Genomic DNA, 573,076 nt, shown 5'->3' with positions numbered 1-573,076 from the left:
CACTTCATTGTTGCTCTTCTCAGTCTTACAGGCAGACGGAGCCAGAAGCAATATGAAAATAGCTGGCATCCCTTTTCTCTGCCCTTGCATCTGTTTGGGACCAAAGGGAGGGGGCAGATAGCTGGAGCACAGTGCCACCTCTCCAGCCCAGAGTGGGAGGACGCCTGGGGGCAGGTGCTGGTGGGCACATAGACGCTTCACTCACATATACTCCTGTCTCACTGCCCCCTTTTCCAGTTTGTCAGGAGACCTGGACATTCCCCATACCAAGAGTTGGGCGCCAAGACAGAAAGCTGCCCAACTTCTTTCCCCCTTGGCCTAGTTGTGTTTTGGCTGATAGGAGGGCCCTTTCTCTGGGTACATCAATCAGGGTAGGATGGCCTCCAGCCCCCTTAACCCCCCACCTCCCAGCCCACCCCAGACAATGACACTCAGGCACACAGCTGGAAGCGAGGCAGCCAGCTTGGGCAGCCAGGGAAGCAGGAAAACGCTAACCACGTCCAGCTGTCCCCAGCTACCCAGCTGTCCCTGGCTTTGTAGGAGCAGCTGTTGCCCACCTCCCAAAAGAGTCAGGAACAGAGGCAGCCCAGAAAAAACTGGAGCTGCCCCAAGACACAGGCCCACTTAGGAAGGCAGCCAAAGGGCCTTCCCTTCGCTGACCTAGAGGGCTCCTATCCCCACAGGTAGGAGCCCTGCGCTGCACACCAGCTAGCCTGGCCCTCGCGCCTGTGCATCCTCCGCTTCCTCTGAGAGGTCATTGAAACCCCCCCACCACCTTTTCCGGGAAGAGCTGGAAGCCGACGCCTCTCCCCACCCCTCCGACCGGGGCGATGGCTCCTGTGGCCCAGATGTGCAGAATCCTTGAGGAGGCCACCGCCGGGGGTTTCCTCCTCCTGCCACCCCCGCCGGCCCGCTCTTTCATGTCGTGGCCCTCCCCAGGCCCAGCCTGGAGCCAGCAGCTGGGCCCGCTCCCGCCCCCTCCCTCAGCCTCTCTCCCAGCTGTCTTTGGGGTGGGGCCGGGCAGCTGGGGAACAGCTGCAAGGGCGGGGGCGGGGCCCCTTGCAACTGCCGGAAACAGTCCCCGCGCCCAGGAGGGAGTGCGGGAGGCCGGATGAAGGGCGAGGCCTGGGGGACAGTGGGCTCTTCTGCCTCCTCTCCCAGCGCTTCTGACCTGGAAGGCCCCAGATGAAAGCCCCCTCCCCAGCTTCAAAGGGCGCCGTAGGGGCCAGAACACAGGGCAGCCCTCAAGGCCCCTCTCTCCAAGTTGAGCGTCCACATTCTAACCTCTCTTGGGTTCTTCCCGGGTCTCGTTGGCACCCACCCACTCACCCCGTCATTGTCATCAAGCCCTACCTCGGACACCTTCATCTGCCACCTGAGGGTGGGGGAAGCAGCGATTAGCAATTTCAGGACCGCACCCAGGCCCCTGGGGATTCCCTACCCCACCTCTGCATGCTGTAAAAGCTGGGGGAGGAGGCCCAGGAAGTATCATCTAGGACCTGGCCTTCCCCATGGAACTCCCTGAATACAAATAGAGGTCAGCAGGCTGACAGCAGTGAAGGCAGGCGGAACATGATTCCCAGGTATCCTTGGGCAGACCTTACAGCCTTCTATCCCCTCTTGTCAAGTGAGTCTCTGGTTTTGAAGAGCACTCCCTTGAAATTGCTTCAGAAGCAGTGATCATCAGAACCTGGAATCCTGGTACTGGTTCTAGAATCCTCTGAGCCCTATTTCTTTGAGTAAAGGAGGCAAAGAATGAAATTTGGGGCATTCTTTTATCACCTCTGCCCTATACTCTGTACAGAGATGCTGGGGTGAAGGTTAAGATTTCAAAATTTTCTTTGGAGACTTGGAGTTGGGGAGGGAAACAGATGAGGGTGTAGGGCAGAGGCAGCTAGGGTTGAGGGGTGAGAAGGGATAGGCCTAGACTAGGAAGGGGGCTTGCTCCAAGAACATTCATTTCTTCCTTCAGCTTCTTTCTCCAACACTATCTTCCACCTGCACCCAAAAGCCTTTCTTTCCTTCCAGGGCAAGTTGTATTGTTTCTACTAGAATTCCTTCAGTGACAGACAGCTTACAGTCCCAAGACAGCTTTTCCACAGTGCAAGTTCCATATAACACAAGTAGAAATCGGATGGATAAACTGGGCACAGTGGAGCACGCCGGTAAGCCAGCAGTTTAGGAGGCTGAGGCAGGAAGATCACAAGTTCAAAGCCAACCTCAGCAAAAGCGATGCACTGAGCAATTCACTGAGACCCTGTCTCTAAATAAATTACAAAATAGGCCTAGAGGGCTGGGGAGATAGCTCAGCTGGAAGAGTGCTTGCCTTGCAAGCACAAGGCCCTGAGTTTGATCCCCAGTACCGCCAAAAAAAAAAAAAAGAAAGAAAAGAAAATAGGCCTGGGGATGTGACTCAGTGGTCGCGAGTGCTCCTGAGTTCAATCCCCAGTACCCTCCCCCCCCCCCAAAAAAAGAAATTGGATGGATAGTGCTCTGGTCTCTATTCTCCATGATTCGTGGGAATCACATCCCATGAGTGAGGGAAGTCTTCAAGAGGCCAGGGCTGCTTCCTTGAACATCCTCTGACCCTGGGGCACTTATAATGCAAGGACCTGGCAATGGACTTTTTCCAGAGCTCTGCACTGAGGGTCTTTGAATGTTTTCTCCACGGGAGACCAGCTTTCTTTAATTGCTGTGTGGTTAATTTTTCTCAGCTGCAGCAAATTGGGATATTTATGACATCTCCTTGCACTAGATCTTCAGTAATTGGGTCTTCCTTGAGAGAGGACCCATCTGCTCAGTGCTGTAGATTCTTTTTCCTTTTTTTTTTTTCCCCCTTTGGTGGTTCTGGGGATTAAACCCATGGCCTAACACACACCAGGCAAGTTTTACATCCCCAGTCCTATTTTTCATTATTTACATTGAGGCAAGAAGGGGGAGATATGTTGGACAATGTGCAGCTTATAGAAGAGGGGGTAAGGTTGGCATAGGAAACATCTCAAAATTGCAGGTCAGAAGTGGAATGTGAGCTAGGGATGTGGCTCAGTGGCAGAGTAAACTTGTGTAGCATTTAATGAGGTTCTGGGTTCAATCCCAGCATCACCATCCACCAAAATACACAAATAAATAAGTAAATAAATAATAAAAATAATGGAATGCGGAAGAGGTTCTAAGAATTGTTAAGGGTGGTGTAGACTTCTGGTCTACCTGGGAAAAAAAGGGCAATGAATCATTTAACATATGGATGGCCTGGTTGCCTAATTGTGAATCAAATGTTTCTACAAGACACTGTCCATGTATATGTGTGCCTGCTGCAGGGTATTGAACAGGAGGGACCAGGGATGCAAATGAACAACAGCTCAAGGCCTGACAGTAACTTACCAGCCACACCAAATGCTATCCTGACTGCTCTGCACTCTCCACCCTTCAAGCCATATCCTTAAAGTCAGTTCTCCAACAACGCCCTCATTTCTATGCCCCAGTGGCTGTGGAGTTGCTGGCCCCTCTGCCTAGCCTCAAAGTCTTGCCTCCTCCTTGCAGCCTCCAAAGAGTGGTTGAAGAGAAATCAGATGATCCCTTGAATGCCAGTTCTGGCGCTGGACAGCCAGCTGCAGGCATCAGGAGCTATTGAAGGCCAACCATATTCCTATGCACTTCACTGTCTCACTTAGTGTTTTAACCAACTGTGATTTCTATGTGAGGTTATAAGCTGCACAGCTTTCAAGTCCACCTGGACTGTGAGTCCCTCGGGACATGAAATATAAATCATCTTTCATTTTTCAGTCTAGCACAGTGCCTGTTCCATTCATTCATGCAACAAGTGCTTATTGAGATCCTTCTAGTGCCAGCCATCACTCCAATGTTGGCACAATGTCACCAAACTGCCTGCCCCGTGAAAGCTCATAATCAAGTAGGGAAGAAACAGAGGACAAACAATAAATTTGAATGAGTAAAAAGTGTCACAAAGGAAAATAAAGCAGGGAAAGGGGGATAGGGAATGTCAGAAGGGATGAGGGGCATAGAAGTTTTTGGGGTGTTTGTGTATATGCGTGCTGGAGATTGAACCTAGGGTTTCACAGGTGAGGGCTCTACCATTGAGTTACGCTGTTATCCCTTTATCCACTTCTTTATTTTTTATTGTGAGACAGGGTCTCCCTGAACTACCCAGGGTGGCTTCAACTTGTGATCCCTGTCGGTGGCCTGTAATCCTAGCAACTCTGGAAGCTGAAGCAGAAGGATTGCAAGTTGGAGCCCAGCCTCAGCAACTTAGTGAGGTCCTAAGCAAGACCCAGTCTCAAAATAAGACATTAAGGGGTGGAGGGATGTGGCTCAGTGACAAAGGAAGAAAGAAAAGGGAAGGAAGGAAGGGAGGGAGGGAGGGACGGAGGGAGGGAGGAAGGAAGGAAAGAAGGAAGGAAGGAAGGAAGAAGGAAGCAAGTAGCTGGATTACAGGTGTACCCACTGCACCCAGTCATTGAAATTTTTACATGGGGAGGTGGTTAGGGAAGACTTGCCTGAAGTGGTGACTTCAAGCAGAAACCTGGAGAATGTGAGTGGGTAGCATAATGAATTCTACTGTTACGTATAATTATAAGGCATCAATGAAAAAAAGAACGAGAGGGGCAAGATCTGGGGATATTTGGAGCAAGAGTATTCCAGGCAGAGGGAACAAGCACAAAGACCTCAGGCAGAGGATGATCATTTCAGGAAAAGTCATAGGGCACTTGTGGCTGGAAAGCCTGCATAGGGAACAGAGTACTGGGCGATGAGATCAGTGATAGAGTGAGCAGACAGCACCAGGATGCAGCCCACTTTGAGCACTTTGCCTCTGCTCAAGAGTGATTTGCTTATACTGGGCACAGCGGCCCATGCCTGTGATACCAGTAACTTGGGAGGCTGAGGCAGAAGGATCACAAGTTTGAGACCAGTCTGGGCAACTTAGTGAGAACCTGTCTCAAAATAAAAAATTAAAAGGGTTGGGGATGTAGCTCAGTGATAAAGCATCCCTGGGTTCAGTCCCCAGAAGGGAAAAAAAAACAAACAAAAACAAAAGAGGAGGAGGAGAGGAAGAAGAGATATTTGCTGAGTGAATGCACACCAAATGCCTAGGCCAGTCAGGGCTCTAAACCTTTCACCAGGGTACCTTGTACTAGAGGGCACCAGGCAATCTTCCTCGGGCCTCAAATATGCCCTAAAGGAGAGGTAAGAGAGGCACAAAGGCAGTGGCAGACATTTCAGGGAGTTTTGCAGAGCAGTGAGAATTGCTCATCTAAAGTACAGGGTCTGTGTGAAGTCCATGGTCCAGGCTGTGATCAGATCAGCCAGGTCTTGAAGTTCAGAACAAATATTTTGTGCTTGAGTTTTCCATAGCAGCAGGGCCTCAGAAGGGGTTCAAGCAGGGGGACTGCATTTTAGCACAATAGCTCCAGCCTTCAAAGGGAGGAGTGGCCTGGCAGACAGAGACAAGGTGTTGGGGGCCAGGGGGCGAGGTCCAAGTGAACTACGTGAGATGTAGGGGTGCAGAAAGGACTGAGACCAAGGTCTGGAAGCCTGGATTAGGCCATCTCCTTCCCTGTCCACCAGCCCTGGGCCCAGAGTCAGCAGAAAATCTTGGCTCCAAGAAGGAGGAGGTGCAGAGCCAGAAGCTGCTGAGGGAGCTCGGGCAGCAAGATGCCATTGTGTGTCGGCAATCAAGAGGCTTCAGAGGAAATCAAAAGCACCAACTGGGGAAATGATGTGTGCACACTCTTCCTCTCTCTCTCAGACACACACACAAACTTCTGCCTCCAAAATGGGTCAAGTGAAGGCTGTGGGCGTGGGTTGGGAAGGAAGAATGGGGGGGGGTGGGATGCCAGGAGGCCCCAGAGCAGCCTGGGTCCTTGTGCCCACTCACCCTCCTGGCATAGGGGATGGCAGCAGCTGCAGGGTGGGGTGGGATGTGAGGATAAATATACACCTCCCCATGCATATGGATAATGCACGCAGCTGCCCCGCTTGCCTAGTGTTCATTAGGACCAACTGTTTCAGGAGCGGTGCAGGCGAGCGGGAGGGGGTGATATGCCCATTCACAAACTCAGGGTAGGGGGGCAGCCTGCAGCTGTGCAGACCCCTCCCCCTGCCTGGATCAGCATCCCAGCTCCTCAAGGCCCCTTCCTCCCTCCCTCTTTTCTTCCAACTCACAGCTCTGCCAGATCTGGGGGCTTCAGGCTAGGAAAGGGCACTGGGGAGTGAGTCAGGGTGAAATTGGGGCTGAACCCCCACATGATAGGAACTGGGTGAAGTGAGGGGAAGTTGGGCTGGTTTGGGTCCCTTGGCCCCAGAATGGGCTGTTGCTGACAAACCAAAGCTCCTTATCCACTTCTTTCCAAAAGCCATCTGTGGCATCCCATCAGGATCGCTGCTTTGGCCCTGTTATCAGAAGCTCTAGGAAAGCTCCATTCATATTCCAAAGACTGTTCTGTGCCCGATAGAATTCAAGGGGCTTGTATGCAGCCGGATGCTGGCTTTGACCCCCCAGAGCAGGTATCCAGGTGGGACTGGGGTCTGGGTTGAGGGGAGGGTGCTAAATGCCAGGCCCAGGGAAGGGTCTGGCTGGTATAACAGGTGAGGCCACCACTGAGAATGACTGTGCAGCCTGTGCCCTATACAAGTGCACTGGCCTGAGGTTCCCGTGGACAGCACCATGCTTGGAACTCCGGTGTGGAACATGCTCTCCCATGTGGGTCAGAGAGGGCCCAGGAGACGGGCCTTTCTGCCTCAGGGAGCATGCCTCCTGCTCAGAGAAACTGTGTGGACAAAGGCAGTGCGTCTGTCCTCTCCCCTTTCCTCCAGTGGTCTCGGAAGGTTATGGGGCTGCTGCTCCAGGGACCTGGGTCAGGGACGGCTAAACTCCAAGCAGGAAGGAAGGCAGGGGAGCCAGGCCGTAACCCGAATTGCAGCAGCCTCCCAGGCTTGCAGCCTTGCTTTTCTCACCTCTTCCCCGCCGGTTTTGAGTCCAGGGCACTTTACTACCGAGGCCTTTCTATTTTTTATTTTCAGACAGGGTCTCACTAAGTCACCTAGGGCTTAAATTGCTGAGGCTGGCCTTAAACTTGCGATCCTCCAGACTCAGTCTCACACCACTGGGATTATAGGCACGTGCCACCATGCTGGCTCCCCAGCCTTTCCTTTGTTGGGAGGGTGGGGCTGAGTTCATCCTGCCCCTCTGTTGGTGACCTCCAGACAGCAGCCAATCCTGGGACCCAGAGGAAGGATCCCTTGGAACCTGAAAAATGTGGGTGGCAAAGAGTGTCCCTGTGTTCTGGAGCCTCCAGCAACTCCCAGCAGTTGAAGCCCTACCTGTTAGGACTGCCAGAGCTAGTGGTGAGAAATAGAAGTCAGCAGGAATCCCAGGCAAGCCACTTCCTAGCTCCTCCCCAAGTGGGCAAATGTCTCAATAGCAAGGACCTGTAATGGCCATCCAGCAGGACCAAAGGAGTCACTCAGCTAATCATTAGAAGGGGTAGGGGGCTGGGGAGATAGCTCAATCGGTAGAGTGCTTGCCTTGTAAGCACAAGGCCCTGGGTTCAATCCCCAGCACCCCCCCCCCCCCCAAAAAAAAGAAGAAGAGGTAGCAGTTTGCTTATCTAAATGTTAGTTTCACCCCCCCATCCCCTGAAGCCTTGGCTTCAGGTGTCCCAATAGTCTCCCTGGACTCCCTGACTCTCTGCAATTCTGTCATTAATATTTCATTTTTTTAGCAAAGGCTTTTGTCCCTATTCACTTGGAGAGAAGAAACCTCTCCATAGTTCTTTGTACAAGAGGATTTCTCCAGTTGAGATGCTGGGGATTGAACCCAGAGCCTTGTGCTTGCGAGGCAAGCACTCTGCCAACTGAACTATATCCCCAGCCCTCCTGTCTTTTTTGAGAGCAGAGACTTAGAAGTCAAGAGGGAAAAAGGTAATTTGGGACCCAGCAGTCAAAAAGGCCTGAGTTCGACTTCTGCCTCTCTCTTGTTCTTCCTGATCTTGGGCAAGTGACCCAAATTCTGTGAGCCCCAATCCCCACAGTGTGAGTGATAAGACCTACAGTTAATGATGTTCTTGCAAGGATTAAATAATAACTGGGAAGTTCCCGGGCCTCCTTAACAATTTTTTTCTCACCTGACACTATGGGGATCTGGTTGTTGGCTGTACTTCCATTTGTCCATGTGTACGGCTTGATCTGGACACACTTGTGCACACACACACACACACACACACACACCCCTACACCAGCAGATGCACTGCAGGGAGCCCGAGCTCTGTTTCCCCCCTCCCTGCCCTGCTCCTGGTGGCTGCAGCTTCTCTGTGTTCTGCAGTGCTGGAAAAGGAAATTACAGAACAGATTGCAATTAAGGGGGATGCAGAGGGGGGAGAGACAGAGGCCCTAAAATGCAGCTTGACTGAGCGCTAAACTGTGTTTTTGCCCCAAGCCAATCAGGAGCCTCTGACAGGAGCCTGTTCCCACTTACAATCTAATTGCCGGAGGTGTGGCTGAGGTGGCCCTGGGAGCATCAAGAGAAGGGGGCTGCCAGCCCCCCAGCTAGCAGGCTGCCTGTTTGTTGCTTTGAAAGTCACAGAGCCACATAGGAAGGGAGGTGGGGAGCAGAGATCTTGGGGACCTGGGAAAGCCCAGACTTCAGAATTTCAGCCAGTTATCTTAATAGGTACCAATGATTTAGCAGGTGCTATGCACTGTACATACACAATATTCTCCAAGCCTCTTGACAACTACACAAGATGACTATTAGTTCATTTTACAGATAAGAAACTGAGGCACATTGACTTAATATATGTTAGATATTTCCGTAAGTCTAGGAACTTTATTTATATTACTTCTTTTCTTAAATCTGCCTGTCGCCAGTGTGGTGGCACATACCTGTAATCCCAGTGACTCAGGAGGCTGAGGCAGGGGGACTGTAAATTCAAGGCCAATCTCAGCAATTTAGCAAGATGCTTATTAATTTAGTGAGTCCCTGTCTCAAAACAAAAAAAATTAAAAAGGACTGGGACTATAGCTTAGTACTGGGTTTAATCCCCAGTACCAACCAACCAACAAACAAAAAAATCCAACTCCCTCCTACTGTAATCCCATTTCACAGATGGCGAGGCACAACTCCAAGAGAAGAAGTAACTTGCCCAAGACTTATGGATGAGCTAGGGTTGAACTTGGGTCTCTCTAACTCCAGAGAATATACATTTTAATTGTTTTGTACTGTCCCTTTATTAAGTCCTGGGCAGGAATGCCAGATCTATTGAAAAACAAAACAAACCCACCACCACATAACCAAAAAAACAGGATGGCTAGTTAAATTTGAATTTCAGATATGCAATGAGTTTTCTTGAGTATTATAACAATATCCCAAATATTGCATGGGGTGTATTTGAATTAAAATCTATTCATTGTTTATCTATCTGAAATTTGAACTGAACTGAGTGTCCTGTGATTATCCAGCAACCTTAGGCCTTTCCCCTCCTGCCCCTGGCTCCCTTCTCCTATGCCAACGACTTGCCCTTTAATGTGGGGCCCTCTGAGACCAGGAGTGCTGCTGGATCTCTAGGTTGCTGAAGGGGAAAACAAACTTTTCAGCTGCAGAGGGCACAGTCCTGGGTCCCTGCCAACTTTGCTGCCTACTGTGTGACTTTGGGTGAGACTTTTCCCTCTTCGAACCCTCTCATAATATGACCCAGTATCTGGTATTGAGGAGCTAGCTGCTCATCTCCCTGCCCTCCCTGACTTTCCTACTGTCTTCTCCCTTTTTCCTGTTCATGGGGCCAGACCTTTGTGAAATCCATGGATGTGCTACTGTGAGGACAAAAGATACCCAGCACCTGGGACAGGGAGCTCCAGGCAGGCAGTGCTGGTCAGAGGAGACATCTGGTGTGGAGGGAGGAGGCTGAGCAGGAGAACTTGGGAGGCCGGGGGTGGAGACTGCCAGGAAGTGGGCCATCGATTTTTTTTTTTTTTTTTTTGGTCAGTGGTGATGACAGCTGACCCAGGTTTTGGGCCCCCAACATCCCCCTGCACTTAAAGGCTCTGTGATCTTGGCAGATTCCTCGACTGAGGGAAATGGCTCCGCTTGCTCAACTGCAAAGGGGGACGGATGCTATGTACAGTGCCTGGTATGCAGGAGGCGCATAAAAGGTAGCTATTATTGCTGCTGCTGCTGTATTAACATTATATACATCCTTCTGAAATCAGCCCCTTGAGGAAAGCTAACCTCTGAGAGGGCGAAGCCATCCGGGCCCTCTGGGCCCTCTCGGAGCTTCTGTAAAGAACACACCTCATTCTGGGCTGCCTTCATTTCAGCTGCATTTTATTTGTCGCATTTTTGACAGACGTCTAAATTATACATTGAGTTTTCCACATGACCAAACACCACGTCCCTTCCTTTGATTATCATTTTCAAAAGGGACTATAAAAAAAGAACCTTTCGATGGATCAGACTGAACCCTGAAACCACATGGAGTGCGGAGCTAAAAATAAAAGGAAGTAAGAAGCGGTCCCTGAGAAGGAAAGCAAAGAGAAATCAAAGCACACTGTGATGGGAATCGAGAGACGAGTCCTGGTGAGGGTGACATGCTGTCACCCTCCAGGCCAGGCCGGATAAGGAGCGGACAGTGAGGGTGGGGCACAGTGGCACAAAAATAGCCACCACTTTAGTCCAGAGGGGAATAAAGAAATTTGTCAAAAGCCAGGAGAGAGAGAGGTGGAGATGGAGGAGGAGGGAGGGCGGGGGCAGGACTTGTCATCCTGTAGCTACCCTGGCTGCGGACTTCTCTAACCCTGGCACGGTGCTAACTGCTGGCATAATCGCTGACTTTCAGCTGTGCACCGACATGTTCCCCAGCTCAGCCCACATCAATGACACCCTTGTTTCCATAGTAACCAAGGGAGAACGAAGGGGAAAGGGTGCATTGCACTGGGCGCAGGGAATCCAGCCAAAAGCAGCCTCAAGGGGTAGGTGGGGAGGAGGGGAGGACTCAGTTTTTCCCACAACTGATTCGAGCACTCACTCTGGCCAGCCTGGGCCTTGCCTGCCCTCTGGCCCCAGCCTCCAACCCAGCGATCCTGCAGAGTGCAAAAGTCTTACTAAGGCTCACTGGGGTGGGGTGGGGGTGGGGAGAAGGCTATCCCCTTTCTAGCTTCAGATTCTGTCTTCTGGTGGTGGCCAGAGGGGGCGGGGAGGTGGCATTGGGGAGAGAAAAGGGGACTTTAAAAGCATATTGTTTTTACAAATGGGAGCTTTCAAACTCTGCATTTTTCAGGCTCATCTCATCTACCCTCTGAACCTCTGGAGGGTTCAACAGGGCTCATAGGGAAGATGAAAGCACGTGACATCACAATGTCTGTCTCTAGCTGAAAGCAAGTGTTAACATTCACAGAGGCTGTTATCAGAGCAGGGCAAGCGGCTTCTGCCTGCTCTCTGGGTCTGGGGAGGGCTTTTCAGAACAGTTCCGGAAGTTGGTGGTAAGAGACCAGAAACATTCTGCAGTCCATCCCCCGCCAGAGTCAAAGTTCCCGATTGTGGTGCTCCAAAACGGCAGACCTCAAAGCAGGCATTTTGCCCTTCAGATTACATCCCTGGTTCACTATTTAGAAGAAAAAACAAATTTCAAGGGCCAGAGCCACATTTCTAGCCTGGCAGAAGTGGCATTTCCAATTCCTTCTAGTTCTGTTTTGTCGCTCTTCAAAGTGACAAAGTGACCTTGGGTGAGCCAGAGAGGTCAGGGGACGAGGATGCAGGCAGCCATGGGCCGAGTGGTTAGAAAACCTCACCTTTTGTTTTGCAAGCCCTTCCAGGTCTGTCCGCAGCCACCTCGAGGCACCTTTTCCCAGATGACTTTGTTAATGGCTTTCACCCAGACAGCCTTCGAAACTGGTCTGGCTTGTGTTCTCCTGCCTGACTCTTATCCAGAAAAAGCTGGGTACAGAGGGTCCAGGGCTGCTGCAGCCCCTTCTGTGGCTCACGTGTCATGGTAGGTTTGGAAAGGGCCACTTCCCAGGATGAGAAGGCAGCTGGCCTCCCAGGACCCACCAGGCACTGGACAGTCTCTTATTCATTCTCTGAAAACCCCTGAGTGGAGGCACAGAACAGAGTTGAATTCAGGAGCGGGGCTACGCTCTGGCCTGCTTTCCCATGCTGGAAGCTGGGGGTTTCCAAAGGCTCATGGAAACAAGCCCCTTTTGCAACACAGGGCAGGAGAGGCTTCTACCACTCCTCTCCAATCAATCAACAGAGGACACATTTCACTGGAGAGAGGCAGGGGAGACCAGCAGCTGGGTGACTGGCTTCCTTGGGCATGCCCCCCGCCATCACACACCCAGGTTCTTCCCCGCAGCAGACCTCCCCACCCACATGCATCCCACACCACATCGTTGCCAGCACTGTAAAAATTGATCTCTTTGCAAAATTGATCTGCCTGGCTTTTCTCAGTGGAGCAGGTTCATGGTAAAGCTGCATTTATTTTTAAAATCTGATAGCAGCAGCCTATTGTGATCATTTAAACACAGACTTCTTTGAGCTTTAGAAATCCCTTCTATAGGAGGGCCATGGAGAAGTCAGCTAATCTCAGAGCCGGCTGCTCACTGCTCCACTGAACTGGAGAAAGCCTGTTTACGCTAGCCTGAGCCCTCGATGTGAGGGCTTTTTAAGGACCTTGTAATTTTTCTGGAATTAAACCTCCCACCTCTCCTTACATTCCAGATGTCATTACAGTCAAAAGTCAAAAGAATTTGCTTCCCTGTGTGGCTGACTTGGGGTGGGGGTTGGGGTATGTTTCTGTAGAGACTTGTTTGCAAGAATTTTTTTCCTGTCCAAAGGGTGAAGATTACATACAGTTTCCCACCTGCATGACAAGATGGTTTAATCATCTGGTATCCTTCCCCTGCCCCCCTTCAGTCTGCTGGACAGACTGAAGCTCTGGCTCAGTTGGCGATGGCAGAAATCACCGACCCAGCACCAGCAAACACTGTGCTTCCCAGTCACAGGGGTGGGGACGCTGGGGTGGGGTGGGGGGAAGGACAGGTCAGTAAATAAATGAACTCAGCATAAGCAGCTTCTTCCTCTTTTTCTTATCCTTTTTTTTTTTTTTTTTTTTTTTAAGAAAAAATGCCCACTGGAATTGTCTAAACTGCAATGCAATCTCTTGCTCATTTAAAAGATCTCATTTTCTAATCATGTGCTTTGAGACATTTAATACTATTTCAATTATGCAGAGGAAATAATATAATTCCTTTATTTGAAAAATGATACTGAACCTCAGAGATCAGTTAAATCTACTGCTGGAATGGGGATTCTTTTTAAACTGTGTTGTTCCCTCTCTTCAAACAGCTGTAGCTGTACACAGATGGAAAAACATTTGGTCAGAAAGCAGCAAATCAGTGTTTTTCAGGACCCAATTCGGTTCCCGCAGCTCCTGCGTCTCCATTCGTCTAGATTTTATTTCTTCTTTGCATTGACATTTTTGCAGACCCAATTCATGCCATCCTTTGAGGGAAATAGTCAGAGAAAAATAGTGTTAGTTGCAAGAAAGGCCCCACACACTCCAGCCAGAGGGGGAAGGGAGAGAAGGGAAGGGATAGGGGGCATCTGTCCTCCCTCCAGGGGACTATCAACTCCAGGGAGTGTGCTTGCCCCAGGGGCCCACCTGGATGACCAGGGACAGTGACCTCCTGGGGGAAAGGAGGGAGGTCTCTGAGGGCTCAGGAGGGAGTTGGGAGGAGGAGGACTGAGCATCTGAATTTGAGATGGGTCCTCAGGAACTCCCTCTGAAAAAATAAACACATCTGCCTGGATCCAAGGCCTGATTAAGGAGCTATCAGGAAAGATTCCAGCCATTTTTTGGCTTTTTCTAAAAGCTGACCTTTGCTAGGGCATTAAATTCAATAAGCCACCCTTCTGGTGCCCTGGTGTGTTTACAGTGTGACAGTGTACACTTGGGTTAAATTAAATTTCTTTTTGGAAAAACAAACCCTCTGCAGTATGTGTTCCTAGACACACACGGGGGCAATGTGCATTTATTTCTCTTCTTGCTGTACTACAGACAGGCTTAAAAGGGTCTGGCTTGTTTCTTGTACCTTTAAGCTCTACCAAGCAGAGGGACTGGAGAGAAGGTTCCCTTAAAGGCACACTGACCTTGAAAGTGTCCTCTCTTAGAGAATGGAGAGGTACCGAGGTAAACCACACAATGCCTATAGCCACCTGGCAGGCAGCACAATTCCTCATGGATGCCAGGCCTGTCAGACATGACCTCCTTTTCCACCCCCTCTGGAGCCATACCTGGACGCACCCTGCCTTCCCCAGAGGCTCTCTGACCTTCAGGGGTGTGGGGAGGGAGTTCCCTCTAAGGCATGAACAAAATCCAAGGCGACCCCTGCAATGAATCCCTTTCCCTGCATCTGGGTCCCACACATTTGTGCTTATCAGGCAGACATGACACCCCGAGCCCACATTTCCTGTGGCCATGGATCTAGCTGCTGAACCCGAATGGCTGAGACAGCTTACAGTAATAAATATCAGCTGACACCCTTGGCCATTTGGAACATTAATCCCATAAACAATACATCACTGCAAAACAACCAGCAGGCATCCTCTCTCCTGGCTAATCTGACTGTCACCTGCGTTTACAGTGATTAAAACTCCGCCAGTTGCCATCAGAGCTCTTGGGCAGGAGAACCAGATAACATGAGCAAATCTCGGGGCCCTTGCCAAGACAAGGCTGGCCAGGGCTGAAAGCCCCAAGGTGGAGCACCTGGCCGTGGAGGGGCAGGTGGAGGAATGCAGAGGTGGGCACGAGGCAGATGCCCACCGCATCTCCAATCACAACTGGGTCAGCTGCGCACTCTGAAACATAGAGGCCAATTTAAGACCATTTTATGAAAAGGATTAATTTAAAGAGAAGCATGTTTAATTTTAGTAGCTAATTGGTTTCCAGGAAAAAAAAAAAAAAAAGATCACCTGCCAGGAGACAAAAAAGATTTTACAAATTCAAGAGGGATGGGCAAGATAACCATCTTCCCTGCCTCCCAGGCTGAACAGCTCAGCACTTGCACAGCATTTCCATCCAGGAGCCCGTATGGATGCCCCAAGGTGCCACCTCAATATCCTCCCTCTACAGACTCGCCACCTTGGATCAGACCAGCTGCTCTGAGTCAAGAACTGTGTTCCCACAGGAAGTGAATGCTGCTTCATCTTTTTTCTTGTTTTATGACAGATGAAGGAGGGGGTTTCTTTTATTATATGTAACTGAACATGAGTGCAGGCAAAGAGATAGGAAAATATTTACTCAGCTGCAGGGACTCAAAGGAGAAGGTAGAGGGTGAGGGAGCCTTGCCCTGGGCATCCGCTGTGGAGGCGGAGCGGGGGTTTAAAGAGCGAGCCCTGCTGAGGGGCAGTGTCCTCCAGATGTCTGAGGACCTGCAATGGTGAGGCCTGTCCAGCCTCAGTGCTGCCAACAGAGGGTGCTCTCGGGCTAGCACCCACTGACCTCAGGCTCCAGAGTCCCCACTACTGTGCCTCATTCCTAGAGGAACGTGGGAAGCACCCTAGCCTTAATGGGGGCAAAGCCCTGTGGCTGCCCTGGGCTTGGGGAAGCCCCTCTGATCTGTTTGGGGTTGGGCACAGCACCTTTCTTGTTACTGAGAGAATCTGAGTTGGAGGTGGGAGGTGTGGGGGAGGTGACAATCAACAATTCAGGTGACAATACCTCATAAATCAAACTGGGGCAAGCTTTGTCAAGGAGCCCACTGGAAAGGAAAGATAATAATGTCCAAGATCCCCAAGGGGAGCGTCCGCATGGGACTTGCTTGATATTGTGTTCCTGGAAACTGGCATGGTGTCTATAGCCTATAGTCAACACTTAATTTGTATCTTTTAAATTAATCTTTGTAACAACTCTGTAAAGTAGGTGCTATTATAACTTCCATACTACAGATGAGGAAGTGAAGGCACAGAAGAGTCTGGAGCAGAGGTGAGCTGTGAAGCCAGGCAGCGTGGCTCCGATGGCTGCATCCCTGCTCTTGAACCATTTACTAATTCTCTGTGACTGTGGGTCAAAGCCACAGCAAGGGCTCTGCCTCAGGCTTGGAAAGGAGCTGGGTGTCACCCTGAAGGTAAACCGACAGCTAGTGTTTTCTTCCTCATGGCTTAGGCAGAATACAGAGGCCAAGATACCTGAGGGCAGCCTGCCCAACTCAGCTGCTGCTCTGAAGGGACCACAGAACTCTCAAGACTCCTGGGGAGCTGGCACCTGGGCCTGCAGAAGCGTGATCCTGGCATATTGATTACCCACCTAGACCACCTCCTCCAGTGGAAACTACATTTAGAGACAACATAACTGCAAGCAGAGGAAACTGCTCCTTACATTTTATTTGCTCTTCTTTAAATGTAGAAGTATATTTTGACATATTATACATATATGGAATATAACTTATTCTAATTAGGATCCCATTCTTGTGGTTATACATGATGTGGAGTCTTACTGGGCTCCTTACATTTTTTTTTTTTTTTTTTTTTTTAATATAGGGGATTGAACCCAGGGGTGCTTAACCACTGAACCACATCCTTAACCCTTTTTAAATTTTTAAAATTTTCAGACCAGAGTCTGAGTTGCTTAGGGCCTCAATAAGTAGCTGAGGCTGGTTTGAACTTGGAATCTTCCTGCCTCAGCCTCCCCAGCCACTGGGATTACAGGTGTGAGCCACCATGACTGGCTGCTTCTTATATATATATTTTTTTGGGGGGGGGGATACCAGGGATTGAATTTAGGGACACTTGACCACTGAGCCACATCTCCAGATCTGTTTTGTATTATTTAGAGACAGGGTCTCACTGAGTTGCTTAGTGCCTCGCTATTGCTGAGGCTAGCTTTGAACTCATGATCTTCCTGTCTCAGCCTCCTGAGCCACTGGAATTGCAGGTGTGCACCACCAAGCCTGGCTTGCTTCTTTCATTTTTTTTTTTTTTTTTGGTGGTGCTGGGGATTAAACCCAGGGCCTTATGCTTGCAAGGCAAGCACTCTACCCACTGTGCTATATCCCCAGCCCTGCTTCTTTCATTTTTAAGTGAATGTCCCATACCACTCTTGCTTTCCCCTGGCAATACTTTGTTTCCGTAAAACAGACAACTGAGAAGAGATGATTGCTGACTTGGAGCAGGTTTCTTTCTGCCTCCAAAGAAGGAAATGAACTCAGGTTTGTTTAACGGTTAAGCCTTTATTGTTAAAAACTGGTTTGACCAATTTCCTGCACATTTGATCTTCATCATGAGGAGATAATCTTTTTTTTTGCGGGGAGGGGGGTTACCGGGGATTAAACACAGAGGCACTCTACAACAGAGTTATATCCCCAACCCTTTTGACAGCATCTTGCTAAGTTGCAGAGGTTGGCCTCGAATTTGTAATCCTCCTATCTCAGCCTCTTGAGTAGCTGGGATTACAAGTGAGTGCCAGTATACCCGATCAGGAAGGCAATCTTTGGCATGAATAGTCCACCCTTTCTTTCTCCATTGCATCCTCCCCTGACTAGCTGAATTCAGTAATAGGAACTAAAGAGAGAGATCGAATCTTAAATTCTGAGCTCTGGTCTCATGGAAAGGAAATACATTTCTCCATGTCACAATATTGTTCTCCACTATAACCACTGGGAGAAACAGAAGGCTGTCCCTAACTATATGGGTGGAAATCTACTAATCACAGATCCCTGTGTCCCAGGATTTGAGGTGCACGGCTTCTTTCTATGGGAAGAGGGGTCTCTGAGTGCAGTGCTCTTTTTAATTTGATCTCAGCCCAGTGCATTCATCACTGCTGGATGGTTGGAAGGAATCAGCGGCAGCCATGGTTGGATGGACCTGGTTTTTAAAGCCATGCTGGTTATGTGGTCACTTTAGTAATTGCTTTAAGACGATGAGGCGCTCAGACCCTTGCTGAGCAATGTAGCCTGTCCCATTGTGCCATCAGGCCCCCAGGGTCAAGGAGCAGCTGGATGCAGCATACATAAAATATTGCTTGCTATTAATATTTTTCTAGTGACAAAGGACACCACACCAGGCAGGATGCAAAATCAGATGTCCTGAGCTTGCTTTCTTACTCTACAGAAAGGTTTGAAAATTTAAAAATAAACCTGAGGTCTGACTCACAGTTAAGCAGCTCATGTACACCTGGAGATGGCAACTGATGCTGGGCCTCCAAAGAAGTAGTATGTCATTTTTTTAAATAACAAAATTCAGGGTAGGGGTGTAGCGCAGTGGTAGAGTATGTGCTTATTAGCATATATGAGGCCCTGAGTTTGATCCTCAGCACAAAAACAAACAAAAACCCTAAAATGTGTTGGCTATTAGGGAAAAGGCTCCTAGATCAAGGAAATAGAAGCAAAGCCAAGAAACTGGGCTAGTGAAGGTTCAGTGCTCATCGGTGGGGCTGAATGAAATAGCCACACCTCCCCATTCAGATGGCGAGTGACACTTGCTGTGGAAGGGAGGCAGCTGGAAGACTACTGTGACCTGGATCATCATTCCTGCTCAGAGAAAGATGAGGGGGACTGGGGACAGATATAAAATGAAGAGGTGGGCATGAGGTGGTGGCCTGGAGAGCAGCACCCAAGGGATGCTACATTCTGCTAGCTCAAAGCCATTGGTACAGGCAGGTCTCTGTGGTGACTAAAGCTAGAGGCCAGGTTAAGACTGCTGATCTCTGCTTTGAAAGGAAATCCAAGGTCAGGATAATTTTAATTTTACATACACACACACACACACACACAGTGTTTTAGAAAGAAAATGTCTTCAAACACCTGAAACGACAATAGCAAGGGCAGCTGGTTAGGGGTTCAAACGCAGGTCTGCAGGTGGAAGAGGGATGGATTTCTCTGGCCCTAAGCCAGATCTTTTGTTCACTATTTTCTAAATATCCATGGGAAGAGAAAAAACAGAGTCCTGGTGTTAAATGCTATATCCTGGGACAGGCCCTAGAGGCCAGGCGCAGCCTCCAGGGCAGTGAGGTGGCATCTTCCATGTTTTAAGGGAGTCTGGGGAGGGAGTTTTAGGTTATCCTTTCAGACATTTTTCAGTTCCTCCTCCTCCTGCCTTCATCTACTTGACATAACTGGGTCTTTCCTGATCACGCCTCTGGACTATGGGCCTCTCAGCAGGACAGAACTTCCAAGATTGATGTTCTCTTCCAGCACCTTGTGCCGTTTACCTGTTCTCTGCTCTTGACAGCTTCTCATGAAAACCTGCTTTAATTACATGATGGGCTGGCCTCCTCGTCACCATCAATCAGGCAAAGACAGACCTGTTTCAAATGTTCTCAATGCCCTCAAAAGTCAATTTTCCCACCCAGTGTGGGGATGTTGAACAACATGTGGTATTGCACACCTTGTGAAGACCACATATCTGCCTTGGGAATGTCGGGTGGAACAAGACCCTAAAATCCGCCCCAGAATCACCGACTTCCATAATCTCAAATCGTGTGTTTAAGTCACTCAACTAATGAGAAGTGTTACACCTGCCCTACTTAGTCCACAGTGGGGTGAGCACACCTTGTAGCAGATATGTGCCTATTCCCCCGACTTGCCCACATGGGGGTCCTGTCAATTTTTCAGTATAAGACAGGTCTCCCAGATGCATATTAACACACACACACACACACACACACACACACACACACACACACACACAGTAAACAGAGATGCCTTTTTTTTTGGTACTGGGGATTGAACCCTGGGGTACTTAACCACTAAGCTATATCTCCAGCCATTGTTATTTTTTATTTTGAAACAGGGTCTCTGTAAGTTGCCCAGGTTGGCCTTGAACTTACAATCCTCCTGCCTCAGCCTCCCTAGTTGCTGGGATTACAGGCATGCACCACCATACCCAATGAGATGTTGTCTTTTAACACCTACAACTTGAACATAAATTCCAGATTTAAAAAAAAAAAAATTCCTACATTTTCCTTCAGGTTCATTAGAGCTGTGGTGCCAGATATTACCTGACCAACCTACTGAGTATGATTATTTCAGTGACTTTGCCTATTACTAGGGAGGTAGGATAGGATAGGGAGGACAAAATTGGAATTTAGAATATTTTAATAATTATTATAGAGTATCCATGTCTAAAAGTGAACCCCAAACAATTGGATCTTATGGACATTTTTCTAGTGAAGCCTTTAATTTTTAGGAATATTTTAATCCTTAATTAATAAGAATCATAAAGGCCTGCATTTCAATGATGCAATGCTGAAAAGGATTCCATTTAAGTGATTCTTTTAAAAGTGAAAACCAAGAAACTGGCTGAGTGGACAAGAGCTTAGGTCAGAGGCATTACCTGAGGGAGGAACATGGTCAATCAGTGACTCATATTGAAGAGTGTTTCCAAAGAAAAACTCCACGACCTTTCTCTGGTCCCCAAAGGTTACCATTAAAGGACAATAGACAGCAGATTCCCTTCTTAATTAACATTTTTATTAAATAACCCATTTCAAATAATGGTTAAATTCTCTAAATTTATATCATTCTATTAACCATAATCTAATCTCATTAACCTTGAAATCCCAGTCTTAACTACCCAATTCTATACACCATGGTACTATCTACTAAACTAATTAAGTGACCTTCAAACTATTTCTCCTCCATACAAAATCATTATTTTTTTTGCTCATAGTTCTTTGCTGGATCTCTCTTGATATCGCTTCCTGTGAACCTGGTAGCTGAAGGCCTCTGATTGGAGCACTTTCTAATCAAAATTAAACTATACATCATAAGCTCACTTTATTCAAATTGGTCCATTTATGTCCCTCCCATGCAACCCCTGCCCCCACCATCTTACTGTCTAGTAGCTTGCTGCTTCTTTTTTGATCTAAAGATCCCATAAAGGGAGCTGGGGATATAGCTCAGTTGTGGAGTGCTTGCCTAACACATGAGAGGTTCTGGGCTTGATTTCCCAGCACTGTGAGAAGGAAAAGAAGGAAAAAGAAAAAGAAAAAGAGAGGAAGGAAAGAAGGGTGGAAGGAAGGAAGGAGGAAGGGCAGGAAGGACAACTGGACCCTTTAAAGGTCACGACATGTCTATGGTGTTCCACAGCCAGGAACGTGGCGCTCCCTCTCCACCTCCAGGCTCCTCTGGACAGTGCCCCTGACTTTACTGCCACTGCTGTCAGTACAGACTCGAGATCACTCTAGTTCTCCTTTTTTTACATCCCTAAGGCTGGCTGAAGAAATAGGAGCCTCACTGTTAATTCTGGCTTTGCTTTTTCATCCTTTCACCACCCTGGCCAAGAGAAAAGATTACAGAGTTGTAATCCATTTTCTAATGAGAAGGCACCGAAAATGTATTTCTTTAGCCCCACCTTTAGAGCCCCCCAATCTCAGGATGTTCTCAACTTTCTAATTTTGAGTTCTGGACCATTTGGAGAGGCAGAGTCCTCTGCCTGGTTTCTGGAAACACAAGAAAGTTGCTACAGGACTGGGCCTCCAGGTTCCATGACACCTAGGGCTGTTTCGATGAAGGGTCGTCCTGGATGATGGCTGCTGTTTGGTGTGTGTGTGGTGCTGGGGAGTGGAACCCAGGGTCTTGCACTTGCTATCACTGAGCTACACCCCTGGCTCGCCCTTTATTTATTTGTTTTTAAAAATATTTTTAGTTGTAGATGGACGCAATACTTTATTTTATTTATTTTTATGTGGTACTGAGGATTGAACCCAGTGCCTCACGCATGCTAGGCAAGCCCTCTACCACCGAGTTACAACTCCAGCTCCCAGTCCTCCCTTTTTAACTTTATATGCTTTTATATAATCAACAGTGAGAATATATTACTTTTATGATCAGAATCTGGGCAGAAAGAAAGAAAATAAATAAGACTAAACAAAATGAAATAAAACAAAAAAATGCAATACACCAAAACCAAAAAGCCAATTTCCCCAAACCCCAGACTCATAGAACTCTCAAATCCATTTTGGGGTTGCAGCTAAGGTAATCTCAGACCACTAACAAGCCCCGCAAAAGACCCATGTGTATGGAGAGCTTCTGGGGTGGAAGATGAGTGGTCTGTGAAGGGGTACTTCCTTTGTGCTGACTGGTTTAGCCTCAGGTCTAGGGGCTAAAACACCTTGGCTCTTTTTTGTAAAGAAAGGAAAGCAGGGCACCATGGCACACGCCTATAATCCCAGCGGCTCAGGAGGCTGAGGCAGGAGAATCACAAATTCAAAGCCAGTCCCAGCAACTTAGAAAGGTCCTAAGCAACTTAATGAGACCCTGTCTCTAAATAAAATATATAAAAAAAGAAGGGCTTGGTTACATGGCTCTGGGTTCACTCCCTGGTACAAACAAAACCAAAAACAATCAACAACACAATAACCAAAAAACAGGCAGCAAACATGACAGGACTGGTAATTCTAGGAAGAGATTATCTGCTTAGGCTAAAAGCAGTCAGGCCATTTTAAGACAAATTAGTATCACATGTCTTAGAAGAGAGGGACAAAGAATATTAGAAGGGAAATGGAAAGAGTCTGCAGATCATCAGTCAAAAGTCAAATCTCAAGTTTGTACCCCAACACCGAGTTCAGAAACAAACCAAGTGCCCATGCCACTAGAGACATGTGCCCTATGACAATGAGGGAAGATGAAATCTCTTCAGATGGGGTGAGTTCCCTCAGCATCCTACAGCAGTATGGACCAATCCCATAGCACTCTGGCATCCTGGCAAGTATACCACATATTTAAAATGAGACCTGTCGGGGACACTGGGGTTTCAGAATACAGAGTAGTCCTGGAGGGTGGGCTCTAGTGCGTCAACTGGTTTGAGACTGCTTAGTATAAAGCATGAGAGTCGAAACTGCTTATCACTCTTGCAGGTTATAGCCTCCTGAGTGTCTGAGATATAACTGTTCTGCCCTAAATTAATAATAAATGAGGAGAAGCCTGCTTCCCTGCTACATAGTTCCTTAGTACAAAGCATGGGGTTTTCATTTTGCAGAAGCAAGAAATGACATTAACCCTGAGGGCAGGAGACAGGACCAAGAGGAGAAGCAAAAACTATTCAAGGACAACTAGCCTGATGGCCATCACTTAGGAGGACAGGTTTCAGCATGTATAACATCAGACACAACATAGAAGCCCAACCCAATCATCAAAGAATTCTAGAGTGAGAAACAATCTTCGCAGTCCTCTGCTCTCACCTCCTACCCAATGGGGAGAGCTTGTTTCATGTGTGGGGTGGTTTATCTCTGGCTTTCTTGGAACACTTCATGGTATCTGACTGGTTGCTGACTAGGAAAGAATCAACCTCCTCCAAACCCTTCACATCCTAAAATGGTTGATCTGCTGATCAAAGGCTATTTGTTTCATGTGTTTTTCTATCTAGGTCAACCCAACCAATGAGACAGACCACCTTGGTTGGCCGCCATGTTGCCAAAGGGCCAAGCCTTCCAGTAGTCTCACCTGAACGCCCTCTCCTGTGAGAGCTGAGCAAGACTGAATCTGCCAGACTCGGTCCCGGATGGTGTGCAGGTTCAGTCCTTCTGCAATTTCAGAGGCAGGGGCCGCTGTGAGCAAATCCTGCTTATTAGCAAAGATGAGCACTGGCACACAACTCAGCTTTTCTTCCTCCAGCAATTCAGCTAGTTCCTGGATCATTTTGGGAAGGGAGGAAGAAGGAAGGATGAAATCTATGGTAATTAAGCATCCGCTTCTAATTGCTAAAAATGAACCAAAGCTGATCAACTAGCAACTTTCAAGGGCAGTGATTCTTGGGCTTGAGCTAGAACGATGTCCCAGCAGATCCCTGGACCTTAACCCAGGGATTCTGACTTTGGAAAGTCAGCCAGCACTTGGGAATCTGCACTTTTAACAAATTTCCCAGGTGATTCTGCTATAGGTGAATGACAGAGTATATCTTGAGAAACATTATTCAAGGGAGAATATAAGTAGTGGCTAGAGATTTAAAATTTATCCAACTTCTTTTCTTTTTTCTGAGGATCTATCCCAGGGCCTTTCATGTGCTAAGCAAGTACTCTACCACTGAACTATACTCCCAGCCTGCAAACAACTTTAATGTGGTATACATATATGAATGTGTGTGTGTGTGTGTGTGAGTGTGTGTATGAATTGAAAACTGAAGATGACAAATAGAGATTATAATTGTTTCATCAATCTCTACCTCCAAAACATGCATGCACATGTATTACATTTCATCAAACTCACATCTTAAGGTAACTTTACTGGTCCATCTGGCAAGGTCTTCAGTTTTTAGGTTATAAGCTATTGTCTAAATTGTATATTAATTCTGTCTGCAGTAAGTACAAGAGAGGGTGTATACCTAGTTAAATGAGAGGCCCCACCTCTTTCCCAATAAACCCACATTTTAGCTACTTTAAATGCTTGGCCTTTCAAAAAAAAAAATGAATGGCTCAAAAGGCAGGTGGATCCCCTCCAGCTCCAAGCTCATGTGTAGTATTGGTTCTCCTGAGTGATGACCCAGAAATCATCAGGGTATACAAGGGAGATGGGCTGTCTCCAGGAGTCTGGAGAGTTCTCAAACTACTTTCTAAGAAAAAGGAAGATAAATATGAGGATCACTGCCTTTGGAAGTCCATCTGTCATAGTTTAGAAAACACACCAAAGACTGTATAATGGTTAATCTGAATTGTTAACTTGATTGGATCAAGAGATGCCGATGATTAAGAGGCTTCTGGGTGTGACCATGAGGACCTGTCTAGGAATGACTGGAATGTGGAATAGTGAACTGAAGTGGAGCCCCTCCCTAAGCGTGGGCAGCACTACCCAATAGGATAGAATAAAAGCTGGAAGAACAAGGAAGCAGATGCAGATGCAAGTTCAGCTCTTCCTGAAGGGGTTCTTGATAGCTGCTTCGATCGTCTGAGAATATTGGACTCTTCTTCTTTACTCTTCCAAAGTGGACTCTGCCAATGATTCTTCAGGTAGTTTCCAGAAGCCTTGGTCTCAGACTAGGTTAGCACTGTTGATCTTTCTTTTTCTGGGGTTTCTGTGTCTTAGACTGCACAGCTGCTGGTTCTTCTAGTTCTCCAGCTGCAGATGGCCATTGTGGACTATCCAGCTTCTGGTCGTGTAAGCCAATCTAATAAATCCCCATTCCCTTGTTATTATCATACTTCCTGTTGATTCTGTTCTTCTAGAGAACCCTGACTAATACAGATTGCAATATCTAAGCACACTTCTCCAAAGAGGTCCACACCACCCCTTGCTTCTTTGGTCAGTGAATTTACTTTGGATAAAATGGTCTATGCTGGGGCTGGGGCTGAGTTGGCAGATCACTTGCCTAGCATGTGTGAAGCACTGGGTTCAATCCTTAGCACTGCATACAAAAATAAGCAAATAAAATAAAGGCATGCTGTCCATCTACAACTACAAAAAAAAAAAAAAAATATATATATATATATATATAGTCTATGCCCATTTCTTTCTATGTAAAACCACGTTCATAAATCACATCATGTAATCATGTGACATGTAAGCTGCATGTCAAGTCATATTTGGGTTCAAATCTTATCTCCTGGCTTGAAAACAAAAGCAGCTTAATTTTGGCTTGTATATTTATTTCCATCCTTTTGAATTTGTCAGTTATCCTGGTAGGTATTAAAAAATGTAAACAGAAATGATGAGTGCATTGTTCCTCTGGGTTCATTTCCACAAGGCCTGAGAAGAAACTAGAAGAGCTTTTGGGCATGGTGCTAAGTTCCATTTGTTTATATCTTGTATATTCAATTTGATTAAAGCTAAAAGTGTTAAATACAAAAAATTGTTTAAAGGACTCAATGAATTTGTTTGTAGACAGCTGATATTTCTGCCTACTTGCCAGAATGACTTTCTTGTTTGAACTGTAAAGGTTAAAGAAAAAATAACTCCCTCACTCTCCCACATTTACAAGGTAGATTAATGAATACCCACTTATTTGGGAAATATCTCAACAGAAGAATTATTTACCTGACCCGTTTCTTCAAATCTTTTTCTGTCTGCACTGTCAATTACATATATCTGTAAAAGGAAAGAAGAAGGTCACTTCAGTAAGCAAGATGGAAAAAGATGGGGTGACTTCTACAAAAGAAGCACATGCTTCCCAATCAGCACTTTACAGAAATCAACTAGCAATTGTCCCCTCATCTATGGAAGCAAAATAATGGAAGCAGATAAGCTAATATATTAATTGGGGATGACTAGAAAAGACTTCCAGAAAAGTTCCAAGGCCTAGGAAGTCAGGAAAGTCAAGGGGGACAAAAATAAATACATTTAGCAATCCTTCGATATGTCACTAGCCATTCTTCCTAGATCTGCTCTATTAATCTATTGAACAACTGTATGAAACAGATTTCATACATAAAGAAACATAAGCCTAGTCAGGTGTGGTAATGTATGACTATAATCCCAATGACTCGGGAGGCTGAGACAGGAGGATTGCAAGTTTGAGGCCAGCTTCAGCAATTTAGCAAGATCCTTATCAACTTAGCGAGATCCTGTCTCAAAATAAAAAGGGCTATGGGGATGTAGCAAAGTGTCCCCGAGTTCAATCTTCAATATCAAAAAAAAAAAAAAAAAAAAAAAAAAGGAGATAAGCCCAAAGAAGAAGTTCAGTAATTTTTCCAGGTTATATCTGGTACTTGACAACATTGGGATTCAAACTCAAGCATACACCTGACAGGTCCACAGTTGCCCTTACATCATGCTGTGATGCTGTGTTCTAAATTATCAGAATGGAAGTGATGGTATTTTTAGGCATTTACAATCCTATATTCCTAAATATCATCACTTGGAAAGTACCATTTAGTGTTAACTATATGCTGATTTTGGGGGCAGGGATAGAAGATACAGTGATCTCCTCTTATTCCTACTTTCCCAGGCTGCTTGGAGGTCAAAATTGAAATAGTGGGGGCTGGGGAGTTAGCTCAGTCAGTAGAGTGCTTGCCTTGTAAGCACAAGGCCCTGGGTTCGATCCCCAGCACCAAAAAAAAAAAAAAAAAAAAAAAAAATTGAAATAGTAAGGCAAAGGCTTTGCTAGAAGAAATAAATATTGAGATTCATCATAAATTATAAATCTCAGCTTTCCCCCCCAATCCCTAATCTTTAGTTACTGCATAAATGACAATAAGGGAAATAGGAAAAAAAAAAAGAAAAAGAAAAATTACCTATAACTGTAGCTCCTACTTTAATTTCCTATAGAAAGTTCCCTTCTAATCCTACTTCATATGAAAATTAAAAAAGAAAATTAGAGATATAATTTTGTAGTCTTTTTTATAACTAAATGATTAAATGTTTTCCCAGTTGCTAATCTAAGAATTATCAATTTTTCAAACTTTCTTTAAAAAGAATTTAAAATTGTTATTAAACTAATCATATAATGGAAATGCTCGTTTGAAAAGAGCATATTCAATTAAAAACAAAAACCAATCTTCCACTCTCATTATTATATGCCTTAAATTACAAAAATTGATATACGGCAATGCACGCAGGCATTTCTGTATGCAAATCAAATTCTGTGCTATGCTGAATTTGGAAAAAAATTCACTCTCTTTTGAAAAAAAATTAAAATTCCTTTGATTAATGCTTTCTCATTTAGTCTCTAATGGTAAATAATATATCAGGAACCAAGTTCAGTCTTTTTTTTTTTTTTTTTCTTTCAAGAATAAGATGGGGTTGTAGCTCAGTGGTAGAGCACTTGCCTAGCACTTGTGAGGCACTGGGTTCAATCCTCAGCACCACATAAAAATAAATTAAAATAAAGGTATTGTGTCCATCTACAACTGAAAAAAATTAAAAAAAAAAAAAAAAAAAGAATAGCCCATGTTTATACTTGGAGAATCATAGGAGGAGAAAGGATGAATATATCTGATATTTCAATATATTTTTCTGGGGGCCTGCATTATTGTTGCTGTTAATACTGCTAACTCAATGTCAATATATGCATCAGTGGATTGTGTACACCAGATCCCAATATTTGATGTTCTTTCTCATAAATCGTTATGCAGAACATGGTGATAGTTCCATTTATACTAGTGTGGATCATAATTAGTTAAGCATCTTTTGTTTTTATGGTTCTGGGAACTGAACCTAGGGTCTTGTCATACTGTAGACTTACATTTTTTCTTACAGTACTGGGCACTGAACCCAGAGATACTCTATCACTGAGCTATATCCCCAAACCTTTTTAAATTTTATTTTGAGACAGAGTCTCACTGAATTGTACGGGCTGGTCTCAAACTTGTGCAAACTTGCAATCCTCTCGTCTCTACCTCCTGAGCTGCTGGGATTACAGGTGTGTTCCACTGTGCTTGATAGTAAATCACATTTTACAAGAAACAGGCTTAGTATAAGTAAGATGGAGAAAGAAGGAATGCAATGGGAGAGGGGACCTCAATACAGAAGACCTAACTACAATCATTTGCAAGTGTGCAATGAATTAGGAAGACCTTCACTGAAGCAGCAGTTCAAGAAGATGAGAGGGAGCAAGAAAGACCAGGTGATTGGTGGGAGAGTGTTTTGGGATCAGAGGACTGTCTGGAGGTGGTATTCGGGTCACTGAGCAAGAAAGGGACGGGGTGGGGTTGGGGGGGGTGGAGCTCATCTGATATGATGAAAAACAGTAGGGCCAGCGAGGTGAGGAGTAGAGAGTTTCAGCAGTAGGGAGAATGATCAAATACTGGTGGGCCCAGAGGCTGAAAGCTAATGAGAAGGCTTTCATTTCTACTCAATGATCATTTGTTATTTATTGCTCTAATATGAAACTTCTCAGGTAATGTTTTTATTATCAGATTCAGAAGAATTTTCCCAAACTGCACACAAATTCTTCCTCTTATTTAGCATTTTTCTCAAGTAACCTTTTTTTTTTTTGTTTTTTTTGTTTTTTTTTGTGGTGCTAGGGATTGAACCCAGGGCCTTGTGCTTGAGAGGCAAGCACTCTACCAACTGAGCTATCTCCCCAGCTCTCAAGTAATTTTTATGAAATCTGAAAATCACTAAATAATAATACTAGGTTTAAGTCTAGAAAACAAGTGCTCCCTTTATTTCTTAAGTAAAGGGCCAGGTGAAGCTAGCATGGTGGCAGCACCATGATCCCAGGGATTCAGGAGGCTGAGGCAGGAGGATTAGAATCAGGGTGAGACCCTGTCTCAAAATTAAAAAAAAAAAAAAAAAAAGACCGCAAAAGGGCTGAGATGTAGCTTGGGGGCAGAGCACCCTGGGTTCAACCCTCACAAATGTGCTCCTTGGTGGCATCCTCTTTTCAGGGTCCCTTCTCAGCACCATTCCCCTACCTCCACCTTTTCCCACCTAGGTATCTGTTTCCTTCCTTATAAACTAAAGTTAAGGAGAATTGTTGCTGTTGTTAAATGGAATAACTGTCAGCTAACTTACTCGTGCAAAAAAAAAAAAAATTTAAAAAATCTATAAACAAACTAAAAAAATTTCCTGGAACCCAGGGCCTTGTGCTTGCAAGGCAAACACTCTACTAACTGAGCCATATCCCGAGCCCCTGACTGGTTTTAAAACAATAGAGACCTTCAAAAATCAAGTCATAAAACTATTGTAAAGTAAGGTTCCAGTGCATGGCCTTTGAATAATGCTTTAGGCAAAGTCAATTCACATGTCTTTTGGCAGGTGCTTTGAAATTCTCTTTTGGTTGTGGGAGGAAGAACTAAAGAAAGGTTTTTCCTTGATGGAAGTCCAGGAAACTGGCTGCTGCAGAGACTGAAGGGAGGGTCCTTTGTTTCTCCTCGGGCTTCTGCTCCTCCTCCCCCCTGCTGCCACCTTTTGGTCATTTCATCTCCTCAGTATTTCTCCACCGAGGGTAGACAATGACAAGAGTTGATTGGAGCATGCGGTTTTCTATGAAAACTTGAGCTGAAGTCTAAGAGGGGAATGAAACTGATAAACAAGGTGTCTGCATAGCTTGTAGTTTTCGATCACGGTGCTCCTTCTATTCCCTGGCAGTGTCAATGCCTCTGAGCAGCATTATGGAAATGCTTATTTTGAAAGGTGTTTGAGGTCCATCTCACTTGATGTCTTCTACTTTCCATAAGGAAATGATGACAAAGTTACTTTGTTTAAATTATATTAAGTTCAAATACAAAACTGATAATAATATAAGTGGAGTATAGAAATAACATGAATGTAACTTGAAAAAATGTTACCCCCCTTTTTTTGTACTTGAGATTGAAACCAGGGGTGTTTAACTGCTGAGCCACATCCCCAGCCCTTTTTAGTTTTTTGTTTGTTTGTTTGTTTGTTTGAGACAAGGTCTTGCTAAGTTGCTGAGGCTGGTCTTAAACTTTCAATCCTCCTGCCTTGGCTCCTGAGTTGCTGGGATTGCAGGTATGTGTTGACACGCCCAGCCACCATCTTTTTATTCTGATATTGGGGATCAAACTCAGGGTCTCATCACATGCCAGGCAAGTACTCAACCACAAAGCCACACACCCAGCCCTATAATTTATTTTTATCCATCAAAAGACTGTTATCGTTCTGACCTAAGGAAAACTGGAAGATACTTTATTTCTTCCCTTCTATTCTATCATACTTCAAGTTCTATTTCTTAGTTGCTTCCCCCAAACTAATAAAGCTGAAGTCAGATGTTCTCAAGGTCATGTTTCCAGGGAATAACTGGCACTGTTAGGATTTGCTCCCTTTTAAATCCTTAAAGAGCCACTGCATGCTCTAAAGTAAGGGCAGGCACACCTCTTTTGTTAGAAGTCAGAAGTCAGTATTTTAGGCTTTGTGGCTCATCCCAATCTTGTTGGCAACTTCTGAATGCTGCTGTTGCAGTGAGAAAGCAACCAAAGGACATCCACAAACAGAAGCGTGTAGCTGTGTTACACCGAAAACTGAATTTCATATAATTTTCATGTGTTACAAAATATTATTATTATTCTTTTAATTTAATTTTTTTTTCAACCACTTAAAAATGTAAAAGCCATTCTAGCTCTCAGGCTATACAAAAACAGGAGGCAGGCTGAATCAACGTGTCCACCCCTGCTCTAAAGCAAGATTTTACCCTGGCACTCCAAAGATAATTGAAAAGACTTAACCAGGCAACAAAATGTGTCAAGCCTCAATCCTGCTCTTCTAGCAGGGTGGAGTGGAGTGTAATAGGTCTTTTTCAACCAACAGTGGAAGACTATTAAACACAGACAAACAGAACCCATCAGCCTGCTCCAGGCTGCCACAACACTGGCAGAAAGGACTGAGTCCCAAGGCCTTAGACTCTAACCCCAGGGACTCAGCTGCTTCTAAGAACTTGTTTAATCTCAAATGGTACTGGAAAATAATGAAAAGTTGACTCTCTCTCTTTTTTTTTGGCAGTGCTGTGGATTGAACTCATGGCCTTGTGCTTGCAAGGCAAGCACTCTACCAACAGAACTGTTTCCCCAATCTGAAAAGTTGACTCTTAACCTAACTAAGAGTAACGTGACTGAAGAAAGCTTCTTTCGGGTTGCTCTGAATTGTTTTGTGCAGAATGGTATATTCTAGCACTTTTAGCAAATAAGAATGTGGGATCCAGAGTCATATTAAAGCCATCTTTTAGTCTTTCCTTTAGATGTTGGAACCAGTGATTTAAAATTACCCTTACCTGTAGACCACAAGGTTCCTGAGACCACTTATGGAGCCCCACAATCATGAAAGTCCTTACATATGGCTCCTCTTTGGGTATTTCTTTAGTCCAGCAGATGAAGAGACAGGAATGCACTTTCTCTTAGACACCTGCTTTAACCCAACTCTTGGGAATCTATACCTTAAAAAATCAAAACTTTATTTTTTAGCATAGTTTTAGATTTATAGAATCATTGAGTAGGTGGTATGAAGAGCCATATTATCTATTCCACCTCTACCCACAACCCTAGTTTCCTCTAGTTACATCTTACATTGGTATGATTCATTTGATATAATTAATGAACTGATACTGAAACACTAGGTTCATTCTTTGTGCTTTAAGGTATGTGTAGCTCAGTGATAGAGTGCTTGCCTAGCATGGAGAGGCCCTGGGTTTGATCCATAGCACTGCAATAACAACATATATCTGCGACTATAGTTTATACAAAATAGTTTCCCCACCCTGAAAAATCTCTTGTATGTCACCTATTCATCTCTCCTCTTTCTCCATCAGACATCTGGTAAACAGTGATCGTTTACTAAATAGAGATATTTATTAATTTCTATAGTTTTGCATTTTTAAAATGCCACAAAGGACTGGGGATATAGCTCAGTAGTAAAGTGTTTGCCCAACATGCACAAGGTCCTAGGTTCAATCTGCATCACAAAAACAAATAAATAAATAAAAATTTAAAAGATATCATATAGTTGGAAATATTGAGTATGTATCCTTTTAAAATACACATTTAAGATTTCTCCATGTCTTTCTGTAACTTGACAGAAAGACATTTCTGTCCTTTTTATCTTTTTATCACTAAATAATGCTTCGTTAAATGGGTATACCGAAGTTTGTTTATTAACTGCCCTTTTAAAGTGCATCTTGATTACATCTAGCTTTTGGCAAACAGGAGTAAAACTGCTATAAATATTCATATGCAGGATTTTGTGTAGAACATAAGTTTTCAATTAATTGTGTATATACTTTGGAGTACTGATGAAATGTATGGTAACACTATGGTTAGCTTTGTAAGAAACCACCAACTGTCTTCCAAAGTGGTTACACCATTATGCATTCCCACCAGTGATGAATGAGAATTCTCATAGTTCCACTGTCAGCTTTTGGTATTGTCTAGTTTTTGGAATTTAGCTCTTTTCAAAGGTATTTAGTAGTGATCTCATTGTTTTAATTTGCAATTCCCAATGACATATTATACTGGGCATATTTTCATATGCTTTTCTGCCATCTGCAGATCTTTGGTGAGGCGCCTGTTCAGAACTTTTGCCCATATTTTAAATCAGGTTGTTTTTTATTGTTGAAATTGAGTTCTATACATATTTTGGACATAAGTCCTTTATCAGATATATGTTTTATAAATGTTTTCTCCCAATCTGTGGCTGGTCCCTTTATTTTCTTAGTTATGCTTTTTTTTTTTTTTTTTTTTTTTTTTTTTTTTTTTTGGTGGTGATGTGTTGGGGATTGAGCAGAAGTTTAAAATTCTTTTTTTTTTTTTTGTGAAGGGTTTTTGTTTGTTTAATACATCTGAAAAGAATGCATATACAAAGAATTGAGACAGGAAAAAGCATTGGCTCAACACTAATGAATCTACAAAATTTAGGATTTGGGCAAGGTGGAAAGATTACCTAAACATTTTTAAAAACTGGAAACTGCACCCAAATAAGCTGAAAAAAAAAAATCCCTATTAACATTTATGAAGAGTCTCCAAGACTCTTTCCATGATTTTCATAGAAGTTTAAAATTCTAATAAAGTCCAACCTAACTTTTCTTTAGTGGATTGTGCTTTGATCTGAAACCTCACCACCCAAACCCAAGGTCGTCTAGATATTCTCATATGTTATTTTCTAGAGCTGTTAGATTCCTCTTTTTTTGGCATGTGGATGTTCCATTGTTCCAGTACCATTTGCAGAAAAATATCATTCTTCTTCCATATAACTGTTTTACTTCTTTGTCAAATTCAGTTGACTACATTTCTATGGGTCTCTTTTTGGATTCTCTATTGTGTTCCACTGATCAATTTGTCTATTCTTTCTCTGATATGTGTTGTCTTGATTATCCTAGCTTTACAGTAAATCTTGAAGTTGGGTAGTGTTGATATTCTAGTTTATTCTTCTTCAGTACAATACTGGCTATCTGGTCTTTTTGTTTTTCCATATAAACTTTAGAATCAGTTTATCAATATCTCCAAAATAATTTGCTGAAATTTTGATTTGAATTGCATTGATTTCATAAATTTGAGTATAAATGATATTTTAGCAATATTGAGTCTTTCCTATCCATGAACATGGAATATCTGTCCATTTATTTAATTTTTTTTTCTGTGTTGAGGACTGAAAACATGATAGGCAAGAATTTTCTTTTACCAGTTTTAAAATTTTCCTCATATAGATCCTGTACATATTTTGTTAATTTCTGATTAATTTTTTAATTTCAAATACCAGTAGTTCATTTTTTGCTATACAGGAAAGCAATTGACTTCCCCAGTCCTTTTTTTTTTTTTGCGGTGCTGGGGATTGAACCCAGGGCCTTGTACTTGCAAAGCAAGCATTCTACTAACTGAGCTATATCCCCAGCCCTTGTCTTTTTATCTTAAAGGAAAAATTTTCTTCTTACTCCTCAACATTTCTCTTTCATTCCCCTAGAAGGTATATAATACATTTGGGAGGAATAAATGGTTGAAAAACATGGATAAATGGATGGATACATGTTTCTCATGGTTTTCTTCTCATCCACTTTAATTTGATACCAGGAATAGATGGAACTTCCCTTCACGGAGAGCTAGAAACATGAAGAACCTATGTGAAACCCATCTCAGTACCTCAAATGTGTTTGTTGATGGTGGTAAGATTTTATATTTTGGTATTCTCCATTTAAGAATGACAGAGAGTGAATGAATTCACTTCTCATACCACTCTCCCGACCTGAAGCAATCTCTTCATATTATAGAAGGAATTAGTAAGCCCTTGGACTTGACCACAATAACAGGACCCACAGAATCTTAGAGTTGGAATGGAATTTAGAAGTTAAATAACTCCACATTCTACCTGATGTCAGAATCCATCCATACCAAGAATCCATTTCATTCATTCAGGTACTTTTCAAGGCACTGGGGACACAAGAGTTAAACAAAAAATGCAAAAGTTTCTGTTCTCATGGAATTTACATTCCAGTGGGAGAGACAGGTAATAAACAAATAAAAATGTCTCATCTCATGATGGGCTGAGATTATAGCTAGAAAACTTGTATGTGCAAGACAGTGGCTTGATCCTCAGCACTGGAGAAAAAATAAATAAACCTGATGGTATTAGGTAATGATAAGTCTGATGGAGGAAAAAAAGAAGAAAAGCAAAGAAAAATTACAGTGCCAGAAGGGTGAAGATAGTGGCTATAATTTTAAATATATGTGTAATAATCAGGGAAAGGCTCAGGGTGATATACTTAAAGGAGGTAAGGAAGCAAGCCACGAGGATATCTAAAGAAAAAGAAATTTCACAGTAGAAATAGCAATGACAGATTCCAAGGTGGGAATGCGTTGGTGTGTCAGGAACAGCAAGGAGGCTATTATGGCTGGAACCAAGTTAGAGAGGGGGAAGATGAAGTCAGAGAGGTAACAAGAAGCTAGAATGCAGAGGGCCAAGGAGGCCATCATGAAAACGTTGGCTTTTACTTTGAGATGGGAGCTTGGATTTTAACATTATTAGTCTGGTAGCAGTGCTGAGACTTCAGGGCAGCAAGGGTAGAAATAAAGAGATAATAGGGTGATACTGTAATGATCAGTGCATGGCAGAAGTGGAGGTGGAAGGAAGTGTCAGGTTCTAGAAATGTTTTGAAGGTAGAACCAGCAGGATTTGCTGATGGGTCAAATGTGAGGAGTGAGAAGAAAAGGAGTCAAGGATGACTTCATTGTTTTTGGATGAATGGAACTGCCATTTACCGAGAAGACTAAGGGAGGAATAGGTTTGGGCAGGAGTAGATAAAGTCAGAAATTTGTTGCAGCTGAGGGTATTCTGAGCTACTGAAGGGGAAATGTCAAATAGCAGCTGGTTTTCTATGGAACTGAAGTTCAGGCCTGGAACTCCTGAGATAATAGTTTGGGATTCATCACTGTGTATGTGATAATTAAAGCCTAAAATTGGATGAGGTCACTTAAGCAATGACTTAGAGAAGAAAAGCAAGGATTGACCTCTGGGGCATCCCAAAATTTGGAGGTTATGAGACATGTTCACAGTTTTGGAGGTTTCAGTCCATGGTCTGTTGGCCTTGTTACTTTTGGGCCTGTAGTGAGGCAACACATCATGGCAGGCAGCACATGATGGAGCAAAGCTACTCACTTCACTGCTGAGACACAAAAAGAAAAAGAGAAGAAGGAACCAGAGTCCTACAATTCCCCTTGAGGGCATGCCCCCAATGACCTAAATCCTCCCATCAGCTCCCATCTCTTAAAGGTTCTACCACCTCCCAACAGTGCCAAACTGAGGACAAAGCCTTAACACATGGGTCTTTGGGAGACCTTCCAGGTCCAAACCATAGCAGGTGATAAGGAAAGAAGAACAACAACAAAAAGCAGAAAACAAACAAACAAACAAACAAAAACAATGGAGATTGAGGAGAAATAGCCAGTGAATTAGGAGGAAAATAAAGATTTTTGAAATGGTATCCTGGAAGCCAAGGAAAGATAATGTTTCAAGGACAGCACAACCAACTATGTTAAATGTGATGAGGTCATGAGTTCCGAAAATCAAACTCTGAACTCAGCAATGGAAATTATTGATGATACTGAAAGGAAGACTCAAGAGTAACTGGGAGGAGAGGAGCTGAAGATAGAGTGGAGAAAATTCCTTCAAGGAGTTCTGCTGTAAAGGGAGGTTGAGGAATGAGATAGTATCTAGAAGGGGATATATGGTTAACAGAAATGTTGTTTGTTTGTTTCTTATTTAAATGAGAAACTACAGGATGTGTGCACATCAATAGGAATGAGCCAAAAGAAGCCACAAAAGAGTGAACTATTTGAGATACAAGATGAATTCTGTTAGTAATAAAGATATAGATATGGCAGATATTATTGTAGTTTATTGCCCATGGTCATAAATGAAGTAAATGCAAGGCTTCAGTTAGAGGTTAGTGAAAATAATTTATACATTTATTTTAAATATGTAATATATTACATACATACACATATACATATATATACAATATATATACATGTGTATATACATATATGAATACATCTGTACACATATGTATATATATGTAATATATATACATGTGTATATATATATATATTTTTTATTTTATTTTTTTATTATTTTTTTTTTTCCGGTGCTGGGGATCGAACCCAGGACCTTATGCTTGCAAGGCAAGCACTCTACCAGCTGAGCTATCTCCCCAGCCCCATGTATATATATTTTTAACCATCCAAGTTCCTAAGACCCTTCATTTTAGTGTATGATCATGACAAATTGTGAATAAGGTAGAGTAGATGATAAGATCATTGGAGGAGGAGAGGTAAAAAGACTGAGAAGCTAGGATATTAGAGAAATTCTCTATGTAGATAGCGAACTCTCCCAGAATTCTGAAACAGAAGTCCTGGAGAAAATGACAGTGAAGCTCTGCATCTGTAATCCCAGCTACTCAGAAATCTAAGGCAGAAGGGTTAAAAAGAGCTGGGGGGCTGAGGTTGTGGCTCAGTGGTAGAGCTCTTTCTTGCCTAGCATGTGTGAGGCACTGGGTTCGATTCTCAGCACCACATATAAATAAATGATTAAAATAAAGGTCTATCAATATCTAAAGAAATTAAAAAAAAAAAAAAAAAAAAAAAAAGAGCTGGGGTCCAATCCCCAGTAACACACACACACACACACACACACACACACAAGGAAAAAAAAGGTGACTAAACACTAAATGTCAGCCTCTGCCTGGATGAAAGCCACCTGAGCCAGAGAATCCCCAAAACACCAGGCAGCTTCCTCTACTTCCAGGCAGTTGTAGTTATAGAAAACTTCTTCCTTATTCTGAATGAAATTCTACCATTTTAAAACTCCCCAGATTGCTCCTAGCTCAGTCTATAGACTATTCAAGACAAGGCTAATCCCTTGGACTTAAGGTAGTTTTGGAAGCAACTAAAGACAGTTCCAAGTGTTTCCCTCTCCTAGGGATGACACTGTCAGGCCTCTCAAGCGTTCCTTATCCATCTCGGTTTCCAGGACTTTCACTATTCTGGTTGCTGGCTTCTGGATATATGTGATTTACTGACTCACTTGGGGTGACAGAGTCAGCTAGGATCTTCTGACTTCCCTTCTGCTGTTCAAATTACTATGGTAATTAATAAACATTTTACTGTGCCAAGGTGGGTAGGTGCAACATTGTTACTGAGCAATAGCAAAATATCATATACTTGTTAAATAGAGATGCTTCTCCTCCACAATCTGCAGCCTTCTGCTAGCCCTGAGAACTTACAGTGATTAACATTATGGCAATGGAACTACTGACAAGAACATTATAGCTGGGCACAGTCAGCTACTCAGGAGGGGGAGGAAGGAGGATCACAAATTCAAGGCCAGCCTTTGCAACTTGGCAAGACCCTGTCAATCAATCAATCAATAGCACTGGGGATAGAATTCAATGCTAGAGGGTCCCTGGGTTCAATTCCCAGTACTGGGTTGGAAGAATGTTACAGTGTCAACGTTTCTAACACAGGGCAGAAAGGACTATGAATTAGCATATCGGGAGTACTTACAAGAATATCAGTATTTTCAAAATAATTCCTCCAGTATGGTCTGATTTTCCTCTGTCCACCAATGTCCCATACATTCAGTTTAAAACCCTGTGATTGTACACTTTTGATGTTAAAACCCTGAAACAAAAGCAAAAACACCAAATTTTATTAATTTTGATGAAATTATATTTAATTGTTTGTGGAGGAAGGGTGCATGCATGTGAGCTGGGGTTTAAACCAAGGGTCTCAAGTACACTAGGCACATGTTCTACACTGAATTATACTCCCCAGCACCTAATGGTTATTTTAAACATTTATTCAGGCCAGGTGTGGCGGTGCATGTCTGTAGTCCCGGCTACTTGGGAGGATGAGGCAGGAGGATTGCAAGTTTGAAGCCAGCCTGGGCAATTTAGGGAAAGGATGTATCAAAATAAGGAACAAAAAGGGCTGGGGATGTAGCTCAGTGGTACAGTATCCTTGGGTTCAACCCCAGTAACAATAAAACAAAAAACAAAACAAAATAAAAAACCCCACAAAAGTAACTGAAGTGCTCTGCCAGGTATTTTTTTCTCCTGAAAATAGTTTACTGTGATGGGAAAGAAAACATATTTATACACGCTTATTTCACTCAGGTTGTGGAATCAGTGCTAATAATGTCAGGGCTAACATGTTTCCTATACTGGAAAAAAATACAAAATAGCTGGGGGTATAGCTTAGAGGTAGAGTGTCTGCCTAGTACGCATGACATCCTGGGCTCAATACCCAGAATCACAACACACACACACACACACACACACACACACACACACACACACACGCTGAGAACCACCTATGATTAACAGAGATCACACTCCCCTACTGAGTGCTTGGGATGGTAAATTTATCAAGGCATTATATATAACTAACAAAAAACAGAAGTTGAATCTAAAAACAATAGGAAAAAACAAATGCTAAGTTTAAAAAGAGACAAGGACTACAAATCTGGAGGATTAGGCTAGGTATAACTCAAAATAAATTTTGTCAAATGGATTAATCAGGAAAAAGTGAGGTGAACTGGCTGGGGGAGACTGGCTTCATAAGTGGGGTATGAGCGTAGTGGGGAGGTCAGGCCTGCTGGGACAACATGTCCCACCTCTGAAGTGGAGCCCTCAATTACAGTGAGCGAAACAACAAGCAAACCAGCAGTCATTTGAAACTGCATTTCAATGGGTATATCTGATGAACTTGAAAACAAAGTATTCATCTTTAGGACAGTTACTCAAGGTAGAACTTTGAGGAAGGCCAGCAAATTTGGGAGAGGCAGAATGGCCACCTGGGAGTTAGTGTGGAGAGAAACAAATTAATAAGACCTTTGGGGTTCAGAGAGAAGGTACTTCATGTGTAAGAATTAAAAACAAAACAAAACAAAAAAACAACTTCCTGCAAAAAGGAAACAAAAATTTGAAAAAAAAAATTATTTGCTACCATAGAAGAGACATTTCATCCAGAATAACTGGAGTTAAGTGGGTCTGGGGATACGTCCATAAACATTCGCCTCATCTGGCAGCTTGCCAACACAACTGCCTAGCACAGAACGACAAGGCAGAGTGCCACAGTACAAGATCATTGCCACCAATTCCCACTGAGGAACAGACACTAGAGGATAATCAGGGATGATACTGATGATTGCTCCTCTAAAACACCAATGACTGAATAAATTAGAAGTTTAAGAACTCTAAAGGGAAATGGCTTAAGCTTATTGTGAGAGGCAGCTTCATTGTGACTCACTGACAAAATGACTTTAGTGCATTTAAAAATTCTACACTCAACAATGATATTAAACCCAGAGCCCAGGAATAGCAGATCCTTTCTAGAATGAAGCAGGGAATAGGTAACAATAAATCTTGGAATTTGACTGTATGTAACTGCCTTAAATTATATGCCATCAGATCCAACAAATCTACTAGGAAATTATTCTAAGGAAATAATAACGAATGGGTATAAACATTTGGAGATATGTATGACATATACAGACAACACAGAAAGATGTTCATCCTTCATTATTAAGTGAAAAATATAAAACAATGAATTCTGTATGAGCCACTTTTTATTTTTAATATGCCCATTGGCTATACATATATATGTATGTGCTCACGTGTGTGCACGTAAGAAAAACCCAAACAAATAGAACTGAATGGTTACAATCCCGTGTTAACAGTGGTTATGTTTGGGCATTGTAAGTAACTTCTAATTTCTCAACTTTATTTATTTATACATTCTAAATTTACTACAACAACTGTTCTTTTTCTAATATTAAATAAGAATACCGTAAGTTTCTTTTTAAAGAATAAATATCAAACCTTGACATGCTGTAATAACAGTCACCTATAACACATCAAACAATGCCTGAAGGTTAGAACTGGAACTTTGGGTTCATAACTTTGAGTTCATTACTATTTGCAGAATGGAAGTCTTTTTAGTGCTCTTGAGAAATACAGTCTATTGCTAATACTAACATAGCCCTTCTTTTTCTGGCAGAAATCCTGACACACTAATATGTGTTTTCAGCCCTTCTAGGCTAGACTGCTGTAATTTGCTCCTCCTTGGGCTATACATTAAATTTGTTCAAGAGCTGTAAAATTGCTCATTTGGTAGCAGTTGAAATGACTTTTCTGCAAAAAGTTGTGAATCACTAAGACTCATATGCTATGAAATACACACACCAGCAATGCCATTCAAATCTGATGCCATGGTCTTATCACAGTACGATGGTAGAAAATGCTGGTTTTAGTAACAAAAAAATCTCTACATGTTCAAATACTTCGAAGTGACTAAGCCCAGTAGGCTATTCCTATCAGCTTGGCAAAAGTCAAGTTTTCTCAGGACTTCCTATGGAGAATGAGGCCTAAAGAAGCCTACCAGAGTCCTTCCAATCAGCATTTGTCCTTATAATACCTCCACACCGTGAGCAACACCACTGCCTTATTCTTTGCATTTTTTTTTTTCCCCTCTTAGGAAAAAGTAAGGATGATAAGGTTGGACTTAAAAATATACATAATTGGATTTTTAAATTTTTTAATGATTATTTTGTTGTGTGATACTAGAGATTAAACCCATGGGTGCTCTATCACTTAGCTCTACTCCAGTCCTTTTAATTTATTCTTACTTGAGACAGGTTCTTGGTAAATTTCTAAGGTTGGCTTCCAACCTGCCATCTTCCTGTCTCAGCCTACCAAGTAGTTGGGATGACAGGCATGTACCACTATACCTGGCTTTGTTTTTTTTTTTTTTTTTTTTAATTGATACATATTTGTATTAAGCCTGAAAAATACATTCTAAAATAACAGTGGGTTTTTCTCAAAGTATTCTATATTAGTATTTTATATATCCTTTGTATTTTCTACATGTATTAACAATCAGGATAAAACTTTGTTTTTGTAATTTTAATGGCACTGGGGATTGAAACCTGGGCCTCCTGCATGCTAGGCAAGTGGTTTACCATGGAGCTATACATCCGGACCTGATAAAGCTATTTCTTTCTTCTTTCTTATTTTTTTTTTTTTTTTGCGGTGCTGGGGATTGAACCCAGGGCTTTGTGCTTGCGAGGCGAGGTGAGCACTCTACCAACTGAGCTATCTCCCCAGCCCAAGCTATTTCTTTTTTTTTTTTTTTTTGCTATTTCTTGAGTTATGTAGTTCGAGGGATTGTACCCAAGGGCTTGAGCATGCTAGGTAAGTGCTCTACCACTAAAGTATATGCCCAGCCCTTTATAAATTTTTGTTGAAATAGGGTCTCACTGAGTGGCTAAGCCTGGCTTCCAACTTGCAATCCTACTGCCTCAGTCTCCTAAACAATAAAGCTATTTTTAAAGAGAATATATAAGCTGGGCACAGTGGTACCTGCCTTTTATCCCAGCTACTCAGAAGGCTGGAGCTGGAGACTGTGAGCTTGAGGCCAGCTTCAGTAACTTAGCAAGAACCTGTTTTAAAATAAAATAAAAAAGGCTGGGCTGGGCATGGGGTGCACACCTGTAATCCCAGAGATTCAGGAGGATGAGGCAAGAGGATTTCAAGTTCAAAGGCAGCTTCAGCAACTTAGCAAGACCTTGTCTCAAATTAAAAAAAATAAAACAGGCTGGGGATGTAGTTCAGTGGTTAAGCACACCTGGGTTTAATCCCTGGTACCAAAAAAAAAGGGCGGGGGGACAGGTGACATGGCTCAGTGGAACAGCGCTTGCTTATCATGTGTGAGGCACCAGGCTCAATCTCCAGCACCACACAGGAAAAAAAAAGAAAGAAAGAAAGAAAAAAAAGAATATATAGGGCTGAGGGTGCAGCTCAGTGGTAGAGTGCTTGCCTAACATGTCTGAAGGTTCTGGGTTCAATCCCCAGCATCAAAAAAAAAAAAGCATATATATATATGTTTGTGTGTGTATCACTTAGATCTGAAGGAATTTATTGTCCTGATACAAATTATATATATGTATATATACACACACACACATATATGTATATAGATACATATATATAATATAAAATGTATCATCTTAACAGCTTTAAAGTATATAGTTGATTGCCATTAGGTACATACATTCACAAGATGTACATCCATCCACAGAACTGCTTTCATCTTGCAAAACTGACTCTGTACCCAGTAAACCAATCTTCCCATCCACACCTGCCCAGCTTCAGTAATCACCAATCTACTTTCCACCTCTCTGAACTGGACTACTCTATGCATGGCATGTCTTCATATATGTTGGAAATGTGATTATTTTTGGACCGAATAGACTTTGCTCAGAAACAACACTTGGAAGTGGACAAAACTATATTTCCCATTTCTCTCCCACTGCTATTATCATTTTCCTTGTGTCACACAGCACCTGGAACCAAGGCAGCACTCACCTGCGTAGGGGTGATGTGGCTGATGTCTTCAGATGCAAGCTGCTTCAGCAGAGTAGTCTTGCCAGCATTATCCAAGCCCAGGAGAAGGATTCTCACCTCCTGGTCTGGTGCGCTTTTCAACTTGCGCAAAATGGAGAGTAAGCCCTTAAACAACCATGAAGGAGACAGATTACTTTGGGAGCATTGACTTTGATATAATAGCATGTCAGAATAACTTCTCCTTTAAAAAAGTTCCTGGTTATGGAGAGCTTATATTATTACTTTCCACTCTAATGCCATTTATTCCATTTGCTTTCTCCTTTCAAGTTTTAGCAGAAGTATTAGAGTAAATGCAGCAACTTAGTCGGTGGGATGGCTTATTTCTGCTCCTACTATTAATCTAGTTTAGCAGTCAACCCAAATCTTGTGGAGGTGTGAACTACTACCCCACCTGCATTCCTAAAGCTCTTCACATTCATCATATCAGACTAGGTAACTGATTTTTGTATTTTTCTCCCTTTCTAGACTGAAGTTTTTAGTGGGTAAGGACTATAGCTTCTGTCTTCTACAATGCCTAGCACTTATTAAATAGATACAAGATAATCAGTTGTTCAAGTAAATAGAATCATTTATCCAAAGTTAATGCAAGATTTTAAGGTACCACAAAAAAGGTTGTATGAAATTGTAGCTGGCTCCTCTGTGTTTAAGAGTTGACCTGTTATGGTTCATGTTTAAGACTTATTCATTCAAAATATTCAATCATCATCTAATTTTCACAAGACCTTTATATGATAGGTCATAGTATTGATTATCTGTTTTTTATGATAAATCTGATCAACAGCAGAACTAAGGGAATAGGGAACTGTAAAAGGCATTCATTTTGCAAAAAAAAAAAATCAAAATTTAACCAGGGTTGTTTTTGGTTTTTTGTTTTCTCAGTGTTGAGGATCAAACCCAGAGACTCACATTCTAAGACAGTGCTCTACCACTGAGTTACACTTACAGACCTAAGTCATGTTGTTTTTTAGCTAAGAATATAAGACAAATTTTATAAGATAGTTATTTGTTCCATCCTGAATCTGACAATCTTGTTCTAATGAGGCCTCACTACAACAAGAAGCAAAGGATCCAAGAGTTTAAAGGGCACACAAAACAATCAGCCAGAGTAGAAATTCCTTCAAGCTGAGTCTTGGAATTACATAAAATGGTTGTATTTATCATCTGCATTGCACTAGGCAAAAACTCAAACCAGTATGTTCACTAAGATCAAATAGTACTTCCATGAAATAATTCTCACTAATTAGGTCTTTGAACAATGATATACAAATATGCATAATTGTCAAGAACTCCTTTCTGCTTCAGAGACTCTTTGTTTACCACTTTGGTACTATATTTGCACTGATTTGCTAAGGACATTAACCTCTGTATGCCTCAGTTTTTTCCAGCAATGAAATGGCAAGTTTAGTCTAAGAAAGACATATTCTATTCCAAAAGATTTAGGAGGAGAGACTGCATAGATTTCAAACAAACAGAAGATAGGCAGGAATTTTTGTTTAAAAGGTAAGATTCCCGCCCCCCAACCCCTAGTCCAGGGTCTTGTATATGCTAGGGAAGTGCTCTATTATTGAGTTACATCCCCAGCCCCTTTTTCTTTTCTTCTTTTGTTTTTATCTCAACTGGCTTTGAATACTTTGACACCATTCCATCTTAATACTATATTTATGCTGCCACAGTGGCGCATGCCTGTGATCCCAGTGACTTAGGAGGCTGAGGCAGAAGGATTGCAAGTTCAAAGTCAGCAACTTAGTGAGGCCTTAAGTAACTTAGTGAGATCCTGTCACAAAATAAAAAAATAAACAAATAAATAAAAAGGGTTGGGGAAGTGGCTCAGTGGATAAGTGCCCCTGAGTTCAATACGAGTACCCCCTTCCCCACCAAATAGATTTATAAGACATCTCTTGGGTTTCTATTAGCTATATTTCAATCACTTACTTATAATACCACCTTTCAGAACAGTTAAAATTAAAATTCTGAGATCCTTAGGGAACTGGTGATATAAAAAGGCCAAGAACAGAGAAAACACATCATACAGTTCATCCTGAGTTCCTGACTGAATGTGAAAAGAGAGGGTCTCATTACCTCTTATAATAAATTCTAAAACAGGAAATTTATCAAATTAATACATGAAATGACACACAGGCAAAGTTCTCATGCATTATCTACTAGTGTAGAAATTGTGAAGGAAGATCCATTGCTTATAAAATATTTTTGAGTTTAAAATTAATGTTTTGGGTTTTTTTTATCATTTGTCTCTTTTAAAAAATTACTAAAAATACTGCCGTCTACAGGCTGAGACTTTTTATACACAAATTATATTTGAAATTGAATAATTAAGAGAAAAACAATTTCTATTCATTGTAAAAGAAAAGAAGAGAAGCAAAGCACAGATAAGAAATCATTGTAACTGTGGATATATTTGACTAACCTAAATGTACTTCTACATTTCTAATGAGTAATCTTCCTTATTAGGTAACAATAATGTCAGACGCTTCACCTTTAAGTGAAACTATGCAGAAATGGGAAGTTCAGCCAATATTTTCTTCCAAAAAATGATAAATGGCATCTCAAGAATGGCCTAGGGAAGGCTAGTGCAAATGCTATACAGCATCATATTAACCCAGCCACCAAGGACAGGGGATCACAGGATTATCGGTGTTTGCTAAATAGGGAAGAGGATATTTATAGATATCAGAGTTCTGCTTGAAAGGTACAAAGTAAGCTGATTTAAGAGGCTGGATGAAAGAGAGAGCAGAGTAAGTGTATTCTATGCACCTATCTGTTGTGCCACACTTTATTTCAAATGTCAAATGAAGAAACATTAGAAGTTGAACTTATGATGGGGCTGAGTTATACAGTATAAATACAACAAAATTAATTTTTAAACTATATTTTTGGCCCAAATATCCATTCATTCAATTAGCATTAACAGCCACATCATGCTCCAAGCACTACAGTGAGCAAAACTGGTAAGATCTTTATGTAGGATTAACCTTCCTATGACATTAAATAAAACTAATAAGAGGGGCTGTGGCCGTGGCTCAGTGGTGGAGTACTTGCCTACCATGTGCAAGGCACTGGGTTCAATCCTCAGCACCACATAAAAATAAATAAATAAAGATATTGTGTCCACCTACAACTAAAAAAATATTTTAAAAAAACTAATAAGAAATAAGAACTTCAGCTAATGGTATGTATGTGTTATCAGTATGTATGTATACAAGTTATCTGCATGCTGGATAAAAGTGTTCTGACTCACCCACAAAACATTTAAACAGACTTTTCTACCAGTAAACCATGAATAGATGGGCTACTGACTACAGACATTTTATCTGCTTCAAAATCAGCTTAATCTCAGCTCCTGGCACAGGCTTGGCATACTGACCTAAATGGTACAAACTAGGTCATTCAAAAAATCAGAGTGGTGGAGGGGGAGAGAAATTTTTTGTTAAATGAAAGTATATGGAGGCTGGGGTTATAGCTCAGTGGTAGAGTGCTTACCTAGCATGTGTGAGGCACTGGGCTTGATCCTCAGTACCACAAATAAATAAATAAATAAAATAAAGGTATTCTGTCCATCTACAACTAAAAAAAATTATATATATATATATATATATATATATATATATATATGGTTGTGAGGAGCAGCTAAAATTTAAATATTAAAACTACTAAGCCAAGTGTCAAATACATACATTCCCCATAACTAGCTTAAATGGAACTGACTGTCATTTCCTTTTACCTCTTTAAACTGAACTACTGCTAGTTGCAGTGGCACACACCTGTAATCCTAGCCACTTGGGAGGCTGAGGCAGGAGGATCCTAAGTTGAAGGTGAGCCTCAGCAACTTAGCAAGTAAAAAAATGAAAAGGGTTGGTCATATAGTTTAGTGGTAAAGTGCCCCTGGATTCAATCCCCAGTACCAGAAAATAAATAAATAAATAAACTGAACTACAGTTTTGAAAGGAACTTTTTTTCCCATCACCTTTCTAAGAAATAAATACAGTGCTTCCTAAGGAACAAACCATAGGTATTTCCCCAGAGGAGTGGGGTCTCACTTCAGTAAAGTCCTGATGAAAAGAACATTGTGGGCTTTAGAGTTTCAGACAATATTTAGCTTCCCTGTGTTAGTAACCCTGGTCACAATTTCATCTAGAAAATGGGAACAATACTTACATCTCAAGAAAAAAGCTATGAGGACCAAATCAAGTAATGTATGTAAAGCATGATGCACAGCAGTCACTCAAAAGAGTATATATATTTATTATACAAATTTATATATATACTTAATTATACTGTATATATATATTTAATTATACAAATTTCTTTTGTAGCTGCTGGGGATGGTGTGGCCCAGGGCCCCACACATAATGAGCATGTGCTCTACCACTGAGCCACACCCTCAAAGCCCCACATTTTTTTAAACTAGTTTTTGTTGCTGTGGTGGTCGTACTGGGAATTGATCCAGGAGAGTTCTACTGCTGAGCTAGGTCCCCAGCCCTTTTTATTTCATTTTGAGACAGGGTCTCATTAAGTTGCCCAGGCTAGCCCTGAGCCTGTGATCCTCCTGTAAGTAGCTGGAATTACAGGTGTGTGTCACTGTGCCCTGGCATTGTTTTTTTTTTTTTTTTTTGGGGGGGGGGAGGTGGGGATCAATTGTATTATTTACCGACCATTTTCTGACCAGAAAACAAACACTGTTGGGAACAATTGTCAAATGTTGACCATGCTTGGTAACTATCACAAATTCCATGTATGTAGAAAGTACTTCATAAATAATAATAATTCAGTTATATATTAACAGTGGTTAGTTATGTGCCAAAATTAGTCATCTGAGTATTTCATTAAGAACTTGGTGTCATGGGTGTGGTGGTGCAAGCCTGTAAGCCCAGTGGCTGTGACAGGAGGATCACAAGTTCAAGGCTAGTCTGGGTAATTTAGGAAGGCCCTGTCTCAAAATAAAAGACTAAAAAGCCGGGAAATGTAACTCAGTGTAGAACACCCTTGGGTTTAATCCCCAGTACCACAAAAAAGAAAAATAAAATAACTTGATGTCATAAGGCAGGGGTAAAAAAATATGACCCTAAATGTTCAAAGAAATTCATAATGATTTTTTTGTTGCAGGAACTCAATTAAAAAATAATTAGTCGTAGCTTAAGTTTTTAAAACAAAGAAGCAAAAGCCGATGCTCACTCTTCACTTGTATAGTTAACCATAGGGGCTCATGGGATACTAGACTTGACACACTTAATCACACCACTGACCATTTACATTCAATGACCCACTTCCATTTCTAAGAATAGTTTACACTTTTGGAGAAAAACAGATTAAGAATACAGAATAATTTGTCCTAATTTCTAATTGTTCAATTTAAGAAAAAAAAAGAAAAAGAAAATCTGTTTTGATTATTAAATATGACGTTGTATTGAACAGTGTTGCGTGTATACTGTCATTTTGTTGTATACAGTACGAGTCTGCACCTGGAAACATGAGCAGTGGTTAATGTATTGAGGCCTATAATTATAAATTAAGCAATCATGAAATTATACAGTCCCCTTAATTGATAAACAAAACTGGGAAAAGTTAGCCAACTCTCATGTTTCTCATCTATAATGACAAATCTCATTCTCTGTTATTTTTGCATGCCTTTTTCATTTCAAACTTAGTTATTTTCTGTGTAAATATTTATGTTTGCACTCATTTGTTGGGATAAACTTAGCCTTTAATGGACAGCTCATGTATAAACGATTAACAAAAAGAAAACACTTGTAAAAATCTGTTTAGCCTGAGGTTAAAAAAACTGCATATGTAGCAAGTGTGAAAAGTGATTGGCAATCTCATTTTTTGTAAAAATCAATAGAAATTTTTTTCCTGTCACAATTTACTCATTGGATAATCTAACCAATGATACATGCATTTTTCTCTGCTGGACATCTAGATTTTCATTCATAAGTCAACATAAGTTATTCCACATTTTAAAAAGTCATAAAAAGGGGGCTGGAGTTGTAGCTCAGTGGTAGAGCACTTGCCTAGCATGTGTGAGGCACTGAGTTTGATCCTCAGCACCACATAAAAATAAATAAAGGCATTGTGTCCATATTCAACTAAAAGAATATTTTTTAAAAAGTCATAAAAGGAACTACGGGATAGGGCAAGGAAGTAACTATAACTGGCTCTTTGCAGTTACCTATCTGCTTTAAAATCTATTTTTTTCTTTGACTAGATATAAAAGTACTCAATTTCATTTTTTGTTCCTTCTACTTAACTGTACAAGATTCAACAAGAAACTGAGTGTCAACGGTCAATTCTGTCACATATCATGATTTACAATGAGAAAGTTTAATTTCAGCTGACAGAGAAAAGGTTTGTCCAAAACTCATGGCCACTCTCCAGTTTTAATTTTCCATTCATTTTAGTCTAGCGACCCCAAGCTAGGATTAAGACCTTTGGACCTGGTGTGATCACTTGCAAAAGGGGACTGCAACAGGTTTCAAAGGAAATGATAAGGACTAGGCAGCTAATTCGCCTCTATCAACACAGATTAAGCATAGAACGAAAAATAGGTCATCACCAACAACCAGACCTTGCAAAACTCTCAGCAAATAAATAACTCTGGTCTGCAGACACTGAGACGTCGTAAAATCTACCAGGCATCCTTTCCAAGAGGCACCTCTTTGTGTCCTGGGACTTAATCCCTCCCCGCCTCACCCGGGAGACCCGCGCATCTCGAGGAAGAGGAAAGCTGGGCTACCATCTCCCTTGATGCCGCCCGGGTGACCTCAAAGATCACAGCACTGGCCCTTCTCTCCGCTTCTGGCCGGGCCCCATGCAGACCCCACTGTCCTGCGGCGCGGGGAGGCCGATTCCCCAGAAGATCTAAAGCCTGCGTGCGGAGACAGCTCTCCGCAGTTCCTCCGATCCACCTTCGGCCCTATCCCCAGACTAATGATGGAGCTCAGGCTCGGTACCAAGTCAGCCCCACACTCTGCCAGCCCCTTCCCCTAGCCTAGGACCCATCGCAAGCCCCGCCTTCCTCCCCAGGCCCAGGCCTCCCTCCAGGGCCCACCCTTGGGGCTCCCCGCCGCCCCCGAAACCAATTCAGAACCCAGACAACAGGCTAAGCGCCATCCCATTCCCTCCTCGGCTTTAAACGCAGTGCCCCGCCCTGGGCCTGGGGACGGGAGGGAGGCGACCCGCCGGCTCTAGAGGGGCTCGGGCCCCCACACTCACCATCCTCCCGCCGAGTCCCTCCTCCTCCTCCTCCGCCTCCTCCTCCTCCTCCTCCTCCTGCCTCCCCCGTTACCAGGGGCAACTGCTGCGGCACCGCCCCCGACGTCCCTCGCACGCACAGCGGAGGAGAAAAGCAGCCGTATGGGGCGGGGTCCAACTTCGCTTTCTCCAAAGTGCGCAAGCGCGCCGAAATGCCCGCCCACTGCGCAGGCGGGCGGTCGTGCGGCTGGAGGCTTAGTCTGGCATGCTGAGACCCAGTGAAGGTGAAAATTCGCCCACGTGGCTGGCGGGAGCCTCCCGACTTGTGATTGGTCCCGAAGGGGAGACGTGGGGGCGGGAGAGAGGGAGGTTCCCCGGCCCAGGCAGAGAAGTGCATCCAGGCCGTTCTTCCAACGAGTGCTACGTCTGGTGGCATTAGTCTTGGTGCATCCCTCCTGGGAGCAGGTAAGGGACCTTGAGAGGAGACCACCGACCATATCTACCTCCAATGCCCACATCCCGGGGAGGGAGCTTGAATCCGTTCTGAATCTGCCTAGGGAGGGTTGCAGAACAGGCAGCCTGGACTTGGACCTTCAGAGACCACGAGGCGCTAGGGTGGCCTGTGAATCCTTCCCCTCGATCCCTCTTGCTTTCTAGTGCCAGGCCGAGGGGCTGGGGTGAATGGATTGCGCACCCATCTCCACAGCCCTTTGTCTGAGTCTGGGATGGAGGAAATCTGTTTGGGGAGAAGTCACCTGTAGGAGGGCAAGAGACAGACTGGAGACTGGCTCTGATCCCTTAGGTGAGCTGACAGCCGAAGTAAAAGGCGTTTTGGGGTCCCGCTGGGTTTTATTAATCTACTTTGGATCGGAAGTGCTGCCTCCCACCCCTTTTACATTGCAAAGGACCATGTTTTAAGTGTGCTCCAGGCCAGGTTCTAGACGCTGGAGTCACAACAGTGGACACAATCTGCCCTAGTGGAAATGACATCCTTAGTAAATGCTTTTAGTACAAGATTTTATTTTGTTCTCACAGCGCTAGAAATTGACTATTGTTAGCGGTAGAGCTGGACTTGAACTGACTTCTAAGCACTGTTTATAGTGTTGTTTATAAACGCTATTGTCCATGTAGGAGGAACAGAGTGATATACGTCTTGATGTAAACCAAGAACCTAGAACTTTCCGAAGATCCAGTAAAGGCTGGAAGTTTGCTAAGTTGTTGAGGGCCTTGCTGAGGCTTACTTTGAACTTGTGATCTCCTGCCTCAGCCTCCCTAGTAGCTAGGATTACGGGCATGGGCCACCATGCCCCGTTTCATTTTGTTTTTTTAAAAAGAAAAGAAAATAGACTGAAGTAGGTAAGAGGACCTGTTTAATGGCTTGGAGTTACTTAGAGTCTTGTGACCTCAGGGAAGAAAGGCCTATCCATTTTCAGACTCTGAGGACTGGATCTGTTTGTTTTTCACCTTTATATCTGCTGCGTGTGCATGGTGCAGGGCCATGTGTGCAACAGATGCTTAGAATGCTAGTTCAATGTGAACCTTTCTAGGTTTCAGAAAATTAAGATCTGGTATTCCTAATGTCTTTGAGATGTGACATTCTCTGATTCTAGGAGATAGCAGTCAGTAACCTGTTTGATTTCCACTTCCCACCTTGTTCCTAGTAGTGAAACCATAATCCTTCAGAAGGCCACCCTGGACATGATGGTGACCTTTCTAGGGAGGACTAGACATGGCTTGTGAGGGAGGAGGGAGAGTAACTATGTACAAAACATAGAAACCAGATATGACTCAGTATAGGAGGGGCAGACAATTTGTAGCTTCATTAAAGCAAGTCTGAAACTGCATGCCTACTACCCCAGCACTCTGGGAGGCTGAGTGAGGCAGAATGATTGGAAGTTCAAGGCCAGCCTCAGCAACTTAGGGAGCAATTTAGACCCTGTCTCAAAATAAATAAAGTGGTACTTATACACAATGGTCTATTACTCAGTCATAAAGAAGAATGATATTGTGGCATTGGCTGGCAAATGAATGGAACTAGAGACTTTCATGCTAACTGAAATAAGCCATTCCCCAAAAACCAAAGGTTGAATGTTCTCTTATATGCAGACTCTGACTCATAATAGGTTGGGGGGAGTGGAGGTTCACTGGAGTGGGATGGGGGCATGGGGGGAAGGGAGGGGAGATGGGAATGGGAAAGACAGTAGAATGAATCCAACTTAACTTTCCTTTGTATATGGATGCACGACCAGTGTAACTCCATGTGATGTACAATTACAAGAATGGGAAGTTATACTCCATGTACATATGCTAGGTCAAAATACATTCTATTGTCATGTGTAACTAAAAAGGAAAAGTTAAAAAAATTTAAAAAAAATTTTGTTGTAGATGGACACAATACATTTATTTATTTATTTATTTATTTATTTATTTATTTATTTATTTATTTATGTGGTGCTGAGGTTCAAACCCAGGGCCTCACACGTGCTATGCAAGTGTTCTACCACTGAGTCACAACCCCAATCCCAAATTTAAAAAATTTTCCTGGGTTCAAATCCCCAGTACCGCAAAAAAAAAAAAAAAAAATAAAATAAATAAATAAATAAATAAATTAAATTAAATTAAAAAATTAAATTATTTTTGTAGTTCAGTGGTTAAGCACCCTGGGTTCAATCCCTAGTACCAAAAAAAATTTTTTTTTTAAAATTATTATTATTTTATATTTCTAACTAAAGCCTGCTCTTATTTATGTAACCAGGGCAGGTTCTGAGCTTGACTTAAAAGAGGTAACATCCTTGATGCCAAGAGAATCCAAGAATAAGCTGGAATGCATTTCAGATAGAGATTAAATATTTTTAGAGGGCATATGAGAGATACAGCAGTGACATTATAGATATGGTCCCAATGCTCATGTCTGGGGAGGTAGACTTTATACAAAGAATTGTAAATGACAAGGTGACAATTACAGAAGCCCCGCATTCTGCAAGGAAGGATAGGATGTTGTGGGAATATATAACAGAACTTTAGTCTGCCTTGCAGGAGTCAAGGAATTGTGCTCTTTTCGGGGATAGTGGTTAGGGGGGAAAGGTTTCAGACAGACAATTTATTTTGGGGGGGGGTCTTATAGTTGAGAAGGCTCTGACCAGGTGTGATGATGCATGCTTATAATCCCAGCACTTCAGGAGGCTGAGGCAGTAGGATCACAAGTTTGAGGCTAGTGATATCCTGTCTCAGAAGAAAAAATAATAAAGGCTGGGATGTAGCTCAGTGGTAGAGCATCCCTGGGTTCAATTCTCAGTATCACAAAAATGAAAAACCAGGCTCTGTGCAGTTTTTATTCTGACCTCAGTTAAGCAGGTAAAGTTCTTTTGTAATTTAGCAAATGATTACCCCATCAGGGTGCCTCTGTTTTGAGAGGCAGAGGACTTTGCCATGTTGTGTTGAGGGTGAAGAGAAATGTCATAGATGTTAAGCTGTGTGTGCGCATGTGTGTTGAAGGAATAGAGTTTGGCTCAGTTGGACTGTCTCTGGAAGTATCAGTCTGGGACTCTCTAAACCAAGGTGGTATGTAATCTGCTGGCCACCAGACTTCTTTGAGCTTCCTGTAGAGTCTGGGAAGTGAGCCCTTTCCCCGCCCCACTCTAGTTCAGTTTGGTCTATGAACCAGCCAGTAGGAGCCCAAATGGAGAGGTGAACACAGCCAGTGGACACTTGCTTCCTGCCTTCTGCCTTCCATAGAGGTTGCCACCTCAGTCACAGCTTCAGGGTGAGACAAGGGCGCTGTGCATACTGCATGGTGGGCCTCCCCTGCCCTGTTCCTTCCCCTTAGGAGTGATGGTCCCTGGCTTATCAGTTTCCTGAAGTCTTCCCCGCTTAACGATAATCTAAAAATTGACCACCGTCCTTCCATTCCCCATTTGTTGGTTCCTCCCACCTCCTATCTCTCCCATCATTCAGGTCTTTTTTTCTTGACTTGCCTCCTAAATTGGTTTTCAGGACTTGTCTTCAGCTCTTTTATTCTTTCTATTTTGTGTATTCTCACTGGGAAACTTTAGCTTAAACTACCTCAGTGCTGCTGACTTAGTTTTTCACTTCTATTCCAGACCTCTGTGCCTTCAAGTCTGAATCCCCCTGCCCCTCCTGGCCCTCTCCAGCAAACAGAATACTTAAGGCGACCAGAGTGAGCAAAGGAAACACTCCCTTCTGACTTCATAGGAGAATATTTAAGTTAAAGTGACGCTTTGAAGAAAAATAGATGACTTAACAGTAGAAAGTCTAAAAGTAAATTTGGAACCTATTTGTCAGAAAACCAGAAGGATTGAATAGGTGTGATTTATTTATTTATTTTATATTCTTTTTTTGCAAATGGGGTACAACTTGTTTCTCTGGTTGTACATGAAGTAGAGGCGTACCATTTGTGTATCATACATTTACATAGAGTAATGGTGTTTGATTCATTCTGTTATTTATTTATTTATTTTTTTTGAATGGGTGTTATTTAGTGAAAAGGGGAGAGAAGAGCGTCTGGATAGGGAATGACATTTAGAAAGGCCCCTAATGGGCTGAGGAGATAGCTCAGCTGGTAGAGTGCTTGCCTTGCAAGCACAAGGCCCTGGTTCAATCCCCAGCACTGCTAAAAAAAAAAAAAAAAAAAAAAAAAGGCCCATAACAGAAGGGAGCCAGTTATATTTAAGAAATCCCATGGCATACCAGCAACTCAGGAGACTGAGGCAGGGGATTCTAGGCCACTGGGGTAGCATTAAAAAAAAAAAAAAAAAAAAAAAAATGTCCCGTGATGCTTGAAACAACACCTGGAAAACCAAGCTCACTGTTTTCTTTCTCAGAGCCTATTTTTCTATACTGTAGGTCTGAGCACCTTATTGCCCAATCAACAAGCCTGGTGTCACTCTAGATACTTGTGGTGTGTCGCCTTGGCTAGGCTGAACAAGACTCTCAGAATTCCCTCCTGGTGTTCTAGTGGGCAGTGAGGGAGGAGCATCACACACCACTCAGTCCTCAGTTGAAGACTCATCGAGGTGCTGCTCTGAAGGGATTTTGCAAATGTAATTAAAGTCGCTAGTTGGGTGACTTTAATCATAAGGGCGGTTATCAGATGGAAGCCCTTTTAGGAAGGACTAGACCCTTGAGGTCTAAAACTCTGAGGTGCTGTGTTCTCTGTTCCAGGGTTGACCCCTGACTGACACAGCATTCCTCCTATACCCAATTGCTTAGGAAGTCATTCGATTCTGCTTTAAAAAGTTCTCTCCTTTTGGTCTCTCTGGGTGCAATTGGATTCATTTGAGCCTTACTTACCTCTTCTTGGCTAGAGTATCAGGATTCCTTCCCGCTGGCCTCCCTGCTGCCTGCAAAGCCCTCCCACACCCATTTATTTTCATTTGATTGCCCAGAGAGTTTTCTTCCCTTCTTTTTTATACATACTGGGGATTGAACCTAGGGATGCTTACTTTGAGATAGAGTCTCCCTAAGTTGCTGAGGCTGGCCTCGTACTTGTCATTCTTCTGCATCAGCCTCCTGAGTCACTGGGATTATAGGTGTGTACCACCATGCCTGGCCCAAAGTATTCTTCTTCTTCTTCTTCTTTTTTTAAGATGAATAGTTTATTGAGATATTATTAATTTATCATAAGTTTCATTCTTTTTTTGTGTGTGTGTTTGGTGCTAGGGATTGAACTCAAGGCCTTACTTGTGCCAGGCAAGTGCTCTACCACTGAGTGACATCCCCAGCCCCTCAGAGTGTTCTTCTAAGTACATGTCTAGTCTTATTACTCTTCTTTTGATCCTTTCGTGACTTGCTGAAATTTAAAGGTCTCAGCTTTTTTTTTTTTTTTAATATGTGACTCTATTTTCTCTCTTGGCCTATTAATTGTACTACTTTTTAAAAAAAAAATTTTTAGTGTTTGCCCTGCAGTCTGCAATATATATTTACAACTAGTCCAAGTCCACTTTCAAATAACACTGTACAGCCGATTGCTGTGGTACACACCTGTAATCCCAGCAGCTTGGGAGGCTGAGACAGGAGGATCATAAAAGTTCAAAGCTAGCCTCAGCAACAGTGAGCAGTGAGGTTCGAAGCAACTCAGTGAAACCCTGTCTCTAAATAAAATACAAAATAGGGCTGGGATGTAGATCCATGGTCAAATACCCCTGAGTTCCATTCCTAGTACCCCCATGCCCCACCCCACAAAAACTGTACAATTTCACAGGTAGTAGAACACCTTATAATAGAGAGGTCCCAATTTGTTCCTCGTATCCTTTTTATTTTTTATTCTGAGACAGGGTCTCGCAAGTCACTTAGGGCCTCACTAAGTTGCTGAGGCTGACTTGGAACTTGCAGTCCTCCTACCTCAGCCTCCTGAGTTGCTAGGATTACAGGTGTGTGCTACCATGTCCAGCTACTCATCCTTCATATTATTGCTGTCATTCTTCTTACTTATCCATGATTACCTGTTGATTAAGAATTCAGAATAAGCCTGCAATGTTGCTCATGCCTCTAATCCCAGCTGGCTACTTGCAGGGGCAGGTTGGGGGTTGCTGAGAGGGAACTGAGGACTGCAAGTTCCAGGCTAGTCTAGCAACAGAGTCAGACCTTGTCTCAAGAATATTTTTTTTCAGAGTAAGAAAAAAATAAGGATTTTATTTTACTTGCACTATCCCTTTTCTGATATTCTTTCTTTCATTATGTATATATGAATTTATGATCTAAAATTTTCTATCTGATGAACTTCATTTAACATTTTACAAATCAGGGCTACTGGTGACAAATTCCCTCAGTTTTGTTTGTCCAGCAGAATTCTTTATTTCTTCCCCTTTTTTGGTGCTCGGGATTGAAACCAGGGCCTTGATCTCCCTCTGTGCTACTTTCCAGCCCAAGACTTTTTTAAATATATGTTTTAGTTGTCAATGGACCTTTATTTTATTTATTTATTTACATGTAGTGCTGAGAATCTAACCCAGTGCCTTACACGTGCCAGGCAAGCACTCTACCACTGAGCCACAACCCCAGCCCCAAGGCTTCTTAAATAAGGTGTGAGACTTGCCATCCTTTGTCCTAATCCCTTTTTATTCTGCAGGAGCCCTCCTGGGGCAGAGCCTTCCCTGCCAGAAGCACCAGGGAAGATTATATACTCTTTCATTGGTGGGCTCTTGCTTCCTAGTTGGACTCTGAGCTCCCCAAGGATGGACACAATTCCTTTTTTCAGTCTTTCTGACAGTGATCAAGCACAGGGTCAAAACCATAAGCAGGTATTAGGAAACACATGTTGGTACCTAATTTCTCAGTCTGGTGATCATTCACTGGGACTGCCCCAGCGGAGTCAAAAGATGTCCAGGAGAGCTGGGGAGATAGTTCAGTTGGTTGAATGTTTGCCTCGCAAGCACAAGGTCCTGGGTTCAATCCCCAGCACCACAAAAAAAAAAAAAAAAAAAAAAAAAAAAAGGTGTCCAGGAGCTGGTGAAAGTAGGTAATCTATAACAGTGGGAGACACTCAGGGCCCCTTGGGCAGGCTTTGATTTGGGTGACAGTCCTTGCTCTTTCTCTGTTCCTTAAGTCCACAGTTTTGTGTATGAGCAAGATGGAGACCAACCTGTCTGATTTTAACATCGATGCCCCCCGCTGGGATCAGTACACTTTCCTGGGGCGGGTGAAGCACTTCTTTAACATTACGGACCCCCGCACTGTCTTCGTATCAGAGCGAGAGCTGGACTGGGCCAAGGTGATGGTGGAGAAGAGCAGGTGAGTCAAGGGACTGGAGGTGCTCAATGACGTTGATGGGATACTTAGTGGGAGAGGGAAACTGAAGGAGAAGGAATAGGCAGAGATCTCTGGAAGGCGGTAGAAATGAGAAGAGGGAGACTGGGAGGACTTGATTGAGCTGGTTGGTAAACTGCCTGTTGTCCTTGGGTGATAGGATGGGGGTCATACCCCCAGGTACTCAAGTGGAGCAACTGCTCTATGCCAAGAAGCTATATGACTCAGCCTTCCATCCTGACACTGGGGAGAAGATGAACGTCATTGGACGGATGTCGTTTCAGGTCCCTGGCGGCATGATCATCACAGGCTTCATGCTCCAGTTCTACAGGTGGGCGCTGGAGCAGAGCAGGGGGATATGCAGCTGCCTGGGTCTGCCAGGAAGGAAGCCAGCTTAAGATGATAATAGCAGTCCTCTTGATTGATCACTTTCCAGATATAGGCAGTGTACTAAATTCTTTGCATGTATTGCCACATTTACCCCTCTTAATAACCCTGTACATAGGTACTATTATCATTTCTCTTTTGTAGATGGAATTCTAGAGAAGCTAAGTAACTTTTCCAAGTTCACACAAACAAACTGTCCTAAGTTCTTTAAGAAGCACTTATTCACAATGAATTTATTTTTCTAATGTAACATAGGCTGGGCATAGTGGCACATTTCTATAATCACAGCAAGTCAGGAAGTCAAGACAGGGGGATCACAAGTTTGAGGCCAGCTTCAGCCACTTAGCAAGGCCCTAAGCAGCTGTGAGATCCTGTCTCAAAATAAAAAATAAAAAGGGTTGGGAATGTGGCTCAGTGGTTAAGCTGTCCTAGATTCAATCCCCAGTACCAAATAAAGAAAGAAAGAAAAAGAAAGGAAGGCCCTTTTTCTTGGCTCACTTGGGGATGGAATAAACTTTCTCTGTAGCTGCTGAATGTGTGACTCTTCCTCCTCTTCTATCCCTTCCCTTTTTTCTTCTGCCTCCTTCTACCTGTGTGTTCATTTGTTCAGTTTTGAGCTAGACCTTGGGCCAGGTGCTGGGAATATAAAGACTTTAGTCTCTCCCCTCATGGAGCTCTTGAGGAGAACAAGAAGTAAACAGAGTGCAGCTTGGTCCATGGTAGGTTGGAGGAGGAATATGGGGTTGGGGGAGCAGGGTACATGGAATGACTAATTCTTTCTCAGAAAGGACGGGACACGTTGGGAAGGTTCCAAGGATTTTTCCATGTGTGGAAGGAGGAGGGTTGAAGGTATTCCAGGCAGAGGACCCTGCCTGTCCAAAAGCCTGGTACATAAAACAGAGTGGGAATGGCAGATGATGTGGTAACTGGTAGACCTCAAGCCCTCCCTTCCATCCTAACTCTCCCCTTCTGGCCTCCCTTCCTGGCAGGACCATGCCAGCAGTGATCTTCTGGCAGTGGGTGAACCAGTCCTTCAATGCCTTAGTCAACTACACCAACAGGAACGCTGCCTCCCCGACATCAGTGAGGTAGGAGACCTGAACCCCAAGCTATCCTCTCACCTCCTCAGGAACATCCCTGCTGAAGAGCTCCTGGGCTGTCACTCCATGTGTGGGAACTGCAGTGAGCAGGTAGCAGAGTCACCCTTTTCATGTTTTGAAGTATTTTCTCAGACTGACTAGGAGAGTATGTTCTTCCCAGACCAGTTCAAAATATGCTCATTCATTCATTTGACAAAATAAACGTTCATGAGTATATATTATATACTAGGGGGGTTTCCAGGAGTTAGGGATACCTTGATGAACAGGACATTGTGGTCCCTGTTGTGGTGGAGTTTAAGGTCTTTTAAGAAAAGAAGCACAATAATCTCAGATTGGGATTGCTGTCATTCAGGACAGACAGGGTAACAGAACAGCAAACTGCACAGGGATGCCCCTGTAGATAGGCTGGTCGGGAAGTCCTTTCTGCAGAGATAACATTTCAGCTGTTTCTGAAGGATGAGAATTCAGCCCCATAATAGCCCAGGGAAGAGTCAGGTGTGATGGTGTCGACTGTACTTCAGCAATTCAGGAGGCTGAGGCAGGAGGATTACAAGTTCGAGGCCAGCCTGGGCAATTTAGCCAGATTTGTCTCAAAATAAAATTACAAGGGGCTGGGGATGTAGCTCAGTGGTGGAACCCTTGCCTGTGACACCTGAGGCCCTGGGGTCAATCCCCACGTCTATAGGGGGAAAAAAAAGAAGCAGCCCAGGAAATAATTTTGCAGACAGGGAGCATCAGTGTACACAGGTTAAATACTGAAAGAAGACCACAGGGCCAGGGCATTGTGAGTGACGGGGAGAGGGTCCAAGATGAGACTGGGGACTGATAACGTGGTATGAAGCCTTGATACCAGATTTCCTCCCGCAAGCCTGTGGTCTTCCCTTAGCCAGCTGGGCCCCTACTCCCAACACCTAATCTTTCATCCATCAGCATCTCTTTCCTCCACTAGGCAGATGGCCCTTTCCTACTTCACAGCCACAACTACCGCAGTGGCCACTGCTGTGGGCATGAACATGTGGACAAAGGTATGGTCAGAGGCAACTGTGGGCACGGTGGCCACCAGGGGGCAGCAGAGTCTTGGGGAAGACAGCAGAACTGTCCTGGGATAGTTCCATAGTGGGCCTTGGTGAGAGTTTGGGATTCTGTCTGGATGTCTGGTCGTGTGATGGTAGTTTGGTTTAACTGTCTTCCTTTCTGTATAATCCTGAAGTCCCCTCTATTCCCATCTTCCCATGAGCCTGAACAATTCCATTGTTCCCTGCCCCCAACAGAGAGCGCCTCCGTTGGTGGGCCGCTGGGTGCCCTTTGCTGCTGTGGCTGCAGCTAACTGTGTCAATATCCCAATGATGCGACAGCAGTGAGTACAGGGAGCCCTGTTTCTCTCTACACACCACAACTTAGCAGGGAAAGGGCAGGAAACCAAGGCAGTGGGTGGCTTCCTAGGACTGGGACTTTATGGAGAGGACTGCTGTGCGAACCTCTGAAGGGTCCCTGAAGACTGGCCACCCCTGTGGTGATGACCCAGACAGTGGTGATGGTGGGTAACTTAGGGCAGTCAACCTGTCTGTTGTTGCAGGATGGGGGAGACAGTATGGACGTGTGGGGTTTTATTGCAGATCCTCTCCTCTCAACTGAAGCTGTGTTAAAGTCGTGAACTCTGCCTACCCGTACAGCCCTGGGATGATGACCAAATGATATGCAGCAGAGCAAGGAGCCTAAAGATAGAACAGAACCAAGAAGCTTGAACAAAGCCAGAGGAGTAGATAGGTGTTTTCTAGACCCCCAGCTCTAAGTGTTTCAGCTGAAAAGATGGAAAAACAGTGTTTATTGCAGTTTTTACCCTTTTTTTTTTTTTTTTTTGCAATGCTGGGGAACAAATGCAAATGCAGTGTCGCGTGCATGCTAGGCTGGTGTTCTACCACTGAGCTACATCCCTAGTCTGCTTTTTGTTTCTTGACTAGAGTGTGCAGAGATATTCCTCTGCTTTGAGATGTTCCTCTGCTCCGCACAGCACCTGGGACATAGCAAATGCTACATAAGTGTTAGCTATTATTGCTGCCATTGTTGTCATTAATATCTACAATCCATGTTTTCTTGGGACTACTAGCATTGGAGATTTACCATAGGATCCCTTAGAGAAAGAACACTACAGAATATCTTGTATCCACGTTGCTCCTTTCCTCTTCCCTTATCTCTTCTATTTTTCCCCCAGAAAATGGATAAGTGCAGCCACCTACCTGGTCTCTGGTGGAGTGCTGTCAAGAGCTGGCCTGATGCCAGGCATGGTAGTACACACCTGTAACCCCAGTGGTTCAGGAGGCTGAGGCAGGAGGATTGTAGGTTCAAGGCCAGCCTTAGAAACTTAGCAAAACCCTTTCTCAAAATAAAAAAAAATGGGGGGTTGCTGGGGATGTAAATCAGTGGTAAAGTACCCCTGGGTGTAGTTCCCAGTACTCCCCCACCACCAAAAAAATAACTGATCTGTGAACAGCCAGAGTAGCTCCTTGGGTAGTGGTCACTGTCAAGTATTGGACTAAGTAGTTGTCAGGCATTATCTTATTTAATCCTCACCAGGCCCAATGAAGTGGGTGCTCAGATTATCCCCATTTTGCAGATCAGGAGAACTGAGGCTTTAGAAGGGTTAAGGACCACACTCAAGATTATACACATGCTCTGCAGTTTCACTAGTCAGCTGAGGCAGTATGTACCCTGGACCAACTCTCTTAGCCACTGCTCACTGGTGTGTGGAAGGAAGGTCAGGGAGCAAGGTTGCAGAGGGTGCTTCCTAGAGCTTGAGGCCCTGGCCTTGGTCCCTTGGTGTGTCACAGGCCTGGCAGGCTCCCAGTACACCTTTCCCAAGTCCAGCAACTCCTGTTTATGTTTAGGGAACTCATCCAGGGCATCTGTGTGAAGGACGGGAAGCAGAATGAGCTTGGCCATTCCCAGGTGAGCAGAGGCCTCTCTTGGGGTGGGAGGGCGGATTTCCTTCTAAGACCCTGTATCCTCCTTAGTGATCACAGCAGGCCTCTGTGCCTTTATAGTATTAAAAAGGTTTGTCCCTGACTCCAACCTTGTTCCCTATAAATTTTCCCTGTATTTCTCTGTTAGGAACAGCCCTCTTATATTCTTCCTGCATCATTTCTGGTTCTGAAACCAGCTCTGACTTGCCTAAGACTCTTATCCTGCCCTCCAGTGCACTCCACGTACACAGAATAAATCATTCCTGATCATTTAATCTTTTCTGTCCTCAGAGAGCTGCAGCCATAGGCATCACCCAAGTGGTAATTTCCCGGATCACCATGGCTGCCCCTGGCATGAGTAAGATGGAGAAGCCTTCCTATCCTGGGAAACTCTGGAATACATGGTGGAGGCCTTAGCCACACTCAGCTTTCTGGTGGGAGGTGGAACCCTAGCCTCTACAGCCGTGCTTCTCAAACTCCGGAGAACCATTATAGTTCGTAGGATATGAATTAATAAAAAATTTGGGGGAGAAAATTATTTTCATTGAACTTATGAAAAGTCATAAATGTGTCAATGCTAGATGTGCTGGACACAGTGTGGGCTGCTTAGGAGACAGTGGTAGAGAGAATAAATTCCTTGCCTGGGTTTGCTTCCAGCAGGGACATATTGCAAAATTTGTTTACATGAGCCCTCAAAGTTAGTTTTAATTTTGAGAAGGTTGCTTTGGACCTAGTAGTATATGTCTTCCTGTTACAGGTTCGAACGTTCAGAAGTTTGGGAAGCATGTTTTTCCTGGGACTTGGGGGAGAGAGAGTGACCAAGATATGCAATCTCTGTTCTCCCCAGTGGCAAATATTATTTGGCACTTTTGGGGAAAGAGGGACCCTCTCAGTTCCTACCCTGACTGTAGAAAGAGGTCTTGGTGAGAGTTTTCTAGCCATCCTCCACCCCCAGCTTCTCTCCTGTTCTCTTCTAGTCTTGCTGCCAGTCATCATGGAAAGGCTGGAGAGACTGAATTTCATGAAGGTAAGTGGGGTTGTCTTTGCATCTTCCCTGCCCAGTTCCCCAACCACATCTGTGCTTGGGACTCCCTCCCCTCCCGCTCACATCTGTATTAGCCAGCAGAGCCTGGTACCTGGACTTGCAAACACTTCCTTCTCCTCTCCCTCAGGTCCAGCAGGTACTGGCTTCTGGTTTTTGCTACCTGGCTGATCCCTAGAAGGGCAGGCATGGGGTTCACTTTCATGTATCTAGGACCCATGTGGGTCTCTATTCTATTGTTTTTGTACAGAAAGTCAAGGTGCTGCATGCCCCATTGCAGGTCATGATGTGCGGGTGCTTGTGAGTATGGTATTTGGGTGGTTTGGGTTCTATGGTGGCTGGGACATCCACGATCTGTCTTCTTGTTAGCCTGTGTTGGAGAACATATTCTTCTTTACCTGACTTTAAAAGTAGCTGAAGCTGCACATAATGGTACATGTCCATAATTCCAGTGGCTTGGGAGGCTGAGGCAAGAGGATGGCAAGTTCGAGGCCAACCTTGGCAACTTAAAGAGATTGTTTAAAAATAAAAAATAAAAGGGATTGGGGATGTAGCTCAGTGGTAATGACACAAGTCACATCAGTATTCTTAGGAACCTGCCCCTGGCTAAACATGTCCTAGCGATAATCATGCATTGCAAAGCCGTGGGGTTAATGACAATGACTCCATTCCCTACCTGGCTGTGGGTGCTTGTGATCTTGGGGTTACACTGCTTGCATACCCTCGTCATAGCATTATCTCTCTCATCTGCTTGAACCTGGGTGTGAGGTGGGAGTGAGGGATGGCAGGACACTGGTTTTGTCCCCATGCCAGGATAAGTTTCCTCATGTTCAGAGGATGGGGAAAGGCTGGAGGGAGAGGACTGAGAATCTGGCTGGGGAGGCAGGCCAGGTGCCTGGGCATCTCCCTAGAGCATTCAGGGATGGGGTGTGGATAGGGCTGTGTGTCCCCTAACGCTTTGGTTTATTGTTTCTTACAGCCTCCTCTTCATGGTGCCAGTGGCATGTGGGCTCTTTCCACAGATATGGTATTGGCCTTTTGTCGTCCACTTTGGTTTATTGAACATCCTGCCTCTGCTGCTCCAACCTACCTTCTGTCCATAGCGAGAGGGACAAAACAGGAAAGGCATCAATTTCTAAGGACAAGTCCCTATCAGTCTAAATTCTGGGCCTCTTAACCCTGGGTGAAGGGCAAACTACCCCAATTCTGCAAGGGGAAGAGCAGCCAGGAGAAGGAATAAGTTGCTCCTGCCCCTTGGCACAGGCTCAGCCTTAGAGAGATGGGGTGGGGGACAAGAGACTTTCCTTCCTGCTGGCTGGGTTATTTGGAAGCTTTGCTTTGGCCAGATCTGGCCTTTAAAATTAAATAAGGGACTTATTCTGGTTCATGTTTCCCAGAGGCCAGATGATGACCTCTCTGCTTTCTCTTACTGTCCTCGAAGGTGGATGAAGGGAAGGGAGGCATCAGACAGGGGAGTGGGGAGTGGAGACTGGCTCCAGGAGATGGGCGTAGCTTGGTTAGGAACTCAGAAGGAGCCCGTCTCCCCTTCCTTGAACTCTAGTTCCATAATGGTTCAGTGGCCATCTGCTGCACACCTCCTGTGTCCTGAGCACCAGGATTACCATTTTGTGAAGAAGCTAGAAATTTAAACCCAGAACGTTAGTTTAGGGAGAGTGAAGCCAGGCCTGAGAAGAGGTGAAAGCAGCATACTGTGGTATATAAAGTCCTGTAATAATTTGGTCTGGAAAAATCAGGAGGTAACTTGGATTGGAATTTTTCTGAGGGTACTTTGCCACTTATCCCAGGTGGCAAGCTCATAATCTCCTGTTCTCTTCAGTGAATTACCAGTTTCCTATCTGGAACCAGAGCTCCAAGACACCATCAAGGCCAGCTATGGAGAACATGTACCTTATGTCTACTTCAATAAGGGTCTCTAAATGCCCCATTCCAGCAAAGACCAGTGTATACCCACATTTACCAGCTCCTTCAGCTGCTGTGCACACCTGTCCTGCATTCTCTTTACCAACAAGACCTGAGAACCATGCTGAATCGGGGGAGAGGAGGGTAGCTAGGTGTGTCTACCCAAGCACCTAGTTTATTGAACTCCAGGGGATAAAAATGAAAAAGGATTTGCAGGTACAGCTCAGTGGTAGAGAGTTGGCCTAGCATGAATGAGTTCCTGGGTCCATTCCCCAGCATTACGAAAAAGAAAGAAAAGAAAAGAACAAGGACCAAAAAGAAAAAGAACCTAAGTATTCAATCTGCCTCTTCCTTAACCCCTGTCCCTTGGAGACAAGAAGCTGAGGGCTTCTGAGGGATAAGTTAGTGCTACCTGGGGAGACACTGAAGCCATTCATTTGGGAAAAAACAGGAAATCTTTAGGATTCCCTTCCAGCAGTGATTGGGGATGAGCCCCTGGGACCAGAAAAGTTCTGCATCTTCTCTTCCCTTCCCGCTACCTCCTCTCCCAAGTAATGGAGTCTTTTACCCTTGCAATTCTAGCTTGACACAAGAGAAGGGGAAAGTGATCTGAGTCATTTTGGGACTCATCTCCACTCTTTCCCATTCTCTTCTTCATTGTCCCCTTGCTGGAAAGCTTCCTTGGGAGTGCTGCTAAACTAGAACTTAATCAGGCACCCAGGACTTATTAGTGCCAAAAGGGACACTGCAAAGCAGCAGAGTTACATAGTGTTTCAAGTCTTGTTCATTGACATTGACTTTGTTCTGTCTTATTCATGTCTGGATCTGTGCTTGCCATCCGCTCTATAATAGTGGAAGTCTCTCGTTGCCTCATATCTCTATTTGAAAAGATAAATCCACTATGAGTGAAAAGGATGTACATAGGTATTAACCACACACTTCAGTGGTTATAATTTCCTGGCTGCCACCCTCAGCCCATTAGCTTAAACACCAAAGAAAGACTCGTGTGTACTGAATGGGAAAGGGAAGTTTTACTTGGACACCTCTTAGAGGAAATTGACCAGGACCAAAGAGCCTTAAGTGCACACAGCAAAGCATAGCCACTTCCCCTCTCTAGCTGGATTGCCAAAGTGATTTCTCAAGTTCCTTGGGGGACTGTTGTGGCATACCTGGGGTCACTGTGAGTTTTGTCTGGTAAGATCTGCTGACTGTTCAAAGGCTGTCACTGTGAATTCAATAAATTACTTGAAAGAGCGTGGAAAAAGTGCAAACTAAGCTAATAAAGTCTAGATGGAAAGCAGGATCTATCTGGTCTTTGGCCATGGTGTGTCAGAGGGTATCACAACTATAAGAGGAAACTATGATGCCTGGGAACCAGCAATTACTAGAGAAGAATCTACATCTGTAAAGTGGTGGGGATTGAACCCAGGGCCTTGTGTTTGTAAGGCAAGCATTCTACCAACTGAGCTATATCCCCATCCCTAAAGTATTACTTTATATGAAGAAAAGAGATATGTTAGGCTGCGGCTGTAGCTCAGTGGTAGCGCACTTACCTAGCACATGTGAGGCTCTGGGTTTGATTCTTAGTACCGTATAAAAATAAAGATATTCTGTTCATATACAACTACAAAAAATTTTTAAAAATATGTTACAGAGACCCTATTTATATATATGGCATTTAAATCCTAATATATTAACTATCTGACTCCTAACACAAAGAACCACCCTACCTTGGTGCAGTATCTCTTGGAATGTACATTATAGTCACTAGGAAGGCTGGTGAAAACAGACCGTAGGGCCTGTCCCCAGAATTTCTAGTTCTGTAGGTCTGGGGTGGAGCCTGAGGATGTGCATTTCTAATAATTTTCTGGTAATGCTGATTCTATTGGTCAGGGGACCAAACTTAAAGGAATACTGTTCTAAAGGGAAAGGGTCTTGCTCCCAGTGCTCAGAAACTGGCTGTAGTTTGACTCTTCTCCCATTTTGAAGCGTATAATGCAGTGATTTTAGTATAGTCAACCCTATAATTCCAGAACAATTGCTTTCAAACCCAAACAGGTGGCACACACCTATAATGTGAGCTACTTGAGAGGTTGAGGCAGGAGAATTGAAAGTCTGAGGCCAACCTAGGCAACTTGGTGAGATCCTGTCTCAAAGTTAAAAAAAAAAAAAAAAAAGGACTGGGGATGTAGCTCAGTGATAAGTGTCCCTGGGTTCGATCCCCAGCATGGTTAAAAAAGAAGAAAAAATAAAGATTGCTTCTCACCTTGGTTTGTATCATTTTTCTGCCTTTCAAGTTGGTTCCTGTGAGATGTCAGAAGACAGTTAATGGTGCTGAAACAGCCTTGGTATGGGAAGTGCTAGTCCAGACTGCAAAAGGGTTAGTTTTTGCCCTGCCCAGTAGCTCTCAGGCAAAAGGAGAAAAGGATGGGACAGTAACCCGAGTGTGCCAGATTGAATTGCAATTTCTAATAATGATATCTGGCTTTTTTTTTGTACTGGGGATTGAACTTGGGCTTTACCACTGAGCTACATCCTCAGCTCTTTTTAAATTTGGAGGCAGGCCCTCAGCCTTCCAAGTTGCTGGGATTCCAGACTTGTGCCATGGCACCCTGGCCTTGATGTGTAAAATTATTTTCCTCAAGAGTGAAAGGAGTAGGGTTTATTTAAATGTGAATAGAAACAACTCTTCAGGGGCAACAGGGGACTGATAGGGTCGCCCTTGTGTAATTCTTACAGTTCCTTGAGGCCAGGATTGAGAGACTGCCATGAAAATAATTTGATTCTTGTCTAGTGTCCAACTTGTCCCCCAAAGAGCTTGATTTGTGGGATGGATGAAATTCTAAGAAAGTAGAGGTTGGCAAAAATATTTGTTATCATTTTTAATACTTGAGAAAGGATTGAGGTAAAGGCTGGGCTAGGCACATTGGTATATGCCTTGGTCTCAGTTGCTTGGGAAGTTGAGGCAGGAAGATTGCAAGTTCAAGGTCAACCTGGACAACTTAGCAAGACTTTGTCTCAAAATAAAAAATTAAAAGAGCAGAGGATGTAGTTCAGTGGTAGAGCACCACTCTGTTCAATCTCCAGTACTAGGGACAGAGGTGGGAAGGCAGAACTGTGGAGATTGTTGAGCTGGGTCAAACTTATTTCTTTACTCTTACCTGTTTCTCATTTTGCTTACATATAAGCCAAGTGCAGCTCCCTCCAGTATCAGACACGAGCTAGAATGGGCCAGGCTGTAAAATTTTTGACAGGTTTTTAAGAGAAAATTCCAGGGAGCGAAATTCTTTGCCATGGGCCTTTATTTGTGAAATTAGTTTTGCTTTCTATTACTTATTTATGTAAGTACATTTATGGTGCTGGGGATGGAACATAGGTCCTCGAGCATGCTAAACATATTCACCTATTTTACAAACCTTGAGTTCATGCTCAAGCCTCGTAAAGGATATTATAGGGATTTGAAAATGAGAAGGAGGAGGAAGAGGACTTGGTGTGCTGTACAAAAGCTGCAAATCAGGCAGCAGATATAGATTCTGTATATTGTGTGATAAGTGTTAGTGAATTCAGAAGAAACAAGGATGAAGTCCAAGAATTTGTAAACAGGGAACTGTGTATGTAATGTATAAAGAAGTTAGTGAACACTTTTTAAGTATTCAGTGTGAGTGGAGCATTTGGAAAAATGTAATGGCTGGCAGTGAGATAAAAAGAAGTAGATGGGGACCAGGTCACAGAGAGGACCATATTAGGAAGCTTGTAGGTAGTTGAAGTGTTTTAAAAGGGGAAGCCAGTCACGTAATAATATTTGGTTTTGTATGGTACAGCACTGTTGCTGTGGGAAGATCAGGAAGGCCATTTTTATTTATCCATTTGAGAACATGGATTGAAGCAATAAGAGGTGGATTTCTCAGCGATTTCTGAGGTGTAGTCATAGAATTTTGTCCCTGCAACTTGAGGGGCAAAACGCTATGCCTCGGGTGCAGCTACTATTTAATAGTGAATTCAAATGGACCTAAGTTACTTGGGTGGTTTGAGTCTGGAAGAGGGACCCTGGTAATTGAGTTGTGCTTCAAGACAAAACAAAACAAAACAAAACAAAACAAAAAACAAAAAAAACTCAACTATTTTTAAATTGCAATTGTTTTCCTCTAAGAGCACTCCGTTACCATCTGGAAATAACTTGTTTTCAAAACATTCTTTTGAATTATATCCTTCCTTTCATATCTTTTTTTTTTTTTTTTTTTTTTTACCTTTTTGGTTGACCTGTGGAACCTAATATTTCCGCCACACTCAAAATGGCTGCATTTGAAATCGGCTTTTTAATATGTTTTTCTGGATGGCCCCACCCCCTGATCATAGCTACTTCCGCCACTCTCTGCGGGGCGGGATGCATTTTACACAACCTCGCAGCCCTCAAGATGGCCCGGTTTCCTCCTACTTTTCATTGGCTGAGTCTCTCGGGTCTTCCTCGAGAGGGGGCGAGACCCGTATTTGATCGACAGATATTTTGATCAATGGACGAAGGTCAGGAGCCAATGAGCTGCTGGAACTGGAGACCCTCCCCCATGTCTGGGAGGGTGTTTTGCTGGGGCGGGGTGGAGCAGAGCCGGAAGCGGGAGGGGAGAGTGAAACAGGAAAAGAAGGGAAGAAGGAAGAAGAGGGAAGAAGAGAGGGAGGAGGAGGGAGGTGGCGGCGCCGTGGCGGAGGAGCAGGAGCAGGAGGGGGATGGAGAGAAGGCTCCTGGGTGGTATGGCGCTCCTGCTCCTCCAGGCGCTGCCCAGCCCCCTGTCAGTCAGGGCTGAACCCCCGCAGGTAAGGGGGAGGGGGCGTCCTGGCCAGACTGGGGGCCTGAGGGTCGTCGAATCCTGGGTGGAGGGATCTGAAGGAGTGTAATTGTCAAGAGTTGAGGGGTCCCGTGAGGGGCGCCATGCCTAGCGTGGACAGGAGCCAAGGGGGCGTCGCGTTTAGCTGAGGGACACCTGTGACGGTTTTGGTGGCAGGAAGGTGGCAGAGGCATGGTGCCAAGCGAATGAGGGCTCTTTGAGACGGCAGGTAGGTTGGGTGCTCTGGGGTGACTGTTAATTGAATGTTGGTGCCACGCTGGGGCATATGAATCTCATTAATGCCCCTTCCCAGCTAGTGTCCCTGGCAGCAAGGCTGTGTGCATGTCTGTGTGTGTGTGAGGTGGAGGGGGTACGCAGGCTAGTCTGGGAGGATATTTATTTCAGACTGGACAAGGGAAAGTTCTGAGGGCATCTTGGCTCCATTTTTAATGGTGTATGGCATGGCACCTTGGTGGCAGTTGTGGGAGGCAGGACTCTTGGAAGGCAGGTGGGATGAAGTAGAGTGGGAACCCCTCAAGAGGAGGGGCACACTTGAGCTGTAAGAAGCCCTTGCTTCTTTCTAGCTGTTTAGGGAGAGGAAGTGACTGATGCTGATCTGAGCCAACTCAGGCCTTTTGAGCAGAGGGTGGTTCTGATGCAGCAAATGGAGCACCCCAGCTTTTCTTGCTGGGTGGCTTGCTCTGTCCAGGCAGAGAAGCTTGCTTGTGCTGATTCCAGCTCCTGCTGGCATTTCGAAACCCTAATGGGAGCGTTACTCTTGGTGCCAAATTGGGTGGGGTGCAGTGGGGGGAATCACCCCTCCTCCCTTAAATTTGGCAAGGCTTTGTCATTTTATTTACTTCACTTTCCATTCCTTCCCATCTTTTTAAGAAAGGCATCAGACAAATAGCATACAAAGAGCGCAGTGGCAAAGGCCATACAACTTAGCATTTGAACTTCACGTTGTGATCAAGTGCAGAAACAGAGTGCCAGCAAAAATTCTTAATCTTTTCCTTAAGAGTTTAAGGTCTGCCTTTGCACATATGCATTTTCTTTTGCCCATTACTGCTTAAGTGAGTTGAAATTCACATCACAAAATCAACAGTAAATGAACAATTTGGTGGTGTTGAGTATAGTCACAATGTTGTGTAACCACCATCTCTATCTAATTCCAAAACATTTTCATCACCCAAAGAAAATCCTGTCCTCCCTTCCTCGGTCTCCTGGTCATCACAAATTTGCTTCTGTCTTGATGAAGTTACTCATTCTGGATATTTCATGTAAATGGAATCCTATAATATGTGTTTTTTGTATCTGGTTTCTTTCACTTAATGTAATGTTTTCAAGGTCCATCCACATTGTAGCATGTATCTCACTTCTTTTTATGGCTAAGTAATATTCCATTTTATGGATACACATTTGTTTCTCCATTTATCTGGTTAAGCGTTTAGTTTTTCCTTTGAACCTATATATGTGTATTAGAAATAGCAGGTGAAATAAATAGAGCTCATTTTATGACCTGGCATATAAACTTTTCTAGGACTGGGACCCTTTAGATTTAGCCTTCTTTTGAGGTTCTTTGTTTTCCTGGTTAAAAATTATAAACTGGCAGGCGACATAAATTTTCTTTGTCAATTAGAAAAGTTATAACTCTCAGGACTGGCAAAGTTAAGAAGTATAGGTGTTGACAGAACAAAATATAGAATAAACTTTTCTTTTGCATATGTCTTATTTCTGTATCTGTGAAAGGCTGTTCACCCTAACCAATAAATAACCTTCCTAGAGGGTTGATTCAGGAGTTGGTAGATTTAGGGAGGTAGGAACTGGATCTACTTCTTTAGCAAGAAGGATGGAAAATGGCTATTCCTACCAGGTCCTGGAGCATGGAGGTGGTCAGAAGATGTGTAAGGAGCTCTTCAATGTCATGTTCTAATTACAGTTTTTTGATCACAGGCTGCTTTCTTATATTTCTGGCATTTCTAATACTTATTTTGGGGATAGGGTGGCTTTTGTACTTTGTTCTATTGGGATGAGTACTAGCATTGACCAGTTAACGTATTAGGTGATTACAGTTCCTTCAGAGAAGGGAAACTTTTTGTAATGAGCTACTGCCCTCTTCCTAATCCCCCTACATACTCTTATTCCACACCTCATACCCTTGTCTCTTCCTGTCCAAGAGTACTAGATATCTGTAATGAGGTTTGTGTTTTGAATTTTAACCTTTGGAATGGAAGTTACAATATAACTATTAACTCTGAATCCAACACAAAATAGTCAATTTAGTTTTGTTTTGTTTTTTGGCAAAAAAACAAATCAGTAAGGAAAAAAAAAAAATCCAGAGACTTTTTGGCATAGAATGTAGTTCAGGTACTCACTGTCCTTATTTCAACAGTGACTTTCAGCTCACTCTGAATTGAGGACTTGCTGTACTCATTCTGTATGGAAAATGGTATGGGTACCTCATTGCATTTCCCCCACCCGCCTGAAACAGATCTGTTAAATATAATCCTTTATTGCATACACACTTAATATCAGGAGTATATGATATTTACATATCATACGGCTTGTTTTTCCTTTTACCAACTCTGCATTGGGACAGCCATTTCTTGCCTTCCCGGCCCAGGAAAGTTCATTAGCTTGGCTCTCTTATGTGATTAGAAACTTAGATTTAACTCTTGTATAGGTCACTGTGACTCACAGATATGATTCTGTGAATTTGTGAAGAATAAAAAAGCAGCAGTTTCTAAACAGGAAAGCCTTGGCATTTGTTTCCTTCAGTTAAATTATGGTTGAGATAACATAGTTTCTTTTTTTCTAATGTTGTTTAGATTCAACAAGAATATTTGACTCTGTTATTTAAAATAAAATCTTAGTAGAAGTGTCCTTTTCCATCAGGTGGCCCAGCCAGTGGTCTGGGCACAACTCTCTAGAGATGCGCTCCTTACCTTTCCTATGCCAGTTTAAAACTTCTAGTTGGATGGGGCCCCAGTTTCTGCTGTTTTTTCCCCACCATACCCTTCATTTGTATTTCACCTTTACTCATCGCCATTGCCCCAGTTTTAGTCCGGAAACCCTACACCATTTCTCTTTTCTTACAAATGGCATGTCAGGGCAATCACCATCATTCATTTTCTTAGTCTGCTTGATAGCCCAAAATGAGCATTTGTCTAAAATCAGCACCTTGAGTTCCTGTAAATCCTTGTAGTAGAATTCAGAAAATGGACATTTATTGAAATCTAACAGGCTGTTATTGCTCTGAGAATCATCAAATGCAAAACAGAATCCCTGTCCTCAAGGAGCTGGTAATCTTGTGGAAGGACGATAACACACACAATGAATTATAATCCAGAGGGTTCAGTGCTGAAATGGTAGTGCAAACAAAAGACAGTAGGAACAATTGATTTCACTGGGGCAAGAGGAAGATGGGATACAGTGAAAACTTCATAGAGGAAGAAGCTTTTAGACTAGACTTTTATTTATTTATTTTTGTTTGTTTGTTTTTGGCATTGGGGATTGAACCTAGGGGAATTAACGGTTGACTCACACCCCTGGTCCTTTTTATTATTTATTTTGAGACAGGGTCTCCTAAATTGCTTAAACTGGTCTCAAACTTGGCGATCCTCCTGTCTCAGCTTCTTAGTAGTGGAATTACAAGCATGCACTATAGTGCTGTTTCTTATCAACTTTTAAAAGTCTAGTTTAAATCAGGTGCAGTGACCAATGCCTGTAATCCTAGAAACTCAGGAGGGTCATAAATTCGAGCTAGCTTTAGCAATGTAGCAAGACCCTATCTCAAAAAAAAAAAAAAAAAAAAAAAATAGGACTGGGGATGTAGGTCAGTAGTAAAGTGGCCCTGGGTTCAATCCCCAGTACCAAAAAAAAGAAAAGAAAAGAAAACTTGATAAGGTTGAGTAAAATATCAATGGGCTAAGAAGGGGAAGAGTGTATTCCAAGGGAAGATGTATTTGAAGGTGGTACATAGTCTGGTGGAAGCTATGGTGTAGGCGTGTAGTGAAATGAAAAAGTAGGTGAGTCTTGAAAAGGAAGCTGTAGTCAGATGGTTGAGGATTTTCATCCATTTGTCCAAGGCTGCATTGTCCAATAGAACTTTTCTGTGATGCTGGAAATGACCTCTACCTGTGCTATCCAGTTCAGTAGCCACATAGGCACATCTGGATGTCAAGAGTACTTAAGCTGACTAGGATACATAAGAAACTGAATTGTCAATCATTTGGTTTTCTTGTATCAACTTTATTGAGATACTATTCAGTACCAAAAGATTCATAGTTTTAAAATTACATGAATTGTTTATTTTACTGTGGTCACAGAATCTTGCAACCATTACACTATCTAATTTTAGAACATTTTCATCACCCCAGAAGGAAACCCAATACCCACTAGCTCCCCATTCCACCCCCTCTTCTACCAGCCCTTAGCAACCACTAATCTACTTTCTGTTTCAATGGATTTGCCTATTCTGGACATTTAATATAAATGAAATCACATGCTTTGTGGTCCATTACTGGCATTTTTTACTTACCATAATGTTTTCATGGTTTATCCATGTTGTAACATATCAGTATTTCATTCCTCTTTATGGCCAATTAATATTCAATAGTGTAAATACCCCTTATTTTATTTATCCTTTTGTCAAATGGTGGACTGTTTCCACTTTTGTGCTAGTATGAATAATGCTCCTGGGAACATTGATATACAAGTTTTTGTTATAGACATGTTTTCAATTCTATACCTAATGGGTGTATACCAGTTGGGGAATTGTTGGGTTGTATGATAACTGTAACTTTTTGAAGAACTGCCCAACTGTTTTCCAAAGTGATATGATGCTAAATTTTAATTAATTTAAATTGAGCAGCTACATGGGGCTAATGAGTACATAATGGGCAATGCTGATTTAACAGCTTTCTAGTGTCGGGGGTGTGGTATAGTCTAACATGGTGGTAACATCATGGGCACTGGGGTCAGATGACCTGAGTTCCAAATCAGACACTACTCTTAAGCAAGTTACTTAACCTCTTTGTATCTCAGTTTCCTCCTCTACTAAAATGAGAGTAATCTTCTAAGGTTGTCATGAGGGGAAAAGATACATACATTGTAAAGCTCTTGGAATATACTTAATGATTAAGTATAATAATGATCATTGTAATTGGTGCTCCTCAAGTGCATTGTGGTTAGCATGTTAGCATCAGATCCTAAACTAAGTTCAAAAACTGAGATCATTTAACATAATTTCCTTGATTCCACTCTGTGCCTAGGCTTAGGTTTGTCCCTGTGATCTCTTAACTGTGTAAACACTTTTCATGGTGAACCTGTGTTTAGAACAGATCTCAATCAGGAATAATTTTGCCCCCTCCAGAGAACATTTGTCCGTAGTTGGAGACATTTTAGGAATGTTGTTAATATCTGGGTGAAAACCAGGGATGCTGCTCAACATCTCACACTGTTCAGGATAGCCCCTCAACAAAGAATTGATCCAAAGTGGCAGTAGTGCTGAGGTGGAGAATCCCTGAATTAGTGGTTCTTGTTCTTACCAGTTCCAGCTCATTATTGCAGTTTCAGCCTTCCTACCTGAAAAAAATGGTTTGGTGAATTGCATGAAATAACCTCTGACAAGTTTTAGGTAAAGTAGTTTAAAGCTTTAATGTGCTGAATCTCAATGAGGTACTTTTCCAGACAGCTGTTTGGTCAGCCAACATCAAATATTTTGAAAAAAGTACTCTGGTCTGTGGTTCAGTGAGTAGGTGAGCCTCGCGTATTCATCCAGTCTTGAGTTCTCTTTCCTCTTGCTTTGATCTTGTGGTTTCAGTTTAATAACATAATTTGTTTTCACCCCAGTGAAAGCATGATGGCCAGTTCTTTTCTTTTTTCAGTGTCCTCCATGTCCCATAACCAATCTGAAGGGAGTCATGTTCTTAGAACTTTTCCTTTCCCCAGTCCAAGTCTTGGTGCTACGCTCATATTTGGCCTCAAGAACACTAGTTTGCTCTTACACATACCTAGCCTGCAAAAATCATTAGGGTTTTTAGGGTCTCCATGGGGGAATTCAAATGTTCTGGACTGTTAGGGTTGTAGTATCTAAAAAGAGAGCCACCCTCTTTCATGTCCTCCAGTTGCAGTTCATCTGTGGGTGTCTGACACCAGCAAACAAGTCTTTATGGATGCTATGGGTATCTTGGATGACTTTGGATTCAGAATTCCAACTACTATTTGAATGCATGGCCATCCATACCCCTGAGAGGGCCTCTTGCCTTCTTTTATTTCTTAAGGAGGGGCCCTCAGAATCCAGGTAGTGTGGTGAGTTGGGTTAATTCCTTGCCCCTAAAACCACTGGGACCCATAATCCTATTGTTAATTGCACAGCTAGGAAGAGCAGCCACTGAGTGACAGGGAGCAGGAATGGTGGGTTTTGGTGCCCTGTCTTCTGAGTGGCATATAGTAGACTAAGGTCTGGCATATGATCACTCCCCATGGACCATGCTTTGCACTTCCACTAGGTGGAGCAAAGTCAGGGAACATCCCCTTGAACTCTGCATGGGATGTGAAAACCACAAACACAAATAAATCTATAATGTTACAACCTGGGAGGTCAAGAAAGGAGAAACAAATCCCATCTTACTGAATTCTGTGGCTTGTTGATTTAATTCTGGGCTTTCCTAGTGTGGGAATGAAAGTAGGTCACCCTCTTAGACTTCTGATCACCAGTCTTGCACAGAGTGGGTTTTTGGGATACTCTGGCTTACTCAGTTACATTCCCATAGCTCTGATTTATTTACTTTTGGTTTTCTACTTTCCACACTTTCTTCTGTGGGAAAACAGACAAGCTGTGTATCTTCTGCTCCTGGTACAATCATCATCACACTGCCAAGGTTAAGTTTTGATCCAAGATCTCCGGTGTTTTGAGGAATTTAACTTAAACATGTTTTGGAAGAGGTTAAAATAAATGTAAGACATTGCAAGAATACTTGTGGCTTGGAAGGGTGGGTCCTAGAATGAAGTTACAAAACATGTCTATTTTGATTTTTAAGTATCTAGCAAGAGGAATCTTATGTTGTAACACTTTTTTATTACACATTCCCAGGCATGTGTTCATGGAGAAAATATTCATGATTCTCAAAATTCTCCACAGTGCTTTTTGGTTTGCTATCTCCTGATTTCTCTTCCTCATCTAAAATTTCACCTGGCAGTTTCATTAAACATAGAAACAACAAGAAAAACCCACAGCTTATTATTTTTATTGATCTGATCTAAATTTTTTTCCTTTAGTGGTTCATTTGGGAGAGGAAGTTTATTTGGTTTTCTGCACTGGGATGTATGAATATTGTGGCTCTTGGGGATTTGAATGTAGAGTTGAATAGTGTGATAATTCCCTCCTGATTGTTCCTTCCTTTTTCTTTGGGTAATTTATCTTTAAATTTGCCAATACTCTGGCAGAAAACCTGTTCCAATTCAGTTTGGCACAGGGTCTACTATGGTCTTCCCATTTGCCTTCCTTAGAGTTGATGGCTGCTTTCCTTTGAGCTTTAAGATACTATTTACTTTTTTTGAGGTACTGAGGATTAAACCCAGGCCTTGCACATACTAGGCAAGTGCCCTACCACTGAGCTACATCATCAGTTTTTTATTTTATTTTAAGGCAGGGTCTTGCTAAGTTGCCCAGGCTGGCCTCAAATTGCAATCTGCCCCAGCCTTCTGAGTAGCTGGGGTTATAAGCCTGCGTCACCACACCCAGATATCTGTCTTTTACCTTTTTACATCAGTTTGTAGTTACACAAAAAGAACACATGCTTATAACAGTGGTGGATAATATAGAAATCCAAAAACGTTTAAAAAGTGAAAATTCATGGTTTGATATTTCTCTTTGGTGGTTTTTCTGCCAGTGCTATATATTCATAGCTATATTAATATAGTTCATATAATAGAAATAATTCACATACAAACAAAATTATTGTGTGGGTTGTGTTCTTAATTTCTTTGTTATTAAACAGAAATGGAGGGCTGGGGATATAACTCAGTTGGGAGAGTGCTTGCCTCACAAACACAAGGCCCTGGGTTCAATCCCCAGTACTGAAAAACAAAAACAAAAACAAAAACAAAAACCCAAAACAACAGAAATGAAATAATTTACATGTTGTGTTTCACAACATGCTTTTTTTTTTTCCCTGAGCAATATATCAAGGATGAGTTTCCATATATATATATATATATATATATATAGAGAGAGAGAGAGAGAGAGAGAGAGAGAGAGAGAGAGGAGAGAGTCATATATGTGTATATATATTTGACTTTTAAAAATTATTTAACCACTTCACAGATGGACATAGTTGTGGCCAAGCTTTTGCCATTTCACACAGTGTTTGAATGAGTGTTGTACCTATTTTTTTCTGAAGTTGTGTTAAGATTCCTGGGGCATGGAATTAGGAATTATGGGGTATGTGTATTTAAATGTAGGGTGTGTGCATTTAAAAGATGGGGTACGTAGTACCATGGTGCTCTCCAAAACGGTTCTGTCAGTTTACATTCCCTATTGGATGTGCAAGGGCTTATTCCCCCCAACACCAGTAAGCTACACTTTACCTACACTCTCCACTTACCCTTAAAGATCTTCCTCTGATTCTTAACATAGGCACCATGGGAACATTACGATCTCCTTCCTCCAAAGCTTATTGCTCTCAGTTTGCTTAGCTCCCTTCTTCCTGACTCCACTTGGCAACTCCTTTTAATGTGGAACAGGGTTTGCCCAAGGGCAGTGAGCCTGTATCCAGAGCAGGCTAGAAAGGACTGCTAGAAGTGTTTTGTGGGCTCTTGGAAGATATTAGGTCGATATTCTGCAGGTTAGCTCCAGTTTTTGTATGGCACCCAAGTCTTGATTGTGGGCCTGACCAACCACCTTTCTGTGTGTGGTCATCCTACAAGCAGGAAAGCTTACAAGAAGCATTGCTGAGTGGAGGCTTAGGAGACTGACTACCTGCATCTGAAACCAGAGCTTCTCTTACTCTCCATCTAACTTTGGGCTAATTGGTTAACTTGGTTTTCTCATCTATAAAATAGGGATAATAGTATCTGGCTTATGTGGTTATTATGGCAGTTTGTTTGAGTTAATACTTATACAGTAGAACAGTCCTTGCCACACAGTAATACTTAGTAAATGTTAGCTTTTTTTTCTTTTCTTTTTTTTTTTTCTTTTTCTTTTTAAATCCTTTATGGAACTCTTAGGGCTTCCCTGAGCTCTGATCCAAGATTTGATTCCAGTAGAGGATTTTATTTTTATTAAAAAAAATTTTTTTTTTTTGTTACCAGGAATTGAACCCAGTGGTGCTTAACCACTGAGTCCTTTTTTAAATTTTTAACTTTGAGACAGGTGTTAAGTTTCTTAGGACCTCGATAAGTTCCCGAGACTGGCTTTGAACTTGTGATTATCCTGCCTCCACCTCCAAATCCACTAGGATTATAGGTTCATGCCCTGTGCCTGGCTCTTTTCCCATTTTAAAGTCCTTTGACTGAAGGGTCGGAGGTCTTTATGTGGGACTCCATCATGTGATGCCCTGGGTAAAATTTTCCTGTAATGGAGACTGAGAGCATCCTGGCATTCTAGACCTGACCATTCTACCACCCAATCTTGTGACCATGGACCAGCTAACCTCTCTGAGCCTCCTTATTTCTATCAGCATTGCCCAAGGATGCATTGAAGGTCAGCCATTTCTGTGATAAGAGGCCTTTGTGGCCAGAGAAATCTACCATCTCTTTTGAGGAGTTCATGTATGTACTTCTAGTTAAGCCTCTGAAGAGTCCCATAGTTAAGAAATCTGTTCTAGTTCCTTACTGGATATATAAGTTGCAAGCATTTTCTCCCATATCCTTTCTTGATGGTGTCCTTTGAAGCACAACTGTTCTTAATTTTGATGAAGCCCAGTTTGTCTATTTTTTTTTTTTCTTTTGTTGCTTGTGCTTTTGATATTTCTTAGTTCTTTTAAGGGCTCTGAAAAACGTCATATTAGTTTGGTATCATTGATTAGAAAGAATCCTTTCATTTATCCCCCTATAGAAAGTTTTAAACATACAAAAAATAAAAAGAAAGAATGGTATAATGAACTCCCATGTACATGCCTCTCAGCTTCAGAAATTTATCAAGTCATGGCCTGTCTTGCCTTAACTTCCATTCATCCCATTGAAATTATTTTGAAGCATGCTGCAGACGGCTATCGTTTTAACCATAAGTAATTAAGTTCCTATTTCTAAACGATAAGCATTCTGTTCCTCAATATCACCATTATACCTTATCACAATCTAAAAAATGTACAGTTAGGGCTGGGGCTGGGGCTCAGTGGTAGAGTGCTTGCCTAGCATGTGTGAGGCACTGGGTTTGATCCTTAGCACCACATAAAAATAAATGTTATAAAAAAAATGGACAATAATTCCTTAATGTCATAGGATATAATCTTGTACATAAGAATGTAAATATGACCTAGGAATAAAAATTGCATTTGAAAACTTGGTTAATTATAACAGATCTTCAGTTTTAATTTTTCTTTTTTTTTTTTGTGGGGGATGGGGGACTATATCTTGCTGTGTTGTCCACACTGGCCTTTAACTTGTGATTCTCTTGCCTCAGTGTCGCAGATAGCTGGGATAATGGGCAAATGTCTGTGACTAGCTTGTGGTTTTTAAGTTTTCATAAGTAATTAACTTTTGCTGAGTATTCTACTACTTAAGAAAAAAAAAGTTACTCCCAACAGTACCCATCAATCCTCTGAGTATCAGAAATGCTCTTCCAACCTCAGCCTTTTTTGTTTTTACTTGAATAGGTCTAGAAAGGTTATAGCAAACCTTTCCCTCCTCCAAAACACCTCATTGTCATTTTCTTTGATCTACATATCCTTTTCCAACTGCTGCTTAGGGTATGCAGTGAAAGATTAAGTTAGGACTTTTGCCCTCAATTGTTAATGTAGAGAGAAGTTTTGGAATAATCCTTTTCTTATCTCAGATTACACAGATGTTTAGAGAGACTTTGGAAAATGAAGAGACCCTGTCAGGGCATTTTCTCCTCTTTCATTTCTCCTGGGGCGCAAGCCTTGTGTCTCCATCCTGTGCCTGACTGTGCCTGCCCTTAAGATAGTATTGGGCATCTCATGGCAGATGAGCAGTGCAGCTGAAGGGCAAATGGAACTTAGAATTTGGAGAATTTGAAAGATTGGAGAGATAATGATGTTGTGAATTCAGTAAGAATGAGGGTTTGTTTGGTACTAAAGGTATAGGAGATTTGGGGTCAAACAGACTTCTGAACAGTGGGATTCTTCTGAGGTTTAACTGTATGCACATAACTTTCCAAAAGAGTCACTTCCCTGGCCACGTGGGCCTCTTCTCATAGAAATCACTGACCTCTTGGAAGCATCTCTGGGCAATGCTGATAGAAATAAGGAACCTTAAAGAGTTTAACTGGCCCAGGGTCACTAGGGGTGGTAGCATGGCCAGATCTGGAATGTCAGAGTGCTGACATTCTAAAGGATAGTCTTCCCCCTGGGCATTTCTCGCTGGTGTCCTTTCCATTGAAAACTGTAGGTCTAGTCTGAGGTCACTGTACATTTTCAGATCTTTGGTGTACCCATCTGGCAAGTGGAGATAGTGCTACTCTTGCCAAATGACGTAAGAAACAGCTAAGATGGATGTGAAAGTAGTTTATAAACCTTGAGTTCTGATTCAATTGAGTTCTCTCTAGTTTATTGAAGTTTGTTGTGCTTCCTTTAAACAAAATCCTTGAGTTCTCTGTAAGGATAAGGATGATTTATTGTGTCTCAGGATGAACTGTTCCTTTTCTGCAGTTTGAGCACAGTGAAAGACCTTGGAAAAACTTTGTTTCTCAAGAGTCTAAGGACTGTGATTTTAGTGCAAAGCCATTGACTCCTCCCGGCTAATACTTTCAGGGGAAGGTCAGTGCACTTTTCTCCTTGATGGTGATGATTTCTCAATGGCACTTTTCCTGGCCACTGCATATCCTTTGCTTTAGTTCTGTTCTAGTGATGAAAGTGTTTTTTTTAAAGATTTCCTGACAGCTGTTGTCCTGTGTTGCCTCACTTCCTGGGTTCTAGAAATATAGGGTTCAGATGTGGCTGTGATTGGGCATTGTATGACAAATGGCTCAGCATCCCTTGCCTCTGGTTATGATACCCTCTCCAGTTTCACTATATGTAGTCATCCTTTTACTTGGTGTGTGGACATCTGTGTTTCAGAAGTTTCCCCACCCCTTACAGCCTATCAGAGGAGTAAATTGTCTTAAAGTTTCTTTCTGGTATTTTTGACCATGAAATCTTAGGCCTGGAGTAGATTTGGTTACCAACTACCCAGAGAAGGGAGGACTTAATATTTGATTTGTGTAAGATCCAGGAAATGAGGAAGGCATGGTGCCGTAAGCTGTTTCCAGCTAGACCTTATTAAGTTTCACAATCCTTTATGAAAAAAGGCAGCTTCCAGGTGTGCTAATGGAGTTGTCTGGCAAATAGGAGACAAAACCAGAACAGCTTCATCTTGTTCCCCATAATCGGAAAACTGTTGCTAGGGGGCTAGATCATGTCTCAGCTCTACCTTGAGAGAGAGAATTTTGCTTTGGAGATAGTTTAAGTACCTTAAATTCTTCAGCTGAGAAATTAGAGATGCACAGATAATGAGACACGTGGAGGGTTTCCCAATCCTTGCATCAAACCTCCTGGTCCCAGGGTAATATGCTGGTGCTCTCCCATATTGCAGCTGTTTGTTAGGTTCCTGTGGCTGGGAAAATGTCACCAGACTAATGTTTAGGGATTCACTTATATATGCTTCCTTTTGATGAGTGTCTCTTTTGTTAAGTCTTCATGTCTTCATCCAAGGTACAGCTTTGTCTTGAGGGCCTGCTTTGTGCAAGACATTTCTTGGTACTATAAAGGGGCCCAGAAGTGAAAGTTCTGCATCTTGCCCCAAGTTGCTTATATTTTAGGAGATAGGCTTGGGAACAAATAACTAAAACATCAAGTGTGAAATGTCTCTACTAGTTGATGAGCCATAAGAAATAAATAAATTTTTCTATAAAAGCAAAACCAAGGGCTGGGGATATAGCTCAGTTGGTAGCGTGCTTGCCTCGTAAGTACAAGGCCCTGGGTTCAATCCCCAGCACTGCAAAAAAAAAAAAAAAAAAAAAAAAGCAAAACCAAGCCAGTGGTACATACCTGTAATCCCAGTGACTAGGGAGGCTGAGGCAAGAAGAATGCAAGTTCAAGGTCAGCCTGGGCAACTTAGTGAGACCCTGTCTCAAAAAGGCCTGGGGATGTAGCTCAGTGGTAGATCACTTTTGGATTTAATCCCCAATACTTCAAAAAAATAAAAAAAAGCACAACCAAGATGATCTCTGAACATCTCTGGCGACCTTGTACCCAGAGCACCAGAACTGCTTCCAGGGACTCAGTTGAGATGCCTGTCAGTCTTTTCCTTGGGTCAGCCACCATTCGACCTGTAGTCTCACTTAAAGTGGACCATGTTTCTCTTTATCTTACCCAACATGTACATGAAAGTAAAAGATGAAGTCAAATTTGGTGGAGGCTGTGAGGCCTACTTTTCCTGATGGAATTCTCTTTCCAGGTTACATCTGGGTGTGTATTTTATAGTTGATGTGACCTGTATCCCTCATTTTATTCTTTTGGGGTTTTGTAGGTACTGGGGATTGAACCCAGGGACACTGAGCTACATTCCCAGCCCTTTTTTGTATTTTTAACTAGAGACAGGGTCTCACTGAGTAGCTCAGGGCCTCACTAAGTTGCTGAGCTGGCTTTAAACTGGCGATCCTGCCTCAGCCTCCTGAGCTGCTGGGTTTACAGGTATGCACCACCGAACCTGGCCCTCCACTTGTTCTTATTCCAATCCCACCCCCACCCCAGTGCTGGGGGTGGAACTCGGAGCCTCAGTTCATACCACTGAATCACATTCCCAGCCCTCTTATTCTAATCTTTAAGAGACATGAAATGTGTCTGGGGTTATTCCCTGAACTGTAGCTTGTTGATTTCCACAAAATTCTTGGCTACTTGCCAGTTTGGTTGGGGTTGAACTGTTTACAAAGTAGGGAAAACAAATCTAGTGTTTTAGTACAAAAACAAATGAGGCTGTCTTGTACTTGATGAAGCTCAAGGTGCAGATCCAGCAAGAGCCCATTAGCTATTAGCAAATCCACTGTCGGTGAGTTTTAGCAACTCCTGGGCTCTGTGGGATGGCAGTGAATGCACTATGAAGGTTATATTTGTGGAGTGATTGATTTTCAACTTTGGAAGGTTTTTCTTGTTAAGGAGCAGAGAAGCAAGAGGCAGAAACCTCAGGAAGCTGGTTGTAAACAAGTTTTGGCTTCTACTATTTTTATTCCTCATTATTAAAAAAAAAATTACTATTTTATGGTTTGAAGTATTGGGGATTGAGCCTGGAGGCTTTCTATTACTGAGCTATCTCCCTAGCCCCTTTTTAAATTCTATTTTGAGACAGGGTCTCACTAAGTTGCTGAGGCTGACCTCAAACTTAGAATCCTCCTGCCTTAGCTCTTGTTGCTGCGATTACAGATGTGCGCCACCATACCTGGATTTTCCTCTCTAAAAGACTTGAGGCTGTACTATTAACATGAATATCTTCCCTTTACTTCCTCCAATCCCTGCAAGTAGAATAAAACCAGCTCCAAGATTTGTCATATTTTAGTAATAAATAGAATCACAGCAACAAAATGAGGGTCTAGGTACTGACTTAAATAGAAATTCCTGCAGTTGATATTCATGGTGCTACTGTAATATTTTCACACATAAGAAAAATGTGCTGATAATTAAAATACATACATGTGTAAAGCCTCCACATTCTCCTTCCAACTGTTCTTTGTCCCCCCACTGCCACAAGGTCTTGCTAAGTTGCTGAGGCTGACCTGGAATTTGCCATCCTTCCACCTAAGCCTACCAAGTAGGTAGGATTACAGGTGTGTTCCACCACACCCAGCTCCTTTTTTCTGTTTTTCTTTCCCATAATCCTTCAATTGTTGTTTCCATACTTTTATCCATTGTTGGCCCTGCCCAGTGTGCTCATTTTCCCTAACCAAACCCTACATATCGTTCTAGTAGCCATCTCTTGATAAAACTTTCTTTGGCCATTCTGTCTCAGCAACATCCCTTCTTTGTGCTCGTCTAGTGTTGCCATCTCTATTCCTCCCTCCACATTTATCGTAGAGTGCTTATGCTTGTTTCTGTGTGTGCTTGTCTTTTCTCCCAAAATGGGTAGCTAAATAAATAGATCCTCCAAGGCAAGACTGATTCGCTCAGTGTGGCAAATGAATCAAAAATAAGGGGAAAGCAACAGTTACAATTAATATAAAAATATTATTTCATCCCCCAGCCTTTTTTTTTTTTTTTTTTTTTTTTTTTGGTGGGGGCGAGTACCAGTGATTGAACTCAGGGGCACTTGATCACTGAGCCACATCCCCAGCCCTATTTTGTATTTTATTTAGAGACAGGGTCTCACTGATTTGCTTAGCCGCCTCCCTTTTGCTGAGTCTTACTTTGAACTTGTGATCCTCCTGCCTCAGTCTTCTGAACCTTCTGAGCCACTGGGATTACAGGCATGTGCCACCATTCCTCCCTTTTTTTTTTTTTAATTTAAGACAGAGTTTTGCTGATCCTGTCAGGCTGACCTCGAATTTGTAGATCCCCCTGCCTCAGCCTCTCAAGTAGCTGGTGTTCGGCATTCCTACCATGCCAGGTTTAGGTGTGCATCCTTGAATGAGTTACCTAACTTTTCTAAAGCTCACATTTTTTGTTTGTAAAATATGAAATATTGATATCTGTTGGAATCCTTCCTTTCTGATTGTCATTGGATATATCACAAGTGATTTTATACTGTAGTTAAGGATTGTTTGCCCAACCATCTTCCCTGAGACTCAGTAATAGGAAAGCAACCACAAGTTTCTTTGTTTTGTTTTCTTTCTTTTTTTAAAAAAGTTTTCAGTGGTGAATTATAATGGTACATATTAGTAAGACTGTTGTTACAGCAACTTGGGTTTTTATGGAAGCCTCGTAGAAGGAATAAGCCCTGTGACTTATAGAACTTCTTGTCCTGCTCAGAAAACAGAAGAGGTGTGTGTTTCTTGCCTCAGCAGGCTTACTACATGTCTGCCTTTGTCCAGCCCCAGGACATAGATGAGCTAGAATTCTTGGTTTCTGGCAACTGAGCAGTCCTTCGTATTTCTGCTTGGCAAAGTTCTACAAATTTTCATCTGGGTTTGGAATAGGACCCATGGCATTACCCAAAACTACTTCAGGATCCTTTTATTGATATGAAGCCTCACACTCATGACATGAAGGTGCACTGTGGCACCTGGGTTGTTTTAGAGTTTGAGTTAGTGTGCACTTCTGTCTGTCTCTCTCTTTTAAGCCAGAACTCTAAGGCACTTTAGATAGGTCTGTACCCAAACCCAAGGCAGATAAGAAAAGTCTTATCTTATTAGTGCAGTGCTGCAAAGCAGCCTTGACTCAAAAGTTCCTGAAAATAAAAATGACCCTAGTTCTGAAGATTATCTCCTATCTTCAGAGGCTGGCAGTTTGCTATCCTGTTCTGATGATACCCTCTTTCTTTAGATTCCTTGATTGCAAAATAAGATTCCCCTGGCCCTCAGCCCTAGTCTTCTCTAGACTCAGTGGGCCAGATGATGTGGGGGAGGGTACAGTTCCCGGAGGGTTTCTGAGAGCCAAAGCCTAGGAATGTCTCTAGCTTGCTCCCTGTGTGGCATCTGTTGTGTGTTTGGAATAGAAGAGAACTTTAGGCTTTCCCAGTCATTTACCTCATGGAACTCTGCTTTTCAAAGTGGAACCCACAGGCCCTGACTCCACCCTCCAGAATACCACTGTCAGCTCCAATAGAAGTGGCAGTCTTATAAATAGGATTCACACCAGGTCATGTCTGCTTCGTAGTTACCTTGGCCCTCAGTTCTGTTTTTTAATTTTTCCCCCTTTTTATAACTTCTGGTCTTCAGATATATGACTCCTGTGTCATCATAAAGGAAAGAACCTTTGGAGCCAGAGACGTGTGTGTGTGTGTGTGTGTGTGTGTGTGTGTGTGTGTGTGTGTGTGTTACTGGGGACTAGACCCAGGAGCACTATATGACCGAACTTACCCCTAGCTCTTTTAATTATTTTATTTTGAGATAGGATCTTGCTAAATTGCCAAGGCTGGCCTCAGCCTCCTGTGTTGCTGGGATTACAGGTGTGAACCACTATACCCAGAGAATTTGAGTTTTTGTTCTCCCACTGCTAGCTGTGTGACACTGGAAAATAACAATTTGGGGGGTGGGGGTTGGCGTACACCTGTAATCCCAGTGACTGGGGAGGCGGAGGCAGGAGGGTCACAAGTTCGAGGTCAGCTTCAGCAATTTAGTGAGGCCCTAAGCAACTAAGTAAGACCCTGTCTCAAAATAAAAAATAAAAAAAAGGCTGGGGATGTGGCTTAGAAAAGTGCCCCTGAGTTCAGTCCCCATTACCAAACAACAACAGCAACAAACAAACAAGTTACATGAACTCCATATACCTCAGTTTCTTCAGCTGAAGAGTAAGGATAATAGTACTTCATCATAAGATTGTTGTGGTGGTGAGTTATTGGTTAGTTAGAATTTCTGGTGTAGAGTCTTGGCTTATGTTCAAAGGTGAACAAATAAGCCTCTTTTCCTAACCCTGTCCCAGAATTTAAAGATTATAAATATATAGACGGCCTGGAAAAATGTTACCTAAAGATACTTAAATTGACTAGAGTAAAAAAATGAATTCCGTGAACATATATGTTGTTTTAGTATGTCTTCTTAAATAATAAGTTAAACAGTCTGAACGGTAACATTTTCAGCAGTGAGGGTTTCCTGCACCAGGGAAGAGGAAGCTGGGTCCATGAATTTTCTATCTCAGATTCTGCTTGGGGCCATGAACAGTGGTTAAGGTTAACGTACAATAGTTTGACAACATAATCCTGTTTAATTCTAGTTTAGTGTGACTTGCCTTCCCCGCTCCTTTCTTTTAAGTTGGTAGATTTAGCTTTTAATTTAATTCTGCATTGGCAGTTAGATGACTTATTTGAAGAAGGATTTGCCTTATCTCTGGCCCATCATGTATGAATCTGGATCACTTACATAAACGATTTTTTTTTTCAGGCTGGCAGAAGTGGCTAATGATCATCTTGCTTTTTAAATCTCAGAACTGACTTTCTTTGTCACTGGGTTGTGGTGATATTTCTAGGGCATGTTAGAAAGTGAACTCACCTTGGGAATACCTGAATTTGTTAGTTCAACCTTTCTCCTACCCCCACCCTTGATCTCAGGTTAGTCAGCAAGGAGCTGGAGTGAGGAGAGGAGTATGTTAGTGAGAAAATTGCCAACAGTCACTTTTTTAGAGCGTATCATGTGGTAGGTGTAATACCTCATGTTAAATGCTGCCTTGCACATAGGAAGAAGATAAAACCAGTTAACTGCTGATTGGAAACACTGTCTTCAGCAGCATCCATAAAAGGATGATTCATCAGGCAAAATCAGGAAGTCTGTGATGCAATTGCGATCATTTTGATTGAATTTTTATTCTTTTTTTTTTTTTTTCTGTACTGGGGGTTGAACTCAGGGCCTTGTGCTTGCCAGGCAAGCACTCTACCAGCTGAGCTATCTCCCCAGCCCTGAATTTTTATTCTTAAAAAAGTGTTCTAGCAATGTTGCAGCTCCGCTTCTTCCAAGATCACCACTGATGAATACTTAGAAATGTGGAAGACTTCCACAGCCCATCAAAGCCAGGTTTTCAGGGTGTTTTGATAATGGCAGTATCCCCAGTGCTGAGAACAATGCCTGGTACATGGTAAGCATTCAGTGGGTGTGGGGTGAATGAATGGGTGAACTTATACCATGGTATTCATGCCAGAGAATTGCAGGTGTTGGTCTGTCTAGTTAGATCAGTGCGGACCCAAGTTGCCCACAAGCAACCGAGGGCACGCTTTCCTCCAGTTCTTGTGCCAAAGTAAATAGTGCTATACGTGTTTTCTGTTTCTCAGTGGTTGCCAGGGAACTGAGGAAATGAGAGGAAGGGGTTGAAAGCTACTTCCCTGGGTAGCTATGACTTGGTGTTCAGCCTTATCTGTCTGGCAGTTTGGCCTGTTTGTGAGGGTATGGGACACACCATCTGACCACTTCTTGAGAATACATTATTTGCTAAAGAATGGCTCCTTAGTCCCTAGATACCTGCAGAAACCACTCTTTACACATCAACCTTTTTCTCTCCTCCTTAGCACTGAGGCTGCATGGGCCTTGAGGAAGTGGCTCAGCCAGCTTGGCATATTCATTTTTTTGTCAGGAAAGTCGATCTGACCTTGACCATCAGTAACAACCTGCAGTAAGCACATCATGTGTCTGACTGGATTCTAATGATCAAAAAGTGTTTTTGGCACCTCACTGTGCTCTAAGTGTTGTGTACTGCTTATTTATTGTCCTAGGTGGGGGTTATAGATATTAATTTGCAAGAATCTTTGTGACTTACATGAGTCATGCCCAGCACAGTGCCACTGCTATGGAAGCCTTTGATAAATATCACTGAAATAAAATTATGCACAAAATAAAAAGAAAGGTGAACTGCACTTGTTTCAAGTCATGGAAAATGTAATTAATCTGCCGTCTTAAGAAGTTACTTGAAAGTAACTTTGGGTTTACAAAATTCCTCTGAAGACTTTTCCTTGAGATATTTCTGGCCTGGGGATATAGTCAGGCGTATAGCACATGGTTAGCATGTATGAGGCCTAGAGTTCAATCCCCAGCACCAGGGGAAAAAAGTCATTTCCTCAAGTCCACATCCAAACATGAACCTCTTATCCTTTGCTTGTATTGTTTTTGGTGTAGGATTCAGACCTGGGGAGAGCTGCTGTGACCCCACTGTGCAAGGGAGGGTAGCCAGGGGAGGGGTGGCTTAAAGCATTGACCAGGAAAAGCCAGACGGGGTTGCCAACCCTAGGGCCTTTGTGTCTTTGGGAGAGCTTGCTGTTATCGAACCCTTTTCTCCATGAACTGGGCTTAGGGAAGGAAACACAACAAACCTAAGGGGTGAACTTTTCTGAAGCAGGAGTTGGTTTAAATATAGCTGATCTGCTTTACTGGCAACTTGGAGGCTGTGGTGGGACTTGTTGTACCTTTTGAAGACGAGTGAGGAAAGATGTTGGCACCTGTACATCCTCAGTTTGTTTATGAAATATAAACTCTCCTGTTGAGCGAGGGCTTGAGAGGTCAGTGTCCAAGGTAGCAAGGCCTACCTTAGCTGGAAGAGGTACCTCTCCAGCCTGTCTCTGCAAATCACCCCCCATTTCTAGAGAAAGTTGGGACAGCCGGGCTTACTGTGCAGTTGTTTATTGAGCACCGACTCTGGCAAGGCTGGGGGTGGAAACGTTTCTGTGAAACTGACAGTCACTGGGCTTGATTTTCTTTCCCAAGGAGGAGAAACAATACCTCAGGAATTACAGAGCCAATCCTTATTCAGAGAAGTGTAGCTCTTTTCAGCTCCCAAAGTTTGATTAATGGACACCGAGCCTGCTCATAACGAGGGGAGCTGATAGGAGGGGCAGCAGCCCCCTCTGTGCCCTAGGCACAGGCCTGGCTCTAGATGGGTTCAGGCTGGCATCCTAGGTTTGTAGCACTTCCTCCTCAGTATTCCATAGCAGCTGTCTGAAGTTTTTTCTACTGTGCCTGAACTGATGTCATTTCCCCCTTGGCAGACAGCTTTGGCTGTGCTGCGTCTGAGATATGTCACGAGAAGGTGGGGGTGGGTCAGAGCCAGGCGGGGGGAGAGGGAGGGTAGTGAGGGGAAAGGAGGGAGCTGCCTGCTTGGTCCCAGGACTCTGTTTACTTTCTCTTCTTTGCTCAGGAAGGCTGGTTAACTGGGAGCACAGAGCAGCTGGCCCATCAGGGGCCATGCTCATTCCAAAACCTTAACTTTTGAGAGCCCTTTGTTCCAATCGTTAGTGTGGACGATGCTCTTGCAGGATGCCTTTCCTTTTGGGTCTTAGACAGGTAATTGAATGGTTCTCTGTGGATTGGGCTGGGGAAGGGAAGAAGGGTGGGAGCTATTTATTGTACTACTGCTTTGGTGGAGGGAATATTTTAGAAGATGTCTTGCAGTCCTAACAGACTAGCTCCCACACAAATTTCCAGTCCTTCCTCCTTGCTTGCTAGGTGCTCCTGACCTCCAGAACTCCTGCTTTAGGGCTGCCCAGTTCTGATTTCCATTAGACACTGTAAAACCGTTTGTGCAGCTTTATGGAGGAATAGTCAAAGGGTGAGGCTGGGGACAGGGAGAAGCAGAGTGGGATTCTTGCTCAAAACCCCCTTTCTTCCCTCATTTTCATTTGGCAAATTAGGAGAGATTTCTTCACAGTCCTTCAGTTCTGAAGGGGCTGGGGAAGGACTGCAGGGCGGGGGGCCGGGGGGGGGGGTTGGGGGGTTGGGCATCTGTTTTTGTGTAGGGAAGCCTCCGGAAGGCTTTCTTCCTTTTGAGCATGTGGTCAGGGCTGTGTGACTGAGGGATGTCTTGGACACCTCAGGGGGATAAGGTGTGGAATTGGCTCCATTTTGACCCTGCTGACCAGTTTGTAAGGCAAACAGACCCCTGTGGCATACTTGATTGCTTTGTGAGCTGCCATTTGAAGTAGGGGTACTAAATTATAGCCCGTAACCTAGCGTGGAATGAGAAAACAGTAGCCAGGACCAACTGCTGTCCATGGAGAACACAGCTGCTGCCAACTATTTGTTCCAGGGCTTCTGAGAGCTGGCCACCCCCACCCCCTCTTTGGTCTGAGAGGCATGTCTGTGTTGGAATGCGCAACTGTAAATGGTGGTAGGGCTGTAAGGGTGGTGGGGACAGACACACACGGACAGGCAGGAAAAGCCACAGATGAGCTCAGATCAGAACTTGTGAGGGAAGGCTGGTTTACTCTCTGAGGAAAGTGCTAGGTGAGCAGATCTCCCTTGGGTTGCTTGAGGTTCTTTTAAAAGCAAGGTTCCCTGAAAAATCCTCAAACATTCCATTACTGCTTCTGTTAATCTTCGGTGTTCCATTGATGTAGCCACTGGAGTGATGACCCCAGTTTGAACACCCCTCTGCCCGCTCAAGAAAGCTGTCCTTTTAATCTGTGGGCAGAGTGAGTGAGCCCAGGAGCATCCCATGCTAGGTCAGCCCCGGGTGGGAAAGGACCTGCTTGACAGAGTGGAAAGAGCAGGGTTGGAGCCAGGATGACCTGTACTCATATTCTGGCTTCCCCAGGGTCTTGGGTGCAAGCTGCTTCCTGACTCTGAACCCCATTTTTGAAGTGCAGATAATACCTGGTTTTTTTTTTTTTTTTTTTTTTTTTTTTAGTACTAGGCATTGAACCCAGTGTACTTTACCACTGAACTGCATATCTAGTCTTTTTTATTTTTCATTCTGAGACAGAGTCTAAGATGCTGAGACTGGCCTCGAATTTGTGATCCTCTTGCCTGAGCTTCCTGAGTCACTGGGATTCCAGGCATGTGCCACTGTGCCGGGCAATAATAATGCTTTCTTGAAGAGGATTTCATAAAAGAATGTGTGTAAAACTTTAGCACCTTGGCCGGCAGAGAAGAGGCATTTAGCAAACAACCATTATTTTTAACTACTCATTTCTAAGGGATGCACACCTATAGGGAATCTAGATGCTATAGAACTGACCTGTGATTTTGCAGAGGTGGAAGGTGAGGTGGGCAGGAGTCCATAGGAGTGTGAGTGAGTTTGTGCTTCTCTTTTAGTGCCTATCATTGTATGTTGACTTAAAGTTGGGAGACTGTCTCTCTGTCTTTCTCTCTCTTTAGTTGTAGATGGACACAATACCTTTATTTATTTACTTATTTTTATATGGGGCTGAGGATCGAACCCAGTACCTCACACTTGCTGGGCAAGTGCTCTACCACTGAACTACAACCCCAGTGCCAAGGGAGTCTGTCTTATTGTACCAAGATACACCATTCATTTTTTATTCTGAAGTGGCAAGAAGGTGAGGGCTTATGTCTGATAACCCCCACTCACCTAAGTGAGAAAATGAAGTAGTTGGTAACAATAAATTAAAACCCTCAGAGAGCAGGGGAACAGAAAGGATGGTTGTTATGGGAGCATCTTAAAGGCCCAACAGCAGGTGAATCTTGAGTCCTGTTTTTGAACAATTACCTGGCAGAAAGCTGAACCTGGAGCCCTCTTAAGGCTCCTGCAGTTCAAGCCTTTCTTGTATGAACTTGGAGTATTTTGAGTTATATAATTTTGTACATTTCTAGTGCTTCTGTGTCTGACAGTGTAACCATGTTCTGTATTGGAACCAGACTCCTAAAGATTACCTGGTGATAATTCTGTTTTTTTTTTTTTTTTTTTTTTTTTAATGGCTCTCTCTATATCCCCACCCCATGTATTAAGTCTTCCCTTTATTTATGTTTTCTACCTAATCTATGTAACAGCTTCCTGACTTATGTGGTTAATGTTATTCTGTTTTTAAAGAGTTACCGGAGGAGGCTTATAGAAGTTAAGCCACTTGCCAAAAGTGGCTCAGTTAGCTAGAGAAATGAAGGTGTTTTTCTTTTTAACCTAGGTCGCTTCCAAATCCTGGATCTTTCTCATGGATTAGACTGTGTTGCCAGTGTTGTGCAAGTAGAGTAGGATCATTATGTTGTTCTAGTTGAGAATATTTATTTCTTACCTGCCCAGGTAGGGAATAAGACACTGCTTGCTCTTCATATTGCCATTTGAATTTTACTCTGTGGAAGAATTAGTATCTACTGAATAGCCACTGCATGGGAACTTTGACTATTTAATGAATGTCAGTGGACATAAGAGATGTAAAGATAGACATAGACAGTCCTTATTTCCAGGGAATTTATACTCTGCTGCAATTGTTCTCAAAATCATAAAAATCACCTGAGAGTGGGGCTTATTAAAATGTAGATTCTGTAGGTCTGGGACCGGCGCCCAGGAATATTCATTTTTATTATAGTTCCTTAGATGTTTCTGATCCGGGTTGTTTCTAGCCATGCTTTGAGAGACTCTGGCCTCCAGGGCTTATGGAAATAATGACAAGACAGTGAGCTCAGACTAGGGACTAGGATAGCAAAGGGTGGGGAAGCATCTAAATCAGACCGGGTTGGGGGTGGACATGGCAGGCCTTCCAGAGAAGGTGATATTTGATCTGAGTCTTGAAGGATGAGTAGGAGTTTACCAGACATCTGAGCTGGGGAAAGAGCATTCCAGACAGATCAGGTTGTTTTTTTTGGCCCCTGCAAATGAGAAGGGAAATTGTCTTCCAACTATGATTCTTGGTATTGAGTTTGCCTGTGGCAAAGAGAAAGGTCTGGGTTCACAGGTATTGATGCCCTTTGTGGCATAGAGTAGGAGGAACAAATTAGGGCTCTTCAGTCTAATAATGTGGCATGATTTCACTGTCTGTAAAGGGCACATGGGCCACAGGATGTCCCTTCTTTCATGCAAGAGACAGTGAAGACAGAATACTTGGAAGCTGCAGTGTTAACCAAAAAATAGTCTTTTAGTGCTTAGAAGAGCTAAAGTTCAGAAGATAGTCACCTGCTGAACCTTTTGGGTATGCCATCACATACTAGATTGTAGTTAGAATATATAATTAAGCAAGCTGTCCTTTTATTATCTGATAAGATCAGAAATAGGTTTTGTGGTTAAGAGAAGCTGGCATATATAACTTACAGGTAGATTACTGATTTTCAGAGAAGACTGCAACAGCATTGCTTAGTCCGCTGATCCTAGTAAATTCTAGTTCATGTTCAAGTCAGAAGGCATTTATTTGGTAATGCTAGAGGATTCTTATGGTCATCATTCTATATCTGAAAAGTATTGTGCACCAATCTATTCAAAGCTTGTTGTGGATACAAAGAGCTATGGATGCTCTCCCTGCCTTTGAGGGGTTTTCAGTCAGGTAGGGGAATAGAAAAGTGCACAGGTAATTGGAACATTCAGCAGGTGGTGGCACATGACATTAGAGGGAGACAAAATGCTGTGGGAGTTCAGAGGTGTAACAAAATGACCTTGTTGCAGATGGCCCTTTCCACAGTTCATTGGTACCAGTTATTGCACTGTAGGTGTTAGGTGTGTGGAAGGACCAGAGGACGGTGTTCTAGTTGGTGCAATGCAAGCTAGATCTATCATAAGATAGCAGTTTACATCTTGGAATGTTGCCTTTCTCTTTGGGAGGGATCCGTTCTGCCCCAAATTGTCTACACCTTGAGTTGGGATGATCCCTAGTACTGGAAATGAGGGGCCTTCAGTGGAACTGGGGTAGGTCTGGCACCCTCCTCGGTGGTTTACCCATTTGTCATGATGGGAGGCACAGGGGTGCAACTCCTGGCATAAGAGGTACTTTCTAATCTTTTTGTGTGTGTATATGTGCCCAAGTTGACCTTGAACTTACAATCTTCCTCCTTCAGTCTTCTGAGTAGCTGAGATTACAGGCATGCACCACTGTGCCCAGTTGCTATTCTTAATTTTTTTTTTTTTGCCTTTTTTCCATATTTTTATTAGTACACTGTAGTTGTACATAATGATAGAATTCGTTGTTACTTCTTTTTTTATTTCGTATTTTTTTCTTGAAAGGGTGAATTGGTTCCTACAGGCTCTAGATTGGCGTAATGCTGCTGCCTGTGACAAAGCACCTAGAGTGTTGAACTGCAATACAGTCAGTCCCTGGGCATAGAACGTGGCCCAAGGGTCTCAGAGAGTACTGACAAGGCCTTGATGATATCTAGTTCACTCTGCAGGGTAGGAGCTCCAACCTCCAGTTTACCCTGAACTTCTGAATTTTAGCCAACATTTGCTTGGGGCATTTGTTATTTCACAGTGACAACCACCCACAAGGGAGGAGGTATTATCTCCTTGTTACTGTAAGGAAACTGGAACTTAAGAGGTCTGTGTTGCTGTGCCCAGGGCTGATGTGTGGCATGGTGAGCTCTGCTTTGGCACTCTCATCTGCAGCCTCCGTTCCCTGAAGAAGACCAAGTGTTGACTCCCACTCACTATGAGGCTTCTGTGCTTAGCTTTTCTCCACCAGGTTCAGGACAAATTAAGCAAGATCCTGCTTGGAAGGGAACTAACAGCATGTAACACAGCAGACACCAAGGTGACACTTGTTTGTACTACCAAAGGTTGAGGCCGGAATCCTTATCTGAACTGATTATAAGAATCCTAGGTGACAGCTCCGCTGAACTCTGCAGTTCCCTGCCGTCACCTGAAGGTGAGAAGGTGGCTCTTACCCAAGCCTGTTCAGGTTAATTTTTGAGCCCCCAGCCATCTCTGTTGAAAGAGACTGTGTTTTTAAAAGAGAGTGGCTTGTTTTTCATCATGTCTCTGATGAGAAAGCAGTGGACAGGATGGTAGCCTAGTGGAAAAGAGGACTATATCTGCTGATTTTGAAACTTTTATCTAGGCCGGAGCCAAAGAAAACAGTCACTTCCCCCAGTGATATCCCATGAGTTTGACCCACCCCCTTCCCACCCCTTTTCCTTGAAGAGGTAAATTTTAGTCCATGAAAACAGTATAATTTGGGGCTACTTAAAAAGCTGCCATTTCTTCTGCCCTTGTTCCCTAACAGGCAGACTGTTCTCTTAACTCTGCCTCCTTAGCACTTCTTGCTACTTGTTGCTACTTTGTAGCAATGGTGAGTTGAAACAGCCTTAAAAGTATTGACCTGCCTTAGCCATTTCTGTGCCCCTCTGTAGCTACTGCTTCTATGGTCAGGGTCAACTGAATTCAAATGTTGGACCTCACAGAGGTTTCGGTTATTGGTTGCAGGAAATAAGTGGTTCAATCCTGAGAGATGGCTTCCTTTCAAGTTGTTCTTTCAACCAAAAGAGAGGAGGGGTTGTCAGGAAGCCATATACTGCTCAGGAGGGAGAAAGACTTGGCTTTACAAATGGCAGAGTGGGACACACATTGACTTCTTTTCCTGAAAGTGGCTTAGGGTTTACTGGTGCTGTGTTGCTTATAAAACAGTGGTTTCCCCAGGTCTTCCATCAAGGAGGCCAGAGTACTTGTTATTGTTTGGTTCTCTTGCTTAACACGTGTTTCCAGGAGCTTCCACTGAACTGTGACACATGTATGGTCCCAGTCTTGGTTTCCAATACTGGCCAACTTATCGTGTGACTTTTTTCTTTCTCTCTTCTTCCCTCTCTCACTTCCTAACGATTGAACCCAAAGGCTCTCCATTACTGAGCCATATTCCTAGCCCTTTTATTTTGAGGAAGTGTCTCACTTAGTTGTTGGCCTCAAACTTATGATCCTCCTGCCTTAGCCTCCTGAGTCAACAGGATTACCGGTGTACACCACATCTGGCTCATGTGGTTGTCATCAAGGGTTTGGAATTCTCTCATTACCCACCAGGTAGTGGTGTGAACACTTGTGACTTTCTACTCTTCTGGTTGTGGCTCTGGAGCAGGATGGAGAGGCCTGGGTTACACTGGAGTAGACTGCCAGCAAAAACGGAATGTGTAATCCCTCCTTTGTCTCTAGGTGAAGTTCTGGATTTATGGGCCAGGCTCAGGTTGTGCTGGGTTACTGTCACCCTGTCATGGACTGAGAGCCATGGTTTGGTTTCTCACCAGTCATGCAAAAATCACCTGACAGTTTTAACCAGATGATCACTTCACCCTCTGCTTGTATTGTGTAACTAAGAGGCACAGGGAAGGTTGGGGAGAATTGACTTGCAGGGTTACTTGACGCCTTTGTCCCCAGGTCCAGTACTTTCTGAAGGTTTTTATTTTGTCTTGTTTGGTTTGGTTTTCCTCCCTCCTAGACCAGTTACATTTGTGAGATTGATATCAGTCCTGTCCTGGGAGAATTTAGAGTGTGGAGCCCATGAGACAATCAGGGAACAAGACTGGACGAAACAAGATTGTATGGTGCAGTTTGGCTAGAATAGTGCCTTTAAACTCGGGGCACTTTTACCCCCATGTGACACTTGGCAATGTCCACAATGTCCAGATAGTGTTGGTTGTCACACTTGGAGTGGGGGCAGTGACTACTGCTCTCTAGTAAATAGAGGCTGTGAATGCTGCTAAACATCTTACAATGTACAGGAGAGTCCCTACAACAAAGGATCGTCTGACTCTGTGTCAGCAGTACCAAGCGAGAGACCATGGGATAGAAACTACTGACATATGACCATCTGCTGTGCTTAGGGCTGTGAGTCACAGGCCTGAGGGAATGTGGACCAGGTTGTTTTAATAAAGGGAAATCAGGTGGACCTTTACCTGCTGCATTCTAAGCCTTATATGTCAATCACCTGCCCAGAAATTTAGCATCTTTTTTTTTTTTTTTTTTTTTGGGCAGAGGAAGGGTACTGGGGATTGAACCCAGGGGTATTTTACCACTGAGCTACCTCAGCCTTTTTTATTTTATTTTGAGACAGCGATTCTCTTAAGTTGTTCTGACTGGCCCCAAACTTGTGATCTTCCTGTCTTAGTCTCTCAAGCCAGTGAGATTATAGGAGTGTGCCATGATGCCTGGTTTGAGATTTAGAATCTTGACATCTTGATTGCCCCTTCATCAGCAGGTGATGACTGAAGTCATTTTGTGTGTGTGTGTGCTGGGGAGGGGGGCAGTAAATAAGACCAAGCCTTTCTGGAACTACAATGTCCTCTCTTTGAGCAATCTGGACAACCACTCCCTCATCAAAGCAGGATCTCTCAGTAGTACCTAAATAAGCTCTACAGCTTGTGGTACTGTTAGGCTAGAGTTATTTTAAGAACAGGGCACATTTCAAGCAGGTACCTATTGCTGTGATGTGAGTTTACTGTAATCTATTTCTGATAACAATACAACTCCTCCCCCTTTTCTAAGTCATCTGAGTCTGTTTTAATCTTTAAGTGCAAGGCCTTACACTTCAGAAAGTTCTTGTATTCTTTTAGTTTTGCAGAGGCTTTTGGAGACAACCTGTGTATTCTGAAGACTTCTTTTATGTTGTGTCTGCAGTGAGACCACTTTTAATGTGACCCTTTGTCCAGGTAGAAGTAAACAGTTTCCTTAAACAGGGTTGAATGTTGTCCTGATCATTAATCTCCAGTTCTGGGCTTTAGGCAGTCAGGCAGGCGAGTCCCATTGTGAAATTTCTTTGCTTCCAACAAAAGCCTGCAGCTGTAGGATGGAACTGCTGAGGAAAGATGGGGTTACATTGAGAGTTACACTTAAGATGAGGAATGAGATGTGGCATGTGCTTTTCTCTATCAAATGAAACTGATGTGTCTCTTTTTATATATATAAGTATTTTTTTTTAGTTTAGATGTAGATAGACCTTTTTATTTTATTCATTTATTTATATGCGGTGCTGAGGATCGAACCCAGTGCCTCACACATGCAGGCAAGCACTCTGCCACTGAGCCACAACTCCAGCCCCACTGGCGAGTCTCTTAAAGTATATCAGCCACAAGTTAACTTGTAACTTTAATATTTTAGATCCCTTTGAAAACAGTACCTCTTTTCTTTTTTGTAGGATAAATTTTCCTCTTCTTTCTAGGCAAATAAGTGGGTATTTTATTTGATCAAGAGCCATTTTCAAGATGCAGTTAAGACATTGATGACTTAGAACCCAGTCACAGAATATGGAACCAAAAGTTAGAAGAGCAGGATTTTGACAGCCTGCCTGAGCCACAGTGTTAGTGTTGGTTTCCTTGTCCACATGGGGGTGGCAGCACCTCTTTTGACGTCTTGCAGGGTTCTGACTGGCAGACTGGAGACTTGAAAAGCTTGAGCACTCCACAAATGTGAATGACCTGTATTAGTTACATATATACCTGTATTTATGTATGTGTGCATATCTTGTTCCTCCTACACTATAAATCATTTTTTTAAAAAAAATGAATTCTGTTGATTAGATTATGATTACTTTTGAAGGAACAAAGTGAACTTGAATATTTAGGAAACTTTCAACAATAAAAATTGAACCATAAATTTAAAAAATAAAACCTAATAGTTGAGTTATTACAGAGTGCCTCAAAGGCAAAGTCCCTGCCTTATCTGTGGCTTTTGTGCTTGTTAGCATCCCACATGTAAGTTTAGGATAACCTCCAAACATTGAATTCTCTCCACTTGGATTTAGGTCCAAAAAACTTCCCTTGACTGTGTGATTGCTCTGAACCCCAGTTTCCCATAACAAGGGGAATAAATGACATTGGTAAAAACACTTTATCTAAGTCAGGTTTGGTGACATACACTTTAAATCCTAGTAACCCAGGAAACTGAGGTAGAAGGATCCCAAGTTCAAGGCCAGCCTTGGCAACTTATAGATACTTTGTTTCAAAATAAAATATAAAAGGACTGAGGATATAGCTTAGTTGTAGATTGTACTGGTTCGATCCCCAGTACTGCAAAACAAACAAACAAACAAACAAAAACTCACCCAGTGCTCAATACATGCAGTCACTTGGTTCTCTTTCTCATGCAGTGTGGTAGGAGATCCTCTGGTTATCAAGAGGGGCTCCCCTGATGCAGCATTGGAACCACCTTTTTTGTTGAGGTACCTATTTGACATGGTGCTGCTTGAGCCTCAATGAGGAGAATTCAGATTCCTGCTGCTTGTATTTAGGCCTCTGTAATTTGCCTTAGCCTCCAGGTGAGGGCATGAACAATCCACTTCTGAACTTTGGAGGAGATAAGCGGGTGCCCACAGGGACCAGCCATGACATGATTGAGTCAACTAAAGGGGATCATTGGACAGAAGGGGCATGCGGGGGATCACTGAGATTGTGATGGAGCTGGAAGTTCTACCCCAGTCTCTCTGACCCTGGAAGGGTGTGTGTGGGTCTTGATTTTCTCTTTTTTTGCGGTGCTGGGGACCGAACCCAGGCAAGCACTCTACCGACTAAACTATCTCCCCAGCCCCTTGATTTTCTAGAGAAAACTGGAAATCTGGATTATTATGTGAATTATCCTCATTTTAAAATGTTGCTAGTTAATACATCTTTTTAAAAGTTGAAGAATGTAACATGTGGATATAGACCTGTCTCATGGGGTCAGCTGCTCTGCCAGCGTGCCTCCTGCTACTCACCAGCACTGCTGCATGCTGCCTGCTTTTTTGGCCCTCAGTTCTCTGCAGCAGCCTTTGCTAAAGAAGCCACACTTCTCAGTGCCTTCTGTGGCAGGAGAGTACAGTGATGTGGGATTGTTATCAATATCTTGAGGCAGCACTGCCTTTCTATCTTCATCAAAGGGGGAGAGAGTGTTACAGTAACCTGGTGTCCTGTGCCACTGCAGCCAGTCAGACGCCACAGGCCTGCATATGCTGGTATATCAGCAAGTAGACCTTAATAAAACCATAGGATATGTTGCACTTCTGATTTTCACTCTGGGATTTTCCTACCAGGGTCAAGTGGCTTTTTTCTGAGTTTGTTAATCAGGTTCCTAATAGCAACACAGGAAATGGATTTTAATTTATTTGCTGGCTGCTCCATTTGGGGACTGTTTAGTGAGGATCCAGTTGCAATGCAGCTTTGGCAATAGCAGTACTGGCATGGGTAGGGAGTGTACCTAACTAATGTGTCACTTCTTTTTAAAATTTATGTTTATGACCTATTGTTTATGTGTGTGTGTGTGTATATATAAAATGAGGCAGAGAGAATATAAATAATCTCATGTGCCTTGATTCTAAGTAGGTACTCTTGGGGGTTACTGTGTTGGGACATGTTTGGGATTCTAGGAAGATCCCAGACATGTTTTAGAGGTTCTCAGACTTGTGTATTTGTGATGAGCATAACCAAGGAAGTGTGTTTAAAAGGGCAAAATTTCAGTCACTGTCCTCAGAGGTTCTCTCTTTTTTTGGGGGGGTCCCAGAGATTAAACTCAGGAGCACTTGACCACTGGACCACATTCCCAGCCCTATTGTATTTTATTTAGAGACAGGGTGTCACTTAGTTGCTTAGTGCCCCACTGTTGCTGAGGCTGGCTTTGAACTCGTGATCCTCTTGCTTCAGCCTCTGTAGCCGCTGGGATTATAGGCATGCACCATGTTGCCGAGCCAGAGGTTCTCAATCTACATATTTAACAAATACCCATGTGATTTTGGGCCCATGACCATAATGGGAGACACAACTCTATTTTGTTGCATTTGTTGTCTTAGTGTATTCATTCTTATTTGGGGGCAAATTCACTGATTTTTTTTTTTTTTTTTTTTTTTATGGCACTGGTGATTGAACTCAGGGGTGCTCTTCCACTGCACTACATCCTCAGCCATTTCATTTTTTATTTTGAGACAGGGGTCTCACTAATTTGCCAAGGTTGTCTTGAACTTGTAATCCTCCTGCTGCTTGCCACGTCACTGGGATTACCGGCCTGTGCCACCGTGCTGAAAAATTCACTTAGTTGTAAGATTCTAGTTTGCTTTGATTCACTGTGTTGCTCTTCCTCAGATTCCTGGACAGTGTCCATCTTTGGGAGGCCCCAGACCACATTGCTCCAGCATGATCTTACAGGCTGAAGTAAATGAACCTTGTGTCCCCCATTTAGCAGGGACCCCAGGACTCCCCTTCAGCAGTACACAGGTACATGCTGCAGGCATATCTGGAAGCAGCAGTTGGCTCTGTTGGTTCTAGGCTTTTCTTAGGTCTGTCACTAGCTCATCTTTTTTTTTGGTGGTGGTGCTGGGAATTGAACCCAGGGCCTTGTGCTTGCAAGGCAAGCACTCTACCAACCGAGCTATCTCCCCAGCCCACTAGCTCCAGTCTTTGGCTTTACCCTTTGGGGATTCTGTAGTAGAGGATGGGGATTGGGTACACCTGAGCCAGAGCCCTTCAGGGTAAACCACGCTGTCATCCCCGAGCAGTGAGGCTGAATCTTCTCAAATAAGATTTGCTGGCTGAGTTAAGGGAGCCTGTCCATTTAGATCAGGCTATTTGTTCTTCTGGAAAATTGTTGAATTCTACCAAAAAGGATAAAACTCCATTCCTAATCTCCCAGTGCACACAAGGCAGAGGCTTGGTCAGCTTCTTAGCAGTGGCTTGCTCTTTATCAGAAGCGATGAAATTGAACTCCTTTAGCTAGATAAGCTTAAAGAGTTAATTATCAGGTGTGATATATAATGTGAAGGGTATAAATGTAGTCTATGGCAATCCTTATTATCAAAAATAGGGAGATTAGATTAACACCTAGGAAAAATATGCCAGGACTCCTGCTGAATTATTATTTTTCCTGAGCTTACTGTCCTTCCCCAGCTCTTCTGTAACCTCCTTCCACCCAATTCACAATTCCTACTCTTGAACAATTGTTTATTTCCATAACTCTTTGAATAGCCTTAAAGTTGAATAGCATCACTTAGTGACACACTGTCTCTAAAATATAAAAAATGGCTGGGGATGTGGCTCTGTGGCTAAGTAACCTTGGGTTCAATCCCCAGTACCAACAAACAAACAAACTGATAGCATCGAATATGTAACAACAGATCCCAATCATTATGTAACACTATAATGTACCAATAAAAAATGGGGGAAAACCCCAGTAGCATTAGGGAGACCATGATGTTAACTTCCTGATTGTGAAAATATAGGTAGATCCACAAAGCTTTAAAAAATATTTTTCATGGCTACTTACATACCTATTTTCTGAGGACCTGGACCTTAAAAATTACATTCAGATTTTGAAGATTGTCTAGAATAGAACAAAAATAGAAGATTCTAAGTTAAAGTGGTATCTGTCTTTCTCATCTAGCCATTTCAAATCTGTCTTATTTTTGAAGACTTTGGTTATGGAGCATTACCAAAATCAGAAAGAACTCTGCTCCAGCAGATGTTCAGTTCTAGATTTGTTCTATTTTCTAGAAAGCCATTTCTAGTTTAAGAATGAAAAGAAACTTGATTTTGTTGCTCACTCTGAAGTAGCAACCAGACTGAGTATTACAAAAAATGGGCCCATGTTGAAAAGTAAATGTGAGAACTGCAAAAATATTTTTATATCTATTAAAATCTCTACCGTAATCTAAGGAAGAAACTATCTGAAGCCAGCAGTGGATTTGTAAGCAATGGTACTTTGTATTTTATTTTAACTCTTGTACAAAACATGTGAGTGAAGTCTGGTCTCTGCTGAACTCTCAGCTCTCCTTTCTCTCTGTCTTCCTGAGATCCACAGTCTAGCCTTTGTTCCTGGAGAACACCAAGCTCATTCCTGCCCTAGTATCTTTGCTTGTGCTCGACATGTCCTCTGATAGAACACTGTTCCTGCAGGTCTGCTTAAACTGGCTCCTTCTCAGAGAGGCCTTTCCTGACCACCCCATTTAACCCATGTTGTCCTGTATTATTATCCTTGTGGAGCTTATTACTGTTTAAATTCTTATTTTATTAGTTATCAGCCTTCTCCACTAGAATGTACTTAAGATCTCTTTATCTTTCTGCAGTTTCTTAAAATGTACTTGGCTGAAAGTTTAAAAAACTACAGTTTTTTAGTGTCTGAAAATTCTTAATCTGTTTTGGAAAATTTTAAATTAGTTTTGGAAATTTTTCATCTCTTTCAATATTGCTTCTCCATTCTCTTCTTTAGCCTCTTGTTTCTAGTTTTCCAATTGTTTTTCTTTTCTTGGTTAGAACCACTTTGCTGAGCATTTTCTCAGATTTATCCTCCAGTTCAAAATTCTCTCTTTAACTTAACCTAATCTCTGTGTAACCCATCTGCTGAATTTTTACTTTTAATAACTATTATTTTTCCACAAGTTTTATTTTTACTTTTCTTCCAAATCTAGTTGGTCACTATCTTTTTTTTTGGTGCTGGGGATTGAACCCAGGGCCTTAGGCTTAGGAGGCAAGCACTCTCCTAACTGAGCTATCTCCCCAGCCCTACTTGGTCACTGTCTCCTTTTTAGTAATATTCTTTTCTTGCGTTTTGATTTTTTTTCCTGTAATCATTTGAATATCTTATCATTTTATCATTTTATATCTTAAAATTTATCTGATCATTCTGTTATCTTAAGTTGTTCCCCCTCACCCCAGGGGGTATTATCCTGTTATTTGTTGAGTTTCCCAAGACTTATTTAAATTGGATTACTTTTGCATACTTTTTAAATTGTAAACTTCTCTTTAAACAGAGCTTTATTTGTGGAACTCTTTCAGAGGGTGGATCTTTTGCCAGATGTCAATGCCTATTGCCAGCCTGGGACCCCCACTTTAAAAAAAAAAATTCTGTTTTTGCAATACTGAGGACTGAACCCAGGGCCTTGCACATGGTGGGCAAGTACTCTATCACTACATCCCCAGCATTTTTTATTTTGTTTTGAGACAGGGTCTTGCTATTTTGCCCAAGCTAGTCTCAAACTTTTGATTTTCCTATTGCAACCTCCCAGGTAGCTGGGTGTATGCCACTGGGTCTAACCTGGACCACTTTTTGTGTTAAATTTTTAGCCTCAAATTCTCAGACCACATGGGTAGTACAATTCAAACCTCAGGTTAGCTTGAGGGAAGGCCTGTGACCACAGATCATTTGAGGAGATACTTTGTCCCCCTCTCCATTCAAATCTTTCTTCTCACTATATGCCAATAGTTTTTTTTTATTATTATTATTAGTTGTTGATGGACCTTTATTTTATTTACTTATTTATATTGCGGTGCCAAGAATCGAACTCAGTGCCTCATACATACTAGGCAAGTGCTCTACTACTGAGCTACAACCCCCAGCCCCTCCCTTTTCCCCCTATTCTGCTCTTCCCCTTTGAGGGTCCCAGCTTTATAATGGGTCTGAATTCCAACTTCCTGTTTCACCTGGGCCCAGGATCAACAAACTACCCTACTTTCCAGGGCAACTGGAAAGGCCTAACCTCATTTAGGACTGTGATGTCTAGTTTCCCCCTATCATTTTTGGTCCCTGGAGATCTTCCTTGCTTTCTTGCAAGCTCAGCTATGTAATTAAAAGATATCGTTATATAGCCAGCATTTCTAGGGGTTTTGTAAGAAGAATTTTTAAAAGTTATCTATCCAGCCCTATTGTTAGACAAAAAAACTTTCCCCTCCCACTCCACAAATCTCTTGCTCCTTAGTGTAGCTGTAGCATCTTACACGGTACCTGGCACATGGTGGGAGCAAGGGAGTGTCAATACATCATTGTTGGCTGTTGGGGAACTGAACATTCCCATTAGGAGTTGGTCCTTTTCCCTGCAGGGAGAGCCGGAGGTGGTGCGCTGTGTTCATCCATATCAGGTAATCAAGATTGGCGTCCTGTGCTTTAGCATCTTGTGAAGGACTTTTAATTTTTCTATTTTTCACTCTTAAACTTCAAAACTCTTATGTTTTCCTAAGGACATGAAGATGATGTGCCATCAACTAGTTGCTAACAGAGTTTTCCAGCCCCATAAATTGGTAAATTAAAACCATGCCTGGGGAACCATTATGGTCCAGTGTCTCTTTTTATGCTGGCACTTAGAAAGTTCTTATGCTGATTAAATTGACCTTTACAGTGGCTCAGCTAAGAATAGCAACTATAAGACATGGAAACTGTTAAGGAAAATGTTATTAGTCTCACAGTTTATGCTGCCACCAAAGAGATAATTTTTTGCATATGTGCAAAAGGCATACTGTTTAGCCTTTTCCATTGTAAAAATGTTCTTTCCAGTTCAATGTTGAACTTGTTTGTTTCTTCTTTGTGCCTACATTTTCTGTTTGGTGACTATGTGAGACCTGTCTCTGGGTCGCTGGTTGCTGTGGTACCAGGACTAAAGGCATAGACCTATGACAAATGAGGATCCTGGTAGTTATAAAAGGCATTCCTGAGGTGAAGGCCTTGGCATAAGAACACTCATTTTTTATGCAGTTTCTTGTCTTTTCTTTCTTTCTTTTTTTCTTTTCTGGTACTGGGTATTGAACTCAGGGGCACTCAACGACAGAGCCAAATCCCCAGCCCTCACAGTTTCTTTTTGAAAAATTCTGTTTCTAGTTTTTTGTTGTTGCTTATTTTTTTGCCATGGAGTATTCATTTATTTATCCATCCATCCATCCATCCCTCCATCCATCCATTCATCCATCCATTCATTCTTGGGATTGAACCCAGGGGTACTTTACCATTGAGCTACATCCCCAACTCTTTTTTATTTTGAGACAGGGTCTTGCTAAATTTCTTAGTTCCTCACTAATTATGCTGAGGCCATAAATTTGCGATCGTCCTGCCTCAGCCTCCCAAATCACTGGGATTACAGTCTTGTGCCACCCACTCACCCAGCTGCTGTGGAGTTATATGCAAATGAAAGATATCTGTAAAATGCAAACCTGGTCTTATTTATCTCCCTATACTCTCAGGTCCCTTCTTACCTACATGCTTCTTTAACCACCTCCTTCTAGACAAAGAACGTTGCCACTGCAGTTTTTCTGCCAGGAATGTGCTTCCCATCCCTCTTCTTTAGTTATGATTTTCTGACCATCCTGTCAGTCTCAATTCAAGCTTGTTTTCCTCCCAGAAGCCATTCTGGACCCTTTTGAATAGCTTCTAGGTCTTTTATAAGCTTAGTTGCAGTTTGATCTTGTGTGATTATTTAATTGTCCTTTGTTAGACTGCAAGCTGCATGAGGTCAACAGCCATGTCTCTTTTTGCTCATTTGCCCATTTTGTCCCCCACCCCAGCTCAGTGCTGGTGCAGTGAAGCACTCAGTAAATGTTGAAGGAAGGAAAGAAGGCCCCACATTCCATACTGGGAGTTCACAAGTATGAGTCCTTACCTTTCCCATCAAAGTTGAATAGTTGATTTCATTTGGTAGAGGTTTTTTTTTATTAAGTGTGGAAAGCAGCCGAAGAGGTATAATGTTATCCAAAGAGGCTGTAGCTTAATGACTAAAAGTTCAAGGTCTAGAGTCAGACAGACTTGATGGCACTACTTCCTAGCTTTGTGACCCTGGCAGGTGACTTAGCCTCTTTGGGCCTCACCTCCCTGTTACTACTCCCTTCCTTGGGTTGTTGTCAAGTTTTAATGAAAGACTACCTGGACAGCGTTTAGAATAGTCCTGGTATCTAGCAAGGGCTTGATACACATGTGCTCTTCTTCCCCTCATCTTCTCCTGCCTTCAGGTGGTCACATAGCCATCTTCTCAGAACAGCACTGTGCTTGTCCTAGGGACAGCAGAGGAAGTAAGGAGACATGGCTCCTGCCCTTGGGGAGATCACAGTTCATCCTCTGGTTCATCCTCTGGAAAAAGGGAGTGGGAGGAATATTTGCTATCCACTATTCAGGACTTGACCTGAATAACATATTGTGTGTAATGAGCTGGAAAATACTTAGTAGTAAAACAAGGATCATCATAAAGAGGGCTGAGAATTTTTTATATTCATGTTTCCTTTGCATTCTCTCCAGTTCTTTTTTCTTTTCTTCTTTGTGTGTATGGAGCAGACTGCATTGCCACAGTGGGCTTTACTGTTTTGAAATAATGCTGTGAAGACAAGGTGCTGGATGGTCTTCTAGCAGTAGAGGTTTACAGAATATTGTTGCTAATAAGAGCACAGAGAAGTAAAGTAACTACCCAAGGCCACACAGTTAATAAACCTGTGTAAGAGCTGGGCTTGAACCCAGATCCAGCTGACTCTTAACCACATAAGCTTTTGCATTCTGAGTCACCTGGAGGTGAGAGCCCTTTTGGTGATCCATGAGTAAATTCCACTGTTCTTTGCTGTTGATTCGAGCAAGAGGAGGCATAGATCTCATGAGCTTTTGCGTTGACTTAAGGCTGTGTGTCAGAGATGGAATGTAGGAGTGGGTAGGATAAAAGGCTTGAGGCAGAGAGTGGTGCTTAGCTTAGGGTTGAAGGAGATGTTAGAGATCATCTTCACTAGACTTAACACCATCGAGTAACTTGCCCTAAGTCCTGTTCCTCTGTAGTGACAGCTGTGTCCAAACCCAAATCTGCCAGGTTTCCTTGCATACAGCAGGTCTTGCTGGAGGGGCTCTCCTCACACTGACATCTCGTGTCCCCCAGTCCTTTACTTCTTCCTTACTGATGGAGCCTGAGCCCACTTCTTGTCTTCCTAACTACCTGCCTTCTTTATTCCCCCTGCAGCAGAAAATGACAGCTCCCATAGCCAAGACCGATGCTAAAGGACTCTGCATTTGAGGAAAGCAGAACACAGGGAACTAGATATACTGGGTTAAAATGTGTTTGAGGAACTGGGTTAAAGCATTCTGCTTTCCCTGGGGAAGTGGAGGCGGAGCAGCAAAGCTGAGTGGGGTCTTGTTTATACCAGGCCTCCTGTCTCGAGACAAGAAGAGCCGAGGGAAGAGCTGACAACAGTAGGTCATGAGAACGCCACTTGTTTAGGTTTCTGATGTGTTCTGTTGCACCCTTCATGTGGGACCAGTTGGCTACCTGGTGCTCAGAGCCTGACCTCATCTGGTGAATTTTCCCCAGGCAGAAGTGTCACTGGATTCTTTTATGTGCCGCCTGTAGGCAGCACAGCCTCTTTTAGAAACTGTGTGGACACTTTGAACTGTGCTCTTGCAAGGCAGTGCCAGAAGAATGGCATTTGCAGGGCCTGGTAAACTTGGGAGAAACTTTTTGATGTCTATGTGAAAGGGGTGTTTTGCTCTGAAGTCGGAGAGGCTGACTGGAGCAAAAGCAGCAAGTGTAGTTCTGTTTTCTCCATCTGCACTGGGCCTCTGAGGAGGCCTCCAATTGCTAGGTGTCTTTTTGCTTTTGGTGGGCTTGGGAAGGTGAAGACAAAGGAGAACACTTTATCATGCATTATTGTCAGAGTTTACAAATAGTTTTTGTGTTTTCTTCTTCCTAAACTCCTTCATACCAGAATATAAGACTTTTAAAGATGAAGAAACATGTGAGGGTATGTGGTAGAGACCTGTACTAGGCCAGGGATCTGGTGTTCAGCACTGATGCTTCTCTTTTCTCCCTGTGGTTTCAGGTGCCTGTCCTGTTGCTGCTTGGCTGTTAGCCCTCTGGATGGTCACTGGAGTGCTTTGTTTATGCCTGTGGCCAAGTAGACAGTGTAGTAAAGCCAGACCCAGAGAGGAGAACCCAGCCATGTGACTTGAGTTTCCACTGGCAGCCATCCGCCCGGATGTGCGCCATGGGCAGGGTCAGCTTGAACAGTTGCAAATACAATCCTGCGGTTTTGAGTTTCTTTGCTGAGCAGGGTTTTCCTTCTTTACTCTGAACTTCTTGAAGATAGGAACATTGTCTTCACCTTTGTATGTCTTTTACCCAGCACAGTGCCTGACACAAAGACCGTGTTCAGTAAATGAATAAAGTCTTGTTGAAAGCCAGTATAGAAGATGATTTACAAGTTTCATCACATGCATGAAGCCAGGCATGGTGGTCCATGTCTATAGTCCTGGCTACTCAGGAAGCTAAGGCAGGAGGATGGCTTGCATCCAGGAATTCAAGACCAGCCTGGGCAACACAGCGAGACCTCGTCTCCAAAAACCCCAAACTAGCCAGGCACAGTGGCACATGCCTGTAATTCTAGTAACTCAGGAGGGTGAGGCCGGAGGACTGCAAGTTCAAGGTCAGTCTCCTCAACTTAGACCCAGTCTTAAAATAAAAAATAAAAAAGGGCTAGGGATGTGGCTCAGTGGTAAAGCACCCCTGGGCTCAATCACCAGTACTGAAAAATAACAACAAAAAACAGTGAGGTTCCCCTCAGAAAAGATAGAAAAGGGTGGCCTCACTTTCTTTATATCCAAGCAGAAGCATTTTGTGTTCCTGTGTTAAACTCAGCTGGTAGGAAAGCAATGATTCTTCTGTAATTAGTAGTATGTTTAATAAAACCAGCTTTTCTGTGAAACTTTCTGGAGCAATTAATGCAGTAGGGACTCCCAAGATTCCATTTAGTCAGTCACTCCTTTCAAACATGATCTCCAAGGTTATTTACAGTGAGATTCAAAAGAGGAATTTTTTTTTAAAAATTGCTCCTCAAATTCTTCAAAAAAGGGGCAACCCAAGCAGGTTCAAGTTCAACTTGCTAGATCACTTTTGCTTATCAAATATCTCTTAAGAATCCTAACTAGATCCAGGATCCATACTGTCCCTATTAGGGACAGCTACATAAAGGACACTATTGAGTAATCATCTAGCAGTTTGCCAAATTCTATTCATGGCACTGGTAGATGGAGATGGAGGTAGACATTTTTAATATATATTTCACATTTAAGATATGAAATGCCCTACCATGCAACCCTAACCTCACCCAATATGGACTTTGAGTTACATAATGCATATGATGTTTTTAGTTAGTTAGTTATAGCAACTCGCTAGCTAGCTAGCTAGATAGGGCCTAGCTCAGTTGTTTAGACTGGCCTCGAACTTGCAGTCCTCCTGCCTCAGCCTCCCAAGTCACTTAGATTACAGGCATGTGCCATTGTGCCCAGTGGGAACCTTGCTGTGTACCTTCGTGTGCTAAGTTCTCTTCCCCCTTGATAAACCTATTTGTTTTCTTAAATCTGTGGTTATTGTGTGGTTCTTTTTAACTTTTTTCTTAAGGAGTAAACACTGGTATAGTTTTGGGGGAGGACATGCAGACAACCAGGAGGAAGGGAGGTAAGAAGGAAAGTGGTGTTTAAAAGCTATAGATTATAGATTAGTATGTTGAGATGTTTTTTGATTTATTTATTTATTTTTTTTCCAGGATAAGGAAGCCTGTGTGGGTACCAACAATCAAAGTTACATCTGTGACACAGGACACTGCTGTGGACAGTCTCAGTGCTGCAACTACTACTATGAACTCTGGTGTAAGTCCTTGCCCAGGAGGTTCTTGGCATCCCAGGGTCCCGATTACTGCCTCTGCTCATTGGGAAACCATGGTCTGGCCAGTCTTTTCTGATTCTCTTAGGGACAGTGTTGGTGAGTTGAATCTGGTTATGGGTACCTGAAGTGATTCCTTTATGGAGGAGGTGGGTTCTGGTGCTCTCTGAATGCCATGGGGCTGAAGACAAGGGAATATGGTCTTGAGCCTCTTTGGAGGCTCAAGCCTGGGGTTCTCCCCGATGCCTTCTCCTGTGTGTGTTGAGAACTTCCTCAGGCCAGTCCTGAAGCCCAGGCTTGTCCTCTTTGCTAAATGAGGTTACTGCCACTGAGCTACTGTGAGTGGCAGGTTGAGCTTTAGATGGCCATAATGTCATTTTATTATAGGATCCATCAGGACTTTCAGAATTCCCTATAGAGCCTCATGGAGCTGCCTCTGTTTTCTTAAAGTCCCTCTCAAAGCAACAGTCTTCCCCTAGGCCCTGGCCTGTGGAATATTTCTCAAAAAAGGGAGTCCTGAGGTTCAGCCCCGTTATTCCTTCCCTAGATCTCACACTGAAGCATCTGGAGTCTTCTTCAGTGTATCTAATCCAGTATTGTCAGCTAAATGCCACTGGAAATAATACTCATCTTGCCATGAATTTGTTTGCGGCCAGGACCACTTTCCTTATCCACAGTTGCATGATTGTGGTAATACTGTGGTCTCTGGGGAGCAACCCAGGGTGGCTTCAACTAACACAGTTTGTACTCTGACCTTCCTGGAACTTAGATGAGATGATGTAGGCTGCTCAACAAAGGATGGGAGGATGCACTGTATGTGATGGCACGTGCCTAATCCTAGCTACTCAGGAGATAGGCAGTAGGATTCCAAGCTCAAAGACAGTCTGGGTAAATTGGTGAGAGTCTGCCTCAAAATAATAAAAAGAGTTGGGATGTAGCTCAGTGGTAGAGTGTTTGCCTAGTGTGTGTGAAGCCCTGGGTTCAGTCAGCAAAACATGAAGGAGTCCTTAGGGCAGAGAAGCCCAAGGTACTGACCTTGCAGTTCTCATAGCTGTCTCTTGAGAGAGGAAACTATTGCCCCTGATTGTGAGCCCCATCCCTGCCTCCGTGTGGACACAAATTTTGGGCTCTTCTGTCAAACTGTGTCACTACTTCTTCTTCTTCTTTTTTTTTTTTTTTGCGGTGCTGGGGATTGAACCCAGGGCCTTGTGCTTGCAAGGCAAGCACTCTACCAACTGAGCTATCTCCCCAGACCGTGTCTCTACTTCTCCCATCACCGTGCCTTCTTTTCCTTTCTCTCTCCCTGTTGCCCCCACATCAGCAATATGACAGAGCAGCTAGGAATGTTGTTTGGTCTGGCAAGGAACTTGGACTCTAGTCTGGGAAGTCTCTCCCTGTGAAATGCACTTGTCTTTTATAGCCAGGAAGGGTGGGTCCTCCAAACAGAACCTTTCCCTCACCCTCACCTTTCCCTTTCAAAGACTGAGAACTGCCTTTTAGAGGAATTCCAGATCCAGTCCAGTGCAAAGAGTTCAGGGCCGATGTCCCCACTAGCCTGCATATATACATATACAGTAACAGAGGAGGGCACAGAATTGTTGAAATTTTAGAAAGGGTAGGGCTGAGAAAACTGACCAAAGAACACGCAGTGCCAAGCAGGTGGACTGACTGTTTAAATGTTTTAAAATGCAGATAACCGCAGGGTTCAAATTCCCCTCCCACCCCTTGTTAAAACAAAAGTTGAAGCTGAACTACAGTTTGTTTTGCTGGGGCCCAGCCCAGGCAGCATCAGTTGTAGAAAGGAATGGAGTTGCTGATGGCCCATCTCAGATTGACAGAGCCTCCTGGGCCATCAGCAGAGCAGACTCAGGTCACCAAAGTCAGGGCTGGGCAGCTGGGAGGGTGGTGGAGTCCCAGATGGCAGGGAGGTAGTCTGGGAAGCAGGTGTTTCACTCCAAGAACTTAAAGAAGGTCCAAGGAAGAGCTGGCTGATTCTCTCTCCATTTATGATCAGGTGGGGAAAGGAGCAGCATCTGATGGGAATAAAGATTCCCCATTGTACAAGTTGGTACATGCTTTCCAAGTTCTGGAGGGATGGAGACTATGAAACCAAAACATACCTTTCATTTGTGCCCAGCGATGGCTTCTGGGTCAGGAGTTGCCTGGTATACTGTTCCTCTCAGGAGCTGTTTTGGTTTTGCTCCTTATTCAGGGCCTGGCCTCTGCCCAAGGTGTATAGGAGGGTATTACAATGAGCCTTGAAGTCCTCAACAAGACTACACTTTTTATTGCTTTAAACCATTCCCTCTAATTGCCTGTCAACTTGGCTAAAAATGTAAAAGTATCAGACTTTGGGGTTGGTTTCCTGCCACCCTTCCTTTGGAAGGAAAAGACTTGAGCCAGGAAATCCTTGGCAGAACTTTCATCAGACAAGGTGCCTCTTTAACTGTAGTTGCCTAAGGAAAGGGCCTGGGGGGAAAATGTCATTTTCACCAACCTTATACCTCTATTGGGCTTAATTTTTTTCCTGTATGCTGAAGTCTGTCACACACATACACTTTGCACAAACACAGAAGCACACAGTGACCTTGAGCTTTGGCCAGCAAGCTTTCAGTTTGTTGTAACCTAAACCAGTTACTGGGCCTGTATGAGATGGAACTGAAGATCCTATTTTACCAACACACTGGTTGAGTCTATAAAGACCTGGTGGTCATTATTATTACATCCATGCATTTGTATCTCATTTGTACTTTAATTAATATTCTATCAGTCATTTAGAAAATCCTTATTCCATTTTTCTTGAACTTCTATGACATCAGAATTTCTTGGAGTTCTGATTAAAACACAGATTTCCAGGACCCTACTCCCAGTTTTGAATTCAACAGGTCTGATGTTGACCTGAAAATTGCGGTTCTACGAAGTTCCTAATTGATGCTGTGGCCTCTTCTGTGCTAAAATCTGTCGGGGGGAAACATAAGTTTTGCTATCAGGAAGGTATTTAACAGAGAGAGGAGATGAGACAAGATGTCTACCTAGTAATGTAGAGATGGAATGTATTGGTCAGTTCTGTGAATATTCAAAAGCAGTTTTCTGAGGCTGTACTAGATTCCAGCAGGCTGCATGGAAGAGGTTGCATTTAAAGTAGGCCTTCAGGAGTGGATAGGATTAACACACATGGAGAAGGATGTGTGTCCCCAGACAGAACATCATAAGCCAAGGCCATTTGGGAAAGAACCACTGTTCTAGGGTTTCAGAGCTCACCTGGGAAGAGAAGGGATATGGGGAACTTGTGTGGCTGGAACTCTCCTAGGTGTCTTCATCCCTGTCCTCTTATTCCACCTGAGAAACAACCCTGCCAGGTATGCATGCCATCCCCATTTCTTAGGGCTGAGGGTATTAAGGATCAGCTCCATTGGTGGCAGCTGAGTGATAAAGTCAGCTTCACCCCATAGCCACTCTTCTGGGGCTCCATCTGCCATGCTGGAAGAAAGAAGGGCCCAGGTCATAGTGGGTCTCAAATGGCTCATTGTGCACATTTATTTTCCCTGGAACAGGTAGAGCAAAGGAGACCTGGGGAGTCCAGGAATGTCCTCAAAGTCAAAAAACCTGCAGCCAGATCTCCCAGTTCTCATCTCAGCACTCTTTCTACTTACCAACTACGTTTTTCTGGAGAGAAATCAAAGTTGGAATTTCACCCCCTAGGGTGATTTGGGGGGTAATTTTACTCAAGCTTCAGGTTTCCCTGATTTGGGCTTCTTTGGGGAGAAGAGTGTTTCTGGGCAGTATGATTTCCTGAGGAACTATGAAGCAGATTGTTAGCAAATCCAGTCAATATTGCCCAACTTATTTTTCATCAGCTAAATTAAATTTTTTAATTTTTAAAATTGACACATAAAAATTATACATATTTGTACAGTACCATGTGATGTTTTGGTACATGTATAATCTAATTTTTAGTTTGTCTTAAGATGTCATTGCTTAGCTGCTGTTAAAGGAAAGCCCGTGGGTATTTGCCACTCTGAACAGTTCACCAGTGGGAAACTGGGACCTCCTTCCAAGCCTCAGTTGGAGCCCAGCTTCCTAGTGGTCCAGTCCTCTGGACAGAGGCACATTGATCAGAGCATGGGAGCTGATATCAGCTGACACAGCACCATGTTCATGGCAGGGACTTAGTAAATGGGAGTTGCCTGATTTTCCAGTTAGTTTTGCCAAGAACAGAACCTAGAAACAGACTTTGGACTTGTTCCTAACTCATGTTTTTTGTGGAATATTTTGGGGGTTAAAAGGAAAATTTAAAGGAAATTGTTTCTAACTGTGACTGTGCCTGAAACAACAATAATAATAAGGTAGACAACAGCATACATCAGACATAATTCTGAGTACTCTGTGTATAGAGATATGGTAGAGGCCATTTCCCCCCATTTTACAGATGAGGGAAGTGAAAACAAAATGACCAGTTTTGTGAAGCTGGGAAATTAGTGTGGCCCCGGGTTCAAATCCCAAGCCACCTGCTGCTTCTTCAGATTGATAGTCATGCTTATGGAACAGCTTGCCTGTCTTTTGGGTTAGATCGTAAGTCTTTGAAGGCTTCGTTTCCTAAATCAAGGCCTTGCAGGTGCAGTGGCAGGAGCTCCCAACACGATGTTCCTACATTGGTCTGATTGTTTTTAAAAACATGTGTTCCATTTTGCTTAGCATGGCAAATGCTCCCCACAGTGAGGTCACAACTTTAAAAGTGTCATTGAGGAAGAGAGTCTCTGGGTAGATGTGTGTTTTGGGGAGAATCCTATTTCTGAGTTCCTCTTGTGTGTCTTAAATCAGGTTTTACTTTTTTTTTTTTTTTTTTTTTTTTTTTTTAATCAGAGATTGAACCCCGGGTCACTTAACCACTGAGCCACATCCCCAGCCCTTTTGATTTATTTATTTATTTTTTGGGATGTGATCTCACTAAGTTGCTTTAGACCTTGCTGTTTCTGAGACTGTCTTCGAACTTGCAATCCCCCTGCCTCAGCCTGGGATTACAGGCATGCACCACTGTGCCTGGCCTAGCTTTTACTTTTTAAAACTTCCTGTCTTGTATTTGAAATGTAGCTAGAAGATTAAAATCTGGCCCAACTCCATACAGACTAGTTTGAATATTCTCCCTTTTAAAATTGATGAGTTGCAGCTTTGACTAAAATGACTCTCAAGAGAATCAGATTTGTGAGGGCTAAGTTTGAACACCTGCCTTACTTACCATCAAGTGGGACCAGCTCATTAAGGGACTTATCTGTACCCATATTGATGACTCACTATACTGCTAGACCCATTCTGCTCCCAGGTTAGTTTTCCCCCAGTTTTGATCCACACAGATAATTTCTTTGTAGTCTTGTGTTAGAAATGAAAAGAAATCATAACTCAGTTTGAAACTAATATAACCTCACATAACTGATATACAGTAAGGATAGTTTTTTTCCCAAAATATCAAATGAAAAGAACTAGGCTAGGACTGGGGGGCTGTAGCTCAGTGGTAGAGCATGTGCTTAGTATGCATGAGGCCTGGGTTTGATTCCCAATAACACAAAACAAAGAAGTAGGCTGGTGGAATTTCACTGGCCATTGGAGTTTTCCAGTGCTATGTTAGATGTAATAAAGGTAACTTTACCAAAAGTATATGTTTCAATTGTTCCATTTCTAGCCGCAGTTGCCTTCTGCTCTCCTTAATTTTTATTTAAAGAGAAAAAGACTTGCAAGACATGGTGACTCATGCCTGTAATCCCAGCAACTGAGGAGGCTGAGGCAGGAGGATAGCAAGTTTAAAGTCAGCCTGGGCAATGTAGGGAGAACCTGTCTCAAAATAAAATAGAAAAGACTGGGAGTATAGCTCAGTGGTAGAGAGCACTTGTTTAGCATGCAGGAGGCCCCCCAGCACTGCAAAAAAAAAGAAAAAAAAAAGTTACGAAAGCTGAGAAATAATGCCTTAGATCATGTATACTGCAGTATAAAACTTAGAAGTTGGTTGGTTTACCTTTAGGTAAGGAACCACTGAAAAAAATGACTGAGGGGTAAGAAATAGATATTGACTATCTTATGGGAGAACTTTCTTTCTTTCTTTCTTTCTTTTCTTTTCTTTCTTTTCTTTCTTTTCTTTCTTTCTTCCCTTTCTTTCCTTCCTTTCTTAAGACAGAGTCTCACAATGTTGCCCAGATTGCCCTGATTGGTCTCAAACTCCTGGACTCAAGTGATACTTCTGTCTCTCCCAGGTAGCTGGTACTACAGGCAGGCACCATCACGCCTGGCTTACTCTACCACTGAGCTCAGTCCCCAGCACTTTTCATTTTTTATTTTCACTGAGTTGCAAGGCAGGCCTCAAACTGGGATATTACTGCCTTAGCCTCCCAAGCTGGTATTTTACATGTGCCCACCCTAGAATATGCTTTTAAAATTGAGCCAGGCATGGTAGCACATGACTATAATCCTAACTGTTTGGGAGACTGAAGTGAGAGGATCATTTGAGTTCATGACTTTGAGACCAGCCTGGGCAGCATGCTGAGACCCCCATCTGGAAAAGAAAAAAAAAAAATTATAAAGTAACCCAGAAGTGTAAAGAATTGTGAGATAATGTTGAGTGTAGGTAATACAAAATTTAAAGCAAAAATTGGTTTATATATGATTGAATTAAAATAGATAACATCTATAGCAATTAAAAAAGATAAATGGAGACGGCATATAAGGATATTTATATACAACATATTTTAATTTACATCTATGATCATTTTGTATCTAGAACTTCATTGGTCTTATTAAACCAGTAAGTTGCCTTGTACAGTGGCACATGCCTATAATCCTAGCAACTTGGGAAGCTGAGGCAGGAGGATCACAAGTTCAAGACCAGCCTCAGCAACTTAGCAAGGCCCTAAGCAAGTTAGTGAGACCCTGTCTCAAAATAAAAATAAAAAGGACTGGGGATATAGCCCAGTGGTAAAGTGCCCCCGAGTTCAATTCCTAGTACCACAATAATAACAGCAACAACTCAGTAAACCCCAAGTTTTCAACTGTGTGAATGTCTCAACAGAATTGACACAGCTGCATTAAAATAGTTTGGAAGTCATAGTCTAGAGTTTATAATAATTATTATATAATTATATATACTATATTTAAGTTTTTATATGTGTCCCACATTTGGGATGGTGGGACAAAATGACTTAAATCAATGAGAATCAAGTCATGTAGAAAGAAATCAGGATCATACTTTATATAATCTGCCTTTTTAATTTAATATCAGACTTTTTAGATGTCAAAAATAATGTTCATTTTTAAATGATTCATGTTATTTCATTGTATTACTATATTTCCAGAGGATTTGAAAGACCTATCTCTACATTAAATTATTACATTTAAAAATAAAATAAAAGCCTTCTAGGTGCGGTTGGTTTTTGCCTATAGTCCCAGAGGCTTAGGAGGCTGAGGCAGGAGGATCACAAGTTCAAAGCTGTTCAAAGCCAGGCTCACAACTTAGTGAGGGCCTATGCAATTTAGTGAGACCCTATCTCAAAATAAAAAACAAGAAGGGCTGGGGCTGGGACTGGGCCTGGGCCTGGGCCTGGGCCTGGGCCTGTAGCTCGTAGCTCAGTGGCAGAGCCCTTGTCTCACATGTGTGAGGCATTGGATTCCATCCTCAGCATCACATAAAAGTAAAAACAAAATAAAGGCATGCTGTCCATCTACAACTCAAAAAAGAAAAAAAGTGCCAGGGATATAGCTCAATGGTAAAGCACCTATGGGTTAATCTCCAGAACCAAATAATAATAATAAAAGCCGATAAAAATAAAATTAGAGATAATTTTAAAACATGATTTATTCCTGGTTATTCTCATAATCCTACCACTTAAAGATGTTATTTTTTTATTTTTCCTTCTAATATTTTCCCCTATGTGTGTGTGTGTGTATTTATTTTTTTAAGCAAAATTGTTCACTAATTTAAAAAGTATTGAAAAACCTTTTCTGCCTACATGTAAAAATTGGGGGATTTCTTACAATGGAGTTTGTGGAGATAGCATAGTGAGAAATGAGGGCCATGGGCCTTCTCTTGTTCCTCCGCCCCTCCCTGGAGTAGGAGGAAGAAGGGGAATCTGCTGATGGCCCTTAGTATAATACAACCACAGAGTGAAGGGAGGTGGGGGTACACTGTGGCAGGGGGAGATGGAATTCTACTAGATTCTAGGGAGAGTACAGGAAATCATTCACACTCTCTAGGGAAGAGATTGACTTGAGGCAATTAGAATTTTCCACTTCCAACTTTAGGGATTCTGCATTACAGAGACATACACGGTGGAGAAAAACCCCTGATCTTTTTGATGTCAAGAGAACCCTAAGATTACTTTATCAGGAGTCCCCGCAAAGCCCCTTGTAATTGCTAATCTTTTAAGTTGGTGTGGGGAGGGGAGAGGGGCACCAAGAAAGCAATGTGTTTTCTCTAAGATTCCTTAAAAGAGGAAGAGCACACTCTACTAAAAGATGAACATATATAGTGCCTGTAAAACCTGAACCACAGGGGCTGGGCTTGTGGCTCAGTGGCAGAGCGCTTGCCTCACATGTGTGAGGCACTGGGTTTGAGTCTCAGCACCACATATAAATAAATGAGTATAAAGGTCCATCGACAACTAAAAAAAAAATTAAATTAAAAAAAAAAAAAAAAAAACTAAAACACAGGACCAATTAGTGGTCCCAGAGAGATGCCTTGGCACTCTTTCTTCCCTCAGCATCCCTGGAGACACATTGGAGTGAGAGACTTCCTGTACTGTTATCATTTTCACATTGCTTCCCTCTTCCATCCTGTGCATCTTTTGCTCTGGTACAAACTTGTTTTTTCTTCTTCTTTTTTTTTCTTTTTGGTAGAATCCAGGGGTATTCTACCACCACGCTACTTCCCCAGCCCTTTTTATTTTTAATTTTGAGACAGGCTCTCACTGAGTTGCCCAGGCTAGGCTCAAACTTCTGATCCTCTGCCTTAGCCTTCCAAGTAACTAGTATTACAAGTGTGTGCCACCACACCTGGTTTGGCAGAAACATTTATGAACACACAGCTTAAAACATAAAGTAATGGGATGAGGTCTAACAGTGCCAGCTTCAACCACGTGGGCACTGTCCAGGGACCTCCTTGTTTGAGAGTTACCCCCTCTGGCTGGTACTCGCCGTGTGTACATGTCTCTCTGTCTCACCCTCCCAACTCCCCAGGGTTCTGGCTGGTGTGGACCATCATCATCATCCTGAGCTGCTGCTGTGTCTGCCACCACCGCCGAGCCAAGCACCGCCTTCAGGCCCAGCAGCGGCAACATGAAATCAACCTGATTGCCTACCGGGAAGCCCACAATTACTCAGCGCTGCCATTTTATTTCAGTACGTACACCAGAAACTGTCATTCCCAACCCTCAGCTGAGGAGCACAGAGACAGGGCCTCTGTGGGCACAAGGGGATTTGCCCCCACAACCCCACATAGAGGGTTGCAAGTACAGGAACAGGGGCCTCCTTCAGCACAGAGGAGCAGGTATTCTGAATGTGGGTCTCTGAAGCTTCAGGTCCATTCCAAAACTCATGTGCCTGGGTTCTGGCCAGGTCTGTGTTTCTGCAGCAGTAAGAAAATAAAATAGAAATTTAAGGCAAATAGTCAGATGGAGTATAATGTGAGTGAATTGAATTTGGTGTTCAGTGGCCTGAATTCCTCCTGTTTTGCTTGCTGCTATGTGATGTGCCCCACAGAGGGGATGCCATGAAAGGGGCAGCTATGGGGAGGCACTGGGACTTTCTGAGAACCAAGAAACTTGGTGACTCACTGAAGAACACTGCCTAAACTTCCCAGGGGTTCCTTACATGTGACCTCTCAAATGGTCCGTGGAAGTCCAGCTGGGCAGCTTGTCCCAAACCATTCTGCAGTGCAATCTACAAAATAAAAGAGTCAGAAGTGTTTGAATTCCACATCTAGAAGGGTTAATTGCTTAGCACAGTGCCTGGCATACATAAGTGTTCAATAAATGCTAGCAAGTACTGTTATGTCATCTGTGCCTTAAGGTATTCAGAACATTCAAAAGGTAACTCACCTGGCATGTTTTCAATGAGCCTTGGATGACAGAGGCCCCTTGTCCTTTGCTGGTAACCACTGATCTTGCTTTGAGTCAACGTGAGGCTTTGTCTGTCTTTCCAGTCACACTAGTGTGAGACAGACAATAGATTTCTAACTTCCCAGAGAGAGACCCTGTACATAATATATCTGGAAGAGTGAAAAAAGAAATAAGTGGTCAGAAGGTCTTAAGTTAGAATCCCTGACCCTGAGGCCTGAGGATAGATGGAGGATACAGTCTCACCAGGCGGAAATTGGTTCTTGGCCTTCTACCACATTTACCTAACCCTTTGCCTTAATTCCAGGTAGGCAGGAAGTCCTTGCTTATGAAGTAGCACTAGGGGCTCTCAGATGCCAAGAAGCTGGATTAGGTCAACCCAAACTGTCCTTTCTCTGCACATTTGCTCACAGCTCTCCCCCCTGCCCATAACGAAGAGCCAAAGCTACCATATGGTGGCTCTGCTGCAGGGGTGGTAAGGGGCAGTGCTTAAGTTTAGTATGAGTTTTGCAACCTGTCCTATGACAATGGCCAGTGCAGTAATTTTTCCTCCCTACCTCCCCATTTTTAGGGTTTTTGCCAAACTATTTACTACCTCCCTATGAGGAAGTGGTGAACCGACCTCCAACTCCTCCCCCACCATACAGTGCCTTCCAGCTACAGCAGCAGCAGCAGCTGCCTCCTCAGTGTGGCCCTGCAGGTGGCAGCCCTCTGGGTGCCGATTCCACCAGGGGCTCGCAGGGGATGCAGAGCAGCCCCTTGTCTGGGCCCAGCAGAAGCAGCACAAGACCCCCAAGCATCGCTGATCCTGAGCCCTCTGACGTGCCAGCTGACCAAGCAGCCACAAAAGCCCCTGGAATGGAGCCCAGTGGCTCGGTGGCCGGCCTGGGGGAGCTAGACCCAGGGGCCTTCCTGGACAAGGATTCAGAATGTAAGGAGGAGCTACTGAAAGATTCCAGCTCTGAACACGGCAGTGTACTCCCTGATAGCAAAGACAAGACGCCTGGCAGACATCGCCGATTCACAGGTGACTCGGGCATTGAGGTGTGTGTGTGCAACCGGGGCCACCATGACGATGACCTTAAGGAGTTCAACACGCTCATCGATGATGCTCTGGATGGGCCCCTGGACTTCTGTGACAGCTGCCATGTGAGGCCTCCTGGTGACGAGGAGGAAGGGCTCTGCCAGCCCTCTGAGGAGCAGGCTCAAGAGCCTGGACATGCCCACCTGCCGCGGCCACCCGCGTGCCTGCTGCTCAACACCATCAATGAGCAGGACTCACCAAACTCCCAGAGCAGCAGCTCCCCCAGCTAGAGTAGGCCCTGCCTGCACCCAGGAACTTGGCAGAGCAACCAGGGTAAGGGAGACCCACAAGAGAAGCATTAAGTGACTTTCAGAGGAAGTGGTACAGCCACTTTTTTTTCCTTCTCCTCTCCTGCTTTTTCATACATCTCCAAGTACAGTTTGGGGTGCGGATGCCTCTCTCCCGCAAAAGCACAGTGTTGTGGAGGGCTGAGAAGTTGGTTCCATGACTCATTCCTCATCCCCACCCCATCCCCTTCTTCCCCCTTTCAAGTCATGTCTCACCTACCAGCTTTGGTCAGAGAGATGTGTTTTAAAAGCCCCCAAAGAAGGGGACTGGGACTGTGCCCTGAGATGATTCTTGGTGATGTATTGGATTTATGCTCTGGTTTTAGTTTCAGAGAACTTTGTTGTGTCGCAGTCCAGGAGAGGCAACCCATCTTGGCCCTGGGTGAAGAAGGAAGCCCACAGAGGCCTGGGGTTTGTCAGGTGTGGCTGCCGGTGACTGTACAGCCAGGATTGAGCTAATTCTGTGGGAGGATGAGAGCTGATGGACAGGTTGGTAGGAGGCTTGTTGATCTATCAAATTCCAGGTGACAAGAACAATATACCACTGTGCATCCTGGAGGGGCCCCTTCCTTCCCAGCAGGCTCAGGTGTGGAAGTGTAGACTGCCTTCTCTTTGTTTTTTCTTTTTAAAAACAAACAACAAAAGCCAGCTAGAAACAAGAACCTTACCAGTGGACTTGCAAGAATTCTCTTCTGGACAAGGGAAGTTTGTGCTCTTTCCTAGGTTGGCCTTCCAAGAGCATGGCTGCAGTTGAGCCAGAAGGCGATATTTGTGTGTGGGCTTGGGGTGGGTTAGCTCTGAGCAAGAGGCCCTAAATCTGGGAGTGGAGATAAGTGCAGCTTCCTGCATCTCTGCCTTGGTCTGTGCCCACACTTGACCAGTGTCCTCGTCCATCCTGAGCACATGGTCTGCAGGACTTGGTATCTCCTTGCACTCTATGAACAGATGGTCTGAGGAAGCTGTGGGTCCTGGGAAAGGCAGCCCCGTAGCCTGGCTCTCACACAGTATTTTCTCTTTGATTCTGAATAAGTCTTTTGTTGTTGTTGTTGTTGTTGTGTGTTTGATTGTTTGTTTTAAACTGACCACTTAGAAGAAATCCTTTGGTTATCTGTGGTTCTTATGCTCTGTCCCTGTCCCTAGCCCATTGGGGTGGGGTGACTCACTTTTCTGCAACCTATGTAAGGAGTCTCTGGCCCAGGTGGGATGGTGGAGGCACCCTCCAAAAGGATCACAGGATCCTTATTACTGTCGTCTGGTTTTGGAAAACCAGTTGAGCTTTGATAGGACAACTCTGAAAGGAGAAAGCAATCAGCTGCAACTAACATTCCCCATCCATCCCTGTTCACATGATGAGTTTGGTTCTTTCCCACTTTTTAATGATGATAGTCAGACTAGGCATTGATGTTATAGTAAAAAAGGAAAAAAAAAAAAAAATATATATATATATATATAAACAGACAAATCCAAGGCTGTGAGGTGAATGAGTGTCTATTTGGATTCCACAAAACCAAAATCCATGTTGAACAAAGTTAAGTCTGTACACGATGACTTTGAATGACCTGCAGAGTGTGTGTGTCTGTTGTGTGTGAGCCCCATGCCCTGTGTTCCTGTGAAAATACTTTGAATGGCAGCCATCCTGCTCACGTTAACCACACGTCAGAAGCAAACATGGCCCTCTCAAGGTAATTTATTTTATGCATTTACTGTTTACCGAACAAATGTCTGACTGTGTACTCGAGTGTATTTGGCAGCATTGTCGACGGCGGCCCCCGTGTTGCCTGAGATCCTGCGCTCAAGGTAGAGGTTCCTCTCTGCTCATCACTGCAATTTGCACATTGCTCCGTGGACACTCAGAGGCCTGTGTTCTGTTCCCTGTCAATGGAAACATGCTGTAGACCTGTTTGCCTCCCTCTGCTACTCCTTGCCTTTGGTCTCAGCCCCCAGAGGGACAGAAGGCAAAAGTGGAATTCCAGACAGAAGCTTGATTGATTCTTCAGTGACAAGCTTGGACTTGCTGTGGCCCAGACATCAGCCTGCCCAGGATCACCAGGAGGCACTGTGGTGTCTGCCAGTGTCCTTCCTTTTGAGTTCAGTGGACACAGGCAAGCTGGCATGTGGCCAAAGGGGAGCCAGAGCACAGCAGCTCTCAGATACCTACCTTCTACCTTCTTTCAAAATCTCCAATAACTCACTGAAGTGTCTCCAAGGAGAACAAGTTTTACCAAAATGATCCTTCTTTATTTAACTGATCAAGTGGATGAATCTGACCCTCTCAAGTTTCTTTCCCCAGCCGGGAGCTGGTCTGAGTATTGACTATTGGCTTCACTGAAGCATCTTACCCTGAAGGCCTGAGAAGAATCGCAGAGGCCAAGCTGGGCTTAACTAGTGAGCCACAGTCTGGCCACAGCTGCTGGAGGCTTCCTGCTCAGAGAGGGAGGGACTTAGTTGAGTCTGGTTTTCCAGATGAATGAGAAGGAAAGGGTTGGTGGAGGGTTTGGTGCTACAGTCAGAAGATTTGCAAATGCTAACACATTCCTGTGTGAGGCACATCACCATTTGTCAGTTATTGTGAATATGTGTATTTTAAGCAATAAGATTCAGCTGGTCAGATTTTTCTGGGCAGTCTCAGTGACGCATTTCCTGTGCTGTGATTGTTCTGAAGACAGAGTGGCTCTAACCACTGTGAGAAGCCCAAATAAAAATTAATCCCAAAAGTTCTTCTGTGCTTTTTTTCTTGCACCACTCTGTTCCTTTTTCCTCTTCCTCAGACTTCAGGGAGTCATACCTTAAGATCTCAAACGCAAGCACTTTTTCCTTCACACAGGGACTGAGCGGTGTCACGTAGCAGTTGAGAACAGGATCCTGGGCCAAACAGAAACCTCAGGACCAAGGGCAGACTGGAAGCTGCTGCTGAGTGCACATTTTATCCTGAGCAGTTTTCCCCCAAACTCTGTTTCTCCTTCTGATGTCTGGAATACTTTGTAAAGCCCCACAGATAGGCTAAAATTAGACCCAAAAAAGCAGAAACAAGTTTTGTTAGATGCCCCATAGCTAAACATGACATTTAAAAGGCAGCAAGCACTCCAAAGTCTCTCTCTCTCACTGATAGGACAGAAATGTGAGTGGGTGCTCAGCCTTGGAATTTTTTTTTTAAACATTTTTTTAATTTTAGATGGACACAATACCTTTATTTTATTTATTTATTTTTATGTGGTGCTGAGACTCAAACTCAGAGTATCACACATGCTAGGCAAGTGCCCTACCACTGAGCCACAACCCCAGCCCATGGAAATTTTAATATACAAAATATTAGAACCGGACACATGCATGCCTGTAATCCCAGCAATTTGGGAGACTTAAGTCAGAAGGATTGTAACTTTGAGATCAACCACAGCAACTTAGCAAGACCCTAAGCAACTTCGTAAGACCCTGTCCAAAAATAAAAAAATCAGGGGTAAAGTGCGCTGGGGTTCAATCCCTAGGAAATAAATAGATAGATAGATAGATAGATAGATAGATAGATAGATAGATAGATAGATAGATAGATAGATAAAGTGTGTGTGTGTGTGTGTGTGTGTGTGTGTTACCCACTTTGTGCCCAGCATGATACTGGATGCTAGGAAAATACAAATAAACATATAAGACAAGGCCCCTACCCCTTAGAATTTCAGTTATAGTTAGGAAGACGAACATACCCATGTGAAATAGTAGCCACATTAAGTAAGCTGAGGTGGAGTAAGTGGTACAGGTTCCAAGATTCCAGTGGCAGTCAGAGGTAGTTTGAGGTCTTGAATGCCAAGCAGGGAGCCCCAGAACTGAGTTTTAAGTAGTGGGGGAGCCCCAGTATGCCAGCATTTATCATTGTGTTCCAGCATTTTCCTAAGACAGACTTCTTTTGTTCATTTTTCCTTTTGCTTGTTAAGATTCCTCTTAAGGCTAGGGTTGTGGCTTAGTGGTAGAGTGCTAGCATGTATGAGGCACTGGGTTCAGTCCTCTGCACCATGTAAAAATAAATAAGACAAAGGTATTGTGTCTATCTACAACTAAAAATATTTTTTAAAAAATATTCCTCTTAGCTGGGTGCAACTGTGCATGCCCCTAATCCCAGTGACTCAGGAGGCTAAGGCAGGAGGATCACAAGGTTGAGTCTAGCAGGGCAACTTAACTCTCTCAAAATTTTAAAAAAATTAAAAGGACCAGGGAAGTGACTCAGGGCTAGAGCTCCCCTGGGTTCTGTCCTCAGTACTTGTGTATCATTCCTATTCCTGCCCTTTTTTTGGTGGATACCAGGGATTGAACTCAGGGGCACTCAACTACTGAGCCACATCCTCAGCCCTATTTTGTATTTTATTTAGAGACAGGGTCTCACTGAGTTGCTTAGCACCTCGCTGTTGCTAAGGCTGGCTTTGAACTCGTGATCCTCCTGTCTCAGCCTCCAACTGGAGTTACGGGCATGGGCCACCACACTCGACTCATTCCTGCCTTTTTAAAGGTAACGTCTGAGTGGTCTGAGTGGTCCGAAATCAGAATGGCACAACTTTTATGGGCTAGTCGCAAGATGCCGTGTGCCCAGGTCACTGAGTTCCTCATTTCTCTAATGAGGTCTGACAGCTGGTTGTCTTGGTCCCAAATGACCACTTTCAGGTGGAGACAGTACCATGACTGAAAGCGCAAGACACATTAGTTTTGATAAACAAGAATTTCAGGAAACTCTCCTTTCTCCAGTTTCCTGTTTTCAGCTAGTGGACAAAAACCAGGGCTTGACTAGGGAGGAGGGGGAAGTGGGCGTGGCTGACTGTTGGCTGGCTCCTTGCTGAACCTGTTGGGAAGAGTTGTGGGTCTTGGGAGGTGTTCTGGTTTCGGGTTCCAGCCTGGGGGCAAGTGACTGGCCTCACTGAGAGGTAAGCCTTTATGGAGCACTTACCATGTGCCAGGCATTGGGAATGCTGATACCTTAGGCCTGGCTCCTCTTCAGAAGAGTTGATGATACCCGGGAGAGGAAGAAAGGCACATCAGCAGTGTTAGTGCCACTTGGCACAGAATGCTCTGGATAAGAACTTATCCAACTGGGAGTTCGAGGCAGGCTTCCTGGAGGAGGTGACTGCTCCCCAGGTGAAAGGTGCAAAGGGAATACTAGGCACAGGTTTGCCCTGTAGACTCTTGAATGCCACTATGTCCCAGATGCTGAAAAGCACAAAAAAGCTTGGGAGGCTTAAATCAGGAGACAGCACATGTTGCACGGGAAACAGCAAGTAACTTAATCTTTCTAGGTGCCTGCATTCTGGAAAGGCAACAAGTGACACTGGAGAGAGGTAAGCAGGTAATAAAATCATTTTAATTCGTCTTTTTTTGTGTTCCTTATTGACAGTTTACACAAAGCAAGGTCTTGTCCAAGCATCTTAGTACCTACATTTTCTTATTTTATCCTCAAAACAGATTGCTGAGGCATAGCTTTATAATTATTGCTGCAGTGGTAAAGAGATTGAGGCACTCAGAGGAGTGAACTAACTTCCAGGATCACACAGCTAATAAACAGCAGAGCCGCATTTGAAGCCACATTTTTTGGGCCCAAAGGCCATTAAATAAGCCAGACAGTGAAGAGCAGGATGCTCAGGAGCCCTCAGAACTTGGGACTTCGTTTCAAAGGTGGGAGGGAACCAAAGAAAGCTGTCGGACCTTCAGGAGTTAAAGCTGTTTGGATCTTTGTATCTTTTCCTTGAAAGAGTGTTTTGCTCTTCCTCAGAGGAGATAAAAATAGAGCTTCCAATATTTGTGAGGGAGAGCAGAGTTTTGTTTGATCTGAAATTTCTCACTGTTTAAGCCAGTTCCTCACCATAGTTTAATATTTCTTCCATTTAATGTTTTCTCACAAAGACTCAAGAAACACAATCCCACTGGAAAAATGTTACAAAACACTCTCTGTGTGAGCCATGAAAAGAGTTTGTCCCTGGGCTCTCCACCCACTTCCCAGCTGTCAGCATGCCTGGCTCTAGGTGGAGGCAGCCCAGGGGCTGCGGGTGGCTTCGGGATGTCTTGCCCAGGATGGACCTATCTGCACATACCTGCTCCCCCTCCTGCCCAAGCTGGTAGCTTTGGGGAAGTCTGTGTAGTCTTCAGAGAAGGACTTATTTTGTGGATTTGAATGATTAATCAATGATGAGGCCAATGTTTATTAAGTCTCTGAAAGCATTTCATAGATTCATCTTTGATCCTCAGAGCAACAGTGAGGTTGGTCCTATATCTATACACACTTCAGCCCCCATATTACAGATGGAGAAATGGAGATTTAGGAAGGCCAACGCAGGGCTGGGATTATAACTTCAGTGGCAGAGCACTTGCCTAGCATGTAGGAGGCACTGGGTTCAATCCTCAGCACCACTTAAAAATAAATAAATAAATAAATAAATAAAGATAGTGTGTCCATCTGCAACTAAAAATATTTAAAAAAAAAAAAAAAAAAAAAAAGACCAAGGCAGTTGCCCATGATCATTTAAGTATGTGACAACCTGTGGAGGATCTGTTTTCTCTAGCCTGACCTCATCGCACACAAGGGACTTGCTACTCACACAGTCCTTTGTGTTTCATCCTTACCAGAGCTTCAAATGATGGGCAGCTCAGGTGATAAAGTGACCCCACTTTACAAAGAGGAAGCTGAGTTTCCACAAAGTTAGCCATGGGCCAAAGGTCCAGGGCTAAGACGAGGGGCCCAGGAGCCTAGCACCTGGGAATTCTGAGTTCCCCTTACCCAGGGGTTTACCCCCACACTCTGGCGGGTGCCTTGGACCTCCAGAGGTGGGCATGTGTCTGTGTATAACCGTAGAGGGACTCCCCTGCTTCAGGTTTTGTGGCTACCAGAGACCACAGGGACATTCACTTATTGACCCACCCATACTCACACCAGGTTACAGGGGAAGGTCACAGGGGAAGGGACTCTGGGATGCTGATTTTCCAAAGGACAGAACCCTGGGAGGGTTGGCTCTTCTAGCTCACTAGTGCTGATCGGTAAATATTCAAAAATTTTATGAGCTTCATATTAAATGGCCCATAAAAATAAACTACATTAACCACGATTGAATATATTAAAAACAAAGATAATGAATACATAGAGTGGATTGCTTTCCAATTATTTTACTACATGTTATTATTATCTATACCCTTCCAGGTATTTATAAATCAGCATGGTGGAAGTATTACATGAAGGCATTTACCATATGAAGTGATGTACCCACAGAATACACATGATAGTGGTCCCATAAGATTATAATGGGGAAGAAGATGTACAAGCAGTCAATAAACATATGAAAAAATGTTCAACATCTCTAGTAATAAGAGAAATGCAAATCAAAACCACCCTAAGATTCCATCTCACCCCAATTAGAATGGCGATTATCAAAAATACAAGCAACAGGTGTTGGCGAGGATGTGGGGAGAAAGGTACACTCATACATTGCTGGTGGGGCTGCAAATTAGTGCAGCCACTCTGGAAAGCAGTGTGGAGATTCCTTAGAAAACTTGGAATGGACCCTCCATTTGACCCAGCTATCCCACTCCTTGGCCTATACCCAAAGGATCTAAAATCAGCATACCACAGAGATACAGCCACATCAATGTTCATAGCTGCTCAATTCACAATAGCCAGACTATGGAACCAACCTAGATGCCCTTCAATTGATGAGTGGATAAAGAAACTGTGGTATATATACACAATGGAATATTACTCAGCCATAAAGAATGACAAAATTATGGCATTTGCAGGCAAATGGATGAAATTGGAGAATATCATGCTAAGTGAGATAAGCCAATCTCAAAAAGCCAAGGGACGAATGATATCGCTAATAAGTGGAGGATGACACATAAAGGGGGGGAGGGAAGGGTTAATGTTAGGGTTAGAGTTAGGGTTAGGGAGGGGGGCAAGTATGGAGGAAGAAAGTACTGTATAGAGGGTAAAGAGGGGTGGGAGGGGTGGGGGGAAGGGAAAAAATAACAATGAATCAAACAACATTACTGTATGTGGATTTATGATTACACAAATGGTATGCCTTTGCGCCATGTACAAACAGAGAGGCAACATGTATCCCATTTGTTTACGATAAAAAAAAAAAAAAAGATTATAATGGGGTTGGTCATTGCTATCTCCTAGTGACATTGTCGCTGTAATAATTACAATGCAATGCATTTCTCATGTTGGTGGTGATGCTGGTAAAAACAACCCTGTTTAGGTATATTTAGGTACAAAAATACCATCGTGTTAGTTATCTACAGTATTGAGTACAGTAACATGCTATACAGGTTTTAGCCTTGCTGACTGTAGGCTACATAACCTGGGTTTGTGTAAGTACATTCTATGATATTTGCATGAGGAAACTGTAGGGGCACATTTCTCAGAATGGGTTCCATGCATGACTATAACAGTAAAGAACATATAATGTAAAAAAAAAAAAAAAAAATCAACGAAATGCTACTAAGCATCTCTTCCCAATTCTATATTCAGTGACATCACATTGGTAACTATGGGCAAACAATACAAGTCAGGGGTGATCTCCCAGCTGAGTTGGTTCTGAAACATTTATTTATAAACCCACTATTGGTTGAGGACAATCTGAAGTTGAAAAGGTGACTGTGGGGTCTTGGCAAGGACTTTCCAGCTTCCTTCTACATAAGGGGATAAAGTTGATCTATTTTTCACTGGTCCAAGGCCCTTGGTTGCATCCTTTCATGAGTCTAACCTACTTGTCAGGTAGTAATACACTGGATAAAGAATAGGAGAAGGCTCAGTCTTGAACTCCAGAGATACAGAGGGGGGCTGTGTCCCTGGGGGATACAACACACACTTCAAGCCCAAGCAGATGCTCAGATGCATCTGGGATTCAGTACTGAGGGACAGAAGTTGTGGGCTAAAAGGGGACAATCATGGGTTGGAGTCTTGAGACAGCTTGGAGAAAGGCATTCACTTTGAGCCTCAAGGGAGCTCAAGAATTTAGTGACATAGATCAATGGGGAAAAGGCCTTTTCATCCAGGGAAGGGGCAGTTTGGGCAACAAAATTCATGAGACCATTTTCCAAGAGGACACCACTTTTCAGAAAGGTGTTGTCCTCTGCTAAATATCCTGAGAACTTTTATATGACCTCCAGGGACAGGGGAAAGCATGGCTGACTTCTCATCCTGCATCTTTGAAATCATGGGTTCTGGTGCCAGCCTGCTACTAAGGAGCAAGTCTTGGACATATGCACATCCCTCCACAATAGCCGTCTGTTTCCTCATCTTAAAAATGAAGGGATATTTTCTCATTTCCATGCCGTTCAATGTTGATTTGATAGTTGGAGACTATTCCAGTTAAACTTACCCACTGCTTCTACAGAGAACATGGGCCTTCTGCAAAGTATTTCTCTCTTCATCACTTACTCTACAAAATGCTTTTCAAATTCTGACCAATCTAAAATACTGAACTCCAGCTCCTCCTGCTCCTCCTTGCTTTGAGCTGAGGGTAGCTTGGCTCTAGTCCAACAGCCAGCTGAGGCGGAGACCCCTAGGAGAGCGAAGGGGGAGACCTCCAGCTTAACCTTCCCTTTAGCTCACAGTGGTGTCAGCATCTCTCTGGGGCTGCTTGTGATAGGGTGGGTGGGGGTCAGCCTCAGCTGCCCACGGATTCTCCTTCAGGCTCTCGCTCTGTCTGTCCTCATGTCATTCTCTCTCAAGTGCATGTGCACAGTATTGGTGATCAAACCCAGGGCCTTGTGCATGCTGGGCAAGTATTCTCCTACTGAGCTTCATCCCTAGCCTTTTTGGTTTTTGTCTCCCTACGTGGCCAAGGCTGGCCTCAAACTTGCAATTCTCCTGCCTCAGCCCCCTCAGTAGCTGGGATTACAGGTGTGCACCACCGCAGCAGGCTTCCTTTAGGCTCTTTGGCAAGGTCTTGGGGTCACTGGCTTGTGAAGGCCGGGACTGAGTTGGGGGGATAGGAAGGAATAGTTCACAGGCAATGGATTAATAAAGCTCTTCTGAAGGATGAAGGTGCTGCTGTAGTTGACATCCTGTCCCTCTCTTTTGTCAGGGCTCCCTTGATATCTTCTTCCTGAAACTCAGCCAGGCAGACTCTCAGCCTTGTGCCCTGCTAGCCCTTCCAGAGCCTTCTGTCTCATAAGAGGGGGCAGCCTGGGTCATCGATGACTCTATTCTGGTCTGGCTGGTGCCGGGGAGCTGAGTATGGGGCTTCTCTCTAGGCTAAAGGGAGAGTGTCATTTTCTCCTGGGGCATCTTAGGACATCCTTCATTTGCAGACTGGTCAGTGGCCAAGGTTTAAAGATGCTGCTTTCAAGGTTTAAAAGAGTCTGGGCTCCGTCTTACAGTGAGGAAGCATTTCAGACTTCCTGGTTTTTTTGTTTTTTGTTTTTGTTTTTGTTTTTCAGATTGTTTTTGCAGTATTGGGGATGAACCTAGGGCACTCTATCACTGAGCTACACTCCAACACCTTTAAAACAATTAAAAAAATTTTTTTTTGAGACAGGGTCCTTTTAAATGACCCAGACTGGCCTGGGACTTGTGATCCTCCTGCCTGAGCCTCCTGAGTTGGCAGGGATTATAAGTATATACCACTATACCTCACCTTCCTAGGCTTTTGAGTGTGGAGAGTTAAATTCAGGCACTGCCACAGAGGCAGCTGTTGAAGACCTTTCCTAGCAGAGTTTACCCCAAGGAAGGAGGAGAGAAAGGGACATGCTGGTTCTTGGGGACCAAGAGAGTATGGCTAATGGTGGGCTCAGTATGTGGGTTACAAAGCCAAATTTAGGGGGCACATGTAATAAAGTCTTTTTGGATCAAAGTAAATGATCTATTGCTCTACCTTCAATATATATCCTCAACCCTCCCGCTCCTCACCATTCCTCTGCTGGGGCCAAAGTTCCAAGCTGTCATTATGTAGCTTTCCCAAACCAGCACAGCAGCCTCCTTCCTCATGTTCTCCACTCCCACCACATCCCTTGGGACCATTCTCCACTCAGCAACTAAGATGAGCATTTTAAAAATGCAAATCAAGCCAGGCATGTTGCATCCCTGTAATTCCAGTGGCTGGGGAGGCTGAGGCAGGAGGATATCAAGGTCAAAGTCAGCCTCAACAACTTAGTGAGACCCTAAGCAACTCCATGAGACCCTGTCTCTCAACATATTTTTTAAAAAGGGAGGCTTAGTATGTGACTCAGTGGTTAAAAGCCCCTGGTTTCAATCCCCAATATAAAAAAAAAAAAAAAAAAAAAAAGCAAATCAGACTGTTCCACTTAAATGTTTAAAACCTATCAGTGACTTCCTATCATATTGGAATATTGGAATAAAAACCTAAATTTTTACAGACTTGGTGAGCACATCTATAATCCCAGTTACTCAGGAGGCTGAGGCAGGAGAATCCCAAGTTTTAGGCCAGCCTGGGCAACATAGCAAGACCCTATCTCAAAATAAAATGAGCTGGGGATGTAACTCAGTGGTAAAGAGCTTGCACCAGTAGCACAAAGCAGAACATTCCTCTCTCCTTACAAAGCCTGCAAGGGAGCTGGTCCTGCCTCCCACTAATCCTACTGGGGACCACTCTCCCATTCACTTGCCCTTTCCCACCTTTAGACCTTTTCACCTGCTTTACCCTCAGCATGGATCCCTTTACCTGATATTTCCCACCTCCCCAGGCTCCCTCTTTTAAAGTGGCCAATCCCTACCTTTGCCTTTCTCTTATCACACCACCTTCAAAGTTCTCACAAGTTTCTAAACTTCTTATGTATCTATTAACCTTCACTAGCATGTGAGCTTAATGAGACAAGGCAGTCTTGGCACATAGTGAATGGCACATAGTAGATGCTGGATAAAATATTTTTTGACAGAATGAGCAATGTATAAATGAGTGAGCCACTTCCCTCTGAAGAAAAACTTCTCTTTATGTATAACACCTGCCATTGTTGCAGGCCAGAAATAAAAGCAGAGTGGGCTGAGGGGAGGGAGGAATGGTGGGAGTAGCACCTCTAATTCTGTTGTGGGGTCACACAGGGTGGGGTCAGGAGAGTCAGGTATGCCCTCTAGGTGCTAACCTCAGCCTGGGCCTCCTTCCAGGCCTGGCGCACCTTGATCTTCACTTCAAAAGGATGGATCAGAAAGACCACCTTGGGGTCGCCCTCCAGGGAAGGTAGCTGCCCATTATCTGGCACCTCCAAGTCGAACCTCTGCAGCATCCAGGCCATGAGGAGAAAGAGCTCCTGGCGGGCCAGGAGCTCTCCTACACAGGCACGGGGGCCAGCTCCGAAGGGTAAGTAGCTGAGTGAGGGTGAGATGAGCTGGCTCCCAGTTGGATCCAAGAAGCGCTCTGTGGGCAAGGGGGAGGCATCAGCCAGGGGTGAGGCTTTGAAGAATCATGCTTCCGCCCCAACGGAGGGGAAGATGTGGCCCTGTCTGGGGACCTCCAGGCTGAAGAGAGATGAAGTCCTGCTCTCAGGTAGCCCTTCATGTGACATCAAGGACATGAAATATTTAAGAATGATGGGGAGGAGGCGGTGTTAACAGATGAAAATGCCACCATCCAAGAGGAGGGGACAAGTTTAATGGAGACAGATGCTTAGAGGACTTCTCAGAGCCTTGCGGTTAGTTGGAAGGAGAGTGTGGGAAACCCAGCCATAGTCTGGCAGTCTGCAGTAATGTGGGGGTGGTAACAGGTTCATGGAGATGGGATCAAGAGTTTTCCAGTAGCGGAAAGCAGTGTGGAGATTCCTTAGAAAACTTGGAATGGGACCCACCATTTGACCCAGTTATCCCACTCCTTGGCCTATACCCAAAGGACTTAAAATCAGCATACTACAGAGATACAGCCACATCAATGTTCATAGCTGCTCAATTCACATAGCCAGACTATGGAACCAACCTAGATGCCCTTCAATTGATGATGGATAAAGAAACGGTGGTATATATATACACAATGGAATATTACTCAGCCATAAAGAATAATAAAATTATGGCATTTGCAGGCAAATGGATGAAATTGGAGAATATCATGTTAAGTGAGATAAGCCAATCTCAAAAATCCAAAGGATGAATGATCTCACCGATAAGAAGATGATGACACGTAATGGGGGGTGAGAGGGGGGCAAGAATGGAGGAAGGAGGGACAGTATAGAGGGAAAAGAGAGGTGGAGGGGTGGGGGGGAAGGAAAAAGATAACGGAATGAATAAAACATCATTACTCTATGTAAATGTATGAATATGCAAATGGTATGCTGTTACTCCATGTACAAACAGAAACAACATGTATCCCATTTGTTTACAATAAAAAAAAAAAAAAGAGTTTTCCAGTAGCAAACTTGGCAGACAGGAAGAGAGGCTTGGGGGAAGGGGGACATGTAGAGCAGAGCCCAGGCTGGCTGTGTGATCTAGGGAGCATGACAGAATGGGACAGGGACTTACCTGGCATGAACTGGTCTGGCTGGTTCCACTCCTCCTCATTGTGATGCAGTGCCCACAAGTTGATGATCACCTGTGTGTCCTTGTCGATGGCATACTCACCAATGCTATTCCGAAGAGGGAGAGGAAAAGGGGGTCTGTGATGTTGCCCTTGTCTTCCTGCTCAGCCCCAAATCTCCATATCCCACCAACTTGGGGGAAAAGAACACTTTGCTCCCTCATTCCCAATCACCCACCTTTTCCTTAGTTTCTAACAGATCAAATCTGAATCAAGCCCTATCCTCTAGATAAGCACTTATGTGGTATGCACATATCTAATGCAACTGTTGGACTGGTAGGAGCATAGAATTCCAGGGGCTTCATCCCAGCCCTCTTGCATCCAGGGGCAACAGGCAGCTAGCTTCCTGGGAAATTAAGTGGGTCAGTGAATTAGTCAATGGGTGTCAGTGGGTGGTAGATACACTGATCATAAGGGTCAGGGGTAGGACCATTGTTAGGAGTCAATGTTTAACTATAGGTCAACTAGCAGGCTGAGAGCAGGGCTAGGGGTGTGGATGGGGAACCAGGCTGACAAGCAGAATTGGCTGCATCATAGGGCTAGGTGTCTTTGGGAGGGAAGGCACACCTGGAATCAGTGTTAGCTTTGTGGGGTATGAGCATTGGGGCCACAGGCCTGATGCGAAGCACCTCTCGGATGGTAGCTTCCAGCATGAGGAGGTGACTCCTGTCACTGAAAGTTGGTGTACGGCTGAAACCTACATTCTGGTCAATCTCCTCCTGGATCTTCTTCTTCACCTAAGAGCCAAAGAGAGATGCACATGACCAGCATGCTTGAAACCCAAGAGAAGCATGGGCTTGGCAGAATCCAATGATCTCATCTTGTACAGCCCAGGTCCTGCATCCAGAGGATGAGGCAGATTTAAACTGGGGCCAGGGCCAGCACCTACTTGGGTGAAGGACAGGGCAACTGCTTGAGGGCATTGCCTCTCTCTCTGGGATGCAGAGGTCAGGCTGGCTGGTTCCAAGGTGGATGGAAAGACAGTAGTGGAGACAAACTCACCTGAGGATTGTGTAGCAGGAAGGCCACAATCCATTGTAGCACAGAGACAGTGGTCTCCACACCAGCTCCAAAGATGTCCCCCAAGGTGGCAACAATGTGATTATCTGAAAGCATATTTGAATCCAGGTCTGGGCCACTGTTGTTATTCTCTGCATTCATCTTGGCTTGCATCAGGATGTCCAGCATGTTGGTGATACAATCACTGTTGAATTTCTCCTGGATTGGGGGATGTTGGGAGACTGATAAGGAAGAAGTTCCATCTGCAACACTCCTGCCGTATTCTATCCTAGACTAGTATAACAGGGCCTCTTACGCTTAGAAGTGGAGTGGGGCTAGCAGGACCTATGTTTATGGAGGTAGGAGATAGCACTGTGCCTTCTTTAAATTTGGGGGGTAGACGGGTCCCATCTAAGATCCTGTTTAATTTATTACTTTACCACTTCCATTCATTAATTGGGTCAATTTGTATAGTGTACCTACTATGTGCCAGACTCTGCTAAGCTCTGAAGATCTAACAGTGTTCAAAATGTACCCCAGTCCTGTTCCCAGGACATTTTCAAACATACTCATACTTTTTCTTTCTTTCTTTCTTGCTTGCTTTTTTTTGGTACTGGGAATTGAACCCAAGGGTGCTTTATTACTGAGCCATATTCTTAGCCCCTTTTATCTTTTATTTTGAAACAGGATCTTGCTAAGTTGCTTACGGTCTCATTAGGTTGCTCAGGCTGGGCTTGAACTTGCAATCCTCCTGCCTCAGCCTCCTGAGTCTTTGGGATTACAGGTGTGCACCAATATGCCTGGCCACTTCACTCATACTTTCATCTGCTCCGTCACCTACCTTGTGCTTTTTCAATATTTGATTCAGCACTGCATCTCGTACACCAACACACCTCTTTATCTTTTCCAGGGTTTTACTGGGGAATATCTGGGAAGTAGAAAGAAATGTCAAATCCACTCCTCTTCCATTTTGCTTTTCCAGCTATGAGAATCCTTCTTGCAGATCCTAGCTTTCTGTTTGAGGAGAATTCCCATTCTAACCCTACCTTCAGCCATAATGAAGGACAAGATGGGAACACAGAATGGGCTCCTTAAGGACAACTCTAAAAAAGGGAGGAGGATATGGTTTCCTCTTCCCTTTCCTCTTCCCAGTTCAAACATCAAACCCTGACTACTGTATGCCGAGCTCGTAGGACTAACATAAACTTGAGTCTGAATATGGGGGCAAGTTCCTTAACCTGGTTAAGCCTATTTTCTCACCTGCATAATGGGGATAATAAAACATACCTCTAAGAGACCTCAATGATTAATGCATAGAGAATGTTCAATACTGGCACATGATAATTAGAAAATAAATGAGAGCCACTATCATGAGTATTAAGATTCATGATTTAAAAGGCAGATCTATTTGTATAAAGACTAAAGAGGCCAAGGTTGTATGAGGCTGAGGTCACTGGCTGAGGGGGTCAGGAAAAAGATGGTTCTGAACCTGGGCAGGAAAAGAAGAATCAGGAACACTGGATTTGCTGGGATCTGAAGGTGTCATTTGGCTTCATTCTCACCTTCAACCAAGGGAATATGTCCACCAGACCTGCATTTTCCAGACCATCTATGATGCCTTTACTGAAGTTCATTATGGTCCTCAACTCTGGATCCCCATTTTTGTAGGAGATGTTGAAGCAGATGACACAGATTACATTGAGTATGGCCATGAAGATAGGTAAGGACAAATCTACGACTTGTCCATGGTGGGTGGCCAGGTGATCACACAATACACTGGTTTCCCGACATACTGAGGGAAGAGAGCAGTGTGAGGGTGGGGACTGCATTAGCACCCTGCCCCCCACCCCCCACACCAGTTCCCTTTTAGCCAGGGTGGGGCTCAGATACCAAATAGCCACTAGATGGTAGCATTGGCTAAGAAAAGACTGAACTGAGCCATCTCTAACCCTTTCCTCCTCCCCAAACCTCTTTTCCCTGCCAGCACCTATGTGATCAGTTCCAGCCCCAGGCGCCAGCCCCACACTCACTGATGTTCTCCAGCTTCTGGTCACCCTCCCTGAACAGGGCAAAGGTGCCCAGCACCAGCTTCCGGTGCAGCTGCCATTGAGTGTTGGAGTCAGCAAAGGCAATGCCCTTCCCCTGGTTTGACAGGAGGCCCAGAGTCACCTTTGGAGAGTAGCATGGTTGTAGTTATCACTCACACACCACCTACCCACCCTTGCCCCAGCCCTCCTCCCACAACCCCTCTCCATTTCTGGGGGAGAAAGCAGGTAACTGGCCATGCTGACTCCCAAGTGGGGACATCTCTACTCTACTCCAGCATGACCATTAGGTCTTGATAGGACAGTTTCTAAGGCCCTCTACTCCCAGTTCCATAAGGGACAGTATAGTGAAGACAAAGAAACCCCCAAATGAGAATGCAGGTGTCCTGGGTGCATTACTAATAGGGTGACCTCTTGGCCTCTCGTATCCAGGGTGAAATGGCTGTGGATAGGATGAGTTCTCTGAATTGGACCTGTCCTGGGGGCAGGGAGCAGGGACACAGGGCTGGCTAGACCTCTGCCTTTCCTGGGCTCTGGGTGCTACTGAAGCACCACTGTCTCATTTTTGTTTACCTTTCCACCGCAAAACTGAACACCCAACCTCAAGTTCATATCTGGAGAGTGTAGATGTTTTGCCCACCCAGAATGAACTCGAACCAAGCTGCCCCCTCCCAATGGCACTCCAAAAAACACAAGGGACCCAAATCTCCCTCTTCTATCCCCTGACCCCCAAGCCCCACCCAACTAGCCTCCTCCATCCTCTCTTAACACTGCAGAGGATTCCAGCAGAGGTGGGAGCCAGGCAGTTAATCAGCTGATCTGTCTGAATGGTCTAAGGAAAAATGAGCCCACCTTGGCCTGATCAAAGCCAAGAGGCTGGGGGTATTCATGGGAGTAATTAGTACCAGGGTACTGGGATGGGGGCACTGGGAGTGTTTCTGAGATGACTATCCCCAACAGTAAGCTCAGTGGGATCAGAGCAGCCCTGAAATGCTACTGTAGGTTAGTTGCCCACCCCCATGAACTGAAGCAATGGGGATAGTTCCAGAGAAATAGCAATCTCATCCACCCAGGAGTCAGCCTGCTTCTCCCCAGTACCTCCCCAAAGAGGAAGGAATCACTGTCCCTTTTCCACAAAACGTAACATTAACATTGGCTATTTATTGAGCACTTCTGGGCTGGGGCCAGACTAGGTTCTTTGTATAACCTTAAATTGGGGCCAGAGAGATTATCATTAGTTCAGGGGTGAAGTGAGCAGGGTGACGGCTCCATGACCCCTCAGGACAACATACCCACCCCACTCTACTCCTGGGCAGCCCATTCCGGAGGACTTCCTTTAATTCTTCCTGCCTAATTTAGAGGCTAGGTGGGTTTGAGAAGTCCCTCCCTTATCATCCCCCGACTAGTCTGATTTTGCAAGAATATTAAGAACTGCACAACCCCATGGAGTGGGGAGGGAAGAGGAATGGATACTGCTTACCACAGGGGGCCGCCCGGAGAATTCCTTGCCCTTCTTGACAAGCACCTCCTTGGCTAGCTGGTGGTTGCCAATAATCACTGTAGTCTTGGTGCCCAAACGAAAGGAATAGATGGGCCCATATTTTTTCTGCAGCTTGAAAAAGTTGACGTGCTTGTGGCCATGTCTGGGGAGGAACGGCAGGCTGCCCACCAGGGGCAGGTATGGGAGGCTCTTGGGATACTTGGCACCAGGGACCCTAACCTTGGGCCAAAAGACACAGGCTAGGATGAGCAGCAGAAGAGCCACAAGCTCCCACATGGTGGCCAGGTGCTGGCAGGCAGGAAGATAGCTAGGGCAGGTGCTGGCAGGCAGGAAGGATAGCTGTAGCAACTTTAGGGTGCCAAGAGGCCTTTTTAAGGACTTCTCTGATCTTCACCTTGAAATTATGTTATCTCTTGGCTTGTGAAAGTTTATCCTGGAGCTGAGCCAGGCCTGACATCTCTCCAAGAACTGGGATATGAGGGGGAGTAGAGGTCTCTTCAAGGGCTGGCTCAACTTGAGGGCAAACCCATGGAGGAGGAGCTGGATAAGGGCAGGACAGCTGGTCTCCCTGGAACTTTTCAGCCATGGATAACCCCAGAATACACCAGAGGCAAATGGTATCTGAGTTAGCAATCAAGGTTTGAGACTTTATTGGACAGATAACAATGTCAGCAGAATTGCAACTCACCGGGCCTGTCAAAGATAATTCATCCAGTCTTATCATTCAATAGCAGAGAAAAGTGAGGTCAGTTTAAAGACACATAAGATACTGATGGCAAAGACCCACATGTCCTAATTCCTGGGTGATTGCTCTTTCCAGAGGCATTGATGGACAGGCATTGAGAGCACCAGCCCACAGTCTTTAAAAATAAGGAAATTCGGTCATTTGCAACATGGATGAGCCTGGAGCACAGTATGTCAGATGTTAGATGCAGAAAGACAAATGTCATCTGTTCTCATTCACATTTGGAAGTTAAAAAAATTGATATAATAGATGTAGAGAGTAGAATAGTGTGTATTCTGGGGAGGATAGGAAGGAGGATCAGAAGAGTTGGTTATCAAGTATGAAAATATAAGAAATAAACTTGAGTGTTCTATAACAACAACAACAAAAGCACCAACCCAAGAGCCAGACAAGTTTGGATTCAATTCCAACTTGGTCACTTATTAGCTTTTTTGGGTGAGTTACTTAACCTCTTTTGAAAAATTTGCTTTCATTATGTGTGTGCATGTATTTTTTAATTAATTTTCTGTGTTTCAGTTTTTTTCACGCTAGGGATTGAACCTAGGGCCTCACGCATACTAGCAAGTGCTCTACCCCTGAGCAACATCTCCAACCCTCTATTATATTATTTTTAGTGGTTGAATTCTATTGCGTATATAACAAGTATATACCATACCTAATTTAACTGATCCTGTTTTGTACTGGACATTTAGGTTGTTTCCAATTTTGTCTTTGTTGTTGACATAAACAACTTTAAGGAAGAGACTTGGAGTGAAATCTTTGTGCATAACCATTAATATTTTTTTTAGGAGAGAATCCTAAAAGTAGAGCTGTTCATCGAAGGCTATGTGTGCATATTTTAAAGATGTGCGACAAATACTTCTGAGTTGCATTTTATTAATAGATTTCTTGGTATTCAACCATTCCTAGAACAATATTAACTTTTCCAGTGTCTTCATTTAGCACAGAACTGAATTCTCCTGTGATTTACTTAGGCTTTCATTTCTTTTGCATCTCTGGTCATATGCAAAACTGGATTGTAGTCTTATTTGTGCATTGCCAGGTTTTGGTAATATGATTTTGCTAGTTTATAAAGTTATCCGAGAAACTATCAATCTTTTTCTATGTTCCTATATATAAATATTATGAAAAGCTGGGTATGGTGGTGCCTGTCTATAATCCCAGTGACTCAGGAGGCTGAGGCAGGATGACGGCAAGTTCAAAGCCAGCCTCAGCAACTTAGCAAGGCCCTAAGCAACTTGGAAAGACTGTCTCAAAATAAAAGATAAAAAGGTCTGGGGATGTTTCTCAGTGGTTAAGCGCCCCTGGGTTCAATCCCCTGTATGCCCCCACCCCTCCAAAAAAGATTAAATATCGTGAGAATTACTCATTCTTTGAGGCTGTAAGGAAGGGTGACATAAGAACAATCAGTCCCAGTACCTTTTGGGGGGATATAAATCTCTAATGAAAATGTCCTGTTTCTTCAATACTTACTGGTCATCTCAACTCTTCTGAATCTACCTGAGTCAGTTTTGATAATTATATATTTCTTAAAATTTTGCATTTTCTATCTTCACTTGTCAGGAGTTTATTAATCTTTTCAAAGACTCTCCTTTTGGATTTATTCACCAAGATTGGTTGTTGTGGTTTTGTTTTGTTCTCAATGTTGATCATATACGTGCTATAGTATAATCTGGAATGTTCTCCAAAGGCCCATGTGTTAAAGGTTTGATCCTCAGCCTGTGGCACTACTAGGAGATGGTAGAACCCTTAAGAGGTGAGGTCTGGGTTGGGGTTATGGCTCAGCTGTAGAGTGCTTGCCTAGTGCATGTGAGGCACTGGGTTTGATCCTCAGCACCACATAAAGATAAATAAATAATAATAAAAAAAAGGTGTCCACCTCAATTAAAAAAAATTTTTAAAAAAGAGGTGGGGACTCTTTTTTAATGGGAGATCTCCTGATCCTTGGAAGTATGCCCTTGAAGGGGATAATGGGATCCCGACTCTTTCCTTTTTCTCATTCTATGATGTGAGTAGCTTTACTTGGTCATGTGCTGTCTCTTGTGTACACCCTGCCACGATGTACTGCTTCACCACAGGCTCAAAAGTAATGAGGTCAACTCTTCACAGACTGAAATCTCCAAAACTGGGGGTCAAAGTAACTTTTCCTCTTTACAAGTTGATTATATCAGGTATTTTGTTACAGTGATGGAAAGTTAACTAATACAATGATCCATGTAAAATATTCTGTGTAGCTTTAGAGTATCATTTAGAGTGAAAACTTTATTAATGCCACTATGCTTACATTCCTGTTTTCCTTGTTCCTTGTCTGAAACATAAACTTCATTTTCTGCTAGAGCTGAACCGTTGACTTGGCAACTCCATTTTGAGGTGTACACAACAGAATGTGTGCATATGTTCACCAAAAGGCAGGTTCAGGCTGGGGATGTAGCTCAGTGGTAGAACACTTTGCCTAGCATATGGGAAGCCCTAACTTTGATCCCTGAAACTGGAAAAACAAAAGTGTTCACATCAGTACTATTTGTAATATTCCAAAACTGGAAAACAACCCACATATTTATCATTTATAGAATGGATAAACTGTCAAATATCATCTACAGCAGAATACATGACGAAGCCAGACAGGTAAGAATGTAGTGTATCATTTTATTTATATAAAACTTAAAAACATAAAACCAATTCATGGTTACATAAGTCAAGTGCTTAAAATGGGGGCGGTGGCACACACCTGTAATCCCAGCAACTGGGAAGGCGGAGGCAGGAGGATTGCAAGTTCAAGGCCAGCCTGGGCAACTTAGTGAGACTGTAAAATAAAAAATAAAAAGGGCAGGGGTTGTAGTTCAGTGGTAGAGTGGACAAGGTTCAATCCCCAGTACCACAACAACAACACAAACAAATAACTGAACTGAAAATGATCTTAATTCATTTTCATAACCCTTTGGTGACTTCAACATTATTTCTGTTTTATAAAAGAGGAGTAAAAGACAGCAGTTGAGCCATTTGCAACTGCTAACTGGTAGACTTGAGACTGTAATTCAGGCCTTCTGATTCTGAATCATCAATTTTACTAAAGTCATCCGCCATCTCCTTGCTTGAGCCGTGTTTTCCTTAAGCTGTCAGTTTGGGTATTTTAAATGAGTTTAGTTAGCAACAACCGCTAGGCGCATGCGTCTCTTCCTTTTCTCGAAATAGGGCGGAGGGGAAACGCCTCCTCTGTCCCTTGCGCTTGCCTCTTTTGGCCCCGGCGACTCGCCATCGTACGCGCGGAGGCATTCGCTAGTTGATATGATGGCGACTGGGACCCCGGATTCGCAAGCACGATTTGGTCAGTCAGTCAAGGGGCTTCTCACCGAGAAGGTGAACACCTGTGGTACCGACGTGATCGCGCTCACCAAGCAAGTGCTGAAGGGGTCCCGCAGCTCCGAGGTGAGCCTGGAGTGGACGCTGCCGGCCCAGCACCCCGGAACGGGCAGTCTTTCGTAGCTGTGGAAGGGCGTCGCCTTGCATCCTGGGGCGTGTAGGCTATGAACTGATCGCCGGGGGCGGGGCTGGTCCTTGTAGGGCGCGTGTTGCATTCTGGGGTGTGTAGTCTCTGGGCTTGAAGGGAAGATAAGTGTGATGGGAATTTGCTCTTTTAAAATAGTCCTTAATTGTACTTGGGGTTGTCCCTAGTGAAGGTAGGTCCCATTCGGTCCCGAAATTTGTGTATCAGTATCCCAGATTCCTTCCACACTTTTGTGTATTGCCTATGAATTTATTCCCTCCTAATTTGTCTCTTTGACCACATTCTTGGTTTTCCGGGTTTTGTTTTGTTCTAGAATAGCTTTCTCCTTTGCCCCGTTTTTTCTCTCTCCATCTTCTGGCTGGTTGCATGAATGGAATTATTTGATGGCTTTTCTCACTAAAAAGCTTTATTTATGTACACTCTGCCTCTCCCCCAAGCAGACTTATGTATTGAACTAGATATTCACCCAGGAGAAATGAAAATATGTGTCCCCATGGGTTGGTGAATGGATGATGAAATGGGTCCAGTGACCCAGCCACTCCACTCATAGGTATTTATTCAAGAGAAGTGAAAACATAAGCCCATCATTTTGTTTTCTTTTTTGTCCATATTTTGTTCATCATTTTGTTAGATAAAACAACCACACATTTAACGTGGCTGATTTCCAGTTTTCTGCCTTCTTTAAAATGTGTGTATGTGTGTGTGTGTGTGTATAAGGGATGGAACCCAGGGCCTCAGGCATGCTAGGCAAGCACTCTACCACTGAACTACATCAGCAGTCCAAATGTTATGTTACTGAAAAATGGCTACAAAAACCCAGCCTACCAACAAACAAAACAACTATATGAGGAGGTGGTTATTTAATTCCTTCTGTTTTTCATGACTTTTAGATTCCTTTTCTTTTTGTTATTTTTTTTTTGAAAATTGTGCATGTGTGTATGTGTATACACACAAATTCATATACTTTGGTATAAATTGTCTTGTTTTGGGGGGAGAAACATGGCATAGATATGTATAGGACTGGGGATGTGGCTCAGTGGTAGAGCACTTGCCTAGCATGTGTGAGGCCTTGGGTTTGATCCCCAGCACCACAAAAAATAAAAATATGTATAAAACTAAAGCATTGATGATGTTCATAGTTTACCATAGCTATTATTGAAAATCATAATAAACATATTTATTGAGCATTTTCTTTTTTCTTAAAATTTTTTAGATGTTGATAGGCCTTTATTTTATTCACTTATTTATATGTGGTGCTAAGAATCAAACCCAGTGCCTCATACTTGCTAGGCAGGTGCTCTACCACTGAGCCACAACACCAGTCCCTTGAGCATTTTCTATGTGCTGGACACTGCTGTGTTTTAATTAACTTAAATCATTAAGATATTATATTGATTATAAAGATATAATTAAATTACTGAAAAAGGGGGTATTTTTCTTCTTTATCTCTCCTAGAGATACAGAGAAGATTTTTAAATTGTCCTGGGTCTTACTAATGAGAATTCAAACCCGGGCAGAGTGGTCCTAGGCTCACACTCGTGGATACTACCTTTCGTGTTATTGGCTGAATTAAGTGACCAAAAGTCACCGTGCCATCATTGACTGCCCTCATATGGCTTGCTCCTTTGCATTCTTCACCCTTATGAATTTTTGACATGGGCTTCTTTTATAGGATATTTAGATTGGTGTTCAAAAATTAAATGGTGTGGATTGAGTTAAAATCAATACAGCTTTCTGGGACAGGATTAACAAACACATCGTCTCTCAATCCTTTGAACTTTGTACTGAATCTCATACATGACACTTATACCATGTTGCCTTTTCTGTACTTTTACCATTTCTTTTACTAGCCTGTGAGGTTATTGGAGTGACTTTCTGAATTTTAGTCCCTTCTAATCCATAGAGCATTGCTTCAGCAGTCTCCACATAGCTATTTTAATTGACAGTTTGCATGTGTAAAACACTCATTCCATAGCATTCGTTTAACAAATATTTATTAACAAACAGTTCCTGCTCTATGCCAGGAGCTGTTCTAAGAGCAAGGAATAAACAAAATGAAATCTCTATGCTTAGAAAGCTTACATTTTAGTGAAGAGACAGACAGTAAACGAAATGCACAAAAATCAAGAGGTGTCGATGCTATGAACCAAACTAAACCTAAGAATAGAGAGTGATGGAAGGGTTTACTGTCAAAGGGGTGGTCAAGAAAGGGCCTCTGGGGAGGTGACACATGAGCAGACAATGGAATTAAGCGTGAGAGTAAGCCATGTGGATATCTGGAGCAAAATGGCCAATGCAGAGGCCTTGAGATGACAGTGTATATGAGGAATGCAGGGAGGCCAGTGTGCCAAGAGCAGAAAGTGAGGAAATGTGTGCCCATTTATGCCCACAGCTTAGGAGTGCTTGTCACTAACAGGCTACTCTTGCACACCTGCCCTATCCATTGAGTCATGTGCTTAGTGAGGAGCCATTGTGTTTTTTCCTAAACCTGTGTGTGTCCCTTACACTTGTTATTGCAGATACATAATGGAATGTAATCATATGGAAAGTGAGAAAAGATGAGTGGAAAAAAAATAGAGCTGTTATTGCTGTGAAAACTAAGATGAAGAATCAGAAACACTTGTTGAAGATGAGTCGCTAAAACAAACTTATTGAGTTTGGTAAAATGGCAAAAGCCTGGGAGAAAAATGTGTAGATTCTAAAAAGATTCTGTGCTTAGATTGTTTTGCAATTGTTTATTCAAGATGTTCCATTTTAAAGAAGGCAAAAGCTGGAAGTCTTAGATGATACGTATGTGGTTGGTTTATGTAAGAAAATGATGCAGAATGCTAGTGAGTACATGTGTCATCAAGGAAAAGGCCTTGGTCCCACATTGCAACAGCCCCTGCATTCCAGGTAGTTGCACGTTCCATCACATCTATCTTCTAAATGTTTCTCAATTCCCCCTTTTTCACATTATCATTTCCGTGTTCATTGTTTGTCTGAAGCCCTGTCATGTCCTCCTAACCATTCTTTCTGCCTATATCCTCCTGCCCCCAGTCCATTCTGCTTACCTTACTGCTAAAACAGTAAATCTAGTAATGCCATTTTTCTGAAAAAATTACCTGTAAGATGAGTTCTAAATCATCTTCGCTCAATGGTAGAGTACTTGCCTAGCATGGGCAAGGTCCTGGGTTCAATCCCCAGCACTGAAAAAAATAAAAAATAGTGGCCACAGGAGTGGAACATACATTTTATTTTTTTTTCCTTTGTGGTGCTGGGGATTGAATCCAGGGCCCTTGCTTGTGAGGCCAGCGCTCTACCAACTGCGCTATATCTGCTGCCCTACATTTTCATACATTATTGGTGGGAATGCAAAATGGCACAACCCTAATAAGAGGGGAATTTGATCATATGTAGCAAAACTATATATAATAATCATGATTCTATGAGTCTGTCCCAAAGGAAAGCTAGCAAAAATTCAGATATATGAGTTTTTTGTAGCACTGCTTATAATGACAAAAGACTGGAAACAACTCCAAAGGCCACAAAGAGAGGAGTGGTTGAATAATCTGACACATCTATATAGTGCAGTTGTAAAAGAATGAAGGAGATTCAGTATATGCTGCTGCAGATCAATCTGAGGGTTGTATTCTGAAAAGAAAGCAGCAAGGTGTGGAAGAATACATAGTGGGAGGGGGAGACAACATGTAGTTGGCTCTCTGTATCTGTAGGTTCAGTGTCCACAGGTTTAACCAACTGCAGATTGAAAATATAGTTACCACTGTGATTGCTGTGTCTGTACTGAACATGTGCAGATGTTTCTTTCCTTGTAATTATTCCCTAAACAATACTGTGTAACTGTCTACATAGCATTTACATTGTATTGTATTATAAATAATCTGGAGATGATTTAAAGGGTACGGGAGGATGTGTGTAGATTCTGTGCAAATATTGTGGCATTTTAAATAATGAACTTGAGCATCTACAGAGTTTGGTATCCACAGAGGTCCTGCAAGCAATAATCTGCAGATGCCAAGGGACAACTGTACAGGTGTCCTTTGTTTTAAAATGGAACAATGGAAAGATAAACCAAAAACCAATAAAAACAGCCATGCATGGAGGAGAGAGAAGAGGGAGGGGAAGGGGCACAGATGGAAGGTTTTATTTTTTTGTTCAGACTTTAGAAACACATAAAGGTTTATTAATTTTAAAACTTAAACTGAACAGAAAAATAAATAAATAAAAGTCTTCCAGGGGAAGGAATCTGAGAACTGCAGAAATGCTAATGTTCCTGGTTATTTTGAAATCATCAGCCCCATTTTTACCAGACTCTCTCTGACCTAGGGTAACAGGGAAGGGCTGATAGGATGCACTTAACATCTTTGCAGGGCTGGACCTAGGAATACCAGGATCAGGATACACCATGAGACCAGAAATCTTAATTGATCTCTGCAGGCCTCTCAGTGCATCTCAATCAGCTTTGCCATGACCTTAGGACATCCAGCTGAGGCTGAGCTCAGCTTTTCTCTCTTGGTCTCAGGACCCAGCTATCAGTGAACTCATTTAAATGTGCCTCCACATTTCTCCTTGCTTTTCTTCTCCAACCCCATCTGGCCATCTTCCATGTGATGGTTCCCACTCTACGCCTGGAGCTTCTTTTCAGCACCCCCGCCCCCATTCTATTTATTTCCTTCTTTCCTTCTCTTCTTTCTTTTTGGTGGTGCTGGCCTTGTACATGCTGGGTAAGCATTCCAACACTGAGTAGCATTTCTAGACAGCTCCATTTCCCCTGCCCTTTCCAGCCCAGCCTCAACTCCTGCTACTTCACTACTCTCAAACTATCCCAAATTCCCAGTCTGCCTTTAAAGCATCAAAAGTCAGATTCTCCCACTGGACTTGTGGAGCCAAAGGTTTCGTTGCCAATGTCTCTTGGCATTTGATGAATAAGCTATGCAGAATGTGGTCCTGGAGCACTCGGTTTCTCAGGCGGTGGCTTTTGGAACAAATGTCAAGTCCATGCTACAACTGCCACAGTGCCAGTGAAATGACTTTTCAATATGAACAAATGGAAAGTTATTCTCCGTTACATTTTGAGCATTTTTGGTTGAGCCCAGTGAAGGAGGGCAGGAGGGGGAGTATGGTGGTGGAACAGCTGCACAGAGAAAATTGCAGGAAGTTTGGAAATTTTGATTATTACCATTTTATTCTTGTCTTCCAGCTGCTAGGTCAGGCAGCTCGAAACATGGTACTACAGGAAGATGCCATCTTGCACTCCGAAGATGTAAGAAACAGTTTCTTCTATGATTTGGGTTTAGATATATAGTTTGTATGGCTATCAGGAAGTGGAATGTTCTGCTTCTCTCTCTTTTTATGCAGAGTTTAAGGAAAATGGCAATAATAACAACCCACCTTCAGTACCAGTGAGTATTCCCTTTCCAGCAACTGCTTGCTGCAAAATCACCTATAGCCTACTTTCATTGCTTCTGTGCTTCAGCACATTTTCCCTGTGGATTTAGGGTTGAGAGTGAAGGTGAAGTTGGTCAAGGGTGAAATTCCTCTGTGGAGAGATGCCTGAAATTTCAGAAGGTGAGGTAGAGGGTGAGATCAGGAGCATGGGTCACCTTTTATGAACCTCCCTCTGTTAATATGAGGACTCAGGGAGATCCTATAATGTCAGAGCCCATGCCAGAACTATGCTGGCACTGTGCTTGGCACCTGGTATTTGTCAACTGTGCCCAGCGTCTCTCCTGTGGAACTGCTCCTTCACCAGGGAATCAAATGTAATGGGAATCTGTGTCCTATACTCCACATGTCACATGGAGCCAGTTACTAAATATGAGCCATTCTTCTGGTTTGTTAGACCACTCCCTCACTCTGGGAAGTAGTGTTACCTCTTTAGTTTAGAATCCATCTTTTAAGCAGTTCTGCACTCAGATAAGAATCCCTTATAATAATAATCTTTAGAGAGGATGGACAGAAATACAGAGTGTGACATAAGCTGGAAATTTGTTCTGTCTTTATATATTTGGCCATAAATAACTTCTACTAGTTCACCAGGTTTTCTTATGTTTATTTTCCTCTTTCATTTTCTGATTTAGGCAAGAAGCTATTCAGAAAAAGTAAGTAATCCCAAAAGTAGGGGAGTGGGGAAACCAATTAAAGCAGGTTGGGGAATTATACTGCTTTACCCTGGTTGATATATGCACTTAAATTGACATGCTCTGGGATAGCTCTTTAGGACTTAAAGATCACAATGTATATCACTGGTGTGATGGTACGTGTCTGAGGCCAGACGTGGCAGTTGAGTGAGAACCTAAGCAATTTAGCAAGATCCTGTCTTAAAATAAAAAATGAAAAAGGGCTAGGGATGTAGCTCCATGGTAAAGTGCCCCTGGGTTCAATCCCTAGTACCAAAAAAAAAAAAAAAGAAAAACGAAACAACAACAACAACAAAATAACCATTATATTTCAGGGCTGGGGATATAGCTTAGTGGTAGAACACTTGCCTAGCATGTGTGAGACCCTGGGTTCAATCCCTAATTAAACTTCAAACAACAACAGAAAGAACACAGAATATTTCAAAGGCATACAGTAACTCAATTCAGTGCCAGTAAGGGCTTTCTAAAAGTTACATGATATAGAAACCAACCTTAAGGAATTTAAAAAAAAAACCCTTTTACATTGGTAATATTCATTAAGTTAAATAAAAGTGCTGAAGTCATTTAATAGTTTGGCTCTTTTATTTGTTTGTGTGATATTGGAGATTAAAAACAGGGCCTCCTATGTGCTAGGCAAGTGCTCTGCTTCTGAGCTACATCCCTATCCTTTTTTATTTTATTTTGAGACAGTGTATTGCTAAGTTACTTAAGTTCACCTTGACCTTGTGATCCTCCTGCCTCAGCCTTCTAAGTAGCTGGGACTACAGGTGCATGTCACTGTGTCTAGTTTGTAAATTAAACACTTCTGGGACCCAAGGGGACCAATATGAATTTTTATTTATCTGTAACAATATTTATGCATTAAAGAATAAATCGATTGTACAAAGTAATATCTTTATTGCTCATTTCAGATAAATCCTTTCTCTATTCTAATTTCTAGTGTTGAACAGTCATCAGATCTACAGGACCAGTTGAATCACCTATTAAAATAGAATGTCATAAAGAGGGGAACAGCACTTCTTTGCCTGATGTTGAGGATTATCTTATACAACTGTTGGGCTGTGGGTTTGATTTTTCATTTCATCTCCAAGTTGTATTAGAAAAAATTTTGTGTTGATGTATGGTTTCTCCTGAAAAGAAGCTAGGTGGCAGAAAACTTCTATTGTGAACCATGAGAATAATTAATATTTTTTTCTTTTAGATCATTTAGGATACATTTTCATTTAATAAATATTGATAGATAATGGGTAATGATAGGTAATACCTATTATTTTCTTTTTTAATAACTCAGAGGAGATACTTGTTTTATTGTAGCAAATTCCTAAATGAAAATTAGGCAAATGGTAATCATATCTGGCCAGCTGTAGCCTCTTTCCTTGACCTGCATTCCTAGGGTTCCTTTGTTGTTGTGAATCTTGATTAAATGACCTTGGTTCATTTTGTAATTTTGCTAATTATCAGCAAGTTCACTTGTGTGACGTTACTGCCAAATGTGAAGGGAGATGAATTACTGTGAATGATAGTGGCATAGGATTGTACCATGATGAAAACCTTAATATTTGTAGATATTTACCTATGTTCATTAGTTTCATCTTGTTAAATTACATTACCATTAGCTATAGTCAAGCCTGAATACTTTGTTTAAAGTTAATTTGGAACTATCCTATTCTAAGGAATTGAGAGAAAGCAGACATGAGAAAGTGTCTTCACTAATAGAAAAATCAGTCAATCCAATTTAATTTATATTGTATTAATACTGTTAAACAGATCAGATTACATGTCTTTCATTATATATATATGAATGTATATACTGAGTTAAATTAACTTGTGAAGAATCTGAAAAGGCAATCATGCATTAATTCTATAAACTTTTATTAATAATTATATTATTAAAAGTAAACAGGCTCTACTTACTTTTAAAAAATAATACAAACTAAGTCCAACTATTATAAGAAGTGGTAAAATACTTAAGACAAAAAAAATTGAAATAGAGGTGTGATCTAAGTTTGCTTTGTGCTAGAACAAATATTAAAAAAGCAGTGATCAGGGGCTGGGGTTGTGGCTCAGTGGCAGAGCACTTGCCTAGTATGTGTAAGACCCTGGGTTCAATCCTCATTACCGCATAAAAATAAATAAAGGTCCATCAACAACAAAAAAAATATTAAAAAAAAAAAAAAAAGCAGTGATTGACTGGGCATGGTGGTGCATGCCTGTGATCCCAGTGATTCCGGAGCCTGAGGCAGGAGGATCACAAGTTTGAAGCCAGCCTCGGCAATTTAGTGAAGCCTTAAGTGATGTAGTAAGACCCTGTTTCCAGAGAAAAAATAAAAATGGCTGGGGATGTGGCTCAGTGGTAGAGCATCCCTGGATTCAATCCCCAGTACAAAAAAAAAAAAAAAAGAAAGAAAAAGAAAAAGAAAAGAAACAGTGATTGCTTATATTGTATCCAATAAGATAAATTTCACAATAAACATTATAATAGTAAAGGTAAAAATTTGCATTAAATAATGAAAATCTAGTAGTACTAAAATTACTTTAAAGAACATAATACCAAAATACATGAAAGAAAATAACCAAGTAACCAGAAATGTGAGAGCAGTAGAAAATGTTACATAGTTTTTTTTATAGAAATAAACAACATAGAATTCACCAGGGATCAAAAACATGGATATAAAAAATACTTCCTTAAGTAACACAGTCATAATGGGTATGCTGAAAATATTTTTTAAGTAATTAAAATTCAAATTTCATGGAAGAAAATTTACATGATGGCACTAAAGCAATACTAGAAGAAAAAAATTATGCTTTAAATCTTTCTATTAGGGCTAGAAATGGTGGTGTATTCCTGTATGAGGTTGAGGCGGGAGGATCACAGTTTGAGATCAGCCTGGGCAGTATAGCCTCTTCTTGGTGGGATCACAGTGGAAATAATTTTTTTCCCTGTGAGTATACAGTTAGAATTTGGAGAGAAAACAAAAGAAATAAAAATGGAAATAATAAAACTAAGCACAAATGACAAAGATTTAGAAAAAATTATAAAACTATTAAGTAGTTGTTATGGATCAGATTATTAAAATATCAGCTCAACCATAAAAGTACAAATCGGTAAGTTTATAATTGAATAGGAGACATTTAAAATAAATCTATTAGATTTGAAAAAATTTATCTCAGCTTGATGCTAATAATTTGATTAATTTCAAAATGACTGGCTCCTTATAAAAAATATTATAAAACTTGATATTTAAAAAAGAGACTATGTTCAAACTGGTTATGAGAAATACCATAATCCATAAACTGCTAAAGAATAACCAAAAAATAATCACAGGGCATTTGCTTATGATAGTGCTTTCCTGTGGCTTTTCCAAACTATCAAAGAATAAATCCTTTCTATATATTCCCAAAATATTAAAAATGATTAAGACATCAATTTATATGCTGAAGTAAATATGATTTTTATTTTCAATTAAAAAAATAAAAAGCAGATAATGTAAGAAAATTTAGGAGATTCTTATTTATGAATATTGATGCAAAAATCCTTTAAAAATCTTTGAAAAATTGAATAAACATTTTGAAGAATTAGTCAAGCAATTCCAAAAGTACAAAGTTGATATAACAGCTACAAAACACATTATACTAATAAGAAATAATAAAATCTTTATCAGTGTAATATATACTGAAAAGGCATTTGAAATTCAACTCTCAAAACTAAAAGAAAAAAAATTTCTAAAAGAGGATGTTTTAAAACCTAAGAACCAACATAATATTTGGTGAAGAAGAAAGAGTCACAGAGCCTTAGAAAATTAGAGATGTAAGAGACCATAAAACTGTTACATTCTGGTCCTATGTTTTACAAATGAAAAACACACCCAGGCAGATGAAATGACTTACCCAATGTTATTGAGCTTAATGGAAGGTCTTTTGACCACTAGCCTAGCTTTCTGTTACATGTTACTTTTCTTATAAGTAGAAACAAGCATGTTATCTGTCATGTCTAGTCTTTACATAATAAAAAACTTGTCCAGAAGGAAAGGATCTTGGAAGTGACTGGCTCTAATCCATCTGCCCCTGCTGCTGCATCTCTAGGGAGAGGGCATCCTGCTGCTCATCCAGCATCTGCTTAATGCTTCCAGTGTTTGAGAAATCCTTTACTTAGGGATGCTGGCCATTTTGGAAAGCTCTACTTCTGGACCATTCTGGAATTGTCAGACCAGTAGTTTCCAAGGTGCACAAGCCATCCTTGGAGGTAAGAGAAGAAAATATGGGAAAAAAAAAAAGAAAATATGAAAAAAAGTATATATATTTATGTATGTGTACACACACACACACACACACACACATATATGTATGTGTATATATATTTCGGTAGTGGGGATTGAACCCAAGAGTGCTTTACCACATCCCCAGTCCTTTTTATTTTTTTATTTTGAGACAGGGTCTTGCTGATGCTCAGGAGATGCTGAGCATCTCCCTAAGTTGCTTGGAGTCTGGCTGCATATTGTGATTCTCCTGCCTTATCCTCCCTGCTATTTATTTATTTATTTATTGGTACTGGGGGTTGAACTCATGGGCACTCAACCACTGAACCACGTCCCCAGCCCTATTTTCTATTTTAGTTAGAGACAGGGTCTCACTGAGTTGCTTAGGGCTTTGCTTTTGCTGAGGCTGGCTTTGAGCTCGAGATCCTCCTGCCTCAGCCTTCCGCTGAGTCACTGGGATTATAGGCATGGGCCATGGTGCCTAGCAATAATAATAATAATTATTAATTAATTAATTATTTATTTTTTTGCAGTGCTGGGGATTGAATCCAGGGCCTTGTGCTTGCAAGCAAGCATTCTGCCAACTGAGCTACATCCCCAGCCCCATTATTTTTTAAATTAGTTTTTGTGCCAAGTGTGGCATTACAGAGCTATATATAATTCCAGTGACTTAGGAGGCTAAAACAGGAGTATTCCAAGTTCAAGGCTAGCCTCAGCAATTAAGTGCAACTCTTTCTCAAAATTAAAAAAAAAAAAAGGGACTGGGGATGTAGCTCAGTGGTAGAGCACTTGCCTAGTATGTGCAAGACCCTGGGTTTGATCTCCAGCACTACAAAAAATAGAAGAAAAACAAAAACAAACCTGTTGTTGAGGCACTGACCAATCAAAATGACTGACAGTTACAATCTGGTCCAAAATCAGCTCAACACACCAGATACCCTGAGGGAAAAGTGGGAATAACTTATTTTAAGTTTGTGGTAGTTTGCTTAACTGCAGTTTATCTGTGTGTGGTTAAAAATTATCAAATGATTCTTGTAAAGTGAAGAAAGACTAAACCACAGACGGAAGATAATATAATAAAGCAAGCCCAACTGAAAATGATAGAGTCCTCTCCTTAACCTCCTGCTAATTAATCTTTTCCTTCAGGAAAAAGCTTTTTTTTTTTTTTTTTTTTTTTTTTTTTTTTTTTTTTTTTTTGGTACCAGGGATTTAATCCAGGGGCACTTAACCACTGAGCAACATCCCCAGTCCTTTTTAAAAATATTTTATTTTGAGACACATCTCCCTAAGTTGTTTAGGGTCTTGCTAAATTGATGAGGCTGGCTTTGAACTTGTGATCCTCTTGCCTCAGCCTCCCAAGCTGCTGAGGTTACAGGTGTGTGCCACCATGCCCAGCTAAAAGCTTCAATTTTTAACAAGGAGTGAGAAAGCAACTGCTTTGCTAAAGAACTCATTCTATGAAAACTAATTATTTAGGACTGTCTCCACTATTACATAATTTTTAGAAATTGATACCTATGAAGATGTTACTTTTATGAACTTAGTAATTGTAAAGGGATGGAGGTGTAGTGTTTGCCTAGCATGTGCAAGGTCCTGGGTTCAATCCCCAGCACCAGCAAAAATGAAAATTTTCTTCCTGAATTTTAACAAAACTTTTATGTACTGCAAATGAGACTGAAAAATGAGGACAGTTTATCAAGAGTATACTATTTTTGTTGTTTTACAAAGATATCCTTTTACTGGGATCTCCCTGTCTCCTTACTGTCCTGATGATGGAAATGCTTGTTGCAACCACAAAAGGAAACGGAATATATAAATATAATGGTGGAAGCAAAAATAAATAATAATAAAAACTTTCTGCACGGGGAAACGGCAATACCTGGAAAACACATGTGAACTGACCACAAATCACTAGAGGTGAAAGTGAACTTAACATTAAGTTGCTTTCCTAAATACACCTCAGAATAAATTGAGAATGGCTATATACTGAATAATTCCATCTATAGGATATTCCGGAAAATGTCTTATAGGGAGGGGAATAGATATGTGGTTGCTTAGGAGCTGGGGGTGAGGGGAGGGAATTTACAAAGGGACACAAAGAAACTTGTATGAGAACTGCTTTAACCTTGATGGCGGTGATGCATAGGTTTATTAGAATTCGTGAACTGTACGCTGAAGAAAGGTGAATTTGGGTGAATGTAAATTAAAAAAAAATTTTTTTTTCAGTTGTCAATGGACCTGTATTTTATTTATATGTGGTGCTGAGAGTCAAACCCAGTGCCTTACACATGCCAGGCAAGCGATCTACCACTGCGCCACAATCCCAGCCCCTGAATGTCAATTTTATCTCAATAAACCTGACTTTTATAAAAAGCACATTGTGGAAAGGCGATTTCATTCCGAGAAGGAAAAGAAATCATTCTGTAGGTGGGTATTCGCTCAGGCAGCATGTGAACTTCGGTAAGTGGACAATCGCGGGGGAGCAACAAAGGAAGATGCCGTGAAGACCAACGCAACCTACGAGGCTGGGCCCCGCGGCCCTCGAGGACAGCTGCGCCCGGCAGGAAGCTGTGGGGTGGGTGCCCGTGGGTTCCCGCCCGCCCTGCGTCCGGGGGTGGGTCCGGATCCCGCTGGCCGGCGCCAGGGCGGGGCCTTGGGTCCCGGACGCTGAGCCGCGAGCCCAGGACCCACTAGTGTCGCCCGGAGGCCCATGAGACAGTGAGTGCGCGCTCCCCTCGCCCCCTTGCCAGGCGGCAGCCCCTTCCCTGCCCCGCCCGGGCCACATGGGAGCGCTAGAGCGGCCTGCCCTCTCCTGCAGCCCTCTGACCGCCGCCGACCCCTCAGCCATCCCTCCATCCCTCCATCCCTACATTCCGTCGCCCCCACCCGAGGCCGCCCCGTGCACCTTTACTCTTTTCATCTCCTTTTCCTCTCTTGGCAGTGGCTACCCCCCGCGACGCTGAGAGCCAGAAGGCTGATATCCGGAAGGACGTGCAGGTGGGAGCGGTAGGGCCAGGAATGGCCCACGGGGAACTCCACTAGGCAGGAGCCTATGGAAGCCCTCTGGCCTACTCCTGCCTCCTAGGAGTACTAAGCCCAGGCTTAGCGCTTTGCAGGGGGGCAGAGGTCTGCCAGGCCTGGAGAGGTAGGGGTAGGGACTGGTTGTGGAGCCCTCTCCTGCAGACACCAACGCCAGCCCTTTTTCTCCCCACCCGTCTCTTTACCCTGGGTTAGAACTACTACGGGCAGGTGCTGAAGACATCGAAGGACCTCCAGACTAATGCCTGCGTCACCACAGCCAGGGCGGTCCCCAAGCACATCAGGGAAGCCCTGCAGAATGTACATGAAGAAGTTTCTTTAAGGTAGAATCCCCTGACCCATGATGCTTCCAGACTGTAGCTTTCCCAAAGATAGTGATGCCATCATTAGGGAATTAAGCCATCTCCACCAGGTCACCTTGCTTGCCTTGTCTGTTGTAACCCCCAACAAAGCTCAGCACTGATCATCTGAACTGCTCTGCTTAAGAACTTCCAAAGATACTGCCCTTCCCTTCCCATTACAGGATGCAGTCACACTCTTGGAACCTGACCTTCAAGACTGTCCATAGTATGGCCCTCATCCCTTCCTGAATGACTTTGGCTCCCTCTGACCTTTCCTTTCTCACTGTCATCAGCACTGCCTGGCCAGTGAGCAGTTGTCAATGTGGAATGCCTTCAGTCTTCTTTCCAGCTTCCAGCTCTGCCCTTCCAGCACACACTTTAGGAAGCCTCTAATCCTTAAGCACCTTCTTTCCAAACTGCTACAGCGCTCACACCCTGTGCCACTGTTTGTCAATAAATCATGGAAAATGTTTTCTGTGCTTATGTTTCACCTTCCCAGTTAGATTAAATACACCTGGGAACAGAATTATTTTCCTCAAAAATTGGCTCAGTTCTGAGCCTAAATTAGATGCTCAACAGCTAACATCTAAGTATTATGATCTTTTGTGGTGCTGGGAATTGAATCCAGGGCCTGGCATATATATTAGACAAGTACTGTACCACTGAGCTACACCCTTATTTTGGGGAAGGGTCTTGCTAAGTTGCTGAGGCTGGCCTTGAACTTGAGATCCTCCTGCCTCAGCCTCCTGAGTAGCTGGGATTACAGGTGTGCACTACAGTGCCTGGCTCCAAATGTGTCTATTCAGCAAATATTTTAGATGGTTTATTTAAATTGTAATATCTAGTGCAGTGCCCCAAAATACTGTGGGAAAGCATATGTGATCCCAACCTTCATGCAGCTTCCATTTTAGAGGGGGAGACTAAACAACTAAATGAAAATATGAATGAAAGATAAAAGAAGAAAAGGAGGAAGGTATAAGATGTAGTGTTTTCATATCTTCTAGTAATTTATGGGACAAAAAATGTGTCATTTCCATTTCTCAGGTATTATGGCTGTGGTCTGGTCATCCCTGAGTGTCTAGAAAACTGCTGGATTTTGGATCTGGGTAGTGGAAGTGGCAGAGATTGCTATGCACTTAGCCAACTGGTTGGTGAGAAGGGCCATGTCACAGGAATAGACATGACGGAAGGCCAGGTAAGATTTGGAGGACAAGGAGGAAAGAATTCTCCAGTGCATTCTTGGAGAGATAAAGTTGGTTCCTTTGTGACTCCAAGGATAATTTGAAGGCTATTATTTAGCAGTGATCGATTTGTGCCTCTAGTGCTTCTTGTCCTAAAGGCTGAGGACTTTGACCATTAGAGGCTCTTTTGAAAGAATGCAAAGTCAGAGATTTGATCTGATATATGAATATCATGATGACCCAATGAAATTTCATCTTGTCTTTCCTTCTGCCATCTGGCCTGAAAGATTATCATTGAATAAAGGGGTTATTCAAGCAAAACCCATCTAACAGACTTTATGTGGTAGTCTGTAGCATATCCTTCAGGTCCATAGGAATGGTGCATACTTATCCAAGTATACACGAAATATACTGTGGAGGGAAGAATAGAAGTTCATTGGATTAGACAAGGGGGAATGAAAGGAGGGGGCGATGAAATAGGAAAGACAGTAGAACGAGTCAGATGGAACTTTCCTCTGCCCATAAATGAATAACGATCAGTGTAACTCCACATTGTGTTCAACCACAAGATTGGGATTCTAATTAGAATAAGTTGTACTCCATGTATGTATAATATGTCAAAATACACTCTACTGTCATGTAGATATAAAAAGAAAAAAGAAAAAATAAATAAAGCTGAAAAGAAAAAAAAAGAAATATACTTCTTGAGGAAATATATTTCATTTGTAATAGGAAAATTTAAGGAAAAAGGTGGTATTTTTTTAAATGTTGATTAGGAAATCTATATTTTTCTTCCTTTAGGTGGAAGTGGCTAAAAAATACCTTGACTATCACATGGAGAAATATGGCTTCCAGACCTCCAATGTGACTTTCATTCATGGCTACATTGAGAAGTTGGCAGAAGCTGGAATTCAGAATGAGAGTTACGATATTGTTATGTAGGTATATCCTTACGGTTATGAGTACAGCCTATTTTCTGTTGAACACACAAATGTCACCACATTTTGCTGAACTGACTCTCACTTAGGGCACAAAACTAAACTTAGCATGACCTTATTTCTTAAGGGAGCTGATCTGAGCTGCTCATGGCCCACTGGCAACAGAACACATTAACCCAAGACAGAATTTACTTTAAACCAAACCAGAATTCAGTGAACCGAAAAGATTAGCCAGACTACTGAGTCTGCTCTTACAACACACACTGACCTACTATCTTCAGTAGAGTCATGGGTTGCTTAATGACAGAACACACTCTGAAAAATGCACTGTAGGCAGTTTCCTCATTGTGTGAATAGTCTGTTGCCCCTGGGGCCAAGATAAAGAAAACAATGTGAGATTAAATCAAGCATAAGAAGTAATAATGCGATGGAGATAAGGTAAAGAGGAGATGTATGAAGCCGCTGCTGGGGTAATATGACATATTCTTTTATAGTAAATGTTTTCTTTATAAGTAGGAGTATACACGAATGATAAAAAGTATAGCACAGTAAATACATGAACCAATAACACTGTTGTTCGTTATTATCAGGTATCACACACTGTAGACAATTATTTGTGCTCTACTTTTATATGAGTGCAGAAGGTTTGGCACCAGCATCACCAGTAACACACCAGTAGTGCGTTGTGCTATGTTACTATGGCTATGGTATCACTAGGTAATAGGAATTTTTCAGTTCTATTATAACCTTATGAGGCCACCATCAGATTGTATATAGCCCATTCATTTGCCAAAATGTTATATGGCTCATGATTGTAGTATTTTTTTAATCTCTTTTTTTTTAAGTTGTTGATGGACTTTTATTTTTTATTTAAATAAATGTGTAGTACTGAGAATCTAACCCAGTGCCTCACACATGCTAGGCAAGCACTTTACCACTGAGCTACAACCCCAGCCCATAACTCTAGTATTTTGGTGGCAAATTATTGGATTCTACATTTTCTCATTTTCCTTTGAGTTATCAAATCATGCCTAAGTGACAGCATTAGGAGAGCTGCCTTCTAGGAACTTTATTCACTTGTGGCTTAAGAAATGCCTGTGTGGTAAGCATCTGGTCCCAGGTTTCATCTTGTTGCCTGGCGAAGATCAGAGCAAAACAAATAAGAATCTTGCCTCCTATTTTTTTTTTTTTTTTTTTTTGGGGGGGGTACTGGGGATTGAATCCAGGCACATTGTACCACTGAGCCACATCCCCAGCCCCATTTACTTTATTTATTTATTTATACCAGGGATTGAACCCAGGGACACTTAACTACTGAGCCAAATCCCCAGCCCTTTTTTATTTTTTATTTTGAAACAGGGTATTGCTAAGGTTGGCTTTGAACTTGCGATCCTCCTGCCTCAGCCTTCTGAGCCACTGGATTATAGGTGTGCACCACCAAGCCTGGCTTGCTTATTTATTTATTTATTTAAATATTTTGTTTTAGTTGTAGGTGGACACAATACCTTTATTTTTTAAATTTTACGTGGTGCTGAGGATCGAACCCAGGGCCTCATGCATGCTAGGTGAGTGCTCTACCACTGAGCCACAACCCCAGCCCCTGGCTTGCTTATTTTTTATTTTGAGACAGGGTCTTCTATATTGCTGAGTCTGGCCTTGAATTTGCAGTCTTCCTGCTTCAGTCTCCCAAGTTTCTGGGATTAGAGGCATGTGCTCCTGTACGCAGCAATGCCTGCTGTTTTTTCTGTACATTCTTACTTCCTAACAAGTAGTTGGAATTTTAAACACTCCCTATCTCCCTTACCTTGGGAAAAAGTTGAGTGCAGGAAAGAGAAGAGTGAGGCATTCAGAAGAATGGTGTAGTTTTGACAAAATGGGAGCCACCTTTAGGAACACAAAAGATTTGAGTCCTTTACAATGGTTCTTTTTCAGATCCAATTGTGTTATTAACCTTGTGCCTGATAAAGAACAAGTGTTGCAGGAAGTGTATCGTGTTCTGAAGGTGAGGGGAGTAGTGACATAAATGATCTTCAAACATCATTGAGTGCTGATGGAATCAGCCCTGTTCTTTCCTACTTAAACTGAGGGCTCAGCCTTTGTAAATTTATCCACCAGATTTAAAGGGGGTGGCAAGAAACAGAGTGGTAAGACCCCCTCCCTACATGGGTCTTCTTTTCCCTGGCAGGTTGTAGAAGTATCAAGTCTGTGGGTCATGATTGTCATTGAACATGTTCAAATGTTTGCCTTATTGACTCTTCCTGCTTGCTGCTGTGTGGGATCCTACATACTGTGTACAGAGCTGGAGGAACCTTTGGCCTTATTGAAAGGCTGCTATGAATACACTCTCTGCTAGAATGTGCAGTGTTTCTTAGAGCTATGGATTTCTTACCTGCCAGGATTTCAGATCTTTGGGAAGTTGAAGAAGATGGAAGTTTTACATTATTGTCTTTCTAAGAGAAAACTTGGAGGAGCTGCACAGCCTTCCAGTGTGTCATGATATGGGTCTTTGTGCTAAAAGACACAGATTTCTGAGATTTGGAGGGACTGGGGGTGTAGAGCATTTGCTGGGCATGCATGAGGTCCTGCATTGTATCCCAGCCCTTAAAAAAATTGAGATTTTTAATTTTAGTTTAGAGAAACTAAAATATAATACTATAATACAGCTCAAATGAAACTAGGTAGAAATGATCTCATAATGTCTTTGTTAATGTGCCATTTTATAGACCAGCTATCTTCATCAATGTGTGCTTAATAAAAGGTAAACATTATAGAATCTAGACCTCTATGCTTTTGAAATCAGCTAAATAAATTCATATAAGTTCTGGATCTCTCATTTGCCTTGGGTTAGAAGGACAACTTTTTTTTTTTGCTCTGGAAATTGACCCCAGGGTGTCTTACATGACTGGCAAACACTCTACTATTGAGCTACACCCCCCCAGCTTAATATTTTAAAAATATAATTTGTAATAATAGCATTTTAAAAAGTTATATAATTGTTAAGGGCTGAGAATCTATGAATACTGTTAAATCTTCTGTTTGTTATACAACCACCTGGGCCTGATTCGTTTCGGATTGGTTAAAAGGGGAGGCAACCCGAGCATCTTTAAGAGAAGGACTCTCACAGGAAGGCAATTGTTGAAAGTGATCTTTATTGTCTGTTGGACAGGACACTGACAAAAAAGTTTCTGGTTATTGATTGAAGTGAGGAAGTGAGGGAAGCAGCTGTTACTTGTTCACAAAGGATCAGTGTGGTCAGCTCAAACACTTGCGTGGGTTTTTGAAATCGATCTTGTGCCCTCATCTATTTCCTTGTTATCTGGGATCAATTTAATCTTTAACCTTGCTTGGACTGACACTGCTGTGTTTCAGCACGGTGGGGAGCTATATTTCAGTGACGTCTATGCTAGCCTTGAATTGCCAGAAGAAATCAAGACACACAGAGTTTTATGGGGTAAGTGTTCCTGGTTGTTTTGTTTTAAGGTAGATGATTATGTACAGAGGTCCTTCCTGCCAGGAGGAGGGCATCTGATGTGAAATCAGATGGGGTGGGCTGGGATTGTGGCTCAGTAGTAGAGTGCTTGCCTAGCATGTGTGAGGCACTGGGTTCTATCCTCAGCACCACATAGAAATAAATAAGATAAAGGTATTGTGTCCATCTACAACTAAAATTAAATAATAATTTTTTTTTTTTAATTTGAAAAGAAAAAAAATCAGATGGGGTAAGGCCAGAAGGGTGAGGTGCCATTCTTTTCCTTTGCCACTCAAACGTAATATGATCTTGGGCAATTAATTAACCTCTCAGAGTTGTTGCTTTCCAAACTGTAAAATGTAAATAATAATACAATCTGGCTGTTATGAGATTAAACAGGATAATTAATTCCAAAACTACTTGGAAAAATACACTGTGAAAATGAAGGCAACCAGAGTCCTTGCCCTCTAGTCTCCTTAATGTTCTCATCATTGTACGTTGCTTATGCCTTTATTGTCATTTTAACAGAGGCTCTGGAAGTTGAAAAGATGAATGCATTCTTGTGGTCAGTCTGTGAAATTAAGTTCTTTTTGTTTTTTTGTTTTGTTTTTGTGGTACTATGGAGTAAACCAGGTGGTGTGGATTCTACACTGAGCCATGTCTGCAGACTTGAGACAGGGTCTCACTAAGTTGCTGAGGCTGGCCTTGAACTTGTGATGCTCCTGCCTCAGTCTCCCAAGTCACTGGGATTGCAGGCATGCACCACTACGCCTGGCAACAATATCCAGTTTTAACCAAGAGTTTCTAAGCCTCCGGGAATGTTTAGTTTAGCTTCTGTTTCTAGGACTTACGTTTTAACTAATGCTTTGTCCTGATTATACCAGTATTAGTTTCTTCAGTATTGCTTTATGAATTGATTGGTATGTAATTTTTTTTTTTTTTTTTAAGGTGAGTGCCTAGGTGGTGCTTTGTATTGGAAGGATCTTTTCCTCCTTGCCCAAAAAATTGGATTCTGCCCTCCACGTTTGGTCACTGCCAGTCTCATTACAATTCAGAACAAGGAACTTGAAAGAATTATTGGTAAGAAAAAACAGAAGGGACTATTTAACTGCAGCCTGAATGGTTTAAATTTGGTTATTACTTTCTACTGAGTGATTCTCCCTAGGGGGACTTTTTCATTTGGAAATGTCTATCATGTCTCCTGACTAATGGCAACCCCCCCCAAAAATTTGATATTTGATGAATCATTTTGAAGTTTTCAATGAATAGAGTGAAGTGCTCAGAAAGATAGTTGGCAGAATGCAAAGAAGAAAATCATCTTTATGAAATGTTCTATCCTCATCTGCTGAGCAAACTAATGCTGTTCGAGTGCTGGAGATGAACCATGTGTATATTTTTAGGTGATTGTCGTTTTGTTTCGGCCACATTTCGCCTCTTCAAACTCCCTAACACTGGACCAACTAAAAGATGCCAAGCTGTTTACAATGGAGGAATCATAGGACATGAAAAACAATTAATATTTGATGCAAATTTCACATTTAAGGTAAATAAAAATATACATGGTGCTGGGACAGGTAGCTCAGTGGTAGAGCACTTGTTGTCTAGCATGTGAGAGGCCTTGTGTTCAAACCCTAGTACTTCAGAAAGAAGGAAAATGTCCATGACCTCTGGCAGTCTTTCTCCTCTTGTTCTTACTCCAGTTACGTTTTCTTGGACTTGCATTGCTTCTACGTTTTAGCATTGTTTATTTATTTATTTATTTATTTATTTTTGGTCTAGTGATTGAACCCAGGGGCACTTAACCACTGAGCCACATCCCCAGCCCTTTTTTATATTTTATTTAGGGACAGTTCTTGCTAAGTTGCTTAGGGCCTCACTAAGTTGCTGAGGCTGACTTTGAACTTGCGATCTTCCTACCTCAGCCTCCTGATCTGCAGGCATGCACCCCTGCACCCAGCTGTTTGTACTTTTTAAGTGAAGTCAAAAAGTACTTCGACCAATATTTGTTAAAAAAAATGTTTTTAAATACAGAAAAGTTAAAAAAAAAAAAAACTACAGTGAATACCCATATACCCACTACCTATTTCAGCACCTGAGAGCATTTTGTCATGTTTGCTTCAGCTGTTTATCTGCACATCTGTAGTGTGTATATATACATAAGCCCATGGTCATGCGCTGCATAACAGTGTTCCAGTCAAGGACAGACTAGATACAACAGTGGTCCCATAAGATTATAACCAGGGAAGGGGGGGTAAAAAATTCCTGTCACCTAGAGACAGTGTAGCAGTCATAAAGTCATAGCACAACCTATTACTCATATGTTCCTCATGATCCTTACTGTTTTGCCAGTCCTGTAAAAGTCTAGCAAAATAATTATGTATAGTACACAATCGATAATGATAATAAATGATGATGATATTACTGGTTCATGTATTTACCGTTTTTTACTTTTTATTTTTGTTTGTTTATTTGTTTGTTTTTTGCAGTGCTGCAGATTAAACCCAGGGCCTTTCGCATGCTAGGAAAGCATTGTATCACTGAGCCATATCCCCAGCCCTTTATTGATATTTTAAAGTGTACTTCTTAAAGAAAAAGAGTTTACCATAAAAGTGTATGTTGCATTATGCTGGTAACACATGCATATATCTCATGTTTACTCTTTGATTACATTGTTTTCTTTTGTGCTTGATTTAATCTTGTGTATGTTATTGTATACATACTCACATGCACACCATATAGCCTAGGTGGGTTATAGGCTATACACCTAGGTATGTATAAGTACACTTAATGATGAAATTACCTGTGTCAAGATGAGACTCTATCCAAATTTAAAAAATCAGAAGTACTGGGGATGTAGCTTAGTGATAAAGTGCCCCTGGTTCAATCCCCAGTGCCAAAAAAAAAAAAAAAAAAAAAGGAAAAGAAAAAATTTTTATAAGAAGCTTTATTTAGACATTGGATTAATGAAGATATAGAGAAGTGGAATGGAAGAGGAGTACTGCATAACAGTATTTCAGTTTTAATTGCATCATGGAATTCAAGAATTTTAGAGTTTAATGATAACACTAACTTCTATACTCTGTAGAATAGCCTTTGTTTGCTCAAGATGGAGAAGTACTGACTTTGGAATCAGATACCTGGGTTCAAATTCTGGCTCTGTTATTTATTATTTGGGTAAACTAGAATAAGTCATCAAAATTCTTTGAGATGCAGTTTGCTCTACTATAAAGTAGGAATAATAATAACCAATTTTGCTGTTTCTATAGAGATTAACAATAATATAGCAAAATACCTGGTACATATATACTGAGGCCTCAGTAAATAAGGCACAGCCATTATTTGTTCCAAAGGTAGAAGGACTTAATTGTCTTCATCTTCTGAGTTTTTGATCCAAATCTCATCTTCGCATTTCTTACACACTGGCGAAGTGGAACCCTCAGTGCTGCTTCATGGACTTCTTGCTCCTTGGTATACAGTCAGGTCCTGTGGGTCACATAAGCAAAGTGGAAGGACTTTGAGATCATTGTCTGCTCCAAGGGCTTTCAAAGCAACATTTTAATAGAATTTTTACAAAACAAAATCTCATTTAAAATACTGTGTGTCAGGCATTGCTTTATGTAACCCATACCTCCCAGGCACTCTGGGACTCAAGGAAATACTATTTGAAAACCACTTATCCAAAGTCCACTCTTTAGTAATAAATTTGACACTCAGCAGTGATTTCTATATCTGTCTGAGACACTGAAGCAATAAGTGGAGCACTGTCAACAAAGAAAAATTAATTATGACACTGGTCAGTTTCATCTGTGAATAAACAGGAAATAAACAGCAGAGTCTCAACATGAGAGAAAACTATGTCAGGAGGTATGGTGTGGTCTTTTAATCCTAAAATGCCACTCATTAGTAAAACTTCTGGGCATTTTCCTTCTAATGAGATGAAGTGGCGCCTCTTACTATTTGTTTTATGCTGCCCTTTAGGAAGGTGAAATTGTTGAAGTGGATGAAGAAACAGCAGCTGTCTTGAAGAATTCACGATTTGCTCGAGATTTTCTCTTCAGACCAATTGAAGACAAGTTGCCAACATCTGGAGGCTGTTCTGTTTTAGAGTCAAAGGTTGGTGTGACTTTCAGTTCCCTACCACAGAGAACCATTTAAAAAAATCATGCAACTGGGCCCAGTGGCACACATTTGTAATCCTAGTGATTCCGGAGACTGAGGCAGGAGGATTGTTAAGTTCAAAGCCAGCCTCAGCAACTTTGTGAGGCCCTAAGCAACTTAATGAGATAATGTCTTTAAATAAAAAGTCTGGGGCCGGGGTTGTGGCTCAGTGGTAGAGCGCTTGCCTAGCATGTGTGAGGCACTGGGTTCGATTCTCAGCACCACATATAAATAAAATTAAGGTCCATTGACAACTTAAAAAATATTAAAAAAAAAAAGTAGTAGTTTGGGGATGTGGCTCAATGGTTAAGCACCCCTGGGTTCAATCCCCAGGACCAAATAAATAAATAAATAAAAATCATGCATCCCACAAGCTGCTGCTGCTGCTGCTGCTGCTACTACTACTACTATTACTACCACCACAGGCAAGAAATAAATAATTTTTCTTTGCAGTTGGCCAACTCAACTTGTTTCTGGAATATTTATTTCTATGAAGTGATTTGTATTTCTTTCAGAAGTTTACTTTTTAAATCCTGATGATGTCAGTATCCTTTGCTATATCTATGAATGGACTTCAGGGTCTCCATGAGCCCCTTAAAATTTTATGTGTGTATGTGTATTTTCTATAAGGTGGGCGAGGATCTACTTTAATCAACTTCTCAAGGAGATCCAGATACAAAAAAGTTAAGAGCAACCTTTAAAAAATTATGTGCTGGTACACACCTGTAGTTAGCTACTTGAGATACGAGGTGGGAGGGTCACTTGAGCTTAGGAGTTTGAGACTAGCCAGGGCAACACAGCAAGACCCTGGCTCAAAAATATGTGTATGTATATTTATTTATATATATATATTTATATATATATATATATATATAGAGAGAGAGAGAGAGAGAGAGAGAGAGAGAGATAGCCCAACCCGTGTGAACATTATAAATTGACATATGTTTCTTTCAGTTTATATATATATATATATATATATATAGTTTTTTTTTGGGGGAGGTGTTTTTTTTTTTTTTTTTTTGTGATGCTGGGGATTGAACCCAGGGCTTCACCCATTCTAGGAAAGCACTAATCTACACTCCCAACTTTTAAAATTTTGAGATGTCTTACTAAGTGGCTGCGGATGGCCTCAAACTTATGATCCTCCTGCCTCAGTCTCCTGAGTAGCTGGGATTACAGACGTACATTTCCATACCTGGCTTCCTTCTAGTACTTTTGAAAACATGATATAAGTTCACCATTTTAACCATTTTAAAATATATGAATCAGTGGCATTTTGTACATTCACAAGGTTGTGAAACCATCACCATTATCTAGTTCCAGGACATTCTCATCATTCCTCAAAAAAACCCCATACCCATTAAGCAGTTACTCCCCAGTTGCTTCTGTAAGTAGCCCCTGGCAATGGCTATCTGCTTTTTATCCATCCATCCATCAGTGGACATTGTTCCAGTTTTGAGTTTCTGTTTTCAGTTCTTTTGGGTCTATACATGAGAATGGGATTGTTGGGTCAACAATTCTGTTTAACTTTTGAAGAATCATAAAGCTGTTTTCCACAGTAGCTAAATTACTAGCAGGAATGTATAAAGCTTCCAATTTCTCTAACAATTTCCAATGCTTGTTTTCTTTTTTGCTAGAAGTCATACTAACGGTGTGAGATAGTGTGTCATTATGGTTTTGATTTGTATTTCCCTAATGATCAATGAACATTTTTTCATGTGCTTATTGGTCTTTTGTATATCTTTGTAGAAATATCTATTCAAGTCTTTCCCCCATGTTTTAATTGGGTTGATGATCTTTTGTTTGTGGAGTAGTAGTAGGGCTTTTAAAAAAATATGTATTTGACATACAGGACCCTTGTCAGATAAATGATCTGCAGAAATTTCTCCCATTGTGTGGTCTGTCTTTTCACTTTATTCATTGTACCTTTTGGTAATTTAAATTTGATTTTAGCTAGGCTCAGTGGTGCATACCTATAATCCTAGCAACTCAGGAGGCTGAGGCTGGAGGCTTGCAAGTTAGAGGCCTGCCTCAGTCTCCTGAGTATCTGGGATTTACAGGTATATACCACCAGACCTGGCTCACATTTAAATTTTTAAATCCATTTTGGAATTTATTTTAGCATAAATATTGAGGTAGGACGATAATATATACACAACTTGTTACTTGCTCTAAGGGAACTTGGAGACAGTGCTTTCCAAGTGGATATCCACGTGTCTGATCTCATACTGTCTCTAGTCTAGGCCCCATAGAGTTATGTGAAGTGCTTTGGGAAGTCCCAGGAGACAACAGGCAGGGTTCACATGGACCAAGTCATCATGTCCATTCACACCAAGTTGCGGAACAAAGAATATGATTGAGGTTCTATGTAGGTTCAAGTTCAAGTTTCCTAGTTGCCGGAAGATGCACTTCTCAAAGAATTAGAGCTTTACCAAGTTTAAAGTAGATGAATTTGAAGACATGGAGGCTGAGAAGCAGCTCATCTCCAGCGACTGTGGGATCAAATATATTCCCAATTGTGGTCCCTTGGACAAGTGGCAGGCCCTGCATTCATAAGGGCTTCCACTGTGTTGCCCCTCTGCAATCACACTCATTAATATATCCTACATCCTGTCCAAAATAAATTTTTTCCCTAATATTAACTAGTTCAAGTTTTCCTATTTCATTTTTTGAATAATCATCATTTCTCCACTGTATTCTAATTTCTTAAATATGTATTTGGGACAGTATTCCACTGTATTTTAAAATGAGGCTAGGCATGGTGGCACTCACTTGTAATCTTAGTGACTCCAGAGGCTAAGGCAGGAGGATTGTATATTCAAGGCCAGCCTGGGAAACTTAGTGAGACTTGTCTTAAAAAAAAGAGGGGGTGGGTGGGAGGGGGACTGGGGGTGGTAGCTCAGTTATAGAGCAACCCTGGGTTAAATCCCTACTACATACATATATACACATACATAAAATAGAAGATTATTTTCTAAAATATTTTAGCTTTATATTTAAAATTATTCTAGTAATTGTTACATTGGTTTAGTATTTTCTAAAGTATTTTATCACAACTTATGCCATGTAATCTCTCACAACTACTCTCTGAAGAAGGCCGATAAGTAGTTGTGGCAGATGTAAGTGTCCCTCTCTTCTTTCCTCTCACGTATTTTTACCTCTCTCCCATTCATGCTCTCGTGGTTATTTTACTAGTTCCTTCATTCATTTCTAATACTCGTTGTTTAGAATAGGCTTAGTGATGGATTATGAGCTTGCTTTTGTCTATGAGGGCTGCTCCCAGCATTCACCCAGGTCCTAACAGTGGTGCATCTCAAGGCACTGAACCTTGGTAGCCCAAGGAAATGAGATTCTGATGTTGCTGGGGCAGGATGGTGGCATAGCATGGTGGCCAGGTATACAGGCCTTGGACTCCTAAGTTTAAATGCTACTTTGCCACTCGGCTCTGATCTCAATAAGTGACCTAACCTCCTAAAACTTTGTGTAATAGGGAGGTAATAACTTCTTCCCTCAGGTCATGAGAAACAAATGAAATAAAGCATGTGAAATGCCTGACCCAGTGCCTGGCACAGAGTACATACCCAAGAAACAGAAGCAGGCATCACCCTCGATTGTATGTATTAAGAGTCTTAATTGCTTAGCACTGTGTTCTAAGTATTTGAGTCCTGACCAGAATTCTTTTGTGATCTTTCTCCTGGTTTCAGAAATTCAGTAATCTTTTTCTATGAATTTTCCTTTTCTGTTGCTGTTTTTTTTTTTTTTTTTTTTTTTTAAACAGTGCTGAGTATGGAACCCAGGGCCTCCTGCATGCTAGGCAAGTGCTCTGCTCTTTGTTCCTAGCTCTTGTTGCTAGTATTTTGTAAAAATTTTGGATACTCTGAGTGTACAGCACTGTAAAAGTAACTCTTGCGTAATTTTCCTCCTTGTTTTGTTAACTCATAAACAGTCTTTTTGAGATCTCTTATGGAACAACCTGGTCCCAGTGAGGACTGGCCCCTTGGTGGCTCTGGGACCGAAGACAGAGGGACAAACAGATCCAGGATTGCTTAAAATGCCATTTATTGGGGAAGTTACTGATGGAAGTATGGTCTTGAGCAGCAGCAAGATGAGGTGGATCCCACAAATTTAGATCAGAAAGAGGAACATGTATGTGCATTAGGACAAAAATGACCTCATCCTAACTAGAATGTACCTGATTTCTCTTAGCTAGTAGCACATAGTCAGGATATTTGTAAAAGTCTACCACTGTAATGGTATTGTCCATGATACTTTGATAAGAAACTATGTAGAAAAAACTGACTAGGGCTACCCTGGGGTAACTTGATGGTTATGACTCATGATAGCTGCTGTCCTGTCAGGCTGAATCCATGCATTCCATCCCTTGTACCAACTCTTCTAACCTTACACACACACCCTCATCCCTTGACACTGAACTCACAAGACTAGTTCACCTTCACTTGTCAGGGGAGAGGCAGTGGACATTCCAGGTTCTGCCTCAGGGTTATCTGCACAGTCCTCCTGTCACTGCAGGTAGCTGGGGACCTCATTCCCTACTGATTCTATCTGGTTCCATTGCTTTGATGATATCTTGTTAACTGATGAAGATTATACTGTACATTCACTTATGCCTGAGGAAATGGGCTGTCCACCCCCAGGAGATCCAGGGCCTGGATCATCCATGATGTTCCTAGGGATGGTCTACTCATATAAGACCCATTGATTCTAGGCATGTTACAAGAAGTGCAAACCTTCCCCCTACCCTGTATGGTAAGGTTGTACAGGCCTGTGTAGGGATAGCCCATATGCAGGCTCTAGGTATCCTGTACCAGGCTTGCCAGTGCATTTAGATGCTACCTGTACAGCAAGTGGCATGAGTTGAGCTCTTTGGCAAGAACAAGCATGAGTTACCCTTAGGTTTTTGGTCACAACTCTAGAATCTAAACCCCCTTTAGAATAGCAGTTTCTAGCAATGTATAATACCCTGAAGTCAACTTAAGTCTCAGTACAAAGTGACCCATGTGTAAAGGGTGAGGTGGCCTGCTTTATCAACCTCAACCTGCTATCAGGCAGACCTCCACTGTTCCTGAGCTGTGGATGCTAATGAGTCCAGTTGTCTATGAAACTGCCTCATCACCCCAGCTGGCTGCACAGGCCTATCTTCTCACAAGTGCAAGAGGGGGTAACCCCTGTATCTTAAAACACTTGGAATATAGATTAATCCAACAGGTGCAACCCAAGTATCTGGACTGCTATGCAGTATAATCTGCTAGTGATACCATGTGATGAGATGAGAAAATCAGAGCAGCCAGTGGCAGAATTAGGGCAATATGACTGGCAGTCACTCAGTGACTACTGGTTGTACCAACAGCCGGATAGTATATCCTTACATTGTGGCTGGAACAATAGCAAGCGAGGCAATGGTCTGCTGGCCTCATGCAAGCCTTTCCTAGCAGGAGAGCTTGTCACACTGCCACTGTCAAAGATCTTGAGTAGTAATTGTGATGTATGGGTACCCGAGCCAGACTGACAGTGGCCAAGGCACCCATTTCACAGAACATGCTGCCCAAATTAGGCCCACAACATGATGTGTCACGTCATTCTCACTTGCCATGTAACCCTCAAGCAGCCAGGTTGGAGTCCCCCATTTTCCATGATGAGGGGTGGAGCCAAGGTCATTTGAGTGAGGGGCATGGCAGGTGCAGATTTACCTTTACAACTCCTACCAAACATTTATTTTTTCATCCATGTCTGTGATGGTGTTTTCCTGGAATCGGTGCTGTTATCAAACCCAAATTAATGCCTCTTAATGCCTCATGACTGATTTGGTTCCTGCAACTCCTGGTAGAAAAAGTTGACTGTCGTTCTTATTTGCATAACCATTCTCTGTCTCTTTTTGTGCAAAGAAACCAGGCAGGATGTATTTGTTTCCTGTACCTGGGTAATGTTAGGCACCTGATTTAACGTCCCATAATTGCCAGTCATTCTCTTAAGTTTTATCTGGCTTTGTAACCAAATGGACAGGGCTAGTGGAGGTACTGTGACAGTTTGTTAAATCTCAACCTAATTCTTTTATTTTCTCTCTAGTCTCAGCATGTCTGCCTGACAGCTTGAATTGCCAGGTATGTCAGTCCTACCCACCTCGGGACAAAAAGGCTGTTGGTTCCCAATTTGCTTCCCTCAGTGTCACCTTTGCTCCCCGAGCCTGAGTCGGACTCCCCCCACTGAGGTCTGTGATGTCTTTCCTGATACAGTATCTGTCCCAGGAATGCTCTCAGCACTGGAGAGATTGACCCCAAACATAGAGCGCATTCTCTCCCTTATTTTACTCTGATTGTTTTATACCAGATCTAGCAAGAATTACCCAGGACCCTGGAAAAAGTTCTGGGTTGCCACAGATTAGTGTCCAGTAAGTGCCCCTATCTACCCAGAGTGATGGTCTTTCCCTTGTTCTTCCCCGCTAGTGACAGGGAGTTGGGGGAATCTAACCCACAGTCGGCAACACCTGATCATAGAGATCATAGATAAGTAATGTTGGAACAGCTATTCAGGCTTAAGATCTTTCTATGAGACTTCCAAGTTATCTACCTTTCCTTTGCAGGTGCTGGCACCAAGCACGCATGCCACATCTGCTGTCTTATTATCTTAACCAGCCCTCCATTTCTTTTCTCTCCTATTTTTTTGGTCCCTTTTTCCTGCTGGACTCTGACAAGTCTTACCCTGTCCTGGTCTTGATCAGTCTCTCTCAAGTTGGCAGTGGCCTCACCTACATTGAAAACATCCTGTTGAGACATTAGGGCTGAGAAGGGAGGAAAGAGGACCCTGCCATTCTCAAGGGGCATTTGGAACAAACTGGTTTGTGAAAAAGGCTTTTTATCAGGTCCTTGAAGCACCTAGATGTAAATGACTTCTCACATACCCAAGTTCACCAGAACAGCCCTGGCTTCCTCTATACTATCCAGGGTCAGCCTTTCCCCATAGCTGTCCCTTCCTCCTACCGATTCTCTGGGGCCTCTGGTAATCACCCTGTCACTCTCAGCTTCTAGAAGGTCAACTTTTTTAGATTCCACGTAAGAGTGACATCATGCGGCACTTGTCTTTTCTGTGATGGGCTTATTTCAGGTTCTAAGTATTTGAAATGTGAATAATTGACACTGAAGGAGGATTTTAAAAATCAAACAGCTGTGTGACCTAGAAATGTAACCTTGTGCTCTCAGAGGAGGACATTCTTATCTTTTTATGAAAGACTTTGATGATTAACCCTAGTGTCTGCCCAGCACCAGAATCGTGTGGACTTGTCTCCCATCGTTGCTGCAATGGAGGAAGGCATGGTGCTGCTTCTTGCTGTGGGCTCACTCAGGGAAGACTTTTAAAGAGCCTTCTACCTTTTCTTCTTCTTTCTTAATACTTACAAAGCATATTTTGGTATCAAAAGTTACATTATCAAAATGTAGCATCTGAAATTATGCAAATGGGATTTTTGCTATAAACTGTTGCTTCAGGTAATAGTAATTCTAGTAACAACATGAATCATGATAGCAATAACATAGGGGAACTGACTTTTCATGGAGCAGTTAGAATGTTTGACACCATTTCAGCTGGGCACGGTGGCCATGTCTACAATCCTAGCCACTTGGGAGTCTGAGGCAGGACGAGCACAGGAGGAACACAGGTTCCAGGCCAGCCTGGGTATCTTAGCAAGACCCTGTCTCAAAATTAAAAAAAAAAAAAAAAAAGATCTGGTGATGTAGTTCAGTGGTAGAGCACTCTGGGTTTAATCTCTGCTATCAGAAAACAAACAAACAAAAAACAAGCAAGAAAACACCATGTCAAGGGCTGGGGATATAGCTCAGGTGGTAGAGTACCTGCCTTGCAAGCACAAGGCCCTGGGTTCAATCCCCAGCACCACAAAAAAAAAAAAAAGAAAGAAAAAGAAAAAGAAAACACCATGTCATTGATCCTCATAACAACCTTCTTTGTTGTTTTTTATTTTGAATTTTATTTTTATTTGGTGTAGACAGCAAAGGATTTCATTGCCAGATGAGGTTGGGCTATCAAGTATATTACAAAGCAGAAAAACAAATGAGGTTTTTTCGACTTTTTATATTCTGGAGTTGTGAATAAATTATTGTGGGCCTGAAAATACTTATAGTTTCTTCATTTTGTGTCTTGCACCCACAACACCATTATTATGTAAACCATTGAAGAAGGTTGTTTGGTTTTTTTTTTGTACTAGGGATTGAACCCAGGGGCCCTTTACTATTGAACTACATCCCCAGTCCTTTTTTTTTTTTTTTTTTTTTTTTTGAGACAGGGTCTTACTAAGTTGCTGAGGTCCTCACTAAGTTGCTTAGACTGGCCTTGAACTTGGAATTCTGTCTCAGCTTCCTGAGTTGCTGGAATTACAGGCATGTGCCACCATGCCCAGCCTAAGAAGGATTTTTGTTTAAGACACACTACAACTTGAGCTTAGTACTATCCCCATGGCAGTAGGTACTCCATACATAGAATTAACAAGCATCTTTGCACAGGGCCTTACACACAGTAGGTACTACATAAATATGGAGGGAAGAAAGGGGGTCTCAGAGTACTGAAGTCCCCTTCCCCTCATAATAACCTTTATTATCTTTATCTTACATATGAAGAAACTGAGGATCAGAAAGATAAACATACTAATCCAAGGTCACAGAGCTAGAAAGTGGAGAATTTGAATCCATGCCGGTTCTTGAGGAAGCGGCAACACGTTTAGCCAGCATGCTGCATCGTCTCTCCATTACTTTTCCTGGAATCACAGGGTGTCGTGCTGGAAAGACTGCTTACTCAAATGCCCCCACCTCTTTTTCTTTGAGTTTTGAGATCTCTTAGGGTCAGTGGCTGCATTTGGAAGTGGTATCAACATCACTGTTTTCCACCAGTAGATAGGACATTGGGAATCTGGTGTAGAAAATCATTTTTCTGAGTGAAAAAGAAAAGAGGCTATCTCTTCTGGCCAGGAGCCCCAAGGGGAGGAAGTATAATGGATGCGGGGTCCTGGCAGCAGCAACCAGCACTGGCCCCCTTCCAGGCAGGAGACCCCCCTACAAGGTACTGGTCTGCCTTAAGAAGAAGCCCGGGTCCAGACAGAATTTCTCATTTTAGAAAGGTGGCAACTGAGGCCACGTGAGGCTAAGGCCACAGTGAAGGAAAGGTCCACAGAATGTAGATTTCATGAATGTAGTGTGTGACTGCCTTGGCACCCTCTTGTTTGCAGTGTCCAGCAATAAATGGTAAGAATGTAAATTTATGTTAGATGAATTCATTATATTATTTAAGGTGACTTGTTCATGCTTTTGATTCCTATCCTTGGACCTGGTTTTTCTCTGGTCTGCTTGTGCTGTCTGATTGGAGGAATCTCATTTGGAGGTAAAAGGAGTAAAGGCTGCCATTTCATTTTCAGAGATTTCACTCACTCTGTCCTGAGGTCAGGTTGGTCATTTTATTGGCAATCCCAACAACCAGATGTCTTTTTTTTTTTTCTCTTTGAACTAGGGATTGGACTCAGGGATACTTTGCCTCTGAGCTACAGCCCCAGCTTTTTTATTTTTTATTTTGAGACAGGTCTCCCTAAGTTGCTGAGAGACTGTCTAAATTGCTGAGACTGGTTGAATAGACAGGTTATCTGCCTGCTTCAGCCTCCCAAATCACTGGGATTACAGGGATACACCACAGTGCTGGGCTAGACATCAGCAGTTATTAATGATTGCTCTGGTATTTGGGACTTACCTTCTTGTGCACATATTTCTGGGGATTAGAATACAGGAAAGGAAGAAGTTTTAGCATTTCAGTATCAGTTCCAAAGATAAAAGTCACAAACAAATGGGAATCACACAAAACAAAACAAAAATCAACCCAAAAGATTAACTTTTGACCTAGTAGAGACTGCCTTTTAAAAGAAGCTTAAATGAAACAACAACAAAAACAACAACAACAACTAAAAGAAACTTAAATGAGCTGGATGTAGTGGGACATGCCTATAATCCCAGTGGTTTGGGAGACTGAGGCAGGAGGATCACGAGTTCAAAGCCAACTCTAGCAATTTAGCAAGGTCCCAAACAACTTAGCAAGACCTTGTCTCTAAATAAAATACAAAAAGGGCTGGATGTGGCTCAGTGGTTTAGCGCCCCTGGGTTCAATCCCTGGTATAATTAAAAAAAAAAAAAAAAAAGGCAGCAGCAGCAGCTCAAATGAGCCACATGAGATGACATGAACCTATAATCCCAGTTACTTGGGAGGCTGAGGCAGGAGGATTGTGAGTTCAAGGCCAGCTTTAGCAATTTAGTGAGACCCTGTCTCAAAAAAAACCCAAACCAACTAAACACCCCTAAACCCTAAAAGAGAAACAAAAAATCTAGGGTTGGGGTATAGCTCAATGATAGACTGCTTGCCTAGTATGCCGGAAGTCCTGTGTCCAAGTCTAGCAACCAGGTTGTGGAGCAGGGGACAAAACCCACAAAAGATTTAATTTGAAATTTACCTTGAAAGTAGTAAGAATATGTTTAGAAGATTCAGGGCTGCCTTTGTGGTAGAATGATGTATGCTACTCCCAGGACCCCATGGAACTATAAAATTTTATCTCTTCCTGGTAAATCAACCTTTATCAAATGGAAATATAAATGTTGGATACATCAGAACATCTCTGACTTGTCCTTTCATTTTGATTTGCCCTTTGACAGGATATTATCACAGATCCGTTCAAGCTTGCAGAAGATTCTGACAACAAAAAGCCCAAATGTGCCTCCAATGTTGCAGGAAGCTGCTGTGGCAAAAAGAAAAGCTGCTAAATCTGCAACTAGGAGACCACCAGGCTGAAGAACGGGCGCCATGTTTTTAGCCTGCTCTCCCATAGCATAGATATAGGAATAAATGGCAAAAGGCACCATGTTTTAGGTCACTGATGAAAATAAGTGAATGACTTTAGAAGGTGTTGATTAAAGGTTCACAGCAAATCACCTAGAGTTTATTAGACTAGTTAAACTGCTTTAGTCTATTCTTCAGTTATTCAGAGTTCTAGTGCCACTTAGTGGTCAGAAGTGGAACTGCGTGAGGCAGTCTTAGGGCTGGGCCAAGGAATAAGAAAGCCTTCAGTCATAGAGTTGGCAGAGGCTCTCAGGAAGAACGTCTTTCTCCTGGCCTGCGGGCAGCACCTTTTGGTCTTTTCTCCATGTTTTCTCTAAACAAAGCTAGTATTGAAATCATATGAATCATGCCAAAAATGGCAAATCAAATTTGGTAGGCGTGCTCTTAATAACTGTCATTTTTTTTGGTACTACTGAACCACATCCCCAGCCCTTTTAATTTTCTTATTTTGAGATAGGTGTTGCTAGTTGCTGAAGCTGGCCTCCAACCTGCAAACCTCCTGCCTAAGCCTCCTGAGTTGCTGGGATTACAGGGTGTTCCACTGCATCCTGTGAGATAACTATATTTTAAACCAACACCTCTTGTCTTTTTTTTTTTTTTTTTTTTTGTGCTTTTGAATGTAGAAAACAAATTAATAAAATTGCTCACTTCATCCTAATGATTGGTGGTATAGTGACTACCTGGGAAATCCTAAGTGGATCAGGAATAAAGTTCTATCATTTTTAAGGAGAATTAAGAGAATGTAAAGATGGTGACTTCTCTCTTCCTTTATATGGTGCCCTGGTTAAACTTTTAGGAAAGTGTTAGATTAAGTTCTAGATTCCATAGTTAAAAAGGTTAAGAACATTAAGGGGAGACTTGATGATTAAGTTGAAGTTCAGCTGTACTTTGAAGTTTTTGTCCAGGGACACTGAAAAGGTATGTCATGGTCCTTGTCATCATGCTAATCATGCCAAAAGATAATTCAGAAACTGATAACTTACTTTTAAATAACAGCCTTCAACCAAAGAAGTGTTTTAAAACCTCAACCAGTGGCTCTGAGTTGTGTGTAATAAGAACAGGGCAGTGGAAGCTGGCAAGGCCCAAGGAAACCTTTTTTTTTGGTACTGGGGATTGGATCGAGGAGTGCTTAACCACTGAGCTACATTCCCAGCCCTTTTCATCTTGTATTTTGAGACAAAGTCTAGCTGAACTGCGGATGGCCTCACTAAGTTGTTGAGGCTGGCCTCAAACTTGTGATCCTCTTTCCTCAGCCTTCTAAGTCACTGGGATTATAGGTATGTGTCACCATGCCCGGCCCAAGAGATTTTTGTATTAGTAGTGGAAAATGTTTTGATCTTTAAAACATTGAAATAGATCCTAATGACAGACTCCTCTTTTTTTAAAAGAAAACTGTTTAAGAAATTCTGATTTTTAAGTAAGTTTAGCTCTAGTCTCTTACTACTACAGGCAAAGGAAAGGAGTAAGATTTTTTGTTTTGTTTTGTTTGTAGTTTTTGTTGCTTGTTTGTTTTGTGGTACGGGGATGGAACCTAGGGCCTTGCACAAGCTAGGCAAGCACAGTACCATCGGGCTACCTCGCCAGCTTTAGAGGTAACTTTTAAGCACTATTCATCTTGGTGACCTTGATTTTAAATAGTGCTTTAGTGGTTCCAGAGTTCCATATCTGCCCAATATAAATCCTTCAGCATTAGAAGGGGTTAGCTGGGATTAAACACATTTTGCTAACCATGAGCACAAGATGATCCTGCTAGAGGGGAAATGATGAAAAAGTGTTTGGTTAATTGGTTTATTAGGCCTCTCTAAATTTAGGAAGAGGAGGAATTAGCCTTTCACTTATTCTGAAAGCAGTTCCCTAAGAAGATATTGAATATTGAGACCAGACTGGAAATTCACTTTCTTTTCCTGAGAATGACATAACTGTTACATTATTGTCCAACAAAAGTATACATTTTGAAAATTGTACTTAGAATCTAGAAAAGAGTATGTAGTAGACAATATGAAATTAAAGTAGATTAATTAAAGTCAAATACTTTAAAGTGATTCAGACAGGTGCTATAAATTTTTTTTGGGGGGGACACTGGGAATTGAACCCAGGGGCACTCTCTACCACTGAGCTATATCCCAGCCCTTTTTATTTTTAATTTTGAGACAGGATCTCCTTAAGTTGCCCAGCCTGATCTGGAACTTGTGATCTTCCTGTCTCAGCCTCCCTAGTAGCTGGGATTTTTCAAATATACAGAAACACAGAATTGTGATCTCCCATGTGCCTCCATCTAGATTAAACAGTAGCCTTTTGTGATCATTCTATCCACATCTACATTATACTTACTAACAGCAGAGTCACAGAAACAGGGCCTACTTCTTCCCCAGCCACAAACCCTTTTCAAAAAACATTGAAGAGTTTAAGGAGCAGATTTTTTCTTAATTGATCGTGGTATCAAATACAGTGATTTTAAGTCCTTTGTTATCACAGGGGAGGATTTATTTAAAAATCCTGGAAGCCTGCAGAGGTGTTTCAGCTTACAAGCTGGGGGGCTCCCTGCCCCCACCTCCAGCCATGCATAGCTGGAAAGGGCATGGCTTTGTGCCAGGACAGCAGCAGAGCTTGCTCCTGCCACCGCTTCGTGCCGCTCCAAGGCAACCACAGTAGTCACTTACTCTGCCACATTAGGATGGGAATTCTTATGAGTCCGGCAAGGAATGTGGATCAATCTATCCATTCTTTCATTTATAACTAAAGAGTAATTAAGCATCTGCTGTGTACCAGGCACTATCCTGGGTACTGGCTGCTAAAATGGAATATTATGAACCTGGTGGGCCCAGGAGATCAAAACAGCTGAGGGTTTCCTAAACTTTGGAGACATTTGTTGTAACTTCTGTGATTTGTCAAGGTTCTGCAAACACACACCACAGTTTGGGTTCACACAAAGTTTCTTTTGTAGACCTTGCTGTCAGAACCTGTAAAGAGAGATCTTGTTAGATTACAAGATGAAGTTGGAATTACACAATCCTAATCATAACTTACCGCTTGAGCTTTGCTTCATTGCAGTATCAACTGCTGATCCTGCAATTCCTGTAAGCACAGCTCCCACCAAGGCTAAAGGGGGTGTTATGCGAATGTAAATTCTGTACTTATAAATCTCCTCCTGCAGAGTGAGCCTTGCTTGCTTTGGACTAATAACTGTACCAACTCCCTTCCCTCCTGTCATATAGCAGGGTCATGATAGTGACAAGCTCCAGGTGAGCGGAACATCAAACTGGAACAAAAATGTTCTGTCCTGAGAGGACTACGCCCCTCAGATAGTAACCATGTGTCTTCATTGTCCAGAAGCCAGAGAGAGTAAAATGATAGAAAGGTAAATCAGTGATGTTCAGGGTGCACAGTAAGCCAGACTTTGTTCTGCTAAGTTTTTAACTAGGCCTGAAGCCCTTGACCTTCTCACTGGCGGAATAAAAAGTGATGCAGGAGACAGAAAGCAGGCATGCTTTTTAGAACTGGCTCTGCTTCTGAACTAGTTATTGGATATAGGAACATTTGTTCATTTTGGGATTTCCTTTTCCCATTAATAAAATGAAGACATTGAACTCAGAATACTCTGAGTTTCCATACAGGTTTAGAAATAGATTTATAGGTCCAGATTCTATAGAGGTTACAGTAATTTAAACAATTTTTGAATGAGTTTCTCACGTTCATAAATCAGTAGGTTTGATATAAAATATGAAATTCTGGCTTTTCTTGGGAAATCAGCGGTACTAGCAAGACCAGCCCTGGAGGGAGTCCTACGTGGGTACAATTGCCAGAGCTAATCAATGGCTTTCCCTTCAGGTGGGGAGGGAGTGTCCCTTTAGACAGTTTGCCACCTCCCCGTTTAGTCGCTTTCTCTTGATCCTTGTGGGCTTCTGAGTCTGTGACCTTTTTTGAGGATTACAATTAGTACGTTTTCATCAGAGTCACAAGAGAGTTTTTTTCCATTGCAGTCCCAGTGATGGCAGGTCTGAGGCCTAATCCATGACTCTGACATATGTTTAATTCATTACACACAGTAGCCAAGGAGGGCTGGGGTAGCTTTGCAGGGAGGCGCGCAGGAGGGAACCGGAGTTCTGGGGCTGCTTATGGTAATTTGACATATAACTCAGAGCCTAATTGTGTCAGGTGAAGAGTTTATTCTCTGTTCCCAGAGTTAACAAGCTTCCTTCACATCACTTCCTTTGTGAATATCAAATGTGCTTCCTCTGGATCCCAGAGCCCAAATGTCAAGTGTCAGAAAGGAAAGGTTTGCACAGTAAGTGCAGGATGGCTTGTGTGGTTTCTAGGCCAGGTACTTCATCTTTTATTAACTGTTGTTATTCCCTTCTTCCAATTAACCTTATTCTTTTCAACTGGATCTAACGTAAGAAGTGGGGCAAAGGAGGTATTTTTATTTTTGCTTTTCAATAATAGATCAGAAGCCCAGGAAGCCATGCAACCCTTTAAAAATGGTGATTTCTCATGGTAAGGGGACGTTTGATTGCTCTGTGTGGATATAAATCAAACCAAATATCCTAAACGTGTATTATTTACTGAAAACAACTCCCTCATACTGCACTTGAGATGCTGACTTTTCTAATTTTACAGACAAGAAAACTGAGGCTGAGTATATTTAAACAATTTGCACAATGGTATTACAGCCTAAAAGTGTAGCAACTAAGACCACAGCTCCATCTCCTGACTCAGGCTGCTCCATTACATGGTGTGTCCTTGTTCCCTTTTAGGGAACTCTTAAATTTAAAGACATAGCAATTACAAAGGAAATGACTATTATAAAAATAAGGACAATGGTTATATCTATGGTGGAGGGAGAGGGGTGTGATCTTGAAGGGATACGTGGAGGTTTTCTTGGTGAGGGGGTGCTAACTTTAACCATTGTGAATTATTGTAAAGTGAGCATAGTATCTGTCTTTGCCTGGAAATGGCCCAGCTACAACTTTAAACTGGGCTAATTATTAATAGTACCTTTTTTTTTTTTTTTTCACTTCCAAAAGGGTTCTGTTTTGCTTAATAAATTATATATCCAGCTATACATTGATGTTTTATGCATATTTATATATTATTTCTCAAACTTTTTAAAGTGTAAAAAATACATCAGAAAGTCTGATCCATGATCAGGAGTCCAGGCCCACCTGGGAGACCAAATGTTTGTTCTTTTTTTTAGTCATAGATGGACACAATCCATTTATTATTTATTTATTTATTTATTTATTTATTTATTTATTTATTTATTTATTTATTTATTTATTGGTACCAGGGATTGAACTCAGGGGCACTTTGCCACTGAACCACATCCCCAGCCCTATTTTGTATTTTATTTAGAGACAGGGTCTCACTGAGTTGCTTAGCACCTCACCATTGCTGAGACTGGCTTTGAACTCGAAATCCTCCTGTCTCAGCCTCCTGAGCTGCTGGGATTACAGGCGTGTGCCACCATGCCCGGCTCCCTTTATTTTATTGATTTATTTTTATGTGGTGCTGAGGATCAAACCCAGTGCCTCACATGTGCTAGGCAAGTGCTCTGCCACTGAGCCCCAGCCCCAGCCCTGTTCTTAATTCCTAATTCCTACAGAGACCACAGGGCAGTGGCCTGTGATCCAGGAGTCCCTGCACGGAGGCTATGGTGTCCCATCTTAGTTTTCTAGGGGCTCCTGTGGCATGAGATACTTATCCTTGTTTCTTTGTCCAATGCATTGCTGGAGAAGTGGTGAATTCCTTCAGTCCTAACTATGAAGGTCAGTCACAGATAATAAAGTCATGTGCCATGAAATAATATTTCAGTCAAGGGTAGACTGCATGGATGACAGTGTCCCAAAAGAGTACAATGGAGCTGAAAAACTTCTGCTTCTTAGTGATGTAGTCGTCACAGGTTCAGTGCAATCTGCTCCACGTTTGTGGTGATGTTGGCACAAACAAACCTGCCACGCAGCCTGTGGCATAAAAGTATAGCACATGCAAGTATGTACAGTACATGATAATAAGATTGTGGGCTGGTTCTATGTATTTACTATGCTTTTAATCTTTATTTAGCAGAATGATGCTTCTACTTATTAAAAAAAAAAAAAAAGAGCTTACTGTCAAATAGTATGCTATGTGACCCCCACGGCAGCCCCACCCATCTCAGGTGCCACCTCTCTCTGACTGCCTGAGGTCACACCGAGTGGCTGGCCTAGATCATCCAGGTCTGTGTAAGTGCTCTCTGGGATATTTGTACATTTTCTCATAGCTCCTGAGCACCTACCGAATGAAACCTCAGCTTTTAAAATTGGCTTTCAACCCACCACAAACTGTGACTCCCACTCCCAACTTTCCAACATTATTCCTGCTCTTCCTCTTAATGGGCTATAGAACCAAATTTTTAAACATATGTTTAAAAAATGCTGTCCCCTTTCTGGCTTTACCTCAACTTTTCCATCCATTAGCATGCCTTTTCCTTTTTCTTCTCTCTCAATCCTTCTGTTTTGGACTACACGTTTGTCCCTGGCCCCCAATTAATATGTTAAAGCCCAAACTCCAGTCTGACTGGAGATGGAACCTCTCAGAAAGTGAATGAAGGTTAAATGCAGTCATAAAGGTAGGGCCCTGATCCAATGAATTAGTGGCCTTACAGGAGGAGAAACCAGAGAGCTGGCTCTCTATAAACTCTCAGAGGAAAGGCCATGTGAGGACAAGGGGCCATCTGCAAGCCAGGAAGAAAGCACTTGCCAGAAACCCTCCCTGTGGGGCCTTGATCTGGGGCTTCAAGCCTCCAGAACAGTGGAAAAATAAATTTCTGTTGTTTAAGCCAACCAGTGTATATTTTGTTGTGGGAGCAAGAGGACTAAGATGCCCTTCTTGGAATAGCTCTTACACTGCATATCTAATTACCTCTATTTTATTTGTTTTTTTTTTCCAAATAAAAAACCACGAAGCTTTCCTCAGTTTCCTCCACTTTGTCTTTTTTTTTTTAGGGGGGGGGTACTTGGGATTGAACTCAGGATGCTTTATTACTGAGCTACGGCCCCAGCCCTTTTCAATTTTTATTTTGAAACAAGATCTCGCTAAGTTATTGAGGCTGGCTTCAAATTTGTGATCTCCTTGCCTCAGCCTCCTGAGTCCCTGGGGTTATAGGCAAGCACCACTGCACCTGGCTATTTATTTATTTATTTTTGAGATGGGGGTCTTCCTGTGTTGCCCACTGAACTTTAGATGCTCCTGCTTCAGTCTCCTAAGCAGCTGTGTGTACTTCTTTTTAAAACATATGATGTTGTATACTATTTTAGGTAGTTATTTATGTATACATTTTCTAGCTTCCTTAATAGATTTTGATTTTGAGGTAACCTCTGATTCAGGGTTGTAGCTCCACAATGCCTTTACTGTGCATGGAACTTATCAGATGCACAATATATATTAATTGATAAAAGTATAAATAAGAGAAAAATGGGTGAGAAATAAAACACGAACTTCTAATTTAAAGAAACAGGTAATTAAGAAAGTGTACTAGTAAATGGAGAGAAATAGGCTAAATCTTCAGTTTAGTGATGTTTAAAATAAATAGCATTTCAGAGGAACTAAAAGAGGACCAAGCCTGGTGCAGTGATGCCTATAATCTCAGCAACTCCAGAGGCTGAGGCAGGAGGATCAAAAGTTCAAAGCCAGCCTCAACAACTGAACCAGGCCCCAAGCAACTTGTCAAGACACTGGCCTCAAAATAAAAAGATAAAAAGGATTGGGGATATAGCTCAGTGGTTAAGCACTCCTGGATTCAATCTGTGATTAAAAGAAAAAAAAAAAAAAAAAGACCAGATTTTTTTTTTCTTAGTATTTTGTGCATGCATTTTTTTTTTTTTTTTTTTTGGCCCCAGCGTCAGAGGGGGTGGGGAAAAGACCATGGGAAGGAATGACATGGGAATGAACTTAGCTAGTTTGGGAGAATCATAAGTTAACACTCTGGTGTCAGAGCCATACGGGTGTGACTCTTACTGGAGGACCTGGTTTTTGTCCTTCAGTCATCAGTCCTCCTGTCAGTCTTCCTTATTTCCACCTCCTCCTCATGCCCAAGTGTAGTTTTTAAATTTAGATTTTTTTTTTTTTTCTGCATGAGGGATTGAACTCAGGGGTACTTAACAACTGAGCCACATTCCCAGCCCTTTTTGTATTTTATTTAGGGACAGGGTCTTGCTGAGTTGCTTAGGGCTTCGCTAAGTTGCTGAGGCTTGTCTCAAACTTGTGATCCTCCTGCCTCAGCCTCTCAAGTCACTGGGATTATAGGAGTGTGCCACCGTGCCTGGCTAAATTTAGATTTTTGAATGGGAAATATTCATGTGGCTGAACATTTAAAAGCCATGTTAGTGGGTTGGTGGTATAGCCCAGGGGTAAAGCAGGACCCTGTGTCTGATCCCCATCAAGAATAAAACAAAACAACCAAAACAAAAATAAAACCAAAAAAAAAAAAAAGCAACAAAAAGAAAAAAAGCATGTTAGAGAAAAATTTCCCTAAAAGCATGATCTGGGTTAAGGATGTAAGTCATTGTGATAAGGATAAATGAGCTCAGAAGCTTTCTTACAACTTTTTCCAAGGTTGAGCTGAAGACTGGCACTAGCATGGAATAGCCAGCCAGGAAGAACATTGTGCAAGAGTCTAGGAAAAAAACCATAGTTGCAGAGCCTGGCAGTCAGGAGGGCAGGGTGCTGGAGGGAGGCAAATGGCTGACTTTTACCAGCAGACCATTCTTCTTTGAGTAGCCCAGAGAGTCAAGGAAGACAGAGGAAGGGAGCAGATGGCAGCACAGGGTGCAGGAGACCTCTTGGGCTGCCCATGCCCTCTTGGTAGGTTCAGGAAGGGCAGGCTTCCTGGGAGAAGGGCCGTGGAGATGTGGGGTGCTGTCCAACTCCCAGGCTTCATGGTAGAGGGGCCCATTTCCCAGGGATAGCAAGGAGTAGCAGGACAGAGTAGCAGAGAGGAGACAGAGCAGAAAGGGCAAGGTGCCATTGTTTAGGGTGGCTTTCCTCACACCTGCTTCTGTAGGCAACTGAAGACAATAGTCTCTGGATTCCAGGGAAGAGTGGTACCCAGGGAACCTGGACCCCTCTCAAAGGAGAAAAACGTTCCTCACAACTCCATCAAAAAGCTCCATTTTCTTTCTCTTTCTACCCCAGTAACAATGTCTAGAAAAATCTAGAAAGAGGAGGTATATGGGAAAGCCCTAAACAAAAGACCTGGAAAGTCCTCTTGAGATAGAAAATGGCCTTGCAAATTATACTTTGCTTTGGTATTCTTGCTAACTCTTGTGAAAAGTTCTCATTTTACTTAACAGTGTTCTATGTATTTAAGCAAGTAGATAGTGCTGCTTCTGAGAAATCCCTCTGGGGCCAACAGACATGATTCTAGGGCATAGTGGGTAGCTCCAGTATTTTTATAGTTCCTGTTGTTTTTCTCTGAAGATCTTATGTTCTGGTGCAATTAGAATGCCATTATTGACTGGGGGTGTAGCTCACATGTACTTAGCATGTGCAAGACCCCAGGTTTGATCACTGGTACCAAAAAAAAAAAAAAAAAAAAAAAAGAGTCACCAGCAAAAACTTTGAATCTTTGAATACTTTTCTAAAACTAGGCAACTGGGAGGGGATTCCATATAAATTTAGAGTTTTATGTTGAGAAACAAAATGCTCAGAGAGTCACTTAGTGTTTTACTTGCAATGTTTGAGGAAATCAAATGCATCAAACTCCAAAAGACTTTTAGAGCAGACCTAATGCCAGAATTTGCAGGTCTGGTTGTTTCTTTTCTGCAGATGAGAAAATTGAAGTCACCCTTTTCTGTTGGTATGCAGTGAAGGATTACAACAGGAGGGGTCTGGTTAGGGAAGGTATATACAAGGAGGTTCTGGCTGTATCTAAATGACTTGCTCAAGGTCAGACAAAGTCAGAACCAAACTAGGATTAGAATCAGCAGCAACTATTTAACAATCTCAGACCTTTCGTAGCCCTTTATCAGAGTGAAATGTGGTCAGAATGCGGGGTTTTGTTGTATTTTCGCATTTCAGGAGAGATCTCCAGAAGCAGGTATTGACCTTGTCCCCTGTTCCTATTGTCTGACAGGTTGGAAAGCCCCCAGAAGTCACCATAAGCCTGTGCTGACAGCCTCTCCCTAGAGAAAGGACAGCCATTTGAGCTAGGAAGTCTTTAAACTTGAAGAAAAATCCTCCTTGCTAAGGAAAATTTACTGGGTTTAGGTGTCTAGCTTTCTCAGTGTGTTTTAGGTGTACATGAAGAATATAACCCCACACCCACCATTGAGGATAAGGACCACTGAGAAATCGCCTGTGAACTTGAGATTTATTTTATATTGTAAATTGTTTGGGCAGGTTCCTTTCTGGCATTTTTGCTGTGAGGTCCTACATTTCTAACTTGCTTATAAATTGCTGAATGCCACACTTTCCTGACTGTTGTCACTTTCTCTGAAATGCACAGGAAGTGTCTGTAGATTTGGCAAGCTCTTCTTCCTCCGCTTCTCACACTCCTACTCCAAAAGTGGACATTCAGCATGTGACAGTCCTAATCTCCTTCCCTCTCAGCACTCTTAAACATACTTATAGACACTTTACAAAGTTAAAATGTTTCCATTTTCAATCAACTGGTTTAGAATGTCCATGTCTATCCTTAACCTTGGTCAGATATCTCTAAAAATCCCAGTTCTTTCTAATACATTTCCATAATGCCATTCTAATAAATGCATGCCAAGTCTGTGAACCAAATTTTCTTCATCTGAACTGATTTATCAAATACAGCAGTATGAGGCCAAGCACAGTGGTACATACCCGTAATTTCAGCTACTTGGGAGGCTGAGGCAGGAGGATGGCAAGTTCAAATCCAATCTTGGTAACCTGGTGAGACCATTCTTAAAGAAATAAAAAGGGCTTGTAGCAGGCTGGTGTTGTAGCTCAGTAGTGGAGCGTTTGCCTCATTTTTGTAAGGCACTGGGTTTGATCCTCAGCACCACATAAAAATAAATAAAGATATTGTGTCCATCTACAACTAAAAATATTTTTTAAAAAGGAGATGTAGTTCAGTGGTAGAGCACACCTATGTTCAATCTCCAAATGAATAAATACACACACGCGCGCGCACACACACACACACACACAGAATGGGATAAAAGGCACAGTACAGGTTGAACTTGAGACAGGACATTATTTGAAATAATCAGAATAAATTTATTTCATTTCTTTAATATTTTCCACATATTGTTCTGAATATTTATCATTGTTCTAGGCCTCAGAGATACAGCAGTAAGCAAAACGGACAAAATTCTTGCCCTCAAAGGAAGCTTAAGTTCTAGTGGGAGGAGACAGATAATCAACAAAATTAACAATTTCATAGAATATTAGTGATTTTTGCTTTGAAGAAAAATAAAACCCAGATGGAGTACAGGGAATGTTTTTTACAAGTTTAAAATCAGGTGGCCTTTGCACAAACACTTGAAGGAGTGTTATGTTGACATCTAGGGGAAAAGAGTCCCAGGCACAAGAAACAAACAGCAAGTGCAAAGGCTCCCAGGGGGATGTCCCTGGAGTGACTGGGAAAGGGCCAGGAGAAAAGCCTGGCTGGGGCAGTGCCCAGTGAAGTCAGAGAGGTAGGGTGAGGGGCAGGGCCTATGGAGCCTGCAGGAGATTATAGGTCCTTTGGCTTTTACAGTGATGAGACAGTGAGCCAGCGGAGGGTTTCAAATAAGGGAGCGACAAGACCCAATTAAACAAAATCATGGGTTGCTGTATTGACAAAGTTGACAGGTCTGCAGAAGAGAAGAAACTATCACCACCTCCAAGTGCAATGGACTTGGGAGTCCTGGAGAAATAAGTCTCCAGATTATTTCTCCTGAGCGACCTATGAACTAAGCAGGGTTTGGTCGGTGCAAATAAGAATAGTTCTTGCGGGGCTGGGGTTGTAGCTCAGTGGCAGAACCCTTGTCCAGCATGGGTGAAGCACTGGGTTCAATCCTCAGTACCAAAAAAAAAAAAAAAAAAAAAAAAAAAAAAAAAAAAAAAAAAAAAATTCCACTGATAACTTAAAAAAAAAAAAAAAAGAATAAGTTCTTGGGGTTGGGGATGTAGCTCAGTGCTAGAGTGTTTGCCTAGAAAGCACAAGGTTCCTGTGTTCAAAACTAGGATTAGGGAGGAAAAAATAAGTTTGGAAACAAAAGAATAACTTATGGGTCTACTTTTATGTCCACTCCCTCCTATTCTCCAAAGTTACCCGGTACCTTTTAGAGAACAGATTCTGGGCCCTTCACGTTTTGTAAGTTATGGGATGGAGTCCAGGGACTCTATACAGTACTTTTCCAGACTACACAGGGATTCCTTTGACTAGAAAGGAAACTGCCCCTGTAATTTCCCCATCCTTAACTCTTGAACACCTTTTGACTTTGAATGCGGCATACCTGGGAAGTGTTGCAAGGCGCCCTGAGACCGGCAGGTGGCGCCACGTGCCCGTGAGCCGCAGAGGGCGCCCGGGCACTAGAGAGAACTAGAGGCACCGACAGCGGGTCCGCAACGGTGCTGGGACCACTCTGCCGCCGCTTATCCCCACTGAGTGGGGCGAATGAGTAGTGAGGCAGGGGTATGGCCAGTGCCCTGGCTTCTTTTTAGGCTATGTACTGCCTAAGTCGTCTCTAGCTGGCTTCTTGAGTTCTCAAGGCGGAGTCCTTTCTGCACCGGTATTGAGAACTGGTGGGAAGCCCGAAAAGCGGTACAGGGAAAATCCGCGGCTTCGCTCCGCAGGGGAGTATTCCAACCGCTCCAAGCTAGGAACTGGGATCTACTACCGAGCCCCCTCAGGGAGCGCCGCACCCTCGGACCGCTCCTTTCCATTGGCCGCCGGACTGAAAGACCCGCCTCCTTCCCTACAGTTTTCATCTTTGACTGGTTCTCCGGTACCGGCTGGCCACGCCTCCTCTCCTCGCACATACACAAGAGTCACGCGCCTTTCAGTTGGAAACTTGGCGTGCTGAGGAGGACAGTGGCCCTCATCACCCCGCCCATTTACCTTGCCATTGGTCCGCGGGACAGCGCACGACCACGCCCCCATTCCAGCCCCCTGGCTGGGAAGGCGGGCACCCGCTTGGGATTGGCTGGCCGGCCTGCCTCTCGCGGGAGCGACTGGCGCTCCCCTTTCTCCCCCTCCCTCCTCCCGCAAGCCTCGGGGTTCCTTAGCTGGTCGAGGCCGAGTCAGTGTCAGTCAGGGAGGCAGACTGCTCAGCACTGGGTGCGGACGCTCCATTGCAGTCTTGCCCAGGGGCCGGTGCTTGCGCTCGCGCCGCCGGGTGGGAAGAATGAAGCCGCAGCTAAAGCAGTCACCCTATGATTGGCTGTGGCGCTTGTGAACCCGAAGTAAAGATGGCGGGCGGGCAGGCAGTCGCCGCACTGCCCACTTGGAAGATGGCGGCGCGCCGCAGCCTCAGCGCCCGCGGCCGGGGGGTCCTGCAGGCGGCGGCGGGCCGGCTGTTGTCGTTGCTACTGCTGAGCTGCTGCTGCGGCGCGGGCGGCTGCGCAGCGGCCGGCGAGAACGAGGAGACTGTGATCATCGGGCTGCGGCTGGAGGACACGAACGACGTGTCGTTCATGGAAGGGGGGGCGCTGCGGGTGAGCGAGCGGACCCGGGTCAAGCTGCGGGTGTACGGGCAGAACATCAACAACGAGACCTGGTCCCGCATCGCCTTCACCGAGCACGAGCGGCGCCGCCACAGCCCCGGCGAGCGCGGGCTGGGGGGCCCCGTGCCGCCAGAGCCGGACAGCGGCCCCCAGCGCTGCGGCATCCGCACCTCAGACATCATCATCTTGCCCCACATCATTCTCAACCGCCGTACATCGGGCATCATCGAGATCGAGATCAAACCGCTGCGCAAGATGGAGAAGAGCAAGTCCTATTACCTGTGCACATCGCTTTCCACGCCAGCCCTGGGCGCCGGCGGCCCGGGGTCCGCGGGTGGCACCGTCGGGGGCAAGGGTGGCGCAGGGGTTGCTGGGCTCCCCCCACCTCCGTGGGCCGAGACCACCTGGATTTACCACGACGGCGAGGACACCAAGATGATCGTGGGCGAGGAGAAGAAGTTCCTGCTGCCCTTCTGGCTGCAGGTGATCTTCATTTCGCTGCTGCTGTGCCTGTCCGGCATGTTCAGCGGCCTCAACCTGGGTCTCATGGCCCTGGACCCGATGGAGCTGCGCATCGTGCAGAACTGCGGCACCGAGAAGGAGAAGAATTACGCCAAACGCATCGAGCCTGTGCGCAGGCAGGGCAACTACCTGCTGTGCTCGCTGCTGCTGGGCAACGTGCTGGTCAACACCACGCTCACCATCCTACTCGACGACATCGCCGGCTCAGGCCTCGTGGCGGTGGTGGTCTCCACCATCGGCATCGTCATCTTCGGGGAGATCGTACCCCAGGCCATCTGCTCCCGGCATGGCCTGGCAGTAGGCGCCAACACCATCTTCCTCACCAAGTTTTTCATGATGATGACCTTTCCCGCTTCTTACCCGGTTAGCAAACTGCTGGACTGCGTCCTGGGCCAGGAGATAGGTACCGTCTATAACCGGGAAAAACTGCTGGAGATGCTCCGGGTTACTGACCCCTACAACGACCTCGTCAAGGAGGAGCTGAACATTATCCAAGGAGCGCTGGAGCTCCGCACCAAGACAGTGGAGGACGTGATGACTCCCCTTCGGGACTGCTTCATGATCACCGGAGAGGCCATCCTGGACTTCAACACCATGTCGGAAATCATGGAGAGCGGCTACACTCGAATTCCTGTATTTGAGGGAGAGCGCTCCAATATCGTGGACCTGCTCTTTGTCAAAGATTTGGCCTTCGTGGATCCAGATGACTGTACTCCATTGAAAACCATCACCAAATTTTATAACCACCCCTTGCACTTTGTTTTCAATGACACCAAGTTGGACGCTATGCTGGAAGAATTTAAGAAAGGTGGGAAATTTTGGTATCTTTCATTGGCTTGCTCTTTCTCTCTCCATCCTCCTCCCTACTTCAGTCCTCTAGCCTCAGACCAACCCCCCAAGGCGAGTTGACCGGAATTTCTCCTGCTGTCTCCTAATTGCAAAGTTGAAAGGGTGGCGTGGATTTGGGGACGGATTGAACTAGTAAGCGCTTGTAGGTTCTTTAAAAAGCACAAGACTTACTTTTTCCCCTTTATCAAAACGTAGGTTTCTAATTTCTGATACCCCCTCTCCCGCCGTCCCCCTTGCTCTCCCACCCCCCACCTCTGGTCTTGAAGGGGATGCTTCCTTTGCCTGGATTCTGAGCGGGTAGGTGAAAGTAGGGGACGATGTCATGCTCTTTGGTTGACACTACAGATTTGGTTGACACTACAGCATTTGGAAAACATTTGAATAGCTTTTCTAAACCCAGTGCAATCCTTTTTCTCCTTAAACATCCATACCGTTATTTCAAAGATTAGAAGTGAATGTTTTATAGTTTCTGTTCCTGGTCTTTGATGACCAGTGGGGAAAATTGAGGTCTGCTTGGAGGGTGGAGGATGGGGTAAACCAAGTACCACCGAAAAATACATTCATTTTGGGTGTAAACTTGCCTTCGCTTTATAAAGGATGGTTTTGAAAAAAGCCAAAGTTAGTTATTAATCTATAACTTGGAAAGACTAGAGGTAAGTTAACCTTTTTATGAGGCCATATCAGTCTAGCTGTTTTCACTATTTGTTTCCACCTACCTGACAACAAATGAAATTTCCTAAAATTCATTTTAGGTTTTGGAAGAAAGCTTGAACCTTTGACAGTAGATGAATTCCTTTATTTATAATAGTTCAGTTCTTGCCTCTGTCCAGTTTAAAAGTTTTGTTTTTTTTTTTAACTTCAGTCACCTAGTGCATGAAACTGAAGTGTACATCCAAGTAAATTCTTCCTGTTTCAGGGTGTTTAACAGGAAGAGAAAGGTGTAGTACTCGTGTATGTACAGTACATCATTTCTTGCATTGTGATATTGTTTGTTTTACCACATCATGAGTAGGTAAATAGCAACTCATACTATCATTATTGAAATTCTGAGAGTTTCCCGCAAATAATGTTACTTGAAAACCAAGGGATGCTGAGTTTTTAAATTGCTGTAATGCTAGTTCTTGTGCATTTTTTGAAATGTGCCTGTAACCTTTCACGACCTGATAGGTCCTCAAAATTAGGCTTTTCTTTTCAAATAGAATTTTGATTACTAATAGTGACCTCTCCCTTGAAAAAGGCCATGTGTTCCAGGTGACAGCTCATTAGATGTATATCCACAACACATTATCCAAATGTTATTTGAATGTGGAGAGTGTGTGAACATACAGAGTTCCTTTTCCTGGCAGAATGGTGTCCTCTCTAAAACAGGACCACAGTGCAGTAATTTTCATATTAAAAAAAAAAAAAATAGAGCAGAATGTGCTTCAGAGCTTGGTAATTTGCATTTAAAAGCAGGCTGAGATTCTTCTGGATGCTTAAATAGTAAAAAGAAAATGTCCAGTATCTCTAGTGACAGAGCTTCTTTTGAGAGTGTCATTATTCTTTTGCTGCTAAGTTAATTAGAGCATCTAACCAGTGTCTTCCTTTATTCTGCAGTATAATCTGTAACTCAGAAAGATGTCTTGAAATATTGAAAATGCCTTTGAAATTCAATGGTTAAATTTCCCAATATTGATATTGATAACATTTTTTTTCAGAATTTTTGCACATCAAATTATGGATCGATTAATACTAGTTTGTACTCCTGCTGGAGCCTTTTCTTCACTTTGGTATCTTGTTTCTTGGGGAATTTAGTCATTCACCTCAAAGCTTATGAATCTTACTCGGTTTTAAAATTTGTATGATTTTGAAGTTTGTTTTTGGTTGTCCTTGAACACATTTCATGACCAATTTATTTTCATGAAGGATTTTTTTCCTCCAGAATCACCTCCTATAATATCTTTTGAAACACCTTTTTAAATGCTTGAGTTACTAATATGTTTCCTTGAATTCTAGAAAAATAATAATGCATAAGATTTTATTTTTGGTCATATGCAAAATAATGTACAGTATGTGGTTAAGAAGATAGTGCAAGTTAAAGGTACATTCAAGCCAGCGTGTATTTGGAAGGGCAGACAAAGACAGTTGATTACAAACTTAAGCCATGATCGTCAAAGGATGGAATGGGTGAAAATAATTTATTTTTTACTTTCTCTTTCTTGTATTTATTTTTATTAATTTGGCACTTTCACCTTACTATCAGTTCCATGAGTTCTTTTTTTTTTTTGTTTGTTTGTACTGGGGATTGAACTCGGGCACTCAACCACTGAGCCACATCCCCAGCCCGATTTTGTATTTTATTTAGAGACAGGGTCTCACTGAGTTGCTTAGCACCTTGCCATTGCTGAGGCTGGCTTTGAACTCGCAGTCCTCCTGTCTCAGCCTCCCGAGCCGCTAGCATTACAAGCATGCGCCACTATGCCTGGCATGAGTTCTTTTTAAAGTGAGTTAAAACATTTCATCTGACTTTGTTTTTCATTTTCTAACCCAATCATGATGTAATTTTAACTGTCAACCTTCTGTTTATGTGTTAACAGTGTGTGTGATGGTTTTTAAGACTTTCCCTTCTATCCTTCCCTTTTCCCCTAAAATCTCCAAAAAAACATGACAAAATAAACACCTCTAAGACTACCAAAGCATGACCCTGAATTGGGTAGATCACCAATCCAGATCTCATTGAAAACTGCCTAAGAAGAAGAAAACTTCCTGAGAAGGCTTTATAGTATGCACATAGTTGTTTAGAATTAAGTATGAGTTATTCTTTGCTAAGGAGGGGAAAATAGAAGGTTCTGTAAAGTGGAAAGAAAAACTACCTTCATATAAGTGTATATGAGTCTTTCTAATAATTAAAACTTTTTTTTTTAACCTTGCTACTAGGAAACTCTTAGCTTTACTTGAGATTGTAAGATAGTAATTATGCTAATTGTACAGTTTGATCTTGAAGATGATGATGATTATGTACCTGGCCAAATGAAGCATTATCCCCATTTTACAAATGAGGAAATTGAGATTTAGATTGAATGATTTGTTAAAGGTCACACAGTAATTTGTTGATTTTAACTCATGTCTGTGTGACAGCAGAACTTGATCTCTTTGCACTGCTGGGGTTTGAACTCAAGACCTCACATGTTAGGCAAGCACTCTGTCACTAAACTGTATGTGCAGCTTTCTTAAACTTTCTATTCCACTAGTCTTCTTAATTATGATTTTACATTTTTATTTTACTGAGTGCGAGGTTTGGTCTTTTGTCAACATTGCCATAGAACCCTGTTGGGCAATAGACACATAAAAGTATTTGAATACACATATGGCTTTTAAACCCAGTGCTTCTGTGATGTTGCACATAATGGTTATAGTCCCCAGTTTTGTCCTTGAAGCTAATCAGTTTTTTGGCCTGTGACCTTAAATCCAAAGAATTCTACTCATAACATTTGCAAATCGAGCCTCAAGCTTCATTTTGAAAAAATTACAGTAACATTGTACTGCACCAGTGTGATACTTTAATAGGTGGCTCTACAACTGTTTTTCCAATAGCTAACTTATGTAACAATGTTTCTCTTGGTTTCTTATCTGTTTCTGTTGCAAGGGTCACGGAGTAATTTGTCAAACTCAGTTTTCTGGTTTAATCTTGATTTTATTGACATTTCTTGTAGCTACCATGTAATAATTGGTTGCTAATGAGCTTCCTTCATTACTCCGCCCCTCTAAGCTCCTTGCAATCAATCTTTCTCTTTTTCATTTGTTAGTTTTGTAGTTACTTACAAATCTAAATAAGAAAATAAACTCAGTAAATCCCACTGGAGGATTATGAGATTTTAGAAAAACTGTCTAAAGCAAAATAGCGCAGAGGAAAGAAAAACTCAATTAAACACTGCTTATTTTGTGTGTGGAAACTGTGCTGGACACCCCGTTTACCTGACATAATTTTCCTAACAAAGGACTGTGGACTCTTTAACCACTCAGTTGTCTACACTGAGGTGACTTTGAAGAATTAGTAACCAGTTATTGTTTCATTGTTTTTCTTTTAGCTTTGTAACAATTGCATTCCAGTATTGCAGGGCATGCTGTTTACAGCTGCTAGGGACTTAGCCAGGCTCTTTTCTGGCTATTTCTTAGCTAGGAACAGGTGGGATCACCAGCTAATGTTCTTCAAAGCAAGAATGCACTGTACTGTTTCTACTTATAACATCAGACATACAATTCTCTCTGTAATTACCAAAGTCGTTCCGTATTCATATGCTGACAGTGTAAAATGAATACAAAAATTTTTCCCCTCACCAAATTAAGTGTTCCATTTGCCTAGAATCTAGGAGGATGTTTTCATGTTTAAAGGTATGAATGGTATCATGGGAAGTGAATCTGTTTATTTTTATGATTTTTTTTTTTTGGCATGCAATTACATACATTAAACTTTTTAATTTATGTGTGGTTTTAGAAGATTGTTTTGAAATATCCAAATAGTAAAGAATCAGAGCTGGAAGGCAGGCTGCTTGAGGATCTTCTAGTTCAGTGTTTGCCAGTGTTTTACCAGATGATAAGATTTACTTGGGTCACTTATTAAGAGTAAGGTCCTCAGCTTCACTCAGAGACTCCTGAACAGGAAGAGGACTTGGAATAGGTTAAATTACCCTGACATTATTCTTATGGGTAGGTGACTGTGGGAACTGCTGGTCCTTTCAACCTCTTAAACAAGGAAAGTAAACCCTGAGAGGGAGAGAAGATAAGGCGAGACGCTTGGGGTCACCTACCTACCTAGTAGCATCAGCTGGACAGAATCCATGTTCTTGATTTCTAGATTGGAGTTCTTTCCACTCCAGTAGGTCAGCCTTCTGGTCCCAAGTTATTCGCAGTTAAAGGTTAGCCGCACTGTTGAAAAACAAAAACAAATTATCAGGTTTGTCATTGATTCTTACTTGTCTTGTGATTTTGATGGCAGTATTTTAGGTATCTTGGATTCGAGCACTTTTTGACAGGCATTTTGTTACATAGAAAATATGTCTGATTGTGTGAGCTCATTTTATTTTAGCTTAGTAACCAAGTTTTTAGTTTTGCTCTGGTCAGAGTAGGAAGATATTTTAGGAAGTGGGTATTGCTCTCTGGATTGTTCAAAGCCTCAGGAGGTTAGGTAGAAGGGATTTCTTTTGGTTTAACTTGTTTTTCAAGACATTCTTTTTGATTTAATGATGTATTTTCTTCTTAGTTGTTTGTTCTTAAGAGTACCCCAAAGACTGGATTTGGGTGAAACTTCCTTGACTCTTCATTTCTGTTCACAGAACAGGTCTGTAAAATTTCCATTGAGATGCTCGTCAGGGTTGGGGTGTAGCTCAGGGGTAGACAGGGCTTGTCTGGCCTGACCCTTGCTCACCAGTGCATTTGAATCCTGTGAACCATCAATGCATCTGTTCTCCCTAGTTTTTTGTAATATAAGCTAAATTCTGAAAGGAACTCATGTTTGATTTTTAGAGGTTAGCATATGAATAGTTTCTGAAGCTGAACCCAGACCTGTAGGTCAGGAGAGATAAGAGTTGAAAAGTGACTCTACCTTCATATGATATGGACAAAGCAGGAAAAGGACCTTGGTCAGCTTTTGCTCTCAGGTTTTATGGGGATTACATACAACCTGCCCCTCTTCCCACAGGGCCTCAGAATTATTTAAATTCTGAAACATTCCAAACTCTTGTATGGGGCCAGTTAATTTTAAAGATTAGCAAATCGAAACACAATAAAAAAATCATTAACCAAACCCACATAATACACCGAGCCACCCTATTTTATGGTTTTATTTGCTCTTGAAATACTTAAACTTTTAAGAACAAACCTCTGGATTTTGATTAGATTTTACTAGAGTTGTATATAAAGTTGTCTCAAAGGGGCCCTTTCCTCCAAAATATATATGTGTGTGGTGTGTGTGTGTGTGTGTGTGTATCATTGGTAATAATTTCAATTCCAGTAAGATAGGCTTGCTATATAAAGAATACTTATTAAACTTAAATACATGAAAAGGGATTGCTAGAATTGAATGCAACTTATCTTAGTCTTACCATTTCAACTTCTTTTTCTTAGAACACACAAACAAGAAATCCCAAATCCTACCAGCACTGAAAAGGAGAGGCAGTAGGAAGTTCTTTCTTTTGGTATCACATACATTGGCAATTCTAGAATATCTGTACGGAGGTAAATGGGGTGGCAGGCTTTGGAAGGGGGCGTTAGGGACTAACAGCAAGTAGCCTTCTTAGCTCGTATATGCATTAGGCTAGAGGAGGTGTTGATGGCCAGCGGGGTGCTAAAGCCCTCCCTTATTTTACGCTAGTGCTGCCATTGATCATCAGTACTGCTGTAGCGTGTCTTCATACTAGCCCTCCTTGCTGTCAGACCTAAGTGGAAATGTTTCCCTTCCTCTCTCTCTTTCCTTTCTTTCTCTTCCTCCTCCTCCTTTTCTTTTTTACTTCCCCCCGCCCCCCCGTGGTACTGGGAATTGAACCCAGGGGTGCTGTACCCCTGCATTACATCCCTAGCCCTTTTTACAAATTTTTATTTTGAGACAGGGTCTTGGGAATGTTTATTTATTTATTTATTTTTTTATAGCTCTGGGGAATGTACAGCCAGCTTACATGCTCTTTCTGGATCTGCTTTGGATAAGTAACCTACCCTCTTTAAGCCTCAGGGTTTCTTTCATAGTAAAAGGAGGATATTTTCTGACTTTTACAGTAGGTAGTAAGAATGAATGTGGTAATGAATGCTTCTAAGAGTACCTGCTATTTAGAGCTTCATTGGCCATTATTTTTATTATAACAGTTCTTTCTATAGATTCATGATGGTTGTCTTAATCTGTTTATGCTACTGTAACAAAATACCACAAACTGGGTAATTGTAAATAATAAAAGTTTATTTCTCATAGTTCTGGAAAGTCCAAGATAGAGTTACCAGTATTTGGTGTCTGGAAGGGGTTTTTTGCTTTGTTTTCACGTGGCGAAAGAGTAGAAGGGCAAAAAAAGGCCTTAGACTAGTTCCCTCCAGCTTGTGGTAAGGCACTAATCTGTTGATGAGGGTACCCTCATGACTCAGTCACTTCCCCGAAGGGCTCCAACTTAATACTCAGCAGTGGGATCACATTTCAATGTGAATTTTCGAGGGGACATGTTTGAACTGTAGCAATAGTTATTGATCTTTCTCTAGATCAGAGATCAATAGTCAGGAGAGACACCTTGGGCACATTTGTTCACAGTTGTTATTGATGTTGAAATCTTAAAAGTGCCTCAATAACTCCAGTGCTGGGGACTGAATCCAGGGAGGGCCTTGCTCACACGAGGCGAGTGCTTTACCACTGAGCCCACTCCCAGCCCCCAAAGTGGCGCATTGTTGTCTTTTCTTTCTTTTTTTATTGTGATTGAATTCTACCCTCTTATTTTTTGAGCAGTTGTTGTTACTTGACAGGAAGGCCAAGTGCATATAGACATTTAAGGAAAACAGAACAGTATATATTCTGCCTTTCTTAGACTAATTTTACAGAGTGTAAAATAATTCTTCATTCTTTTTAGCTATAGGTGGCTAAAAAAGAGAACAAAGGTTAAAAGGCATAAAGCAAGCACTCATGGAGTTTGAAAGCCCTTGAATAACCATAGTTTTAAGACTAAAAGAATAAAAGTACAAAAATTGGTAATGTCTAATATAGCAAGTTTGTGTTGCTTATAACACTAGTGTAAATTTGTAATACTTTTGGAAGGTAACCAGATGTCATAAAATGTCTTACCCTTTGGTTTAGTAATTTTTTCCCTGGAAATCTTAATTTAGTGATTTAAGAGAAAAAAAGAGCTATGTTGGCTTTTTATGTTCCTTGCTCAAGACAGGGCATGGAGGTGAAAGACTTAAGAAAATTATAGATGCAACTAATTGAAGCCATTTAATGATAATTTTGAAGACCATGTAGCAATATGGGAAAACTTACACTGGTTATTTGCAAGGATGGTAGACTCGTAAAAATATACATGTGCACAGACTGGAGGGGAATGTGGAAAAAGTGAGGATAGTTGATGGGTGAGGGTGGGATGATCATGGCCAGTCTTTGCAGAAATCTGCTTGTTAACTTTGTACAATGATATACCTAGGAAAAATGCAAGTCTGCTAAGAATATTATGTGTCCTGACTTTGGGAAAACCAGCCTTTGCTTGTGTTAAGGAAAGTGTATTATTCCATTTCTCTTTAGGAAATTTTACTGCTGAACAAATGATTCATTTTAAAATTTAGAAAATTAAGATATAATACACATATCATAAATTCATCCTTTAAATTGTATGTTTCATTGGCTTTCAGTGTATTCACAAGGTTGTGCCACTATTACTACTGTCTACTTCTAGAACATTTCTTATCACCTTCAAAGAGACTTTCTACCTGGAAGCAGTCACTCTTCATTCCCCACTCCCCGTAGTCCCTGGCAACCATGAATCTACTTTCTCTCTGTGTGGATTAGCTTATTCTGGACAGTTCACATAATGAAATGCAGTCTTTTGTGGCTTCTTTCACTTATCATAATATTTTCAAGATTTGTCCATGTTGTGGCATGAATCAATATCTCACTCCTTTATATCTCCAAATATTCCATTTTATGGATATACCACATTTGTTTGTTCATTATTAGTTGATGGACATTTGGGCTATTTCACTTTTTGTCTGTATATAATATCCATATATCATAATTATAAATCTATATGTTATGTGGATAATGCTACTAGGAACATTGGTGTACAAATTTTGATGTGGACATATATTTTTAATTCTCTTGAGTATATAGGTAGGAGTAGAATTGCTGGATCATTCCAAAGTGGCTGCACCATTTTACATTCCCACCAACCATGTGTGAGGTTTCCAGTTTCACCACAGTCTCACCAACACTTGCTGTTAATTATCTGTCTTGATTCTGCCCATGCTCGCAGGTATGAAGTGGCATTTCCTTGTGGTTTTGATTTGCATTTCACTAATGGTAAATGATATTGAGCATTTCTTCCTTTGATGACTGGCTATTTCTGTATTTTCTTTGGAGAAATGTTTGTACAATTCTTTTGCCTATTTTTAAATTGGGTTGTCTTTTTACTGATGAATTGCAAGAGTTCTTTTTATATTCTGGATACTAGTCAGTTATCAGATGTATGGTTTGCAAATATTTTTTCCCATTTTGTGAGTTGTCTTTTTACTTTCTTAGTAGTGGCCTTTGAGGCAGAAAAGTTTTTAATTTTGATGAAGTTCAATTTGTCTATTTTTCTTTTGTTATTTATACTTTTGGTATCATGTCTAAAACACAATCACCTGATCCAGAGTCAAAAGATTTATGCTTATGTGTTCTTTTAAGAGTTTTAACTCTTATATTTAGGTCTTTTCTCTATTTTGAGTTAATTTTTTTAGATAGTATGAGACAGGAGTTCAACTTTGTTCTTTTGCTTGTGGATATTCAGTTGTCCCAGCACCATTTGTTGAAAAGACTGTTATTCTCCACTGAATTGTCTTGACTTCCTTGTTAAAACCAGCAGGCCATATATTTGAGGGTTTCTTTCTTAGCTTCTTAAATTCTTCCACTGATATTCTTCTGCCATTCCTGCACTTTTTGTTTTTTGTAGTTTTGTAATCAATTTTGAAATTGGAAAGTATGAATCTTCCAACTTTGTTCATTTAAAGATTGTTTTGGCTGTCAGGATACCTTGCAATTAAATATGATCTTTCATGTATCATCTTGTCCATTTCTTAAAAAAAAAACAAAAAACAGCTGGGCACAATCGTGTATGCCTGTAATTCCAGCAGCTTGGGAGACTGAGTCAGGATCACAGGTTCGAAGTCAGCCTCAGCAATTTAGTGAGACTGTAAGCAACCTAGTGAGACCCTGTAAAAAATTCAAAAAGGGCTGGGGATGTGGCTCAGTGGTTAAGCACCCCTTGGGGTTCAATCCCTGGTTATCACCCCCCCCGCCCCCCAAGAAAAAAAGGCAGCTAGAATTTTGATAGGAGTTGCATTGAATCTGTAGATCAGTTTGGGGAGTATTGCAATATTAATAATATAAGTCATCATCCATGAATAAGGAATGTACTTTCTTTTGTTTAGGTCTTCTGCAGTTTCCTCAACAGTGTTTTACAGTTTTTAGTAAAACTTGCAATCCTTTTGTTAAATTAATTCTCAAGTATTTTATTTATTTTTGATGTTACTGTAAATGATATTATTTTATTAATTTCATATTCAGATTGTTCATTGCTAGTTTATAGACGCACAAATGATTTTTATATATTAATTTTATAGCCTGTAACCTGTTGAACTTGCTTATTAGGTAACAAATGGTTCTTAAAATAGTAAAAAGCTTTTTAAAAGCACATGAACTTGGGTTTATCTAACATTTACTTATTTCATTTGATTGTAGTGGATTATATTTTGTCATTCAGAAATCTGGGCATTTTTACCTGCTACTTTCATATGCAAAGTAAAACATTCACAATTGGTTGTTGACTGAGTCCTTCTTTAAAAATTTTTAGAGGAAAGAGTAAATTTTCTATCTCAGGTTGGATATAGGAAGAAGAGACAAAGAGGTTGTATGAAATGTGTCAGTCAAGACCAAAAAAAGCTAGCTCTCTGGAACCGGGAGGTGGTATCTCGTATTTATTCCTTTAGCAGTACTGAGGATTGAACCCAGGGCCTCACACATGTTAGGCAAAAGGTCTACCACTGAGCCACATGCCCAGCCCTTTTTATTTTACTTTGAGACAGGCTCTTGCTCAGTTGCCCAGGCTGGCCTCAAACAGATTCTTCCTGCCTCAGCCATTTGAGTAGTTGGGATTACAGATGTGGGGCACTGTGCCAACCTGTTCAATGTTTAGGGTGAGTTTGTTTCAGCTTAGGGGTTCATGCTAGGAGATAAGCTAGAGAAAACTGTGTTTAAGTGGTTTTATCAGGGCTTTTCTTTGGGCTTCTTTGGAGAAACTAGAAAAACCCCCGACTTTCAGTCACTCTGCATTTCATACCGCTGTCATGATCCTTGAGGGTTTTGGGTTCCAGGTAACCAGAAAAGACAAAATGAAACTCTGCTCTTTTTTTCTTTTTTCCTGCCATGGGGGTGGGGGTTGGTAACCTGAGAGGACGAATGTTTTCCCATGCTAGCAAAGGCAGACTGAGGGCATCGTCTGATCTTTATGGGAGTGTGCAAAGCCTCAGTTTTTCCATTTGCCCATCTGCAATCATAAAAACAATGTGCTGACTCAGCTGGAAGCCTCTGCAGAGTGGCATTTGGGGCTTAGACAGTCCTGAGAATCATGCAAGGGATGGAAATGTTTGAGTAGATTTTAAGAGGTCATGTTAAAATGGAAAAACAGCTCAAACCAGACAGCACGCTGTCACCTCTTTCAAGGCTCGTTTCTTTTAGTCACTAGAGAACTTCCTTGGTTTAAGATGTCAGGAATAATTTCTCTGTAGAGCTGATTACAGAGCTGAGAAGAACCCTATTAGTCATTCCATTTCATACTGCCATCAACAGTGTGATCCTTGAGGGTCTGAGGTGCCAAGTGGCCGGAAGAGACAAAGTGGAACCTGTCCTCTGTTTTGTGCATGCGCGCGCACTCATGCATAAGCCATGCCGTGCGCGCATGCGTGCACAGTGGGGGTGTGAGGGTATGAGTTGGGAGCGGGGTGAAATTTTGCTGGAAGCAAGTCAATTAGTTAAAATTCTGATATAATCACATTATGCGTTTAAATTTGTATTTGTTTGTTCCTGTATATATACATGTATCTGCAATAATGAGAAGAATGTTTACTAAAATGTTAACTAACAATGACTATCTCTTGATGGATTTGGGCGGAAAGAAGTGTTTTTCTGTGTTGCTCCGAGTTGTTGTTGTTGTTGTTTAATGTGTATTTCGTAATGTTTGGGGAAGCTAAATCCATTAAAACTAAGGTGTAAGTTTTGTAAGTTGAGCCACTAATTTTTTTAAAGGTATTTAATTGAAATTCAGTGAATTTAATTGAAATTCACTTTTCTCCTTAGGAAATCTGGACTGTTTTATCCATAAAATGACAGTATACTGTCATTTATACCATCTTTTTTACATCTGCATTGGAATCACAATGTGGGAAAAAAATGAATAGTATTTGAGAACCGACGGGGTGTGTGCATGCGCATGCACATGTGTGTGAATGCAAGTTTAGTGAAATTAATTTTGTGTGTGAAATAAAAAATTTAGTCTTCCAGATTGCATTTGTTTTCAAAACTTGTTATTAGGTGAAAAAAATACAGTTTGTTTAGATTTGTGTGTGCAATGCCTGGAATGCAACTTTTTGATATTTATCTGATTCCAACTTTTTGATATTTATCTGATTCAATAAAAGATTGAAGTAGTTCAGCTCCAACTAGATTTATACCGCCAGCATAAAAATGTAATCCTAAAATACCTTTCATTTGGCAACATGGGATACTGTCAACTGGTGCTTTGTTTTGTCTATAGAAATCATCACTGGAAATCTAGTCATTATTACAAGGAGACAAAAATTAAAAGGAAATGTTCTGGAACCACCTGGGCTTGAAGCTCATTTACTAGTTCCTAAGCTATCTTATGCACTTTGCTAAAGGAAAAGGACCTTTTAACTTTTTTTTTTTTGTAATTTTTTTTAGTTGTAGATGGATGTAACCCCTTTATTTTATTTATTCATTTGTTATGTAGTGTTGAGGATCGAACCCAGTGCCTCATGCATGCCAGGCAAGCACTTTACCACTGAGCCACAACTCCAGCCTGATAAGGATCAGGTATTTGTTTAGTTTGATTATACTTCTATAAAATCATAATATTATCAGATAAAAGATGTGATTTTAAAAAATTTTTACATATGTATTTTTAGTTGTTGATGGACCTTTATTTCTTTTATTTATATGTAGTGCTGAGACTCAGACCAGAGTCACACATGCTAGGCAAGCACTCTACCAATGAGCCACAACCCCACCTCAAAAATGTGACTTTTCTTTTCTTTCTTTTTTTTTTTTTTTTTTTTTTTTTTTTTGTGGTGCTGGGAATTGAACCCAGGGCCTTGTGCTTGACAGGCAAGCACTCTATAAGCTGAGCTACATCCCAAGCCCATTTGACTTTTCTTTCTTCTTCTTCTTCTTCTTTTTTTTTTTTTTTTTCTTCTGAATGCATACAAAATTTTTCTGTTTAATTACAGTCTTGTACTGCATAATGACATTTTGGTCAAGGACAGACCACATATAGGTCTGTGGTCCCATAAAATATAATGGAGTTGAAAAATTCCTGTTGCCTAGTAACGTTGTAATGTTGGTGTAATGTGTTACTCATGTTTATGATGAAACTGCGCAGACACATGTACTGCACTGCCTGCTGTGTGAATGTATAGCATGTGCGATTTTGTATAGTATGTTGTATTTGATAATTATAACAATGACCATGCTACTGGTTTATGTATTTATTAATCTATACTTTTTATCATTATTTTAGATATATTCTTTCTACTTATAAAATCATTTTGCTGGGAAATAGTGTGCTGTGTTGCTCTGACAGTAGCCTCCTTATCTTCTGTTTACTATGTCTCTTGATTGCATTATTTTTTCTTGTACTTGATTTAACCTTGCATTGTTTTGTTCATCATGACCCTGGGAGTGATATTTATATATATGTTTTATATATATATATATATATATATATATATATATATATATATCATATAGCCTAGATGTGCAGCAGACTATACCACCTAGGTTTGTATACGTATATGCTGTGATGTTTACAAAACTACAAAATTGCCTAACCATCTCGATCTCAGAATATATCCCTGTCATAGGAGAAGTTAGCAGTCATTTAGATGTCTTTACTTAAGTCTCATTTAAAATAACATAAAATAATGACGACAGAGTTTGCTCTATTCATTTAGCTAACTCACCAAGAAAACTCAGCATTTAAGAAGAGAAATTGATGTCCCCTTTGGTTACAAGCAGCATTGCTCTCATATCGTCCCATGTGTATGACACAGATTGATTATTTATTTAGTGCCTGGATATTTAAAAGTATATAAAAATGCTGGGTGCAGTGGTACATGCCTGTAATCCCAGTGACTCAGGAAGCTGGGACAGAAGGATTGAAAGTTTGAGGCCAGAGCCTAAGCAATTTAGTGAGATTCAGCAACTTGGCAAGACCTTGTCTAAAAAAAAATTGACCTGATTACAGTGAAGCTCATCAGTTGGCACAGACCTCCCAGGAGCATTTTAGTGCCTCCCTCTGGAACATGCATGGAGAGCCTCCAGGAGGAATCACAGAGACTAAAACAAGCAAGAAAAGAACCTTAATTGATTTAAGCTGGCTTATCTCATATTAGCTAAATATCCAACAAATCAGCAGTTATTACTTTCTCTGTGAGCTTGTAAGGCCGTTTACCAAACCAGGTATTAGAGCAGATGTGAAGATTTTTTCACATACCTGTTGGAGAGAGGCTTTTCCACACCTGGTGGATAGGCTCTTTGCTGTATTCATCCAGCTCACCTGGTCGCTTGAGGCCCCAGCCTGGTTGAGTGATATAAATCTGTGGGGCTGGCTTCGCCTCACCCCATGTTCAGAGGCAAATGTAGGTATTTCTGGTTGAGTGCCTGTCTTCCTTACCTGTTTGTCTTTTCTCTTGACTTCTGCAGCATGGTCCTGTGGTTTCTCTGTCTCCTTCCCTTTTCTGTTTAGGTTCCTGATTTTCCCTTTCATTCCTAATTGAGTGTACCTCCTTGTCCCTCTCTTTCATAGTCTTTTGCCATCTTTTTTTTTTTGGTATGGGGATTGAACCCAGGGGCATTTGACCACTGAGTCACATCCCCAGCCTCTCCCCCACCCCTTTTTAATCTTTTTAGATATACATGACAGTAGAATGTATTTTGACATTATACTTACATGGAGTATCACGTATTCTAATTAGTATCCCAATCTTGGGGTTGTACATGATGAGGAGTTTCACTAGTTCTGTATTCATATAAGCACATAGAAAGTTCTGTCCGACTCATTCTACTGTCTTTCCTGTTCCCATGCCCCTCCCTTCCCTTCATTCTCCTTTGTCTAACCCAATGAACTTCTATCCCCCTCCCCCATTATTGTGTGTTAGCATTTGGATAGAACGATTGGCCTTCGGGTTTTGGGGATTGGCTTATTTCACTTAGCATGATAGTCTCCATCAAATCCCAGCCTTTTTTTATTTTGAGGCAGGGTCTTGCTGAGTTGCTTGGGGTCTTATTAAGTTGCTGAGCTGGCTTTGAACTTGCAATCTTCCTGCCTCAGCCTCCCAACCTGCTAGGATTACAGGCATGTGCCACTGGGCCTGGTCTTTTGTCAGCTTGAGAAAGCTTTCTTTGATTCATCTTTAATCCATGTTTCATTACCCATCATAATAAATAACTGTGGGAGATACAAAGTTGAATTAGATATATTTGCTACTCTTAAGTGACTTGTTACACATATGAATGTGTACTCTTTTCTCTTTATTATCTCTTACCGTTTTGTTTTGGTGAAAATGCTTCTTATGCTGCTTGTTTTCTTTCCATTCCTGCTGCTACTCTCTTAGGCCTTAGCCTCTTTATTCGTGCCTGCTAATTAGGTGCTCCACAAATTCTTTTTTTTTGGTGCTGGGGCTTGATCCTAGGGCCTTGTGCGTGTGAGGCAAACACTCTACAAACTGAGCTATATCCTCAGTCCAACATAAATGCATTTTGAATGAATGAATCTATCTTAATTATTGTACAGTTTCCAAAATGGCTTCTCTTATTTTGTCAACATTTCATCAGGCATGCCCCAGCCGGGTTGATAATCCTTAAACATAGCTTTTATTTTACCAGGTTGTCAAAAGTCTACTGTAATTAAAGTAATGCAATTTTGCCTTTTTACTTGTTAATATAATAGGAAAGATAATTGTCAAGGGCCCATGGCATGCAGACCCCTTCTGGTTGTACCTTCTGCTTCTTTACCCCTGAGTTACTTTGCTTCTGCCACACTGGCCTCATGGCTGTTTCTTGAGCACTATAGATACTGCAGGCAGACTGCTGCCTTGGGACCTTTGTAGCTTCTGTTCCCTCTCCCTGGCACGTCCTTGCCCCAGAAGACTGTCTCCCTTCCTTCAAGGTCCCACTTCCATGAGGCTGTCTATGGCTTTCCCATCTAAAATTCCAGTCCCTTCCCAGTGACACTTATTTACCTTCCTACATTACTATTATATTATTATTTTAGACCCTTACTGTATCTTGTGCTTGTTTATCTTTCTTCTCTTTGGGGGGTGTGTGTGTGTGTGTGTGTGTGTGTGTGTGTGTGTGTGCGTGCGCACGCGCGCTTGCTTGTCCCACTAGAATTTAAGCTCCATGAGGGCAGGGCCTGGACTTTAGTCTGTCTTGTTCCCTGCTGTATTCCCAGGGCCCACAATACCACAATAGGACCTGGCAACCATATTGGTAGATGTAGTTGGATGAAGTGAATATTGTTGAAGGTGTGGTGTGAGGCAAGTGTTCTTTATAATAGCCATGGTATTGTTAATTGGAATAATTGTCCCAGAAAGCAATTTGGCCACATGTTTAAGAACTTGACACTTTCTATATATTCTTTCTCTAGTTGGTTCACTTCCAGAGAGCTGATCTCAGGAACTATCAGAAACTTAAAACACAGAGATGCTCATCTAAATAGCTTCTAAAATTTCCAAAGTTTTATTTATTTAAAATATTGTGGTAAAACACATAAAACATAACATTTGCCATTTTAAGTGTGCAATTTAGTAGTGTTAGTGTTTTCACATTGTAGCACAACTATTTTAGAACCCTTTTATCTTGCAGAGCTGAAACTGTTCTCACGAACTACCAGCTTGCCATTCCCCCTCCTGCACCCCTTGACAACCACCATTCTACTTTCTGTGTTGGAATTTGATGACTCTAGGTGCCTCATAAATAGAATTATATTGTATTTGTCTTTTTATGATTTACTTATTTTACTGTGCATGAAGTCCTCAAGGTTTATCCATGTTATAGCACATGTTGGAATTCCCTTAATTTTTAAGGCTGAGTAATATTCCTTCATATATATGTACCAATTTTGTTTATCCATTCAGTTTCTGGTGGACTCTGGGTTGCCTCTACTTTAGGCTCTTGTGAATTATTCTACTATGAGCATGTTTGACTCTCTGTCAGTTCTTTTGGGTGTACAACCAGAAGTGGAATTACTGGGTCGTAGTAATTTTATTCTTTCTTATCCTCCCCTGGTACTGGGGATTGAAGCCAGGGGTGCTCTAACACTGATCTATTTTCCAAGTCCTTTCTATCTTTTATTTGGAGATAGGGTCTTGCTGAGTTGCTCAGGCTGACCTTGAATTTGTGATCCTCCTGTTTCACACTACTGAGTAGTTGAGTATAGGCGTGTGCTACCTGGCATAGCTGGTAAATTTTATTGTTAATATTTTGAGGAACTAAATATTTTTTTTAAATAGCAAACACTTGAGCCAGGTGCCTTGGTGCACACCTGTAATCCCATTGGCTTGGGAAGTTTAGCAACTTAGAGAGGCCCTAAGCGACTCAGGGAGACCCTCTCTCTAAATAAAACTCAAAAAAGGGCTGGGGATGTGGCTCAGTGGTTAAGTACCCTTGAGTTCAATCCCTGGTACCCCTGCAAAAGAAGACCCCTAAAACTTAAAATTTATAAGAGTCCAAAAGTCCAGTATTAAAGGATGAATAAACAAAAACAGGTGCAGGTATATACATGTAATACAACCATTTCGAGTTACATTTATAAAGTTTTAAATAACATAGGGAAATGATTATTTTAAGGGAAAAGTGCAACATAGTCTTACTGGGTGCAGTGGTCTGTGCCTAGTCCCAGCTACTCAGAAAATGGCTTGAGGCCAGCCTGGGCTACATAGTAAGATCCCATCTCTTATAAATAATAATAATTTTCCAAACTGCATAAGAGCTAGTAGGAAATACACTGAAATGTCAATAATAAAAATGGCATTATTTTTATATTCATCATAGGTTCTTCTTTTCTTTCTAATTAAGCAGGTTCTACTATTTAGGAGAAAAATACAAAAAACTTTCAGAAGTTCTTTTGCCTCCTGTGTGGAATCCAGACTCTTCCAGAGTTTGCAGAGCTCTTTACACTCTTGCTGTAGCCCCTATTTTTGTCTTCTGTCCAAAATGGGTGCACTTGTAACAACAGGTCATATGTGTATCTGTGTGTTACATGTGTAAAGTGGCTTTGTCTCTGCACACTGTATGTGACCAACACAGCTCTACTTATGTTCCTGTCCTACATGAAACGTGTACCACCCATCTAAAACTCTACCCAGCCTTTATACCTAGTTAAAATTCCAGTTTTTCCTGATGTCTCTACTGATCTCTGAACTTCCATCACCTAGCCTCAAGTCCTATAATTCAAACCTCCGATTTCCTAATTCTCTTCAGTCTTTAGGTTGCTTCTTCTGTAACTCTCTTTATGCCCGAGGGGATTTCATTTTTTTTTTTTAACCTAATCCTCACCTACCCTTCTTCCCTGAAACTTTATATTTTGAAAAATTCATAGCACAGTAAAGTTTAAGCAAATACTGCAGTGAATTCCTGTGAACCCTTCACCTGGATTCACCAATTGTTAATATCTTGTCATGTTTGTCATTTTCTATACACACACACATATATATATATATACGCATGTGTTTGTACAACTATACCGCTCCAAGGTATTTATCATGAAGAATTAAAGTCACCCTGCTATAGTGATACATGCATACCCATGTTTATAGCAGCACAATTCACATAGCTAAATTATGGAACCAGCCTAGGTGACTATCAGCAAATGAATGGATAAAGAATGTGGTATATATATATATACATATATATACACACACAATAGTGTTTTATTTAGCCGTAAATAAAAATGAAGTTATGTCATTTGCAGGGAAATGGATGAAACTAGAGACCATTATGTTAAGTGAAATAAGCCAAGCTCAGAAGGTCTAGAGTTGTATGTTTTCTCTTATATGTGGAAACTAGAGAGGAACAAAGAAAGGTGTGTGTGTTTTTTAGGGGGTAGGGATCTAATGAAAATCAAAGGGAGATCAATGGATGAGAGGAACTATAAGGGAAGGAGGTGGGGGGAGGGAATCGACCAAATTATATTGTTATTCTATGTGTATATATGAATATGTAGCATCAAATCCCATTATCATGTACAACTACAATGCACCAATTAAAAAATATGGAAAGAGGAAAAATAAAAGAACCCTCCCCCCAAAAAAGTAAGTAGATTGCAGGCATCATGATACTTCACTCCAGATACTTCAGCATGAATCTTCTTTTTTTTAAAATATTTTTTGTTGTATACGTTTATATTATTTATTTACTTGTGGGGCTGAGTATGGAACCCAGGGCCTCACACATGCTAGGCAAGTACTCTACACTGAGCCACAACCCCAGCCCAGGAATCTTTTTTTTCTTTTTCACTTTTTTTTTTTTTAGTTGTAAATGGAAACAGTACCTCTATTTGTTTATTTTTATGTGGTGATGAGGCTCAAACTCAGTGTCTCACATGCTAGGCGAGCATTCTACCACTGAGCCACAACTCCAGCCCCCAACATGAATCTCTTAAGTATAAGGATCTTCTCAGGAAAAAGCCCAATACTATTATGATAGTCAAGAAGTTTAACATTAATACAAACATATTATCTAATATTATAGTTCATATTAATTGAATTGCCTTGTCTTTTTGGTGTCCTTTATCTAGAATAGTTCCCCTTTCTTGTCTTCTTTCACGACATTTTTTTTTTTTTTTTTTTTTTTTTTTTGTCGTTGTTTTATTTGTACTGGGGATTAAATCCAGAGGTGCTTTACCAATGAACCACATCCCCAGCCCTTTTTAGTTTTTGAGACAGGATCTTGCTAAATTGCTGAGACTGACCTTGAACTTGCAATCCTCCTGCCTTAGCCTCCCAAGCCTCTGGGATTACAGACATGGGCCACCACACAGGTGACATTGGTATTTTTGAAGAGTCCCAGCCAGCTGAATTGTATAATGATCCACGATCTGAATTTGTCTTGACTGATTTTTTTACAATTACAATTAGGGTTTATTTAAAAAAATTTTTTTTAGTTGTGGATGAACACAATACCTTTATTTTATTTTTATGTGGTGCTAAGGATCGAACCCAGTGCCTCACCCTGCTAGGTGAGCACTGTACCACTGAGCCACCAAACCCAGGCCCTAATTTTTTTTACAAGAATACCACATATAAATATCCCTTAATGCTAAGTTAATAATGGGTGGGATGATGCTTTGAGACAGTGTACACGTCCTGCACACCTCACAGACTTTAACCCCAGGCTTTGTTTGGCATCTCGCATCTGTAAAAAGTACCATTCTACAAAGTTGCTTGAACAGCCTTGTGTGGCACAGTCTGTTCTTTCTTCACCTCTAGCATGAAAATAGATGATAGTGAGTAGGGAGAGAAAATAGTGTATCTAGATCAAGCATCTTGTATTCCAGATGTGCATTAAATATTTTGCCTAAGAATGATTGTGTAGTTAGTGGCAAAGTTAGTACTAAAACCTGAGCTTCCTGATTCTTTATCCAGGGCTATTTCTAGCTGTCTCTTATTGACCCCTAAAGAAGAATACAAAATAAATATGGTATTATTTCAAATAGAGGGTAACATTTTGCAAGTAAAAAAAAGATACATACATATATGTGTGTGTGTGTGTGTATTTTATATATATATATATTAATTTTTTTTAGTTGTGGATGGACACACCTTTATTTTATTTATTTATTTTTATGTGGTGCTGAGTATTGAACTCAGTGCCTCACACATGCTAGGCAAGTGCTCTATCACTGAGCCACAACCCCAGTCCATATATATATATATATATTTTTTTTTTTTTTGTATACATTCATTTTTTTCACTTATTGAAAAGAAGCAAACCAGCCCCTCTCCTCCCTCCCTCTATTTCTCCTCCCCTTTCCTTCAAGCTCCAGCACATAAAGTGGAACTCCATGGTCTCTCACCTCTCTGCCTTATGTGCTATTCCTTTGGTTGTTACATTTTCCCTCCCTGCCTTTTTTGAGCTGAGTTCTGCAAAGTAGGCCTTTACCTACCTAGCTTCAGGCTGTTACTGCTTTCTTCTGTATGATAGTAGGACCCTGTTCATACTTTACCTATCACAGTGTGGATCTGTTTTTTCCCTTTGTGGAATTGTTGTTTACTTCTCCACTGGAGTGTGAGCTCACTGAGGGCAGGGATTTTTTTTTTTTTTTTTTTTTTTTTAACCAGGGATTGAACTCAGGGGCACTCAACCACTGAGTCACATCCTCAGCCCTATTGTATTTTATTTAGAGACAGGCTCTCACGGAATTTCTTAGTGCCTCAGTGTTGCTGAGGCTGGCTTTGAACTCAAGATCCTCCTGTCTCAGCCTCCCAAGTTGCTAGGATTACATACAGGCGTGCGCCACTACACCCAGCTGAGGGCAGAGATTTTGTTTAGCTCACTTCTGGGCTTCCCATTTAGAGGTGCTCAGTACATACTCGACTTCCAGTGAATCACTTCAATTCTGTCTGCTTACCATAAGGACAGGTCACTTACTGCTTACCATAAAGACAGGGTTGATTCTCAGACCTTCAGATGTTTCCAGTTCTGACAGCTTTCATGAATATGTGGCCTGAAATGTTCAAAGTTGTGGAGAAAGTGGAAAGCTATTTTACCTGTTGTGCAAGTCCTCGAGGATCATAGGGGAAAATTCCTGGCGGTAGTTATGAAAAAGGCAGGAAGAGTTAATTGGTGCCGTGGGGAGTGTTATGAAGTGCTTTAGCAATAGGAGGACAGGACTGGTCCTCAGGCAATCCTGAAGGAGGCCAAAGGCTGCGGGGAGGGTCAGGGCATTCTATCAGGAAGGAACGATGCTGGCAAAGGCAGAGGCAGGAAAGTTGTGTCTGGGCGAATTTGAGCAGCTGATTTGACTACCTTTTAGGAGTTCTGTTCTCTAGATAATGCACATATTGACTATTCTTTGTATATATTGATTGTTGTCCTGAGTCTTTTCCATTTTGCTTTTAGGTACAAGTAAAAGCATTTAGTGATACTAATTGAACATCTGTATTGACAGAAAAGCCTCTCTTAGGGCAGTTTTACCATGGAAAACTTTTAAAGGCACTTGCGGTCCCTGTTGTTCTAACTAGAGTATCACTTTTTAAAAGTCTGTTCCCCTAGCTGGGCTCTGCTGAGCTCAAATCCTTCCCTCCTGTGTTAGCTGGGTTAAGCCTTAGGGTAAGTACATTAATAATTGAACTCGAGTCGTCACTGCTTCAGTGCTGAACGTTAGTGTTTTCTGTAGCCTGCAGGAGTTATTTAACTACTTTGATTTATAAACAGGATAGGACTTTAAGCACCATAGAGAAAGGGCTGGGGATTTTGACGTGGTGCTTATTTTCTAGCTATTTACTTTTCACATAAGGAGAAAACCCCTACAACATGCTGATATGAAGTCCCAACCTGGAACTGAGCACGCCTGTAATCCCAGTCACTGGTGAGGCTGAGGCAGGTGGATGGCAAATTCCAGGCCAGCCTCAGTCTTGGTAGCTTAGTGAGACCCCAGGCAACTTAGCGAGACCCTGCCCCAAAATAAAAAGTAAGGAGTGCTGGGGATATGGTTCAGTGGTTAAGCACCCCTGGGTTAAATCCCCAGTATTAAAAAAAAAAAAAAAGAAGTCCCAACCTGGAGAAAACAGTATTGTCTCCTGAGAAAGGACTAAACACATGCTATATTTAATAATTAATCTCCATTTTTTTCTTTAAATTACAATTCTGTATATACTTTTGAGCAATTCTTCATCAAATGCCAGAACTTTATGTTCACAGTACACATTGGTGAGATGGGAAGGGTGAGCCATTAAAGAATTGGCTTCCTCTGAACTAGTTTATAGCTACTAACCTCACTGCCATAAAATTTCTAGTCGTATGTTTGGTAATCCCTTCTCTGGCATATATTTTGATCGTTTTCTTACTGATTCATAGGAGCTATAATCCTTTATAGTTCCCTGTGTTTTAAAATAACTCTGTAAAGGGCTGTTTTACATTTAATAGCCATGTTTCACATTGTTAAAGCTGTAAGTTCAGGCAGGCGAAAGCTTTTGATTTGGAATGCCTTTGTTACTACTTTTTAGAAAGCTATATTAGTCTTCTGGCATTGTTTTCACTGATCACTTTAAATATTGGCAAAGTTTGTGTGTGTGTGTGTGTTGGGGGGGTGGTGCTGGGGATGGAACCCAGGCCTCTTGCATGCTAGTAGGCTCTGTACCACAGAGCTACATCCCCAGCCCTTGGCTAGAATTTTTAAAAATATGTGGAAATGCTTGTAAAATAAAGAAGAAATAAAGAAACAGAAAATACATAGATAAAAACATTGATCTTTTGTAATTTTCTATTATCAAGTTTCAAAAGATGACTTATTTTTTGAAACGATTAATGTCGAACCAGATTGATGCTGTCCTCATGGCATAGATGGTTTAGTGCAGGGGTGAGGACAGACATGAAACAGGTAACTGCACAGGTAAACTCGCTACATGCAGTGTGCTCTGGAGAGAGCACTCACGCCCTGAGAATAATGGCAGGTGGGAAGTGAGGGAAGGAAGTGGCATTTGGGTGCCTTGAGATCTGACAGATAAGTAGGAGTCAACTTGGGGGAATTTGGGGACTGAAGAAAGACTGTTACAGAGAGAGATGATAAGGTGGAGGTGGCATTGTGTATCCAAGGAACTGAAGGAAGTTGAGTGTGGCTGGAATACAGAGGGTGTGTGTGTGTTGTGTGTGTGTGTGTGTTGGGGGCAGAGGGTACACAGTGCAAGTGGGGAAGCAGCCCCGGACTCAGTGGAGGAGCCACTGTAGACCGCGCAGAGGTTCTAGCATTTCCTCTCAGAGCATTAGTGTACCTTTCCAGCGTTGGGGGTATTTGCATATGACATGACTAGAACTGCGTTTTGAAAAAGTAACTCCCATGTGAAAAACCTGCTGGAGAAGAGTGAGCGGATGCTGAGAGACCAGCAACTGGAGGCTTTTGTGAAAGTCTGCTGAGAGATAATCACAGCCGGGCTTCTGGTCATGATGGTTAGAAGGGAGAGAGGTTGACCAATTCTGAAGCTGCTGGTGAGGGCAGGACTTTACCAAACCCCCTTTTCATTGATACACTGAGAAAGGCAAAATATGGCTAGCTCCTCTGAAATTGAGACCTGGAGAGTCAACGATCATGCTTTTAGTAAGCAAAAGTAGATCTCAGGCTGGTCTCAAAACACTGCTCTTTCATGTCTGCTGTCTTTCTAGAGCAGAAGCTTCAGCTGGAGAGCTCAAGTGTCCCTGAGTGATACCCACCAGCTGCAGTGTCCCGCTCCTGTGCATTCAAGCTCATTTGAGGCATCTGGCACTGAACATTGCCCTGTCAGTTTCATTGGGTGTTATTTTAATCACTAGTGCCTTCTGATGAGGGAACACACTCCAATCTGACTACTTAGTTGAGAATAAGCCTATCAGTAAGTCACAGTTTACCAATCTGTTGATAATATTGATGTGTTGCGCTCATACTACATTTCTGGTGCTGTTCAGATGGTTTATAAAATATGGAAACTGTCAACTCACTGTCTCATAGAGGAGAACACACTTGAATATCTGAGTACCTTCAGTGGGGAGGTATATTCAGGATGCTCTGGGGGCTCCCAAGGAAGGGCTTTGGGCTGAGTTAGTCCCAGGTAAATAGGGATCATTTCAGTCATAGTATGGTATTTCTGGAATGAGAAGGGACTATATGTGTTATAATGTGTGTCATAGGTGAAGATGTCTAGAAAGTACTTACCTGATTAATTTGGTAGGGGGAAATTACTAAGGTAAATTTTAAAAAACCTGCAAAGGTTGAAATTTCATGTCAGTAAAGAACTTAGCTAAACTGCATTAAGCATTACCTTGTAGAAACAATACAAGAAACAGACCCCCTCCCAATTTTCTACTGGGCACTTTTCTTTTACACCATGGAATTATTTTGAATGGCATTGATATTTTGTCAGAAAGTTATTGTTTTTCTTTGAAAGTGATTTGGGAAAACTAGCTGTAATTTGAGGGTGATTTTTTATTTTTTCCTCCGACTGAGTGATTATAAAACATGCATCACAAAATAAGTTACTTATCAGTCAATGGTGTATGAACACCTGTAATCCCAGCTACTTGAGAGGCTGAGAGGGGAGGATTGAAAGTTCAAGGCCAGACTGGGCAATTTACGGAGAACCTGTTTGAAAAAGATGAATGAATAAAAAGGGATGGGGATATAACTAAGAGGTAGAGTGTCCGTAGTTCAAATTCCTACTGCCCCACAAAAGTCTCTTATCTGAAGTTTGTTTCACAGAAACCAGTAGAACATATCTATCTTTTTAAAAAAAATTTTTGTTTTTAGTTGTAGATAGACAAAATACCTTTATTGTATTTATTTATGTGGTGCTGTGGATTGAACCCAGTGCCTCACGCATGCGAGGTAAGCACTCTGCCTGAGCTGCAACCTCAGCCCAAAACATACCTATCTTTAAATGAAGTGTACTAATAAATTTTGTGTAATATTTTTTTCTCTTGAGGGCAATGGAGGTGGTTTCTTTTTTTTTTTTTTTTTCTTTTTTCTGAGTTACTTAGCGCCTTGCTTTTGCTGAAGCTGACTTTGAACTTGCAATCCTCCTATCTCAGCCTCTAGAGTTGCTAAGATTACAGACGTGCCCCACCATGCCGGGCAATGTAGGTGATTTCTTTTGGAAACTTGCCAAATTCAGTTTAGCTGTTTTGCTATGTTTTATAATTATTTGTCTAAATTTTTAAAAAATGGATTTTTATTATATACTTTTTTTATGTTAAATGAGTATCCTTTTGAATAATCCTGTTGGAATTCTCTCTCTGGAGCAGCCTGGCTGGTGATCAAACCCAGAGCCTTGTACATGCTAGGCAAACACTGGACCACTGAGCCATACCCCAAACCCTAGGACTCTTAAATGTATCGATGAAACTGTAACTAAAAGGTAGTTCTGCTTTAGTACTTGAATAGAAGGTTCTGGTTGTTCTGTGCTGGAAATATATGAGGTTTGCTAATAGGGCTGGTAATAGCTTTGAATGTTGGTGATGTCATTGTGAAGTCTATATTCTAAGGAACTAGTTGGAAATTACTGTTGGAATTATTCTCTATTGCTGAGTGCAATTGAGAATATAGAACATTAGTGTGTGTTGAATGACCTATTTTCTTGAGTTTGTTTACTGAACTTTAAAGTGTCAACATCCCTCCCACCAGTTATATTATGTAAATTTATGGACTGCGACTTAAGATTTCTCAGTAAAGAACTATGAGAAATAAAATTCTAAAAAATAAAAGATGCTGGTGTCAGGTTTTATTTAGATTGCTACTTAAAAATTTGTAATCCAGCAAAAAAGAAGAGTTTGTTTTTTGTAACTTTCACTATTTAATACTTAAAATATTGGCAAACTTTGCATAGATTAGTGATATATTAGTACATATAATACACATGAAATCAAGCACAAATGTAGGCAGTTATCAGGTATACTCTTTCCAGAAATCACTACATGAACATTTCTTAGTTTAAATAGAAATTAGGTGGAAATTTAGTTAACCAAGAAAGTAACATTTATTCAGGTCTTTTTTTCATTTTGTTTTGTTTTCTTTTTCTTTTCCTTAAATTAAGAAGCCCTGGAGATTGTAATTGGTAGTTCTTAAAAGCTAATGGACTGAGATTATGCCATAAAGTCTTTTCCTAAGGGAAGAGTTTTTAGGTAATAATAACTGTAGTTCATTTATTGAGGTTTTACTATGTGTCAGGTACTGTGTTATTTAATTTTACCTGACAGGAGCCCAATGAAGTAGTTATTATTAGTGCTAATTTACAAGTCAGGAAACAAGCTCAGCAAGGCAAGTCATTCAAGGTCACACAGTAAGTAAGTGGCAAAGTGGGAATGGAACCTGAAACTGCTCAGATACTTACCACTGTGCTGTCCTGCAGGTGCCATATTTTCAAGCAGTCACATTCAATACGTTTGGCTTTTAGACATTCATAAATCAATTAATAAATACTTATAAGACAGCGAGGGACCCGATGTAGATTAACCATTCATGTCTTCTCTTACATCTCTTCAAAGGTATTTTTTGAGGCTCTGTGAACAGTGTACAAGATGCCAGGCTCATGCGGACAGTGTGAGGATTGGTCCAGGAATTTGCAGTAGTGTCAATTAGCAAGGAGAAAGAGATAGCCAATAGGCATTGGGTCAGCTGGTATTTTGAGATAAAGAACATTGTTCCAAATTTCTTTCCAGGAGGGACTTCCAGGAGAAGTCAGCTTTTGAGGAGGACCTTGAAAGATGGATAAGATTTCTGCTGGCAAAGATAAAGACAGGAGAGGACATTTCCCTTGAGGGGGCAAAGCCAAGGAAGAGAGAGTAGGGGGAGATGGGGCTGGAAAGGTAAATGTCTAGAAGGGAAAGTTTTTGAGTGTTTAGGTAAGTGATTTGACCTTTTTGTACTAGGTAATTCTATTTATTGACATTTACCAACCATCTGTTATCTTCAGTCACTATTTTTATATGAGGAAATCAACAAACTATTGTTTTGAGAATTGTATGGCTTTTCTTCTCACCAAGGACAGCTCTTTTAATAGCCTTCATTGTTAGGACTCCTTACACATCTGAGGTCTTGGGTTTTGTCCTTGGAATAAGCACTAACAGAGGAAAATCATGCTTTGAAGATGTTGACTAATTTCTTGATTCAGTTTTGATACAGTTTAAGATGCCATATGAAAATCAATCTGTCACTTTGAGCTATATTAGACTGATAGCCAGCTTACTTCAGCATTTTGAGTATCTGCTACCCAAATGCTTGGGACCAGAACTTTTCTGATTTTGGACTTTTTTTAGATTTTTGAAATATTTGCATAGGCTTTCCTGGTTGAGCATCTCTAATCCAAATGTGCAAAATATGAACCTTTATTATTATTATTATTATTATTGCTATTTTAATTGTAAAATTGTTTTTTGTAGTGCTGGGGACTAAACCCAGGGTTTCATATGTATCAGGCCTGTATACTCCTTTTCCCCAAATCAGAAGCTTTTTGAGCATCATGTTGGCTTTGAAGTTGGCTCTGGGAGAGAAAGCTGCAAGCCAAGTTGTGGGAATAATTTGCGATTTCTTTTTACATTTAGTTTCAAAAACAATGTTGTATGGAAAGCAAATGAATAAAAGTGAACATAACTTGAAGTTGATGGCTTTGGGCATGTCCTCATCCTGAAACTGTCCCGTTTCTAATGCAGGCTGTTGGGTCTGAACTCAAGCCACTTGTGTTCATTTTTGTTAGTTTGGACTTTGTGCTTTGATTTGTGATAGCTGCTTCAGATTGGCGCTCTTGAAATCATCTTTTAGATGATAGCTAGAATTTAACGTGTGCCTTCAGACTGGCAGTTTCAAGTGAGATAATTTCATTGTCATATGTTCCATTTACCCATATAACTACACATGAAAAGCAAATCGAATATATTAATAATATTCTTTCTCCCCCCCGCCCCCCAGCTGTGCTGAGGATTGAACCCAGGGCTTTATGTTGCCAGGCAAGCACTCCACCACTGAGCTAAAACTCCAACCCCAAATATATTACTTCTGTTCAGTAGGAATTCACAAGCTCTTTGTAGAAAAGTAAATGAATCCAGAAAGCCACAGTCTGTATCTGGAGTATTTGAGTAGCTTACACTCTCACTATAAAATGAGAGTAGTAACAATATCTTCTAGAATCGTGAAAAGTTAAATGAACCCATCCATGTGAAGAACTCAGCATGGTGCCTGACATATAAATGCTCAGTAAAAGTAGTTTTTTTTTAAATCTGTGATTTTTAAACTTGCAATTCATTTAGAATTTGGTGGATGCTTTGAATATTGAGAATTTCATTGCCATTTTCTAGTTTTAATGTGCATGCTCTTGTGATTGGTATATGCTCTGCAGATCACTACTGAAAGGTTATTGGAAGGATACTAAGTAAAACATTGTGAAATCTTCTGTTTGTGTTACATTAATGTTATTGCAATAAAACAACAACCAATATTTAACTATTGAAGCAATGCCATTTGTTTTTCTGCAGCTGTTTTTACCACAAGAGATAAAGCTGTCAACATTTCAACATATCTTTTTTCCTCCACTACATATTTATTTTTTATTTATTTATTTTAACATAGTTGAGATTACACACAGTTATCTTTTTTGTTTCACATTTAATGTTATGTCTTAAAGTCAACATGTTTTTTCTTTTTTTCCAGTACTGGGGATTGAATCTAGGGTGCTTAACACTGAACTACATCCCTAGCCCTTTTTTATTTTTGGAGACAGTCTTGCAGAGTTACTTACACTGGCCTCAAATATGCCATCCTCCTCCCTCAGCCTCTGGTATAGCTTGGATTACAGGCATGTGCTACCACCAAAGCCAACATAATTTTAAATGGCTTTGAAGTAATATCCCATCAGACCCTTCTTACCTTCCCATTGTCTTTTCTTCATTAAATAATGTAGCCTAAAACAGACACCACCGTACTGGTAATGTATCATTGAGTAATTCAATTCTGCTGTTTTAACTGATACTTAAACCTTTGTGCTAAGACAAGGATAAGCTTCATTTATAAGAAGCAACTGAGAATATGAAAAGATAGAGGATTTACTTAGGCTTAAAGATTTACTATATTTTGGCAATATAGTGGTTATTTCTCTAGTAATTCATTGTTGGCACTGTGGTTATTTCTCTAGTAATCACCTAAGCATGTCCTATGAAAAGAAATATTTATATTTTACAAAGGAAAATAATTAGTGAAATATTTCTAGAAGCCAGGAAGCTGCAATCTGTATGTGGGATCTACAGTGGAATATCTGTGGTGGCTTCCACTCTCAGGGTGATTATTAGTGAAGACTGTGTCATCCTCAAGCCTCTCAAGGATTTCTGTAAAATGGGGAAATTGACCTTGTTTTTGGCTACTGAATTTAATGCAGTGAGACTCACTTAGCATTTTAATTGTAAAAATTCAGCATCTGAAGCTCCTGTTTAGAAGATATTACTCTCTCTGTGGTACTTAATCTAAGAATAGCCAAATAGGTCCTCTTATTGTGTAGAATAAGGTCTTTTAGAGCCAATTTAAAATTTAAAAAAATTTTTAAAAAGTTGTCTAAGCATGTTAATGGAGAACAGACTTCTGACTTGCAATAAATTACTTATATTTTTAAAAGTTGGAAAAGTTCCACTTTGGTAATAAGAGAAATACAAATTAAAAAGCAAGATATCAATTTTTGCCTAATTAGCAAAAAATTTGTAATGGTTTTTTAATGGTATGTCCAGTATGGTCTTTGATAAGACATGGCACTCTCATGGATTCTGGGAATTGACATACACACCCTTTCTGGTAAACATTCTTATTTGGGACTCTTGTGATTATTCTTCTAGTCATCCTTCCCTGAAGACTTGGTCTGATTCAGGCGCAAAGACATTTATCAAGGTACTATTTATATCAGACAAATATTAGAAACAATTTAAATGTTCAACAAATGAAGAATTAGGTCAATCTATCTAAAGCTGTTAGATGACAACCATTAGCATCATATTTTCAAAGCATCATTACTAACTTGAGAAAATGCTCACAATATGATAAAAACTCTGTGTGTGTATATATATAATTTTGCCAATTTTATATTTGCATGGAAGAATTAAACACTAGAAACAAAATAAACTGTTTTCAAATTTTTCCAAAATTTCTTCAATGAACTTTGATTCTTTAATCAAAAAGAAGTGAATAAACATTGGTACAAACTGATGATTTGAACAGATGACCCTTAAATGGTTCCCTCCAGCAGGTCAACTTTACTGTATAAATCACAGCACGTTATACTTAATGGAAAAATGGTTTGATAGCATTTAAAAGTGCTTATATTTATCTAGGAGCTGTTCATAAAAATATTTCATGTAGGTAAAATTTCACATTTAGATGGCTAAAATGAAGACCAAGAACATGCATCTGAAGTCAAGTGGCTAAGCAGACTAAGTGAACTCTATACTTCTTTGATGAGAACTTTGTACAATTTCATCAATTCTGTGAAAATATTCTGTACTGTGGAATAAGTGACATGGGGAGGTAAAATGGGAAGAAGACTAAGTAAGTAGTTCCAAAAGGAGAAACTTTTTAAAAATGAAAAACCTCCCTGCCCTTGACCTTTCCCTCCATTAACACCCCCCACCCACCCAGATAGAATGCCAGTAACATTGTGACCCCTTCCCTTCAACTAACTGTCTCGGTTGAAGTCCAGATAGCCATCTAGTGGAAAGGAGACTCTTTAAGAATGACTTTCCTCTAGACATCCAATATCATGTTTGTTCAGTTGGCTTGTCCAAACAATTTTTCTGTGTTTTCACCAGAGTAGTATCAACTTAGCATGAAGATTAAAGCTGTTCTCCATCTGCTTTATCTGCCGTTCTTAATTAGAACCTGATGACAGAAATCAACTTTGATTCAAGGCTGATTGTTGCTGGAGAATCTCATTATTATTGTAGAAAATTTTTCTTTTTCTTTTTTTATTAACTGCATTGCTTCTGAGCATCTATGTGGCAGAAGTATAAGGAAAAAAGATTGTTTCCTTTATTTAAACATTTATTCAGCAGATGCCATGCTGGATGCATGGGCCCATTAGAGTTGTTCAAAGTCTGGTATAGGAGATACAGAATGTATGAAATAGTTTAAATACAAATATGAGGTGGTATGTGTTCAAAGGGAAAGGGACATGGTGGAATTTAGAGGAGCAATTATTTCTTGTCTTGGAATCATATTTTTAAAGAAATTAAACAGGTCCTTTTTGCATGTTTTGTGAAAAATGAAGAATAGATAACTATTATATATGTATCTTTTAGAGTTACTTAATATTTTTTACAGATTCTACAAATATTTATTGAGCTTACCCTCAAAGAGTTTGTAATCCATCAACTGTAGTGAACCATAATTTTGGGCATAAAATAATGTAATATTAAAATTTACTTGTAGAGTCAGGTGTGGTGGCACACATCTGTAATCTCAGTGCTTCAGGAGGCTGAGGCAGGAGGATCGAGAGTTCACAGCCAGCCTCAGCAATTTAGCAAGGCCCTAAGCAACTCAATGAAACCCTGTCTTTAAATAAAATACAGTAAAGGGGCTGGAATTGTGACTCAGTGGTATAGTACTTGCCTAGCATGTGTGAAGCTCCGGGTTCAATCCTTAGCACCACATAAAAATAAATAAATAAAATAAAGGTATTGTGTCCATCTACAACTAAAAAAAATACAATGAAAGGCTGGGGCTATGGCTCAGGGGTTAAATGCTCCTGGGTTCAGTTCCCAGTTACCAACCCTCCCCCCCAAAAATTGTAGAAATTTCATTTAATTGGACTAATTAAATATTCCTGATGGAGAAATCAACAGAGCATTCTTGGTGTCAGGTGTTCTGTAGTTAATGAACTGGCAGAGCTAGTTAACTGGACAGCTCAACCTATAAGGTGATGTGATACAGTAGGAAAAACATAATTTGGCTCCACTATTTGCTAGCTCAGAGCTGTAGTAAGCTTTATTGTGCTTTTCTGTTCCTTAGTTTTCCATATTTATTTTTTGTTTTTTTTTTGTGGTGCTGGGGATTGAATCCAGGGCCTTGTACTTGCAAGGCAAGCACTTTACCAACTGAGCTATCTCCCCAGGCCACTAGTTTTCCATATTTAAAAAACCTCATAGGATTCTTGTTTGGATTAAGTGAGATATTAGACATTGCTAAGATTTAAGAATATCTCCAACCCTGAATTCAGGATTCGAAATTTAATGGCCAATATGAGAGTATTAGCAGGTGGGGTTCTAAGAGGTGATTAGGCCTCACGGGTTCCTCCCTTGTGGATGGAATTTAGGTCCTTATAAAAGAGGCTTCATGTAGCATCGGACTCTCTTGCCCTTTTCCGTGAGAGCACCCAGAGTTCCTCCCCACAGAGGAGGCACCACCTTGGAAGTGGAAACTGCTTTTCACCTGGCACTGAAGCTGCTGCCGCCTTGATCTTGGACTTCACAGCCTCCAGAACTGTGGGAGGTAAATTTCTGTTCTTCATTAATTACCCAGTCTGTTACAGCAGCAATGAACAGACTAAGATACGTAAAACCCTCAAGCAGAGTTATCAAAATCAACAAATGCCGTGATCTCCAAGCACACGCTTACCCCGCCAACTGTCTGGCTCATTTGGAGGAGCAGCCATTAACAATGAAAAGTTTAATATGCTCTCAATATTCATTTTTTGTTTTCCCCTTGAGGGTGAACCACTTACTGTCAAATTGGGATGGTTGATATTTAATAAAATCACAGATATTTCATTTAGATGTCTAATTATTTGAAAGTCTGAGTTAGAAGACAAATGGCAAGTTAATTTTTTTCCTGGCTGTAGCTGCGTGCCTCCTTCCAAGGGTGTAATCAGCTTACACTGTTTTAATAGTTAAAGCTTGCTATTTCCCTCAGAATTGAACTTATTAAACTCTCAGTGGCTGCTTCATTAAAGATTGCCAGTAGATGGCTTGTAATTCCCTGCAGCTTCTGTGTCATCTTAAAACTGTTTTTTTTTTTTAAATCATTTTTTATTGTTTTAGGTATACGTGACAGTACAGTGTATTTTGGCATATTATACATACAGTCTCAAGTCAGCTGCTTTATCCTGACTAGTGTTTGCCTTTATGTGCTCTATCTCTGTGAGTCATTTTTGGGAAGGTTAAATTCCATCTGATGCATATTGTGATTTCAAAGATAAGTTGCACTGTTCTACCTTCTTTGAGCAAATAATTTTCATAAGTCATGTGAGAAGTAACAGAACTAAAGCCCACCATTTGAAGATTGTCAAGTTGCTAGGTTTCTAAGCTTCAAGGTCTCCGTTGTTTGTTAGGCCAGAGTGACAGATCTGATACCTGTTAAGGTAAATGATGGACTTCGTCACAACTGAGGCTCTTCATCTTAACCAGCATTTTCACTGGAAAACCTTTTAGAGATGATATTTATTTTGGGAATTTTATGCTATTGAAAATTGGCTTTGCTGAGGTATGTGGAGCCATATTTTCTTGTGTCTTAAGTTCCACCATCTTTTTGACTTGTGGATTTCATGTTCAGCTGAAATGTGGCTTGTGATTTCTGTACTTGCATGGTTAAATTGGAAAAAATCTAGATTCAATAAATTAAAATGTTTTCTGAAAAATGGGAAGGAGTTTAGATAATGGTTGGATGGAGGGTGGGAGTGGTATGAATTTTCAGAGTTCAGATCTTCTGCCACTGTCCTGCTACCGTAGAAGATCATGTTTAGATGGTGCTTATTCCCTTAGATTTTGTAACTCAGTATTACAGATATTTATTGAGTTCCTCTGTGTAGTGTGCAATAAAGAACAGAGGGGTGGATATCACAATTCTTCCTCCAAGTCATTTATTACAGATTTGGGAGGTGGGAGTAAAGGGGACCACGTGCTGGGCACAAAGTGCTGGGAGGGTTTAAAGGAAGGCACAGTCAACTTGGGATCCTGGAGGGAGGGAGGATGGGCTATGGATGGAGAAGTTTCTAGAAGGCAGTGTTTAGTTAAGGAAGCCTCAGAGTGGACTGAGCATCTAGGCATGGACTCCTGGGAAGAGCTGCAGAATGCAGGGATCTGTGAGCATACCAGAGGGCACTGGACTCTCGGGAGCACACCTCCTGTTAAAAACAGCTTTATGGAGGTTTAATTTACATACCATAAAATCCACCCACTTTAAATGTACAGTTAAGTGATTATTTAAAGTAAGTTTATAGAGTTGTGTTACCACCACCCCAACCCAGTTTGGGAACATTTGCCTTTTTCCTAGAAGTTCTCTGCTTTTGATTTACGCTCGTCTTTGCTTTCATCTTCCGCGCCAGGTAACCACTGGTCTGCTGCTTCTATAGACTTGCCTTGTCTAGAAATTTTATAGAAATGGAATTGTAAAATAGACATTTCCGTCTGGCTCCTTTTACTTAGCTTAATGTTTTTTCAGCTCAGCCATTTTTAGCACGTATCAGTAGTTTATTCCTTTTTACTGATTAATCCTGTTCTTTGCTAGTTGATGGACCTTTGTATTGCTTCTAGGTTTGGGGCTATTGTGAATAGTGCTCCTATGGATGTTTGCATAAGTGTTTGTTCAGACATAGGTTTTTGTTTCTCCTGGGGAGTGAAATTGCTGGGCCATGCAGTAAGTATATATTTAACTTTTTAAAGAAATCACCAAATTGTTCTCCAAAACGATATACCCTTTTACACACCAGCAACACTTGGGAATTCTGGTTTTTCCTCCTACACTTGGTATTGCCAGTCTTTTACAGTGTAACTGTGCCATGGGAGTATAGGGATTTCTTATTGTGGTTTTATTTAGTATTTCCCTGATATCTAGGAATCTATTTTAATAATCATAAATTTTATCAATTCTTTCAAAGAAAAATCCTCTATAGCAGTGACAGTTGCTGTTGTGGTTCATTATTTTTTAAACCTTTGAAAGCAGTTTTGTACGTAAAGAATCCAGATGACATTTTCATAGAAACTTTGCTTTGTTGTTGTTATCACTATTATTATTACTACTTTTGTGGTACTGGAAATTGAACCTAGGACCTTGAGCATGCTAGGCAAGGACTCTACCCCTGAGCTACATCCCTATCCCTACTTTCTCTTTGAGATTTGTAAAGTTATCCAATATAAACTATTACTTGTGGTCTGCCACCTGCTTTGGTGTGCCTCAGCAATAAAGATTTTAAATTTTAAATGGTTGAAAGAAAACAAAAATATGGTTTTTTTATAGTATTTTTAGTTCTCAATAGATTTTTATTAAATTTATTTATATGCGGTACTGAGACTTGAACCCTTATAAATGTGAGGCAAGCTACAACTCCAGCCCAAAAGAATAGTTTTTAATACATGTGAAAATTTTATGAAATTCAAATTTCAGTGTCACAAATAAGTCGTACTTGGGACTTGGCCACACTTATTCATTTTTGTATTGATGGTCCAGAATTGAGTAGTTGCAACAAAGCCTACAACTAAGTTGAAAATATTACTATCTGGCTCTTTCCAGAGGCAGTCTGCTCACCCCTGCTCTGACTCATTCCAGATGCTGGCTGGGTGCAGAGAAGATTTTATTACTGACCTGTCCTTTTAGTTCAGTTCCCGAATTGGTTCTCCAGTTTGTTGTTCATTGGGAAACCCAAGTCCACTCACAAACTCACGCTGACATGTTGAAAGACTCTAATTTGCTCAGGGGCTCTTTCCTGGCTGCAGGCTCTGGTTAGAAGGGAAAAGAATTAGTCTCTGGGCCCTGGTAGCAAAGGCTTCTAGAGGAGAGAGGAGAAAGGAAATGCAACTTTCTTGACCAAGTTGCCATGTTAACTATTTGTATGAAGCATGGAAAGTGGTGTTATACAACATAGATACTCTCAATTAACTTGTTGAGAATTTAAAAGGTGCTCATTGTAAAAATGAAAACAGAAATATATGAAGTAAGAGTCCAGTCACCTGCCCCCTCCTCAGATGCTTACTGTGAATTCATCACTCAGGCATTTGGTCTATTTACTTTTAGACCTTTTTCTATACACATATAAACATATTTAGTTGGATTTTCAAAAATGAAATTAGAGTATACATATTCTAAAATAAAGGTGTTTTAAAACTTGGCTCCATATGTGGTAGATGTGCATACATGCAGGTTGGCCTTGGGTGTTTTGTCAGCTACATAGCATTTCTCTCTGTGGTTCTGCCATAATTTGCTTAACTGTTGATGTAGTTCAAGTCGTTATATAAATGATGCTTATTTCTTCAGATAGCATTATCAACAGTGGTTACGTTCATTTTAAACATTTTGGCCTATTTGATAAGTGAAAAATACTCATCACAACTTGCAGTTCTTTGGTGAGACTAAACATTTTTCTTATGGTTTATTATCCATTTGTGCTTTTGTGAATTGACTATTGCTTTGCTTATTTTTTCTTTGGATTGCTGTGTCTTCTAACTAATTGACAGGTCTTTATATATTATAGGCATTAAATATTAATCTGCAAGTATTTTCTCAGAATTTATCATTTTTCTTACTTATAGTGGAATTCTTCCTTAAGGAAGTTTCCCTCCTTCCTTCCCTCCTTCCTTCCCTCCTTCCTTCCCTCCTTCCCTCCTTCCTTCCCTCCTTCCTTCCCTCCTTCCTTCCCTCCTTCCTTCCCTCCTTCCTTCCCTCCTTCCTTCCCTCTTTCCTTCCCTCTTTCCTTCCCTCCTTCCCTCCTTCCCTCCTTCCCTCCTTCCCTCCTTCCAATTGAACTTAGGAACACTTGGCCACTGAGCCACATCCCCAGCCCTATTTTGTATTTTATTTAGAGACAAGGTCTCATTGAGTTGTTTAGTGCCATTACTGATGGCTGGTTTTGAACTCACCATCCTCCTGCCTCAGCCTTGCAAGCCACTGAGATTACAGGTGTGCACACCACACCTGGCGGTTTTTTTTTTTTTTTTTTTCACTTTTGATCTACGCTACATCAGTGTGTTTTTTCTATATTGGTCTTTATTTGAGTGGTGTCTCCTTCTTCAGTGTTCCCCCGACTCCATAATTAGCTTTATATACTGCTGCCAGATTAGTCTTACCAAGTTGTGATTCTGATTAAATAAATCACTACTTTGTGTGTTGATTTTGAGTCTCCCCAGACCCTCCAGTCTGTCTTAGGTGTCCATGACAGCACTGCAGCGTTATGCCTGGTGTTGTGTGTGTTCCTTTGCTTTGTATTTAGTTTTTTTTCAGACCCTCCACTGCAAGCTCAAAGACAAGGACCATGTCTGCGTCTTTGTACTCTCAGGGTTCGAAGTCTGTTAAGGGTTTAATAAGTGTTTGTTGAATGAATAAATGAGAACCTCTTTCCTTTTTGCCACACTACTTCCTTGTCTTGGCACTTCTCTGAGGTGTTGCTGATGACCTCATCAAGCAGTCTGTCTTGGCTCTCAGTTCTTCACCTTTGCCTGCTGATAATTGGCCAGGTTGGGTTTTGGGTATGGAGAGGCTTGTTATATTATTTTCTCCATAATAAAAAGGTTAAAAAAATTAACCTCTGTGAGACTAACTCCTTGAAGGGCTGTTGCCACCTCACCACAGAGTGGAAAACGTGATCGCTAAATCATGACAGGCTCTTCTACTCTCTTGTGGATGTTTGTGTTTCAATTGGGAATAGTTTGCTTCTCAAACTGTAGTTCCTTGATGATTTGGGGACTTACTTTAAGGATCTTTTGAGTTTCCTTGTGAAATTAAAAGACTATTTCATCTCAATAGTCTTTCAAAATATGTATATATTATCTGTATAATCACATTATCACTGAGCCCTGCCTCTTGATTTTTGAATCAGCAAAATTATAGTTATGCTGCCATAATTGGTGTGTGGTAATGACAGAAGAACTTAGTAAAATTCTGTCTTCATGTTTTTTTAATTTTTTTTTTTTACAATTGTATATGAACACAATACCTTTATCTATTTATTTTCACGTGGTGCTGAGTATCGAACCCAGTGCCTCACACGTGCTAGGTGAGTGCTCTGCCACTCAGCCCCAGCCCTGTCTTCATGTTTAATGACTACAAAGGGACACCGCGCAAATGATTTTATAATTGCTTGAACAGAAGAAGTATGTGAACGTAGGCGTATGTGCTGTATGGGATGGGACAGACTTCTGTGGGGATGGTGGTTTAGTTTTAACAATGACATTACCAATCTCAATAAGTTTATCATTAATTTGAATACTGTATCATAGTTCTTATTTTATAAGGGTTTTTAATATCTGAGTTTATATTGGTCCATTGTTAACACTGGGAATCTTTTCTTCTTCCTTGTTAAAAAAAAAAAAAAATTCACCTTGAGAAATGCAGAGGAATCCATTGATGCCTTATCGGCAGATTAATGGGAGCTCCTTTGACTGGGAGGTCCCCTTCCATCCTGTGGACCAGTAGTAGGGTAGCGACCAAAGCTAAGTGAAGGCCAGCTTCAGGCATTCTCTTTTTTTAAAATATGCTTTTTAGTTGTAGGTGGACACAGTACCTTTGTTTTATTTTTTAATTTTTATTTATTTATTTTTGCAGTGCTGGGGATCGAACCCAGGGCCCTGTGCTTGCAAGGCAAGCACTTTACCAACTGAGCTATCTCCCCAGCCCTGTTTTATTTTTATATGGTACTGAGGATCGAACCCAGGGCCTCACGCATGCTAGGCGAGCACTCTACCACTGAGCCACAACCCCAGCCCCAGGCATTCTTCAAAGATGTTCTAGAGTCAGGATAATCCCATTAGGAGAATCAGAAGTGCCACAGCTTTAAAGGACCGGGAAAAGAAAGGATCTTTGCACTCTAGAGCTCGTGTTGTCCAAATAGTGTCCTGCAGTCACATGTGACTGTTGAAATGGAAGTGGACTGAAATTACATAAAATTCAAATGCTAGTTCCTCCATCACACAGGACACGGTACCACGTGTTCAGTAGCCACTGCGCCTAATGGCCACTGTGTTAGTCCATAACTCGGTCATCTCCATTGTCACAGAAGTTCTGTTAGCGCCACTCTAGAGGGAGCAGCCGGGCAAGCAGGGAGACTTTGGATTGGAGGTGGGGTGTGGGCTAGGAGGTGAGAGAACTGAGGAGAGCGGGTGACCAGGAGGGTCCATGCTCATAGGGGGGACCCCAGATCACTTTTCCTCAGACATCTTGGACCACTCTCACTTTCTCACTCCCTGGGTGACACTTATCGGGTCCTTGTCATTTTTTAAATAAACTTTTTATTTTAGAATAGTTTTAGATTTATAAAAGTTACAAAGACATTACCACCTCCCCCCCCATCATTTCCCATCATTAACATATTGTCTTAGCGTGGTGCACCTGTCAAACTGATAATCTGATCTTAATACATCATTACTAAGTAAAATTCACATTTTATTCCAATTTTTGTTTTTTATCTTTCATCCTTTTTTCCTGTTCCAGGAGACTGCATTACCTGTAGGAGACATGATTCACTAGGGTTTTCTTGACAATCAGTTTCTCAAATTTCTTTGTTTTTGATGACCTTGACAACCCCTGGTCAGGGGTTTTGTGGAATGATTTATCTAACAATTTTTCAGGAGTTGAGGGCTCATGGGAGGAAGATCCCAAAGTAAAGTACCATTCTTGTCACCTCATTTGAAGTGTACATTTTATCAACATGACTTATCACTGTTAATATGACCTTGCTCACTTTGCCGAGGTGTTCAGCCCCTTGCCTTTATGTGCTTTTCTTGACAACTCCTAAATTTATTTTCTAACCCAGACTGTATGCAACTTGATTCATTTATCCAGCTCTAGGCTCAACAGCTCCACTTGGAGCCATCTCAAACACAAGATGTTCAAGACGGACTATTGATTTCCTACCCCCCAACCCTCTCCAAATCTATGCGTGGTGCAGTCTTCCCCATTTCAACTAAGGACACTTCTGTTTTTCCAGTTGTCAGGTTAAAAATCTTAGTGTTATTTTTTATTCCTTTGTTTCTCTCACCCTTATGTATAATGACTGTTCAAAATAGTTACAAAATGTGGCAGGTCCACACTATCTCTACTTCTTCAACCTGAGCCACCATCTTTGTATGCTGGATTATTGTATTAGCTTCCTAACTGTCTCCCTCCTGTTTCATCTGTTCCCTCTTATAATTTTCCACATAGCAGAGTGATCTCTTAAAAAACACTCTACTGACACACACAGAAAAGTATACCTTTGAATTTACAGTGAATTTTTGCAAACTGATTACAACTATATAACCAGCATCCAGAGCAGGAAACAGAATGTCACTAAGTCTTCATGGTCCCTCTAGACACTGGAAGTAGCATGGTCTGTCCTCATCTCTCCATGTAAGTAGAATGATACAACATGTAATATTTTGGATTCTGCCTTCTTTTATGCACCCTTTATCCATGATACATGATTTTTTTTTTTTTTTTTTTTTCACCAGGGATTGTACCCAGGAGGCTTAACCACTGAGCTACATCCCCAGCCCTTTTTAATATTTTATTTAGAGACAGGGCCTCACTAAGTTGCTGAGGCAACTTTGAACTTGCGATCCTCCTGTCTCAGCCTCCTGAGCAATGGGATTACAGGTGTGCACCACTGTACCTGGCATGCTGCATGAATTTGTAAATGATTTCTTCTCCTTGCTGTGTACTATTACACTGAGCTAATATACCACAATTTATATGTTCATTCTCTTCTTGATGGGCTTTCAGATAGTTCTTGGGTTTTGGCTATTTTGAATTATGCTATGATGAACATTCTAGTACATGTCTTTTGAAAAGTATATGTATACCTTATGGTGGGTGTATACCTAGAAGTCAGGTTTCTGGTTCATGATGTATGCATAAACACAGCCTAAGCATAGCTTTCTAAAGTGGTTGTACATAGAAAAGGATCTTCTGGAAATGTTGATTTCTGTGACTCATTTGAAAACCTGTCAAATGTGGCTTATAAACTCACTCAGAATATAGCTGAAATTCTTAGTGACATAAAAGGTCCTGCATGACCTTGTAGCCTGTTTTTCTTTCTTTTTTTTAGGGGGTGGGTACTAGGGATTGAACTTAGGGGCACACTCAGCTACTGAGACACATCTCCAGCCCTATTTTGAATTTAGAGACAGAGTCTCACTGAGTTGCTTAGTACCTTGCTAAGTTGCTGAGGCTGACTTTGAACTCTTGATCCTTCTGCCTTAGCCTCCTGAGCTGCTGAGATTACAGGCCTGTGCCATGCACCTGGCTGTAGCCCTGTTTTCTTTGACCACACTAAGCATACCTTATTTTGGAACCTTTGCATTAGCTGTTCCTCCACCTCATTTGTCCTTCTGGTACATATCTACTCAGCCTGCTCCTTTGTTAGAATCAGCTGTCCACTCGCCTCTCAGTGACATATGTGAAGCAGCCCACCCTATCCCTACCTTAGTCTTGCACTGTTTTTCTTCTTAGCATTTACTGCCCTGAATATATATATATATATATATATATATATATATAAATACACATTCAGTGTATCTAAAATAAATATGTGTTATATATGTGTAACATTTGTTTGTTCCCAGCCCCACCAGAGACTTTGTTTTTTCTTAAATGCTGTATTCATATCATCTACAGCAGTGGACATTAGTAGTTGTCCAACACATAGCTGAATGAATAAATGAATACATAAAATAGTTGTAATAGACACAGGGATGAAAATAGAATTTGGGGAATGGAAGGAAGTAGGTAAGTGAAGTGAAAAATCTGCAAAAATTATTATCATTATCATCATCATCATCATCATCATCATCATCATCACTATTTTGGTGTTGCTCGGGATTGAACCCAGGGCCTACAGGTATGCTAGGCAAGCACTCTTTGTTTGAGCTACATCCTCAGCCCTAAAATTATTTTTATCAATTTGATATGTAGCATAGAGACTCAGGGCTTATAATTACAAATAGCAACCTCGCTGTCTCCTAGTTCTCCAGTTTACCACTTTCAAGTTTTCTTTCTTGTACCCTATTAAACTCAGTATTTCTAAATCTTGTAGTTAAATTGTCATTTCTTTCATTTCTGCCTTACATCTCATTTTTTGGCTTCTTACGCTAACAGATAAGGATTTTTCCTCTCTATTCCCCTCTGCCAGTGTAGTCATCATCACAGATGTAAAGACATGCTCCAGCTGTCTCTTCAGGCGTCGGGCCAGGCTGATGTGTCCAGCGTTTGCATTATTATGACTAGGTGAGGATTATTCACCGCAAGCCAAGCAACATGTTCTGATCTCGTCTTTTCCTCACACAGCCTCCTGCATCCCTGGAATTTTCCACAAGTCACTGTTTTTAATATGCCTTCTTGTCTTCACCTCCCTGGTGTTGCCCTTTGCCAGAATGCTCAAATCAACCAATTAGGTTATGTCTGGTTTTTGGGTTGTTGGGAGGCGTTTCTCCTAGAACTGCCAGCCTGCTCTGGCCTTTGCACTGCCGTGGCCCTGGACTTCCCTTCTCAAGGTAACTTAAGAATTCTCTGCATCTTTTGTCCCCTGTGTTGAATCCTTTACTTTTGGATCCCTGTGTCAGGGTCTTTTTTTTTTTGGCAGTACTGGGGATTGAACCTAGAGCCTTGTGCTTGACAGGCAAGCACTCTACCAACTGAGCTATATCCCCAGTCTCATGTCAGAGTCTTTTTTGGTCTACTCAATTGTCTTGGGAGATTAAGTCCTCCTTTAGTTTACAGAGAAAATATGTAGAAATGGTACCTTTTTAAAGATCTCGTGTACCAGTCATCTATTGCCACAATAATGCTTGGGGAACCAGAAGTTCAGCCAGGGTGTTTTCTCATGATAATGGGGGAGGACAAATGTGATTTTCTTAGACTTTAAATATATTATCTACATATTCAAAAACATCCTGTTTTGTAATTTGGTAACTCAAATTATCTGTGCAAAGGTGCAGGAACAGATTTAAGAAATTTACTATCCTTCTGATGTCTGTTGACAAGTCCCTTTCTCAGGTGTCCTTTGCCTTCCTAGACTAGCTTAGGTTCTCCTCTGTGTCTCTCATCTATTTTAGTACCCTGTTGTTCTTAATTTATATTTTTAACACTGTTTATTGCTTGTTTTATGTTGGTCTATCCCACTAGACCTTCAGGTCCATTGATGATAGGGACTGTGACTATGCTAGGGCTACCCTTTGAGTGCCTAGCTGGGTCGCCTGTGTAATCTAGTCTATGGCCCTTTGGTTAGCAGGTGGCTCTTTGTGGCTTTAGGGATTTCAGATATGAGTAATTGTTTTCGCCAGTGTATTAATTTTGACTGTGGAACTCATAAGCAGCTAGAGTCAAGTGTTTCTGTTTGCACACAATAGTGTTTGTTGTCGCGTTCTGAGTTAGATGACAGTACTTTCATTGTTATTTCAAAGGAGTGTTCAGAGAACAAGTTTCTAAGCTCATGGACTGAGTTCCACTACAGTTTTGTGATTTGTATTGGGTATTGTGTTCAGTAAGTTTATATTATAGTATAAACCTTGGAATATATGGAAAATTGACGTTAATTACCACCAGGCACCATGGCACATGGTCCTCCTGATCGTAAGTTCAAGGCCATCTTGGCAACTTAGCAAGACCCTTTCTCAAAAATAAAAAGGGCTAGGGATGTGACTCAGTGGTTAAACACCCTTGGGTTCAGTGCCCCATACCAAAAAAAAAAAAGAAAGAAAATCAACACTAATTAAATTTAATTTACAGAAAATCTACAAGTGAACTGAAGAATTAAATATTATTAAAAACTGTTCTTCAAACATGAAGTTACTTTGGGATGTCCACTCTGCACCCCCAAAACTGGGGATGGAACTCAGGGCCTTGTGTATGCTCGGCAAGCGCTCTTCCACCGAGCCCATCCCCGTCCCTGCGCAGGTTCAGATGAACTCATCCAGTCCTGCTGTTTAGGTCTAGTTAACCATTTCAGCCTTTTTCATTTTGTAGCCTTTTGTGTAAAATCAGCTGAGATACTGATTTTATCAGGACAGGATGGAGTTAGAAATTTGCTCCTGGGTTGAAGCAGACCTTGCTTGGTTGTGACTAACTTCATTTTTCTCGGTAGTAACAGGTTTTTTTTTTTTTGGTTTTTGCTTTTATCCCCCAGGTCCTGGGGATTGAACCTAAGGGTGCTGTGCTACTGAGCTGCATCCCCAGCCCTGTTTTTGAGACAGGGTCTTACTAAGTTAGGCTGGCATTGAACTTGCTGTCTATCCTCCTGCCTCAGCCTCCTGAGTAATTGGGATTACAGGTGTGTGCCATATCACCTGTTTTTTTTTTTTTTTTTTTTTTTTTTTTTTTTAATGAGCCAATCAAGTAGTAAATACACATGCTATGTTACCTAATCATGAAGTTGTAAAACTTAAAGGTATGTCCCTTATTTTGTGTTTGTGTGTGTGTGTGTGTGTCACTAGGGATCGAACCCAGGGGCACTTTACCACTGAGCTACATTCCAGTTCTTATTTTATTTTGAGATAAGGTTTCACTAAGTTGCATGGGGTTTTGCTAAATTGCCGAGGCTTACCTTGCAGTCCTCCTGCCTTAGCCTTTTGAGTCACTGGGATTATAGGCCTGTGCCACTGTGCCCAGCTAGTGTTCTCTTTTTCTTTTTTCTTTCTTTCTTTCTTTTTTTTTTTTTGTAGTTGCAGATGGACAGAATGCCTTTATTTGTTCATTTATATGTGTTGCTAAGGATCGAACCCAGTGCCTCACACATGCTAGGCAAGCGAGCCACAACCCCAGCCACAACCCCAGCCCCCAGCTAATGTTCTTTTGAATTCCAGGCTGTGTTAAGTACAGAAAGACTGAATTTTGTTAATGTTTCCTAATGTGAAAGGGAAATTTTTTTCACAAGTTGGATAAAATTTCTGCTTTGTGCAGGAAACCCTGGCAGATCTTGAGAATTCTAAATGGATCTAGATTGTTTTGTCTCCTTTTTTCAAAACAATTTGAATAGTTGATTTTTTTTTCTTTTCATCTGAAACATGTTTTTCCCCTTCTCACCCTCACATTTAACTTAATTAAGAATCCTCCTCTGTATCCTCCTGTTTTGTTTGATACAGCCAAAATCCTTCAGGCATCACTGAGAGCTTCCAAAGCCGCTCGCCGGCCAGGCTCTTCATCATAGCTTAGCTCTTTGGGTCCCTCACTTTCAAGTGGATGACCCTAAGCTGGCTCATTCTCATTCTCTGGGTACATTCTTGACTGACATGCCACCCGGCCTATGTCAGACCCTTCCTTTGGTTCTTATTGGCTGCTCTTAGTCATCCTTGTATCTATCATCTCTTAACTTCCTGACCAACAACTTGATGAGGACCCTGAAGTTCCTGTGGCTGGATAAGCACTTATACTATAGCAGAATGTTCTGGATTTGTTTCTTAAATTATTGGTTTAGGGTGGTGGAATAACTCTTTTTAGGCTACAGTGTAATCAGTCAACAGTTCATTGAAGAACAGTAGTGAAAGCAGGTTTAGGGTCATAGAGGGCTTCCTAGTTTTCTGGACAGAGAGCCAGCAGGCCTGCTCACTGAGGAGAAGTTGCCACTCTTCTCTCCTCAGTGATGATGGCTGGCGTACCAGACTTCACTGTAGTATCGGGACCTTGGAGGCCCACAGGTTTTTTGTCTGGTCCCATCCACTTTCCTAAGCTGTGCCTTCCTCCTAGAGATGCCCGAGCGGCCCCGCTGTCTGCTGTGTTCAGAGGCTCTTTCGCTCTGCAGGTGCACACTAGCTCTGAGGTTCACCTGCCCTGTTTTACTGGAGGAGAGTCGTTTCTTGTCAAGAATTCTCGAGATTACGAAGATGGTGCCTTTGGTTTAGACTTGAGTGTGGGTGGTGATGGGCTTCTTATGAGACCTCAGCGGCTGAAACCAGAACCAATGTGGAAGCTACAGGAAGCCAGCTCAGTATAAGTTGGCAGTGTCCTTAATTGCCTCCAGATGTGTTGATTATATTACTACAGGTGATTCAGTAGAATTTGGATAGGCAGTTTTTCAGGATTCTGTCATCACTGAAATTGGGTAGGGTAGGCCAGGGGATGCACTAGTAGTGAGTGTTTTGAGTAATGTATAAATGTCCTGTAGTTGTAGAAAAACAGGACAGGTGCTGAGATTTCTGATGATGGCTAGTCAGCGAGCAAGGTGACTGCCAAGGGAGGGGACCCAGAAGAACTTAAGGCCAGATTTCAAAGCTGGGAGCTGGAAGTGGAGCTACTAAAGGGGAACATTCAAAGGCAGAAAATGAGAGTAGTCTAGGATACAAAGACCAAGGGAGGAGGAAGGAATTAGAGAATGACAGAAAATTGTATTCTCTAAAGCTGTAGTCCACAAGGTAAATGACATGTGGGGTCAACCACAGGGATGCAGTAGGATTTAGAAATATACATACACATATGTATGTGTGTATATATATATATATATATATAAATTTTTGTACTCATTTCTTTATATAATACATTAACATACATATATAAAACATAATTAAATACAAATAAGTTGGGTGAGGTATGGTCAACACTTTCTTTTTTTTTATTTATTTTTTATTTATTTATTTATTTTTATTGTAAACAAATGGGATACATGTTGTTTCTCTGTTTGTACATGGCGTAAAGGCATACCATTTGTGTAATCATAAATTTACATAGAGTAATGTTGTTTGATTCATTCTGTTATTTTTTCCCTTCCCCCGACCCCTCCCACCCCTCTTTACCCTCTATACAGTAGTTCCTTCCTCCATACTTGCCCCCCTCCCTAACCCTAACTCTAACCCTAACACTAACCCTTCCCTCCCCCCCATTATGTGTCATCCTCCACTTATTAGCGATATCATTCGTCCTTTGGCTTTTTGAGATTGGCTTATCTCACTTAGCATGATATTCTCCAATTTCATCCATTTGCCTGCAAATGCCATAATTTTGTCATTCTTTATGGCTGAGTAATATTCCATTGTATATATATATACCACAGTTTCTTTATCCACTCATCAATTGAAGGGCATCTAGGTTGGTTCCACAGTCTAGCTATTGTGAATTGAGCAGCTATGAACATTGATGTGGCTGTATCTCTGTAGTATGCTGATTTTAAGTCCTTTGGGTATAGGCCAAGGAGTGGGATAGCTGGGTCAAATGGAGGGTCCATTCCAAGTTTTCTAAGGAATCTCCACACTGCTTTCCAGAGTGGCTGCACTAATTTGCAGCCCCACCAGCAATGTATGAGTGTACCTTTCTCCCCACATCCTCGCCAACACCTGTTGTTGCTCGTAACACTTTCATAAAGTACATAGTCAAAAATGGTTTGAGACTTGTGTCCTAAAAAGTAAAACTCAGTTGGCCTCAGTGGTGTGTGCCTGTAGTCCCAGTTGTTTGGGAGGCTGAGGAGGGAGAATCCCTGAGCCTAGGAGTTCAAGACAGGCCTAGGCAACATATTGAGACCCTGTCTCACAAACCGAATAACCACTCTGGGTCTTCCATGCTTAGATATTTCCCATCTAGTTTTGTAAGTAGGAGTCATCAAGTATGGATTGTGTATTTACTTTGCCTAATCATAATAGACATACTGAAGAATATAGAATGTAGAAGATATCATCCCTGACTTTGGTTAAGAGCATGGTCTAGTTATTAGGGCTAAAAAACCACCCCGAAATTTAGTGGCCTTAACACAACAGCCATTTTATGGGTCATGATGTGTAGTTCAGAAATTTATCAGGGAGGTCTTGTCTCTGTTTCAGCTGGTGGTTGCTTGGCTCACTCAGTGGCTGCATTCAGCTCATGGCTGGACAGGGCTGGAGGTCAAAGGTGACAGTCACTCACATGGCTGTGAGCTAAAGGACCATGGTTCTCCGTGTCTCCTCTTGCACACGGTCCCCCATCCTCAGGGTCTTTCTGGCCACCTGGTCTTCTCTAGCCTATACCCATTTAAGAGATCCAGCCCAGAATGAGCAGAGCAATCACTTCTGATTCTTTTGATGAAAACAAATTACAGGATCAGCTCTGGTTCAAGTAGAGAAGAAATATTCTGTTTCTTGGTGGGAGGAGCCCTCATATGCCTAGCAGGAGGGGAGGAATTATTGGTAGCTATCTTTGTAGGTAATCTGTCACAGGTGTCTGGACATAGTCACTTGAATCAATATAGAATCAAACCAAGTGAATTATAATGAAGTGCAAATCAAATATGAACTGATCCTCTGTTAGTGTATAGGTGCCATGAGGACAGGAATTTTTACCTGTTTGGTTTATTGCGTTATTACCAGGGCCAAGAGCACTACCTTTCTTGTGATAGAGGCTTAGTAAATAGGAAGAAGGGAAGCATGGAAGAAAGGAAGGCAGGCAGGCAGGCCAGCCGGCTAGCTGAGATTATAGCAGCGGGATTGGCATGGAGTAGGTTAATCAGAGAAGGCTTCAGGGGCAGTGCGAGTCTGGAGCCAAGGCCTGGAAAGAGATAAATTTTAATCAGTATCTCAGGTGAGTAGACAGTCTTTATTCACCATTCAGCAAACATTGAGTGCCTGCCTGTGCCAGATTCTGAAGATGTAAGGATAAGTCAGGAAATCATACATCTCGGATGTAGCAAGTGCTAGAAGATCAGAGAGGGAGGCTCTTCCTGGGAGTGAGGGGACGCCTTCCACTGGCTTCCACAGATAGGCTGAGGCAAATGTGACTGAAGGGGAAAGGCTGAGCTGAAGAAGCCCCTAGAAAAATATGGGTTTAGCGGTTTAGTGGGTTTTTTTTGGTGTGTGTGTCTATATGAGAAAGTTGAAGAGTCTTGGAAATAGTAAGCTGCAGGAGCTATTCATCTGATAAAATCAGGTGCTTCCTAAGTGCTGAAACATGAGCAATGTGATGGAAACTGGGTTTGAGAGAGTTTCTCATTACTTGGTGCAAAATAATTATCAGTGATAAAGAGAATCTCAATGGAAGGCTGGCTGTTCATTATTAGCATTCATGAGTTAATTGATTTTTTTTTTTACCTTAGTATAGTTATATAGTGCTTTCAAGTTTACAAAGATCATCACTGTATACATGTGACAGAATGGAAAGTAAATATATAAAATCATTCACATAGTAATGTCTTTCTTTACACTCTGCTTCTACCCAGAGAAATGGTGTGAGCCCTAAGTGTGTGCTGAATGAGCCCGAGGAAGGACAGAGGAGTGAGCTGAGCATTTTTACTCTATCGTGGGGGAGTGGGAGAAAGATGAGGCAGGTTAGCTGGAGTGAAATTGGGGGAAGAAATTATGGCTTCACCCTTGGGTGGGAATTCATGGGGTGGTGATGGCTGAAGGATTTCTAGACACTGGTGCCCTGAACTGTGTTCTATCATCCGCCCACTACTGCTTCCATAAGAGACCTCCTGTAAGGTCCTGGGTTTTTTGCTTTTTTTTTTTTTGTTTGTTTGTTTTTTTTGTTTTGTGGGGGCAGGATGTTGACAGTGTTTTGTCCCTGTGCTGAAAGTGGCATCAAGATGACCCAGTACATTTGTGAACATTAGCGTCTTTGGTTCAATATGTCATTCCCAACAATCATATGAACTATGGGGCAGATACTATTTTTCTTAAATTACAGAGGAAACTGAGGCTCTAAAGAGTAAGACAGGAGCTGGTGCCAGCGTCCACTGTCTTCCTGTGAGGCCTCAGTGTGAGCCATGGCAGAAGGTAATTCTGGAACCTACTGTATATACCATGTCTCTTAGTTGATGTGGAAAGTTAAAAAGGTATTGAACAAAGTTAGGGCCCCCAAACCCTTACTAAATTCAGTGATGGTAGTACTTTTGGACTGAAACCTGTGACAGCGTCCAGGTGCGAATGGAAGTTAGTGACACACGTTGCAAAAGCGCTTCCATTTGACCAGAGGATTTCTCCTGTTTTGTGGCTTATCACAAAATTGTATGTATCATTCTGAGAAATGGACCATTCCCACAGAAATTGCACATGTGTGTGCATGTGGGGGCACGCATCCGCCGGCGCGTGCACACACGCGCGCACACACACACACACACACATTCACACATACACAGACACTCTTAGCATGTAATTTCAGGGGTGTCTCAGTTCTGCAGCCGACCTGAAGCATCCAGTGAACTTGGCTTCTGATTTGTTCTCTTCACCAAGGTTGAGTCACAATTCTCCTTCATAAAACCTGCACCCCGCAAACTTTTAGCAGTTAACTGTACCTAACGCTAGCTTTGGGAAAGGTGATCACTTCATCTGTGAATAGAGCTCAGCATGGAAGCCATTATGGTGCCTTGATCAATGGGACTCAGGAAATGAGGCTGAATGGCTTTTGTCAGCTGAGAACTAGCCCTTTCAAAGGGGGTGGTTTTGACTTCTAAAAATTTAAGCAGATTAGGAGCTGGGGGTGTAGGATCCACAGTGAGTACCCAGTGACACCGCTGTCAAATTACATTGACTTTTCCAGTAAGGCGCTCTTGGTTTTGAGTAGTTCAGCTCTCCTTGCTGTCCTCTCGACTCCCTTATGTGCTAGACAGGTCCAGTTCTGAACATGGTGTTCCACTGGGTGGACTGGAGTAAGCGCAGCAGTCCACCTTCATGAGTAGCTTCTGTGTGCTCAGGTAAGCAAACTGCTGTTTCTAAAGCCCTGGCAACCTGTCAGGGGGAACTGTGGAACCTTCCATTATCTTCTCAGCCATCTCAAAGAGTTCCATTCAGGTAACAATTTCTTTGAGTCTTAACTTGTCAAGGTTAAATTACTTATCATTTAGTGAATAACTTCTGTCTTTTCTAAAGACTTCACTGTGGTCTTCTTTTTCTCATTTTTGAGGGGATACTTCAGCAAACAGTTTCGTTTTTATTTAGGTTTGCCTTGTATATTGGAGAAGAAAAATTTGCTTTATGTGGGTTCTTAAAGTGAACCAGGACTAATGGCAGTTTTAGAAAATGGTCCGTTTGAAGGTTGTTTGGGTTTCCTAAGGCCCTCTTCACTCTGCACCTAACTGTAGGGCTTCAGGTGCTTCAGAAGTGACCTGTGATGCAGAAAGGGCACCCTGTGTTCACACAGTGCTCCTACCATTCCACGTCCATTAAGCGTCTACACAGAGGGGGCGCACAACCAGTGAGGAGGGTGGGCACAGGACAGCCAGCCTCCTGATCCCAGCCCTTGTTACCTACCCTCTGCTCTGATTCTTGCAGTGGGGCGAGGCCATCTGCAAGGTTATTTTGGCCATCTTTCCATCTTCTCCCTCCTATTGTTATTTGAGGCATGACAGGAGAGTGTCCCCTCCTTGATGTGACCTGCTTTGAATGTTTGAGGCTGTGGAGCTTCAGAGACCTCCATGTTAATTTACCTTTTGATTTCTTTGACCCTTTCTGTTCTTCAATCCAAATGGAGAACTTCAGTTGTAGTGGGAAAGTGAAGACTAGAGAGTTCTCACCTCAAGAATGGGACCCAATTCTTACGCTTTCCGTCATGGCCCAAGGACATCTTTAATTTTGAAAGGGTGTGCTGCTGCTCCTTTTCCTCCTGGTGGAATCCTTCCAGACTGGAAAATGGTGGAAATAATGAGTGGAAGAAAACCCACACTGATTAAAAGTGATGCTTATATTTATTTCTGTTGGATTATTTACTCCTCTCATTTTAATTTAATTTAATTTAATTTCATCCATTGCACTGACCTCCCACTTTTTCATATTTGGTTTGGTGAGCTCTTTGTAATTTTGATTTTTTTTTTCTATTTCTTAAATTCTGTCATCTGAAATGAAGCCATACTAATTTAGTACTCCAAATTACTGAAGGAATAGAGGGAAGACCAAAATAAACTAGCATTTTTTCAAGGATTATAACTTGGGCACGTGCAAAATAACTGGAACCACAGTGTCACCTAGGATTGGTCCTTAAAGAATTTGCAATTAGGGGCTGGGGTTGTGGCTCAGTGGTAGAGTGCACTGGGTTTGATCCTCAGTACCACATATAAATAAATGAATAAAAATAAAGGTCCATCAACATCTCTCTCTCTCTCTCTCTCTCTCTCTCTCTCTCTATATATATATATATATAATATATATATTATATATATATTCACACATATATACACACACAACATATATATATACACACACACAACATATATATACACACTATATATATATAATATATATAAAAGAATTGGTAATTACCTGAACCTTGATTTTTTTGCTCATAAATAGATGCTTCTAAGTGCTCGAGTCTGCTTAGAAAGAATTTTTAATAGTTTAACCAGTAACCCTTAAAGTCTTGGTTCAACTCTTATCAAAGAAACCTTTTTTTTCTCCATAGGTAGGTAAAGGTAAATTTAGCTCAGCTATATGAAGTATTACAAGTAAGTAGAGTGGAGTCACTAGGATCTTTTTTTTTTCCTTAGAGAAAATTTGTCTTTTCTCTTTCCATGTAGGTGCATTTACGCAGCTATTTGATCCACTACGCACACATGTTGATACATTGTGTACATATGATATTACTACGTATTCATGGGAACTTTGAAATAATCTTTGTGTATAAACTAGACTAAGCTTTCTGAGGGCAGGAACCCCATACTGTGGCATTATTATTTGTTCCCAAAGTAAATGTATTTGCCAGAGATGCCTGGGTACCCTTTCGTGGGGAGCTGCCAGGAGGGTCGGGGACCAAGCTGTGTGCCGTCCGTCTACCTGCTGGCGAGTGGGAGTGAGTCCGTGCTTGTCTCTGGGCCCTCACACCTGCCCATTTGGTACCGGCTCAGTAAAGTCAGGGCTCTGGAGTCGGCCCTGGGGTTGGACCTCGGCTGTGTGTGAATCGAGCTCTCCAGGCTTTGGTTTCCTCTCTGTAGAAAAAAGGAAAGACAGTGAATGGATCTGACATAACTTTCCCACATACGTATATCAACACACCACAGTGAATCTCACCATCATGTACATCACAAGAAACCAATTAGAAAATAACTGGGTAAATGGCAGAAAGATCAATAGAGGGAAGAGAGCAGGAACTGGGGAGAGGGAAGGTGGAAGGAGAGGTACTGGGGTCAGGATATGTTCCATGCTTGTATAATTATGTGAAAATGCATTCTACTTTCATGTGTAACTAAAAAGAACCAATAAAAGAAAAACAGAGAAGGGAAACAGGGGTCACAGTTACAACCTCATCAGGATGTGACATGTTCCAGGAGGGATTTTTGGTAGAAGTAGACAGGATTCCTGGCCCATTAATGGGTAGATAAGTTTATCATCTGCCTCAGTCTTTTTGAAGAGGGCCCTTTTAATCAAGATCCTGTTGTACATTATCTAACTAGATAGTGGCTTCTTGAACACTGTTTGTTTACTTATTTATATTTATTTATTTACTGGGAATCAAACCTAGGGGAACTTTACTGCCAAGCCACACCTCCAACCCTTTTTATATTTTATTTTGAAACAGGGTCTCGCTAAATTGCTTAGAGCCTCACTAAATTGCTGAGGCTGGCCTTGAACTTGCAGTCCTCCTGCCTCAGCCTTCTTCGCCATTGGGATTAGAGTCGTGAACCACCACACCCAGCTCTTATTTGTTTTTGTACCTCGCTAATAGGACATGATATTCAGGAAATGTTAATCAGATGAATAGATGCTGCAGTTCTTCTTTGAGCTGACCATAGTATCTGGATTTCATCATGGCCACTTATTACATGTATTGAGAAGCTTATATACTGTTAGGTTTGCTCTGAGGATGGATGGTATGTCTTGTACCTAAGCAGTGGTCAGAGTGGTTTATTGATCTGACTGGCCAGGCATATATTCCCAAATTTCCTCCAGATTGCTGTCTGACTTCTAGAAATTATCTTTTCTAGGAAGAAGGCTAGAAAAGATATCAGGGAGAGGTGACTTGTCTTCATCGGACACTGGCAGATGCCAGTTTACCCAATTTTGCCCCTTAATTGGTAAAGGTTCTAGACGATTGCAGCTTTTGTATAGCTATTTCCAAAAGAATTTTATTATCTAATTTTGGAATTCAATTTGGTCTATTCTAGTGAATTTTTCTCCTGCTGTTTGAGATGTTTGTGTCCTCCCTCCACCCCAAGAGCTTTATCTGGGGTTTCTGAATTGCTCTAGTTGAGGATGTGTCCTTTGTTGTTAATTTGTTGACTTAGAGGTTCCAGGGCCACTCAGGTAATGAAAATTTAAGCTTCAAATCCGTGTGAGGTGCAGGCCTGTCATTAGAATTTTTTGTGGTGTGCACCTGTATTCTCAGCTACGCGGGAGCTGAGACCGGAGGATGGCGTGAACCCAGAGTTCTGGCCAGCTTGGGCAATACAGCAAGACCCTCCTCAAAGAAAACAATTCTTTTCCTAGGGTAAACTTTTTTCTCTTTGGTCCCAGAACCTCTGCAGAATCTTAGCATCTCACTTTGCATAGTGGGTAGATTCTTTGTTGTCTACTCTTTCTTAAATTTATATCCCTTTGATGGTTCTGACTTTATAGAGAAATATTAGTTCCTAGTCCCCACTTTAAATGAGTTGTGAGTTGCAGAGTTTAGGTACTGGAAGCAGGAGAGCTTTGCACAATTGCTGGAAGGGTTGAAATAGATTCTCAGTTTGTTCTGCCTATATGCCAAAGTGCTAAAAGCTGGTCTTCAGTTTTTCTTGCCATATTCATGCTGTGCATGTCATTGGAGGAAACTAATCATACCAGATACCCTAGCCACAAGAGATTCTGGGAAATGTAGTTTTTTTTTAACCTTTCAGCCTCCAAAGTGCAGAGCAGACACCCTGTGAGGAAGATAGGATGGATTTCAAATGCCAGCTTCCCTCTCCCACACTCTCCTTTCTTATCAATGTCAGATTTTTACAACTCTGGCCCCTTGACTGTGAGCACAGGGTCTGCCCACCATCCCAGCACAGGAAAGGGACATCTGCTTTTAGTTCTCTCTGCTTTTCTGGTACCTGAGGTTTTCTCTTCCCTGCTAACCCAAATTTGCCTTTAAAAAAAAAAAAAGTTTTATTTAATGTGGCATTTTAAAGGAGGTTTTCAGGTCACGTAGACCATGTTATCAGAAGTAGACGTCCATAGCTTGCAACCACTTAATTTACCATAACACTTTTATTAGTTTATTAGACGTGGTTATATCCAGTGTGTATGGGGCAGAGACTGTGGAAAGATGATAGTCCATTGACTTAAGGTTTTAGAATGCACTTCGGTGCACTGACCTCTGTAGGATAGCATGCTTGAATCATGTCATGTTGAAGAAGAAGTGTAATTTTTTATTAACACAGTAAAATTGATTTCACTTGTTATACTGGGAGTTTTAACATGGTACAGATTTGTTGACCTACTCCCAGGATCGGGATACGGGACCATCATCAGCCTGAACAACTCCCTTTTGCTATCCCTTTGTGGTCTCAACGCCCCCCAACGGTGATTTCTTTCTAGTTGTTTTGTTAATAAATAGGGATTTTCTGTAGATTGTGTTGTCAGGAATAGGGACAGTTGTTGTCTCCTTTCTAATTTTATACTGTTTATTTATTTTATCTTCCTTTGCTAAACTGTAGGATTTTCAGTGGACTGTTGAAGAGTGGCAAGAGCAAATCTCCCTATTGCCAATCTCAGAGGGAACACATCCAGCCTGTCCTATGAAGTTTAATGTTTGTTGTTACTTTTTTTTTTTTTTTTTTTTTGTAGCTACCTTTTACGAAGTTGAGCAAGTTCAGTTCAAGTGTTTTTAATCAGGAGTTTTGGGATTTTGTCAAATGCTTTTTCTGCATTTATTGATATAATCATATAGCTACTGCTGCTGCTACCTCTCTTATTTTTCTTTATTTTTGTGGTACTGGGGATTGAGTCAGGACCTTGCACATGCTAGGCAGGTGCTCTACCACCGAGCTGAGTCCCCGTCCTTTTTATTTATTTTTATTTTGAGACAGGTTGCTCAGAGGTTCTTGAATACTGGTTTGTAAAAAGGATTAATCTCTCTCATTTCTTCCATCATAGTACTGGTGGCATGGCTAGGGAAGAATAGAGACATTTTAGATTAGGTAGAGGGGATTGAAAGGAAGGGAGGGGGTATGGGGATGAGAAGGATAGTAAAATGTCAGATGTTATTACCCTGTGTACGTATATAACTATACGACTGGTGGGATTCTACATCATGTATAACCAGAAGAATGAGATATTATACTCCATTATATATGATGTATCAAAGTACATTCTAGGGCTGAGGTTGTGGCTTAGTGGTAGAGCACTCGCCTGGCATGTGTGAGGCACTGGGTTCAATCCTGAGCACCACATAAAAATAAATAAACAAAATAAAGTTTAAAAAAAAAAGTGCATTCTACTATCATGTGTAACTAATTAAAACAAATTTAAAAAATTTTTAAAGAGGATTAATCCCATAGTTATATGGAGACTTCGCTTGTGATGTTCTTACTCTTAATGCAACTGTGATTTCACGCAGCAGGGTGGTGCTCAGTGAATGCTCACTTTTTATATTTGCCAAGCAGTTCTATCTCCATCTAGAGCTGGGAGGCCCACTCTGGGCTTTCCTCTGGGCGAAGGGAATTAGAATGGCCTGGCCAATGACATCCATGTATAATTGACAGGCTACTGAATACTTTTAAAGAAAATTATTTTCTACTTTTTTTTTTTTTTTTTGCTTAGCCATCAACTGCAACTCCATGTAAGTACTACACTATAATGTCTTTCTGACAACTATCTGATTACAGATTCCTCGTGTATAAATGCTAAATCTAAGGAACTTGAAAAACACTAACATTCCTCTAGGCAAGATGGTCTTTACAGTTATCAGCATGATTGTAATAATGAATAATAAAGGCCTTAAAAAGGGGGAAGGAAGGTGAACACCCAGGTTAGAAAGGAAGAAGTAAAGACGATCTCTACTTGCAAATGACAATGATCCTGTACATTGAAGATGCTAAAGGAGCCACTATAAAATTATTAGAGGCCAGGAGTGATGGCACATGCCTGTAATCCCAGTGGCTTGGGAGGCCGAGGCAGGAGGATTATAAATTCAGAGCCAGCCTCAGCAACTTATCGAGGCCCTAAGCAACTCAGCAAGACCCTCTCTCTAAATAAAATACAAAAAGGGCCAGGGGTGTTGCTCAGTGGCTAAGCTCTCCCACCCCAACCCCGCCACCTGGTTCAATCCCTGGTACCAAAAAATAAACAACAAAATTATTAGAATTAGTAAATAAGTTCAGCAGGATAATAGGGTCTAAGAGCAATATACAAAAATCACTTGTGTTTTTATACATTTCCAATGAACAGTCTCACAATGGAATTAAGAAAAGTTTCGTTTATGATAAATTGAAATACTCGGGAACAAGTTTAACAAAAGATTTGCAAAACTTGTTTTCTGTGAAATATAAAACATTGTTGAAAGGAAGATCTCCATAAACAGAGATGTCTGACGTTCATGCCTTCATAAGTCCATGAATCTGAAGAGTTGATGTTAAAGTGACAGCACTCCCCAAATTGGTCTGCACATTTTAAACCAGCCTTATCAAAATTCTAGCTGTTCACCACCCCAAAATTGGTAAATGGATCGTAAAATCCATATGGAAATGGGAGGGGCCCAGGATAGCCAAAGCAATCTTGAATAAGAACTTCTGAGCATATTAAAAGATGCCCAACATCATTAGCCTGGCCGTTAGGAAAATGCAGATCAAAACTATAGTGAGATACCAAGTCATACCCAGTGGGATGGTTGGACAAAAAAGACAGATGACGAGTGTTGTCAAGGATGTGGGGAAACTGGGATCCCTGTGTATTGCTAGAGGTGAGGTGCAGTGTTGTGGGTCGCTCTGAACAACAGTGGCAGCTGCCCAGAGTGTTAAACAGGAAGTTGCCATACAAACAGGAAGTTGCCATACAAACAGGAAGTTGCCCAGCAGTTCCACTCCTAGATGTCTACCGGAGAGAAATGAAAACACGTGCACATGAGAACTTGTACACAGATGATCATGGCAGTATTGTTCACAATAGCCCCGAATGGGAAAAACCCAAATGTCCATCAGCTGACGATTGGATAAATAAGGTAGTGCACTCGTGCTATGGTCTACTAAGCAACAAAAAAAGAAAGAGAAAAAGAAATGAAATACTGATACATGCTACAGCAAATAAATCTTCAGGATTTGCTAATGAGAAGTCAGTCATGAAAGACTACAGTATATTGTATTATTCCATTTATGTGAACTGTCCAGAATAGGCAAATTTATAGAAAAAAGTGAATTAGTGCCTGCCTAGGGGAGGAGTTAGGGGATTGGGGGAAATGGGAGTGATTGCTCATTGGTATCAAATTTTTTTCAAGGTGATGAAAAAGTTCTAAAATTGTATAACCATCACCACTATCTAATCTGTGAATACAATAAGAACTGTTGCAGTGTGTTCTTTAAATGAGTGAAATGTGTGGCATGTGAATTATATCTAAAGCTGCTTTTAGAAAGGAATAAAGTAGATCTAAAAATATTGATGGGAAAAAATATGTATAATTTAGCAATAAAAAGTAATATGTATTACCAGTTAAATTTTTTTTTCAAAACTACAGAAATCAACTTGAGGCATTGAAATTTTGTTTGTGTTGTCTCTATTGTTATATCTGAGGTCAAACTCTTTAGAAAATTTTCAGCTACTAGAAAACATGGTAATTCATAGAAGAAATTTTGTCTTGTACATAGGTATCATAAGTTAGCTTTAAGAATTCAAACAAGCTGGGTATGGTGGTGCATCTTTATTTCAGGTACTCAGAAGACTGAGGCTGGAGGAGTCTTGGAGACCAGTCTGGGCAACACAGGTAGACCCCACCTCAAAAACAAAAACAAAAAAAAAAATTTTTTTTAAATTTAGGTAATATAGACATTTTATGTTTTGAATGGTTTCCCAGTCTCATTCAGAGGTTTCTCTGAATCTAGGGAGGTTACCATTTGGGGAAATCTACCAATCTTCTTCAATGAAAATAATGTAAAATATTTTATAAGAGTTTGTTGTGATAGAAAATATGAAATGAAAAACTCAGAGAAGAGTAAAGAAAATAAATCATTAATCTTCCTCAGAGATAATTGTTTTTAGGACTTTGATATATTTCCTTCCAGTGCTTTTTAAAATGAGCTTTTTAATTGAAGTATAACCTGTACAGAAGAATACACAAGAAGCAGGCGGTGAATGGGTTTTCTCACCGGTATGACTGCGCATGTCCAGGAGCTGGAGTGTGGGCTGCGGTTGTGGCTCAGAGCACTTGCCTAGCATGTGTGAAGCACTGGGTTCGAGTCTCTGCACCGCATAAAAATAAATAAATAAAATAAAGGTACATCAATCACTTGAAAAAAAAAAAAAAAGAATAAATAAAAAAAGAAGCAGGAGCGTTACTCCCTCCTGGCCAATATATCCCCTACAGGTAAGTCCTGCCCTGACTTCAGCACCTCTTAGTTTTCTCTGCTTTTGTGCTTTATATGAAAACATACAAGATATATTCCTTTTGGTCTGGTTTCTTTTTGCACTCAGCATTTTATTTGTGAGTTGCAGTTAGAGAGCCCATTCTTATGCCTGAATAGTACTCCATTGTGTGATTATACCAGACTCTTTTACTTCTTTTTTCTTTTGCAGTACTGGGAATTGAACACTGGGGTTTGATTTACCACTGAGCTACATCCCCAGTCCTTTTTATTTTGAGACAGGGTCTCACTTAGTTGCTGAGGCTGGCTTTGAACTTGTGATCCTCCTTCCTCAGCCTCCTGAGTCACTGGGATTACAGGTGTGTGCCTTTGCACCTGGCCCACAGTTTATGCTTTCTATCACAGAACATCTGGTTAGTTTTTGGCTGCTGCAGCAAATGGTGTCACTGTGAACATCCTTGTGCGTGCGTTTGGTGGCCCTCTGGATACAGTTCTGATGGGCGTGTTCCAGTGAGAGTAGAATCTCTAGGTCATAGAGCAGTGCTTCTTGAAATGTGCAGTGCACATCAGTCACCTGAGGGTCTCATCAGAAGGCTGCTTCCATAGTCCCGGGGTGGAGACTGAACATCTGAGTGTCCAAAAAGCTCCAGGGGATGTAAGGTGTGCTGGTCATGCATCATGCTTAAAGTAGCAGGGTCACAGGATTTGTTTGTGTTTTGATTTTCATAAACAATACCTGTTTTCCAAAGTAATTGTCAATTTACATTCCTTCCAGCAGCATATGAAATTCCTTTGTGTATGAATATCTGTTTCTTTCAAACTTTGTATTTGGGTTGTATTGAATCTATAGATCAATTTGAATAAGAATTGATATTTTTATGTTATTCAAATTTCTGAACATGATAGTATATGGTTCTCCATTTTTTGAGGTGCTCTATGATTTATTCCAGTGGTACCATTTAATTTTCCTTTTTTAATATATTTTTTAATTATAGGTGGACACATACCTTTATTTTTATGTGGTGCTGAGGATCAAACCCAGGGCCTCACGCATGCTAGGCAAGCCTTTTATCACTGAGCCACAACCCCAGCCCCGGTACCATTTAATTTTCTGTGTAGAGGTTTTTTTAAAAAATGTATTATTTTTAAAATTCTTACAGATTGCATTTTGATTCATTGTGCACAAACTGCATAGAGGTTTTATTTTGCCTTTTTTCCCTTTTGGTGGTGGAGGGGATGGACCTGGGGGAATCCAGGGGTACTCTACCATTGAGCCACATCTCCTGACCTTTATTTATTATTATTTTTTTGAGACAGCGTCTTGCTGAATTGCCCTGGCTGGCCTCCTGCTATCCTCCCTAGTCACTGGGATTACAGGCATGGGCCACTGTGCCAGTGCTAGTTTATTTTTAAGTATTTGATTTGTGAATGTTATTATCAAAGATTTTATTCTAAAATTTCTATTTAATTTTGGGGGCTGATATATAGAAATATAGTTCATCTATTATTAACTTTTAATCAAGCAATGTTGGTAAATTCACTAAGTGTCATGGTTTATATATAGATTCTTTGGATTTTTGTGAACACAGTCATTTCATATGCAAATAACCAGTTTTCTTTCTTTCCTTTCCAAACTTTATACTGTGTTCTTTCTTTTTCTTGTGTAAATGTGCTGCTTAGGATCTCCAGTATAATGCTGAACAAAGCGATGCAGTCTCCTTGTCTGATTTCCCATTGCAGGGGGAAGACTTTCTGTGTGTGTGATGTTTCTTTAGATTTTGTGTAGATACCCTTCATCAGACTAAAAAAGATTCCTTTGATTCCTAAATTTGCTGAGAGGGTTTTTGTTTTTGTTGAAATCATGGCTAGGCATTGCATCTTGTCAAATGTTAGCTGTCCTTATTTTGAAGCAATTATGTAACTTTTTGCATTTCTTCTGTTGACATGAATTACATGGATTAATTCTTAAAATGTTAAACCAACCCTGTGTTCTTGGAATAAGTTTAATTTAGTTGGGACCCCTTCCCCCAGATTAGCTAATACTTTAAGAATTTTTATATCTGCATTAGTGAGATTGGTATATACTGTTCTTTATTATATTTTTGTTAGATAAAATGCATGGGTAGTATCCTCACTATGCTGTCTCTGAAAGAGTTTATATAAGATGGTTCCTATTTCTTGCCTATCTGAAAGAGTTCACTAGTGAATCTCTCTAGACCTAGAGTTGTCCTTGAGGGATGGTTTTTAGTTACAGATTTAGCATATTTCATAGATAAAGGGCTATTTTATTTCTTTTGATCAGTGTGTGTGTGTGTGTGTGTGTGTGTGTGTGTATTAGTTATGAGGTATCAACTTGTTTCATTTGAACTTTCAAACATGGCCCAGCTACTCAGAAGGCTGAAGCAAGAGGATCACTTGAGTCCAGGTTGAGGGGCAACCAGGGCATCAGAGAGAGAGCCAGTCTCTTTCCTCCCCGACCCCTTTTTTTTAAATAAGATTTTTACTAGAAAAGTATTGCTCAATAGATTTTAGAGACAGTGTTTAAAGAAAAATTATTCTTGTCAGCAGGAATGTGTGTCTGTGTGTTTTCTTAAGCTCAAAACTGGTGCATAGTCTCATTGGGTGTTTGATTTTTTTTTTTTTTTGACTGATCAATTGTGCAATTTAGAGATGTATGTGATTCATTCAAAAGTTTCCTAACGACACCACTGGCATTCATAATCTTGTTATACCTTACATCAGAATTATAATTACAATTTATGTTATTAGTTTGATGACTTTTCTGTATAAACTATCAAAAGCTACTAGTTAATGAATTTATAAACGTACCCAAACATTTTAATTTCTGCAGGTTTTGTTTTCAGAGTGTAAGAGAATAAAGGAATTGTTCAAATGCACATGTATGTGTAAATGAATATATTTTGCTCTGTTGTGCTTTTTTAAAAATTTTATTTTGTTTATTTATATGTAGTGCTGAGGATTGAACCCAGTGCCTCACACATGCTAGGCAAACGCTCTGCCACTGAGCTACAACCCCAGTCCTGCTCTGTTGTACTTAATGAGAGCCAGGCCTCTCAATAAAATTAATTTTGGGAAAAAGCATGAAAGAAAGTTTGAAAGTTCAGGGATAATTTTTCCAATAATTTTTTAAAACTAGTCTTTAAAAGCACTTTGCATACCCTCATACTACTAAAATATTTTTGCAAGGTAGTTTGACTTTAACAAAGTAGCTCACCAAGAAAATTCCACTTCTAAGAATTTAAAGGAAAAAAACTACCAGTTTTCAAGGTGTATGTAAGAATGTTTATTTAAGCATTGCTTATGAGGATGAAAATTGATAATATCTATCCATTATAACATATCCATTCATTTGGGGTTTAATCAGATAAGTTACCATTTATCCATACATGGCAAGTGAGGCAGTCAGCAGACATGGCGTCCTTAACCATTGTACACAAGGGCAGACTGAGATTTCAGAAGGTCAGCGGAAGGAGAAGAGACCTGCTCTTCTAGGAAAGGATGTTACTCTTACTTTTCTCATGTTAACATCCTTGTGTCACAAAGTAGCAAGTAAAAGAATACCATGTATGGTTGATGGAAAAGAAAATAAAGGTGTGATTAGCCAAGGTAACCAGCGTACCCTAGTAATAAGTATATTTGGGAGAATGAAGGAACAGAGTGGCGATGTGTTGAAAATGACCTGTAGTGAGCCAGAGTCCTCAGATTGTGTCTAAGCAGAATAAAGCAGGGGATGGTGGTAGTTGGGAGCTGTTCACCAATGATGGCACTGTTGACGGTTGCTTAGCTTGATGTATTTGTCAACAGTACAGATACACCTGAATCAGTCTGGATTTGTGACTGTCACAGGCAAATTGGAGACAACTTTGGATTTTATTTTTTATAGTTAACAGAGACATAAATTCAAAGATCTCATTGAACTTTGCTAATACAAGTTATTTAAAAAAATTTTTTTTTTGGACTGGGAGTGTGGCTCAGTGGTAGTGCGCTTGCCTAGCATGTGTGAGACACTGGGTTCAATTCTCAGCACCACATAAAAAGTGAATAAAGGTTTTGTGTCCAACTACAACTAAAATATATATGTAAATTTTTTTAGTTGTTAATGGACTTTTATTTTATTTATATGTGGTGCTGAGAATTGAATCCAGTGCCTCACACATGCTAGCCAAGTGCTTTACCACTCCACCACAACCCCAGCTTAACAAGTTATTTTTAATTTTTTTTTTTTTTTTTTTTTTTTTTTTTTTTTTTTTTTTTTTTTTTGCACTGCTAGGGATCAAATCTAAGGCCTCACACATACTAGGCAAGCACTCTACAACTGAGCTGCACTCTAAACCCAAAGTTGTTGTTATTATTATTTTTTTTTTTTGCAGTACTGGGGATCAAACCCAGGGCCTTGTGCTTGCAAGCACTCTACCAACTGAACTATCTTCCCAGCCCTAAACCCAAAGTTATTTTATTAAAATCTCACAAAATATCAAAAAGGAAATAATGGTAGAAACACTAGAGAGATAGAAATAATTACAAAAGAAACTGCTAAAACAAGTCAAAACACATTGGAAAGGATAAGTAGGGGAATTTTAATCATGTACATATTACCTTGGTTAAAACAATTTAAAACATTTCAATAGTGATATTTGGGGGAAGAATTTATCTTTTTGTACTTTAAAAACTTCATACATTGTAAAAGTATTACCTATGCAAAAGATTAACCAATAACAAAGCATTTACGAGTTACTTTTTAAATTTTATTTTTCTAACTTGTACCACACACATAGCTTTTCATTTAATTCTTGCCTGATTTCATAACATAGCTTTTCTTAAAATAACTAATTTTATTTTGCTAATGACTACAAGATGCTCTATTAAGCAAAGATGAGGTGCTCTTTGACACATACTTTTCCTAGTATGTATAAATGTTTCTAGTTCTCACATGTGTCAGGCACTGGGATAGGCACTAAAATTTAAAGGATACACAGCCCCTGTTAAAACATTAGGTCACTCTTACTTTTTTTTTTTCAAAATGAAGGATAATCATGAGACACTTAACATCAGAGATTCATTCTTAGAAATGCATCCTGGGGAGGTTTTATCACTGAACGTGGGAGTGTACCCGCACAGAGCTTGAGGCTATAGGTCAGCCACTCAGCGTAGCCTCTAGGTGCAAGAGGCACCGTTAGCTGTGCGAGGCTGCTGCTGGAGTAAGGGGGCCTGCTGCTCTGCAGTGAATTTTTTTTTCATAAGTTGGAGCATACCCTAATGGGAAAAAGGTCTACTATAGTAAGTACTTACTTACGACAATAACTCAGTCCATTTATTATCATTATCAAGTGGTACGTACTGTACGTACTTAGATGTGCTATACTTTTATATGTCTGGCAGAGCTGGAGTTTAGTTTCCACATCATCACCAGAAATGTAACACATGGCACTGCGTCAGAGAGGTGCAGCATCACCAGGCAATGGGAATATTTTAGCTCCATTATAATCCTGTGTTGCTACTGTGTGTGTGTGTGTGTGTGTGTGTGTGTATGTGTGTGTAGTCTGTCCTAGATCAAAACATCATACAGCATGTGACCAGAACTCCCTTCTAAACTGGGTGTGGTGGTGCTCATCTCTAAGCCCAGTGGCTCAGGAGGCTGAGGCAGGAAGATAGAGTTCAAAGCCAGCCTCAGCAGCTTATCAAGGCCCTAAGCAACTCAAAATAAAACACAAAAAGGGCTGGGGATGTGGATCTGTGGTTAAGTGCCCCTGGGCTCAATAGCTGGTACCAAAACAACAACAAAAACAAACAAACAAAACCCCCCCCCCCAAAAAAAAAAAAAACCAAAATAAAAAACTCCCTTCTTAATGGAAAAAGTAATATAGGCTTAGTATGTTAGTAATATAGGCTTAGTATGTTAACATACTGAGCTGGGAGATAGCTCAGTTGGTAGAGTGCTTGCCTTGCAAGCACAAGGCCCTGGGTTCAATTCCCCAGCACCACACACACAAAAAAAAAACAATAATAATTTTCTTTAGGAAGACAGTGTTAAACATAAGAAAATGAAATTCATTTCAATAGTACTACCAACAGACAATAACTATTGTTATTTTTCATCTATTTTAAGTGTTCTCCATCAGATCTGTAATAGATTTCTTTATACACTTCAAAGTTTATCTTCCCCAATTTTTTCATTTCACATGTTGTAATATGACCTTATGTTTATTTAATACTATTTTGCAAGGTATGTCATCTTGAAGAACATGTATGATCAACGTATCTTGAAATTTTAGAATTCAGGGATATTTGGGACACTCAAACAAAACAGGTGGCCTCTTCTGAACAAAATCCAGATGGAACAGTTGTAGGAGAATACATTATTTTTTCTCCATGGGGAAGGGAAGATTACAAAAAATTCATAATTCATGAAGAAAAAGATTGACAGATTTGGCTGCAACCTATAAACTACGTTAAAAGGCAATTGCAGATTGGGATAAATATTTTCAAGACAAATAACACAAAATCTTTAATTTACAAAGAGCTTTTAAGTTAAAAAAACTTAAAATCATAAACAATGGTTTAAAAAAGGATATAAACAAAAGAAATACTGGTATTCAGTTAACATGAAACTATGTTAAATCTCTATGGTAGTAAAGGTCTGGCAACAGAACAATACTTCACATTTTATTTAATGAAGTAAAATGTGAAGATTGAGAAAATCCAGTGGTGAAATTTGAGAAAAAATTGATCTTGCCTTGTACTCTTTCTAGAAGACCATTTGGTAAAATATGTATCAAATTCTTAAACAGACCTTTTTAATTTATTTTAAATTTTTTCCATCAGATCCGTAGTACATTTCTTTATCGTCTCCAAATATTATATCTAAAAAAATTATTTGACAACTTTCATGTCAGGACTTTTTTTTTTTTTTTTTTGCGGTGCTGGGGATTGAACTCAGGGCCTTAGTGCTTTCGAGGTGAGCACTCTACCAACTGAGCTATCTCCCCAGCCCCATGATTAGGACTTTATTACTTAAATGTAATTTCATAACATTTAAGCTGTAAACATGACCTTCTTGTAATGAGATGAAATTACAATGCGTAGTATATATTTTAGATCAGGAGTCTTCAGTAATACAACTTTCTAATTGTTGGAGATGTTTACTACTAGAACTTGAGGGTAATTTCTAAATTCATGAATATTCCTCCAAGTTTGCATTTTAAACTGAGACTCATTAAAAAAAAAAAAAAAAAAAAACAGAACCAACAAACCAGAAACAACCCAGCTAGTGATACTATTCTAAAGAAGTAATCTGGTATAACTGAATTTATTTAGAGTGAGTAGAACTGCATTGGATACTACTTAGAAATTTGGAAATAATTTCTACCAGTTAAGAATTGTAGAATGATAAAATAAATACCCCCCCCCCAAAAAAAAAAAAAAAAAGTAGAATGAGAGTTGCTAAAGATGAGTCCAAATTCATCAATCAAAACTGAGCTGAGAGCAGGGGTATGGTGATGGCACATGTGGTCCCAGCCACTTGGGAGACTGAGGCAGGAGGGTGACTTGAGGTCAGCCTGGGCAATTTAGCACGACCATCTCAAAAGCAAAAAACAAAATATAAAAGTTGAGCTCAATAGAGTATTGTGTGATACGTGTTATAGAATAACCTGTTAGAAGTGGGTTTCAAGAGAAAGAGAGAGCCAGATGTGGAGGCGTAGGCCTATAATCCCAGCAACTTGGGAGGCTGAGAAAGGAGGACCAAAATTTTAAAGCAAGCCTCAGCAGTTTAGTGAGACTTTAAGCAACTGTCTTTAAAAAGGGCTGGGGATGTGGTTCAGTGGTTAAGCACCCCTGGGTTCAATCCCCAGTACCAAAAAAGAAAAAGATAACTTAACACATCCATTAAAAAAAAAAAAAAAGCCCAAGGGACTGGGGCTGTAGGTCAGTGGTAGAGCATTTGTCTAGCATGTGTGAGGCACTGGGTTTGATTCTCAGAACCACATGTAAATAAATAAATTTAAATAAAGGTCCATCAACAGCTAAAAAAAAATTTTAAAAAACCCCAAAATAAAAAACCTATTTGAATTGTAAAATACAGGTTGAAATTATTTACCTGGAAGCTAAACCATTTATTCAAGATCTGCAAGCACTGAAGAATGTTCTGGAAGGGATTCAGCACTTAATCCTAGTTTATTGTGACTCTAACCAGACTGGTACAGTTTGTTTAGAGAAGAGGTAAAGATCCTTTGGAGAGAAAGTTTGCCATCGCCTTACCTTTCTTCTCTTTTCTTCCCCATCTTTCTTCAAACATAAAACAAGAAGTACAATATGAAATAGAGCCTTTTCAGGCAGATTTCTCTAGCTGAGAATGGAAGGGGACTTCTGTGAAAAGCTGCATTATATTGTATGCCAGACATGGTGCCACACACCTGTCGTCCCAACTACTTGGGAGTCTGAGGGTAGAGTATTCTAAGTTGGAGGCCAGCCTGGGTAATTTAGCGAGACCTTGTCTCAAGTTTTGAAAAAGAACTGGGGCTGTAGCTCAGTGGTAGAGTGCTTGCCTGGCGTGCTCATAGCTGTGGATTTATACCCCAGAACCACAGCATAGCTCGCATAGCACAGTAAGTTGACAGAATAAGTGTTGGATAGTTATATTTACTTCTTAGCTGTATAATCTTAGACAGTGGAGGGCTGCTGGGATGGATCCCAGAACCTCATGTATGCTAGGCAAACAGTCTGATCTGTATCCTGATTTCTTAACCTTTATAAAATAAGAATAATAGTTCTTTTAAATTTTTTTTAATTTTTAATTTTTTTTTTTAGTTGTAGATGGACACAATACCTTTTTTTTTTTTTTATTTTTATGTGGTGCTGAGGATCAAACCCAGTGCCTCACACGTGCTAGGCAAGCACTTTATCACTGAGCCACAATCCTAGCCCAGGGTAAGTAGTTCTTAGGGCCCTATTCTGTAAGAAGAAATTGTTTGGTTAATCTGCAAGAGCCCTTTGAAGGAAGGGAGGCTGGAAACACAGGAAATGTTAGTTACCTTTTAACATCCTAATTTTACAATTTATAAAGTAGGATTAGTAGGGCTGGGATGTGGCTGTATGGTAGAGCGTTTGCCTTGTGTGCCTGAAGTGATAAATAATAGCCTCTTCTTCATGAGATTTTTGGAATAATTAAGTGAGCTATACAGTGTCTTATGTTCAATACTTGTGCATTATTATTACCATTACTACAGTCATTGGTGGTCTGTTGTTGAAGGAGCCTGCATGGACTTAATCTGTATTCAGAAGAAAGGTAAATCTGCTAACCTAGTGGGCTAGATAAAGCATTTTGTTTCAAAAGGTCATTATTAGAAGGCATGTACCAGGTGCACTCGGTGAGGTGTGACTGCAGGATGCCAAGGAAAACTGGGGATGGAGTAACAGCCCCCTTTATCCAATCAGAAAGCGGAGTCTGACGCAAGCAGTGCTTTCTAAATGGCTGTGAATGGAACACCCTACCAGGGAAAGTTTCCATCTGGAGGACTGGTAATTAACCCAGATGGGACTAAACTGCTGGAAAATTGCAAGAGCAATGGAAAATAAAAAGGGCGCTTGTAGTGAATGAGTTAAGGCTGTGTTGTGCTTCAATTCAGAAACAAGTTTTGGTGATTGGAAAAAGTTTGAGTAATTAATTCTGGTAAACTGGGCTAGATTAAATTTATGGGGGAAATCTCAAATTCTGTATTAAATCTGTGTAATTCCAGATCAAGGGTCAAGATTTAGATCAGCTATTACCATCCAATCCAACAGACATTCCCTTAATGCAATTTGGACCTTGAGAAACTCAATAAATGGAAGCTGTTCTAAGAAACAGTATTTTTCGACTATAAAATTTTGGGTTCTTTCCCCACCCCCCATTGGTTCCTTTTCTTTGCCCCTGCCATTTATCATGTTGGTTCCCTTTATGTATTACAACTTGAAACCTGTAAACTACTAGCTAGAAGTTTAGTGTAGTTCATTAAATTTAGGAAGCATTTACTGCATAGATATTGGGTAGCAAGCAATGTACTTAACTTTGGAAATATAGAGACAATGAAATATTTTCCTTGCCCTCAAGCTATTCAGTGTTGACAGATTATACCACTGATGATAATAGTGATGTTAATTATAGCCAACTATTAAAGCACTTGTAATTTGCTTAGTAATTTGACTTAGTGTTTTGTATTTCTTTCCCTCTTTTTTTCTTTTTCTCTTTTCTTACATGGTCTTACATGGTCTAGGCTGGCCTTGAGCTTGCAATATTCTTGCCTCCGCCTCCCAAGTAGAGTTCTTTTTGTACATTAGCTAAATGAATCCTCAGAAGGACTTTGGTGCAGATAATATTCATTTTCTAGATGAATATCCAGAGGCATAAAAATTCAAGTAACTTGCCAACAAATAGCTAGGTGGGAATTTGATTCTAAGCTCTCTGATTCCACTATGCCAGGCTGCCCCAAGTTATTTATACTTTAGAGTTTATCTCATTAAAGTTATAATTTTAAAAACCTACTTTTTCTTTAGACCTGAAATGCAACTTAAAAATCTACTGGAAAATTATTTGTGTGTTTAATGTTAAATGTGCATGTTTGCTTGTTCTTTGACATTCCAATGCTTGCAAATCTGAAAGGTGAAACTCTTATTAAATACCATATACAAACTTGATTGTGTATGTTGTAAATGTTGATTCCTCAACATTTCAAACCATACTTGGAAATTTACTGTATCCAATATCTCAAGATCGTTAAACTTCTAGTAAGTGAAATGCATAACTTTAATAAGTCAAATAGCCTCCCAAGAATTTTAAATGTTAAAAAGAAGCATATGCTAATGAGCATAATGATTACTCGGATCATTAGTACACCTGTGTATTTAGACACACTACCCCTACCATTTAAAGAAAGATTCAGAGGTTACAATTTTATTTGCCCAAACAAGGTAGGCAATAACTTTTTCAAACTTTCTGTAGAGTTTTGATTGGAGATTTAAGACTTGGCCAATGACTGCCAGGGCTTGTTGTATTGAACTAAGCCCTTCATAGTAACAGGATCGTCTAAGCCTGTCCCTCTTTTTGAATTGTGTGCTCACCCAATTTTTGACCACAGTCTTTTACCTATTTTAGAGGTGGCAGGATTCTGTAGACCTTACCCAGAGTGCATCTTCACTGTCTGATTTGCACTGATAGAACTTTGCCCAATACTCATGGGTTGACTAATATGACACTTTATAAATAATGTGGAAACTCCTATACTCCAGAATCCCAGGCCCAGAACCAGATCTAGCACAGGCAGTGCCCCTCTGGGTAGATGAATGACAAAAAGGCCCCAGATCAAGGCTCAAGGTTCAGTGTGTGGAGCCTGGCAAGATTTTAACTTCTGTTTGCCCTCTTCCCCACCCCACTGGAGCTCATAAGATTTCCTACCTTTTCAGTACCATTACGAAGCATGAGCTGGGCATGGTTGCTCACGCCTATGATTCCAGAGGCTCAGGTGCCTGAGACAGGAGGGTTTCAAGTTCAAAGCCAGCCTCAGCAATTTAGTAAGGCGATAAGCTACTTAGTAAGACCCTGTCTCTGAAATATAAAAAGGACTGAGGATGTGAGTCAGTGGTTAAGCACACCTGGGTTCAACCCCCAGTACCAAAAAAAAAAAAAAAAAAAAGCCTGGATTTTCACAGAATTAATGGTCAAATTACCATTTGGCCATTGAACAGGCCCCTTTTAGACTTTTTGGCAAAAACAAGATGTTCTAGCTCCATCTTGACTTTTTATCCCTACTGCTCAAGACTAGAACCAGCTCTTCACGGAGCCAGTTGCTTTTGTGGTAGGATAGTATTAGGGTACTGTTCGGTGCATTAGGCTTGATTGCATAGCAGATTGTTCTGTTGGATTTCCAATACTGCTTTTTAGCAGCAAAGTGCCAGAAGATCTCTTTTATGGGTCATGGTGTTTGCAGTTTAACTCTTTAGTAAGTCCTTTAAAAATATCTGATTGAAAAGATTTTCTAACTACTGCCCACATTTTTTTTTTTTTTTGAACCACAAGCTGTTTCTGCTCTGTCATTTGCAACATTAGCTTGCCAGCGTTGACATATGCGCCGTGCCAAGCTGATTATAGTGTCATCCAAACTTTCTATGATGTATTTGGATCCTAATTTAATTAGACCCTGATCCTGCAGCCAGGCATCATTCTCTGTCTCCTTGACAACCTACTGGAATCAGGAGTTCAATAGGAAATCTAGTTGGATTCCTAACAGTACCTGACCCATGCCCGTGGCCACCTCCTTTTGGTGTCACTGTGTGAACCTGCCAGGTCTCTGCTGCTTTCTGCCACTTCTTGATTATTGACTTCTTTGTTTCCTCCCTCTGGAATACCAGTGTACTTACAGTATTTTGTCATGTAGTTTTCTGATTTACTGTTTTTTTTTTTATGAGTTATTTAAAAGAAATTTTAAAAGATTTTTTTATTTAAAAGTTATTTAAAAGATTTTTGTCAATCCAGATATTGACTTTCCGCAGTGGAGTGGGTATCGATCAATAGGTCTCAACTATGTTTTTAATATCTTATTTCTTAGGCTGGGGATATGTACATCATGTTTTCTTCTAGACTGTGTGTTTGAAACATTTTGTCATGCCTCTTTTGTTCTTGTCTGACTGCATTTTAGCCGGGTAGAGAAGGACGGATCATTAGCATGGAGTGGACCGATGCATGAAGATCTGAGACCAAGGCTGTCAGTCAGTATTCACCTGAAAAATATCGATGAGGCGCTTACTATGTGCCAGACAATGTTCTAGGCATGGAAGGTACAGCAGTGAATAAGACCATGTGCCTGCCCTCATAGATTCTGTATCTAAGTAGGGAACAGACTAAGCAAATAAACAGCATGAAGTACAACATTGGCTGTTAAGTGATGTATATGGCACAGCAGGAGGGCATAATGACAGAGGCCCGCTGCCCTTCTTGGAAGGTCAGTGAAGGCCTCTCAAGGAGGTGGCATTTGAGCAGAAGCCCGAATGAAGTCAGGGAGCAAGTGACATAAAAATCAGGAACAGTGATCCAGAAGTGGGAGCAGGAAAAGAAAAGACCCTTAGAAATACATTTGACTCATTAGAGAAACAGCAAGAATTGAATGAAGAAAAGTTAGCCAGGCCAGAAATGGTGGGTGAGGAAGCCATAAAGGTCGGCAGGGACCAGTACAGCCTTACTGTACTGTATGTAGTGAGGGTGCTGCTTGCTTGTTTTGTTTTGTTTGTTTGCAGTGCTGGGGGTTTGAACACAGGGCTTATGTCATGCTAAGTAAGCACTCTACCACTGAGCCATTCCCCCTGGGGTTTGTTTTTAACTTTAGGTGTAATGAGTTATTGGTGGGTTTTGAGCAAGAAAATGACAAAGTCTTAGTTACCTTTATTTAAAAAAAAAAAAAAAAAAAGGTTTCTTTGGTTATTTTGCAGAGTTTATTGTGGTGAGCAAGAGTAAGCTCAGCTGTTGTAATTCAGGGTGACTTATCAAGAGGGTCGTGGTGGGGGTTGTAAGAAAAGGAGAAAAGTTAAGGGTGAGACGTAGGTTTGAGGCTTGAGCAACGAGGTGAATATTGATGCATGCTTTCCTTCTGAGGTAGGGGCAGACTTAGAAGAAGAAAATTAAGTTTCTGTACTTGATAGACAGCCTGGCAGAGATGTCAAGTAGGCAGTTGGATGTAGTAAAGTGAATTTCAGAGGAATGATCTGGATGGAGATACACAGGTAGGTCATGAGTAGATAAGGCACTTAAGACCTTGAGAGTAACTGAAGTAATTGCTCAAGTGAACACACATAGAGAAGGGAACCGGGGATGGAGATCAAGAGTACTCTGATTTCCAGAGGTTTGGTGACTGAGAGGAAGGACTTGGAGAGAGGACTGAGACTGAATGGCCATTAAGGAAAAAAACCAGGCAAGTGTGGTGGAAGCCGAGTTGAACATTGTTTCAAAAAAGGAATCAAAGAGTGAATAAGATGAGGTCTTAAGATTTAACAATTGGATTTAGCAAAGTGAGAGGTCGTTGGAGATCTTCACGAGGGTGGTGTCGATGGGCAGGACTGGCTTAGAGCGTGTTGAGGAGAAGTGACAGTGGAGGAGATGGAGGTGGTGAATGGACAGCTTTTCAAGGCTCCCGCGTCCCTCGTTTTTGCAGTACTGGAGGTGGAACCTCAGTGGCGCCAGGCAAGGCTCTACCATGAGCTACACCCCGGGCCTTTTTAGGATTTTGCTGTAAGGAGAAATAGAGAAAGGGAACTATAAAAGGAATGAGGCAAGGGATCTGGAGTTTTCTGTTTTTAAAGATGGAGATAGCTCAGTTTTTTAGTATGGTAATAAAATTATCCAACAGAGAAAGAGCCCAGGGATAGCGGAGCAACTTACCATGTGTGACTCCGTGAGCCCCCTCAGTTTTAGGGAGGTGAAAGTGGCAGTTAGGGAAGGTGGTTGTTTTGTTTTGTTTGTTTGTTTTTGGTACTGGGGATGGAACCCAAGGACACTCTGCCACAGAGATACATCTCTAGCTCTTTTTCCGTGTGTGGGGGGGGGGGGGGGGCAGGAATTGAACCCAGTGAGCCACATCCCCAGCCCTTTTTATTTTTTATTTTGAGATGGGTCTCACTGTGTTGCTTAGGGCCTAGCTAAGTTGCCGTGGCTGGCTTTGAACTCATGATCCTCCTGCCCCAGCCTTCTGAGACACTGGGATTACAGGTGCACACCACTGTGCCAGGTCCTTTTTATTTTTTTCATTTTGAGACAGGGTCACACTACGTCACCAAGGCTGACCTCAAACTTGCAGTCCTTCTGCCTTGGTCTCCCAAGTAACTGGGATCACTGGTATGCACACCACACCCAGCTCCTGAAAGTTATATACATGTCTGTTTTCTTTCTTCTGGTAGTTGTCTTTAATCATTAGTTGGATATCTAGACTTACGTTCATTTTTCCTATTGATTGTTTTTTAACCTTTAAATGTATGTATTCTCCCCACCCTTTCAAAAACAATGTATTGGATATATTAATTTCTCTCTTCCACCTTCTCAAAAAAAAGTACCTATTCTCTAAAGAAATTTAGTTCTGGATTCTTTTTTGTATGTCTTATACCTTATTTAGTTAAAAGTACACTCAAGTTATTTACTTACTCTTCCCATTTTTATAGTATATTCTACAATATGTATTTTTTCTGGCTAGAATACTTCAGGAAAGACTGTGTGACAAACCCTCTGAGGACTTATGTATCTAAAATATCTTTGGTTTACCTTTGCATTTGAGTAATTGAACAGTGTATAAACCTTAGGTTTGAAGGTCTGTCCTCTCTACCTTTGAAAATGCCATTCCACTGCTGTCATTGAACCAGGGTTGTGCAGAAGCACTTTATCACTGAGCTACTTCCCCGGCCACATTTATTTTTTACTTTGAGACAGGGCCTCACCAAGTTGCTGAGGCTGTTGTTGAATTTGTGATCCCCCTGCCTCAGCCTCCTGAGTTGCTGGATTATGGGGATACGCCATGGTACCTGGCTGGAATTTTTCTTGTTATTTTCCTTTCCTTTCATTTCATTATTTGTGATTATTAAAACATATTTTCTTTTCTATCCTTGTTCACTTTCTCTAAGACCTTTATAATCTAATGACTTTTTAAATCTGGTAAATCTTAATTACTTCTCACTAATTTTCCCTTCCTATACCTCCGCCTCTCCCCTCTGGCCTCCTGTTATGTAGGTCTATTGACACTTCCTCTGGAGTCCTCCCACACTTCTTTTGTGCTGGACCTTGAACCCAGGCTTGGGGCCACATGCTCTACCACTGAGCTCCACCCCAGCCCTGGTCCTCCTGTCTCTTAATGTTTCTTCATATTTCCCATATTTTCCTTCCTGTGTCTTTGAGGATAGTTCTTCAACCTGATCTGCAACTGTCAGCCCAGCTATTGATTCTGTATTTCAGCTCTTACAATTTTCATACCATTAACTCTAGTTGATTCTTATTTAAAACTGTAGTTTTGTGGACTGAGGTTGTGGCTCAGTGGCAGAGTGCTTGTCTAGTGTGTGTGAGGCACTGGGTTTGATTTTATAAATGAATGAAATAAAGGTCTATCAACATCTAAAAAATTTTTTTAAATAAAAAAATAAAACTGTGGTTTCTGCTTCCCATTTCCTGTATGGTCCCTTATCTCTTTGAAGCTATTTGTTAGTCTTGCTTGACTCTTCTCCATATGGTCCCATTAACTTGGTTTTGGCCTCATGGGTGGTTTGTGTTTCTCCTTAGCAGTGTGCCCTGAGGTAAGCTCATGAATTTCTGAGCTCCTTTTCCTCTGGACATTAGCCATTATATCCCTGCACTCCTGAGTTTGCCTAGGCCCTGGCTTGTGCCTCCAAGAGCTTTCTGGGCTGTCTTCCCCCTGCTGTGAGGTGGGCAGGGAAGGAAGATCAGGCCAGGGCCCTGCAGCTTGTCAGCCTTTTGCTGCTCCCCAGCCTGCTCACCTGGCCACGCCACCTCATACTGCTGCCAGAGCTGTTAGGCAGGTGAGCCTAGGGGGCAAAGAAACCGTGAGACATCTTCAGTGAAATCTGCCATCTCTCTCCTCCCTGGTATCTGCCCGGGCCAGCATGGGCCTCTCTTCACCAGCTGAGACCTGGCTGCCTCCTGTTGCCTAAGGTTTGTCTCACACTTCTGTGTTAGTTGGATGTTGTCATTCACCTGTCTCAGTAACCCCCAAAGTTGTGTGGGGGACCCACTGTAGCCATCTCGTCAGAATATGTATAACTTTTAATCAGCAAAAAAGAGGTTAAGGGGCTGGGGATGTAGCTCAGTTGGTAGAGTGCCTGCCTGGCAAGCACAAGGCCCTGGGTTCAATCCCCAGCACCGCAAAAAAAAAAAAAAAAAAAAAAAGGAGGTTAAGAATAAGAATGAATGATGAATGTATGTGTTTTTTCTCCTTCTGTTTTTAAGATGATCTCTTTTGCAGCAAGAAGCAGTTTTGTGTTCTGGATGTGGTATACTTTTACTATGGGTATTTTCATCTGAATTTGTATTTTGAGCATTGAGTTTGAGTATCACTCAATAAACATTTAAGGAGTATTTTCCATGTGTTGGGAGTTGTCTGAAGCTTTGGAAATACAAGGATAAATAAAGTGGATGAGAATCCTGCCCTCAGGGAGCTTGCTTTCTAGTGGAATATTAACAAAATCAAAATATGAAATATGTACTATGTTAGGTAGTGAGTTGGATTTAACCCAGGTTGTGGTTCAACCAACCAAATGGTCTGAGGTGAAGAGGGAGGGATTCAAGGATCTGGTTAAAATGATTTGACAGTGGAATGAAGGAGGCTAGTTTGGAAGAGGAAATGGACACGGGTGGCAGGAAGGATGGATGAAAGCGAGGCTAAGGACTGCTGGAGTTGGAGCACCAGCAGGAATGATCCAAGAAGACAGAGATGGTGGGGGTGGATGTTTGGAATTGAAATGATGCGGAAATTGTGGGTGACAAGGTCATGGGAGTGACCATGGAAGAAAGGGACTGAGGATAGAAAATAAAAACACATTAAAAAGTGACTTCTGCTTCTGCCCACCATGGAGTACCACGGCCCAGAGTGACTCCTCAACAACTCAAACTGTACCAAATACACTGATGTAGCTGCTTCCAGACTTCAGACAACAGGGAAGAAGGCAGTCCTTAACAGAAGGTGTGTTCTGGGGTTGCACAGGTGGCAACTGAAACAGAGCCCCACGGTCTCCCTGAGTGGAGGAGTCTGAGTGGAGAATTCAGGGAAGCCAGAGACTGGAACTTGCAGAATGTTGGTGAAGGGAAGGTTCTAGAGATCAGAAGGGGTTCTCCTGTCTTCAGTAGAGTTGCATGTGTCAGGAACCCACCACGGTAGGCAGAAAAATAAGGGATGGACTCTGAGTCCAGGATTTCTAGTGCTGAGTAGATAAAATTAGTCCTGATGGACTAAGGTGGCTGTGGGTTTTGAGAAGCAGGGTTGGGAGTAGTGTTGCCAGAAACACAAAGTGTTCTGGGCTCCCACTAGACCTTGGTGATGGATGGGGCCTGCAGGGGGATGATCTTGCCCCAGCAATCCCCTCTTTACCCCTGCTGTTGGGGACATGCAGAGAGTTGGACTTACCATTGTGAATCATCTTAAGAATCATTGTCCGTGTTACCCTTTTTCTTTGGACTTTGTCCCCCAGAAAAATACTGCTCTAATTTGTGGTTTCAAAATAGGATTCACTTAACAAAAGGTATTGTTCTAGTAAATTTGTGAGAAAATACTGATTTCTTTAAGAACCAATGATGACATTCTTTTAGTAACTAGGAATCAACCTGGGTAGGAATGTTTACACCATAAAAATTGGCAAATGCTAAAAGCCAGGGCTTTTTTCTTTTATGTGCACATGGGTGTGTTGGTAATGTAGTAATTTCAGCCTAGGGAGAATTGCCTGTGATTCAAATAAATTCCTAGTAAAGGAGATCCTGGAAGGGCAAGTGAGAGAGCTTTAAGGTTAGTCTGTGCATCTATATTCCTAGGCCCAAATCCATAAAAAGTGCCTGGTAAAGAATTACCGAATGAATGTACTTTCAAGTGCTAGGTGACATTCTGATTGAAGACCTCATGAGAATTTCATCATGGGCCCAGAAGCAGCTAAGATTCTGACTTCTCCACGTGGGAGTAGACCTGTGACACTCCATCTTCTACCATGTCAACTGAATGCTCTGATGGGAACTTCTCTAACTGATTTGCAGTCCATTTTTTAAAAATCCCTCTGTTAGGAATGGTAGGGAAAAAGGCATTACTGGGTAGGTGTCAGGTCAGTGGGCTAAGGTAAGGGAAGAGCAGAACTTTTTTTCTTCTTTTTTTTTTTTTTTTTTTGGCAATTTACTTATTAGTTCTTTCTAGTTATACGTACGAGTAGAATGTGTTTTGACATATCATATATACATGGAGTGTAACTTCCCATTCTTATGGTTGTACATGGTATAGAGTTACACTGGTCATGTATTCCTACATGAACATAGGAAAGTTATGTCCAGTTCATCCTCCTGACTTTTCTATTTTCAATCCTTCCACCCTTCCCCCCACTCCACCCTACCTAATCTGATTACACACATACCCCACTTTTTTTTTTTTTTTTTTTTTTTTTTTTTGGTGCTGAGGAATTTGAACGCAGGGCCTCATGCATGCTAGGCAAATACTTTACCACAGAGCCACATCCCCAACCCCCACCTTTCTTTTTAAACATTTTTTATAACTTCGTTTTTTACATGATGCTAAGGATGGAACCCAGTGCCTCACATGTGTTAGGCAAGTGCTCTACCACTGAGCCACAACCCCAGCCCCACACCCCACCTTTTGTGAGTCAGCATGCACAAAACAGAGAGCACTCAGCCTTTGGTTTTCTGGGATTGGCTTATTTTACTTATGATAGTCTCCAGTTCCATCCATTTACTGGCAAATGCTATAATTTCATTCTTCTTTATAACTGAGTAATACTCTACTGTGTATATGTACTGTTTTCTTTATCCATTCATGTGTTGAAGGGCACCTAGGTTGGTTCCATAGCTTAGCTATTGTGAACTGAGCTGCTGTAAACATTGATGTGGCCATGTCAAGAGAGTATGCTGATTTTAAGTCCTTTGGGTATATGCCAAGGAGTGGGATAACTGGGTCAAATGGTGATTCCATTCCAAGTTTTCTGAAGAATCTTCATATTGTTTTCCAGAGTGGGTGCACCAATTTGCATTCCCACCAGCAATGTATGAGTGTACCTTTTTCCTGCATCCTCACCAGCATTTATTGTTACTTGTATTCTTGATAATTGCCATTCTGATTGGAGTGAGATAAAATTTCAGTGTAGTTTTAATTTGCATTTCTCTAATTGCTACTGATGTTGAATATTTTTTCATATATTTGTTGACCAGTTGTGTTTCTTCTTCGGTGAAGTGTCTGTTCAGTTACTCTATCTATTTGATTGGGTTATTTGTGTTTGTTTGTTTGTTTGTTTGTTTGTCTTTGGTGTTTTTTGAGTTCTTTAGATATCCTGGAGATTAATGCTCTATCTGAGGCACAGGTGGCAAAGATTTTCCCCCATTCTGTAGGCTCTCTCTTCACATTCTTGATTGTTTCCTTTGCTTTGAAGAAATTTTTTAGTTTGATACCATCCCATTTTTTGATTCTCATTCCTTTGGTTTGTATCTCTGTGCCTTCCTCAATCCCAATAATTCTTAAATTTGGTCTTTTCATGATGTCCCATAGTTCTTGGAGATTCTGTTCATGATTTCTTACCATCTTCTCTGTTAGGGCAACTTTATTTTCAAGATTAAATATTTTGTCTTCATTGTCTGAGGTTCTGTCTTCCAAGTGGTCTAGTCTGTTGGTGATGCTTTCCATTGAGTTTTTTATTTGGTTTATTGTCTCCTTCATTTCAAGGATTTCCATTTGGTTTTTTTTTGAGAATCTCTATCTCTTTGTTGAAATGATCTTTTGCTTCCTGCAGGTGCTCTTTCAGCTTAGTGGTATTATCATTCATTGCCTGCATTTGCTCTCTTATCTCATCATTTGCTTCGTGAATCATCTTAATCATGTATAATCTGAAGTCCTTTTCTGACATTTCTTCTAACATACTGTCATTGGATTCTATTAATATAGTATCTAGATTTGTTTGGATCATTTTCTTCCCTTGTTTTTTCATGTTGTTCATGTATCTTCCCCTCTAACGCTGCAGATCTGGGGTATCGCAGATTTCCCCCTATAGGTTTATAGTGGCCCTATAGGTTTCCAAAACCCTTTCTTGAAGGGGAGATCAATATTAGCAGTGCCCAAATCAGACACTATGCAATCCTAGACCAAATAGCCCCTATGGGAACAATAACAAAATTGTCATAATAAACAAAATGAGTTCAAATGTTATCTTCGGTAAAACAAACAGGTTTACAATAATGTCTGCAGTTTCTAATGGAGGACAAAGAGGATGCAGAGGGATGAAGAATATGGCTGTTAATGGGATAAGAAAGGAATATACAGAAGTTCTAGAAAATAGAAAGGGTGAGAGTGTAATCAAAAGAAATCGGATGTTAGCATGTAAATAAGGGAGAAAGCGACTCTGAGGGAACAGGTAAACAGAAGGAAAAGAAAGCAAGAAACGTAAAGAAATAAAAACTTAAATATTTTTTTTTAAAAAGGAGAAAAAAGAAAATTACTGTATAACAGTCATATACTAATGAAACCTCCCAGTGGTCAGTAGCCTGATGCATGAGAGGTACCTGACAATGAGCTTCAAGCCTCCAGCAGGCTTCTCAGGATGGAATTTGCCCCACCTGAAGATCAGAGCTACGGCTTCCAGGATTATCCAAGATGGCTGCTCTGGCTTCCAAATGTGTTGGCAAATGGGGAGCTGCAGCTCAGGGGTGGACATGGTCAGCTGGAGGTCCTGGAGACAGGATGCAGTTGGTCCGGCAGGGGTCCTGGAGGTCGGGTGTGTTTGATGTGGTTGTGGGATCCTGGAGGCCGGGTGCAATCAGTCGGTCTGGGGTCCCGGTGATAGGGCGCAGTCAGTTGGTCTGGGGGTCCTGGCGGCAGGGAGCAGTCAGTTGATGTGAGGGCCCCAGAGGCAAGGAGTGATCGGTCGGGCTGAGGGATCCTGGAGACGGGACTCAGTCAGTCCGGCCAGGGGTCCTACGGACCCTGGCTATTGTCTCAAAATGGCGGCAGCCACGTGTAATCAAACCTGCAGGTACTGTGACAGTGAACTTCCAGGCAGCAGCAGGCAGCTGGTTCTCCACTGGCGGTCTGCGGTCAATCTGCTGGCAGCTGTCGGACAATCGGGAGGTGAACCTCAAGCGTTCGGTGATGGATAGGGGTAAGGCAGGCGATGGACAGGCGAGAGGCAGGCAAATGGCAGATGATAGATACTTGACAGTGAGCAATCTGCTCTCAAAAAAGGTCTCGATATGCTGGCAGATTGCAGGTGATCACAGCAGACAAATGGGGTAAAGAGCAGGGGATCGATAAGCAGCAAAAACTGCCTCACCGAGAAACAGATATCCTCTGCTTGAATCCCACGTTGCGGAGCAACAAGGAACGCAGCCTCCCTCTAGTCCGCCATCTTGGATCTCCATTTTTTGATTTTCGATTTTACTTCTTGTGCTTTAGGAGTCTTACTGAGGAAGTCATTGCCTAAGCCAACATGATAGAGAGTTGGGCCTACTTTTTCTTCGAGTAGGTGCACGGTCTCTGGTCTAATCCCTAGGTCCTTGATCCACTTTGAGTTGAGTTTTGTGCAGGGTGAGAGATAGGGTCTAATTTCATTTTGTTACATACAGATTTCCAGTTTTCCAGTACCATTTGTTGAAGAGCTATTTTTTCTCCAATTACATTTATGGTGCCTTGTCTAATAAGAGATAATGGTATGTGTGTTCTTGTCTGTCTTCTGTATCATTGGTCTTCACATTTGTTTTGGTGCCAGTACCATTCTGTTTTTGTTACTATAGCTCTGTAGTATAATTTAAGATCTGGTATTGTGATGCCTCCTGCTTCACTTTTCTCTCTGAGGATTGCTTTGGCTATTCTGGGCCTCTTATTTTTCCAAATGAATTTCATGATGAGCAGAGCTTTTTCAGGAGATGGATGTCTGAAGATTTATGTAGCCATTCAGTTCCCCTGTCTAGAGGCAACCACAAAATAACTTTAAAAAGAGATGGGATGAGATCTTTTAGATTATGGATCCAGTTAAATAATAATAGGAGGTGGCACTTGGTAAGTTATGTAACCATATGTCATAAAGTTAACTGTTTTATATATAATTAATCTTCATACCTGCACTTTAAGGAGGATACCATCATACTTCTTTTCCCCCCTGTTTACATGTCTTTCTCCTTCATCTCCTCTTGTCAGCCGATGACTTTGCTTCTTTCTCTGTTTTCTGAAAAACCATCTTCTCCTCTCCTGTTTCAGCCAGTGTCCCTCTTATTATCTGGGCCCTGTGGTGTGTTGGAACTGACTCCTACCACTCATCTCTTCCAGCCCTGTGTTCAGTGACATTAGGTTAGTAACTGGGAATCACCATGAAAATTGGCAAATGCTACACATCAGGGCTTTTTCTAAAAGTAGTAGTTACACATCTATCAGCACACCACTGTCTGGGCCCTCTCCTCTCCTGCCCTTAGTTCATTAAGCAGCTAAGCTAGTGGAAGTGTATAGTCTTCAGAAATCATATGTGATGCGTGTAACTAAATACTTTGAAATAAAGCAAATTTGCAATCATTTGATGAACTTTAGAAGATTTTTTAAAAGTGCACAAAATCAAAAGATTAACATAATGAATATCCTCATACACATCTCCTAGATTTGGTAATTCTTTTTTCTTTCAGTACTAAGGCTTATACCTAGGGGCGCTCTACCCCTGAGTGACATCCTCCATCTTTATTTCTTATTTGGAGGCGGAGGCTCCCTAACTTGCTCAGTCTGGCTTCTCACTTGCATACCTCCTGCTTTAGCCCCTGAAGCTGCTGGCATTACAGGGCTGCACCACCAGGCCCGGCAATGATGCTAGAGTTGACCACTTGATGAGGTGACTTGTCAGTTGTCTGCTGTGGAGATGTGCTTTCTCCCCCAGAAGTAGCAGTAATATGCAGGATGGTACTTTGGCACCACATGCCCCATCGACCTTGCCCCTAATGGATTTAGCAGCTATTAATGTTCTTTGCCTAAGTCGATTTATTTAAACTGGCCCTGGAAAATGGTATCGCTTTTCTTCTGATGTAGGACCAAGAGGCTGTCTTTGAGTCTGGGCCCGCTGATTGGTGGTGTGTGCAATGTGGATGAACCACTTCCATTATATATCTTTTCTAAATTCTCTAAATCTTTTTAAAAATTGAATTGTCATTTTTTAAAGTGGAACAAGCAATGCAAAAGATTTCTGAAGCTATCCAAGTGCAGAATCCTTCTAGGCTTTTCCTTGCCTATCATATTCTCTCACCCATTCCTAGTTCAGTAAATTTGTTTTTTAGCAGCTTGCTTTTTACTGATTCTTTGGCAAGGATTCATTGTAGTATCCATAGAAATAATAACTTTGTTTTCATAAATTACATATTTAAATTACATGATTACAGCAAGTACAAATGTCATAAATAGGTTCAAGAACAAAAATCACCAATTCTTAACAAACATCCTACTTAATCTAGAGGACTGCCAGGTAGCAGTCTAAAAGCCAGAGTGCTCAGTGTGTCCTGGGCCTCAGGGAGTCAGTGTCAGTTAATCAGCAAGTTTTTCCAAGGAGGTCAGTTAAGAGTCTACCAGGCTATGATTTTACTTGTCTTTTTTCCCAAATAAGCTTCTAGTTCCTGGGCAGAAAGGATAAGTCTTATTTGTGTTTGTTTTAATCCCTCATGTTTAGAGCGCTGCTTAGCATATAGTAAAAATAGTTGTTGAATGAATCCATGACAGCCCCTGAGGAGACCATATTGACCTCAAGTGAATTTTGATCCTAAACCTAGAAATCTTTGCACATGTCCGGGTTGGTTTGGTCATTGTGCACAATTCATTCTGTCATTGGTTTCTCTCTTCTCATTCCCTTGGTCTTTGAGACTTTCTCTGCTCTGTGCCAATTTCCTTCAATTTATTGTGTATTGCAAGCTACCTGTGTTTATTATCATTCCAGTTTCCTGACAGATGCAAAAGCAAATGTGTGGCAGTTGCTTCAGTGGCACTCTGTACATGGAGATCAGATTCCTAGGGAAATGCAAAGCAGTTCCTTAGTTCTCTGTTCTAGAGCTTGACCAATCCCAGGAACTGAAGTCTTGTGTTTCTTCACAGAGGAAATATGGCAAAGGCAGTGGCTGTACACGCTTCCTTCATGGCCCGCCTCCCACTGCCTCCTCCAGTAAGCGGGAGCGACCACTTCTAGAGGTGAGAGGGGAGGGAGGACGATCTCCATAACCCATGTGACCCACCTCGCTGCAAATGGTGATTTTTTTGAGAACCAGTAAACAATTTATAGAGTTACTCTATGGAAGAACTTCAAGAAGAGCTTGTGTATGATTGAATCCTCAGGTGATATAAATTATGGTCTTTGATAGAAGCCTATAATTTATATTTCTGAAGAAACTACTGTAGCTGAATAATTCCAGTAATTTCCAGTAATCCCAAGCTCCTGCTTGTATAGATTTTAACATTCAAGGTACTTTTTTTTTTTTTTTTTTTTTTTTTTTTTTTTTTTTTTGGTGCTGGGGATCGAACCCAGGGCCTTGTGCTTACAAGGCAAGCACGCTACTGGCTGAGCTATCTCCCCAGCCCCAAGGTACTTATTTTTTTAAGCTTCCAGACCCAGGAGCTAGTTCGTCAGTAATGTCATCATGACCCTTTACAGAGCACTCTGCGTGTGCCGGACACCGTGTTAAATTCTAATTTTTTTCCATTCAGTTTTCAGTCAACTTAGCATTTGTCTCCATTTTACAGATGATTGACGTGAGAGCCCATGAGAGCGAGAGGGACAGGCTCTCAGTCACAGTGTGTGGCAGAGCCAAACCTGCCTAGCTTGAGAGTTTAAGCTCAAAATCACTGGGAATATTTTCTAAGGTCTTGTCACACATATCTGAGCTCTGGAACACTGTGCCTTGTTTGATGAAGGGTCAGTGATCAGGGACAGTCCGAATCTTCGGAATGGCATTTCGGGAATCAAGGTGACATTCCAGGCACCTGCTCCCAGGAGGCTTAAGAGAAGTTTTTGTTTTTGTTTTTGTTTTTCAGGGAGTAATACCTCAGAAAAATGGTCTGCTTTTAAGGAGCTTTACGTAAGCAACGGAGCACTGGATTCTTTTGACCATTCATGCACTCATTCATTTTATTCATTCAGTAAGATGTGCAAGAGTGCTTCTTTTTTTACTTGACAACACATCATATTTGACTATCAGAGTCTTGGTTTTTCAGGCTGAACTCATGTTTTATGCTTATGAAGACAATGAACATTCTTCACTGATATTCTCAAGCTCAACAGGAAGGAGCATAGGATTTGATTTCTACTTGTTTTTTAAGCCAGCTTCGTCTGGGGATAAACTCTATTGTGACTTTTCTAGAATTTGGTGCCAATAGGAGTTAAAATAATAAAATCAGTACAATTAAGTTAAATAGGAAATGAATGTCTTTTATGTAAGAGGCCTCAGATTAGGTAACAACAATTGGCCACTCTTCTGGGAAACAGTTGCTAAAATTATAATTAACTGGCACTTACTGGCCTCATTTACTGCATTGTGTCCCAGGAAGAAAACAATCTCTTCTTATGACAAGATCTTGCAAAGATAATACCATTTTCCTCTCTGAATCTTTATCCCCCCCCATCTATTTTCTTATGGTTAATTTGAGCTATTTATTCAACATTTATTGAGAGTATTATACATCAGGCACTGAGTGTGAGACTTTAGGTGGGAAAGAGAACCTTTGCCTTCAGGAATCTCCAAGATTGATGGATCTCATAGAGGAAAGAAAAAGTACTAATACAGCATAATAAATGCTCTAAGAGAGCTCACCAAGCCTCAGTGAGAACCAAACCCAACCCGTGCAAGTGAGGTTAGGGAGACTGCCAAGAGATGATTCTGGAATTGCATCTTTGAGGAAAGAGGGTAAAGGTGCCAAGGAGGACCATGTTCGGGACTGAGGGAACAGTGAAATAGCATATCTAGTTTGGAATTGCAAAAAATGTGCTCTTTCATGGAATGAGCAGTGATGTAAGAGGTGGAGAAGGATCTTGTCTGACAGGCATCGTTGGCCATGCCGCAGCATTGAAACGCCTAAATGTAATGGGAAGCCGTGGAAGAATTTTAAGTGGGGGAGTAATTGCAGGTTTGGTTTTTAAAAAGTAACTATGGTGTCAGTGAGGTGGCTTTGAGAAATGACCTTAAAGTTAGGAAGGTAAGTTAGAGGGTTGTGGCAGCACAGAGGAGAAATACTGAGGACCTGGAACTAAGCTGGTTCAGAGATGGAGAAAATGAAATGATAGCTCTTTAGGAGGTAGCTTCGTAGTCAGAACCGAATGTAATAGTACGAGTGTGCCCTAGCAGGTGAAAACGGAGAGCAGAGGAATCAAAGTTGACTCCCAGCATCTCACATTGGCATATTCCCATGGTGCCATTAGTCAGAGGAGTACAAATGCAGGGACAGGTTCAGTGGAGGGGATGGTAGATTTAGTTGGTGGATGTGTTGGATTTGAGATCCTCATGGGACAAGTGAAGAGGTCCAAGTGGGCAAATGGGTTGGGTTCTTATCTGAAGTTTACCAGGTTAACCTGGGGACAGTGGTGACATAGAGATTTTCAGTTTTCAGACTATGTGTTGCCTATCTTTGTTGCAGTTGTTTGATTAGTACCTAGGGAAAAGCATCTTTACCATAAAATTGCTCACGCTGAAGCTTAAGTCCATCTCTTGTGTGGGCCTCTTCCAAAACCCTGGGATGGGCTCTAGCCAAGGTGTTGTATGTTTTTGTAAAATTGGACCCTAGATATTTTAACAACTAGTCAAATTTTCCTTCCCACTCTTTTCCTTCAGTGTGTGGTGATACTGCAGAGGTCCCAGGCATTTTGGGGATCCAGCTCTGGAGAAGTTAAGCTTGGCATACAGCTAGTGTGGTGAAGTGGGATCTGTGTGGTTTACAGCCACTTTGATGTATGGCATTGCCAGCCAGCCCCATGTGGGAATGACATCCATAAGCGTACCTGCCCCACACCAGTGTTGATGTTCTGACACAAAGGGGCAGGGCCTGCATTGTGTTGGCATGTGAATGTGTCCTGGCACATCTGGCACTGAAATCAATACAAGTAGAAGAGCATGAAATGTGTGAAGCCAATAACTGTTTGGTAGAAAAACTTCCACTCCTCTAATGATGTGTCAGCCTGTTGGGAAGGCTCGCGTGCAGAGCGGTTTGTATGTCACAGTCCCAGGGAGCAGGCAGCGGGGCACTGGAGGGAGATAAGGAGCAGGAAAGAAAAGGCACATGGCTGCTTGCTGCTGGCCACTCAGTGAGGGAGGGAGGCAGCGCAGTCAGAGGATTGTGCCTTGGGAGGGGTCCGGAACTGACAGGATTCGCTTCTCGTTGATTCCTAGTCAAAGCAAGCATTTTCTCTTATTAGGATCATACACAATAAGGCAGTGTATGCAGCATTATGAGTCTACTTTTTTTTTTGCTTTTTAGTGAGAATCAGACATTTTATCAGAATTACTCTATAGGATTCAAATTTGTAAATTTCAGCCAAAATGCCACTGTTAAATATTTCTAGAATTTTTCTTTTTGTCTAATTAATACAAATGGATGGAATAATATCATGTATAATATTCCAGTTTTTTTCTTAATGAATTTTGGGTAAATTTTTATAACAATTTGTTATGTTTCTGTTTGTGTTATTGTTAGTTCCACTTTGCTTCTTTTTACAATTGCATGTTAATTAATGGAATAGTATCCCATTTCCAGGATATACTAGAATTCTTTATCTAGGCTTTTATTGATGAATGTTTAGGTGCTAGACTTATTTTCTCATAAAAATAGGAAGACTTTTTCTTTTACCTGGTATGTGTTTTGAGAGTTTGTGGGAGAGGTAGATAATGGGAAGGAATCACAAAGGAATTTGTAGTAGAAAATATTTTTAAAAAATCATCTGATAGCATCAAAAAACTTTTTCTTCTTTATAATGATAATGAGCTGCTTGTGTTTCTGGGGACAGGAAACAGAAGAGTAAAATGCCAGGATTCTTTTATTTCAGGACAATGAGGAAAACCTTGAAATATTTTTGCATTCTTCACTTTTTTTCAAGTTTATTATTTGCACAAAATTTGCCAAAGATATGAATACAGTAGATAAGAATTTGAACTACATTGGGAATTTTCCACCAACTCCAGTATTCAATGATTTTTTTATAATTTTGATAACTCCTCCCCCTGATAATTAATTATATCCTTATGTATATAGTCATTATGTATATAGTCATATATACATATATTATGTATATAGTCATTATTAACTTGTATTAACTTAACTGTGTATAACATAATAGCATTTCTGTAGCATTGAGGTCATCAGGAAGGACCCTTGAAAGGAGGAGACTGGAGTGAGAAAAGGAGATAAGGTCTTCCTTCTTGTAACAAAACCAACCCTCGGTTTCCCCCTTTCAGCAGGTGTGTGTGTTATGGTGGCTGCAGTGCAACCCAGGGCCATGCACCCACTAGGAGGCACTCTGCCACTCAGCTGCACACCCAGCCCTCCACGCTAAGCAGACTTAACGAGAACTAATGAAGCCAGGCGCAGTGGTGCATGCCTCCAATCCCAGTGGCCCAGGAGGCTGAGACAGGAGGATCACAAGTTCAAAGCCAGCCTCAGAAATGTAAGAGTTTAGCAAGACCCTGTCTCAGAATAAAAAAGTAAATAAAAAGGGCTGAGGATGTGACTCAGTGGTTAAGAACCTCTGGGTTCAATCCCTGGTACCAAAAATAAATAGAGGGTGCGCGCTCGAGCACGCGCTGATGACTTCATCCCTGTCCTTAACAAGCCTGCTGTTATAGCAGATGTGTTGTGGTTTGGCCTACAGTAGTCTTTAGCATGATGTCCAGGATTAGGTAATTTTTGTTCACTGTGAATGTCACAGGAAGACCTTTTTTAGGAGGAGGAAAAGGGCCTATTTTTATGCAAGACTTTGTATAATTACTGATATCGTCTACTTGTGCTATGGAAATCACTCAGGAACTTAAAGTTGAAATCCAGAAACTTAACACAAAACAAAGTTCTAAGTGATTGTTGGTCGAAAAACTAAAACACAAGGAAGGAACAGAAGAGTAATTCATAAAATTAAAGCACTAATATTTGGGCAGCAAAAGTATATTTCTCTTTTAAAAAATCTACTGTTATTGGACATGTTGAACTATTACCTAACTGGTATACTCAGTCTTCATTTATCATCCATACCAAGCCTACAAGTCTAGAAATAGACTCCTTGGTTCTAAAATAAACCCCTCAGTTCTAGAGAAGCACTACCTGTCTCTTGGGAAAGATGGGAAGGTTCCCATCCTCTCAGCCCGAAAGCCATCCTTTGTCTTAGCCATGTTTTCCATTGCTGATCATTTACTAGGAAAACATTCCAGTGAGTGTACAGTGCGTGTTACAGACCACCAAAAAAGATGAAGTGGAGATGCCCGGCATGCCTCACTATTTATAAGAAAATATTTCCCCAAAAGATGGGAAAATCTAAGTCTTTAAATACTCTGGGAGAGAGAAATAATGGAAAAAACTCTTCAGTCTCTGCTCTGTTGGTTCATGAGATTTTCTCACAAATCATTTGGATGGGCCATTAAGCAAGTCACATAATGACTGGAATTTTCTATTAATTGCCTCACTTTGGGTTCCTGGCTACAGTGTCTGGCAGCAAGAGTGAAGAACAGGCAAAAGAAAGAACAAGCTGGTGGGAATGTGGGAATGTGAGCCCCTCCATTGCTTATGGCCTGGAAGCCTAGCTTAGGTGCAAGGGCCAGAGGGCTGGCTGTCTCAGGTGGGTTGACTTGAGGGGATATAGAAAAGGGTTTGGCTTCATCTTTTCAACACAACCACAGTTTAGGGTAACCTTTGTTCCACATGCTACTTTACTTTACCAGCTCACTGAGCAGGTCCATCTTGTACCACACGGACACGTTCATTTATCTTCTTGGACAGCCATTTGTCCATTGTCTTGGCTTCGGGAAGTAGGGACTTAGTCCAAAACCAGTTTTGGTGTCTGCTTTCTAAATCCCTTTGTGGTGTGGATCCTACTCCTGTCACTCAGGCTTCAACCAGAGAAACAGAATCAGTAGGATACACGCCTGCACACCCGCACCTGCATATATCATCAGGGGTTTTTAAATAAGGAACTGGCCTGTGTGTTACAGGGCTAAAAGTCCAAAGCTGACAGGGTTGGCCCTTGGGAAGGGAAAGTCAGGGGCAAGCTGGAGCCCACAGGTACAGTCTGAAGCTATTTGCTACAGGTCAAATTTTTTCTTTCAGAAGGCCATCATCCAGCTTTTTAAAACCTTCTAACTGAAGTCAGACCCACCCAGAAATAATCTCCCTTACTGAAAGTCAATCTTTTAGGGATTTAAATTACATCTAGAGAATTCTTTAACAGCAGCACCTGCATTAGTGTTTAATTGAATTACTGGCAACGCTTAAATCTCTCACATTGAGAGAAACTAAAGAGGAGCTGTCTGGAAAATAAACAATACTGCCATAGAGGTGCCTCACACAGCATCTGTTAAATCAAGACTGGGGTCTCTGCTGTCCTCTAAATTTCTGAATTTGTTTTGTTTGTTATTTCCGTAAACTAACAGCGCTGGGGACTCGAACCAGGGTCTCTCGCTTGCAAGGCAGGCACACTACGTGATGGGCTATATAGCCAGCACTCTGCTGTCCTCTAAAAGCAGTCTGTCTGAACATTCAGTTGTATAACTGCCTACCATCTTCCTCAGCCAGGAAAGCATGGTTAGCAAATCTTGTCAGGACTGGGCCCTACTCCTGAGTTTTCAAGAGTTGCACGTGGACTGACTCAGTGGCACACATTGGTAGTCCCTGCTCCTCGAGAGGCTGGGGCTAGAGGATCACTTGAGCTCAGGAGTTTGGGGACCAGTCTGGGCGACATAGTGAGACTCCATCTCAATGGGCGGAAACACTGGATGTAAAGCAGATTCTTATTGATGAGGATGTTTGCCCCTTGATTGCCATTTTGTGAGCTTTTTTGTTGGCTTAAACTTAAAAACTAAAGCTTAAGAATCATCACCACTGGAAAACCGGTATTCATTTCACCAAAGCTGTTCCAAGGATGTTTTCAGGGAGGAGTAGAAGGGAAGTGGGCGTGGCTATAGAAGGGCAGTAGGAGGGATCTCGGGGTGATGGGAACATTCATACCTGACTATATCAAGGCCAACCTCCTGGTCGTGAATCGGAGTTAAAAGTCTTGCAAAATGTTACCAATGGGGAAAGGGGGATAAAGGTACATGTGATCTTGGGCAAAGATGTATGAGTTCTTTTGGTTATTTCTTGTTGAAAAAAAAATTTTTTTTTAATTGTAAATGGACACAGTACCTTTATTCTATTTTTATTTTTGTGTGAACTGAGGATTGAAACCAGTGCCTCACATGTGCAAGGCAAGCACTGTAACACTGAGCTTCAACCCCAGCCCCTCTTTTGGTTATTTCTTAAAACAGTTTATGAATATACAGTTTGTGAATATACAGTTATCTCAAAATAAAAATGATCCACTTTGTAAACCATAGAATACTTTTATTATATGAACACTCATTCTCTTAATTTATCTTTAAAAAATGATCATGTCTTCTTGAGGTAGACATCTATATATATAACCCTGTGCTAGAAATATGCTCAGTATATATTTGATCAGTGAAAGAAAGTATGCCTGATAGGAAAATTGCAGGTTACAGTTGAATATAAAAGCATTGTGTAAAAACCAAGGACAGAAAAAAAAAAAAAAAAAACCAAGGACAAATTCTTAGATGAAATATTAGGTATACTATAAAATATAGAGTCTTCATTCTGTAATGATGACTAAGACAAGATATGATTATAACTTCAAAAATAATGCCAGACAAAACTTAAAATCTAAGTTCAGAGGAAACTTCCAGAAATGTGTAGGAGGTAGTTTTCAAACAAATATATCATTTTTAACCCAGAAGTTTGTATAAACTGAAATTAAAATATGTTCAAAGAACTTAGATAAATTTGTAGATTCCCCCACTTATTAAATTTTTGCTTATGTCTAGTGTTCTAGGCAGGTATCTATGGTTTTAATATATTTCAGAAACTTTCCTAACATGTAAATGTAGACACACCCTTGAAAGCAGGCACACCATCCCCAGATCTCCATTGACATAACTAAAATCAGAGCCACATGGGTTAATTTTTCTTAATGTATCAATTTCTGATCTTATAAGGATTTTTATGGAGGAGTATAATTCAACCAGTCAATAATTTGAATAGCTTTTTTAAATAACTATAAATAACACAAGGCACAGTGGTGCATGCCTGTGAATCTGAGCTACTTGGGAAGCTGAGGCAGGAGGATTGTAAATTCAAGTCCAGCCTGGGCAATTTAGCACGATCCTGTCTCAAAAACAAGGGAGAGCTGGGTGCAGTGGTACACGCCTGTAATCCCAGCGACTCGGGGGGCTGGGAGGATCACAAGTTCAAAGTGAGGTGCTAAGCAACTCAGTGAGACCCTGTCTCTAAATAAAATACAAAATAGGGCTGGGGATGGGCTCAGTGGTCAAGTGCCCCTGAGTTCAATCCCTGGTACAAAAAAAAGAAAAAGGGAGAAACCAAGGATGTAGCTTTGTGGTAGAGCAACTCTGGTTCAATCCCCAGCACACCAAAAAATATACATATGTAAAAATAATTATTTTAAATATTAATTGTCTTAAAAGGTACTTTCAATTTGAATCTTCTGTTTTTCAGGCAATTCTGTTTTAGGGATATAGAGAGAGGAATGGGAAGGTGGGCTCAAACTTAGCTTCCGTGTTAAGAAACAGTATTTATAGCAACAGAAGGAAGCCTGAGACAACATGAGAGGTTCCCTTTGGGCAGCGGTGTGGCCAGCCGAGCGCTGGCAAACTGACCCAGGTCCCCATGCACTGTGCTGAGACTGGTCAGCCACTCTGGTGGAGAAGACTTGTCTTCTTTGCTTCTCACTTTTTTCTGTTTTTTGTTTTGAACTCAGGGCCTTGCACATACTAATCATGTGTACTGCCACTGAGACACCCTGGCTCAACTGCTCTTTAAAAAAAAAAAAAAGATCCCTTAGAGGCTGATCACCTCAGTGAGTAGCTTCCTCCCTACTTTCAGATTCGTCCCAATGGCCAAAGAGCAGCAGCAAACCTACTCCTGAAAGCAGTTATAAGCCACTACATTAGTAAATATATTTAGGATTCTATCTAGGAAATATAGTATCTGTATCCAGTAAACTTCTACCTTCATCAAAAAAAGTTTAGGTTTTAGTTTTTGTTTGGGGGAAATCATGATGCTACCTTCCACCCCAGGAGCCTCACTGAGGAACGACAGGTCAGGCCTCCCTGGGAGTTTGGTCATTGGTGGCTGGGCGGAGGAGCTGTCCTGCTAGGGAGACGCAGGCCAGCCACTTACTGGTCAGCCGTGGAATTTTTGGAAGTAGTAAAGCTTTTGGTAAAAGGGGGCTTTTGTCTCCTAAAATAGCAACAGTTATCATCATTTAAACCCAGCCATGTCTATATACAGCAAGCACTTCTATATATACACTCACGTATTGTTTATATAGGGCTATTTTAAGATCCGTGTCACATTTTTCTGGTATATTTTATGGTGGGAAAACTCAATTGGAAAAAATGCACTTAGCTCTGGTGGGGATGGTAAGGTAAAATAAATACTTAAAAAACAAAACAAAACCGCAGTTTGTTATTTTTATTTTAGCTTTATGCAGTACAGAAATAGCTAGGTGATAACTTCCTAAATGAAATTGTATTGCCTCTGCTTTGGCAAGTTTAAGCATAGCTCATACCGTAATCAACCTCCCTGTACTTGGTAGAAGACCTACAAGATGTATAGAACCATTCATTCATGTATTTATTACAGAAATCTAGGAAGATGGCTTTAGGTGCTTGTGTTATATGTTTTATAATTCAGGACTTTTCTTTTGATTTTGTAGCTGCTGAGTTGGGGGATGTGGATAAGGAAAAGGGCCTATCCTTTGCAATATGTGCCAAGGGACCCAGGCACTCCCAGTGCCCAGGTGTGGCTATGACAGGGCTGTTGAGGTCGTGTGAGGACAGCCAGTGAGGGGGCGGGGTCCTGTGATTGCTGACCCTGTCCCCTTCTCACCTGTTCTGTGCAGAGGGTGCTCGTCAAGCACGGTGCTATGGGAGAGAGATGGGGACCTGGGGGTTTCTCATCTAGCAGGGCAAAGAGCACAGACCTAAATGTGAAGCCAAAAGAGACACATGCCTTAGGAGAAATTCAGATAACACATAGGCATTCAGAAATGGAAAAGATGGTTTCTGGCTTTGGGGAAGAGGAAAGGCTTCCTAGTGTAGGTAATATTGTAGTGGAATAAGGTAACATGAAAGGATTAAAAGGCCCGGATAGCCAGGAGAACCCAGAAGAAGCTGGGGAAGGCCCTAATGGGGCAAGTTGGGTCATCTGACTGGACCACAGAGCATAAGAAAAGCAGAGAGATGGAGGATGGAAGGACAGAGTGTTTGGCGACTTGGGGATGCTATGACCTTGAACCCTGCTCTCAGAAGCTTTCTTCTTAATTCAGTAGTTGCTGGGAACTGAGTACTTGTGAACAGTGGAACACTATGATTAAGTTGTGGGTTAATAAGTTTTGTTTTGTTTTGTTTTTTTTGGATATAGGAGCAGAGAAGAGACTGGGGTGTTGTGTTGTGCTAGACTTGGCAGGGGTTGAGGGAAAGGGTGGGGGCGACACAGAGGTGAATCCGGAGTGTAGGACCAAAACATGTCATGAGGAGGCACAAGATCCCAGTGACTGCCCTTGGTTTCCGATGTTTGCAGGCATCTGTCATGTCATCCTTGCCCAGGTTTCTCTTCCAGCTAACGAGTGTGGCTTCTTTCAGTGTTCCTCCTGTGCCATAGCTTGTGTGTCTCCTCTGTCTGCCTCTTGTAAAAGTCCAAGACCCACACCTTAACAGTATTCCAGGTATAGCTCAATAGTAGGAAAATGGCTTCCCTTGTTCTGAAGTTGTGTTCTATCTGGAGATGGGGAGAGATGCTGGTCCTATAGAGCAGGCCACACACCAGCTATGTTTCCTGTGGGGCTCACCCGCTTTGCCATTTCTCTTATCACTGCTCTGCTCCTCTCTGCTGCCTGCAGCCTCCTGTCCACTCACCCCATGCCCATTATTAATGCTCTTGCTTCCACCCGCCCTTCATGCACACATGTGTAGTTTCGTTGAGCTGTGTATTTGATGTATTTTATGTATGTATTCATTAAAATGGAGGGGGGAGAAAAGACAAGTTCAGGATTTTAAGCCTGGGTGATTTGAAATCTAATTTATCATTTGTAGAATAGTGAGACCCACACAGGAGGTGTATTTGGAAGAGGACAAGTCATAGGGCAGAGTTTTCTCTCTGGTCAAGGCTGCCTGGCTGAAGCAGCCAAGCTCACTCCCTGTTGGGAGCAGTGCAATCACACTGGACTGTCTTTCACTGAAACTACAGTCCTTGGATCCTTAATTCACAACTTTTGTTTTGTCACCAAAATCATCTTTCATGACCCTTTGGCTACATTTGATAACTTTTGACTGCTCTCTGTTTCTTGAAATATACACATGTATATATTTATATTTACATAAATATATTTATATTTTATACTTGTTATCTTATTTATATTATAAATATAAATGTTTATAAATATTAAATAAATAAATATAAATATACTTATATTTATATCATATCATAACTTATATTTACATAAATATAATATATTTATATAAATATTTATTTATATAGATATTAAATTTATATAAATATATTTAATATATATTAATACATTAATATAAATTTAAATTTATAATATATATGCATACATACATTTTTATATATATATATGTATTTAATTGGCTTCCAAAACACCATTCTGTGTAGTCTCTCTTTACCTCGCTGGTCCCTCTTTCTTAAGCTCTTCTTGGCTACATCTCAGCTTCCTAACCATTTGAAACATTGTCATTCCCTGGGCTTAGGACAGCTCTTTTCTCTGTCTACTCCCTGTTGTCTCACTGGGCTTCTGGCTGTGCCTCCCTCTATCTCTGATGATTCCCAGTTTTCATCTGTAAGACACATTTCTCTCTCTTTCTTTCTCTCTGTCTCTCTCTGTCTCTCTCTGTCTCTGTCTCTCTCTCTCTCTCTCTCTCTCATTTGAATTCTGGTCTCATGTCTAACTCCCTCTTTGACTTTCCAGTAGGATATCTGTTAAGCACCTCAAATTCACCAGTTCAAAACGGAGCTGATTTCGCCTTCCAGAGTTTTCCTTGGTAAATGGCAACTTCATCCTTCACATCGCCAGGCCAGAAAACCTGAGAGTCAGCCTTGATTCTTCTCTTTGTCTTCTGCCCACTTCCAATCCATCAGCAAATCCTCACAGCTCTATCTAAAATACATATCCAAAGCCGGCACAGATGGCCCTGATGTCCCAGCTCCTCAGAGGCTGAGGCAGGAGGATCACTTGAGCTGGCCAGTCTGGGCAACACAGAAAGACCCTGACTGAAAAAACTAGATATAATTCCCAGAATCCAAGATCTACTCCTGGCTCTACTGTCACCCCTGCCCCCTCTCCCTGGGATTGCTGAAACAGGTCCTCACTGGTGTCTTTGCTTCAGCTCTACTGCCATCCTCTTCCTCCAGCAGCCAGTGTGACCCCTCGACACATCAGTTAGATCACGCCTCTTCTGCTCAGAACCTTCCAGTGACTCACCATCTCTAGGTAAAGCCAAAGCCTCTATAACAGCTGTGTGATCTGCACCCTCCCCTCCCCTCCAGCACACCTCCAGCCCTGTCCTCTTTACTCGCTCTGTTCTAGCCATGATGACCGAGTCTCTCTCCTACTGCTCAAGCATCACCCTCTCAGGGACTCCATTATTCCTTTACCTGAAACAGCCTCTACCCAGCCCATGTCTGTTGCCTTTGGCTTCTTCATGTCCTTCAGCTTTGCTCAGATGTCACCTCTGTTGGCAGGTCTTGAACATCCTATATTAAATGTGATCCCGCTCTTACCTTCTTTTTCTTCACAGCACATTTTAACACAATCTGATGTGCATTTTTGTCTGTTTCCTGTAATGTCTGCCTTCCTGCTAGTACGTTCCTTGAGATGCATGGCTTCTGCTCCCTTGGTTTGAGCCTGGTTCATGGTAGGCAACCAGTTAATGGTTATTAAATGAATAAATGAATTTGTGTAACACTAGTTCAATACTTACATAGTGTTTTATGGCTTATAAATTGTTCATATCAATAATTGATCAGTTTGTTCACTTGTAAATAGACTAAATCCAAATCTAGTTGCATCAACTTCCTTGACTACTAATCTGCAAACTGATTTCCTTGGGAGATCTTAACTATGACCATTAAAATATATCTTACATCTCATTTTGTTAGTTATATGGCACCTGAGTTCTTACCTGGAGACCGTTTATTTCCTTTATCAATAGTTGCATAGAACTTCCTCTTGAGAACTTCACTGATTCCTACTTATTGTATTATTACAGTTTTGTGTTAGTAAATTGGAAATCCATTAAAAACGAAAGCATGTAAAATATTTGCTTGCTCCATCCTTGGTTAGTGAGGGGACCATGCCACCACACACTGTGGCTGCTCTGCAGCTCTGCATTCTGGGCTGATTGTGCCCCCTGGAGCTGTGCCACATGGCAGCGATGGTGAATATAAAAAGCCACCTTGGTTCTCTTTTGGATCCTCTTTGGGTGCACCTTAGGATTCCGCAGGCTCCGTTGGCCTTGTGGTCACATCATGAGGTCTTTCTGACTACTGCAGGTCACTTTTTTTTATTAGCGCAGCGGTGTCAAGTTGTTCCTAATTCGACTCTCCTGCACCTCCTGCTTGGCTGTCTTCCGTAGTTATTACGGTTACGGTCGGTCTGTTGCTGTCCGTATCACTGCATTGCCAGCAATGTTGTGTGACAGCAAACGGAGTCTGTATTTTCATCAGGTGGTTACAAACTTTTGTTAGCCTAATCACTGCCCCAAATGACAAATGGTACTTGTCATTCAAAATTGAGCCTAGAAATGTACAAAGTGGTAACACACTACCGTTCTGGGCTGGTTTACCAATCCACAAAGAAGACGCAAGTAATAAACTTTGATTTGTGGGTCCATGGAGGTGAAAATTTGATCCCAGTTCAACTTTGCATAGATCATTTTAATTACTCATAGTGAAAAATTGCTTCTTTTCTTCTTCTTTTTTGGTATTAGGAATTGAATGCAGGTATGCTCTACCACCGATCTATATCCTTAGCCTTTTTTTTAAATTTTGAGACAATGTTTCACTAAATTGCTGAGACTCACCTCAAACCTGTGATCCTCTGCTTCAGCCTCTTGAGTTGGTAAAAGAACTGGGGCTATAGCTCAGTGGTAGAGTGCTTGCCTGGAATGCCTGAAGTCTTGGGTTCCATCCTCAGTTCTGGGGACAGGGATGGATATTCTCTGTGTTGGAAGGTTGTTTACATTTTTCTTCTGATTGACTCCTGGATGAGGTCTGAAGACTTAGGTCATTGCAGTGAATGGTTAAATGAGGCAGGTGCATGGAATCACTGTTCTCCAAAAGCCTGGGAGGGGAATAGGGTGTCGTGTGTGTGTGTGTGTGTATATGTGTGTGTGTGTGTGTGTGTGTGTGTGTGTGTGTGTGTGTGTGTGTACCAGGAAGTAGGTTTAGAAAACAAATTCTCAAGAGGAATTCCAAAACTGAAAGTGTACAGTTTTGGGGCCAAAGAAGTTTCAAAGTTCAAGGAGAGGGTGTGAATGTCTATAAATGAGCTGGGAGAAAAACTTAATAATTTTCAATGTAAGAAGCCTAATTCACACGAATGATTTCTCCCAAAGTAAGACCTTTCCAGATCTGTTGGTGCTATTGAGCTGGTATTTCAAGTATGTCCATCTGCATTTAAACGAATAGCTCCAAGACAATCTGATCATGCGGTAGTTACTTTGGTGAGAATAGCGCCTCAGTGGAATGGAAACTTCATTTTGAGTCTAATATTAGACCTTGCTTTGGAAAATTCCTTTTAAATGATCACAAGCTGGGAATAGCAAAAGAATTTAACTTCAACAGACAGCATTTACCAAGAATTTTTAACTGCTTATGTTGGGTCCCTGGGAAGGCAGATGTGAGAAACCTACTGGACCAAATTGACTAGACGAGAGTTGACTTGACCTGGTGCAGGGTTTATATCTATTGCTGATAAAGTTTCCCTCCTAGTCTCCTTTGCTCAAAATATTTTCATTCTTAGAGCATGAGCAAACTAGGGATGAAAATTGCTAGGATGCCTGATGGTCTGACAGTCCAGTTTCTAGGCCTGCAGACATTGCTCCCTGTGCAGGGTCTGAGGCAGAGCAGGAACTCAGACCACTGAGGAAAGAAAGTGCAAACAAACCCAGAAGCAAAGCTGGTTTCTGAGTATGAGCGAGGAATGTGATCAGACCTGGCCTTTAGAGAACATTTTTAGTTTGTCTGACTAGTTGTGTCTGCATGAATTTACCCAGCTTAAAAGTGTTCACTAAGCTTTAGTTAAACATCTCCCCACTATCATTTAAAAAGTAAAGTTTCCAGATCATATCTGCATTGGCTTATGAATATGTTTTGTATGCCTTAGTTCCATCAAACCAGTATTTGTGTTTGAGAAATGTATTTTATTATTTTATTTTAAAATATTTTTCTGAAATTGAAATGCATCTTTTAATCACTGTGTATGTTTCATGTGGTAGATTTTCCCTCCTATAACTAAACTGGTAATAAGTGGATGATTGCCTTCCAACTGGGAAAAACATGTATAAGATAAGAGTTACCATTTATGGATGACTCCATTATTGATTCCAGGCACTGACTTTGCTGGGTAGCAACATTATCTCTGATCTTCACAGCAGCCCTATGCAATGGCAGTTATCATGAGCCTGGTTTCAAAGATGAGACTGAAGCTTTGAAATGTTCCGTAGTTTGCTCATGGTCATATGGCTATGATGGCTATTGAGTGGAGTTCAAATTCAAGACTACTGAACTTGAGAGCTCACGCTCTTGCCTTGCTCCGCCCTCTGTCATCCCCTAAGGCAACAATACTTAAACTTTGTTGTCTTAGAATCCTTTTAAGCTCTTAAAAGTTATTAAGAACCCTTGAACTTTTGTCCATGTTGATCATATCTTTTGACGTTTATTGCATTTGAAATAAAACTGAAATTTAAACATATTTACTTACTAACTTTTGTGTGTGTGTTAGGGATGGAACCCAGGAACTCACATGTCTGAGGCAGGTGCTCTGCTGTTGAGCTCCTCCCCCATCATTAGCTCATTTTAAAGAACATTAATCCATTGAATGTTGACATAACTAACATTTTTATTAAAAATAACCATATTCTCCAAAACAGAGTAAAAAGAATGTCTGTGTTTACCTTTTTGCATGTATTATCTAGCTAAATGGAAGTCAGCTGGGTTCTTGTAACCTTCCACATTTAGCCTGTGCAATATTGTGTTCAGCTGAAATACGTGAAGAAAATTTGATTTCACACAGGTATAAATTTGGGAAAGATATGTATCTTAATTGCCTTTTTGGGTAGTTGAAGCTATTCTCCTTTGAGTACACCAAAGCTCCATAAGTAGTAGTTCCTTAAAAGGTAATTGCATCATAGAATCTGAAATCAAACCAATGAACTTTCAATACTCTGTCCCATTACAATCATCTGGCTGAGGGGATGGATGAGGTTGTGGCTCAGTGATAGAGTACTTGCCTAACACGTGTGAGGCCCTGAGTTTGATCCTCAAAACAACATAAAAATAAAATAAAGGTATTGTGTCCACCTACAACTAAAAAACAGACATATAAAAAATCTTTCTTGGGCTGGGGATATAGCTCAGTTGGTAGAGTGTTTGCCTCGCAAGCACAAGGCCCTGGGTTCAATCCCCAGTACCACAAAAAAAAAAAAAAATCCTTCTTTTCACAGATTATATGTGGATACTCTTCTCTTCAAATTATATATGTAGATACCCCCCCTGTCCAGGAAATAGAGGTTAGTTACTCTTCCTTCCCCCTCCCTTGAGGACAGATTTGACTTAGTGACTTGATTCCAAAAATAGAATTAGGACAAATGAGTGACTTTACCATGAAGAAACCTGGGAAGCACTACTTTAACCAAATGATGAAGGTGAATATCATCAGCCATGTCGTGAGAGTATCGTGTAACCCCTTATGTGATGGAGCAACAAAACCTATAACCACTCTAATCATGAGAAAAACATCAGACAACCCGAGACCCAACCCGTACTCTGTAAGATTGTCAATGTCAGCTGACTGTGGTGGTGCATACCTGTAATCCCAGTGACTCAGGAAGCTGATGCAGAAGGATTGCAAGTTCAAGGCCAGTCTCAGCAACTTAGCAAGACCCTGTCTCAAAAATGAAAAGGTCTGGGATGTGGCTCAATGGTAAACTGTCCCTGGATTCAGTCTCCAGTACCCTGCCTCCCCTGGACCCCACAAAAAATTGTCATGAAAAACAAAGGAAGACTGAGAAATTGTCATAGACCAGAGGTAACTGGAAGCCATGATAACTAGATGCAGTACAGTGCTCTGTATTAGACAATGAAACAGAAGAACTTTTTTTTGGAAAAACTGGGTGAAAAGTCCATAGGAACTCTCTCCACCATCCTTGCAACTTTTCTGCAAATATATATAGTATTTTCTTTTTTAAAAAAATTCCATTATTCTGTCTTGTACTTTGAACATATTATTTACCCATGCGTGATTTTGTAATATCATTGCCATGGTCACTTAAAAAACACTGGTTCACTGAGTTATGCAGCTCTTCAAACTGTCCATACATCTGCATTATTCACTGTTTTAAAAGTTGCATTCATTAATATCATTACCTCTCCCAACCTCCCCACCAGAAAAAAAAAAAAAAGGTCTTTAACCATTGAGAAACTGTCAAGCGCTTCCTTGTGGTTGATATGAGTTTCCCAAAATTCTAGTGTTCTGTTGAAATCTCAGGTTTTATCTTGGCAGCAAACACTGCCCATGGCTTTCCTTGATGTGACATGATCACTTTGTTCATTTTTGCAAAAATGTCTCCCAAATACATCTAAATAACCATAGTTTGTCTGGCAGTTATTCTTTTAAGTAAAAATGGCATTCACTAGAAAAAAGGGGTTGGGCCGAGGGGTTAGCTCACTGGTAGAGTGCTTGCCTGGCGTGTGCAAGGCCTGGGTTCTATCCCCAGCACTGAAAAAAGAGAAGAAAAACCTGACTGGTTCAGCTGGAGTCGTCAGCCAGGTGCCATCCCTCAAGGCAGGTATGGCACTTCAGAATGCAGCAGAAGTATTTATGGTCCTTCCCATTTTGTCAAGTAGAATATTAAAAGAGATGTACTCAGGGTCAAGATCTAATGGAGTAAATATTTGTACTGCTTTATTTAGAACATTCTTAAGAGAAATGAACTCTTTGTCCTCTTGAAAGTGTGTGGTGGTGAGTAGTAATCACTTGTGCCAGGGACCATGGCCTGGCTCCAGGCTAAGCAAGGTGCCTTTGTGCCATCGATTCAAGCATCAACAGAGGCGAAAGGCCTATGACATTTTAATATTCTTAGGAAAATAGTTTCACCTCATCAACCACCTAAGGGTCTTGAGGACCCCTTAGGAGGTCCGTGGACCACACTTTGAGACAACTGCTCTGCTTGTATGTCAGTTGCTAAGATTTTCCAAGGGAAGAGCTGCCAGCACTGAAGACGCATCCCTGAGTGAGCAGAGGACTGTGGTGCTGGACAGTATGTACAAAAACTGTTCCAACCTTAATGCTTTTGATGATTCAGGAAGCTTTTCCATTTGATTTCCATACCAATTTCAAGTACTGAAATGCAGAGTTTGATAATATGGTATGAATTTTTTTCTGCAAAAGATTTGCTACTATTTTTACAATAATCACATATAAGATTTCACTCAAGGAATCTTGAAAATTAGCCCTTCAACTTTTTCTTTTCTCTTCTCTAAAGGTAAATCTCACCTGGCTATTGTGCAGCGGGTGAACAATGAGGGAGAAGGGGATCCATTTTACGAAGTTCTGGGAATTGTCACCTTAGAAGATGTGATTGAAGAAATCATCAAATCTGAGATTCTAGATGAAACAGATTTATACAGTGAGTAGAATCATCTGAGTGTAATTTCCTAAAACCTTTGGTTTTTCTGTCATGCTTTTTGTGAGTCATCTGACATTTCTTCCCCCATGTTGGCCGCCTCTGTTTATACTTAAGCATGATGTGTGTAGGCTGGGTACACCCTTTTAGTGTATTCCAGTCCTTTTATCAAGGGGGAGGAAGAGACAGATTCTGTAACATTGAGTGGCATTGTTCTTTGAAAAGCCAGCTTCTCTTGACCATTAATCTGTGTGTTGCTTGCCCAAAACAGGAAATTTTGCTCTTGGTTTCCAAATGTATTTTACATCATTCTTTACTAAATTTTCATTTTACACAGCTGGGCAAATTGTTTTCAAATGAATTTCAGTTTCTTCTTAAGCTCATAATTAATGCATTTCAAAAGTGAATAGGGTTTGTTAAACTGGTGGATGACTGCTGATTAAATGTCTGTTTCAGAACCCATGGGGCAGGGTGCAGGTAAGGTATGCAGGCATAGTTTGCTGGAGTAGTGGCGGTGGTTGGGATCCAGGAGGCAGGACTGGATGGGTACACAATAAGGATGTATTTTTCCTGTTCTCTGCTGCCTTTGAGGGGCAGGTGGGGATGGAGAAGAGCTTGGCTCAGGGCAGGAGGGGGTAGGAAAATATTCATAACTTTTTTGCCCAGAATTGGACCCTGGGCTAAGTGTTGCACCTGCATCCTGTCTCATTCGAGTGTACAACTGAATTGCTGGACAGAGGAGCCTCAGCTTTCTCCATCCTACTCTTAGCAATGTGAGGGCCTTCCAGGAGTCGTTGCCAAGGAGGTCGTAAGGCCTGAGAGATTGGGGGCTCTCGGGATTGGGTAGAGAAGAGCAGATGCTCTGTTCTGTTTATCCTCTTGGTTCTGAAATCTGGCTTGGAGGGGGACAGGGACTGTCCCAGTGGGCTAAGGCACTCAGTACAAAGCCTTCCTTACTCAAAGAGAATGATTTTATTCAGTCTGCCCTAGAAAGAAACCTTCCTCATCTTAAAATTAATAGTCTTCTATATACCCTTGAAAGAAGGCATTTTATATGTTACTGAGTAGCTTCTGAAGATGTGTCCTTTTTTTACCTTCACATCTGTATACATTTTTTCTGACTTCAACCATACATTTTAATTTTTTTAAAGTTTTTTCTAGTTACACATGACAGTAGAACACATTTTGACACATCATACATAAATGGCTGTAGAGAGTTCTTGAAAACACTTTCCCATGTCTGCTTTGACATGTCCTGTTGACACTTGGAGGGTAGTCAAAGCTTCATAACAGAGAATATTGTTATTTGTATGTTTACATTCTTTTTATCCTTTCTCCCAAGCCACTGATTAATACCAAGTGTGTCTCTGAATGCTTGTGTGTTTTCCTGGGGTACCTCTTGTCATTAGAAAGATGCTTACAGTGTTTGAGATCTCACCTCCTTTGTTAGTTGAACTTCTTTTAAACTGGGATTGGACTTTGTTCCCACAGAAGTGTTCCCTCCCATTACTTACTGGTACCCAGCATGGTACTCAGTGCCAAACTTGTGATTTCAGGTATATTCTTGATCTATAATAGTTTGCATTGTCTGGTTTTCAAAAGAATTTGAGACAGAAGAAAAGCATATAAGATGTGATTGCCTTCTCCCCTTGAAAAGCCTTGTAATCAATCTATTTGGCCCTGTGCACAAAGTGATAATGCACTGACTCATGGTTCTTGGAGATAAGCAAGAAATTGGGGTCTTGTCTTTAAGCCAGTTTTTTGTTTTGTTTTTTTTTTCCTTGATCATTACTTTGTCCAGAAAAAAAATTTTTTTAAATAGTTTGATATGAAATGCCTTCTAGATCAGGGGTTGACAAGCTTATAGCCCAGGATTGCCTGTCTCCTATTTTTGTATGGTCTGCAAGCTAAGAACTTTTCACATTTTTAAGTTGGAAAAAAAATTCAAGAATAATTACTTTGTGATGTAGAGATTAAATGAAATTTAAATTTCTATGCCCATAAATGAAATTTTGTTGGACTCCAGCCACGCTCATTCATTGCTGTATTGCAGTGTGGATTCGTGTAACAAAAGCTGTATAGCTCACAGGGCCTAAGGTCTGCACTCCCTGGCCCTTTCCAGGAGAGGCTTGCTGGGCCCTGTTCTGGATCACCTTCTTCATGTTCACTTGACCTTGAGGATATCATGGCCTGGGCTAGAAGAGCAGTCAACAGATGTAATTAAAATAGTGTTTCATGAATGCTTTCTTGTTTCTTGAGGGGCTTTGTTTGTGTTTATTTTCTTTCTTCTGAGGCTAAGGGGCCTCTTAAGGGCAGAGACACCTTCCCTTGTGCGCACCCTGATGGCGGTTCTTCACTGGAGTGTGGTGACATTGAGTTGCAGGAGGCCATGCGTGCCCTTCAGGGCACAGTCTGCTGCTGTGTGCTTCTGCGAGGGGCTTGTCCCCGACTACCCTGTCAGGTCTGACGACCTTCGTGAGGTCTGGTCAGGTCACTGGGGACGAGTGGCCCTGGGCCAAGTCAGTGGGACTTTGCCCCTTCCTCCGGGGTGGTGCTTGTAGGCGGAGTGCCCACCCCTGGAGAGTCTGGCCTTCGGAGTGCTGTCTCTGTCATCTGAAGAGATCATGTTCTAACGGACTGTGTTTTCTTATTTTTCTTCTTTTCTCCTTCCTCCCTCAGCCGATAACAGAACAAAAAAGAAAGTGGCCCACCGTGAAAGAAAGCAAGATTTTTCTGCCTTTAAGCAGACAGACAGCGAGATGAAGGTTAAAATATCACCGCAGCTTCTCCTGGCCATGCACCGTTTCCTAGCAACAGGCAAGTGCGCTTATCACAGTTTGAGATCGCTGCCAGCCCTGGAGCCGTTTCTCACCAGCACTGAGTGGGGGGCTGGGGGTGGAGACCGGGAAATGGGGTGATAAGTAATGCCACTTTTGTGTTTTGTTTTTTGTTTTTTTGTTTTTTTGTTTTGTTTTGTTTTTTTCTCTTTAAATTCTCTCCTCTCCTGTGTTCAGTGTCGGCATGAACCCTCTGAGACATTTACCAGGGGTGGACCAGTAACTTAAAATTGGTCTGAAAGGTAAGGATGAATGTCAGTGCCACACTGCATGTGTTCAGTAGGCCAGGCCATCTCCTTCCAGCTAAGTCCATGGGCGAGCCAGCTGGCCGAGTAGGCTGACAGTGCAGACCAGACACAGCTCGTTTGATTGGACAGTTGAGTAATTCTCTCTTCAGCTTGCCTTGGAAGAACAGTTGGACATCAGTGGTAACACAGGTGCTATGATTTGCAAAGAAGAAACATAGGTTTTCAGACTTAAATCTGTATCTTTTATGGTTTTGATGAAATCAGAAATTCTAAGGACTTTGACATGGATTTCTTGGTGGCCTCTTCAAATCAGATTGTTAACTTGGGCCCATTCCAGGAGGCAAGTGTTTACATTATTAAAACCACCAACCCAGCCGGCACTGACTGCTCCCGAGAGGTCAAGGTTGAATGGACTTAAGAGACTGACTAACCCTCTCACATCCCCAAATGGCTCCCTAGGTGAAGGGTGAGCTCTGTTGGCCAGGGGAAGTGTGAGAAAATCCGAAAGTAACCAGAGGCTTGTAGAAGACGTCTGTTTCCAAGATGGGCAGCCAGTACCTTTCAACTGCATGCAGTATACTTAACATATTTTGAAAAGAAGGCCAACAACAGCCACGTGGTGGAATGCTACCTACGCTTTCAAATCATGTTTTCAGATACATGGAAGTGCTCACAATCTCATATTTATGACATGGGAAGGTGTCCATGAGTTAATGTAAATGGGAAAAAACAGGACATAAAGCTATGTGTACATTAAGATTACCGTTGTGTTTCTGTGGTACACAGACATGCGTACGCAGGCACACAGGCCTAGGCAAAGCACTGGAAAGAAATACTCACCAAATTGCTCTCAATGGTTATCTAAGTGGTTGGCTTATACATAATTTTTATTTTCTTTTTCTGTATTTTCCAAATTTTCTGCTATGTATTTTTTATTACCAAAAAAGTTGCAGAAGTGAATACAGAATTTATAGCTCTTACATAGTATCTAATTTAAAAAATAAAAATAAACAATATCTTTTACTCGCTTATTATTATTATTCTTCTAATTCCGATGATATTGTTTCTCATCATTTAAGAACCACACGTTAAAACTGAATGTTATCCTACTCTGCCTCTGAGAAATCATAAAGTCCAGTTTCAGGAATAGCACCCTAATTCAGTAATTTGGACTTTTGTTATTTTAAAATAAAGTTCCTATCTTTGTTAATGCTGACCAACATTCCTTTTTTGTTGGCAAGTGGAGTGCATGTTGATGTGTGCACGGCCTTGCTTTTATTCCGAATCTCTCCCTCCGTGGTCCCGGAACCGCAGGATAGTTGCGTGGGAGAGTGGCAGGGGAGCCCGTGTCTGCACCGGTACTAACCCACGCCTCGGCGCTTCCCGACCTTGGCTTCCTCCTCCCGCTGTGGTTGGACAGTCTGGTTGTCCTGCTTGTTGGAGGCCTCCTGCCGCTCAAGGAGCCTGCTGCTGATTGGTTTTCATTTCCATGTCAGAAACATAGGGCGTTCTTATGAGACTGAACCCAATGCCAGGGTGAAAAGGAAAGATTAAAAAGGAACGAATACGAGAAATGAGCGTTTTCTAATTTCTCCCAGGTAATCTGTCCCCAGTGGATCACGAAATGGAAGTCTCGTTCACCCATGTTGTATCACTTTGATGCCAAGTATTCTTACTATCTGAACACCTTGATTACTAGCGTGATCTTATCCGTCCATTTGAAGTGTAATGTCAAGTTGTGTTTATGTCTATAGAAGTAGAAGCATTTAGCCCATCCCAGATGTCAGAGAAGATCCTTCTAAGGCTGCTAAAGCACCCCAATGTCATCCAGGAACTGAAGTATGATGAGAAGAACAAGAAAGCCCCAGAGTACTACCTCTACCAGCGCAACAAACCTGTAGACTACTTCGTTCTCATTCTGCAGGTCAGAGGAATTATTCAACAGTTGTTTGCTTCACTGAATACCCACTTTTCAACCTGAGGAGGTCTGGTGGAGGTGAATGGGTGTCAAGGTTTCCATACTTTTTGGATAAGGGAGCATTTCATCTGTTTTCATATCTGTAAAATAATTCTGCTACAAAGCAGTGCCATTAGGTACTTTAGTTTCCAGTGCCAAAAGGCACTTAGTGATTGCTGAGGCTCTGAACCCAATGTAGGATGGTGAATTTGATTGTTAGTATTTTTTGAAGAGTTTGGAAAAGTACCTGTATCTGTCTCAGTGGGTATTTGAAATTTATTGTCATGGGTTCCTTGGATAACCTCTTTTCTTTTTTCATCCCTCATGAGAATTTGGCCTTCCATAGTGACCAAACCATTAGCACCAGCAAAATAATCCATTTATAGTTGTTTTTAATTCCTTGATGCTAACTAGACTCTGACAGAGGAACTGATATAAGGAGGACAACATCTCCAGGCAGCGGTAGCTAGTTCCTCTTACAGTATCATAACACAGTCCACTACCCAAGGGGAACTCCGTCTATTCTGATTCTCTGTGGAGCTTTGGTGCTGAAGTTGGCAGGAAGCCTTGTTATAGCTCAGTGCACTGCACACTGTCCTTGGCATGGAGACCAAGATGAGTACTACAGTGAATAAAGTTCCAGTTTTTGTGACTTCTCATACCTCTTTCTTTTAAATTTTTAATTTTTTTTTGTAGTAGGAATTAAACCCAGGGACACTTTACCACTGAGCTACATCCCTGGTCCATTTATTTATTTATTTGTTTGTTTGTTTATTTTATTTTACTTTTTGGTACTGGGACTGGGTGGTCCTTTTTATTTGGAGACAAAGCTCCCCTTAGTTGATGAGGCTGGCCATGAACTTGTGATCCTCCTGCTTTAGCCTCCCAAGTTGCTGGGATTAAGGCATGCACCACTGCACCTAGCTTATATCTCGCTATTGGCGAATCACTTTTTCAGGAAATCTGAGTTTATTTCAATGCAAGAATACCAGCACCTTAAGCTTTCTGATATTTCTTATTCTTTAGATATGAAGTGGAAGCAAGTTTTCAAGAATATAATTAGTACTTGATAGGGCCTAAAATTCACATGAGTCCTGAAAGGCCCCAGTTTTCTGAATCAAGAAAGTTATTTTTACTTAAAAACAACTCTTCTCAGATGTGTAGGTGTCAGAAATTCTGGCAGGTGTTGTGCTCAGGTATGCCCCACATCTGGACAGGATCATGGTGTCTGGGACCAGGACGGAGGAGTGGAAAGACACCTTTGTAGTACTGGTCACATGCCACTCTTAGCAGCTTCCGTCTCCAGGTCCACAAATTCAGTATCCTGATCCTTCAGACTTTAGCCTCATTCATTCCCTCTTCTTTACACTGTGTATTGTAAGCTCAAAACTGAGGGCACGGGAGAGAAGGTATTTCATTTATTTCATCTATTCCCTAAGCCTAGAAAACTGAGTTATGTTAAAGGTTGTTGTTTAAAAGAATTTTGAGGATTGATACTGTGAATTTCAGGAGTAACAAGTCATGTGGCTTCCAGTTGTCTATTTTTTTGTAGTTGGCTTTTATTTAGTTGTGATTCGATAATGCTCTGTTGCTCTGTTGGCTATATCCATGGTTCTTAAAATGTTGTAGGAAAGGGACTTTATCATCTCTGTCCATTTACAAGCAAGCCTTTTAAATATATTTTTGATAAGGCATTTATGTATATGTACTAGTATTTGAATATCTTTTCCTGTTAATATTTACGTAAATTGACAGGTTTGTGGACCTGACAGTGTCATGGGGTGTTATAAATGCTTTGATCACTTGATGAACAGGCCTCTGGAGGTGTTTAATCTGTAGAGTTTAGCTGACTAGCCAGTTACCTGAGGTACCCAGAAAATAACTGTCCTCTTTGACTCTAGAAAAATATCTTAAGTAATTGACATTGTGACTCTAATTATACTTAGAAACATCATTTTTTTAGTTTAAGCCCTAGATGAAATAAAGTATAATTTATTCAAAGAAAATGATTTGAATAACTTAATTAAAATAATATTTTATAAATTACATAATACAAAGTACATACCTCCCACCATGCATACATAAAAAGGCTAAAACTTCAATTTTAAATGGAAATATAGATTATCAGACTACATTGTATTGAGGGGTTAATAAGGGCAATGATAAAAACACAATAAATCACAACAAAACCTTTATTGGCAATATATGCCTGAAATAACCTCACGAAATATATACGTGGAGCTTTATGGTTAGACCTAGTAGAAATTGATTCTAGTTCATTAACCCCCCTTTTCCCTCCCTGTCCTCCCTGCTTCTCTCCTTCCTCTACTAGACTTCCTTTCACTCGCCTGTAAGTTTATATTTGATTGGTTCTTTGTTATCCTATCCTTCTTTATTTTACTCTAGCTTCTGCATGTGAGAGAAAACATTTACTTTTGATTTTCTGCATTTGGTTTCTTTCACTTAGCGTGCTAGTCTCCACTTCCATCCATGTACCACGAAATGTCATGATTTGTTCTTTTTTATAGCTGAGTAGAACTCCAGGTGTGTATGTATAATAAGTAGATAGATATCACAATTTTTTTTAATTTATTTTTTTTTGCGGTACTGGGGATCGAACTCAGGGTCTTGTGCTTGTGAAGCAAGCACTCTACCAGCTGAGCTATCTCTCCAGCCCCACAATTTCTTAATTCATTCATCTATTGACAGGCATCTCAGTTGATTCCATAATTTAGCTATTGTGAATTGTGCTGCTATAAACATTGAGGTAGCTGTATCGTTAGAGTATCCTGATTTTAGAACTTCTGGAAAATACCAAGCTGGGTCATAAGATGGTTTGATCCCTAGTTTTTTGAGGCATCTCAGTGAAGATGTTCTTCCATCATCATAAAAGAGCAAGCATACGGGCTGGAGCTGTGGCTCCATGGTGGAGCACTTGCTTCCATGTGTAAGACACTGGGTTCGATTCTTAGCACCACATATAATAAGTGGATAAAATAAAAGTCTATCAACAACTAAAAATATATATAAAAATAATTTTTAAAACAGCAAGCATATCAAGAAAAGTTATGTAGTAGTTTTAAATTGCATAACCAGTAAGATAACAGATTTGAAGAAATAAAACAAAAAAGCCAGAGAATACACTTTGTAAAAAAAAAAAAAAAAAATTGTGCAACTCTTTCATAAAAATTGATCATTTACTATGTCACAGGGTATATTCTAATAACACAAGAAATGGAAATTTCATAAAACTACTTGCATGGATCATAATGAAATTAGGAATAAAAGCATAATCAAAGAGTAGTAAGCCATGTTAAAATTGCGATAAATTCTCTTATGTAGGTTTATATTTGAGGCGCAGTGAGTGTGCATAACTCATTTTCATTGTGTAAAAGAAAAAAACCCTGCACTTTTCTTTCACACACATGAAAGGTACCTGAGAAGCTAGTGGTAGTTGTCTTCTTTCAGGAGGAGGCCTGAGGGTGGGGAGTATAGCCAAGGCGGGGTGTTTCCCACTATGTGGGTTGAGCTGATTCCTATTTAAAAAGATAATTACTAAAATTAAAATTAATGGCAACTGAATAGCAACTGAATTAGGGAGAAAATATATAGAATATCTTAAAATATGTAGCATACCATGAAAGATTATTAAGTAATGCAAATACCATTTATGCAGTTCTAAGAAATTTTAAGTACTTAAATAAAAACAACTACAATTATGTTAAGAAAGGGCAAAGCAATAAACTATAAAAGAACAAATTAAACAATAAAATGTCATAAAAATAAACTAAAAAAAACCCTTACAACCCATAAATATAATCAAGATTTGATTTTCCTATTATTTTATTGTTACTGATAATAAAGGTACTGGGAATTGAACCCAGGGGTGCTTTATCACTGAGCTATATCCCCAGTCCTTTTTTTTTTTTTTTTTTTTTTTCAGGGTGTGTGTGTGCCGGGATTGAACTCAGGGGCACTCAACCACTGAACCACATCCCCAGCCCTATTTTGTATTTTATTTAGAGACAGGGTCTCACTGAGTTGCTTAGCACCCCACTTTTGCTGAGGCTAGCTTTGACTTGCAGTCCTTCCTGCCTCAGCCTCCCAAGGCACTGGGATTACAAGCCTGTGCCACCACGCACTGTTCCCCCAATCCTTTTTATTTTTTATTTTGAGACAGGGTCTTGCTAATTGCTGTCTGGTCTTGAACTTGCAATCCTTCTGCCTCAGCCTTCCGAGTTGTTGAAATTATAGGTGTGCACCACCCAAGATTTGGTTCTTTTAAAAGATTATCAAAACTAGGGCTGAAGATGTAGCTTAGTGGTAGAGTGGTAGTGCCTCGTGTGCATGGGGCTCTGGCTACCAAAAAAATAATAATAATAAAATCAATATTATCTTTCATAATTAGTGTGATTAAAGAAGAAAAAAGTTCTCGTTCTTGAAAAAAGCAGCTGGAATAAAAGATTTGATAGGGAAAAAAATCTAACTTTGAACACTTATTTCTTTATCATAGAACAAGATGATATGATAGTCAAATAAATATATTCTTTATAATACGCGGCTTTATCCTAAAACCTGATAAGATCATGGTTCAGTGACACTTTTTAACATTGATGTAGAATTTCTCAATAAAAAAGGCCACAGATAATAACAATATACCCAAAGACTTATTCATTGTGACTGAGACTGAATTGGGTTTATTTTAGAATGAAAGGTTAGTATAATTTAAAAAATGCAACATTAATTAAAATAATAAAAAATTGTTATGCTTATTTCAATAAATAGCAGAAAGGCAACTAAGTTAAGCATCTACTGTTGATTTAGAAATTAAAAATCTTTTTAAAGACTATATTCTAAATAGTATCCAGGTAAAAGTGCTATCAACCTGTCAGATTCTTAAGTTAGCACTCTCACATCTAAATAAACCATTGTTTTACAAAGCTATCTGTGCAAATGTATTTATAGCAAATCTATTAATTATAAAATAGAACTATTTCACATGCTTAGTAACTAATCAAACTCTGAGATATCATAATATGAGGCACCAGTATGTAGTAAAAAAACAAAGCACATGCAAAAGTATGTCAAGTAAAAAAAAATTGCATATGCACAGTAATTATAACTGCTATAAATTGTTTGCCTAATAAAAATGGACAAAATATAATAGATCACTGAATAACTTATACGGTGATGTTTTACAACAAAGGACTCAGTAGTTGTTTGAGGAGTAATATATCTAAATAAGCAAATGAATGAGTATGATTGCTTTTCTCAGCACAGGACCAGATTACAATGTTTGTAAACATAAGAGATGATGGGGCTGGAGTGTGGCTTAGTAGCCGAGCTCTTGCCTCGCACCGTACAAGGTCCTGGGTTCAGGTCCTCAGCACCACATGAAAATAAATAAATAAAGGTATTGTATCCATCTACAACTAAAAACAAAAACAAAACTTAAGAAAAATAAAGATAAACAAAAAGAGATGATGGGAAAACAAGGAATAGCTGATTTCTTTGCCAATTTAATATATATCTTTTTTTGGGGGAAGATACCAAGGATTGGACTCAGGGGCACTCGACCACTGAACCACATCCCCAGCCCTATTTTGTATTTGTTTAGAGACAGGGTCTCACTGAGTTGAGGCTTTGAACTTGTAATCCTCCTGCCTCCACCTCCTGAATTGCTAGGATTACAGGCACATGCCCACTGCGGCTGGCCCAGAATATCTTTTTTTTCCTGGAGTTACTTTTTCTTGATTCTGTGCTTCAGATTAATGTTACTTTTTTCTTTCATCACCTGCCTATCCACACTCTATTAGAGCTTCTGATGTGAATTCAAAAGGTATTTTTCCTAAAATGGTTATTGTGAAGATGGCAGGTGGCATCTTGGAATTCACATGGCTCTTGACAAACGATGTGATTTCACACCTGTTATTGGGAGAATTTAAACTTCAATATTGGCATTTTTGAATGACAGAGTGATTAGGAATGTATCTGCAATCTTGAGCCAAGTACAGATAACACACCTATTTTAAAGAAAAATACAACTGGGACACCCAGCACTAACCCTATTTTTAAAAAATTTATACTACTTAAATATGCATAACTATAAAAATGGGTACAAGCCTGTTTGGCTTAGAACTCTGACTATAAATCAAAACAAATTTATACGTTAATATATAATTCTGAATGTGTGTCTACAGCCACACCACCCTAAACGCGCCCGATCTCGTCTGAATGTGTAAATGATATTGTTTGGCCCACCTAAAAGCTCGGTCCGCCCAGTACGATGCAGGATGGTGTATTTCGAGGCCCCTTTTTCTTTTTTTTTTTTTTGTACCAGGGATTGAACCTTGAGCCCGGGGCACTCGACCACTGAGCTACATCCTCAGCCCTTTTTTGTATTTTATTTAGAGAGAGGGTTTCCTGAGTTGCTTAGTTAAGCAACTTGTTAAATTGCTGAGGCTGACTTTGAACTCACAGTTCTCCTGCCTCAGCCTCTTGAGATGACAGGTGTGTGCCACCACGCCCGGATTCAGGGCTCCTTTTCATTCAGCAGACATGGGCTACTTTAATGTTGGCATAGTGCATTTGGTTTCCATGGAGCTGAATGAATTCTTTCCGTGTGAGTCCCACTGTATCTGCTCTCTAGCTCAGCATCCCTCATGCTTTAGTGGGCACCAGAATCCCTAGGGATCTGTTGAACATAGAACCTGATTGGTGGGCCTCAGGTAGAGACAGCCTGCATTTCTAACAAGTTCCCAGCTAGTCGAGTATCATGGCTTAGCCACAAGATGATTCCAGTCACTGTCCCACAACTTGGTGCCAATGCATTTATGAGAACTTTGTTAGAAGATGGTCAACCAGATGGTTGAAAATATATGTTAATTTTGACCAGAAGAATATGTACATGCATAAATAATACATACATATATACATGTGTATATATGCATGTGTATATATATGCATATATGTATATATATATATATTTTTTTTTTTTTTCCCAGTTATGGGTATTGAACCCAAGGTGCTCTACCACTGAACTTTATCTCCAACCCTTTTTGGTTTTGTTGTTGTTTAATGGACAGAATGCCTTTATTTTATTTGTTTATTCGTTTTATGTGGTGCTGAGGATCAAACCCAGTGCCTGACACATGCTAGGCAAGTGCTCTGCCACTGAGCCACAGCCCCAGCCCTCTCCAACCCTTTTTAGGGAGTTTATTTCGAGATGGGGTCTTGCTAAATTGCCGGCACTAGCAAGAACTCATGATCTTCTTGCCTTGAACTTGTATCCTCTTCCTTCATCCTCCCAGGTAGCTGAGAGGCATGTGCTACCATGCTGACCACCAAAATTTAAAAAGTAAATGTTTATGAAGCAAACTTGGAACCCCAGGCCTGCATCTGCAGTTCTGGATGGAAAGCCACAGGCATCTTTGGGTGGCGCTTCCTTCTTGCTGGGGCTGCTGGGGAACCCTTCATGTTTGTGCCCCTGGCGTTTAGTCGCCTCTTCTCTGAAGGCAAGCCCTACTGGATGCTTTAGGGTAGTGATCCGAAAAACAAAAGTGAGACCGAGTGTAAGAGGATCTCAACTTGAGGGCGAGCAGGGATTCTGGTACCCGAGAAAGTCACGTGCAGCAATCTGGCCACTGTGAGCACCCATGTCTGCTCCACCACACTCGTGCTGCACCTGCCAGGACAGGTAGGACCACACTTTAAGGCCAGTGACAGCAGCAGACTCTGCAGACATGGGTCTACAGAAAAATTGACAAGAGATCATCCAAGACCTTCATCCAAAGGAAGGTGGGGTTCTGTGCTAGATTTTTACTTGGGAAGCCAGCTCTGCTTGGCATTGTGAGATTTCCTGTTTGTCAGTTTACAAATAGAAGCCCTAGTTCCCTCTGGGAATCCTAGAGTCCATCATGTCCTGTCCTGATTTTTTGTTTTGGTAATATGATAGTCAATTTAGGAATATTTCAAAAGTAAAAGCAATGTGTTGCTCCTTATGTGTGGAAGAAGTTGTCTGAGAAGACACCTAATTGATTTGGAGCCTGGCAAGTCATTTCATCATGGGGTTGGCCCTAGTCTGTGTAATGGTGGGGTTATTTGAAAATGATCTCTTTTTGGAGCCACTGACACACACTAATGAATAGAAAATGTGTTTCCTGGATGTTCCTAAAACCTGCCTGTCAGAAGAGCTCAACTCCTATAGAGAGGGCACAGGTCAGGCGGTTGTTAAAATTCACGTGGCTGCAGAATCATAGACTGCTAGAACTGAGAGACCACAGGGATCCTTTCATCTATTGTGATTTTATAAGTGGAATAAATTAATGTGGTGTGTGGTTCCTAAGTGCTGATACTACAACAGTTTTTATCACTTTGAGGCAAAATGAGAAAAAGATGCTCACAATGAATGTTTCAAAAAGATTATGTATTCAACTTGAAGTCCTGTTATTTGAAATTGTTTTCTAAATCTGTGGGGTTAAAATATCTGGTCTTTTATGAAATGATGGTAACAGAAGAAAATGAAATAGAAATCTGGCAGCCCTGTAACTGTCACCCATTGCGAGGAGAGGAGTGCTTTACTAGTTCTTGGAACTCAAATGTTCAGGGGCCACTGACGTGGTGTGTCCATACCCAGCTTCCTGCAGCCTGATGATCTGAACTCAGCAGCTTCTAGAAGGAAGACGGCTGATCCTCCCTGGTCTAGGGCCTGTCTTGACGGACAAAGGATGACATCTGAAGTCAGCTGAGATGACTGTGGCCTTGTGCTCTGATCTTCAGCTGACCTTGTTTGATTGGCAGACCAACAGCCGCTTTGCCTTTCTGCATATCTATTGAGAGGTCAAGGCATGTAGTTTCTAGGGCTAGGGCCATTGTTCATCGACAACCTGCAAGCGTTGACTCCTAAACTTTGCTGCTTGCTAAAATCACCTAGAGGACTTCTTTAAAATCCTATTGCCAAGGTTGTACGCCATACTAGTTAATTCAGTGCAGACTTCAGCTGCACCCTTGGGTCAAGTAGGCAGAGCTCCGGGCCCCAATACTGCAAGTTCTGCCCCAAATAAGGTTCCTTTCCAGGAAGCAGGCACAGGGCTTTCCCTCAGTCCTGTTCTGGTTGTGACTCTGCCTTTCTGGTGCTGATAGTTTGTCACAAAAGAATTGTGAACTGACACTCACTTGCAGAGACTCAGAACACAGATGGCCTGGTACTTATAGTACAAACCCCCAGATCCTCTGTAGACCAAAATGGCTATGAGACTCTGTTCTACTTGATTCTATGCAGAAGTTCAGGAAGAGATGGACTTGCAGCCACTCTCGAGATTCCAAACTACAAACAGGTTTCCAGAGAGCATATTAACTCTGATGGAAAATCCTGGGTTAGTCCAGGAAGAGATGGATAAGTAATTGGCACAGATAGGCCATCAAGCACTTCTGTTTTATTGCTCTTCATCTCTCTTTTGTTTGATTTTTTTTTTTACTTAAAATAATTTCTTTTCATACAAGTATATAGAGTAATAGTATCTGTCTCATTCTACCATTCTTCCCATCCCCATTGCCCTACCCCTCCCCTCACTCCCCACTGCATAGTCCAAAGTACCTTCATTTTTCCCTACCTACCCCTCACTATGGATCAGCATCCACTTATCAGAGAAAACATTTGGCCTTTAGATTTTTGGGATTGGCTTATTTCACTTAGTATGATATTCTCTAGTTCCATCCATTTACCTGAAAATATCATCATTGCATTCTTCTTTAAAGCTGAGTAATATTCCATTGTGTATATGTACCACATTTCTTTATCCATGTTGTGAAGGGCATCTAGGTTGGTTCCATAGTTTAGCTGTTGTGCATTGAGCTACTATAAACACTGCTGTGGCTGCATCACTGTGTTATGCTGATTTTAAGTCCTTTGGGAAACTGAAGAGTGGGATAGCTGGGTCAAATGGTGGTTCCATTCCAAGTTTTCTTAGGAATCTCCACACTGCTTTCCAGAGTGCTTGTACCAGTCTGCGGTCCCACCAACAATTATGAGTGTACCTTTTTCCCCACATCCTCGCCAACAATTATTATTGCTTGTATTCTTGATAATTGCCATTCTGACTGGAATGAGGTGAAATCTTAGAGTAGTTTTGATTTGCATTTGTCTAATTGCAAGAGATGATGAACATTTTTTTCATATTTTTGTTGATCAGTTGTATTTCTTCTGTGAAGTGTCTGTCCAGTTTCTTAGCCCATTTATTGATTGGTTATTTGTTGTTGTGGTTGTGTGTGTGTGTGTGTGTGTGTGTGTGTGTGTGTGTGTTAAGCTTTTTGAGTTCTTTAAATATCCTGGAGATTAGTGCTCTATCTGAGGTGCAGGTAGTAAAAGATTTTTTTCCCATTCTGTAGACTCTTTCTTCACATTCTTGATTGTTTCCTTTGCTGTGAAGATGTTTTTTTAGTTTGACACCATCCCATTTATTGATTCTTGATTTTACTTCTTGTGCTTTAGGAATCTTATTGAGGAAGTCATTGTGTAAGCCAACATGATAGGGAGTTGACCTACTTTTTCTTCTATTAGGCTTAGAATCTCTGTTCTAGTGCCTAAGTCTTTGATTCACTTTGAGTTGATTTTTGTACAGGGTGAGAGATAAAGTTTTAATTTCATTTTGTTACATATGGATTTCCAGTTTTCCCAGCACCATTTGTTGAATAGGCTATATTTTCTCCAATGTATATTTTTGGCACCTTTGTCTAGTACGAGATAACCATATTTATGTGGGTTTGTCACTGTGTCTTCTGTTCTGTACCCTTGGTCTACATGTCTATTTTGGTGCCAATACCATGCTGTTTTTGTTACTTTTGCTCTGTAGGATAGTTTAAGGTCTGGTAATGTGATGCCTCCTGCTTCACTCTACTTGCTAAGAATTGCCTTGTCTATTCTGAGTCTCTTATTTTTCCAAATGAATTTCATGATTGGTTTTTCTAGTTCTATGAAGAATGTCATTGGGATTTTAATAGAAATTGCATTGAATCTATATAACGCTTTTGGTAGTATGACCATTTTGATAATATTAATTCTGCCTGTCAAGAGCATGCAAGACCTTCCCACCTTCTAAGGTCTTCTTCAATTTCTTTATTTAGTGTTCTGTAGTTTTTATTGTAGAGGTCTTTCACCTCTTTTGTTAAATTGATTTCCAAGTATTTATTTTTGTTGAGGCTATTGTGAATTAATTTTCCTAATTACTCTTGCAGTGTATTCATTGCTTATGTATAGAAATACATTTGATTTATGGGTATTGACTTCTGGCTTCTCACTTGCATACCTCCTGCTTTAGCCCCTGAAGCTGCTGGCATTACAGGCTGCACCACCAGGCCCGGCAATGATGCTAGAGTTGACCACTTGATGAGGTGACTTGTCAGTTGTCTGCTGTGGAGATGTGCTTTCTCCCCCAGAAGTAGCAGTAATATGCAGGATGGTACTTTGGCACCACATGCCCCATCGACCTTGCCCCTAATGGATTTAGCAGCTATTAATGTTCTTTGCCTAAGTCGATTTATTTAAACTGGCCCTGGAAAATGGTATCGCTTTTCTTCTGATGTAGGACCAAGAGGCTGTCTTTGAGTCTGGGCCCGCTGATTGGTGTGTGTGCAATGTGGATGAACCACTTCCATTATAATCTTTTCTAAATTCTCTAAATCTTTTTAAAAATTGAATTGTCATTTTTTAAAGTGGAACAAGCAATGCAAAAGATTTCTGAAGCTATCCAAGTGCAGAATCCTTCTAGGCTTTTCCTTGCCTATCATATTCTCTCACCCATTCCTAGTTCAGTAAATTTGTTTTTTAGCAGCTTGCTTTTACTGATTCTTTGGCAAGGATTCATTGTAGTATCCATAGAAATAATAACTTTGTTTTCATAAATTACATATTTAAATTACATGATTACAGCAAGTACAAATGTCATAAATAGGTTCAAGAACAAAAATCACCAATTCTTAACAAACATCCTACTTAATCTAGAGGACTGCCAGGTAGCAGTCTAAAAGCCAGAGTGCTCAGTGTGTCCTGGGCCTCAGGGAGTCAGTGTCAGTTAATCAGCAAGTTTTTCCAAGGAGGTCAGTTAAGAGTCTACCAGGCTATGATTTTACTTGTCTTTTTTCCCAAATAAGCTTCTAGTTCCTGGGCAGAAAGGATAAGTCTTATTTGTGTTTGTTTTAATCCCTCATGTTTAGAGCGCTGCTTAGCATATAGTAAAATAGTTGTTGAATGAATCCATGACAGCCCCTGAGGAGACCATATTGACCTCAAGTGAATTTTGATCCTAAACCTAGAAATCTTTGCACATGTCCGGGTTGGTTTGGTCATTGTGCACAATTCATTCTGTCATTGGTTTTCTCTTCTCATTCCCTTGGTCTTTGAGACTTTCTCTGCTCTGTGCCAATTTCCTTCAATTTATTGTGTATTGCAAGCTACCTGTGTTTATTATCATTCCAGTTTCCTGACAGATGCAAAAGCAAATGTGTGGCAGTTGCTTCAGTGGCACTCTGTACATGGAGATCAGATTCCTAGGGAAATGCAAAGCAGTTCCTTAGTTCTCTGTTCTAGAGCTTGACCAATCCCAGGAACTGAAGTCTTGTGTTTCTTCACAGAGGAAATATGGCAAAGGCAGTGGCTGTACACGCTTCCTTCATGGCCCCCTCCCACTGCCTCCTCCAGTAAGCGGGAGCGACCACTTCTAGAGGTGAAGGGGGAGGGAGGACGATCTCCATAACCCATGTGACCCACCTCGCTGCAAATGGTGATTTTTTGAGAACCAGTAAACAATTTATAGAGTTACTCTATGGAAGAACTTCAAGAAGAGCTTGTGTATGATTGAATCCTCAGGTGATATAAATTATGGTCTTTGATAGAAGCCTATAATTTATATTTCTGAAGAAACTACTGTAGCTGAATAATTCCAGTAATTTCCAGTAATCCCAAGCTCCTGCTTGTATAGATTTTAACATTCAAGGTACTTTTTTTTTTTTTTTTTTTTTTTTTTTTTTTTTTTTTTTTGGTGCTGGGGATCGAACCCAGGGCCTTGTGCTTACAAGGCAAGCACGCTACTGGCTGAGCTATCTCCCCAGCCCCAAGGTACTTATTTTTTTAAGCTTCCAGACCCAGAGCTAGTTCGTCAGTAATGTCATCATGACCCTTTACAGAGCACTCTGCGTGTGCCGGACACCGTGTTAAATTCTAATTTTTTTTCCATTCAGTTTTCAGTCAACTTAGCATTTGTCTCCATTTTACAGATGATTGACGTGAGAGCCCATGAGAGCGAGAGGGACAGGCTCTCAGTCACAGTGTGTGGCAGAGCCAAACCTGCCTAGCTTGAGAGTTTAAGCTCAAAATCACTGGGAATATTTTCTAAGGTCTTGTCACACATATCTGAGCTCTGGAACACTGTGCCTTGTTTGATGAAGGGTCAGTGATCAGGGACAGTCCGAATCTTCGGAATGGCATTTCGGGAATCAAGGTGACATTCCAGGCACCTGCTCCCAGGAGGCTTAAGAGAAGTTTTTGTTTTTGTTTTTGTTTTTCAGGAGTAATACCTCAGAAAAATGGTCTGCTTTTAAGGAGCTTTACGTAAGCAACGGAGCACTGGATTCTTTTGACCATTCATGCACTCATTCATTTTATTCATTCAGTAAGATGTGCAAGAGTGCTTCTTTTTTACTTGACAACACATCATATTTGACTATCAGAGTCTTGGTTTTTCAGGCTGAACTCATGTTTTATGCTTATGAAGACAATGAACATTCTTCACTGATATTCTCAAGCTCAACAGGAAGGAGCATAGGATTTGATTTCTACTTGTTTTTTAAGCCAGCTTCGTCTGGGGATAAACTCTATTGTGACTTTTCTAGAATTTGGTGCCAATAGGAGTTAAAATAATAAAATCAGTACAATTAAGTTAAATAGGAAATGAATGTCTTTTATGTAAGAGGCCTCAGATTAGGGTAACAACAATTGGCCACTCTTCTGGGAAACAGTTGCTTAAAATTATAATTAACTGGGCACTTACTGGCCTCATTTACTGCATTGTGTCCCAGGAAGAAAACAATCTCTTCTTATGACAAGATCTTGCAAAGATAATACCATTTTCCTCTCTGAATCTTTATCCCCCCCCCATCTATTTTCTTATGGTTAATTTGAGCTATTTATTCAACATTTATTGAGAGTATTATACATCAGGCACTGAGTGTGAGACTTTAGGGTGGGAAAGAGAACCTTTGCCTTCAGGAATCTCCAAGATTGATGGATCTCATAGAGGAAAGAAAAAGTACTAATACAGCATAATAAATGCTCTAAGAGAGCTCACCAAGCCTCAGTGAGAACCAAACCCAACCCGTGCAAGTGAGGTAGGGAGACTGCCAAGAGATGATTCTGGAATTGCATCTTTGAGGAAAGAGGGTAAGGTGCCAAGGAGGACCATGTTCGGGACTGAGGGAACAGTGAAATAGCATATCTAGTTTTGGAATTGCAAAAAATGTGCTCTTTCATGGAATGAGCAGTGATGTAAGAGGTGGAGAAGGATCTTGTCTGACAGGCATCGTTGGCCATGCCGCAGCATTGAAACTCCTAAATGTAATGGGAAGCCGTGGAAGAATTTTAAGTGGGGGAGTAATTGCAGGTTTGGTTTTTAAAAAGTAACTATGGTGGTCAGTGAGGTGCTTTGAGAAATGGCCCTTAAGTTAGGAAGGTAAGTTAGAGGGTTGTGGCAGCACAGAGGAGAAATACTGAGGACCTGGAACTAAGCTGGTTCAGAGATGGAGAAAATGAAATGATAGCTCTTTAGGAGGTAGCTTCGTAGTCAGAAACCGAATGTAATAGTACGAGTGTGCCCTAGCAGGTGAAAACGGAGAGCAGAGGAATCCAAAAGTTGACTCCCAGCATCTACATTGGTATATTCCCATGGTGCATTAGTCAGAGGAGTACAAATGCAGGGACAGGTTCAGTGGAGGGGATGTAGATTTAGTTGGTGGATGTGTTGGATTTGAGATCCTCATGGGACAAGTGAAGAGGTCCAAGTGGGCAAATGGGTTGGGTTCTTATCTGAAGTTTACCAGGTTAACCTGGGGGACAGTGGTGACATAGAGATTTTCAGTTTTCAGACTATGTTGTTGCCTATCTTTGTTGCAGTTGTTTGATTAGTACCTAGGGAAAAGCATCTTTACCATAAAATTGCTCACGCTGAAGCTTAAGTCCATCTCTTGTGTGGGCCTCTTCCAAAACCCTGGGATGGGCTCTAGCCAAGGTGGTTGTATGTTTTTGTAAATTGGACCCTAGATATTTTAACAACTAGTTCAAATTTTCCTTCCCACTCTTTTTCCTTCAGTGTGTGGTGATACTGCAGAGGTCCCAGGCATTTTGGGGATCCAGCTCTGGAGAAGTTAAGCTTGGCATACAGCTAGTGTGGTGTGAAGTGGGATCTGTGTGGTTTTACAGCCACTTTGATGTATGGCATTGCCAGCCAGCCCCATGTGGAATGACATCCATAGCGTACCTGCCCCACACCAGTGTGATGTTCTGACACAAAGGGGCAGGGCCTGCATTGTGTGGCATGTGAATGTGTCCTGGCACATCTGGCACTGAAATCAATACAAGTAGAAGAGCATGAAATGTGTGAAGCCAATAACTGTTTGGTAGAAAAACTTCCACTCCTCTAAGATGTGTCAGCCTGTTGGGAAGGCTCGCGTGCAGAGCGGTTTGTATGTCACAGTCCCAGGGGAGCAGGCAGCGGGGCACTGGTAGGGAGATAAGGAGCAGGAAAGAAAAGGCACATGGCTGCTTGCTGCTGGTCCACTCAGTGAGGGAGGGAGGCAGCGCAGTCAGAGGATTGTGCCTTGGGAGGGGTCCGGAACTGACAGGATTCGCTTCTCGTTGATTCCTAGTCAAAGCAAGCATTTTCTCTTATTAGGATCATACACAATAAGGCAGTGTATGCAGCATTATGAGTCTACTTTTTTTTTTGCTTTTTAGTGAGAATCAGACATTTTATCAGAATTACTCTATAGGATTCAAATTTGTAAATTTCAGCCAAAATGCCACTGTTAAATATTTCTAGAATTTTTCTTTTTGTCTAATTAATACAAATGGATGGAATAATATCATGTATAATATTCCAGTTTTTTTCTTAATGAATTTTGGGTAAATTTTTATAACAATTTGTTATGTTTCTGTTTGTGTTATTGTTAGTTCCACTTTGCTTCTTTTTACAATTGCATGTTAATTAATGGAATAGTATCCCATTTCCAGGATATACTAGAATTCTTTATCTAGGCTTTTATTGATGAATGTTTAGGTGCTAGACTTATTTCTCATAAAAATAGGAAAGACTTTTTCTTTTACCTGGTATGTGTTTTGAGAGTTGTGGGGAGAGGTAGATAATGGGAAGGAATCACAAAGGAATTTGTAGTAGAAAATATTTTTAAAAAATCATCTGATAGCATCAAAAAACTTTTCTTCTTTATAATGATAATGAGCTGCTTGTGTTTCTGGGGACAGGAAACAGAAGAGTAAAATGCCAGGATTCTTTTATTTCAGGACAATGAGGAAACCTTGAAATATTTTTGCATTCTTCACTTTTTTTTCAAGTTTATTATGTGCACAAAATTTGCCAAAGATATGAATACAGTAGATAAGAATTTGAACTACATTGGGAATTTTCCACCAACTCCAGTATTCAATGATTTTTTTATAATTTTGATAACTCCTCCCCCTGATAATTAATTATATCCTTATGTATATAGTCATTATGTATATAGTCATTATTAACTTGTATTAACTTAACTGTGTATAACATAATAGCATTTCTGTAGCATTGAGGTCATCAGGAAGGACCCTTGAAAGGAGGAGACTGGAGTGAGAAAAGGAGATAAGGTCTTCCTTCTTGTAACAAAACCAACCCTCGGTTTCCCCCTTTCAGCAGGTGTGTGTGTGTTATGGTGGCTGCAGTGCAACCCAGGGCCATGCACCCACTAGGAGGCACTCTGCCACTCAGCTGCACACCCAGCCCTCCACGCTAAGCAGACTTAACGAGAACTAATGAAGCCAGGCGCAGTGGTGCATGCCTCCAATCCCAGTGGCCCAGGAGGCTGAGACAGGAGGATCACAAGTTCAAAGCCAGCCTCAGAAATGTAAGAGTTTAGCAAGACCCTGTCTCAGAATAAAAAAGTAAATAAAAAGGGCTGAGGATGTGACTCAGTGGTTAAGAACCTCTGGGTTCAATCCCTGGTACCAAAAATAAATAGAGGGTGCGCGCTCGAGCACGCGCTGATGACTTCATCCCTGTCCTTAACAAGCCTGCTGTTATAGCAGATGTGTTGTGTTTGGCCTACAGTAGTCTTTAGCATGATGTCCAGGATTAGGTAATTTTTGTTCACTGTGAATGTCACAGGAAGACCTTTTTTAGGAGGAGGAAAAGGGCCCTATTTTTATGCAAGACTTTGTATAATTACTGATATCGTCTACTTGTGCTATGGAAATCACTCAGGAACTTAAAGTTGAAATCCAGAAACTTAACACAAAACAAAGTTCTAAGTGATTGTTGGTCGAAAAACTAAAACACAAGGAAGGAACAGAAGAGTAATTCATAAAATTAAAGCACTAATATTTGGGCAGCAAAAGTATATTTCTCTTTTAAAAAAATCTCCTACTGTTATTGGACATGTTGAACCTATTACCTAACTGGTATACTCAGTCTTCATTTATCATCCATACCAAGCCTACAAGTCTAGAAATAGACTCCTGGTTCTAAAATAAACCCCTCAGTTCTAGAGAAGCACTACCTGTCTCTTGGGAAAGATGGGAAGGTTCCCATCCTCTCAGCCCGAAAGCCATCCTTTGTCTTAGCCATGTTTTCCATTGCTGATCATTTACTAGGAAAACATTCCAGTGAGTGTACAGTGCGTGTTACAGACCACCAAAAAGATATGAAGTGGAGATGCCCGGCATGCCTCACTATTTATAAGAAAATATTTCCCCAAAAGATGGGAAAATCTAAGTCTTTAAATACTCTGGTGAGAGAGAAATAATGGAAAAAACTCTTCAGTCTCTGCTCTGTTGGTTCATGAGATTTTCTCACCAATCATTTGGATGGGCCATTAAGCAAGTCACATAATGACTGGAATTTTCTATTAATTGCCTCACTTTGGGTTCCTGGCTACAGTATCTGGCAGCAAGAGTGAAGAACAGGCAAAAGAAAGAACACGCTGGTGGGAATGTGGGAATGTGAGCCCCTCCATTGCTTATGGCCTGGAAGCCTAGCTTAGGTGCAAGGGCCAGAGGGCTGGCTGTCTAGGTGGGTTGACTTTGAGGGGATATAGAAAAGGGTTTGGCTTCATCTTTTCAACACAACCACAGTTTAGGGTAATCTTTGTTCCACATGCTACTTTACTTTACCAGCTCACTGAGCAGGTCCATCTTGTACCACACGGACACGTTCATTTATCTTCTTGGACAGCCATTTGTCCATTGTCTTGGCTTCGGGGAAGTAGGGACTTAGTCCAAAACCAGTTTTGGTGTCTGCTTTCTAAATCCCTTTGTGGTGTGGATCCTACTCCTGTCACTCAGGCTTCAACCAGAGAAACAGAATCAGTAGGATACACGCCTGCACACCCGCACCTGCATATATCATCAGGGGTTTTTAAATAAGGAACTGGCCTGTGTGTTACAGGGCTAAAAGTCCAAAGCTGACAGGGTTGGCCCTTGGGAAGGGAAAGTCAGGGGCAAGCTGGAGCCCACAGGTACAGTCTGAAGCTATTTGCTACAGGTCAAATTTTTTCTTTCAGAAGGCCATCATCCAGCTTTTTAAAACCTTCTAACTGAAGTCAGACCCACCCAGAAATAATCTCCTTACTGAAAGTCAACCTTTTAGGGATTTAAATTACATCTAGAGAATTCTTTAACAGCAGCAACCTGCATTAGTGTTTAATTGAATTACTGGCAACGCTTAAATCTCTCACATTGAGAGAAACTAAAGAGGAGCTGTCTGGAAAATAAAACAATACTGCCATAGAGGTGCCTCACACAGCATCTGTTAAATCAAGGCTGGTGGTCTCTGCTGTCCTCTAAATTTCTGAATTTGTTTTTGTTTGTTATTTCCCGTAAACTAACAGCGCTGGGGACTCGAACCAGGGTCTCTCTCTTGCAAGGCAGGCACACTACGTGATGGGCTATATAGCCAGCACTCTGCTGTCCTCTAAAAGCAGTCTGTCTGAACATTCAGTTGTATAACTGCCTACCATCTTCCTCAGCCAGGAAAGCATGGTTAGCAAATCTTGTCAGGACTGGGCCCTACTCCTGAGTTTTCAAGAGTTGCACGTGGACTGACTCAGTGGCACACATTGGTAGTCCCTGCTCCTCGAGAGGCTGGGGCTGGAGGATCACTTGAGCTCAGGAGTTTGGGGACCAGTCTGGGCAACATAGTGAGACTCCATCTCAATGGGCGGAAACACTGGATGTAAAGCAGATTCTTATTGATGAGGATGTTTGCCCCTTGATTGCCATTTTGTGAGCTTTTTTGTTGGCTTAAACTTAAAAACTAAAGCTTAAGAATCATCACCACTGGAAAACCGGTACTCATTTCACCAAAGCTGTTCCAAGGATGTTTTCAGGGAGGAGTAGAAGGGAAGTGGGCGTGGCTATAGAAGGGCAGTAGGAGGGATCTCGGGGGTGATGGGAACATTCATACCTGACTATATCAAGGCCAACCTCCTGGTCGTGAATCGGAGTTAAAAGTCTTGCAAAATGTACCAATGGGGAAAGGGGGATAAAGGTACATGTAGATCTTGGCAAAGATGTATGAGTCTCTTTTGGTTATTTCTTGTTGAAAAAAAAATTTTTTTAAATTGTAAATGGACACAGTACATTTATTCTATTTTTATTTTTGTGTGAACTGAGGTTTGAAACCAGTGCCTCACACGTGCAAGGCAAGCACTGTAACACTGAGCTTCAACCCCAGCCCCTCTTTTGGTTATTTCTTAAAACAGTTTATGAATATACAGTTTGTGAATATACAGTTATCTCAAAATAAAATGATACACTTTGTAAACCATAGAATACTTTTATTATATGAACACTCATTCTCTTAATTTATCTTTAAAAAATGATCATGTCTTCTTGAGGTAGACATCTATATATATAACCCTGTGCTAGAAATATGCTCAGTATATATTTGATCAGTGAAAGAAAGTATGCCTGATGGGAAAATTGCAGGTACAGTTGAATATAAAAGCATTGTGTAAAAACCAAGGACAAAAAAAAAAAAAAAAAAAACCAAGGACAATTCTTAGATGAAATATTAGGTATACTATAAAATATAGAGTCTTCATTCTGTAATGATGACTAAGACAAGATATGATTATAACTTCAAAAATAATGCCAGACAAAACTTAAAATCTAAGTTCAGAGGAAACCTCCAGAAATGTGTAGGAGGTAGTTTTCAAACAAATATATCATTTTTAACCCAGAAGTTTGTATAAACTGAAATTAAAATATGTTCAAAGAACTTAGATAAATTTGTAGATTCCCCCACTTATTAAATTTTTGCTTATGTCTAGTGTTCTAGGCAGGTATCTATGGTTTTAATATATTTCAGAAACTTTCCTAACATGTAAATGTAGACACACCCTTGAAAGCAGGCACACCATCCCCAGATCTCCATTGACATAACTAAAATCAGAGCCACATGGTTAGATTTTTCTTAATGTATCAATTTTCTGATCTTATAAGGATTTTTATGGAGGAGTATAATTCAACCAGTCAATAATTTGAATAGCTTTTTTAAATAACTATAAATAACACCAGGCACAGTGGTGCATGCCTGTGAATCTGAGCTACTTGGGAAGCTGAGGCAGGAGGATTTTAAATTCAAGTCCAGCCTGGGCCAATTTAGCACGATCCTGTCTCAAAAACAAGGGAGAGCCTGGGTGCAGTGGTACAACGCCTGTAATCCCAGCGACTCGGGGGGCTGGGAGGATCACAAGTTCAAAGTGAGGTGCTAAGCAAACTCAGTGAACCCTGTCTCTAAATAAAAATACAAATAGGGCTGGGGATGGGCTCAGTGGTCAAGTGCCCCTGAGTTCAATCCCTGGTACAAAAAAAAGAAAAAGGGAGAAAACCAAGGATGTAGCTTTGTGGTAGAGCAACTCTGGTTCAATCCCCAGCACACCAAAAAATATACATATTAAAAATAATTATTTTAAATATTAATTGTCTTAAAAGGTACTTTCATTTTGAATCTTCGTTTTTCAGGCAATTCTGTTTTAGGGATATAGAGAGAGGAATGGGAAGGTGGGCTCAAACTTAGCTTCCGTGTTAAGAAACAGTATTTATAGCAACAGAAGGAAGCCTGAGACAACATGAGAGGTTCCCTTTGGGCAGACGGTGTGGCCAGCCCGAGCGCTGGCAAACTGAGCCCAGGTCCCCATGCACTGTGCTGAGACTGAGTCAGCCACTCTGGTGGAGAAGACTTGTCTTCTTTGCTTCTCACTTTTTTTCTGTTTTTTTGTTTTGAACTCAGGGCCTTGCACCATACTAATCATGTGTACTGCCACTGAGACACCCTGGCTCAACTGCTCTTTAAAAAAAAAAAAGATCCCTTAGAGGCTGATCACCTCAGTGAGTAGCTTCCTCCCTACTTTCAGATTCGTCCCAATGGCCAAAGAGCAGCAGCAAACCTACTCCTGAAAGCAGTTATAAGCCACTACATTCAGTAAATATATCTAGGATTCTATCTAGGAAATATAGTATCTGTATCCAGTAAACTTCTACCTTCATCAAAAAAAAGTTTAGGTTTAGTTTTTGTTTGGGGGAAATCATGATGCTACCTTCCACCCCAGGAGCCTCACTGAGGAACGACAGCTGTCAGGCCTCCCTGGGAGTTGGGTCATTGGTGGCTGGGCGGAGGAGCTGTCCTGCTAGGGATGACGCAGGCCAGCCACTTACTGGTCAGCCGTGGATTTTTTGGAAGTAGTAAAGCTTTGGTTAAAAGGGGGCTTTGTCTCCTAAAATAGCAACTTTATCATCATTTTAAAACCCAGCCATGTCTATATACAGCAAGCACTTCTATATATACACTCACGTATTGTTTATATAGGCTATTTTAAGATCCGTGTCACATTTTTCTGGTGTATTTTATGTGGGAAAACTCAATTGGAAAAAATGCACTTAGCTCTGGTGGGGATGGTAAGGTAAAATAAATACTTAAAAAACAAACAAAACCGTCAGTTTGTTATTTTTATTTTAGCTTTATGCAGTACAGAAATAGCTAGGTGATAACTCCTCCTAAATGAAATTGTATTGCCCTCTGCTTGGCAAGTTAAGCATAGCTCATACCGTAATCAACCTCCCTGTACTTGTAGAAGACCTACAAGATGTATAGAACCATTCATTCATGTATTTATTACAGAAATCTAGGAAGATGGCTTTAGGTGCTTGTGTTATATGTTTTATAATTCAGGACTTTTCTTTTGATTTTGTAGAGCTGCTGAGTTGGGGGATGTGGATAAGGAAAAGGGCCTATCCTTTTGCAATATGTGCCAAGGGACCCAGGCACTCCCAGTGCCCAGGTGTGGCTATGACAGGGCTGTTGAGGTCGTGTGAGGACAGCCAGTGAGTGGGCGGGGTCCTGTGATTGCTGACCCTGTCCCCTTCTCACCTGTTCTGTGCAGAGGGTGCTCGTCAAGCACGGTGCTATGGGAGAGAGATGGGGACCTGGGGGTTTCTCATCTAGCAGGGCAAAGAGCACAGACCTAAATGTGAAGCCAAAAGAGACACATGCCTTAGGAGAAATTCAGATAACACATGGGCATTCAGAAATGGAAAAGATGGTTTCTGGCTTTGGGGAAGAGGAAAGGCTTCCTAGTGTAGGTAATATTGTAGTGGAATAAGGTAACATGAAAGGATTAAAAGGCCCGGATAGCCAGGAGAGCCCAGAAGAAGCTGGGGAAGGCCCTAATGGGGCAAGTGGGTCATCTGACTGGACCACAGAGCATAAGAAAAGCAGAGAGATGGAGGATGGAAGACAGAGTGTTTGGCGACCTTGGGGATGCTATGACCTTGAACCCTGCTCTCAGAAGCTTTTCTTCTTAATTCAGTAGTTGCTGGGAACTGAGTACTTGTGAACAGTGGAACACTATGATTAAGTTGTGGTTAATAAGTTTTGTTTTGTTTTTTTTTTTTTTTGGATATAGGAGCAGAGAAGAGACTGGGGTGTTGTGTTGTGCTAGACTTGGCAGGGGTTGAGGGAAAGGGTTGGGGGCGACACAGAGGTGAATCCGGAGTGTAGGACCAAAACATGTCACGAGGAGGCACAAGATCCCAGTGACTGCCCTTGGTTTCCGATGTTTGCAGGCATCTGTCTGTCATCCTTGCCCAGGTTTCTCTTCCAGCTAACGAGTGTGGCTTCTTTCAAGTGTTCCTCCTGTGCCATAGCTTGTGTGTCTCCTCTGTCTGCCTCTTGTAAAAGTCCAAGACCCACACCTTAACAGTATTCCAGGTATAGCTCAATAGTAGGAAAATGGCTTCCCTTGTTCTGAAGTTGTGTTCTATCTGGAGATGGGGGAGAGATGCTGGTCCTATAGAGCAGGCCACGCACCAGCTATGTTTCCTGTGGGGCTCACCCGCTTTGCCATTTCTCTTATCACTGCTCTGCTCCTCTCTGCTGCCTGCAGCCTCCTGTCCACTCACCCCATGCCCATTATTAATGCTCTTGCTTCCACCCGCCCTTCATGCACACATGTGTAGTTTCGTTGAGCTGTGTATTTGATGTATTTTATGTATGTATTCATTAAAATGGAGGGGGGAGAAAAGACAAGTTCAGGATTTTAAGCCTGGGTGATTTGAAATCTAATTTATCATTTGTAGAATAGTGAGACCCACACAGGAGGTGTATTTTGGAAGAGGACAAGTCATAGGGCAGAGTTTTCTCTCTGGTCAAGGCTGCCTGGCTGAAGCAGCCAAGCTCACTCCCTGTTGGGAGCAGTGAAATTCACACTGGACTGTCTTTCACTGAAACTACGTCCTTGGATCCTTCATTCACAACTTTTGTTTTGTCACCAAAATCATCTTTCATGACCCTTTGGCTACATTTGATAACTTTTGACTGCTCTCTGTTTCTTGAAATATACACATGTATATATTTATATTTACATAAATATATTTATATTTTATACTTGTTATCTTATTTATATTATAAATATAAATGGTTTATAAATATTAAATAAAATAAATATAAATATACTTATATTTATATCATATCATAACTTATATTTACATAAATATAATTATTTATATAAATTATTTATATAGATATTAAATTTATATAATATTATATATTTAATATATATTAATACTATTAATATAAATTTAAATTTATAATATATATGCATACATACATTTTTATATATATATATGTATTTAATTGGCTTCCAAAACACCATTCTGTGTAGTCTCTCTTTACCTCGCTGGTCCCTCTTTCTTAAGCTCTTCTTGGCTACATCTCAGCTTCCTAACCATTTGAAACATTGTCATTCCCTGGGCTTAGGACAGCTCTTTTCTGTCTACTCCCTGTTGTCTCACTGGGCTTCTGGCTGTGCCTCCCTCTATCTCTGATGATTCCCAGTTTTCATCTGTAAGCCACATTTCTCTCTCTTTCTTTCTCTCTGTCTCTCTCTGTCTCTCTCTGTCTCTCTCTCTCTCTCTCTCTCTCTCTCTCTCTCTCTCTCATCTCTCATTTGAATTCTGGTCTCATGTCTAACTCCCTCTTTGACTTTCCAGTAGGATATCTGTTAAGCACCTCAAATTCACCAGTTCAAAACGGAGCTGATTTCGCCTTCCAGAGTTTTCCTTGGTAAATGGCAACTTCATCCTTCACATCGCCAGGCCAGAAAACCTGAGAGTCAGCCTTGATTCTTCTCTTTGTCTTCTGCCCACTTCCAATCCATCAGCAAATCCTGACAGTTCTATCTAAAATACATATCCAAAGCCGGCACAGATGGCCCTGATGTCCCAGCTCCTCAGAGGCTGAGGCAGGAGGATCACTTGAGCTGGCCAGTCTGGGCAACACAGAAAGACCCTGACTGAAAAAACTAGATATAATTCCCAGAATCCAAGATCTACTCCTGGCTCTACTGTCACCCCTGCCCCCTCTCCCTGGGATTGCTGAAACAGGTCCTCACTGGTGTCTTTGCTTCAGCTCTACTGCCATCCTCTTCCTCCAGCAGCCAGTGTGACCCCTCGACACATCAGTTAGATCACGCCTCTTCTGCTCAGAACCTTCCAGTGACTCACCATCTCTAGGTAAAGCCAAAGCCTCTATAACAGCTGTGTGATCTGCACCCTCCCCTCCCCTCCAGCACACCTCCAGCCCTGTCCTCTTTACTCGCTCTGTTCTAGCCATGATGACCGAGTCTCTCTCCTACTGCTCAAGCATCACCCTCTCAGGGACTCCATTATTCCTTTACCTGAAACAGCCTCTACCCAGCCCATGTCTGTCCTTTGGCTTCTTCATGTCCTTCAGCTTTGCTCAGATGTCACCTCTGTTGGCAGGTCTTGAACATCCTATATTAAATGTGATCCCGCTCTTACCTTCTGTTTCTTCACAGCACATTTAACACAATCTGATGTGCATTTTTGTCTGTTTCCTGTAATGTCTGCCTTCCTGCTAGTACGTTCCTTGAGATGCATGGCTTCTGCTCCCTTGGTTTGAGCCTGGTTCATGGTAGGCAACCAGTTAATGGTTATTAAATGAATAAATGAATTTGTGTAACACTAGTTCAATACTTACATAGTGTTTTATGGCTTATAAATTGTTCATATCAATAATTGATCAGTTTGTTCACTTGTAAATAGACTAAATCCAAATCTAGTTGCATCAACTTCCTTGACTACTAATCTGCAAACTGATTTCCTTGGGAGATCTTAACTATGACCATTAAAATATATCTTACATCTCATTTTGTTAGTTATATGGCACCTGAGTTCTTACCTGGAGACCGTTTATTTCCTTTATCAATAGTTGCATAGAACTTCCTCTTGAGAACTTCACTGATTCCTACTTATTGTATTATTACAGTTTTGTGTTAGTAAATTGGAAATCCATTAAAAACGAAAGCATGTAAAATATTTGCTTGCTCCATCCTTGGTTAGTGAGGGGACCATGCCACCACACACTGTGGCTGCTCTGCAGCTCTGCATTCTGGGCTGATTGTGCCCCCTGGAGCTGTGCCACATGGCAGCGATGGTGAATATAAAAAGCCACCTTGGTTCTCTTTTGGATCCTCTTTGGGTGCACCTTAGGATTCCGCAGGCTCCGTTGGCCTTGCGGTCACATCATGAGGTCTTTCTGACTACTGCAGGTCACTTTTTTTATTAGCGCAGCGGTGTCAAGTTGTTCCTAATTCGACTCTCCTGCACCTCCTGCTTGGCTGTCTTCCGTAGTTATTACGGTTACGGTCGGTCTGTTGCTGTCCGTATCACTGCATTGCCAGCAATGTTGTGTGACAGCAAACGGAGTCTGTATTTTCATCAGGTGGTTACAAACTTTTGTTAGCCTAATCACTGCCCCAAATGACAAATGGTACTTGTCATTCAAAATTGAGCCTAGAAATGTACAAAGTGGTAACACACTACCGTTCTGGGCTGGCTTACCAATCCACAAAGAAGACGCAAGTAATAAACTTTGATTTGTGGGTCCATGGAGGTGAAAATTTGATCCCAGTTCAACTTTGCATAGATCATTTTAATTACTCATAGTGAAAAATTGCTTCTTTTCTTCTTCTTTTTTGGTATTAGGAATTGAATGCAGGTATGCTCTACCACCGATCTATATCCTTAGCCTTTTTTTTAAATTTTGAGGCAATGTTTCACTAAATTGCTGAGACTCACCTCAAACCTGTGATCCTCTGCTTCAGCCTCTTGAGTTGGTAAAAGAACTGGGGCTATAGCTCAGTGGTAGAGTGCTTGCCTGGAATGCCTGAAGTCTTGGGTTCCATCCTCAGTTCTGGGGACAGGGATGGATATTCTCTGTGTTGGAAGGTTGTTTACATTTTTCTTCTGATTGACTCCTGGATGAGGTCTGAAGACTTAGGTCATTGCAGTGAATGGTTAAATGAGGCAGGTGCATGGAATCACTGTTCTCCAAAAGCCTGGGAGGGGAATAGGGTGTCGTGTGTGTGTGTGTGTGAATGTGTGTGTGTGTGTGTGTGTGTGTGTGGTGTGTGTGTGTACCAGGAAGTAGGTTTAGAAAACAAATTCTCAAGAGGAATTCCAAACTGAAAGTGTACAGTTTTGGGGCCAAAGAAGTTTCAAAGTTCAAGGAGAGGGTGTGAATGTCTATAAATGAGCTGGGAGAAAAACTTAATAATTTTCAATGTAAGAAGCCTAATTCACACGAATGATTTCTCCCAAAGTAAGACCTTTCCAGATCTGTTGGTGCTATTGAGCTGGTATTTCAAGTATGTCCCATCTGCATTTAAACGAATAGCTCCAAGACAATCTGATCATGCGGTAGTTACTTTGGTGAGAATAGCGCCTCAGTGGAATGGAAACTTCATTTTGAGTCTAATATTAGACCTTGCTTTGGAAAATTCCTTTTTAAATGATCACAAGCTGGGAATAGCAAAAGAATATTTAACTTCAACAGACAGCATTTACCAAGAATTTTTAACTGCTTATGTTGGGTCCCTGGGAAGGCAGATGTGAGAAACCTACTGGACCAAATTGACTAGACGAGAGTTGACTTGACCTGGTGCAGGGTTTATATCTATTGCTGATAAAGTTTCCCTCCTAGTCTCCTTTGCTCAAAATATTTCATTCTTAGAGCATGAGCAACTAGGGATGAAAATTGCTAGGATGCCTGATGGTCTGACAGTCCAGTTTCTAGGCCTGCAGACATTGCTCCCTGTGCAGGGTCTGAGGCAGAGCAGGAACTCAGACCACTGAGGAAAGAAAGTGCAACAAACCCAGAAGCAAAGCTGGTTTCTGAGTATGAGCGAGGAATGTGATCAGACCTGGCCTTTAGAGAACATTTTTAGTTTGTCTGACTAGTTGTGTCTGCATGAATTTACCCAGCTTAAAAGTGTTCACTAGCTTTAGTTAAACATCTCCCACTATCATTTAAAAAGTAAAGTTTCCAGATCATATTCTGCATTGGCTTATGAATATGTTTTGTATGCCTTAGTTCCATCAAACCAGTATTTGTGTTTGAGAAATGTATTTTATTATTTTATTTTAAAATATTTTTCTGAAATTGAAATGCATCTTTTAATCACTGTGTATGTTTCATGTGGTAGATTTTCCCTCCTATAACTAAACTGGTAATAAGTGGATGATTGCCTTCCAACTGGGAAAAAACATGTATAAGATAAGAGTTACCATTTATGGATGACTCCATTATTGATTCCAGGCACTGACTTTGCTGGGTAGCAACATTATCTCTGATCTTCACAGCAGCCCTATGCAATGGCAGTTATCATGAGCCTGGTTTTCAAAGATTAGACTGAAGCCTTAGAAAGTTCCGTAGGTTTGCTTATGGTCATATGGCTATGATGGCTATTGAGTGGAGTTCAAATTCAAGACTACTGAACTTGAGAGCTCACGCTCTTGCCTTGCTCCGCCCTCTGTCATCCCCTAAGGCAACAATACTTAACCTTTGTTGTCTTAGAATCCTTTTAAGCTCTTAAAAGTTATTAAGAACCCTGTGAACTTTTGTCCATGTTGATCATATCTTTTGACGTTTATTGCATTTGAAATAAAACTGAAATTTAAACATATTTACTTTACTAACTTTTGTGTGTGTGTTAGGTATGGAACCCAGGAACTCACATGTCTGAGGCAGGTGCTCTGCTGTTGAGCTCCTCCCCCATCATTAGCTCATTTTAAAGAACATTAATCCATGAATGTTGACATAACTAACATTTTTATTAAAATAACCATATTCTCCAAAACAGAGTAAAAGAATGTCTGTGTTTACCTTTTTGCATGTATTATCTAGCTAAATGGAAGTCAGCTGGGTTCTTGTAACCTTCCACATTTAGCCTGTGCAATATTGTGTTCAGCTGAAATACGTGAAGAAAATTTGATTTCACACAGGTATAAATTGGGAAAGCTATGTATCTTAATTGCCTTTTTGGGTAGTTGAAGCTATTCTCCTTTGAGTACACCAAAGCTCCATAAGTAGTAGTTCCTTAAAAGGTAATTGCATCATAGAATCTGAAATCAAACCAATGAACTTTCAATACTCTGTCCCATTACAATCATCTGGCTGAGGGGATGGATGAGGTTGTGGCTCAGTGATAGAGTACTTGCCTAACACGTGTGAGGCCCTGAGTTTGATCCTCAAAACAACATAAAAATAAAATAAAGGTATTGTGTCCACCTACAACTAAAAAACAGACATATAAAAAATCTTTCTTGGGCTGGGGATATAGCTCAGTTGGTAGAGTGTTTGCCTCGCAAGCACAAGGCCCTGGGTTCAATCCCCAGTACCACAAAAAAAAAAAAAAATCCTTCTTTTCACAGATTATATGTGGATACTCTTCTCTTCAAATTATATATGTAGATACCCCCCCCTGTCCAGGAAATAGAGGTTAGTTACTCTTCCTTCCCCCTCCCTTGAGGACAGATTTGACTTAGTGACTTGATTCCAAAAATAGAATTAGGACAAATGAGTGACTTTACCATGAAGAAACCTGGGAAGCACTACTTTAACCAAATGATGAAGGTGAATATCATCAGCCATGTCGTGAGAGTATCGTGTAACCCCTTATGTGATGGAGCAACAAAACCTATAACCACTCTAATCATGAGAAAAACATCAGACAACCCGAGACCCAACCCGTACTCTGTAAGATTGTCAATGTCAGCTGACTGTGGGTGGTGCATACCTGTAATCCCAGTGACTCAGGAAGCTGATGCAGAAGGATTGCAAGTTCAAGGCCAGTCTCAGCAACTTAGCAAGACCCTGTCTCAAAAATGAAAGGTCTGGGATGTGGCTCAATGGTAAACTGTCCCTGGATTCAGTCTCCAGTACCCTGCCTCCCCTGGACCCCCACAAAAAATTGTCATGAAAAACAAAGGAAGACTGAGAAATTGTCATAGACCAGAGGTAACTGGAAGCCATGATAACTAGATGCAGTACAGTGCTCTGTATTAGACAATGAAACAGAAGAACTTTTTTTTGGAAAAACGGGGTGAAAAGTCCATAGGAACTCTCTCCACCATCCTTGCAACTTTTCTGCAAATATATATAGTATTTTCTTTTTTAAAAAAATTCCATTATTCTGTCTTGTACTTTGAACATATTATTTACCCATGCGTGATTTTGTAATATCATTGCCATGGTCACTTAAAAAACACTGGTTCACTGAGTTATGCAGCTCTTCAAACTGTCCATACATCTGCATTATTCACTGTTTTAAAAGTTGCATTCATTAATATCATTACCTCTCCCAACCTCCCCACCAGAAAAAAAAAAAAAAAGGTCTTTAACCATTGAGAAACTGTCAAGCGCTTCCTTGTGGTTGATATGAGTTTCCCAAAATTCTAGTGTTCTGTTGAAATCTCAGGTTTTATCTTGGCAGCAAACACTGCCCATGGCTTTCCTTGATGTGACATGATCACTTTGTTCATTTTTGCAAAAATGTCTCCCAAATACATCTAAATAACCATAGTTTGTCTGGCAGTTATTCTTTTAAGTAAAAATGGCATTCACTAGAAAAAAGGGGTTGGGCCGAGGGGTTAGCTCACTGGTAGAGTGCTTGCCTGGCATGTGCAAGGCCTGGGTTCTATCCCCAGCACTGAAAAAAGAGAAGAAAAACCTGACTGGTTCAGCTGGAGTCGTCAGCCAGGTGCCATCCCTCAAGGCAGGTATGGCACTTCAGAATGCAGCAGAAGTATTTATGGTCCTTCCCATTTTGTCAAGTAGAATATTAAAAGAGATGTACTCAGGGTCAAGATCTAATGGAGTAAATATTTGTACTGCTTTATTTAGAACATTCTTAAGAGAAATGAACTCTTTGTCCTCTTGAAAGTGTGTGGTGGTGAGTAGTAATCACTTGTGCCAGGGACCATGGCCTGGCTCCAGGCTAAGCAAGGTGCCTTTGTGCCATCGATTCAAGCATCAACAGAGGCGAAAGGCCTATGACATTTTAATATTCTTAGGAAAATAGTTTCACCTCATCAACCACCTAAGGGTCTTGAGGACCCCTTAGGAGGTCCGTGGACCACACTTTGAGACAACTGCTCTGCTTGTATGTCAGTTGCTAAGATTTTCCAAGGGAAGAGCTGCCAGCACTGAAGACGCATCCCTGAGTGAGCAGAGGACTGTGGTGCTGGACAGTATGTACAAAAACTGTTCCAACCTTAATGCTTTTGATGATTCAGGAAGCTTTTCCATTTGATTTCCATACCAATTTCAAGTACTGAAATGCAGAGTTTGATAATATGGTATGAATTTTTTTCTGCAAAAGATTTGCTACTATTTTTACAATAATCACATATAAGATTTCACTCAAGGAATCTTGAAAATTAGCCCTTCAACTTTTTCTTTTCTCTTCTCTAAAGGTAAATCTCACCTGGCTATTGTGCAGCGGGTGAACAATGAGGGAGAAGGGGATCCATTTTACGAAGTTCTGGGAATTGTCACCTTAGAAGATGTGATTGAAGAAATCATCAAATCTGAGATTCTAGATGAAACAGATTTATACAGTGAGTAGAATCATCTGAGTGTAATTTCCTAAAACCTTTGGTTTTTTCTGTCATGCTTTTTGTGAGTCATCTGACATTTCTTCCCCCATGTTGGCCGCCTCTGTTTATACTTAAGCATGATGTGTGTAGGCTGGGTACACCCTTTTAGTGTATTCCAGTCCTTTTATCAAGGGGGAGGAAGAGACAGATTCTGTAACATTGAGTGGCATTGTTCTTTGAAAAGCCAGCTTCTCTTGACCATTAATCTGTGTGTTGCTTGCCCAAAACAGGAAATTTGCTCTTGGTTTCCAAATGTATTTTACATCATTCTTTACTAAATTTTCATTTTACACAGCTGGGCAAATTGTTTTCAAATGAATTTCAGTTTCTTCTTAAGCTCATAATTAATGCATTTCAAAAGTGAATAGGGTTTGTTAAACTGGTGGATGACTGCTGATTAAATGTCTGTTTCAGAACCCATGGGGCAGGGTGCAGGTAAGGTATGCAGGCATAGTTTGCTGGAGTAGTGGCGGTGGTTGGGATCCAGGAGGCAGGACTGGATGGGTACACAATAAGGATGTATTTTTCCTGTTCTCTGCTGCCTTTGAGGGGCAGGTGGGGATGGAGAAGAGCTTGGCTCAGGGCAGGAGGGGGTAGGAAAATATTCATAACTTTTTTGCCCAGAATTGGACCCTGGGCTAAGTGTTGCACCTGCATCCTGTCTCATTCGAGTGTACAACTGAATTGCTGGACAGAGGAGCCTCAGCTTTCTCCATCCTACTCTTAGCAATGTGAGGGCCTTCCAGGAGTCGTTGCCAAGGAGGTCGTAAGGCCTGAGAGATTGGGGGCTCTCGGGATTGGGTAGAGAAGAGCAGATGCTCTGTTCTGTTTATCCTCTTGGTTCTGAAATCTGGCTTGGAGGGGGACAGGGACTGTCCCAGTGGGCTAAGGCACTCAGTACAAAGCCTTCCTTACTCAAAGAGAATGATTTTATTCAGTCTGCCCTAGAAAGAAACCTTCCTCATCTTAAAATTAATAGTCTTCTATATACCCTTGAAAGAAGGCATTTTATATGTTACTGAGTAGCTTCTGAAGATGTGTCCTTTTTTTACCTTCACATCTGTATACATTTTTTCTGACTTCAACCATACATTTTAATTTTTTTAAAGTTTTTTCTAGTTACACATGACAGTAGAACACATTTTGACACATCATACATAAATGGCTGTAGAGAGTTCTTGAAAACACTTTCCCATGTCTGCTTTGACATGTCCTGTTGACACTTGGAGGGTAGTCAAAGCTTCATAACAGAGAATATTGTTATTTGTATGTTTACATTCTTTTTATCCTTTCTCCCAAGCCACTGATTAATACCAAGTGTGTCTCTGAATGCTTGTGTGTTTTCCTGGGGTACCTCTTGTCATTAGAAAGATGCTTACAGTGTTTGAGATCTCACCTCCTTTGTTAGTTGAACTTCTTTTAAACTGGGATTGGACTTTGTTCCCACAGAAGTGTTCCCTCCCATTACTTACTGGTACCCAGCATGGTACTCAGTGCCAAACTTGTGATTTCAGGTATATTCTTGATCTATAATAGTTTGCATTGTCTGGTTTTCAAAAGAATTTGAGACAGAAGAAAAGCATATAAGATGTGATTGCCTTCTCCCCTTGAAAAGCCTTGTAATCAATCTATTTGGCCCTGTGCACAAAGTGATAATGCACTGACTCATGGTTCTTGGAGATAAGCAAGAAATTGGGGTCTTGTCTTTAAGCCAGTTTTTTGTTTTGTTTTTTTTTTCCTTGATCATTACTTTGTCCAGAAAAAAAATTTTTTAAAATAGTTTGATATGAAATGCCTTCTAGATCAGGGGTTGACAAGCTTATAGCCCAGGATTGCCTGTCTCCTATTTTTGTATGGTCTGCAAGCTAAGAACTTTTCACATTTTTAAGTTGGAAAAAAATTCAAGAATAATTACTTTGTGATGTAGAGATTAAATGAAATTTAAATTTCTATGCCCATAAATGAAATTTTGTTGGACTCCAGCCACGCTCATTCATGCTGTATTGCAGTGTGGATTCGTGTAACAAAAGCTGTATAGCTCACAGGGCCTAAGGTCTGCACTCCCTGGCCCTTCCAGGAGAGGCTTGCTGGGCCCTGTTCTGGATCACCTTCTTCATGTTCACTTGACCTTGAGGATATCATGGCCTGGGCTAGAAGAGCAGTCAACAGATGTAATTAAAATAGTGTTTCATGAATGCTTTCTTGTTTCTTGAGGGGCTTTGTTTGTGTTTATTTTCTTTCTTCTGAGGCTAAGGGGCCTCTTAAGGGCAGAGACACCTTCCCTTGTGCGCACCCTGATGGCGGTTCTTCACTGGAGTGTGGTGACATTGAGTTGCAGGAGGCCATGCGTGCCCTTCAGGGCACAGTCTGCTGCTGTGTGCTTCTGCGAGGGGCTTGTCCCCGACTACCCTGTCAGGTCTGACGACCTTCGTGAGGTCTGGTCAGGTCACTGGGGACGAGTGGCCCTGGGCCAAGTCAGTGGGACTTTGCCCCTTCCTCCGGGGTGGTGCTTGTAGGCGGAGTGCCACCCCTGGAGAGTCTGGCCTTCGGAGTGCTGTCTCTGTCATCTGAAGAGATCATGTTCTAACGGACTGTGTTTTCTTATTTTTCTTCTTTTCTCCTTCCTCCCTCAGCCGATAACAGAACAAAAAAGAAAGTGGCCCACCGTGAAAGAAAGCAAGATTTTTCTGCCTTTAAGCAGACAGACAGCGAGATGAAGGTTAAAATATCACCGCAGCTTCTCCTGGCCATGCACCGTTTCCTAGCAACAGGCAAGTGCGCTTATCACAGTTTGAGATCGCTGCCAGCCCTGGAGCCGTTTCTCACCAGCACTGAGTGGGGGGCTGGGGGTGGAGACCGGGAAATGGGGTGATAAGTAATGCCACTTTTGTGTTTTGTTTTTTGTTTTTTTTGTTTTTTTGTTTTGTTTTGTTTTTTTCTCTTTAAATTCTCTCCTCTCCTGTGTTCAGTGTCGGCATGAACCCTCTGAGACATTTACCAGGGGTGGACCAGTAACTTAAAATTGGTCTGAAAGGTAAGGATGAATGTCAGTGCCACACTGCATGTGTTCAGTAGGCCAGGCCATCTCCTTCCAGCTAAGTCCATGGGCGAGCCAGCTGGCCGAGTAGGCTGACAGTGCAGACCAGACACAGCTCGTTTGATTGGACAGTTGAGTAATTCTCTCTTCAGCTTGCCTTGGAAGAACAGTTGGACATCAGTGGTAACACAGGTGCTATGATTTGCAAAGAAGAAACATAGGTTTTCAGACTTAAATCTGTATCTTTTATGGTTTTGATGAAATCAGAAATTCTAAGGACTTTGACATGGATTTCTTGGTGGCCTCTTCAAATCAGATTGTTAACTTGGGCCCATTCCAGGAGGCAAGTGTTTACATTATTAAAACCACCAACCCAGCCGGCACTGACTGCTCCCGAGAGGTCAAGGTTGAATGGACTTAAGAGACTGACTAACCCTCTCACATCCCCAAATGGCTCCCTAGGTGAAGGGTGAGCTCTGTTGGCCAGGGGAAGTGTGAGAAAATCCGAAAGTAACCAGAGGCTTGTAGAAGACGTCTGTTTCCAAGATGGGCAGCCAGTACCTTTCAACTGCATGCAGTATACTTAACATATTTTGAAAAGAAGGCCAACAACAGCCACGTGGTGGAATGCTACCTACGCTTTCAAATCATGTTTTCAGATACATGGAAGTGCTCACAATCTCATATTTATGACATGGGAAGGTGTCCATGAGTTAATGTAAATGGGAAAAAACAGGACATAAAGCTATGTGTACATTAAGATTACCGTTGTGTTTCTGTGGTACACAGACATGCGTACGCAGGCACACAGGCCTAGGCAAAGCACTGGAAAGAAATACTCACCAAATTGCTCTCAATGGTTATCTAAGTGGTTGGCTTATACATAATTTTTATTTTCTTTTTCTGTATTTTCCAAATTTTCTGCTATGTATTTTTTATTACCAAAAAAGTTGCAGAAGTGAATACAGAATTTATAGCTCTTACATAGTATCTAATTTAAAAATAAAAATAAACAATATCTTTTACTCGCTTATTATTATTATTCTTCTAATTCCGATGATATTGTTTCTCATCATTTAAGAACCACACGTTAAAACTGAATGTTATCCTACTCTGCCTCTGAGAAATCATAAAGTCCAGTTTCAGGAATAGCACCCTAATTCAGTAATTTGGACTTTTGTTATTTTAAAATAAAGTTCCTATCTTTGTTAATGCTGACCAACATTCCTTTTTTTTGTTGGCAAGTTGGAGTGCATGTTGATGTGTGCACGGCCTTGCTTTTATTCCGAATCTCTCCCTCCGTGGTCCCGGAACCGCAGGATAGTTGCGTGGGAGAGTGGCAGGGGAGCCCGTGTCTGCACCGGTACTAACCCACGCCTCGGCGCTTCCCGACCTTGGCTTCCTCCTCCCGCTGTGGTTGGACAGTCTGGTTGTCCTGCTTGTTGGAGGCCTCCTGCCGCTCAAGGAGCCTGCTGCTGATTGGTTTTCATTTCCATGTCAGAAACATAGGGCGTTCTTATGAGACTGAACCCAATGCCAGGGTGAAAAGGAAAGATTAAAAAGGAACGAATACGAGAAATGAGCGTTTTCTAATTTCTCCCAGGTAATCTGTCCCCAGTGGATCACGAAATGGAAGTCTCGTTCACCCATGTTGTATCACTTTGATGCCAAGTATTCTTACTATCTGAACACCTTGATTACTAGCGTGATCTTATCCGTCCATTTGAAGTGTAATGTCAAGTTGTGTTTATGTCTATAGAAGTAGAAGCATTTAGCCCATCCCAGATGTCAGAGAAGATCCTTCTAAGGCTGCTAAAGCACCCCAATGTCATCCAGGAACTGAAGTATGATGAGAAGAACAAGAAAGCCCCAGAGTACTACCTCTACCAGCGCAACAAACCTGTAGACTACTTCGTTCTCATTCTGCAGGTCAGAGGAATTATTCAACAGTTGTTTGCTTCACTGAATACCCACTTTTCAACCTGAGGAGGTCTGGTGGAGGTGAATGGGTGTCAAGGTTTCCATACTTTTTGGATAAGGGAGCATTTCATCTGTTTTCATATCTGTAAAATAATTCTGCTACAAAGCAGTGCCATTAGGTACTTTAGTTTCCAGTGCCAAAAGGCACTTAGTGATTGCTGAGGCTCTGAACCCAATGTAGGATGGTGAATTTGATTGTTAGTATTTTTTGAAGAGTTTGGAAAAGTACCTGTATCTGTCTCAGTGGGTATTTGAAATTTATTGTCATGGGTTCCTTGGATAACCTCTTTTCTTTTTTCATCCCTCATGAGAATTTGGCCTTCCATAGTGACCAAACCATTAGCACCAGCAAAATAATCCATTTATAGTTGTTTTTAATTCCTTGATGCTAACTAGACTCTGACAGAGGAACTGATATAAGGAGGACAACATCTCCAGGCAGCGGTAGCTAGTTCCTCTTACAGTATCATAACACAGTCCACTACCCAAGGGGAAGTCCGTCTATTCTGATTCTCTGTGGAGCTTTGGTGCTGAAGTTGGCAGGAAGCCTTGTTATAACTCAGTGCACTGCACACTGTCCTTGGCATGGAGACCAAGATGAGTACTACAGTGAATAAAGTTCCAGTTTTTGTGACTTCTCATACCTCTTTCTTTTAAATTTTTAATTTTTTTTTTGTAGTAGGAATTAAACCCAGGGACACTTTACCACTGAGCTACATCCCTGGTCCATTTATTTATTTATTTGTTTGTTTGTTTATTTTATTTTACTTTTTGGTACTGGGACTGGGTGGTCCTTTTTATTTGGAGACAAAGCTCCCCTTAGTTGATGAGGCTGGCCATGAACTTGTGATCCTCCTGCTTTAGCCTCCCAAGTTGCTGGGATTAAGGCATGCACCACTGCACCTAGCTTATATCTCGCTATTGGCGAATCACTTTTTCAGGAAATCTGAGTTTATTTCAATGCAAGAATACCAGCACCTTAAGCTTTCTGATATTTCTTATTCTTTAGATATGAAGTGGAAGCAAGTTTTCAAGAATATAATTAGTACTTGATAGGGCCTAAAATTCACATGAGTCCTGAAAGGCCCCAGTTTTCTGAATCAAGAAAGTTATTTTTACTTAAAAACAACTCTTCTCAGATGTGTAGGTGTCAGAAATTCTGGCAGGTGTTGTGCTCAGGTATGCCCCACATCTGGACAGGATCATGGTGTCTGGGACCAGGACGGAGGAGTGGAAAGACACCTTTGTAGTACTGGTCACATGCCACTCTTAGCAGCTTCCGTCTCCAGGTCCACAAATTCAGTATCCTGATCCTTCAGACTTTAGCCTCATTCATTCCCTCTTCTTTACACTGTGTATTGTAAGCTCAAAACTGAGGGCACGGGAGAGAAGGTATTTCATTTATTTCATCTATTCCCTAAGCCTAGAAAACTGAGTTATGTTAAAGGTTGTTGTTTAAAAGAATTTTGAGGATTGATACTGTGAATTTCAGGAGTAACAAGTCATGTGGCTTCCAGTTGTCTATTTTTTTGTAGTTGGCTTTTATTTAGTTGTGATTCGATAATGCTCTGTTGCTCTGTTGGCTATATCCATGGTTCTTAAAATGTTGTAGGAAAGGGACTTTATCATCTCTGTCCATTTACAAGCAAGCCTTTTAAATATATTTTTGATAAGGCATTTATGTATATGTACTAGTATTTGAATATCTTTTCCTGTTAAATATTTACGTAAATTGACAGGTTTGTGGACCTGACAGTGTCATGGGGGTGTTATAAATGCTTTGATCACTTGATGAACAGGCCTCTGGAGGTGTTTAATCTGTAGAGTTTAGCTGACTAGCCAGTTACCTGAGGTACCCAGAAAATAACTGTCCTCTTTGACTCTAGAAAAATATCTTAAGTAATTGACATTGTGACTCTAATTATACTTAGAAACATCATTTTTTTAGTTTAAGCCCTAGATGAAATAAAGTATAATTTATTCAAAGAAAATGATTTGAATAAACTTAATTAAAATAATATTTTATAAATTACATAATACAAAGTACATACCTCCCACCATGCATACATAAAAAGGCTAAAACTTCAAATTTTAAATGGAAATATAGATTATCAGACTACATTGTATTGAGGGGTTAATAAGGGCAATGATAAAAACACAATAAATCACAACAAAACCTTTATTGGCAATATATGCCTGAAATAACCTCACGAAATATATACGTGGAGCTTTATGGTTAGACCTAGTAGAAATTGATTCTAGTTCATTAACCCCCCTTTTCCCTCCCTGTCCTCCCTGCTTCTCCTTCCTCTACTAGACTTCCTTTCACTCGCCTGTAAGTTTATATTTGATTGGTTCTTTGTTATCCTATCCTTCTTTATTTTACTCTAGCTTCTGCATGTGAGAGAAAACATTTTACTTTTGATTTTCTGCATTTGGTTTCTTTCACTTAGCGTGCTAGTCTCCACTTCCATCCATGTACCACGAAATGTCATGATTTTGTTCTTTTTTATAGCTGAGTAGAACTCCAGGTGTGTATGTATAATAAGTAGATAGATATCACAATTTTTTTTAATTTATTTTTTTTTGCGGTACTGGGGATCGAACTCAGGGTCTTGTGCTTGTGAAGCAAGCACTCTACCAGCTGAGCTATCTCTCCAGCCCCACAATTTCTTAATTCATTCATCTATTGACAGGCATCTCAGTTGATTCCATAATTTAGCTATTGTGAATTGTGCTGCTATAAACATTGAGGTAGCTGTATCGTTAGAGTATCCTGATTTTAGAACTTCTGGAAAATACCAAGCTGGGTCATAAGATGGTTTGATCCCTAGTTTTTTGAGGCATCTCAGTGAAGATGTTCTTCCATCATCATAAAAGAGCAAGCATACGGGCTGGAGCTGTGGCTCCATGGTGGAGCACTTGCTTCCATGTGTAAGACACTGGGTTCGATTCTTAGCACCACATATAAATAAGTGGATAAAATAAAAGTCTATCAACAACTAAAAATATATATAAAAATAATTTTTAAAACAGCAAGCATATCAAGAAAAGTTATGTAGTAGTTTTAAATTGCATAACCAGTAAGATAACAGATTTGAAGAAAATAAAACAAAAAAGCCAGAGAATACACTTTGTAAAAAAAAAAAAAAAAATTGTGCAACTCTTTCATAAAAATTGATCATTTACTATGTCACAGGGTATATTCTAATAAACACAAGAAATGGAAATTTCATAAAACTACTTGCATGGATCATAATGAAATTAGGAATAAAAGCATAATCAAAGAGTAGTAAGCCATGTTAAAATTGCGATAAATTCTCTTATGTAGGTTTATATTTGAGGCGCAGTGAGTGTGCATAACTCATTTTCATTGTGTAAAAGAAAAAAACCCTGCACTTTTCTTTCACACACATGAAAGGTACCTGAGAAGCTAGTGGTAGTTGTCTTCTTTCAGGAGGAGGCCTGAGGGTGGGGAGTATAGCCAAGGCGGGGTGTTTCCCACTATGTGGGTTGAGCTGATTCCTATTTAAAAAGATAATTACTAAAAATTAAAATTAATGGCAACTGAATAGCAACTGAATTAGGGAGAAAATATATAGAATATCTTAAAATATGTAGCATACCATGAAAGATTATTAAGTAATGCAAATACCATTTATGCAGTTCTAAGAAATTTTAAGTACTTAAATAAAAACAACTACAATTATGTTAAGAAAGGGCAAAGCAATAAACTATAAAAGAACAAATTAAACAATAAAATGTCATAAAAATAAACTAAAAAAACCCTTACAACCCATAAATATAATCAAGATTTGATTTTCCTATTATTTTATTGTTACTGATAATAAAGGTACTGGGAATTGAACCCAGGGGTGCTTTATCACTGAGCTATATCCCCAGTCCTTTTTTTTTTTTTTTTTTTTTTTTTCAGGGTGTGTGTGTGCCGGGGATTGAACTCAGGGGCACTCAACCACTGAACCACATCCCCAGCCCTATTTTGTATTTTATTTAGAGACAGGGTCTCACTGAGTTGCTTAGCACCCCACTTTTGCTGAGGCTAGCTTTGAACTTGCAGTCCTCCTGCCTCAGCCTCCCAAGGCACTGGGATTACAAGCCTGTGCCACCACGCACTGTTCCCCCAATCCTTTTTATTTTTTATTTTGAGACAGGGTCTTGCTAAATTGCTGTCTGGTCTTGAACTTGCAATCCTTCTGCCTCAGCCTTCCGAGTTGTTGAAATTATAGGTGTGCACCACCCAAGATTTGGTTCTTTTAAAAGATTATCAAAACTAGGGCTGAAGATGTAGCTTAGTGGTAGAGTGGTAGTGCCTCGTGTGCATGGGGCTCTGGCTACCAAAAAAATAATAATAATAAAATCAATATTATCTTTCATAATTAGTGTGATTAAAGAAGAAAAAAGTTCTCGTTCTTGAAAAAAGCAGCTGGAATAAAAGATTTGATAGGGAAAAAATCTAACTTTGAACAACTTATTTCTTTATCATAGAACAAGATGATATGATAGTCAAATAAATATATTCTTTATAATACGGGCTTTATCCTAAAACCTGATAAGATCATGGTTCAGTGACACTTTTTTACATTGATGTAGAATTTCTCAATAAAAAGGCCACAGATAATAACAATATACCCAAAGACTTATTCATTGTGACTGAGACTGAATTGGGTTTATTTTAGAATGAAAGGTTAGTATAATTTAAAAAATGCAACATTAATTAAAATAATAAAAAATTGTTATGCTTATTTCAATAAATATCAGAAAGGCAACTAAGTTAAGCATCTACTGTTGATTTTAGAAATTAAAAATCTTTTTAAAGACTATATTCTAAATAGTATCCAGGTAAAAGTGCTATCAACCTGTCAGATTCTTAAGTTAGCACTCTCACATCTAAATAAACCATTGTTTTACAAAGCTATCTGTGCAAATGTATTTATAGCAAATCTATTAATTATAAAATAGAACTATTTCACATGCTTAGTAACTAATCAAACTCTGAGATATCATAATATGAGGCACCAGTATGTAGTAAAAAAACAAAGCACATGCAAAAGTATGTCAAGTAAAAAAAATTGCATATGCACAGTAATTATAACTGCTATAAATTGTTTGCCTAATAAAAATGGACAAAATATAATAGATCACTGAATAACTTATACGGTTGATGTTTTACAACAAAGGACTCAGTAGTTGTTTGAGGAGTAATATATCTAAATAAGCAAATGAATGAGTATGATTGCTTTTTCTCAGCACAGGACCAGATTACAATGTTTGTAAACATAAGAGATGATGGGGCTGGAGTGTGGCTTAGTAGCCGAGCTCTTGCCTCGCACGTACAAGGTCCTGGGTTCGGTCCTCAGCACCACATGAAAATAAATAAATAAAGGTATTGTATCCATCTACAACTAAAAACAAAAACAAAACTTAAGAAAAATAAAGATAAACAAAAAGAGATGATGGGAAAACAAGGAATAGCTGATTTCTTTGCCAATTTAATATATATCTTTTTTTGGTGGAAGATACCAAGGATTGGACTCAGGGGCACTCGACCACTGAACCACATCCCCAGCCCTATTTTGTATTTTGTTTAGAGACAGGGTCTCACTGAGTTGAGGCTTTGAACTTGTAATCCTCCTGCCTCCACCTCCTGAATTGCTAGGATTACAGGCACATGCCACTGCGGCTGGCCCAGAATATCTTTTTTTCCTGGAGTTACTTTTTCTTGATTCTGTGCTTCAGATTAATGTTACTTTTTTCTTTCATCACCTGCCTATCCACACTCTATTAGAGCTTCTGATGTGAATTCAAAAGGTATTTTTCCTAAAATGGTTATTGTGAAGATGGCAGGTGGCATCTTGGAATTCACATGGCTCTTGACAAAACTATGTGATTTCACCTGTTATTGGGAGAATTTAAACTTCAATATTGGCATTTTTGAATGACAGAGTGATTAGGAATGTATCTGCAATCTTGAGCCAAGTACAGATAACACACCTATTTTAAAGAAAAATACAACTGGGACACCCAGCACTAACCCTATTTTTAAAAAATTTATACTACTTAAATATGCATAACTATAAAAATGGGTACAAGCCTGTTTGGCTTAGAACTCTGACTATAAATCAAAACAAATTTATACGTTAATATATAATTCTGAATGTGTGTCTACAGCCACACCACCCTAAACGCGCCCGATCTCGTCTGAATGTGTAAATGATATTGTTTGGCCCACCTAAAAGCTCGGTCCGCCCAGTACGATGCAGGATGGTGTATTTCGAGGCCCCTTTTTCTTTTTTTTTTTTTTTGTACCAGGGATTGAACCTTGAGCCCGGGGCACTCGACCACTGAGCTACATCCTCAGCCCTTTTTTGTATTTTATTTAGAGAGAGGGTTTCCTGAGTTGCTTAGTTAAGCAACTTGTTAAATTGCTGAGGCTGACTTTGAACTCACAGTTCTCCTGCCTCAGCCTCTTGAGATGACAGGTGTGTGCCACCACGCCCGGATTCAGGGCTCCTTTTCATTCAGCAGACATGGGCTACTTTAATGTTGGCATAGTGCATTTGGTTTCCATGGAGCTGAATGAATTCTTTCCGTGTGAGTCCCACTGTATCTGCTCTCTAGCTCAGCATCCCTCATGCTTTAGTGGGCACCAGAATCCCTAGGGATCTGTTGAACATAGAACCTGATTGGTGGGCCTCAGGTAGAGACAGCCTGCATTTCTAACAAGTTCCCAGCTAGTCGAGTATCATGGCTTAGCCACAAGATGATTCCAGTCACTGTCCCACAACTTGGTGCCAATGCATTTATGAGAACTTTGTTAGAAGATGGTCAACCAGATGGTTGAAAATATATGTTAATTTTTGACCAGAAGAATATGTACATGCATAAATAATACATACATATATACATGTGTATATATGCATGTGTATATATATGCATATATATGTATATATATATATATATTTTTTTTTTTTTTTCCCAGTTATGGGTATTGAACCCAAGGTGCTCTACCACTGAACTTTATCTCCAACCCTTTTTGGTTTTGTTGTTGTTTAATGGACAGAATGCCTTTATTTTATTTGTTTATTCGTTTTTATGTGGTGCTGAGGATCAAACCCAGTGCCTGACACATGCTAGGCAAGTGCTCTGCCACTGAGCCACAGCCCCAGCCCTCTCCAACCCTTTTTAGGGAGTTTATTTCGAGATGGGGTCTTGCTAAATTGCCGGCACTAGCAAGAACTCATGATCTTCTTGCCTTGAACTTGTATCCTCTTCCTTCATCCTCCCAGGTAGCTGAGAGGCATGTGCTACCATGCTGACCACCAAAATTTAAAAAGTAAATGTTTATGAAGCAAACTTGGAACCCCAGGCCTGCATCTGCAGTTCTGGATGGAAAGCCACAGGCATCTTTGGGTGGCGCTTCCTTCTTGCTGGGGCTGCTGGGGAACCCTTCATGTTTGTGCCCCTGGCGTTTAGTCGCCTCTTCTCTGAAGGCAAGCCCTACTGGATGCTTTAGGGTAGTGATCCGAAAAACAAAAGTGAGACCGAGTGTAAGAGGATCTCAACTTGAGGGCGAGCAGGGATTCTGGTACCCGAGAAAGTCACGTGCAGCAATCTGGCCACTGTGAGCACCCATGTCTGCTCCACCACACTCGTGCTGCACCTGCCAGGACAGGTAGGACCACACTTTAAGGCCAGTGACAGCAGCAGACTCTGCAGACATGGGTCTACAGAAAAATTGACAAGAGATCATCCAAGACCTTCATCCAAAGGAAGGTGGGGTTCTGTGCTAGATTTTTACTTGGGAAGCCAGCTCTGCTTGGCATTGTGAGATTTCCTGTTTGTCAGTTTACAAATAGAAGCCCTAGTTCCCTCTGGGAATCCTAGAGTCCATCATGTCCTGTCCTGATTTTTTGTTTTGGTAATATGATAGTCAATTTAGGAATATTTCAAAAGTAAAAGCAATGTGTTGCTCCTTATGTGTGGAAGAAGTTGTCTGAGAAGACACCTAATTGATTTGGAGCCTGGCAAGTCATTTCATCATGGGGTTGGCCCTAGTCTGTGTAATGGTGGGGTTATTTGAAAATGATCTCTTTTTGGAGCCACTGACACACACTAATGAATAGAAAATGTGTTTCCTGGATGTTCCTAAAACCTGCCTGTCAGAAGAGCTCAACTCCTATAGAGAGGGCACATGGTCAGGCGGTTGTTAAAATTCACGTGGCTGCAGAATCATAGACTGCTAGAACTGAGAGACCACAGGGATCCTTTCATCTATTGTGATTTTATAAGTGGAATAAAATTAATGTGGTGTGTGGTTCCTAAGTGCTGATACTACAACAGTTTTTATCACTTTGAGGCAAAATGAGAAAAAGATGCTCACAATGAATGTTTCAAAAAGATTATGTATTCAACTTGAAGTCCTGTTATTTTGAAATTGTTTTCTAAATCTGTGGGGTTAAAATATCTGGTCTTTTATGAAATGATGGTAACAGAAGAAAATGAAATAGAAATCTGGCAGCCCTGTAACTGTCACCCATTGCGAGGAGAGGAGTGCTTTACTAGTTCTTGGAACTCAAATGTTCAGGGGCCACTGACGTGGTGTGTCCATACCCAGCTTCCTGCAGCCTGATGATCTGAACTCAGCAGCTTCTAGAAGGAAGACGGCTGATCCTCCCTGGTCTAGGGCCTGTCTTGACGGACAAAGGATGACATCTGAAGTCAGCTGAGATGACTGTGGCCTTGTGCTCTGATCTTCAGCTGACCTTGTTTGATTGGCAGACCAACAGCCGCTTTGCCTTTCTGCATATCTATTGAGAGGTCAAGGCATGTAGTTTCTAGGGCTAGGGCCATTGTTCATCGACAACCTGCAAGCGTTGACTCCTAAACTTTGCTGCTTGCTAAAATCACCTAGAGGACTTCTTTAAAATCCTATTGCCAAGGTTGTACGCCATACTAGTTAATTCAGTGCAGACTTCAGCTGCACCCTTGGGTCAAGTAGGCAGAGCTCCGGGCCCCAATACTGCAAGTTCTGCCCCAAATAAGGTTCCTTTCCAGGAAGCAGGCACAGGGCTTTCCCTCAGTCCTGTTCTGGTTGTGACTCTTGCCTTTCTGGTGCTGATAGTTTGTCACAAAAGAATTGTGAACTGACACTCACTTGCAGAGACTCAGAACACAGATGGCCTGGTACTTATAGTACAAACCCCCAGATCCTCTGTAGACCAAAATGGCTATGAGACTCTGTTCTACTTGATTCTATGCAGAAGTTCAGGAAGAGATGGACTTGCAGCCACTCTCGAGATTCCAAACTACAAACAGGTTTCCAGAGAGCATATTAACTCTGATGGAAAATCCTGGGTTAGTCCAGGAAGAGATGGATAAGTAATTGGCACAGATAGGCCATCAAGCACTTCTGTTTTATTGCTCTTCATCTCTCTTTTGTTTGATTTTCTTTTTTACTTAAAATAATTTCTTTTCATACAAGTATATAGAGTAATAGTATCTGTCTCATTCTACCATTCTTCCCATCCCCATTGCCCTACCCCTCCCCTCACTCCCCACTGCATAGTCCAAAGTACCTTCATTTTTCCCTACCTACCCCTCACTATGGATCAGCATCCACTTATCAGAGAAAACATTTGGCCTTTAGATTTTTGGGATTGGCTTATTTCACTTAGTATGATATTCTCTAGTTCCATCCATTTACCTGAAAATATCATCATTGCATTCTTCTTTAAAGCTGAGTAATATTCCATTGTGTATATGTACCACATTTCTTTATCCATGTTGTGAAGGGCATCTAGGTTGGTTCCATAGTTTAGCTGTTGTGCATTGAGCTACTATAAACACTGCTGTGGCTGCATCACTGTGTTATGCTGATTTTAAGTCCTTTGGGAAACTGAAGAGTGGGATAGCTGGGTCAAATGGTGGTTCCATTCCAAGTTTTCTTAGGAATCTCCACACTGCTTTCCAGAGTGCTTGTACCAGTCTGCGGTCCCACCAACAATTATGAGTGTACCTTTTTCCCCACATCCTCGCCAACAATTATTATTGCTTGTATTCTTGATAATTGCCATTCTGACTGGAATGAGGTGAAATCTTAGAGTAGTTTTGATTTGCATTTGTCTAATTGCAAGAGATGATGAACATTTTTTTCATATTTTTGTTGATCAGTTGTATTTCTTCTGTGAAGTGTCTGTCCAGTTTCTTAGCCCATTTATTGATTGGTTATTTGTTGTTGTGGTTTGTGTGTGTGTGTGTGTGTGTGTGTGTGTGTGTGTTAAGCTTTTTGAGTTCTTTAAATATCCTGGAGATTAGTGCTCTATCTGAGGTGCAGGTAGTAAAAGATTTTTTTCCCATTCTGTAGACTCTTTCTTCACATTCTTGATTGTTTCCTTTGCTGTGAAGATGTTTTTTTAGTTTGACACCATCCCATTTATTGATTCTTGATTTTACTTCTTGTGCTTTAGGAATCTTATTGAGGAAGTCATTGTGTAAGCCAACATGATAGGGAGTTGACCTACTTTTTCTTCTATTAGGCTTAGAATCTCTGTTCTAGTGCCTAAGTCTTTGATTCACTTTGAGTTGATTTTTGTACAGGGTGAGAGATAAAGTTTTAATTTCATTTTGTTACATATGGATTTCCAGTTTTCCCAGCACCATTTGTTGAATAGGCTATATTTTCTCCAATGTATATTTTTGGCACCTTTGTCTAGTACGAGATAACCATATTTATGTGGGTTTGTCACTGTGTCTTCTGTTCTGTACCCTTGGTCTACATGTCTATTTTGGTGCCAATACCATGCTGTTTTTGTTACTTTTGCTCTGTAGGATAGTTTAAGGTCTGGTAATGTGATGCCTCCTGCTTCACTCTACTTGCTAAGAATTGCCTTGTCTATTCTGAGTCTCTTATTTTTCCAAATGAATTTCATGATTGGTTTTTCTAGTTCTATGAAGAATGTCATTGGGATTTTAATAGAAATTGCATTGAATCTATATAACGCTTTTGGTAGTATGACCATTTTGATAATATTAATTCTGCCTGTCAAGAGCATGCAAGACCTTCCCACCTTCTAAGGTCTTCTTCAATTTCTTTATTTAGTGTTCTGTAGTTTTTATTGTAGAGGTCTTTCACCTCTTTTGTTAAATTGATTTCCAAGTATTTTATTTTTGTTGAGGCTATTGTGAATTAATTTTCCTAATTACTCTTGCAGTGTATTCATTGCTTATGTATAGAAATACATTTGATTTATGGGTATTGACTATATCCTGCTACCTTGCCAAATTCATTTGAGTTCTAGAAGTTTTCTGGTGGAATTTTTTGAATCTTCTAAACATAGAATCATGTCATCAGCAAATAGTGATAGTTTGAGTTCTTCTTTTCCTATTCTTTTTTTTTTTTTTTTTTTTTTTTTTTTTTTTTTTTTTTAAGAGAGGAAACTTTTTTTTTTTTTTTTTTTTTTTTTTTTTTGCGGTACTGGGGATCAAACTCAGGACCTTGTGCTTGCAAGCCAAGGGCTCTACCAACTGAGCTATCTCCCCAGCCCTCTTTTCCTATTCTTATCGCTTTAATTTCTTTCATCTGTCTGATTGCTCTGACTAGAATGTTAAGAACAATGTTGAATAGAAGTGGTGAAAGAGGGATCCCTGTCTCATTCCAGTTTTTAGAGGGAGTACTTTCAGTTTTTCTCCATTTAATATGACGTTAGCCATGGGCTTAGTATAGATAGCTTTTACAATGTTAAGATATGGTCCTATTATCTCTAGTTTTTCTAGTGTTTTGAACATGAAGAGGTGCTGTATTTTGTCAAATGCTTTTTCTACATCTATTGAGATAATCATATGATTCTTTTCTTTAAGTCTATTGATGTGAAGTATTATGTATATTGATTTCCATATGTTGAACCAACCTTGCATTCCAGGGATGAACCCCACTTGATCGTGGTACACTATCTTTTTAATGTGTTTTTGTATGCAATTTGCCAGAATTTTATTGAGAATTTTTGCCTCTATGTTCATCAGGGATATTGGCCTGAGGTTTTCTTTCCTTGATGTGCCTTTGTCTGGTTTTAGCCTCATAGAATGAGTCTGGAAGGGTTCCCTCCTTTTTTCTTTCATGGAATAATTTAAGGAGTATTGGTGTTAATTCTTCTTTGAAGGTCTTGTAGAACTTGGCTGAGAATCTGTCTGGTCCTGGGCTTTTCTTGGTTGATAGGCATTTGATAGTGTCTTCTATTTCATTGCTTGAAATTGATGTGTTTAAATTGTGTATGTCCTCCTGCATCAGTTTGAATAGATCATACATCTCTAGAAATTTGTCGATGTCTTCAATTTTTCTATTTTACTTGAGTATAAATTTTCAAAATAGTTTCTAATGATCGTCTGTATTTCAGTAGTATCTTTTGTGATAATTCCTTTTATCACAAATTTTAGTAATTTGAGTTTCTCTCTCTCTTAGCATAGCTAAGGGTTTATCAATTTATTTTTTCATAGAACCAACTTTCAGTTTTGTCAATTTTTTCAATTGTTTCTTCTCAGTTTCATTGATTTCAGCCCTCATTTTAATTATTTCCTGTCTTTTGCTGCTTTTGGTATTTATTTGTTCTTTTTCTGGGGCTTTGAGATGTAATGTTAGGTCATTGATTTGTTGACTTTTTATTCTTTTAATGTATGAACTCGATGCAATGTACTTTCTTCTTAGCACTGCATCCCAGAGATTTTGATATGTTGTATTGATGTTCTCATTTACCTCTAAATGTTTTCATTTACCTTTTATTTATTCCTTGATTTCTTCTTTTATCCATTCATCATTCAATAGCATGCTGTTTAGTCTCCAGGTTGAAGTAGCTTCTATTTTTTTTTTTTAAATCATTGATTTCTACTTTGATTTCGTTATGAACTGATATAATGCGGGACAGTATTTCTCTTTTTTTGTATTTTCTATGAGTTTCTTTGTGGCATAACATATGGTCTGTTTTAGAGAAGAATCCGTGTACTTCTGAGAAGAAAGTGTATTTGCCCACTGATGGATGAAATACTCTATATATGTCTGTTAAGTCTAAATCATTGTATTACTTAATTCCATACTTTCTGTGTTTAGTTTTTGTTTGGAAGATCTACCCAATGGTGAGAGATTTGTGTTAAAGTCACCCAGTATTATTGTGTTGTGGTCTATTTGATTCTTGAAATTGAGAAGGGTTTGTTTGGTGTATGTAGATGCTCCATTGTTTGGGGCATATATATTTATGATTATTATATCTTGTTATGTATGGATCAAATGACGTATGTATGTCTTTGGTATTTTCTATTTTGTTGGAATATAGATTTTCAGAGTAACTTCTCATTATGTATTTCAGTGGTGCCTGTCATGATATTTCCTTTTACATTACGAATTTTAGTAATTTGAGTTTTCTCTTTCCTTTTCTTTGTTAGTGTGGCTAAGGTTTTGTTTGTGTTGTTTACTCTTTCAAAGAACCAACTTTTTGTTTTGCCCATTTTTTGAATCGTTTCTTTTGTTTCAATTTCATTGATTTCAGCTCTGATTTTAATTATTTCCTGTCTTCTACTTTTAGTGTTGTTCTCTTCTTCTTTTTCTAGGGCTTTGAGCTGTAATGTTAAATCATTTAGTTGTTGACTTTTTATTCTTTTCTTTTTTCTTTTTTTTTTTTTTTTTTTTTTTTTTTTTTTTTTTACAGTGCTGGGGATTGAACCCAGGGCCTTGTGCTTGCAAGGCAGACACTCTGCCAACTAAGCTATCTCCCCAGCCCTTTATTCTCTTCTTGAATGCACTCCATGCAATGAATTTTCCTCTTAGTACTGCTTTCATAGTGTCCCAGAGATTTTGATATGTTGTATCATCGTTCTCATTTACCTCTAAGAATTTTTTTATCTCCTCCCTGATATTTTTTGTTATCCATGCTTCATTCAATAGCATATTATTTAGTCTCCAGGTGTTGGAGTAATTTCTGTTTTTTATTTTGTCATTGATTTCTAACTTCATTCCATTATGGTCTGATAGAACACAAGGCAGTATCTCTATTTTTTTGCATTTTCTAAGGGCTGCTTTGTGGCATAACATATGGTCTATTTTCGAGAAGGTTCCATGTGCTGCTGAGAAGAAAGTGAATTTGCTCACTGATGGATGGAATATTCTATATATGTCTGTTAAGTTTAAGTTATTGATTGTGGTATTGAGTTCTATGGTCTCTTTGTTTAGTTTTTGTTTGGAAGATCTATCCAGTGGTGACATGGGTGTGTTAAAGTCACCCAGAATTATTGTGTTGTGGTCTATTTGATTCCTGGAATTGAGAAGGATTTGTTTGATGTACATGGATGCACCGTTGTTTGGGGCATAAATATTTACAATCGTTATGTCTTCCTGATTTATGGTTCTCTTAAGCAGTATGACATGTCCTTCTTTATCCCTTCTGACTAACTTTGGTTTGAAGTCCACCTTGTCTGATATGAGGATGGAAACCCTGCTTGTTTATGCAGTCCATGTGAGTGATATTTTTTCCTGACCTTTCACCTTCAGTCTGTGGATGTATTTTCCTAGGAGGTGAGTCTCTTGAAGACATCATATTGTTGGGTCTTTTTTTTTTTTTTTTTTTTTTTTTAAATCCAGTCTGCCAGTCTATATCTTTTGATTGATGAGTTTAGATCATTAATATTCAGGGTTATTATTGAGATATGATTTGTATTCCCAGTCATTTTGGTTTATTTTTGGTTTTTAACTCGGTTTCTCCTTTAATTGACCTTTCCTTTAGTGTAGTTCCTCCTCCCTTTGCTGGTTTTCATTGTTTTTTTCATTTCCTCCTCATGGTATGTTTATTTATATATATTTTTTTTCTTTTTTTTTTGGCAGTGCTGGGGATTGAACCCAGGGCCTTGTGCTTTTGAGGTGAGCCGAGCACTCTACCAAGTGAGCTATCTCCCCAGCCCACCTCATGGAATATTTTTTTGGGAATGTTCTGTAGTGCAGGCTTTCTAGTTGTGAATTCTTTTAACTTTTGTTTATCATTGTTTATTTTTATTTCATCTTCAAATCTGAAACTTAATTTTGCTGGATATAAAATTCTGGATTGGCATCCATTTTCTTTCAGAGCTTGATATATGTTATTCCAGAATTTCTTGGTGTTGAGGGTCTGGGTTAAGAAATCGGCTGAGATCCAAATTGGTTTTCCCCTATATGTAATTTGATTTTTTTCTCTCACAGCCTTTAAAATTCTATCTTTATTCTGTATGTTAGTCATTCTCATTATAATGTGCCTTGGTGAGGGTCTGCTGTAATTTTGTATATTTGGGGTCTGTAAGCCTCTTGTACTTGATTTTCCATTTCATTCTTTAGATTTGGGAAGTTTTCTGATATTATGTCATTGAAAAGATTGTGCATTCCTTTGGTTTGTACCTTCATGCCTTCATCTATTCTGATAAATCTTAAATTTGATATTCTCATGTTATCCCATATTTCTTGCAAGTTCTTTTCATGGTTTCTTACCATCTTCTCTGTGTGGTCAACTTTATTTTCTAGAGTATATATTTTGTCTTCATTTATTGAGGTTCTGCCTTCCAAGTGGTCTAGTCAGTTGGTGATACTTTCCATTGAATTTTTAATTGAGTTTATTTTTCCCTTCATTTCGAGGATTTCTGCTTGATTTCTTTTTATAATCTCTGCCTCTTTATTGAAGTGATCTTTTACTTCCTGTATTTTTTCTCCAATACCATTCTTTATTTCAAAGATCAATCTATGTATTTTCTAAACTCCTTCTCTGACATTTCTTCTACTGTGTTGTCTTTGGATTCTATTTTTGGAATATCTTGGTTTGTTTGAGGCACTTTGTTCTCTTGTCTTTTCATGTTGTTTTTTGTCTTCTCATCTGGCAGTATGGATCTGTGGCAGTACAATTTCTACCCTGTAGTCTTATCGTGTCCCTGAAGACTTCCAGTACCTCACCTTTAAGGGGGAGACCAATATTAACAGCAGCCAAGGCAAATGATATACCACTTTAAACCAAATGGCTCCTATTAATGCGTTCACAGTTTTGTCACAGTAAATAGAAATAAAGTGTCCAGTTGTCTACAATATAAACAGTAAGTTTGCTAAAATGGTTTACTGTGTCAAATGATGGACAGTGAAGAAACAGAAGTAGTGTAAGATGTGATGTTTATGAGAGAGAGGGAGAGAACACAGAGGTAAAGATTTATAGTAAGGGCGAGGGAGGAATTAATAGAGGTTGGCTGTTAGTATGAGAGAAGTGAGAAAGTGAGAAAGAGAATCCAGGGAGACAAGTGGGTGAGAGAAAAAATATGTACAGATTTTTTTAAAAAAGTAAAAATATAAGAATATACAACAAAACTAGCATATACTATTCAGACAGCCCACTCCTCAATAAGTTGATGCATGAAAAATATTTGGATTCAAAGATGGTAGAGGTGTGAGAGAGAGGGCGAAGAAAGAGGGAGAAAAAAGAGAAAATTCTCGACGGAAAATTGAGTGATTGTTTCTACTGGCTTTCAAAATTTTTCTCACCTTCCCTTATCCCCTGATAGGTGGGATTGTCTGAAGTTTGATGTTAGCTCCAGTACAGTGGGTGCCAGACTGGTTGGGTTGGGGGAGCCAATAGCAGTCTTCCCACCATTACAGCTGGCCCCTTCCCTCCCTGCACACCTCAGTACTCACGGAGCTGGAGAGAGCCCCGTTTTCTCCAGTTTCTTCAACCTCTGCACCCCTCAGGGAACTGCCCCTAGTCTCCAGCTTGCCAGACCCAGACTGGCCCACACAAACCCAACTGCAATCTGACGGACCTGGGCTTAAGCTTCCCCAGGCCCAGTCTTGCTGCAGTCCCAAGATCTCAATGCCCTTTCAACTTGCAGAGAGACCACCAGGCATGCACTCACACAAAGGGGCGACCCTGCAAAGAGGCAGCCAGATGGCAGCCACTACCACACCAAGCAGAAAGACCTCAGGTGCATCCAGACCTACAGGTACCCCAATATATCTCCAGGCCCTGACCTGAGTCTCCAGACTGAGGTGACCACGGTGGTAAACCTGCAGGCCCTGGCCATTGTCCCAAGATGGTGGCAGCCATGTGTAACCAAACCTGTAGGTACTGTGACAATGGACTTCCAGGCCACAGTGGGCAACAGGCAATCTGCTGGAGGTCTGTGGGTGGTCTGCAGGCTAATGGTGGACAATCAGCAGGTAGACATCAGGTGGTGGGTAATGGGTAGGTGAAAGGTGGGTGATGGGCAGGCAAGAGTCGGGCAAATGGGCAAATGGCGGATGATAGGTGGCAGTCAGTGAGCGATACACACTCAAAAGGCAGGTGAAATGCTGGCAGATGGCAGGTGATCAAGGTGGACCAATGGGGTAAACAGCAGGGGATTGGTGGGCAGTGATGACTGCCTTGCAGAAAAACAATATTTCCTCTGCTTGAATCCTGAGTTACAGAGCAACAAGGAATGCTGCCTCCCTCTAGTCTGCCATCTTGGGTCTCCCCCTATTGCTCTTCATCTCTGTCCCTGCCTTGTCTTCCCTCCTCTCTAGGGGACCCTGCCCTCTCTGGCAACAGTCACTGTGCCTACATCCCATTCTTCCTGCCAGCCAACTTTTGCCTTCCATCAGCACCTCTTCTCTTCTACACTGATTGAACATGGCCCCTGGGTCCTGCGCATCCTTCCTTTGACCCACTCTGCCCTGTTGCCAGTACCCTTCTCCTTCTTGGGGCAACCTGCTGCCTTTTCCACCTTCAGTCCACTATCTGATTCCTCTCTTCTCTGTGAGATGGAAATACCCTTGAGGGCCACCAGCAACTCCTTCATCAGCTCTCTTGCTCTCCTTGACCTCCCTATGGTCATTCATGCTGCTGACCGACCTTTATCACGAACCCCCAGCTACATTGTGATGAAACACTTTTGGGACTTCTCTGATTCCACTTTGGTTTCTGGTTTTTCTTCTCTTCTTGGTCATAGTCTGTGGGTTGATCCTTTTCTCTTCCATTTGTCTGTTTGCCTCCACTCCAGATCTGTCTTCAGTTCTGATCTTCTCCTCAGGTTTCTTCCATTTCCACCTTTGGAGCCTCTTCAGAAGGCCTCATTCTGAACTGGGGTCTTCCTCTCCTCCCAGCCTTACCACTCGTGCAGCTCTGGCCAGCATTCTATGTCCACTCGAAGCCTTCTCAGATGGCTCAGCCTCTGTTCAGATGACTCACTCCCAGCCCTCCTCTCCCTGACAGTTTCACAGAGCTGTTTGTTCCTGACCCATGGTTTCTCTCATTGCAATATCTTTCCAGTTCAACAGCCACCACCCTAGAATATCTTCCTGAAACCACGTTCCCCTGCCCAAGAACCCACCTGCCCTAGTCCGTTATTCCTGGAGCCCTGTGCTCCATACTCCTCTCACTTCCTTCCTGGTGCAAACCTGTGAAACTGGTGCCTGCCATCACCTGCCTCTGACTTTATTTCACATCGCTCCTTTCTCTTGGTGCAACCAGATCCTGCTCATCCTTAGACTTTCCTTCTTGTGTAAGATGTGTCTTTATCAAGAATAGGAAGTAAAGGTTTTTCCTTTGACCTCCTTATATTCTTCTTGTCTTTTGCCCTTTTGTTTATTAGCTCACGTCATTGGTCTTCCTGTGCTGTCCTCTACCCACAGGACTGTAAGCTCCTAGAAGGCCAAGGCTGCCTTCCCATGGGCTCCACAGCACCTCCTATGGGGCCCTGTGAGCATGGCAAGGGTTTTCAGCGTCCACTTATTTGCAGGTTGATTTGAAATTGTGGGTTGAGGGGTTGGGGACATAAGGCTCAGGGTTCAAACACAAGCACTGCAAAGAAATAAAATAAAGTTGTGTGTAATTTGTAATTTTAAGTTACTTTCTTACAGCAAGAGAATTGTCTAGGACTGGTAAAAACTAGTATTTCCATAGAGTGAAGAAAAACCTAAAAGAGGGGCACAGATAGTCTTCCTCCTGAAGAAGTGATCTGAGAAAGAGCTTCTGTAATTGAGAATTTAATATAGGATAATTTAAGAGGGAGTGATCAGAATAATGGAGTTCATATTAGTTGGTGGCATGTGTAGCATGTTTGGTGACCACTAAATATGAGCCTCTCTCTCCTGATTTATAAGAGAGATAATTGTGTCTACGTCATAGAGTTATGAGCATTAAATGAATTAATAAAATATCATGAGGTGTTAGCACAGCTGCCTTTTCGATGCATGGTTGCTTAATGTTTGTTTACCCCTTGTAAAGAACGTACTGAGCAGATGCCCACTCCCTGGAGAGGCAGTCACAGGTAATGTGAGCAAGAGCTGTTCTGACCCCTGCTTGGGTCAGAACATTGAGAACATTGCGTAGTCCAGAAAAGGCATGTGGGGCACCTCCTGTGGCTTCGGGGCTAGAGGGATGGATGAGGCAGTCTTTCCCAAAGAAATGATAATGGTGGAGAGGTTGCAGACAAGTTAGAGAAAGGGAAACAAAGGGAAAGGTTAGGGGAGGCACAGGGAGTTTTTTCAATGGAAGGAGACTTGCTAGGCACTTCCAAGATGATAAGAAGGCCCGTGTGCCGCAGTGCCTCCAGGGAGCTGGCCTGTTAGGTCTCTGCTCAGTTGCTCAGGACACAGGGTTTGTGAGATTAGAGTGGGTTCTGTCCAGGACTTTGTTCCATGGCCACAAACCATGCTGGCCCTTGATCCCGATTCTGCCCCAACTCTGGGACCCGCAAGCCATCTTGGGCAGCCACTGCTGAGCACCAACTCAGCATTTATCTCACTGATGGAGCAACAGCACCATCTTTTTGTTACTGGAGGCTCTTGAAGAGCCCAAGAACTAAGGAGGCTGGAAAATATTAAGTGGACTCGCAGAGTGTAACTGTCACACTTACATTATCACCTGCATGTTTCATCCAAATCCAGTTTTCCTATAAAGATGAATTAACCCCCTCTTCAACATGAGAAAAATCATCTGAAGCTTTGCTTCCTTGGGATTATTGAGAAAGAAATCTAGATAAAAACCTGAGGAAGGACCAAATTTTGTGCTAACTGTGCACATAGACTCATGTGGCCAGACTGAACACCCCCTTTTCTTTCCACAGGGGAAAGTGGAAGTAGAAGCTGGCAAAGAAGGGATGAAGTTTGAGGCAAGTGCTTTCTCATACTACGGCGTCATGGCCCTGACAGCCTCTCCAGGTGAGTCTGGATCCTGATTCTCAGGGTGGGGCCTTGCCTTCACCCCCTTCTACAACCAGCTTTCTGTCTGTACCTGCCAGCTGACCATACTTTTTGAACTTTTTAGTGATGTATATCATATGTACAAACATGGTACAAATCCTGAGCATACATCTTTGTGAGTTTCCACACACTGAACATGCCTGTGTAGTCCAGCATGGAGGTCAAGACAGAACATCACCAACCTCACAGAAGCCCCCTCGGGCTTCCTGAGTCACTCTCCCCAGAAGCAACCACCATCTTCTTGAGTGTATAAATGGAATTACACGGAATCTACTCCCTGGAGCTCTGCTCCCTCAGTTTACCACATTCATCTGTGGTTTTGTGCGTGCTTGTACACTGTTTCTTCTTGCTGCCTATATCCACTCTGAGAATCTACAGCAATACATTTGTCCTTTTCACTGCTGATGGACACTGTGTAGTGTCCTTTCCTGTTTGGGGCTACTTGAATTGCATGACAGAACATTCCTGGCCACGTCTCGTGATGAACGTGTGTGTGCTGAGGTGGAACTGCTGGGCGTGGTGTATGCGCTGCTTCAGCTTTAATAGACACTACCCAATAGTTTCCCAAAGTGTTGGACCAGTTACATCCCTGCCTGTTCTGGGAGGGTTCCAGTTACTCTCCATCCTACACTTGAGTCTTTTAATTGTTAACTTCTCTAGAAATTCTAATTTGCATCTTCCTGAGAATGAACAAGGTTATTGTGTAGCTACAGCCTATAGCCAGCTGTCCTTTATAGAGTGGGCCATTTGAGTTGGTAAGCTAAGGGGTGGATGGGTATGCTGTGGTGGATTAACCAAGTTCTCTGTGCAAAAGATTCCAAGATGCCATAAAGCTGCACTGGTCCTAGAAGGGCCGTGAACTCGGATACCTGGTCTGCTTGGGTCTTGAGTGGCACCTCTGCGTTTGCTTTAGAGGGCATTCACTTACAGTCCTACCCTGGCAGGAACTGGTCGGCAGGTAGACAGGTGCCGGAGTGCCACCTTGTGGCCAAAATGCCAAATGATAGACTGTCTTAGGAAACAAACCTCCAACCTAAAAATAACCCATCCTAAAAAGACTGTCACTTTTGAAAACTACTCTTAAAAAGGGAGAGGACATCTGTAGACAAGTCTGTTTCTGTGATGTTTGTCTTTATCTACTGTACCACCCAGTAGGCTGAGGGACCCAAGCAGTTACAGTTAGAAAAACAGTGCATTGGGCTGGGGATATAGCTCAGTTGGTAGAGTGCTTACCTGTCAAGCACAAGGCCCTGGGTTCAATTCCCAGCATCTCAAAAAGAAAAAAAAAAAAAAAAGCCAGTGCATTGTTGGATTTTCCCCAAATTTCTAAACTTCCTTTGGTTCAGATGCATCTCCTCACTCTCCCATGCAGGTGTGTGAGGGCCATGGGTGCTGGCCAACTGCTGACCAACACCCAGTAGGAACACGGGCTTTTCTGACCCTAATTAGAAGGTGTATCTAGGGTAAACTTGAAGGTGCTCTTCCATTTTTACTGTTAGCCCGTTTTTACTGTTAACCAGACACGAGGAGAAGATCTGGGTACAGCTGCAGTCCCATCATATGTAGGCCGTGTGACATTGGCACAGGTCCTTGGCTTCCTCATTGTTAAAGGAATATGATGATATTTACCTCCTGTGATCACTAGGACAGAATGCAGCGCTCGTTCCACGGAGTGCGGTAACCTCTAAAACGTAAGCAGAAGGTCACACGATAGAAAGGTGTTGTAGTTGTGACTACTTTTGGCAGCCAGCCTCAGATTAGCCCCAGGTTAGAAGAACCAGATCTGTGTGGTGGCTTTGAAAAGACAGAAGACTGACCTATGCGCTTTCATTGATGCTGGTTCTCTAGACCTAAATATTAGCACAGTGCACATTGAACTACATTTGAAGGACAAAAGTCATTCAGAAGAGGAAGTGAAGAGCGCCCCTTCACCAGCAAAGCCCTGGGGTGGCAATATCCTCCCTCGCCTAGTTTGGAGCTATCAATAAAGAAGGGAAAGTTAATTAACAGTATTTCATTTATTCCAAAGCCCAGAGTTTTGCTTGACTTTATATCTAGCTCTCTGGAATTTTGGATATTCATTGAGGGATGCATTTAGTGCAGGCATGTCAAGATAAAGAGATGCCTGTTTCTATTTATTAAAGTTAGTTGTCTGGAAAAAGCCCACAATCCATGGTTTTCAAGATGTGCCCGACGTTGTGTGTCGGTGGGACTGCAGCTCCCCCTCCGAGTAAGTGGTGATGAGCATGACCTTGATCAGCCATCAAGGAAATCTGGGCATGAAATGCTTTATTCACTTTCCTCTATTTTGAAATTTGAAATTATTCCAAAGCAGTGCAAAGTATCAGGTCAAAAAAGACGAACCAAGAATGCGAATGAATTGAATAATTAATTACTTGCCATGGAGCCGAGCGCTGTGGGCTGTGCGCTGAATAAGCATTGGGTACGGCTTGGCCATCGTCCTGGCGTAGTTGATCAGTTGGGCTCCCTTTTCGTGTGGCTATTTGTGATTAGGTCCTTAAGAGCAGCACATTTGGGGGCTATAAACCTTGATTCAGTATTATTGGCTTAAGACATTTCTAGGCTAGGAAAGGGCATGTGAATAGGATTTCTCGTGACAGAAGCCTCCCCGTACACCTCTTCCTGGAAAGCAGTGTGGGCTCTTTTTTGTTTATGTACTATCACATGGGCTTTTGCATTTCTGGGATTGAATGCTCCTATTGGTAGAACAGGTGTCCACTCCTGTCCCTTGATTAGAGATCTCCTTTCTTGCCTTTCGATATGGTCTCACCCTGTTTTTCTTCATTTTTTCAGTTCCTTTGTCCCTGTCTCGTACCTTTGTTGTCAGCAGAACAGAGTTGTTAGCAGCAGGTTCTCCAGGTAATTCTGCATGTTTCCTTTTCATTCTCCTGATTGCCTCCCCTGACCCTGTGCAAGCTGGCTGGCCCCGTCTGCTCCCTCTATTGGGACAAGTCTGCTTCTCATTTTCCTTCAAGCCCTGAAACTGAGGTTCTGTGACTTAATAGTGAGCCATTCAGGAAAGCATAAGCCACAGCAGGTACAGAAAGAGTTCAGAAAGCTGAGAAGGGATTCTGGAACATGAGCAGTGATAAAACACAGAAAGGGAGAATGACTGGCAGTGGTCATCAATCTCCTCTGCCTCACCCAACTGTACTGCTGGCCTGGAATTCTCAGGTGTGCCTTTTGTACCTTACTCTGACCTCAGCAATTTATGGGGTATGGGCTTTGCAGAGCCTCAAAACCTGAGGCTAGAACACATTCATCCTCTATAGAAAGCATTCTATCAAAGCCTGAAGGACTATGAACTTTTGTTAGCAAGCAAGGAAAATTCTCCATCCACAGAGGCCAACAACATTCCTGTTTCTTGGTCATTTTTCCAGCATCCATGTGAATGGGGGGCATGTATTTCTGCTTACTGTCAGTCAGGTGGCCCCTGCTTCTCCCTGTTTCCCTTTGTTTGTTTTGAAATTAGTAACGTGCACATTCCTAACCAGCTGCTGATTACTGCCCTGCAGGAGAGTTTGGCCATGCCTAGCTAATATGTCCACCCATTAAAAAGAAAGGTTTAATCTTTCTTTAATTAAACTTGCTGGACTTTTCTATTGGGTAACACAACTTCTTATATTTTTTTCATTCCATACAGCTTATATTTTTAAACCTGATTGATGAAATTTGCATCTCATAATCCAGTTTAGCAAAACTCTACAATGCTGATATTTGGTGAAAGAGGCAATCCTTGTCTTAGAAGGAAACTAATGTTCCCTCAAATCTTTGCTTTTAAAGTTTGGTGTGTTTGGGGGTAAGATATTATAGAACTCTAAGCAAATGAGCCAGCAAAATGTGTGTGTGTGTGTGTGTGTGTGTGTGTGTGTGTGTTTACACACATTTTCCCATTTTGTTTGCTTGCATCTGTTACCTATTTAAAATGTTCCAGATGCTGAAGCAGATGACCTTTTGAGGAAACCCCTGGAAATGTCATTTGCATTTTACTTTTCTCAGAGAACTTAGAAGTTTCTCAGCTCTGCCCACTTCATCTGATCCAGTAATAGCAAAGTCCCTTGTGGGTCCACACTTGCAGGGATGCTCACATTGCCACAACGTGATATCTAGTGAACAGAAGTGGGATGGAACCACTGATTCCCAGCCTCTTCCAGAAAGGGGCCTTAGGAGCTCAGGGACTTAGGGAGTGTTTCTTTATTGTGCCTTCTAGCTTCCTGCCTAAAGAGAAGAATTGAGTCCGAGGCAGGATGGATGAAATCAGTTAGGACAAAACAATAACATAAAATGCTGAGAAGCCAACAAGAAATAAAAATTGAAGATTTTCCCCCATAATTTTATGAAACCTTAGCACATAAATTTGGTGACAACACATGACCTGAACTGAGGGACAGCTACTCCAGCCTTAACTCTGTGTGGTGGTGGGTCTCCCTGTATCTCATCGCAGGTGAATGCATTTCATTCCGGGAGCTGCCCCAGAATTACTGGATGGTGCATGCGACACAGGGCATACGGGTCATATTACCTTCCTAAATTTCAGGAATTTAGGATAAATTCCTAGGCTTTGGATAAAAGGTGTGGACCTGTATTATTAAGTCTTACTTTAATTGCTATAATGACTGAACTTGAAGTGTCAAACTGTGAACGGAAACCAAGGGTTGTGTCCCCATCCCATTATGCCAGGCACCTCTTGCACTGTAGAAAGGGTCCTGAGAAACAGGCTGCTTCTCCAGACTCTGCTATGGCTATGACGACAGGCAGTGGGCTCCCAGCAAAGGAGAGGGTTCATCCCCAAAAACAAAGGGCTATGGTCACTAACGGGAACCAGAAGTATGCAGAGACCCTGGCCTCCATCTGCCAATGCATGGGGTTTGGCCAAAAACCAGAGTGTCCTGTGAGCACCTTGCTCTTTATACCTTTAAATGTTAACACTTAGAAGTAAAAACTGTTTCAGAAGTATAGTCAGGTGTGGTGGTGCACACCTGTAATCCCAGTGGCTTGGGGTCCTGAGGCAGGAGGATCACAAGTTCAAATCCAGCCTGAACAACTTAACAAGACCCTGTCTCAAGATAAAAAAAAAAAAAAAAAAAAAAAGGCTGGGGATATAGCTTAGTGGTTAAGCACCCTTGAGTTCAATCCCCGGCAAAAAATAAACAAGAAACAACTGATGGACCTATCATCATGGGTAACATTATCACCGCATGGAAAGACTTGATCCTGAGGGTTGCTTCGTAGTGGAGTCTGTGAGGAAGCTAACAGGAGACAATATGAAATGTGAACAAGGCACATTTATCAGGTTCATAGTAGGTGTCAGGTGTTGCTATCTTTTTGCCCCTCAGATCTTATGAGGTAGGTACTTTATTGTGCACTTTTTACCGATAAGGAATTTGAAGCGTAACAAATTTGGTCACCAGTTCTAAAGTTCCATTCTGCATTGGTAAATTATTAATGTGCTTTGTTCTCATAGAAGATAGTGGGAAGAAATGAGAGGAGCTGCTGTTCTGAATTTAATTTTGACTAGCAGTGGAAAACTAATGACACAACAATTGTAGATATAAAAGTTTTGACATGAAACTCTTAGGAGAAAGTGAATTCTTCATCTGAGTATCCCAGAGTAGTAATGTTTCTTCCAAATGTCTTATTTGAAGAGGGACATTTACAAATGGAGGTTAAGATGGTGATCAGGATAATACACGGGATAAAGAACAACAGCTGAAGCATTTGACCTCAAGAAAAGGAGACTTCAGGAAAACATGACTCTCCTCAGATTTTTAAGGACTATTTCAAATAGCAGATGAATGAAAGTTGTCCAGTAGTACTCCAGAGTGGTAGTGAGCCTAGACTGTCATGGAAAGTCAGGGAGGCTGATTTCAATTGGCTGTAAGAACAACTTTCTGATAATGGAAGGGCAAGACTAGAGCAGGCAGCTCCTCTGTGGGAGTGTCTGTCAGGGACACATTGCAAAAATGGGTCCCCTCCACGCCTGTGACATTATACAAGTCAGGACCTGTTTTTGTGAGCACCTGTGCATATCTATGCAATAGAGGTGGTTGGGAAAGCAGAAATGGAGGAAGCCTTGTGAAATGGGTTTTATTTTTTTAAAAAATTTATATTAAAGGCTACAATGAGTTTCCTCTAAGAACACTTACATGCACCTATAACTCCTTTTACTTTATCTTAATGAAAGGATGCTATTAAAACCTCACTGAGACAGAGTGTGGTGGCACATCCCTATAATCTCAGAAGGTTGAGGCAGGAGGATTGCCAATTTAAGAACAACCTCAGGAACATAGTGAGACCCTATCTCAAAATTAAAAGGGCTATGGATATAGCTTCGTCAGAGTGCTTGTCTAGCATGTACAAGATCCTGAGTTCGACCCCCAGTACTACAGAAGAAGAAAAAAACTGGAAAAAAAATCTCATTGAGGAACCTCATAGCACCTAAGACAACTTCGACCCACTTCTTTAAGGATTTGGTATCACCCATGTCCAGTATTCCTGAGCTATCCTCCAGCTGCCTGATGGGATTATTGGGATTGGAGACAAAGGTAATAGGTTTGGTTGGGAGTCACGGGATAAGCAAACAGAAGTATCTTGAGCCCTTTCAAACACATACGGATTTATGAACATTCTCCAGTCTTTGTTTTTGCTTCTGGCAAGATAAGAGCCATTTTCTCATAACCCGTGTTTGGTATCAGGCAACTTTTCCAGCTCAGGCCTTGGCCCATCCTCATCTGTACATGTCATAGCAATCAGTTATGTTCCTCCCTAAGGTACAAGGCTACTGTGAGGTTTGGGAGGATTGTATCCGTCACAACTGAGACAAATATAACCTGTCCCTGAGAAGCCAGCGAGTCTGCAGGACGCCCTACACTGTAGCTGCAGGGCAGCAGCATCTGGGATAAGCAAATGGGACTTGTGTGGTAATTATTAGTTTTCACTTGGAATAGAGAGCTGTCTATTGGCTGCATCTACTTCACTTTAAGGGTTTCTTTTTCTCCTTTTGTAGGTGAAAATAAGTCGCCTCCTCGCCCATGTGGCCTGAATCACTCAGACTCTCTCAGTCGAAGTGACCGGATTGATGCAATAACACCAACGCTGGGGAGCAGCAACAACCAGCTCAATTCTTCATTTCTGCAAGTCTACATCCCTGATTACTCAGTGCGAGCCCTTTCTGACCTTCAGTTTGTCAAGGTAAGTGAAGAGAACTTTAAAAAGTGACTCCATTTATACCTAGCACCATGGCTCACGCCTGCAGCCCCAGCTACTCGGGAAGCTGAGAATTATTCAAGGTCAGGCTGGACAACATAGCAAGACCCCATCTCTCAAAGGGAATTAAAAAATACATGGCTTAGTTTACACTCAAGGATAATTTTTCTCCTGTAGTAACTATTATGGGCCTTTGAGGGGATTTAATGTATAATATGGTGTAGAGACAAAAGGACCTAAAATTAAGCATTCTCTTGGTTTGTTTTCTGTGCCATCTTCTGGCCCCAGATCTCAAGACAGCAATACCAAAATGCCTTGATGGCATCCCGGATGGACAAAACTCCTCAGTCTTCAGACAGTGAAAACACTAAAATTGAATTGACTCTTACGGAGCTGCATGATGGGTTGCCAGACGAAACGGCCAACCTGCTCAATGAACAGAACTGCGTGACGCACAGCAAGGCCAATCACAGCCTGCACAACGAAGGCGCCATCTAGGGGCGCCCGCGCTGGCACTCCTCAACCGTCCCCCTCCCGAGGCCCTGGCCTCTCTGTCTGACCATGACTTCATTAGTGTGAGCTTGTCTGCCATGCTGCGTCCTGCAACATTCTGAGACCAAAGACTTTGTCCCTTTCCTGGAAGCCGCAGAGGACAGCATGAGAAGGAATGGGAAACCAGAGATGTGAAAGCGACAGCTGGGGCATGGTGTTTGAGATTTTGGAGATGAACTTCCGCCCAAATAGAATCATGTTTATTTTTTCAGCTGTACCTTTTATCATTTACTCACTCTCCTCCCCAATTTGCATGAAGTTGAAAATTGTTGCGATTTATTTTTTCAAGAGATCATGTTTTTCAAAAGTGTCTTTTGCAGAGTTTTAACTTGTTCTGTCTGAACTCTGCTGTGGTCCCATGATGTGACCCTAATAGGATGGACTTGCCCCTCGAGTGGCCTTCCTTGGCCCTCCCAAGGAGGGACACCCTTCCTCTGTGCCCCAGTGGGTGTCGCTGTCGAACTTGATGGATGAATGAAGAAAACCGTGTCACTGCAGAACCTGCCAAGTCTGTCGTCACTGTGGGGTGTGGCCTGCAGAGGGACCTGTGGTGGGTCGCCTCTCTGAGCTCAGTGTTGTTTTTGAGAATTTAATGTTTAACCATGCCCCTTTCCCTCAGGAAGGTTTAACATTTGCTTGGGAATGTGATTTTGCTCCCACCCTAAGGAATTTTTATCACCAAAATGAATGTTAATGAATTTTAAACCCATGGTTTATCATTGGCAAGAGGCAAGTTGACTTCATCCTGACATTCCTCCAGCCTGGGGTCTCTGGCTCAGCCAGCTGTCCTCTCTCACCCCAGCTCACAGAGCGCCGTCGCCTCTCCCCAGCCCTTGCTCTTGCTAACCCAGGATGCTGCTACACAGATGCCAAATGGAGACCTTCCACAGGGCTTTTCAGTAAACATGTGGTGTGGAGGTCACACCCCTCCCCTTCCCACAGGAATATACGTAGTTATCAGAACAGGAGATGGATTATTTACTTGGGGCCAAGAAGGCATGCCTAAACCCATGTTTTTAAAGGAGGGAACTTTGGGGATTTCTAGTCCCTAACCCTTGTTCCAGGGAGCCAACTGTCCTTCTGTCTCTGGGCCCATTAAGCCCAATAGTGGCAGCATCCCCCAAGGGCTGCTGTGCCTCCTGCCTCCAATGCAGCCTACACTAGAGAGGCTGCCTGGACAGCCAGGGTCAGTTTGGCCCCAAACAGGAATTCAGAAACCAAATGTGTGTTATGGCCATTTCATGTGTGTCTCCGTCTTATTTTAATACCAAATTTACCATGTGTAGTGAAATTAATGTCAGCAGATATTTGAGTGACTGCGTTCTTAACTAGCTTATCTGTGTTTTACTGTTAGCCCAAGCGATAGGTGCATCTTGGTAGCGATGTTCATACACTGAAATGAATTCTCCTGACCACAGTGTTTATATAGGACTATCAATACCCACTGCAGCTGGTCACTAGCAGAGAAGAGAGCATTTCTGCCTTGGGCTTACTGTATGCAGGAGGCACAGGAGCTCAGCAGCAGTCTTCTGCCCCCTCAGGAAGTGTGCTCATCCCAGGTTGGGCTCTGGGGCAGGGGTGATGGTGTGGAACCTGCTGGGCCGGTCTTTTGGTAAGCAGTTTGGTGATTCTGGTATTACACAACTGACTTAAGTGTTTGCCCTGAGGCAGCAGAACTATGTCTTCCTCAAGTGCTGCCATGTCCCTTAGTGAGAGAGGTACTGGCCTCACTTGGTGGAGAGGCACGGAGAGTGCCCCTAAGGGGGCCAAGTGACCTCCTAGCACTCAACCTGCCACCTTAGGACAGAGCCTCCATCATGTAGCACCCCACACTGGAGTGTCCCCTTCTTCAAGCATGTCCATCCAAGTTAAAAAGTCCACTTCCTAAGATGCATCTAGCCAGGCACAACCCAGATGTGGTAAGTGTGTAAAATGAGAGTTTCCTGTAACAAAAAGAAACCTGGGCCTGGACATAGCAGAAGTCTCTCCCTCAATGAACTGCCACTTTGGCCCAGTGGTGCTTGCCTTCCCTGAGGTCTCAGGAGCCAGGTGGTTGAGCTGAGGCTTTTCAGCCTCAAGAACTCACCCAGACCCCCTCTCGGGCCCAGGGCCGTCTCCATGTACAGTCTCAGGGCAGCCTTGCTGCTAAAAGGCGCCTCTGGACTGAGTCCCAGGTTGGGTTCTTTTTCAGAGTCCCACTGTTCTTCATGGAGCCTAAAGATCTGTGAGTCAGGGGAGCAGAGGGAACACCAGCCGCGGCCTCTTAGGAGAAACAGGAACTTCTTAGTATGCTGTTTGCTGCTCAGCATGGTGGCTTCTTGCAGAGTATTCTGCTTGTAAGGAGCTGGCAAGGTGACGCTGCAGTGGGGCTCCCAAAGGATGAGGTTTTAACCTGCCAAGTTTTTACTCATTTTCTATTAACTACTCTTCACCTTTGATTCATACTATTTGATAACAGGAAATCCAAAACAGTTCCTATCTCGTACCCAAAGGAACAAATGTGAATATCTGGCTATAATTACATCTACTCCGAGGAGAGCAAAAGACCCTTCAAATGGCACTCGTCTGAACCTCGAGATTTTCTTCTAAACCTCATGTTCCCTCTGAGATAGATCCCTTGGGCAGTTAAAGGAGAAACACTGGCTCCTTTCTTCTCTGGGGCAGCAGGAGAGTGGTCTTGCTCAGGAGGGCCTGTGCCAGTCAGAGTTGTAAAGCCGATCTGGCCGGGCTAAAAAGTCTGTCAAGTAGTTGAACACTTCATGCACAGCTGCATCTCAGCAGCTGTGGTTGGACTGTCCTCTCCTAGGGTTGCCATCAGATGCAGCTCCTCACCCCCAGTTCTGAACATACTGTCAGACCTGAGGGCCTTGCCCTCTGCTATGGTGGCCTCTGCTGCCAGCCCTGGCTTTGTGGGATGGGACAGCCCACACTTGCTCCTAAGCAGCCACTCTGGCATCCTGAAGGCTTCACTGGAACTAGATTCCTAGTGTCTGAATGTCCAGGACATTTTGCCCTCTTTGCAAGTGGGCTATTTCCAACTGTCTTTAGAGGTTCCCTCCCTTCCTGATTCTAGTCTGTATTCATCATTCTGTCTGTATTCATCAGGCAAGCCCAAATCATGCATTTAAACTCTTAGGAAAATAGAACTCTAAGATTTGTAAATGCATTTATTAGGGCACTAATCAAATAGCTGAAGCCTTGGTACTTAAATAAGTTGAATCTGAAAGGGTGCCACATGTAATTCTGTTCTTCCCCCGTCTCACTGCACTCCCTGCAGAGAACTCCGTACCATGGTGGACATGGTTGGCTTCCCCAGAGGAGAAAGTAGGGCATCTTGCCTCTTTCTAATGGTATTTCAAGGAACTTGTGCAAATGTTGAATGCAGAACTTCACATTAATACTGAACACTACTGAACAGAATTACCCTGACATCCCCATTCTGTATAACTAAAGGACCAGCTTTTTCAAGTCCAGGAAAATAGTGGTAGATCCCAACAAAAATGCGTTTTTCCTCCTTGGAAAGAAAGGAACAGGATGATTTTTGAGCTAAGCAGAGACCATGAATTTCAGCCTTCAAATTCTTTAGGTTGAGGAGCAGACCTAAGAAGGTACTGACTTGAGCCCATGTCTTGGCTGGCAAAAACATACAACCCCCTGTCATCTTCTAAAGGCCACCAGGGATCTGTGGTCATCTTTGCAATACCTGGGCCATGGGGGAAAGTCTCCAAAGAGCTTTTCAGGGACAGTCCCAGGCAGATGACCCCTTGGGCTGGTGCAGAAATGTGCTTTCCTTGGTCACTGGGACTCCAAGAGAAGGCCAAGGAGGGCTGGCTTTGCACACTGCACTGTATAACCCATGTTCCCAGGTGCAACGGGCACAACTCCCCTATCTGCTCTGAGCCTAGAGACAGGCTTTTGTAAAGGGCTGAGGACACAAAGCTGATCCAGCAGGGAAGGGCTAGGTGGCTTCTGTGGCACTATTGCTCCCTTCTTTGTAGAGGAAATGGGCTTTCTCCTGGGCCACGTTGCTGCTGTTCTGGGCTGTACACTAGTGGTGCTTCATTCTGGCAAGGGTAACTGGGTGAGGTGTAGGTTAACCCAGAATTAGGGATTTAGAGTTGAATATGAAAGCAATTTTTGGAAATTCAGAAACTTTTTATACAAATTTTATCCATGAGCAAGATACTCAGTGGATTTTTATACCTCAGGGCCATTTTCCTTTCTTTTGTGTTTTGAGTGGTCTGATAGGAGAGATGAGTTCAGAGACTTCTAGGTTGAGGTTCACTTGCCAACATTTGAGGGATGAGTGGTGCACCAAGACTGAGCCTGCTGATACTGCTGTCCTTCAAGGCTGTGACATGTGGGCCTCCCTCCTTTAGCACTTGCATGCTTTCTGCCAGCCGCCAATGCTTGCTTGCTGGTTTTCCCTCTGCTTCTTCCTTAATGGAAAACTCACATTCAGAGTCCCTGGTCAGTCATACGACCGGAGGAAGAGATGGCAGTTACCGGCAATGGCAGAGAAGGAGTGGCCTTCCTCTTGCTGCCTTTTGCTGGAATCTTCTTTGCTTCTTAGACCTATGGTTAAGTAACTTAAGTAACTTAAGTAACTTATGGTTAAGTAGCTTAAGTAACTCTTTTCTGTATAGTAAGGCCATTGACATCATCTCAACTAGAACTGCATTAATAGCTTTTGATGGGAAATACCAGGTGGCATTTTAAGTAACGTGGAAAACAGTTCTAGTATCAAGAGTCAAATTTTAGGTATTTGTCAAGGTTTATATGTACACAGATCAACATAGACATGAGTAGTCTACCGTTAACAATGTTTTCAGGATATAATATCTGTTGAGACCATGTACAAATTCAAAGAATGATGGGAGTATTGTCTTACTTCACCTGGAAGGTTACCTTCTGGTGTTTGCCCAAATCTAATGTACATGGACTCTTAGGAAAACCATAGAGGGCTAGATTCCTCTTCAGAAGCACCCTGTAGAGAACTATTTAATGGGCCTGAAAGACTTGGTTGGGTGCCCGCCCTTTTTGTTGGAGACTCAGGATCCTTGAGTATAAGCAGTCGGCATCCTGGCACAGAGTAGAGGGAGTGAGAAAGAATGAGGTCTTTGGATTCTCATTCCTCAGAGCCCCAGCCTAGCTTCTGATTCATTACCCACCATGTCTGAAGTCTGTTGTGAAGGTAGAGTGTATCAATCCATTGACTTTTCTCGTTTTTTCAGTCTTTAAATTCACAAATGTATATGCTTTATTTTATATTATTTATTATGTACATACACCTCTACCATTAGTGTGTCTGTGACAAAGATGAGATGTGTTCGGAAGCCCCTCATCCATGGAGCCTAGGATTCTGCTGTACCTTAAGTTGGGTGAGAGGGCAGTGTTTTTTTTTTTTTTTTTTTTTTCCTTCCTTCCTCCTAAAAAACATGTTGCTGCTCTTATGTTGGTCCCTGTATCCCCAGCCCCTTCTGGGGGCCCACCTCTATTCCTGATGACAAGTGTTTGGGAGGACTATGAAGGCAGATCTCCTACCTTGTGGCAGGGCCTCTCAAATCCTTCCATGATGTACTGCAGAGGTGGTTTCTTGGTGACTGGGTCTCTTCTCCCATACAGTGGTACATTATGGCTGAAACCCCGGGCCTCCTTCCTCACCCCTCTCCCAAGCCAGGTTGGTTGCCTGGCCCCACAGCGATGGCCTCTGTTTCTCATTTTGAATTACAGAATGCTTCTCTCTGGACCATGGAAGCTGCCTGCCCACTTGGGCTGTTAGATCTGCCTTTTCTTGGTGTTGGGGCCCAATGCCAACAATGCCTTGGTCCTCATGTAAGCACCTGCTTTGTGTCTGATTTTCATCCTCCTTAGCCTTTACTCACTGTATCATGGTGTACATTTCATGCATTTGAGCAGTGAAGTTTTCTGAACACAGTATTGACAGCTGTGTGAAGCTAAATAAGCACAAGTTGAGTGTATAGGTTTCATGCTGATTGTCATGATGAATGCATTTTATAAATCAAATGTTGTAGATTTACAATTTCTCCTATTTATTTTGTACCAATTTATTTGTAAATTTTGTGATTGTTTTAAAAGGTTTTTGTTTATTTCTATTCTATTTAGATAAATGATGATTTTCTGTTCACCCTTTTAGCAGATGTGTGTTCCCTCTTTCCCTTTTCATCTATGCAACACCAACCATGCCATCTTGTTCAGTCCTTGGTCCCCACCCAACTGCATAGCTTTACTGGTGAGAAAGCTGGGACTGGATCTCAGGAAGGCATCTCTTTTGGGCAGACACTGCAGTCTGTGTTAACAGAGTGAATACAAGTTCAGTGCTTCCAAGTTACAGCCTGTTACTGCCAGTTTAGGGGAAGAAGAGGTGTTCTTTCCAAGGACTGAAGTCTGTCTCCCATCAGTTAATCTCTAAATCAAAATACTAAGAAGTATCCAATCAACTTGCCCCAAACACAGGCTGCTCAGCTCAGCGGGCAAATGGCCAGACTGGGTTTTTCTGGGTAAGAAAAAGGCTTTTATGCAGGCATCTCAACTGGCTCTTGAAGATGAGAAAGGCTTTGTAGGTCCTTCTTTATATTAAGTATAGGAGGAAGGTCAGAGAGCAGGCATAGATGGGTCACCCTCAGATTCAAACACCTGGCACAAGTGTGGGACAGTATGTTCAGATGCTCTTTAGGACTCAATAGATAGCCTACATTCCCCAATAATACAGTGTGTATGAACCTCATTTCCTTCCATCGCCACTTCAGGTCTTCTATTCCTATGCACCCTTTTTATTCACATTTGACTGAACCCCGAGGATCTTCCAATCTTTAGGACCCCTCTGTGATCCATTCCTAGGCCCCCTTTTGGAGTTATTTTTTGCTCTATTCATAGTCTCTATTTTACATCCCAAAGAGCATCATGCTGTAAGAACTGAGTTTCTTGACTGTTCTCTTATAGTCCTCACTATATTTAATTAACCATGATGTTTACAGTCCATTTTACTTACACTTGTCCTGTGGATGGAGACGTTTCAGTGAAGAACTGCTGACAAGATTTACTTTGAGACCCTCCCTGACCTAACCACCACTCCCATATTCCCAGTTGTTACCCCATTTCCTTGGAAGTAGAATGAGATTTATCTATATCCAGTTAAGTTTATCTTCTTGGGAGCCTGTCTGCTTTCCTTAGAAGCAGGATACAAAGCAAGTAGCAGGCAGAAGGAAATCACTGCAGCACATTCATTCCTAACTTAGTTTTCATTGGGTTTTCTTGCTATTCTCACTCTGTCTAGGTCAATCTTTAGCTTAAACCAGGAAATGCCCACAGAAAGTGGAGGTAAATTTTCCTACTGTGAAGGACTTGCCTAAGTTCTTCCTCTGCATCCTTGGGGCTACACATCAGTTCATTCCTATGTTTTATTATGACATGCTCTGGTGTTCTATTTTACATAAACTGTGTTCCACAGAGCCTCTTCTTAACTCAATGCTTCTGAGGAAACAAATACTGATCAGAAAGTCTTGTAGAGGAAGTGACTGATACAAACTGAATCACTTTTTCATAGCCTGGAGTTGATTTCTGGAAACTTTATACTTTTGGAAAGTAGTTAAACTTAGAAAAGAGGCTGACTCCTTATTAAAGTCAAAGTTGAATTCTATTAGATGGCTAATAAACTCGTTTTCTTTGTGTAACTGCTTCAACATTTTCTTTCCAAGGGTCTCACATCTGTACTCTTATTTTCAAGACGTCCTAGGACAAAGATGGTTGTAATTTTGCACTGTAACTTTCTATCGGCATGCCATCTCCTCTGGTAGATGATCATGAGACCTGAGAACCCATGTTTTTAAGGGGGAATGAGTTGCCAAACTCCTTTGTTGAAGTGCTTTTCTCCTGAGGGTGCTAGTGGTTGTAAAATGTTCACACAGTAGGCCAATACCTGACAGAAACTTTTAGACTAAGCCACAGTTTTGCTACATCATTGAGTTCTAAGCAGTGGGCCCCCAAACAGTTACACGATTCAAAATAACCACACTCATAAGTCAAAGGTTACATCTGGTGAAAACCTTCTCTCAAAAGAAGTCTGGATATTTAATAAACATTTTCACTGTTGGTAAGGTTTTCTTGGCTAATTCTCCTTCAGGTATCTTGGACCATTCCATCCTCTATGGGAAAAAATGTGGACTCCACTGTGTTATGTGGGTTCCAGTTTGTATGGGAAGGTTTTACCTCAACCCAGATTCTTTCAGACCCCATTTACAGACCTTTGGGGAGAACAGAACATCTGGAGACATATTTGTATCTAATTTGATTCATGAAACAATCTATCTCAGCCATTCTTATTCTACTAATAAAATGGAATCCAGGTATCTTTATTTTGTGTGAGGAAACAAAGGGATAAGACTCAAAACTGGTCAGTTTGTTTTAAATTGGAAAATTCAGCAAGTTTGAAATGAAATGTTCTGAGCTCAATGAGGAATATTATTTTGTGTTAAAGTTCTGTAGAGGAACTTAAACCACTGAATATCACATCACTTCGCCATAGAAACATTTTCTGAGAAATGTGTCATTCTGAGAAATGTGATGAAAGGTGTTTTCATCATTGTAGGAACATCACATGAGGGTACTTACACAAAGATGGATGCAACATTACTAGGGGACATAATATTATGGGACCTCTGTGGTATGCGCAGTCCATTGTTGACTGAAGTGTCATTATGCAGAACATGGCTGTTTTATTTTTGAATTTACATACCTTTGTATAATTGTTGTAGCCTTGGGATGAAGACATTCTGTTCAAGGACAGGAAAATGGTGGAGAACAGAAAAGTTATATTGTTCATTTTGTAAACTAACAAATTCTTTTCAGAATGATTTGCTTTCTGCTATTTCTGCAGTGAGAGAACAGTGTGAAAAATGTTGCTTTAGTGTTCGTGGAAGTATCTGATGGGCGGTGTAGTTTCTGGAAGTCACCTGGCTCTGCTTTCTGGCTGCCATGCCATTCTTGTTTCTCAGTAGTACACTTGTTCTTCTACCTTCAACAATGTTGCTTGGGTAGTTCCATGGTAGATATTTCATTCTCAGGGCCTCCCAAAGTTGTATACCATTTGAAATTGTTCCATTTGAGGACATACTTTTAAGAAGAGCTGGATGTCCTATTTACCAAGAAAGAATGTCATGAGAAACATAAGCATTGAGTCCTGAACCACAAAGCCAAGTGAGGGAATGAAGCTGTTAAGGATATGGCAATAGCTGGATCATAGTTATCATTTTTCCCACTATTGAAGAAAGGTTAAATAGTTTCCATAACATGGAATTTGTGCCCCTGGGTTCAATCTTCAATGTTGCCAAAAAAAAAAAAAAAAAAAAAAAAAAAAAATCTATAACATGGAATGTGGGCAGGGTTGCTACCCTAATAGACTTATTTAGTTGTTTATCTCTAGTTATTTGTTGTGAATAAGCAAAGAACTTTAAAATGACCAGGCAGCCTTGAAAAAAGAAAAACTGCAGGACTTGAGTTATTGACAAAGTATTTCTTTAAAACAAAAAAGCCTGATTTAGAAATATCTAAACATGGATAAAGTTCTTTTAAATCTGACATAAAAATGCATGTGACTTTTATAAGCAGTTTTTAAAAAAATTTAAACCTTTATTTATTTATATGCAGTGCTGAAAATCCAACCCAGTGCCTTAAACATGCTAGGCAAGCATTCTACCACTGAGCTACAACCCCAGCCCTATAAGCAGTTTCTTAAGAACAACCTAACATGACTTATCAGTTGATAGTCCTATTTAAAACCACTTCTAAAAGCATCTTAGAAAGGGTAGCTTGGGGGGCTGCAGTTGTAGCTCAGTGGCAAAGCACTTGCCTAGCATGTGTGAGGCACTGGGTTCAATCCTCAGCACCACATAAAAATAAATGAATAAAGGTACTATGTCCATCTATAACTGAAAAAAAAAAGTTTGAAGGGCTTTGCTCGACTATTTCAGATCTAAGTAAGCAGATAAATGTTTACAGTAAAAGAAAGTCTTTGGTCAAAAACAACACTAAATCTTGGCTTCAAAACCATTTCTGAGCTACTGCCACCAGAGCTTTAACTGACCATCTCTGCAGAGAGGAATGTATTGGGCAATTGCTCTCTGATGGAACTGGTAGCGCCTCTGATCAGTTGTTTGGTATGTCCGGGTCCCTGTTAGTATACAATCAAGTTTTGGAGTTCAGTTTAGCACTCACAAAGAGGATGCCCAATATTCTATAAAACCTGTACATTGGTATTTTCGGAATACCTAGGAAAAAATTCTCAAAAGATGGTTGCTCTAAGGCTGAGGCTGTGGCTCAGTGATGGAGGTACTGGGTTCTATCCTCAGCACCACATAAAAATAAAGGTTTTATGTCCATTTACAACTAAAAAAATATTTAGAAAAAAAAAAAAAGATTCTTGATTTAAGTTCTTAGGTTTTTTTTTTTTTTTTTTTTTTAAAGGAAAAGTATGTATTTTAAATTCAGCTTTCTTAACCTACTGGCAATAGAAATTCAAGTTTTAAAATGTCCAGTCACAGTTACTCTGAGTGCCAGGCCACGAACACTGACTCCATGGCACATGCTTAACAAGAAGAGTATACAGAGAGTACCATGTTGCTCTGGGTCTTATATTTGTGCCTGTGTGGTGCTAGGGGTGAAACCCAGGGCTTCAAACATGCCAGGCAAGTGCTCTACCACTCAGCCCCTTGGGTCTTAGATTTCCTAGAATCCTAGCTCTTTCATAATATGGTCTGGAGGTCCTGAAGAAAGTTTTGGCTAGCAGTGGAATTCTTATTCCACTTGTGTGCTTTCCACTTCTCAGGCTCTGGACACAGAGAATCCTTTGGCTAATAAGAAACTCTTATATAGACACAATACAAAAAATGTGGAAAATAAAGTGAACTTTGCTGTGAAAGGGGAAATATGTAAATATAATAAAGCAGCCCTGTAGATGTAATAAATCATTTAAAGACTTGGGTTTGAGAACACTTAAGTCTATATGAAACTGGGCAACATCTTTATCTTGGATGAGAATAACTGGTAACTACAACCACATTCTCTAACATCTTAAAAGAGATAGCATCTAATTTTGAAAATGCAATAGCATTTTTAACCTGATTTCTTTCAAAGGAGCACACAGTCTCCATAGATTGCAGTCAGAATATGATTCATGTACTTAATCTAAAGTGCAAGTCATGAGGCAGGGCAACTTTGGTTAAGTGACTTGAGTTGCGTTCCCTACCTACAAAATGATTTTTTTTTTTTAAGCCTCACCTCACAGTCCTATAACAAAAACCATTGTGAAAAAATTGAGGCCTGTGAGACGCTATAATCATGTTAGATCTCAGAGTTCCAGGAGTGTGTATCTCCCAAGAAACTGTCAAACTGCTGTCACTAGCCAAACCTAAACCCACTTGAAAACCAATAGCTATTACAGTTGTGCTACAGAAGGGGTCAAAGTCAGTATTTAGAAACATTGCATTTTATTGAATTCTAGAGCAACTAGTCTATCCTCCCCTATAGACCAATGACAGAAAGACTGGAAGAAAATATATGAAAGCTAAAGTTAAGAATCTATATATTACTGTTCAAAATGCTGGAACAACTTTTACTATTCCGGTGAGGCATTAATAAGACCCTAATGTCTACATAATAATTCATTCTTGTTCAAAACAAGAATTGATTTCACTTGGAACTCTGAATTTATTCTGATTTTGCTGTTTGCATTAGTAAGGCTCTGGCTTAGAGTCCTCTTCCCATATTCTAATGTTCAACTTTAAAATACAACAGTCAACCCTAGAGGATAAAGAAATGTGAAATTGAGTAGCAGGTGCCAAAATTACAGCCCATCCTGATACATTTTACTCAACCACCCTCTAATATAAGAAAGTTCCTCTTCTTTTCTGGGGGCTTGCTCCTTTGTCATCTTTCAGTTAAATTCCTTTATAGATTTATTACTGATGAGAAAAAAAAAGTTTTTAGATAATAAGCATTTGTACTAGCAACCTAAAAAATGCAGAAAGAATGAAGACTTTTATGTCAAAATAGAATCCCTGCAGTCCATTCCAGACTGGCCCTAAAGCAAAGAATACTGCAAGGTTACTGACAGCAGCAGCCTTGCTAATCCTTGAGGATACTTTGAAGGCTTATAAAAGGAAACTTGACCTTAATAGAAGACTACACTCAATAATGGAAACAATATATTTCTCCACTGATATACAATACTGTGTAATGCACTGAAAAAGTTGGATTTTAAGAGTAATAGAACAATTTGTAACAATACAGCATTTTTGGATCATCTCTTCCCACTGTCCTTGTTACACTCTGAAACCCTTCACCACCCTTAGTGTATCCAGATACACTATGACATACTGATGATAAAGGACAAGCAAACAGTGTCAAAAGCCACAATGGAGCCATCTGCATGCAGTTCAGCCTGACTTTACCCTTACTTTCTTCCAATACAGACTCCATTACAATTCTGAGCCATCTGAAAAGAATACAGATACACAAAACTAAAACAAGTATCTCTCTATGATTAGAATATTTTAAAGTCTTTAGAAACTTTCCAGACATACCTCTGATGGAGCACCCCCACCCACCCTCCCCAGTAGAACCCAAACAAGAACATCCTTTGCTCCCGTGGGTCCTGCCAGAACTTGTTTAATGGGTGTTCAGGGTTTTGATTTTCCTCCTTATTCTTCCTCCTCCTCCTCCTCCTCCTCTTCATCATCATCTTCATCATGGCAGTGTGTAATTTCCTGGGGGGCCAGTGGGAAGAGGTTGGGGGGTTTAATCTCACTAATCGACCTTGTCAACTGGTGTCGCTTATAGTCGGTGTCTTTGAAATCCACTGATGTGCGGTTGCGGGTGGCAAGTGGAGACTCCATCTCATTGATATCTACATGTGTGTGCTCCACCGTTGACTCATGAGGCATCTAGAACAAAGCAAGAAGCTCACTACACCAGAAGAACAAAAAAGATGCTTCCCCAAATCCTATCCCCTTCTCCCCTATTAAGTGGCCATGTGGTTACAACAAACAAATCATTTAGATATACCTTTACAGAACTACTATCTAAAACTGCCTCTCTCCCTATTCCCAAAATAGTAAATGGATTCTTTACTACAGCTGAAAACTGGGTAAGACAGAGAAGACTATTAATTTCAATTTCACAGTCAGTCCCAAACAGCTCAGCATCAGAACACAGGAATATAAAAACTATATTTCTTTCAATTAATATTGACAAAAGAATAAAGTCTTCACCGTTCAATGTAAGTTGTGACTTCAGAGAGTTAAGTTATATTCTGTGAATGTCTACTTTTGGTGATACTTTCTCAAAGGTCCTTGTGCAACCACATAATCTTTCCCTAGGTTTTGCATTTAAGAATGTTCAAAACTGTCTCCTGTGCCACTCCGCAAAGCTGGTTGCAGATCTTGATCTTAAAGTGCATTTTAACTATCAAAAGTAACTTTACTTACCAGGACATGGGCAGCTCTGAAGAGATAACTGAATGGGTAATACAGAAGGTTGATGAAAGATGCTGCATAGAGATCAGCATAACGCATCACTTGACTAGCAAAGAGTGTCTGCCGGGAGCCACTGCGAAACAGGCTTCCCATCATCCCATAGCACATGTCCATGTCATGAGTTACTTTCTAAAAAAAGAACAAGATTGATTTTCAGTTCATTCAAGAAGTTATTTATTGGGCACCAGCTATATGCCAGTCCCTGTAAAAAACAAAAAATTTGAAAATCATTTAACTCATTTTCCATTTTCTCCCAAATCTAGTCTGGATACCTTAATACGTCTCTGGATGGAACTAATGTCTGGACGTTCATTGCTACTGCTGTCAAGGTGCCTGGAGATAAGAGAAAAACCAAGTGAAAATCTCCAGAAAGAACATTTCTTACATCAAAGTGACTCCTAAAAAGGTAGATGGTTTTTAGGGAAGCAATTTTTAGAATTGAGAAACTTACTTGTAGAGTTCAGCCAAGAAAATATCCAAGCTCTGAAGTTCTTCAAAAAGGGCTAAAGTTTAGAAAGAAAAGGAAAATTTTTTACATAAATAAAAAAGTGCCCAGTTTTTAACTGCCACTGAAACTTAAGAAAAACGTTGTACATATGACCCAAAAGTATATAGTCGGGACCGACATGCCAGACGCATGTGTATAAATGACCTCCTTCTCCTTCAAGAAAACCCACTGCTATCCTGTTTAGAGTGTGGCAGCAGCTCAACACCTTAATTTCCTCTTTACCTTTTCTTTACTTGAACACCACTGACTGCAACTTTTTCTTCCATCTGTTGTGCTCATTCTGAGATTGCAAAATACCAATTCCTAACCAGTTAGCAAAAAGCAAGAGTTGATAATCCCATTTTTAGATAAAGGGTTGAGAATGAAGTGACTTGTCCAGGGTCACAAATGCAGGAAATAGTATAGCCAAATCAACTAGATTTCTAAAACTTCAAAGGTGGAAAGTTGAAAATGTACATGAAAGGATAGCCAGAAGATCCTATTGATAGTACAGACAATAGTAAGAGCAACAGTCGGTATCTGCATGTTTCCCATGTGTTATAGCCCTTCTTAACCTGGGTTCCCCAAGGCAATTAAGTCCTATTTATTTATTTACATATTTTTTCTTCTATTATCTTTAGCAAATTTGAGGAAAGAGTCAAACATTTTCTGTTGGTTCAAGGAGCCTCGGTTGAGAAGGGTTGTAATGTCTATCATCTTTATACACATATTCCCTAAGTCTCATCAACTTTATGAGGTAGGTGCTATTACTATTACCCCCATTTTAATATTTGAGGAAACTAAGGCATAGGGGATCTCAGTAACTTACCTAAGGGCAGATTTTAAGCGATAGATTCAGGGTTCTCATTCAGGATAGGCCAAATTTCTGGAGTCACCCACACTCTGAGTGATACTCAGTAGGGCTACATGGAGAACTTGTGTGTCAAACACCTTTATATAATTATATTCATAGCTCAATTTAATATAGCATATGTACTGCAAATATACAGTGTGGCTCAGTCCAAGAATACAATTTGTCTTCATTCTCTACTTCTCAGAATAGTAAATAAATACTGGGTAATTAATATTCAAAAAACTGACACTTCCCAGAATCTTAGATATGGACTGTTAGGAGAGAGAATGGCAACTAGGCATGGTTGGAGAAATATGGATTGCAGAGGAAGTGGAGCACAGATTAGCAATTACTGTAACACAGCTCAGGACACCAACATTCTACACTTAACCTCAAAGGGATTTAAGATGTTGAACAAGGGCTGGGGTTGTAGCTCAGTGGTAGAGCTCTTGCCTCACACGTGTGAGGCACTGTGTTAGATCCTTAGCACCACATAAAAATAAAATAGCCAGGCGTGGTGAACATGCCTGTAATCCCAGGAGCTCGGGAGGCTGAGGCAAGAGGATCACTGAGTTCAAAACCAGCCTCAGCAACTTAGCAAGGTACCTAAGCAACTCAGTGAGACTCTGTCTCTAAATAAAATACAAAAAAGGGCTGGGGATGTGGCTCAGTGGTTGAGTGCCCATGAGTTCAATCCTGGCACCCCCCAAAAATAAATAAAGGTACTGTGTCCATCTAGAACTAGAAATAAAAAAAAAAAAGAGTTAGCAAAAAGGAAATATAAAAGGAAGCTGAACAAGATAATAACCTCTTCAAATTCTGGAATTCGGTGAAATAGCTGAATATTCTAAAGTGACTATGAGGGTCCATCTTTTGACCACATCTGATTCCCTGCACACAATACAGGTTTATCAAAAATGACTGATTCAAAGATGGCCATTTAGATATAAACTGGCTATATCAAAGATTTACAAAATAGAATAATAGTCCCTTACAACTCTTGTCAGTCCAGACATGAAGCTCCTGTGCAAGTTCAGGAATCACCAAGAAAGTTCGCCACCCTTGTCGTTTCTTTGATTTTAAAATGTCTCCAAAAATGTGATCTCCAATATACAAAATATCTTTGCCCTTGGCGCCCAACAGATCACAGATTGTATCAGATGAACCTGAAACCATGAACAACGAGAAAAAGGTCTCTATGTTAAAGTCAGCAAAGTACCATACCCATTAAATACTGTGATTAATTTTACTCTTATTTGAGAAACAGATCTTTATTAACAACAAAGACTTGTCATTCTTCTTCTTACCATTCTTTTTATTGCCTCTAAAACAAGATCTTTAGTCCAGAATTCTAATCCCAAATCTAACACAATTCTGTCTCTCAGCTTAAGTAAACACACCCTTCACAAGCACCATCACTGTTTTTTATCACAGATTTGCCACTAAGTTAGCTTTGTTCAACTATTTAACTTAATACGTATCTGAGCCTGTATATGTGCCCACATGGGTTCCTTGAAAACCCCTGAGAAAAAGTCTCAAATAGGTAAAAGAAGGAGGGGGAAACTGATCCTACTAGTGAAAACAAAATTCTTTCTCCTTGACTTTTATTACTTTAGTAGATGACTTATTTACCTTCAATAAGTAACATCTCTAAAATACTGAAGAATACATGTGGCACTATGCTGAGAAAACACCAAAGTTTTCACAGTGAGGTCTGAGCAAAGACGAAACTGTGCAAAAACATCAAATAAAATCTTTGGGGGCTGGGGATATAGCTCAGTTGGTAGAGTGCTTGCCTCACATGCACAGGCCCTGGGTTCAATCCCCAGCACCTCAAAAAAAAAAAAATCTTCGGAAGTTTGTGACTCACCTCCTGAGTAGACAATGCCGTGCTGTAGTGGGCCTGTGTATGTCCCAATTTTCAGCTTGCCAGTTTTCTGTGTGAAAATAATACAGACTTTGTAATACTTTATCATCCTTTGTAATACTTTATCATCCTATCACACAATCCACCCCCAGCACTACTTGGCCAGGCAGCCAAAGACACAGCACTTATTCTTTTCAATTAGTGGTTTGGTTTGTTGTACTAATCTCAGTTTTAACCAAATCTCTAAATTTTAAGAGAAATGTGGCCAGTAAATTAAAAACATCTCTTTTCTTAGGAAGAATGGGAAGAGGGGAAGGAGACAGATTCCCTCTCAACTTACAGTATCTACTTGACGCAGTACTGTGCCTTCTCCAAAAAAGAGTGGTTTCCGTGCATCCACCAAGATCAGGTCAAAGTAGGACTGCCATGGTCGATGGGAGCTCCCAGGCTGGTGAAGAAGAATCCGTAAAAACCAAAACATCACTCCTTACCTTAAGACACTGATATGTAATCTTGTTCAAATATAAGGAATTCAGAAGTACTAAATATAACCTGAAGATCTCATTATTTAATTTTTTACAAATGCACAGTGTCTAATTATAAGCCACATCTTTCAGGAAGCAGCCAGGTGTAAATAATAAATAGACTCAAGTAATCTCTATAGCCAGGCACGGTGGCACACACCTGTAATCCCAGCGGCTTGGGAGGCTGAGGCAAGAGGATCAAAAGTTCAAAACCAGCCTCAGCAATTTAGTGAGGCCCTAAGCAACTCAGCAAGACCCTGTCTCTAAATAAAATATAAAAAAGGGCTGGGAATGTGGCCAAATGGTTAAGTTCCTTGGGTTCAATCCCTGATACCGCCCGAAAAAAGTAATCTCTACATTTTAAATCATTTAATCTCCTGAGTTCCAGAAACTTATACCATAGTACTTTAATATATAAAGATGTGCTCATAATCTGAAATGTATGAAAAGGAGCTAGGGAGAGATGCAAGTCAACACCCAAGGTCAAAGGAGGAGGTTTGATCAGCATTAGAACTAAAGTATATAAACTACATAGATCATGTTTCAGGAAATTTTACTTGTTCTTAGAATGATGGTTCTAGGTGTATACTGGTCTTTGGTTCATAATACTAAGCAGTCACAACAGTAATGTAGAAGTTATGCCCATTAAAATTAGTTCCATCCTGAAGAGCACTGTGCATTAATTTTGGGTGATCTCAAAACAGGGATCTGTTGATGTTTATTCAAAGAAGTCTAGGAATCAAATTCTACAAGTATATGACTAAGTTGTAATGAGTATTCCTTCAATCTAAATATAGCCATACTGTGGGAATGAAGACTTCTTTGCTAAATACCAACATTAACTGCTCTTTGGGCACAAAACTCAGCAATAACTAATAGTAGTAGAATCTAGAAACTGTCAAGAACACATGTAAATTTTGTTTCTATTAACCAAATACATTTCTCGACCTGAAAATTCTTTTATTTATTTATTTTTTTGCGGTGCTGGGGATCAAACCCAGAGCCTTGGGCTTTCAAGGCAAGCACTCTACTGACTGAGCTATCTCCCCAGCCCCTGAAAATTCTTTTCATTGTCACACAAACTTAACAATTCCATACAGAACTTAGGCATGAAATTATTCTGATCCCACCTTACTAAATTCCACATGAATATCCTTTTTTATTCCAATCTGCTAAATATTCAAATTGCTAATGATTTTAAATTGTACTAGCTCCTGGATTTCTTCTTTTAATGAGAATTAAACAAAAGGTTGAAAATCTAGGACTTTTCTGGGTAGTTCCCACCCAATTTCTTTCCCTAAATATTCCTGAATGATTAAATGCATTCATTATTACAACAGCAATGGTCTATTAAGTTACTAAAATACCTTGGGGCCATGCGGGAAATCAAACAGGTAAGTCATAATTTTCTGGAAAAAAAAATGCAAAATAAGGTTCACAGCAGATATGTAATAACTGAAAAAAAATCAAAGCCTTTTCATAAAACATGTCTTTTTTTCAATATAGAATCTATTTACCATATTCTTGTTTCTTCTAGTTTATGGCAGTGGAAGCTGGAAATTAATGCTTCATCATACAAGATTCCCTCACACCAAACAAAACAAACCCTATGACATTCTCAGAGAAGCTGTACACTTCTAGAGGTTTCTATACAGATTCATACATATATCCCTATTCACTTTTCCTATTCACTTTTTCCACAAAAGTGGAGGTAAGGGGCATATAAGGGTACAGAGAAAACTAATGACTCATATGGAAATAATACACTGTCTTATCAAATTTTTCTAAAAATGAACTGGGGAGAGAACTTTTTGCTAGCACTATTAATTTGTAATTGTCTAAGCAAAAGTAAATAAGGAGTTAAATTAGCTTTTCCACATGCTTTAATCAGAGTAAAAAAATAACTTTAAAGATGACTAAAATTCAAAACATCTTTGTACCACTTACTACTATGGGGCTTCATGGAATACAGAAAGTAAAGGGTATGATTTCTTAGGTTTATATAAATGATGGTCCAAAGAAACACAAAAGCCATTTTAATCAGCACAAATATTTTAAATAGTCCTAAAATTAAAATCTTCAAGTAACCCCAATCAGGGAAAAGAGTCAAAAAGAATTAAAAAAATTAGAAGGATTATGATATGGCCCTTATCCTATAGTTTTGCTTTTTTCATTCTGCTTTCAAATTAAGATGGCAGAAACTACTTCCATTTAAAAACTCTGTCCTCATTATTTTCAAGGTTCTTTAGACCAAAATAATTTCTCTGCATAAATAAAAAGTATGACTATTAAGCACTTACATCTGTATATTTATAGTCACTGTTGGTGGCAAGAAATACTTTCCCTACTTCCTTCATCCGGCTCAAAAGCAAAGGCAGTTTTCCCTGAAAAGTAATTAAAAAAAAAAACAAGAAACAAAAACACTAAAACACAAATACTTTCATTTTGGGGTAGTCATATAATAGATTTTTGTCCCTTGAAACAGGAGTATAGTAAGTCTTTTAAGGATTTGTGGTTGGTTTCAGAATATTGCATTTAAAAGCCCCCATAAGCACTATACATGAAAAAAATATTAACATATGTAGTATACAAACTGCACATAGCATCTAGATTTATATGTAAAATGACTAAAAGGACATTAACACATTTCTACCTTTCTCATAATGTCTGACTGAAGAAAGAGTTTAAAGTACTTTGTGATTATCTGAAGCATATGAGTTAAGTGTGCTGGAAATCAGAGGAAGTTCATTTTAAACATGACCAGCAAATTTTCTATGTGGAGTTTATTTGATAAAGTCACATTATGTATACAGTGTTATATGTTTTATAAGTACCTTGCAGAATGAAATGGCAAGTACAGATGAATCTAGAAATGCCCACACCCACCAGCAGATAAGAAAATTCTAACTGCTGATATGACTTAAAAGAAAAACACCCTTTTCTTCTCTTACAATAAATAGCTTCCTTTACACAATTCTCCTGGACTGTTTGGTGTGGATATGAGGTGTTGCCCAAAAGCTCACATGTGAGACAAGGCAAGAAGGTTCAGAGAAGAAATGATTGGGTTTAAAGAACCTTAATCCAATGGGTGAATTAATCACCTGATGGGATTGAGTGTTAACTGAAGTTAGGCATTATGTAGCTGGAGGAGGTGGGGCATCAGGAACATGGCTTTAGGGTGTATTTTATATCTGGAGAGTGGAGTCTCTCTCTCTGCTTCCAGATCATCATGTAAGCTGCTTCTTCTGCCACACTATTCTGCCATAATATTCAGCTTCACCTTGAGCTCTGAGGAGTGGAGTCTGCTGTCTATGGATTGAGCCCTCTGAAACTGTGAGCCCTCAAATAAACTTTTTCTCCTCTAAAATTGTTCTGGTCTGATCCTAGTCACAGCAGTGAAAAAGTTGACTAAAACATGGAACCTCCCCATTTAGTGTTCTTGAAACAGTAAGGGGAGGAGAGTGAAATAGGAAGTACAAATCCTGAAAAAAAGAAATCTTTACTACAGTGCTTTGAGAAAATACTGTATTCTGCTATTTACATGCTTTAGAAAAGAAATAAGTATCTGATTTTGAGAATCTGTGTGCTTACTTTTTAATTTGAAACAATTTCAGATTTTTTAGAAAAGTTGTGGAAATAACAGTTCCCCTGTATTCTTCATTCAGCTTTCATTAAGAGTAACATTTTACTTAACCATAGTATAAATATCAAACCTAAAATACTGGTAAGATCCTATTAATTTATTAAATTATAGATTTTTTAAAAAATTTTAATCTGTTTCCCACTCATTTTTTAAGGTATTTTAAAGCCTTCCTCATTATTTCCTGTTGATAGGTTAAAGGTATTTTACTTTTAAAATTTTTTTTATTTATTGATAGATTTTCTTAAAAAATTTATATATGCTGATGAGAATTGAAACCAGTGTTTCATACATACTAGGCAAGTGCTCTACCACTGAGCAACAACACTAACCCCATATTATCATTAGAGCTAAAAGAACAAATGAAACACTTCGTCTTCTTGCTTATTAAGCAACAGGAAAAACTAAGACCTATGTTCTACTTTCAAATTCTTGGTGATTATTCCTGGCATATACTATGTCACAACAAAGACCTATCTTCCTTTGTCCATTTCATTATAAACAGGCTTATTATTCATTTCTTTAATAGGTAAAATAAGCTATGTAGATCTGTTGTTCCTTTTATTACTTACATCTTTGACTACATACTTCTCAAGATTTTCAACTGTCTTTTCCTTAAGGGAGCCCTGGGGAAAAGAAAAAAGAGCTGAGAAAAGAACAAATTAAGTTTTTAACATTTAGTTCACAAGAAAAATGTACTTACTATCAACCAGAATGAATTTCTTATGTGTTTACTAAAATGGAAAAGCAAATAAACTAGAGAGGGTCAGGAAAAAGTAGTAGATATGATTTGCTGCAACTCTGCCACCAAAACTTGTCTTCAAATATGAAATTGTTTCTATTTTAAATTAGAAAAAAGTTTTATATTTTATTCAGCATAATTTATAGTGAATATAAATTTAACATTAACTAGTTAATGTTATTAGTCAGGTGGGAGGTACAGGGACCAAAAAAATGGACCATCACCCACAAAGGTTTGTTAAATAAAATCTTTTACACCAAAATCTCTTCTAAGTCAGTTTGAGAACTGCAAACTCAATAAAATCTAGAAGTCAAGCATCACCAGTGAGAAAAGCCGGCTAGGATGACCAAACAAGAATAAATATAGTTTAGAGATTCACTGCTAGGCAGCAAATCCCTTCATCCCTAACCCTTTTTTTTTAAATGAAGAAAAACTTTACTCCATTTGCACTTGAAAAGTAAATACATGCCAGAGAGTGAGCAGGTAAAGAAGCAGTTTCTAAGTACCTTGTAATGAACCCAGTCAACGGCATCTCTTACATCCTGGAACATACTCCGGTAGGACATGAAGAGGTCCCCATCTTTAAATCCTGTCTCACAGCTACAGAAAGATGAAAAGAATGTGACAGGGAATTCAAAAGAGGGTAAATAAAACGACTGTCAAAAGTTTCCCAGGGGACCCAAAGGTTCCATATCATATGGGTATTGGCTGTGGCTAATTAGGAAAATAATTACTCCCTAATAAAAATCCATTTTTGACCACCAGAAATTGCCATATGTGTTCAATGGAATACAGTAACTGTGAACAAATACAAAGTGATAGAATAATATATAGAATGGAAGCTAAAAGGTCAAAGTATCAAAATATCAAGTTTTTATTCATTACTTTTTAGAAACAGGTTCTCACTGAAGAAACATCCAAAACTTAAAATCGGTCATTTAGGTTCTTTCTACCCTGACTTCTTTCTGACATTGTCCCTAGGTATAAAGGTAATATCCATTTTCTTAGCAATTCAACTTTACACCATATTTAGTGTCTTTAAGTGGGTAAGGACTAATAAGAAGTTAGCAAACTCTGGCATATATGGCTACACTTTCAGCAAAGGTTATCCATTCCCCATAAAAATAGAGGATGACTTATTCAAGACTTAAGCAAAAATTTGCTTCAGGGAAAATAAGCAGTATTTAGTCTTCAATGAAATCTTGCTGGGCCTGGGAATGAAACTAAATTACCATCCCTGAATGGCTCCTGGGTAGCTGCTGTGAAATGAGTTGGGGGGTTTTAGTGTAATTCTGCTTGGACAGATAATCATCACACAAACCTCCCACTCAGTTGTCACAATTAGCACCTCTGCTGGCCGTCTTCATTCCCAGGAGAAGCCAATCAGAAGTGGTCCCTTCCAAACATGGCTGCAGCACACTGGCAAGGAGAGGGGCCGTGTGGGAGGTGAGAGCCTGCATGGAGCTGCTGGTGCTGTCCCATCTCTCAGGCTGGCAATGTAGCATCTCTCACTAGCACTAAATTCACTTTAGAAAAGCAGAAAAGACCTACAATGGCCAGTTCTCTAAAACCCTGTACATTAATTTTTTTTAAAATCAACTGGACAAAGAAAATTGTAGCATATACACACCTGGTATATCTGGGACAATTAGTAAAAAAATCTACTAGGCAGGCCAACAGGTAGGTCTCTGAAAAATGAAGAATAGATATTCATAAGCTACAAGTAAAATAATTCAAACATTTTATTATCTCCTTTGAGTAAAGATAAATGGTTATGGAAAGAAGGGAAAGCACCAATATATATATAAGCATAGAATGAGTCTACCTGGTAGATTGAATAGTGTGTTCAGAATGTAAAATCTTTCAGTGTCATCTCGTTGAATAAATTTATTTGGATACTGCTCTCTAGTTTCTGGCCTGAAAGAAAAATTTTAAAAATTGACATTCAAAAAATTAACATGATGACTGTTGAGAATATTCATTATTCAAGGATCCATTGAAATATTTTGATGGCTATGGCTATGGAACACAGGGTTCCAAATATTAAATATGGGTAACTAGAAGGTGAACAAGCTCAGGTTCTAGCCTTAAAGAGTTCTCAGTCTGGTAGGGAGGTGAGAAAAATACACATATAACAAGGTAAAAAAAAAAAAAAAATCACAACTACTACAAGAAAGCTACAAAGAGCTATAAGAAAACTGAGAAAGGGGAAATCGTTTCAACTTAACGGGCAGAGAAGCAAATGTGAAAAGGGTAGGCAAATCTAGGATTCATGAAAGAGGTGACTTAAAAGCTAAGAGGAATGCTGGAGTTGTGACTCAGTGGTAGAGTGCTTGCCTAGCATGCGTGAGGCACTGGGTTCAATTCTCAGCACCACATATAAATAAATAAAATAAAGATCTATTGACTACTAAAAAAAAAATTCTTTTTAAAGCTAAGAGGGGGCTGGGGATATAGTTCAGTTGGAAGAGTGCTTGCCTTGCAAGCACAAGGCCCTGGGTTCAATCCTCAACACCACATAAAATAAATAAATAAATAATATAAAGGTATTGTGTCCATTGATACAATATATATATATATATATATATATATATATATAAAAGAAATAAACTGTAAGAAGATTAAATTGGTAGCAGTTTTAGAATAAAATGAAGAAAGAAAATACAACATATTGCATAAAAGGCCACAAATTCTTCCCAACATTTTGCAATGCAATTTTATGGTTTCTCCCATTAGAAGTTCAGTCTGTTTCTTCATCCTTGAATATAGGTGTGAACAATAGCAACAGATGGAATCCAAGCAAACTTTTAAGACACTTGTGCACTAAGGCTTGCCCTCTCCTGCTGCACTTGGAACCCTGAGACTACTATGTGAATAACAGTGAAATGGTCCAGTAAAGGATAAAAGAATTCATGAAGAAATGAGGCCAACAGCCTGCCAGGTGCCAGACATGTGAGTGAGGACATTCTAGATCAGCTGCCAGCTGACCTACCAGCTGACCACAGATACAAGAAACAGCCCAGAGAGATCACTTGAGCAATCCTAGAATTGCCCAGCTGACTCACAACTTAGAGCTAAATAAAACAGTCATTGTTTTAAGTCACCAAGTTTTGAAATAATTTATTATGCAGCAAAAGTCAACTATAAAAAATAAGAGAAAATCGGTTAGGTAGGTGGTTAATATAGTAGTCCAGATGAGACCAGTAGAGCTTGTGCTAGCATACCATCAGAGGAAAATAAAGGAATAAAGGCATTTTGAGAGACTGTTGAGGAAATGAGTAAGACTAGGCAACTGCATGGGTGTGGCAGATGAGAGACCTCATAGTCAAAAATGATGATGCTTATGCTTAGGTCTCTCTTGAGAGTTTGATTGGAACTGTTAATAAAACATGAACACCCTGGGTTTAATACCCAATAACACAAAAGAAAAAAGAAAAAAATATTTGGAAGAAGTAGACATAAGTGTAGTTCTATTTTGGCTATGCTAAGCTTGAAGTAAAAAAGATTCCTAGTAGGCAATCAGAAACAAAGGTCAAGATTTTAAAACAAAGAGTCAGACCTGAAAGATAAATGGAATCATCTATATACAGGTAATAGATGAAATCATGAAAACTAATAGAGAAGAAATTGAAAATAGAACTATGGAGAATATTTAGGGTGTAAATAAAAAGTCAGCGAGAGAGATATTGTTAGAGATGCAAAAGAAGCTTGTGAGTGAAATGAAACACTTCAAGAAAAAGGGAACAGTATTAATAAAAATATTTTAGAAAAGCTAAAACAAAGACTTAAATATAAAAATGCACAATTCTCAGTGAATATATTAAAATTAACAAATATAAATAAAATAAATCAAACAATACTGAGTGACTTGGGTAAATTTCTGCTTCAGTTTGTTAACTGCAAATGGCATAAAATTCAGTTAGGCATATAAAATCTTACTAGGATCCTGTCTTAGTTACCACTTAGCCATTCTTCTGAAATAAGTGTTTCTAATAAAAAGTAACTTTGTAGAATACCTCATCGTCTAGTCTTCCAAATTTTATGTAATGAAAAATAAGGGGCAAGGGAATAATAAGGTACTTTCTTTCCTCAGTGAGGTTTTAGTAAGATGATACTGTCTCCTGAAATGTAATATACTTTCCTAATCCATCAGTAAAGAGGAATTCCTCTACAAAGACAATTAACATTTATTAGGCAGTTACTACCCAAACTGACATATATACAGTCAGAAATTATATTTTGTTTAAATATCAAATTATGCTGATATGTATTTAAAATAAAAAATCAATTCAGGGAGAGGCAATGCACCATAAAAGTAGGGCAGTACACTTGGAGTGGGAAGAAAATTAATTATAGTACAGATTATTGCTAACTTTCTGTGACCCACAGAATAATTTTTCTGAAAAATTAAGTTCCAAATTATTAGCAAGACATGTGATGCCAGATGAAGCCCTGACTTCTTTTGGCCTTGTCCATCAATAACTACTTCTCCCATTCTTTCCATCTTGTTTCTCCTTTCCAACAGCTTTTCCTTTTGAGTCAAAGAACTGTACTGTGTTATTTGAATGATTATGCATCTACTCATAAAAGTACATATTTTTGAAATACCGTTAAATATATTTCCAGAGGAACTATTTGGAAACTTTACGGGGGGAGGAGAGGTGGTTGTGAATCTTCAATTAGTAAATTTGATTATTAAACTAATTTAATGAACAGCTTTTCTTCCTTTTCTTCTCCATCTACCCCTCCAGTAACACAAAAATTCCTTTTCAGACGTGAGAAAACTGGTTCATCCTCATTGGGATTCTGAATAAAAGTGAAAACATTTGTATATAAAAGAGCTTAGGTTACTAGTACTACATGTAATCACTTTATGTTTAAATCCTGCTTCTTGATATTTATAGATCTTGAAAAACCCCAAAGAAAAGAACAGTGGATATAATCTTTCTGGCTGGCCTAGATATGTCAAGATGGATATTTACTTCACACTGTTCTTGGTATGTATATGTGAGACATCTCTGTGCACATGTAATGTCAGTAATGCCATCTGAAAAGTACTGTATCAGATGGTTCAATTCTAAGTGGGGCAATACTGTGACCTCAGATTTAAACAAAGTTCTGGTACAATTTCAGATCCTTAGTGCCTCTTACCAACAAAAGGTGTCTGCCAAAAGACATTGTCTTTTTAATAATTTCAATATGACTAAAGTTTTCACAACTCTGCTGTCAAGAATGAATAACAGGGGCTGGGGATATAGCTCAGTTAGCAGAGTGCTTGCCTTGCAAGCACAAGGCCCTGAGTTCAATCCCCAGCACTGCAACAGCCAGGTGTAGTGGCACACACCTGTAATCTCAGTGATGAAGCTAAGGCAGAAGGATCATAAGCTAGAAACTTGGGGAGACCCTATTTTAAAATAAAATTGAAAAGGGCTGGGGATGTAGCTCAGTGACGGAGCACTTGCCTAGCATGTGCAATGTGCTGGGTTTGATCCTTAGTACTGCAAAAATAAATATATAAATAAAAATAAAAGTTGCTGTTCTGTCATACTGTGTCAATAGTAAATAAGGTAGTAAACAGAGAAAACACAAAGTCACAATTATAGCAGTTGTCTAATTGTAATATTGTGATTTTTAAAGAAAACACTGGGATGTTTCACCAAAAAAAAATAATAATAATAATAAACACCAAATGTTCTTATCTGCTATTTTCCAGGGTGGAAAACTCAAATTAGTGACATAATATCCTTATTATGAAAATAAGCTTATCTTTTTTTTGTTTTATATATTATTACTCTTTCTATCCCTCTCTTTCTTCTTTGAGTTGGGGGCTTGCCATATTGCTCAGACTCAAGGACCCTTCTGTCTCAATCTTCTGAGTAGCTGAAACTACAGGCACACGCCACTATGCCTAGCTTTCCCTGTATTCATTTTTTAACCCTATGTTTAAAAAAATTTTTTAAATCACATGAATGTCTGAGCTATTTATCAGAATATAAAAAATAATGTATTAGCTTTTAAAAATTTATTTTAAAAAATCGCTATAGTTTAAAATTTTTCAAAGCACTTTTATATACATACCTCTTCTAAGTAGCTACCTGAGAACTGTATTAAAAAGGAGAAAGTAAAAAGCTTAGAATTTCAAATAAGTCTAAACTCCTACAATTATTTGTTTGTTTTTGGTGCCAGGGACTGAATCCAGGGACTCTTAACCACTGAGCCACATCCCCAGACTATACCCCCCAATTTTTATTTTTTATTTTGAGACAGGGTCTGGCTAAGTTGCTTAAAGCCTAGATAAGTTGCTGAGGCTGGCTTTGAACTTGCAATTCTCATGCCTCAGGCGCCCCCATCCAGCCACTGGGATTAAAGAATTCCTATAGTTCTTTTTAAACAAGTTTCAAGATTAGCTCTATTGAGCCAAATGTAGTGGTACACACCTATAATCCCAGCTTCTGAAAGGCTGAGGCAGGAGGATTGTAAATTTAAGGGCAGCCTGGGCAACTTGCTAAGACCCTGTCTCAAAATAAAAATACAAGGGAGGGGGTTGAGAACGTAGGTCAATGGTGGAGCACTTGTCTGGCATGCGTGAGGCCCTAGCTTCAATCCATAGTAGTACCATTAAAAAAAAAAAGGGGGGGGAGGAGGGAGGGGGGGAGGAGGAAGGGGAGGAGGAGGAGGAGAAGAAGGAAGAGACTTTTACTGGATGCTATATAATTAAAAGGCACTAACTTTAAACAAAATATAACTACATTTGTAAATTAGTTTGAGTTCTAACAGCTGCTTAAATAATTATTAACTATCCTTATATAAAGGAATGGCTCTTTTGTTTTGTTTTTTTCCAGTGCTAGGGATTCAATCTGGAGCCTCACACATGCTAGGCAAAAGTGCTCTATCTCTGAGCTACATCCCCAGCCCAGGAATCATTCTTTATAAGGAATAGGAAAGTATATTTCATCTGGAGAGACAATGTCATTTTCATGTTGTTTGACTATAGGAAAAAAATAAAACCACCAAACACTAGAAAGAGACTGAACATTCTTTGTACTCACCCTCTTATGAAGTTAAATCCATGTGCACAGACCAAGAGGTTCCCATAGGCATCAACTTTCAAAAGATTTCCATATAATGTGTCAAAGACAAGTCCTCTATGTGAAAATAATGGCATCATTGATAATGCAAAGTAATACATACAACAGTTTTATACAGTACTACTCAATTCACCATAAGCCAACCTCCTCTAACTCGTTTTGTAGCAACTTAGGCATAGTCTAAAACAATATAACCTTAGAGGCTAAAGTATGTGAATAAAATCTTTAAAATGAATCCCAGAGCAATTAAAAATATTTACTCCAGATAAATAATCACAAATGTTTTCTATTAGGAGTAAGGGCTTAATCAAACAGCATAAACTATAATTCTTACCAATACAACTGGTATCATTCTAAAACAGTCTTTAAATTTCCTTCCACAAGTGAGCTGACCTATATTTCTTTTTGACACTGTATGTAAGACATATTATCATGGTATTTCAAATAAATATCATCTTTCTTTTTTTTTGGTGGGGCGGGGGAGGGTAACCAGGGATTGAACCCAGGGGCACTTAACCACTGAGCACATCCCCAGCCCTTTTCAGTTTTTATTTTGAGACAATGTCTCACTAAGTTGCTGAGGCTGGCTTTGAACTTGCAATCCTCCTACTTCAGCCTCTGGAGCCACTGGGATTACAGGTGTGCACCACCACACCTGGCAATATCATTTTTTTTAATCTTAATTTTTTTTCCTTTTTTTTTTTTTTTGGCAGTACTAGGGATTGATCCTATAGCCTTGCACATACTAAGCAAACACTCTACTACTGAGCTACATCCCCAGTCCTTTTTTTCTAAATTTTATCTTAAAATATGGTCTTCCTAAATTGCCCAGGCTGGCCTCAAACTAGAAATTCTTCTCCCTTACCCTTCCAAATTGCTGAGATTATAGGCATGCCTCACCACATCCAGTTGAACCCTAAATCTTCCCTATCAAATCCAGAAATGCAAACTGGCCAAGAAGACTCCTAGTACCCAATAAATGTATTAGTAAAACATTTAACTGCTCTCTAACAGCCAAAGGTAGGACAGATAGGAAGAACCATCTGTGATCATTGCCCATCAGGGTAATGTTTTTGTTTTTGGTACCACAGATTGAACCCAGAGGCACTTTATCACTGAGCTACATCCCAAATGTTTTTTATTTTGAGGCAGAATCTCAGTAAGTTACTGAAGCTGGCCTCGATCTTGCAAGCCTCCAGCTTCTACTTCCTGCATCACTGGGATTAACAGGCATGCACCACTGCGCCAAGCACCATTAGGTGCTTTTGCATATCCCTAAGTAGGTCTTCTTCAATAGCAATTAACTGTGTTCAATTCAAGAACAAAAGATACAGTATAATGAAAGATCCATGGTAATTTAGAATCGATACCAACCAAAAAACAATAAGGTATTATCTAATGTATTCTTTTAGTCAGGGATAAATTTGGGAATTACTAATTTGGGGGATAGAGGAAGTGGTCTTAAGATAAAAATATCTTGAAAAATTACCTGGTAGGGAATGTAGAATCATAAGCAAAGCTGAGCAGCTCCTGGGGGTAGCCAATAGAAACTAATCTCTCCACAGTAAGCTCAAAGCCAAGGGATTCATACTCCGGGGACTTGTACACTGCACAAAGAGGAGGTTCTTATTAGTCAGCATAAAGAACAGCCCATTAAAAGAGAAGGCAAACAAGTGGGTTTCTACTCTTTCCCAATTCTTCCTTCCTCCTCAGTCTGCAATTTCTTTTCCTTTCCCTCACACTCTATGTTCTGCACAACCCCCATTAATTAAGAGAATTCAATTATTAGTCTGTGGAAATAGGTCATATTATATCAGGAGAAGCAGATATAAGAATTATCAAACATTTCAGAATAGTTCCTTCATTCTTAGGAAACCTAAACATTTTTTTTCTTTTATCTACTCTTTCACTCTCCACGATCTGAAGGCAAAAAGAGTACAGCTGTGGTATTAACTGTAAGAAAATAAACAAACAGAGAAGTAGATAAGAGAAGTCTGGGTTTGTCAAAGTCTTCAATAATGTGCACAATTGATGTAGGAATCTTCAAAATTAGCTATTTTCTTAAGTTTATTTTTTAAATTCCTATTTGGTTTGATACTTGCTTTATACTCCTTTACAATGAATCTGTTCTACTTGTCAGATTAACTTGTTTTCTTATCAACTCTAACAATGTTATAGCCTTCAAAATTGCATTTTATAGAGAATTACTATAAACCAACCATAAACAGATATGCCTGAGATAATAGGAAAATCTGGATATCAACTGGAAATTAGAGATTAAAGAATCATGACTTCTTTTATATTAGACATGATTATGGCAGGGTGGATACATGCAAGTATGTGTAATACATAAAATGTATATGTATATATTTCTCCTTATCTGCTAAAGGAGCACACCAAGTTTGTTACAGGTCAAATAACACAGATTCCAGATTATAGAGATTCCTCTCTACTACTGGATGTGTCTGAAATTTTCCAAAATGAAAAAACTTTTTAGAATTATCACTGTAGTTAAACATAAAAATTTTTTTTGCTCCTTTAAATGTGCTTCTTCCAAATGAAATATTTAGGTTAGCAATATTCCATCAGTCTCTAGAAATAGGTAAGCCACATTGAAAATAAAAATAAGGACCTGTTTAATTTGTTTAATGCCAAATGTGGCAAAAATATCCACCCTATATTTGCAGTCATAATTGTGCAGCTATTATTATATTATTATTATAGTTCTTCCACCTATTATTAATAACTGCTTAGCCTACAGCTCAAACTGATTTTTTAAAATTTATTGTTTTTTGATATACAAGACAGTAGGGTATATTTTGACATATTATACATAAATGGAATGCAACCTATTCCACTTAAAAATGGATCCCATTCTTGTGGTTGTACATGATATGGATCAAACTGATTTTTCAGTGCAATAGTTGACTTGTTCAAGTTAGTGTTAATATTTTAGTGAGTACAATTCAACTTTCCCTTTCTAAAATCAATCCTTTAGAATATTTCTGGAAATATATAAGAAGCTGGTAATGCTGCTTGTCTCCAAAGAAGGGAATTGAATGGCAATGTTACAAGGAAAGGAAGGAAACCTCCATGTATGCTCTTTAAAATTTGTAACTTATTGATATTTTTATAATTTTTTATTGAAATTTTAAAAAAGCAAGCTGATCTTTCCAAAGTCCTTTAATAACATTTATCAGATTAAAAGAAAAATTCTAAGGTTCTTCAGGAGATCCTTACATTTCATCTCAGCAGAACAATGCAAAAGAAGTCATCTTTGTTCTTTTGTTGTTTTGGGGTAATAATCCAGAATTAATAACTCTGGATAACTTTTTCAAAGCTGAATGTATTTATTTCCCCCTCATCTCCTGCTTTATCCCCCATTCCACCCAATACCCCCCCACACAAACACACACACCTTGAAACCTTATATGTAGAATTCCTAAATCTGTATGACACAAACTGCAGTAAAGGAAGTGCTTCATGTACAAAAACATTAACAGAGTAAAAGCTGATGATCCTGGTACCCACTGATGTAAATTTGAGTTATGCCAAAAAACAAACTAACATTTCTCACCTTGCCCTCACTGCCATTTTCTCACCCCACTTTGAGTAGTCTCCACTTGAACAAAATTACCATAGAACAAAAATTACTTCTTCCAAACCAAAGCCCCAGTTATTTCAAACAATACTTAATGACATAAAATTCCAGTACAGATAAGTAATTTGGGTAACCTACCAACATTAATTCATACAAAATGTTTTCCATTAATTTTTCAGGAGAATGATTTGTGGTATTAAGAACAGGGGATGAAAAATAAATCATAAGCACCCTCACCCAAGCTCATCCCTAAATCAGCCATTTTCCCTAGTCAGTCATTACAGAGTGGTGGAGTAGTCTGTGATTGAAACCTATGTGTATGAGAAAATTTAGACTGAAGAATTCAAATTAATTTACTCAGAATTTTTAGTGGAAAAAAATATAGGGGGAAAAAATCTCAAATCCCCATTTTTTACTGTATCAGAAAATAAAACAGTATATATTTGCCACACTGCCTTTATTCACAAGGCAGAATATCCAAGTTTTCAAGTGAGGTGACTTTCCACCTAGGAATAAATGCTTAAAAAATTTCCTTTCTGTCAATGAGTTCGGAATATACCCAGAAATAGGGTATATTCTCCTTATCTGCTGACCTGAGAGTTACACTGCCAGTACAAATAGCACCTCCTGTCAGAATTTAGATTTCTGGGCCAGGGAGATAGCTCAGTCAGTAGAGTGCTTGCCTTGCAAGCAAAAGGCCCTGGGTTCAATCCCTGGCAAAAAAAAAAAAAGAAAAGATTTCTGAGTCTCATCCCAAACTCTCTGTGGTGGGGAACACAACCACTGCTATGAATTTCTAGGTTATATAACCATCAAAATTTAAGCTTGGATGCTGAAATATGCTACATCTCCAATTTCTTTCAACTAGTCCAAAATAAGGTGATCTAGTCTCAGGTGGGAAATGAATCAATCTTATTAAAGAAAGTTCAAGTTCCATTGTGACCACACCATCTTTTTCATTAAGCTCTATATTAATCATTAAGACCCACAAAACTACAGGTTTTTCTCATAAGCTTACTGGATAATCAATTCAGTAATACAAACTCCCAGGTCATTAAATCATCTGCTAGAGAGCTGTACAAAATAACAACCATGGCTTGAAAAGCAGAACTGCAGCTGCTCAGTGAATTTAGATGTTTTATTATTTTCCCTCAGGACGAAACATTTTTTTCTTCTGATCTAGGGACAAAAAATTGCTGAAGTTTAAAAAGTACTACCATTCCTTAAAAAGTAAAGATTAAAAAGCAAGACTTCTTTTTTGATCATCCAGGCCCTTCAAAGTCAGTCTCAGACATTTGTAGGCAACTATATCTATCACCTCAGACTGTAGGGCTCTATGCCTCTCCAGTTTATACAAAGGCTCTAATTCCAATCTCTTACAAAATGGTGGCAAGTAAATGATGCACAGTTTTAAGTTCAACTCTTACAGTTAACCTCCTGTGGTTCTAAAACCTACCCCGTAACTTCAGGGGAAATAAAACTTTGCAAATTAACTGCTTATTTATTCTCCAAGATGGTCTTCAGGGCTACCCCAACTTTCCCAATATCCAAAGACAAAGAAAGAAATTGTTTTAAGGGCCAGAGTCCAAAAAAGAGGACTGCTTCAGCCACTAGGATAGCACAGAGTGTTCTCAGGTTATGTAACTAGACTATAAAGAGAACAACCAAACCTTTGAAAGTTGAAGTTACTCAGAGCATTTAAAGATATTCTTTACTCCATAATCTGCAAGGAAAAAAACATCTCTTCAAAAATAACTGTGTGTTGTGGGGATGAAAGTTGTAGGCTTTGTTTTGAGTAGATGCTGCTGACACAAAAAAGAACCTATGGAAGAGAAAATTCCTTTAGAATGAGCAGAAACTTTCTGCAGGGAAATCTGGAACTCTCATGCATTTTTTACCTTTGCCACCAAGACATACTGTGTAGTTTATAGATTTTATAAAAATAAAGGGCAAACCTCTACTGAGGTTCCAGCCTAGCAGAGTGCTGCTGCCAAAATGAGAACTCACATGAGGCAGATGCAGATGCAGTGTGTGTCACTCCAGTCTTGAAGGAGTTACACTGGCTCTCCTGTTAAAAAACAAAACAAAGCAACAAAACAAAAACAAAAACAAAAACAAAAGCTGGTTTTAAAACTGTTGTGACGGGCTGGAACAGAGAGACACCATTTGGAAACTGGTATTTACAGGAGTTACCACTGCCCTCCAATTTAAAAGCCTCTGATCATCACTAAAATTAACCTAATTTGCCATAACAAAACAAGTGTTTTGAAGATAAGTCTAAGCATTATGTATTATTTATTTTTCTGGCATCCTGAATCTAGAATATAAGCCAATTCTGATCCTGATATATTAAGCCAAAAGAAAAACAGAAAAATAAATCCATTTGTCTTAGTTTATTTTCTCTAGCAAATTTCAGGTTAGAATAGAAAATGAATGCAGCTGGTAAGTGGTGTTTAAAATTGAACAGTGTCTAGTGAGAGAGATTAAATAAAGGATACAAAATCAAACCAAAGCAGTCTCATCTTGCTTTCAAGTACCCATTTGAGTCTACCTATATCAACATCTCCACTCTTTAACACCTAAATCTGTCATCTTGAAATGGACTAGAACCAACTGCGTGCTGCAGATGTCTAGATATGGAATGGAAGTGGGGTGGGGGAATTTCCCTGTCAGTGGATATTTGTCCTCAGTAAGTGGAATTATAACAATCTTTATAAAGTTCAAAGAAATTACCTAGTCTAGTAAAAATATTGAGTTGAAGATACATACATAATCCTTTAAATATACTGACACTTTAAAAATATACATTATGTCTAACTTTACAGGGAGTCATTTTCTCCAGAGACATTTACATTTTGAAAACATGGGTTGAACTCCTCCAACTACTGTGGGGCAGGGGGTGGTACTCAACAGAAAAGCAGAAATGGTCAAATGTAATGTCTAACAGTTCTGAAAACCACCACTAATAGTCACTTTGAAAAACAAAATCCAATCCAATCACCCACAAACATATGCTTTCATGCTTTAAGTCTAATAATTAACATCAGCACTCTAGTTATTAGGATACACAATGTTGGTTCTCTGCTGTTATAACTAGAAAAGGTAATAAAGCACAAAAGCACATTTTTTCCTGAGAAAATGTTAAATAAAATCTTTCCAATTATCATATAAACAGGCACCAGAGGACTTTTTCCATTTTTTCAAAAAATGTGTGAAAATCTTTAACACAAAAACAGAGATAGGCAAAAATTTTACTCTAATCTAAGAGATCACAAATGATCTAAAAAGATTTAAAGTTTAAGATTATCTCAATTTTAATTTACTTAAAAACTATATACCATAATACTTTCGGTAATATAAAATAAGCTCCCAAATGATCTGATATATAAATAAGTACAGTTTGAAAGACTGCCAGTATTTCAGTTCTTGCAAAGACAAAATTTAATGGTAGCTAAGAAATTTGTTTAAAAATAAGAATATTAAAATGTTTATTTTAATAAAAGGAAAAAAATTACCTAACTTGAAAATTTCTCCTCTAAGAATCTGTACTTATTAGGCCTTGAATTTTCAGTAGTTTTCAATTTAAGACTGAATAATTTAAAAATTTTGGGGGCTGGGGAGATAGCTCAGTCGGTAGAGTGCTTGCCTTGTAAGCATAAGGCCCTGGGTTCGATCCCCAGCACCAAAAAAAAAAAAATTGGGGGATAGTTTTTTTTTTTAATTCTATTTAAACAACATTGCCTGTAATTAAAGAATAAAAATAGCTAATACTTTTTTTAAAAAATAAAACAGATCATGGCACTCAAATGCCAATACTAAAATTAGAGGAATTTAATAAACATTTGTATACATAACAAACATTTGTGTACCAGGTACTAGATGCTGAAAACAAGAGAAAATAACCCATGGTCCTTGATCTGAAGGTACATACACAGTTCATGTTGTATTACAGGGGTATACAATTACATATTTGTAAGTTTTAGAAGATCAGTAACATAACTAAGAAGATACAGAGACAGAAATGAGTCCAATGAACTGTCTAGGAAATCTTACCTTAAAAACTATAATATTGGGCTGGGGAGATAGCTCAGTTGGTAGAGTGCCCGCCTCAAAAGCACAAGGCCCTGGGTTCGATCCCCAGCACCACACACACACACAAAAAAACTATAATATTTATTCAGGCTAATAGAGATAACTCATTTTGATAACCAGTATTTCAAGGTACTATAAACTGTACCTAATAAACTTTCTGAGATTCAGATTCATCTAGTATGTTCCAAGGGTCATCAGGGTCGGGCAAGTGAACTGATGCGTGAAGTGGGCCAAAAGAGGATGCACATTTTACCTGGAGGTCTTAGAAGTGGCTACTCAGCTATAGCTGATAGAACAGGCAACTTTGAGAATGACAGCCAAATAGTGCCAATTTTTTTTGTGTGTGTATGTGGTGCTAGGGATTGAACCCAGGGCCTTGCGCTTGCAAGGCAAGCACTCTACTGGTTGAGCTCTCTCCCCAGCCCCCAAATATTGCCAATTGTATGAGAAGAGTCAAGCTAGATTTCTTTTTTTTGTTTGTTTGTTTAACCTATAATCTCTTAATTTTAAAATAATGACCCAATTAAACAAACAAGCATATACTCTTTGAGCCAAACTATATCTTACAGTCTGAGTTGGGTCCTTTGGCCAACACTGTACCTTCTAGCACATACTTTAGGTCAGATACTTCCACATAAGTTATCCTATTTAACTGAAATGTTTTGACTATCTTCTTCAAAACTTTTAAAGAAGTAAACAGAATTTAGGTTCTTAATGAATTGGAAACCCATATGGAAATAAATTCACAAAGTGTCCTAGGTAATGTTGTTCTAGTCGTTCCAAGGAAAAATAGAGGGGCAGTGATGGGGGGGGAAGGACTTAAAAAAAAAAAAAAAAAAAAAAAAAAGGAAAAATTAAAACCTTGATGTGGTCAATGATTTGGCCCCCTTACAGTGTCAAAAATATTGTAATCATCTGGATAAGGTTCCTTCACATGACTGTCAAAAACAAATGTTCTGTGTAATAGAATCACAAGGTCCTCATGAATTGAAGTGTTCCTGGACCTAGCAGATTTTGTCCATAAGGTTTAACCTAAATTTTTGCAACAGATCTTGATTCCACTCTCATTTGTCTTTGCCCTTTCCTCTCTGGACATATAAAGCAGACATTCAGAGAACATGAAGCAGGAAAACTACAATGAATTGAACATAGTTATTATGTTAGAACAATTTGAAAACAAGTTTAGCAATATTGAAAATAGCCCATGACACTAAGAAGAAAAAAAGATTTCTTTTAGTAACTTTATTGATGCAACTAATATAAGACATTTAGTCACACACACAAAAAAGATCCAGCTTACATCTGAATGCTTTGTGACTGGTGACGTAAAGTAAAAATCATAAACACTAGCTATAAACACTAGTAACTGATTATTTCTATCACTTACCATGTAATGAAGGAGATGGAATTGGGTTTTATTAAGCAATCTTTTTAATTTCCTAATGATCTAGAAACAAACCACATATTATTGCAATTCAGAGAGATTAATACTAGCGAAAACCTTAACTGGGATATAGACTTGACATAAGGGGAATCAAAGCTTGAACAGTAAGTTAGGCTTATATACATAATAGGACTACCTAAAAGTAATGTTAATATTATATGTAATATAAATAATCTTAAAATAATAGTCTCGAAGATGTTTACTTCAAATTATAACAAGAATTTTCACCCCTTACAAGCAAACTTCTTGCATATAGACAATTTGTTTGGAGGCCTATGTGCAAATATGCAAATTCTGTATTTTCCAAGTTGTGGGAAAGATAACCTGAGTACTATTTCATGACTGAGGACTAGAATTTCTCTGGTCTTTTGTGGACAAGTTATCTTCCTTGGTTTGTACAAGACTTTTCAACAAATAAACTCCTTTAAAAAAATCTCTCGTCACACAAAAGAACTTCAAATGCAATCAATTTATAAAATATCCAAAGTAGGTTCAATTTATTTAATGCTCCATATTAATTTCATACATCACTGTTTCATTATTCTTTTTTTCACTAAGTTGCTGAGGCTGGCCTCCAAATTGCAGTCCTCCTACCTCAGCATTCTGAGCTCTGGGCTTACAGGGATGTGCCACCATGCCTGGCACACTATCCTTTCTTTAGAATGAAATGTTGAAGCACAAACATAAAACTTCACATTGTAATTTATTTCATTATTTAGTAAGAAGTACTCTTCTGGGGCTGGGGAGATAGCTGAGTTGGTAAAGTGCTTGCCTTAAAAGCACAGGGCCCTGGGTTCGTTCCCCAGCACCAAAAAAAAAAAAAAAAAGAAGGGCTCTTCTTGCATATATGGCAATTTTTTTTTTATAAGATGAAGGATGTGAAAAGACAACCCACAGGATGACAAGATAACATTTGCAAATCATATGTAAGGGATTAATATCCAGAGTTTTTGTTTGCTGTGGTATTAAGGATTTGAATCCCAGGGCCTTGAACGGGTTAGGCAAGTACTTTACCCCTGAGCTACATTCCCAGTTCTTTTTATATTTTATTCTGAGACAGAGTTTCACTAAATTGCTCAAGCTGGCCTTGAACTTGCAATCTCTTGCCTTAATCTTCCAAGTAGCTGGAATTACAGGCATTACCTGTAATATCCAAAATTACCCAGCAATATCCAAAATATTTAAAGAGGCTCTACAACTCAGCAATAACAATCAACCCAATTTAAAACTGACATTTTGCCTTTTGCCTCATTGCACCCTTGAAAACAAGATGGGTCGCCAAGGAGCCACCTGCAAAAATTCGGCCAGGGTTCTTGCTCTTGCAGTGAATGTTCAAACCAGCGGTCTGATCCAGAAACACAGCTTCAACATGAGCCGGCAGTGTTTCTGTCAGCACAGAAAGGACAGGCTTCATTAAGCTAAACTAAGTGATCTTCCTTGAATGGACTGCCCAAGATAGCCACCCAATAAAAGAGAATATGCTAGCTCTTTGTACATACAATAAAATTCTAAAAAACTTCCAAAAAATTTTTTGACATTTCTCCAAAGATGTATAAATGACTAAAAAGCACATGTGAAGATTGACATAGGGAAACATCAAAACCACAACAGATACTATTTTATACCCATTATCAAAATGACAAAAAAAAAAAAGGGAAAGAACAAGTGTTGCCAAGAATGTAGAAAAATTAGGGCTGGGGAGATAGCTCAGGTGGTAGAGTGCTTGCCTCGCAAGCGCAAGGCCCTGAGTTCAATCCCCGGTACCGAAAAGAAAAAAAAAAAAAAAAAAAGAATGTGGAGAAATTAGAACCCTCACACATTGTTGATGGAAATGTAAAATGTTATAGCCACTGTACAAAACAGTTCGGTGGTTTTTCAAAAAGTTAAAACACAGAATTAGTACATGACCCAGCAATTCCATTCCTGGGTATATAACTAAAAGAAGTGAGAGTTAGAACTCAACATATACTTATAAATCCACGTATTTAGAAACAATCCCAATGTCTAATATTAGATGAATGGGTAAACAAAAAGTAGTATGTACAAGGAATGGAATAGTATTCAGCCTTAAAAAGGAATGAAATTCTGATTCAAGGTCGAGCCTTAAAAACATACTGAGAGAAAAAAGCTAGACACATAAATAAATAGTTGTGATTCTACTTTTATGAAACATCTACAACAGGCAAATTCATAGAGACTGAAAATAGACTAGAGGTTGGGGAGAGAGGAAGGAATAGGAAGTTATTACTTAATGGGTAAAGAGGTTCAATTTGGGATGATATTTTGGAAATGGACAGTAGTGAGTGTTGCATAACACTATGAATGCTGTTAATGCCTCTGAGTTGTACAATTAAGAATGGTTAAAAATTATAAATTTTATGTTATGTATATTTTACCACCAAAGAGAGAAAGAGGAAAGGAAAGTGTTCTGACTTGAGATGTCTACAGTGACAGATCAATATTGCCTAATACTGCTTACTTTAGATTGTTTTTCTTACTCCTCTAAATGCCTCTAATGCCAGTAAGTTAGGTGAGGATATACAATTGCTCACAGAAACATGATAAGCGCCCTGAACTATAGTCCAAGTAAACACACCATGCAAAAATGTTCATTTAAATGTCAAGTGAATTGAGTCCATTCCAGTAACAATAAAACAAGATCAGAGTGTATGTACTGTGTACTTATCAGAGGTTAGCATTCAAAAGTCCTGAAATGCTTTTCCTAGCAACAGGAAAACCTGCTGGCTTGCCAACACCAAGAGCTAGTTTCTTTTAATTTCTTCCCTGGTACTCTTAATAGCTTTATTCTGATATCTCTCCCTACACTTTGGAGGCAACAAAAAGTACTTAGGTCTGAGATAACTGGATTTCATCCCCAATGGCTAATGATATGGCCTAGAGAGTTGGGGACGGCAAAAAATCCAAAAAGGAGAAGTCAAGTATAAAATATATTTTTCAATCCCCTTTCTCAGTATTTTAATTGAAAAAAATTACACAATTTAATTTTAGAATCCTAACAATGTCTGGAACAAAGTATTTATATAGTAAACTATAGATTCTATTCCCTGAAAACTATTTCTAAAAACTAAGCAAAACTGCATAAAACTATCTATATTCTAAAAATGAGAATTATAATTCAGTTCCAAGAAAAAGTCATATTTGCTCTAGGCAGGATTTTTGTTTTTGGAAAAAAATGAAGAATGGCCTTTTTTATTTATGGGTTTTTACCATTCATATCTCCTTTGGGACAATTTTTTAACTCTGTAAGCTGGAAGCAGCATGAGAAATGAAAATTGACCTGTGTTTAAATTCCAGCTATGCATAAAAGTCAGCTGCTAGTCCCTGATGGGGTTCAGGACACACCACCCCAAAATATGACACCTTGATATTTTAGAAAACAGAACGTCACTCTTACTTCCTCCCCTGAAGCATGTCATAAAACTTAGGAATAATTTTTCTGACCTTTTCCTAAGACCCTCATTTGATAGGTACACTTCCTATAACTGGAGGAAAGGAACATCCTTATCTCTGAAGGTACAGAGAAGAATGAGAATAGACCTGTGTAAGTTCCTCCCAGTTTATAATCATTAGGACATAGCCCCTTCATCAAATCATACTTCTCCATGACTAATTTTTCATCAAACCCAACATAAAAAATATATAGGTTTACCAGTATCTTGGGTCATCATTTCTTTATGAAGACTCTCATTTCATATAAAACTTATATTTAACAAATTTGTATGGTTTTCTCTTGTTAACCTGTTTTTTGTTACATGGGTCTCAGCCACGAACCTAAAAATGGGAAGGAAAGACTTCTTTTTTCCTACACTATAAGCAAGCCAAATTGTCTCTTGACTTGGTAGTCTTATTTATAAAATGTTGCTACTGATACCTACCTCAATGAGCTGTTAAAAGGATTAAAAGGCACACTGTATATAAAGTACATTTTCTAGTACAGGTACATGTTTCATAAATGTTGGTTTTTGAACTCCTGGAAATTTCTCAGAAGGAAGTGAGGGACTGGACACTGCCAGGGTACCCATTTGTTCTGAAATGATAACAGATATAAGGAGCTTATTGCTGGATTTACTGAAATGGTTCAGAATCTAAAATGTTGGAGTTGTAAAAAAAAAAACTGTAATGTACTTCCTTGTGAATTGTTGAGCCTAGATTCACAAGAATGTCCAACAAAAAATAAATTTTAAAAATCTAGATTTAAAAACAAAAACAAAAACCCCAGGATGATTTTCCAAATAAACCAAGTTAGAAATAATACATTTTCATAGTTCTAAATGAAGAGCCACTGTATTTGTAAAAGGTTTAAGTAAATATTAACAAATCTTCTTCTCTCAAGGGTTGCCCTAATTTCCCTTTATGCTTAAGACTTCTGGAAATTTAATAATTTTACATATATAATTTCGATGTTAACTCCATGAAACTCACCACGTTTAAGTCTTTCATGTAATTGTGAAAGTCAACTATTTCTTTCCACTTAAAAGTGTTGTTTCAAAATCAAATAACTCCTTGGCCAATAGAGTAGAGGAAGGGGATTGAGATGCAAGAAGGGGGAAGTAATGTGGAATGAAATCTAATAAATTGGGTTATGTTCATGTACAAATATATCACAATGAATCATATGTATCTATATGTATACATATATATGATTAAAATGCACTAATTAAAACAATAACAATGATAATAATACAAGGGAGATCAACAGAGTAGAGCAAGTGAATTAGGGGGAGGGAAAGGGAAGGTACTGGGGAATGAGACTGATCAAATTATATAATGTGCATGTATGAATATAGCACAATGAATCCCACTATTAGCATCATTAAAATGCACCAATAAAAAATTAAACCTAGGGGCTGGGGAGATAGCTCAGTCGGTAGAGTGCTTCCCTTGTAAGCACCAAGGCCCTGGGTTCGATCCCCAGCACCCAAAAAAACAAAAAATAAATAAATAAAAAATTAAACCTAAAAAATATAAAATGAAAAACTCCTGTGTACCTATCAAAAGCATGTCAATGAGCTGGGCACAGTGATACACTCCTGTAATCCCAGTAGCTCAGGAAGCTAAGGCAGGAGGGAGGATTGCAATCTCAAGGCCAGCCTCAGCAACTTAGTGAGACCCAGTCTCAAGATAAAAAGAAAAAGGGCTGGGGACTGGCTCCATGGTTAAGTGCCTGTGGGTTCAATTCCCATACAAAACAACAACAACAACAAAAATATTTGGGAATGATGCTGCTCATGTGTACTATGTAGTTAAGCCTAGGATGGTTGCATTGATACTAAACATGTATAGACTTTTTTTCTTGTCTTATACAAAGGGCTTGAGAATTCTCAAAGGTTGGTATCCTAGCAGGAAGGTGTGTCCTAGAATCAATCCTGTGCAGATTCCAAGGTAGAAAAACAAAAGGGAAAAGAAAAACAAGTCTTCACAGGAAGCCAAAATATGCACAGTACTATAAGGAAAGAATGTTGCTCAAGTAATCTGTGGTAAGAGACGAATTGCAAATAGATCAACAGGTAATTTTTACATCAAACATAATCCACCAATACTGGAATTTTATATGTAGGAGTCTAAGACAATCATGAGAGATCACATTGATTAAATTTTTTTTTGAATTTTTTTATAGAAAAATAGAAAGTGTTAAACATTAAAAATCAAATTTGGCTACAATTACAGGGAGAGCTGATAATAAAGGAACTTTCTTTGAAACTACTAGGCTTGCATTCAAATGAGACTGAGACAATAAGGCTCCCATCAGAATGGATTATGTTACTAAACACTGTGTGATACACTTTAATCAGGGAATAAGTGATTACCAAACTGTGAGGGAAAAAAATATTAATACAAATAAGGCCATCAGTTTCTCTCTCAAAAACTACTCTGAACAAATAACCTTTGCTACCCGCTCACTCTGACAATATCATTCAATAAAAGGTCAATATAATTTACTTTTAGAAAATCACAAGTTTAGAATACACACACACACACACACACACACACATACAGAGTTTAACATTCCTGCTTCATATGCAGGAATTCTTGCTTCAATTATCCTCTGCACTTATTAGTAACAAATCAAAAATTTAAGTGATTATTCACAGAAAAAAATTATTTGCCACAAATTCTATTAATAGTAACAACTGACATAGAGAACACGATTCTTGAAACACCAGGACTATTTAAAACAAATTTTTTTATCAATCAATATGAACAAGATAAACCTGAAAAAATCAAAAGCAAACCACGATACCCGCTTCTCCCCTCAAAAAAATTTTCTATGGTCATTTTCCGGAACAAAACAGTTGATGCCTTAAGAAAACAGCTTAATTCTCCAAGATTAAATCCTTTCCCTCACTCTTTCCATGAAAAAAAATTACATATGTTTCACATATTTGAAAGCAAAGGGGGAAAAAAACTTGGTGAAACCCTACATAGCTATTTCCTCAGAACAAATTTAGGCAAACTTAACAGTGTAGTAAGGTAGGGCATGAACCAGTAATCATATCTTAACTAACACACCACTCAAAAACATTGCCTTTGGAGACAGGATATTCTATATAGATACTTAAAGCACCAATCTCACAATTACTATGTTCTATCAATTTCGCTATACTCCAACTCTGAAAACTACTACCCCATCTATGCTGTAAATGGTAACTTTGTATCACTCAGAATATTGTTTGCCAGAATAGCCAATTTGCAGATTATGCTAATTTAAAGTTTTATAGCACATGCTATGGTCTGAATCCCACTGTCACCTCCCCACTAACAAACTTATGTTGAAACCTAATCACCAATGTGACAAACTTTAGGAGCTGATTAGGGGTCACAAGTTTAAAACCCTCACAAACAGGATTAGTGTGGGTTTTTTGTTGTTGTTTTGTTTTATTTTTTGGTACTGATGACTAAACCCCTACCAAACACTGAGCCACATCCCAAATCTCCAGTCCTTTTTATATTTTATTTAAAGATAGGGTCTCACTCAGTTGCTGAGGCTGGCTTTGATTCTCCTGCCATCCTCCTGCCACCACACCCAACAGATTAGTGCCCTCTCCCTTTCCTCTTCCACTACATGAGCAATCTATGAACCAGAAAGCAAGCCATCATCACAGACTGAATTTACTTTGATCCTAGACTTCAGTCTCCAGAAACGTGAGAAATAAATTTCGGTTCTTTATACACTATCCAGTTGATGATATTTTGTTATAAGCCCAAATGACTAAAACAGCACATCTAATCTTTTCATTTCCGATAAAATTAATACTTTATTGGGTTGTTCTTCCTTCTTCCCTGCCTCCCCCTCCCTCTTTTCACTCTTTTTCTACTGGGGACTTGACTAAGAGTGCTCCACCACTGAGCTACTCCCCCAGACCTCCCTTCCTCTTCTTCTTCTTCTTCTTTTTTTTTTTTTTTTTTTTAATTTTGAGACAATCTCACTAAGTTGGCAAGGCTGGCCTCATACTTGAGCTCCTCCTGATTCAGCTTCACAAGTCACTGAGATTATAGACCTGTGCCACCATACCCAAATAAAGGTATAGCTATTATTTATTAAGCTCTTAATTTAGTTAAATCTCCTTAATCATATTAAACTTCAGATGAGTTTATATATGCTAGTTTATTCCCCCATCAAACCTTCCAAATTTTTCCTTAGCTCCATACATCAGTGAAGCTTGCCTCAAGACAAGATTCATCTCTTATCTCTACATCCCCTGTTGTTCATTTCTGCACTATATATAACACTCTCCCTTCTTTTGATACCTCTCCCTCATTCCTCCCTGATGGTAATTACTAGATTATTCAGTACTAGATAACACATTTAATCAATTCCCAGTTTGTAACAGAAGTTGTCAACAAATCTGTTAAAGAATAGCTTTGAGGGTTGGGAATGTAGCTAAGTGGTAGAGCAAATGCTTAGTATGTCCAAGGCCCTCGGTTTGATCCCCAGCAACCACAAGGGAAAAAAAGCAAAGGAATACTTTGGCTGTATATAAAGAATACATGGGAAAATTACTGAAACCCAAGGTGAATTATTTGTAGGCAGTGGGGGTGGGGGGTTGGAGCCAAGGGGCATCAATAAAATTGATAAGCCTCTAGCTAAAATGATGGAAGGACCAGAAGAGAAAAAAAAGAAGAAAAAAAAAAAAAAGTACAGGCCAAGCCAGGTGGGGCCCTGTCTGTAGCCCCAGATACTCAAGAAGCTAAGGCAGGATAAGCACTTCAGTCCAGGAGTTCAAGGCCAGCCTGGGCAATATAACAAGACTCTATCTCAAAAAAAAAAAAAAAAAAAAAGGGTGTGTGTGTAGGTGTGTAGGTGTGTGTGTGTGTACACACACAGATACACCTACACACACACACACATATATAAATTACCAATATAAGAAATGAGAGGGCTGGGGAGATAGCTCAGTTGGTAAAGTGCTTGGGTTCGATCCCCAGCACCGCAAAAAAAAAAAAAAAAAGAAATGAGAAAGGGGACATCACTAAATCTTACAGATCTCAAAAGAATAAAAAAAAATGAATATTATGAACAACTTTGTTAATAAATTTTAAAACAGATGAAATAAACACAAATTATCAAAACTGATACAAGAAGGAAGAGAATCTCTGATTGGTCTTACAATTTTTAAAAGTTAAATGTACAATTCCCATAAAATTAACTCTTGGTCCCAGATGGCTTCTCTAGTTAATTCCAACAAACACTTAAGAAAAAAACAACAACAAAAAACTAAAACCAGTGCTATCCAAGCTTTCACAAAATAGAAGAAAATGATTTCCAACTCAATACATGATGCTAACATTACCCTGAAACTAAAATTATATACATCTTACAAGAAAACGAGAAACCTCTTTCTGAACATAATGCAAACTACATATACCTGCTTCTGAACATAATGCAAAAATTGTGCACAAAATCTCAGCAAATCAAATCTACCAATATGTAAAATAAATAAGATAAAGAATATATCCACCAAGCAGATTTTATTCCAGGAATGCAAGGTTGGTGCAACATTCAGGAATCAATCAATGTAATTCACCTTTTTTTTTTTTTGGTACCAAGGATTGAACCCAGGGGTGCACATCACCAGCCCATTTTATTTTATTTTATTTCATTTCATTTCATTTTTTGAGACAGGGTCTTGCTAAATTGCTAAGGCTGGCTTTGAACTTGCAATCCTCCTGCCTCGGCCTGTAAGCTGCTGGGATTATGGGCATGCACCATTATGCCTGGCTATAATTCACCATTAAAGAAGAAAAAAAGAAAGAAAAGTCACATAACCATCTCAATAGAGGCAGAAAAACATACAATGAAATTTAGAACCCACCATTCATGTTCACCTACTTTCTGACAAGTGTGCTTGAGTCTGTGTCCAATTCAGAAAACATTTTAACAGAGTTAAAATGCTTCAAAAAACAATTATAAAGTCATTATGAAAACAAATATAAGGCAGAGTATGGAAGGAAAAGAAAAATTCAAATGAAGGACTATCTATTTTTAATAAATTAACTTGTTTGGTAGAAAATTAGTTGTATCTATATGGCAAGAACCTGTATGTGCTCATTTTTATACATATATTCATTTATATTTGTAGCATAAATTGAACAAAACTGAGATGTCTAATTTGAGGTGAAAACTGATTTTCTAATACTATTATATAAATGGTTCCTGAGATAAGTGAATTTATACATTTTAAGATTTTTGTGTACTTAAATACAAAAAACTTTTTTTTGAGATGGGTCTTCTTTGTTGCCCAGAATGGTTACAAATTTTTTGGCTCAAGAGATCTTCCTGCTTCAGACTCCTAAGTGCTGGGACTACAGGCACATGCCACTATGCCTAGCTTTAAGACCAAAAAGCAAAACAAAACAAAAGTGTGGGTTTTAAAAAAAAAGATCAACAAAAAAAAAAAAAAAAATTTTTTTTTTTCAGTACTGGGGATTGAACCCAGGGGTACTTTATCACTGAGTTCATTCCTTAGCCCTTTTTATTTTTTATTTTGAGATAAGATCTTGCTAAATTGCTGAGACAGCCTCAAACTTGTGATCCTCCTGAACTGTTGAGATTACAGACATGCACCACTGTGACCAGCTAAGACAAAAATTTTTAAAGAGAATTTCTGAAATATTCTTTTCTGAATATCATCATTGTACACAGGTATGAACACACATACACATGTGCTCTACCTGATCTCTCCTTCCACTACTTTTTTTTTTTTGTACAAGGAATTGAACTCAGGGTCACTCAACCACTGAGCCACACCCCCAGTCCTTTTTTGTATTTTATTTAGAGAGAGGATCTCACTGAGTTGCTTCTAGGTCTCGCTAAGTTGCTGTGGCTGGCTTTGAACTTTCGATTCTCCTGCCTCAGTCTCCCAAGCTGCTAGGATTAAAGGCATGCCCATCGCACTCGGTTCCCACTACTTCTTTTTTTTTTCCTCAGTTGTTAATGGACCTTTATTTTATTTATTTATTTATATGGGGTGCTGAGAATCAAACCCAGTGCTTCACACATGCTAGGCAAGAACTCTACCACTGAGCCACAACCTCGGTCCTCCCACTACTTAACTGACATATTTATCAGATTGCAATACTTTACTTGAGTTCTGAAGACATATACCTATTAACTAATTCACTGACTATTTCAATTATATCTCAGAAACAGAAGGGGAAAAACAGCACAGTGCTGGCATCTCTAAGTGCTATGTGATAATGAATAAAACTAGTAGCTCTAGGGTTTTTTTAAAAATAATTAGTTAATTAATTAATTTTATGTGGTGCTGAGGAACAAACCCAGGGCTTCACATGTGTTAGGCAAGCACTCTACCACTGAGCCACAACCCCAGCCCCTAGCTCTAGTTTTTAAGAAGCCATTTTTCACATGTGCAATCACTTTAATGGAATATGAAAACATTTCCCACTTGTGTTAATAACATGTTAAGAGACAGTGGATATAGCTCAGAGGCATAGTGCTTGCCTAGCAGGTGTAAGGCCCTAGGTTTGATCCCCAACACTACAAAAAAAATTAAAATTAAAATTAAAAAACACCAAAAAACAAAAATGAGATGTTAAAATTTTTAAATGATAATAATTTACTTTTATGTCTGAGACACAAAATTTCATCTCTGAAGAACAGATTAATAGAGTAAAAGCCCAAAATGTCCCAATATATTTACTGATGTATAATTTCACCAAATCATTTTTTACCAGGTCCTCTAAAATAATTTAGGACTTATTCCACCTATCTGTTCAAGCTCATGAACTGAAATCTCCAACATATAGGATTTCAATATACACAAATCTCAATAAGAACAAGTCAACACTAAGAGTTTCTGCCAGCCAAATATATAATTAAATCAACATGTTAATTGAATTGCCTCCCATGGACCTACTACGTCATACCAGAAACAGATGTTCTTAAGCAATAAGAAGTTGTGACTCACCAGCAAGAGTGTAATCCATATCAAAACCAAAACATTTTATTTTTTCCATGGCTAAACTTCGGTTCACAAACACCCTATAGAAAAAGAGAAAAAGAAAAAATTAATACAGGGGAAGGAATTTGGAAGTTTAATTAATTACTTGGCTATTTTTCTAGATCTTCTCATTTATTATTTTTCCTTGATTTTTTTTCTTTTTTATTGTATATATTTAAAGTGTAATATGTTTTTTGTGTTGTTTTTTGGTATTAAACCCAGGGGTGCTTTACCACTGAACAACATTCCCAGCCCTTTTCGCATTTTTTGTTTAGAGACAGGTCTCATTAAACTGCCTAAACTGGTTTTAAACTTGTGGGTTATCCTGCCTCAGTGTCCAGAGTAGCTGAGATTATAGGTATGTTTCATTGTGTCTGGCTCACAAAACATTGTTATGTTTATTTTGATACACAGGCACAGTGATTACTAGAATCAAGCATCTAGTTTTCCATCCTCCTTTCTTCCCTCCCTTCAATAGTAAAAGTACCAAAAATCTACTCCCTTGGCAGATTATCAATATACCCACATTATTAGCTATAATACTCATGTTGTACATTAGATCTCTTAGACACATTCATCCTACAGAACTGCAACTATGCACTCTTTGATCTACATCTTTTCATCACCAACCACTGTTTTACTATTTCTATGTACTCAGTTTTTTAAGGTTCCACATATAAATGAGCTCATAGTTTTCTTTCTGTGTCTGGCTTATTTCACTTAGCACAGTATCCTCTATGTTCATCCATGTTGTTTGAAATAGTAGAATATCCTTTTTGAAAGTTAAATATTATTTGTTTCTTTATGTGTACTTCTATATCCATTTACCCATGAACAGATATTTTGGTTATTTCCACATCTTGACTACTGTGAATAATGATGAAATGAACATGGAAATGCAGATATTTTTGCAACATGGGGATTTCACTTCCTTTGGGCATATTACCAGGAGAGGGATTGCTGGTTCATGCTGTAGTTATATATATATATATATATATATATTTTTTTTTTAACAGCAGGAACTATAATTTAATCACATCATATTATACTATGTAACATTATATATTTTGCCTATTGATATGTAACACAGTTAAATTTATTTACAAGCATTATCTCCTAAATCTTAAGGTATAAGTGCTCCTTTTCAGTATTACTGCTTATTTAATACTGTTTATATTTTTAATTTCTTTTTTTTTTTTTTTTAAGTTGTTGATGAACCTTTATTTGTATGTGGTGCTGAGAATCAAACCCAGTGCCTCACACATGCCAGGCAAGAGTTCTACAATTGAGCCACAATCACAGCCCCTATATTTTTAATTTCTTTGGAAAAGTTTTATGGTGTTTTCCACTGTGGTAGCACCAATTTATATTCCCATCAACAGTGTTCAAGGGTTTCCATTTCTCTACATACTCAGCAATATTTATTTTGTCTTTTTGATAAAAGTCATTCTAAGAGGTGTGAGATGACATCTCATTATGATTTTGATTTGTATTTCCCCAATGATCAGTAATTTTGAGCACCTTTTCATATATCTGTTGGCCATCTGTATGTTTTCTTGGGAGAAATATCTATTCAGATCCTTTGCCCATTTTTAAATTGGGTTATTCTTTCTTTCCTTCTTTTTGCTGTTGAGTTCCCTGTATGTTCTACATATTAACCTCTTATCAAATAGATGGTTTACAAATATTTTCTCCCAATTCATATCCTGCCTTTTCATTTTGTTGTTTCCTTTGCTGCAAAGAAGCTTTTCAGTTTGAGGTAGCCCCACTTATTCACTTTTGTTTTTGTTGCCTATACTTAAAAAAAAAAAAAAAAAAAAAAAATCATTGCCAAAACCAACAACAAGGAGCTTCCCCCAGTTTTCTTCTAGATCTTCTCATTTAAATACCAATATTAAGATTTATAATAAAAATCATTTGAGTCCTGTTTATATAAGTGAAATCAGCTATTACCCCCAAATATATGGTTGCATCCTGGCACTTATAATGCCACATTCTCAAAATTTCAAGAACAAGACTCTCTTTTTTCAATGTCAGGCCCCTAAAATGAGTTTATTTTTGAGAGTTTATAATTCATAATTCATAACATCTTTGTAATTTATTTGACTGTCAAAGATTTAAGGTCTACAGAGGCTGGGGTTGTGGCTCAGTGGCAGAATACTTGCCTAGAGTGTGTGAAGCTCTGGGTTCGATTCTCAGCACCACATATAAATAAATAAAAATAAAGGTCCAACAATTAAAAAAATTTAAGAAAAAAAAGATTTAAGGTCTATTCAAAACACAAATATTCATTCAACAGATAGTTACTGCCTACCTTCTATATTTGCTAAGACGGCAATATGGAATTGAACAACAATATTTGCAGGCAGGGGAGATAGCTCAGTCGGTAGAGTGCTTGCCTCTCAAGCACAAGGCCCTGAGTTCGATCCCCAGCACCGCAAAAAAAAAAAAAAAAAAAAAAAAAGAATATTTGCATTCATCAAACTTCTATCTTTAATTTGAGTAACTCAGACTAACAATACTTAAAAGCAAATAATTATAGCAGTTCAATAAATGCTGTAAAATAACAAGAAGAAGAGAGAACCAGCCATTTAGAGAGGTTGGAGAGGAGTTTGAGCTATATCTATAGAAGTTTTCTAGTAGGACAAAAGAAAAAAGAATGCAAGGAGAATAACCAAGCAAGGAAAGGTTTCCAATGAACTTCAAATTATTCAAATTATTGTGGCTGGAGTTTTCTTTAATTAAAGGAGTTTAATTTTTCTTTTTTGTTTGTTTTTGTGGAAGGACATTTTGTGGGGGAATAGAGATAGTGGAAAGAACAATAAAAATTATAAAGTTTAAAAGGGTTAGCAGGCATCAAAATCTTAAAGGCTTTATATGTCATATTAGGGAAAATGGACTTACTCTTACAGGAAAGAACAAATTATCAGATTTTGAAGAAATGAAATAAATTCAAATTCAGAACGCAGGGCGAGGGACGTACCTAAGTGGTACAGTGTTTGCCTACCATGTGCAAGGTTCTGGGTTTGATCTCCAGCACCAAAAAAACAAAAACCAAAAAACTCAAAGCCCACAAGACTGTGAAGACATAGGGAAAGCTGGACATATCCTAATACAGGGGATATCGCCATGATTGTCTTTTGGGGCAAGTTTTAATTGTCTTTGAAAATAAGGATACCCTTGTCCATTTGATCCCCAAGTCTGTAGTCAAAATTAAAACTGAATGGTTTATCCTCTCTTACTACCAAACTTTTTTTTTTTTTTGGCCTTCATTTTATAAGTACCTGTGAGAAATGAAAAAGACACAAATCAGTGGATCTCAAACTTTTAGTGTGTCAAAATCACTATCATTTACGTAAACTGTAAAAATAAGGATACCTGCATTGTACTCCCCATCGACAATTTAGATTAACAGTCCCCAAAGAGTAGTAACTGCACCAGGAGACGCAAAAGACCCCACTAAGATACAGTAAGAAAATATTAGATCTTCTACTGACACTTACTTTATAACTTAAAAATGTCTCATTTGTTTTATATTACATGAAAAATAAGGACAGTAGTATAGATAACATAAATATACACACCAGAATGAATGTTCTATTTTTTAACTGAGAGAATAGTCAAAGAGTTTAGAAACCACTGATCTAATAACTTTTTGAAAAAAAAAAAAAACAAAAAAAACTCTTCACCAGCTGGGCACAGTGGCAGCATCTGTAGTCCAACCCAGGAGTTTGTGTCAGCCTAGGCAACATAACAAGATCCTGTCTCAAAAAAGGAAAAAAAAAAAAAAACAAGCCAGAAGTGGTGGCACACACCTGTAATGCTAGCTCTTCAGGAGACTGCCGCAAGAGAATCACAAGTTCTAGGACAGCCGAGGCAACTTAGGGAAACCCTATCTCAAAAAAAAATTATTTTGAAAAAGAGATGGGGATGTAGCTCAGTGGTATAGTACCTGCCTAGCATGTGTAACACCCTGGGTTCAATTTCTACTACCACCAAAAAAATAAAAATAAATAAATAAACAAAATCTCTTTACTAACTATATATTTACTATTTTAAATTTTTAAAACTTTTCTTTCATCTCAAAATGTATGTGCTAACTTTAAATAAAGAATATTTCAAATATTTGCTTAATATAGTTTGAGGACTTAAAACCACCATCTGAACTCATAACAATCACCTCTTTTTCTCTGAAAAATATAAAGTTATTAGCAATCTCATAGGCATAACTTCTGTGCACTATAGATTAGCTTACAAAAACTGTTAGTTCCTGAGAGAAATGTTACACAAAATATTTATACTTTCCCTAAGAAAATCTGGTCTTCTGGAAAATCGATATATTTATTTTATCTTGGGTTAGTTATGGGTGGGAGGGGGAGAAAAAGAGTAGTTGATAGAAGAAAAACAAAAGGAACTAGAGGATAAATGATACCTCCTATTTAAAAAAACACTTCCCAACTAAAAAGTATCACCATGATCCCTATACTACTGTATTAAACTTCACATTGCTTTTACTGATAAAAATATCAACTTTATTATCAACTTTTCCCAGTTACACAAATCCTTTTGAAAACATAACAGGAGTAAAAGGCACAAACTAGTGGTTCCAACTCTAGAAACTACATGCTACTACTGAAGCTTAGGCTTTTCAAAGGACTCACACAATTCAGTCAAGGAGGCCAACTGGATCAAATCCTTAATCAGAGTCCCAACAGCTGACATGCCTAAAATATTCTATGGGAATACAAACAGGAATGAATTTGGAAAGATCTTTCTTCTCATGATAAAATCCAAGAGAAAGAGATGTAGAAACACATAATAAAATAAATAACTTTAATTTTGATATAACAAAGATGCTAGCTGGTTTCAGGCACAGCTAAAATCATAAGAAAAAATTAAATTCTGCTAATGTCAATCAGTGCTAAAGGCACAAAGAAACTACTAACAGTACCTGAAAAGTAGCTTACCAGTTTCTTTACTGGTCAGAAAAGAGATTAAACCTATACTGCCATGAAAATCTATCAAATATAAAATACATATTTATAGAATATAAAAACATGTAAAATATATATAAACATATGTATTTAGAGATATAAAAATCACAAAGAACATTTATTAACCATATAAACTCTGGGGATGACATATCTCGAGAAAATGAAAGTGTGTTTTTACCAAAATAATATCATTCCTCTTTGATTTAAAGTGTTTTTACCAAAATAACATCATTCCTCTTTGATTTAACTAATCCTGTTAACTATTCATTTATACATTTATTGAATGTCTCCAACAAAGCAGGTACCATTTTATGACATAAACCATAGAAGCTGTCCTTTAGGAGGTAGCCGGAGCTAGGGAAGACTTTATAAGTGCTTCAAATTAGTAAATAAGAGGTTCATCTATGAAGATCTTCCACCAAATATCCTTTATCTTTTCATTTTCATTAAAAACAAGTACCCTAACTCACAGAGCAGTTTCTGAACTTAAAAAAGCAACAATCACTCCTCTCTCCCCCCACAACCAATTTGTTTCTATTATTATGTTTATGAAACAAAAAGAAAATTTCATATATATTATCACCTCTCCTTTTCTTTCTCTAACTTAAGCTATTAAACATGGAGGGAGGAGTAATATGGAATGAAATCTAATTCACTGTAGAAATACCTAAAGTGCATAAGCAAAGCTATAATAACAAAATGGAACAGCTGCATTATAATGAACTTCAGTAAGTCGAATACAGTCATTGCCTATACATGGTTAAGGTTTATAAAGATAACATACTCCCAAAAAAAAGTAAGAACTGACTTCAGCATAGGGCCAGCCTTAAACCTGAAATAGTATGTCCCCAGAATATAGTCTTCAAAGAAACTAATCTCTTGACCTTAAAATAATAACTACTCTTCACTGAGATTAAAACAAAATGTTAAATGCTCTACCAATGAAAAGGTATATTATCAATTAAAAAACTAGGCTTACTGCCCTACTACACACTTCAAAACAAAAAGATTTATCTGCTTAGGGAATCCAAAAATTTCTATTTGTACCAGGACCTTGACTATGTACCTTTGCTAATGCATTTACTGAATCACTTTTCTAAATTATTAATCAGTGGAACATGCTCCACTCTTATGTTCAGGAGTCTACACATATCTGTGAAATTAACTTTCCAATTTTACCTTTAAAAAAGTACAAGGGCTGGAGCAGTTGTGGCCCAGTGGAAGAGCACTTGCCTGGCATGTGTGAGTCCCTGGGTTTGATACTTAGCACCACATAAAAGTAAATAAAATTTAAAAATCCATTGACAACTAAAAAAATTAAGACAAAAAAATTGTTTTAAAAAAAGTACAAAACTGTCACTCTAAAAAGCATGACTAAACTAAGCATCCAACCATAAAACACAATAACTAGCCAGAAAGTCCTACATGCTAAGCAATTTGCAAGCTGTATATTTAAGTATTAACAAGAAAAACATCTCTAAGAGACAGGAATATTATAAAAGTGAACACAGACTTTAATACAAAGGAAAGTATAACAGCATTTATTATAATATCCCAGTGCAGTAAGCATAAAAAATTTGAAGATGTAAATATAGATACTAACCAACATAAATAAAACCATTAACACAATGTGCTTTAAAAAGAAGGGCTCTAATAGTCTCACGCTAAACATGAACATGCAATTTACTATATATGAAATTTTGTAAACAGCAATTCTTAATGGTTTTGAGATTTAACTCACAATTCAAAGTAGAATTACCTCATCTGTCACTGGTTGCCGTTTTGCAAACTGTGAAACTATCTGAGTCAACTAGTTCTTGAAGTCACATAACAAAATTCTTCTTAAAATCCCTAGTATAATTTTTTTGTGTGTGATTTTAACCTAACTTCAAAAAGACTGTTTAGTCTGAACAAGGCCCCTTAATGGCATGTATCTTCTGAGACAGTGTTGGAGAAAACACCTCTGTGTCTAATTTAACTTGTCACTGGATATCACTGTTGCTCCACACAAATCCATTTGGAATAGAATTTCTTTGGCAATGGTGAACTTTATCTGTAACTCCTCCTCTTGCTTAGGAGTCACAATTTCCTGGCCAAGTGCCCAACAACAGTTAACTGCAAGAACAAATAAGACTAAGTGTTCAAGTGTAAAATCTTCTTGGCCGTCTGTTTTAGTTATGGGTTTGTGGCATTATACATTCAAACTCTGCTACAATCAAGAAAGGAAAAGTTTTTTAAGAAGTTATAAAAGTGCATTTTGAGTTGACAAACTGAAATTATGAACCAACAAATATATATGTGTATTTTTACTTAACAGAACAACATTACAATATGGATTTTTGCTGAAAACCTAATTTAGTACTTTTTTCCTCAAACTATAGTTTGAGGAGAAAAAAATACAGAATAGTTCCTATTTGGGGTATTGGCACCCATTTTCCCACTCAATCTTAAAATCACATCCAATTATCTCATGTGCCTTCATTTAAATTTCCAAATATCTCTGGAATTCAGGTCTTCCACTCGACTTACACTGATAACTTGTAGAGCTCATAATTAATTCTTCAGAAATCATGTCCCAATTGCTCTGCCTTCACATGAATACTAAGTTAATTGCTTTGAAGTAGTGCTATTCAGAATGTGGTCTGCACACCACTGCTGGTCTATGAACATTAGTCATTAATCCATGACATGCATATACAGAAATTTCAAGTATTTAGAAATTTTTATAACTCAGTGGTATAGTACTTGCCTAGCATGTACAAGGCCCTGGGTTCAATCCCCGGCACCAAAATCAAAAACTCAAAATCAAAACAAAAAAGCCCAAAAGAATCACTGTGAAGACATAGGGAAAGTTGAACATATCCTAGTATATGATAAAAGAAAAATTATTGAATGTGAAGCCAAGCATTGAGACCAGATCCCCTATTTCCTAGGTAACCTCACCTGACCCTTGACTTCATAATAATCAGATGAAGTGGTTTTCTTTCATTACCAAGAATTTGTCAAACAAATGGGGCAGCTACACCCTCTAGCCTGTCATTTTGTAATAACTGTATGCAGGTAAACTAATGAGTGACAAGAAGAGCCCAATGAACCAGATGTAGTAGCAGCACACACCTATTATCCCAGCTACTCAAAAAGCTGAGGCATAGCCAGGCGTGGTGGCACACGTCTATAATCCCAGGGTCTCGGGAGGCTGAGACAGAGGAATGGCAAGTTCAAAGTCAGCTTAAGTAACTTAGTAAGGCCCTAAGCATCCTAGCAAGATCCTTTTTCAAAAAACCAAAACAACAACAACAATAGGCAAAGGGCAAAGGGCTGGGATGTGATTCAGTGGTAAAGTTCTTCTGGGTTCAACCCCTGGTAATAAATAAATAAATACTGATGTAGGAGGATCTCGAATTCCCAATCAGCCTGGCAACTTAACTAGACTCATTTTCTAAAAGAAAAGAGGTTGGAGATGGAGCTCAGTGGCAGAATGCTTGCCTTGCATGGGTGAGGAAATAATGATCTTTGTTCTTGAGATTTGTTTGCAAAACAGAAAAGTATCTCATGACTAAGTTTCGGAAGTGTGCTATCTGGCCCATCTGCTACTGAGAAGGTACCCACCAGCCTGGGAACACCCATCAACTACCTATATAAAATCACTGCTAAATTAGCTTCCCCCCGATTTGGACTTTAAGCCAGGTTTTTTTGAGATGGGTTTTCAAATAGAAAATTCAAAGTTTAAATACCATAGATAGAAAAACACTAGAAAATTTGGAAGAGATTATAAAAACAGAAACTGTTTAGTTGCATTTGTTTTCATTTTCATTAATTCTAGCCAATAACTTGTTACTAATTTAACATTTTCTCTGATACATTTTGTTTAACAGATAGTGCCAGAAGAATAGCAGTCTTTGCTCTTAAAGTCTGAACAACAACCATCATTTATAAGATAAAACATGAACTAACTGTACCCATTTTACTCATATATTTAAAAGTTCCAGGGAAAAGTCAGTATGGAGGCATATACAGAACAAAATTTAATTAAGGGCTGGGGTTGTGGCTCAGTGGCACTGCACTTGCCTAGCACATGTGAGGCCCTGAGTTCAAACATCAGCACCACATAAAAACAAAATAAAGGTATTGTGTTCACCCAAAACTAAAATAAAATATTTTTTAAAAAATGTAATTAAGATGATTTAGATGAAAGATGCCAACAACTCTAAAACTTATCCACATTGTATAAAATGGGGGGGGGCAAAAAAAGTCAACAAGCATTAGTAGGAGATTCCACATAAAGCTAGGATATCAAAGGGCTACACACCCAGAAGACAAGGATAAAGTTGAAATACATCTGTAACACAGAAGTTGACAAGGAAATGCATATGTCAGCCTTGTCACTGAGTCCCAGGGAGAAGGAAAAACTTCCCCAAGAATTTGAACAGGTACGTCTTGTATGTTGTGGTCTGAATTTATACTACCAGGAAAACTGATTTATACTACCAGGAAAACTGGGAGGCGGGGAGGGAGGGAGGGGGAAAGAAGCGGGGGAGGTCTCAGTTGATAGCTTTTAATTTTGAGACCTTAATGAGACCTGGTCTCAAAATAAAAAGAATTGATAAATTTAAAAAAAAAAAATTTTTTTAAGGATGGTGAAGCACCCCTGCATTCAATTAAAATTAAAATTCCTGTCACCTTCATTCCAAAGGAAGAAATTGTGGTAATGGAAGCAGAATGATGGTAAATAAGAGAATAGCAGGGTACAATGGTGAATGCTACTCAGTTCAACTACTTGGGAGGCTGAGGCAGGAGGACTGCAAATTCAAGGCCAGTCTGGGTAACTTAGTAAGTGACTCAAAAAAAAAAAAAAAAAAATGAAAAGGCTGGGATATAGCTCCAATGGGTTCAAGCCCCAGTACTGCACAAAATTAAATGAAATGAAAAAATTAAAGAGAAGACTAACAAACAACAAATACACAAATAAAGGGAAAAATTAGAGATGATATCAGAACATCTGAAAATATATTTACTATTCTGAAACCTCAGTCTAATTAAATGTAGGTTTTTCCAATCACTTTTTCCCATTCTCCACTACTTCTCACTTTTTTTCTTCCATTTGTGAAGTATTAGTATATAGAGGGTAATTTATTAGCTGCAACAAAATTTTAATGTTGAACTTCGTGAGATAGAAACTAAAGAAACTATGATCATCCAGGTAAGCATAGGCCCAATTAAAAAGTACACTGTATGCCTACAATGGGAGAAATGTCAAAACCTGGAATTTAAAATAAAAATAATAATAAAATTCATTTTGGCCCTTCACCTAAAGAACAGCCGCTCTAGTAATAAAAAGCATTCTGGAGATAAATCCCTGTAGAAGAGTACCTGCCTAGCATATATATGGCCCTGGATTTGGTCTCCACAATGCACACACAAAAAAATTTCTAACAACTCTAGAAGATTAGTTGAATCATGACATTGATTGAACACTGCATATTACATTACACATCCTAGGAGTGCCTGTATTTTCCCAAAGATAGTCCCTTGGATAATGAATAATCAAACTTTTTATTTGTAAGATATTAAGTCAGCAAGCTGAAGAACTCCTGAAGTCTTATTCCCTCATTAACTTTATTGAGGCATAATTTGCCCATTAAAATAAATAAAATTAGCAGGACAAGGTGGCATGCACCTGCAGTACCAACTACTCAGGAGGTTGGATAGGAGGTTTGCTTGAGCCCAGGAGTTCGGGGTCAGACTGGGCAACATAGTAAGACCCTATTGCAGAAAAAAATAAAGATAAAAATTAATCAATCAAATAAATAAAATTCACTGATTTTACCAGTAAAGTTCAGTGAGTTTTGACAAAAGTATGCATTTGTGTAACAACTACCACAATCAAGATGTAGAGTATTTCCTTCAATCTGAAAAATTATTTCATGTCCTTCTGTGATACTCTCTCCAATTCCTGGCCCCAAGGTACTACTGATCTCTTTCCCCACTACCCACCTCCAGTACTAGGGATGTTTAGAAGCTCTACCACTAAGTTACATTCCCTAGCCATTTTGTAAAAATTTTTATTTTGAGACAGGGTCTCATGAACTTATCCAGGCTGGCCTTGAACTTGTGGTCTTCCTGCCTCTACCTCCCAAACTACTGAGATTATAGGCATGCAACATCATGCCTGGCTTGATTTCTGCTTTCTGTCACTATAGTATTCATGTAAATGGACTCAAATATTATGTACTTGTATGTCTGGCTTTTCTTTACTCAGCATTAATACTTGTGAGATTCATCCACGTTGCTGCATGTATCATACTTCTTTTGTTTCTGAGTATTCTGTGTGTGTATGTACATAGTGTGTGTTTGTGTGTGTATTTATGTATAATACATATACCATAATTTCTTTATCTACTCAGTTAATAGACATTTGGATTGCTTCCAGTTTTGACTATTATAGATAATGCTGCTAGAAATAATCACATACCAATCATTGTGGACATACACCTTCACTTCTCTTGGGTAAATATCTAAAAGTAGAAGTCTAGGGTCATATGGGGTAAGTGTATATTTAACTTAAAAATATACTGCTAAAGTCTTCTAATTTGCATTCTTCATCACCAATGCATGGGAATCCCTGATGCTTCACATTATCAGAGTGGGTTAATTTTATTTTTATTAATTTTGGGGGGTACTAGGAATTGAACCTAGGGTACTTTACCACTAAGCTACATCCTAGTCCCATTTTTAAAAATTTTTTTAAATTTTTAGTTGTAGGTGAACACAATACTTTATTTTTATTTATGAGGTGCTGAGGATTGAACCTAGTGCCTCATGCAAGTGAGGCAAGCACTCTACCACTGAGCCACAACTCCAGCCCCCAGTCCAGTCCTTTTTATTTTCTTATTTTGAGAAGGGTCTCACTAAGCTCTTGAGGGTATCAATACCTTGTGGAGGCTGGCCTAAAATTTGCGATACTCCTTCCTCAGTCTTCCAAGTCACTGGGATTACAGGCATGTACAACCAAGTCCAGTTATTTTTATTATTTTTCTTTTTTTTTTTTTTTTTTTTTGGCAATGCTGGAGATGGATTCTAGCACTTCACAAAAGCTAGGCAAGAATTCCCCCAACCCCAGTGTTTTTAATTTTAACTATTCTAATGCATGTGTTGGTATCTCATTGTAGTTTTTATCTGTTTCCCTAATGACTAATGATGTACAGTATCTCTTCAAGTGCTTATTTATTTACCAAACCTTCTTTTTTTTTTTTTTGCGGTGCTGGGGATCAAACTCAGGGCCTTGTGCTTGAGAGGCAAACACTCTACCGACTGAGCTATCTCCCCAGCCCTACCAAAGCTTCTTTTGTGAAATATCTATTCAAGTTGGAAGCCACAGCTGAGGCAGGAGGATTTCAAGTTCAAAGCTAGTCTCAGTAACTTATTAAGGCTCTAAGCAACTTAGTGAAACTGTCTCAAAATAAAAAATATAAATGGTTCAGAATGTGGCTCAGTGGTTAAGCACCTCTGGATTCCATCCCTGTCACCAAAAAAAAAGAAGAAAAAATAATTATTCAAATATTTTGCCATTTTAAACTGGATTGTTAGTCTTATTATTATGTCATAATAAAAGTTCTTCATATATTTTGGATACAAGTCCTTTATCAAATATAAATGTATTGAGCTGGGTGTGGTGGTACGGTACACATTTGTAATCCCAGTGACTGGGGAGGCTGAGGCAGGAGGATCTCAAGTTCAAGATCAGTCTCAACAACTTAGGAAGGCCTAAGCAACTTAGTGAGGCCCTGTCTCAAAATAAAAATAAAAAGGGCTGGGGAGGTGGCTCAGTGGTTAAGCATCCCTAGGTTCAATCCCTAGTACCAAAAAATATATATATATTATATATACATATAATATATTTTATATATATATATACACACACAAATATACATTTAATATTTTTTCTTAAAATATTGAGAATATTTCCTCCCAGATTTTGCCTTTTTACTTTGCTTAATGGCGTCTTTTCAAAGCATCATCTTTGTTTGTTTATGAAAGCCAATTTATCAATTTTGTCTTTTATGTACTTTATCTAAAAAATCTTAACCAAATTCATGGTGACAGATTATATTTAGGTCTATCATCCATTTTGTGTTATTTTTATGTAGGAATTGTTGAAAATACTAATATCTTACCACTAAACTATCTTGGCTTCACTGCTAAAAAAAAAAAAAAAATCATATACATATATATGTCACATTTGTCTATGTATTCCATATTTGGTTCCATGATCTTTATGTCTATCTTTTCACTAATACTAGGTTTACATAAGTCTCAAGTACAGTTCTGCACCACTTGAAAATGGGACACCTTCCGAACAATATTAGATGATTTCATCATGTGAATGTCATAGAGTACACTTACACAAATCTAGATGACGTAGGTCAATCACCAATCACATCACTTTCTTTTTCCTTTCAGTACTAGGGATCCTCAGGACCTTGTGCTAGGTAAACACTCTACCATGAGCTACAACCCCAGTCCCTTTTTATTTTTGAGACAAGGTCTCAATAAATTCACAAGGTTGGCCTCAAACATCCAACTGTCTTACATCAGTCACCCTAGTAGCTGGGATTATAGGCATGCATAAAACCATCACATCCACATAAGCCAGTAATACAACTGTTTATTATCACTACCAAGTATTAAGTATTATGTACTGCACATAATCATATGCACTATATTTTATGGTCAGCAAAGTTGGTTTATCTACACCAAGCACAAAAAAAAAAAACCAAAAAAACTGAGTAATATGTTGGGTCTTATGATGACTACACCATCGCTATTATCTTATGGGACCACCATCAGATATGTGGTCTTGTCAAACAGAGGTTTGAACAGAGGTTCAAAACATCATTATGCAAGACATGCCTAAATAATTCTTGGTAATGTAACTCTAATAACAATTCCTTCCTATTACTTTTAAGGAATTTCATAGATATGAAATAAGACTATGAAATTTCACACGTATAAAAACAGTAAATATAAGAATTCTTTTCATCCCATAGCACAAAATCTATTCATTTACTTCTAAAGATAGCAAAGAGAATTAAGGTTAATTGATTTCATTTATATAATCCATGTACTTCAAATGTACTTGTTGATTATTCAGATAATAAAGGATTTGCCCATGGAAGCTTAAAGATAAAAAGTCCCAAGAATTTTAACTGCATTGTGAAATATAGTTCATCTTAAATCTACAAATTAGTTTGTAAACAACCATATATATAAGACTGACAAATATGCAGCATCTGTGACAATTCCTATCATAAAAACTGTTCAGCAACTGTAGATTTATAACCAGTCCTCGAAAAAAACTAAAACCAAAATTATGCAGTCCTCTCATAATTTTCATTTTAGAAACCACAAAACTGTTGAGAGGTCTAAAAATAATACAGAATTATTAATACCTGATTGTTCTCCTTATTCAATAATAAAGCAGTAAAAGTGGGCCAGTTTTATTCTTCCTATAATCAATACATTATTTGATTAAAATAAATCATAAGTGCAAGGCTCTGGAACCACCTCAGAATTTCTTACACAACAAAAGAACAAAAGAAAGAAAAGCTCTGAGAAAATCAAAATTAAAATTTTACTGTAATTTCAAATATTCTTTGAGAGATCTCTGTTCTATTTACCAAAGAGAATGTCTCTCTAAAATTAACCAGGTCTAGTTATGCTTTAAGACTAGAGATGAAATAATCTACGGCATAAATTCATTACTTGTCACCTATTACAGTGCTCAAAAAAAGAAAATCAGTAATAATTCAGACTCTCAAAATAAAATTATATAAATACCTCATAGAAGTATTTTATATTACCAAGCAAAGAGGAACAGGGAATTCTACTTTCAATTATTTTTTGCCTTCACTTCCCAGAAACAAAATCATAGGCTGCTTTTCACTCAATCTTTCACAAAATTTCCTAAAGGTACAATTTGTTTTAAAATGCCTTTGAATTTTTCTACTTCACTCAATTCTTAGGGTAAACCACAGCAGTTTGCTTCCATGCTTTATAAACACATTCTGCCAAAAAAGCAAAATGAGCTTTTAATGGGATAAAAGGGGTCCTTATATCTTACTAAATTCCTATTAAGGTTACCCATCCTCAATGCTGTCTCTGAAAACAGCAACAGTAATTTTACAGTAGATTACACATGAACCTCTTATAAGCTTTGGGTTGAATTTCTTTTAATCACTACCTCCACCTCCATTCTCAGAATGGCAGCACTGCTTATTAATTTTTCAGTTCACTCAGATGACAGCTCTTCACTGAGAAAATGAGAAAGAAAAATAAACTCACTTACCCTTCCTTAGACATTCTTAAAGATCTACTTCCTCCGAATAAGAATACAGATCAACAAACAAGCTCCACTGATCTCTTGAGAACTGTAGCTCATTTGTTAAGCGCACAGAGAACTCAGGCCCTGAGAGGCCCAACAAATTCGGGCACAATGCCGAACCCTAACAAGGCAATATCTCTGTGACCAATATCCTCAGCTTTAAATACTTTAAATCCTAATAATAGAAAAAAAAAAAAAAAAAAAAAAAAGAAGACCAGGAAAAATAACTAATGGCCTGAACTGTTTAAGAATGGCCAGTTAAGGAAGAAGGCAATCCAAATGGCAAGTTCCCGTGAAAGACAGGAATCGTTACTGGCAAACACAGAAAAAGCAACTTTACCCCTTAATGAGGCCCTCCAACAGTACACAAACAATGTGTCACAGTATCAAACAGCCCTAGTCACTCACAATCATTTTTGGTTTACTCGGGAAGGTGGGGGTAAAATAATTTATTGTTTTAATTACTAGTTATTTCCTCCCTTCGAAAGTGAATGATGTGAACTACAAGAGAAGGAAGTATTTATGTGCTGATCACATTACAGAAGGAAACTAAAGTATTTCCACACTGAAGTCTTTTCTTCTAATTTTATTAACTGCTCTTAGAGAAAACATCTGTGTTCACAAATATTTCAACTGCCTAAAATTCTCAGTTCATGTGAAAAGATAGTTACAGATCTTTGGCATATGGGGGGGCGGGGAAATCAAGAACACTCTAAAAGTTAATTTCAAATCTCAGAGCAAGCTGAAGTTTAGAAAAAAAACATCTGCAACATTCCTGTCTCCTGACCAATATAATGCATAGGGATTACACAACAGAAGAAGAAATGTAAACAAGTAGGCAAAAGTCTAAGAACACTCAGATGGTAAATAAATCCTCCTAGTGGTAATTCAAATTAAAAATAAAATACATATACCTTAAGGAAATGCTACTTAAATTTTAAAAAACCCCTATCTCTTTATATATTACCTAAATATTTTACCATAAAGGTTTCTGTTAACTATTAAGATTTTTAAGTAGTAATTAAAAACACTATTACATGCTGTAAATTCAAAGTAGCAATATTTTCGACTTTATTCAGAAAAGCATATAACATAATAGAAAGAGAAACAGAAACAAAAAACAACGTTTAAATCCCAGCTCCTTCACTTTGTGGAACTGCAGATAAATTACTTAACCTGAACCTCAGATTTTTCTATCTATGGAACAGAGATAACATGTGATAGGGTTGTTGTCTGTCATATACAAGTACTTAAAGAATTACTATAATTTGAGAGTGGGGGAACAGAAAAAGCAACTGGATTGTTAGTCATTACCCTCACTGGTATAACTCCTTTTTAAAAATCCAAATATCACTGGGTATGGTGGCACACACCTGTATTGCAGTAGCTCAGGAGGCTGAGGCAGGAGAATGGAGAGTTCAAAACCAGCCTCAGCAAAATGGTGAGGCACTAAGCAACTCAGTGAGACCCTGTCTCTAAATAAAATTTTAAAAAAAGGTTGGGGATGTGGCTCAGCAGTTCAGTACCCCTGAGTTCGATCCCTGGTACCCAAAAAATATACACATAATCTTGAAAATTGAGTTGACCATGGAGAGAAGATGTTAAGAAATCACAAACAGAACTTCCAAAAATTATGGGATAACATTAAAAGACCACATTTAAGATTTATCAGGATAGATGAAGGTGTGGAGATACAAACCAAAGGAATGCACAATCTTTTCAATGAAATAATATTAGAAAATTTCCCAAACCTATAAAATGAAATGAAAAATCAAATACAAGAGGCTTCACAGGACCCCAAATGTACAAAGTTAGAACAGATCCCACACCAAGACACATTATAATGAAAATGCCTAACATACAGAATAAAGATAGAATTTTAAAGGCTGGAAGAAAAAAATATCAGATTACGTACAGGGGGAAACCAATTCTGATCTCACCTGAGTTCTCAACCCAGACTCTCAAAGCTAGGAGGGCCTGGAATAACAAATACCAAGATCTGAAAGAAAATGGATGCCAAACAAGAATCCTATATCCAGCAAAATTAAGCTTCAGATTTGAAGGTGAAATGAAAACCTTCCATGATAAACAAAAGTTAAAAGAATTTGCAACTAGAAAGCCTGCACTACAGAATATTCTCATAAAAATAATCCATGAGGAGGAAAAATGGAAAAAAAAAAAAAAAAAAGCAAAAACCAGCAAAGGCAGAAACTACACTAAAGGAATAGTCAATCAAAGAAGAAACTAACTCAAATTAAAAACTAGAAATAAACCCAAATGACCAGGAACACAAATCATATCTCAATAATAACCTTGAACATTAATAGCCTAAACTCATCAATCAAAAGACACAGTTTGGCAGATTGGGTTAAATACAAGACCCAACAATATGCTGTCTCCAAGAGACTCACCTCATAAGCAGAAATACACAGACTGAAGGTGAAAGGATGGAAAAAACATCTCACTCATATGGATCACATAAACAAACAGGGGTTTCTATCCTCATATCAGATAAAGTTAATTTTAAGCCAAAGTTAATAGAAGGGACAAAGAAGGCCATTTCATACAGCTTCAGGAATTATATATCAACAAGACATAACAATCGTAAATATGTGTGCCCCAAACAATGGAGCATATACATATATCAAACAAACCCTTCTCAATCTCAAGAATCAGACAGACCACAATACAATAATACTGGGTAACTTTAACACACCTCTGTCTTCACTAGATGATCCTCTGAACAAAAACTAAATAAAGAAGCTATTGGGCTGGGGAGATAGCTCAGTTGGTAGAGTGCTTGCCTTTCAAGCTCAAGGTCCTGAGTTCAATCCCCAGCACTGCCAAAAAAAAAAAAAAAAAAAAAAAAAAATACAACTCAGACTTAACAAACATATATAGAATGTCATCTATCAATGACTGAGTACACTTTCTTCTCAGCAGCACATGGATCTTTCTCTAATATAGACCATGTTATATAAGCTATCACATATGTTGGTATACAATTGTAATATTACCTTAATATATTTTTAGCATCTGTACGGTTATTTTGATAGCTCCCTTTCCATTGATATTAACTTTGTGTTCTTGCTTTTTTTTCCCCTTGATTAGACTTGAGTTTTATAAAATTTTAGCTGTATTATTTTATATATTTCTGCTCCAACTCTTATTTTTTCCTTTCTCCTATATAATTTGAAAATAATTTGATAATTATTTTAGTTTCTTTCTGCGACAAGTACTTTAAGTTATAAAGGTTCATCTGAGTACTGTTTCACCCAGGAGATCCTGACATTTTAAGCTTTATTATCACTTGGTTCAAAACACTATTTATTTTCTTCTGCTTTCTTCCTTGACCTCTGAGATATTTATAAGTGTGCCATTTAATTTTGAAATAGTTGACATGAGGGTGGGTTCTATATATCTTAAAGTGATTAATTTCCAATGTAATAAATTATGCAGGAACCACAGTCTGCATGATTTCACATTTTAAAAAATGGAAATGTTTTTTATATTGATTGTATTGGTTACATATATATCAAAACTGATCAAATTGTATACTTCAAATATGTGCATTTTACTGTACTTCAACCTTACCTCAATAAAGTTATGGAAAAATCAAGGGCCAAATGTTTTCTCTGATAAGTGGATGGTTACATAATGGGGGAGGGGATATGGAGGCATAAGGGAAGAATGGAGGAACTTAGGATTGGGCAGAGAGGAATGAGGGGAAGGGGCTGGGGGTAGGAAAGATGGAGGAATGAGAAGGATATCATTAGCCTATGTACATGTATGACTGCACAAATGGTGTGACTCTACATCGTGTACAACCAGAGAAATGAAAAGTTGTACTCCATTTGCATATAATGAATCGAAATGCATTCTGCTGTCATGTATAACTAAATAGAGCAAATTTTTAAAAAAATCAAAGCTATGGGACAAAAATAGTTCACTTTTTTTTACTGCTCACTAGTATTCGATTCATAAAATGTTTTGGGAGAAATCAGCTATAAAACCTTACTAGTTTCTGTGTTTTCACCTGTCATTCTTTAGGAACGTGGAAACAATAATCAAAGCATTAGAATGATATACTAATAAAAAATTTTTAACAATATTTTGCTGCTCTACCTCACTCTTATTCTAAAAAGACATATCCCATCTATTATTTAAAGAACATGGCTCCCTAGCATTCCTGAGGATCTAATTTTTTCTTGTGATTTTTCAACTTATAAAATGGTTGCTAAAATTTTAATGATTTATTCATTTGAATATTTGATATAACACTAAAATGATAGTTAATTCAGCCTCATTAATGACAATTAAAAAGCTGATGACTGACCAGGCACAGAAAGATATATACACCTTCTCAATCGTAAGTGCAAGCTAAAACTGTTGCTCTCAAAGAAGGGGAGAGAAGAATAGTGGTCATTAGAAGCTAGGAAGGGCAGGTGAAGGGTGTATAGAGGATGAATGACAGGTACCAAAATATAGTTACATAAAAGGAGTAAGTTCTAGAGTTCTACAGCAGAGTAGAGTATAATACAACAATGTATTATGTATTTTACAAAAGACTAAAGGAGAGAGTTCTAAGGCTCCCAACACAAAGAAATAGTTGTTTAAGGAGATGGAAATGCTAATTACCCCTACTTCACTGAATACCATATGCATGCATCTAATTATCAATGAACCCCCCCAAAATATGTATAACTATTTTGACTCAATTTTTTAAAAAAGCTGAACAACATTCATGTGATATTTGTAAGTATTTATGAGAAAAAGAAATCAACAATTATCTCTCTGACCTGGCATTTCTGTCTGCATATAACCTGATACATGCTATTAATCTGAGGTTTTAAAAAAAAAGTCATTATAAACATTTTAAAATCTACTAGTGTGTCAAGCTACAGGCAAATTATTTTATACATGCAAACAAATTTATTTTTATTCCTTAAATACATATAATAAATTTGAGAGGAAACCACAGTTCAACAGGTTTAAATAAAGATAGGTATGATGTTGGAGGCCTAAATTTTAATCAATTCAGATAAACATACAAATTTCACATAATATACAAATGTCTTAAAAACTTTAAAGTGGTTGTAATGTATTTTAAAATAAGGCAAATGACTGGTTATCAAGAAATTCAGAAGTCTACTTATCAAATTTCAATTCAACATGACAAAAACCACTGCTGAATTCATAAGCTATGTTCATTAAGAAAAAAGTCAGTTCACTGTCTATCAGAAAGCAGGCTGTACTATAAATAGAACTTTAAAAAGGTAAAAATCAAATACCTGACTTCAGCATCAAGGGCACAGTCAATGTGAAGAGCTGATGAAAAATCTATTTTTTCCATTCTTGGATTGGTAAATACAAATTCTGATCTGTATTAACCACTACCAGCTTCTAGATGTTCATAAAGGAACTACTGAAGAAATAATTTTCTAACCTGCCTCCTTTAGGTGACCGTAACATCTAAGCAGCTCAGACTATCTTCTGACTATATAGCAAAACATATTCCAATGAAGGGTTTGGCCTGATAATTATCCTCAGTCCAGAAAACTGAACATCCATAATAAGGAAATGAAAGAGGAACAACAGTCATACATTCTGAAGGTTAGTTTCTTAATAATGACACACAACTATCATTTCCATATTGAAATTTAGAAGACTAATATTAAGCAAGAAAAAGCTGTTATATTTAAGAATATTTAGCTGCTTCTAAAAGAAAATTCTAAACTATCACATCCAATGTACAGTTTATGATATCATCACGGACTGGCTAATTTAATCAGTGGCAAGTTACCAACTCGAATAATTGTCTTTAATAAAAGGTCTTAGAAATAGAATACAAATTGACTTAACTATAAAACTAAAATAAATTTCTTCTAAATTACTTCTATTTAAAATTTTTAATAAAATAAATACTGTTACAAGGAATAAGTCTGAGATCTATACTGTACAAAAAGGTGACTATAGTCAACAATAAGTATTACAGGGCTGGGGTTGTAGCTCAGTGGTAGAGTGCTTGCCTCGAATGCATGAGGTACTGGTTTGATCCTTAGCATCACATAAACAAATAAAATAAAGGTATTATGTCCTTTTACAACTAAAAACAAAAAATCTTAAAAAAAAAAAATAAGTATTATATACCTGAAAATTGCTAAGAGGGTAGATTTTAAGTGTTCTCACCACACACACAAAATTGGTAAATATGTGAAGTAATACATGTTAATTAGCTTTATTTAGTCATTTCAGAGTATACACATTTTTAAAATCATGTTTTAAGCCATAAATACATATCATTTTTATCAATTTAAAAAAATAAAGCAAGGCACACTAGTGCACATCTGTAATCTCATGCAAACTGGGAGAATTCTGAGTTTGAGATCAGCCTGGGCAACTTGGGAAAACTTCTCTCAAAAAATAAATAAAAAAGAGCTGGGGAAGTATCTCAGAGGTAAAAAAAAAAAAAAACCCTGGAGTTTTATCCCCAGTACCACAAAATTAAAAAAATACATAACTAAGAATATTTTAAGAATTAAAAATAGATTATCATAATAGAACCCAATTCTATATTTTACAAAAACTTCAATTGAAGATGCTTTTCCTATTATTCCTACTGTTTCATATTGCACCCTACTATGTGAAGAATGCAGGGTGGAGAGGCCAACTAAAACCTTCAGGAAATATCATTCTAAATGAGTCAGAAAAGCATCCAGGTTATGGCACCTTAAATACAATTAGGATGTTTACTAGGTGATCCCTCTTCATTGCATAATTCTAGCCCTTGTTTTCACTGATAAAAATATTACATCCTAATCAAATGTATACTTTGTAGAATAAGACTAAGGAAATAAGTGAATAAAAGATATAGACTACCTCTATATAACATAATGTTTATGTCTTTTTTTACACAGATACACGTAAATGCTGTTTTTCACTTTAATTCCCATGTCATATGCCAACATGTCACAGACCAGAAAAGAATCAATACCCACTCATTGATCTGGAGTCTTGATAGGACCAGAAATGTTTTTGCTTTTTCAGGGTTTAAGGAATAACAGTAGCCTAACAAATGAGAAATGCTACAAAGTTACGTACCATGAAGTAAATATCAACAGCCTACTTTAAAAACCAACTATTAATAAACAACTTTTAAAACAATACCAAGTCAGGCATAGTGGCACATGCCTGTAATCCAGTGGCTGGGGAAACTGAGACCGAAGAATCACAATTTCAAGACAAGTGTCAATAACTCAGCCATAAGCAACTTAGTGAGACTCTTCCTCAAAAAAAAAAGGTTGGGATGTGACTTAGTGGTAAAGTGTCAATGTGTTAAATTACCAGTACCAAAAATAAATAAATAAAACAATTCCAAATAAACATTTTCTTCAAAATATTAATGCTTACTGATTAATAATTGATTTGAAATGAAATATTACCTAATTCTGACCTAGCTTTTCTACACAGGGAAGAATGGAATCGGAATTTCTTTTTTCTTTTGGTGTCCTTACAAAAACTTACTTACATATAATTACTTTTCCAGTAAAATTTAAAAGTAATATTTATTTCTTCTTTCCTGTAATCCCAAAATAGTTAAGTAATTATAAGTTGCTTTAGACTTCTAGAGTCATGCAACTTTTTACCACTGGAATATACCAGTATCTCTTCTTATTCTGGCTTTCTTGCAGTGAGACGCACAGGTGGATCTAGTAGGGCCCAGATCTTTCTCTCTCTCTCTTTTCTTTTTTTGGTACTGTGGATTAAATCCAGGGGTGCTTAATCATTGAGCAACATCCCCAGCCCTTTAGATTTTTCATTTTGAGACAGGGTCTCACTAAGTTGCTTAGGACCTTGATAAGTTGCTGAAGCTGGCTTTGAATCTGCAATCCTTCTGCCTCAGCCTTGGAGTCGCTGGGATTACAGGCATGCACCACCACACTCAACCTTGGGCCCATATATTTCTATTCTATAAATTCAGTAAAATTGTAAACTTCTACTTCTGCCCAAAAACAAATGCTACATAAATGTATTACCCAGTTCCAAAACTCTTACTTTTTTTTTTTTTTAAGCTACTTCTACTTAAGACTTAGGTAGAGGCAAACATTAAATTCAATCTATATAGAGTTAAGTAAAAAGGAAATACAATTTAAACTTAATGTTTAGAGAAAACATTAAAATCCTAAATCAAAACAAGAAAAAAGAAAACTCTGCTAGTACCCAATTACTTACATTTAATCTAATATACAACACCTAGGAGATGCAATTTTAAAAATTTGTCTAAAAGTTATAGTCAATTCATGATACATACCTAATTAAGAATTTCATTTTCAGCCAGGCATGGTGGTGCACACCTATAATCCCAGCAGCACCGGAGGCTGAGGCAGGAGGATCTAAAGTTCAAAGCCAGCCTCGGCAATTTAGTGAGGCCCTAAGTAACTCAGTGAGATTCTGTCTCTAAATAAAATACAAAAAGGAGCTGGGGGTGTGGCTTAGTGGTTGAGCTGCCCTGGATTCACTCCCCAGTACCTCATCACCAATTTTTTTTTTTTTTTTTTTTTAATTTTCAGCTGGATGTGAAGGCACACACATTGTAGTTCCAGATACTAAGTAAGCTGAGGCAGGAGGATCAGTAGAGTTCAGGAGTTCAAGGGCAGCCTGGGCAACACACCAAGAACCCATCTTAAAAAAAAAAAAAAAAAAAAGGCCAGGCATGGTGGCCCACACTAAGAAGGCTGAGGCAGGAAAACTGCAACTTCAAGGCCAGCCTGGGCAACTTAGAGAAATCCTGTCTCAAATTTTTAAAAATTTAAAAAGGGATGGGAATATAGTGTAGAGGTACAGTACTTACGTAGCATATACAAGGCCCTGTATACAATTCTCAGAACTTAAAAAAAATCATTAACATAAGTTCAATTTTCTAGCCGCTACCTTCTTTTAACGATTTTTGTTAGTAGATATAAGTAGCAGTATGGCAGTTCAAAGCAGTTCTAAGTCTGGACTTGTATATGAACCACAAACTAGCTATATAATTTGGGGTAAATTACTGTTTTTGTACATTAATTCTATCATCTAAAATGAGGATAATGAGTTACCCACCTCATGAAGCTGTTTTGAGGATTAAACCGAAAAAAACACTTACCGATGGTAGGCTTCTCGCCGATACTTTTTTCAGGGCATGCTTATCCATGTTAGCAGGCATATCTGCTGCATTCTGTAACCGATCACTCCAGGAGGTTGTCATTTTACCTTAATTATATGCCGAATTCTAGAAAAGAAAATCAGCAATTTAGTAACTTAAGACTGCCATCAGTGTACTTATACCTGATTTTTAAAATATATTAGAACTCTAGCTTGCAAACAGACTAATAAATTACCTATTAAAATATACTAAATAGGGAAATATATTGATACTTCTCATCTATGTAAATTTAGGAAAATAATTTCACATGGTAATTTTTATCCAGAAAGATCCATTTACATTACTTTCAAATTATTAAACAAGACCACCAGCAATCATTAAATATAATTCTAGATTTTAGAAAGGAACTGAAAACACAAATCTGTGATTATATATAATTTTAACTAATTTATTTGTACTTTTTCTTTTTAGTTATACCTGAGAGTGGACTGTATTTTGACATATATACATGGAGTATAATTTCCCATTCCTGTGGGTTATACTAATGTGGAGTTACACTGGTCCTATATTCATATATGACCATAGGAAAGTTATGTCTGGTTCATCATACTGTCTTTCCTATTTCCATACCCCTACCTTCCCTTCATTTACCTTTGTTTAATCCAATGAACTTCCATTAGCATGTGCTAGCATTTGCATGTCAGAAAGAACAATTTGGTCTTTAGTTTTTGGGGATTGGTTTATCCATTTACTGGCTAATGCATAATTTCATTCTTTATGGCTAATATTCCTGTGTATATGTACCACGTTTTCTATATATACCACATTTTCTTTACCCATTCATTTGTTGAAAGACACTCAAGTTGGTTCCATAGCTTAGCTATTGTGAATTGAACTGCTATAAACACTGATGTGGCTGCACACTATAGTATGCTGATTTTAAGTCCTTTGGGTATATGCCGAGGAGTGGGATAACTGTGTCAAATGGTGGTTCCATTTCAAGTTTTCTGAGGAATCTCCACACTGCTTTCCAGAGTGGATGCACCAATTTGCATTCCCACCAGCAATGTACGAGTGTACCTTTTTCCCTATATCCTTGCCAACATTTGTTACTTGTATTTCTGGTAACTGCCATTCTGAGTGAAGTTGAGATGAAATCTCAGTTTTATTTGCATTTCTCTAATTGCTAGTGTATTGAACATTTTTTCATATTTTTGTGGACAGATCATATTTCCTCTTCTGTGAAGTGTCTGTTTGTTTAGATCTTTTGCCCACTGTTGACTGGGTTGTCTGGCTTTTTTGGTGGGTTTTTTTTTTTTTTTTTTTTTTTTTTTTTGTTCTTTATATATCCTGGAGATTAATGCTCTGAGGTGCAAATGGCAAACATTTTCTCCCATTCTATAGGCTTTGTCTTACGTTCTTGATATTTTCCTTTGCTGTGAAGCTTTTTAGTTTGATACCATCCCATTTATTAAGTCTTTAAAAAATATATTTAGTTATAGATGGACACAATACCTTTATTTATTTATATATGGTGCCAAGGATCAATGCAGAGGTCTTACACATGCTAGGCAAGCACTCTATCAATGAGCTACAACCCCAGCTTCCATTTATTGATTCTTGATGTTACTTCTTGCATTTTAGGAGTCTTGTTGAAGAAATTGGTTCCCAAGCCAACATGATGGAGAGTTGGGTCTACTTTTTCTTCTAGTAGGTGCAAAGTGTCTGGCCTAATCCCTAGGTCCTTGATCCACTTTGAATTTTGTGCAGGGTGAGAAATGGGGGTCTAATTCCATTTTGTTACATACAGATTTCCAGTTTTCCCAGCACCATTTGTTGAAGAGGCTCTTTTCTCCAATGTATGCTTATGGTGCATTTGTCTAGTATGAGATCACTGTATTTATGTGGGTTTGTCTCTCTGTCTTCTATTCTGTAACACTAGTCTTCATGTCTGTTTTGGTGCCACTACCATGCTGTTTTTATTTCTATAGCTCTGTAGGGTAATTTAAGGTCCGGCATTGTGATGCTTCCTCCTTTACTTATCTCACTGAAGATTGCTTTGGCTATTCTTGGTCCTCTTATTTTCCAAATGAAATTCCATGACTGCCATTTCTATTTCTATGAAGAATGTCATTGGAATTTTGATAGGAATTGCATTAATCTGTATAGCACTTTTGGTAGTATGGTCATTTTGACAATATTAATTCTGTCTATCCAAGAAAATGGGGGATCTTTCCATCTTCTAAGGTTAACATATGTTTTGAAAACAGGTTAAAAAGCAACTCTTAATCAACATCTAACCTCAATCGATGGTAGCACAAATTTAAATATGAATGCTAATTTACATGTTTCTAATTATTTCATGCTTTTATATTTTTTAATATAAATTATTTTTCAGTTGAAAGTAAAGCCTAAGGACTAGAAGAAAAAAACATTTCATCTTAGAATAAACATCTAGAATGGGGTGGGCAGCAAAGTGTCCATTTTAAGTAATTTGACACCTACAGTAGTCTTAGATTTCACCTCTATTTTGGGGGTTTTTATCTGTAAATGGTGTTTTTATTTTTTTGTTTATGTGGTGCTGGAATCAAAGCCAGAGCTTCAAACATGGTAGGCAAGTATCTACAACTGAGCTACATCCCAGTTTATAGCATTTTATTAAATTACCAATATTTATGAAAACATCTGAAATATAATTTAATTCCCATTTTAAAAATGCCAAAATCATTTATGACATTAATTTTCAAATAAAACAAGTTTGTATTTAAAAAAAATAATTTAATGAGGTGAAATTCACATAAGAAAATGAACCATTTAAAGTGAACAAAGGCCAGGCATGGTGGCACACGCCTGTAATCCCAGCAGCTTGAGAGGCTGAGGCAGGAGAATTGAAAGTTCAAAGCCAGCCTCAGCGATAAATTTAGCGAGGTTCCAAGCAACTTAGCAGAACTCTGTCTCTAAATAAAATACAAAGCAGACTGGGGATGTGGCTCAGGGGTTAAGTGCCCCTGGGTTCAAATCCTGATTACCCGCCCCCCCCCCCCCCCCGCAAAAAAGTGAACAAGTCAGTGTTACTTAGTATATTTTTATGAACATTGACTTTACTTTCAAAATAGTTCTATAACTCCAAAGTAAAAATTCTTACCCATATAACAGTTCCTCCCCCTAGTACCTGCCAACTATCAATCTAAGTTCTGTTTCTGTGGATTTAACCATTTTGGATATTTCATACAAACTGAATCATACAATAAATGTATAACCTTTTGCAAGTGGCTTCTTTCCCTAGACATAATGTATCTGAGGTTCATCCACACTGTATCATGTATCAGATATTTTATTCCTTTTGGAGGCTGAACAATATTTCATTGTAAGCATAATATCACAATTTTGAGTTTATCCATTCATTCACTGATGGATATTTGAACTACTTCCACCTTTTGGCCATTGTGAATAGAGCTGGTTTTATAGGTACATACGATGCATTTGACTACCAGTTTTCAAATCTTTTGGATATATAACTTAGGTCTATAATGGTTTGAAATAATATTTCCAGACACTGTTTATAGTACTGGCACTTGCAAAGAATTCTAATTAAAATTTATTCAAGTATAATGGAGAAAAGTTATTTGCTAGACTATTATAAATGAAACTTGATATACTATAGCATATTTGATATATATGGTATACTACATATTAATTACCACAGATATTACCTTCAAATATCTATATATAGATACTATAGATACAACAGATATATAAGGTAGTTTTTTTGTTTTGTTTTGTTTTGTTTTTAGGACTGAAGATTGAAGCCAGGACCCAGGGCCCCCTAAGCTATTCCCTAATGCTTTTTTTTTTTTGAAACAGGATCTCACAAAATTTCCCAGGCTAGCTTTAAATCTGAGATCCTCCTGCCTAAGCCTCCTTAGTCACTGGAATTATAGACATGCACCACTGTACCTGACTTGTTCTCTTGTTTTTTTCATAAAGTTCACATAGCCAGGCATGGTGGTGCACACAGGACCTTCTGTCTTATATCCATTTTCTCTATCTGCCTATTAGTCACTTAGTAGCCTTTTTGGTTCACAGATCTACTATCACATTATCACAATGCCTGAGTTCAAGTAATTCTTATTTGGGACCACTAATGGTCCCAATAAACTGTCAAGAATTTTCCCCTTTTTTCAGGAAGTCTTTCTGATCATTGAAAAATAATGCTCAAACAGAAATTAGGGGACCCTCATAATTTAACACATAAATTTGTATTATATCAGATTTTTAGAAGAACATATTCATTTAGAAAGTGAAAACGGGGGTAGGGGGAAAGGAAAAAAATAACGGAATGAATCAAACATCATTACTCTATGTAAATGTATGAATATGCAAATGGTATGCTGTTACTCCATGTACAAACAGAAACAACATGTTTCCCATTTGTTTACAATAAAAATAAATTAAAATAAAAAAAAAAGAAAGTGAAAACAGGCTGGGAATATAGCTCAGTTGGTAGAGTGCTTGCCTTGCATGCACAAGGCCCTGAGTTCAAGCCCCAGCACAACAAAAAAAAAAAAAAAAAAAGTGAAAACAGGATGAGGGACAATTAATAGTTCATACATATATAGGATTATTTAAGTGTATGTGTATTTATAAATAGGTTGTCTTTGTGCATGTATGTATGATTCTTAATTGTACTACAATAAGTGGAAAGTGAAGAATGGATATATGTAGATTTTTTATTTGTATTCTTTCTTATTACTATGGTACTTCTATTATCAATTGATCAAACAAAATTTTTAAGACCTTACATTCCTGTATATCCCTACTCAACAATAAATTAAGTAAAGGCTTGCTTATAATCCTAGGAATAATTTAAATAAATATAATGATACTTTGTGAATACTAAAAAAAAAAAAAAAAAAAAAAAAAATTTACCCCTTTTCATTTAAAGGAAGCATTCCAGCTTCTCTTGGGCATATCCAAATTGCTGCAAACATCACTACCCTTTATTTTATTTATTTATTTATTTATTAAATAAATAAATAAATAAATGGGCTGGGGATATAGCACAGTGGTAAAGCACCCTGGGTCCAATCTCCAGCACTACAAAAAGGAGAGGGGAAGGCATTAAATTTGTATAGTTATGTATAGGAAAAATATAGTATATATAGGGTTCAGCAGTATCTGTGGTTTTAGGTATGCAATAAAGGTCTCAGAACATACCACATACACATACACATAAGGGAGGATTACTGTATAAAGTTCAAAATGATGCTTTATCGTCTGACCAAAAAAAGAGAAGGGCCCAACAAGTAGGTAAACACTACATTTGTCACTTTTTTATAGTGTCAGCCTTAACAGTTGCTTCAGTAAGGTAAAGCAGCAACTAATACTAAATTAAGAGCTCACAATTTGGTTCTTTCCATAAAGTGGTGATACAGTTAGAATAATTCTTGGTTTCAATACAAAATATCCAAACCTGCAAAGCAATAGTACCTTTTTTTTTTTTGCATTTTTTTTTAATTGTAAACAAATGGGATACATGTTGTTTCTCTGTTTGTACATGGAGTAAAGGCATACCATTTGTGTAATCATAAATTGACATAGGGTAATGTTGTTTGATTATTTCTGTTATTTTTTCCCTACCCCCAACCCCTCCCACCCCTCTTTCCCTCTATACAGTCCTTCCTTCCTCCATTCTTGTCCCCCTCCCAACCCCCCCATTATGTGTCAGTTGGTAGAGTGCTTGCCTCGCAAGCACAAGGCCCTGGGTTCAATCCCCAGCACCGCAAAAAAAAAAAGCAATAGTACCTTAAGAGTAACAAAATTTCAAGTGCTTAAGATATTGCAGTTTCACACTTTAAAATTTTTTCATGGGCAAAACATATACAGTTTCCTTCACCATTATCATTACCCTCCTCAAAGACAAACTACTAAAAACAGGAAGCAGAGAACTGAAACTATAGGATAAGCCTGGTTAGTAATCTGCAGTGAATATTAGAGTGCTAATAAAATGCTGCTGGTTCCATGTAATAAAACCACTATTTTTAAACGACAATCAAAAGAAATTTTATACTTGGTTTGATATCTGATACAAAGGAAATTCCATGCTTATCAATAAAATATGTTAGAAAACTTAACATTAATCAATTAGCTAATTAATTAATTGTAGTACAATACTCTTCAAGCCCAAAATGATAGAAATATACAAATTAGCAGTGGAACATTTTCATGACAATTCTATGTGAAGACAAAATGTCCATGCTGCCGTTACACTTTGGCAAAGGTTCCTTACCATGACTTTTAAAATGGTGTTTCAGACCATGTCAGTAATTCACTTGGAAAGAAGGGGACAACTTAAACAGTAGATAGAATAGATCTATCAGGAGTAGTATTTAACACATCACAGTTTGGTTCACTTTTCAATGAAATACATATGGCAAGATAAGTCATGATAACCGTAAATAAATGGGAAACATTCACTATTTTATCACTTTCTTGAATTTTTTTATTTGTATTTGAAATATAAATTTGAATTTTTTTTTTTTTTTTTTTTTTTAGTTTAGGTTTTTAATGTGGTCCTGAGGATCAAACCCAGTGCCTCACACATGCTAGGGAAGAGCTCTACCACTGAACCACAGCCACAGCCCAAAGCTTGAAATTTTACTTTTTTTTAATATATATATATATATATTTTAGTTGTTGATGGACCTTTATTTAATTATTTATGTGTGGTGCTGAGAATTGAACTCAGTGCCTCACACATGCTAGGGAGAGCTCTACCACTGAGCCACAACTCCAACTCAAAATTTTTAAGTTTTATAGTCAACCATTCTCATTCTAAGAACACTACTCTATAACTTAAATGGAAAAAAATAATTTTAAAAAATTTCTTCAAATTTTCTCCTAACTAACCTGAAATTTATTTTGGTCTTCATAAGTACAATTTTTATTGCATTAATACTAAAGTGGTTAGCTTTATGGAAAAAGAAAGTATGCCATACTCTCCATTTTCTATGAAAATGCTTCATTTTGTTCTAAGACTCATTTTATACATACCTCTTGATAACCCTACTCCTTGACAGATAAGTAAAACCAAGAATAGATAACTCAGGTTTTAAGCATAGATATTTGTTTCTTGACTGCTCACTATCTGGCGCCTACCATCCGCAAATTTGTCTGCCCTTGCCTGTCCATCGCCTGCCTTTCACCTACCCATCACCCCGTGCCCGAGGTGTTACTTCCCGATTCATCCGACAGCAGTCCAGGCAGACTGACCACAGACACTGGTGGAACACCAGCTGCCTGCTGTTGCCTGGAAGTTCACTGTCACAGTACATGCAGATTTTGGTTACAAGTGGCTGCCGCCATTTTGAGACAAACAGCCAGGACTTGCAGGACCCCTGGCTGGACTGATTGAGCCCCATCTCCAAGATCCCTCAAGCCCAACCAATCACTCCTGCCTCTGGGGCCCTCACATTGCCTGACTCCCCGCCACCAGGACCCCCAGACCGACTGATTGTATCCCACCTCCAGGATCTCACAATCAGACCAACAATACCCAGCCTCCAGGACCTACAGTAGACCACACCCACACTCCATCTGCAGCTCCCCATTTGCCAACACATTTGGAAGCCAGAGCACCATCTTGGAAAATCCTGAAAGCTGTAAACTCCCATCTTTAGGTGGGTCAAATTCCATCCTGAGACGCCTGCTGGAGACTGGAAGCTCATTGTCAGGTACCTCTCATACATCAGGCTACTGAAGACTGGGAGGTTTGAATACTATATGACTGTTATAGTACAGATTTTCTTTTTTCTCCTTATTGAAAAATTTTAAGTTTTTATTTCTTTACTTTTCTCACATTCTTTTCCTTTTGTTACCTGTTCCCTCAGAGTCCCTTTCTCCCTTTCCCCATGCTAACAACCAACTTCTTTTGATTTCACTCTCACTCTTTCTATGATCTAGAACTTCTATATATTCTTTTCTTATCCAATTAACAGCTACATCCTATACCCTTTCACATCCTCTTTCTCCTCCATTAGAAACTGTAGACATTATTGCAAATCTATTTGTTATATTGAAGATAATAATTGAACTCATTCTGTTTATTATGACAATATTTTTAACATCCTCATGGGGCTATTTGGTTTGGGTTGCATACTGTCTGAACTGGGCACTGCTAATATTGATCTCCCCCTTAAAGAACAGGTTTTGGAAACCTATAGGGTCACTATAAACCTATAGGGGGGAAACTGTAATACCCCAGATCTGCACTGCTAGAGGGGAAGATACACGAACAACATGAAAAAACAAGGGAAGAAAAATGATCCAAATAAATCTAGATTCTATATTAATAGAATCCAGTAACAGTATGATAGAAGAAAGGTCAGAAAAGGACTTCAGATTATACATAATGAAAATGATTCATGAAGTAAAGGATGAGATAAGAGAGCAAATGCAGGCAATGAATGATCATACCAATAAGCAGTTGAAAGAGCAACTGCAGGAAGCAAAAGATCATTTCAACAAAGAAATAGAGATTCTCCAAAAAAAAAAAAAAAACAAACAGAAAATCCTTGAAATAAAGGAAAAAATAACCCAAATAAAAAACGCAATGGAAAGCATCACCAAAAGACTAGACCACTTGGAAGACAGAACCTCAGACAATGAAGACAAAATATTTAATCTTGAAAGTACAGTTGCCCAAACAGAGAAGATGGTAGAAATCATGAACGGAATCTCCAAGAACTATGGGACATCATGAAAAGACCAAATTTAAGAATTATTGGGATTGAGGAAGGCACAGAGATACAAACCAAAGGAATGAACAACCTGTTCAATGAAATAATATCAGAAAATTTCCCAAACCTAAAGAATGAAATGGAAAATCAAATACAAGAAGCTTACAGAACACCAAATGCACAAAATCACAACAGATCCACACCAAGGCACATTATAATGAAAATGCCTAACATTCAAAATAAAGATAGGATTTTGAAGGCCGCGAGAGAAAAGCATCAGATTACATATAGGGGGAGACCAATACGATAGCAGTTGACTTCTCAACCCAGACTCGAAAAGCTAAGAAGGGCCTAGAACACATTTCAAGCTCTGAAAGAACATGGTTACCAACCAAGAATCCTATACTAAGCAAAACTAACCTTCAGATTTGAAGATGAAATAAAATCCTTCCATGATAAACCAAAGTTAAAAGAATTTACAAATAGAAAGCCTGCACTACAGAATGTTCTCAACAAAATATTCACGAGGAGGAAATGAAAACAATGTAAGTCAGCAAAGGGAGGAACTACCTTAGAGAAAAAACCACTCAAAGGAGAAACCAAGCCAACTTAAAAACCAAAAATAAGCCCAATGACTGGGAATACGAATCATATCTCAATAATAACCCCAAACGTTAATGGCCTAAACTCATCAATCAAAAGACATAGACTGGCAGAATGGATTAAAAAGAAGACCCAACAATATGCTGCCTTCAAGAGACTCATCTCATAGAAAAAAGACATCCACAGACTAAAGGTGAAAGGATGGGAAAAAAACCTACCACGCACACGAACTCAGTAAAAAAAGCGGGGGTTTCCATCCTTATTTCAGATAAAGTGAACTTCAAGCCAAAGTTAGTCAGAAGGATAAAGAAGGACATTTCATACTGCTTAAGGGAACCATAAATCAGGAAGGACATAATGACCATAATATTTATGCCCCAAACAACAGTGCATCCATGTACAATCAAACAAATCTTTCTTAATTCCAGGAATCAAATAGACCACAACACAATAATTCTGGGTGACTTTAACACAACCCATGTCACCACTGGATAGATCTTCCAAACAAAAACTAAACAAAGAGACCATAGAACTCAATAACACAACCAATAACTCAGACTTAATAGAATATTCCATCCGTCAATGAGCAAATTCACTTTCTTCTCAGCAGCACATGGAACCTTCTCGAAAATAGATCATATGTTATGCCACAAAGCAGACCTGAGTAAATGCAAAAAAATAGAGGTACTGCTTTGTGTTCTATCAGACTGTAATGGAATGAAATTAGAAATCAATGACAAAATAATGACAGAAATTACTCCAACACCTGGAGACTAAATAATATGCTATTGAATGAAGCATGGATAACAGAAAACATCAGGAAGGAGATAAAAAAAATTCTTAGAGGTAAATGAGAATGATGATACAACATATCAAAATCTCTGGGACACTATGAAATTAGTACTAAGAGGAAAATTCATTGCATGGAGCGCATTCCAGAAAAGAAAAGTCAACAATTAAATGACCTAACATTACAGCTCAAAGCCCAAGAAAAAGAACAGATAACAGCAAAAGTAGTAGAAGACAGGAAATAATTAAAATCAGAGCTAAAATCAATGAAATTGACACAAAAGAAAATTCAAAAAATTGACAAGGTTGGTTCTTTGAAAAAGTAAACAAAATAGACAAACCCTTAGCCACACTAACAAAGAGAAGGAGAGAGAAAACTCAAATTACTAAAATCTGTGATGAAAAAGGAAATATCACGTCAGACACCACTGAAATACATAACGAGAAGCTACTCTGAAAATCTATATTCTGACAAAATAAAAAATATCGAAGACATCGACAAATTTCTAGAGACATATGATCCTCCCAAAATGAACCAGGAAGACATACACAATTTAAACAGATCAATCTCAAGCAATGAAATAGAAGGCGGCATCAAAAGCCTACCAACCAACAAAAGCCCAGGACCAGATGGATTCTCAGCTGAGTTCTACAAGACCTTCAAAGAAGTACTCATTCCAATACTTCTCAAAGTATTCCAGGAAACAGAAAAGGAGGGACCCCTACCAAACTCATTCTATGAAGCTAATATCACCCTCATACCCAAACCAGGCAAAGACACATCAAGGAAAGAAAATTTTAGACCAATATCCTTGAATATAGATGCAAGGATCCTTAACAAAATACTGGCAAACCGTATCCAAAACATATTAAGAAGATAGTGCACCATGATCAAGTGGGGTTCATCCCAGGAATGCAAGGTTTGTTCGATATCCATAAATCAATAAATGTAACCCATCATGTCAATAGACTTAAGGAAAGAATCATATAGTTATTTCAATTGACACAGAAAAAGCGTTCAACAAAATACAACACCCCTTCGTGCTCAAAACACTAGAAAAAATAGGGATAGGAACATACCTAAACATTGTAAAGGCTACTGATGCTAAGCCCATGGCCAACATCATTCTTAATGGAGAAAAAAATGAAAGCATTCCCTTTAAAACAGGAACAAGACAGGGATGCCCTCTTTCACCACTTCTATTCAACATTGTACTTGAAATACTAGCCAGGGCAATTAGACAGACCAAAGAAATTAAAGGGATACGAATAGAAAAAGAGGCACTCAAGCTGTCAATATCTGCTGATGACATGATTCTCTATTTAGAGGATCCAAAAAACTACTCCAGAAAACTTCTAGACCTCATAAATGAATTCAGCAAAATAGGATATAAAATCAACACACATAAATCTAAAGCATTTTTATACATAAATGAAACATCTGAAAGGGAAATGAGAAAAACAACTCCATTTGCAATAGCCTCAAAAAAAATAATATACTTGGGAATCAACCTAACCAAAGCGGTGAAAGATCTCAATGAAAACTACAAAACATTGAAGCAAGAAATTGAGGAGGCTGGGGAGATAGCTCAGCTGGTAGAGCGCTTGCCTCGCAAGCACAAGGCCCTGAGTTCGATCCCCAGTGCTGCAAAAAAAAAAAAAAGGGAAATTGAGGAAGACCTTAAAAGATTGAAAGAGCTCCCATGTTCTTGGATAGGCAGAATTAACATTATCAGAATGGCCATACTTCCAAAGGCACTATACAGATTTAATGCAATTCCAATTAAATCCCTATGACATTTCTCATAGAAACAGAAAAAGCAATCATGAAATTCATCTGGAAGAACAAAAGACCCAGAATAGCCAAAGCAATCCTGGGCAGGAAGAGTAATGCAGGAGCTATCACTATACCAGATCTTAAACTCTATAGTAATAGTAACAAAAACAGCATGGTACTGGCACCAAAATAGACAGGTAGATCAATGGTAGAGGACAGAAGACACGGAGACATAACCACATAAGTACAGTAACCTCATACTAGACAAAGGTGCCAAAAACTTACAATGGAGAAAAGATAGCCTGTTCCAAAAACTGGTGCTGGGAAAACTGGAAATCCATATGCAGTAAAATGAAATTAAACCCCTATCTCTCACCCTGTACAAAACTCAACTCAAAAGGGATCAAGGATCTAGAAATTAGACCTGAGACCCTTCATCAAATAGAAGAAAAAGTAGGCCCAAATCTCCATCACGTTAGCTTAGGATCAGACTTCCTTAACAAGATCCCCATAGCGCAAGAAATAAAAGCAAGAATCAATAAATGGGATAGATTCAAACTAAAAAGTTTTTTCTCAGCACAGGAAACAATTAATAATGTGAAAAGAGAGCCTACAGAGTGGGAGAAAATCTTTTCCATACACATTTCAGTCAGAGCACTCATCTCCAAAGTTTATAAAGAACTTAAAAAACTCTACACCCAAAATACAAAGAACTCAATCAATAAACGGGCTAAGGAAATGGGCAGACACTTCAGAGAAGAAGATATACAGGTGATCAACAAATATATGAAAAAGTGCTCATCATCCGTAAGTAATTAGAGAAATGCAAAATAAAACCACCCTAAGGGGCTGGGGAGATAGCTCAGTCGGTAGAGTGCTTGCCTTGCAAGCACAAGGCCCTGGGTTCGATCCCCACCACCCAAAAAAAAAAACCACCCTAAGATTTCATCTAATTCCAATTAGAATGACTATTACCAAGAACACAAGCAATAATAAGTGTTGACGTGGATGTGGGGGAAAAGGCACACTCATACATGGCAAATTGGTGCAGCCACTCTGAAAAGCAGTATGAGATTCCTCAGAAAACTTGGAATGGACCCACCATTTGACCCAGTTATACCTCTCCTCAGTTTATACCCAAAGGACTTAAAATCAGCATACTACAATGATACAGCCACATCAATGTTCATAGCAGCTTAATTTACAATAGCTAGATTGTAGAACCATCCTAGATGCCCTTCAATTGAAGAATGGATAAACTGTGGTATATATACACAATGGAATATTACTCAGCCATAAAGAAAAATAAAATTATGGCATTTGCTGGTAAATGGATGAAGCTGGAAAATATCATTCTAAGTGAAACAGGCCAAGCCCAAAAAACCAAAGGCTGAATGTTTTCTCTGATAAGTGCATGACAATATATAACGAGGGGGGGTGACGCAGGGAAGAAAAGAATGAACTTTGGATGGCGTAGAGGAAAATGGGGTGGGAGCGAGTGGGAGACAGAGAGTAGAATGAAACAATGTTATCCTATATATAGTATGATTACATGAATGTGTGATTCTACATTGTGTACAATCACAGAAATGAAAAATTGTATCCCATTTGTGTACAATGAATCAAAATGTGTCCGTAAAAATAAAAAATATTTTAATAAAAAAAAACATGAATATGAATGGCATACTAGGGGGAAAAAAAAGAATATGTAACGGTTACACAGTTGGTTTTATCATTACATTGTAGTTAAGGGTCGGCTCTGTAACACAACCACAAACCAACAAATACTATTCCCTTAAAAAGAAGAAAGTCTGCCAGGTGCAGTGCTGTACACCTATAATCCCAGTTACCAGGGGGGCTGAGGCTGGGGACTTCCAAGCCAGTTTCAGCAACTTAGTGTATATCTTCTTCTGTGAAGTGTCTACCCATTTCCTTAGCCAATTTATTGATTGGGTTCTTTGTATTTTGGGTATAAAGTTTTTTAAGTTCTTTATAAACTTTGGAGATGAGTGCACTGTCTGAAGTGTGTATGGAAAAGATTTTCTCCCACTCTGTAGTCTCAGCAACTTAGTGTCTCAAAATAAAAAGGTCTGGGAGCCCATGGTGGCACACACCTGTAATCCCAGCTGCTCAGGAGGCTGAGACAGGAGGCTGCAAGTTCAAAGCAGCCTTAGCAAAAGCAAGGCGCTAAGCAACTCAGTGAGACTCTGTCTCTAAATAAAATACAAAATAGGGCTGGGGATGTGCCTCAGTAGTCAAGTGTACCTGAGTTCACTTCCTGGTACCACCCCCCCCCCAAATTGCTTTTAAAAAATAAAGAGGTCTGAGGATGTAGCCTAATGGTAAAGCAACCCTGGGTTACACACATAAAAAGAACTCAGATGCTACTTTACCGACATTGCTGAAAAACTCATTTCTGTAGTTAACAGTGTTACCTATAACCCAAAGAACAGCATTTTGAAATAAACTATAGTTTATTTTTGAGACTAGGTCTTACTATACTGTCAGGTTGGCCTCTAACTCCCAGGCTCAAAACCTCTTGCTTCAGTCTCCAGAGTAGCTAGGGCTACAAGTATACCTACTCCACCCAGCTCTGAACTACAGCTTTTAAATTATTTTTGTGTTCTAATCACAAAAGTAACATATGGAAGGAAATACACACAAAATATTTTAAGCTGGATTGCAATGTCGCACACCTGTAATCCTAGCAGCTTAGGAGGCTGACAGGAAGATCACAAGTTCAAAGCCAGCCTGAGCAACTTAGCAAGGCCCTAAGCAATTTAGTGAGATCCTGTCTCTAAATAAAATACTAAAAGGGCTGGGGATGTGATTCAGTGATTGAGTGCCCCTGAATTCAATACCTGGTTCCAAAAACATATATATTTTAAAATGAAGTAATGTAAATTTTTCCAGAAAAGACTGAGAGCCTGTGTTGTGCTTGCATTGTATCTAACAGCTTTTTTCCCATTTTCTTCATTTCATTATTTTTGGAGTTTAAATCATTTGTCCCAAGTTGTACTATACATTTCATCAAAGGCCTACACGCAGCTTGCACACCAGTGATGGCTAACAAATTTCAACAAATAAAACCACACTTACTTACCTATCCATGTATATCATTCACTTTCCCTGATTTATTATTTTTTGCATATATCACTTCCAGACATAATACATTTTAAATTATTTCTTTTTAGTTAGATATGACAGTAGAATTTATTTTGACATATTATACATACAGGGAGTATAACTTCCCATTTTTGTGGTTGTACATGATGTGGCCTTACAATGGTTGTGTAGTCATATATGAACATAGGAAAATTATGTATGATTCACCCTACTGTCTTTCCTAGTCCCATACTCCCTCTCCCTTCATTTCCCTTTGTCTAATCCAATGAACTTCTATTCTTCCCTCCCCTGAAGACATATACATTTTGACAGTTTGCATTTAGTCGGTTCTTCTCCCTAAAATGTACACCCTATGAGGACAGTTTTATTTGCTGTTCTATTCCCAGCATCTTGCACAGTAAACTTGATACATACAGAAATAATTGACTTAGAGTCCTTTGCTTTTCAGAAGCTTATTTTTTGTTTTTTTGTTACTGGAGAGTAAACCCAAGGGTGCTTTACCACTGAGCTAAGTCTCCAACCACTATGTTACTGAGGCTGGTCTGAAACTTGTGATCCTCCTGCCTCAGTCTCTGGAGTTACTGGATTTACAGGTGCGCACCATCACATCAGGCTCAGAAGCTAATTTCTGTGTAAGCCTGAAAATGCAAAAATATGACACAAATTCCTTTTAATGCTCTAAATAAATCTTTGTGAAACCCTGCTCTTGGTTTGAGACTGGGCACAATGGCACATGCCTATCATTCCAGCTACCCAGAAAGCTGTGGCAGAAGGACTATAAATTCAAAGTCAGCCTGGTCAACTTCATAAGCCTTGTCTCAAAATAAAACTTAAAAAAGGCTGAGAGTGTAGCTCAGAGGCAGAAAACTTGCTTAGCATTCTCCAGGCCCTGGGTTCAATCTGTAGTAACACACACACACACACACACACACACACACAAAGATTCTTGGCTGGATTAATGTAATAATATTTTGCTAACCTTTCAATATTGGGCCTTAAAACAAAAGATTCCCTGTTCTCTGGTGGAAAATAACAGGGCTAACAGATCTTGTCAAGTAAAAAAATGCAGTACACATCACCTGACAATGTCTTTCTTCTTCAAGCAACAACATGTTCCTATCTATAGTCTAAAACTCTAACTAGAAAACACAAATTTATTTCATCTGTTCCTAAAGTTTTGAAAACACACAAAAAGACCTAAGTTTTCTTATGTTCCTCTGCTACTGATAGAATTTCCTTACATTTGCCACATAGAATGCTATATATTTGTTCTACATCAGCAATAAGGTTACTTCTAACTGAATGTTTTGAAGAATACCAAACCTTCAATAATAATATGATTACTGACACACAGAAGAAAGAGAGTATGCAAAGGAAACATTTTAAAAGGTTGGGCTATGAGGCAGGGGTTGTGGCTTAGTAGTAGAGTGCCTAGAACATGTGAGGTACTAGGTTTGATCCCTAGCGCCACATAAAAAAAAAACTAAATAAACAAAATAAAGTTATTGTGTTCATCTACAACTAAAAATATTTTTTAAAAGAAAAAAAAAGGTTGGGCTATCAACATCTTAAAACTATTACTAAACTTAGATCTTTCAAAAACATAGTTACAAAGCTGCACAATTTTTACATTCAGTTAATATATAATACTTTGCACTGTTAGTAAAGATTCCTTTAAAAAAGGTGGTGGGCAGTGGTGGCTGGGAGTGTAGCTCAGCAGTAGGAGCACCTGCCTAGGGTATGCCAGGCCGAGTTTGATTCCTAGAACTATGTGCTATAGCAGTTGAAGAGACTCATCCCCTACCTACAACCTAAGAATTTCTCAAGTTTGGAATTTTCTAACATAGAAACAAGATTACATATCCAAGAATGTCTATTATGTTATCAATACTAGCAAAAAGTCAGAAACATATAAATTAAATATCCATAACAGTGCCTTATTCAATGATGGAATATAACACAGCAACTGAAATGAACTAAAGACACATCATCAAAAAACGATGTTGAACTGGGCCTGGTGGTACATGTCTGTAAACCCAGTGACTCAGGAGGCTGAGGCAGAAGATTCCAAGTTTGAGGCCAGCCTGGACAACCAAATGAGACCCTGTCACAAAATAAAAAATTAAAAACTGAGATGGTACAGCTCAGTGGTAGAGAACTTGCCTAGCATGCTTAAGACCCTGAATTCAACCACCACATACACACACAAAAAAAGGTTGGATCTGGGGGTAGCTCAGTGACAAGACACCTGCCTAGCACTAGCAAGGCCCTGGATTCTATCCACAGCACTGCAAGAAAAAAAAAAGCTGAAAAAAAAAAAAGTTGCAGAATCATGTAATATAATAAACAAGAGTATATGCACTTTTATAGATATATACATGTTAATAAAAGTATAGCTGGGCACCATGGAGCACGCCTCTAATCCCAGCAACTCAGGAGGCTGAGGCAAAAGATCATAAGTTCAAAGTAAGTCTCAGCAACTTAGTGAGCCCCCAAGTAACTTACTGAGGCCTTGTCTCAAAATTAAAAAAGAAAGGCCGGGGGTGGGAGGGGGGGGGGAGTTATGGCTCAGTGGTTAAGCATCCCTGGGTTCAATCCTCAGTACCAAAAACAAAAAAAAAATTATGAAACATAATGGGTAGGGCTGGGGATATAGCTCAGTTGGTAGAGTGCATGCCTTGCACAACAAGGCCCTGGGTTCAATCCCCAGCACCACAAAAACAAAACAAAACAAAACATAATGGGAATAATTGATGACAAGAGGGGAATGAATAAGGAAAAGAAACAGGAATAGGATCAGGAAGCATTCACATCTGCCCCACCGTATCTGTAATGTTTATAGAGACCACATGAAATGGGAAAGTTAAAAAAAACTTTTTTTTTTTTTTGGTACTGGGGAGTGAATCCAGGGACACTTAACCACTGAGCCAGCTCTTTTTTGTATTTTATTTAGAGACAGGTCTCACTGAGTTACTTAGGGCCTCACTAAGTTACTGAGGATGGTTTGCAATCCTCCTGCCTCAGCCTCCCAAGCCATTGAGATCACAGTGTTGTGCTACCACACCCAGCAAATGTGGCAGTCTGTCTTATCTGTTAAGATTTGATAAAGGAGCCAGGCATGGGTGGCATATGCGTGTAATCCCAGCAGCTTGAGGAGCTGAGGCAGGAAGATTCCAAGTTCAAAGCTAGACTTAGCAATTTGGAAAGGCCCCAAGGAACTCAGCAAGACCCTGTCTCTAAATAAAATATTTAAAAAAGGGCTGGGGATATGTTAAGTGCCCCTGGGTTCAGTCCCCTGTACCAACAACAAAAAATTTAATAAAAGAAATGGATTGAAGATGCAGTAAACAGTCACAATATTATTCTCTTTGTTTGGAATATTTCATAATATTTTAAGAAAATTTTAAATGAAAGTATTTAAGAAATCCCAGTAAGCTAAAACAAAAAGCTTTTAAAACTATATATTCTACTGGATATTTGAAATGGAAGCATGGTAACACCTAACAAGCTTACTTTTTTTTTTTTTTTAAGACAATAATTTCAGGTACCAGATTTCAGTTCTCTTTCCAAGCAGATCCTAACAAGCAGATTCTTTTATATCACACTCTTTCACAATGTTTCCCAAACAAGAGAAACAAAGGTAAAAATGATTTGTTACTCAGAATCAATTTCACCATAACAAAAGGGGTATTTTTGCCGCTCTGCTGGCAGTTTTGCTGTTTTTTAATATTCTTTTTAGATGTTGATGGACCTTTATTTTATTCACTTATTTATATGGTGCTGAGGATGGAACTCACACATACTAGGTAAATGCTCTACCACTGAGCCACAACCCAGTCCAGTTTTTTGCTATTTTTATTGGTTGTTGCTAAGTTATTTTCCACAAATAGCCACTGCAAACTTTGGCAACCAATCATTATAGGATGCAATCAAATTTCAATTAGTGAACTCACTGAAGACTTAGTGGGTCAAGTGATAGGGACCTTAGCACTCCATAGCAATTTGCTACCAACTTCCTTAAGACAATAACTTCAAGTCTAAATATAAAAAAACCAGACCAAGCAGAAACACTACTTATAAAGTTTCATTTCCATTCTGCTCTACAGAAGAATCTAAGTATTGTAAACAGCTTACCAGAACTTTTCGTTCTCATACTGAAAGCAATCTATTCCTCACACCCTTTACATACCACTTTGGCATACTCATAGCCTCCACGTCACCTTTGTTTTGTTTTCCCTGATCCCACCAACCTACAATCTCTCTCCAATCTGAACAAAAATAGTAATATCTGACATTTACTGAGAATTTAATGTTTGCCAATATTTTTTCAATGGAATTATTCTATTTTAATCCATATAATCCTGTGAATTTTATCCTATTTTCCCCTTTTTTAAGTGAAGAAAATGAGTGAGACTCTCTATGGTTAAGTTCTCCAAGGTCTCATGGATGCTAAGTGGCAGCAGATCTCAAACCCAGATACAAAATCCAGGCCCCTGAACATTCAATGCTATCTCCTGGCTCAAAGTATTAAGTATGCCTGTCATTACTGCTCACATGTCACTTAAACAAATGCCTTATGCTATTTAACACTTTATGTGAGTAGCTGTCTCCAAAGTTCAATACATCATTCATTCAACAAAAATTTTCTCGAAGTCTGTGTGCCAGCATTGTTGACTATTATGCTTTTATAAAGTCATGTTACAAAGCTTCTATGAATGAAAATGAGCTCTCCAGTCATGTGGACATCCCAGAAATGTAAATGCAAAATTCAAAACAGTTTGTACACAACTATTATCATTAATAAAAACCAATGTTTATGTAAAAATTTAAAAGATGCATGGTCATAAATAACATGCTAAAGTTGTGGAGTTTTTACTATTTCATTATGCATTTTGGGTAAGAGAGCTAAACAATAAGACTGTTGTGGTTTGAACCCAGGGCCTTGCACAAGCTTGGCAAATGCTCCACCAGGGAGACACATCCATAGCCCACACTTTTTAAAAAACATATTGTGTATTTTTCCCATAAAACGGTAGAAATAGCCTAGAAACATTAATAAACACCACTCCTCTTAACATTCATTGTAATTGACTCCCCGCCCCCCCAACTGAGGCTTGAACCCTGGAGCGTTCTACCCCTGAGGCTACAACCCCAAGCCCTTTTTTTTTTGAGACTAAATTGCCAAGGCATGGAATTTAGGATCCTCCTGCCTCAGCCTTCCAAGTCGCTGGAATTCAGGCCTCAACCATCGCAACAAGCTAATCTGGCTTTTTTAGGAAGATCTAGTATCTTCTACTAAAGGCTAGTAGGTACTATAAGTAAATACCTATTTTAAGTCTTCTGGCAAGTGTAAACTTCTGGAAACTTGTAATTGACCGGTTTTCATGAACTGTCATTCAATCTTGGAACTGAATGGAATCTAGCAGAACACCTTTGGTCCCCTTATTTTGAAGATTAGTTGGTCACTAAATTCTAAAACCTAAATTCTAGGTTATATAGAGTAAGGCAGCAACCTATGCTGCTGAAATGTACTGGTTTATAGTGTAAAAGAAAGGCACTTAAGGAAGATTATGTCTGGGGATGGGGTTGTGAGGCACTGGGTTTGATTCTCAGCACCACATATAAATGAATAAAGGTCTATCAACATCTAAAAATTTTTTAAATAGTACGTCTGCTAGTATCGACACAGCATGTGCAGTTCTAATTTTAATAACTAGTTATGTCTTCTTGAACTTAACCTTTTCAAGTCTGGATGTCTTCGTCTGGATAAACAGTTAATCACTATTGAGAAGTACCAGGGTAAATATTTGAAAGACCTGAAGCCTGCCCTACACTGATTAAGTCTTTTTGGCAAATGGCAATGTTTCAATATTCTCCCCTTCACATCCCGGTGAGCAGAGTGTGCATCCTTAAGAGGAAAAAATGTAGAGTCTATCGATGTTAGGAGACAAATATGGGAAATCTGCCCGCATCCGGGTGCGCGCGCACCCCACAACGCTGGAATGGTGACTAGTCATTTCAGAGCACCGCACTTCGGGGCACAGCCCTCACACATAACGGCCGTAAAACTGAACGCACCGGAAAACAAATCCCACACCAAGCTCTACCCACAGCTTTTAAAAGCTGCGGCCTCCCAAAGACGACCCCCCAAATCATAATTCTTACAACGAGCCTCACATCCGCCTCTCGCCCGCCCTCTCCCCGGCGTCGGGGATCCGGGCAAAAGGAAAGGCACCGGCGGCCCCCGGCGGCGGACCCCGCGACTGGGAGCCGTCCGGGAGAACGAGCACGTCTTTCTGAGGCGGCTTACAACCCGAGGTGAGCTTTCCAGGAAGTGCGGCACACGACAAAACCGGCGTGTGGGCCATCAAGTTGGCAGCGTCTCAGGCTCTCGCTAAGACGCTGCCAAGCTGCAGCCCACCGCGGGGCCCGCCAGGTCCTCCCGGGCGGCCGAGGGGGCGTGGGAGGGGCGGAAGGGCTGGCCTCGGGGGCGCCCGCGTCGGCCGGAAAAAACAGGCAGAGCGGGTAGAGGGTGTCTCCCGAAGCGGGACCGGGACTGCCTCTAGCGTGCCAAAGTGGGGACGAAACGCAGCCAAGGCGAGGCGGGGTCCTAGCGAGACGACGTCGGGAAACAATGGCGCGAGCGTGACGTGGGCCGGGGGCGTCGCCGCGGCACCCGGGAAGGGGCTGCGGTGGGGCGGGGGCGGGAGCGGCCTGGGCAGGGGGCGTGCAGGGACCCCGGCGCGGGCTCCGCGGGCGCGCGGGGCAGGGGCTCGGCCTGAGGAGGGGTCTGAAGGGGCCGCCGCAGCTGGAAACAGTGGCAGGCGGCGGCCCCTGCCCCGGGGGTCGCGTGCTCGACCGCGCACCCTCTTTCCTTCCCTCCCTCCCTCGCCTGCCCGCCCGCTCCTTCCCCTCCCGCCCGCGGCTCCCGCGGCACTCACCGGCCCCGCCGCACGGCTGCAATCCCAGCGCGCAACTGCCGCAGCCGCCTTGGCGCGCGCCCTCCCCGCCCCCGCCGCCCCAGCACCGCCCCCAGCTCGCGCCCGGCCAGGGACCGGAGCGCTATTCCGTCCCCCGACTCCGCCGCAGAACCCAGCGTTGGCGACGCTCCCTGGCCTTGCTACTGGACGCCGGACGCGAGCCGCGATCTGGCCAGTGGTTTGCCGCTCACGCGCCTCTGGGGATCTTCAAACGACAGAATACTGGTTGTTGCCCAGCTGTGGGGTGACGCAGGTTGACTACCCTTCTGTCTCCTATAGGTCCCCATCCCTTGGTATTCTATCCCCGTCCCTCTGCAGGGCCCGGGCTACTCTCTCTACTGTGGGCATCTCGCCTCCTCTCCCACGAGGCTTTCCCTTAGAGGGAAAGAGCGTCCTTCTTCCCAGTCACAGTACCTTTTACTCGAATGAGCCTGAAGGCTCCTCTGGTCATACCCCTGTAGCACGTTTGAATCCCCTTGATGACTAAAAAACACCGGCTTTTGGAATTTATCAGAACTGATCCAAACCCAGTTTCACCACCTACAAACTGTATGACCTTGAGTAAGATACCTCACTACATCCAGTGCCCTCATCTGTATGCAGGGACAGTTAGCATTATTGACAGGATTAAATAATATAGGTGAAACCTTCTGGCACATAGTAAGCATTCAATGAATGGTAGTTGTTATATATTGACATCCCAGCACCACCACCTTGCCACAGGCAAGAAGACCCTTTCAGAACACTGCAGTCCTTTAATTCGGTCTATTGTGAGTAGTGTTTCTCTTGGACTTTGTGTCCGAGGTCTTCACTTCTTTTTTTGGTGGGGAAAAATAACTTTCAGTCAACTTAAACCTCCAAGTTTTGTTGTTGTTGTTGTTTTGGTACTGGGAATTGAACCCAGGGATGTTTTACCACTGAGTTACACTCCCAGCCCTTTTTATATTTTATTTTGAGACGGGGTCTTGATAAGTTCCCAGGCTGGCCTCAAACTTTCACTTCCCCTGCCTCCAGGCTCCTGAGTAGCTGAGATTACAGGCATGCATCACTACACCCAGCCTTCCAAGTCTTTCTTTTTTTTTTTTTTTTTTTTTTTTTGCGGTGCTGGGGATTGAACCCAAGGCAAGCACTCTACCAACTGAGCTGTAGCCCCGGCCCCCGCAAGTCTTTCTAATAAGTACTTTACTCCAGCATTTCTATCTCCTCCTTGTTTTTGAGCCAACTTCATTCAGTTCAGGTCAGGGACTTTGGCCTCTTGCCTACTAGATTTTTCAGGATATGGGAGAAAAGGGAATGGGGAAGATGGAAGTTAGCTTAACACCATCTTTAAACCAAGTTTAAAAGTCTTTTTAAAAGGCCAGGGTTTGTGTCTAAAGACTGGTGGTACTGGACTGGGTCTGTAGCTCAGTGGTAAAGCACTTGCCTCACATGTGTGAGGCACTGGGTTCTATCACAGCGCCACATAAAAATAAGCACAGGGGCTGGGGATGTAGCTCAGTTGGTAGAGTGCTTGCCTCATATGCTCAAGGCCCTGGGTTCAATCCCCAGCACCACAAAAAAAAAATAATAATAATAATAATAATAATTAAATAAACACATAAAAAGATAGTGTGTCCATTTACAACTAAAAGGTTTTTTTTAAAAAAGACTGGTACTGATTGAATTTGCTCATGCACACACATATATGGAGTATGATTGCAACTATAAAAAAAAATGTGAACACACACAAAAGACTAGAAGAAAATATGAGCAGGATATTTTAACAATGGTTTTCTCACAGTGATAAGACTTGAGCTGGCACAGTAGTGCACACCTGTAATCCAGCAGCTCAGGAGGTTGAGGCAAGAGATCACAAGTTCAAAGCAGCCACCAAAACTTAGAGAGGCTCTAAGCAACTTGGGAAGATCCTGTCTCATAATTTTTAAAAATGCTTTTAAAAAGGCTAGGAGGGGGCTGGGGATGTGGCTCAGTGGTGGAGTGCTTGCCTAGCATGTGTGAGGCACTGGGTTTGATTCTCAGCACCGCATATAGATAAATAAAATGAAGGTCCATCAACAACCAAAAAAAAAAAAAAAAAAAGCTGGGAATGTGGCTTAATGGTTAAATGCCCCTGGGTTTAATCCGTGGTACAAAAAAAAAAGACTTGAGATGTTTTCTTCTTGTTTTCTTCTTTAATCTTTTACACTGTGTTATTTTTATAATCAAGAACTCTGTTCCTGAAAATTTTCAGAAAAATTTTTTTTTTTAAAAAATCAGAGAGATGAGTAGGGCACTTGCCTGGCATGTGTGAAGACCTAGCTTGAATCCCCAGCACACACACACACACACACACACACAAAAAAGAGATGAAATAAATTGAAAAATTGGAAACAAAATTAAAAGATAACAGACTAGCAGAAAACATTTGCAGTACATAAAACAGACAAACCCTTTGTGTCTGGAATATAAGAAAAAAAAAACAGCAGAAAAGTGAGTCAAGTATATTAATAGTTCACAGAAAAGGAAATATGAACTGCCAAACACACCACACACACACACACACACACACACACACACAAAGATGCTCAATCTCACTAATAATCATAGAAATTATAAATAAAATTGACACTGGCAACAATTTTCAAACTTTGTAACATCAAAGCATATAAACTGGCACAGCCACTTCAGAGGGCAATGGAATACCTGCTAAGTCAGCAATGCTACCTACCACTGGTTATCTACCATAATTCCATGTGCACATAGAGATGTGTATAGGACAATCAAGGAAGAAAATTTGGAAATCATTCTCAGTGCCCACCAACAGCAGAATGGCTAATGAAATGGAGAATACTCATATAATGGAATTCTGTAGAGAACTTAATTGACCTCAATCTATATGTATCAACAAAGAAAATTTCAATTTTATATTATGAATGAAAATAGCAAGTTACAGAAGAATACATATAGTATTGCTACATATGGCATATAATATCATATATATTTTTAAATCCTTCCCCCAAATATAAATTTTCAAGCTTATCAAGAAAAAACTATCAGAAGAATGAAGGAACTTTGGATGGTGTAGAGGAAAATGGGATGGAAGGGGGTGGAGGACAAAAAGACAGTAGAACGAAACAGCCAGTATTACCCTACGTATATGTATGATTACATGAATGGTGTGAATCTACATTATGTACAACCATGGAAATGAAAAGTTGTTCTCCATTTGTGTACAATGAATCAAAATGCAGTCTGTAAAAATAAAGATTTTAATAAAAAAAAAGAAAAAACTATGAAACAATTGAACATTGACCAAATTTATGTGACATGCATACATATGTAACAATGAAAGTCACTATTGTGTATAATTATAATGCACCAATAAAACTTACATAAAAACAGAGGCTCAGGAGGTTGAGGCAGGGAGAATCATGAGTTCAAAGCCAGCCTCAGCAATTTAGCAAGATCCTAAGCAACTTAGTGAAACCTTATGTCAAAATAAAACATAAAAAGGGCTGGGGATGCAGCTCAGTGGTTAAGCGCCCCAGGATTCAATACCCGTGTCAAAAAACAATTATGAGGGCTGGGGAGATAACTCAGTGGTAGAGTGCTTGCCTCTCAAGCACAAAGCCCTGGGTTTAATCCCCAGCACTGCACAAGGCCCTGGGTTCAATCCCCAGCACCGCAAAAAAAAAAACAAACAAACAAAAAAAACAATTACCTAAAACATCGATATTGAGATTTTTTTTTCTTTTTTTTTTTTTTTTTGGCGGTGCTGGGGATTTGAACTCAGGGCCTTGTGCTTGCAAGGCACGCACTCCACCAACTGAGCTCTCTCCCCAGCCCCAAAACATCTATATTGCATACTTGAAGTAAATCCTACATGAGGTATAATTTAAAAAAGAAAGAAAAAAAATCAGACAAATCCAAATTGACAAAATATTCTACAAAATACCTGACCTATACTCTTCAAAAGTGTCAAGATTGTGAAACCAAGGAAAGACTAAGAAACTGTCTTGGATTCTTCCTACTAACAAATATGAAGAGATGAAGGAGACCTGACAACTAAATGCAATATGGTATCCTGGGATCCTGGAACAGAAAAAGAACATTAGTGAGAAAACTGTTAAAGTTGGAATAGTCTAGTTTAGCTTAGTTAATAGTATTGTAGCAATGTTAATTTCTCAGCTTCTGTCATTGAGCCGCGGATTATGTAAATTGTTAACGTTAGGAGAGGCTGCATGCAAGGTATGCTGAAACTTTCTGTCCTATCTTGCAACTCTTCTGTAAATCCAAAATTATTTCAAAAGCAAAAAAATGAAATCGAAATGCGGACATAAATATTACTATTATTTCCTATCATCACATTAGGTTTATAAGATTTTTTAAAACAGATCTGGCAGGGTGCAGTCAGCACACACCTGTAACCCCAGTGGCTCGTGAAGCTGATTCAGGAGGATTGTGAGTTCAAAGCCACCCTAAGTAACTCAGCGAGACTCTGTCTCTAAATACAATACAAAAAAAGGGCTGGGGATGTGGCTCAGTGGTTAAGCGCCATTGGGTTCAATCCCCTGTACCAAAAAAAAAAAAAAAAAAAAAACAACAACAACAACAAAAGAAACAGATCTGTAAAGCTACATGCCAAACACATAACAGAGGTTAACCCTAAGGATAGAGGTAAAGGACCAGAATTGGGAGTATCTGCTTTAGTTTTAACATTGTAGAAGATAAATTTAACCATGTATTGCTATTGTAACTAAAAATTATTTCAATGCAAAAAAAAAAAAAAAGCAAAAAGTCAAGACATTAGTTCTCATGACTTTCTGAGATAAGACAAGCCATGCCAATTTCTGAAACACTCTTCCAACAGAATGCTAGGAGGCTGAGAAATCATGGGAGATCTGCTTAGGGTCTCTAACCGGATATTCCTGAAGGCCTAGGCACTGCTTGATGAAAGAAACTACTTCACTGTGGCCTTGGATGGCCTCTTCACCGAATTTCCTGCCCATGTACCCACATGGCTGTCCTATCCATCTGATCAACACTGTTTTACTCAAACTACTGTAAACTCTGAGTCATCCAGAATCCACACCCCATTCACAGGTCACTTAGCAGCTTTTCTGCTGCTTGGCAGAAATTTCTCTTTAAAAATATGCATTGAGTTCGGCTGGCTCTGTGCCTAACACTGAACAACCAGATATGAGTTTCTGGCCTCTGGGGGTTTGCTGACTACTTGGAAGGTTAACTTTATACAGACCAGTAATCATTTGATAAGTGCTATACAAAAAAGTAGAAGATGCTACAATGGAGAAAAAAAATAGGGGCTAGAGTTGGGGGTAGAAAGGTCAGGAACATTGCCCTAAGGAACTGTATATCAACTGAAACCAGATGGATGAGTAGGACTAAGTAAAAAAGTGAGAAGAGGGCTTATTTAGAGGAGTGAATTCAAAGGCCCTAAAACAGGGGAGAGGCTTGTGTATGTGAGGATGATCAGAGAGAGAAGGCGAAAAGAGGCAAAGATCAGTCCCAGTGAAGGCAGGGCCACACCTGGCATGTGCTGCAGTCCATGTTAATGAGCCAAAGCCTTGCCATAAACGCAAGGGAGAGTAACTCAAGGGGGCACAGCAGAGGAGTGGCAAGGATCAGACTCAGTTCAGATTTGTCCTTTTGTTTTTCCTAGGCGAGAGCTATATTCCCAGCCCCCAGATATGGAAGATTTTTCAACGGTAAAGGAATGAAATTCTGATATATGCTACATTTTGGATGATAAAAGGAATACATTTTGACACTTGGTTGGACCATGAAAACATTACACAAAGTGAAAAAAAGTAGACACAAAAGGACTAATATTGTATGATTCCACTTACATGAAAATAGCTAGAATAGGCAAATTCATAGACACAAAAAGTAGATTAGAGGTTACCAGGACCAAGGGTAAGAAGCATGGGGAGTTATTGCTTAATTGTTCAGAGTTTCTATTAGAATGACAAAAACATTTTGGAAATAGTGGTGGTGGTTGCACAACGTTGTGAATGTAATTAGTACCACGGAATCATAACTTTAAAATGGAAAATTTTGTTATATATATTTTACTAAAAGAATTTTTTTTAACTTTCAAAAAACGAATCAAGGGCTGGGGAGATAGCTCAGTTGGTAGAGTGTTTGCCTGCAAGCACAAGGCCCTGGGTTCAATCTGAAAAGCTCTTTTCACATGTTTGCTCCTGTTCATCTTGAAGCCCTGAACTCAAATGTTACTCAGAGAAGCCTTCCCTAATTCCACACCCAATATCACAGAAATCTTCCCTGCCCATTACTTTTTTTTAATATTGCCTATGCCATCCTTTTCCTCCCCTAACTTAAAACAGTTGCAGTGAAATAAGAATTTGTGTGATATGTCTTTCATATCTTCCTTCTAATATCTCTCTTCTCAATCCCAGCTGTAAATTCTATGAGTGCAGGGACAATGTCCATCTTGTCCACTGACAGGGGTACAACTCATAGCCAGGGTCTTGAACATTGAGAATTCCATGTATATTTTTAAAGCAATTAATAACTAAATGAATGCATGATGGACTTGGGAGCAGATTTTATTTTAATGCTTTTTACAGTGCTATACTCTTTTGTTCTTTGCAGTACAGGGGATCAAACCCAGGGTCTCATATATGGTAGACAAGTGTTCTACCACTGAGCTACCCCCCCCCCAGCACAATACTGTACTTAAATTATTTTTAAAAAATAGGAAAGCAAACCGGGGCTATCATTCTTACATTCCTGTCTCTATCCCGTGAAGTCATCAGTCATCTCTTGAAGCAGGGACCTGAGCGAGAAAATAGTACAATTTGTTTCCAGGGAGAACTGATATATCACCAGCCGTTCAGCCTTAGCCCCTAAATATCCATCTAAATAAGTGATAAGTAAACCAGGTGCAGTGGCACATGGCTGTAATCCCAGCACCTCTGGAGGCTGAGGCAGGAAGATCACAAATTCAAGGCCAGCCTCAGCAATTTAGTGAGACACTCAACAATTATCAAGACTTTGTCCCAAAATAAAAAATAAAAAGGACTGGGAATGTAGTTCAATGGCTGAGCATGTTTGGGTTCAATCCCTAGTACCATAAATAAATAAATAGTTGTTGAACTTAAAGCAGAACACCTTTTTACTGCACAGCCAGAACCAACAGCCTTCCTCTACAAGAGCTCAGCCTGCCTGGGTATTGCACCCATTTAGGTTAAGCAGCACCCATACCAGTACTAAAGTCTGAAGCATACAAATACCAGAATGAGAAAGAGCATTACTTGTGAATTCAGAAAGCCAGTTCTACACCATGTAATCCCAGCTGCTCTGGATGCAGAGGCAGGAGGATTGCAAGTTTAAAGCCAGCTTCAGCAATTTAGTGAGGCCCTGAGCAATTTAGCAAGACCCTGTCTCAAAATAAAAAAATAAAGGGCTGAGGCTGTAGTTCAGTGGTAGAGCGCTTGCCTAGCACAATGAGGCACTGGGTTTGATCCTCAACACATTAAAAATAAATAAATAAAGATATTATATAAGAAAAATAAAAAGAGCTGGGATGTGGCTCGGGGTGACACCCCTTTGTTCAATTCCCAGTACCAAATTAAAAAAAAAAAAAAAAAAAAGACAATTCTATGATTAGTATGGTTAGGTCTAGACTTTCTACTATTAGTCAGTGAAAGCACTCCCTAATTGATTTAATTTTCCCATCTTGGCATTCCACATGACCTCAATAAACAATTGTCTCCCTAAGAGGAAGCTAAACAATTATTTTTGAGACAAGAAATGCAAATAAAAGTTAATTTAATGAATTTGTTTTCTGGATGTGGACACTCATGGGAACTGAAAGGTGTGAAAATACAGGAGGAAGACACAGCTTGCTCATAACAGCTTTATCCCACAGACCATTGACTCTTTCAACCCCAAAACAAGTTTTCTCTCTGCTTTTTACTTTTTTTACATTTACTACATGTAAATTGCATAAACCAAGAGAGTGCAGAACAAACCAGTGGCCACAGACATTAGGAAATGTTTGGTCACAAGTAACAGGAAACCCAGTTAAAACAGGCTTAAACCAGGAAGAAGTTCACAGGTGTGGAAGAATCTTAATCACTTAAGTAATCAACACAGCCGTTCTGGACCAGGCTTCATCTCTGCCAGGGTGTTCCCCTCCTGCTTGTAAGATGGCTTCAAGTTTCTTTGCTCTTCTCCACCCGGAATGTTAAGTCCTCCTCTTCAAACTAATTGATAGTTCTTTTTTTTTTTTTTTTTTTTTTTTTTTGGTGCTGGGTATCGAACCCAGGGCCTTACTGCTTACAAGGCAAGCACTCTACGGACTGAGCTATCTCCCCAGCCCTAATTGATAGTTCTTGGAAAAAAGTTCCATGCTTGCAGAATTTGGGGTAGGGTGGCAGGGTACTAGGGATCAAATCCAGGGCCTCCTGCATGCTATGCAAGCACTCTGCCACTAAGCTACACCCCTTTTGCAGAAATCTTGAAAAGCCTACTTAAACCCTTAGCACTCAGAACAATTTGGGTATTTCTTATTATGGGTCTTGTTATTATGTTCTGCTTAAGGCAGAACATAAGCTTTGTCTTTTTAAGATTAGGTCTTAGCACACAAGAAAATGACTCTGGTTCCAGACCAAAGAGGTAAGAAGGGGTTATAAAGGGATTTTTAAGAAACACACCATTTTCTTCAGCAGTGGTTCTCAAACTTTACCTGGCATAGGGTTGCCTGGGGAATTTTCTAAAAAGTAGATTCCAGACCCTAGCCCAGTCCTACCAATTATGAATTCCTGGCCATGTGTCCTGGGAATTCCAGATTTAAACAAACTCCCAGGTAATTCTGATGCAAGTGGTCCATGTGTTCTCTGACAATGCTAACTGTCTACCTCATGCCTGCTTGTGACAGCAATCAATGTTGCCATGGTACCAGCCAATCAGAGCCAGCCTCTGATGCCTGCTGCCCAGGCAACTACTGACTTTGCAAGCTTCTTGCTTGTTTGCTAACACAAGGGGCCATTTTGAACAATTTCCTGAGTGCTGCAAAAATTATTCAACTGACCCAAAGAAATTGATTCATGGCTGCAGGATCAGGGATTATAAATCCCTATGGCCCCACATCTTCAGATTGACCATCTGTTAATCCTCACCACCCCCTGCCCCCACTTTTTAACTCCATTTCAGATGTCAGATGCTAGCCCCACAAAGACTGCATTTCATTGGCGTGAACAATTCCAATAAATGTCAAGATTCAGATAATTTTCCAAAGCCCACCACAAGATGGGGGTCCTCCCTTACATGACTCCTATAGCACCCCTGCCTTTACAAGGGTAAAAGTAAATAAGTCCCACCTCATGTGAGTGACCAGTGGTTGAGTTTATTACTTTCATTTTCACCAAACCCAAATGAGTTCTTCTCAACTAATTCTTTGGTTCAGATGCTAACCATCTGAAAGAATCCATGCTAATGAGAAAGAGGGTTGCTTAGCACAATGGTGCACGCCTATAATCCCAGTGGCTTGGGAGGCTGATGCAGGAGGATCACAGGTTCAAGGCCAGCTTCAGCAATTTAGGCCCCAAGCAATTTATGGAGACCCAGTCTCACAAAATAAAAAGGGCTGGGGATGTAGCTCAGTGGTAAAGTGCCCTTGAGTTCAATCCCCAGTATCAAAGCAAAAAAGAAAGAGGGAGGAAGGGAGGAAGAAAGAGGATAGGTTAAGTGCCAGGATCTGTATCTACTCCCTTAGCAGGAATGGGAAGGGGAATAATTGTGACAATGTTACACAGCAAAAGAGAATTAAGGCAGCAGAAGGAATTAACTATGTTAATCTGATGATCTTAAATAGGGAGAGTAGCCTGAATTTTCCAAGGGGGTCCAATGTAATCACAAATATCCTTAAATAAGGAAGATGGAGGGACAAGTCAGTGTCAGAGTGATATAGAGTGATACTGGGTGAGAAAGATTTGACCAACCAATGCTGGCTGTGAGGATGGAAGGGGACCAGGAGCCAAGAAATGTAGGCCAATTCTATAAGCTGGAAAAAGCAAGAAAACTACTTCTTCTCCAGAGCTTCCAGAAGGAACACAGCCCTGCCACTGAAACCTATTTCAGACTTCTGCCCTCCAGAACTATAACATAATAAAGTTGTCCTGGTTAAGCCACTACTTTGTGATCATTAGTTGTAGCAGCAATAGGAAAATAAATACACAGGGCATTAGGAAAGAAGACCAGTAACAAATACAGAACTAAAGGGATCAACAAATGAGGGTGTCCTTGCCTGGTTCCATATTCCCCTTTCTCTAGTGATGGTTCAGAAGAAATCTGTCACTCTTCAAGTTTTCCAAAAGTGTTATCTTTTAACCAGGCAAATTGATTCAGAAAATCTGCAGGATTTAAAAGAAAAAAAAGGATTATATCTGAATAAACAAATTCATGTACATTTTTTTGCCTATTCAATGTTTTGTTTTCCCCTTTTATTTTTTATATTTTGGTACCAGCAATTAAACCCAAGGGTACTTAACCTGAGCCACATCCCCAGCCCTTTTTATTTTTTATTTTGAGACAGAGTCTCACTAAATTGCTGAGTCTGGTTTTAAATTTGCAATCTTCCTGCCTCAACCTCCCAAATCACTGGAATTACGGGCATGAGCCACCACACCCAGCATCCTCTTCTTTTAAATGAAGGATAATAGAGCTGGGTATGTAGCTCAGTAGGAAGAGTGCTTTCCTAGCATGCACAAGGCCCTGGGTTCAACATCCAGTGCTGTCAGGAAAAAAAAAGGGAGGAATTTTATAAAAATAAATATATATGTGTACACCAATCTGCATATATACAGAAAAATACACAGGTCATTTTCACAAAGTGAGCACACATATAAACTACCACCCAAATCAAGATATAAATAAAACAGAAGCTTCAAAACTTGCTTCATCCTCCTCCCACACACTACTTCAACTCCCAGTGAATAATTACTCCTCTGACTTTCAATTCCAAAGATGCATTTTTTCCTGTTTTTGAACTTTATGTAAATGGACTTATATAATATGCATGCCTTTGTGTCTGGTGTCTTCCACCTAACCATATATTTAGCAATTGTCTAATTTCATTGCTCTGTAGTATTTCATTGTGACTGTAACCCAATTCATCAATCTTTTTTTTTTTTTTTTTTCCGGTACTGGGGGTTGAACACAGGGCCTTGTGCTTGCAAGGCAAGCATTCTACCAACTGAGCTATACCCCCAGCCCGATCATTTTTTTTTAAGGGAAATTATGGATTAAAAATGAATACTTCATTTCAGAACTTCTCAGAGCCTTTAGCATACTAACAACGGATTATAATTCTTAAAACTAAGTTAGCACATCCAGGGGTTCCCAAATGTATTTGAACATGAAACTTTTTTTTTCCCCCTGCATCTTCTGAGACTTTTTTGCAGGACATGCTTCAAGAAAACCCAGCCTGGCCAAGGATTTTCAAACTTTGTTCATCAAAGCTCTTGGGTCCCAATACTGCATGAGGGATGAAAGGAGGGCCAACTCTCCTTTTGCTTCAACCCCACACCTCCGCTTTAATCTGATATGAAAGGGTTCCACATAGAGTGTATGCATATATGTATATGCATACATATGTGTTACATGTATGAATATGTATATAATTAACTGTCTATAGACCTATATTTGAAAAAAGAGTTCTAAGGCTCCCAACACAAAGAAATAGTGTTTAAGGAGATGGAAATGCTAATTACCCACTACTTCACTGAATACCATATGCATGCATCTAATTATCAATGAACCCCCCAAAATATGTATAACTATTTTGACTCAATTTTTTAAAAAAGCTGAACAACATTCATGTGATATTTGTAAGTATTTATGAGAAAAAGAAATCAACAATTATCTCTCTGACCTGGCATTTCTGTCTGCATATAACCTGATACATGCTATTAATCTGAGGTTTTAAAAAAAAAGTCATTATAAACATTTTAAAATCTACTAGTGTGTCAAGCTACAGGCAAAATTATTTTATACATGCAAACAAATTTATTTTTATTCCTTAAATACATATAATAAATTTGAGAGGAAACCACAGTTCAACAGGTTTAAATAAAGATAGGTATGATGTTGGAGGCCTAAATTTTAATCAATTCAGATAAACATACAAATTTCACATAAATATACAAATGTCTTAAAAACTTTAAAGTGGTTGTAATGTATTTTAAAATAAGGCAAATGACTGGTTATCAAGAAATTCAGAAGTCTACTTATCAAATTTCAATTCAACATGACAAAAACCACTGCTGAATTCATAAGCTATGTTCATTAAGAAAAAAGTCAGTTCACTGTCTATCAGAAAGCAGGCTGTACTATAAATAGAACTTTAAAAAGGTAAAAATCAAATACCTGACTTCAGCATCAAGGGCACAGTCAATGTGAAGAGCTGATGAAAAATCTATTTTTTCCATTCTTGGATTGGTAAATACAAATTCTGATCTGTATTAACCACTACCAGCTTCTAGATGTTCATAAAGGAACTAGAAGAAATAATTTTCTAACCTGCCTCCTTTAGGTGACCGTAACATCTAAGCAGCTCACTATCTTCTGACTATATAGCAAAACATATTCCAATGAAGGGTTTGGCCTGATAATTATCCTCAGTCCAGAAAACTGAACATCCATAATAAGGAAATGAAAGAGGAACAACAGTCATACATTCTGAAGGTTAGTTTCTTAATAATGACACACAACTATCATTTCCATATTGAAATTTAGAAGACTAATATTAAGCAAGAAAAAGCTGTTATATTTAAGAATTTAGCTGCTTCTAAAAGAAAATTCTAAACTATCACATCCAATGTACAGTTTATGATATCATCACGGACTGGCTAATTTAATCAGTGGCAAGTTACCAACTCGAATAATTGTCTTTAATAAAAGGTCTTAGAAATAGAATACAAATTGACTTAACTATAAAACTAAAATAAATTTCTTCTAAATTACTTCTATTTAAAATTTTTAATAAAATAAATACTGTTACAAGGAATAAGTCTGAGATCTATACTGTACAAAAAAGGTGACTATAGTCAACAATAAGTATTACAGGGCTGGGGTTGTAGCTCAGTGGTAGAGTGCTTGCCTCGAATGCATGAGGTACTGGTTTGATCCTTAGCATCACATAAACAAATAAAATAAAGGTATTATGTCCTTTTACAACTAAAAACAAAAAATCTTAAAAAAAAAAAATAAGTATTATATACCTGAAAATTGCTAAGAGGGTAGATTTTAAGTGTTCTCACCACACACACAAAATTGGTAAATATGTGAAGTAATACATGTTAATTAGCTTTATTTAGTCATTTCAGAGTATACACATTTTTAAAATCATGTTTTAAGCCATAAATACATATCATTTTTATCAATTTAAAAAAATAAAGCAAGGCACACTAGTGCACATCTGTAATCTCATGCAAACTGGGAGAATTCTGAGTTTGAGATCAGCCTGGGCAACTTGGGAAAACTTCTCTCAAAAAATAAATAAAAAAGAGCTGGGGAAGTATCTCAGAGGTAAAAAAAAAAAAAAACCCTGGAGTTTTATCCCCAGTACCACAAAATTAAAAAAATACATAACTAAGAATATTTTAAGAATTAAAAATAGATTATCATAATAGAACCCAATTCTATATTTTACAAAAACTTCAATTGAAGATGCTTTTCCTATTATTCCTACTGTTTCATATTGCACCCTACTATGTGAAGAATGCAGGGTGGAGAGGCCAACTAAAACCTTCAGGAAATATCATTCTAAATGAGTCAGAAAAGCATCCAGGTTATGGCACCTTAAATACAATTAGGATGTTTACTAGGTGATCCCTCTTCATTGCATAATTCTAGCCCTTGTTTTCACTGATAAAAATATTACATCCTAATCAAATGTATACTTTGTAGAATAAGACTAAGGAAATAAGTGAATAAAAGATATAGACTACCTCTATATAACATAATGTTTATGTCTTTTTTTACACAGATACACGTAAATGCTGTTTTTCACTTTAATTCCCATGTCATATGCCAACATGTCACAGACAGAAAAGAATCAATACCCACTCATTGATCTGGAGTCTTGATAGGAACCAGAAATGTTTTTGCTTTTTCAGGGTTTAAGGAATAACAGTAGCCTAACAATGAGAAATGCTACAAAGTTACGTACCATGAAGTAAATATCAACAGCCTACTTTAAAACCAACTATTAATAAACAACTTTTAAAACAATACCAAGTCAGGCATAGTGGCACATGCCTGTAATCCCAGTGGCTGGGGAAACTGAGACCGAAGAATCACAATTTCAAGACAAGTGTCAATAACTCAGCCATAAGCAACTTAGTGAGACTCTTCCTCAAAAAAAAAAGGTTGGGATGTGACTTAGTGGTAAAGTGTCAATGTGTTAAATTACCAGTACCAAAAATAAATAAAAAACAATTCCAAATAAATTTTCTTCAAAATATTAATGCTTACTGATTAATAATTGATTTGAAATGAAATATTACCTAATTCTGACCTAGCTTTTCTACACAGGGAAGAATGGAATCGGAATTTCTTTTTTCTTTTGGTGTCCTTACAAAAACTTACTTACATATAATTACTTTTCCAGTAAAATTTAAAAGTAATATTTATTTCTTCTTTCCTGTAATCCCAAAATAGTTAAGTAATTATAAGTTGCTTTAGACTTCTAGAGTCATGCAACTTTTTACCACTGGAATATACCAGTATCTCTTCTTATTCTGGCTTTCTTGCAGTGAGACGCACAGGTGGATCTAGTAGGGCCCAGATCTTTCTCTCTCTCTCTTTTCTTTTTTTGGTACTGTGGATTAAATCCAGGGGTGCTTAATCATTGAGCAACATCCCCAGCCCTTTAGATTTTTCATTTTGAGACAGGGTCTCACTAAGTTGCTTAGGACCTTGATAAGTTGCTGAAGCTGGCTTTGAATCTGCAATCCTTCTGCCTCAGCCTTTGGAGTCGCTGGGATTACAGGCATGCACCACCACACTCAACCTTGGGCCCATATATTTCTATTCTATAAATTCAGTAAAATTGTAAACTTCTACTTTCTGCCCAAAAACAAATGCTACATAAATGTATTACCCAGTTCCAAAACTCTTACTTTTTTTTTTTTTTAAGCTACTTCTACTTAAGACTTAGGTAGAGGCAAACATTAAATTCAATCTATATAGAGTTAAGTAAAAAGGAAATACAATTTAAACTTAATGTTTAGAGAAAACATTAAAATCCTAAATCAAAACAAGAAAAAAGAAAACTCTGCTAGTACCCAATTACTTACATTTAATCTAATATACAACACCTAGGAGATGCAATTTTAAAAATTTGTCTAAAAGTTATAGTCAATTCATGATACATACCTAATTAAGAATTTCATTTTCAGCCAGGCATGGTGGTGCACACCTATAATCCCAGCAGCACCGGAGGCTGAGGCAGGAGGATCTAAAGTTCAAAGCCAGCCTCGGCAATTTAGTGAGGCCCTAAGTAACTCAGTGAGATTCTGTCTCTAAATAAAATACAAAAAGGAGCTGGGGGTGTGGCTTAGTGGTTGAGCTGCCCTGGATTCACTCCCCAGTACCTCATCACCAATTTTTTTTTTTTTTTTTTTTTAATTTTCAGCTGGATGTGAAGGCACACACATTGTAGTTCCAGATACTAAGTAAGCTGAGGCAGGAGGATCAGTAGAGTTCAGGAGTTCAAGGGCAGCCTGGGCAACACACCAAGAACCCATCTTAAAAAAAAAAAAAAAAAAAGGCCAGGCATGGTGGCCCACACTAAGAAGGCTGAGGCAGGAAAACTGCAACTTCAAGGCCAGCCTGGGCAACTTAGAGAAATCCTGTCTCAAATTTTTAAAAATTTAAAAAGGGATGGGAATATAGTGTAGAGGTACAGTACTTACGTAGCATATACAAGGCCCTGTATACAATTCTCAGAACTTAAAAAAAATCATTAACATAAGTTCAATTTTCTAGCCGCTACTTCTTTTAACGATTTTTGTTAGTAGATATAAGTAGCAGTATGGCAGTTCAAAGCAGTTCTAAGTCTGGACTTGTATATGAACCACAAACTAGCTATATAATTTGGGGTAAATTACTGTTTTTGTACATTAATTCTATCATCTAAAATGAGGATAATGAGTACCCACCTCATGAAGCTGTTTTGAGGATTAAACCGAAAAAACACTTACCGATGGTAGGCTTCTCGCCGATACTTTTTCAGGGCATGCTTATCCATGTTAGCAGGCATATCTGCTGCATTCTGTAACCGATCACTCCAGGAGGTTGTCATTTTACCTTAATTATATGCCGAATTCTAGAAAAGAAAATCAGCAATTTAGTAACTTAAGACTGCCATCAGTGTACTTATACCTGATTTTTAAAATATATTAGAACTCTAGCTTGCAAACAGACTAATAAATTACCTATTAAAATATACTAAATAGGGAAATATATTGATACTTCTCATCTATGTAAATTTAGGAAAATAATTTCACATGGTAATTTTTATCCAGAAAGATCCATTTACATTACTTTCAAATTATTAAACAAGACCACCAGCAATCATTAAATATAATTCTAGATTTTAGAAAGGAACTGAAAACACAAATCTGTGATTATATATAATTTTAACTAATTTATTTGTACTTTTTTCTTTTTAGTTATACCTGAGAGTGGACTGTATTTTGACATATATACATGGAGTATAATTTCCCATTCCTGTGGGTTATACATAATGTGGAGTTACACTGGTCCTATATTCATATATGACCATAGGAAAGTTATGTCTGGTTCATCATACTGTCTTTCCTATTTCCATACCCCCTACCTTCCCTTCATTTACCTTTGTTTAATCCAATGAACTTCCATTAGCATGTGCTAGCATTTGCATGTCAGAAAGAACAATTTGGTCTTTAGTTTTTGGGGATTGGTTTATCCATTTACTGGCTAATGCATAATTTCATTCTTTATGGCTAATATTCCTGTGTATATGTACCACATTTTCTATATATACCACATTTTCTTTACCCTTCATTTGTTGAAAGACACTCAAGTTGGTTCCATAGCTTAGCTATTGTGAATTGAACTGCTATAAACACTGATGTGGCTGCACACTATAGTATGCTGATTTTAAGGTCCTTTGGGTATATGCCGAGGAGTGGGATAACTTGTGTCAAATGGTGGTTCCATTTCAAGTTTTCTGAGGAATCTCCACACTGCTTTCCAGAGTGGATGCACCAATTGCATTCCCACCAGCAATGTACGAGTGTACCTTTTTCCCTATATCCTTGCCAACATTTGTTACTTGTATTTCTGGTAACTGCCATTCTGAGTGAAGTTGAGATGAAATCTCAGTTTTATTTGCATTTCTCTAATTGCTAGTGTATTGAACATTTTTTCATATTTTTGTGGACAGATCATATTTCCTCTTCTGTGAAGTGTCTGTTTGTTTAGATCTTTTGCCCACTGTTGACTGGGTTGTCTGGCTTTTTTGGTGGTTTTTTTTTTTTTTTTTTTTTTTTTTGTTCTTGTATATATCCTGGAGATTAATGCTCTGAGGTGCAAATGGCAAACATTTTCTCCCATTCTATAGGCTTTGTCTTACGTCTTGATATTTTCCTTTGCTGTGAAGCTTTTTAGTTTGATACCATCCCATTTATTAAGTCTTTAAAAATATATTTAGTTATAGATGGACACAATACCTTTATTTATTTATATATGGTGCCAAGGATCAAATGGCAGAGTCTTTACACATGCTAGGCAAGCACTCTATCAATGAGCTACAAACCCCAGCTTCCATTTATTGATTCTTGATGTTACCTTCTTGCATTTTAGGAGTCCTTGTTGAAGAAATTGGTTCCCAAGCCAACATGATGGAGAGTTGGGTCTACTTTTTTCTTCTAGTAGGTGCAAAGTGTCTGGCCTAATCCTAGGTCCTTGATCCACTTTGAATTTTGTGCAGGGTGAGAAATGGGGGTCTAATTCCATTTTGTTACATACAGATTTCCAGTTTTCCCAGCACCATTTGTTGAAGAGGCTCTTTTCTCCAATGTATGCTTATGGTGCATTTGTCTAGTATGAGATCACTGTATTTATGTGGGTTTGTCTCTCTGTCTTCTATTCTGTAACACTAGTCTTCATGTCTGTTTTGGTGCCACTACCATGCTGTTTTTATTTCTATAGCTCTGTAGGGTAATTTAAGGTCCGGCATTGTGATGCTTCCTCCTTTACTTATCTCACTGAAGATTGCTTTGGCTATTCTTGGTCTCTTATTTTTCCAAATGAAATTCCATGACTGCCATTTCTATTTCTATGAAGAATGTCATTGGAATTTTGATAGGAATTGCATTAAATCTGTATAGCACTTTTGGTAGTATGGTCATTTTGACAATATTAATTCTGTCTATCCAAGAAAATGGGGGATCTTTCCATCTTCTAAGGTTAACATATGTTTTGAAAACAGGTTAAAAAAGCAACTCTTAATCAACATCTAACCTCAATCGATGGTAGCACAAATTTAAATAATGAATGCTAATTTACATGTTTCTAATTATTTCATGCTTTTATATTTTTTAATATAAATTATTTTTCAGTTGAAAGTAAAGCCTAAGGACTAGAAGAAAAAACATTTCATCTTAGAATAAACATCTAGAATGGGGTGGGCAGCAAAGTGTCCATTTTAAGTAATTTGACACCTACAGTAGTCTTAGATTTCACCTCTATTTTGGGGGTTTTTATCTGTAAATGGTGTTTTTATTTTTTTGTTTATGTGGTGCTGGGAATCAAATCCAGAGCTTCAAACATGGTAGGCAAGTATCTACAACTGAGCTACATCCCCAGTTTATTAGCATTTTATTAAATTACCAATATTTATGAAAACATCTGAAATATAATTTAATTCCCATTTTAAAAATGCCAAAATCATTTATGACATTAATTTTCAAATAAAACAAGTTTGTATTTAAAAAAAAATAATTTAATGAGGTGAAATTCACATAAGAAAATGAACCATTTAAAGTGAACAAAGGCCAGGCATGGTGGCACACGCCTGTAATCCCAGCAGCTTGAGAGGCTGAGGCAGGAGAATTGAAAGTTCAAAGCCAGCCTCAGCGATAAATTTAGCGAGGTTCCAAGCAACTTAGCAGAACTCTGTCTCTAAATAAAATACAAAGCAGACTGGGGATGTGGCTCAGGGGTTAAGTGCCCCTGGGTTCAAATCCTGATTACCCGCCCCCCCCCCCCCGCAAAAAAGTGAACAAGTCAGTGTTACTTAGTATATTTTATGAACATTGACTTTACTTTCAAAAAGTTCTATAACTCCAAAGTAAAAATTCTTACCCATATAACAGTTCCTCCCCCTTAGTACCTGCCAACTATCAATCTAAGTTCTGTTTCTGTGGATTTAACCATTTGGATATTTCATACAAACTGAATCATACAATAAATGTATAACCTTTTGCAAGTGGCTTCTTTCCCTAGACATAATGTATCTGAGGTTCATCCACACTGTATCATGTATCAGATATTTTATTCCTTTTGGAGGCTGAACAATATTTCATTGTAAGCATAATATCACAATTTTGAGTTTATCCATTCATTCACTGATGGATATTTGAACTACTTCCACCTTTTGGCCATTGTGAATAGAGCTGGTTTTATAGGTACATACGATGCATTTGACTACCAGTTTTCAAATCTTTTGGATATATAACTTAGGTCTATAATGGTTTTGAAATAATATTTCCAGACACTGTTTATAGTACTGGCACTTGCAAAGAATTCTAATTAAAATTTTATTCAAGTATAATGGAGAAAAGTTATTTGCTAGACTATTATAAATGAAACTTGATATACTATAGCATATTTGATATATATGGTATACTACATATTAATTACCACAGATATTACCTTCAAATATCTATATATAGATACTATAGATACAACAGATATATAAGGTAGTTTTTTTGTTTTGTTTTGTTTTGTTTTTAGGACTGAAGATTTGAAGCCAGGACCCAGGGCCCCCTAAGCTATTCCCTAATGGCTTTTTTTTTTTTGAAACAGGATCTCACAAAATTTCCCAGGCTAGCTTTAAATCTGAGATCCTCCTGCCTAAGCCTCCTTAGTCACTGGAATTATAGACATTGCACCACTGTACCTGACTTGTTCTCTTGTTTTTTTCATAAAGTTCACATAGCCAGGCATGGTGGTGCACACAGGACCCTTCTGTCTTATATCCATTTTCTCTATCTGCCTATTAGTCACTTAGTAGCCTTTTGGTTCACAGATCTACTATCACATTATCACAATGCCTGAGTTCAAGTAATTCTTATTTGGGACCACTAATGGTCCCAATAAACTGTCAAGAATTTTTCCCCTTTTTCAGGAAGTCTTTCTGATCATTGAAAAATAATGCTCAAACAGAAATTAGGGGACCCCTCATAATTAACACATAAATTTGTATTATATCAGATTTTTAGAAGAACATATTCATTTAGAAAGTGAAACGGGGGTAGGGGGAAAGGAAAAAATAACGGAATGAATCAAACATCATTACTCTATGTAAATGTATGAATATGCAAATGGTATGCTGTTACTCCATGTACAACAGAAACAACATGTTTCCCATTTGTTTACAATAAAAATAAATTAAAATAAAAAAAAAAGAAAGTGAAAACAGGCTGGGAATATAGCTCAGTTGGTAGAGTGCTTGCCTTGCATGCACAAGGCCCTGAGTTCAAGCCCCAGCACAACAAAAAAAAAAAAAAAAAAAAGTGAAAACAGGATGAGGGACAATTAATAGTTCATACATATATAGGATTATTTAAGTGTATGTGTATTTATAAATAGGTTGTCTTTGTGCATGTATGTATGATTCTTAATTGTACTACAATAAGTGGAAAGTGAAGAATGGATATATGTAGATTTTTTATTTGTATTCTTTCTTATTACTATGGTACTCTATTATCAATTGATCAAACAAAATTTTTAAGACCTTACATTCCTGTATATCCCTACTCAACATAAATTAAGTAAAGGCTTGCTTATAATCCTAGGATAATTTAAATAAATATAATGATACTTTGTGAATACTAAAAAAAAAAAAAAAAAAAAAAGAATTTACCCCTTTCATTTAAAGGAAGCATTCCAGCTTCTCTTGGGCATATCCAAATTGCTGCAAACAATCACTACCCTTTATTTTATTTATTTATTTATTTATTAAATAAATAAATAAATAAATGGGCTGGGATATAGCACAGTGGTAAGCACCCCTGGGTCCAATCTCCAGCACTACAAAAAGGAGAGGGGAAGGCATTAAATTTGTATAGTTATGTATAGGAAAAATATAGTATATATAGGGTTCAGCAGTATCTGTGGTTTTAGGTATGCAATAAAGGTCTCAGAACATACCACATACACATACACATAAGGGAGGATTACTGTATAAAGTTCAAAATGATGCTTTATCGTCTGACCAAAAAAAGAGAAGGGCCCAACAAGTAGGTAAACACTACATTTGTCACTTTTTTATAGTGTCAGCCTTAACAGTTGCTTCAGTAAGGTAAAGCAGCAACTAATACTAAATTAAGAGCTCACAATTTGGTTCTTTCCATAAAGTGGTGATACAGTTAGAATAATTCTTGGTTTCAATACAAATATCCAACCTGCAAAGCAATAGTACCTTTTTTTTTTTTGCATTTTTTTTTTAATTGTAAACAAATGGGATACATGTTGTTTCTCTGTTTGTACATGGAGTAAAGGCATACCATTTGTGTAATCATAAATTGACATAGGGTAATGTTGTTTGATTCTTTCTGTTATTTTTTCCCTACCCCCCACCCCTCCCACCCCTCTTTTCCCTCTATACAGTCCTTCCTTCCTCCATTCTTGTCCCCCTCCCAACCCCCCCCATTATGTGTCAGTTGGTAGAGTGCTTGCCTCGCAAGCACAAGGCCCTGGGTTCAATCCCCAGCACCGCAAAAAAAAAAAAAAAAAAAAAAAAAAAAAGCAATAGTACCTTAAGAGTAACAAAATTTCAAGTGCTTAAGATATTGCAGTTTCACACTTTAAAATTTTTTCATGGGCAAAACATATACAGTTTCCTTCACCATTATCATTACCCTCCTCAAAGACAAACTACTAAAAACAGGAAGCAGAGAACTGAAACTATAGGATAAGCCTGGTTAGTAATCTGCAGTGAATATTAGAGTGCTAATAAAATGCTGCTGGTTCCATGTAATAAAACCACTATTTTTAAACGACAATCAAAAGAAATTTTATACTTGGTTTGATATCTGATACAAAGGAAATTCCATGCTTATCAATAAAATAATGTTAAGAAAACTTAACATTAATCAATTAGCTAATTAATTAATTGTAGTACAATACTCTTCAAGCCCAAAATGATAGAAATATACAAATAGCAGTTGGAACATTTTCATGACAATTCTATGTGAAGACAAAATGTCATGCTGCCAGTTACACTTTGGCAAAGGTTCCTTACCATGACTTTTAAAATGGTGTTTCAGACCATGTCAGTAATTCACTTGGAAAGAAGGGACAACTTAAACAGTAGATAGAATAGATCTATCAGGAGTAGTATTTAACACATCACAGTTTGGTTCACTTTTCAATGAAATACATATGGCAAGATAAGTCATGATAACAGTAAATAAATGGGAACATTCACTATTTTATCACTTTCTTGAATTTTTTTATTTTGTATTTGAAATATAAATTTGAATTTTTTTTTTTTTTTTTTTTTTTAGTTTAGGTTTTTAATGTGGTCCTGAGGATCAAACCCAGTGCCTCACACATGCTAGGGAAGAGCTCTACCACTGAACCACAGCCACAGCCCAAAGCTTGAAATTTTACTTTTTTTAATATATATATATATATATATTTTAGTTGTTGATGGACCTTTATTTAATTATTTATGTGTGGTGCTGAGAATTGAACTCAGTGCCTCACACATGCTAGGGAAGAGCTCTACCACTGAGCCACAACTCCAACTCAAAATTTTTAAGTTTTATAGTCAACCATTCTCATTCTAAGAACACTACTCTATAACTTAAATGGAAAAAAATAATTTTAAAAAATTTCTTCAAATTTTCTCACTAACCTGAAATTTATTTTGGTCTTCATAAGTACAATTTTTATTGCATATTACTAAAGTGGTTAGCTTTATGGAAAAAGAAAGTATGCCATACTCTCCATTTTCTATGAAAATGCTTCATTTTGTTCTAAGACTCATTTTATACATACCTCTTGATAACCCTACTCCTTGACAGATAAGTAAAACCAAGAATAGATAACTCAGGTTTTAAGCAGAGGATATTTGTTTCTTGACTGCTCACTATCTGGCGCCTACCATCCGCAATTTGTCTGCCACTTGCCTGTCCATCGCCTGCCTTTCACCTACCCATCACCCAGTGCCCGAGGTTTACTTCCCGATCATCCGACAGCAGTCAGCAGACTGACCACAGACACTGGTGGAACACCAGCTGCCTGCTGTTGCCTGGAAGTTCACTGTCACAGTACATGCAGATTTGGTTACAAGTGGCTGCCGCCATTTTGAGACAACAGCCAGGACTTGCAGGACCCCTGGCTGGACTGATTGAGCCCCATCTCCAAGATCCCTCAAGCCCAACCAATCACTCCCTGCCTCTGGGGCCCTCACATTGACTGACTCCCCGCCACCAGGACCCCCAGACCGACTGATTGTATCCCACCTCCAGGATCTCACAATCAGACCAACAATACCCAGCCTCCAGGACCTACAGTAGACCACACCCACACTCCATCTGCAGCTCCCCATTTGCCAACACATTTGGAAGCCAGAGCAGCCATCTTGGAAAATCCTGAAAGCTGTAACTCCCATCTTTAGGTGGGTCAAATTCCATCCTGAGACGCCTGCTGGAGACTGGAAGCTCATTGTCAGGTACCTCTCATACATCAGGCTACTGAAGACTGGGAGGTTTGAATACTATATGACTGTTATAGTACAGATTTTCTTTTTTCTCCTTATTGAAAAATTTTAAGTTTTTATTTCTTTACTTTTCTCACATTCTTTTCCTTTTGTTTACCTGTTCCCTCAGAGTCCCTTTCTCCCTTTCCCCATGCTAACAACCAACTTCTTTTGATTTCACTCTCACTCTTTCTATGATCTAGAACTTCTATATATTCTTTTCTTATCCAATTAACAGCTACATCCTATACCCTTTCACATCCTCTTTCTCCTCCATTAGAAACTGTAGACATTATTGCAAATCTATTTGTTATATTGAAGATAATAATTGAACTCATTCTGTTTATTATGACAATATTTTTAACATCCTCATGGGGCTATTTGGTTTGGGTTGCATACTGTCTGAACTGGGCACTGCTAATATTGATCTCCCCCTTAAAGAACAGGTTTTGGAAACCTATAGGGTCACTATAAACCTATAGGGGGGGAAACTGTAATACCCCAGATCTGCACTGCTAGAGGGGAAGATACACGAACAACATGAAAAAACAAGGGAAGAAAAATGATCCAAATAAATCTAGATTCTATATTAATAGAATCCAGTAACAGTATGATAGAAGAAAGGTCAGAAAAGGACTTCAGATTATACATAATGAAAATGATTCATGAAGTAAAGGATGAGATAAGAGAGCAAATGCAGGCAATGAATGATCATACCAATAAGCAGTTGAAAGAGCAACTGCAGGAAGCAAAAGATCATTTCAACAAAGAAATAGAGATTCTCCAAAAAAAAAAAAAAAACAAACAGAAAATCCTTGAAATAAAGGAAAAAATAACCCAAATAAAAAACGCAATGGAAAGCATCACCAAAAGACTAGACCACTTGGAAGACAGAACCTCAGACAATGAAGACAAAATATTTAATCTTGAAAGTACAGTTGCCCAAACAGAGAAGATGGTAGAAATCATGAACGGAATCTCCAAGAACTATGGGACATCATGAAAAGACCAAATTTAAGAATTATTGGGATTGAGGAAGGCACAGAGATACAAACCAAAGGAATGAACAACCTGTTCAATGAAATAATATCAGAAAATTTCCCAAACCTAAAGAATGAAATGGAAAATCAAATACAAGAAGCTTACAGAACACCAAATGCACAAAATCACAACAGATCCACACCAAGGCACATTATAATGAAAATGCCTAACATTCAAAATAAAGATAGGATTTTGAAGGCCGCGAGAGAAAAGCATCAGATTACATATAGGGGGAGACCAATACGGATAGCAGTTGACTTCTCAACCCAGACTCGAAAAGCTAGAAGGGCCTAGAACAACATTTCAAGCTCTGAAAGAACATGGTTACCAACCAAGAATCCTATACTAAGCAAAACTAACCTTCAGATTTGAAGATGAAATAAAATCCTTCCATGATAAACCAAAGTTAAAAGAATTTACAAATAGAAAGCCTGCACTACAGAATGTTCTCAACAAAATATTCCACGAGGAGGAAATGAAAACAATGTAAGTCAGCAAAGGGAGGAACTACCTTAGAGAAAAACCACTCAAAGGAGAAACCAAGCCAACTTAAAAACCAAAAATAAGCCCAAATGACTGGGAATACGAATCATATCTCAATAATAACCCCAAACGTTAATGGCCTAAACTCATCAATCAAAAGACATAGACTGGCAGAATGGATTAAAAAGAAAGACCCAACAATATGCTGCCTTCAAGAGACTCATCTCATAGAAAAAGACATCCACAGACTAAAGGTGAAAGGATGGGAAAAAAACCTACCACGCACACGAACTCAGTAAAAAAGCGGGGGTTTCCATCCTTATTTCAGATAAAGTGAACTTCAAGCCAAAGTTAGTCAGAAGGGATAAAGAAGGACATTTCATACTGCTTAAGGGAACCATAAATCAGGAAGACATAATGACCATAAATATTTATGCCCCAAACAACAGTGCATCCATGTACATCAAACAAATCTTTCTTAATTCCAGGAATCAAATAGACCACAACACAATAATTCTGGGTGACTTTAACACACCCATGTCACCACTGGATAGATCTTCCAAACAAAAACTAAACAAAGAGACCATAGAACTCAATAACACAACCAATAACTCAGACTTAATAGAATATTCCATCCGTCAATGAGCAAATTCACTTTCTTCTCAGCAGCACATGGAACCTTCTCGAAAATAGATCATATGTTATGCCACAAAGCAGACCTGAGTAAATGCAAAAAAAATAGAGGTACTGCTTTGTGTTCTATCAGACTGTAATGGAATGAAATTAGAAATCAATGACAAAATAATGACAGAAATTACTCCAACACCTGGAGACTAAATAATATGCTATTGAATGAAGCATGGATAACAGAAAACATCAGGAAGGAGATAAAAAAAATTCTTAGAGGTAAATGAGAATGATGATACAACATATCAAAATCTCTGGGACACTATGAAATTAGTACTAAGAGGAAAATTCATTGCATGGAGCGCATTCCAGAAAAGAAAAGTCAACAATTAAATGACCTAACATTACAGCTCAAAGCCCAAGAAAAAGAACAGATAACAGCAAAAGTAGTAGAAGACAGGAAATAATTAAAATCAGAGCTAAAATCAATGAAATTGACACAAAGAAAATTCAAAAATTGACAAGGTTGGTTCTTTGAAAAAGTAAACAAAATAGACAAACCCTTAGCCACACTAACAAAGAGAAGGAGAGAGAAAACTCAAATTACTAAAATCTGTGATGAAAAAGGAAATATCACGTCAGACACCACTGAAATACATAACGAGAAGCTACTCTGAAAATCTATATTCTGACAAAATAAAAAATATCGAAGACATCGACAAATTTCTAGAGACATATGATCCTCCCAAAATGAACCAGGAAGACATACACAATTTAAACAGATCAATCTCAAGCAATGAAATAGAAGGCGGCATCAAAAGCCTACCAACCAACAAAAGCCCAGGACCAGATGGATTCTCAGCTGAGTTCTACAAGACCTTCAAAGAAGTACTCATTCCAATACTTCTCAAAGTATTCCAGGAAACAGAAAAGGAGGGACCCCTACCAAACTCATTCTATGAAGCTAATATCACCCTCATACCCAAACCAGGCAAAGACACATCAAGGAAAGAAAATTTTTAGACCAATATCCTTGAATATAGATGCAAGGATCCTTAACAAAATACTGGCAAACCGTATCCAAAACATATTAAGAAGATAGTGCACCATGATCAAGTGGGGTTCATCCCAGGAATGCAAGGTTTGTTCGATATCCATAAATCAATAAATGTAACCCATCATGTCAATAGACTTAAGGAAAGAATCATATAGTTATTTCAATTGACACAGAAAAAGCGTTCAACAAAATACAACACCCCTTCGTGCTCAAAACACTAGAAAAAATAGGGATAGGAACATACCTAAACATTGTAAAGGCTACTGATGCTAAGCCCATGGCCAACATCATTCTTAATGGAGAAAAAAATGAAAGCATTCCCTTTAAAACAGGAACAAGACAGGGATGCCCTCTTTCACCACTTCTATTCAACATTGTACTTGAAATACTAGCCAGGGCAATTAGACAGACCAAAGAAATTAAAGGGATACGAATAGAAAAAGAGGCACTCAAGCTGTCAATATCTGCTGATGACATGATTCTCTATTTAGAGGATCCAAAAAACTACTCCAGAAAACTTCTAGACCTCATAAATGAATTCAGCAAAATAGGATATAAAATCAACACACATAAATCTAAAGCATTTTTATACATAAATGAAACATCTGAAAGGGAAATGAGAAAAACAACTCCATTTGCAATAGCCTCAAAAAAAATAATATACTTGGGAATCAACCTAACCAAAGCGGTGAAAGATCTCAATGAAAACTACAAAACATTGAAGCAAGAAATTGAGGAGGCTGGGGAGATAGCTCAGCTGGTAGAGCGCTTGCCTCGCAAGCACAAGGCCCTGAGTTCGATCCCCAGTGCTGCAAAAAAAAAAAAAGGGAAATTGAGGAAGACCTTAAAAGATTGAAAGAGCTCCCATGTTCTTGGATAGGCAGAATTAACATTATCAGAATGGCCATACTTCCAAAGGCACTATACAGATTTAATGCAATTCCAATTAAAATCCCTATGACATTTCTCATAGAAACAGAAAAAGCAATCATGAAATTCATCTGGAAGAACAAAAGACCCAGAATAGCCAAAGCAATCCTGGGCAGGAAGAGTAATGCAGGAGCTATCACTATACCAGATCTTAAACTCTATAGTAATAGTAACAAAAACAGCATGGTACTGGCACCAAAATAGACAGGTAGATCAATGGTAGAGGACAGAAGACACGGAGACATAACCACATAAGTACAGTAACCTCATACTAGACAAAGGTGCCAAAACTTACAATGGAGAAAAGATAGCCTGTTCCAAAAACTGGTGCTGGGAAAACTGGAAATCCATATGCAGTAAAATGAAATTAAACCCCTATCTCTCACCCTGTACAAAACTCAACTCAAAAGGGATCAAGGATCTAGAAATTAGACCTGAGACCCTTCATCAAATAGAAGAAAAAGTAGGCCCAAATCTCCATCACGTTAGCTTAGGATCAGACTTCCTTAACAAGATCCCCATAGCGCAAGAAATAAAAGCAAGAATCAATAAATGGGATAGATTCAAACTAAAAAGTTTTTTCTCAGCACAGGAAACAATTAATAATGTGAAAAGAGAGCCTACAGAGTGGGAGAAAATCTTTTCCATACACATTTCAGTCAGAGCACTCATCTCCAAAGTTTATAAAGAACTTAAAAAACTCTACACCCAAAATACAAAGAACTCAATCAATAAACGGGCTAAGGAAATGGGCAGACACTTCAGAGAAGAAGATATACAGGTGATCAACAAATATATGAAAAAGTGCTCATCATCCGTAGTAATTAGAGAAATGCAAAATAAAACCACCCTAAGGGGCTGGGGAGATAGCTCAGTCGGTAGAGTGCTTGCCTTGCAAGCACAAGGCCCTGGGTTCGATCCCCACCACCCAAAAAAAAAAAACCACCCTAAGATTTCATCTAATTCCAATTAGAATGACTATTACCAAGAACACAAGCAATAATAAGTGTTGACGTGGAGGTGGAGGAAAAGGCACACTCATACATGGCAAATTGGTGCAGCCACTCTGAAAAGCAGTATGAGATTCCTCAGAAAACTTGGAATGGACCCACCATTTGACCCAGTTATACCTCTCCTCAGTTTATACCCAAAGGACTTAAAATCAGCATACTACAATGATACAGCCACATCAATGTTCATAGCAGCTTTAATTTACAATAGCTAGATTGTAGAAACCATCCTAGATGCCCTTCAATTGAAGGAATGGATAAACTGTGGTATATATACACAATGGAATATTACTCAGCCATAAAGAAAAATAAAATTATGGCATTTGCTGGTAAATGGATGAAGCTGGAAAATATCATTCTAAGTGAAACAGGCCAAGCCCAAAAAACCAAAGGCTGAATGTTTTCTCTGATAAGTGCATGACAATATATAACGAGGGGGGGTGACGCAGGGAAGAAAAGAATGAACTTTGGATGGCGTTAGAGGAAAATGGGGTGGGAGCGAGTGGGAGACAGAGAGTAGAATGAAACAATGTTATCCTATATATAGTATGATTACATGAATGTGTGATTCTACATTGTGTACAATCACAGAAATGAAAAATTGTATCCCATTTGTGTACAATGAATCAAAATGTGTCCGTAAAAATAAAAAATATTTTAATAAAAAAAACATGAATATGAATGGCATACTAGGGGGAAAAAAAAGAATATGTAACGGTTACACAGTTGGTTTTATCATTACATTGTAGTTAAGGGTCGGCTCTGTAACACAACCACAAACCAACAAATACTATTCCCTTAAAAAGAAGAAAGTCTGCCAGGTGCAGTGCTGTACACCTATAATCCCAGTTACCAGGGGGGCTGAGGCTGGGGACTTCCAAGCCAGTTTCAGCAACTTAGTGTATATCTTCTTCTGTGAAGTGTCTACCCATTTCCTTAGCCAATTTATTGATTGGGTTCTTTGTATTTTGGGTATAAAGTTTTTTAAGTTCTTTATAAACTTTGGAGATGAGTGCACTGTCTGAAGTGTGTATGGAAAAGATTTTCTCCCACTCTGTAGTCTCAGCAACTTAGTGTCTCAAAATAAAAAGGTCTGGGAGCCCATGGTGGCACACACCTGTAATCCCAGCTGCTCAGGAGGCTGAGACAGGAGGCTGCAAGTTCAAAGCAGCCTTAGCAAAAGCAAGGCGCTAAGCAACTCAGTGAGACTCTGTCTCTAAATAAAATACAAAATAGGGCTGGGGATGTGCCTCAGTAGTCAAGTGTACCTGAGTTCACTTCCTGGTACCACCCCCCCCCCCAAATTACTTTAAAAAATAAAGAGGTCTGAGGATGTAGCCTAATGGTAAAGCAACCCTGGGTTACACACATAAAAAGAACTCAGATGCTACTTTACCGACATTGCTGAAAAACTCATTTCTGTAGTTAACAGTGTTACCTATAACCCAAAGAACAGCATTTTGAAATAAACTATAGTTTATTTTTGAGACTAGGTCTTACTATACTGTCAGGTTGGCCTCTAACTCCAGGCTCAAACCTCTTGCTTCAGTCTCCAGAGTAGCTAGGGCTACAAGTATACCTACTCCACCCAGCTCTGAACTACAGCTTTTAAATTATTTTTGTGTTCTAATCACAAAAGTAACATATGGAAGGAAATACACAAAAATATTTTAAGCTGGATTGCAATGTCGCACACCTGTAATCCTAGCAGCTTAGGAGGCTGACAGGAAGATCACAAGTTCAAAGCCAGCCTGAGCAACTTAGCAAGGCCCTAAGCAATTTAGTGAGATCCTGTCTCTAAATAAAATACTAAAGGGCTGGGGATGTGATTCAGTGATTGAGTGCCCCTGAATTCAATACCTGGTTCCAAAAACATATATATTTTAAAATGAAGTAATGTAAATTTTTCCAGAAAAGACTGAGAGCCTGTGTTGTGCTGCATTGTATCTAACAGCTTTTTTCCCATTTTCTTCATTTCATTATTTTTGGAGTTTAAATCATTTGTCCCAAGTTGTACTATACATTTCATCAAAGGCCTACACGCAGCTTGCACACCAGTGATGGCTAACAAATTTCAACAAATAAAACCACACTTACTTACCTATCCATGTATATCATTCACTTTCCCTGATTTATTATTTTTTGCATATATCACTTCCAGACATAATACATTTTAAATTATTTCTTTTTAGTTAGATATGACAGTAGAATTTATTTTGACATATTATACATACAGGGAGTATAACTTCCCATTTTTGTGGTTGTACATGATGTGGCCTTACAATGGTTGTGTAGGTCATATATGAACATAGGAAAATTATGTATGATTCACCCTACTGTCTTTCCTAGTCCCATACTCCCTCTCCCTTCATTTCCCTTTGTCTAATCCAATGAACTTCTATTCTTCCCTCCCCTGAAGACATATACATTTTGACAGTTTGCATTTAGTCGGTTCTTCTCCCTAAAATGTACACCCTATGAGGACAGTTTTATTTGCTGTTCTATTCCCAGCATCTTGCACAGTAAACTTGATACATACAGAAATAATTGACTTAGAGTCCTTTGCTTTTCAGAAGCTTATTTTTGTTTTTTTGTTACTGGAGAGTAAACCCAAGGGTGCTTTACCACTGAGCTAAGTCCTCAACCACTATGTTACTGAGGCTGGTCTGAAACTTGTGATCCTCCTGCCTCAGTCTCTGGAGTTACTGGATTTACAGGTGCGCACCATCACATCAGGCTCAGAAGCTAATTTCTGTGTAAGCCTGAAAATGCAAAAATAGGACACAAATTCCTTTAATGCTCTAAATAAATCTTTGTGAAACCCTGCTCTTGGTTTGAGACTGGGCACAATGGCACATGCCTATCATTCCAGCTACCCAGAAAGCTGTGGCAGAAGGACTAAAAATTCAAAGTCAGCCTGGTCAACTTCATAAGCCTTGTCTCAAAATAAAACTTAAAAAAGGCTGAGAGTGTAGCTCAGAGGCAGAAAACTTGCTTAGCATTCTCCAGGCCCTGGGTTCAATCTGTAGTAACACACACACACACACACACACACACACACAAAGATTCTTGGCTGGATTAATGTAATAATATTTTGCTAACCTTTCAATATTGGGCCTTAAAACAAAAGATTCCCTGTTCTCTGGTGGAAAATAACAGGGCTAACAGATCTTGTCAAGTAAAAAAATGCAGTACACATCACCTGACAATGTCTTTCTTCTTCAGCAACAACATGTTCCTATCTATAGTCTAAACTCTAACTAGAAAACACAAATTTATTTCATCTGTTCCTAAAGTTTTGAAACACACAAAAAGACCTAAGTTTTCTTATGTTCCTCTGCTACTGATAGAATTTCCTTACATTTGCCACATAGAATGCTATATATTTGTTCTACATCAGCAATAAGGTTACTTCTAACTGAATGTTTTGAAGAATACCAAACCTTCAATAATAATATGATTACTGACACACAGAAGAAAGAGAGTATGCAAAGGAAACATTTTAAAAGGTTGGGCTATGAGGCAGGGGTTGTGGCTTAGTAGTAGAGTGCCTAGAACATGTGAGGTACTAGGTTTGATCCCTAGCGCCACATAAAAAAAAAACTAAATAAACAAAATAAAGTTATTGTGTTCATCTACAACTAAAAATATTTTTTAAAAGAAAAAAAAGGTTGGGCTATCAACATCTTAAAACTATTACTAAACTTAGATCTTTCAAAAACATAGTTACAAAGCTGCACAATTTTTACATTCAGTTAATATATAATACTTTGCACTGTTAGTAAAGATTCCTTTAAAAAAGGTGGTGGGCAGTGGTGGCTGGGAGTGTAGCTCAGCAGTAGAGCACCTGCCTAGGGTATGCCAGGCCGAGTTTGATTCCTAGAACTATGTGCTATAGCAGTTGAAGAGACTCATCCCCTACCTACAACCTAAGAATTTCTCAAGTTTGGAATTTTCTAACATAGAAACAAGATTACATATCCAAGAATGTCTATTATGTTATCAATACTAGCAAAAAGTCAGAAACATATAAATTAAATATCCATAAACAGTGCCTTATTCAAATGATGGAATATAACACAGCAACTGAAATGAACTAAAGACACATCATCAAAAAACGATGTTGAACTGGGCCTGGTGGTACATGTCTGTAAACCCAGTGACTCAGGAGGCTGAGGCAGAAGATTCCAAGTTTGAGGCCAGCCTGGACAACCAAATGAGACCCTGTCACAAAATAAAAAATTAAAAACTGAGATGGTACAGCTCAGTGGTAGAGAACTTGCCTAGCATGCTTAAGACCCTGAATTCAACCACCACATACACACACAAAAAAAGGTTGGATCTGGGGGTAGCTCAGTGACAAGACACCTGCCTAGCACTAGCAAGGCCCTGGATTCTATCCACAGCACTGCAAGAAAAAAAAAAGCTGAAAAAAAAAAAGTTGCAGAATCATGTAATATAATAAACAAGAGTATATGCACTTTTATAGATATATACATGTTAATAAAAGTATAGCTGGGCACCATGGAGCACGCCTCTAATCCCAGCAACTCAGGAGGCTGAGGCAAAAGATCATAAGTTCAAAGTAAGTCTCAGCAACTTAGTGAGCCCCCAAGTAACTTACTGAGGCCTTGTCTCAAATTAAAAAAGAAGGCCGGGGGTGGGAGGGGGGGGGAGTTATGGCTCAGTGGTTAAGCATCCCTGGGTTCAATCCTCAGTACCAAAAACAAAAAAAAAATTATGAAACATAATGGGTAGGGCTGGGGATATAGCTCAGTTGGTAGAGTGCATGCCTTGCACAACAAGGCCCTGGGTTCAATCCCCAGCACCACAAAAACAAAACAAAACAAAACATAATGGGAATAATTGATGACAAGAGGGGAATGAATAAGGAAAAGAAACAGGAATAGGATCAGGAAGCATTCACATCTGCCCCACCGTATCTGTAATGTTTATAGAGACCACATGAAATGGGAAAGTTAAAAAAAACTTTTTTTTTTTTTTGGTACTGGGGAGTGAATCCAGGGACACTTAACCACTGAGCCAGCTCTTTTTTGTATTTTATTTAGAGACAGGTCTCACTGAGTTACTTAGGGCCTCACTAAGTTACTGAGGATGGTTTGCAATCCTCCTGCCTCAGCCTCCCAAGCCATTGAGATCACAGGTGTGTGCTACCACACCCAGCAAATGTGGCAGTCTGTCTTATCTGTTAAGATTTGATAAAGGAGCCAGGCATGGGTGGCATATGCGTGTAATCCCAGCAGCTTGAGGAGCTGAGGCAGGAAGATTCCAAGTTCAAAGCTAGACTTAGCAATTTGGAAAGGCCCCAAGGAACTCAGCAAGACCCTGTCTCTAAATAAAATATTTAAAAAAGGGCTGGGGATATGTTAAGTGCCCCTGGGTTCAGTCCCCTGTACCAACAACAAAAAATTTAATAAAAGAAATGGATTGAAGATGCAGTAAACAGTCACAATATTATTCTCTGTTTGGAATATTTCATAATATTTTAAGAAAATTTTAAATGAAAGTATTTAAGAAATCCCAGTAAGCTAAAACAAAAAGCTTTTAAAACTATATATTCTACTGGATATTTGAAATGGAAGCATGGTAACACCTAACAGCTACTTTTTTTTTTTTTTTAAGACAATAATTTCAGGTACCAGATTTCAGTTCTCTTTCCAAGCAGATCCTAACAAGCAGATTCTTTTATATCACACTCTTTCACAATGTTTCCCAAACAAGAGAAACAAAGGTAAAAATGATTTGTTACTCAGAATCAATTTCACCATAACAAAGGGGTATTTTTGCCGCTCTGCTGGCAGTTTTGCTGTTTTTTAATATTCTTTTTAGATGTTGATGGACCTTTATTTTATTCACTTATTTATATGGTGCTGAGGATGGAACTCACACATACTAGGTAAATGCTCTACCACTGAGCCACAACCCCAGTCCAGTTTTTTGCTATTTTTATTGGTTTGTTGCTAAAGTTATTTTCCACAAATAGCCACTGCAAACTTTGGCAACCAATCATTATAGGATGCAATCAAATTTCAATTAGTGAACTCACTGAAGACTTAGTGGGTCAAGTGATAGGGACCTTAGCACTCCATAGCAATTTGCTACCAACTTCCTTAAGACAATAACTTCAAGTCTAAATATAAAAAACCAGACCAAGCAGAAAACAACTACTTATAAAGTTTCATTTCATTCTGCTCTACAGAAAGAATCTAAGTATTGTAAACAGCTTACCAGAACTTTTCGTTCTCATACTGAAAGCAATCTATTCCTCACACCCTTTACATACCACTTTGGCATACTCATAGCCTCCACGTCACCTTTTGTTTTGTTTTCCCTGATCCCACCAACCTACAATCTCTCTCCAATCTGAACAAAAATAGTAATATCTGACATTTATTGAGAATTTAATGTTTGCCAATATTTTTTCAATGGAATTATTCTATTTTAATCCATATAATCCTGTGAATTTTATCCTATTTTCCCCTTTTTTAAGTGAAGAAAATGAGTGAGACTCTCTATGGTTAAGTTCTCCAAGGTCTCATGGATGCTAAGTGGCAGCAGATCTCAAACCCAGATACAAAATCCAGGCCCCTGAACATTCAATGCTATCTCCTGGCTCAAAGTATTAAAGTATTGCCTGTCATTACTGCTCACATGTCACTTAACAAATGCCTTATGCTATTTAACACTTTATGTGAGTAGCTGTCTCCAAAGTTCAATACATCATTCATTCAACAAAAATTTTCTCGAAGTCTGTGTGCCAGCATTGTTGACTATTATGCTTTTTATAAAGTCATGTTACAAAGCTTCTATGAATGAAAATGAGCTCTCCAGTCATGTGGACATCCCAGAAATGTAAATGCAAAATTCAAAACAGTTTGTACACAACTATTATCATTAAATAAAAACCAATGTTTATGTAAAAATTTAAAAGATGCATGGTCATAAATAACATGCTAAAGTTGTGGAGTTTTTACTATTTCATTATGCATTTTGGTAAGAGAGCTAAACAATAAGACTGTTGTGGTTTGAACCCAGGGCCTTGCACAAGCTTGGCAAATGCTCCACCAGGGAGACACATCCATAGCCCACACTTTTTAAAAACATATTGTGTATTTTTCCCATAAAACGGTAGAAATAGCCTAGAAACATTAATAAACACCACTCCTCTTAACATTCATTGTAATTTGACTCCCCGCCCCCCAACTGAGGCTTGAACCCTGGAGCGTTCTACCCCTGAGGCTACAACCCCAAGCCCTTTTTTTTTTTGAGACTAAATTGCCAAGGCATGGAATTTAGGATCCTCCTGCCTCAGCCTTCCAAGTCGCTGGAATTCAGGCCTCAGCCATCGCAACAAGCTAATCTGGCTTTTTTAGGAAGATCTAGTATCTTCTACTAAAGGCTAGTAGGTACTATAAGTAAATACCTATTTTAAGTCTTCTGGCAAGTGTAAACTTCTGGAAACTTGTAATTGACCGGTTTTCATGAACTGTCATTCAATCTTGGAACTGAATGGAATCTAGCAGAACACCTTTGGTCCCCTTATTTTGAAGATTAGTTGGTCACTAAATTCTAAAACCTAAATTCTAGGTTATATAGAGTAAGGCAGCAACCTATGCTGCTGAAATGTACTGGTTTATAGTGTAAAAGAAAGGCACTTAAGGAAGATTATGTCTGGGGATGGGGTTGTGAGGCACTGGGTTTGATTCTCAGCACCACATATAAATGAATAAGGTCTATCAACATCTAAAATTTTTTAAATAGTACGTCTGCTAGTATCGACACAGCATGTGCAGTTCTAATTTTAATAACTAGTTATGTCTTCTTGAACTTAACCTTTTCAAGTCTGGATGTCTTCGTCTGGATAAACAGTTAATCACTATTGAGAAGTACCAGGGTAAATATTTGAAAGACCTGAAGCCTGCCCTACACTGATTAAGTCTTTTTGGCAAATGGCAATGTTTCAATATTCTCCCCTTCACATCCCGGTGAGCAGAGTGTGCATCCTTAAGAGGAAAAAATGTAGAGTCTATCGATGTTAGGAGACAAATATGGGAAATCTGCCCGCATCCGGGTGCGCGCGCACCCCACAACGCTGGAATGGTGACTAGTCATTTCAGAGCACCGCACTTCGGGGCACAGCCCTCACACATAACGGCCGTAAACTGAACGCACCGGAAAACAAATCCCACACCAAGCTCTACCCACAGCTTTTAAAAGCTGCGGCCTCCCAAAGACGACCCCCCAAATCATAATTCTTACAACGAGCCTCACATCCGCCTCTCGCCCGCCCTCTCCCCGGCGTCGGGGATCCGGGCAAAAGGAAAGGCACCGGCGGTCCCCGGCGGCGGACCCCGCGACTGGGAGCCGTCCGGGAGAACGAGCACGTCTTTCTGAGGCGGCTTACAACCCGAGGTGAGCTTTCCAGGAAGTGCGGCACACGACAAAACCGGCGTGTGGGCCATCAAGTTGGCAGCGTCTCAGGCTCTCGCTAAGACGCTGCCAAGCTGCAGCCCACCGCGGGGCCCGCCAGGTCCTCCCGGGCGGCCGAGGGGGCGTGGGAGGGGCGGAAGGGCTGGCCTCGGGGGCGCCCGCGTCGGCCGGAAAAAACAGGCAGAGCGGGTAGAGGGTGTCTCCCGAAGCGGGACCGGGACTGCCTCTAGCGTGCCAAAGTGGGGACGAAACGCAGCCAAGGCGAGGCGGGGTCCTAGCGAGACGACGTCGGGAAACAATGGCGCGAGCGTGACGTGGGCCGGGGGCGTCGCCGCGGCACCCGGGAAGGGGCTGCGGTGGGGCGGGGGCGGGAGCGGCCTGGGCAGGGGGCGTGCAGGGACCCCGGCGCGGGCTCCGCGGGCGCGCGGGCAGGGGCTCGGCCTGAGGAGGGGTCTGAAGGGGCGCCGCAGCTGGAAACAGTGGCAGGCGGCGGCCCCTGCCCCGGGGTCGCGTGCTCGACCGCGCACCCTCTTTCCTTCCCTCCCTCCCTCGCCTGCCCGCCCGCTCCTTCCCCTCCCGCCCGCGGCTCCCGCGGCACTCACCGGCCCCGCCGCACGGCTGCAATCCCAGCGCGCAACTGCCGCAGCCGCCTTGGCGCGCGCCCTCCCCGCCCCCGCCGCCCCAGCACCGCCCCCAGCTCGCGCCCGGCCAGGGACCGGAGCGCTATTCCGTCCCCCGACTCCGCCGCAGAACCCAGCGTTGGCGACGCTCCCTGGCCTTGCTACTGGACGCCGGACGCGAGCCGCGATCTGGCCAGTGGTTTGCCGCTCACGCGCCTCTGGGGATCTTCAAACGACAGAATACTGGTTGTTGCCCAGCTGTGGGGTGACGCAGGTTGACTACCCTTCTGTCTCCTATAGGTCCCCATCCCTTGGTATTCTATCCCCGTCCCTCTGCAGGGCCCGGGCTACTCTCTCTACTGTGGGCATCTCGCCTCCTCTCCCACGAGGCTTTCCCTTAGAGGGAAAGAGCGTCCTTCTTCCCAGTCACAGTACCTTTTACTCGAATGAGCCTGAAGGCTCCTCTGGTCATACCCCTGTAGCACGTTTGAATCCCCTTGATGACTAAAAACACCGGCTTTTGGAATTTATCAGAACTGATCCAAACCCAGTTTCACCACCTACAAACTGTATGACCTTGAGTAAGATACCTCACTACAGCCAGTGCCCTCATCTGTATGCAGGGACAGTTAGCATTATTGACAGGATTAAATAATATAGGTGAAACCTTCTGGCACATAGTAAGCATTCAATAAATGGTAGTTGTTATATATTGACATCCCAGCACCACCACCTTGCCACAGGCAAGAAGACCCTTTCAGAACACTGCAGTCCTTTAATTCGGTCTATTGTGAGTAGTGTTTCTCTTGGACTTTGTGTCCGAGGTCTTCACTTCTTTTTTTGGTGGGGAAAAATAACTTTCAGTCAACTTAAACCTCCAAGTTTTGTTGTTGTTGTTGTTGTTGTTTTGGTACTGGGAATTGAACCCAGGGATGTTTTACCACTGAGTTACACTCCCAGCCCTTTTTATATTTTATTTTGAGACGGGGTCTTGATAAGTTCCCAGGCTGGCCTCAAACTTTCACTTCCCCTGCCTCCAGGCTCCTGAGTAGCTGAGATTACAGGCATGCATCACTACACCCAGCCTTCCAAGTTTTTTTTTTTTTTTTTTTTTTTTTTTTTTTTTGCGGTGCTGGGGATTGAACCCAAGGCAAGCACTCTACCAACTGAGCTGTAGCCCCGGCCCCGGCAAGTCTTTCTAATAAGTACTTTACTCCAGCATTTCTATCTCCTCCTTGTTTTTGAGCCAACTTCATTCAGTTCAGGTCAGGGACTTGGCCTCTTGCCTACTAGATTTTTCAGGATATGGGAGAAAAGGGAATGGGGAAGATGGAAGTTAGCTTAACACCATCTTTAAACCAAGTTTAAAAGTCTTTTTAAAAGGCCAGGGTTTGTGTCTAAAGACTGGTGGTACTGGACTGGGTCTGTAGCTCAGTGGTAAAGCACTTGCCTCACATGTGTGAGGCACTGGGTTCTATCACAGCGCCACATAAAAATAAGCACAGGGGCTGGGGATGTAGCTCAGTTGGTAGAGTGCTTGCCTCATATGCTCAAGGCCCTGGGTTCAATCCCCAGCACCACAAAAAAAAAATAATAATAATAATAATAATAATTAAATAAACACATAAAAAGATAGTGTGTCCATTTACAACTAAAAGGTTTTTTTTTAAAAAAGACTGGTACTGATTGAATTTGCTCATGCACACACATATATGGAGTATGATTGCAACTATAAAAAAAATGTGAACACACACAAAAGACTAGAAGAAAATATGAGCAGGATATTTTAACAATGGTTTTCTCACAGTGATAAGACTTGAGCTGGCACAGTAGTGCACACCTGTAATCCCAGCAGCTCAGGAGGTTGAGGCAAGAGATCACAAGTTCAAAGCAGCCACCAAAACTTAGAGAGGCTCTAAGCAACTTGGGAAGATCCTGTCTCATAATTTTTAAAAATGCTTTTAAAAAGGCTAGGAGGGGGCTGGGGATGTGGCTCAGTGGTGGAGTGCTTGCCTAGCATGTGTGAGGCACTGGGTTTGATTCTCAGCACCGCATATAGATAAATAAAATGAAGGTCCATCAACAACCAAAAAAAAAAAAAAAAAAAAAGCTGGGAATGTGGCTTAATGGTTAAATGCCCCTGGGTTTAATCCGTGGTACAAAAAAAAAAGACTTGAGATGTTTTCTTCTTGTTTTCTTCTTTAATCTTTTACACTGTGTTATTTTTATAATCAAGAACTCTGTTCCTGAAAATTTTCAGAAAAATTTTTTTTTTTAAAAAATCAGAGAGATGAGTAGGGCACTTGCCTGGCATGTGTGAAGACCTAGCTTGAATCCCCAGCACACACACACACACACACACACACAAAAAAGAGATGAAATAAATTGAAAAATTGGAAACAAAATTAAAAGATAACAGACTAGCAGAAAACATTTGCAGTACATAAAACAGACAAACCCTTTGTGTCTGGAATATAAGAAAAAAAAAAACAGCAGAAAAGTGAGTCAAGTATATTAATAGTTCACAGAAAAGGAAATATGAACTGCCAAACACACACACACACACACACACACACACACACACACACACAAAGATGCTCAATCTCACTAATAATCATAGAAATTATAAATAAAATTGACACTGGCAACAATTTTCAAACTTTGTAACATCAAAGCATATAAACTGGCACAGCCACTTCAGAGGGCAATGGAATACCTGCTAAGTCAGCAATGCTACCTACCACTGGTTATCTACCATAATTCCATGTGCACATAGAGATGTGTATAGGACAATCAAGGAAGAAAATTTGGAAATCATTCTCAGTGCCCACCAACAGCAGAATGGCTAAATGAATGGAGAATACTCATATAATGGAATTCTGTAGAGAACTTAATTGACCTCAATCTATATGTATCAACAAAGAAAATTTCAATTTTATATTATGAATGAAAATAGCAAGTTACAGAAGAATACATATAGTATTGCTACATATGGCATATAATATCATATATATTTTTAAATCCTTCCCCCAAATATAAATTTTCAAGCTTATCAAGAAAAAACTATCAGAAGAATGAAGGAACTTTGGATGGTGTAGAGGAAAATGGGATGGAAGGGGGTGGAGGACAAAAAGACAGTAGAACGAAACAGCCAGTATTACCCTACGTATATGTATGATTACATGAATGGTGTGAATCTACATTATGTACAACCATGGAAATGAAAAGTTGTTCTCCATTTGTGTACAATGAATCAAAATGCAGTCTGTAAAAATAAAGATTTTAATAAAAAAAAAGAAAAAACTATGAAACAATTGAAATTGACCAAATTTATGTGACATGCATACATATGTAACAATGAAAGTCACTATTGTGTATAATTATAATGCACCAATAAAAACTTACATAAAAAACAGAGGCTCAGGAGGTTGAGGCAGGAGAATCATGAGTTCAAAGCCAGCCTCAGCAATTTAGCAAGATCCTAAGCAACTTAGTGAAACCTTATGTCAAAATAAAACATAAAAAGGGCTGGGGATGCAGCTCAGTGGTTAAGCGCCCCAGGATTCAATACCCGTGTCAAAAAACAATTATGAGGGCTGGGGAGATAACTCAGTGGTAGAGTGCTTGCCTCTCAAGCACAAAGCCCTGGGTTTAATCCCCAGCACTGCACAAGGCCCTGGGTTCAATCCCCAGCACCGCAAAAAAAACAAACAAACAAACAAAAAAAACAATTACCTAAAACATCGATATTGAGATTTTTTTTTCTTTTTTTTTTTTTTTTGGCGGTGCTGGGGATTTGAACTCAGGGCCTTGTGCTTGCAAGGCACGCACTCCACCAACTGAGCTCTCTCCCCAGCCCCAAAACATCTATATTGCATACTTGAAGTAAATCCTACATGAGGTATAATTTAAAAAAGAAAGAAAAAAAATCAGACAAATCCAAATTGACAAAATATTCTACAAAATACCTGACCTATACTCTTCAAAAGTGTCAAGATTGTGAAACCAAGGAAAGACTAAGAAACTGTCTTGGATTCTTCCTACTAACAAATATGAAGAGATGAAGGAGACCTGACAACTAAATGCAATATGGTATCCTGGGATCCTGGAACAGAAAAAGAACATTAGTGAGAAAACTGTTAAAGTTGGAATAGTCTAGTTTAGCTTAGTTAATAGTATTGTAGCAATGTTAATTTCTCAGCTTCTGTCATTGAGCCGCGGATTATGTAAATTGTTAACGTTAGGAGAGGCTGCATGCAAGGTATGCTGAAACTTTCTGTCCTATCTTGCAACTCTTCTGTAAATCCAAAATTATTTCAAAAGCAAAAAATGAAATCGAAATGCGGACATAAATATTACTATTATTTCCTATCATCACATTAGGTTTATAAGATTTTTTAAAACAGATCTGGCAGGGTGCAGTCAGCACACACCTGTAACCCCAGTGGCTCGTGAAGCTGATTCAGGAGGATTGTGAGTTCAAAGCCACCCTAAGTAACTCAGCGAGACTCTGTCTCTAAATACAATACAAAAAAAGGGCTGGGGATGTGGCTCAGTGGTTAAGCGCCATTGGGTTCAATCCCCTGTACCAAAAAAAAAAAAAAAAAAAAAAACAACAACAACAACAAAAGAAACAGATCTGTAAAGCTACATGCCAAACACATACCAGAGGTTAACCCTAAGGATAGAGGTAAAGGACCAGAATTGGGAGTATCTGCTTTAGTTTTAACATTGTAGAAGATAAATTTAACCATGTATTGCTATTGTAACTAAAAATTATTTCAATGCAAAAAAAAAAAAAAGCAAAAAGTCAAGACATTAGTTCTCATGACTTTCTGAGATAAGACAAGCCATGCCAATTTCTGAAACACTCTTCCAACAGAATGCTAGGAGGCTGAGAAATCATGGGAGATCTGCTTAGGGTCTCTAACCGGATATTCCTGAAGGGCCTAGGCACTGCTTGATGAAAGAAACTACTTCACTGTGGCCTTGGATGGCCTCTCACCGAATTTCCTGCCCATGTACCCACATGGCTGTCCTATCCATCTGATCAACACTGTTTTACTCAAACTACTGTAAACTCTGAGTCATCCAGAATCCACACCCCATTCACAGGTCACTTAGCAGCTTTTCTGCTGCTTGGCAGAAATTCTCTTTAAAAATATGCATTGAGTTCGGCTGGCTCTGTGCCTAACACTGAACAACACAGATATGAGTTTCTGGCCTCTGGGGGTTTGCTGACTACTTGGAAGGTTAACTTTATACAGACCAGTAATCATTTGATAAGTGCTATACAAAAAAGTAGAAGATGCTACAATGGAGAAAAAAATAGGGGCTAGAGTTGGGGGTAGAAAGGTCAGGAAACATTGCCCTAAGGAACTGTTATATCAACTGAAACCAGATGGATGAGTAGGACTAAGTAAAAAAGTGAGAAGAGGGCTTATTTAGAGGAGTGAATTCAAAGGCCCTAAAACAGGGGAGAGGCTTGTGTATGTGAGGAATGATCAGAGAGAGAAGGCGAAAAGAGGCAAAGATCAGTCCCAGTGAAGGCAGGGCCACACCTGGCATGTGCTGCAGTCCATGTTAATGAGCCAAAGCCTTGCCATAAACGCAAGGGAGAGTAACTCAAGGGGGCACAGCAGAGGAGTGGCAAGGATCAGACTCAGTTCAGATTTGTCCTTTTGTTTTTCCTAGGCGAGAGCTATATTCCCAGCCCCAGATATGGAAGATTTTTCAACGGTAAAAGGAATGAAATTCTGATATATGCTACATTTTGGATGATAAAAAGGAATACATTTTGACACTTGGTTGGACCATGAAAACATTACACAAAGTGAAAAAAAGTAGACACAAAAGGACTAATATTGTATGATTCCACTTACATGAAATAGCTAGAATAGGCAAATTCATAGACACAAAAAGTAGATTAGAGGTTACCAGGACCCAAGGGTAAAGAAGCATGGGGAGTTATTGCTTAATTGTTCAGAGTTTCTATTTAGAATGACAAAAACATTTTGGAAATAGTGGTGGTGGTTGCACAACGTTGTGAATGTAATTAGTACCACGGAATCATAACTTTAAAATGGAAAATTTTGTTATATATATTTTACTAAAAAGAATTTTTTTTAACTTTCAAAAAACGAATCAAGGGCTGGGGAGATAGCTCAGTTGGTAGAGTGTTTGCCTGCAAGCACAAGGCCCTGGGTTCAATCTGAAAAGCTCTTTTCACATGTTTTGCTCCTGTTCATCTTGAAGCCCTGAACTCAAATGTTACTCAGAGAAGCCTTCCCTAATTCCACACCCAATATCACAGAAATCTTCCCCTGCCCATTACTTTTTTTTAATATTGCCTATGCCATCCTTTTCCTCCCCTAACTTAAAACAGTTGCAGTGAAATAAGAATTTGTGTGATATGTCTTTCATATCTTCCTTCTAATATCTCTCTTCTCAATCCCAGCTGTAAATTCTATGAGTGCAGGGACAATGTCCATCTTGTCCACTGACAGGGGTACAACTCATAGCCAGGGTCTTGAACATTGAGAATTCCATGTATATTTTTAAAGCAATTAATAACTAAATGAATGCATGATGGACTTGGGAGCAGATTTTATTTTAATGCTTTTTACAGTGCTATACTCTTTTGTTCTTTGCAGTACAGGGGATCAAACCCAGGGTCTCATATATGGTAGACAAGTGTTCTACCACTGAGCTACCCCCCCCCCAGCACAATACTGTACTTAAATTATTTTTAAAAAATAGGAAAGCAAACCGGGGCTATCATTCTTACATTCCTGTCTCTATCCCGTGAAGTCATCAGTCATCTCTTGAAGCAGGGACCTGAGCGAGAAAATAGTACAATTTGTTTCCAGGGAGAACTGATATATCACCAGCCGTTCAGCCTTAGCCCCTAAATATCCATCTAAATAAGTGATAAGTAAACCAGGTGCAGTGGCACATGGCTGTAATCCCAGCACCTCTGGAGGCTGAGGCAGGAAGATCACAAATTCAAGGCCAGCCTCAGCAATTTAGTGAGACACTCAACAATTATCAAGACTTTGTCCCAAAATAAAAAATAAAAAGGACTGGGAATGTAGTTCAATGGCTGAGCATGTTTGGGTTCAATCCCTAGTACCATAAATAAATAAATAGTTGTTGAACTTAAAGCAGAACACCTTTTTACTGCACAGCCAGAACCAACAGCCTTCCTCTACAAGAGCTCAGCCTGCCTGGGTATTGCACCCATTTAGGTTAAGCAGCACCCATACCAGTACTAAAGTCTGAAGCATACAAATACCAGAATGAGAAAGAGCATTACTTGTGAATTCAGAAAGCCAGTTCTACACCATGTAATCCCAGCTGCTCTGGATGCAGAGGCAGGAGGATTGCAAGTTTAAAGCCAGCTTCAGCAATTTAGTGAGGCCCTGAGCAATTTAGCAAGACCCTGTCTCAAAATAAAAAAATAAAGGGCTGAGGCTGTAGTTCAGTGGTAGAGCGCTTGCCTAGCACAATGAGGCACTGGGTTTGATCCTCAACACATTAAAAATAAATAAATAAAGATATTATATAAGAAAAAATAAAAAGAGCTGGGATGTGGCTCGGGGTGACACACCCCTTTGTTCAATTCCCAGTACCAAATTAAAAAAAAAAAAAAAAAAAAGACAATTCTATGATTAGTATGGTTAGGTCTAGACTTTCTACTATTAGTCAGTGAAAGCACTCCCTAATTGATTTAATTTTCCCATCTTGGCATTCCACATGACCTCAATAAACAATTGTCTCCCTAAGAGGAAGCTAAACAATTATTTTTGAGACAAGAAATGCAAATAAAAGTTAATTTAATGAATTTGTTTTCTGGATGTGGACACTCATGGGAACTGAAAGGTGTGAAAATACAGGAGGAAGACACAGCTTGCTCATAACAGCTTTATCCCACAGACCATTGACTCTTTCAACCCCAAAACAAGTTTTCTCTCTGCTTTTTACTTTTTTTACATTTTACTACATGTAAATTGCATAAACCAAGAGAGTGCAGAACAAACCAGTGGCCACAGACATTAGGAAATGTTTGGTCACAAGTAACAGGAAACCCAGTTAAAACAGGCTTAAACCAGGAAGAAGTTCACAGGTGTGGAAGAATCTTAATCACTTAAGTAATCAACACAGCCGTTCTGGACCAGGCTTCATCTCTGCCAGGGTGTTCCCCTCCTGCTTGTAAGATGGCTTCAAGTTTCTTTGCTCTTCTCCACCCGGAATGTTAAGTCCTCCTCTTCAAACTAATTGATAGTTCTTTTTTTTTTTTTTTTTTTTTTTTTTTTTTGGTGCTGGGTATCGAACCCAGGGCCTTACTGCTTACAAGGCAAGCACTCTACGGACTGAGCTATCTCCCCAGCCCTAATTGATAGTTCTTGGAAAAAAGTTCCATGCTTGCAGAATTTGGGGTAGGGTGGCAGGGTACTAGGGATCAAATCCAGGGCCTCCTGCATGCTATGCAAGCACTCTGCCACTAAGCTACACCCCTTTTGCAGAAATCTTGAAAAGCCTACTTAAACCCTTAGCACTCAGAACAATTTGGGTATTTCTTATTATGGGTCTTGTTATTATGTTCTGCTTAAGGCAGAACATAAGCTTTGTCTTTTTAAGATTAGGTCTTAGCACACAAGAAAATGACTCTGGTTCCAGACCAAAGAGGTAAGAAGGGGTTTATAAAGGGATTTTTAAGAAACACACCATTTTCTTCAGCAGTGGTTCTCAAACTTTACCTGGCATAGGGTTGCCTGGGGAATTTTCTAAAAAGTAGATTCCAGACCCTAGCCCAGTCCTACCAATTATGAATTCCTGGCCATGTGTCCTGGGAATTCCAGATTTAAACAAACTCCCAGGTAATTCTGATGCAAGTGGTCCATGTGTTCTCTGACAATGCTAACTGTCTACCTCATGCCTGCTTGTGACAGCAATCAATGTTGCCATGGTACCAGCCAATCAGAGCCAGCCTCTGATGCCTGCTGCCCAGGCAACTACTGACTTTGCAAGCTTCTTGCTTGTTTGCTAACACAAGGGGCCATTTTGAACAATTTCCTGAGTGCTGCAAAAATTATTCAACTGACCCAAAGAAATTGATTCATGGCTGCAGGATCAGGGATTATAAATCCCTATGGCCCCACATCTTCAGATTGACCATCTGTTAATCCTCACCACCCCCTGCCCCCACTTTTTAACTCCATTTCAGATGTCAGATGCTAGCCCCACAAAGACTGCATTTCATTGGCGTGAACAATTCCAATAAATGTCAAGATTCAGATAATTTTCCAAAGCCCACCACAAGATGGGGGTCCTCCCTTACATGACTCCTATAGCACCCCTGCCTTTACAAGGGTAAAAGTAAATAAGTCCCACCTCATGTGAGTGACCAGTGGTTGAGTTTATTACTTTCATTTTCACCAAACCCAAATGAGTTCTTCTCAACTAATTCTTTGGTTCAGATGCTAACCATCTGAAAGAATCCATGCTAATGAGAAAGAGGGTTGCTTAGCACAATGGTGCACGCCTATAATCCCAGTGGCTTGGGAGGCTGATGCAGGAGGATCACAGGTTCAAGGCCAGCTTCAGCAATTTAGGCCCCAAGCAATTTATGGAGACCCAGTCTCACAAAATAAAAAGGGCTGGGGATGTAGCTCAGTGGTAAAGTGCCCTTGAGTTCAATCCCCAGTATCAAAGCAAAAAAGAAAGAGGGAGGAAGGGAGGAAGAAAGAGGATAGGTTAAGTGCCAGGATCTGTATCTACTCCCTTAGCAGGAATGGGAAGGGGAATAATTGTGACAATGTTACACAGCAAAAGAGAATTAAGGCATGCAGAAGGAATTAACTATGTTAATCTGATGATCTTAAATAGGGAGAGTAGCCTGAATTTTCCAAGGGGGTCCAATGTAATCACAAATATCCTTAAATAAGGAAGATGGAGGGACAAGTCAGTGTCAGAGTGATATAGAGTGATACTGGGTGAGAAAGATTTGACCAACCAATGCTGGCTGTGAGGATGGAAGGGGACCAGGAGCCAAGAAATGTAGGCCAATTCTATAAGCTGGAAAAAGCAAGAAAACTACTTCTTCTCCAGAGCTTCCAGAAGGAACACAGCCCTGCCACTGAAACCTATTTCAGACTTCTGCCCTCCAGAACTATAACATAATAAAGTTGTCCTGGTTAAGCCACTACTTTGTGATCATTAGTTGTAGCAGCAATAGGAAAATAAATACACAGGGCATTAGGAAAGAAGACCAGTAACAAATACAGAACTAAAGGGATCAACAAATGAGGGTGTCCTTGCCTGGTTCCATATTCCCCTTTCTCTAGTGATGGTTCAGAAGAAATCTGTCACTCTTCAAGTTTTCCAAAAGTGTTATCTTTTAACCAGGCAAATTGATTCAGAAAATCTGCAGGATTTAAAAGAAAAAAAAAGTATTATATCTGAATAAACAAATTCATGTACATTTTTTTGCCTATTCAATGTTTTGTTTTCCCCTTTTATTTTTTATATTTTGGTACCAGCAATTAAACCCAAGGGTACTTAACCTGAGCCACATCCCCAGCCCTTTTTATTTTTTATTTTGAGACAGAGTCTCACTAAATTGCTGAGTCTGGTTTTAAATTTGCAATCTTCCTGCCTCAACCTCCCAAATCACTGGAATTACGGGCATGAGCCACCACACCCAGCATCCTCTTCTTTTAAATGAAGGATAATAGAGCTGGGTATGTAGCTCAGTAGGAAGAGTGCTTTCCTAGCATGCACAAGGCCCTGGGTTCAACATCCAGTGCTGTCAGGAAAAAAAAAAGGGAGGAATTTTATAAAAATAAATATATATGTGTACACCAATCTGCATATATACAGAAAAATACACAGGTCATTTTCACAAAGTGAGCACACATATATAACTACCACCCAAATCAAGATATAAAATAAAACAGAAGCTTCAAAACTTGCTTCATCCTCCTCCCACACACTACTTCAACTCCCAGTGAATAATTACTCCTCTGACTTTCAATTCCAAAGATGCATTTTTTGCCTGTTTTTGAACTTTATGTAAATGGACTTATATAATATGCATGCCTTTGTGTCTGGTGTCTTCCACCTAACCATATATTTAGCAATTGTCTAATTTCATTGCTCTGTAGTATTTCATTGTGACTGTAACCCAATTCATCAATCTTTTTTTTTTTTTTTTTCCGGTACTGGGGGTTGAACACAGGGCCTTGTGCTTGCAAGGCAAGCATTCTACCAACTGAGCTATACCCCCAGCCCGATCATTTTTTTTTAAGGGAAATTATGGATTAAAAATGAATACTTCATATTTCAGAACTTCTCAGAGCCTTTAGCATACTAACAACGGATTATAATTCTTAAAACTAAGTTAGCACATCCAGGGGTTCCCAAATGTATTTGAACATGAAACTTTTTTTTTCCCCCTGCATCTTCTGAGACTATTTTTGCAGGACATGCTTCAAGAAAACCCAGCCTGGACCAAGGATTTTCAAACTTTGTTCATCAAAGCTCTTGGGTCCCAATACTGCATGAGGGATGAAAGGAGGGCCAACTCTCCTTTTGCTTCAACCCCACACCTCCGCTTTAATCTGATATGAAAGGGTTCCACATAGAGTGTATGCATATATGTATATGCATACATATGTGTTACATGTATGAATATGTATATAATTAACTGTCTATAGACCTATATTTGAAAAAAGGAGTTTGGTTGCTTTAAAAAATGCTTTTTAAAACTACCAGTTTAGGCCAGGCATGATGGCACACACCTGTAATCCCAGCGATTTGAGAGGTTGAGGCTGGAAGATTGCAAATTCAAGGCCTCAGCAATTTAGCAAGTTCCTAAGCAATTTAGCAAGATCCTGTCTCAAAATAAAAAATAAAAAGAGCTGATGATATAGCTTAGTGGGAAAGTGCCCCTGGGGTTCAACTCCTATGCCAAAAAAACAAGCAAAAACAAACCCACCAACATAGGCTCTAGAGGACCTCTCAGGTTCTAAACCCCCAGGGCTCTAACCTTATCCAAAGTTTCATTGTTTTTGCTACTACTGTCTTTCAAGACGCTGTCAAAGGGTTGTCTACTTGCTCTTATTTTCCCAGTGGTGGTGTGGAAACACCTCAAAAAGGGATCATTGACAAGCAGCTCAACATAGATCAGGCAGCTTAGTCCACAGGCACTTTCTGTCTGTGGAATCAGAGGCTGAAAATAGATCATTACATGCCACCAAAGTTTTAAATTGCCTTTTAACCAGGCTGTGTCGGGTGGGGATTAAGAGCATGGATTCCAGAGCCAAAGCCACTGGCTTCAACTCCTGGCTGTGCAGCTAACTAGCTGTGACCTTGGACAAGTTTCTTAACACCCTCATGTCTTAGTTTCCTCATCTTCAAAATGGAAGTGAAGATAATAATAAATATTCATTTAATAAAACCAAAATAAAAATGGCTCTTTTCTTTCTACATGAACTTATAGGCAGCGAAACCCAACTCTGGGATTTGATTCTTTCACTGTTTGACCTTCTATCACTGCTCTCAGGGTGAAGCTCATTCTGTGGCTTCTCAAAGTGAGAATCCTAGAATCACATGACCCTGGCCCTAGAATGTGATGAGGGATTCCAGACTCAGGATTTCTTGAATCAGTGACTGCTAAGCAACTGGGGGATTTGCATAGGGTGGCCATCTTTTAGCTCTGCCAGTTAGAACATCAAAATGAACTGCCGTCTACTATCATTATTTCATGAAAAGTAATTTTAACACCAAAAAAGTAGGAAAGATGTAATCTTAGAATAATAGGGCTTTAAATTAATTATATTAGGCTTAGTTAAAAAAAAAAAAAATCACTACTCCTTTACCTTTTTCTGCTTCATCGAGCCAGTGGCCAATGGCCAATCCCTGTGTGTGACCCAGCATTTGGTCAACACTGTTCTACCTAACCATTCAGTGTTCCTGGACACACTTGGTGTACTCACTTAACACCTCCCTGAATGACCAAGCTTCAAGGCTGGTACTGAGCACCCAAGTTTGTAATGTGGAAGGTATTCGTTAATGATCCCAAAGAGTAAGAGATACTGTGCTCAGAAGTAGACAGACCACGGGGGGGGGGGGGGGGGGGGGGGGGGCGGGGGGGGTTGGGAAGAGATGTTTTAGTTGGTTCATGTAGCATTTGATGGGACCATTTAGAAACTTAATTCCATGTCAAGAAGGACTATGAGCTACCTAATTATACAGAGTTTTCCCACTCAAAACAGGGATCAGGATGGATACAGGGCCTCTCATGCTGAGAGGCAAAAACTATAATTTTTGTTAAGGCTCTTAGCCATTCAGGGATGTGGTATTTTCATCTACAAATTGGAGGCAGTAATATCCACTCCACATTTCTTGAGATTGTTTGGGAAATCAAATAAGTAATGGCTGTGAATATGGTTGTAAAACACTGTCCTGAAAAAGGAATGAGTATTTGCAACTCTCAGTCCCCAACCCTTCTAGTTAGGATCCCAAGTGCCCTACCAAATTTATACATGGACCTTTTCCTCCATCTTTTCCTTCAACCTGATAAGAACTCCATAGCACAACACTCCAGGACATCTAGGCTACCAGGTCTGGGAACAGCAGAGGTAGAGAAAAGTCTCTGTTTTCTCTTTCTTGGACCCCTGGTTCCCTAGGTTTGTCCTGGTTGAAGTAAACTGCTAAATTTAAACACTTTGGAATCCACAAATACCCTTGGAATTCCAGCTTAGTGAGCCTGTTCAGCAATGCTTCCTGCTGAACTAACAAAGGGTGATAGCAGAAGAATGCCTGGAGACCTTCCATGCTCCTGCCTCCAGGGAATCCTGGCAGCTCAACTTTCTAGCATCTTAGATCAGGAAGAAACTTTAGATTGGTGGTTTTCAATTCTGACTGAACATTAGAACCATCAGGGAGCTTTTAAAAAATATCCATGCCCAGGCTGTACTTTACACCAATTATCACCATCCCTGAAGGAGGGGCCCAGACATCAGTTTTAAAATTTATTTTGTATGGCTTTGGGATCAATACTAGGGCCCTGTACATGCTGAGTATGTGCTCTACCACTGAACTACCCCCATAGCCCCTCAACATCAGTATTTTTAAAGCTTTCCAGATGATTACAAAGTGCAGCCTAGTATGAGAGTCATTGCTACAGATCATCCAGGTCTAACACCTCATTTTAGAAGGAAAAACTGAAGCATGGAGTTTAAGAATTTTGTCCAAATCATGCAACTCAAAAGAGTCTAAGATCTCAATTCAACAAGTGATGACAATGGCTAATTTTTGTTAAACATTTACTCTGGGTCAGAGTAAACACTAAGCACTTTACAAACATAATCTCAACTAATCTTCACGATAACCCAATGAGAAAACAAAGGCCACCAGGGAGTTTAACTAGTCTGCTCAAGGTCAAAGCAACTAAACAGAGAATCCATTTCAACTGTTCAAACAAGTTTGAGCAGTATAGAGATGACAAGATAGGGAGATCACACTTGCTCTGAGGAATTTAGAGTCTAGTGGGAAGGACAAGAAGTAGGTGGGCCAACCATTAAAACCCAGTCTGAAAAAAAAAAAAAAAAAAAAGTCAACAGTCTGGAGGGTTGGAGGTGTACACAGGAGGCCTTGGGTTAGAGCCCCAGAATTAAAATACAAAAACAAAAATAAAACAAAACCCCAAAAAACCCTCACCTAGTTTGGAGTGGGACGCAGTGGTTGTGGGTGGCACACTGTTCATGAGGCCGAGGTGGAAGGATCACTTTGAGTTTAGTAGTTTGAGACTGTCCTGGGCAACCTGAGACCCCATCTCAAAAACTAAAATAAACCACAGTCTTAGAGTGTTATAGTAGAATCCAGCAAAGGATTAAGTAGAGGTTGTCGTGCAAAGCCAAAAAGGCACCTGACTGGGAAAAGTCAAAGAAGCCTTCCCAGAAGAAGTACTTGAAGGACCTCCTAAAAGACGGGTAGAGATTAATTTAGTGCAAAGCAACCATAAAGGCATGGTGATGTCAGAGAGCATGGTAAATGCTCAGAGGTGCATAGCAATTCAGAATGATCTGACAGGTATAACTGGGTGAATGGAGTTGTCAGAGAGAAGCCTGAAGGATGGAGACCAGATCATTACAGCTAAGGAGTTTGAAACAGGAAACCATAGAAGCATTATGAAAGGATCAGCTATGTATACGGTTGTGTAGTGAAAAGATTACTTGATAATACAACACCAAAAGCACAGGCAAGAAAAGGAAAAAAAAAAAAAAAGAGAGAGAGAGAGAGAGAAATTGTACTATATCGAAATTAAAAACTTTTGCTAGGCACGTTGGCTAGCACCTGTAATCCCAGTGATTTGAGAGGCTGAGGGAGGATTCCAAGTTCAAGACCAACCTGGACAATTTAGTGAGACCCTGTCTCAAAATAGAAAATGAAAGGGATGGGGATGTAGCTCAATGGTAGAGCACCCCTGGGGGTTCAATCCCCAATCTCTCTCTCTCTCTCTCTCTCTCTCTCTCTCTCTCTCTCTCTCTCTCTCTCACACACACACACACACACACACACACACACACACACACACACACAAGTATTATCATATGATCCAGCAATTTTGCCTCTGAGTATATACCAAAAAATAACTGAAAGCAGGATCTCCAAGAGATGTACATACACTCTCATTGATATAAGCAACATTCACAATTGTCAAAAGGTAGAAGTAACTGAAGTGTCCAGCTACAGAGGTATGGATAAACAAAATGTGATCTGTACAAAGGATAATGGCATTATTATTCCGCTTTAAAAAGGAGAACAATATTGATGCATGCTACAACACAGTTAAACCTTGAAGACTTTATGCTAGATGAAATAAACCAGTCACAAAAGGTAAATACTATGGTTCCACTTATATGGGGCATCTAAAGCAGTTAAATTTACAGATACAGAAAGTAGATAGAGGTTGCCAGGAACTGAGGGAAGGAGAAATAGACAGTAACTGTTTAATGGGTATTGAGTTTCTATTATAGAGGATGAAAAAAATCTGAAGATGGATGGTGGTGGTAGTTTTGTAACAATGTAGAAGTACTTAAATGCCATTGAACTGGACACTTTAAAATGGCTAAAAAGGACTGGGGTTGTAGTTCAGTGGTAGAGTACTTGCCTGGCATGTGTGAGGCACTGTGTTCAATTCTCAGCACCACATAAATTAAATAAAAATAAAAATACTGTGTCCATCTGCACCTAAAAATATTTTTAAAAATAAAATGACTAAAATGGTAAGTTCTTTGTATATTTTACCACAATAAAAATAATTGGAAGCCTAAAGATAATTGAAAATAAATAACACATGCCTGTAATCCCAGCAGCTCAGGAAGCTGAGCCAGGAGGGTCATGAGTTCAAGTCAACCTCAGCAACAGCGAGGCATGCTAAGCAACCCAGTGAGACTCTGTCTCTAATTAAAATACAAAGTAGAACTAGAGGGAGCTGGGTTGTGGCTCAGTGGTAGAGTGGTTGCCTCGCACGTATGAGGCACTGGGTTGATCCTCAGCACCCCATAAAAAATGAATAAAAAGTAAAGTTTTTTTTTCTTTTAAATAGGTCTGGGGATTTAGCTAAGTGGTTGAATGCCCTTGAGTTCAACCCCTTGTACAAAAAAAAAAAAAAAAAAAAAAAAAAACATTGTCAATTGTACTCATAGATTAGAAGGTTAAAGATTCAATAAGTAGACCAGTTAGAAAGCTAATGCCCAAAAACAATGACTTGCTGAGAGCCTGATAAAAGTGGCAGGGGAGATGCAGAGGAGAGGAACTAGAGATTTTTAGGAGGTGGCTGGCTGACTGGCTGTGAGGAGAATGAGGAGCCAAAGCCCACTCCAAGGTTCTGGCCTCAGGGACTGGTAAACAGTGGTGACCAATGGTGACCAGCACCAAGACAGGGTCCACAAGGGAAGAAAGAACAATTAGGTTTCTGAGAAGGTGGTGAGTTCAGCTTTGGACAAGTTGCTGTTGTTTGTTTTTTGTGGTTTTTGTGGGTTTTTTTTTTTTTTTTTTTTTGGGGTGGGGAGGGTATGTGTGTGCTGGGGATTGAATCCAGAGCCTTGTGCACGCGATGCAAACACTCTACCAACTGAGCTATATCCCCAGCCTGGGTAAGTTGAATTTGAAGTATTGAGGGGCTATCCATGTGGCAGTATCTCATAGGAACCAGAGGTACAAATCTGTATCTCCAAAAGATTGGATATTTAAAATTATGATATTAGTATTGTAATTATTCTTTAAACTTGTGTCTTTTATAGAGGGTGGGAGTGAATGGGACAGGATTGGCTATGAGTTAATGGTTATTGGGGCTGGGTCATAGGTATATGGAGATTCAATAAGCAATTCTGTCCACTTTGGGTACTGCTTAAAATTCACCAAATTAAAAGTTTAAAAATAAAGAGCCCAGCATGCAACTATAATTCCAGCAACTCAGGAGGCTGAGGCAGGAGGATCCACAAGTTCCAAGCTTGCGTCAGCAACTTAGTAAGGCCCTGAGCAACTTAGTGAGATCCTGTCTCAAAAATAAAAAGTAGAAAAGGCTAGGAATGGAGCTCAGGAGTAAAGCCCCGCTAGGTTCAATCCTCAGTACCAAAACAAAACAAAACAACAACAACAACAAAAAAAAAAACCCTAATAAGTAAAAATACAAACCTATAGGCTGGAGGTAAAGATATTTATGATATTAATATCATAATTTATGAGATATAATACAATAACAATACAAGGTACTACCATTTAAAGAGCATCTACTTCATGCCAAGCACTTTGTTGAACCTTTTTTTAAAAAATTTTTTTAAGATATTGAGGGGCCTTTATTTTATTCATTTATTTATATGCAGTGCTAAAAATCTAACCCAGTACCTCACACATGCTAGATAAGCACTCTACGACTGAGCCACAACCCCAGGCCCTTGTTGGACCTTTTACATGCATAAGTTGTATTTTGCAGGACAACTTTGATTTTACTAAGGCTCAGAGATGTCAAATGTCATGAACAGGAAGTGGAAAGCATTAGACTATATAAGTTATGACAGAGAGAGCAAATAAAAGGACTAAATGAGGAAAAATATGGACTACTGACATTTGGCAGTAGGAAGAAGACTGCATAAAGAAGCTAGCAGAGGGGCTGGGGCTGTAGCTCAGTGGTAGAGAGCTTGCCTAGCATGTGTGAGGTACTGGATTCAAACCTCAGCACCACATAAAAATAAACTTAAAAAAGGTATCTTTCCATCTATAACTAGATTTTTTTTTTTTAAAAAAGGTGCTTTGCAAACAGAAAACAGAGATTCAAAAGGAGAGGAATAGCTTGTGTCAAATGTCGCAAAGTACAAAGTGCAACTGAAAACCACTCAGTGGATTTTGCAATTAGGAGGCTGGTGTGGCGTTGGGAAGCAGGGTGGTGAGGATGGAAATGGGGCTGAGAGTGAGTGGGTAGCCTCCCGTTTTGATAAGCTATGCTGGCAAGAGGACTTGCAAGGCTGACTTATGGCTATGGGGAGGTTTTCTTTTTTTCTTTTTTTTGTGGTGCTGGGGATTGAACTCAGGGCATTGTGCTTGCAAGACAAGCACTATACCGACTGAGCTATCTCCCCAGCCCACGGGAGGTTTTCTGTTTGAGGTGAGAGAAGCTTGACTGTGTTTTTGCATAGTGGGGAAAAAGTCAGAAAGGAGGGAAGGAAACTGACCGTGATGATGCAGAGCGCCAAGGGACGGGAAAGATGGAGTTCAGTGTCCACGCGAGGGACTGGCCTCAGATGGGAGGCCATCTGAGGCCTCCCTGTGGAAACAAAAGAAGAAAGGAGGTCTCTCCATTTTAGAAAAGAGATCCAGGGCAGCCACACTGTCTGAGAGCAGTGAGCGGGGCGTGGGGGAAGTGAACAAGCTGAAGGCAAGGAAGTTCTGTCCAGAGGACAGCGTGCTGGCATTTCTTAGCTGAAGCAGTCGTGACAAGGTCCAGGGCGTGTGTGAGTGAGGTGGCAGTTACATCACTAGAGTTAGAAGGTCAAGAATTCTGAAGAGGATGATTCTCAGCAACAGGTCATGGGTGGAGGGAATGTCTAGAAGTTTCTGCCCTCCAAAGGATCAAGGAAAGCAGTTCCTTGGCCTCCCACAGAAACAAATTTTGAGTTTTTGAAAATATTTCTAGGTAGACCTAACTCATCACTAACCTAAATACCTCTTGTCCAATCTAAACCCATAGCTTCCTTCAGGGAAGATCAGACTTTTCGACCAAGTTGCAGACAAAATGGGAAGCAGGAGTCTGATGATAAACATGGCTCTGTCACTCCACAATGGATTTAACCTACTTTCCCAAATTAGATCAGGACCTGGTCTCCAGTCATTCATTTACTCATTCAGCAAGCATGTACTAAATGCTGACTTCTTGCCAGGTACTTTGCTCGGTCCAGGAATTCAAAAATGAAATCCAGTACTGGGGATGTGACTCAGTGATAGAGCACTTGCCTGGTATGTATAAGGCCCTGAGTTGGATCCACTACAGCACAGGGGGAAAAAAATAAATAAAGAGAAGAAAAGGGGAAAAAAAAAAAAAAAAAAAAGGAAAAAGAAAAAAAAGTCTATGGTCCTTTTGGAATCACAAATAAATGAAAAATTTGATACATAGGTAGAAAGCACAATGGGCTTGTGTGAACAAAGAGAAGAAGTTAGATCTGGTGGAAATGCACAGAAGAACTGACCTGTGAGATAAACCTTCAAAGAGGAGCAGAGTGCACCCAGTTGCAAAGGGTAGGAAGGGCATTCTAGGAAAAGGAATGACATGAATAGGGAAGGCACTGAGGAGAGACTGCCCAGATACAGCCAGGAAAATGAACAACCCACCTGGGCAGAACAGGAGTTCTTAAACTGCAGCCTGCACAAGAATCAGCCACGGAGCCAGGCATGGTGGCACACACCTATAGTTCCACCTACTGAGGAGGCCGAAGCAGAAGGATCACTCGAGCTCATGAGTTCAAGACCAGCAGTACAACAAAGCAAGACCCTGTCCCTCCGGCAAAAAGAAAAGAAAAGAATTCAACATCGTTCTTGAGACTCTAGCAGAGCAATTAGACAAACCAAAGAAATTAAAGGGATACGAATTGGAAAAGAAGAACTCAAACTATCCCTGTTTGCTGATGACATGATTATATATTTAGAGGAACCTGGAAATTCCACCAGAAAACTCTTAGAACTCATAAGTGAATTCAGTAAAGTAGCAGGTTACAAGATCAATGCTCATAAATCCAACGCATTTTTATACATAAGTGATGAATCTTCAGAAAGAGAAATTAGGAAAACTACCCCATTCACAATAGCCTCGAAAAAAATAAAATACTTGGGAATCAATCTCACAAAAGAGGTGAAAGACCTCTACAATGAGAACTACAGAACACTAAAGAAAGAAATTAAAGAAAACCTTAGAAGATGGAAAGATCTCCCATGTTCTTGGATAGGAAGAATTAATATTGTCAAAATGGCCACACTACCTAAAGTGCTATACAAATTCAATGCAATTCCAATTAAAATCCCAATGACGTACCTTACAGAAATAGAGCAAGCAATTATGAAATTCATCTGGAAGAATAAGAAACCCAGAATAGCTAAAGCAATCCTTAGCAGGAAGAGTGAAACAGGGGGTATTGCAATACCAGATCTTCAACTCTATTACAAAGCAATAGTAACAAAAACGACATGGTATTGGTACCAAAATAGAAAGGTAGATCAATGGTACAGAATAGAGGACACGGACACAAACCCAAATAAATACAATTTTCTCATACTAGACAAAGGGGCCAAAAATATGCAGTGGAGAAAAGATAGCCTCTTCAACAAATGGTGCTGGGAGAATTGGAAATCCATATGCAACAGAATGAAACTAAACCCATATCTCTCACCATGCACGAAACTAAACTCAAAATGGATTAAGGACCTCGGAATCAGACCAGAGACCCTGCAGATTATAGAAGAAAACGTAGGTCCAGATCTTCAACATGTCGGCTTAGGACCAGACTTCCTTAACAGGACTCCCATAGCACAAGAAATAAAAGCTAGAATCAATAACTGGGATAGATTCAAACTAAAAAGCTTTCTCTCAGCAAAGGAAACTATCAGCAATGCGAAGAAAGAGCCTACAGAGTGGGAGAAAATCTTTGTCACTCATACTTCAGATAGAGCACTAATCTCCAGAATCTATAAAGAACTTAAAAAACTCTACACCAAGAATACAAATAATCCAATTGACAAATGGGCTAAGGAAATGAATAGACACTTCACAGAAGAAGATCTATAAGCAATCAACAAACATATGGAAAAATGTTCAACATCTCTAGTAATAAGAGAAATGCAAATCAAAACCACCCTAAGATTCCATCTCACCCCAATTAGAATGGCAATTATCAAGAATACAAGCAACAACAGGTGTTGGAGAGGATGTGGGGAGAAAGGTACACTCATACATTGCTGGTGGGACTGCAAATTAGTGCAGCCACTCTGGAAAGCAGTGTGGAGATTCCTCAGAAAACTTGGAATGGACCCACAATTTGACCCAGCTATCCCACTCCTTGGCCTATATACCCAAAGGACTTAAAATCAGCATACTACAGGGATACAGCCACATCAATGTTCATAGCTGCTCAATTCACAATAGCCAGACTGTGGAGCCAACCTAGATGTCCTTCAATTGATGAATGGATAAAGAAAATGTGGTATATATATTCAATGGAATATTACTCAGCCATAAAGAATGATAAAATTATGGAATTTGCAGGTAAATGGATGAAATTGGAGAATATCATGCTAAGTGAGATAAGCCAATCTCAAAAAGCCAAAGGACGAATGATATCACTAATAAGTGGATGATGACACATAATGGGGGGAGGGAAGGGTTAGTGTTAGGGTTAGAATTAGGGTTAGGGAGGGGGGCAAGAATGGAGGAAGGAAGGACTATAGAGGGAAAAGAGGGGTGGGAGGGGTGGGGGGAAGGGAAAAAATAACAGAATGAATCAAACAACATTACTCTGTAAATTTATGATTACACAAATGGTATGCCTTTTTGCCATGTACAGAGAAACATGTATCCCATTTGTTTACAATAAAAAAAAAGAAAAGAAAAAAATCTTTGACATTATTAAAATGCAGATTCCCAGGTTCTATCAGCAGCTGATTCTGTAGGTCTGGAGACCAGGAATCATGTCTTCAATGAGTCTGAAGAAGGTGGTCCATAGCACACTGAGAAACCCTGGGCTACAGTAACAGTGTGCTTACCAATTCAGAGTTCAATTTACAGGTACCCCTTGGGTGTATGCTGATGAAATGTGTTTTAGAAAACTCAGGCTGAGGTGGTATTGACATTAGAGCTGAGGGAGGAGAAGGATTGCAGCATCCAGACAAGACATGAGGGGTCTCTTCAAGGAAGAGTGCAGTACCCAGAGATCAAACTGCAACAAGGACCTGATGCTACTACCCACTCGTGAGCTGGGGGCTGCTGGGCCTCCCTGGGCTCCTAGGAGACAAAATCCCCCTGAGCAGATGAATAGCAAGGTCTTCACAACACCCACGCAACACTCATGGGCCTGTGCAGAATCCAGGCAGGGACACTGCCTATCCTTTTAAAGGCCTGTGCTGAGTCATCTCACAGGAACCAGCTTCTCACAGCCCCTGGTATTTTGCTTTACACGCCATGGCCAGCCTTCCCCTGGTTTCCAGGCAGAGAAAGGAGAAAGAATAAATATTAACCAAAGGTGCAGCTGTGGCGGGGTGCCCAGGGCCCCTCCCTCCCCTGTCTGCCCTTACCCCCTGCCCCAGAGGCTGGGATAAACTGCTGAGCTCTCCGTTTGCATGGTCTTCTTAGCTCCTCTGCAGAACAGACCTCTCAGAACAGACCTAGATGGTGACGTGGTATTCTGGGAGGGGCCCTTAGAGATGGCTAAGGTGACACACGTCACTCCTTGGACCTGATGCCCTGGGAGGGCTCTCACTGTTTGGGGACAGACAGTGAACACAGTGGGCCCATACTGTAGTTCTTAGCCTCGTGTTCCCATCATCCTCATCTGTCTGTCCCCTGACATACACACTAGACTGCTTCTCAGGGGTGCTTCCTGGTTGACTGGCAAAAGAGATGACTTTACATAAAACCACTCCTTTTTTGGACTTGTAAAATCATGCAGGGGGACTCAAGGAATCTTAGGTAGCCCTATCATTCCAGGAATGAAGTGACTGGGACTGAATTCTCGGCTGGAGGCCCCGTCCCTCCACCCACCGAGAGAGCCAGGAGCTGTTTCAAGTCCCCTCAGGACATACCCCTCCTTTCTTTATTATTTTCTATGTACCCTAGTTGCGCAAGTAATAACAACAGTCAACATTTTGAAGTACTTTGTGCCAGGTACTTACTCCATTGCCCAGGCTGGCCTTGAACTCCTGGGCTTAATCGATCTTCCTACCTCAGCCTCCCAAGTAGCTGACAGTGAGCACCACTGCTGTTATGGGGCGCAAATTAAGAACAGACAGATCCCCACTGAGAAGTCCAAATCTGAGTCTTTATTAAGCCGGCTGGCTGATGTCTCACACAATGTCCCAAAAATGGCTATTGGGAGAACAGCCCCCACCATAGGGTTGCAGGGGTTTTTATACCATAAATCAGTACATCAATCATAAGGGTTTGTTGCTATGATTCAAAACTACAAACTAACATAGTGAGATCTGAAATCATTAGCAGAGGGGGAAGTGGGTCAAAATGACCTACTTAGGTACAAATTAAAGAATGGTTACTAACATCTAGACAATTGTTAACATCACTGTTGACATGATACAGTGCTTAGGAAAATGGGAAGCAAAAAAAAAAACAACTTTTCATTATACAAGAATTACCATTTTGTCATTTTGTATTGCCAAATGAGTCATGCTAAGTAACTGATGATGGGTACAGAGGTGGGGCGTTCCCATGGAAGAAGCATTTCCTATGTAACATGGAGTCTCAGAGCAAAATGGAGTCTGTTTAGTCATTGCCCATATAGCCTGGCCTATGATTTTTCTATGGAGTCAAATCTGTCAGCCTATCACACTGAACCTGGCTGTGCTAAGCATTTCACATTCACACATTATATTATTTGCTCATTCCAACATTCCTAGGAAGTTGTTTGTTTGTTTGGTATCAGGAGTTGAACCCAGTGGTAATTAACCACTGAGCTACATCCCCAGTCACTTTTTAAAAATATTTTATTTAGAGACAGGGTCTCACTGAGTTGCTTAGGGCCTCATTAAGTTGCTGAGGCTAGCTTTGAACTTGTGATCCTCCTGGCTCAGGCTTCTGAGCTGCTGGGATTACAGGTGTGCACCACCATACCCGGCCTAGGAAGTATTATCTTTATTTCACAAATGAAAAAATTGTGACACGGAGAGAGTACCTTGCTTACTGACATTCAGCTGGTCCCATAGCAGACTCATAACAGCTCCAGGTCAGTCAACTCCAAAAACCCATGGTATTTCCCCTCTATCCCACTTCACAACCAGCCAACCAAGAACCAGTTCAATGCAGACCATTGCCAGTGTTGTTGGGCAGGAGGGAGGAGTAAGGACAGACCAGATGATAAAATTATTTGTCAAATGGGAATAGTAAGGGCACCTACCTCAATTGGTGCTTGTGAGAATTAGAGAAATAATTAAGTTCATAAGTGCTTTAGAAAGGCAGCTACTAATAACTGTTGCTGTTAATGAATATTAAGTAGCAGTTGCCCCTTTTTAAATTGTAAGAACACAAATATAAAATTCACCATTTTTAAGTGTATAGTACCACGGCATTAAGTACATTCACATTGTTGTTCAAACATCACTACCATCCATCTCCAGAACTTTTTCATCTTTCCAAAGTGAAATTTTGCCATTGATTTTTAATCATTATTAACATAACTCTTATTATTATGCTAAATATGTTTAAGCTTCTATCTGCTTAACAAAGGGCAGTAGGTTGCAGTGATAGAGATTATGCCCCTGCATTCAAATTCAGATTTCCCTACCATTTATATGGATTTGAATAAATCACTTAAAATCCTCAGTATTGATTTCTCCAGGGGAATGACACTAATACATACAGACCACACAGGGTTGTGGTTAGTATTAGACCAGATTACTGCAACCTCCATTTAAAGTGCTCTACAGACCTAAGCTTAGTGAATAGATAAGCTTTATGGCAGTGTCTTTTAAACTTCTAGTGCGAACATTTGGTGCAAAATAGGACCTCAGCAACAGGTTCTAAACCAACCTCTGAAGCGCAGCACTGTTGAGTCATACTGCCCCCTGGTGGTAGCCACGAGCCATATATTATCTCTGGTCTGGGTATACCGAAAGTCCCCCGACTGGAAGACAGCCCTAGGCCTGACTCTGGGCTCCAGAACAAACTTTCTTTTACCGATTTTGCTCATGCTGTTCCACTTTCTAATGGGTGGTTTATCCAAACCCTAAATTTTCAGACACAGTCAAATTGCATGTCCTCCACAAGGCATCCCTGGGGCATGCCAGCCCCCTTCTTTAACCTCTCCAAGAACTCAAAAGCCCATACTGGATTAGCTGCGGGGGTGAGTTCTCTCCAAGCTATAATTCTTGGATATAATTTCCTGGTTTAAAAAAAAAAAAAGTTTCCACAGTCCCTAGGGCCTGAACTGATCTTGGGACTCCTTAAAACCCGTATACTTTAGAGTACCTAACATGTGCCAGATAGAGTGCTGGGTATTTTCACAAATGTGCCCTTAATTAGTCTTCGTGATAATTCTAATGCAACTGTACATTTTCAGTATAAATCTCAATTTATAGCTGACAAAGACTGAGGCTCAAAAAGGTTAAATGATTTGTTCAAGGTCATAGAGTTGTTAAATAGTAGAGTATGGGTTTGAACTCATGAGCCTGGTGCCAATTCCTATCAATTGATAGCACCATCCTGGAACTGGTGACTTGAGAAAGAATTCAAAATCCCTGGGCTTAGAGAGTAAAGTGCCAGGTTGGGGAAGGTAGGGGAGAACACTGTCCTTAATTAAGGACCTGAGAAAGACAAATCTTTGAATTAGGCCCTGACATTGCCTGCACATCCAGGAAATGCGTTAAAAAAACACCAAGTCATTAATCACCAGCTCCTACAGCAGGGATTCTAATTAATTTCTTTAAAGTGAATTTAAAATAGAATCTATGGATCACTAGGCATTTGTTACAGAACACTGAGCATTAGTGTCTATCCCTGGGGCCTGAGAAGAAGCAATGAGAAAGGAAAGGGGGGAAAGTAGATTGTCCCAAGTGATGAGAAAATCTTGAACTTGTGGTGGGTGGGAACAGAGCATAGTCCCTTTAATAGAAAACTAGGATACAGGGGGCGGGGGAGGGGCTACTGAGATGGTCTTCTCTGAAGGAGAAGGTCCCTTCCCTTCACTTTAGGATTTGTTTTCCTCTATCCTGTCCTGGTCTCCAAAGAAGTGACAGAAGATATGAAGTAATGGTTTCTCAGAAGGTCAATTTCAACTTATGTAACCACCATGACCTGAAATGACCTGAATCACCAGCCTGGGACATAAACAAGGTCATGTCTCTTCTACTTTTCAAAATTAACTTGACCACCCACATGACAGATGAGCAGAAAGTCGAGTATCTCTTACTCCTCCCTTTGAGTTGTTTAACATCTAACATCCCTGCTTGCTCAATCCAAAGGGGCCAGTTTTTAAGTGCTTCAAGGACAGAAAACCAAAGACACATTTCCATTCATCCAAAAACCTGTTTGGGAGAGCTGTGACCGTCACTGCCACATGAGCAGCCAGCTGATATAAACCGTCCCTGCACAACCCAATGCATCCCTAGTCCTGCTGCGGGAACTTGCTGCTCTGGATCCCTGCGATGCTACATGCTGGGTTCCCAAGGTCACCCTAACTTGCTTAGTCATTGTTCCTGGGGTTCAGTGGTGACGGGTGGGTCAGAGGGTTTCCAATCTCAGCACGCATTGCACCAGAATTCCCTGCCACCCAACACACACACACACACACTACGTCACCAGGCTTAACAACTCCTCCTCTTGGTGGGTTCTCTTGGCCCATTTTCCTCTAGTGAATATTATTCAGGACCATCTCAATCCATCAGAGAAATTCTAACAACAAGGAGTCTCAAAAGATAAATGATTAGAATTTTAATCTTCATCTCTTATCAGAGATTCCCTGACATTTATTTTTATTTATTTGAGACTATGTGATTTTTATTTTGCCCAAATTTCCCCTTGCCCTTTGCACCTTTATCAGGTTGCACAAAGGATTCCATTTCATAACCCTGTTCTGCAACAGCAGGCGCCTTATCATGATATAACTACGGATGGATGGAGGGGATTTAGGTGACTTAACAATGCACACAGAAAATCTGTTTGCCATGAACTTGCTTCCACCTACAGAAGAGAAAGGGAACTTTCCCCCCCACCCTTCCTGTCCTGGAGATCAAACAGCCAGGGCCTTGACCATGCTAGGCAGGTGCTATGCAGCTGAGTAATCCACCTCCCCTGACCCCAGCCCCAACAGACTACTTTAAAGCTCCAATCAGGCTCCCGCAACATTTAATCTCAGGCTTTTGTGGTTTTAAAAAAACTTTTTGAAAGAATTTTTAAATTTACAGAAGAGTTTATAAGATGATGCACCTTTCACTCAGCTTACCCTAATGTTAAAACACATTGAGAAAACTAAATAATTAAGCTGTGTATGGTGGTGCCTTTAATGCATGCCTTTAACCCCAGTGACTGCGGGGGCTGAGGCAGGAGGATCTCATGTTCAAGGCCAGCCTCAGCAATTTAAAGAGGCCCTGTCTCAAAAGTTAAAAATAAAATAAAAAGAACTGGGGATATAGCTCAATGGTAAAGCACCCCTGGGCTCAATCCCCAGTACTAAAAAAAGAAAAAGGAAAAAAAAAAAAAAACCAAAAAACCCTAAATGATAAATATTATTGGTACAATGCCATCAACTAAACCAGAGGCTTCATTCAGATTTTCAGTTTCACTAGTTTTTCCATTAATGTCCTTTTTCTGTTTCAGAATTCAATCCTGGACACCACACTGTATGTGTCTCCTCAGTCTCCTTCAGTCTCCTTCAGTCTGGCAGTTTCTGGGTCTTTCCTTGTCTTTCATGGTCTCCAGTAGGAGGGTTAGTTAACAGGCTGGGAGTACTCACCTAGCATGTGTGAGCACTAGTTCCATTCCTAGCCTGGGTTTCATTGCTAGCTCCACAAAAACAAAACAGATAGAGTACTGGTTAAGCATTGTATAACATATCCTTCAACCTGAGTTTGTCTGACATTTTCTCATGATTAATTTGAAGTGATGCTTGTCAGGATGAATACCACATCATGTCAGAGATATATAATTTACAATGACTTTTATTGTATTGAGATCAAATACACATAACATAAAATTCACCATATTAACTATTTTAAATGATTCAAACCCAGAGATTTTTTATTATATTAACAATGTTCTGCAACTATTACTACTATCTAATTCCAGATATTTCATCGCTCCAAAAAGAAACTCAATATCCATTAAGCAGTCACTCCACATTGTCTTCTTTGCCCGGGTCCTTGGCCACCACTAACTTTACTTTCTGTCTCTATGTGTTTGCCTGTTTTAGACATTTCACATGAACTGAATCATCTGTGTAGCCTTGTGTGACTGGCTTTTGTTCACTTAGCATGCTTTTGGGTTCCTTCATGTTGTAGCATGTATTGGTAACTTCATTCTTTTCAATGGCCAAATAATATTTCATTCTATAGAGATACCACATTTTGTTTATATATTCATTGATAACATTTGTGTTATTTCCAGAAATATTATGAATACTGCTGCCATAAACAACCATGTATAAGTTTTTGTGTAGACACAAATCTTCAGTTCTCTTTAGTATATACCTGTTAGGGAATTACTAAGTCATATTTAACATTTTACTTTTGGAGACCTGCCAGATTATTTTTCACAAGGACTGTATCATTTTGTGTTTTTTTGTTTTGTTTTGTTTTGTTTTTGTTTTTTACTCTGGTACTGGGGATTTTAACCCAGGGTTGCTTTACCACTGAGCTACCTCCATCAACCTTTTTTATTTTTATTTTGAAATCCCATCTCCTTAAGTTGCTGAGATTGCCTTTGAACTTGTGATCCTGAGTTGCTGGAATTACAGGTGTATACTACAGTGCCTGGCCCTAAGTAATTTCTTGAAGACTATCCTTACTCTGGATAAGTGACTTCAGATCTATCCTTATGCTAGCACCACACTGTTGTGCGGTGGGGGAAGGGCAGAGCATTTTTTAAATTAGGCAGCAAACACTGTTTTGATTATTGTATCTTCATAGTAAGTTTTAAAATCAGGAGTGTGAGTCCTCCAGCTTTGTTCTGTTTCAGGATTGTTTTGGCTATTTGGGGGCCCTTGCAAGTCAATATGAATTTTAAGATCAGCTTTTCTATTTCCAAGGGGGGGGGGAAGGCAGCTGATAGGGATTGTACTGAATCTGTACATCAATTTGGGGAGTATTGCTATCTTAATAATATTAAGTTCCCATGAACAATGGATATCTGCCCATTTATTTAGATTGTCTTTAATTTCTTTCAATATTTTGTAGTTTTCTTTTTAAAAAAATTTTTAAGCTATAAATGGACACAATACCTTGATTTTATTTATGTGGTGCTGAGGATGGAACCCAGTGCCTCACACATGCCAGGCAAGCGCTGTACCACTGAGCTACAACCCCAGCCCAAATTTTAGTGTTTCACCATCAAGTGTGATGTTAGATGGGAGTTTTTTTGTAGATGCTCTTTATGAAAATAAGAAATTTCCCTTCTATTTTCAGATCATAGTGTTTTTATAATGAAAATGTATTGGATTTTGTAAACTTCTTTTTCTGCATCTGTTAAGATGATCATGTGTGATTTCATCTTTTATTAAAATGGTATATTACACTGGTTGATTTTCATATGTTGAAACCACCAGTGAATTGCTAGGATAAATCCCGGTTGGTCATCATGTATAGTCCTCTAATATGCTGCTCCATTTAGTTTATTAGTATTGTATAGATTTTTGCATCTGTATGAAGAATGGATATTGATCTGTAGTTTTTTTTTTTTTTAATAGGGCATCTCTGATTCATGATATCAATACTGGCCTCATACAATGAATAAGAAAATGTTCTCTCTTGTTTTTTTGTAAGAGTTTGAGAAGTATTGTGTTAATTGGATGTGATGGCATATGCCTGTAATTCCAGTGAGTCGGGAAGCTGGGGAAGGAGGATAGCAAGTTCCAGGCCAGTCTCTGCAATTCAGTAAGACCTATCTCAAAATAAAAAATAAAAAGGGCTGGAGTTGGAGCTCAGTGGTAAAACACTCCTAGGTTTAATCCCTAGTTTAAAAAAAAAAAAAAAAAAAAAAAAGAACTATTAGTGTTAATTCTTTAAACATTTGGTAGAATTCGCCAGTAAACAAAACAATCTAGTTCTGAGACTTTTCTTTCCTGGAAGTTTCTAGATTGCTGATTCAATCTCATTACTCATTGTAGGTCTATTTATATTTTCTATTTCCTCATGAGTCAATTTAGAGGCACTGAGAGGTGGTGGATCTTTAGGAGATGGAGCCTAGAAGGTGATTAGGACAGGAGACACCAGGCTTAAATAGGATTATTAATTCTCATAGGACTAGGCTAGTTCTCACAAATTTGAGTTGTTATAATGCAAGGCCCCCCCACATGCTTGACTCCTTCTACACATAGCTGTTTCCCTTTCTGCTTTCCCACCATGTTGTGATGCAGCAAGGGAGGCTCTTCCCAGATGTTGGTAGTATGCTGTTTGGACTTTCCAACCATGAGAATTGTGAAGCAAATAAATCTCTTTTCTTCACAAGTACCCAGCCTATCCCAAGTCAAAGTGGACCAAGACATGCAGTTTTGTGTTTCTTGGAATTTTCCCATTTCCCCTAAATTATCTAATTTGCTGGTATATTGTTTATTGGTGTACTCTTATAATCCTCTTTATTTCTGTAAACTCAGTAGTAATATCACTGTTTTTCTTTCTGATTTTAGTAACTTGAATCTTTTCCCTTTTCTTCTTGGGCAGTCTAGCTAAATGTTTGTCAGATTTGTTTATTTTTTTCAAAGAATGAACTTTTTGTTTTATTAATTTTCTTTATTGTTCTACTAGTTCATGTAAGTCCCCTCTAATATTTGATATTTCCTTCTCTCTGTTCTTTTGGGTTTACTTTGTTATTCTTTTCAGGTTCCTTAAAGTAGAAAGGTAGGTGACTGATTTTATTCTTGTTATTTTTTGGTTCTGTGGATTGAAGTCAGGGATATTTTACCACTAAGTTACATCCCCAGTCCTTTTTGTATTTATTTTGAAACAAGGTCTCACTAAATATCCTAGACTGCTCTCCAACTTGGAATCTTTCTTCCTCAGCCTCCAGAGTCCCTGGGATTACAGGAATGTGTCACCGTGCCTGGTCCTCATTCTTACTCTTTAATGTGCATGTTCTCAGATATAAATTTCCCTCTGAGCACTGCTTTTACTACATCTCATTAGCTTTGGCATATTGTATTTCCTTCCTCATTCATCTTAAAAGTATTTGCTAACTTCCCTTGTGTTTTATTTGCTTATTTAGGAGCATGTGACTTAATTTCCATACAATCATCATTTTCCAAATTTCCTTTTTGCTATTGGTTTCTAGTTTCATTTTGTTGTGGTAAGAGAGGAGATTTTGTGATTTTGGTCTTCTGAAATTTATTGAGACTTATTTTTTTGTCCTAACACATGTTAGGACATGAACAATGTTCTGTGTGCACTTGAGAAGACTGTATTCTCCTGCTAAGTGTTTTATACATGTCCACTAGGTCTATTTGGTTATAGTGTTAAATATATGTTAACATTCTCTATTTTATTACTAATATGTCTTGTTGTTCTATTCATTAATGGAAATGAAGTATTGAAATGTCCCACTATTATTACTATTTTTTTAGGTGTTGATGGACCTTTATTTTATTCATTTATTTGTATGAGGTACTGAGAATCGAACCCAGTGCCTCACACATGTTAGGCAAGTGCTCTACCACTGAGCCACAACCCCAGCCCAAGTGTCCCACTACTATTAACAAACTATTTTTCCTTCTGGAGAGGAAGGGGACCAGAGGAGGGCAAAAAGGTAGTGGGGAATGAACTTGACCAAATTATGTTGTGTGCATGTACAAATATGTAACAATGAATTCCACTATTATGTATATAATTAGAGTGCATGAATAAAAAATTGAAATTAAAAGTTATTTTTCTTTTCAATATAGTCAATATTTCCTTCATGTATTTTGAATTTCTGTTGTTAGGTGCATATATTTTTATAATTGTTATCTTCTTGATTTATTTAACTTTTTTTTTTTTTTTTTTTTTTAGTACCAGGAATTGAACCCATGGATGCTTAACTACTGAGCCATGTCCCTAGCCCTTTTTATTATTTTGAGACAGAGTCTCACTAAGTTGCTTAGGGCCTTGTTAAATTGCTGAGGCTGACCTTGAACTTAGAATGCTCCTACCGCAGTCTCCCAAGTTGCTAGGATTACAGGACTGCACCACCATACCTGGCTTGATTCAGCTTTTTATCATCATATATCTTTGTGTTTTATGGCATTCTTTATTTGTTAATGTGATTTCAAATTACTATCTAGTATCATTTCAGTCTGAATACCTTTAATATTTATTATAGGGAAGGTGTACTAGCAATGACTGTTTTTGCTTAGCTAGGAATGTCTGAATTTCTCTTTTATTGCCACCATCATTTTTTCGGGGGTGGGTACCAGGTATTTAATTCAGGGGCACTCGACCTCTGAGCCACATCCCCAGCCCTATTTTATATATTTTTTTCTTTAGAGACAGGGTCTCACTGAGTTGCTTAGCACCTTGCTTTTGCTGAGGCCTTCTTTGAACTTGTGATCCTCCTGCCTCAGCCTCCTAAATCACTGAGATTTCAGGCATGTGACATCACGCCAGGTGCCTCCTTCATTTTTGACAAACAGTTTTGCTGGATATAGAATTCTTGGTTGACAGTTTTTCGGGTTTTTTGTTTTGTTTTGTTTTGTTTTTGAGGCCTCTGAACATGTCGTTCACTGCCTTTGAGATTTCTGATGCAAAATCAGCTATTAATCTTATTAATAATCCATTGTGGGCTGGATTAAATTTCTCAGATATAAATTTCCCTCTGAGCACTGCTTAGTGCTGGGGATCTAATTCAGTGGTAGAGTGCTTGCCTAGAATGTACAAGGCCCTGGATTCAATTACCAGTACTGCAAAAAAGTTAAAAAAATAAAAAGAATTGTGCATAATGAATCCTTTTCTTTTTCTTTTTTTTTCTCCCTAGCAGGGTACTCTACCATTGAGTAACATTTCCAGCCCTTTTTATTTTTTATTTTGAGATAAAGTCTCACTCAGTTACCTTGGGCTTGTGAGGATGACCTTGAGTTTGGAAGGATGATCCTTCTGCCTCAGCCTCCTGAGTAGCTGGGATTATAGGTGTAATCCACAGTGCCCAGTCTACATAATTAGTCACTTCAGTCTTGTTTTCAAGATTCTTTCTTTGTCTTTTAACAATTTGACTATAATGTGTCTTTGTGTGACTCTCTCTGACCTTATCCTACTTGGATTTTTTTGAGCTTTCTGGATGGTGGATTAATATTTTTAATTAGGTTTGGGGTGTTGTCAGGCATTATTTCTTCAAATATTCTTTTTGTTCCCTTTCCTCTGAACTCTCCTGGGATTTCAGGACTCTTATGAGCTCTTCATACATCTTCATATTCTTTCTCTTTCTGTTCCTTAGGCTTGGTCATCTCAATTGACTTATCTTAAAATTTTCTTCTACCTGCTCAAATGTGCCTTTGAACTCTGGTGAATTTTTCATTTTAGTTATTGTATTTTTCAACTCGAGGATTTCTATTTGGTTCCTTTTTTTTTTCTTTCTTTTTATTGATATTTTCTATTTGGTAAAATATCATTCTCATGGTTTCCATTAATTCTGTGGACAGGGTTTACTTTAGCTCTCTGAACACATTTAAATAGCTGATTTAAAGTCTTTTTCTAGTAAGTTTAACATCTTGGCTTACTCAGGAGCAGTTTCTATTGATTACTTTCTGCTGATTGTTTTTCCTGTATATGAACCGTATCTTATTGTTTCTTTGCCCATCTTGTAATTTTAGTTGAAAACTGAACATATTGAATATTGTAAAGTGGCAACTCTGAAAATCAGATTCTCCCCACTCCGCAGTGTGTTGATGCTGTTTTTTGGGTTTTATTTAATGGCTTTTCTGAATCCACTCTGTAAAGTCAGTATTCTTTGTTGTGTGTGGACACTGAAGTATCTGTTCTGTTACCTTAGTTGGTCAGTTGGTGACAAGCCACTGATTTCCTTAAAGTCTGGGACCAAAAAATTCTCCCAATCTTTGCTGATAGGTTATATCTATTTGGGGGCATTCCTTCAATACTCAGCCAAGCAGTTTATAACTTTTCCTTATTCTTCACTTCATGCCTATGCAGAGCCTGAAATTCAGCTGGAAGTGAGAACTTATGGAATTCTCAGGTCCTTACTGAACATGTACATAGCCCTAGTTATGCATGTGGGTTTCTAGTTTTCCAGGAATATGTCAATGTTTTTCTAGGCCTTCTTCTCAAACTCATCTCATTTCCCAACCTTTCCTCCCAAGTTTTAGAATAATCCAAACATTATCCAACAACTATTTGCCTGCAGATGTTTTCAACATGCTTCTTAGTCACCCTCAGTATTGGAGAGTTCCAATTAGACCACTTTGAGCTGGTGCTTCAGGGAGCACCAGACAGGTCAAAACAAACCACCATAATTGTGAATGAGATCCATCCTGGTCCCTCCAGTACTGGTGTCTATACTGGAACATGCTATTTTCTTCAAGGCCATTGCCAGCCTGGGGATGAAACCAGAATAAGTTAAAACACTACAAAGCTTGCTGTTTTTATTTAGATTCAGCTGTTTTTCTTAAAAACATACCCTCAGTTACTGCAGCCTTTTGATTAGTGTCCAGAATTCTGAAAAGTTTATTCTGACAGTTTTTGACAAATTTTTTATTGCTTTTATGGAGGGATAGACTTATTTTTCTTTTTTGGGGGGTGTGGGGTGGTACTGGGGATTGAACTCAGGGACATTCAACCCTGAGCCACATCCCTAGCCCTATTTTGTATTTTATTTGGAGGCAGGGTTGCTTAGCACCTCACCATTGCTGAGCCTGACTTTGAACTTGAGATTCTCCTATGTCTGCCTCCTGAGCTGCTGGGATCACAGGCATGCATTACCATGCCCGGCAGGATAGACTTTTGGGGAGCCTTTATTTTGCTTTTTTCATTGAGATCATCTCAATATGACTTATTACTGGTAATGTTATTCTTGGTCATTTGGTTCAGGTGGTGTTTTCCACTGCAAAGTTACTATTTTTTCTCTTTCAAATGCTATTCTAGAGATCAGTAGAATATGGCTGGAGCCTACTGCCTGTTTTTTGGTCAATAAAGTTTTAGTGTCACACAGACACATCATTTGTTTACATATTTTCTGTGACTGCTTTCATGCTACAACAATAGAAATGAGCTGTTGCAGCAGAGACCATGTGGCTCACAGAGCCAAACACGTTTCCTATTTGGCTCTTTGCTGAACCTTGTTCTGTTTGTTAGGAGAGCATCACTAAATCCAGCCCACATTTAAGGGGAGGGGAATTATGCTTTACATTGTGGAAGAAGAAGTAACAAAGCATTTTTGAACATGTTAAAAACAAGATATAGAAGCTCCCCAACTCACAATGGGGTTATATCCTGATTGAGTTGAAAATATTAAGTTGAAAATATTAAGTCAAAAATGCATTTAAATGTATAACAAAAGGCTGGAGTCATGGCTCAGTGGTAGAGCGCTTGCCTAGCATGTATGAGGCACTGGGTTCAATCCTCAGCACCACATAAAAATAAATAAAGATATTGTGTCCACCTACAGCTAAAAAGAATATTAAAAATAAATGTATATAGAAAATGCATTTAATACAACCTGGCTTTCTGATATTATAACAAAATGATTTTTATTTTGCTCACAGTTCAGGAAGTTCCAGTCCAAGATCAGTCACCACCCATTGATTTGGACCCCTGGGGAGAGCACCAGATGGCAATGGCAGGAAGTATGTAGTGGAACAAACTGCTCACATTATGAGCCAGGTAACAGTGAGAAAGACAGATTGGGGGGCTGAGGTTGCAGCTCAATGGTAGAGCACTTGCCTTGCATGTGTGAGGCACTGGTTTTGAGTCTCAGCATCGCATATAAATATATGAATAAAATAAAGGTCCATCAACAACTAAAAAAATATTAAAAAAAAAATATTGGGGTCCCACAATCCTTTTGAGGGCACAGCACCAAGGACCTAGTAGTCCACACTACTCCCACTAGCACCACCCTGGGGACCAAATGTTTGACACATGGACCTTTCAGGGACACTATCCAAACCACAGCACCTACCAAACATCACAGCATAGCAACACAGTATCCCACAGAGTATGAACTGTTCACCCTGGTGACTGTGTGGCTGGCTGGGAGCTACAGTTCACTGCTGCCCACGAGAGAGTCTTTTACCACCTATTGCTCACCTGGGAAGAGTTCGAAATTCAACATTTGAAGTATGGTTTCTACTGAACATGCATCACTTTCACCGTATCAAAGTCAAAAAATCCTAAACTGAATCACCATACGTCAGGAATTGCGTGAAGTATTTTGATGTCTCTGCAATATCCTGTTTCTCCTTAAAATGCGTCCCACTAATATTAGCTTCATCAGCAGCCCTTACCTGCAGCAATTATTTCAGTGGTGTTCCACTGATGATTTTTCTGTTTACCCTCATACCTTTAACATGTATTAATTGGAACTTTTCTATAAGGGAGATTTATTTCTTCTTCCCAATTTAGTTATTTATTCAATCTTCTCTGTATATCAGTGTGACCCATAGATATTTATTTTATTGAGTCATAATCAATTACTATCACAATTTATTTTATTTTATCAAATTTTTTCCAGCTTCAGTCATTGAGGGACTTTCAGGTTAGCTCCAATGTCCTTTTGACATGCCCCTACTTTATCTTCCTATTAATCCATTTTGAGCACTTCCTTCTTTCTGTTACTACAAGGCACTCCACACTCATCTTGTATTATCCTAGTCTTAGCCCTCAGGCCTTATGGTTTTTTGGGGAGTGGGTACTGGGAATTGAACTCAGATACTTGACCACTGAGGCGCATCCCCAGCCCTATTTTTGTATTTTATTTAGAAACAGGGTCTCACTGAGTTTCTTTGCGCCTGGTTTTTGCTGAGGCTGGCTTTGAACTCACAACCTTCCTCATCCTTCCGAACCCCTGGGATTATAGGCGTGTGTTGTGGCACCCAGTGAGGCCTTATGATTTTAAAAAGGATTTTTTACAGGGTTTGTTTGTTTATTTTGTTGTTGTTCTGCAGTGCTGGGGATGAAGTTCAGGGCCTCAAGCGTGCTAGGCAAGCACTCTACCACTGACACTCCACAGGCCCCCCCCACATTTTTTTGGTACCAGGGATTTAACTGAGGGGCATTTTTACCACATCCCCAACCTTTTTTATTTTTATTTTGTGACAGGGTCTCCTTAAGTTGCTTAGAGCCTCACTAAATTGCTGAGGCTGGCCTCATATTTCCAATCCTTCTGCCTCAGCCTCTTGAGTTGCTGGGATTACAGGTGAGTGCCACTGCACTTGGCAGATTAGTACCCAGCTCCAGAGCCCTTACAGAGGATTTTAAGTAGTATTCTAAACTGGGAAAGAGCTGAGCCACTTTCTCTTGGTGGAGAGAGAACCAGTGCAATGGAGAACACTGTAGAAGGCCTTGAGTTAGAAACCTGGATTTATGATCTCAGGCAAGTTCCTTGCCCTCTCTCTTCCCTTCCCCTTCCACTTCCCAGCCCCCGTCTTTATCAGCAGAAGAAAACATGAACATCCACCCTGGAGGGTTCTTGCCTGTACTAGGAATCAAGATGCAAATGAAACACTTCCCTTCTCTCTCATTTTTGTCTTCACTTTCTTTCCCTCCCTCCTTTCTTTTCCTTTAAATATTTTTTTAGTTGTCACTGGATCTCTTATTTTACTTATTTGTGTGTGGTGCTGAGTACTGAACCTGGGGCCTCACACATGCCAGGCAAGTGCTCTACCACTGAGCCACAACTCCAGCTCCTTCCTCCCTCTTTTCTGAGCCCAACTCTTTTCTACTCAACCTGCTTTGATCCCACCAGGAGTCGCCTGTGGCACTGGTGGTGAAGCCAGTGAGGTCTCAGTCACAGCACTTCTTGTGAAGAAGCTTTACACCAGGGCCTGCCCAAATAACCAGTGTCCTCTGTCTGCGGTGCCTGGGAAGGTGCCTGAAGCCACCTGAAGGTTTCCCTGCAATTCTAAGCAGACTGCTTCCGCCTCCACTGCAGGGCAGCGACCTGGCTTTCCAGTTTACATTTTTCTAACTCGCTCTGTTCCTTACTGCATGGCACCTTCCAGATAGTCTTCAATCAACCTTGGATGTGAGCTTCAACACACATGTATTCTGCACTTTAACACACACATTCCACATATTTTCAGTAGGTATGCTACTGGCAACCTTCACCATTCCAATTCATTTGTAGGTTTTTTTTTGTTTTTTTTTTTTTTATCATTTTATGAGAGCTTCTTTTCTAGTTTGGATTTATTTTACTCTCAATTTCAGTAGGCATTAGTTGGCCAGGCACAGTGGCACATGCCTAAAATCCCAATGGTTTGGGAGGCCAAGGTAGGAGGATCACAAGTTTGAAGTCAGCCCCAACAATTTAGTGAGACTCTGCCCCCCAAAATAAAAGGGGCTGGAGATGGAGCTCACTCCAGCACACACGTAGTGATCCCTACGGGTGGGAAAAAAAAAATGTTAGAGAGGCTAATAAAAAGAGAGGCTAGGCCTGGGGATATAGGTCAGTTGGCAGAGTGCTTGCCTCCCATGCATGCTCAAGGCCCTGGGTTCAGTTTCTAGTACCATCCAAAAAAAAAAAGAAAGAAAGAAAGAAAGGAAAAAAGAGAGAGAGAGAGAGAGAGAGAGAGAGAGAGAGAGAGAGAAGCTATAAATTGGATCAGGCATGGTACTGGGCCTCAAAAAGCCCACAGTAGAGTGAAGGAGAGAAAACTGCACAAATAACCAACTACAACTTATCAGGGATCTCAAGGGATCTCAAGTATCCAACATCACATGGACTTCATTCATCACATAGTGGGTACCCAGTGAAGGCTTTTAGGATGGTGACTGGATCTATATACTGAGGAATGGAGAAGACTGAAATGTGTGAGCCTAGAGACATGGGGGTCAAAGAAGAGGCTTTTGTGAGAACACCTCAAAGTGAGAAGTTATATACCTTATATAGCAGTTAACCCTGGAAAAAAGTGGGCCAGGCACGGTGGTGCACTGTAATTCCAGTGGCTCAGGAGGCTGAGGCGGGAGGATCCTGAGTTCAAAGCCAGTCTCAGCAACTTAGCAAGGCTCTAAGCAACTCAGTGATACCCTGTCTCTAAATAAAATATAAAGAAAGTCTGGGGATGTGGCTTAGTGGTTAAGCAGCCCTGGATTCAATCCCTGGTACAAAAAAAAAAAAAAAAGGAATGGAAAGAAGTGGACAGAAATCTTGCTCAGGGAAAGTGAATAGCACACAATTAGGACACAATACCTTTATTTTGATTTTTCTTTAATGTGGTGCTGGGGATCGAACTCAGTGTCTCACATGTGCTAGGCAAGCACTCTATCACTGAGCCAAAACCCCAGCCCCAGTCAATTAGGAATCATGGACATGATCTTTGAGATTATCTGGTGAAATTTTCTTATGCTTCAGAAGAGGATGGTGAGGACTGAAGACACTGTGTTACTTGCCTGAGATCACACTGCTTGTCAGTAAGTGCAATAGGGTGGCTCTACATTATACTACAATAACAGTTAAACACCAAAGTCCCAGGTCCTAACACTTAGAGGTTTATCTCCTACTCATGAAAAATCAGGAGGCTCCCCAGGACAGTACCATTCCAAATGATGACTCAGGGATCCAGTCTGTTTCTATTTTGGGGATTCTGCCAACTCATATGTTCCAGAAAGTATGGAGAACATGGATCATTTCCTGTTACTGCCTACTACAAGGGATACCAGGAAATGTAGTGGGGAAGGGGAAATGAGATATTTATGTGATATTTGGTGAGCACTACATTCTCTGTCACAGTCACAGAACTAGGAATAGCCTGATTCCCACAATCCAGTCTTTTTCCCATAGCTTACAAAGTGTGTCCCACCTTGTAGATTTGCTAACACCTCTGTGTGCCCTGTGTTCTGAATGCCTTCCTGTTACTCCAGACTTGGCAAGAGAACTGAAAACACATTTTCAGTCTTAGAGAAAAAGCCCTATTCAGAAATTTAAAGAAAACAACTTGATGTAAGCTGAGAATATTCCAAGTATCACTAAATTACATATCACCGTATGGCAATTATATGTAGAAACACCTGCACAGTACACATCAGCTCAGATATATACACTTCTGGTCCATGATATGTGAAGTCACAGACCATAGAGCAATACAAGTACAATAAAGAACCTAATAACAGAACACAGGAGAGCTGATAGAGAGGGAAGAAGCCAGTGATTGACCTCTGCCTGTCATGTACCCAATCTCCTCCCGAGAAAGGCAGGTTTTTACCATTAGAAGCCATGTTCAATAGCATATGACTTATCACCCTGGCTGCAACTGATCAAAGGAGAAGAGATGCTCAATTCAAGGGCAGCTAATTTTTAGGTAGTTTATGAGATGAATGTAATGAAATGATTGTAGATTAACCAATTCAATCAGAAAACACAACCAGAGAATGTTGCAGATTTTATCAGCTGTTACTGGGTACAAAAGATGAAGGGAGAAAAGACAGGATATCACTGAAATGGTAGAAAAATACAGAAATAGCAAAAGTCTGAGGATTGCTTTTCATAGGTTATGAAGTGGCTGTTTGTTAGTACCAGACCATAGAGGAGAATATCACTAAGTAGAATATCACTGTGCTGACACAATAGCCAAATTTTAGAAGACAACAGCCTCCTATCACTAGAACAATGAGATATTTTGGTCCTCAGAGCTGTGCTGATCAGATTCCAAACTGTATTTAAGTTCCAATAAATTCAGCCATATGACTGTTCCTGAACTTCTAGGCATAGGCTGAGATTTCTGTCTTCCTTAATTCTTCAAGATTTTGACAATAACTCCTCATGTTTCTGGTGACCTGAGGGAATCTTGGTCATTTGCAACCACGAAACCCTATCAGGCTGTAAAGATAAATGAAGTTCTGACATGTACTATGGCATGGCTAAACCCTGAAGACATTACTATAAGGGAAATAAGTCAGACACAAAACCACAAATATGGTATGTTCCATATACGTATTGTATATAATGTTTCCAGAATAGTCAAATACATAGAATATAGAATAGAGGTTTCCATGGGATGAGAGAGATGGGGGGATAAGGAGTTATTGCTTAATGAGTACAGAGTTTCTATTTGGGACAATGGAAAAATCTTAGAAATAGATAGGAAAGCCAGGCACAGTGGTACATGCCTGTAATACCAGTGACCCAGGAGGTTGAGGCAAGAGAATCACAAGTTCGAGGCCAGCCTCAGAATTTAGTGAGAACCTAAGCAACTTAGCAAGACCCTGTTTCAAAATTTAAAAGAAAGGAAGGAAGAAAGGGCCGGGGATGAGGCACAGTGGTAAAATATCCCAAATTAAGCCCCTCGTACAAAAAAGAAAGAAATAGTGATGGTGGCCACCCAACATTTGGGTGTAACTAATGCCACTGAATTGGACACTTAAAATGGTTAAAATAGTAAACTAATGTAGACTTTACCAATACAAAAAGAGTTCCAGTTAGGGATAAAGGGTGAGAAGGAACAAAAACCAGCTTGGAGTTTTAGAAACTTGTTCAAGGCCAAGTTCTGCCATTTTCTAGCTGTGCCACCTTGGGCAAACTGTCTAACCTCTCACTGTCATGGTTTATTAATTTGGAAAAGGGGAGTAATAAAACACTTTCTTAGTTTCTTGTGAGAAAAGAACACAAAATTCATTGTCATTACATAATTATCTATTGAAAACAAATCTTATGCCTCTTGCTTTGCTTATCTGGAAGAAGAGATACTAAGAGAAAGATTTCTCACTTTGGGAAATTATAGGGCATACCTTTTGACTTCGGGCTCAGGGCAACTGGTGTGAGCTATGTAAGCTCAACAAGTCTGCTTCCAGGGACCTCAGATGTCCCTGAATGCCTTTCCTCCCCATTTCATTTTGACATTCCTTCTCCAGTCCTTCTGGGGTCCCCATGCTCCTAGTTCTCTCTTCCCCTATTTTCCATGGAGACCAGCCCATAGGATGGACAGTTATCTTATTCAAACTACAGTTCCTTTGTTTCCTTCCCAGAGTGTGTATCTGTATTAGGCCTTGTTGTTTTCCAGGGAGGGAAAAGCTTAGTGCATACAAATCTGCTGAATGGAAAGATTTTTCTTTTTTCCCAGTCATTAGCAGACACATAAGTATAGGAAGATCTGAGGATAAAGATGTCTTACAGGTCCTTTGTATCTTTTCCCAGCCAGGCAATTAGTAATCCTGAACCATTTGCTGTTTGGGATCCTTCCTCTGGGAATCAGCAAAAGACAGGGGTGGGCCAAATGATTTATCATTTGTTTGTTTGCTTTTTCTTTTGTGATAGTTCAGGATTGAACCCAGTGGGTGCTCTACCACTGAACTGCATCCCCACCCCATCCCTTTTTTAAATTTCTTTTTTATTTTTAGTTGTAGATGGACACAATATGTTTATTTACTTATTTATTTGTATGTGGTGCTGAGGATTGAACCCAGTGTCTCACACATGCTAGGCAAGGGTTCTACCACTGAGCTACAGCCCCCAGACCTTTTTTTTTTTTTTTTTTTTTTTTTTTTTTTAATTTTGAGGCAGGGTCTCTCTACATTGCCCAGGCTCACCTTGAACCTCTGACTTCAGCCTCCCAAGCTGCTGAAATTACAGCCATACACCACTGTGCCAGGCTCTCAAATTCATTCTCTTTTTTTCTTTGTTTTTGTTTTTGTGGTGCTGGGAATCCAACCAAGGGCCTCATTCATACTAGAGAAGTGCTCTATCACTAAGAACATCCCCAGCCCCGATTCATATTCATTCTGACTCTGTGAAGTCTATAAAGTTGGCACTTACCACAAGGATGACAAACAAATTTGTGAGATGGTCCATATTAAAAAAAAAAAAAAAAGAGCAGGAGGGCCAAGGAGCTGTCCAAGGTACTGAAGAATAACTGATCAGGTGAGTCTCCTCATTTTTTCCTAATCTTGGGGCTCAGGACTCTGGTTCAGCCTAGCTTCAGACTTAGAAGCAAGTGAATGAAGAGAAAATTCTGAGAAGGGGGAAGAATCAGACGGAGACAGAAAATACAAGAGAATCTGAATACGCAGACACCAAGAGACTACTGAAGTCAAAACACAGAAACTTCTGTTTCAATTTCATTTTTAAATAATAATGGTTACCAAAAAACCCCAAATACCCTCAGTGGTAGAGCACTTGCTTAGCATGTGTATGGACCTGGATTCGATCCCCAGTACCACATGTACATATGCACACAAAAAAGAAGAAAGAAAAAAGAAAAGCTGGGGCTGGGGATATAGCTCAGTTGGTAGAGGGCTTGCCTCGCATGCACAAGGCCCTGGGTTCAATCCCCAGCACCAAAAAAAAAAAAAAAAAAAAAAAAAAAAAAACCACTAAATATCCTAAGCAAAACTATGGAACAAGTGTAGGGGGAAGAAAGGTTGTGCATCAAAACAATACAATGTAGAACTGCACCAATTGGATCTGTGAACAGAACTACGACTACATAGAAGTATTCCCATCAACTGAGCTAACTGAAGGACTCATAATTCATTTTTATCTTCCATGTAGATAGACACAGGACAAATAGGAGTCTGACTTAGTTTCATGTCATTTTCTTTCATGTTTCTTTGTTAAAAAATTCCTCCTTCTCCAGAAAGTTTGGAGTATGATCCTGCCCAATGTTCTTAATGATATGCTCATGCAAGCATCTTTTCATGGAGGCTAAAAAACTCAGATGAAAAAAAAAAACTAGTCTAAAACCAGTCACAGAAAAGGAGCAGGCTTCATTGTAGTACGTAGTATGTATGTTCCATGTTGAATGCATACAGGCTTGTGGTGGTCCTGAAGTTAGGACAAGTCAGCCACAACTCTTCAACTGATCATAAGCGCTCTCTCTCGCGCGCGCGCTCCCTCCCCCCCCCTTCTCTCTCTCTCTCTCTCTCTGTGGAATTGGAGATTGAAGCTAGGATCTTGTACATGCTGGGCAAGAACTCTACCACTGAGTCAGCCACAGCCTTAATCATAAGCTTTTTAGGAATGGCAAGTATGCTTCATGTCTTCTCTCACACATGCAATTACACACATAGTAGGTGTTCAACTAATATTAGTCCGTTGGTTGACTGAGACAAGGTAAAGAGGTAGACTGGACTTCACTCAAGCAATGTATTTCTTTTTCCTTTCTTCATGAAATTTAGACTGCTGGTTTTAACAGAGAAAAAGTAGAAACAACACAAAATTCCAACAAGGTTGGCAAATTAGAGCACACCCATGTAAGTAAACTTTTTATTGAACTGTAAAAAGAAGTAAGCAGATACATATAACTGATGTGAGAAAATATCTATGATTTATGATGTAAAAAGTTATAGCAGAGTAAATAACACATATCAAGACTCTATATTTAAAAAATTTAATTACCCTGAGAAAATTGACACCTTTTATTATAGCTAGCTACATTTATCTCTGCAATCCCAGCATCTGGCACATAGCCAGGGTTCAGTAAATGTGAATGACAATGACAACACCAAGAACTCGGAGCAGCACACTTCTAACAGAGTATTCTGACCTTCCTCCGTTACTCCAAAACAGCAGGGCTTTCTGTTGTTTGGCAGAAGGGAGTGTGGAGAGGACTTTATAAATAGCCAAACTTCAGAAAGTATTAACTTGAAGGTCACTGATTCAATCCCATATTTGGGTGATTTTTCTTCTTGTATTTATTTTACCTACCTAACTCTATATTAATCATTTTTCTAACATTTTAAAAAGTTTCAAATCTGGAATAAAACTGTAGGGCTAACACAATAAATTCATTTTTTTTTTCAGTCCTGGGAATCAAAGCCAGGGCCTTGTACATGCTGAGCTAGCACTCTACCAACTTAGCTACATCCCTGGTCTACCAACTGGTTAACATTTTATCATACTTGCTTTATCTCCTGTGTGTGTGTGTGTGTGTGTGTGTGTGTGTACTGCTTCTGCCAGATCATTTGAAAGTTAAGTTACATAAACCATGATACTGCAATCCTAAATACTTCAGCATGTACCTCCTAAGAACATTTGCCTATTTTTATATATATCTGACTTTGAAATACTTTAAGACTCACAAGAAGTTGCAAAAATAGTACAGGAAGTTCCCATGTAACATTTACCTGGTTCCCCTATGATAATTTCTTACATAACCACACATTATCAAAACCAGGAAAATGATATTGACATAGCACATTAATTCAGCTACAGACCTTATTTGGATTTCTCTCTTTATAAATTATTATGTATATTAATTTGAGTAACAGAACTATTCCATCACAAAAAAAAACCCCTCTCTCACTTTGCCCTTTTATAGTTACATCCTCCCCTATCCCTAATCCTATCCACCACTGATTTGTTCTCCATCACTATAATTTTGACACTTCAAGACTATTATGTAAATGAAACAACAAAATATACATTTTTGAGAGATTATCTTTGTTCACTCAGGAAAATGCCCTTGTGATCCACTTAAGTTGCTGCATATATTTATTTTTTTATTTTTTGGTACTAGGGACTGAACCCCAGGACACTTTACCGCTGAGCTACATTCCCTGTCTTTTTTTTTTTTTTTTTAATTTTGAGACAAGGCCTCGCTGACTTTCTTAGGGCCTTGCTAAATTGCTGAGACTGGCCTCAATCCTCCTGTCTCAATTTCTCGAGTTGTTGGGATTACAGGCATTTGCGATCGCACCCAGCTGCACGTAGTTTATTCTTTTCAATGCTAAATAATATTTCATGGTATGGCTATATCATGGCTTGTTTACCCATTCACCTGCTGAAGGACATCTGGGTTGTTTCCTGTCTATTATAAAGAAAGCTGTGATGAAATTCACAAACACATTGTTTTCTTCAGTGTTGGGGATCAAACCCAGGCAGCATTCTATCACTGAGTTATATTTCCACCCCTTTTTATTTTGAGCAGGGTTTGGCTAAATTGTCCAGACTGACCTCGAATTTGGAGGGAGTACAGGCATGTGCCACCATGACTGGCTTGTGAACAAATTTTTGTGTAACACAGGTTTATTTTTCTAGGCTAAATATTCAGGAGTAAGACTTCTGGGTCATGTGATAAATACATATTAACTTCGTAAGAAACTGTCAAAGTATTTTTTTGTAGTTGTTGTTTTCATTTGTTTGTAGCACTGGGGATTGAACCTAGGGCCTTGTCCATGCCAAGAAAGCACCCAAAGTGTTTTTCTGGAGTGGCTGTACCGTTTTATGTTCCTACCAGCTACAGGTAAGACGATCCACGGCTGGGAATGTAGCTCAGTGGTAGAGCGCTTGCCTACCAAGTACAAGGCTGAGGTTCAATCCCCAGGGCTGCCAAACAAACAAATGAACAAAAATTATGATTGACTTGTTCTGAATCATTATGAGTACTTGGGGTTCTTAGGATTTTGTATTTTAAGCACTCCAGTAGGTATGTCATGTCATAGCATAGCCTTTTACATGGAAAATTATTTTAATTTGGATGAAGTCAAGTTTATTGATTTTTTGTTTTTTCCTTTATGGATCTCACTCTTGGGGTTAGGTCAAAGGCTTTTCCAAGTGGTTTTACAGGAGAGTATTTTTTTCTCCACCTCCCAAGTATTTGACGCTATGACAAATACTGAGAGACAGCACTAGATATAAAGATGAGTTGTGCTTAGGAGCTCCCAGGTCAGCTTAGACAAGCACATAAACAATGACAGCAGACCATGATGAGTAACATGCAAAGGCTGGGGGCAAGAGCAGGACAGTTCATGGGTGGGATGGTCAGTTTCCATTGGTGATACCAGGGAAGTGTACCTGGAGGAGGCAGCATTGGAGCCTTAAGAATTTCAACAGCCGAAGTGGGACAGGGGAGGAAATTCCAGGAGGAAAGAGTTGCACAAGCAGAGGAACAAAGGTGGGACATAAAAACAAAATCAAAGAAGTGGAGGGAGATTCTCAAGGGAGACCACAAGTTCACTTTCATATACTTCTTTTTACACAAATGTGTGTGTGTTTGCAGTGCTGGGGACCGAACCCAGGGCCTCATGCTTGCAAGGCAAGCACTTTACCAACTGAGCTATCGCCCCAGCCCTGTGTGTATGTTTTTAAGAGACAGGGTCTTATTATGCTGCCCAGGCAGGTCCTGAACTCCTGGGTTCAAGTGGTCCTTCTGCCTCAGCCTCTTCAGTAAGCCAGGACTACAAACACGCCACTGTGTCCTACTTAAGTTCACTTTTAGAAATACAGTAACTCCAAGCATTCATGAGGAGATACAAAAAGGCAGTTAGATAGGTGAGTTTGGATTTGGAATTTGGAATTAAGAGATTTAGGACTCATCAGCACAGGTCAGTCTTTTTGTTAGATGCCCTAGTACACAGTAAACATTCAGTAACTATTTGCTAAGTAAATGGGTTAAAGAAGTTGATGCTTCTGATGGCCACCACTTATTGAATATACACACAGAAGGCCTTGTGATACCCACTTTGGATACATAATCTTATTAAAACTTCAGAGTAATCTCATAAGAAGTAGGTCAAAGGCTCTGAAACCTATATTTCAGAGTGGGTGTAGAGTAAGGCCTGAGAATCTGAGTTTAAGTTCTCAGGTAATTCTAATGATCAGCCAGGTCTGGAGACCACTCAAGTGGACAGGTTTTTTTGTTGTTGTTTTGTTTTGTTTTGTTGGTACCAGGGAGTGAATCCAAGGGCACTTAACCACTGAGCCACATTCCCATCCCTTTTTACTTTTTATTTTGAGACAGGGTCTTGCTAAGTTGCTCAGAGCCTTGTAAAGTTTCTGAACCTGGCTTTGACCCTGCAATTCTCCTGCCTCAGCCTTCCGAGTCACTGGATAGGTGAACAGTTTATAACAATTTCACAGATTAATAGACTAAAATTCATACAATAATACTAATGTGTTCAAGGTCACGTGGCTAGGAATAATCATTATTCAAAACTACATCTTTCAGGGAAACAACTTCACCAGAAGTCTCCTTGTCTCTTGGAAAGCTAATGTCTAAAAATCAGAGTTCATGAAAAGAAAAGCAGAGGGCCAAGGACTGAGTCCTTGAAGCCAAGGAGAAAGATTAGCACTGCCAAATGCTGCAGAGGGACTGTGGAGGATATGGCATGAGGGAGATCTGGGGACAACTGACCAATGTGTCTGTAGGCCTGAGTGTGACACCAGAGGAAAGGGAAGACACCATCCTGGCATGGCCAGGGGACTCCCTCAGGAAACTTGGCCAGCTGGAAGGAGTTATGGATTGAGATTCAGCCAAAATCCTTTGTAGGATAGTTTTGTGCTTAAATTATTAAAGTCAAACAACTGGGTCTGTGGGGCGAGATGCTAAGGTAGGGGAGATTTATGTCCCTCAGAGAAAGCTCAAGTAAGCTGTTGAGAAAATGCAGCCCACTCTAGACTTCCCAGGGCCAATGCCACTTTGTTGGATTATTTAGGCCTTTTGCTTTGTTTTCTTTTGCTCTGTGTATGTTTTGTCTTGTGGGGAGGGGGAGTTACTGCTTTTATTAGAGAAAGGAAAGAGAAATAAAGGTGGAATTCCAACCAGGACATAGTTTTTAGTAGTCCTGAGTAACACTGTTGGAATGATATTGGAACCACAGCCCAGTGTTGTTTCCACTTTGCCACACTCATGCAGGCTGGTAGTACAATGCACACTCAAGGTTGGCTGTATGTGTCTCCCAAGGGGCAACCTGGAGGCCTGTGCAAGGTGTAGTGAATAGTTTCTCGTAATCCTCTCACCAAACCCAACTCATATCCTGTTGCCAGTGAACATGAAGAAGTATCCTTTAACTAGAAAGAAGACAAAGAGAAGATACAGCTTACAAAATACGTTTGTGTTTATCAGCTCAATCTTTCATGACCCTGGGATGCAGGTGTTGTTATCACCACAAACTTTTTTTTTTTTTTTCAAAACTTGTTTTGTAGTTGTAGAATGCTTTTATTTTACCTATTTATTCTTACATGATGCTAAGGATCAAACCCAGTACTTCACATGTTAGTCAAGCGCTCTGCCACTGAGCTAGAGCCCCAGCCCGGCTCTACATACTTAATAAGGACAGAAGTCACAATTCAAACCCACCACTTCTGAGTTCAATGTTCTTTCAATTACAAACCAGCTTGTTAATTTGTTATAGACCAAAACTCTCTGAAGCCCACTTGGCCCTATTCTGGCTACAAAGAAGTTAGTGGGTCTTTAAGATTCTCATTGGCTGGACTCAGTGGTGCACACCTATAATCCCAGCAGCTCAGAAGGCTGAGGTAGGAGGATTGTAAATTCAAAACCAGTTTCAGCAAAAGCAAGGCACTAAGCAACTCAGTGAGACCCAGTCTCTAAATAAAATACAAAATAGGGCTGGGGGGTTGGGGATATAGTGCAGTTGGTAGAGTGCCTGTCTCTCATGCACAAGGCCCTGGGTTCACCTGTCTCACATGCACAAGGCCCTGGGTTCAAACCCCAGCACCACCAAAAAAAAAAAAAAAAAAAAAAAAAAAAGATTCTCATTGCACTAAGAATTATGTGGTGAGGAAAGAATGCAAAAGCATGTTTGTCTTTGCTGGTGGCCTTGGGCTGAGTGCTGTACCTGAGCCTCGGTGTGTCTTAACCGTAAACAGGGGTGAGAGCCACCTTGAAGAGTGGCCAGAAAAAGGCAAAACAAAGCACAACTGCTGACACAATGGCTGGCAGGCAGTAAAAATTCAGTAATGTTATTACTCTTCCATACTTTACCCCACCCCCGAGGTCTTTCTGAACCCAAAGACCTCGGAATTGAGTCTCTTTTGTTCAGGTCTTCATTGAGTGATGACACAGAAGGACAGGTTGTTAGCAGGGCCTTAAGATCTCCTACATCAAGAACAAAACCAAGAGATAGTCTCCAAAGTCCCATAAGATTCACTTTCCCCTTTCCTTTGGTGGGTTATCCAGGTAATATCCCCCTCTCCCAATTTACCTGTAGTTCTAAGTACAAAATCTTTCAAGAGCAAAAAAGGCCCTAAGTCTGGCATTCTGAAATATAACTGAGAAGTTCTTCCCTTTGTGTCTCCAAAGCCACATCCACACCGTCTGTGATAAAATTAAAAGCTTGAAGGAGAGTACTGATGATCTAACCTTCATTTTTCCAAGTCCCATTCTTTGAGTTCCCTTACTGTGTGACAAAGAAGGCCAGCTCAGTCACCAACACTCTTCCCCAATCTGGAAATTTAATCAGTCTGCAGGAACCTCTTGTCCAAAGAGATCTCCACAGGAAATGTCTTTCCAAAGCCGATGAGGACCTAATTTACCCAAACTGGAATTTCAAATGCCTACAGGTTCAGACAGGTAAAGTAATGAATTAAGAAGGTGGGTGTGATTCAGTGGAGGGTTGGGGGGACCATGGTGAACGGAACACACTTATGCAAATGGCAAGGGTGCCTCACATCCACCCACAGTGACTAGTCCAGCTCCTCCCATTTTCAAAAGAGGAACAGGGGTAGAATACTAGAAAGTCCAGATTAATCCAATTTCTTTTTAGGTAAAACCTGTTTAAATATGGAATTTTGAAATGTTTTAAAATATAATGATTAAAAAAAAAAGTCTGCCGTACCCTCTTCAGACTGTGGTCCACGTCTGTGTTCTGTGTTAGAGCCCTACCAAAGAACCCCAGTAATTCCCAGTGCTTTCTTCTTTCCCACGCCTGGCCCTTTTCTGGCTCGACCTCTTCTTCTTTCCATTCTCTGAAACTTGGACGCACGTTCTTTATCCATCGCCTCTCTCTTCTGCATCCTCCCACCCAGCGAGCTGAAGAGCTGGAGAGATGCTTTCTGACAGTAGGCCTCCTTTTCTCCCTGGGAGCCCCAAGACGCCTGAGAGTGAACAAGGCCTCGTCCTGGGGGCCCCCACTCTTACTGGAAAAAAGGACTTCTCGGGAATTCAGAGGTGGGGATAGATATAGGGAACACTTAGAAAACCTACTCTCCCAGTGGGTTAAAGGGGGAAGGGAGGACTGGGTTTGGAGGCGCGACAGAGCTGTGTGGTTTCTGGCTGGGAAACCCGGGTCGTTTAGGCACTCTTGGCTCCAGTCACTTCCAAACCAGTCGATTCTCCTGGAGAGGCGCGGAAACCATAGGGCGGCTCCTACGCAGATGGCCCAGTCTGGGCGCCCCAGGTTGCTCGCGCGCGCAGCTGCGGTAATCACTGCGCGTCCCCGCCCCCACTCCTGCATGCCCCCCTTCCCTCTCCCTGCCAGACCCGAAGCAGGAGCTCCGCCCCCAACGCGCCGTCCCAGCCCCCGCGCCTTAAAACCCGGTGCGCACCGCCCCGCCGCGCCCAGCCTACCGCACCTCTCGCGTCCTCAGTAGCTCCAGCTCCAGCCGCTCTATCGGCCCTCATCCCGGCACCATGAGCTTCGGTTCGGAGCACTACCTGTGCTCCGCCTCCTCCTACCGCAAAGTGTTCGGGGACAGCTCTCGCCTGTCTGGGCGTCTCTCCGGGACTGGCGGCGCGGGCAGCTTCCGCTCGCAATCACTGTCCCGCTGCAATGTGGCCTCCTCGGCCGCCTGCTCCTCGGCCTCGTCGCTTGGCTTGGGCCTGGCCTATCGCCGGCTGCCGGGGTCCGACGGGTTGGACCTGAGCCAGGCGGCGGCACGCACCAACGAGTACAAGATCATCCGCACCAACGAGAAGGAGCAGCTGCAGGGCCTCAACGACCGCTTCGCGGTGTTCATCGAGAAGGTGCACCAGCTGGAGACACAGAACCGAGCACTGGAGGCCGAGTTGGCTGCGCTGCGGCAACGCCACGCCGAGCCGTCGCGCGTCGGAGAGCTCTTCCAGCGCGAGCTGCGCGACCTGCGCGCGCAGCTGGAGGAGGCAAGCTCCGCGCGCGCTCAGGCCCTGCTGGAGCGCGACGGCCTGGCGGAAGAAGTGCAGCGACTGAGGGCGCGCTGCGAAGAGGAGAGCCGCGGGCGCGAAGGCGCCGAGCGCGCCCTGAAGGCACAGCAGCGCGACGTGGACGGTGCCACTCTGGCCCGCCTGGACCTGGAGAAGAAGGTGGAGTCGCTGCTGGACGAGCTGGCCTTCGTGCGCCAGGTGCACGACGAAGAGGTAGCTGAACTGCTGGCCACGCTGCAGGCATCGTCGCAGGCCGCGGCTGAGGTGGACGTGACTGTGGCCAAACCAGACCTGAGTTCAGCGCTGAGGGAGATCCGCGCCCAGTATGAGTCCTTGGCCGCTAAGAATCTGCAGTCAGCCGAGGAGTGGTACAAGTCCAAGTTTGCCAACCTGAATGAGCAGGCGGCGCGCAGCACCGAGGCCATCCGAGCCAGCCGCGAGGAGATCCACGAGTACCGGCGCCAGTTACAGGCACGCACCATCGAGATCGAGGGCCTGCGCGGGGCCAATGAATCCTTGGAGAGGCAGATCCTGGAGCTGGAGGAGCGGCACAGTGCGGAGGTAGCTGGCTACCAGGTAAGGGCTGGAGCGCTGCAGAGGGAAGGACAACCTGTCCTCTCCCGTGCATACCTGCACTTCCTGTAAAATGGGGGCCATAGGAAACAAGGGAGCGTAAGAAAGAGGAGAGAAGAGCCTCTACGGGAGGCGTTGCCAAACAAAAAGCTCCACTGTGAACTGTTAGGTACCCGGAAGCTCTCTTCCCTGCCCCTTAATTATGTTCCTGTCCAGGCCCGTCTAACAAAGAAGCGCTTAAACTTCTTTGGAGTTCGAAAAATCTATGCCTCTCTGTCAGTTTGTAGACATACACACTGGCAACCTGGCAAACAGTCCCCCACCCAAAGTAGGAGTGAGCCAGGTCATAGTTTCTCCATGGGCCCCACTGTGTCTCAGTTTCCTTTATTGTTTGTTTAATTCTTCTTCGATTAATTCTTTTTGTGCGCTTCAAGCAGTGTTGGCAAATGGGAAGGGCCCCATTCCATTTTCATGACTTTTGCCCTCAAAGGAGTACAGATTGGGGACCGAGGAACTGGATTGTGACTGAGCTAATAACAACCACCCCGCTGTACCCTTCCCCCACAGCCCCGCCCCATGGTTTCCGAGTCGACCTACTGGCGACATTCCCTACTTAAAGAAAGCTCTCCCTCCACCAGTTGGGAGACGGGAAAAAAAAAAAAAAAAAAAAAAAAAAAAAAGGGCTAGGGCGCTGTCCGTGGTGCTGATTCGTGTTCCTCCCATCTCTTATGATTTTTTTTTTTTTTCTTTGCGGTGCGGGGCATTGAACCCAGGGTCTTGTGCATGCAAGATAAGCACTCTACCAACTGAGCTATATCCCCAGCCCCCCTCCCATCTCAAAAGCGATGTCTCCTACCCTGTGTCCCAGTTACGAATCTCTAGGCAATTAACTGCTTTGACTTTTTTCTTTTGCAATACCAACACATCAGTCTTGGTTACCTGCAATATGTCACCTCGTGGACAGCATCAATTTTCACTTTCATGGATGGCTAGGCACTTCAAAAAAAAAAAAAATCTGCTCAGCAGCTGCTGAGGTCCCACTTGAAAATTCTCATTATCTTAACATTTTCGCATCTGAATCACAGAGATGGTTTCTTTGTTATAGGCGACATTTTCCTCCCATCTTTCCCTGCCTATAAGCGCTTGTGAAGGTATTGATTGGCTCTTTCCTCCCAACAAAGACCACTGCATTTTCAGTTTTTACTACATAGGATATTCTGGGTTTATGGCTACAAAGGGCATAGGTGGGATGCAAGGTGAATGAAAAATGTTGAAAAGAACAAAATAGTGTGGTTCAGTTTCAAGGTACAATAAAGAGTTCTTGGAATAGAATGTTAACAATTGAGAAACTTGAAATAAATCTAGCCAGAATACATTACATTTGATGAGATTAATAGGATTTGGGAACATTAATAAAGTAGAACTGAGAAAAAGCATGAAATCCTAAAAGTACTATTTTTAGTAAGGAGTTAAAGTATTATCGATGTACAGGTATTTGATATTCATTACAAAGGACTCCCTTTGATAAAGGAAGAAAGCCAGCCTGGACTGTTTGGTTAGCTTTGTATTATAGTATTATTCAAATAAATACTTAAATTCTGTTTCAAAACCTGCAACTTGAACTTTTCACTATGTACCCCTCCATGATCTGAATTATGAATTAATCAAACTTGATTAAGACTTCATGATTTCTTCCAGAAGCCTCAAAGGTTAAACTATGTATTTCTACAAAAAGGCTAACTTACCCAGAACTGTCGGCTGAATTAGGCTTTGCCATGTACTCTGTTTGCTTGTTTTATCTCCTACATTCAAGGAGGAAGTACTAGTGTTGTCTGGCTTATTTGCTCTTTCCATGTTAGACAATAGTAATGTCATCCAGACATGGTGTGCAAAAAACAACAGAAATTGCACATCTGCAGCTCTGCAGGGCTGTCCTTGTCAGCCGTAGTCTTCAGAGCCTCATGGACCCACCCATAGGTGTGGAAGAGGAGTTCAGACCACAGAGAGCTATTTCCTACCCTTTGGGACTTAAGACTGGGGTGGGGCTCACAGTTTAACCTATATATCCAAAGTCCTAAAGCTTCTGGCTGTTCTCTCTGAAATCTTAGTACTGACTCAAGGTGAAAAGCCTCCCTCTCCGTAGTGAGATCCAGCCATTGTTTTCTTGTCCTCTCACCCCACCCCACCCCCTTTTACTGCAGTAATTGAGAAGCTGTTCTCTTCTGCTGCAGAGATTGGTAGTAGTCCCATTTTCCTTTGCAAGCTTGGTAACCCTCTCAGGGACACAGGAAGGCCCCATTAAAGTCAATCTTTCCTTGCCCCAAAGAACTGATAGTCTGAGAGAAAACTTATTACACTTTTGAAAGGGTAAAGAATGATTCAAGGTGACAAAGTAAGTACACAATAGCGGATGAGAGTCTGAATCAGGCAGAAGAGATTAAGAAGAGCTAGGGCCCTTGTCTTCAAAAGCCAAATGCAGCAACCCTTTGCATGGAAAGTTGAAGACTTTTCCATTTCTGACAGGGTGATTTTGATCCCCGCATAGTTGCTTCACTACCATTAAAGTTCTAGTTGTGCTAAAGAGGTATAAAGACACTCCTAGAGGGTACTCAGGGTCCCAGACCTGAACTGTGGGCAGTCTTAGAAAGCCAAAGCTTTCCTTGAAAGACCTTGCTGAACAATCAGGATCACTGCTGGTTAATGCTCTCCAGGGAGAAGAGCCAAGTCTGCCTTCCCTCCAATATGAGATTGGAGTGTAGCCTAATTAAATAGCAGGAAGGGTCTGACCCCTGGGAGATGGAGGTGACACTGACTGCATATAAATCTATAGTTTGATAGATCTATTTCTGAAATTGGAATTCAGGGGGGAAAAAATATATATTTGGTCTATATTTGGTCTTTTCTAAAAAAAAAAAAAAAAAAAGCTATTCCACTCTGTTACTGCTTTTGGACCACCATGACATCTCCTTTACAGAAACAAATTTAAACCAGTGGTTCCTAAACCTAGTGACTCACCAAGGTCAAGTAGGAACTTAAAAAAAAACTGCAGTTTCTGTTGTTCTTGTTTCTTGCACACCATGTCTGGATGACCCTACTATTGTCTAACACAGAAAGCCATTTAGAAAGATCCTCGGGCCCACTCCCAAACATATGGAGTCAGTGGTTTCCAAGTGGGCCCAGAAATAAATGTTTTCAACAAAAGGGCTGCATCCTGTTGGTCCTCAGACTGACTTTGGAGTGCATAGACCAAAACCACATATTCCAGTAAATTAACTTAAAGAAATATTTATAATACAAATTTTTAAAATGTGGTAGAAGAAAGAAAGAAAAGGGAAAAGACGTGGATGAAGCGAAGATAAGAGTGAGAATAAGGAATGACAGTACATCATGGGTGGACCACATTTAAAAATCCTTTCTTCCCACCTAAATTGATTATGCAGAACAATAATTTTGCATGACCCCTTTCAGTCAGGCTGTACTGCACTCACTACTACTCGCCTGGCTGAGGGGCCCCCCAAGAGTGATGAAATCCACCGCACTATCTCTCTCTTCTTCACTGCAGATGCTAGTGTGGCTCATTCTTTCTCTTCCTCCAGCCTGCATCCTTCCAGTCATGGGCCAGATGCTCTGCAGTTGTATTAGCTACTCCAGGAAGAGACCCCAGCTGGAACAGGGAGTGCCTCTGGTTCCCTTGGGCTAAGCCAGCAGCAGCTGCGTGGTTGGGGGAGGGGGCAGACTGCAGCGCTCTGCTCAGCTTTTGAGCTGGAGGCCATCTTGGCAGGGCTTTTGAAGGGCAATGCAAGACACAGACTGGTGTGGGGAGGGGAGTGCAAACAAAGGGGCCTACATGTTGATGAGCCATCAATGGTCAGCAGGTAGCCCTTCAGGAAGATGCCAAGTTGTGCTTTTCGTCCATTCTGATCCACAAGGTAGACATATGAAATGTCTGACATAAAAGTTGAAGAAATATCATCCATCTAGAACTTAGCTTCCCAGCAGTCTCTCATTCAGAAAGTACAACTGTTTAATAAAAGTATTTTTTTTTAAAGGACCTAATTAACCTGCTGATGAGACAAAATAGCATCTCCAAATTACATTTTAGGAAACTGACCTCTTTGGTACCCCCAACCTAATCATTCTTTATGTGATTCTAAAATGCTTCTGTTTTTGGGTTTCAAACCTGCAACAGGATAGAGAAGGGCGACCACTGGTGTCAGGCATTGTCAAGAATGAGTAGCAGCAGATCTGGGTGTCTTTCAGGACAAAGAAAACCAATAAGCTGCAACCTGAGTTCAAATGCCACTCTTTGGGGTTGTTTAGGGTAGAAATAGCCTGAGATACGTAAGCGATAAAACACATTACAGAATTATAGAAAAATTATTGTTTTCATGGATGCTTAATTGCCAAGAAAGGTTGCATTTTTTTAATACCTTGTTTGTGAGTGGTATAGTCCACTTTAGAAAGGTTTTTGTTGAAAATTGTTATTTTTTTTAAAACCTGATGCTTTAACCATTATCCAAAATTAAGTTTTATTATACATTAATATTATATACTATTATATTGATTTCTTAATTACCTAAGGGGTTGTAGGGACAGATCATGATAATTTGTTCATATCATCAAAAAGGTAGAGTCATATGATATGTTATTAACAAAAATAAAAATCACTAACTGACTATTTCTTATGTGTCATGCTATTCTAATGACTATTTTCTAACTTAACAAGTAATAGACTCATCATGTATTAAATGTAAGATAGATTAAACTTGAATCTTGAGACTCTTGGAATACCTTGGAAAAGAGTAAACACTGTAATTTTCCCTTTTTAAAAAAAAATTTGATTTGCCAAATGCAGAAATGGAAGGTTAGAAGAACTAAAACATAGAAAACTAACATTGAATGTTAGTGCCAGGAGAAAAATATAGGCCAAAGATACCACTGAAATCTTCCTCTCTTCCTCACAATGCATTTCTCTTGCTCCTTTGCATAATAATGATATTTTCACCCTCTTTTCTCCTTTCTCACCCTCTGTGTCTTTCTGCATTGTCATAGTAATAGTGATTCTCCTACCCATAATGCATCACTAGCACACTTGCCTGGAGATTGGCTTAAGCTCAGATGATAACCATCAAGCTGGACGTGGTGGCACATGCCTGTAATCCCAGCAGCTCAGGAGGCTAACGCAAGAGAATCATGAGTTCAAAGCCAGCCTCAGCAACTCAGTGAGACCCTGTCTCTAAATAAAATACAAAATAGGACTGGGGATGTGGCTAAGTGGTCAAGTGCCCCTGAGTTCAATCCCCGATACCCACCTCTCCCCAAAAAAACAACCATCAAGTAAAATTTCCTGGTAAAAATTCTTCCAAGCCCTCATGATCTCTCTTTGTTTTTTGTTTTTTTTTTTTTTTTTTTTTTTTGGTACGGGGGATACTCAACCACTGAGCCATATCCCCAGTCCTTTTTATACTTTATTTAGAGACAGAGTCTCACTAGGTTGCTGAGACGGGCTTTGAACTGGAGATCCTCCTGCCTTAGCCTCCCATGCTGCTGGGATTATAGGTGTGCACTGTTAACACACTGGAATATTTGTATCATTGTCCAGTATCATCTGAATTTCCCCCACTGCTTATCTATCATTCTTTGTTCTGTACCCATCAGTCAGCTGAGTTTCTTTTTTGCAGTATTCCTGTCAATATTTATAGAACAGGTGGGTGGTGTGAATTTTAATTCTTTTTGCAAATTCTCTTGGTTTGGAAGTTTGCACCCCCTGATGGATCAGCCTTGCCTTTCATTACTGCTTCATCATCACTTCAATACTGGCTTTCTTAAGGTTTCTGACTTGTTCATCTGCATCCCTACTTCGTAAAAATAACTCTGAATCACTATGCTCCTCATGTCTACAGAGTTGGAGCTGAATTAATGGACTATTTGATCATATCTTTTCAGGTCTTAAGAAAGAGAAGTACTTACATAGCATCATTCATTCATTCATCTATCACTCATGGAGCATCTACATTGTATATTATGCTAGGATCTGGGCTCCTAGTGGTGAACAAGACAGAAAGGACCCCAGTCACCATATCAATTACATTTTTGGTTGTCACAACTGGCATGGAGAGTGTGTGTATGCCTCTGGAATCTAGCAGATAGAACCAGGGAGGTTGGTAAACTTACTACTAGTCACAGGGCAACCCCCCTACCACCAACAAAGAATTATTCATCCTAAAATATCAACTGTACCAAGATTGGAAAACCATATTGTAGAAGAAAACGACACAAAATAAAGTAGTATATAAACAAGATAATTTATCTATAAGATGAGTGAAGGGCAGGATGTCACTTTCAAGTTTTTTCTAATCCGTGCTTCCTTTGAGGTACCATTTTGTAATTTCCATAGTTTCTGCATGCGCTAGGAGATCCCCTGTCTGGGGGTCAGAAAGTACCTCCAGATTGGTACAGGGAGGGTACTTAAATTGAATGCAAAGGAAAAACTGAGGAGATAACATTTGAGCTGAATCTTGCATGACAGGAATATTGATAAAGACCGAACATAGGGCTCTCCAGGCCAAAGAAATTGCAGACTTAAAGGACCTGAAACAGCAATGAACTTGGTAACTTAAAGGAACAAAAGAAAGACCAGGGTGCCTGAAACAGATTGAGCAAAAGGAAGACTGTATAGGTCATGCTAAGGAGTTTTCAATAGTCATTAAGTAGCAGACTTCCAGGAAACCATCAAGACAAGCAAAGGCATGAAATAGTAGCAGGGAAGACTTGGTGTTTTTGCTGTACTTTCCACAGTTGGAATGTCCTGAATCTAAGCTCCTAACCTGATACTTCAGGTTTCGGAAAGGACATTAATAATGGAGTTACTCAGCACCAGTACAACAAGCAAGGGAGGAATGATAAATATAAAAATAATAATAATAATAATAATCTCAGTGTCCCCTGAAAACCACGTGTCCCATGGTAGAAGTTCCCAAACGTCATCATGCATCTGAATCTCTTAGAGGTCCCCATGAAAAAATGCAAATGCTTAAGTCCCACCCCAGAATAAATGAGTCAGAATCTGAGCTGGGAGACACACCTGTATGTGAGTATTTTATAGTTTTCATAGGTGGTTTTAATGTGTAGTAAGGGTTGAGAATCCTTTCCCTTGGGGGAAATTTCAATGAATTTCAGTAACTGTGGCCTAAATATTTTGGATATATCACTTTTCAGGATAGCATTGGACAGCTGGAGAATGATCTGAGGAACACCAAGAGTGAGATGGCACGCCACCTTCGGGAATATCAGGACTTGCTCAATGTCAAAATGGCCCTTGACATTGAGATAGCAGCTTACAGGTACTTCATAGGGCATGCTTACCCAAGCAAAGTGCATGTTTACCTGGGGCAGTGCTACTCAAATAAGTGGTTCTACTCACTTTGGTTTCTAATCAGTGGAGGAGGATGAGAAGGGACATTACTAGCCTTTTCCAGGCAAGCTAACCTCTCTGTCCCTCTATCTGAATGTATATCCCAGCTTTACCTTACTAGTCTTTTTTTTTTTTTTTTTTTTTTTTTTTTTTACTCTACCAGCTGAGCTATCCCCCCAGCCCCACCTTCCCACCTTACTAGTCTTAAGAGTATTTTTCATACCTCTGCCAAGGGTTTAAGGGGATAATGGAGTCACATGAAAATTGAAATAAAAATTCATCAGACTCTAAATTTTAAAATAGAGTTTATACACACAGAAAATCCTAAAAGGCGACATTTCCCTCTGTATTCTTATTCAAGGTAAGGTTAAAGGTAAATGTTCAATTTACCTTAAAAAAAAAAAAAAGGTAATTATAAACCAGGTGTGGTAGCAGGCATGGTGGGATTATGCCTGTAATCCCAGTTACCTGGGAGGCTGAGGTATTAAGGATTCCAAGTTTGAAGTGTGCTGAGAATATGCTCAGTGGTACAGAATTTGTCTAACATGTAGAAGGCCCTGGGTTAATCCCTAGTACAGCCAAAAAAAAAGAAAAAAAAAGTAATTACAAGTGCTATTTTTGGAATGACTTCTGTGTGCTTGGCACTTTATTAATACTTCATAAGATTGTCCTAGGTATCAAGGCAACCATATACTGTGTGACTTGCTCAAAGCCATAGCTTTGATATATGGCACAGCTCAGAGTTGACCTCAGATCTGTCTGGACATTTTTCTTACACTTATATTCTACTTCAAAATAAAGCTCCAAGAATATTTGATAGTATACTGTGTTTTTGGTTTTCAGGGAAGCAAGTTATTAGGATCTCTCCCTTTCATTCTCTCTCTCTCTCTTTTTTTTAATACTGGAGATTGAATCCAGAAGCACTTTACCACTAAGCCACATCCCCAGCCCTTTTATTTTCAGTTTTGAGACAAGGTCTTACTAAGTTGCTTTAGGCCTCACTAAGTTGCTGAGACTGGCTTTGAATTTGTGATCCTCCTGCCTCAGCCTCCTGAGCCACTGGGATTACAGGTGTGCACAGCTGGAGGAACCTCTCTTTAATGGTTCTCTTCAGGCCAAGGTGAAAAAATCCTGGTGTTTAAATAGTGTCATTCACCAGCTTCTGTTATTACTGCTGATCCCATTCCCTTTGTACTTTGGTTTGTTTGTATTTTTGGTTTTGATATGGGGGTCTTGCTGTGTTCCTCAGGCTGGCCTTGAATTCCTGGGCTAAAGCAATCCTTTCTGCCTCATGCCCCCTACATACCTGGGACTATCACTTTGTACCTTTATGAATTAAGAAAGTACAGATCTCGAGTTCAGGCTGAATTAGGTAGTTCCTCCCTTCTTTGTGGACTTCTCAAGTCCTTATCTGTTGCAGTTAAATTAGTAAAATTACTTCTTCCTAAAGTTTTGTAGACTCTAATTGCTAAAAAATGGCGTGTAAGGTGGCCAAGGGGGGCTGTAAGTTTTCCTTCAGTTTTATGAGTAGGATAGGTTTCTTTTTTGTTTGTTTTTTGTTTTTTGTACCTGAGATTGAACCCAGGGGCACTTAACCATTGAGCCACATCCCCATCCCTTTTTTATATTTTATTTAGAGATAGGGCCTTGCTGAGTCGCTGAGGCTGGCTTTGAACTCGTAATCCTCCTGCTTCAGTCTCCCAAGCTGCTGGGATTACAGGTGTGCACCACTGTGCCCAGCTGATAGGTTTCCTTTTGACTATGTTTTAAACACAGCTGGTGCTAAAGATGTTCGTGTATATATGTATGTATATATACAAATGCTTGCTAATCTCCAGCTCTTTGAGCTTTGTAATGTGATATTATTGATTTCAAGCTCATGAAGAAATTGCAGTGTCCTTTGAAGTCTCTAAAGTGAATAGAAACTAGAAATTTAAGTTTTTTTTTTTTGAGTGCTGGGGATCGAACCCAGGGCCTGTGCTTACAAGGCAAGCACTCTACCAACTGAGCTTTCTCCCCAGCCCCGAAATTTAAGTTCTTAAAAAACGAAATTGCAAGTTGATTTCTGAATGTTTTTCTCTTGGATTTACAGGAAACTACTGGAAGGTGAAGAGACACGATTTAGCTCCAGTGGATTAAGTGTTTCAGGGCTGAATCCACTTCCCAATCCAAGTTATCTGCTTCCTCCTAGAATTCTCAGTTCTACAACCTCCAAAGTTTCATCCACTGGGCTGTCACTTAAGAAAGAGGAAGAAGAGGAGGAGGCTTCTAAGGTTGCCTCTAAGAAAACATCCCAGATAGGGGAAAGTTTTGAAGAAATATTGGAGGAAACAGTAATATCTACTAAGAAAACAGAGAAGTCAAATATAGAAGAAAGTACCATTTCAAGCCAAAATATATAATTCTGTTGCTTAAAAAAAGTTAATGCTTAGAGGGAATAATATGTATTTGACTTGTTAAAACAGCCTATTCCTGAACCATAACACCTTTCACCACTACATAATGCCTTCAAGGCTTCAGTCTCCTATTTAGTGTTGAATACTTTTCTCTAATAGGAAAACTAGCCCTTAGATTGGAGCAAACTGCAGTCCTGGAACAATCACAGAGGAGTTATCTAAGAATACAGCTTTCTCACTTAAAGCTCAGGCTTCACAGCGATAGATGATTCAGGTGCAGAGGAAGTACAAACTAAGGTGCTAAGTCTGTGATCATCATCATTTGCTGTGAGCTAAAAACAAACCCCATATATACTCACTGTACGCAGCCAGTACCCAGCTATATAATCTTACTCTAGGTACCTAAAACATAAGATCACTGCCAAAGATAAACCAATGGTCCACACCCAATTCTACTCTGATAGAACTGAGTCACAAATGATAGGTGTTTAATGGATACTTTCTTCCCTACTCCCTTCAATTCCACATATCCTTTTCTTCCATCCAGGAAAAATTTTAAAAAAAAGGGTCTAGTGTAGTATGCTTCCCTTTTAAACACATTTAGGTTTTTCTCAAAAGAACTTATCCCCTTTAGGTCTCTTTGCTCAATGGATAAAATTAGATGCATGTCAACCATTTCTGTGATTTGTGTAATGACTTACCCCTGCCCATTTCATGTCCTTTATGTAGTTTAAAAAAAAATGGCAGTGATGAATTATAAGGGTTTCCCCCAACAAGCAAAATAATGAAAATAATCCCTAGATGTTAGACTTTCAACTTATTCAAATCCATTTAATTAGGGGGGGAACACTTTATTAAGAATGTAGCTTTCACCTTAACTTTAGAAGTACAGTAATAGTTTTCCCAAGCTGTGATTAAGCTGACCTTAGATGTAGTAGGATGTTAGAAGAGGTGGGTATTTCTAAGAATGAAAAAAGCCAAGGTCTCATCTGTGTCAGACCCTGTGTGGTATAGAATTAGCTTTTTTGTGCCCTTACCCTTAAAATCCACATAGTCCCCTTCTCAGTAGTCTAGGTCCTAAAGAGGTCTTGCTTTCACTCTCCCTTGCCTTTTAAGAATGCTAAGTAGAGGATATTTTATCACCAGGACATAATGCTATTGCCCAAAAGTTTAAAAACAATAACAACCCACTTCTGGTCAATCAGCATCACCAGCAAACATAAAAAAGAAATTGTTCTCAGTGTTCCCCAACAGTTTCCCCACTGCTGCATGGTTGGCAGGTGTCCCGTCCCTGCTGGAAAGGCAGAGACACTCAGACCCTAAAGGGGTGCACACACCACTCCTCACTTCCTAGGGTATAGTGTGGAGGGTCAGTTCCTCATCCGCCCGACTGTGTAGCATCCACGTTGCCCTCCCTGCCACACGTGCCAAGTTTGATGCAGGACTCCTCTGTCAGCGCTTACTTCCAGAGCTACAGCTGCCCGGTCCCTGTCCCACATCTCCATTACGAGCTCTGTGGTGATGAGGACATGATGCATTTACTGAACCTCCTTATTCTAGCACATGCTTCAATAGTTCAAGGAACTCAAAAGACACTTTTCTTCCTTTCCCTTATCTCTGTCCCTATCTTAACTCCTCACCCTTGCTGTAAGACATTAGTAAAATAAATTAAAAGTCACACAAGTCCCACCAACATAATTTGTGTTACGTGGTTTCTACTTCATGGAGGGAAGCACTATTTTGGTTCGGGGCGGGCTGGCTCTAATTTCGTCCTTTCAGTGAGTCACTGATTACCATGAACTCATTTATGAAGGACATTAAGAGCGTCTTACAGATTTGATAAATTTTTAAATGGGAACCATAGGTAACATGAAAAATGTTTGAAATCATAAGGCAGAGAGAGGCGGGAAAGGGAAGTGAAGATATCAAGTGTTATTGACAAGAAAACAAAGTGAGTCCAAGGCTGGTGGGAAGGCCTACCTGCAAAGTAGAGTAATGATCCTCAGGATGACTGATTCATTAGATGAGATCCCCTGCAACCTGAGACTTTAGAAATAGCTAAATTTATTCAGCATTTGCTTATTCAGACGTAGTCCTAGACAATAAACATAATATCTCATTTAAACCACATACACACTTTTTAGGTGTAGTATGTGCATATTCATTTTATAAATGAACATCAGAATGGGAAGGTTCAGACCCTTGTTTGATCTTACACAGTAAGTAGCAGAGGTGGTCCTTGGTCTTCTGACTACAGTGTTTGCTTTTCTTCCTGATGTCGCCTCTGTACATAAAAGAAAGTGCCCACATAAGGAAGTAGAAATCTTTCTTTTTATCTTTATCACCAGATCTTTCTTTTCATCTTTTTTTTAATATTTTTTTTTTAGTTGTCAATGGATCTTTTATTTTTTTTTATTTATATGAAGTGCTGAGGATTGAACTCAGGGCCTTACACATGCCAGGCAAGCGTTCTACACTGAGCCACAACTCCAGCCCCCTCTTTTCATCTTTATCTCATTTAAGCTTACCCTGCCCAGAAAAGCCTTGGCAATACCAAGTTCCATAGGCAATCTGCAACAGTGTGCAAACTTCCTCAGCTACTGCCCTTCTGCATAGTAGTAAGGTGGGAGAAACTGGGCTAAAACTGGGCTCTGGGCCTATCCAACCATGAGTCACCTCAGTTACTGCTCCCAATTAAAGTCTGCTGCTATTTCTATATTTTAAGAAAATAGGGGAGGGGGCTTCATATAATTTTGCAAAGGTATTCTGTAGGTTCTAATTCAAGAGTCTGGAAATGAAGTATTACAGAAGGGACCCTTCAAAGGAAAATAAGTTCTGTATTTAGAATTTATTTTACTACACTGATTAAAGGGAGGGGCAAGGATAAGATCTGAGCAATTATCTGGAAACTAAAGTTCATATTTAGTTCCTAAGTCACAAACAGTCATGGAGATAAACTTCTAGAACTTGCTGTTAACTCAAACAGAAGGCCCAGTACCACCATTCATGACTCTAAAGGCAAACATGAAACCATTTTAAAATGTATTTTAAAATTCATTGGAGTGTATTCCTGCAATCCCAATGACTTGGGAGGCTAAGACAGAAGGACTACAAGTTTGAAGTCAGCCCCAGCAATTTAGTGAGGCCCTAAACAACTGGGTGAGACCCTGTCTCTAAATACAAAATTTAAAAAAGGGCTGGGGATGTGGCTCAGTGGTTAAGAGCCCCTGGATTCAATCCCTGGTACAAAAGACGGTGCAGGGTAGGGGGAATCCATTGGAGCTGGGAATGGCGGCACACACCTGTAATCCCAGCGATTTGGGAGGGTGAGGCAGGAGGATTGCAAATTTGAGGCCAGCCTCAGGAACATAGGAAGACCCTGTTTCAAAATAAAAAAGGGCTGGGGATGTGGATCAGGGGAAAAGGGCTCTTGGGTTCAATCTCTGGTACCAAATAAATAAATGAGTAAATAAAATAAAAATCCACTGGGACAAAAAACAGATTGGTGATTCCCAGGAATAAAGAGGGAACAATGGGGAGTGAGTAGTCAGTAAATACAGGGTTTTATTTTGGAATGAGGGAAATCTTTTGAAATTAGAGGAGGTGCCTGCACAACACTATTAATGTACTAAATAACACAGAATGATTTACTTTGAAATGATTGATGTTATGTTATGTTATGTAAACCTTTCCTCAATTTAAAAAATCCACTGACAGGGACTTTATGGAATAACAACAAAAAAAAAGTCTCAGAAATCTACAGCTCCTTCTCCAGCTGAGACCATTTTGAACAGCCACCTGCGTCCATCCCAATAAGGAGGAGTCCCTTTTTGGAAACATAAGCCAGATTTAATAAGAGTATTGATTTCAAAACAGATTCTGCAGAAAAAAAACCAGAAATCACCCTGGATATAAAAGAAGAAACAAAAACAGCTAGAAATGTTGCTTATTTAGGAGCATTTATCACTACTTTCAGCTGTTATTTTTATTATTATGTCATCAGACATCTCCAATGTCCTGAAAAACATCTAAATTGCAAGAATTCATTTTTTCCCCCTTAGAATCAAATAAAGAATATACAGTAAGGTACAATGGAAATAACTGAGAGAGGGGACTTTGTAGGGTCTTGAAATGGAGCTCACATGTAAATTTTGTTTTTCTTTACAGAATATACAATATTGGCTTTGCAATATTTTCCATTTTAATGTATAGGTTAGATTGATGTCATCATGCATTTTGCAACTTTCAAATATCTCCCTTGGATATGCCATTTGCAAATGGAGACTCAGTGTAAGCGTCTGAATTCAGCTGAACAAAGGACTGTTTTTATTACATTACCATGCCCTGCTGCATCCCTTAAAGGAACGATTACCAAACAGATCAAAGGGTTTCTCTCCTCTTCTATTGATCCCCTAGATGATGATTTAATTGCCCCATGTTTTGTAAGATTTCACAAGCGTACTAGGTTGGAACGGGGACCAGCTAAGATTTATAAATTCTTTCTTACAACACACACACACAGTGGGATTATAATAAAACAGAGTGAGTCACACTGCAGATTTTTAGATTTATGTTTCTGCAATGCCTCTGTGAGTCTTTGTAGCTCAGACTATAAAGAAAAATGAAGATTGATATTGGATGACTCTCTAGGCTGTTTCTCATTGATTCATCACTATAGATAGCAGATGGCTATCCTCTCCGCTGATGAGGCAGGTGGTCTCTGTTCAGTGTATGCAACATTTCATTCGACCTCTATCACGGGCTCTTAAGACTTGTAAAATGCTCAGCAGAGTGTAACAAAATCATTTGTATAAGGTCTGGAGTTTTGGAATACAATTAATCGTGTACATTGTTGATTATTGTACAAAGCAAAAAAAAAATTTTTAAGAGTGGTTTTGTTTGTTTTTGGTACTGGGGATTGAACCTAGGTGTGCTTTACAATCAAGCTACATTCCCAATCCTTTAGGTTTTTTGAGATAGGGTCTCACTAAGTTGATAAGGATGGCCTTGAACTTGTAACCCTCCTGCCTCAGTCTCCCAAGTAGCTGGGACTACAGGCACTATAGGTACATACCACCAGAACTATTTATTAAAACAAATTAAACTCACTTAGATTCATCTACTAAGCCACTATTATGAATACATGAGAGGTGTAATGTCCATTTTTTATTTCCTGGCATAAGAATTCATACATGACATAATGAACTCCTGATGTCCTTTAGGACAAAACAACCCTTTATTAAAACAAACTTTAGCTCAATAGAAGGAACTTTCTGGCATGTGAAACTGTCTGTCCATGGAATAAACTAGTCTAAAGTAGAAACAAGAGTCAAGATTAGAATTAGAGTGAAAGTAGAAGCCAGGTTCAATCTCAGAGCTGAAATGTTAATCATCACTTTCTGCTTATTGATAAAGGCTAGTATTTGAAGATATTTAAGAAGGAAAAAATAGTTCAACATCGATCTTGTAATATTAATGGATCACCTTATCCATTAGATAGGAACTAAGAACAGAGTAATCTAGGATCATACTTGAACTTGATAGACTACACCAGGTACCATTCTGAGTTTTTACATATTCACTTAGTTCTCATAACAACCCTTTGATTTAGGTGCCCCTTTAAATTTAGAGAAATTACATAATATGTCCAAGATCACAGTTAGCAAACAGCAATGCTGGGATTCAAAGCTATGCAATGTGTCTCCATGATTCATGTTCCTAACCATTATGCAAATATGGCCTTTATGTCTTTATTTGGGGGATGGGGGAATGAGATCCTGGCAATCTTTGTCTTTGTCATCCTCTAATTTAAATATTATTTAACTGGTTTTTCTCTTGGGAAAATCTTTCCTGAGAAACATTAGAAGCAGAAAATCTTTTCTCATTTCAATGAAAATAGCACACAAAGAACCTCTGGAACACCAGACACTATCAAAACAAAATCAAAATGCAGTCAAGATAAAGCCACAATATTCATTCCATGTAAGTAAATGCTTGGCAGGCTTTCAGGTCAATATGGCATTTCATTTGTGAGAAGACTATTAATCTCTGTAGGTAATAAAATTTAGATTTCACCAGACCAGTTTTGAAGAGAGACCAATAATCAAACTCATGTACACAACATCATAGTGAAAAAGGATAAAAAATGAGAAACTACACTTAAGTCATAGTCTATGAAAGAAAAAAAAAAAAGTGAACATCAGAATCATCATCTGCTTGAAACTTCTTGACAGGAGTCTGAGGCCTCATTATGTTGCCCGGACTGGTCTTTAACTCATGGGCTCAAATGATCTTCTTGAATCGTTCCTTGATTAGCTGGGACTATGGTGTGTGCCACCATGACTGGCTATATCTTGGTTTCTAAATCTGGACTTCTGATGTGATATTGCACAGCAAAGGGTTAACTCAGCAGGTTTTGACTGTCACTGTGTACCTGAGATGCAAATTTGGTCACACTAGACAGTTTATGCTAACAATCTGATTTATGGTGGGTGAATGCCTATTTTGTAGACTTCGGGCCCTGTACTACGCTTTAACAGTTTGATTTCAGGGCAGGTTCTGGGGTCTAAATGCTGATCAATCACACAGGCACCATATGCCTCTTTTACTGACTTAAAACAAAACAAAACATGCTACTACTCTGGACACTAGGTCTTGAGTGACCTTCCTTGGTTGGTGACATTTCACATACCATAAACAATTGCTAAAAGAATTAAGAACTATCCTCATAACTCCACGGGAGAAAACGACTGTGAACTTGTGCCTGGTTTTCCTCAATTCCTCCCATTTGCCTCTTCCCTTTACTGATCTTAATATTTATCCTTTTGCTTTAATAAACAATAACCATGAATACAACAGCTTTTCTGGGTCTTGTGAGTCCCTCCAGTGCATTTGAACCCAAATGAGGCATTAAGGATCCTGACATATGTATGTTAACATAAGA

At 40.3% G+C, this 573,076-nt stretch overlaps 9 protein-coding genes and 2 long non-coding RNA genes across 30 annotated transcripts; 7 read left to right on the top strand and 4 right to left on the bottom strand.

Moving 5' to 3' along the window:
* Positions 1-10,170: 10,170 nt before the first annotated feature.
* LOC306659085 lies at positions 10,171-13,119 on the top strand. The gene is made up of 2 exons (XR_013763192.1): positions 10,171-11,999; positions 12,844-13,119. It is a non-coding gene; the product is annotated as an uncharacterized lncRNA (long non-coding RNA).
* Positions 13,120-13,231: 112 nt separating this feature from the next.
* ARL3 (ARF like GTPase 3) lies at positions 13,232-50,594 on the bottom strand. The gene is made up of 6 exons (XM_079136360.1): positions 50,504-50,594; positions 43,238-43,381; positions 38,376-38,492; positions 25,972-26,022; positions 23,449-23,634; positions 13,232-13,510 (listed from the first exon to the last, which is right to left on the bottom strand). Exons 1-6 carry the CDS (start codon positions 50,504-50,506, stop codon positions 13,463-13,465), a joined length of 549 nt encoding a protein of 182 aa, XP_078992486.1. The 5' UTR covers positions 50,507-50,594; the 3' UTR covers positions 13,232-13,462.
* Positions 50,595-50,843: 249 nt separating this feature from the next.
* SFXN2 (sideroflexin 2) lies at positions 50,844-66,955 on the top strand. 4 transcript variants are annotated; one of them, XM_079136355.1, is made up of 13 exons: positions 50,919-50,947; positions 54,583-54,659; positions 58,047-58,231; positions 58,407-58,577; positions 59,623-59,721; positions 60,683-60,758; positions 61,005-61,090; positions 62,619-62,679; positions 62,985-63,051; positions 63,671-63,720; positions 63,986-64,035; positions 64,715-64,762; positions 65,573-66,955. In XM_079136355.1, exons 3-13 carry the CDS (start codon positions 58,062-58,064, stop codon positions 65,670-65,672), a joined length of 978 nt encoding a protein of 325 aa, XP_078992481.1. In that variant the 5' UTR covers positions 50,919-50,947; positions 54,583-54,659; positions 58,047-58,061; the 3' UTR covers positions 65,673-66,955. The 4 variants fall into 4 exon arrangements, with proteins under 4 accessions (XP_078992480.1, XP_078992481.1, XP_078992483.1 ...); XM_079136354.1 differs by lacking the exon at positions 54,583-54,659 and having other exon boundaries at positions 50,844-50,947; XM_079136357.1 differs by lacking the exons at positions 50,919-50,947; positions 54,583-54,659 and adding an exon at positions 53,912-54,043.
* Positions 66,956-70,273: 3,318 nt separating this feature from the next.
* WBP1L (WW domain binding protein 1 like) lies at positions 70,274-125,187 on the top strand. Of its 2 annotated transcripts, none has more exons than XM_079136346.1 (4): positions 70,274-70,464; positions 112,126-112,228; positions 121,458-121,619; positions 122,907-125,187. In XM_079136346.1, exons 1-4 carry the CDS (start codon positions 70,378-70,380, stop codon positions 123,647-123,649), a joined length of 1,095 nt encoding a protein of 364 aa, XP_078992472.1. In that variant the 5' UTR covers positions 70,274-70,377; the 3' UTR covers positions 123,650-125,187. The 2 variants fall into 2 exon arrangements, with proteins under 2 accessions (XP_078992472.1, XP_078992473.1); XM_079136347.1 differs by lacking the exon at positions 70,274-70,464 and adding an exon at positions 91,366-91,545.
* Positions 125,188-135,760: 10,573 nt separating this feature from the next.
* On the bottom strand, positions 135,761-142,013 carry CYP17A1 (cytochrome P450 family 17 subfamily A member 1; the record flags this gene model as incomplete). Its single annotated transcript, XM_079135842.1, has 8 exons — positions 141,715-142,013; positions 140,220-140,358; positions 139,752-139,981; positions 139,031-139,117; positions 138,193-138,408; positions 137,758-137,927; positions 137,136-137,239; positions 135,761-136,044 (listed from the first exon to the last, which is right to left on the bottom strand). Exons 1-8 carry the CDS (start codon positions 142,009-142,011, stop codon positions 135,761-135,763), a joined length of 1,527 nt encoding a protein of 508 aa, XP_078991968.1. The 5' UTR covers positions 142,012-142,013.
* Positions 142,014-145,109: 3,096 nt separating this feature from the next.
* On the top strand, positions 145,110-154,550 carry BORCS7 (BLOC-1 related complex subunit 7). The gene is made up of 5 exons (XM_079136362.1): positions 145,110-145,906; positions 151,186-151,248; positions 151,344-151,387; positions 152,066-152,086; positions 153,066-154,550. Exons 1-5 carry the CDS (start codon positions 145,766-145,768, stop codon positions 153,115-153,117), a joined length of 321 nt encoding a protein of 106 aa, XP_078992488.1. The 5' UTR covers positions 145,110-145,765; the 3' UTR covers positions 153,118-154,550.
* Positions 154,551-154,691: 141 nt separating this feature from the next.
* AS3MT (arsenite methyltransferase) lies at positions 154,692-180,811 on the top strand. Its single transcript, XM_079136344.1, has 11 exons — positions 154,692-159,099; positions 159,323-159,378; positions 159,616-159,743; positions 160,806-160,956; positions 161,744-161,880; positions 163,813-163,882; positions 165,250-165,331; positions 166,298-166,429; positions 166,750-166,892; positions 169,328-169,462; positions 180,217-180,811. Coding segments are annotated over exons 1-11 (1,143 nt in total). The 5' UTR covers positions 154,692-159,098; the 3' UTR covers positions 180,325-180,811.
* Positions 180,812-192,482: 11,671 nt separating this feature from the next.
* On the top strand, positions 192,483-371,417 carry CNNM2 (cyclin and CBS domain divalent metal cation transport mediator 2). Of its 6 annotated transcripts, XM_079136323.1 has the most exons (8): positions 192,486-195,386; positions 299,226-299,369; positions 338,810-338,947; positions 340,973-341,142; positions 361,300-361,393; positions 364,250-364,315; positions 368,463-368,647; positions 368,951-371,417. In XM_079136323.1, exons 1-8 carry the CDS (start codon positions 193,766-193,768, stop codon positions 369,158-369,160), a joined length of 2,628 nt encoding a protein of 875 aa, XP_078992449.1. In that variant the 5' UTR covers positions 192,486-193,765; the 3' UTR covers positions 369,161-371,417. The 6 variants fall into 6 exon arrangements, 5 of the variants coding, with proteins under 5 accessions (XP_078992447.1, XP_078992446.1, XP_078992448.1 ...); XR_013763190.1 differs by lacking the exons at positions 338,810-338,947; positions 340,973-341,142; positions 361,300-361,393; ... (1 more) ...; positions 368,463-368,647; positions 368,951-371,417 and adding exons at positions 302,046-302,183; positions 302,381-302,445; positions 304,206-304,342 and having other exon boundaries at positions 192,485-195,386; XM_079136319.1 differs by lacking the exons at positions 338,810-338,947; positions 340,973-341,142; positions 361,300-361,393; ... (1 more) ...; positions 368,463-368,647; positions 368,951-371,417 and adding exons at positions 302,046-302,183; positions 304,206-306,130.
* Positions 369,898-373,791, bottom strand: LOC306659086. The gene is made up of 2 exons (XR_013763193.1): positions 371,414-373,791; positions 369,898-370,763 (listed from the first exon to the last, which is right to left on the bottom strand). It is a non-coding gene; the product is annotated as an uncharacterized lncRNA (long non-coding RNA).
* Positions 373,792-374,513: 722 nt separating this feature from the next.
* Positions 374,514-503,404, bottom strand: NT5C2 (5'-nucleotidase, cytosolic II). 11 transcript variants are annotated; one of them, XM_079136335.1, is made up of 19 exons: positions 503,321-503,404; positions 481,345-481,469; positions 418,553-418,626; positions 399,455-399,572; positions 397,927-398,022; positions 392,703-392,794; positions 392,508-392,565; positions 391,384-391,477; positions 390,708-390,761; positions 388,796-388,879; positions 387,863-387,904; positions 386,312-386,419; positions 385,975-386,041; positions 385,100-385,270; positions 383,216-383,267; positions 383,037-383,097; positions 382,717-382,893; positions 382,046-382,173; positions 374,514-378,368 (listed from the first exon to the last, which is right to left on the bottom strand). In XM_079136335.1, the coding sequence occupies exons 2-19, from the start codon at positions 481,443-481,445 to the stop codon at positions 378,350-378,352; spliced, it is 1,596 nt and encodes a 531-aa protein (XP_078992461.1). In that variant the 5' UTR covers positions 481,446-481,469; positions 503,321-503,404; the 3' UTR covers positions 374,514-378,349. The 11 variants fall into 11 exon arrangements, with proteins under 11 accessions (XP_078992461.1, XP_078992454.1, XP_078992463.1 ...); XM_079136328.1 differs by lacking the exon at positions 374,514-378,368 and having other exon boundaries at positions 380,700-382,173; positions 503,321-503,403; XM_079136337.1 differs by lacking the exons at positions 374,514-378,368; positions 481,345-481,469; positions 503,321-503,404 and adding exons at positions 443,103-443,228; positions 465,077-465,155 and having other exon boundaries at positions 380,700-382,173.
* Positions 503,405-555,148: 51,744 nt separating this feature from the next.
* INA (internexin neuronal intermediate filament protein alpha) lies at positions 555,149-566,686 on the top strand. Its single transcript, XM_079138091.1, has 3 exons — positions 555,149-556,326; positions 563,542-563,666; positions 565,830-566,686. The coding sequence occupies exons 1-3, from the start codon at positions 555,262-555,264 to the stop codon at positions 566,137-566,139; spliced, it is 1,500 nt and encodes a 499-aa protein (XP_078994217.1). The 5' UTR covers positions 555,149-555,261; the 3' UTR covers positions 566,140-566,686.
* The last annotated feature ends 6,390 nt before the right edge of the window (positions 566,687-573,076 follow it).

The sequence above is a fragment of the Sciurus vulgaris genome, assembly GCF_902686455.1.
Source record: "Sciurus vulgaris genome assembly, chromosome: 4".
NCBI classification, from domain to species: Eukaryota; Metazoa; Chordata; class Mammalia; order Rodentia; family Sciuridae; genus Sciurus; species Sciurus vulgaris.
The sequence above is the reverse complement of the archived record's forward strand: the minus strand, read 5'-3'. Positions and strand labels throughout refer to the sequence as shown.

Bases quoted from the DNA above. Each gene is read 5' to 3' on its own strand.
- ARL3 (XM_079136360.1), bottom strand. The intron at 38,493-43,237 runs GTGAGTGCTGCC...CTTTTGTTTCAG, and splicing joins GCCACATCACCCCTACGCAG to GGTTTTAACATCAAAAGTGT. The intron at 23,635-25,971 runs GTAAATAATTCT...AAAATGATCCAG, and splicing joins GATTTGAAGAAACGGGTCAG to GAACTAGCTGAATTGCTGGA.
- INA (XM_079138091.1), top strand. From the start codon at position 555,262: ATGAGCTTCGGTTCGGAGCACTACCTGTGCTCCGCCTCCTCCTACCGC. The intron at 556,327-563,541 runs GTAAGGGCTGGA...ATCACTTTTCAG, and splicing joins CGGAGGTAGCTGGCTACCAG to GATAGCATTGGACAGCTGGA. The intron at 563,667-565,829 runs GTACTTCATAGG...TTGGATTTACAG, and splicing joins ATTGAGATAGCAGCTTACAG to GAAACTACTGGAAGGTGAAG.
- NT5C2 (XM_079136328.1), bottom strand. From the start codon at position 481,445: ATGACAACCTCCTGGAGTGATCGGTTACAGAATGCAGCAGATATGCCT. The intron at 418,627-481,344 runs GTAAGTGTTTTT...CTTTTTCTATAG, and splicing joins CGGCGAGAAGCCTACCATCG to GGTGTTTGTGAACCGAAGTT. The intron at 392,566-392,702 runs GTAGACTCATTC...TTCATTTTTCAG, and splicing joins CACACTATTCAATCTACCAG to AGACCTACCTGTTGGCCTGC.
- AS3MT (XM_079136344.1), top strand. The intron at 159,379-159,615 runs GTGGGAGCGGTA...ACCCTGGGTTAG, and splicing joins ATATCCGGAAGGACGTGCAG to AACTACTACGGGCAGGTGCT. The intron at 166,893-169,327 runs GTAAATAAAAAT...GCTGCCCTTTAG, and splicing joins ATGCAAATTTCACATTTAAG to GAAGGTGAAATTGTTGAAGT.
- WBP1L (XM_079136346.1), top strand. From the start codon at position 70,378: ATGGAGAGAAGGCTCCTGGGTGGTATGGCGCTCCTGCTCCTCCAGGCG. The intron at 70,465-112,125 runs GTAAGGGGGAGG...TTTTTTTTCCAG, and splicing joins TCAGGGCTGAACCCCCGCAG to GATAAGGAAGCCTGTGTGGG. The intron at 121,620-122,906 runs GTACGTACACCA...CCCCATTTTTAG, and splicing joins AGCGCTGCCATTTTATTTCA to GGTTTTTGCCAAACTATTTA.
- BORCS7 (XM_079136362.1), top strand. From the start codon at position 145,766: ATGATGGCGACTGGGACCCCGGATTCGCAAGCACGATTTGGTCAGTCA. The intron at 151,388-152,065 runs GTGAGTATTCCC...TTTCTGATTTAG, and splicing joins ACAACCCACCTTCAGTACCA to GCAAGAAGCTATTCAGAAAA. The intron at 152,087-153,065 runs GTAAGTAATCCC...TCTAATTTCTAG, and splicing joins CAAGAAGCTATTCAGAAAAA to TGTTGAACAGTCATCAGATC.
- CNNM2 (XM_079136323.1), top strand. From the start codon at position 193,766: ATGATTGGCTGTGGCGCTTGTGAACCCGAAGTAAAGATGGCGGGCGGG. The intron at 341,143-361,299 runs GTCAGAGGAATT...TTCTTTCCACAG, and splicing joins ACTTCGTTCTCATTCTGCAG to GGGAAAGTGGAAGTAGAAGC. The intron at 361,394-364,249 runs GTGAGTCTGGAT...TCATTTTTTCAG, and splicing joins GGCCCTGACAGCCTCTCCAG to TTCCTTTGTCCCTGTCTCGT.
- SFXN2 (XM_079136354.1), top strand. From the start codon at position 58,062: ATGAGCAAGATGGAGACCAACCTGTCTGATTTTAACATCGATGCCCCC. The intron at 58,232-58,406 runs GTGAGTCAAGGG...CTTGGGTGATAG, and splicing joins GTGATGGTGGAGAAGAGCAG to GATGGGGGTCATACCCCCAG. The intron at 58,578-59,622 runs GTGGGCGCTGGA...CCTTCCTGGCAG, and splicing joins TTCATGCTCCAGTTCTACAG to GACCATGCCAGCAGTGATCT.